This window comes from Lonchura striata, chromosome 4 (genome assembly GCF_050655825.1).
Source record: "Lonchura striata isolate lonStrDom1 chromosome 4, ASM5065582v1, whole genome shotgun sequence".
NCBI classification, from domain to species: domain Eukaryota; kingdom Metazoa; phylum Chordata; class Aves; order Passeriformes; family Estrildidae; genus Lonchura; species Lonchura striata.
Window position 1 is genome coordinate 43,455,640 of NC_140706.1, and position 509,798 is coordinate 43,965,437.

At 41.5% G+C, this 509,798-nt stretch overlaps 9 protein-coding genes, 2 long non-coding RNA genes and 1 other non-coding gene across 27 annotated transcripts; 6 read left to right on the plus strand and 6 right to left on the minus strand.

Moving 5' to 3' along the window:
- Positions 1-14,846: 14,846 nt before the first annotated feature.
- Positions 14,847-136,606, minus strand: LOC146767607 (uncharacterized). Of its 2 annotated transcripts, XR_014955147.1 has the most exons (5): positions 132,664-136,606; positions 23,687-23,785; positions 23,413-23,593; positions 22,346-22,986; positions 14,847-17,011 (listed from the first exon to the last, which is right to left on the minus strand). It is a non-coding gene; the product is annotated as an uncharacterized LOC146767607 (long non-coding RNA). The 2 variants fall into 2 exon arrangements; XR_014955146.1 differs by having other exon boundaries at positions 14,847-22,986.
- Positions 42,612-70,192, plus strand: LOC110470518 (uncharacterized). Its single transcript, XR_002465431.4, has 3 exons — positions 42,612-45,245; positions 49,171-49,398; positions 49,691-70,192. It is a non-coding gene; the product is annotated as an uncharacterized LOC110470518 (long non-coding RNA).
- A 33-nt stretch (positions 136,607-136,639) lies between the features above and the next one.
- GATB (glutamyl-tRNA amidotransferase subunit B) lies at positions 136,640-178,523 on the plus strand. 4 transcript variants are annotated; one of them, XM_085578884.1, is made up of 14 exons: positions 136,640-136,828; positions 138,635-138,785; positions 151,287-151,409; positions 152,321-152,434; positions 155,495-155,693; positions 156,650-156,772; positions 159,594-159,707; positions 160,750-160,834; positions 161,202-161,246; positions 163,164-163,353; positions 169,801-169,934; positions 170,320-170,398; positions 175,690-175,824; positions 178,075-178,523. In XM_085578884.1, exons 1-14 carry the CDS (start codon positions 136,662-136,664, stop codon positions 178,201-178,203), a joined length of 1,788 nt encoding a protein of 595 aa, XP_085435010.1. In that variant the 5' UTR covers positions 136,640-136,661; the 3' UTR covers positions 178,204-178,523. The 4 variants fall into 4 exon arrangements, with proteins under 4 accessions (XP_085435010.1, XP_021385895.3, XP_085435011.1 ...); XM_085578885.1 differs by lacking the exon at positions 136,640-136,828 and adding an exon at positions 137,086-137,400; XM_085578886.1 differs by lacking the exon at positions 136,640-136,828 and adding an exon at positions 137,434-137,645.
- A 1,238-nt stretch (positions 178,524-179,761) lies between these two features.
- Positions 179,762-268,904, minus strand: FHIP1A (FHF complex subunit HOOK interacting protein 1A). Of its 3 annotated transcripts, none has more exons than XM_021530203.4 (13): positions 268,804-268,904; positions 268,239-268,327; positions 224,371-224,603; positions 222,372-222,998; positions 217,499-217,657; positions 215,281-215,367; positions 204,740-204,907; positions 202,500-202,579; positions 200,874-201,061; positions 199,354-200,394; positions 195,578-195,756; positions 195,151-195,289; positions 179,762-191,127 (listed from the first exon to the last, which is right to left on the minus strand). In XM_021530203.4, the coding sequence occupies exons 3-13, from the start codon at positions 224,470-224,472 to the stop codon at positions 190,910-190,912; spliced, it is 2,988 nt and encodes a 995-aa protein (XP_021385878.3). In that variant the 5' UTR covers positions 224,473-224,603; positions 268,239-268,327; positions 268,804-268,904; the 3' UTR covers positions 179,762-190,909. The 3 variants fall into 3 exon arrangements, with proteins under 3 accessions (XP_021385878.3, XP_077639056.2, XP_085435004.1); XM_077782930.2 differs by having other exon boundaries at positions 268,569-268,836; XM_085578878.1 differs by lacking the exon at positions 268,804-268,904 and adding an exon at positions 254,647-254,763 and having other exon boundaries at positions 268,239-268,502.
- A 29,349-nt stretch (positions 268,905-298,253) lies between these two features.
- On the plus strand, positions 298,254-378,627 carry SH3D19 (SH3 domain containing 19). 5 transcript variants are annotated; one of them, XM_021530209.4, is made up of 21 exons: positions 298,254-298,396; positions 316,283-316,322; positions 337,648-337,688; positions 343,674-343,714; positions 344,580-344,622; positions 345,855-346,002; positions 346,235-346,436; positions 347,044-348,045; positions 357,764-357,871; positions 361,235-361,347; positions 363,535-363,593; positions 365,637-365,901; positions 367,082-367,150; positions 368,484-368,556; positions 368,869-368,999; positions 371,238-371,296; positions 372,882-373,069; positions 373,335-373,387; positions 373,862-374,048; positions 374,661-374,758; positions 375,997-378,627. In XM_021530209.4, exons 4-21 carry the CDS (start codon positions 343,699-343,701, stop codon positions 376,111-376,113), a joined length of 2,931 nt encoding a protein of 976 aa, XP_021385884.2. In that variant the 5' UTR covers positions 298,254-298,396; positions 316,283-316,322; positions 337,648-337,688; positions 343,674-343,698; the 3' UTR covers positions 376,114-378,627. The 5 variants fall into 5 exon arrangements, with proteins under 5 accessions (XP_021385884.2, XP_021385881.2, XP_021385882.2 ...); XM_021530206.4 differs by lacking the exon at positions 343,674-343,714; XM_021530207.4 differs by lacking the exon at positions 343,674-343,714 and having other exon boundaries at positions 347,047-348,045.
- Positions 378,628-380,518: 1,891 nt separating this feature from the next.
- RPS3A (ribosomal protein S3A) lies at positions 380,519-384,048 on the minus strand. Its single transcript, XM_021532593.4, has 6 exons — positions 383,962-384,048; positions 383,616-383,719; positions 382,315-382,502; positions 381,945-382,153; positions 381,248-381,357; positions 380,519-380,682 (listed from the first exon to the last, which is right to left on the minus strand). Exons 1-6 carry the CDS (start codon positions 384,021-384,023, stop codon positions 380,561-380,563), a joined length of 795 nt encoding a protein of 264 aa, XP_021388268.1. The 5' UTR covers positions 384,024-384,048; the 3' UTR covers positions 380,519-380,560.
- Positions 380,945-381,014, minus strand: LOC116183628 (small nucleolar RNA SNORD73). Its single transcript, XR_004148290.2, has one exon. It is a non-coding gene; the product is annotated as a small nucleolar RNA SNORD73 (small nucleolar RNA).
- A 2,130-nt stretch (positions 384,049-386,178) lies between the features above and the next one.
- On the plus strand, positions 386,179-387,202 carry LOC110471723 (ribonuclease CL2). Of its 2 annotated transcripts, none has more exons than XM_021532645.2 (2): positions 386,179-386,274; positions 386,665-387,202. In XM_021532645.2, exon 2 carries the CDS (start codon positions 386,671-386,673, stop codon positions 387,103-387,105), a length of 435 nt encoding a protein of 144 aa, XP_021388320.1. In that variant the 5' UTR covers positions 386,179-386,274; positions 386,665-386,670; the 3' UTR covers positions 387,106-387,202. The 2 variants fall into 2 exon arrangements, with proteins under 2 accessions (XP_021388320.1, XP_021388321.1); XM_021532646.3 differs by having other exon boundaries at positions 386,190-386,280.
- Positions 387,203-392,834: 5,632 nt separating this feature from the next.
- Positions 392,835-415,686, minus strand: PRAG1 (PEAK1 related, kinase-activating pseudokinase 1). 3 transcript variants are annotated; one of them, XM_031504716.3, is made up of 6 exons: positions 415,571-415,686; positions 412,682-413,074; positions 409,716-411,547; positions 401,515-401,672; positions 397,481-398,214; positions 392,835-394,158 (listed from the first exon to the last, which is right to left on the minus strand). In XM_031504716.3, exons 2-6 carry the CDS (start codon positions 413,036-413,038, stop codon positions 393,121-393,123), a joined length of 4,119 nt encoding a protein of 1,372 aa, XP_031360576.2. In that variant the 5' UTR covers positions 413,039-413,074; positions 415,571-415,686; the 3' UTR covers positions 392,835-393,120. The 3 variants fall into 3 exon arrangements, with proteins under 3 accessions (XP_031360576.2, XP_085434205.1, XP_085434206.1); XM_085578079.1 differs by lacking the exon at positions 415,571-415,686 and adding an exon at positions 414,894-415,425; XM_085578080.1 differs by lacking the exon at positions 415,571-415,686 and adding an exon at positions 413,891-413,992.
- A 22,776-nt stretch (positions 415,687-438,462) lies between these two features.
- On the plus strand, positions 438,463-439,496 carry CLDN23 (claudin 23). Its single transcript, XM_021532656.3, has one exon. It carries the CDS (start codon positions 438,658-438,660, stop codon positions 439,354-439,356), a length of 699 nt encoding a protein of 232 aa, XP_021388331.3. The 5' UTR covers positions 438,463-438,657; the 3' UTR covers positions 439,357-439,496.
- Positions 439,497-440,405: 909 nt separating this feature from the next.
- LOC110471724 (uncharacterized) lies at positions 440,406-453,644 on the minus strand. Its single transcript, XM_085578081.1, has 33 exons — positions 453,471-453,644; positions 452,878-452,997; positions 452,443-452,562; positions 452,133-452,360; positions 451,792-451,905; positions 451,580-451,699; positions 451,166-451,291; positions 450,860-451,066; positions 450,529-450,697; positions 450,226-450,394; positions 449,789-450,014; positions 449,317-449,442; positions 448,907-449,122; positions 448,365-448,673; positions 447,918-448,130; positions 447,197-447,751; positions 446,579-446,794; positions 446,182-446,420; positions 445,971-446,100; positions 445,451-445,629; positions 445,151-445,337; positions 444,696-444,914; positions 444,291-444,474; positions 443,798-443,999; positions 443,565-443,729; positions 443,139-443,339; positions 442,506-443,049; positions 442,250-442,378; positions 441,964-442,071; positions 441,640-441,876; positions 441,096-441,516; positions 440,739-440,874; positions 440,406-440,479 (listed from the first exon to the last, which is right to left on the minus strand). The coding sequence occupies exons 1-33, from the start codon at positions 453,580-453,582 to the stop codon at positions 440,423-440,425; spliced, it is 6,684 nt and encodes a 2,227-aa protein (XP_085434207.1). The 5' UTR covers positions 453,583-453,644; the 3' UTR covers positions 440,406-440,422.
- Positions 453,645-477,279: 23,635 nt separating this feature from the next.
- PPP1R3B (protein phosphatase 1 regulatory subunit 3B) lies at positions 477,280-483,532 on the plus strand. 3 transcript variants are annotated; one of them, XM_021532649.3, is made up of 2 exons: positions 477,280-477,908; positions 480,168-483,532. In XM_021532649.3, the coding sequence occupies exon 2, from the start codon at positions 480,199-480,201 to the stop codon at positions 481,057-481,059; it is 861 nt and encodes a 286-aa protein (XP_021388324.1). In that variant the 5' UTR covers positions 477,280-477,908; positions 480,168-480,198; the 3' UTR covers positions 481,060-483,532. The 3 variants fall into 3 exon arrangements, with proteins under 3 accessions (XP_021388324.1, XP_085434212.1, XP_021388323.1); XM_085578086.1 differs by having other exon boundaries at positions 477,280-477,897; XM_021532648.3 differs by having other exon boundaries at positions 477,280-477,318.
- Positions 483,533-509,798: the final 26,266 nt, after the last annotated feature.

Below are 509,798 nucleotides of genomic sequence, written 5' to 3' on the forward strand. Positions count from 1 at the left end.
TGAAAATCTTTGGACTAATTCACAGCCCACAATTTGCAACCCAACTCAACAACAGTCCACTGCTGAGCTCTCGTGTGCTGTCCCTTTGGTGTCTGGTTTACCTTGCTAAACAGAGAATCCCCAGAAGCAGATCTCCCTAGGAGAATAGACAAGTAGATACAGGAAGACTGCCAGCCACCTACGCTCTAGGGATACTTAATCCAGTCTCTGTAAGCATGTACGTAGACACTCTCCCCCTCCCCAGACACCACACCCTGCAACAGCTGAAGGAACAGGCCTTAACCCTGCTGTAACTTGTCCAGCATGTTCAGTTTTGTAGCCTCCATTTGCCTCAAACACGCTTTAGTTCAGATTAAACCTGCCACAGCTGGTTTGCTCCCCTAAACAAGACAAAAAATTTATTGAAGCATCTCATTGGTGTTTTCTAAAACTTCAAAGACAACCTTGAACAAGCAGGACAAGTTTACACAGCTCTAAGTATTATTACATTAATATAATCTTTCTATCTTCAGGAATAAAATACGTAAGAACTATTATTTACAGTATGTGGTGGTGCTAGATTATTTAAATCACAGAACCTTGTTCTTAATAGCATGTTTCCCCTGAAATTAGCATAAGCACTCTTTTCCTTTAAAAATCTGGGCTAAGTAAGAGCCTGCACAAATCTCCTTTTAGGTTTGGGTCTCAGCTCTTAGGAATTTTTATTTGTGACTCTTGAAATATCTTTCAGCCTGATCCTTTTTCCTAGAATCCTTTCTGGGAAATATACACATAATATACACATAGATATAGAATATACACATAGTTTTCTAAATAGACCATTTTAATTCTAATGTTATAAACTGAACAAAATACTGTCCAAAATACAGGTTTTTTGGGGAGGTGTGGACAGATGGACATTCTGGGCCATGGATTGGCCTAGCTTGCTTTGACCCACTGATGACAGACCAGGAACACCTCAGTCCCTTTCACAGACTGACAGTGCAAAGATGGCCTTTGAACAGGGGCTTCTGCAGCATCAGATGAAATAAGACTTGTGATTATTTATAAAGTAATTATTTTATATAGGACATTATAAATAGCAATAGTATATATTTAAAGAACTAAGGTTCAAAATGACAAGATATCCATCTGATCAGTATATATATACTATGTAACTCCACAGCAATACAAGGGATGTTTTCTGAGTACATGTAAACCACAATTAGAGTTTCACATTGCAATATTCACATTGAAGCCTATGACAGTTATCACACAAGACACTACCAGGACCTGACAGCTCTGACACTGGTGATATGGAGCCATCAGCATCAACAGAACAGTATCTTCTTGTTTGATACTGGTTTAAGGCAAGAGTATGACAATTATACAAGGAGAAGCACACAACAAAAAGAAGGCTCAGCGAGAGCAGCAGAGTGAGACTGTGTTTGGCCAGACCCATGAGGCTGAAGGAACTGCTGGCACTGGGAGTGACCCTGCATCTTTCTTCTCTCAGTGTGAGGCAGCACTGGACATGAATGAACGAACACAGACTCATCCAGCAGGCAAAAATAAAATAAGGAGTGAGATCAACTCAAAGAAAAAATGCAGACATTTTATTCCATTCCCCCAAGCACTTGATTGTTAAAGCTGCTGTGATTGCCTTAGGCAAAGGTTGACCCACTGACTATCCTGAAATCAAATACGGTGGTACATTTTTGAAAGGCACAAATTGCTATCCACACATCTCAGACATTTTTCAGGGACATTTAGTTCAAGTAAACTGCCATGGAATAAGCACAATTACATTTTCTTCTCCTACATTACCCAGCAACTCAGTCACATTCTGCTTTAAACTTTTGACTCACTTAATTTTTATGCTGCTTGTTCATTTTATAATCCAGTTGTTATATGTTTCATTCTCTTTACTTATTTCCTTTTGCAATCATCCCAGGATAGGGACTAATTATTTTAATAGCTCTAATTACATCATGTTGGCACATTAGCTTTTCTTTTTTAAATGGAGTTACGTTTATACAACCTCTATTTTTTTCATTCTCACTAAACCACAAGCAAAAAGGCAGACTCCTTTATGAGTTATAGAAATAAACAGTGCTTTTAACAAACTTTTTAAAAACAAAACAGGAGAATGAAAGTGAGCATGATCACAGGGTTGGAAACACTCATGCCCAACCAATTAAAAGGATAGAAAATACTGCAACATCAGTTACCCTAAGCAAGCTTTAAAATTAATAAATTCTTGAAAACAGGACGACTCTAAAATGACTTTATAAAATATACAAGCTTGAGAAGGACATGTGAATACATCTTATGATAAGAGTAAATGTTAAAAGGCAAAGTAAAATAACCCATGGGATTTCTGGGTTTCAAAAAGAACTGTCTATTGAATCCTATTTTGGCTATCATCAAGAAGCAAAAGCTAAAGGCTTGCCCATTCATCTTTACTAAAATTTCTAAAATTTCTACTGGAAGGTCCTAGAAGATTGATACACTGATAAGGCTTCCTTTGCTTCATTCTACCTGAGACCTTATCTCGGCCGTCAACAGGTTTAGAATCTTGTCCCTGACAATTATGTCACTGGCTCCTACCTTGTTATGACTGAAGAGGTTTTCTTGTGTTTATAAGAATCCACAAGATTAATGTAGATGAAACAGGAGAAAATATTGCATGGGAAGGGACCTCTAAAAGTGTCTAGTCATGGGACAGCTTTGCAAAAAATTATACTAAACACAGAAGCCTGAAAAGGGTGTGTGGAAACACCTTATGGTAACAGTAAATGTTAAAAAGCAAAATAAAATAACCCCTGTGTGTATGCATACACATCTACATGTATAATCATCTGAATTCCTCCTCTCCAAAGTGAGCAATTTTGATGATCAAACAGATTTTCTCTTACCCACATGTTTGCTGCTTGCACAGCCCTGATTATAATTAGTCCCTTATGCAAATGGCATATGGAGCCTTGGGAGGAGAAGTGTCTTGGAAACAGGAAGAAAGTTTCTTGAGAAAATACCAGGAGATGAAGAGAGGTGTCCAGACTCTTGGACATAACAGATATTTGCACTGCTGGCAGAGCTTACACACCTCCTGTGCCGTGTGGATCCATTTGTTTATGCCCGTGCCTGCATCTGTCCCAGACATGCACCTCTCATTCAGAGAAAGAAGGGTCACAGGTTCCCCTCTCAACCCCACCCTGTATTTGCCTCTTCAAGGCAAACAAACCAAGCCAATGCAGCCTCAAGGAGGAAAGCAGATTGGTAGGGACCCATGAAAGTCTCTGCTCAGCCCCCTGCTCAAAGCAGGGTGACCTCAAAATGGCACAGGACCTTTTCCCATGAAGTTTTGAGCATCTCCAGAGATGGATTTTCTGCAGCCTCCCTTGCAACAGCCTGACTCAGGGCTTATCTACTCTCTTTGGAAAACCTTTTTTCCCCAATTCCCAGACCACTCTGCCCTTGCTCCAAATTATTGCTTCCTGTTCTTTTCCTCTATGCACCTCTGAGATGAGCCTGTCTTCTCTGTGGCTCCTGGCAGGTATTTGAAGGGAAAATTTCCATCCCCCTGCCTGCTCTTTCCTATGCTGCACCACCCTTGGGCCCTGCTCTGGATTTTCTCCAAGCTGGCAGGATTGGTCTTGTTCCAGGAGGTCCCAAATCTGGACACAGGCAGTTCCAGATGAAGCCTCATGAGCTGCTGAGCTCATGGCCACCATCCTTTCCCCGTGCTGGGCAGCCACACTCGTGCTCAGGACCTGGTGGCCTAGAGCTTGGCCAGGATCCCCTCCTGACCCTGTTCTGCTTCTCCTGCTGGGTCCCAGCGCCGTCCCTGCAGGGCTGGCCCTGCCTGCAGCCCCAGCCTGTGCCCTGCACCTCCTGGGCTCCCTGGCCGGTGCCCCTGAGGGACAGGGAGGGACCAGAGCCAGCAATCCCTCTGCAGGGCTGGCACCTTCCTGCGGCCACCAGCTCCCTCCAAGGTGGTGTCACCTGAGAAGCTCCTCAGGACAGGTCCTTTTGTCCTGTTGCTCGGCTTCTTGCAGTGGATGTGAAGCAGTGGCAGCCCTAGAAGTGACTCATGCCAAGAATGCTAGGCATAGCGAGCCTGCAGTTAAAGTATGATAGTACTGCTGGAATTTTAAGCCTGATACTTGAGCCTTTTTTTTTTTTGCCCATTTCATAATTCTATAATTCATATTGCCTAAATTTGACTATAGGGATACTACAAGAGGCAGTGCTAAAAGCCTTGTTAAAATAAATCCACTGTTCTTCCCTCATTAAGAGCCATTTTTTTTTCAACACAGAAGGCATTCAAGTTGATCACCTTCAGTTTGTCCTTCAAACTCTGCATTATTGCCAACCTCCTTCTTATCCTCTACATATCTGGAAATAGTCTCTATGTCAAAATTTCCAGGGGTTAGGGGATGTATGACTGTCCAACCTGTAGTTTGCCTGATTATCTTTTCATTTGAAAAGGAGTGCACCATTTCATTCCTTCCAGTTAACAGAAACCTCCCCAGATTGCCACCTCTCAAGATAAGAACTTAGCTTTACAATGTCATGTGCTAGCTTCTTCAGCATTCTCAGATGCAATCTGTCTTATCTGATGGAGTTTATGCATCCAATGTACTTAACGTAGTCCTTAACTTGGTCTTTCCTATCATGGATAGAAAATCTCTTCCCCAAATTCTCCATTGCTAGGTACAATCTAGAGATCTGGGAGGCCTATACACACTTAGCTGCTGTAAATACACACACACACAGACTCTACATGCAGAGCACTCAATCAAATGATAGCTATGTATATGTAAACCTGCCTACCTGTCAGTGGTAGTATACTAAACAATTATATACAGCAAGAGACTTAATTAAAATTTTGCCAGTACAAGGATACTGGCCTAAAGGAGCATTGCTCACCTGAGAACAGAAAGATATGCCCACAACCCATTTGACACCAAATGATTTCATGCTTAGCTACTAATAATTTCAACATGGGTTTTCATAGGGGGCACTGCTAATAGCGAATGCTTGCAATGAATTTATTGTCCAGTCAGTGCATCTCACACTGAGGAAATTAAACCAGATTTGGGCATCTGCCAGTATAAATTTCAGTTTGGATTCTGTGCCTTTTTCTTGTTTTCCAAACTCTGTTACCCTGCATGTGTGCTGTGTTTGAAGCATGTTGACACTCTGTCTTGATACAGCTGGCACCCCAGATCAATTCCTGGATGCCCAACTTGAAAGCACTTGAAAGGAAAACCACGGGGTTGGCTCTCAAGCTTGCTGGATTTTGGCTGGCCTAGCATAGCTTCGTCCCAGCAGAGTTCCTTTATTTTCTATCACTTCTCTAAAACCCATGGACATTTGCTAATATCCTGTGTACTAATTTGATTTTCCAGTAGCTATCACAACATCAACATCATAATTAAAAACATCATTTCCTAAAAAGCACCCTGAACTTTGAAAGCAGCCCTTTTTTTTTGATTCCTGCAGTTCAGTCCAATCTACCTCCAACACTCAACTTCCTTTTGATCCTCTCCTGCAGAGATGGCCAGAGTAGAATTACTGCATGTTGGTGATTCTGACCAGCAACTGAAAACACTCTATGCACTCAGACTTTGTATGGCTTTTGTTCTAGTTCCTCACAAGCTAGTTTGGATTAAGCACAGCCCACTGCATATACAGAAAGATTAAAAGATTCCCAGTTTTTGTACAGCTTAGCCAAAAAAGCAAACAACCACCACTCCCTGCAGGAGTGACGGCTCTATTGAAGATGTGGTTTCCAGCACCAATTCTCCAAACAAATCTGGGGCAGTCAAATATCTCCTGCTAAAAACAGTTGATGAGCTTAGGCTGTTGCTCTCCCTTACATGCAGGAGCTCTGACATGAGTGTGCAAAGTAAAGCCCTGCTTTCCTCACCGAGGGGGACAGACTCCTGTACTTCTGATGTGTAAAGACAATAATATCTTGCTTTATCTGAACAATGTGTATAGCACTGGCAATGGCACTTCTGAAGCCCCCTCTCACTGTTTGTCTGCTCTCCAGAAAACCCTCTTTAGATGCCAAGGTACACTAAAGTCCTGTGCCTGAAGCTCCATGTCAGTTCACAGTATTAATGAAGCCATTAGGGATTTTCATTTTATAGAACGCTTTATGATTTTGATACCTGATCAGCTTCTAATCAGGTAAATCTAATGTGAGGAAAAATTTAAAAAGATGTTCTCTCTCACTGCTCTCACTGTTCATTTTGTCTGCATGTGGTCATGCAGGGTAGTCTTATCTTTAGTTAAATGCTAATAAAAAGAGACAGTTCCACATTATGAATATATCCTCATTCTTCACGCACAGCCAACATTTTTACATATTCATAGCCAACATGAAGGCAAACATAAGGACCTGGCTACTAACATTTTTTCATTCAGAGATGAGTGAGCATCCTTCTCTCCTTAGTATTAAGTTTTGTCACGATTTAAAGGACACTGAGTTAAGATGAACCATTTGTCACTACTGTGTCACTACAGGAGAAAAACCTGTTTGTTACACTGAAATACCTAATGGCACTTTTCATTAATACTGAGTCCTTTGTATTCATTTCTCTCTGGTTCTGGCAGCAATTCCCTATGACCACTGCATAAAGTTTCATTATGATACTTATCCTTGAGAAGCACTTTCATTTGCCATAGAAATGACTGGAAAGATAATGGCATTCAGTAGTGGGTTCTTCTCTCCCATCCTCTTCCTACTCCTTTTATTTAATTTAAGGAAAATAATAAGAGAGACTTAACTCTACTTTATTCCCTCTCCTTCAGATATGATGAAAATAAGATAAAAAACCTGTCAGGTCTGTCACTGAAATTTCAGTTTATTTATTATGGAATAACATTGTTTTTCCAAGGGAGCGTGCTATTCAGCTTTTCCTGTCATCATTATGCACTAAGAGGGAGGGAGAATTACCTGATTTTGATCAATAAATTCTTTCATGACAATAAATGTGAAAATTTCAGGACAACAATTTGTAAACAACCTGCTGTCTGGCTTATTTTTCCCCTATAAGAACCTCTGTGCACTACTGCCATTGCTGATCAGAGAATTTTGAGAAGAGATAATAAAGAATCCCGACAACCATTTGGACATCTCTTCCTTCCTTCCCCCACCCCACATCTCTTTTTGCCTTTTCCTGTCTAAAAAAAGTCCTCTTTCCTTTGGCTGTATTTTACATTCTGCTTTTTGTTTTCTTATCTGTCCCCCTCCCCCACAAGAGCTTTGGGGGCCTTCCTCCCTCCCTCACTGTGAATACCATTACCCTAGGGACATCAGGAAATTTCTCAGATGTAAACAAAAGCATAAATCCCTTTGCTTGTCTTTTCCTACTCTATTCTTTTCTCTATTTCCCTACCCCCCACTTCATAAGTACTTTTGTATGTTTAGCCACCTGCAGAGATTGAGGGTGGAAGACATGAAATCAGAAGCAAACAAAACCTCTGCTTGCTTCAGCTTAGTCATTAATAGCACCATTAACTTATTGAACTCCAGGATATATCATGTCGCAGTTCATGATTCAGGGTCTCTCAATTGCTCTTGCATTGTTTATATCCTGAGTCAGAGTCTTTCAGATAATTTAGGCTTAATCATTCTTCTGCAACAACAGTCTTACAAGGTGCCATTTAATCAAATCTAGCAGTTATGCTCTGAGACATCTTGAGGTTTCAGAGGAATCACCAGACACTGCCTTAGCATTTATTTACTCACAGGAGTAAGAATGTTCTTTGTGCTTCAGCTTAGTGAAGATACTAAATGCCAAGGAAGCTGAGTGAACAGAGGTATCCGTATCTGTTATATCAGTGTGGGAACAGGGAGCTCGACCAGAGAGCAGAAATATGGGAACAAGGAAAGAACCCTGACCTCAAACAGCAGCATGAACCAGCCACTCTGAGTTAGTGCACACATTTTGTTTGGCTTTCTTCTATGACCAAACCAATGCAGACAGAAAACCAAGTAAGTACTTATTAAAACTGTAAACAACAGAAAAAAGATCCTTATTCCAATGCGTTGCTACAGCATCTGTCATCGGAATGCTTTTGAGAAGTGTTTTACAACATGGATGTATTTATTCTTATGTTCTCTCTTGCTCTTTAATTGAAAACCTCAACAGCCTGAACTTGAGTTCATGTCTGATCTACAGATCTACCTATTGCCACTTCAGTCTTGCAAAGTAATCAAAGCTAAATACTCGGGAAATAGTCTAAAAGCCCTTGCTGCAAGGAAGAGCTGTGCCCTTAATTTTGGCTTTGTTTTCAGAGAATTAAGAATACAAGGGGAGGCTCCAATCATTCAGTACAAATAGGGGTTTGAGGGTTTTTCGTTGTTTTGTTGTTGTTTTTTTTTTTTCAAACATGCAGTCTCACTATTGTTTTGTTGTAGAAAACATTACATTTAAGCACAGGTTGGCAAGGAAACCAGTCTCTAATGTGTTGTCTGCCAATTCAGACACACAGTCAACATAGATATATACATGTGTCCTCTACAGCCCAAAAGGATAAAACAGGAGAAAATTTAATCTTCCATTGTTATTTTTTAAAAGGGTACTTAAGCATGTTTTTCTGCTTTTGATTGGATAGAGGAGTATGACATATAACCTGGCTCCTGGCAAAACTAGGAAGTTTATTTAATTTAGATGAGAATTAATAATTTCCTAAATCTCATTCATATCACTCAAACAATTTTTTAAAAATTGCTCAAATCCAATTCTTCCACAGTCTCACCCAACTGACAACTTTTAGAAGTACTATTAAGCAAACAACATACTTTTTCATACTCTTCACATATTACAGCAGGATGAGAAGCTTGCTCCCAAGAAAAAGAATTTCTCAAGCTTTGTAGAACAAAATGTTCTACTTCTAAATCACATGAAACCTACAGACAGCTAAGCAATTTAATTCACTTGTATTTGCAAATTTCTCTAAAGCATAGAGTACTATTCGTTTTTGGATTATGGATAGGGAAACCAACACAAAAATAATTGAGCTTCCCAATGTTCTCACAGCAAAACGAATAACAGAACTAATAAAAGTAACAACTACATATCTGGAGCCTACAAATACACTTTGCTAAAGGTTCTCCATGGTCCTGATTCATGGTGTTAGTAAGCACATGAAATAGTTTATGCAGTGTGTTACCCTCTGAAAGGCAACTCCCTTTTCACTTTTTAGAGAATCCTGTAGGTGACTGTTTCCTGTTCAACACTGTTGCCTGGTTTTTGGGAGGTACTCAACAGCTGTCTGCCTCGGGACCTTCCCTATCACTCATTGAATTACAACAGTCATCTGGTTTGCTTTCAAACCTTGTATGATAGGCAAATATATCTGTATCATGCACTTCCTCTTTTAATCCTGCACTAAGCCTCAGGTCTATTTATCAATCACAGCAGCATCCTGAGATACCAGACTATATTCAGTGTTCTTTTCCATGGTCCATCAAAAATATGAATTGACAACTCCTCCCAAATAAAAAGAACTAAAAGCATGCTGATGGCACAACTCTGTTCTCCAATGTTTGCTGCTTTTCACCTAGGCCATATTTGCCTGGAGTCTGTTAGGTTGCAGCTGCTGTTTAAAAGCTGCTGCTTTTTTTTTCTGTTCTCATACAGTCTCACATTGCCAATGGACTTGATAAAGACAGTTGTCCACAATAGTAGCCAGGAGAATTTAAACAGGTGAGAATGCTACCTTTAAGCAGAATTTCTTCAGGCTGAATCTCTGATCCTTTAAAAAGCAGAGGAAACTGCTAGGAAGGGTGTCTGCTTTATGTACTCTCTAGATGCTATTGCTCTGCTGCTGTGCACTAAAAGATGCTCTTGGTTTCAAGTTCTTTGTGTCCTGGAATGAATGAAAGCAAGCCAGCAGTGCTTTTTAGCACCCTAATCTAATTGGCTTTATCCTCTCTTTCACTTGCAGGTAGCTGACTATCACACACTACGTGTTCCTAAAATGCGCATCTCAACATTTTTCTGGCATATTCCACTGCTCACTTTTTAAAAAAATAGCTGTTTCTCTTTTCAGTAACAGAACTAAGAGAGAAGCACTTCCCAAACAGTAATATGAACACATAGTAGACCTCACAGATGTTTTCCAAAAGAGGGTTTGCCACATTTGCTTTGCTGTTTTAAAAGAACATGCTCACCATTATCTGAAGTGATGGAATGAAGTGGTTTTGAAGTAATTGGTCTGTGTGGGAAATAAAAAATACCATTCAGAAAACAGACAAGACACTACTTGTTTATATATCTGTTCAGAAACAAGCTTTCACTTTCTCATTCACACCACCAACCTTGACCCATTGCTTAGCAGTGCAGTTGAGCATAAGTAATTCAGCTACCTGACCAGCATGTTACTCACCATGAAAACATTCATGACAGTGCCTGCCACTTTTGTTGGCCAACAGGTAACACTAGCAAGTAATCAGCACTCTCAATTTCTACCTTAAGTAGAAGTGGTGGAAGTGGTGCCTTAAATTACTGTTAATTTTATAGGGTTTCAAGCAATGCTGAAAGTCTCATAACCATGTATGTATCTGTTTAGTGATGCTTTATGGCAAGCATATATATATATATATTAATTTAAAACAATCTTTGATTGTTTAATGCTTTAAATTAATCAAATGCATATTTTCCCCAAGATTCTAGATATTCCTGGAAACCTGTAATCTAGCTTTAGAATATGTAATAGTTTGAAATATTAGGTTCATAAGTTCATTTGTCACAATGCCAGAAAAAACTTGGCCCATTAAAATCATGTCCATACGCATCAAAGACACTGTCAAAGACTAGAATAACTAGAGCAAGATGCTGAAACATTGCAAAGTGAGAGTATGCTGTATTCTGACTACCATTACAGAAATAAACCACTTCTTTCAGAAGGCAATGGCACTAACAGTAAAGAGGCCGTGGGGAGGCATTTCTGAGAAAACTTTATGAATAATAAGGATAGTAAAGTAAGGAATAAGTTGCTTAAACTGTTCTCAAATGCCTACACTATCATGCTACTTCCATAGGCAAATGCTTTTCAAGAATACTCAGACAAAGCTGAACCTGCTATAGAGAAGAGAAAAGAAATCTGACCATCTCCAGCCTTTTCTGGGAAAAGTTCCAGTGTAACCAACATCAGTTCCTTGTCAGTTTACTCTGCCTGCTTTATCCCTCTTTATCCCCTGCTCCACCAGGCTCTCATATGTGTACCTTCTTTTGGTGTTCATGCATCCCCAGTCTCATGCCAAACCTGCAGGCCATGTCTCTCTGTGTCCTTCTGAAGCCCTGAAGGTACCTGTTCACAGCAGTGCCTTAAAACTGGGATAGGACTATGAGGAGGGGCAAAAAAAAAGAGTTGATGCTGAAGTCTCCTACCTCTGAGGTATGGAGGAGATAAGCTTCCACTTCAACTTGGTTTTCTTTCAGACTGTGTCCTTTTGTGACCTCCTGGTACCACTGCCTTCCTCTGACATCACGGACACTCAGCCCAAGTTAAAATAGGAGGAATAAACTTTTAATTTGCTCTGTTGCATATCTTGGCTTTAGTTGGTGTTCCTCAGCAGGAAAAACTGATGGGCTAGTCAATCTCTTAATATCCCATTTAGCCATATTTCCACTATTCTCTTCTCCTGTGATTTACTAACAGTAAGTTAGATTCATAAAAACTGAAAAGGAGACCAAATTGAAGGAAAAAAATCCCTAAAATAATTGTGTGGAGGAATTAAAAAGAGAAAAAGGAAGAAAATCTTTATTATAAAGAAACACAGTGGTCCAAACACTTAAACATGCCTGTTGAAAATTTTCCTAGAAATCTGAATTTTCTAAGTGCTGAGTGCTTTCATCTGCCAGTAACTATTACCTTGGTACTTGCAAGTCCTGTCATTGAATTAACTGCTCTGAAAAACAAGACCTATTTCTTTTTCCCAGTGCCTGAAGTGACTGATGCGGATGCAGGTGTTTAATTTTAGGCACACAGACTTGAAAAATACAAGTGATTAGTTCCAGGGTTAGTTCCAAGATAGATTTACTATAGCTAGACAAAAATTCACAATCCATCTGCTTTACATTTTACTAGAAAAGTAGACAGGTAAGATAAAGCTGATTTAGTGAAATACTGGTGAACTTTCACCCTGTAAAACCAGGAGTCTCTGGAACATCTCCCAGGTAACAGATATCTTGGCTTAAATAACACAGTACTACTCTGGTCTTTCATAGCAATATAGGGCAATTTTTATGATTTTAGTATCACATATCTACTCTCATGTGTGTATGAGAGCCTGGGCAGAATTAGAAAGAGCTGTGACCACTGGATTCCCATTAAACAAAACTGTGGCTCCAGCCCCCTGTCTTTGATTGCTTAACAGGAAGGGGAATGGTTGCCCCTGCTTTGAACTATACACCAGATCTGTGCTACTGGAAAACTCTCCCTTAAAAACTTTTTCAGCCTTAGATTTAAGAGGTTCTTTTATGTTCTCTAGTGTAAGTATCTGACACATGCAGACCTCCTCCCTTCTAGAAACAGGGGTCAAGTGCTTTGAGATGCAGATTAACTTGGCAAAGTTAACAAGAGTGGTGCATCTTGTATGCTGCTGTGCTATATTAATAACCAATAAAAATTTACAGCCCTTCGACAGGGGAAATGCTGACAGATCAAGCAACTCTGAAGCATTTGAGTGTGAAACCAATTGAACCTCTCCATGACAGCAAGATTATCTATCTTGCTATCAATCTAGGGACCTGTCTGATTTATGAAAAGTTACCTGTTAGAAATAGAATCCCACCTTTTAATTCAGATATAACTTTACTCTGTACTGCAGGGTATCTGGCCTGTGTGCTCAGGAAATGAAACGTGGAGCCCTGGTGCATTCTCCTGTGCTCCACAGGAGAACATTCTGACTGAAGAATCTCCTCTTGTGGAGCTTCTGTCACTGACTCACTGATTCCAAAGTGCAATGGAAAGCTCTGGATGGGGTCAAATTCCAACTAGGAAAGCTTAGTAGCCTATGTTATGGTGCAACTTTTTCAGGGAAAAAAACAAAAAACAAGGGTCATGAAGAGAAAGCAGCAATGACACAGGGAAGAAGCATGTTAGACTCTCTCAACTTTGAAGAGAACATTTTTTTAACCCTCTTAAGGGAATGCTTACTTTTTCCACCCCATTTAATAAAACTGATCACAGAGAACTAATTTCTGCTAGGTAAATAGCAACGGGTACATCAATTTCCTGCCAGCAGCCGCAGTTTCAACAGTTTCAGTCTTTCATTCAAATGTGTGAATGCTTTGCTTAAATTGCACATTTCTCATTTAGTGTACCTTGAAAATACATGCTGTCACTCATTCAATCTCTGAGAAGAGTTTGGCTGTGCTGTGGCTTGCATGAAGCAGCACTAGAGAGAATCATTCAAGCGGGTAAGAGGAGGCATTAGAACACACACAGGTAGAGTTTGGGAAAATTTTAAAAAGCTTCTGCCTATAATTCTGGATAGCAAATGGGGCAGTTCTAAATCATCTTACCAAATCCATCTGTTTTCTCTCAAGGGTTAAAGGCCAGCAACTCATGTTAAAAATAAATTATTGCATGTACTCAAGGATCTTGAAAAGATAAAAGGTGTCTCTTAAAAAAAGCCCAAGCTGAAAGTCTTAAATGTAGCAATGCATTAATACAAATCTTCAGAAAATTCTACCTTGCTGATCAGTTCCTGTAAGAAACCTTCTTTTTTGTTCCCAACTGCTCCATTACATTGACAGGAAGAAACTAGGATGCCATTTACTTAACCTAGCTAATATTTCTCATTTGTAATTCCCAGTATACCAGCTCTCCTCCTTTCCAGCCTGGGAGCCATGTGATTTTGTGTATTCATACCACTGGCTGCTCTGGGATTCCAGACCTTCTCATGTACCATGCTGACATTTTGCAGTCAGCCCTTTTTGGAGCCCAAGAACAAGTTACAAGAGGGAATATCTCTTGGATAAAACTAGGGCTTTTCAAAAATTCCCAAATGAGGATTTTTATGGGTTTGTTATTTTTTCCCCCACTAGATAGTACCTGCTCACAGATATTTCATCTTTTCACAGCAGTAGTCTAATTGGAAAAAATATGTATATTATGCTGCAAACCATTCTATTTTCAAAACAGTTGCTCAAAATAAAATTTAAAATCTAATCTACATTTAAGTTAAAATAAGCCTGGTTTCTCTAAAATAACACTTTTTTAGGAAGGCATTTCACAGCCTTTCTCCCTGAAGTCACAATTCTTATTTTTGTTTTAAGACAGGACAGACTTTAAAGACATGAAACTTTTTACAAAATGAAAAATCCAGTTTCTGCACTTTCAGAATAAATCTAGTTATTAAAAATATGTGGTGTTTGCCTGCCCTTGTTTTCCTTTGATGTGTACTCTCAACATGTGTATCCACATTATGGCTGCAACATGATGCAAATGCTGGAAGCCAGGGACTTTGTTAACCTACCCGTATTGTTAGCTAATCTGAAGTCATGGTTCATTAAGCATGGAGTTTGTGATCCTATGAAAGGCAATAACAGTTAAAAAGTGAGCATATAATTAGACACATCACCATGACAAAACCCTTCAGTACACATCCTTTTCCTTTTTTTCTTTCTAACATATTAACCAACATCTAAGTCATTTTTGAACATGTAGATTTATACTGTGTTTGATTTCAAGCAGTACCCCAGCATTTACCTACCAGATGGCAGAATTCCTGGGAAGAAAATGACTGAAGATCTGATAATCTGACCTCCCAGAAGCAGCATCACTTCATGCTTCAGCAAGAGCACTGCATGCAATAGAAGTGTGAGAAGAGCTCACGTGGCAGCTATGGGTGCCCTCTTCAAGGATGTCATCAGTGCTGTTTTGGCTCCAGCTGAGTAAGCAGGATGCTCCTTCCCAGCTACTTCACAATGTCTTTTCACACAATTGGTCATCCAGGGAGAAACCCTCCATATTGGAGCAGATGGTTCCTTAATCAGTTGGTAACAAACTCAAAAATACAAGTCTTCCTAAAGCATCTTGCACTGTTAGTATGAACCAGACAACATAAATCTCATGCTTCAAGCATGTAAAGCAATCATGGATGGAGATGTGCAGCCCAGAAAACAACTGGAAACACAGCCAAATAAGTAATTTTGCTAAGGAGAAATTGCATTTAGTAAGAAATCAGAATTATTTCTGGGTCTGATTTTGTCCTTACAAGAGATTTAAGAGAATGTACAAATAGTGCCTCAATTAAGTTCACTTTCCCTGCTAATGCCTATCCAGAAAGGTTTTCATAGGCCAACAGAAAAGGAAAATGTTTCTGCAGATACAAAGGTTATTCTCTCTAACAACATTAATACCATGTTCACTGTTAGTTCAGAAGCATATGAAATGAGGGGAAATGGAAAGATAAGCATTCAAAATTCTGCCACTAGTAGGTAGATAAAAGGTTTTTTAAATGTATTTGGGGATGCTGGACAGAAGTAGTTGCCAAGTAGTCACCTAATTTTTGCAAATTAAATTAGTAATTCAGAATTACCATGGATTAAAAGTACCATTCTGTAAAAATCAATTGCTTAACCCCATTGCTTAGTCTTTCTAGTCATTTTTAAACTGCTGCTAGCAATTCACTAAGCAATAAAAAACCCTAACATATTCTAACATGCAAGTCAACAAACATCTACACAGAGAAACTAAAAACCCATTAGCCCAAACTAAAAAGGGAAAATGCTTCTACAGATTCAAAGATTCTTTCCACTAGCAACATTAATGTCAAGTTCAATATCATTGCTAAGACACACATTCTCTCTGTCCTCTCTATGGAATTTCATTTGTGCGTATCAATAGGAAGGACCTTAGGAAAAAGTAAAATGTTTCTTTCCTTTCTTAATGAATGATGTTTGCTACTTCAGCAATGGGAGATGGGTGCTGCAGCACCCTGTTACTCCTGGACATTGGCATTAAGCTCACTAGAAAGAAATCCTGGAATGACTGCAACAATTTTTCTCATTAGAAGAGGAACAGCTTCCATCACAAGAAATACATATTGGTAGTCAACTGGAAAAGCAGAAAAAATACTAATGCTTACCAAACTCACACTGGCAGGGCTTTTTCCTGTGAGGCTATGTGTTACTAGCTGGTGTTTCAGGACACAGCAAAGCATTTATCTGCAATAAAATTTGTCTTAACAATAACAATTTGGTGTACAGGTGCCCAAGCAACCCCAAGAATCAACTGAAAAATCAGATTCATCTTTTTACTAACCAAAATTAAAAACCCCGAAAAACTTAGTTTTCTCATAATATTTTTATTTGTATGGAACAAAGAACTGCTGAATGTATGGATGTGTGAACAGGAAAAAGGGTTTTAATTTTCCAAATTTCCTAGCTGAGAAGTATTAACATGGTGTTACAAAAACATGTAAAGATGTCTAAAAGACTGGACTGAACCACTCTGAAGAAAAATAAAATGTGGGTATGAGTCTGACAACAAATTTTTGCAGCTGTCACAAGCCCTCATATTGCCTTCATAGCTGCCATCACTAAATACATCTTGCTGCATGTAACATAACCAAATCATAAAGCAAAAGGGTTTATTGTCAACAAAACATTTTTTCCTCTAAAATGACATGCCATCATTAGCATCCATGCTGCTAGCTTTGAATGATGTGTTACCTACTGTTCTAGCTACTGAGCAGAGAGAAAAATGGGAGAGAAAAGGTTCCCTGTAGTTCTGAATTGATCCTATAGTCTGCCCTGGCACACAGAAGGCAAACCTTTTCAGACATGAAAATTGATTCAGGCCTTTCAGTCTTCAGTTTCAACCACCAGATGACTTCCACTTGGGCTGGAAGGCCCTTGGGCTGATTTAGAGGTTGAGGTGCTCATGTCTGCTGGAGATGGTTCCATTAGTAAGTGTCTCTTGATTATTAAGAATTACTCCTTCCAGATCAAGCTGTGTGTCTTCTGTTGGCAGCAGCAAAGAACTGATTCAAACCCTAGGGGTCCTTAATAAAATCACAAAATAAAACTAAATATATACCAGAAATCCAAGAGGAAAAAACTCATCTGCTCTGGGGCACTTAAATAAATTATTCTTTCATGCTACAACACTAAGTTGGAGTGTCAAACTAAACTGATTGTTACAGGCCATTAATTCTCAAACACAGCACTACTTAGGATAAAAGAAATGGAAAATTCAGAGTACACAAAAAAGTAAAGCCAGCCCATTTTCTTACAGTTCTTAGAATCAGGGTGTTTTGATTTCTTTTTTCCACCTAACTCTCTACTAAATCACTTAGTGAAAAAATACAGTTTTCTATTTCTCACTTCTTAATTTGTGGCACACCCAGCCATGGTTGCTGTCATCAGTAAAAAATTCTACTGGCCACTGGTACTGAACAGCAGCTTTACTTGATAGGGGAAATAAGTACCTGTCTTCTGCAAAAGACTCTTATTCTAGCTCCAAACCATAAAATAACATGCCATTTCTGCACTCTTTCCTCCAAACATAACATTGCCTTTCATATCATCCAGTCATGTGGTTGTCAAGCACAGAAGTCCTTTTCACTCTTTTGTCTTCTCCTACTGTTCATAAAAAGCCAAATACCTTTGCAATGAAAGATCTCACATTTGGCGGTATCCTGAGAGAGCTGTGTAATCTCTCACCAGCATCCTGGATTCAGGATGTCAGCTCTCACTGAACCATGAAGGCAGCTTAACAACAAACTAGATTCTTCAAAATACTGTTTGCATATAAAAATGCCCAAAAAAAATCAATGGACTGCTTTTCCTCAACAATATATTTCTCTCTGAGGATGCAATAAGTACTGTCCTTTTCTATCTGTATAGTTTTATATATAGCTCAGGCACAATAAATAAAAAAAATATGGTAAACTAGTCTTTTTTTTTTCCAATTACCTAATCAAATTATCTTCCTTCTTTACTGGTTATGGTAGAGAAAACTATTTCTGATTCTGAAGCCAGAGAATACAACCAATTGCACAGTGCAAGGGAGACTAGGTAAGAAAGAGACTCATTTCCCAAGAGACATTTTTTAAGCCCTATTTATAAAACAATGAGGTTATAAATTAACTAGCAAGAAAAAAATGGAATTTAAATTATATTAGAATAAATATTTGGCTTATCCTTTGGCAAAAGGTCTGTCAAGAAAAAAAAAGAACATTCATAGATACAAAGCAGTAGCTTGTGCAGTGGGTTACATTACGAGTTTCTTAGTTTTCAGGCCTCTCTGAAAGATTGCTTTCTTGTTGCTAGCCAGGCCTTTGATATGTTTATCATGCATTTAAAGCTATTTATGGATGGATATATAATCCTGTCTAAACCGATTAGAAAAAATTAAATAAATCCACCAGCATCTACTATATTAAATAATGTACTCATTAGGAAACATTTCTGGAACACCAAACCCACCCATTAACAATCTTAGTTGGGGGAAAAAAGACTGGGGTAGAATCACAGACAAGTTCTCTTTCTCTCATTTCTGTGAGACACTTTAACAAGCAACTGTTTTCCAGCAGTTGACCATGAAATGGATCATGTTTTATTTATTCTGCACAAATGGCAAATCACAGCAAAGTGTAGTCTTGGGATTAATCAGTGGGCTTTTATCACTGGGGCACTGGTTGGACTTTGGTTCCTCTCAGAGTGCCTACAAATCACTCTGATTAGATGCCTGTCTGAAACATACATCATTTGACTTTGCTAGCTTCAGGCATAATAGAACTGGAAGACTGTATAAAGGGGATGAGCTTCTACAGGGTAGGTCACTAAGACTTGATATAAGGGGTGAAAATCAGTGTGGCTGAGAGAAGTCTAATGGATAACAGCCAGAAATGCTGTAAAAGTCTAATCTGGGGGTGGGGGGAAGTTCCAGAGCCTTGAAACACTTAACTATCCCATTTCCTGGAAAAAAGGCCTGGCACATTTACAGCTGAGTGCTGGTGGTAGTGCTGGGGATTTCACAAATTGCAGCTTTCCCATCTCCACCCAGCAGAAGAAAAAGAACTACTATGGAGATTAATCAAAATTCAACACAAATGTTACTGGCAAATTTATATTGGTTAAGATAATTTCTAATTGATGTAATGATATCAGCTCACTTCTGTATGGCAGGCAGGAGCACCTGGCCTAATGAATCTACCCTGGAGACGTTCAAGCTTGCAGCTTCAGTCATATGTCAGTGACTTGGTCTTTCTGGGAACATAGGCAGAAGAGGACCTTAACATTTAGCAATCCTGAAAAGAATATATGTATATTCTGGTCCCATTAAAATAACCCCAAATTTGGCCCAATTCAAACACATGATACCATCCTGTTTCAGAGATGCTGAAGCTCTATCAAGGAATTGAGATTTTTCTACATTCCATTTACATTGTAAATCTCCCTCTCCACCAATGATAACATGGGAGGTTCAAATATCAGTTGCTTGATTTTCCAGTTCCCAAATCCAGAAGCATCTCTACACTACCTGCAGAATAGATGTCCCTGCTGTGGTGCTGTGCAGCTCTCCATTATGACTCTTCACACAGAGCAGTGATTTACTGCTGCTACTGTCAGCGAAAGCAATACTAGTTGCAATCTGATAGTAACTGCATCAACACAAAATAACAAAGGCTGTAAATCTAGCCCTGAAGCTTTGGATTCAAACCCTACATAGCATGCCATGTGTCAAAATGGTTTATTGAAATAGTATGTACTTAATTATTTGAAATGTGCTTCATCTCATTGCTACACAATACACAAATTTGCAGAGCCCATTTCTGGCATTTGGGTTTCCTGACTTGACTGTATATGTTTTTCCTGCTTACACATACAGATCCTATACTGTTCATGAATTTTAAAAAAAATACCTTGGGCTCAGTCTGGATATAAGGTATATATGAATGTGAACCATTTTCATTTGGAAAAGTAAGTATTACAGCAATTTTACTTATTACCTCCTGCATGAACATGATAGATGTGCTTTTTCTTCCCTTTGAATATTACTCATTTGATTACGTTAGCTTCTTGTCAATACCCATATTCACAGCAGCTGCTTCTGTTCACTGAGCAGAAAGGAAAAGTATTTTTCTTTGAAGATGATGTGAACACTGTTTAATGAATCATTCAGCAAGTACTACTGCAGCTCAGTCATCCTACAGGCCATATTAGACTCAGGACCCTTGAATCTATAGCCAAAATAAGCCTTAGTATAGAATGTCTTCTGTAGTTGAGATAAGCAGTAGCTTGCAAAGTATTAAGGGAAAATCCTATACTCTGATCTGAGGTATATTATAATAGGATCTACTTAATATTCAATAGAACGCTTTCAACACACTTTCATTTTAAATACAATTAATGTATTGAAATCTCATATTTATCTCTCTGGAGAGCCTAAGAATATTTTCTCCATTGTACTCTAAATGGAAAAGAATCCTTCGGTGTCCTGACACATTCCTTTGGAGATTTTCAGTGCTTTAAATCAAAGCACCAAAACAAGAGTTTATTGTAGCAACCCAGAAGGAAGCATCATCTCCAATATCCTGATTCTCTGCAGCTGCTCATTCAGCATGGATGCAAACTGGCTATTAACACTAACAAATGTGGACTTCCTTTGGAACAAAGACTATCTATATGTCCACACTGCATATTCTTTGCATGTAAGTGGTATCCATAAAAATTTAGGAGAATTTACATCCAGATGCATACCTACTCATACATTCTCAAATTTTATATGTATGAAGTTTTCATTACAGGGAAAAAAAGCATGAAAGGTGACAAAAAGCCATCAAGCTGAAGAGTAAAGTGTTCAGAACAGGCAATAACAAAAGTCTTAATTCAATTCCACTGTACATAGAGGTTATGATATTGCTATAAATTATATGCATAGAATTTTTCAATTGGACTCCTGTCTCATTTCCACTTGGCATAGAGTTCAAGGAGTGAGTTGTTATAACCCCTTAGTTATTTTTACCCTAATTTTGGCCCTTGGCCTTATTACTTACACAACAGTCTTTCCTATGCTGTCTATAGAGTAGCTAATTTTCTCCTGTTTTTTTCCACAGTATTCTCCCCTAAACACCTCAGCTATCTAGTTAATTTTGTTACTGTCCTTATTTTTCAGGCAAAGCAACAAAAAGTACAGCAGCAGAAGTGAAAACCGCAAGAATTTATATCCTAAATTGATAACACTAACTTTTATTTATTTGCTTATATAGCCTTTTAAAAAACTCTGTATTTCAAAGCAAAAATCCAGTAGACATCAGCTGTGGTTGTGAGAGCTCAGCACTTTTATAACACTGAGTTAGGTTTGTAGAAAGTAAGAGCTATAATAAGTGACAACTTATAAAAATCTAAGAAACTTCCCCAAATTATTTTGTGGCAGATGAAGGAAAAGACTACAAGGGATAAGAATGGCATTTAGTTGCTTTTTCCATGACATCATTCTCCTAATAAACCCTTCATTCTTTCACCACACACCTCATTTTGTAACAGTGAATGGTACCATTTTTATTCTATGTATTTAATGAGGCTAGAGCATTTTGGAGGAAAAAAAGCATGTAATAAAATAGTGCATTATGGTGTTTATGCACACGAATAACAATTTAAGATTGCAGAGAATACCGAATGCAGTATTCTTAACTTTTGGCTTCCTAAGTTTTACAACATTACCATTGGTTTAATGTATGAAATCACAGTAAAAGTGCCTAGGCTATTTATATATGTCTTTATGCAGAACAATACTTAATAGTGAGAGCTCTAGATATAGTTTAGTACAAGCTTCTGCTGCTTGAAATAATGATGCCAAAGAGGTAGCAGGCCATTATTTCTTAGGAGACCAAATTGTGTGTTTAGAAGACCTTTAAAGTAGATTTCATAACCATTTACTAGTACTAGAGGATGCTAAAATTAAGAACTCTCCAGCATTTTTCAAATGTTTCAGGAGGACTATACTCTAATTTATTGCTTCCTTCTGTACTTTTTAATCTTTCTTTCACACTTGGCATGATGCATGATATGTGCAAGGGGAAATTGCAGAAGTTCTGATTAATCAGTGTAATCCTGGGACTACACATATTCAAGGACCTTGGGGCAGACTGAATTCATGCTAACTGCAGCTTGAGTAGTGCCTCTTTCACAAAATTAAAAATATTAGATCTTCCTACAGAAAACAGAACCACAGATTTTGCCAGCGGCACTGCAAGTAAAGAACCAAGCATTCTACTTAATCCACAAAAATTAAGAAATCCAGGGTAGAAAAACAGAGAGGTATGTTTTAGTATACCCAGACTTAGTTACTTTGGGATTTCATCAGAGATGACATGAGGTACCTTTGCTTTTCATCCAAGTGATTTAATTCCATTTCTGAAGTAGCACTACATCTTAGATCTTGGAAGAAAACCTACACAGAAATAAAAAAAACACCTTGCAGAAGAATTCCCTTGAGACAGAAAGAGAGCAGGAAAAAGAAAGCAAAAGAGAGCAAGGCTTGCCCATACTTCTGATAAAACATATCAGAATTAATTCAAAATTTCTGCAGTTTATTCTTTGCTATTCAGGATAGATTTATCAAGAGTGTGGGCATTCTTAACTCTTGCAAAAAAATGACTTTTCGGTACATATCTATGCTGAATGAAGAATATGGATGGTGCCATATTTTAACTCTGGTACTCCAAAAACATATTAGATTATCACAACTTAACTGAAATCAAAACAAACAGGATATTTGTTGGATTGTTAGAACATAATTCAAATGCTTCTGTTCAGAGAAGCGTAGACCTTCACGTAATGAGACGCATGAGTTTTCTAATAAAACCATACATCTCACACAGAAAACAATCTACCTCTACTTCCACGTACATAAAACATCCATCTTAGCAGCTGGAGAATGCTGCCAGGCAGTGATGTGGGCCATAAGGAGCTTAGCAGTTGCATTCCTTTCCTGCCTCTCCCCTGCAAATACTCTTGGACCCTGTTAAGCAAAGGAAAACAGACAGATTGTAAGACAAGCCATGGCAGTAAGTTATTTCTGATGTAGAAATATGTCTTTAACAAATGGAAACTAGTGGTATGATACTCAATACAACTTTATTTTCCTTTTTAAGTTATGGAAGCATCCTAAGTAGGATTACAAAAAAAAAAAAAAAAAAATATCACAAGAATGTGATTGATACTAGCACTCATCCCAACTAACAGCAATGGGGAAATTACCCATTCCACTCAAAGGCACTGAGATACTCTGCCATGCATTACTATGTTTCCTGAAACCTGTAGTCTGCAGATATGTGTATTATAGATGGAAACACAGTCCCAAACTCAGCAGGGGCACTGTCTCTTGCAGAGACAAAATGCAGCCCACCAGCCCCCCTACTAAGGGAAAAGCTTCCTGCTTACTTACAGTTATCTGGCTGCTCTGTGCAGGGGCTGCTTCTATTCCATACCAGTTTGCTTCCAGCACCCTCAGGACCAGGCTGAAGAAGGAAGGGCTGCCCTGCTTGGAGTGGCTGGTCAGTACAAGCTGCTCCTGCCCCAGTAGCAGCAGCTCCCACAGCTCCTGTAGGTACCTGCAGAGGCACTGCCTGCCAGGGGACCAGGGTAGAATGAAGCTTTCCAGGATAGAGGAATGGTGGCCTGGTGTAGAGCCTCCCATGCCCATTTCAAACACTACTTACAGCCAAGTTCAGCTGGCCCTGAATCTCCCTCTCCCTCCAGATGGTGATTATTGCCCACACCTTGGTCTCGAGCCATAAGGCAGCACGATCAAGGAAGGCCTGTAGCGAGATGTTCACAGTTGAAAAGAAGCAGAGCCAATCATTGCAGAAGGAGCAGACAGCTGAGAGAACAGCATGAAGCTGTGCTCCATGGTCTGAGCAGTGCTGCCTGTACAATTAAGCAGCTTCCAACAAATCTGACCTCTGTTCAGCTGACTGCAGAAAGCAGACAAAAAGTATCCTCCCCAGGAATAACTGCTCTGTTCTGCTACAACAATGCAGAAATTTGCTCTACCTTAGGGGTTGTTCCACCACTGAAACCTGCTCACCTTTATAAAGCACAGCAGAAGATTTCACAGTAGTTTTTACTCAAAATCTAACCCAACTGGAAATGTGCTTATTAATAGAATGACCCTCCATGTACAGCTATAACGTGTAAAGAGATCTGGTCATGGTCAGACACTGGACTGGTATGGATAAGGCTAAGGGGTAAGCAAAGCATTGTCACTGTTGCTTATGTCCATATCACAGGAAAAGCAGGCAGACATGCAGGTTTAAACACAAAGGTTTGCAAGTATTCTGATCACTGCCCAAAGAATTTCATCCATCTCCCACAAACACAATTTCCACTTCAACGTTTACCAGTTCCATTGTTCAGGTTGAATACCACTGACGTCATGATACTGTTCAAGACTTTTCTCATTAATCTATTTAATTTTAAATTAAGTGCAGGGCCAAAAGCTTGAATTCAACCTATAACTACATAGACAGGGCATTAAGAAAGAAACTAATCCAGATTGTTTTTTTTCTAAAGTTTGCATCGTAGAAAAAGTACACAGCATTTTGTACTTATAGTATGTCTTCAGCCAGGTATTATGGATGATTTGCAATGCCTGCTACTTGTTCTGGATGTGAAAAAAAAAGTAATATTTTGTCCATCATTGCCATTTTAGTCTACATTGCATTAAAACTGCTGCTTGTAGCATGGCAAAGAATCAGGAGAGATGAGACAGATGATGGTGACTGTGAAGGCTGACAGCAGGTGACAACTGAGAGATAAGAACAGACCCATGTTACCCTACCAAGACATTAAATGTCACAAGACATGAAAAAAAGAGAAACATAAAAAGCCCCCAAAGCATGAAAACTTAATGAGAGAAAAAACAAAAGTGTGACAAATCAAAAAGACACTAAGAATGGCCCAAAATAAATTCTAGCAAAACAAAAGTGGTTTAATTTCACATTTGAATTCTTAAATCAGAAGTAATTTTGAGTACTGATGCAGTGAGTACAATAATACTGTATGCATGTCTTTGATTATCAGGGCATTTTTAATTACATACAAAATTTTAGACTATCATTTGCCTTTGTTTAAGCAATTAGGACTGGATTCCTATCCATGTTCGAAGTTTGTTCAGATCTGACTGTTACACAAAAAAATGAAACTTCCTAATATCTATATTTCCTTTATTATACAACTTATGCCCTTTCCTCAGAAAACAAGACAGAGAGCTGCTGATAAGCCCTACCTTCCAATGTCAGGTACATCTGAAGTTGTCTGGTGTGCTATTTAAAGACTCCATCAGTTAACAGCCCCACACCACCTGCCATCAATCACCAGAAAACAGTTTACAGAGCAAGGATGGCTTAGACATTTTAAAAGTGACTAGAATATTTTCCAACCTTTAATGTATTTTATGCCACAATTTATTCTAAGATTCTTGCTGTACTTTATATCTAAAAAAAGACAAGCATCTCAAATAAAGGTCACTTACTCTAGGAAGCCCCTGGTGGGGCCATAAACTGAGTGGCGACCACTGAATATACACCTCCTTATCCAGTGCATTATGTGCAGTACGTGATGCAGTATGATTCAATAGAAGCTTTTCTCACTGCAAGACACAGTATCTGTTTCTATGGAATCAGATTCCACTTTGTGCAGACTTCATTTCAAAATACAGTTTGTGCTTTTCTGAATAAACAGGTTTGAATTAGGTCCGTAACTCAGCCTTTATAAATTTAACTATAGCACATAATAGGATTATTTACCACTTTTATAAAGTGACAAGTGTCTGCTACACAATATTTGGGGAATTATACAGTTTGAATGCCTTCGGTTAAAAGCAAGCCTCCAGTCTCCATATTTTTATAAGATCAAAGCTAATATTTCTCTGTTTATCCCCCATTCAGAAAGATGATGTCAAATCTCAGCCAGAGTTTTTTTTGCATTCAGACTTCAACAGCCATGATTATTGCCTATCACAGATAGAACTGCTGGAAGCTGTTTAGAACAATCCTCATGTAGCTTTCACTTTCATTCCCTATGCATTCTTCAAAATGCTGTGAAGGATGCCAGGGTAACTCACTTCCCATCCAGAAGGGAGCTCAGGCCGAGACTACCCCACAACCTCCAATTCTTATAGCTGTGATAGGGACGCCCTCAATAATTCATACACCATAAATCTGTATTTGTTTCTGCAAGGATTCTCTGCAAATACAAATCAAAGATATGAAGCAGGTTAAGTGTGATCCTACATTTGCCTCTAAATGACCACCCTTTGCTCCCTCATAGGTTGGAGAAACACAGTACTCCAATTGGAGGGACTTACAAAGGATGGGGAGAAGCACAGGTGATGAAATTAAATACCTTTTTATACTCCATGCAGAAGGGGCTCATCTTTTTTCCTTGTATGAGTCTAAGAAGAGGTGGCAGCATTCCATGTCAGGTAAATTTTACCTCAACAAATCTCCCAAAAGGGTGGAAATGATCCCTTCGCCCACTGAGACTAGATTCCCACAATCATGGGCAAGAGTACTATAGTTATCTTATTCACAACATCTGTTCCAGACAACACCATAAATCATGTATTTCACACACATAAAAACACCCCCACAGAAATTTAATATGCAAAAGGAACAGAGAAGAAGAAACTAAGGTCCATGAAATGGAACTGGATTATTTAGATAAAATTTTGAGCAAATCTGTGAAAGCTCATGACTTATATTACAGAGCACTGCAAAAAAACAAACCAAACAGCTAAAAAACCCAAACAAACAAAAAAAAAAGAAATCCACAAAAATCAAACAACAAACAGCTGTACCATTTTCAGAATAAATTTCCTGCCAAGCCTAAATAAGACAATGACAGTCTAAACAAAACCAGACCAATCCGGTAATAATTCGGTGTCACAGGGAGCAGCCATATACCCTGGTTTCAGCTCCTCTCTAGCTGAAACTATTCTAGTTGACTCGGTACAACAGGAACAAGCTTCAAGAGAGGCATCCACTGCAACAGCCCTATGCCTCACTGGGAAAGGGGCAGGAGAAATCCCTCCTGACCCACAGAAGAACATCAAGAACTCTATGTCCTCTGGTGCACAGGGATAATAAAACATAAATCCTCAAAATTATTCCAGTTATTCAGATTCCTTTCAAGGAAGAAAACCCTTCAATCCAGGAAGATAACCTCTCTTTTCCAAGGGAAAACAAACAAACAAAGTCAGATAAGCAGGGACTCACAACAAATTTCTTGTGTCAGAAATGTTCTCTTCTGATTATACAATTATATTTCCATAAGATGATCAAGACTCATTTAAAATATTTGCCTTCATAGTACTGGCTGGACATGTTGATTTGCTGGAGGGTAGGAAGGCTCTGGAAATGGATTTTGAAAGACTGGATCCATGCCCCAAGGCCAAATATATTGAACCTCAGTTCAAAAAAGTAAAGTGCCAGGTCCTGCCCTTGGGTCACAACAACCCCAAGAACCCTGGCTTTTATCGGGAATAGTGTGGCCAACAGGACCAGGGCAGTGATTGTCCCTCTGTACTCATCACTGGCAAGGCTGAACCTCAAATCCTGTGTTCAGTTCTGGGCCACTCACTTTGAAAAGGACATTGAGGTGCTGCATTGAGGAGTGTGTCCAGAGAAGGGCAATGGAGCTGATGAAGGGTCTGGAGCACAAGTCTTGTGAGGAGCAGCTGGGGAATCTGGGAGTGTTTAGCCTGGAGAAAAGAAGGTTCAGGTGACCTTATTGCTCTCTACAACCACCTGAAAGGAGGCTGTAGCCAGGTCAGGATCAGCCTCTTTGCTCAGGTAACCAGAGACAGGATGAGGGGAAATGGCTTCAGGCTGCACCAGGAAGAATGCTGGACATTAGGAAGAAATCCTTCACTGAAAGGATGGTCAGGCTTTGAAACAGGCTGCCCAGGGAAGTGGTGGAATTGCCACCCCTGCAAGTGGTGTAAAAGGTGTGCAGATCTAGCACCTGGGGACACAGTTTGTTGATGAATACAGTGGTGTAAGGTTAATGGTTGGACTTGATGATCTTAGAGGTCTTTTCCAAACTTAAGAATTCTGTTATTCAGAAGGCCAGGTCTCAAGTGTTTCCAAGTTTTGCTTTTTCAATAGTTTGCAGGATTTTGGCCAGAATCATTATAATAGTTTTTATCATGTACTAGCAAATATTTTATCAAATGTCTTGGAACTTGAAATATGTCTCAAATCCATTTACAAAGATACAGGGAAACAATAAAATGGACTACTGAAAGTTCAACAAAATTAATTCCTTCCTAGGGCTTTGGTGGTAAAATAACCCTGAGATTACCAAGTCTTCTGATGAAACTATCATTACGATTCCCTACACACATAAAACATTCTCTGTAAAAAACCCCCAAGTTTCTAAAAATTTGTTACGTACTTGTAGACAGAACAAAAAGTATAAATGTCACTTCATATAGTCATTTTAGCACAGAATATGGTGTACTGATTTTAATGTCTTGAAATATGCAAAGTAAATGGATTTTTTCTAACTATACATCACAGACATGCAAGATAAGTAACAGCTGTACAAATCAATGAAATGTCAGCTAAAATCTGATCTGTGTGCAGTGGAGTTTGTGACAAATATGAAAATAATGGTACTCCTGCCTTTATATGTTCCATTAGACAGATATGTAGAATATCTGTTTTGGTATAATTTAACGTACAGAATCAAAATGTGAAAAATGAACCACAGTAATGCTGCTGCTGAAAAGACGAGCCTTTACTTTCCCTTCCTGCTTGATCCCACTGCCTGCTTATCGCTGGCAACAGTTTGTTTATTTGGGCATGTCATCATCTAGATTCAAAAACTGAAATAACAAAAAAAAAAAAAAAGAGCAGTTCTGAAGGGGGAAAAATAAAATAAATCCCAGCCAAATCAATAACAAATCCATTAGGTTTTGATGAAATGAGCTCCCTGACCCTAGGTGCTATTACCAGGACACGTAGGGAGTAAAAGATCACCATCTCTCAGTACCTGTGTGAACATGGAATACCTTAAACAGATCATAGACGTCACACTCACTCTGGTGTGTGGAATGAAAATGTTCCATGGTGTAAGCTGGACAATTTATAACACTGTTACAGAACCCCACCATTTTATCCAGCCAAGAACATGTAACATGTTTGGTGAAACTTATACAAGGAAAAAGAAAAAGCTGTATTAACAGCAGGGTCTTGCATGATTTAAGTTCCTTTCTTCACTAGTATCAGGGTCATCATCTTAAGAAAAAATGATACATTCATTGCTCAGGGTAGTAGAAGTGCGCTTAGTCTTATTTTCAGGTTATTACAGAAAAGCATTTAAGAAAATAAAAAGATCCTCTATAAAATCATGCCCATTAATCCAATCTCTTGTGAAATGTTCTCTGTTTTGCACTTGCATCTCTCATGCTTGCTAAAAGCATGGTAGCTGAGAATACACACTAGTCAGCATCAAACAACTAGGTACTGTTAAATGTTAGCTGTACATGGTAGCATAACATTACAAATGGTCAAAGATCCTGTGTTTTGGCCAGAAGGAAGGAAAATTATACAAATGTTAATAAGAGATTTTTTTTAAGGTCACACTTGTAAAATTATCCCAGTGCAAAGAAAATGCAGTTAATATTCTTACTTAATGCCCCATTCCCTCATCTCCCTGCTACCTCAGTTGTGTAGATCTTGGCCATTTTTTGAACCTAACTATTTGTGAAGCTCTTAACGGGCTCATTTCTCTCCTCATATTGCTTTTTAAAGGAAGCAAAATATACTTAAATTAACCTCTGATGCAACTGCATCTGAGTCAGTGAAATTACACCCGGGATTTATTTGCCTGTGTCTAACCATGCTCTCTCTTAACAGAGATTTCCAGTCTGCTCAGATAAACTTTTGCACATTTGCTTTCTGTTTGTGTTTTTTTGGGTGAAATTTAGGTGTCAAGGTCCATAGGCAGCTGAAACCATCCAAATATAAGGTAAATCTAATTGGTTTAGGGGTAGGACACTTGTAGTTTTCAAATGCAGAACTTCCTTGGCTATGAAAATCAGAGCTCATTCACCAAGGGAAACACAAAACTTTCCCTTTGCAAAGCTCTTCTGTAATGACATTACATCATGGGTTGGCATCAACTCACCTGAGGTAAACAATGAGAAATATTTCAGAACCTCAAATAATTGTGCATACAAGAAACAAGCAATGATCCAAGTATGTCAACTGTGAAAATACAAGAGAAAGATGGAGATCAGAACTTTTCAGGTGGAAAGTCTATAGAAAAATTAGGAAGACCTGGAATTTATAAACATAGAACCATAATGGAAGGATAAAGTAATAAAAAGTGGATATAATATGCACAAGATTTGTTTGTTTGAAACACAGATTTTAACTTGTAAATTCTACTGACATGCAAGAAACAGCATTCCTGTCAAAAACCCCACCCAGGTGAATTATGTTAGTATTGCTGGCATATAGCACAGTGAAGAAATGAGCAGTGATTCCCACAAGTGCTGGCACATAGAAGAATTCCAAGCCTCAGGGCCAATGTGTTAAGTCCTTTCAATGCAATATACATTAGTTGCATTAGGATACAAATATCAGAAATTAATTAACTGATCTGAAAACATTTTTTTGGTGGTGGCAAACAAGCCCAGTTGGGTGCAGGAACCAAAGCCTGAAATTGCACAAAGAAAGCTGAAAGGTGAGGTCTAAGGAGAATGCATAATACAAGAAGGTTAAAAGTGAAAAAAAAAAAAAAAAAAAAAAAAAAAGGGAAATCCACTGCCTAGACAGTGTGGTGGTAAATTACATGTCTCACAATGCTTCCCATAGTCCCATATTCATAAAGTTTTTTTTGCATTCTCACTACAAGCTCTTTCAATATATGTCCTTTCATAATTAATTTCTTTCAAAAGACTTATGCATGAACTGTTCTTGTTGAACTGTTTAACACTCCAATTAAAACAGTATGAATAAAAGAACATTTTGTAACTCAAGGTGACTGAAATCCCAAATGACTGTGTGATCTTAACTTCTGGTTCTTGCCTTTTTTTTTCAACAGTTCTTCTTTCTTTTCTGCGATCCCTTCTTGTTCTCATCTTAATTTAAAACCTGGTCTGTCAACCTTCTGTATGATATCAATTGTCAGTAGGGTACTACGTGCTACAAATCAGTCAGATGAAACCCTTAAAGAAAAAAGTGCCTGTTTTGAAAAGAGCTCTACATGCACACAGCCAGGTAAGTAAAAAGCATACAGTACTAAAAAGAGGAATCCAGGACTATTTTTCTTTTTTGAGCTCATCTGATTATCAGCTTTAAATCAAGAAATTCTTCCTTTCTGACAGTATGTTGTAACAAATCCTATTCAGCACTCTCAATCCCTTAATCCAGTGGACTGCATCACTTGCAGAATAACTTTAATAGAAAGGACATAAAATTCAACCATGAGATAAATAATTAGAATGTTTCACAATAGTGTGTATGTGAAACAAATCCAGTGAGGATGTGTTGGGGCCAAAACTACTCTCTCATTCCTGAAGAGATAGACATAATAAGTGTTTATCTGAATTAATAGATTATCCACTCAGTCCCTCAGGTCCTTCCAGAGAGTCTCATGATAGAAGACACTGTGAAGACTAAAGGGAATTTCATACAGAAGTAGTAATCACCAGAATGACCTTCTTAGAATATTAATGCGATTAAACTGAAATCCCACCAATAAAATAAATCCAGATCCATATATACACTGCTACTATTACAAAAACACTTCCATGCTTATAGCAGGAATTAATCACAATTGCCTTTCTCTAGTAAACTAATAATTGGAAGGCAGATTTGGCATCTAACTTTCCACATTTCAGCATGACATGCTACCTATACCTGAGACTGTCACCTCTATTTTCCTCCTCCTTATTGTGCAAACTATTTCTTCTTCCCTTTTCTTATCAACACTGCCATCCTATGACCACCCTTACTCTCCAGAAATACCTTTTCACCTGACTTTAGAACCCCATGTCTCCGTAGTGCCCTCTAATCCCTGATTCCCATGCAACATCTCCACCTACAGAAAATGCAACCTCTTCTTGTTCACTGGGTTCATCTTCTCTCTTCCTCCCCTTTTCACTGCCAGACTCCCACCCCATGATCAGGCCAAAACGCCTGGTCAGCTGTCACAATTCAGAGACCAGTTAAGCAGCTTAACCCTCTAGAAAACAACCCAGAGCTGTGTCAGACAGCAGGGCTTAAAAAATACTGGCAATGTTTTTGAAGGCTTCACTTTGAATCACTAGGTTTGCCAGGCCCCGAGCTCCTCCAGGATTCCAATGATTCATCTTCAACCCTTGGAGGAGGTGCGGAGGAAGAAATCTCAGCAATTACAGTCCCAATGCTCCATTTGCAAGACTAATTTTGGAAACAAAATGAAAAGCGGAGAAATGCATGTGGTTTTACAAAAAACATATTAATTCTCAGTTTAATAGTTTGTAAAATGGCCCTCTTGGATTCCAAAGCCTGGCTGTGCACCAAACCATAGTGAAATGGTGAAATAGTGAAAGCAAAGAAAGTAACACTGCGAAAGACAAAAGGATTCAAGAGCTGTGTAAGAATATTAACTGGTTTTAAAGTTAGCATGTACATAAACGCCAGAGAAAAATCTAAGAAGAGAGTAAGCAATTACTTGCTAACCTTTGGTCTGTCTGAGTCTCACTTTTGTTCCAACTTTTCTGAAAGGTGGAGTCCATGCTATTGGTGACAGTTTTTTGTGGGAAGGAAGGGAAAGATTATTATCAACAAGAAATGCTATTGCCATGCCAGAACAGGTATAGCTGAGTATTAATCATGCTAAAAGACACAGCTGCTTGCATCTACACCGACCATTACTGAAAACAATGACTTAATCTTAAAATTACAAGAAATCATTTAGAATGCATGGGTTTGATACTGGTAAGTTGAATTGTCTTGCTACCAAAAAGTGTGAGCAATGCAAGTGAAACATGTGCTTGTGGAATTTGTCCTGTCAGTGGCTCACCTGAGCCATGGCTCTCCTACACTTCAACTATATCCCCTCCACATACAATGGAAGTAAGTCAGGTCTTGCATCAGTTGTACAATATGACTGTTAGTAGAAACTAGGAGTTCATATAAACAGTAAGTACTTTAAGGTGAACTATTTAAGATCAGAAAGTTGGACTTTTGTCAGCTCACTGTTTCTTTTACTGTTCCTCCATTAACAGAGAAGTCAGTTGTCATTTAAGGCTCCTTAAAGGAACATGAATAAATATTGAAATGTTACTGCCTTCTGCCTGTTCCTAGAATTAACAGCAGAAGGTAGCAGCCACTGACTGCTTGGTACTTCAGAAAGATTTGCTGAAGGGTCAAAAAGGTAGCAGGAATTTCAACCAAAGGCTAGACAAACTATCTCCCATCCCCAAAGTCCTTCAAAAGTAAACACACTGCTGCACTTACAATTTTCCTTCTGGGAAGAGAATCAGAAAGATAACAAACCACATATGTCAGATATTATGCACAACACTTGGCATCCTCTGGAAAGCATTCAGAGAAGCTAGGGTGATGAGTAAGGTATAAAAGCCTATATAAACCTTTTTAAAAATTGAGAAGAAAGTAGTGGCAAAACCTTGCTTGAAGGAAATTTTCTCATGGTTTATTTCCAGAAATGTTTATTCCAGAACAGAAACCAAAAATTTATAAAATCAAATCAGATTTAAATAAAAATAGCATTTTCTATGAAGGAAAGATATTTTTTTTCTGATTCTTCTGGAGCTAGCCACATCACTCTTTAATAAAGAGCAATTTCTGAGAGAATTGCCTGTATTAATCCCTAAGTTCCTGAAAGAGATACTTTACTCCTGACTCTACAGATCTGTATAAGAATAATGAGACAGTGATTGCTTACAGAAAATAAAGTGCCTTTACAGCAATAAACTGTCTGGAACCAAGAAAGCCTTCCACAACATGAATATGTCTGTGTATGACAGCCTGAGACAGCAACATCAACCTAAATTAACCTGGCATGTGAAAAAAAGCCCTAGTTTTGGTTGGGTTTCTTTAAAAGCATCTTTAGGCTTCCCTAGAGAAAGGCTCTACTTACAAGTGATGGCCATGCATGATATGCAACTACTGGTATTCGTAGAATGCAGTTAAGTAAATTCATATGCCATCTAATAAAGATGTAAATGAGGAAAAAAGAGAGAGAATACGATAATGTTAGCCAAGACACAAGAGTATGAAAGGTTCCACTCCCATTAAAACACCAAATCTAACAGAAATAAATTACTTTCTTTGGTGACTCTAAAAAGAGTGCAAGTTAAATTGTTACATTGACCACAAAAGACTAAATTATATCCTAGTGAAGGTACAGTGAGTTATTTTGCCTCTGCAGTTAACTGTGAGGGTACGTTTCACATACGTTTTGAAGCCAACTTTTCAAATCATAAGTTGATCCAGGAATAACTATCAATACATCTACCTTAACTCAAAAAAAAGCTCCAAAACACCAGGACATTCAAGAGAAGTTTGATTCCAGCTGTTTTGTAGGGATTTGAAGATAAACTGTAATTAAGAGATAGTAGGGTTTCTAGAAGATCCTAGTAGATGAAGCTTTGAAATCTTAACCAGGAGGGAATTAATAGATGAAACAAAATTAAAATATCATTAGCAAACAAATAATTAGCCATCAAACAAGAATCTCCCTGCAGATTGTCTTGTTAAAACAGGTCAAACAATCAACAACAGTAACAAAAAAAAAAAAAAAGAAAAAAGAAAAAAAAACCCAAACAAAACCCACAAATAAACAAACAGCAGCAAGAAGGAAGTCTACAACAGTTCCAGAGATTAAACAATTTTCCTAGGCTGAAATGCTTTATACAAAATTATGCATATACCCAATGGAATATACTGGGAACTGTCACTGAACAAACATATCATTGAAAGCCTCTCAAACTGGAAAACACCAACAGAACTACTGAGGCAGGGGACATCCCAGAATCTGTACAAGAAAAGTAAAGGTTCCATGAAAGATTCACAGGCACTGGCCCAGCCAGCTTCTCCCACACAGGAGACAGGAGGGTCAGAATGGAGTGAAGCATTATCCAGTGTAAAGAGTGGCAGCTGCTCCTCAGGAACAATTGGATCCTGCTCAAGCAGGTTATCAAACAAGGAATTCATCCTTAGAGACCTGCACCAATTCATAATGGGACCTGAGGTCAGGGACACAGTGCAAGGTATTATATCAGTGCAAGGTATTATACTTCATCCATTATACCTCACTCCTGCATCAGGGGTTAGCCTCAAGCTAGTATAACAGTAAACTGATCCTGTTTACTTTTAGAAAGTAATAGCAGTATCTGGCCATGCCAAAAGGACATATGGTTTTCCAAAACTAGAGAACATAACCTAGCAAAATGTTAAAAACTGCTCCTTGATTATGACTAAGAAACAGTAAGTGCAAGTGGCTCCCATAAACAGCTCTGTGCTATAAAAAGGAATCGGGGTGCTAATGTGAGTCAAATAGAGGCATAATTTTCATTTATTGTCTGTTCAGTCATCTCTCCAAGCTTTACAATTGCATTGAGTCTCCTAAACATTATTATTTTCTTTCATCTACCATCGGAACTGTAAAGTAAAGGACAACAATTGATTATAATCATCTTATTGGCAAGGTGAACCCATAATCAGGATTCTGGTCTAAGTAGAATCCAGTGTATTAGAAAGCCCTTCCCAGAAATCCCTGTGAACATTGTACTAAATTTAAACACTACAGAGAAAAAGGTGGTACCACTAAAGCACTTTGAGGAAACACTGCCAGAAATTCTGATGATGACAACCATCATCTTTGCTGATGAGAGCCAAGGAAGTGCCCAAGGTGTCTGAAAAGCTGTCTGAACCATTGGGCTCAAAGGCTATTGGCCAACAGTTCAAAGTCCTACTGACTGGTCTGGGAATTGGGGAAAAAAGGTTTTCCAAAGAGAGTAGATAAGCCCTGAGTCAGGCTGTTGCAAGGGAGGCTGCAGAAAATCCATCTCTGGAGATGCTCAAAACTTCATGGGAAAAGGTCCTGTGCCATTTTGAGGTCACCCTGCTTTGAGCAGGGGGCTGAGCAGAGACTTTCATGGGTCCCTACCAATCTGCTTTCCTCCTTGAGGCTGCATTGGCTTGGTTTGTTTGCCTTGAAGAGGGAGAGCAAATACAGGGTGGGGTTGAGAGGGGAACCTGTGACCCTTTTTTCTCTGAATGAGAGGTGCATGTCTGGGACAGATGCAGGCACGGGCATAAACAAATGGATCCACATGGCATAGGAGGTGTGTAAGCTCTGCCAGCAGTGCAAATATCTGTTATGTCCAAGAGTCTGGACACCTCTCTTCATCTCCTGGCATTTTCTCAAGAAACTTTCTTCCTGTTTCCAAGACACTTCTCCTCCCAAGGCTCCATATGCCATTTGCATAAGGGACTAATTATAATCAGGGCTGTGCAAGCAGCAAACATGTGGGTAAGAGAAAATCTGTTTGATCATCAAAATTGCTCACTTTGGAGAGGAGGAATTCAGATGATTATACATGTAGATGTGCATGCATACACACAGGGGTTATTTTATTTTGCTTTTTAACATTTACTGTTACCATAAGGTGTTTTCACACACCCTTTTCAGACTTCTGTGTTTAGTATAATTTTTTGCAAAGCTGTCCCATGACTAGACACTTTCAGAGGACCCTCCCAATGCAGTATTTTCTCCTGTTTCATCTACATTAATCTTGTGGATTCTTATAAACACAAGAAAACCTCTTCAGTCATAACAAGGTAGGAGCCAGTGACATAATTGTCAGAGACAAGATTCTAAACCTGTTGATGGCAGAGATAAGGTCTCAGGTAGAATGAAGCAAAGGAAGCCTTATCAGTGTATCAATCTTCTAGGACCTTCCAGTAGAAATTTTAGAGCAGTAAAGATGAATGGGCAAGCCTTTAGCTTTTGCTTCTTGATGATAGCCAAAATAGGATTCAATAGATAGCTCTTTTCGAAACCCAGAAATCACAGGAACACATGAAATACTAAAACATTTACACTGGAAAGGCCAGGAGATTAAACAAGTCCCAGTTACTTCAACAGTATAACATTTTACAAGAACATACAAAGTTTATCCCTATACAGCATCAAATGACAAGGACTGACTTTGGAAAATTTCCCTGAACCCTTCTAATCCCACATATAATTCTCATCCCTTTGAGAAAATGAACATGGATACAATTAGTCTGTTCAAGAGGAATTTAGCACAATATCAGGCTCGTTACAATAATAAATAGCTTCTCCCATTTCACTGAGGCTATATCCTTACATATCATAAATGCAAAGGTAATAACTGACAGAAACAATTTTTCCAGTTTGCAATATCCAAGAAGAAAGCCAGACAAATTAGGGGCAAGTTTCACAACAAAACCCAGGCCTGAACTTTATCATTTACATGGATCAAGTTGCTGAAAGCTATAGTTTACAATTTCAAACAAATTACCTGGTCCAATGATTAAGCCACACTTGATAGCAGATCCTGAAAATACCCATCAGCTATGACACAAAACCCTTGACCAGCACCTGCTGTCTGCCTTATTTAACAATGGAGATTGCTACCAAAATCCACATTCTTCTCCCTGGTCACATTTCTCTGTAACCACCAAGACATAGGCATCTTAAATCCAGTAAAGTCTAGCTATGACAAGGTGTCCTAGACATGACACCATGTCCTAGATTTAATATAAAAGACAAAAGACATGGTGAGGCTGGCCCAAGACAGCCTGCTAGGAACCAGTCTGATAGCAGAAACAATACAATACAGTGGCCTAATTGAGGCTTGAAGCACTGCTGTTATTTCATTCAGCAAAACTGTTTTCAAATGTAATAGTTGAATAACTGGGTTAAGTGCATTGCCTATGTTATGAACCTGACAAGAGGAACCAGCTGGAATCTGAGCTGGAGCTGAAGTTCTTTATCATCACAAGTGAAAAAATCTGGATACCATAGGAGACAAACTGTCACAACAACAGAGGGACTAAGAAGATCAGATAGTAAAAATGTTTGCAGGTGTCTTTTGGCTACACTCCAGAAGATTCAATCTGATTCAGCATGGAAACAAAAGTAAATCCATAAATTTACCTGCAACTCTATGCAGCGGGTGCACTAGAAACTAAGGATTATCATTGAAAAAGAGGGAAAAACAATATTAGTAAGAAATGATAATTGGAAAATGTTAAAGCTCCCTCATAGTGAACTGGAATGGGGCAACCCCGAGTGTACACACAGACTGGGACACGAGAGGCTGGGGAGCAGCGCTGCAGAAAGGGAGCTGGGGGTCCTGGGCCATGGCACTGAATGTGAGTCATTGTGCCCTGGCAGCCAGGAGAGCCAACCCTGCCCTGGGGACATCAGGCACAGCTGGGCAAGGGAGGGATTGTCCTGCTCTGCTCTGCACTGGGGCGGCCTCACCTCCAGTGCTGGGGGCAGCTCTGGGTGACACAATATAAGAAAGACACTGAGCTGTCAGAGAGTGTCCAGAGTGGGACAATAAGGATGGAGAAGAGCCTTGAGGGGAAGCTGTGTGAGGAGTGGCTGAGGTCACTTGGTGTGCTCAGCCTGGAGGAGAGGAGACTGAGACCTCACTGCAGTCACAATTCCTGGTGAGGGGAGTAACAGGGGCAGGCACCGATCTCTTCTCTGTGGGGACCAGTGACAGGACCTGAAGCTGTGCCAGGGGCAGTTTAGGTTGGATATCAGGAAAAGGTTCTTCACCCAGAGGGTGGTTGGGCACTGGAACATCTCCCCAGGGAAGTGGTCACAGCACCAAGCCTGACAGAGTTCAAGAAGCTCTTGGACAATGCTCTTGGGCCCATGGTGTGACTCCTGGGGTGTCCTGTGCAGAGCCAGGAGCTGGATTTAATGATCTTGAAGGTTCCCTTCCAACTCAGGATATTCTGTGATTTTGAGATATGCACACACCAGGTGACAGTTCAGCTCCTTTCCTATGACACGTGTTGAAAAGGGCCAAGGGAAAGTTCAATACCTAAGTAAAACAGTTTCTATCGCATATTGACAGATTGGCTGAAGTGATTCCAGGACTCCAGAAATTTTTAAGATTTTATCATTCTCAAGACCTAAGCAAGTTAAATAGGAAATCATCTGAGCTTCAACCACTTTTAAGATGATTAATACACCTTTATCCTCAGAGTCTGTATGTTGGTCTATACTTAAGATTTGTCATAATTTACAGTTAATTCGCAGTCAGTTTTGAGTTCTGCGATATGAACATAAATACCTCCAATACTAACAAACCATAATAAACATGCTTAAGTTTAGGACTTTTCTCAGGTGGAAAACAAAGTCATACTTGAGAACAACATATAGTAGAACTAATGGAGATGCACTTTTGCTATTTTGAACAAAGCTGCTCTCTTTAATAAATCTTATGGCTTTACAGAGATTTACACTGATTTTTTTTTAATAGTGCCTGGAAATAAGGACAAATATTTATTTTTCTTACAGGAAATTGTGTGTGTATTACAGTTACAATTTCAAGTCAGCATTGCAAAACAGACTACTGCATCTCCATATGAATCAGCAGTGAAGGCAATCATTGCTGCAAGAAGCTAAAATCTGAGAAACACCATCAAAACTGAAGAGAGAGACTCCAACTTTCTCAGTGCATGCTGTCAAAGTACACAATAGTTGCCCAGCTGTGTTCTGTAGAGGTTGTGTATGTAGAGATCATGCAAAAATTATATACAAAGACCTTCTACCTTCCTTAAGTTGACCAGCTCACTCCATGAGAAGAAAAATCAGTAGAAAACAGCACAAACTAAAACTTACAGGAATAAGTCCAAGTACCCAGAATTCAGACAAGGAAGATAAGTAATGTCCAGAAAAAAAGTGGTTTGTACTTTGAAACAAGCCCCTATGACACAGTGAAGTTGTTATTTTGTTTAATCCTTTGCAGAAGTCCCTGCAACTAGAATATTCTCACAGTTGTGCTGAAACATATGAAAACAAAGACTCTTAAAAAAAATCACACTGAACAAGAACATGCAATTAGACACTTAAATTTGGAGACATTTTCAGAGCACTTTACAAACCAGCACAAACTCTTCCTTCATGTTGCTAGCCTACAAGCAGTCTCTTTGCTGTGACACTCAGCAACTGAAGACTCCATAACTGTAAACCCAAGAGGCCAAGCAGGCCCAGATGAGGTGAACACCACCATGTAGCTTGGTGCAACACCCACAGTACACAAACTCTTCTCCAACTGATCTTTCACAAGTTATCTATCTGAATTTACGTTACTGAAACGTGACTGACACAGAAAGCGTGTGCTTTGGTATAATTCAATTTCAGGTTTCTCTGTTCAACAAAAACTCTGGCAGAGGGGCATTATATGGAAAGGTGAATAGAGAAGAGTCAATTTGCATCAAGTGTTTACGAAGTTTATCTCTTTAGTTCAGGTATCTCTATGAAACACCAACTCATTGAAGCATAAAATACCAAACACCTCCCCTTTAAAACTCATTTCTTGAATCAAAAAAAACCGTTCCCTGACACAAGAGTATGATCTACTACTCTTGGAGTTACCAGTCTTAGATATCTCACTGTGCCTCAGTCATTAAAGTCAGGCAGGTGAGTTTGGTTTTGTTTTTTTTCCCCAGAGTTCATGCTATCCACTTGTCCACCTCAATTTTCTGCAATAAGCAGAAGCCATAAGAATACTGAACTACTGAGAACTGTTTGTAAATGGAATATGCACCTATTTACCAACTACTTTTGTTACATTTGCCAGGCATCTTGCAATGTTATAGGAGAATAACCTGCTAATACACTGCAGACTGACTTCATGGGAAAAAAACAACAAGAAATCCACAAGTGACATCCATCATCTAGGTATGATTTCTCTCTCTGTAAAACTAACAGAATCATAAGCTACTATTGACACAGAGCCAGCTGAAAATGTGAACTGCAGCAAGAGACATAATGCAGATAAATGTTCCTTTTTGTGCTTTAAAGAGTTCCATAGGCTCTTTTGTCTAAATATTTTCATTAATTACACTGTCTAGTAGAATCCAGCACTTTTTGCAGAGGCTAAATTTTTCTTGTTGCACTCAGAGGCTGCTTCCCCCTTCCCCAGCTCTATCAGCTTAAAGAGAAAGTGGTTATTCTGTGAAAGAATATGGAATCTCCAGCCAGAAATGTGTTCTGGGCAGCAAACAAAATTACTATGGGCTACAAGTTGTACCTATACTTACACACACAATAATTAGTTCAAACTTCACAGCACTCAAATATGCAATTTTATGTAGCAGTACACCAATTACAGTTACTGTTACTGTCTCCTACTAGAGCTAGATATGCTATTTTAAGGTCTGGTTGTATGATTATATCTTCTGAGACAATAAAATCAAGATCACCAGCAAGGCATCATTTGTACAATTATTGAAGATTTTTGGCATGGAAGTTTAGATACAGTTTCTAAGAGAGCCACAATGCCATTGGGAAGAAATATTCCTCCACCATCAAATTTGTTTTTAAATGAAGACATGTGCAATACCATGGACATGTGCATGTTCGTATGCAGAGCCTTGCTCAGTTGTAGAAAAAAGTGATGACAACTTTGGCAAGTAGAGGTGGCTAATTGTCATTTGAGCTGGGGACACTACAATACTCAAATCTAAACAGACTTTGCTGAGCTGAATGCCACCATTGCTGTGGCACAGGACTGACTTTGTGCTCACTGGAGCAGCAGTTCTTCAGGAAAGGGAACAGTGAATTCTGGGGAACCAATTTGTTAAACATTGCTGAAGGAACACGGCAGAGATGTGGGTGTTCAGTGCTCTGATTTAACAGTCATTTGAAATGAGTATGAATAGACAGCATTACAAATCAGCAGGCTGCGCCTCAACTGAGGAATTAATCAGTGTGTCGTGATTTCTGGAAAGCATCACTTACTTCAGTGGACAGAGAACTGCCCCAAAACAAAAAGACATAAGAGGAAGAGGAGGGAGAACCCCTGTAGAATAGTTATGTCTGTCTTGTCGGTCACAGAGGAAAATTAATGTTATTTTTATTCTTTTAGAACTATTTTAAGCAATTATATCTCATTTACTTTGGTGCCAGACAGTGCTTGCAAGAGTAAGGTCTCCTCTACTGCAAACAGCAGTACTCTTTAGCCTGCAAGTTTCAAGGTCACACAGTATTAAACTTGCAAAGGCATTGGCACAAAGAAGGTAGTAGATGTTAACAACAATACTGACATAGCTTCCTGAAATAATCCATCTTTTCATTTTCATATTCATTAGAAAATTCAAATGATTTTTAAATGTGTAATGACACAAAACAGAGCCTATAAACCTACACATTTCTCAGTTAGGGAAAAGTTATTCTTATCTGTGAGCTACTTAGAAATCTGATAACAACTAAAATAAGTACTGTCACTTGACAGAAAAAGGAATTCAAGACATACAAATGAAAAAATCTTCTACCTTAAATAGACAGAAGATATGCTTGAACTGTACAGTGTTCTGGGATCTGCACACTACTCACACACACCTCTGTCTTAGCAGGTCCAGTGCACAGTTCAGTACTGGTGCATCAGAGCACCAGCCAGTTCAGCATAGTCTTTCTCAAGTAGCCATGGTTTAAACACAGATGTATGTAAATTTTTAATGTAAATATTTTAATATTAATTCAATACTTCCTTCTTCTGTACTTTCCATGCCCCTTGTGATGCAAATGTATCTAACTAAACCCATCATCCTTTTTGTGGCATTGTGAGGTCAGAGACTACATGAACTCAGATCAATGATTTACAATTATTCTCAAGTAAAAGAAATAAATGTCAATAATTATAGCTCACAGAATTCATTAATTTTTTTCTGACCTTTTTCAGTGCAGATGATAAAGTTTTGCTTCTGTTTTCATTTTAAAATAATTTTTTTGATTATATACATTTGGTTTTTTTCCCCTTTATTAAGTGAATTGTAGGTATCTAGAAACCATTGCATCTTGAACCTGTAAAACCACAAACCAATCGATCCCTACCTCCAATTGCTCTTCAAAACTGTTAAAAATTACTTCTGTTTTGATTTGGATGTTCAATATTTTAAATTAGCACTTTTTTTCCACAGGAATAGAGGCCACTGGACAGAGAGAAACTTTTCCTACTTTGTGGATGTGAAGTGTATGCAACAGTAAAAGCAGGAAAAAGAGTTTCCACTTTTAATCTGGACAAGACAAAATCCCACTCACTCTCAAAAAAGTTAAGTTACCCAATTTTTACTTACATTGCTATCTCAGGGACTTCTGTATCCCAGAACTCACTACTGGGTTGTAGTCTGGGGAAAGAATTCCTCCAGAAATCCCAAAGGATTTTGTGAGTAAAGAAAAAGGCAGCAAAATTGTAATGAAATAGAGAACACTGAACATTGCAAGAAGCATCACAAATACATACAGCTGGGTTTATGTTTTTAATAAATTAGGGCTGGCCACTTTGTCTGCGTAGCTCAGTTCCTTTTTTATCCTCTCTCACTGCAGCTTTGTCTCTTTTTCTATCTACTCCCCAAACTAAGGCTAAATGCCAGTGATATTTGATAGCTGAATTGCAGTTCCCAAGGGCAGTCTGGATATAAATTCATATCCAAAGTCCAACCCAAAATAATAAAAATCTTTCAGAAGTCTTACAGAAATAACTGGTCATTTCAATGTCTTTTCTTTCTAATACCACTCTTGTCTGGTTTTGTTTTGGTGGTTTTCTTTGGGGGTTTTTTTGGTGGTTTTTTTTTTTGTAGATTCATTTATGTTTACCACTACTCTATTATTAACATCATCTTCTGTTGGAGTCACACACAACTTAGGTTCCTCACAGAAAAGCATCAGTTAGTTTTTTCCATAAAACATGTGGGTAGTAAGTAAAATGAATGTCACTCTGAGGTCTTAGAGACAAAGATCTTAAAGGTAAGGATATTCATAAACATTATACACAGGAGAAAAACACGCCAATATTTCTCGCTATTAATTATAAAGTTGCAACCTGGAGTTGTATTCTAAAACCTGGAGTCTTCACATTCCTTAAGAATCTGACTATAAACACTGTTCTTTCAAATCTGATACACAAAGGATAGGACAAAGAGCTGAGAAAAGGAAACAGAATCATTCCTAAGAAAGACTCACCCTAGGCAAGAAAAAATGTAAGGAGTTTTCCTGCTGTAACTTTGGGCATTTTTGTTATGTGCAGGTTTTCTTTGATTCATCTGTTCTAGGAGGATGGTGCACCATACAAGCAATGCCAACATTTTGTTTGCCCAATATCGGGTCAAACAAATAAGACTGCATTGAAAATCTAATGTAACTAAAATGTTTGCATGGCAGCACAAAGATACAAGGCTGAATACAGAGACAGACTAAAGTTTATTCTTCCTTGCTAACCAACCACAACAAGTAGATTAAGGAAGAGCTGTCATGTAAGAATATTTTACTCTCTGTTAATAAAGTAACTGTCCAAAGCTACATTTCAAAATTACTAAACAAATAGTTTAGTAAGAATTGTGGTCTTACAAACTCAGAAAATTACCTAGTTTATCCTAATAGACCAGCTTACTTTTTAACTACAGAAAAAGAATAGAAAAAAATAGAAGACAACAATTAGATCAAATAAATTGATTACTCAGTAGTTGGTAAAGAACTGAAGAATAGTTTCTGTAATTTGCCATTTTGAGCCTGGGCTAGACAATTCAACTATTTAGGTTCAGATATTACTTGTCCCTCAAATAAATCCTTAAGGAATTTCCCTCATCTTTAAATTTTTAGCTCTGATTTCTCAACTTTTTTGTCACTCTCATTAATACTTTTTCTATATAAAAGTATTAAAGCCATACTAACAGAACAAACCTTGGGAGACTCATTTGCTATCATTACATTTTAGGCCATAATTTGATGGTTGTTTACTATAAATACCTTTAACTCATGCACACAGCATCTCCCCTGATTTCAACTCACTCAAATTACTGAACTTTACAAATCAGGACTGTGATCTGGGACAGTCTAGCTTTAAAAGAAAAACCATCACTTCTTCTTGAATAAAGACATTGCATAACGTAAAGAGTTAGCTTGCTCTTCATATCTGTTGGAAACAGAATCCAGTACAAAGTCCATGACTAAGCTCTGCACTGAACTAACTACTAGAAACAGGTAAGTTCCAGCCTAAAATTGGTATCACAGTTTTCACTAATGCTTGATCAGAAGGAGTATTATAAATAGAAGGACTATAAACACGTTTAAATCCTTGCTATATTTCTCTTAAGGAAAAATGTTGAGCTTCAGTAAGATTTATGAGTAAGCATAGACACAGAAAAACCTAAATGAAACTTCCAAATTGAACTATGCACTGATTTTCATTTTGACAAGGACTTGCCTCTCACTAAGACATCAGTCACTATTTTGTCAACAGCATAGATGCTCTGTAGAACCCAGAGTACAGTCAATGGTATTAAACCAAGCCCACAATTTTTTTCAATGTTCTCCTGGTTTAAGCAGAGAGACTGAGAACTGCAAAATGTGGCAAGAAGCAGATTCCTATTTGTGAATATTCATGTAAAACTTTTGATAGCATTCAAAAAACATGAGAAAAATTCTTGTGCTTTATGTCTGATACAAATCATGTTATTAGGTTAGCAATTCTGTATGGGAATCATGAATGGTCTCTGTGCATGTCAAGATTGCTTCTTTCATGTGGTACATACCGTGCCTTTGAGGAATGCCTCATTCACTTGAAAACATAGTCCTAGAAACAATGCTTTGTCTACTGTTCTGCCCCTTGTCATCTTGCATTAGCAGTAGAGGAGGAGAGCTGATTCAGATAGGGATAGCTTCCTAGTACATTTACTTTTGATTAAAGACAATATTATTCTGTTTTATGCAGTAGGGAAAAAAATTCTGCGCTATTAAGAGTCTATAGCACCCTAATGCAATCTGGCAGAACACAGAAGGAAAACTGGGTCCCTACTGAGTTCTCTGAAGAAGCCAGACTCAAACAGAGGAAAAACACGGGCAAGGAGAGCTCAGACACAAACCTGACCACAAAGAAAAATTAAAAGCTTATTCTAAGGGGTAAAAGTTTTCTATTATAAATAATAGAGTCAGTAGAGTCTTATTAAACATATTTTCTTCTGCACTATTTGTGAGTCAGATTCCCTTGTCTATTACTATAAACATAGTGTCACCAGTTAGTTTTGCCTAAGTAGCCCCCACTGGCTTGTTTAAACTAGAGCATTCCTTTTTAAAGACTCATTTCTTTTTTAGTTACTTTGCATGCAGTGCGAAACAGTGCATGCTCTGCTAAAACAGAGCTGCACAGGAGGAGGCCAACTGCATAATAATTCTTGAAGAGACTGACAATAGCTTGAATTAAATTATGCTTTCATTTGTCTTATGTGTTTCAATCTAATTTGTCTTAATAGCATGTTTGCAACACGTTAATTATAAGGACTTGACACTATACAGTTGGTATTTAGCAGAACAGTGATTTGACTAGGAAAGTGAAATCTAAATAACTTATATGCACACAAATTTTTGGCAAAAAAATAGATTTGCAATTAAGCAATTTTTCCTGCATTACCTATGAACTCAGCATTTCTAAAAATGATCATCATAAACCACCATGTCTCAGATATCCTTTCATTTGTCTAGTGGTCCTACTAGAAACAACCTACACTGCACAAAAAAAATCTACCCATTACATAAAAGCCAAATGAACAGTTAAACACAAAAAATCCACAGAGAAGCCTCCAAGCTGAGCTGAGACCTGTTACTGTGTTCTGTGAGAGTCCTGCCATTGGCCTGTCAATGGGAGAGAGACCCCACACCAAAAGCAGCACCAGCATTTCTCTGAAGTCAGTGAAACTGTACTTCTTACAGCAGCTCTGAATTTGGCTCACTGAGGTACAGAATGCACCAAGGAGGGGGCAGGAGCAAATCTCAAGTGCTGAACATAACTTATTCATACATTCCTCAAGTAATCAGAAGGTAGACTAAAATGTTATTTAAAAAAAGAGGTGAGAAAGAACTTGCTGACATCAATTTGTCTTTGAAATATCTTTCAGTAATATAAAAGGCTTCCCATGTTACTTCTATGAATTGTCTCCCCCACCCAGATCCCAGGTGTCAACTAGCCTCAGTTCCAAATATATTCCAAATTAAACACTTTGCACATCCTCCCTGAATGTGTTCTTTTCAGGGGTGGGTGTGCTGGACAGTTTGGCAGAAAGCATTTGCTGTAATTAGACAAACACTTCAGGAGAAACAGTTGAACAGATTTTCACTGAACTGCTGTACCTAGTTAGATTTGTGCTTCTGTTAATAACAACCTCTACCACTTTCAACCCTAAAGATCTGAGATGCAAAAGACAGCATGAATAATTCAGTGAGCAGAGGGTCCTGAACCTACCCTTCCTTTCATAAAGAGAGAAGTAATGCACCTCAGGTATAAAGTTTTACTCTAGCAGGGCTTAATCTTTCTTTCTCTTTCCGTGCTTTGTTACTAAGTGCTGTGTAGGTGTGAAAAGCTGTATTACCATGTAATTTTGTTAGGATCAGACTTCCAACTACCTGCTTTGCTTCATGTTCATTTACACAGAATAATCAAAATCTGTTTTATTTCCTAACAATAGCAAATTTTGCTATAATTATTTTAAAATGGCAAATTCAAGGAATAGCTTCCTGGTTAATTCACACATGGCACCTATCCACACATGGATAAAATACCATATTATTTATTACCTTTCTCATAATAAACTTTGTAATAAACAACTGAAAAACTAATTTGTTTTTTGACAATGGCAAACCTTTGAATAGAGAAAATCACAGAGTCGAACACAGAGTGCAGTCCTGTGTGGTAAGTGGTCTCCATAGCAACCAATAGATTTTATGCTAAGTCTGGCCTTTAAAAACATTTCACGTTTACCACCGAGAAAAAGATGGCCTTGATTTAAAAATGATACAACAAGTATCTTGAATGTGCATGCTTTCTCTTCTCTCTTGCAAATAAAATTAGCAGACGTCCCTTTAACACTAAATCCTCTGAGAGCTGCGTGTCATCATTGACGTATGTGTGGGCCTCCTTTAGGCTTGGAAATTTTTTTTCCTTGCATATCATTGCAAGACTTGAAGCCCTTTCCCCCCCATTTACCCCTCCTTGTTTTTCTCTATCCAGAACAAAAATAGAACATCAAGTTCTTATCTCAGCCAGTGATCATGGTGACAGTGAAAATATTATTGCATGCTTATCTATAGCAGTTTCAATCATACAAGCTTATAATAACTTGCAATAATGGAAGAAGTAGTAACTATAGCTGCAACGCCTGCTACAGCCTAATTTATTTTCACTCCACATTCAAGTGACTGAAGCCCCTAAAAGGAAATGTATTTTTAATAAAGAAAGATTCCAACTTAAGAACATGTGTATGTAATTATTGACAGTGATATGCAATAAAGAGTTGTATGATTATAATCATTAGCACTTAATGAGAATTTTGTTTGCAACACTGGAATTTGAGTAACAGGACATGAGAGTAGATATAGAGAATTCTAACTGAATTTATTGTTACCTTTTCAATTCTTATAACCTGGCAATATAGGGCACATGACTTTAACATTTAATCCAAAGCAGAGCTTGCATGCTCAGGTTATTCCTCTTGGCATGGGTGTGGGATGCCTGCTTTTCGTTGATTAGGAATGCAGCCTGGAGAGCTTTGGATGTGTAGGAGGGGAAGATAGAGAGATCATTTGTTGCTATTCCTGTAAAGGTAATTTCAACATGCATTCTGTCATCATGGTGACAGTAATAGCACTTCATGCATAGCCTTTCACATCATCGAATGTTTGGTCTCTGTATTCCATTCCATCACAAATACCATAAAAGCAACACTCTACCACACTGATAGCTTTCTCCACAATTTCTTTTGTGCAAAGTACACTTTCTTTTCACTCTAACTTCAGAAAGGTCCTGTGTTGAGTCTTAGTAAAGAAGGCATCAGAATCAAGTTCTGTTTGCCATGAAAGAAGACAATATAAGAAAATTTAATACCCTTTTTTTTATCTTTCTACTATGTTCTACTAGACTTGGGTTTTTCCAAAGATGATCATCAATGCACCAACAAAAATTGGAGCCTCCACGGTGAGGGAAACAGGCAGAAAAACAGACGCTAAAGAACTTCTGTGTGAAGAAGCATGATCTCCCGTACATCTCTAGAGAAGACAAAGCTTTGTCGCCTGTAGAAAATAAATATGCTACAAATCTACCTAAGATACAGTCAGTGCAGCCCCAACAAGGCCAGAAAATTCTCAGGTAATGATAGGGAAAGGCAAGGTAAACACTGCATGCCATTCCTTTTATTTCTTGCATCAGGATACACTAAGCCACTGAGGGGAATCATTAATCACAGTAACAATGTGTGACGGTGTGCCAACGAAATCTCACTGTAGCATCAGTGTATCCTCCCCACCGCCGCCACCCCCTCCTCCCATGCTCTTTTCTTCCACACAGATGGAGAAACACCATGCCAGAGTTATGATTAGCATAGGGTTGGAGTTATCAGAAACAACTGAGCAGTTCCTGACAGACCACTTTTCATATTTAGAAGAGAAATCAGAAAGACACGTACTGCAACTTCATTGCAAAAGGATGGAAGATGGAAGCAGAATGCTCCAAGGGAGGACCCCACCTGTCAAGTGCAGACAGACCTCCACAGAACTAGTAAGGACCACAGTGAGAACTTAAGATCTGCATTCCAGACCAAGCAGCACCACAATTTCCTTGGGAGTTGTGCTCTTAAAGCTTGCCTTCATGCCCTGCTTTGAAGGGAAAAGGTGAGTATTAATACTATGGGATGCAGCAGCATTTCCAATAAGCTTACAGGAATACCACTGCAAAAAGACATCTTGCACAAAACATAGGATAAAGATGATGGTACTGTATTAGCATGCCTTCTACCCAGAATCTTCTTCCTTCACATTCTCCTAGAAGCTAATTCATTTATTTTGGTTTTTTTTAAGCATTCTCTTATCATCATATGTACTTTTAGCAACTCTGTTTTGACTGTACAGACCTTTCATTTTCCCTAGTTCTCTAAGAGAAAAAAAGTATCACATGGCCAATTCTGAAATGGACAAGAATTGATGTGTTCTGAAATAAATATCTGCTCTTGTTTTGTGTTATCTGGAGAGACACACATACCTAGAGAAATGTTCCCCTAATGCAGGAGTTTCTAATATTGACTCATAGCTATTCTAGTGAATAAGCCTGAAGGTCTGTGCTTGGGGAAAATGAAGCAGGTAAAACACCCAAGGCTTTCATAAGGCAGATTCAACAGCCTTTTTCTTCTTGCTTCTAATTGGAGATGCAGCAATGAGATCTTTCCTCAAACATGGCAGAGTACTGATCATATTTGAAAGTGGCAACTTGTTATTAAATACCTGTCAAATATTCCAGCTTCTATAGTTAATTACAATATAATATTCACTGCCTTGAGACAAAAAAGTGTCAACATAAATTTGAATTAGGGTGTGAGAGGGAGCAAGACAGTAGGTCCAGGCACTAACCATCAAAGCCTACACGCTATATAGGCAGACCAAAGGTCCACCAGCTGCTGTCCAAGATAAAAATAGTCCCTCAGAAGTATTTTAATAGGTATTACAAAAACTTGTAAATGGACCCAACTTAGAAGTTCAATTCTGTCACTGCTTTCTCCACACAGAGAATATGTGGTTGTTCTAGTAAAAACATTGTTTTACATAATGAAATATCCTAGAGCCTATTAATTTCTACATATAAACTGTTTTAATGTAGATGTGTCAGGAATCTGAAAATAATGCCTAGTGACAGCTCTAGGATTAAGCTCTTCTCACTTAGGTTGAATTGCTAACTTTGATTGTAAATTGCTTTTAAAGAGCAAAGCATAGACTGTAAGTCCTCCCAATGCCTCCTACTAACTGACATCAACAAGGCAACTGGGACAAGTATATGCTACTAATTCATCTTAATAATCTGTCAGCAAATCTGTTCTAATAGGATGTGTCTTTCATTTTGATTAAAATGACCCTCTGAAATGTGGTCCTCATAGAAAGTTGACAAGCAGAGGCAAATTTTGAACAGTCTGGCACTTCTAATTTTATCTCTGGAAAATCAAAGTGCTGTTAAATACTCTTACATAACTACTCCCTCTGTTTGTCTGTCTTTTCTTAGCTTCCATATGAAGAACCTGTTAATACCCCTTTGATGATCAATAACAAATAGTCCTCTTTGGTCCATGTGACACATTATTTTATTTTTTATTTTCTGCCTCCATGGTATGTCTTCTAGTATTGCTTGGAAATGCCAGTAATTCAATGCTGTAGTCAAATGAACTATATGTTTTCTTAAACATATAGCCATGCTATGAAAACACTTCTCATGCCATCTGGAAGGTTATAATCTCAGGATTTTTTAATGTATGAGGTGATGGGGTACATCACGTTGTCCCAATACTCATACACATTAAACTCTTCAATATTAGATTTTTATTGTGTTGCTATGACATGGTATTTTCTTTAGGAATCTCATTTGTCCTCTGTCCTAGGACCAATCATCTTGAATTGGTAACAAAAACAGATCTAACATTTACTGTAAGGATGTAAGACCACAGATTTGATATTAAAGTTGTCAACACAGACTTCCTGAGTTTTCTAATTAGACCATAATACATTTCACTTTATGATTCCTGACACACATAAAATGCAATTTCAGTGTTACTATTCTAGGTCAAGTTGCATGTACATTAGAAAACACTGACAGTGCCTTTAGAAGCTAGTTTTAGGCATCAGGTAGACCAAAAGTTGCATCAAGAAAATAGCCCTGACTTGGAAAGGCAGTCGGGAGAAGAAAATATTCCCAGTAGGCTGTTGGTAGGAAGACAATAATTGAGTAAATCTGAAAAATCCACTAAAAAAGTCCACCAAGTTTTTGCTTTTCAGCTACCTGTCATAAATTGTTAGAAAACACAGGTTCTAACACTTCAGCTAGCTAAAATGGAAAAAAAAAAAAAAAGAACAAGATACATGAGTATTTTTGAGAGGTTTATGCACATTTCTTCCTCCACAATTTTGGAAGGGCTAGTTGGTAATTTCATTCATGCTCTACTTAATATAATGGGAGAGTCTGGACCTGTTCCAAGACAATGTGATATAATGAAGAACATATGTTTCATCTTGAACATACACATGCTGTATTCCCTTCTTACTTTTCTAGTCCCATACGTCTATCCTATCAGCATCAGCCTTAAAAATAAAAATTATGAGACAAAACATTATCCCACAAATTCTGATTTACTGTCTTTTCACATGAAAACTAACTATTAATAAGGTTTTAAATAATAATTCAATGCCAGGAGTATAGAAATATGGGACAGAATAAGAGAAGAAATATGAAAGTTCAGGTAGCAGTTTTAGTACAATTTACCTTCCTAGATAGATCAGTTAAAGCCAGCTTGATACATTTTTTCTCCCTCTTCCTGTACTAAAATTCGAGTTGTTCTCTCTAATGTGCAAGACAATTCCTTGATAATTTCATCTTTGCATTAACTGGAAAGAAAGGGTTCATATGTATCAAACACAAGAAGTTCCAGATTCCCCAGCTCTGTGTTGGGTAACGACATGTGACTGCCAGAATCAGGCTTTGTACACCTCAATCTCATACCACAATAGTAATATGTTACTACTCTTCCACAGTGTAGATTTCCCTGATAAAGAACTGGGATCCTGGACTATAGTATTACATAGCATAACATGGCATTTCTGTCAGAAAGCAATGGAAAAAAGTATCCACCTCCTCCGGACTCATATTCTTGTTGTAGCCTCCCCTCTGCCCCTTCCTTTTGGGCAGCCTTTCAGGATCTGAGCTGAAATATGCCACAGAGGGGTGGAGCATGTGTATGTGTCTTTGGAGGGGGGCTAGTTCTAAGGACACACATGGATGTTCAGCACCTTATAGTCAGACATGTACCAATTAAAGGAAAAAAGCTGGGAACATACAGCAAATGTGAAAGGAAAAGCAGGGACCACAACCTCTCGCAGGAACATGCACAAAACTGCACCAAAGATAGAATTAGCAAAAGAATGGAGCAGAAAAGCACATAAATTTTCCATTTCTATGTCTTTGGTTTTTAAATAAAGGCAGCAGTCTGATATGAAGCTGGATTTTCACATCTGTTTCCTGTCTTCCAATTCTGAATGAGTGCTAGATCAGATTTTGGATTAATACCTAGAGTATTCAATGGAATGTGATACCCCTCCATGGATTCCACTTTTTTTTGTCTGGCTTAGGATACCAAAACCCATCCTGAACACCATTTCTTGTCACAAGTCTCACATGGGTACTTGAAGCAGTGAACCAATACTGTTCCTACCCTGTGCAAGAGGGAGAGGAGGCTTACACAACCTGCACAGCAGAGGGAAGCTGCCAGCCTGCCCTGAACAGGACTCCCAAGCATCAGATTCACAAACCCTGCAAGTTTATTCACTTGGCAGAAACAAGAATATTTAAAAATGCTTCTTCTACTGACACTTTCCGTCTCCACAGAAATTTTGTTTGTAATATGTAACTTTCATAGACTGGCATCAACATTCCTGTTCTTCAGAGAAAAAGACAGGTCAAAGGAAGAAATAGACCACTGAAGGAGCAAGGAAGAAGCCAAGCATGTCCTGCTCCAGAAGGGAATTTTAAAAAAATTAAACATTTTTAAAAACTGACTCCACCTTCACAGATAAACTATAAGTGCTTGTCACAATCACTATATAAGAGTAAAAATTTTATGAGGGGTCAGGCAAAGCAGCAGAATTGATGTTCTCTGAAGTACCCAGTCCTCCAAGTATCGTGCCAGTAACTTAAGCAGAACCGTGTGAAACTGTACACTCCAGGTGATACTTAGCAACACTGCAGCATTTTCCAATTTAATTTCATCAAATGGTTTAAGGGGGAAAAAGCATCTTAAAAAAAAAGAATCATAAAATTCTACTGTTTAGCAACATTTTCTCAGTATATTTTTAATTATTATTCTGATTAACTTATTCTGATTTTTTTCTTCAATTTATATCAAAGACGACCTTCAAATAGTAAAAACCAATCAAATAATAAAAAATTCCAATTTACTAAAGACTCATTTATCCCCCTAAATAAGTGAGATAGATTTCAAAACTGCAAAGAGATTAAATATTTTTCATCATTCCAGCTCCAGCCCTGACAGGCTGTCACAATTTCTTTCTTTCTACCACAGAAAATCTAGGAACATTAATTCCTGGGTTGTTTTAGCAAGAAGGTGCTTGGTCCCCAACCCCAAAAGCACAGAAACAAGTTGTCCCTTACACTTGAGAGGCTGAATCCTAAAAGAAATATTGGCTCTAAGAGCATAGCATGTGAGGTGAGAGACAATTCATGTTTACTTCAGAACAAAGCATGTAAAGAGGAAAGGAAAACCTTTTCATCAAGTAGAACCAGCTACACTGGAGCTCAGAAAGCAGTTTTCTGCTTTTGGCTCTACCTTCATGCACCCTGGGAATACCAGCAATTTCTTCAAATTTCTGTCTGCTTTGATTTACCCCCATTAAAAAAAATTATAATTCATATACAAAACAATTCAAGATGTATAGATGAAAAACTCTCTAACAGATATTAGATGGTTTTCTGCATTTTGCCTAAGATCTAGAGTCTTAAAACCTTCTTTAATTCACAGTTCAGTGAATTATCCTGAAACTAAGTGTCTTTGGATAAAAACATTTGCATTTAGATACATTTAACCTTACATTAAAATCAAAAGATGAATAATCCTTTAATGCTCCTGTCATATTTATTAGCTCTGCTCAAGGTGAGCAAAAGCTCTTGGGAACAGCTGTGGCAGACATTCTTTCCCTTCACTCATTCACTATTTTTTCCCTTCTTTAACTGCAGGAGTTCAGTTCTAGCACTATTTTTTCATACTAGTTTTTCCCTCCTGGCACAAAAATCAGACTGCAGCAAAGACATAAGGGATGAAGGATAAAAGAAATAAGACATACACTAAATTAACTGTATACAGAGTGAAAGACACACTAAGCTCATTGTTCATAGATACATTCTGACCTATTCTACCATGAATCTCTACATCATATAAATCCAAAGATTCTCTCCCAAAGCTCAGCCTAATTATTTCTTCTGTTTGTGTTCCCAGAATCATTTAGGTTGGAAAGGAGCTCGAGACCATCTAGGTCAACTCACTGCTCAAGCATAGAACAGGTTGCTCAGGGATGTGCCCAGCCAAGTTTTGAGTATCAACAAGGCCAGTGGCCCCACAATCCCTCTAGACAACCTACTCCAATGTTGGACCATATGTACAATGAAAGGTGTTTTCTTATGCCCATTGTCACTTGTATCACTGAGTGCCACTGAGAAGTTTGATTCCATCTGTATCCCCTCCCATAAAGGCATTTATATAGGTTTATATATAAATGAGCCCACTCAAGCCTTCTGTTCAGGCTGAACAGTCCTGACTTTGTCAGGCTCTCCTGACAGTAGATAGGCTCCAGTCCCTTAAGCATCTTCACAGTTCTTGCTCTACTCACTCCTGGAAGTGAGCCAAGAACTGGACACAGCACTCCAGCTCTGTAGAGGGGAAGCATCACCACTCTTGGCTTGGGGGCAAGAGTCTTCCTAACACAGCCCAGGATTCTGCTGGCCTTCTTTGCCTCAAGGGTGCACTGCTGACTGTCACCCCACAATCTGTCAGGACCCAGGGTCCACTCCACTGCAGAGCTGCTTTTCAGCCAGTCAGACCCATGCATGTACTGGTGCCTAAGGCTGTTCCTTCTCAGATGTAGGACTTGGCACTTCCATTTGCTGATCACAGCCCATTTCACCAGCCCACTGAGGCTCATCTGAATGACGGGACCATCATCTGGTGTATCAACCACTCCTCCCAATTTTGTATGACCTTCTAATTTGGAAAGGGTGCAAATTTGTCCTACCACCCAGGTTCTAAAAAAAGATGCTAAATAGTGTGGACCCCCATACTAGATCATACAAGTAATTGAGAAATAATTTATAGAGAATACAGAGACACACAGGTTAATTTTATTGCCTTTCACAGGCCTCAGAATACTCTATGGAAAAGAGTCTTTTTTCCATAATATTTACCTGAATCCTTGCAAAGCTTTATGCTTGTCAGTACAACAGAAGCAAAAGAAATACAGTAAAAGAAACAATTATGAGATTATACTACACTGACTTATTGGTGGGCAACAACTCTATTTATAGAAAAGAAGTAGAAGTACTGAGGAAAAATATTATGGAAAGAATGAGAATAGGAAACAAAATGAGCAAAAACTGTGATGGAAGATGGAAGAGTGAGCATGCCACCTATAAGAAAGGAACAAGGACAACTTGGCATCAGCAAAGACTGTCTTCTGTGGCTGTGATCTGCTAAGGTCTTACAGCTCACTTACTTTCCAAAATCTGATTGTTAATCTTTCTTTTATAGCTCAATGATGACAGCTACAGAGTACTGCTAAGACAATATCTACACCAAAAAGCCCTCAAAATACTCCTCATTCTTTCTCATTTTTCCTCTTCTGTTTTGACTAATAGAGATGTGCTCAGAGGTTCACAGCATGAATGCCATTGCAAAAGCAAGGCCCCATTCCTGACTGCAGAGAACATAAAATCTTCAACTGAAAATTTTTCATCAGCTACAGCATAGTAACATCCATTATGACTAATTTGTTTCCTTGTATCAGTACTGCAATCAAGTACTAAAATAGCCCAGAGTTTAACTGCTGCTATTGACAATCGAGCCAGTAGTTTGGGGCACTAACTCCCATCACAGAAGTCCATCTGCCTCTAATCTATTAGCAGAAATGACTAATAATTGAATGTTTAACACTATCTACCAAGCGTTAACTGAACACTGTTCACCTTCAGGCTGCTCATCATTGTCCCTACCTCCTTCCCACCATCTCACTTGGTTGAAGGTACATCCTCTTAAGATCTGTTGGCACAGCTGTACCTTAAGTTGCTTCCTAACAAGGCTGTTCCAGAATTATTTGGGTTAGTTTGGATACACTCTAAATTAATTTTTCTATTTTGAATAATTTTGACTGAAAAACACAATAGAACACTTACCTGTTCCATCACGGAAGCTGATCAGACAGGACTGAATCCTATCAACCTGTCCTGAATTTCAGTAAGAGCATTATGTCTAACTGCAATCTTACTAGCAGCAGTAACCTTCTACGTTACTTCAACCTTGCCATCTGGTAGACAGAATGAAAAAAAGGTCTTTTCAGGCAGTATTTTTGTATGATGGATAATGGGCATTTAACTTCTGCATTCCCCTTAAAAGCTCATCCTCTGTATAATGAGCACTGATTTGCATATCTAGACTTAGTATGAATACCCACCATAACAGGTCTGTTTTAGCAGTAGCATGATTTCACTTTTAAACCCAAGATGGAGAGAGCAACTGGTGGCTCTCTCTATGGGGGTACTCACATAGCAAGGTACTCTGTCTTTATCTCAAAACTTGAGTGTTTTCATCCTGCTGCTGAGAATGGAGACAGAGAGCATTTGGGTGGGCAGCTGACTAAGGCCAACCTGGCACTGAGCCAGAATGGCATGGAAGAAACAATGATGATGATGAAAATGATACCAGATTTTGTAATTCATGCCAACAAAACACCGGCCATAGAGCTTAACCTTGACTATATGCATTCTAAAGTGTTATGGAATATAAACAATATTCTTCATTACAACTGCAGTGCAGACCTATTGTTTCACATAGCAAAATTCAGAGCTTGCTCTTTGGTGGACACATTTGTTTGGATAGCATCATGAACCTGATAAAATTGGGAAGCCCTTTTGAAAATTCACATCTGATAGGAATTTATTTCTATAAAAAATCTTAAGGTTCCCTTCTGTTCTGGTTAAAGAAGCCAAAAATGGAAATTGAGCAATATGACTAAAACTTACCCTGAGGCATAAACCCTGAGTTCTTTACAGCAAAGAACTGATATTAAAAAAATATATATTTAAAAAGTTTCTGCTGCAATGGCAAGCACAAAGAAAACAAAATATGTGAGGCTTGCCTGTTACATAATAAATATGTATTCTGCTCTCTGTTATGTTGCTTTAAAACCAAACTAATACAAGGGACTAAGAATGTTTCCCTGGCATGTACTGGTACAAGAGGGATGGCAGGGAAGAGCAAAAAGAAATGCAGAGAGATGGTCACACAATAGCATATGACTAAATTCCAACTCTGTCTTCCCTGCATAGAATAAGATTAAGAAATATAATTTTTACATCACCTGGCATTTATTTTTACTACACAAATTTTGTTAGCCCATTTTGCTATAGTACAGACTTTGTTATCATTTTTTGACATACAAAATGGAAGACATTGAAAGCCCTTTATTTTTTTGGAAGTAGCCCTGCCAGCTGTATTATATGAAAGAAACGCTTTGAAGAATATTCCAGAATGAGATATTCCAAGTTTGCCAGTACCAAGTTTACCCATTATGTTTTCCATTTTAATGTCAATAGGAAAATCAGACACACACAAAACACACCAATCAAAAATAACCCTGACACAAACCCACAACTCAAATCAAAATCTAAAATATCATCATAAGACCCCAGGTCCAAGGGGTTCACCCCCTCCATGTTCTTTTCAAGGGAATCTTTGATAGTTTTACTGTTGCTTCCATTAAATTTAGTGTAGCTATATGTTTTCAATTGCATCAAGCTGATCTCAAGAGGGATGATGTCAGAATTTCTTTTCTCATTTGTATACTACATGTAGCCATCTCTGTCAAGTGCTCTAACATAAAGAGACTTTCAGAGGAGAGTCCTCATTCTTATGCTTAGAAAAATCTTCAAGGTTCTCCCAGTATTCTGTGGCACAGCATTTTGTTTTACATCTGAGACCTAGAATATTGGAAGGATACAAATAAATATATTAGATCTTATAAGTGATCTCCTCTCCCGAGCAAAAAATGTGGTTTCTGTGGTATTCTCCTACCATGGAATGATTGTTTTACAGGTATTAAAATGCAGAAAAATGAAAGGTGTCTCCCTTTCTTTGTCACACATACATAAAATAATCAATTCCTTCTCTCTGTTCACTGAAGGCTGTGAATAAGAAAACAAGCATTATAATAGGGAAGAGCAGGATATATTGCAGAGACCTAATGAGAATGAAGAGTTGCAGCCAGAGGGCTGCAGTTGCTGAGCACAGACTCCACTGCACACATGTCACAGGTAGGTCTTGTGTTTCCCTACTCACAAAGCATTTGCAGCATCATACAGGAGCATTGGAGCCTGATGCCTCTGCAGTGGCAGTCCTAGCAAATGGTTCATGTCATAAAATTACCTTTGCTGGTACAGAAAATAATATCCCATTCTGAATGTATTTTCAGAGGTTTCTAGGTGCATTATATCTCAAAATATACTAAATGTCTTTGCTTGCTGACAGACCTACACACTTAGCTTAGGGTTTGAAAGTCATGCTAAAAGCAGGTTAATTGTAATAATAAGGTGCTTCAAGTAGGGGCAAGCTGTCACCTGGAAACCTGCCTGCATTCAGTAGTAACCCTGGTGAGCCACATAAATATTCAGCTGATCATCAGGATACAGGACACTGAACACACCCCATAAAAGCCCTAGTGCGCAGCCATGAAAATTCTACATTTACTTCTACACTCCCTAAATACTGCTGAGACTCAGTTACCCTATCATTTAATGAACTCTGCACCTGAAGAATTTACTGTGCTATAGGGAATAGTATCTACACAAACACATGATCATGTCAATCAGCACCCTAACATATGCCAGACCACAACATTCAAGTATTGTAATAATTATTTCATTTGACCATACCAACCAACAGTTTCTAAAGCTGTTAATAACATTAATTAGCAAAAAGTAGAGACTTCCTATTTCAGGTGACATGGTGTAAAAGGTGAAGTAGAGATTTCCTTTTCTTAATTTAAATCTAAGAGGAAAATTGTTGACCTTTTTTTTTAATAGTAACTTTTGAGATAGTAGAATTTCCTAGGGATTAGTAACATTTTTATGGTGACACATAAACACATACAAGATTAATTAACTAAGATATTTGGTAACATGGAAACTGAATTAATCTGTTACAATTGATCTTTCACCTTACCATATATTTAGCCATCCATTTGTAACCTGATTAAATATTATCCAAACATTGAATTCTGCTTTGGTGGATGTTTTGGCTAAATAGCTGAGGATAGTGTAGCACAGAATCGTATCATATATCCTGTTTACTATAGCCCAAAGACAAAATTACAGATTCTGGTATGTCAGTTATTTGGTATTCCTGTGATCAGGAATTTTCCCATGACTGTTTCTAATACAGAGAGGTTTAAAAGACAGTCTTTAGCAAGTTGGCCATACATTACTTTGGACTTAACTACACCAAGTCTACAACTTTGCCACAAAAAGTTAGAGTATCTCTGTGGCCAAATTTTGGCCAAATTCTGAGGAGTGTGATCACATTAATTTACTAGGAGCCTGATACAACAACAGAACCCTCACACTTGAGTAATTACTCAGAAAGCCTGAACAAATAATGTAGTTGAGATGGAAGATTCTTGTTCTTTTATCAATTGCCAGATACGTTATTCTTCAAGTCCTCACAAACATATACAAATACATTAAGTGCTGTGCTAAAAGTTACATATTATAGCAAGAGAAAAAAGCATGTTCTGAGACACTTCAGACAGATTAGTATCAATTCCCCTTCATAAACACAGTGAGATAAAGAATTAGCCTTAGCAGTAGAAGAAGAGAGAATTTCTGTAATAATTTTCTGCTTTGTGTACTTTTATCATGGATCAGCTGCGCTCTGTGATCTTTCAGAAGTATTTCACACATGCTGTGTGGGTATTAATATTGAGGCCAACAACAGAGAAATACATACTGGGTGCATACTTCACCCCGTGTGTCAAGCCAATCTAGCACATACCACGTTAGCAAAACAGCAGTTTCATGAGATTTAAATTGTCTACATTTTATAATTGCACACACAGTTACTTAACTCTAAAATAAAGTCTTACACAGAAGAAATCAAGCCTTAGATGTGAATATAACGTGTCGTATTTTGAATCATTGAGGCAGGGCTGAATTCATCTGTGTATGCTAGAATTCATCAATATCAGAAATTTGCAATGTTTACACATTCAAATCAGAAATGGCAAGAAAATCAGAATAATCAGATATGTAAAGACACAGCAGCCATGCAGTTGCCCACAATGTAATCATGAATGCAAAAAGTATTCAAATCAAGCCTTAATTATACCAAATGATATAATAAAATGCTTTGCTCTTGACAAAACCATCAGGCTAAAAGACCTATGATGAACCAAGCCCCTTTCTTAAATAGCAATGTGGCTTGTCACTTTGCATGGGAGGAGTTTGACATCATGATTCATTGTAGCTTCCAAAGGACTTGAGCATTTAGCATAGGAGACAAAGCAAGGAACACTGTAGAAATTTGGATTACTTTTAGACAGTTATGCTGTCATACTGCTATAAAACTCTGTTAATAAACAACGAACCAAATATGCTACAAATTGCACAAAGCTTTCATGTTTGAGAATCGCAATCTAGAAGACAAGAAGCAGATGATCAGGGAATTATAAGATCAGTAAAACCCCAGTTTAATAAACAGTGCTCTTGGTTCTGTGAAAAAATGTTACCATATTACCTCTTTTTTTAACAGGCATCCTGACAGAAAACTTAAGACAGGGTTTCAAATATGATTATAAGTTAGCTTTATGGATAATTATATGAAGTACCTTCTAATCATGAGAAACACTCAGAGAATGCAGAAAGGTGCTTGTGCAGAAATAAATGAGTGACAAAGCAGACCAGCAGCACCAGACAACAGGTGCCTCAAAAAACAAATTAAATACAGTAGATAGGGAAGTGGGAAGCCCTGAAGGCCTTGAAAGCAACAACTTTTGGGAACAATCTGGAAAATTATTCTCTAAGTTGGTTCTACCAAGACAGTAAAGTGTTATTTTTTAGAAAATTACTACCTCAGCTGTACACAGTTCCATGAGTATCACACCGCTTTTTCTTTCCACACATCTCTCTTCTTTAAGAAGCTTAGGAAAGAGAGATAGTCATGAGTCACTCACTTTCTTTATTGGACTGAAATCTTTATTATTTAAAGGAGAGATAAATGGAAGAGGGCAAAAAGTAAAGAATTCTCTCCTGCCTCTAATGACAGCAGTTAGGACTTAGGAACAGCTCAGGTTGCTGCGGCCTCCAAAGTGCACTTCCACAATCACCTGGTTTGACAAGATATGGGGTTAGCTTTTTTAGAAAAAAAAGAAGTAAAAAAGCTTAACAAGACAATTCTCTAAAGTTCTTTTGTGGCTGAAAGCACAGACAACAACAACAACCATCACTTTCACTCCTGTAGCACATCTGTTGCAACAAGAACAACATGTTATGGCAGAACTCAACTGTGTTGAGTTGTAAGGATGCAAAGATGCAGTTACAAAACATTTGCAATGCAATTTTACCTATTAATATCTTACCCATATTCCAACTAAGTTAGTCTAAGCTTACAGTGGGACAGTATCTAACACAACAAACTATTCCACTATTTCAAGTAATTGCACTTCATTAATCAACTAGCTTTGATAAGTCTTGGGGAAAGTTTCGTATTGAGCTTTTGTGGTGTTAGAGATTTTTGGGGTGTTTTGGTTGCTGCTTTTTGCTTGGGTTTTGTACATATGTTTGTTTTTTGGTTGTTGATCATTTTCCATAATTTTAAATTTATTGAAATTACTGTTTTATTCTGCCTGCTGCCATTGCTAGTTTTATATTTTGTTTTTTTCAAGGACAGTGGAACTGGTGGAAGACTCAATGTACCAACAACAGACACAATCCTTATCCAAATGAAGAGGAAGCAGGCATGAAATACATCTGCAAACACACCATGGGGGATGGCAGTGTGTGCCCACTTTCCATGAAATAATGTCTGTGGAACAACATTTGAAAGCTAAAAACCCTGTGACTAATGCTCTGCACTCTGACACCTACAAAGAGATGCATTGCCGAGATTACCTCTGAGGTTTTCTCTCAGCAATTACACCAAATATTTAAGAACTTTCAAAGGATTAGCAGAAATAATTTATTTTGTTCGGGCTTTATTTTTCTTTAGAAAATTTATTTTACTATCCTTAGAAAACAGTCTAGCAGCAATGCCTCCAGATGGGAATAACAGTAATTCACACACTTTTCTGTTTATCAGTAGAACATTCTTTATATTAATGCCAAAAGATTTCAGGACAAAATATATTTCCAAGGAATTGATTATCCCTCAAATATACAGAGTGAATTAAGAGGTACCACAAGTTTCAGTACTGCCAGCCTGGTGAAAATCAAAACCAATATTCTCCTTTGCTTATCAGCTCTCAAAGAAGTCCCCACAGCAGCACCCTTCTTATGTATTAATGGTTTCTTGTTTTCCACTGTTCCTTAATGTGACCGATGAGAAAGCACCTATGCTGGAGTCTTAATTGCTTTGCTTCAAAGCTGAGAACAGACCTGGAAGCTTACTGTTCCTAAAAATTTGCCAGAATTTCCTTGGCACAGATGGGTAGAACAAGACATGACTGATCGATCATTGTTATTGCTAAATTGGAAAGGACTAATTTAATTTTAAAATGTATTATAAACATCATTTCTCTGTACTGCAGTTCCAAACTCATGAGTCACTTAATGGCTAGATATGTGTGTATGCGTGTGTGTGTGTGTGTGTGTATTATTTGCATTTTACTCCAAACATTCCAAAAGGAGAAGAACTAAAACAACCCTCAAAAAAACCCAAAACCAACTAAACAAAATCACCCCACCAAAAGAGTTTGAAACTTAAAAAAAAATAGGTTTAAATAAATGTGTAGTTCTTAACCCACATACAAAAGTGTATTCAATTTTGCTGTCCTGATCAGTACCAATTTTCTAGGTGTAACAAGGATACTCAGAAGTGAAACTATCAAAACAGAAAAATAAGTCACATTTTAAAGACTATTAAGGGAATTATTTACCTTCCAGAGTCCATAGCTAGTTAAAATGCTCACTAAATGTTTAGAGACTAACACCCAAACACAGAAAGCATTAAGCCACTCTCTGGAACAGCCTCCTTCCCTTAACATCGATGCCTATAGAGTGGGAGAGGCGAATAACATCTATTGCACCTATTCTTACAGAGGTAATTCCTAAGCCATATGCATTTTTAGGCTGACATTCACATTTTCCTATTTTTATATTGAAGATATGCTTCTATAAAGAAAATAATTTTAATTTAATGAGAGAATCTAAATTCACCTTCTATCCTTGCTGGAACTGATTATCTTCAAACACATGTAATAAGGCAGAACTAAACACAGAGATTGACTTGTGCTTTGTTGACACCTTTTCTTCTATCACGTGAGATGAAGATAAAGGCATGACCATCTTTGGCTGTTTCTCTGCACAGTTTTTTGACACTTCTGCACTTCTCTGAATTGCACCCTGTGAAACTCAAATCTCTTCATTGTCTCCATTTTCAAGTCTCAACAGATAGGTATAAATGGATAAATGGATTGCTAAATTACTACAAAACAACCACTTTGGGTCCAGATTATTAGACACATTCCAGTTTCTTTGTATTTTTTTCTAACTTTTAACTCTTAGTATCAGGCCCCTGGAATTTCCTTTTTTTTTTTTAGTAGCAGAAGATTACTGTTGGCAAAAGGCACCTAGGATTGTGCTTGTGATGTATTTTCCTTTTCACAACCAATGTGGGAAAACACACCAAGTACCTATTTACATATTACACTCATCTTGACTCCATCTGGATCACACTGAGCACTTGTTCCTGGGAAGCAAAACAATGTGGGTGACTCCAAATACCTTACTGCATTGAGATAGTGCATTTCCCACAGCATTAAGAGATACAAACTCCCTCAAGATAGATTAAAACCCCAATCTTTTTATTTTGCTGCATGTTCTGTGTGCTGCCTTCACAAAAGGCAGTGTTACTGTTGGGCACTTTCTCCAAAGACTGGCCACTACAAGTGTTAAGGGATGCAAACAAATAGTTCACCCTGAATGTACAGCTGTACCAACAAGTTAAGAACCTGACATTGCCATAGCATCTTCACATCAAAGAGATAGTAATATGCAGGTAAAGGTAACACTGAGGATACAATAACATGACAACATCATGAGAAATAGCAGAAAAAAACGCGATGCAACAACCAAACAGGGGTACCAGCTTATGGGAATTGTTAAGCCTGGCAGAAATTACCTGGGCAATGATATCTGAAATACCAAAGATGTCAAACCCATAAAAATCAGGACCAATGGGAAAAGAGTAAATATTTACTTCAAAGGAGACAAAAGTGGTAGGGAGAGAATTGGCAAGTAGAAGAGGGGGAGGATGACTAAGAGAGAAAAATGATCCAGTAATAATTGACCACAGTACATGACAAGCAGTCATGTGCTTAATCACCACATTTTGCACAGGTCAGAAAAATCACTGCTTCCATCATGTCTGCCTCTGATTTACTTGCAGGCTCAAGAAAACACACCTATTTTCCTTGGCATCAGTGAGGTAATTCTTGGCGTACTCTACCTAACATCAGCATAGAAACGACTCACCTTTTCCTCTCTTACAGGGAATATTTGTAAACAAGTTAACATATTGTAAACAAATTGTAAACAACTTGACAAATCTAGGTTAAATTCACCATGTTACAACAATTCTAAAGCATATTTTTAGCAAATCTAGTGCTTATCAAAAATTTAAAAATTAACTACATACAGTAGTCCCCTATAATTCTCAGTGCATGAAACCTTCCACAAAAACTGTGTCAGCTTTGTTGTAAAGGAAGTTTTGGAAAGCTTTTTTTATAAAAAACTTATCCATTATAAGGATAATATTTATTATATTTCATAAAAAGAAAGCTGTTTATGATGAGGGAGGGAAAATGGGTTCCCAATTATATGCTGAGCAACAGACAACAGCACCAGTCTCAAAATGTTAACACTGAATCCATCTCAAAAGAAATTATTTTCTGTAGGATAAGAACTCATAAAAACTCAGGATCCAAAGCTAAACATGACTGTAACATTCTAAACATCTCAGGTCCACAAAAAGCAGGTTTTTAAATCTCAACTTGCTCTTCCCCATGACCTTTTCAGCTTTCTTGGCTGGAGAAAACCTTTAGACAGAATGATTTGATCTTCAGGGATTCTAGACCCTTCTGATTTTAGATAACTATAATTCTTCCCTTTTCTTCCAGGAAGGTAATTTCCAGTCCAATGCACACATTAGGCACTTTAAAGCTTACATGGGCTTGAGTCAACACTTTCAGCAGCAGGACTATGCACACCCTTTTGTGTCACCTTCCTGCACAGCTGTCTCTCTCCTGGCACACACACTCAGGGAGCAGGATATGAGAGCTGTCCTAAAGTAAGGTAAACAACTTAGGGTATTTGTCAAGTTTTTAAATCCCCTTCAACTCACAGATCTCATCTGTTCCATAGCCCCAAAAATATTTGTTTATTCATGGAGAAGGAGCTCATGTTCTTCAAGTTCAGTGCCAGTTTATGTTAAATTTTAGCATCTGAGAAGCCAAGAATCAAGAGTTGCCCTAAAAAAACCCAAATAAAAACTCCTCTCTAAAAAAACCCTACAACCTCTCCTCCCTCAAACCTCACCTCCTTCAAAAAAACAAAAAAAAAACCCACAAAAACAAAACAAAAAACCAAAAACACACACAAAAAAACATACACAAAAAATACCCAAAACACACAAAAAACCCAGACAACCAAATCCCTTAAAAACTAGTTATTCTCAAGAGAATTGAGACCTGCTTGTGCAGATTAAACAGATTTGCACTAGTTTGAACTGCTTAGTTTGCATTCTTTAAGCCTTTTTGTGCGTGAATTAGCAAGAACTCAGCAGTAGCAAGTGCGCCACTTTGTATTAAATTAGTTGAATTCACTCCACTTAAAGGATGAAATAACCATAACTAGGACAAAAAGATGATCTTGCCTATCTTAAAGGTTTGCAGCAGAATAGCTCTTACCAATGGCTTCATATCAGTACAGTACTAAATAACAAACCCAAGTAACCTCATGTTGAAGATATATACCTGAACTTCAACTGAAATCTGTTTTCTCTGTTCATCAAAGGCTTTTCAGGCATTCCTACTTATATCACATCTAAGAATCTTTAAGACCTGATTTTCAAAGGTTTGGCACTAAGAGTTTCACAGAGAAAAGGTGAAGAGACTTCAGAAGAGAAAACCCAATTCTTGGACCCCTGTTTTTTTCCCCTAGGGAATTAAGTGTCACCTCAAGCATAAAAGACGCATTTAGGAATACTTTTTTTAATACCCCTACATCTAAAAATAAAATAAAATAAAATAAAAATAAAATCCAGATTTGGTTACATAAGCAAATCAGAGGCTAGGCATCTTCTCAGCAAAGGCATGGAAATTTATATATATAAACTAGTCCTATATTTCTTATAACTTAACAACAGAGTATGTAAAACTGAATACACATGGAAAAAAATATTTGGTAGAGCAGAATAAAACCCTGAAAATTCTTAAATACTTTATATTTTCTGCCATATTGTGGAGAATATCAGATGGAAAGGCCATAAGTAGCAGATTTCAGTTTATAAATTTGTTCCAAAAGCCACAGATTATTTTTTTTTATTTTGACTTACTACAGAGGAACTGAAGGCCTTTCCATTGAGTTTGTATCAGGAAATACTGAGAGCATGTACAAGACTCTCTTGTAACACTTCTCTCTGGAAAAAGCGGTTTCTTAGTTGATCAATGTGTCATAATAGTAGGCAAAAAAAAATGAAAGTTCAATTCAGTTTGCACATCAGTTTGCACAATCACATCCAGAAATTTCTTTCCAAAAGTGTGCCTAGAAGTTCCCAGACCAATCCAGGTTTGTGCAGTTCAGCTTTTGCCATAAATCACAGCAGAACTGTGACCATCCTCACTTATGTACAGCTGCTACGTGTAGGTTGAACACGCTACATGGATCCTTGGCTTTTTTTCCCTTTTTCCATTACTAGATATCATCTATGGGAACAGTGATGGAAAAAAGAAATCCATGGTCTTCAGATCCAGTGGTCTTGTGGCTTCTTTTTCAGAGAAAAAGAGGTCTGTCTCTTCTGAACAGAAATAATGGTGACATTGCTCAGAGAAAGGAGAAGGCAACAGAGCAAAACTTGACATGAAAAGGACAATTACTCAAGCGTCAAAGGGGGAAAGTGAAGAGCCCCTATCAAATCCAGAGGGAGGAGCTGGGACAGCAAACCTTATGCATTTCCATACTCACAATCCTTGGCTGACCCCTGCACATTCAGAAGAGTACCCTTTCTCACTCACACAAACCTAGCCATTCTTATGCCCAGCCTATACCACATCATCAACAGAAGTTCACATTTTATGATTCCTTAAGGTAACATTAAAAATACACAAATCTCCAAAATACAATACGCCTTCTGTACCACTACACTACAATTGTGAAACAAAACTTATTCAACTGAATTTTTGCAATAAAACAACTTCACAGAAACAGATGCTATTTCATACACAGTGAAAAGGTTTCTTAATAGTACCCTCTAGTAAGGCATCACCTCTTCTAAATCAGCATAGCATTGTACATTGGTGCAATATCTAACTTTTGGTCAAAAATGGTTATTAGATCTCTATTTTCAAACAAATACCATTTTTAACAGGCCTTTAGAATTGATTCCTAAGCACTAACCTACAGGAATAAAACTCTCTCCCACACAAGGCAAATACTGCAGCCTCTTTACTATTGCTAATAGATGCTTTACTGAAAAATGTCAGCCATGACTCAGACTCACTTCTTCCAAATAGGAGATCATAAGTTTTGGCATTTTTGAAGCCCTGCAGTCATTAAGCTATATATATTTTTACATACACAAACACTCTCCTTTTTTGCCCCCTTTCCACTCTGAAGTGGAAAAAAAATCTCTCATCATCAGCAGCTTTCAGATGGAGCTGGGCCTTATAAATCGAGATGATCTATGGCACAATAATAAAAAACAAGAAAAAGAAGCAAAAGCTGGTAGAAGACAAAGTACAAACTAGATAGCATTGTTTTTATGACTAATATTTAAACACTGTTGGAGTATACGAAGGACAGTAACAACCTGCAAGAATCACAGTACCAGTAAACTCAGACAAGTCATTGTTCATGGTGGAAGCCTCACAGCCAGCTCCTGTCTGCTCAGCAAGAAATTGCCAGATTCCTCATGCTGAGCTGAAAGGAATTTTCATATTCTAAAAGACCTAATTATGGCAATCAAAATATAGTGATGATATGCCCTTTAAACAGCAAGCAGGCACCTGCACAAAGAAGAACGGGTTCCAGGTGCACTGAAATGAGTAAGTGTCAGGATGAGTGCCAGCTACACCTCTCTGGTCAGAACCTTAAACATGGAAAGACACTTTAAGAACCTGCCTGGAAAAGAACAAGAGCCCATCTTCGATCCCATTGCCCAAGCTAAGACAATAAGTAATTTTAACTACTTGCTTGACATAAGTTGCAGAAAAGTCAGCTAATTAGATCTATTCTAAAATCCAGACATCCTGCAGATGCAGAAATAGATAGAGAAAAGCCATTTTCCACAGGTTCAGAGTGCTGCCACTGCAGGGAGGCTGAGCTCAGCTCAGCTGACAGGGTTGCTCAGTGCTGCTGCAGAGATCTTTTTTATTGGAGAAATTTAGGACAACGCTTAGAGTCGTGTCAGCTTTCTTTATTGAGGTCTTCTCAGAGATTTGTTTGACACAATATATTTTACCAGATCAAAGTATTCTATATGTACGTTAGGCAAAGTAGAGAGCTTGCTGTACTTCCCTCTCCTCTCTCAGAGTTTGAAACAAAGCATTAAGAACCAAGGCATGAGCCATTTATCTGCCAAATAAAGATCAAGGATGATTAAGAGCCTCTGGCAAATAAAGATCAAGCACTGTTAAGAGCCTCTGACAAAGCTGATGGTGCAGTGTGTCCCCATCCAGCTTTAAAAAGCATTGATACAGAGACCCTTGCTGCTAGTACAAACTGGAATCTTTTGGGAGTTTGAAGTCATTCCCTTCAAGATCCATGAAGTTCAGCACCTGTTCTTTGTGCCCATGAACTTCTGCTTTTTCTTTTCTCTAATCTTCTGTAATATATGAATTAAAGTGTCTGTAATGGCTGATGAGTAGTAGGCTGACATTAAAAACCATATTGCTACTCTGAAATATTGTATTCTTGTTATTAAAACAAAACAAACAAGCAAAAAAAGCCATATAAAAAGCCTGAATAAAAGAATTTAGACTTCTACCTGCCTCCTTATGCTTACAACCTGATCCAAACTCAAATTCATACTTGAAGATATTTAAGAAATCATAAATCCAGCACTGTGAATAAGTAAAAGCTAATCATAAAGAGTCAGTTAAAGGGAAACAAACATAAAGCCCATCAACTTTAATTTTTACTGAACACTTGGATTACACTAGGAGATAAACACTACAGAAATGTCTCTGGAGACTGCAGTTTGGGGATCCTTCATTATAGCCTGGGATGCTTTAACAGATGACAATTAGACAGATTAGAAGTTGTTACCCAGTTGAACACTTTAGCTGTCAGAAAATGTCATCGGTGAAAAGTGATATAGGTTGTAACTGACACTTCTTTCTAAGAGAAAAATATCAAAACAAACAGGGAATAGGGTTTTGTTTCTGATGTTTTTAAAAGATAGATCTCTTAGGAGATGCCTGTGAGAATTCTAGGATTCACTGGTGCTTTAGAGCTGTAGCTGTGGTCTACTGAGGAGGGTGGAAGCACAAGAACTTGCAATCCTGACAAGACACCAAGAAGTGCACCTCAGATTTGAGATTCCAATACTTCAAGGCACATCTTTAAGTTAAAAAAAATAAAATCCATCAGTATCCAGACCTGTTCTCTGAGATATCTTACTTCACTTTATCACTTACTTCTACTGAATGATACAGAGTGTGATTTCAGCCAAATCTAATTTCTTTATAAGGAGTCAAGCACAAAACCTAGGAAATGTCCATATAACTATTTAGACAATTCTTCATGCCTATAGAAGAAGGTCTCCTTCATTTGAAGGCATTATAGTCACTGCTGCTTAAAAAAAAGATAAAGAACCACCCAGTTAACAAGTCTATATCAAAGTCACGAGCAGCAGTGCTCCTCAGCACAGCAAAATGCTGATTACTCCACGCTAGGAAAGGAGAACATAGAATTCCTTTAATTTATTCCATTAAAACTGCTTGTAGTGTTTACTGCTATTATTACCAAAACATCTGCCATTGCCTCTCACTTCAGACATTTCTTCTTGTTTAGCACCTCTCATAGGAACTGTGCTCTTGAATGCTGTAGTTTACTGAGGCTTCTTTTTTGGAGTCCTATCATAGGCATGACCATACATTGCAAGAAACTTGGGCACCTGGACAACAGTTCTCTTTGTATTTGACCCAATGAACCTTGTTGAAAGTTCTTAAAAAGCCACTAAGTGACAGGTTCAGACTGAATATAGTGAGAACTGTAGATGAGGTACTCACATCCTGCAAAATCAAAGTAGTAAAAGTACAGAAATCAAGTAGTAATGTTCTGCTTTACCCAGATGCAATCTTCACTGGTTCAGGTAGTGATAATCTAATTAGCACCATAAATATATTTATTAGGGAGAAGCTCTGTACTTGTTTGAGTTCCTTTTCCCCCTGCTTTTGATTGTTTTAGGCTTGGAGTTTTTTTAATCTGTCCTGCTTTCTTTTTACCTCCAGTCGAAAGTAGTACCCACAGGAAGAATCACTGAACACGAATGGGAACCTACCTTTAAGAACATTGCTCTGCAAAATCTGCAATGACAGTGTCTTTATGGACACAGGTGTGGAAATTAAATTTTGTCATTAATTACAGAATACCAAAGTACATTGGAGTAGACCATGTGACTCATAATTCAGATTATTCATATTGTAACATATTGTGCACTGGTATGAAAACTAAATTACAGAACAGATAAAGGTCTTGAAACTGTGGAAAGAAATAGAAGTAAATGGACATTTTATTCATTCTAAAAGGGAATAAAACTGTTTTCATGATGTGGTTTTTCAGATATTTTTAAGGTAAATACATTTGTATCAAAAAAGTAAATACAGTAAAAATAAAGAACATTAATTCTTGTCAATACTAACAAGAATTGTGTACCCTAATTTACCTTACTTAAACCAAGAGCATAATGTTCAGAAATGCCTGGGGGGATGCCAGGTTTTACCACTATTTTTATTTTGAGTTTTTGTTTGGTTTTTTTAATGTGGCCTTTTGTGCCAGAACTACAAAGCTTTTTAAGTACCTAAAATATAATCTTCCAATTGAAATGTAAAAAAAAAGAAAATAGAAAATTGAATCAGTGGAATTCCAATTCCTATCCTAAAACCCTGAAATGCTGCTTTTTCTAAACTTTTTGAAATAAAAACTAGAAGGAAACTTTTAATTTTTTTTAAAAATGTGTTTTTTGATAACAGACAGCAAGCCAGCTTTCTTGGAGCTGCTGAGGCAGCTGTATCCTAGAGGAGAGCAGAGATTAAGATAAAGTAGGAATAAAGTCAGAAGACACCGCAGTGGTTTCTATTTGCTCTAGATTGCTCCTTATACTGCAAGCAAGTTTCTTCACATTGCCTTTCAGAGATGCTCTCTTCCTCCCTGTTTTCTGCACCCTTTTTAAGTGACTTAAGCAGTTCCTTCTAAATTCTGTTTCCTGTGCCAGATGTCTAAAAATTAGGCCCCACAGAACATGATTCAGAAGCTCTTATTCAAACAATCCATATTTTGTAAAAACACCCCATTTAAGTGGCAGCAGAGGAGCTACATTTAGGAAGATGGAGAGGAAAAGAAGAAAGCTATTTAGTAATAAAGCAGACAGAGTATGTCAACATTTTGTACATTAGAAGTGACAATACATCTTTCTTTAGCTACAAAAAGAACAGTGTCAATGATTTAGTTCTTTATCCAGAAGCAAACTGATTTTAAAAAATCTGGACACTGCTTAAGTGAAGTAACATTTCACATAGAGAGCATATATATTTATAATGACTCAGTCAAGTTTTATAAAAGGCATGTATACAACTACCACTGTTAAACAATGATAAATTTCATTTGTTAATTCAATGAAATGAAACAAAAACACCTTAAGACAGCTAAAATACTCTCCCAATAAATACTGGAAGTTCACGTTACACCTCTGAGACACTATTTTATGGAATCAAATAAATTTTAAGTCTCAGAAGCAAATTGAAACTTGGGAATAAGTGCAGATGCCTGGGACATTCTTAGATTTAAAAGGTTTTAAAGTAATTTAGAAAATCACTAGTGCTTGTATGTAGTACTGTTGCAGTGGCCAAACTGACTTGAGAGGAAGTGAATCAGAGTCTTTTTGTAACATGTTCAGAAGCCTCTTGAAACACCAGCAGTATCCATAAAACTCAAAAGACATTAACTCCTCTTAGAAAATGGGGCTATACAACTGCAGCAAAATCCATCTCCTAATCAGATAATCCAGTTATTGCCACAATGACTCCATTCATCCCAAGATATGAAATTGTACCAAACAGAAAGCCTTGCTGCTTTAATTTGCTTCCTGCCTGCAGGCTGAGGTCCTGCACACACACACACAGAGTACCAGTGACCTCTCTTGAGCCAAGGCTTTTGGGCTGTTTTCTGTGACAGGCCATAAGACAGCACTTCTGTAGCTTCCAAGTTGCCCAATGTTGAACATAACGCTAAGCAAGTATGTTTCTGGTTAGTGAAAATCTAATAAACTAGTAGTATTCCACTTCTGTAAAATTTAGATACATATAAATAACAAACCATTACAGTGACAACTACCAAATTTCTCTGTCTATAGAGAACTGGCAGTTCATAAATATTAACGTATGCTGTTAGCAACAAAGTACAACATATAGTTGTTATTTTTCCTAAAGATAAGGAAACAGAAACCATTGCTGAAAAATTTATTATTTATAGACCTTTGAATTTTAAAGCCTCATGTCTGCACTATAATTTTTTCATTAAAATTCAAAAAAGTATCTGTTTGTTATCCCTTTGATGAATGTGCTGAAGGCATGGAAACAAGTAACTATTGCTGACAGATTTCCCAATGATATAATGGTATTTGCCACTTAACCATCAATACAGTGTTTTAAATGAGCCTTAATGTTGCTAAATAACTATCATGTAGATTCATTAAAGCTAAAACATAGAAAGGCTGTCACAATTGGACATTGCAATCATGCATCAATAATTTGCATCAGGGAAGTATTACAGGGGAGAAACACACTCCAAGGCAAACTTCCCTTAGGGCTTACTGCAGGGAATTTCTAAAGCCTTCAGAGTTAGGAAGGATAACAAACAAATTTTCTACCTAGACAAAACATGCCTTGGAAGTCTTATGATGGGTCCCAGAGTCCTTTAGCTAATTTGTATGACTTCTGTAGTCAGAATATTTTTCTTTTCAAATTCAGTGGGTACTACTTACCTTAATTCTCCCTCAAAATAATTTACTTCTTGTGATACTATCAGTCGGAAAGATCCTGACAAGTAAAAAATGAATGGAGTAATAAAAACTTACCCAAAGTAGTCAAACTAGCTTATAAAGAAGAACCAAACTGGAAAATTAATATATTTTTCATAGACTATTTTCCATTGCTATCATGATTTTGGCTATTATAACAGACTCTGATCATAATGGAGACTTTTCTTCTATTCAAACTGTAGGTGATTCTCACATGAGGATGTTGGGAGGAAGACTTTCTTTTAGCAGGGTTAGTTAAAACAAGGATTTTCCATCTTATCTCAAAAATTAGCTCTCCATCAAATCCCAAGTAGAGTTTTCTTGAGAGACTTAATGATGTTACAGAGATCAGGACTAAATACAATATTCTGAAAGACATTTTAGGAGATTTTTGGTAGATAACTCACACTAAGACTACTCCGTGAGACTTGAACAACCCTCCAACCTGAAGCTCTGGATCCAGCACTGTTAGCCACGGGCTAAGGTTACAGCCACAGCTGCAAACAGTCCAAGCCTGCCCAGCAAGCAGCAGATCCCACAGAAGGTTTGCTGGGTCAGGGTGTGTAACTACAACACTCCTGGAAGAGCTGGCAAGGCACCGCTTAAACGTTTTTGGAGGTTCGAGTCTCAGAACAGAAGCCGTTCACAACCTCTCCTGCATGGACAGCAGAATCTGGACACAGGGTGAACTGAAGAGGCTGCTTGGTTTTTGGTCACACGTGGCATCCAAGAATGACCCTGACTACACAGAATGTGTACATATTCCATGGCTTCCACTGTAGTAACAAAATTCTTTTTTCCCCCACAGATAACAGGAGAAGACTGCAGAGGAAGGGAGTTCTTTCAGGCCAAACAACAGGGAAAATCCCCTACTGCTCCTAACAGTCACTCTCCTGTATTTATTTTCACCTAGTGGATTTTTTCATTTGTTTTGTTTTAGTAGAAGTATCAGCAATGTTCAGCTAATAACAAAAATCAATTTGCTTCTAGCAAACAAATATGACAGCAACAAAGATGAAAATTCTCATTAATCTCTCAACACACAGTCAAAACTTGGAAAATACAGCTTATACAGTCCTTTATGTCAAATATGTGAAGGGTGTGCATCTTCAAAAGTGCTTAGAATGTTCTTTTCAAAATATCAAACCTTGTCAAAACTTGCACAATTTCAGATTTTCAAGTAACCTTGAATCCTAGTCTGGGTTGTCAAAAAATTTTTAACCCAGTTCTGAGAAGATCTCTGTTACGTTAAAAACCTAAGCTGTTCTTTTGATTTTTGGGGATAGGAATTGGCTGTTGGATTTTTTTGTGGACATTTTTTTTTTTTTGTGGGGGAAGGAGGTGGGGGAAAGGGAGGTTTGTTTGGTTTTGTTTACTTGTTTTAATAAAGCTAGAGTTCAACTCCAAATTATATGAATTATTTAAAAATTCCGGAGAATTTATAACAGGAATCTAAAAGCAAAATCAGCAACTTGTGGTATATTCAAATGCTGCATTTTGGGGAATTTCCTCTGAAATTTTTTCAAGTACTGGAATATTTGAATCTATCACAGCATATGTTGTCTGTGTCCAGATGTACTGTCTGGATAGCTAGAGAGAAGGACAGAAGGAGAACTACAGCCAACGTAACAATTCTTCCACATTGCCCTCTTTCATGTAATGTCCTCAGATTCACAGAGACCTCAGGAGATCAATTGGAGGGTGCACATTTCTTTATGTTTCTGAGGGAGGGGGTGCAAGTCCTCTGTGTGTAAGCATTTTTATGCTAAAGATAACTGCTGAAGTTCTTTTACTTCTTCATAGGAGATAATGATATTTTTCAATAGCAAGCGTGGAAAATTCTGCCAGAATATGGATTTGTGCTGAACTACAGCCAATACAAGGAAGATTTACTTGTACAAAAGGCAACTCATAGCTACTCTGAGAAAGTGTGGTGCCAGTTGTAGCATACCTCCAATACAGAACAGAGCACGTTATCATTTAAATATCTCAAAGGAATTTCCATAATCAAAAGCAAGAATAAACTGCAGAGTGCACTCAGGAGGCTGCAGTCACTTAATAAAAGCAAGAAAAGCCTCCAAATTACACTGCAAGCCAAGCTGACAACCTCAAAACCCCTGAAAAAAAAAATTAAAATGGTGCAACACAAGCACTTCTCCACTTTTCTTGGTGAGAAATATTCAAGATATTGAGTCATATCCGTAGCCTGCATTATGAGAGGTAAACATCATTTTAGCAACAGAGATTGTTACATTTGTATGGATTTATCATTTCCCACTGTTCAGACCAGCAGCTGATTAACTCATAGGTCTGTTTCCTCTAAATCAGATGCAAAGACAGAAACATGAGAACTGCAGTTAGTTTTTTTTCTCTTAGCTCTACATCACCTTCCTTTAAAATCTCACAATATATTGCAGTACACTATATACTGCACAATGTACTTGCAGCACGAAAGTGCTTAACCAGCCACAAGCTGAAATAGCACATACCATACAAGGTTTACTTCACCCCATCCTTATTTCTTGTAGAGGTATAGGTTTGAGCAAAGTTTCTAGGTCTTGTTCCTTAGTTTTATAAAGTTCAAGAAGATTCAGAACAAGAATTTTTGTCCTGAAGACATCTCTGATTTGTCTACTTTGAAATTTCTGCCAAATAATTGGCTTTTTCCTCAACCACTGTATGTCAACTAAAACCACCAGAAAACCCCTGCAATCTGAGTCTTGCAATTCCTTACTGAATCCCACAATACATTGTTGTAAGAGAAGACCTAAAAACCTCTGAAGCCACAGATCAGCTAATGCCAGCACAGAGACAAGCAGCAAGATATCCTACAATATTTAGGTTGAAGCTGAAGATGACAACTACCCCCAGCTGAAGAAGGCACACTCACAGAGAGTAAAGACCTAGACCATGTTTGCACAGGGACACAAGGAGCCTCTCTGCTTAGAGATACTCAGCACTACTGAACAAAGCCCTTGGTGATCTGATCTAGCCTTTGCACTGGCTCTGGACTCACCAGGAGGTTTGTCCATTTGACCTCCAGAGGTGCCTCCCAGTTGGAATATTTTTAAGATATATTTAATGGATGTTCATACATTGAGAAAATGTAAGTGCAAACTTGAATGGTGCTGGATGACTCGAGATGCATTCACACACTCACCAGTTCTATTCCCTGTGAAGATTTTGTGCATTAAAAGCCTTGCCAGGTACTCCATAGCTGACAGCTCGCAACAGACCAGAATATACAAAGAATATTTTTTGGTTTTAGGGAAGCTACAGGATAACCTATAGCTACATCTAGTAGTGATTATATGAATATTACTAATACCTTACCTCTGCAGAATTAGAACAACTTAGAATGCTTATTGTCAACCCTGATTTCAGAGAAGAACCTTCACTGCCTACAGGAAAATCTGCATTTATGTACCCATGCAAAATTAGCATTCAGAAAACACCTGAGGCTCTCCTAGCTATTTACTAGCTAACTACCTTTCCTTGATTCATCATGTTGTTGCAGCAGAGCTTTCCTCATTGTGGACAATATCTCATCTGGGCAAATGCAGATTATTTGCTTTTCTCAAGGCCAAGCCCAAATTCTGCACCCTAATCTCAAAACACTATATAGCTTAAAAGAAACATGTCTTGAAAATCATCCCTAAGGAGGGAAGAAATCAATAACTTTTGATTCATATTTTTACAGAAATTGTGTAAATTCATGTTGGTTAATGATGCTGAGCTGGTCTAAATCAGATAAGGAGAATCTGGTCCCAAGAGTCTCACTTTCAGAATGTAATGTACCATATATTTATCAGAGCAGGACTCCATTTTGCTAATGTTTGTTTATTCTGGTACCACAGCATTTAGCAAACTATTTTCATGTACAAGAGATTTTGTGTTATTGCTTGTAACAGTGTATGTATACAGAGCTGTAAAAGAGGTCAGAATTTGCCAAAACTAGTTAGGCATGTTCTGTAATTTTATCATGGAAGTCTCATACAGCAGCAAGGCTGCAGTCTGTAAACTTGATTCAAAAAAAGGAATAACTGTGTAACATTAAAAGATTGTAGAATTCTGGACAGGTGCTGAAAAACTGCAGCTCCACACAGTGTTATGGCCTTGGGAAAACATCCCTGATAGATTTAATGACATTGTCTCTGATTATCTCTTTTTCCTCTAAAGATCTGTCCTAATCGATTTTGCTCTAGATTTTTTAAGATTGGGTCTCTCACAAGAGGTCCTTTCAAAGGCCAGCCCTTTATGCCACAACTTTCCCAAGTCCTCTAATTGCAAAACCTGCTAGACAAAGGTCCCTCAGCATGGAGGCATTTTGATTCCACACCACCCTCAGATGTCCATTTTCCCCTGGCATACATACATGCTTCACTTACTATTCTAGTAACTTCCATAGTTTGTGACTACCTTTGGAAGCATAGTCTCTGCTTCATCTCCAGGGGAAGATGCTAAAGAATATCTTCCTTTTTTAAAGTATTTACCAGCATGTAATGAACGGTACCTGCAACCCCTACTTTTTGTCCAAACTCAGAAGACAGCTAACTACTAGGCTGTAAAGTGAGGGAAGGGGGCATGAAAAGAACTATTCCTCATTCTTCCCAAACATAAGGGAAGATCAATCACTGTCTACTGGAATTTAGAACACTTAAAAAAGGAAAACGCTGCCTATGTACCCATAGCCCATTTTGGCAGCTTCTTACATCAGCTATTTGTGCTGTCTCCCCTTGCATAATTCTTCCATCCCTATTAGTATTTTTAAGGCCTACTAAGACTATCATAATGAACAAAGAAGAATCATCTTATAATTGAAGATATATAAGTTGCTATGTTTATGGAAACCAAATAGAATTCATTAGAGACATGCATTAGCCACTAGCTTCTGATCTTCCTGCAATTACCTCTTCTTCAGAAAACCATAATGAGGGTTTTAATAAAAACTGTTCCTATATGCTAAAGCATTAATACTTGTGAAATGGAAATCACCTTATCCAAAAGAAGATTAATAGAGTGTAGGTCAACATGAATTACCATTGGTAGAAAAACCCTCTTGCAAAAACATCAGGCAGCTAAGATGCCTGATATAGCATCTGCTATAATTTTCTATGAATGGACTTAATTCTGTTGGTTTCATTTTCTTCTCCCCAGTTTTTATAGCATGGAGCCCCATCCAACATGAAAATGACATATATACTGCAGGTTTCTGACACTCCTATAGTTTTTCTTCAGCTTAAAACAAACAAGAATTAATGGTCCAGCACATCTTAGTGCTCATTTGCATTCTTCCAAGATAAATTCCATGTATATTTTCAGCATTGTGCCAATCATTGTATGGAACACCAGGAAGTTAAAAACAAGAGAGAAACCTGAATGAAAAACTAAATACCAGGTTTCTCTTAAGTCTGAATATATATTCAAAATTTTTAAATCATCATACCTTTCCAATTGATCAAAACAAATCCTTCAGTAAATTCATGGCAATTCCAAATTGTTACAGATGGTCAGTGATTCAGGGGACAACCTCATCTTCATGTAATGCACTTCATGTTTTCAGAGCACAGTCAGGGCTTTCTGACAGCAAACTTTCTGACAGCAAACATGTAAAACTCTGACAAATTCAAAAATACAGAAAATCAGTTCTGCAATTCTACAAAAGTATTAAAAACCTGTGAAGCAATCAAAACTAAAGCCATGCATGCTGCAAATTTAAAACTACATGCAACAAGTGTTTCACACAGAAAACGGCATACTCCCTTAGCTCTTGTGATTTGAAGGTAGTTTACAGTCTGCTTTGGAGCACAAATAACTAGTGAGTACATTGTCTTTTTAGGGTTCAAAGTTATGGGTGTTTAGAAACATAATTGTCAAAGTCACATTGCTTTATGACTGTTTATATGTCTAAAGACTAATTAAGTGTGACAAGCTGACCATTAGGGAAAAGCATTCATACGCAAGATGACAGATGTTTTAACACAAATATAATGTCAACTTAGTAATATATTAAAAATAAAAAAGATATGACAGGTTTAAGTTTCAATTCATTAGAGATGTTTCAGACTACAGTGATTACTTTCAAACTGATGAACCCTGTTAAACTAGGAACACAGTATTCCTTATTTAAACAGTGATTCCACTCTCAAAATCGAGTGATTTAAAAAGATTTTACTTCTCAGCACTGCGAACTATTCCCTATCTCTATTCAGCCTTGATTGAAGGAAAGTTTTACTGTTTTTACTTTCATTTAGCTAGAAAAATCAGAGACACTAGGAAAGAAAAACAAGGGATGTAATTTCAAATTTTTTTTCAAACAGACATGTACAACAATCCCCAACTTTATAATCCTTAATTTTAATGCCCCACAAAATTGACCTTATATTTCTATTTCAGAAATAAAACATGGAATATTTGAGGGGAGAAAAAGCAAGCAAACTACACCATATATTTCCCTTTAATTTTTATCCTTCATACCAAGGAAATGAAGGCTTTCCATAGTATTCACCTATCCTGTCTTACTCTTCTACACTAGGCAAGTTTTGAAAATGTGAGTTGTTCCAACTGCAGATTATTCTGGAAGCAGGAGAGCTGTTGGGACAGCCTGGTGGGTGTTTTTAAAATGCCTCTGACCTGACTGTCACAGCTTGGCATCTGAGCTACCACAAGCCCACCTCATGCAGTAAATTCCAGTAGCCTTCTAAGGAAGTATTACAGCATCCAGCATCTATTGTGAGAAAGCCGTAGTTGAATATTTTCTTTAAATGCAGCAGCTAAACTCATGTCCAGAAACTACAGACATGACTACAAAAACTACATGAGTAGCCGAGGCAGCATTACACTTTTGTAAAAATGCACAGGGAGGAGTATTTTATGGCTGGTGCTTCTTGTGTGCAGCATATTTTCTTAGGATTTCGATTTGGAGGGGGATTTTTTTGTGGATTGATATTTGTTTGTTTTGTTGGTTTTCTTTTTTAAGATTAAATGGTTTTGTGGCCAACTAAATGGCAGTTTTTCAACAGGAAAGACTGCCCTCACCTTTTGCCTGGGCAAGGAAAATAAAATATAACAATCAAGTTTCAGTTGTTGGACCTCATTAATAGACACCCAGCATTGGTCCATTACCATGCCTCAGCACATAATCTGAATCTAACAAAATTAAATTCCAGATTAGTATTTATCCATCCAGGTAGTATTCCATCATCTCGAGCCCTGGACATACAAGCATTCTATAAGATTTCTAGTCACAAGATTGTACTACAAAAATCAAATTCTGTAAAACTCCCCTTCTTGCAACTGTTCAGACTTGACAAGAGCTCATAACACCCCTAACAAGTGCAAAAAGAGCAGCATGGGTTGCCACAGCATTTCTCTCACGGCCCCTGAGCCATATCAGATATAGATTAAATGTAAATACCACCCAATGGTTTGGGTTTTTTTGTATGTTTATTTTAGCAAACACCTCTCAGATGCAATCCCAGCACCATCTCCTTTATGGGTCAATATGCAAAGCACAGAGCAGGAGAGAATACCTTGCACTCTGTGAAGACTGGCACAGTGAAATATATTCTTATAGACCACTGGTGGGAAAGAAGAGTAATTCTTCATATTGTTTTCTTGCATTGAGATTTCTCTAAGGCAAAAGGAAAGGAAATTAGTTTTCCTAATTGCTCTACACCAATTTCACATTCTGCTCAATGCAGCAGCTCCTGCTTTTTTCCCCCCATTAAGGCTAGACTCAACCCTAAAATGTTCATGTCCATGACTTTGTTAGCTCCTTATATGCTCCTTTTGGGGAATTTGGCATCCATGTAATAAGCAGAGACTATGTTAATTACTGCACAACAGAAAGAATCAATCATATTATACAGCAATGACAGTAAAAACTGCTTACAGAGGCTAAAACAATTTTTTAAACCCCGTTTACTCTATGTGGTAGCTCCAAAGAGTGGAAAGCTGAGGTAACTTGACAACTTCCATACACTGCAGCAGTGCTGAGACTCTGAACTTCTTCTGGAGGGAGAAAGACATAGAGAAGCAGAGTACAAAAAGAACAGAAGCAGGGTATAAAAACAGCTCCTCTGGAATATTTATTATAAATAGGAATTAGCTATAGGGAATTCTCTGTGTAGTTTATTTTCTCCAGATCATCATGTTTAATAGCACTCAATGGACAGTCCTTCCTAAAATACTCTCAGCCTTTTTTTTAACCATCCTATAGTTTTTCTGAATGTTAAAAAAAAAAATCATGAAATCTAAAAATTTCATCAGTCATAGTGCAAAAAACCAGTCATAGTGAAAAAAAAGCAAACAAAACCCACTTCCTTTTGTTTGTCTTAAGTGTTCAAAACAATTTTCTAATTTGTATGCTATGAAAAATGCTGAGGGAGCTTTTCTTGGCAAGTTTTTATCTTCTAATTTTACAGGTCTTTGCCATATTCTCCGAGGTTGACTCTTTTCTAGAAGGTGCAGCTTTAGTCTCTGCTCATGCAAAAACTATTCCATATGCCTCTTCATTGATTCCTGTTCTACTGCATGTTTTTCAGTTTAGCATAGTTAAGTACACTTTTACTTCATCCCATTTGCGGCTCATTTATAAATATGTTAAATGGCAAACCCTCAGACTCAAAATGCTAGAAGGAAGATTCTCAGTTACCTCTCTGCATTGTGAAAGCTGATTATTTTTACCTCAGCTTCATTTTCTGTCAAGTAACTATTCATCCACAGGAAGACATTTCCACTTACTTCATCAAGCTTAATTTCTTCAAGAGTTGCTTATGAGAGCTTTTTTCAGAAGACCTTCAAAGAATCTCAGCATACTGCACGAAGCAGAGCACACACATTCATGCTCATTGACAATTCTAAAATGCTAGGAAAAAAAATCTACTTGGTTAGTGAGGTATCATTTTTCTTCAAGGTGTACATGAGAGAAAACAAATTTTAAAATTCCTTTTATAAGCATCTCTAAGTCATATTTATAAAAAAAAAAATATTTTCTACTAATATGACCAGAGGAGAAGTCAGATCTTCTGGGGAGTTGTTTGCTAAATGTCTTTAAAGATTTGCATAAATTTTGAATTCCATATTCTGAGGCCACTTTAGGCAACAGATTTCACCTCTTTGCTCACTAATTTAATGAGTGAGAGATCTCTTAAAACTCATGATTGGATTGTGTCCACCCTTGAGATTTGTAAACATTAATTTTACCTTTTCTTAATTTCTAAAATTACATATTACTCCTACAATCTCTCTCAATGACAGTTCAATGGGAGTAGTTCCTCAACCTGCCTCATACAGGCAAAATTCTATTTCTCAATTCCATTGAGGGCCTGTACTGTCCTAACAATGGAAATGAGTTGTAAAGCTCAAATTAACTACAGGCACTGGAATGTGAATGTGATCATGCTGTGTCCTAGATTAAAAGAGACTGCATCCCTACATCCTATTACTTATTGGGTTGCAGTTTGTTCTCTTTGACCTAAATGCCAGATATTTTAGATTGTTGGTAGGATTTTTGAGTATATACAGGTTTGGATGGGTTTGGGTTCTTGATGGAAAGCTGATGTTGGAGTTTTTGGTTGGCTTTTTTGGGGAGTTTGGTTTTGGTTTGAGGAGAAGTGGTTTGTATGTTTGTTTCTTTCTTTTTTTTTTTCCTTCTTTCACTTTGAGATAGCATATTGTATATGCATAATGCAAGCAAAATGACAAGAATAATGTAACCACATCCCCTGACCTCAGTGTCAGATGTGTAGTTTTAGAGTAATATTAACTTCAGTAGTGTTTCTCTAAATTTTAACTGGTATAATTAAGGCCAAATTTTAGGATCACCAAAACAAAGTAAATTTTTAAAAAGTAAACCCAGAACAAACAACAAAACCAAACAACAGTCATACAATGAATTCCAAACTTCACATAATATAATAAATAAATCTTTGTAGTAAAATGATAGTTCTGGCCTTTTGATTTTAAAGGTATAATCTAAGCTGGCCTTGAACATTTTGAGGGATTGGACATCCACAGTTTGTCTGGGCAACTTGGGCCAATGTCCAACCATTCTCACAGTGCAGAATTTCTTCCTTATATCTTTTCTTCCTTTTATCTGACGTTTATATGTATACTCATTTTTTCAGAGCACACATCCCAAGATGATGACCATTCAGCTACAATTTATTCTTTTTTGCACAGAGCTAAGGATAAAGAGGAAAGAAGGCCTTGCATACCTAATTCTTGAATGACCAATATAAACAAAAGTTATAAACCCAATACTACTTGCAGTTGTTTTCCCTCCCGAGACCAGAACTTTGGCTGTGACAAAAACATAAGATTGATCTATGACATATATGAGGCACTTTCTTCTTCCTCTAATCTTTGTTTAGCATTTTTCCCAATGCAAGAGTACTGTGCCCTCAGAGCCTAATTATTTTAATACTCCTTTTAAATCTCTGCAGTTGTACATCTTTTACTACACTGAGCTTCACAAAAACACTCAGCTGCTACCTTTGCATAGACTGCATTAGGAGCAAATTCTTTGCTAGGAACTTTATTAAGGAACATCTGAAATTAATGTCAGCATTCAAAAGAGGCTGTTCAACAAATTTCTGAATCACTGCATTTAAAAACTCCATCCTTGTTCCTGTTTCTTACCCATTATTGTTTAATATTTTCAAATTCTACCAATTACATGTACTTAAAAATGTAGTTCAAAATACAATTGCTTAAATTCAATTGCATCAGCAGTTGAATGATCTCTCAAAATTCTTGAGTCAGAGGTAACCAAGTTTAGGTGTTTTTCAGAAAAATTGGCAAGGGATTAATTAAATTTCCAACATTTTGATTGGCTTGTTTTGAACCCAGATAAACTTTTGTTCTTGTCAGTTGACTTGCCTTCTAGCACTCACAAATGCAAAAAGAGAGATCAACATCATTAGCATTCTTTGCACCTCAACAATATATTAACACATTTTCCTTACTGTGTGTACAGAATTTTTCTGTACATCTTGAGGACTATATAGTAGTACATGATATTTCTGCAAGAGTTTTATGAAGGTAAAAGCAAATAAGGGGGAGTGAACATGACTTTTATCATTGTACAGCATCTTAGGCAATTTTTTTTGGTCTTAAATTTCATTACAAAAATTGGTAATAGGCCAGATCCACATCCCATTGTGGTAAAAGCAATTGCCACTAATATCAACAGGAATTGAAGTGATGACTATTGTTTCAGAATATTTTATGAAAGATCCTTGCTTATAAACATCCTTTTAAGTTGCTCCTTATGTATTAATGCTAAAAGTTAGATCAGATTTTATCTACTTATTTATTAGAAACTACCTAACTTATGTGGCATTTCTAGTCTGGAATATTTAGAACCTTTTGTCAAATCAGTACCCCAAGCTCATTTTGCTGCAGTAGCTCTAAATATTTTACTCTGACCACTACAACATATTGTGAGGTCACAACAATAGGACAGACAGAAGGAAAAGAGAAATTTATGGCTCCCCCCTACTACTCTTTAGTCAAGAGCTGTAGCTTATTCTGCTTTTTCCAAGTTACTTGTGTCTCTCATCCCCAGGGGATAATTTCTTGTTTTTCTCACAAACTAATACCAATCCTCAAGACTACAGAACTGTCTGAATTTCATTATGCCTGTTCCTTCTCAGGACTTTCCTCTGTATGTGCAACAGATAGAAGCTCTTCACCCCTTTCTCTGACAAGACAGGCATTAATAGACAATTCTAAACAATTCTTCATATTGTATAGCTAAGCCTTTTAGCAAAAGGAAAGGCATAAGCAGCTCACAAAATAAACCCTACAAGGCTAGTGTCTCACTGACTTGGTTTAAAACTGCAGAGTGACAAAGGCTCTCACTGCAGAATTTTTTGCAATAGTGTATATATGTACATAAATAGAGACAAGGCAGAAATGAATGCTCTAAAAACAGTGAACTGTTGGAAAAATAAACTACATGCAGGGTGTGCTCTGAGTATCCAAGCACTTCATCACAATATAAACACAAGCTTAGCTGAAATAAAGACAATGGTCCTCAGCAGTTTTCCCTACAGACCAATAATTTGTCAGCACAAATGACATTGCTGTTCAGAGGATGCTGAGGCAGATATTTGTCATTCCCCAATGGCAAAGAAGACGAGGTTAATTCTTGGGATCCGGTCCTCCACATAAGAACTCCATGCTCCCTCCACAATATATTGCCTTAACCAATGGAGATTATGACTACGTTTGTCATCTGTTTCTGAGCCTCAGCCTTTTAATCTTGAAGCTAAAAGAATCCTCTCTGCCTGCAGTATCTGAGGCACATATATTCCCATGGTATAAAAACCAAAATTCACTGCTAAACTTACTCCAGTATCTGTGAGGAAAAACTCTCCTTGGAAGTGACTGGCTCCATGCACCTGCTGGCTGTCTCCATAAATCTGTTGGAGCAAGTCCAGAGGAGCACCACAAAGATGATCAGAGGACTGGAGCACCTCGCCTATGAAGGCACACTGAAATTGTTCAGCCTGGAGAAGAGAAGGTTCCAGAGAGACCTTTACAACTGCCTGTCAGTTCCTAAAGAAGGCCTACAGGAAAGCCAGAAAGGGGTTTCTTACAAGGGCTTGTAGGACTAGAATAAAAGGACTGGATTTACACTGAGAGAGGGTAGGTTTAGCTGGGAAGAAATTCTTCATGGTGAGGATGGTGACCTGGAACATGGGGGAATTTCTCTGGTTCTCCAGAGAAATTGTAGATTCCCCATCCTTGGGAGTGCTCAAGGCCAGGCTGGATTGAGCTTTGGGCAACTCAAAGTACAGTGGAAGGCTCTGTGCCAATGATGGGGGTAATTTGAACCCAAAGGTTTTTAAGGTCCCTTCCCGCCCGAACAAATTTTAAATAATTCTATGATACTATAATGGAACCAATGGATGGAGTTAGGGAGGTAACTGAATATAATAACTGAGCATCCAGTCTGAAGCCTCTCCATCACTAGAAAGATTGCTAAGCACAAAAAATATACTAACGTGGCGGGTGTAGTCCACAATTTCTTATCCAATAGCGTTTAGTATTCACCATGTCAGTGCTGTACAACTTTTATATGTTCATTAGAGACAAAAAGTGAATGCTACATCACAAGCAAAGCAGGATGACTTTCAGGACCACAAATGGAGTCATTGTTTCAGAAGATGCATATAAGACCCCTTTTTCTGCCTCATGAGAGAATTCTTAAAAACGTTATTACTAATATTCAACATATTCCCCAAAGAGTGTCAGCAAAATGAGGTTCTCTCCCCTCTTTCACCCTTTACATCAAGAAAAGCCATGACAGACAAAACTCACACAAGAATTCTGTCAATCAGGTGCTAAAAAATCTCTCCTGAATCTCAGCATGACATGGCAAAGAAGTAACTCCAGGTCACAATCTGGAATGCTTTCTCTAACTGACCAGGAGTGAAAGGGGCTAAAAGGCAAAATAGTATCATGCAAAGTCAGAATGCTTTATACTTACCATGAGCTCTTTGAGTATACTTGTGGCTACAGACAGCTAAACTAAAGAGTATTTTTCATTGCTGACTGTGCCCTTTTCCAGTGCTGTTCAAATCCTTTAAGATTTCACAGTTTGGCTAATCCTATTTCTTTTTAAATCACATTAAGCCCTTCCATGTGTCTTACGGATAGTGAAAAGAATGAACACATACCTTGCAAAGACAGAAAAGTCTCTCACATAAGTAGAAATGAGCTGGCTAAAATTCAAAACTACATTTACCTTCAATACCCAGCAGTGAAAGATATGGTTAAAGGATTGGGCAGTCTCCAAAATACTTTCCAACTCCATTACTACAACTCTTGGTTATGCTAGGTCCCATCAACTGCCTAAGCAATAGACTTTGCACAACACCGTTTTTCCAGTGTTTTGACATCAGACATAATCATTCCTTTACCAGCCACAACACAAACCTTCCAAATGCCACTGCTGCTGAAAACTAAGAAGAAAAAAATATATAAAACACAGAACACTTGTGGGTATGCTAACAGGCTTCAACTGAAGACAGTTTTGCCCTGCCATTCTATTCCAAAGCCATACACTGCTACAACCAGACTAATTATTTTTTTCTGGCATCTAAGCAAGATTTTGTGAACAGAAAATACCTGGAGTTTAAAAGCCACTACCAAGACAGAATTTAATTGAGAAGCTGAAAGATAGTAAGTTCCTAAAATCTCAAACCTATCACTTTTTTTATTTTTGCTAGAGAAAGTATTACCTGTTGTAACTGACATGTGACTGAACCTTGTTAGACTTTTCCCACATACAGCCATAACCTCCTCAAGTCTGATGCTTTACCTGCTGAGAAATGCTGAGTTTCTGTACCTATAACTTGACTGTGCATCCCAGTATGCTATTAGCTTTTCAAATACCACAGAAAACTAAGTTTTCTAGAGATTATTTTTCCCTCCCAGACCATAAACATGGTTCTTTCTGAGCCATTTAATGGATATATTTCTCACAGCTCTATTCAAAGCAAAATAATTGTTGTACGTTTCAAGATTATAAACCTCTTCTTTTTATATCACAAATCATCTCAGGAAAGTTTAGTAAGATATGCTGGGACAGGTCTCTACTATTATCTCTTACAGCAGTAGAACTCTAGCTTTACTGTGTAGTGCTCTGTCTGTTAAATTCCAATGATAATCAAGTATGAGCTGTAGAAAATGGATGCTCTGTCATTAACACTGCACTGACCAATGCAAAACAAAGCTTTTTAATAACTGTTTGTATTAAAAAAACCCAAAACACCTACAATCTGTTATTTCTGGATTTGTGTGCTTATTTATGTTGTCTATTGCAATTATTGCATGGGAAGACATTAGTTGAACAAACAGCATTTGCAACAACATTTCAAGTTGGCCATAATTCTATTTCTTCAATTTTAGAAATTTCTATTCTCAGAATTACAGGAAAAAAACACCCCTAGGATTTATAACATGGATAGTAGCTCTCTATGGGCCAGACTCCTCTTAGACCAAAGTAAATCTATTAGTACAAAAGAAATTAAATCTGCAGAAAGCTTGAACTGAATTACCTAAGCTTATTTCTATACATTTAATCAAAGATTTAAGACATTCAGCAGCTTGCAAAAGACATTCTATCTTTATTTTGAAGGGTCAGACATTTATCTGTAAACTGAAACTGAATGTCTCCTGGTGAGGAATCCTAGTTAAGCATACGTACTACAAACAAACTGCTAAGTGAGTGACATCCAGTTATACCTGGAATAAACAATTTAGTCTAGCTAGAATGAAGGCAATCCAGAAAAGACTACCACGAATGAACATATATAGGGGTGGCTGGGATTCAGACAGCATACACCAAAGCAGGCAATTTTATAATTTATACACATGATCAATGGAACAGAGATGAAACAGAAATCGGTTTGTTGAATAATTACCTTCACCATCAGCATGTTTGAAAAACAACCATGTTTTCAGAAATGCCAAGAAGGGACTGATTATGTGGAATGTAATCTATAAACAACAGCCATAGAATGGGGTTTTTTTGCCTAGACATTATTTGTTTAGAATTTATAAGACCAGACTTTTTTTTTCCTCTAAGAAAAGGAGAAAGGAGGTGACAAAATAAATGCATAAATAAACCAATGTGTTAATTAATGATCAAATTTATTGTCCATTTATTGTCTGATACTCAGTGTTGTGCTCTCCTATAGATAACACAAAACTTGTGTCCATTCTGAGTTTAGGCTCCACAGTCACATTTTCTTCTCTTTTGCCAGATTTTACCATTTTAAAAGACTCCTGCAATGAGAGAAAGCCCTACCCACTAAAGCAAAGACAGAGGTATTATCTGTATTTTAAGTTTATACCATGCTCTGCATTTCAGTTTTGCTTCCTTATTAAATTGCTAGTCTAGGATGATGTGGGACAAATCATAATTTACAAAAATCAGAAATAAGGCATTTATTTGAAGCAGAAATCTGTGCAGGAGGAAGATGACAAGAGCTAAGCCACATGTTTTCCTCTGAGCCAGGCTGAGTTACACTACTGTCTTGAAAAAATTTAGACACTGAACATACATCCTAAGAAAAGGAAGGGTAACAGCTGCTGTCCCAAGAGTCCCTTTGGGTTCCTCGTGCCCACATATTGCTAAGGATTAAAAGAAAGATCAAGGCAAAGTCAAAATATGTTAATAAATTTCAGAATCAGGGGTTAAATAGTAACAGTCTGCATACCCTCAAGTAAAAAAAAAAAAAATACTTTCTTTTGAAAAATTTTCAATCACTCTAATCAGCTACCAGTCTCTGGCTGCCACACAAGGAAGTGGAACTGTGGACCATTTTTCTTAGTGCAAAAGGCCAAACTGGAGGGCTACTCTCTATGCCTAAATTCAGCCAGAGATTGATTGCTTTGTTTCCCTTAGAGATGAGATGTCACCATGTCACCTGATGGCTGTGCTTCAGAGAAGGTGAAACGGGAAGGGCTCTGCCACTGTGACCACAACCTGTGTCAGCCTGCTGGCTCAACCTCGAGCACAGTGGAGTCCTCTCGGGGAACTGGAGGCAGAGACTGCAGGTCAGATATGCACCGTAGTGAGGTCATGAGTATAAACCCAGCTAAAATAACCTTCCCAAATTGCCTAAACTTTGAACAAGTTCTTCATTTTAGGGCTTTCAACAAGTACACCAAGTCACGGTGACGAAAATGAGCAAAACCAATACTACTCTATGTCAACATGAAATCCAGAGGTGGGATGAAAGGGGAAAAGAAAAAAAGGAAAGAAAGAAAGAAAGAAAGAAAAAGAAGAACAATTCAGGAAGAAAGCAATTTGTTCTAGAGATTGAATGCACTGCCAATCAAATCTAAGAGCTCTTCAATCTGAAATTTACTTCATCTAATAACATTAAAAAATGCAGAATTAATTTAATTTTTACAAGTTATTTTGAACAAAGTGATATTTACTTTTCTTACTTTGAAATATATGTAGTAGCTTAAGAATGTTCCATGCACTAATCAATAATAAAGTTGAGAATTTAATTTTGAAGTGCAATAAGCTCCATTCAACTATTTGAAAAAGTTTTTCCATTAAAGCTTAATTTTTTGCAAACATTTCATGATACTGACAGTCAGGCATAGCCCCACTATGAGTATATGGTATAGACCATGTCCAGGTGTCACCTTTTTCAGCTCCATTTCAACAGTAGCAGCATTGCAAACTTTATCTCACCTATACAAACCAAGTGTGACACCCCTTCAGTTGCCTATAAAAGCACATTTATTACCACAGAGAGAGAGATTTAAACCACATCTGGCAAAAGACACTAACAATGCTTCTCCGATTTAGAGTAGCAGATGGTGATAGCATAGATGAAAACACATTTGGCAGGACAAAGAGTCATCTGTCCAGCTATTGAAGCCCCACCATTAGTGGCTAGCAAAATTCAGTTTGATTGTGTGAAATGAAATCAAAACAACTAAGGTTTAGGAATAGCTTGACTGCTGGACTTACTGATTATATGATAGCAATTCTGACTGTCCAAAATTCTCTATAGTATCCCTCTAAATCCATCGTTTCTTCAGCATAATAGCTTTACTTCTGCAGTTTATTTGCTTTATAAGTGATAGGCTTGAATGTTCATTCTTGTAATTTTATTTCCACTGCTGCAACATTTTTCTACATTGGCACCATATTTATATTGAGCTTAATTGTGCAATTATTTCTATAATGATTGAAAAAATTATAGAATAATAATTTCTATAAATTATTATTTAGATAATAAATTGTTTCTAGAACAAAAATCTGCTTCCTCTGCTGTCATGATGTCTGGGGCTACTATAATGCTCAAAATTTATTCTAAGGGATTCAAGGTAACATGAAAACAATGGAAGCGTTTTCCTATTGGACAGTATAGGAATCAAACAATGATCAAACAACTTGTAGAGGTGTGCAGTTTGTTGCATGTTGTGTTTGACTGAGCTGTACTTATTTCCATGTAAAAATCACTATTTTATCAATAGCACCTGTCATTTAAAACTAAAATTCAAACTTATCTTGTTTGCCCTCTAACCCATTTTCTCTATATTAATGAGGATGCACAATTGTCAGTGAGATTATGTGAAATTCCATCAATACAAAGTGTGCAGAAGTTGTAAGTATAGTATTTAAATCTACATAAAACCAAAATAAACCTTCAGAAATACCAGTGTTATTTACATGCAAGTTTGCCCCAAGAATATCTCTCTTCACAGCACCTCTCATTCTGAATGCCTGTTGTCTCCCTCTCTTCCTTGTCCCTGTAAATAACTTCCTCAGCTCCCCCTTAATCACTTTCTCTGCTTCAGTAGTTTACCTTCTCTCTGGATTGCTTGAAGATGAATGTTTTATAATACAGCACTTGCATGAAGTATTTTTAAGCACAGCTCTCCTCTAATAAAAAGCAACAAAGCTCTCATTAAATAAATGTAAACTCTTTTTCATTGTAACACAGGCAGGCTGAAGTACAAGCCCATTCCCAAAATACAAAGTATGACAAAGAAATAATAAATTCTCAGATATTAACACAAATCTGAACCAAAAAAAAAAAAGGGTAATATCTCCAATCTGGACGAGAATACCACTGAAGGATTTACTTTTATAGCTATTACATGACTAATATTGCACAGCCAGCTTAGACTGCTGACATTCTTTGTCAATATCTTCCTGGGCATGCTCATGAAGAAAGAATGTGAAAACATTTGGCAATGCTGCTACAATTCTAGCACGTCTCCAGTTTCCTACTTGTTTCGGAATAACTTTTAATACAAATGACTGAGTCAAAATTCCTATATTAAAATTAGGACAAACACTTGAAAATGTGCATGTCCTGTTTGATGTGATATGCAATCCATCCTTAGAACGAAACTCTCCCACTCATAAAAGCATACCTTGGTAGTGAATAAAACACTCCCCCCTTCCCACACATGGGACATCAACTTTCAAAGTCAGAAACACTCTTTGCAGCAAGGATCAAAGGAATCATGTGAACTAGAAAGCAGGAGATGGAATGAAAAAATTCTTCACGGATTTCAGTGAGAAATATGAGTGTTCCATCACTATATTTCTGAAAGCACTTTACTTGGGCACTCAGAACAAACCACTTCTATAATCCAGAACACTAATTGCTGGTTTGGTTTTCAAAAAGCACTTTGTCCAGCTTGAACTCATCACTACCTGTGTGACTTCACTTAAAAGATAGTCACCACACACCTATCATTGATCTCTACATCATGGGAAATGGAGACAAGCAAAGGTGCTTCCCTACAGACCCAGTCCCACAGCCAGGGCAGCTAGCAATAACACTGGCCCTAAGAAGCTGTGCCAACATTGCCTTTGAGACATCTTTGGAAAGTGAAAGGGCAGAAAAGCCTCAGCAGACATCTGGAACTCCTGCGTGGTTATATAGTTACAAAACCTGAATCAGAGACCAAATCAAGTGGATGTGAAGATTCTAGCCATGTATGTTTAACCTGATTTATCAGGTTTCCAAATTGTATTCTTCTGTTGTTTTATCTTACACTGCAGAATCTTCAAGTACACAGCTGGTTTAAAACACAGCAAAGAATCAAATTACTAATCCACTGTTTATTTCTGCCTTCCAAAAACTGGAAAATAACATACTTGAATGATCCAGAAACCTCCATTATTTACTTGATGAACAGTTTATTATTTCAAATAGATGTCTTTTCTGGTTTGTTCAGAGCACATAAAACATGCATAAGCCCTTAGTGTCTATATGCACTCATTAGATAACATAACACCAATCAGCCTTCTCATGAGCAACTAGAAACCCAGCTGGATTTCCAGGGTGAACACCCAATACTGCTAAATGAGAAATCAATACAGCTCAATAGCGTATTTTGCAAGACAAGTGCTGCTTTTACTCCTGACCCCACGCATGTAGCTTAACACAAAGATATCCTACCCGAGCAGAGAATGTCTCACCTACAGTCACAGCAGAGAACATGCTGTACAAGCAGGCTAAAATGTCAACTCAGTCAGATATTTGATTGCATGTACTCGATAGAAAGACAGAGTTTAATTTCTCTGTAGCAAACAAGATAGTCTTGGGAAACTTGAATATGCACTTGAGTATCAGCTAGCAAAGATACTGTAATTTATATAAAATGAATCACAGTACAAAAATTTCAAACAGCAGTGTTCATAATTTTAAAGCCAAAGTCAGTATTTACATAGTAGTTGTTGCATAAATATTCCTGGATGATAGTACAGCCAGAAATAGAAGTATATACATTAAATATAAGGCCTGCATTGATCAAAGACTATTTCTGCACAAAAGGGTCTGCCAGATAGAAGAGAATCACCATAAGTAAAGCTACTGATTTTAATCTAGCTTTAGAAAAGATACTTTCTTTAGTCTATATTATCAATGTGATGTTCTGCTCTTGAGATTCAGGGACCAGGGACCCCACGGAACACACCCACATGGCACATCCAGTCTGTGGTGCAAGGCTTTCTCACTGTTTCCACAGCCCCAGCACTGGCAGCTACCTCTTGCTATGCTGTGCTGAATAAGAGCATCTCAGGCTGCAGCAAAGAGGAAAACACTCATCTCAATGCTGACTCCACAGCATGTAGTTTAGGAGGTTTTTCTACCTTTACAGAGGACAGAGCAAAGGGGAGAGACTGGTTTTATTATATGCTATAATCTCTCAAAAATTACTTGACTCTTACAAAATAAAAGGCCTTAGAAATATCATGTATTTTTGGATTGTCTAAAGTTATTTTTAATGTCTCCTCCTCATGCACAGCATGTGTAAAAAATACAGTACTGGAACCCTCACAGTTATAGCCTGAGTAATGCAATTTTTGACCCTTGTTACAACTATCTTGACATGAATCTCAATGGGGATGACAGCACACATATTTCTATGAAATGTATCTGTTTCCTCACAGGTTTTTCCCAAAAATCTTAACTACAGCCTCTCTGGCCTAATATAACACACATTCTTGTCCCAGTTCAACACTTACATGCATATGCCAAACCCATGTAAACTTTGTACTCATCAATAAAGTTTTGTATCTGCAGCCATTATCTCCAGTCAGGCAACACCAACATTGCCACTTCCCTGCTTTTCATTGCTCATGGTGTGATCTCATGCTTGCCCCCTTGCATTCTGCCCCACATGGGCTCTTAATACAGTTTTCACACACTCATCTTACTTTTCAAGTCTGGCAAAATGCAGTTTCAAGAGGTCTTGCACTCTCAGGATTGTCCCGGGTGAAACTTCATCAAGAAATTTCCTTTTTTAGAGTTTACTGTTACATATCTAGAAGAAAAGTCTGGGGAAAAAATGAGGACTAAGGGACAGACCTGTTTTGAACCCGTTATGTATGGGGAGAGAAAAACTCAAGCTTTTGGACTTGCTTAAGTGCCCCTGTTATAGTACAATGGAAGTTCTGAAAATTTCAGAGAAGAGTCAAAGAACGATGCTGGTTTTCTGAAGTTCCTTGGGTGAAGGACTTCTCTCTCCCAGTGGGCAGACAAGTGGAGAATGGGGGTCTCCTGCAACCTCAGGTTCCTACAAATATAGTACATTGAAGGCTGTAATCACTTTAATAAACTGGGACACCTCCCCAAGCTTTCTTTGGAAGTAAGAAAATAGGTAGCCAATTCAGCAAACTGGAATCCAAAATGATAAAGACTGATCAACCCACTTGCTCAGTTAAGCTCTAATAGGTATGAGTTTAACATCTAAGATTTTTATGATATACTACAAGAGTATATCCCAAGAAGGGTCAACTTCATCACAAAACCACTATCAGATTAGCCCAAGTCAGCTTTTTCCCTGAGGATTTTTTACTCCATAGGCCACACACTTCCTCAAAGATTTAACACTGACATTTCAATCAGAAAGAGAGATGTACACAGGTATGCCAACAGGACAGGTGCTGCTCTACACCAGAGATCTGAGCTTTGCTATTCTAAATTCAGACTGCTCCTCATGCAGGGTCACAAACAAAGGCTCTGCAGTTTATCACCAGGCAATATTCAGCATTCCATGTCTAATGCCTTGAAAACGTCAAAAAATGTATAACAAGGCAGAAAAAGGAAAGAAAGGATGGAGGATCATCTTCAGTCACAAAACATTTTCATGTTATAAAAACATATCTGGAACATGTTTTTGAATAACTCAGAAAATGGTGTCCAGTCTGTAGAACTGTTCTGGCAGCAATAGATTTGAGTGACATTTTTATCTGCAAGTGATCTTGAGATGAAATTTAATTTGGAAAGTATCTAGGGACTTGAGGAGAGGTTTCTTAGAGGTGGGCTTGCTTTTGGGGTTTTTTTATCTTTTTATTCCTAATAGAAAATTTATATATTTAATATGGAATACTCAAAGCAAATAAATACATCAAATAGATATCATAAAATCCTATTCACATATGAAATAATCAGTTATCTTCAAACTTCATTGATTTATTTTCCATGTTTTTGAATGCTACTGGAATGTGACTCTAGGGCAAATAACAATGAAAAGCTGGCAGTATGGAAATGCTTTCACTGTCTTACTTAGCATCACAGTCAAGAAATAGCTACACTGGCATCCTTGCCAACTAGGTTCATATGTCAACTGCTACTCAGATTATTTAGAGGCAGCCCAAAGAAGCTGTCCTAGTGAGGACTGCAAATTAGTGGATCCTTATTCCTCACTTCAAAAATACTTAGGACTACTGTATGAAGTATCAAATGAAATAAAACTTAGGAAATACCACTGCTACATGGGCCTGGAGCAACGCAGCATCTAGATTTAACAGATTTCTTTAAAGAATTTTATCTGAAAACCATACACAAAAATCCAAATAAAAATTTACATTAAGAACATAAACTACAAGATCTGTGTCTCAGCTTCAACTCTTCTTCACAGCTCCAACATATATAGGTAGCTCTCTTCATGGCTAAAAAATAGATGTGCAGGTTCCATTTTTTGGACCTGTTTACAAAAAACAAATAGATCAATGTAAACACTTCCATAAAGACTGTTTAAGAGAGAGGACACTAATTTAAAACCAAACCAAGCTCATGTGTGGCCAGCTCTGACAACGAGCAGGGCAAACCCGAGTCTGTTTGTACCTTGCATCTGTCCCAGAGGATGACAGAAAAAGGATCAGAAGAAATGCCGTGCCAGTTCCCCCAATCTCAGTTCACTGCTTTCCTCCTGTCCTTTACAGGATCAAAAAGATGCTATTTCAGATTTGACAAAAAGATATGTATATCCTCCTTTTGATCTCTTTGGATTCTAACTTTCAGTTCCTGTCCTCCCACACACACCATTTCTGCATGGTGAAAGCATGCCAATACCACTCAGAGACTCTTGCACTCCTACAGACCAGAAGCTAGACGTGCATTTCCTAAAGGTTAAAATGCTGATGCTGAACTGATCTTAGCAGTAGCAAGACAAATACAGTATTCCATACCAGATTTACCAAAATTTTTAAGAACAAATGAAACCCAGTCCCATCCCACCAAGGAAAAATAATCTGGGACAAAACTCAGCAAGGGCACTCTTCTAAATTAATGGTGTTATGCTACAATATATTAGAAGAGTAGCAAGAAACCCAAATACTCTACAATTGAAACACATGCAAAATACTCCAACTGAATTTGTCTCAGTATTTAAAGATCAAAAATAAATTTATTTCAGACAGGATGCTTCTTTTCCAGACAACATGCTTAAGACTAAAAAAAAAGGCCCATTTTAATTAAGATTTTGGCACTGGCTTTTGAACATCACAAGTTTGTTAATTTTATGTAAAGCAAAATAAAATTATATTCTCAATGGACTTCAGTAAATTAAATGAAAATATTTCCAGCAGCTAACTCGAAAAGGGATATCATTAAAGCACTGAATTCAATCTTATCTGTAGTTACCACTTAAACTTCTAGTCACGACACATTCATTCAAAACAAAACAGCAGATTGTAATGTGGGCTGATATCTGAAGGAATTTCATAAGCATTCTCATGCTGAAGTCTAAATTTTACATGATCACTAGAGAGATTACCTTTGAACTACTTACAAAAATGTTTAAATGCCTTTGTTCTGTCTCTGAATTAGCATGTGGCATTGGAAAATTCAATATTATTTCTTACCATTTACTTCCCCTGAATAGTTAGCTGAAATAATATGCAACAAAAAACTGGAGATAATTTTCTCTTCAAACAGGAGTGGTATTAGAGGCAGAAAAAAGATCATTCAGCTATTCAATTTACATAGCTTTCAAATTTACTGTCCAAAAATCCCAGGTTAGGGACATAAAGAATAGATATAATTGCATTTGCTGCATTAGGATTATGATTTTCCTGTTTGTACTGGGTAACACTGATACTTCAATATGTTGTTAAATGAAAAAATTGCTTTGACACTTGTCACTGTATCTTAAGCTAGAAAATGAGTGTGGTTCTTAATCAGAACAGACAAAAGTACTGTACTGTTTGATGAAAATTACAATTTCTAACTGGCTCTGTGTAAACCATTCTCACCTAATGCCAAGTCCTTAATGATAAGTGCTGCTAGGAAACACTCCTGGGCAGCTCTGTGCATGCAGTCAGTTAATTATGACTTCAGTGGAGAACAGTTCATGAGATTATGTACAGTTGCAACACAATTAACTTGTTTATCATTTCTTACATACCTGCCACGTTTGTCTATGTGTGGAGCACAGATTGTTTGCATATAATTTTAACCTTTGTTCAGAGGGTTCCAAATCTATAAGGGTTTGTATGCCTTTTCTTTTTAAAAGAAAAACAGATTAAATCAGTGTTTACAACCAAGCTTTGTCTCTGTCACTTGGTTTTATGATTTCATATATAAAAATTAGCTAGATCTGTGCTTACTATAGCCACCTGCTGAAACCTCAACACCAAAACAAGATCTATAATTGGATATACAAAAACAGAAGTCCTGAAATTATAGCACAGGCCTAAAATTTGCAGCAGAGATAGTGAAATTCTGCAGCAGTGTTTATATGTGGCTGTCAGTAGTTGTACACCCACAGAATCTACCATTAGGAGTTTAAAAAAGCCAAGAAATAAAAAGATTCCTTGCACACAAGCTTCTACTTTTAGCAGCTTTGATTGTCTGCCCTTGCAGGAGCTTTTCCCTGTTCCCTCCACTGCTCTAAAAGAAGAGGATGGATCCCATGCTGTACAGGAGAAATGTATGCCATCTTCTCCATTCCATGTTTAGGAATCTAGGTAAAGAGGAGATCAGAACATTTAATTCCTCAAGGCTTCCTCAAAATACAACTGAAAAATACTCTTACAGCATGACAACATTTTTAGCTAATGTATTTTTAAATAGAACCCACTTACATTTACTATTATGTCATATACTTCTGCAGTGATTAAAATCCATATACAAGACACAGGTAGCAAAATAGTCTCTTCTCATGTATGGCCTTAGTTTTCTTAGTAGTTCTATTTACAGAATATCTCAGCAGTTCATTTTTTAATCTCCTACTGAGTACAACCCCAGAAAAACTCCTTGTAGAGAAATATTGGCAGAAGTGAAGAAAAGAGTTTCAGGACTTTAGCCATTGCATCACTTAAATTCAACTAAATTTTGACTCAACAATACTAGTGGTTAGAATAATTACAATTACTTTGATTGGCAGTCACTAGCTGCTACAGCACACAGGAGTTCTAAATCCATTGGAGAAGAATAAAATAAAATACTTCTGCTATCAAGGTATGGCATGGCACAGCTCTGGCATGTCATGGCATGCTACATTCCATACTGGAGACACATCCAAAACTCAATCATGTTCTAGATTTTATAGACCCTGCTCCAGGTGGCCCCAAAACTATGAGGGCAAACCTCAAACTTCTCCAACATATACTGGGGATCTGGTCCAAAATCTCAGAACAAATTCTGTCCTCAATGCTGATGGTAAGCAGAGAATTCAGACTAAAACATATAGAAAATATTATGCTGACTCTGCAGAGCTCTGGTATGACTCAGAAGAGAAGGACAAATCTACTGCAGGCCCTTTTGAATTTAAAGCCCAAGAGGAAAACACTGGTTTTTGTACACGTTTTGATGTTTGTACAGCCTCTCCTTCTGACAGTTCCATTTCCTCTGTAAGCACAGAAATCAGTCAGAGCTGTTAATAGGGCAAGGTAGAACTGATAAAATTATTAAGGATGTTCTCCTTTCTGCCTGTCCAGATAAGGTGGTGCTGACTGGGGAGCTGCTCACAGCATTTCCACAGGAACCGAGAATAGCTTAGTCTCACAGAAAATATGGAATGCTCTGGTGCAATGGCCCACAGCTGACTAGAAAAGTTGCAATAGTGCAACATACAAAATCAAAGAAAACCAGTTAAACTGAGGGGGGACTGGGAAAATAAAGTTAGTAAACAGAGGCCGGAAAAGAAAATTACAACCTCAGAACCAAACTGAAGCTGCAAGCTGCATATGACAAACACATGAACGTGTGTCCTATCACTTAGTTACACAGTCCAGAGGGGGCTCCTATAAGGATCAAAAGCACATCATAGCATCAATCTGACAGCCAATAGCATTATCCAACTTAGGAGAAGCCAGGAGTTCAAAACTGGAGAAAGTTTCATTTTATATTGTTAGCACATGTATCAGTTTAAGCACCAAGCTACTCAATGTTGTGCCTGTGAATGCAGGGGACTGACAATCCTATTATTGACAGGTCTTGTGAGTCTCTCCAAATGCTATGGTGCTAAATGTCACTGACCATGGGAGCTGTAACACTGCAGGAGTGCTTTAGCACAGGCAAATTCTATTTGGAGGTTCACTAGGCCTGCTTAGGGCCCAGATAAGAGACTGTTTATGTATTACATTCTGTTTCTGAACAATCTGATCTTCTACTTCATGTTTTCTGAATGCTGCAATATTTCCCTCACACCTCAAGCTGACCAGATAGAGAAAAGTCAGCTCTATCAAGCTTATTAAACTACCATTTTGGTTTTTCTTCACTTAATAGCATTTAGGCTTCTCAAAATCTTCAGTCATGGTAGCTTTTATATCATTTATATGAAAGCTTAAGCCTCTAATCTATTTCCTCACCTTTGCGTCAGTCAGATGGCACAGCAACTGTCACTTACACTTATAAAAAGTACATTTTAAGCTGTAGTAACTGACTGAATAATTTACAAGTCCTAATATCTTAGCATTAGCAATGTTACTTTAAAAATTACTTTTTTTCATTTCTAGAGAAACTAAAGTATCATCATGGCAAATTAAAACTGTATATTAGCTCAGAGATTTATTCTATTGTATCTTTATTCTTTCTCTCATTTTAGATCTTATTGGACCTCTTCTATGTGTTCAGAGGGACAATCAACACTGTTCAGTGTGCACAGCTTATTAAAGATGGTAAATTTGCTAACAGCATATTTTCCACTGCACATATTCAAGTCTTTGGCCTACCTCTTTTTTCATTGCTTGCATCCTCCAAACTCACAGAACAGTACTCTCCTTCCCTATCACTGTGCCCACCATGACATTTGTGCATCTCACCCTCCTTTTACTCATCCTTTTCATATCTCAGTGGAGCATTTTCATCTTTCAGTTGTCCATTTAACCCACAATCCTGTCCCTGAGAGTGACCGTAGGGAATTCTATTTAGAAAACACAAGAAAGAGTAACACTGTCTGCAACTCATTCCTCTAATACTCTTTCAACATCAGAAAGGGTTGCATAAGAGGGGCTAAAGGATACATCCATGCCTAACCCTTCGGTATCCATTTATAGACCTCTTGTATGTTATTTAATCTAATCTCTTGCAAATCTGCTGAAATTGTCTGCTTCTGGAACATGCTGAAAGGAGCTTGTACAAGTTCACTGCCTGCTGTGTAAAATACCAGGGCTTCATACAGTGGCAAGATCCTGCCCTCTGTCTTATTATAATGACCCAATTTTTCTGGTTCTTTTGGCTGCCACACATTCAGCCAGCAATTTCAGCAAATCTCTCCACTGACTCTTAAGATATTCCTCTTGTGTTACAATTGCTTGTTCTGAGCTGGCTTTGTGTGGGAATGGTTTGGGCGACTTTTACTTAGATCCATTAGATCGCTTTAATCTGTTCTGAAGCTTGATCAGCTGCCTTCTTCCCCCACTGCCCCTCCCTCCACCCCTGCACTTCCTGAGGTCCTGCTGGAATTCCTCACTCTTAGCATACCACATTCAACTTCTGAAACAAACTTAGTGACTACACTCTTGGAGACTTCAATGTTTATCTCCTCTGATTCACTGACTGCGATTCCTGAAGACCTTGCCTCTTTTTTAACCCATGAAGTGATGACTACTATTACACTCAGACACCATAGCAGCTTAGTTTCTTTGATTGTTGAGAAACCTTCACCTGAGTCTTTGCTGTTTTTTCAATCCTGGAAGAGCAGAGTGGGAAGACACTACAGAATTTTTCCTCCTCTTCTCAATCATGATACTCAGTTTTCCTTGAGCAAGTGCAGTACAGAGCAGCAACACAACCAATCTGCTGCTTCTGAAGTGAGATTAAAACAGGCAGATTAACAAAGACATAAAACTGACTACTCAGAATTCTGCCCCTCCCTCCACCTGGGGACACATCACTATGTTGTTAAGAGACATCTTTCTCCATGCTTCCCCAATAGTGACTTTGATCATTGGCTTTTTTTCAAGCCGTGCAAATGAAACAGGTAGGCAAACTGAAACATTAATTCCCACCATAACAGAAACCTCTTCTCCTATTACGAAACTTTTACAGAATCACACTGTTGGAAGAGACTTTCAAGATTATCGAGTCCAACCCATGCCCTAGCACCTCAACTAAACCATGGCACTGAGTGCCACATCCAATCTTTTTTTAAACATATCCAGGGATGGTGACTCCACCACCTACTTAGGCAGACAATTCCAGTACTTTATCAGCCTTTCCATAAAAACCTTTTTCCTAATATCCAACCTGTATTTCCCTTGACACAGCTTAAGACGTGCCCTCTTGTTCTGTCAGCTGGTGTCTGGAGAAAGAGACCAACCCCCACCTGACTACAAGCACCTTCCAGGAAGTTGTAGAGAGTGATAAGGTCACCTCTGAGTCTCCTTTTCTCCAGGCTAAACACCCCCAGCTCCCTCAGCCATTCTTCACAGGGTTTGTGTTCCAAGCCCCTCTCCAGCCTCGTTGCCTCCTCTGGATGCGCTCAAGCATCTCAATGTCCTTCCCAAACTGGACACAGAACTCAAGGTGCAGCCTCACCAGCGCCGAGTACAGGGGGAGAATGACCTCCCTGCTCCTGCTGGCCACACCATTCCTGACACAGGCCAGGATGCCCTTGGCCTTCTTGGCCACCAGGCCACACTGCTGGCTGATGTTCAGCTGCTGTCACCAGCACCCCCAGGTCCCTTTCTGCCTGGGCACTGTCCAGCCACACCGTCCCCAGCCCGTAACGCTGCAGGGGGTTATTGTGGCCAAAATGCAGGACTCGGCACTTGGACTTATTAAACTTCATCTTGTTAGATGAAGTTTATTCTGCCCATCCATCCAACTGTTCCAGGTCTGTCTGCAAAGTCCTCCTACCTTCCAACAGATTGACACACGCTTCCAGCTTAGCATCATCTGCAAATTTACTAATGAAAGACTCAATCCCCTCATCCATGTTGTCAATAAAAATATTGACCAGAACTGGCCCCAGCACGGATCCCTAAGGAACACCACAATGACTGACTTGCATCAGTCCTCACCAAAAATACTCCTGGATATCGACCCCTCCTTGTGTGGGCACATGTGGTAACCACACACAGTTCAAGGAGTCCTGACAAAAAATTGGGTTCCTACAGGAAGAAATTTTCTGAAAGTCATGCCATGAAGACAGAGTTCTACATTGCATGCAATGGAACTGAACACTGTAGTGCCTGTGGGAAAGGAAAAGACCCATAGAATGAGGGTGGGGAAGAAGCAATCAGGCTAGTATTTACTGCAAACTAGGAGGAAGAAATTTGTTGACTTGGAAGAGAGAGAACGATGTGGGTCTTTTTCCTCATAGTCCTACACCTATAAAGGCAAATCCTACTTGATTCCTTTTCTGAGGGGAAGGAGCATGTCATCCAGACACACATATTTCTTTATTAAACAAGTTCCTGTATAAAAGACCAAGACCTTTCCTTTAAGATCAGAGAGAATCATGCTATGTCCATGTCATTCTTTGACCTTTGCTAAAATAAAACTACAGGTACAATATCCATTGAATGTATTCAAATAATCTCAGCAGTGTTGTTAGAGAGAATGAAATTGATGAATTATTTCTAAAAGCAATGCTTGAAGAACGTAAAAAATTATGAAGAACAGTGTTTACTTTCTTAATGAAATTGTGGAAGTGCCTTCAGGAGAATGATTATTTTCTTCAGTGGTGTCCCTTATCAGCACCTTCATCTGTCTCCTGAGTTTGTTTGACTGTTAGCCTCAGTTGGGATGTGCACTTGCTGCTTGACTGGCTTGATGACCTCAGCTACAATAGCTACGGGCAGCAAAGGTCAGGAGTTTATAATGCCTTATTCACTTCCTAAAATGCTGGCTTCAACTTGCCTAGAGCCAGGGGTTCATATACATACAGCAGATAATTACATTTTAAAGGGTTATGGTTGAGAGAAGGAAATATGTGCGTTTCAAAAGGGTAAGGAATTATTCTTGTGAAACAGTCACTGCTTTCAGTTCCCACTGGGAAACAAAAATATCACCTCTGCATCATGCAGAGGCAGATGCTGAGCATCTTGCAAACTAAGTCTTACTTCTTTAGCCCACCAGATATTAAAGCATGTAGCGTCCTCAGCTCACCTCATTTTGTACAGCCACCACAGCACCTGAAACTGCCCATCACATTACTGCTACAGCACATTTCATTTCCTTTAACTCTTTTTTTTTCCTAATGACTGTAATAAGGCTCATTTGGTTGAGTAGGGGTTTGTACTCAAGCAGTTAAATTAAATTTAAGATTGCAACAAAACCTACAATACATCAGAGCTGGCATTCTTAACAAACACTGTTTAACAGGAACATTATTATTTATGGGGAAATGGTTCTGAAAATAAACTCCTACGCATGTTTAATGTCTTCTTTCCTTTATTTTTATTCTGTGCAGCAGGAAAGATTCAGAAAAAAGAACACAACCCAAAACAATGAAAAATTACTTAATGCCCAGTAATGACTAACTATATGCAAAATTGCTTTAAAAAACAAAAATCAGTTCAAGAGTTCTTCAATCTACTATATATCAATAGATAAAACGTGACAAAATTGTTCATTCAGAAGAATCTTAAATTAAATTTCAATATAATAAGGGCCATTTGTCTTCTTGATGACTTATATCCAGGAGTGAGGAAAACAATGTAAATTCTCTTCATCATGGTCCCTTTTTCATTTCTTATTTGCTGATGTATATCACATTATTGAATTTTAGAAAATGATGAGAAAAATGGGTGAGTGCTTTGCCCTGCAAACTTCCATTATTTTTTTTAAATTGGCATATTTGAATATGCTCAAGTTTCAAATAAAGTTGAAGTATTTCTTTAATTAAGCCATTTTAGCTCCTGAAGTTAACAGAAAATCACCTGTAAAGCTCAGTCTAGGCTGCATTTTCTTTCTTGGTTCCAGTAATCTGCAGTTATGTGCCCACAGGTCACCCCAGAAACTACACATTGCTCTTCTATAGAGGAAAAAAATGTGGAGGGGTATCAAATATCACATTGCTTTTAACAGGAGTTGCAATTAAGATCATGAGCCATGATCCCTAGTTCTTCCATATACAAATATTCCCTTGTATTTCCGTATGCAGTGGAACTATGGAGTGGGAGCTCCTTGAATTTGGGGCTGGAAATACCTCCTTTGGCTGTCAATCAATGCAGAAGCCAGAAGCTACTTCACATACACACGGGTAATCACGAGGAGCCGTGGCTGAGGCTGCGCTGCCGGGGATGCCCGGCACTCACTGAGCACTTCTGCTTCCTATTTATGTGAGAAAAACGGGACTTGTTTGGATACCCCATTCCCAGTCTGCAAAAGCCATCCCCTTGAAACAAACAACTGGTAAGAACAGCTACCTTTTCTGTTGTTCAGCTTGATAGTGTCCTTACAAGAAAAATTGCAATATATCCAGCATTGATCCTTGTGGGTCCCTTCCAACTAAAGATATTCTAATGACTCTATGATTCCAACTTGTGAGGCATCTTCAGTTAATTTAACTTGCAAAACTGCCAGCTGCAGTTAGGTCCATCACGAAATTAATTCTCAAATCGATAATGAGCCACAGATAAAATTACACATTCATCAATATGAAAGTTAACCTACTTGACATTTATATTCCTTAAACAGATAGTTGGCATGTGTCTTTTCTATGAATATTGACAAGTCAGAGGGAAAGCGCTGTTACAAGATTTTATGGTTTGTGCTATGACAGATGATTTTGACTGATAAATCAAGTTCCAGACATGAGATCTTTGTTTCTCTATTACTTTCTACCACATCCTGTGATATGTCACATCTCTCTGCCTCAGTGTCCCTGGAAGGGAAATATCTACTCACCTCACAAAGCACTGTGAAACTGAATCAATTTATCAGCCACATGTAATCTAGAGAGTATCAATGTAAGTGGAAGATGTTCAGCATTCTTAATAATGCTAGTGCCTTGCAGGATCACATCTGTGCAGCTCCTTGAAGATCAGATACATAGTGACAAAATGGAATCTATTTGAAGGCAAAGTTTACCTTCAAAACTTAGAAGGGAAGTGTTACATACTTCTTAATATTAATCAAATCATGATGTCACTAGTTTACATAATAGTAATCACAGTAAAATCACCAGATTTGTAACTGACAATAAAATTAGAGTTAGATTGAATAATGAAGAGTAATACAATCAGATTTCAAAGGATTTGGACCATTTTGATAATAAGGCCAGCAGATGGCAAATGCAGTTGAGTGTAGAAAAATGTAAACTAACTGGTCTGGGAATATGTGCTAAGAGGAACAATCATAAGAAAAAGCATTACTGGGGGGAGGCAGTGGGAGGGGAATAAACCAGAAAGAAGGAAAGAGGCTGTGAGAACGGTGTGGTTTAGCTGCACCCAGGAACTAAGTATCATGCAGTCACTTGCTCACTCCACACCTCACCCGCCCTGGGAAGAGGGGTAAAGGTGCTGGAGCATGTCCAAAGAAAGGCAAGGAATCTGGTCAGGAGGCTAAATCACATGAGGAGCAGATGAAGGATCTGGGGGTGTTTAGCCTGGAGAAAAGAAGGCTTAAGGAGGGACCTTAGTGCTCTTGCAACTACATGAAAGGAGGTTTTAGCAAATGGGGCTCTTCTCCCACGTGACAAGAGACAGGGCAAGAGGAGATGGCCTCAAGTTGAACCAGGGTAGATCTAGATTGGGAAAAATTTCTTCTGTGAAGGGTGGTCAGGCATTGAAATAGGATACCCAAGGAAGTCGTGGAAACACCATCCCTGGAAGTGCTCAGAAAATGCACAGATGTGGTACTGGGAACCTTGTTTAGTAGTCAAGATGCCAGTATTTGTTGGGTTAGGAACTGTACTTGGTGATCTTAGCGGTCTTTTCCAATTTTAACAACTTTATGATTCTAAAATAGGTCCCTTTAAAGCAGATGTGAGGAATTTTTTTACAATGAGGGTCGTAAAACACTGGAACAGGTTGCTGACATGGATGCCCCATCCCTCAAAACATCCAAGGTTAGGTTGGACAGAGCTCTGAGTAACCTGACATTATTGAAAATGTCCCTGGGGATTGCAGGGGCATTGGACTAGGTGATCTTTACAGGTCACTTCAAACTCAAACAATTCTATGAATAAGAATAATAGTAATTTAAAACAAACAAAAACCCCCAAACAAAAACAAAACAAAGAACCCCAAAACAAACTAAGGAAAAAAAACCAACCCGAACCAGAATAATCCATACCCCCAAAACATCTAAAAACTGAGGGGAAAAAACCCCACAAGTGATGCACAATGCAATTGCTCACCACCTGCTGACCAATGCCCACAGCTCATCCCCACCAGCAATTGAGCCCCATCATCCAACTCCTTCTGGATTATGGGCATGACATTTAACAGTATGGAATAACCCTTTGGCCAGTTTGGGTCAGATGTCCTGGTCATGCTACCCTGCCACTTCCTCATCAGCACAGCATGGGAAACTGAAAAATCCTTGTCTTAAGATAAGCACTACTCAGCAACAACCAAAACATCAGCTTGTCATGAGCATTATTCTCATACTGAACCCAAAACACAGCATTGCTTCAGCTACCAAGAAGAAATGAATTTTATCCCAGCCAAAATCAAGACATCAATATATTAGCTAATTAAAAAATGTTAAAAGGATTTGGTAAAAGGAATTTATTAGAAACTACAAGGTATAATGCATGTGAACCATTTTTTACAATCAAGGGATTCAGTCAGGAAATAATTTAATTAGGTAACAGAACCAACCAGTGTGAAAGTGCAAGTATCAGCAGAAGCATTTGACACCTAACAGGACATATTTGGCATCACATAGTATTAAATCTAAAGTCAGTAAAGTTCTTTGAAGATCAAGTGCACTAGGATATAACTACGACCTTTTGAAGTTTGAAACCACAAACAAAAACAAGCCAAGATGAAATGAAAAACACTAACATACCTGATTAATATTCAATATTCTGATGAAGAAATAACTTAGGAGTGTGTTTGTATATGACACCAAAAATGCATCTAAACTAGGCAAACCACGGACTCTAAACACAGTCCTAATGACCACATTATTAGTTGTTCCAGAGTGAGTTTCCCAATTCTGTCCTAAAGCAAAGGTCCCTTTTCTTAATACAAATTTCATTTTAAAGGTTGTACATTTATTTTTTTCATAAAACCCAGAAAATTTACACCCAGTTTCTCTAGTTATAAACACCATGGATCACAACAGCATGAAAATAATTCATGTAGGAATAAAACCTTGGGTACAAGCACTGTCTTGTCCTAAAAAGAAAGACCATGATAGCAACAGAAAGTGGTCACTGTCGCTTGCAGGAACATAGAAGTATTGCAGAGTTGCCAGTTCTGGTACAAAGTGGTCCTCTTAAAAATAGCTACAATACAAATGGGAAGACAAAAGACTAAGTTAAAAAGAAACATTTGTGGAACACTGAGAAATAGGTGCTGCTACACTTAAAGCATGCTGCTGCATGTGATCACTGACATTTCAGGTCAATGAAACTTATGCAGACAAGTACAGGCAGTCATTGCCAATTTTCACTGAGAAAGATGGCATGGCTACATATATATAAAAAAAAAATATCTAATTTTGTTACAACTATGGCCTTTTGTTTGTTATTTTTCCACACACTAAAAGGTAAGAATATCTAATTTTAAAAGAAGTCAATCTTGTATGTGCCATCAGGCATATTCACAGGTCCACAGAACTAGAGCAGGGTTGAAGTCAAAAGTTAGAATTTACAGAATAGGAAACTAAATAGAAGAACAGCAGAAAGGCTGTAAAAAGCACACAGGTGGGATTAAAATATCAATAAATATTAAACCCCACATTTCTAATCCTAAAATATAATTATTTCTTGTAATAAAACGGCAAAATTCTTCCTTTAGACCATTAATTTCCTTCTCATCTGAACCTGCTAACTTTATTTTGTGCTGGCACTATCATATGAAAGTGCTTTGAGTGCTTTTCTCTGATTGCACTGGCAGAGTTATATGAACCATTACCTATCATTACTTTTTTTTCAAACCTGTCAGTTCCTCCTCTTTGTAGCCAACAAGCTGTAAGAAGGGAAAAAAATGCAGTCTCTGTCAGGGAATAAAACCACACATACAAAAAGGAGCTGAAAGGAGCACCTGAACAAAGGAGAAGGGAGGGTGAAAAAGGAGATGAGAGATGGATAAATCTGCTCACTCTCTCTGCAAAGGACATTCTATTCTCCTGCCATTAGAAATTAATAAATAAATAAACCCATAACACTAACATACAATGCATGCTAGACATGTTTTTTGCCCATGACTCTTCTTTATTCTGCCACACCATGTACTTAAAATACTTCATGCATTCCATAAATATTATGCAAATAAAAATAATATCAATACCATGCATGGTTAAATGCACATAAATTGAGCTTGAGTACATGAGAGGTTATGTGCTCCCCTCAAAGCTGTGTGCATCATAGAAGGTGCTTTTCAGCAAATCCTTTACAAGGCACACAACAAGTGATGAACAATTAGTGCTAATTAAACTGCCCCCCTAACTACAGTGCTGAATGACCTCAAGATGCACTTGGATCTGAAGCTCCTTTCCCTCTGGGTGAATGCCAGGCTGCCTTACCTCTGGGAAGCTGTGGCATGCTCCAGCTGCTAGCACACATGTGTGGAACGTCAGTCCCATTTGCATGCACCACTCTCCAGACACTGAAGCAGCCATTAGGGAAGGGCACTGCAGACACAGCTCCAAGACTGAAACATTCCAGTAAGTTCTGATTTGTCTGCTTGAAACACCCAGGAAAGCCACAAGCAATGACAAAGTGACAGCATACTGACAGGCAGACCTCCACAAAGGCAGCCAACTTAATGCAGCAGAAACAGATTCCAGAAGCTTATTTATCACACTCAGTGCCCCAGGTTGGTACCACATCTGCCTCTTAACGTCTCAAAAATAAATCAGGAAATTTTTTTAAAAATTAAAATCTTTAATAAAAAAGAGTCAAATCTACAACCACTACCACTCTTTCCCTCAATAGTTCATGCTACTCCCCTCACGTAACACCATGGAATCAACACCAGAAACCGAGGTGTCCTACTGCCTCTCAGAAAGTAGGAGACAAAGCAATACAAAAGATCAGTTATCCCCGTGAATGTATGGTGGAAGTCACTGCAAATGACCAGAGGAAATAATGTCATGAAGTCAAAATAGACAGCTAAACTCATAGCTGTTCCTAATTTGGGCATTATTACAGACTAGACTACAAACATTCATCATAGGCATTCAATCAAACTGAATTAACTGTCAATAAAGGCTGAAGCTTAGTAGGGTGTTTGACAACTTTTATCTCCAAAGCAGTAGATGGAAGCATGTGGAGTATGTGTTAAAGAATGAGGCCGGAGCATCTGCCATGGCACGCGTGCTATTGGGCAGCTGGAGGAATCCAAAGAGCTGGCTGAAGGAATCTATCAAAGAAACGAACAGGCAGAAAACTCATGGGACTTAACAAAAAAAGGATGAGCAGTGGCAGAACAGAACACACAGGGATTGCTGAGCCCAGCTGGTACGCCAGAGGTCATATGATGGCACAGAAAAGGTTCATATTTCCCATCCTGTTCTGAAAAATACACCTATGCTCTACAGTTAATATGTTCCTCCTGGACTGTGATTTATCCCCAGAAAACAAAACCTAATCTGTATGCAGACAGTAGTAATATTTTTCATCATGGTTGATTTTTTGCTTGTAGGATCTCTTCTTTCTCTCCATCTGTCTCAAATGACATAGTTCAGTTAAAACACAAGAGTTGAATCAGTTGTGATTTTGGTGGGGTTAAGGACAGTAAGATATTTCCACCTCTTTTCCAAGAACTAGCTAATGGTAAAGTCAAGAATGTTAAGATGTTGGGAGCTTCTTGTCACTGTGATAGAGAGAAGGACAAAGAAAAGCTATTCCAGAAGCACATATGGTGCAAGAAAAAATCTGAAGAATAAAGTAGTAGCTTAAAGCAGAGAAAAGTTATGATAATAGCAGTATAAATTTCTTGCAGCTATATGCAGCTTGTCACAGCCCCTAAAAATCACAAGTTATTAAGTATGAAAACTAGAATGTAGTAATGACATTTTGCATTCCAGCCAAAACAGAATTCTGTTTTGAATTTTATTTTCATTTCAATAGCTGAATAATGTCCACTGAAGGATACAGACTGTGTACAAAAGACCCAGGTAAGTTCAGGTACTTTCATTTAAAAAGGAAGAAGGAAGGAATTTTCATGCTTGGATCCAAAAGTAATCAGTGAGAGAGAAAGAAAAAAACACACTCATTCAGAGGAACAAAGGAAAAGACCATGAAGAAAAAAATAAAGAGAATTGCAAATTGCACTGCATTGAAAACATTGTAATTTGTTCACATTAAGCTTTGATACATGTGAAATTCCAAATACAGCTAAAGCAAAATGCAGCCCACTACAGAAAAAATGAAATCTTTAATTTGCACACAGATCCAAATGTAACAAACATATCAAGCTATTGTCTGCTGCATTACATAGAGTCAGAATATATCAAGTCTTCTTATTATTTCCATTATTTCATTTGAATTACAATTGCACCCATTGTCCAGGGGATAATTTCCAGAGATTCTATCAGTGCTTCAGAGGATTCAGAATCTAAAATAGCAAGCAGCATACACAAGAGAAATGGGAAAATATTAAAGCATATCAGGTAAGTGTCGGCTTCTTCCACCAGCTATCTAGACAAAAAAGTAACACCTATCTGCTACAAAACTCACATTATCACAGGTTTGGTGAAAATCCATCATGTTTTTCATAAGAGTCCCCCCTTTAGAGAACTGCATATGGAGGAAAGAAGAACAGCCTCAAAATTTCTGTGCTTCCAATAAGGCTCTACTGAGTGGCTCTGAGTTCCCACTACGCATAGCCGTGAAATCAAGGCATCTGACATACCTAACATTCTGAGCTTTCAGAAGAGCATGAGAAGACAACTAAGGAATATGTTTTCTGGAAGTGCTCCATCTTGTAGTGCTTCACTAAGTGGCACATCTGCCACATATTTGCACTTTCTCATATGGACTGCAAAATGGGATAATGCTGACTGATACCACAACTAAAATCATTAGCTGTTTCTCCTTTGGGCACATTTACAAAAACAGAGATGTTCAAGTGCTGCCTTGCAAATAAAAGACAAAGCCCAAAATGCAATAGGTACAAGTGAATTTTCTTTCAGTGGGACTCATTGGAAAAGTAATCTCTAAGTTTTTCCAGCAATCTGACCTGCTTAAAGACAGTGCAGTAGCAAAGCTCCTAATGGGACCAGTGAGCCCAAGTTGTGCATATGATGTTTCTCTGCTACAGCCGTGAATTTACTGCTGGAATACTGCTGGAAGAGAAAGCAGTCAGGTGAACCTCTCTTCTGCAGCCTGTGTCCTCTAGAAGGTTCTCAAACACACAAAGTGGCAGCTTATGGATGGAAAAGAAAGCTGTAGTCATAAATACTGTCCCTTACAGCTACAGTTACCATGGTGCATCTGCAACCGAGGCCATTCTCTTAAACACTGTATGAACAAAGATGAAGAAGGAAACATTAGTCCAGTATCACAGCTTGAGTAAGAGACAGCAGATGGCAAAAGGGTAAACCACAAGAAAACAGTGGAATGCAGTGGTCTTGGCATTACCCAGCTGCTTATGTGGTAGTAACTTTTGTAGGCATGAGAAATACACTTTTTAGAAAGGCTTTGGGGGAGAGTTTGCAGGCAGTTCTGCACCTGCTCATGAATCATAGAATGAAGCACTAAAAAAAATGTTAAATACTTAAATGGTTTATGGAGATTAGCAACTGCAGGCAGAAATAAGTGTTTTAATAATGCAGGAGATAAGACATGTAGGAGAGAATAAAGAGCCTTGAAAACAAAATACAAACATCCTACATTTAATGTGACAGGTTAGGTGGAGCTAGCTGATGAAGTCAAGGAAAGAAGTGACAGAGGTCAAACTGAGAGCTAAGGAAATTCTCTTTAGAGCAGAAATTATCATTGACAGAAGCAGATCAAACCTGCATTGCCAAAGCTTAAAGTGTTGTTGGCACAGTCAAGGTATACAAGAGAAAGCTATGAGAATGGCCTGGAAGGCTAAGGGCTCTGTTTCAGCTACATTGAGCTTCTCGAGGTGAACATACAGGTCCAAGCAAAGATCAGACAGGACAAGACTTTAGTTTCATCATGGAAGTTGTAGAACCTGGATGATGACAAAGACACAAAACTAAAGTGTGTGCATTTCTATTCCAAAAAATTCTAGAAGACAGAGGACTAATAAGAGGGTAGGTTTCAGAGATTATGGCTATGAATTATGATGGTTTTAGAGGGTGACAAAATGAGGATTCAGGAAGTACAATACAAGAATTCAGTGCATTCTACATGACAACACACAAAGGAATTATCAGTTGTTGATCCTTATTAATTCTTGGTCTGTGTGAGCCTCACTATTATCTGCATGCTTGTGTGTGCATACATTAAAAACAGAAAGAAAGTAAAATCTCAACTAACAAACTGCTAACTCTTGACTGAAAAAAGGAACCTAGTAAACAACACAGGGAAAGCAAAAGAACTTTAACAAACCAGCCCACAGAGAATGTAACCTGCTCGTCAATTTTGAAACTGTTTTCTAAATAGATTAGTAAAAGAAAAAAAAAATAAAAGGGAAAAATCTCAAGATTCACTTGCCAGTTTCCTACATGTCTTATATGGGCTTCACAGAATCACAGTATGGCTTTGCATGAAAGGGCATGGGGAATCCATCACCTCTGGGCGATGTATTTCCACATTTTACCACCATCATTGTAAAAAACAGCTTCATTATATCTAATCTAAATTGACCATATTTTAGAATCACAGGAAGTTTTTTGGTTTTGCATCATAAATCCTTTAGAATGTAGCAATGGACATTGCAAGAGCAGCTGAAGATCTGATATCTCCATAACAGCCTATGACTACTTAGAGAGAAGCAGGATTTTTTCAAGCCCAGAGTCAGACAGAACCTGAAGCCCTGAGGCAACTGAGGCAGCCAATCTGATAACAACACTGTTATCATAATTTATGAAAATTTATTGTGATCAGGCTACTGATAAAACATCAGTTTTAAAAGTGTGCTATGACAATCCTTTAAAAAAGTAAGGAGTAGAATCCAAGGAAAAATCTCATCTGAAGTCCTGGAAGTCACAGAGCACCTCTTCTTTGAATACACTTCCAAACACACAAATCCCCAAGGAAGGTAAACAGGAAAATCAGCATTGAATTATCAAGCTTAAACCACACTTAGCCAACCTACAGACTAACTACCTGTAGAGACTGGTGAAAATAATCTCTCTAGAATTTAGTAAAGTTTTTGGAAGCTGAATGAGTATGAGCTCGAAGAACAGACTCCTAGGTAGGCTGAAAATAAGCTGGCCTGCTAGAAAGAAAGAATACTGCTGGGCATCAACTGCCCAATGGCTGGCAGTCAAAAGTGAGAAGTGTTTGCCAGTGATTGGTCCGAGATCTGTATTTTTTAATAACACCTGGGCAATAACAATGAACTTCCAGAGTAGTGCAAAGTTTTGCACCTGGGGCAGAGTAAACCCATGCTGGGAAGCAGGTGGATAAGTTTCAGCTCAGTAGAAAAGAATCTGAACAGCCCCCTGAACAGGGGCTACAAATGCTCACTCATAATGAGCAAGGCAAACTGAACACTTGACTGTATTGGAAGCATGGCCAGCAAAACAGTGGGAGTGGCTCCCCACCTCTGCATGGTGTTGGCAAAGCACCAGGGATCTGTGCCCATTTCCAGGCAGATATGGAGAATTTGAGAACAGCCAGAGAAGGATCATTAAGATGGTTGTGGCCTTAGAGAACAAGATTCCTAAGAACCAGTTGAGGGAGCTGAGCTGCTTTAGTTCAGTGAAGAGGCTAAGGATTGCTAGAAGAAATACAATTCCAATGGAGTCAAATTCTCCTTGACAGTAGCAGCTGAAGTAACAAAGTGTCTTGACCACAGTCTGCAGCTTTGGAAATTCCAAGTGGATATGAGGAAAAGAGTATTACAAATTTGTGTCCTAAAGCTGCCAAATTTATGCTAGAGGATCAACACATTTCCCAGTCAATCACCTTGTGTGCAGACACTAATGCCACCAACTTTTTGTCAACACTGAACTTCTATCTATTAGATTCAATAGGTCCAAAATCTCCAACTGAGTACCTTTCTTAAAAAGGCATTACAGCAAAAGTTCAATCACCATAAGGCCTCCAAAACCTGTACTGACTTACTCTGATTTTCATTTTTTTTTTCCAGGGGATGACAGGAAAGAGGAGTAGAGATTGAGACAGGGAGCCTGTTACCCTTCCTACATTCATAATATCCTGTGAAGCTACCACAAAAAGGGATTTGCAGGCCTGAGCTGTCATTGCATAACATTTCAAAGCCACAGTCATTTTCTGTGATTCCCTTCTAGCCCAGATCTGCAAGTTTCCCACTCAGAGAAGGAAAACCCAAGGCCCTCTATTTGTAGCTACACGCTATGCCTGCAGTCAAACTGTCAACATCTAAGCACTCATGTAAACAGGTACATATTTTAATTCTTTCTCCCACAGGCATAATAAGTATTATTAAGTCTAGGGCAGACAGCAGATTTTTAAAAGGCTTTAGTTATATCAATAGTAAGTTTGAATGGTTTTTCAGTCTGCTGTAGTAAGGCAGTAAAATATAATAGCCTCTTAACTGACACATTGTTATCAGTCTTATTATGGCTTTCTTCATGCCTGTCAGTGGATTATGGTAATTTTTTTAGTCACAGGTCTAATCAAAGTAGAAGACTCTGAGCTACTGACAGCTCAGGAGAGATATAACTGCTTACATAATACTGTCATGAAATTCTAACGCAGGCAGAAACTTCAGCATCTCTCCAGTCCGACTCTCCTCCTAGTTAAACAAAGCAACTGTTAGAACAACAGGTTCCTTTTCATGCCAAAGGAACAAAGAAAATTCAGTGGTTTCCCCCAAATTACTACAGCATGTTGTTCTTCTAGGCAGCTGGTGTGATGCAGTCTAGAGATGGCTTTGTGATCAGGACTGTAAACTCACCTTAATGTCTACCTGTCCAAAACAACTCTTCTGCTTATTTCTGAAGAGCTGATCAAGTTAAACATAGGGAAAATTCCTTCGTAAGACTGAAACACCACCTTCTCATCCAAGCAAGCAAGGTGAAAATAATTTTTTCTTCAAAGAACCAAGGAAGAGCTTGGTGCAAGCACTGGCTTAGAAGGGGAACAGCCAGGACTGTATCCCTGAGCAGGGGGTGCAGCATGCCTGAGCAGGTGCTGGATTGTATCTTGTGGGGATTTCTGTGTTCCTCAAGCTTTGTGGGTTTCTACTGAAATAGATACAAGACCAGAAGAAGATCCCAACATTAAAAACCTTACAGAGCATAAACATTTTGCTTTCTAAAAAACAGTATTTCCAGTGTAATTTGCACTGAATTTGAGGGCCACAGATTGAAAGCTGAATGGATGCAGAGTGTATACAAAACACTGCACAAAAGCAGCTCATATCTCTCCAACAGAAGTAAGAAAGTAGAGGAGCTTTCACCTTCTTCAGGTGCACCTCACATGCCAGCTTCAGCAATGGTCAGTGACCACTGTATCCACCACTGCAATCACTAACATACTTCTAATTGAAGAATGAGATTATGCTAGTGCTTGAATCACAGCTGACGGGAACTTGAAGCACCACCAATCAAAATTAAAAAAAAAAAACAACAAAAGCCCCCAACAAACAATAAAATGAAAATAAAGCAATACCTAAAAAAAAAATCAAAGGAAAAAAAAAAAAACAACCAAAAGTCCCCAAACAAACCAACCAAAAAAAAAAACTCCACAGCAAAACCCACAAAACACCAGATAGTAGACTGGCAGCACATATCTCGCCAGCATTCTTCAACGCTGATATTGCAAGAGAAAACATGAACAAACAAAACAGCAATCCAACACCTGCTTCTGCGGTGGAAACCAAGAATAACAAACTCTTGAAGTTAGTAGCAATGTTGCCACAGCCTGGTTTTCATTCATTTGTCCTTTGCATATAAAGCCAGGTTGTTAGTGTCCTGAAGCTTGATCTGACGGTGAGTGACACTCCTCCAATAAAATAATTTCTTGCTTTCATCAGGAACGTGTTGGATGTCAGAACACTCTCAGGCACGGGAACCATGCACCGTGGAGGTGTCTGTACTCACAAGATGTAGCCATTCCTTAACATGACAGAATGGGTCTGAAAAGAGGCCTCAAATACATTTGAGTATTTCCAAGTCTTCTCTTTCTCCTTCAACCACTTTTTATTTCGCTTGACTTACAGAGAGCTAAAAAAAGCCAAAATCAAAAACAAGCCTGGGCAAGTGAGCTGAGGATTTGCTCTTCACACAAAATAATACAGGCAGGTACTGAAGTGCTGCCTGATACTACATTTCTATTATCCACAATAGTAGAAATCATGCCCAAAGAACATATTTATAAAGAAATGCAAAACACTTAGAAAACAATATGGATTTTTTGATTGTGTGCAAGCTGAGAAGAGTTTTATTTTTTAAAAATCTGTTTAAATTCCTTGCTATTTCAATGGTCACAGTATTATCAGTCAAGTATAATAAGAACTCCACAGAACTTCATGAGTCACAGTACTGGATACAAAGCCAACTGATGTCAAGGTGAAATATTATCTTCTCATTCAATTTAAGGGGTTTTGACTCGAGCCTATAGCAAAAGACATGAAGTGAAGCAACGCAAAAACGCTTGAAATAAGATAAACCACATCTTAAGATTAAAGAGAAATTATTATACGACAGAATCTCCAGCACTTACTGCTTATCCTTGTAGGATTTAATGCTATTTTCTATAGTTTCTATTCTGCAATGAACTAAGGTTATCAGCAATAAAGATTTCTGTAAGACATTTCACCCTGCTATTGCAAATCCTTAACCTTTTCCACCAGATTTTGATATAGACTTCAATATCATCCATCCTTTTTAACAGCCTACTAATTTCAGAAATGCTGAAACATGCTTTAGCATAAACAAGTCAAAGTATAACTTGAGGGCAGAAAGCAGTGAGAGCCAAAATATTTCCAAAATAAGAGTGATAGAGGGTTAGCTTTTGTGACTGAAAGAAAGGTGTTGCAAGTAGTACAATGAGGTTCAAATTATACAGGTGAACAAATAACTTCTACTAAAATCCTTCCTTGTACAAGTCTCAGAGTTTACTGTCAGAATTTACTGGGGGAAGGGGAGAGAATCTAGTTATTCAGCAACCAAGTTCTAACTGACCAGCACTACCCAACATGAATTCTAACTAGTGTCAACAAAGCATCTTAAAAGTAGTTTTCAATTGGTTGGTGACACGCTCTGGGCAAATACTATATAATTTTTTTTTTAATGCATTCCTTGTGAATTAGAAAATGTATCCAAACCAGAAGACACTTTTTCAAAGCTCATATCAATATTCATCTTCTGTTAATTGCTATAAAATTCGACCTCATTAATATATGACAGAAATACTGTTGTAACTAATATTACAGATTAGTTAGTGCCCAGCAGTAGTAAGTGAGCTATCAAGAAAAGGAAGCATTGCTTTTCTAATTGAAAGCCACAGCAAATGCCAAAACTGAAAAGTACCAAGATCTGGGACTATCAGAGATAACATTGTCGTGTGCCACACTGGAACACACACTAATTACAAGTTCTGCTCTGACCACACCATGCCCCTATCTTCTAATCACACTTTACAGCCTGGCATTTCAGTGCATGTAAAATAACACATTGAAGTAGAACAGGATGCCAGCTTGACTGCCAAGTCCTGCCACTGCACAGCAATGCAGTAAAATTAACATTTTTTGTTTGCTTTCCCCATGTGGTAATCTGTCTTCCCAGCGACAGGTTTCCAGCAGGGGCACATGATAATTTAAGGTGCTAGAAGGTTTAGCTGGCAGCAAAACATATACTTCTCACTACCACAGGAAGGACAACTATTGACTGCAAAATTCACTCTAAACCATGCCCTTTAAAGATAACTGGCCAGATGCTAACAACTTGTCCGAATTCCCTGGAATAGAACTTATTTCCCCCCCTACTCTGCTACCACCCTTTAAGGTTCTGTTTGTAACAATGGCACAGAGTAGGAAGCTTAATTTATGCTGATACGGGCCCAATAACAGAGTGACAGCTAACAGAAGCAGCTGAGAGGAGAAAGGTATACAAATTAAATATGGATTGCTTGACATCATCTTTCATTAATGTATTCAGGGGACTCAAGACTTACTCCTAAGGGACTGAGAGTTTGGGGGGGTGGTTTGTTTGTTTTGGGGGGTTTAGTGGAGAGAGGTGTTATTTTTTGTCTGATTACTCTGTTGTTGGTTTTTTTGAGTTAAGATTCAGTAACACAGAGCAATCAGCTTTGAAGGTCACTAGATAAGGACATGACACTAGAGTGCTTTTCTTCCTGCTGTTTTCCCTGTACAGTGCACCTAAAATAACAACATCATCATATGCTACTTAGTGGAATTGAATCAATTATATCAGATGCTGTGTTGTGCTCAAATACATGAAGCCAAATAATGAGAATTTGGCTTATTGTTCATCCTTTTCAGGAAACTTGGTCTTGTGGGAAATTGACAACCAAAACAAAACACCATGTTATAGCCTGTGGGGAGTCCTTCTGCTCCAAAAATATGATAAATACCATTGTCTTTCATTGTGGAGGTATCCCTCATAGAATGAGCCACCTGTATGCCACACAACAGATTTCTGAACAATACCACTTTTAGAGAGCCAGAAGTATCAGGCCACAGATGGTGCTTTAAAAATCATTACTAGGGCAATTTGTTGCCTCTTACCTCAATCTTTATTTTTGCAATTATGCAATAATATATGCAAATCTATCACTGAATTTTACAACAGCTACTGTTCTTTTTCACAAAATCCACGGGATCACAATCATAATGATAAAAGAATAATAATCCACATCATTGTCTCTTGAGCCTGCAACACCTCCTCAGATCAGAGATCAGCTGGACAGTGTAAGTCAATATGTCAGACATCTTGGTCCCTATGGAGGTCTCAAAATAACATCTTTTATTGATGAAGTATGCTGATGGAAACACCCAAGTTACTGAGAGAGGAGAAAGTGCTTTAGGTTTTGAACAGTTCCTAGTCTCTTGGGACCACTTCAGGCTTTTCAGTGTTGCTGTTTGCTTGTGGTGCTGGTATGTTTTTTTGGTTTCTTTTTTTTTAATTCTGTACTTAGAGGATTTAAAAACTTGCTGCTGCTTTTTTTAAAGTCAAGCCTCTGAACAAAATCCCTGTATGCTATGATCTGAGAGGAGGTCATATTCTTTCCATTAAATCAACCAAGGTTGCACAGTAATGGTTTCCCAAGCACTTTGGGCACAGGAGGCCTGACAATCTCTTTATGCAGTACAAAAACTTGGGTTCATTACAATGCTCTTTGCTAATAATTTTCATTCCTCTCTTGTTTTCCATAAAAAAAATTTATTCTCTCTAAAACCAGCTCTTTAAATTCATACATTTTCTAACACTCAAATCTACACTTTTATTTCAATCCTATTCTGAAAATGAAATGGCAGAAAAAAAATGAGTTGAAAAGGTCATCACCCTAAAATTCTATTTGATTCTGAAATGCTAACAGACAGTTTTGGACCTAACAGGATAAACCATGTTGTAGCTGCTCCAGGAAATTTTGCAGCCACCACTGCTGCCTGTGAGCCCCTTGTAAGCTTGCACAGATTTTTAAAACAAGTTGCCTCTTTCAGCTGTTTCAGAGTATGGTGGGGGGGGAAGGGGGAAAGAAGAAACACACTATTAAAAAGAGAAATCCTAATGTGCTACTGAAAAGCCCATTCAGCTTAAATACCAGGAAAATTCCCTAGAGAAGGCTGACTCACCATATATTTTTTAATTTCTATCATTAAAATTATATCTGTATTGCAAGTATTTCTCTTACATGGAAATTAATAGAATCTGCCTTCTCTCAAACAGAGCAATTAGTCCATTCAGAAAACCTACATAAATTCTAAAAGCAATTTGAAAGTGTTTATACTGCAGGTTTATACACTTAGGTAGGAATAATTAACTGCTCAAAGCAAACAGTGGAGGACATCTTGCTAGGTATCACTTCTGTTGGAAGAATCTGGTAGTTACATTGGATCACAAACATTAATTTAGGAATTGTTTCTTTGTTTTAGTACCATAAAATAAAAAACATAGATATTTATGCCATTTATAGCCACAAATATAAGCTGAAAGATAAGTAAGGTACCTCTGTTCAGCACCAGTTAAGCTAGAATTCCCATCAAGGTATAGCATTTCAAGAAAAACCTAAGCCACATGGGGGAGTTCAGAGAAGAACAGAGGTCAGGAACCTAAAAATACCAGACATGAAGAAAAACAGACACAGGACTATTTAGTTTGAAGAGATCAATGGAAAAGTGCTAGTGAGAGTCTTACTGGATTATACAGGACTGCTGCAGAGAGGAAGGGATTCATTTGTTCTGCCTACCCACTATGGACAGGACAACAAGAAGCTGTCCTAATCATGGAGCGGAGGAAAAAGAAAAAAGAAAGTTTAAGATAAACAAAATTTTACATTAGTGAAGATAGATAAGGACTAAAAAAAGTAGGAAATACCTACTACCAGTTGCCCTTGAGAACAAGCTAGACAAGCACCTATCAGGAGCACCATCAGAATATAGGCCCAGACATGGATGACTTCACGTAATTAAAAGTCTCTTGATTTTCTGCATACTCTTTTTCCTATTTAAAGTGTTTTGCAGAATGTATCTGTTATGCATTTTCGCCCATCTCCACTTTTTGGCCTGGGTAGTACAAGTGTTCATTCACTCATTGAAAGCTGTAGCAAGGAGTACCACTAGGTTTGAGGACAAAAAAGACATGCCTAGTTTTAGCTAAAATAAAGTCTATTGGATTAAAAAAAATTATAGAAAGTACCTGATTTTGGGAGGGGAAGAAAGTAATACAAAAAAAAAAATGAAAGTAATATCTTAGGGAATACAATCCACTATGAGATTTCTTGAGGGTTAGTACATGCCTGAGAATATTCTTGCTAAACCAAACATATGCATACTGTGGCTGAGAAGCAATACATCAGACTTGTCAGGTTATGCAGTATACTGTATTTTATTTCTCTTTCAAAAAATTTGAAAAGCTATGTAAATTCTAGAAAGACATATACAGCATCTGGCACCTGACACTTACATACACTTATTAGTTGTTCTTAGGGACTGAAATAAAGGAAGTTAAAAATGAAATTTCAAAAGTGACAAAGCAAGAACACAATATTATTTGTATGCCCTGTCCTTCTCTGGGTTCATTTGTCAAATAAATCACAACATCCAGTAGATAATCTGACTCCCTTCTCAACATGTTTAAGAATTTGTTCATGCCTTGCACATTATTTAGCAGCTCTAGCATTTATTCATGGAAAGAGTAAATATCAGAGAAGCAGGAGTTAAGGAAAAGGTTTATCAATGGATAGCACAGTCACACTAATAAGTATAGGGGCAGATGGTGCAAATACTTTGGTAATAAATAATTATTTGAAGTGTTGCACACAGGCAAGAAATCTCTGGGGGTCTCGCTAAAAAAAGCTCTTGCACCACTGCACTGATTAACTTCTTACTTCAATTATGTTATCTACCTTTCAGTAAGAACTAAAATGATAGGATTTCTACAGGCTCCTGTAAGATGAACAGTACAAAGATTCAGGCAACTACACACAAATAGCAAATTTTATGCTAAATCTTGCTACATTTTAAGCATAGTTATGTTGAATGTTTAAGGTATATGTGTCCACTTGATTAAATAGTCTCTATGAGTGTCAAATCTTATGAGACTCTGTGCAAGGAATTATCCAGGGCAGAAAAGATGGAAGGTTTGCTCCAAAAATATTTTTTCCTCTATTTTTGAGATAAATTGTAGAATGAGGTAACAATTCTAGTCTAATATTATTACCAGCACATGAAACTTCATTTATTTTTGTGAAGGACAGGGTCAAATAACATATTCTTAAAGAGCAGTAATTTACACCTCAGTCTCGCCGATTTAAAGGATCAGAGTGAAGCACAGAATAATGAATAGTTTAATTCTACTGCTGGAGCAAAGGTAGAAGCAGCACAACTGGAATCCTAGAGAGGATGGCAAAACCACAACTGTATCTCAGCCAGCCCCAGCACATCAGCACAAACCTACCCCATCATGGCTTGTGCCAATTGAGCAAAGCACAGACACATGCCCTGTGCCCTGCTGCAGGGAGGTGGGGTCTACACCTGGCACACAGGTGGAGGACAGGGCTGATAAAGCAAAAGCCACCTCCCCAGGTGCTGCAGCAGAGGTGACAATGCTTCTGTTACTCATTTAGTGACTGGTTTTTTTTGGGGGTTTTTTTGGGTCAGACTGTGGGACTGACTATTTCTTTTTCTCTTGCATGAAAAGGGAAGAAGAGACAAGGCACTCACTTCCTCTCTCATAAGGAATTTCCCTAAGGCCCATAGACATATTTATATGTATGCACATTTCAATAAACCACATTTCCTCTACTGACTATATTTTCTTTTATTTCCATTGCAACCTAGTTGAATGGGTTGTCAGTCATTTCTTGGCTAACCCTGACTTGTCCCAATATGTAAATTAGACTCTCCTCCTCCCTACCTTAATCCCCTAGAGTGATATTTTTCCTGTATTTAAATAATTTTACCACTTATTACTTGGACAATGAATCCAGACCTGGCTGTTTGCCTATGCTAATAAATATATAACAGTGAACTGAAGATTTCTAGTGCTAGGACAGTGAGATGAGATAAGAAGTACAATGAGATGTCTGAGGTTTACTAACGATGTATTTATGAAACATGTGGACAAACTGTGAAACTGAAGGTTAAAGCATTTTTGAATCTTGACCAAAATAAAGATATGCAAAAAATCAAATCAAAATAAAATATGCAACATGCAATACTCAATTACTGTGCTATACAAGTAGTAATTGCTGAGGTGAGTCAGTAGCCCAAGTAGGATCAGCCAAGCCATAGGACAGCAGGCACTGCATTCACCAGATTACTTCCAGGCAGCAGAGCAGATGTAATCCATTGATAAAATCCTCTACCCAATAAACAAGCTTTCTGGACTGAATCCCAACCCTGACTACACTCACCTAACTTCAACTGCATCACAGCTCTGTTTACTGCCATTATGGGAACAAAATATTCAGCCACATCTACACTTCACTAGCACAAAGTACTGTTGAGAAGCAGCATCAGTTCCATTCCTGCAACAGGACTTAACCAGTTTCTCTGAAGTCCAGGATTATCAACACTCAAAGGGAGAACAATAACACTTTATTTCTTCAGTCAAAACCATATTGCACCTTCAGCTTTTTCACACCAACTCTGTGACAATCTACTTACAACTGCAATATCTGAACAGGCCTTCCTAACTGTAAAATCCTCATAGATTTAGTGCTTTTCCGAAGGCCCCACTTCAGGCCCCCAGTATATTTCTACTGCCTCTGAAATCAAGGCCACTGGAAACAATGTGAGCCTGAACTCAGAACTAGCGCAACTGTGCTAAAAAAAAAAAAAAAAAAAAAAAAAAAAAAAAAAAAAAAAAAAATAGTAGAAACAATTCCATGGCATCTGAGTGGAAGATTTCCATTACTACTATCCTCCCAATAATTCCATGGTGGGATATGAAAGCCAACATATAAAGAGATTTTCAAGTGTCTCTTACAGAATTAATCTCAGAGAAATAGCGCAATGGATAAATACTGAAAGTCAATTTTTTTTTTTTGTTAAATAAGCAGGTAGATTAATAGCATTAGACAAGCCTTGTTTGGGAAACCTAAGTCAACAGTAATTAAAAAGATGACTTTTTATCCAGTGTGCTGGATAGACAGACTCGGATATCTTAGAGGAGACAGCATTTCTTGGCAACCTGAATCACTTGGTAAGTTACAGTGGAGGGTCTTTTCCAGAGTGCAGAGTTTTTAAGAAAGCTACACAGAGTCTCGGAAAAAGAACTGCTGCTGTTTACAGACTTTATTGTTGGGTGACAGTAATGAAGATTGGTGACAAATCTGCTGGGCTCATCCATCCAGCCTAAAAATCCAAGTCATATTAAGAGTTTTCAATTTTTTATCCCAATAAGTACTTTTCTGGCCTAGCTTGGCCTGCCCTCAATCTCATGTTCCAGTGATTGCAGGGGAAGTCCAGTGCAATTATTCCAGGTTTTCATCATTACTTTGATGGTTCTGCTTCTCGCTATTCCCCCTCAGATGGATTTATAACAGCAACCTACAGATTTCTGTGTAGCAGCAAAAAACTATAAAGGTGCAGCTATGTTCTGACCTAGTCCCATTACTACTAGAGACACTTCTGTGCAAGTGAAAAACAGGATGGGTGGCAGAGAAGAAACACTGTCTGCCACCACTATGATACAACTTGTTCAATTTGCCTCACTAATACCAGGGCAGATTGTGTAAATCACCTGCCTAGTAAATTTGGTCCCTCGAGTTTATGGTTTGGTATAAACTCTAGCTTGATTAATCACGTAGCAGATCCCTAATCCTGCTCTGTTCACTCAGAGGATAAGCACTAGATACTAAGTGTTTATTTTTTACAAACTTCTATAGACCCATGTCCATCTTTAATGCACTTTATTAGTTCATTCCTAAAATCCAAACATCTGACTGACTGAAGCAGGTTACAGATGCCCTTGAACCCTTTGAATAATCACAGTGTGCTGACTTGGTTTATTTCCACTTCTGTCAAGAGCATTAAATCAACAGCTGCCATTAACAACTGAAAGTACCTAGTGCCATCCTGGGATCTCAAAGATTCAATTCTCTATACTCTCATCATACTTCTTTGTAACATTCATAAGAGTTAGTTCAGTATCTTGTAATTCTCAGCTACCTTTTGATATTTTGTATGTCATTTTAAAGTTCCAGCTTTGAGACTTTAGCTGGGACTTCGGTAGTTTCATGAGAAATTACACTCCTAAATTTGACTTTATATTGTGAATTAAAGTGAGCTTAAAGAAAAACTGAGACTATGAATCTTAACAGTTTTGGAAAAATTGAAACCAATTATTTAACAAACATTCACTACTACTTAAAAAAAAGAAAGCAAAAAGTACAGCCTTACATCCCTCTTGATTTAAAGTCAGTCTCATGATGTGATTTGGGGGGTTTAAACTTTCAACACTAAGAACTGCCCTTTCAATGAATTCACATCCCATGAATTTGGATCCATATTTAAGTGCACAATAGAAATTCAAGCCTGAACAGCTAAGTGAATACAGCCACACTGTGAAGAGATAAGCTGTGGATGAATAGCTTAATTGGACACTTGCAAAATTAACTTGTCAAAAGTAATTACTCTATACATGATACAACTGGAAATGTTTTATATCATCCACGAGTTGAAAGAGTATTTATACTATTCCTTGGCCTTTAAAAGATACATTTACAATATGCTGATTATTTACTAAGCTGCTATCGCGCATTTGCAAACCTTTCAAGCATTTTGGTAAAAAGAGACAAATTCATTTTTGTTCAGTTCTGAAGAGGTTAGCAGATACAATGACTAGATTTTTAATGAAAATTCTCGTACTTTCTTCTTCTTATGTTAGAGTAAAATCATCCTGGCTGGAGGTATATGTTTGTTTTCTGTGTGCAATAAAAACAGATTTAAAATTAAAAAGATGGAGACTGGGGAAGACCAAGTAAACATAATAACTAAGACACACAAACAAGTGTCCATATTTCAAAAGACTGTAAGGGGAAAAAAACCCCAAAACATAAAACCAGACATCCTTTGAGGAAGAAGAGTCCAAGAGGAAGTAAAAAATCTCTCCCTCACAGGACCTAAAAGAAACAGCAAGCTTTGTATAATCCATATAGAAGTAAATAAAATTCTTCCTGAACTAGGCAGTTCCCATATAGTACCACAAGATAGGAGATCATAATTAGAAAAATAGAATGTGCTGATACATGGATTTCTTTCTTTCAGCCATGCATAAAGCAGCTGCATATCTATTCAAAATAAGGTGTCATTGAATTTCCACCTCAGTAACACAGGAAGCCATAATACAAAGTGTGCCTTTGAGGCCATGTAACCTTCAGATATAGTTGCTACTGCAGGCATGGCCCACCAGAAAGATTCTTTTCATGTAGTAAAAACAGAAGAATTGTCCTGTGCCTTGGCAGAGTATCCCTTCTCCTACAGATACAGCCCTGATGGAAAAGGCTTCCAGTGACATCACTCATGCATTGCCTCAATCTACACAGCAGCAGGAAACAACAGAAGAGAGATCAAAAGCATTCTTAGAACAAAAGGCAGCAATGTATTCTTATGCCATTACCATTACTTTTGGCCACTACTGTGAGCATCAGCAGGAAGAAAATACTTCTAAGGAGAAAGCTATGCTACCAGACTATAAATGCTAACATGTGGGAAGGGAAGAGAAGAACATATGGCAAAGCTGGAAAGTTTGGTCTCTAAACTCCCTTCGGCAAAGTTGTTATTGCAATTATCCAACACGTGCTACCTCATTTGGTGTATGCTTCAGCAATGGTTTAGGGACTCAAGCCCAAGCTTTTACTCAAATCTGCCAGAGCTTTCTTTGAACAAGTCCTGTAGAAGCAGCCCTTTGACACAGTCCAAGTATCCTGTGCTGCTGTGAATTCCCTGCACGTGCTGCCATCCTGGACCAAGCAAAGAGGAAATACAAAATTCAAAGATTATCCAGTGCATTAAAACTTAATGAGTCCTTGCCCCAATATGTGCTAAGCACACAACATCTCTTGCATTCTGGCTTCAGACTGCAATTTACTAATCAGCTACTGAAGCTGAAGCACCTCAGTCCCAAAGCAGTTACTGACTGATTGGTTAATGGAAGTTCCTACAGAGAGAATTTCTCTTCCATAATGGAAGGATTTCATCTAATCTGAAATGATGAAATCACTCGCTGAAGCACTTCAGTCCCAAAGTACTTACTGATTGACCAGTTAATAAAAGTTTCTATAGAGAAAATTTCAGTTCCACAATGAAAGAAAGTCATCTGAGGGGATGTAAAGAAAAAAAAAAGGAAAATCACATAAAATACCCCTCAACTCCCCCAAACAAGAAGACCCAACCCTACATACAAGAAAACATTAACATAAAATCAAGAGATCTCAAGCCCCAACTTCTTCTCTCCCCAAAAATCTGCTTGAACAAAACCAAACCAAATGCCAGCACTTAATTATTTTCCTTACCTTTAAAATAATATTAAAATTCTACTATCAATGTAATGTATATACTGTCACAGGACTTTAAAATGTGTGTTGTCTACAAGACTGCACAATTATTCATACTTTTTTCAAAGAATGAGTTGGAAAACAAACTCTGTGATATAATATGTATGGAACACCAGGAGTCTTTAATGGGCCAAGTTATCCCATGAGCAAGGGATAACTCAGGTCAAGTTCAACAGAAGGGACAACTCCCAGGTGAAGTTCATAACAAAATAGAAAGGCTCTGGTTAGTTACCAGCCTGTTTCACATCAGCTGTGGTTACTGGTGGGCAGCAGTTCACACCAGTCAGCATCAACTGATGGCACCACAGAAGGCCCAAGGACAGAATCAATGGAAAGAAATCCCTGATGGAAATTTTTTGGCAGTACTTTCTATTAGGACTTTAGAAACACAAGTAATAAAACAGAAAATGTGTTTGTACTGCTTCTGTGTGTTCAGGCCTGCTTATATCCAAAGGCTTTCATTTCTCCAGGTTGTCACAACCCGTCTCCACCTGCAAGCTCTCTCATTGATGCCTGTGACTAAGACACTGTCTTTACCAGGTCCATGGAGAAATCATAATCTGGATGCAAAAGCAATGAGTCTGCAGGAAAGGGAAAAAAAAACCAAAACAAACAAAAAACCCAAAACCAACCTAAAACTGCACCAAGTTGTGAGATGGATATTTAATTTCAAGGGCATTGCTATTCTCCTTTCATTCTCAGGAAGAAGTCATGCTTACATTTTTTTATTTCACTGTAAGAAAAGTACTTAGGTATGGCATAAATACAGTACAGAGGAGAAAAAAAGCCAAAGACACATCATAAATTTATTACTAAAAACCAGAACATAAACCAGATTTTGCTTTAAATGCCACAGGCACTGGTTGAAGATGAAGACAGCAGCGCAACTATGCAATTAAAGAAAGAAAAATTTATGTTCCAGAGTGAAAACATTATATCCAGCAGGACAAAGGTTTCAACATCAGGTGTTCTTCAAGCCTGCCTGGGTTAAGCATAACACAACATTTGGTATATACATTTGAAGGCAAGGAATATACAAAAAAGTTTTGAAAATAACTAGCTAACTCCTAAATCAATCCTAAATGAGTAAAAAGAATCCTAAGTAAGCAACAAAGAAGTCTATGTTCCTGCAAAGGGAAAAGATAGGGCTGTCTCACTTCAGGATCTGCAACTTTATTCAAAGCTTTGGAACACTTATCTGCTGTATTTTCCTTCATTTACATTTCTGCTGTGCTTTTAGTGAAGCAATAAATCACAAAGTTCCATCTGGACAATAGTTTCAGTTCACATCCTTAATGCTTTAGACAATTAAAATCAATCCTTAGTGTTAAGAACAATAAAGGCAGCCCTTAGAAGCATCATGTTAAGTTGTGGAATACATTTTTTTAAAATACCATCTTTTCAGATTGGCTTCAACCTACTAATAATCTCATGTTTTAAAGAAATTGCTCTGTTATAAGCAGCATTTTGACAGGATTTAACATTTCAGACTATCTTTAGATTGGTTTTGATTAAAAAAATTAATTTTAGACTAAACTAATGATATTATTATAATCAGCATACTCCCAGCATTACATTGCTTGACAACTCCTTCAGACTATTCCTTCACTTTATTCATGACAGGGAAGTCAATAATAATTGAAGGCTTTGCTGACTCCTAATACCATCTCCTAGTCAGGGAAAGCACTTTGATGCATATTCCCAATTTGACTGTTCAGCTAAAATTTTTCTTCTTTAACAAATTTAGCATAGATCTTTGTGTCTATTTTTTCCTAGGTTGGGCTGTCAGCTGGAATGTTATAACTGAGAACATGAAAGCTCTTCTTTGAGTATCAGTTATGTGAAACTATACACTGCTGAAATGTTAGATCCATGACTTTTATATATATAAAGTCATAGACAGCCTGCAAAACAAGAGTTATGACTCTTAATTTAGGAAGAAACAGGCCTCAGACATAACATCTCTTTGAAAATTTTAGTTGAAAATTATAAGCAGAAGAACATTACACAAAAATGCAATGCAAATGAAATACAAGAACAAATTAGTCTCACTTCTACATGCTTTTCTTTCTATTCTGCCTTGTTCTAAATGGACCAAAGTTAAAAAACCAAAAGTTAGAAAGACGTTTTGAAGGCTTTCTTGCAGATACCACTACAATTAGAGAGAATATACTTGTAAAATTTAGATCAGCTGAAATATTATCAATCACTTCCTTCTGCATAATCATAATCATCACATACACTCCTCACAATAAGTTTATTTGACTTTAATACAGATGATTTGGCCTAGCCTCTGCTGTTTCCAAATGCCATTTCAATTGCTGGAAAAATATATTACAAAAACAAACCACTATAACATATTCTTTATAGACTGAGCAATATCTAAGTATAAACCTGACATAGTTCTAGAACTACAACTCAAATATTTAGAAAACATTGTCCATTATAGCAGGTCCAAATCTAATGGAGTGCTCACCCTGTAGGGAAATCATATTGATTTTCAACTAAAAGTAGCAAATCCCTAGGCAACCAGGAATCATACTAAAGGTAGCAGAGGCTCATAATGTAGATTTTCCAACAACTTAATCAAGATGCAATACCAAGACAGCAGTGATATGCCAGGAAATCCTCTTATGCCTATAATAATGGAACTTCACACTAGAAAAACAAGGATTTAATTTTTTAAACAATAAGATTAGGGTAGTACTCACCCTCAGACAAGGTTAGTGGCACTGGACTTCACCAAACACTGCCTCTGCTGAATGGGTTTACACAGACCTCAGCAGAAACAAACCCAGTAACTTCCAGCTCAGGGTTCCAAGACAAAGGGCTGTACTGTGCCCCTAAGTGAAAGCTTTTGGGATTGCCAGCACCTGATTCAAGTCACAGATGTAGCCAATGCCCAGTGCAGCACTCCCAGGCAAGGCACACCAGGGGAAACCAGTAGAGAAAAGTGGTAATACACAGGTATTACCATGGCTGAACCAAGGTTCTCTTCAGCAACACAGCCCCTGAGGAACATTGAACTCACCTTCTACATGTAACTTACAGGTTTTTGTTACTGTTTATAGAAATTGTTTGTGCATCCATATTTCCTGTCTGAGTCTGCCCTTATTTTTCAACTCATGAGTTATAACAATTTTGGTAAATAAAATAAAATGGCACTATGTCCCAATTAGGAAATTGATGGCACTTTGATACAAGAACCCTCAAGTCATGAGGCTGTTCATATTACCCAATCTACCACTGCATGCATGCTTGCACACATGGACAGCAGATCATACAAGGCAGCTCCATTAGGTCCCTAAAGACTCTTTCCTGTGGTCAATATCCTTTCTCAGTCCTCAAGATCGACAGACATTTTTGTATTTGCCATATCCCATTACTGGTAGATAGGTGAGTTGAATCCATATTCCAGACTGAAACAGATCATTGTCACTATTAGTTCAAAGTTGCAGGAAAAAAAGAAAATTTCTCTCTTTATACCCGCAGAGGAAAAAAAAAAAGGCTTTCAAGATATAGAGGTGATCTTAAGGGCCTAAAAGTTTTAAAACATCCCTTACCATAGTTCGCTTCCAGACTTAGCAATCTGCTTTGTTACTCTTCCCTGCAGGCCAATGTCTGAATTTTTGATAGACTATGGATCTACTGTTCCAAAAGTCACAACCTCTTGCTTCAAAATCTAGCAGAGATTCCTGTCTGTTCCTTATTTCACATGCTGAAATAAGACACTGCAGGCAGCCTGTGAAGTATCTAACAAACACCCCAGTCTGAATATCCCATTCCCTGCTATACCAAAAGAAGACCTCACAGTCCCCAAAAGGAGTAAGTATGTGTGACAAGTATGACTTGCACAAAAACAGATTTTAGAGTTGAGAACCCTAGAAACTAAAATTCAGAGGGATCTTCTTTCAACTAAATGGGATAGACTGCTTGTTTATGGCTTAAATTATATACTGTTGGGTTTTTGCTCTTTGTAAAATTCCAGTTTTCTCTCAGACATTGGTTAAATTCCTACAGTAACAAGAGACTCAGAGCAAACTGTCCCCTGGGTCTATCCTCTCTAAGATATGAGTCTACATAGTACTGAGCTATCCTAGCACAAATCTTTATGCACTGCTATTTTCCTATTCTAAGCCACAGCATGATCTATAAACACACTGCAGTAAGAACAAATATCTAGCCTTTCCCACCTCAAAGTAAGCTGCTGGGAAAGACAATTATTCCCTGTGACTGACTAGCTTCTGCATATGAATGTGTGGGTTTTCATTTATTACCTCCTTGGTTACTAGCAAAAGGCTGTGAAGGTTCTTCAGATGGGATTTTTTTTCTGGGAAGGGAATTAAAATAACACTGAGATAATTTAAATCACAAACAATGGAACTTCCCAGTCTTCCTCTCTCTGTAAGACAACACCTAATACAGCTAAAAGTTCCAGAGGAATTGTTTGGGATGGATTTCAACCCTTTTGTGCTGTCTACTCGCTTCTAATATGTACAAAGGGCAGAAATCCATGCAATCAAGGCAGAGTAAGGCTTTAAGTAACATGGCTTTAATATTCATTAGGTTTTAACTTCTTAGTGACTATTTATAAAATCTTCTATTACAGCAGGAGAACAGACTTAAAAGAAAGTCAAATAATCTGAAATATACAATTTTTACCCCAGTAGAAACACTTCAGAGCTATATTTAGAACCTCTCCTGACAGCTGGGTTGAAGTGACCTGCCAATCCCTACATAGTATCAGAAAATAACTACATCCAGAGTTCATGGAGGACAATTGTAAAGAGAAAAAATTTGTTGCAGAAATAAAAACCATGTATTAAAGCTGCAGTCTGAAAAGCATTTTTCATCACAAGATATTGCATAGGCCCCTGCTAAGTCCAAATGAAAATGGTCTTTACCTCTAATCAGAATTATCAAAATTTCTTAAATGTTTAATTGGCTCAAAGACTACAGCATAGGGAAATATATTCATTTACCTCATATGTGAAGAAGTTTTCTACAGGAGAGAAGATGAAAGGCCACTCCAATGTTCTTCCCATCTCCACAACATGTACAAGATGACCTGTGGTGAGTTTTTCTCTATTGGAAAGGAATTTTTTTTTGGTCACTCTTTGTTGTACAAGGGGAGGATATTTCCCAAGAAAAGGAATGTGACAAACTAATTTTAAAAAGATAATATTGTACAAATAGCCATACATCAGTGTCTGCCGAAAGGATCTCTCAATTGGCTCTTCTTACACAGCACTTCCAGATAATTTATTAAAAATATAAACATACCAGAAAATCAGTGCTACGAAACATTGTTTATAAGCCATTTTCTTTAATTATTTAATTAGGTGAATTATTTTCTGCATGATTCAGAACCATTCAGCATCTCATACTGGATCTTGGGAAGACAAGAGGTCCTAAAGGTTCCAAGATACTCTCAAGCGCCTGTGTACACCGCTGTCCTCTGCTGGAAGCCACCAGCCTCAGCGACACGAGTGTGCCTGCCCAGCCTCTGCCGGCAGCCGCTGACAGAGCACAGGTGACATAAGCAGCAAGGGCTCATCTTCATTCCCGTTTAAGCTTCACATGGCTTGGGACGGACTGTCATTAATTCTGTTATCTCTGCAATGTAGCTATGTAAACATTAAAGAGATGTCAGATGCCCTGGACAAGACTCTTGTGAAAAATGCATATTTTACGATTGGCTTTTCGCAAATATTAAAATGAATATTATATGTGTAATGTTAGAAAGTTATGCTGTATTAATTCGCTTAAGTAGTGTGTTAAATATAGTTTTAGGTCACATCATAATGTTAAAATAGAAACTCTGCAATGTAAGATTTTTTTTACTAGCTCAAGAAAAGGGATGAGATAATCAAGAAACTCTTCTCACAGAGATAACAGTGACAGGGCACATAAAGTTACAGCCTCCCTATCGGAAAAGACAAACATTCTTCCACTTTCTCTCCGTCTTTATGGAACCACCAGGATTAAGAGGAAGAAGTTAACAAAAACCAGAAAAGTTCTTAATTTGCAAGGAATTTATGCATCATGTATGAGATAGATGAATGTGCTATTGATATTGCTGTTGAGGGGTATTCCTTTGTTCACAAGGCACGTTTTTGGCAGCATAGTGTCCAAAAACATCCGGATGTCCGTAATTCTTTGCTTTTATTGTCTTGTAATTGTCCTAACTCTAAATTTTTATTACTTTATAACCATTTTATTCTTATTAAACTTTTAAACATTCTAAAAAGAAGTGACTGGCGTTTATCATACTCTTTATTACCAGAGCACATCCCAGCCGAGGCTGAACTTTGCTGCCCTACGGAGAAGCCAAGCTCCCAGACCTCGAGCACGTGGCACTGCAGCATTCGATGCCCTCGGCTTGCAAACGGCTGCCGATCAAAAAGGCGGCTGGTCTTGTAAAAGCGGGAGCCCAGAAGAAAACCACACACAGCGCACCGAGAGGGCGTGAGCCGGCCAACGCGTTCTAGGGAGCAGCCGAGCAGCGCTCCCACGGCTCGCTCCGGCATTCCCGGGATAAGCAAAGGACCACCGGACCCAGCTCGGCCGGCGGGGCGGGGCCGGCGCCACGGCCAGCGGCCTGACGGGAGTTGTAGTCCGCCGGCACGGCCGCACTCCGCGCCGCCATGCCGGACGGACTGCATTTCCCAGGGGGCGCTGCGGGCGGCCGGGAGCCGCTGGCGGAGCGATGGCCGCTGCGGTGGCCATGGCGGCGCGGGGGTGCGGCGGGGTCTGGCGCCGGGCGCGGCAGCGCGGCGCGGGGCAGCCGGGGCCCGGGCCCGGCCCTTTCCCCCGCGGGCAGAGGGCTGTCGCCTGTAACGCGAGAGGCGGGGCGGTGCCGGCGGGGAAGAGCGGGTACGGTGCCGGGACGGCGCGGGGAGAGCGGCCGGTGGAGCTGTTCCGCCCTGGCTCTGCCCGGCTGTGGGTCTCCGGGCGCGGGAGCGGCGGTGGCAGCGGCGGGGCCCGGTGTAAATTGGCCGTGTGAGCGGTGTGAGCGTCGGCAGCACGTTTACCCCAGCGCAGTGGGAACGGCCGCGGCGGCGGGGCCGTGGCCGGCCGGGCGGCGCGGGGAGCCCGCGGCTCGGAGCGGGAGCCGCGGGGCGCCCGAGGGGGACCCAGCCCTCAGGAGCGCGCCTCCGAGGCTTCTTCCAGCCCCACACACGCTTCTCTTCTAGCGCGGTGTGTGAGGTTTGGGTGCTGTGCCTGAAGCAGAGCATGCAGCTGAAAGTCACGGCCTGACCAAGTTCTCGTGTCCCACGAGTGTCTGCGCAGCTGATCACTTCAACAGCGGCAGAGTGTGCTGCTAATTCTTTAGAGACACAGATAAACATAATCCTTGAACAAACAAGGCAAGGAGCTCCAGGTGCCTCATCAGTGTTGTCAGTGGATTGAAGGACTGACTGGTGCACGTACCTTTTTCTCTGAGTGTAAGCCAACACACTGATTAAGCAAAACCTGGTGTAATTTTTAATGCCTTGATATGACAGAAGGGGATTTCCGAAGAATACAGGAAACTGGAATAAATTTGCCTCGGAAATGTAAAAGAAAGCCCACATTATTTCTCTAACCTTGAAGCATTTGTATGTTCGGTTAAAAATACTGAAGAATAATACTATTTAAATGAAAGAAAATGCGTTAGCTCCTTTAAACATCTGAACCTTAATCTTTCATGGTAATATTCTTCTTCCTAAAGCATCAACTGCATCACTAGTTTGGTGTGTTTGTAGGGATGTCCTCAGCTGTTGGAGGGCAGATGGAGAACTAAAATCTTGGCAGTGTAGAATGTTCACCTTTGGAAGGAACACTGTACTTCTTATATTTGTTTGATGTTTTTCCATGGCTTGCTTATCTCCTGCTATCTGGGTACTCATACTGCTGAAGTGTTCTGCCACAGAAATGCGATTTCATCAGTGAAATATTATTTGTGCCACTTCATTTTTACAAGGCCAGATAATTACTTACAGAAACTGTCAAGCAATTCATACTGTAAAGGTGACCTTTTTCTCTTGTCCATATAAAGGTTATGGATGTGAGAATTGCAATTACTTTTTAGATGATATGGAGAAGCTTTATTCTGCAGAATGCATTCAGAGAACAGTAACTCTCTAGTTGAAATGATGATTTCTCTATTACCAGATTACTAATGTTTATGCTAATATTCTACTAACACTGCTCTGGAGAGCCACCTTTCCCAGCATGCAAGTGTCTATCTGACAGAGAATACATAATTTATTATGCCACCTGTCTGTTGGAGATTTATCAAACTACCTGAGAAGTAATTCATATTTATGATGATTTGGGGATTTTCATGAGGCACCAAATTAGGGTTCATCCAGCATGCAAGTGTGCCTCATTAATTTCTCTGAGATTTCTCACATAAGGAAAAGTTAAAAGTTTTAAACCATTGCAATTTTTTATTACATTCTTTTTTGCATGTAATTAGCACTGCCATGTAGTCCCCATAGCCTCTGTTATCCAGTATCACAGCACAGGTTTTCCTATTACAGTGTAGATGTATTTGCAACATTGTTTACAATTTTTTTACAATTACAATTTTTTAAAATAAATTAAGCGTTCCTAATACTTCTGTTTCTAGGTTTCCATGGGTTTTAACATCATCTATATTTAAATTGTTTTCCCCTTCTCCTCTTTCCTTTTCAGTCTCGTTCCGTGGGTACCAGTTGTGGGTCTGGAAATTCATGCACAGATCAGTTCCAACTCAAAACTCTTCTCTGGTTCACAAGTCCAGTTTGCAGCACCTCCCAACTCTTTGGTATCTTTCTTTGATGCCTCTTTACCAGGAACTTTACCAGTAAGTTAAGCTGCAGTTTCAATTAATGTCAGACAACTTTGTGTATGCTTCTAATATTTTATTTTTCCCAGGATTTGACTAAAGTCATATATATGACTACTTTTCCTTACTTGTCTAAATTCTGTTTCATAACATGAGATGCCTTTATATCCCCTGCAAAGGAGAAAAATCAGGAGTGTCTCTTCAACATAGTGAATGGGTTGTGGTATTTCTTTGAGGCCAGAGTGGGTGTGTTTGCTTAGTATGCCACACAGGAAATTCCTTAAATATGAGAGATGCCTAAAGCCCAGTGAGAGAAGAACATCTTAAGATTTCTGAGTGGCCATTTGATGTTATTTTGCCATATGCTTGTTTATGTAGCTGTCATTTGCCATTTGGAATGTCTCACTGAGGAGTTACTTTGCTTCCTGAGAAGAATGTCTCCAATTTAGGAAAGTGTCAACCATTCCTATTTCCAGAGCAAACCAATTATTTAAAAAAAAAGTAATCTGTGTGACACATTGGAGATTAATAGGTCAGAATAACTAGCTAGCACTTAGCAATAAGGTTTATTAGTGAAAACTTAATAAGTGTTTGAATTCACAGCTTAATTATAACTGTGATGGCTATGACAGTACTGCTGTGGAATTCTCTGAGTATCTAACAAGTTTAATTTAAAAATAAAAGTTAAAAAATTAGAACATAAGCTCTTACAATACAGTGAAAATAAATATTTAATAGACTTAGCATTGCCACATGCAACAACTCTGCAGAGACTAAGATGGGGTCTAATTATTTAAAGCAGAAATGTTTCACTGACTGTATTCATTAAAGTGCAGATTTGAATTCCAGTTACAGAAATGTATTTTTAAATCTAGTTGTAGCTTTGCATTACCATAAAACAGCCTCAGATAATCTAAAATTGGGAACTAATTTGTGTCTGCATTTCTAGGGTGTTGATATATGTCATGATCCTTAAAAGGAGAAATTATGTTGTTATTATTGATTTATTTTTATTTCTGTATTTGCAAAGGTATTGAAAATTAAGGAAGTGCGGTTTAGATGCTGTTAATATTAGGACTTCACTCTGGTTGCAGTGGCAATTCAGAGCTGAGTTTCAGAACTATATGGAAATTCTGAAAACTTCCTAGAGTTAATGGGAATCTTATGCAATAATTTGGTTTCAGAAGAGTCAAACTAGACTTAAAGACAGAAAATTAGTTCCTTTCATTTTGGGGGCAGGGCTAGGTTAGTCAGAAAGTCCAAAAGAGTTCAAGATTCTGGTTTTGGACCTTCTATTTAACCTTCTGTTAATGCACAGAAATTCTTAGATTGTCTAGTGCTTATCTTCAGTCAAGTAGAAAAGCTGTTCTTGCGTGAACAAAAAATGAATATTTATGAGGAAGTTAATTTTTGTCTACATTACTGTTTATCAAGGGTGCAATGTATGTGTGTGTCTTTTTTTCTTTATTAATGAAGCTTTAAAATGAAGCTTGGTATAGCCTTTGTAAGAAGTCCCCAGTACATGTGGGCTTTGGTAGAGAAAATAACTGCACCTGAGAAGAAAAAATCCAGAATGGTTGGGTTAATTTTAAAGTAGTGATGCTGTGTTAGGTTCTACTAGCTGCTTTGATCTATACAAAGAGCAGAAAGATTTTTCTTACTATAGTACTGGTGAAAATAGAGTTGAAAGTGTGTGTTACAAAATACATGTTCCTGCATGTTAGATTGTGATGCAAAATCCTGTCAGTAGTCATAGCTCTATTTTCCTGTTGTACCTGCTGCTGCTGGTAGAGACCAGCATTTGTTCTGGAATCAATCAGGGCTTGTTTTCTCTGTGTAAATTTGTACATGGCAATAGTATGTGAAGCAGAATTGAATTTTGGTAAATTTTGAAAAATGGAAGGTAGTTTTTGAAAATCCAGAGTATTTATAGAATAAGACCAACAAAAGCCATTTTAATAAATGTTAAGTTATTGACTAATAAGACTACTCAGAAGATAGATATTTGACCTTTCATTTGGACTCAATTTTGTTGAAAAATGAAAAAAATAGCAGCAAAGTTTTTATGCACTAGTTGTGCTGAGTCTAGAATAGAATGACTGCTGTTTTAACCTGAGAGCTATAGGGACAGTTTTCAGTGTGACAATGAGATGGCTGTGATAGAGAGCTGTCCTAGTATTTGCTCCTTCACAGTGGGACCAGAAATGATGGTGCTGAAGGGAGCTTTTCAGGTTGCTGTGCCTTTCTGGGTCACAGTAAGTGTTGGTATGAGCTTTTGCTGTGCTCTATGCAGGAGAGGTGAAACTAGAAGAATGTGTTTAGCCCTCCTCCTGCTTTCCTTTCTATATTTTCTTCCTGTAAGGTTAATACAGCTTATTTTATCCTTCTGCTTCAAGTAGGCCCTGGGAGGGTCATCACAGTGGAAGTGGCATGGCCATTTCACTGTGTTCTTCTCATAAAGTGCCTCTGAGAGACAACTACAGGCAAGAAGAGCTATGCAGGTGCCCTCCTATTTGGCATGAGACAAAAAAAAAAAATTAAAGATTCATAGACTCATAGGATGGTTTGAGTGTCGGGGACCTTACAGCTCATCTGCTTCCAGCTCCCCTGCCATGGGCAGGGACTCCTTCCACTAGACCAGGCTACTCAGAGCTCCATCCAGCCTGGCCTTGAATACTTCCAAGGATGAGGCAGCCACAGCTTCTCTGGGCAGCCTGTGCCCATGTCTCAACACCCTCACAGTAAGGAATTTCTTTGTAATATCAAATCTAAACCTGCCCTGTGTCAATTTAAAACCATGTCCCATCATTACAAGCCCTTGTACAATGTCTGTCTGGCTCTTCTGTAGGCCCTCTTTAGGTACTTGAAAGTGCTGTAAGGTCTCTTCAGAGTTTTCTCCGGGCTGAACAACCCCAACTCTCTCAGCCTGTCTTCATAGGAGGGGTGTTCCAGCCCTCTGGTCATTTCCATGGCCCTCCTCAGACCCTCTCCAGTAGGTCCATGTCCCTCTTTTGTTTGGGGTCCCAGAAAAGGATGCAGCACTCTAGATGGGAACTCATAAGAGTGGAGTAGAGGGCAGAATTCTTTCCCTTGCCCTGCTGCCCACACTGCTTGGATATAGCCCAGAACATGGTTTGCTTTCTAGACCGCAAGTGTGCTTTGCTGCCTCATGCTGAGCATTTCCTCAACCAGCACCCCCAAGTCCTTCTCCCTGGGGCTGCTGTCAATCCATTTTCTGCCCAGCTTATATTGGTGCTTGGGATTGCCCTGATCTCGGTGCAGAACGGTGCACTTGACCTTGTTGAACTTGATGAGGTTTGCACAGGCCCACTTCTCAAGCCTGCCCAGATCTCTCTGGATGGCATCCCTGCCCTGCAGCATGTTGACCACAGCACACAGCTTGTTGTCATCAGCAAGCTTGCTGAGAATGCACCTGATCCCACTGTCCCTGTCACTGACAAAGGCATTAAACAGCTCTGGTCCCAGCTGAGACCACCTAACACCACTTGTCACTGGTCTCCACTTGGACATTGAACTGTTGACTGCAGTTCTTTTAGTTCCATCATCCAGCCAATTCCTTGTACACTTACAATTTGGGACTACATCTGACTACATACATTTAATTCTACGTAATGAAATTTGCAAAAGCCTGGGGTTTTTACCTTGTGAATGCACTTGGCAATGATCTTGGCTTGGTATCTTCAGAAGACCTATTCTATACATGGTAGCAGATAGTGCATTACACCTGCAGACTGGACTAAAATTCTTCTGAGGATCCATAAAGGTGGTTGCCTTCCCAATCTGCTTTAGCCTCTGAAAATTCTGAGAGGCTTTAGAAAGGTTTTTAAAGCTAAAACTGGGTTCACAGAAAAAGAATCCATGATTATCTATTTTTGTGATGGAGGTGGCTGGCTAAAAGTTAATTATAACTCAGCTACAGAAATAAGATAGTAAATCTAGCAGCTAAAGGCTGAAACCTTTTTGTCAGTGCTTAGTCTTTGTCGCACATTTTACATTTGTTTCCAGCATGACTGAAGTGAAACCATAATCCTATTGTAGGCAATCCTTTGTAGGTAAGTATATAAAGAAATAATCTAGGATTTTCATATCCAAAGTTCAAATTAATAAGATTTTAATGAATATTAGCCCTACAGTCTTAAGTATTTTGAAATTTTTTTATATCTTCTCATGCATTTGAATTTAATTGTCCTCTTAGTGTGAAAAGCATCTATTTTATCTCTTTTTTTTTACAACAGACTTTTCAGAAACAACTGGGGCAACCAGATCCCTCCTTTTCATGGAAGAGAGCAGTGCTAGAACAGTTCTCAGCCCTTGTCCTTTCTGGCATTGCACCTCTGGCACATTCAGCTCCACGCTCGGGCTTGTCCGAAGCTGGCAGTTGCCAGTGCAGCACTGCAGAATCGCTGGGAGCACCTGGATCAGGCTTTGCCTTGCAGTGCTGGGCTGCTGAGGGGGCTGCGCAGGCATGTGGCAGGGCTAATACCCAGTTTGGGATTATAGAGGGTGTTTCCATCTTCTTGGCAGTGGCAGGTACCCAGTGTTTTTCCAGATGTTTTGGGTGATGGATTACCAGACTTAAATAACATCTACAATTCATCAGAATGTACAAGATTTATCTGATGCATTTGCTTTCAAAGGCTCTGAGAGATTTGTGGGAAATTTTGGTGGGTCTGTCTGTCAGCTATTCTGGAACAGAAACAGCATTTGAGACCAGAATTTATACTTTACAGCTTGAAACTAGATTTTTTTTTTTATATCCTGTGCCTGTTAAATCTGATGATTGCAACAGCTGCTTTACCAACTTGTGATTTCAGTTTTGTTTTGACATTCCTGCTGGCATGCATGTGAATTTACTCCCTTCTTCTACTACTTTGTTTTGAAAAAAAGTCTGCTTCTTAGCTTGACTTTTGATAACTACAGTTTTAATTGCATGCACTTTTCATGGGGAATTGAACAATCTTCTGATCTTTATATGGATGTTTTTTTAGCTTTCATTACATACATCATCTTCTTTGAAACTATGTGGTGGCTAGGTTTTTGTATCTATGAGCTCTCCTCTAATATAAATTAGTGGCAATGCTTGATGAAAAAAGCGAGTTCATGCCTGTTTTCAGCCATTTACCTATATATAGGTTAATTTAAACCCCTCATTACTTTTTTCACTAAAACTGTAGTAATTGTACTTAGGAGAAAAAAGAGGACATTTTAAAATAGAATTTGATGGTACTTTTCTGTTGCAATCCTTTCTTTCCTGATAATATTTGGGTTTGCAACATGCATTGTATGGTCAGTGCTTGGGAGTCTTCTTGCTCACACAGTCCCAGCTTGCTGAGCTTGAAGTCTAGAAAGCTTCTATAAAGAAAATCCCAAATAATTTAGAAAAATACTAGAGGAGTGAATTAGGCTTTTACACCATTGCTCTCTGAGGATGCCTTTGTGGTTCATAGACCCTTAAATGTCCAAGTTCATGGTGAATTAAAGCCTGCCTACCAAATTTCAAACAATTCATCGGTTCAAAGCTGTTGTACTGGTCAGAAGAAACCTTTGAAAGATGATTAGATGCTAGCTTCAAGTGGCTCAGGGCTGGGTTATGGTGCAGATTGTTTCTCATTCTGTTTCTTTGTTTTCCATAGGATCACTCACAGCCCCAGGGTTACCTCTGGTATCAAACTCCTTTACTGAGGTCTGAGAAATGTTAAATTTCCTCCATTACTGCAGTTGCTTAGCTCAACTTTATATCATACTTAGGCCATTTTTTTCCGGAGACTCTCTGTTCTTGTGTATTGAAGTATTTTGTGACACTTTTTGCTCCTCTCTCAAGCTTTGAAGATGTCTCTTGTAACATTTTCTCTCAGTTTTTGCTATGTCTCATATATTTGTGAGTATTTCTGACCCTCATTCTTGGTGTTTTAATCTTTTTGTCAAGGCTAACAGTTCAGGTTGGGCTGTCTCCTTAGCACCTCAGTAAGTGTTGGACTCTGTTCTTGTTGGCTTTACTGTTCATCCTGAACAGATCCCTGTGGCTGATGCAAATTTGCCTGCTAGAATAGCACTGAGTTGATACAACATGTTGTTATTACCTATTTCAGTAGATCCTTCAATGCATCAATGATGTTGCCTATGTATTTTCTCTTACCTGCTTTTCTGTTGCTACTTTTTACTTGCTTTACCTTTTGTTTTACACAGGTATTTTTCTACTTCTTAGTGGGGGAGCAGGAGCAGGCAGTATCTTGTTTCCTTTGTTTCACACAGTCTTATTACTGTGTTTATTCTGCCATCTTGGACGCTTCTGGACAGCACAACCACTTCATGACATATCAGTGTCCCCCCTTTTTGAATTCATTTGGAAATTGCTGGTGAAATGCACATTAGCTTTTTGCAGTAGCTTTTCTCAGTGGGTGGGATTCCCTTTAGACAGGACCTGAGAGGGGATTTATTGTTGCAAAATTTCTGTTACCTCTGTTATCAGTCACTATAGGTGTTCTGGCATCCTTAAGTTTTTGATTTGATTTTGTTTTCTCACAGTAGGTAGAGTCTGCTTCCAGGTGATTCCATTTGAGGAAATCCAAGGTGGTATGTTGTATATATGTGTATGTTCGCAGTGCTCTCTTAAGCAAAAGTTTCATAGCAATTTCTTAGCATTTTAACTTTGCAAACAGACCTCTTGCTACTTCATTCTTCTTCTTAGCAATTGTTTCATTGAAGAATTTTTCATTAAAGGTGTTTAGGGAAGCATTGTCTGACAGTAATGACAGGTAATTGTAGACTGGATCTTTGTTATCTTGTGGTTAGGTGTCTGGTAAGTAATGTTGCACAACCATCAGGTTTTTGTATTTTGTTTGAAACTTATCTTGGCACAATTAGGCTGTAATCAGTTCTTGGGGTAAAATTAATTTATTTGTGTTCTCTCTGATTGTCAGTCACCTTGACACCTTAAATATGTCTGTGTTTGATTTTGAGAGGATTATGTAAACTTCTGCAGGTGATTTTTATTAGTTACATATGCAGATTTTGCCAGAAGGACATTGTTTTCTATACAAAAATGCTTGTTTTGCAGTTTTGTTGCCAAGTTCAGCCAAATTTTCCTCCAAAAAAATTTAGGCTTGTAGCAGGTTGTTATGAATATATTAGCAAGCATATGAAGAAGAAATTATCAATTTAGTCTCCCCACTGATCTCAGCTTGTTTTGGGCTGCTGCCCTTCAGATACTTGTGACACTTGATACTCATTTTGGTATATTTGATGAAACGAGGAGAAGATGGGGGAGTCATGGGAGAGTTTTGGGGTTACTGCTTAGGTAAAACAAACTAGGGATATTATTTAAAGGAAAATAGTCTCTTGGTTCTGCTATTGCAGAACAAGTTTGTTAAAAGCAAATATTTTCTATTTGCTCTCTTACAAATGCTCTCAAATAATTTCTTAATAGCTCTTCACAAGACTTGTTGCATTATGTTACTTGTTGTTTTCCTGAATTAGTATAATCTTTTACCTGTGTGTAAAAGACCACTTCTGGTTTACTCCTAATTTGTATATTGTACTCTCTTAAGAGATCTGGGTCAGCCTGCAGGGAAAGATGGCTGAGAACAAATAAGCATATTTTGGAAGATAGCTGTTGGAGAAAAAAGGAATGAGGGAGTCAGAGCAAAGGGCTGAGAGTTTAGTGTGGGCTCTCAGACACACAAAAATTGCAAGAAGAAGCAGAGGGCAGACAGTCAAGACTTTGAAATAATAGAAAATGTCAGTAAATGGGGATCAAAGGTCAGAATTTGTTACAACTCAGAAAACCACAAAGCTGCCTCTCACCAAGCCTACAAGCAAAGGACCATCTGCAAGGAGAAACAGGGTAGGAGTTGGTTTACAGACTATTTTGTCCTAAATGCTCTGAGTGGCTTCATTTAAGAAATGAAACAATCTATGTTATGTTGAACAAGGCAGATGATATTCACATTCAAAAGCCTTTTTTTTTCTGGGACTCAGTGTAGGAAGAAAGGTCTGAGATGGTTCTCCTTAAACATCTTGTTGCGTTTGGATTTGATCACAGCCTGTAACTTGAGTTTTAGCTATTGCACTGAGCAATGTCTCCTACCTCCAGCAGCAGTGAAGTGTTATCACTGGATCTTCTTGCATTAAACGTGCCCTGGATCAGATTGCATTAGCAGTGATTCAAATTCCAGCTGGCATTAAAGAGGGAGCATCCTTATGACAGGTCAAGAAACGCCATGTGGCAGATGTAGAAGACTAATGTCAACAAGAAGAGCATGGATGTTAGACAGGTCCTGGACTTCTTTATGGGAACACCACATAAGCGCAGCATTTGGTTATGAATTTCATGACCCACTGTATCACCATTGCACTGTCCTGTCTTCTCTGTGGTTCTCCTGCTTGGAACTGGTCCTGCACGGTAGAATTTTATTTGTTTTTAGATGCTGCTGATGGGATCAAAGATATGATCTGGATTGGCTGCTTCCCAAAAAACTAATTTATTCTATTGGGAACATTGAGCACTTTGCCCATACGGTGGTGTGAATGGATTTTTTCTTCTGTGTTTCTTCTAGCAAATCCTGTTGGCTGAGAAACCTTAAGTTCTGTCATTATTGAAATATCTTTGTATCTGGTCTAATGTTCCATTTTTCTTGCTCTCAGGGGTCAGCATTTTTCCCTACTGCTGCTGCATTTTTCTGGTCGTCACTGACACTTCCTCCATGCTTAGCCTTGTGATAGAAGGTTTCAGCCTAGCTCTCCTGCTTTGAGAAAGTGTGCCCTCTTATTCTCTTGAGTACACCTGAAGCAGTGTGTTTGGGAGCTGAGTACTTCCTGATGGCAGAACTGCCTAGTTTTTAGATATCACTGGAATCATTGTGTGCTGCACCACCACAAGCCAACTTTGCCACTAGACAAGGTTAGCAATGTTTTGTGTAGCAATGTATGGAATTGGTACCAGACTGTGGAAAGGTGAAGTTGCAAACTGCATTAACTATGTTTAATGTCCTTCATAGCCTTTACTGTTGCAGCTTCTGAATTGCTATTTTGGTCTCTTAAGCTGGAATCTCTTTTGATAATGCTAAGATCTCCATTTAAAATACCTGGTGGTTCTTCCCCTTCTGTTTTGCCCCTTTCCTTAGAGATAAGAACATAATGGTCATAGTGGGACAGTAAACATGCTGTGAAGTAGATGCTTGAATAAGTGCAGAGGACACCAAACTGAAGTTTTAAAAATTTTCCCTAAAATTTGAGACCTCAGGTTTTGGAATATGGGTTCTTTGAACACCTAACAAATTACAAGACTTAAGTTGTCTTGTTTTTTAAATTTTTACTGCATGCTTTGGGGGATGGAGTCTGATTGTAACCCATTGAAATAAATTTAGGAAATGGTCAGCTCTTGATTTATTGTATCTACATTCTGTACACGCATAACTCCAGTTGGTCCCTTCTCTGTGTGTGGGAGGATGCCAAGGCAGAATGCTGCAGAGCAGTAAGTACTCATCTACAGTGTCAGACTGAACAACCACAATTACACTGGGACTAAGTACATATAAGGGTATTCTATTTGGAAGTTTAACTTATGATTGCACTTCAAAGAACCATATATTGCAGCAATTTGGTACTTTTAACACAGCTAGAATAGTAAGACTGGGTATATCCATTAGTAGAAGCAAATAAAAATCAGAGTGAGATGAAATAGGAGTACTTGAAAATGTGATTAGATATATCTGTTGAGGTTTCTAAAGATTGGAGTCTGCTCTACAGAGAGCTGGATGAGTACATTGTACTACTTCCTTCTTTCAGATATTATTTTGAATGAAAAGGAGCTAAAATTAAATATTTCTTAAACAGTCCTGTGGTTAATGTGATTAATGCTGATTTTTTTCATGATTGTAAGTAGGACTGAAGGTCTTAAGATAACCAGTGAATATTAAATCTACTTTATTAAAATGTGCGACCTAGAATCAAAAACTTTACAAATTTCCAGGGAATTATTTTGATTTTACCATTTTTAGTACAAGGAATATTTTCTTCTGTAAGATAGGCTTCCTGGGTGCAAATGTTATTGCAGAGATTATTGTTTTTTTGTAAGAGGTAGCAAAAATAAACTTTTTCAATGAGAATTATTTAGATATTTCTTCTTTTTTTCCCCAGTTATCCTGTATAATACTCTTTATCGAAACAAAAAGCTGCATACCTACCCTCTTTAAAATCTAAACATGGTAATTTACTACATATAGAAACATATCTTTATTAAAAGGCTGCCAACTTTTTTTAATATATTAATATGAAGACTAAACCTGTTGTTAAAGAAAAAGCTGTTAGAAAATCTTTTTTGGTGGGAATTTGTGCCATTGAAGGTATTGTGGATAATTTTGAATAGCTGTTGAATATTGTATTTAAAACTAGGTCTTGACTAAACTGAACTTGCAAGTAATGATAAATTTTTAGAAGGAGTCTTTCCACTTATGGTCTAGATGTAAAGAATAAACAAGTAGCAGAAAAAGAGAGATCTTGGTTGGACTGTTCTTTCATTCCTTTAGCGCTCAGTTACCATGGTGCTGTAGCAGGAGACCGTAGCTACAAGGGAAATGGTGCTGGTGTTGTGATGCCATTGTTAAGGTTGTTCATGAGTTTCCAATACAAACAATTTACATTTTTTTGTAATAGCTCTGTAGGATTTTCTTCAAATACTAGGAGGGATGCTTCCCATTTAGAAGAGTATATTGAAGTCTTTATAGACTATTGTGTTTTGTCCATAGCTTCTGCAGGAACTACACAGCTTGCTTTCAAGGCCAGCAGTTTACTAACATAGCAGACAGGCAGCTTGTCAGTTCAAGCCAGTAATTTAAATCTTTGGTGCTAGTCAAAGCTGTCAACTTAATAACAGCTTACTGCATAAACAAGCTGGAGGGCTTACTCTAGGTCATTAGTATGGGAAGTTTCACATACAGAATTGATGTTTTTCACTGCAGATTATTTGAAAAGCAAGTCTTGTTTGACGGAAAGGTAGTAGTGCTTTGTGCTTACAGCATTGGTCACAGCAGTGGGTAGTAAAAGTCACTTCAGACATGAAGCAGTATTAGATAAGTTTTGATTTTTGGAGAAGAAGAGGGTCATCTGGTTGGGTTTGGGTTGTGTTTTCTTAAAGGCACACAGGGCAGAGGAAGCAGATTAGCAAGGCAGCTATCTCAGTGTGCTATAGCAGGAAAGATCTGCTTTCCAAGGCCTTCTCTCACCACTGAGATGGGTGAAGGAATAGCACGAGAAGTTGAATGAGTATTGGAGCATATACAGTGATTTGGCTACTGTGATCCAGTACACTGTGGACACATACACATCAGAGTCATCTAAATTCTTGGTAATACTACATAAAAAATAACCAGTACTTCATGTTTTTATGCCACTTTTCCTCCAGAGACACCAAAATGTTTCATCAGCAGTAAAGCAAAAGATCTCTCTGGTTTAAGTAATATATATATGGGGGTTATTTTTTTCACCTCAAAACAGCGTAATCCTTTAGGGCAATGAGTAAGATACACACTACCCTGTTTGAAGTAAAAATTGAAGAGCGATGAAGTGCTATGAAGCTTTCACTGATTGTGATTCGGGAGTTGGGTTTTGTCTTGTTAGCTGATTGCAGACAGTCACAACCCCTGCACCTCAGGAATTGTGGTACGATACTGGCTCACTGCTTGAAGCTGCGGTGGTTTGTGCCTACCAGTCCTTATGGAGGCTTGATGGGTTTCTGGTGGCCAGTTTTATTAAAGGACTACCTGGCAAGGTCTTCACTAATTTGTAAAGCTGAACAGGATTTCAAGGCTTTAGTAAGAGGAAATTTGCCTGTGTATTTAGAAATATGAAGATATTTTAAACATTGAACAGTTTGACTACCACTGTTACAGAATTCCTTGAACAGTAAAAAAACAAGTGTCTGTACTGTCTGGAGGCATTTTATTATTGAAAACAGGAACATCTACTATATAATGAATGGCAGTTATGCTACAAAGTAAATTCATATTTTGTAGTTATCAATTTTCTTTAGATTAGAGTCAGGACTAATTGCAGGCATTTTGCTGTGGATTGATATTTCAAAGGGAGATTGTTCTTACTTTTTTTCTTGTCTAGAATTTGCTTTATGTATCTCTTAAATTTTTTAATAAGTAAAATATGCCTGAACAGATGATGTGTTCTAGTTAGCCATATATAGCTGCACTAAAGATCTGAAAGTTCCCTTGTTAAATGTCTTAAATATTTCATTTCTTTTCTGTATAAGCAATTTTAAAGTTTTTGTTACATGAGGAGTTGCTTATATCCTCTCTTACTATTTTGATTTTTAAAAACTAAATGAATAAAATAAAGAGATTAATTTTCTGGCTGAAGATGTGGGATGATGGGAAATGTACAGCTGTGTAATATGTTTTTAGAAATCTGGCTGAAGAGTATAAAAAGTAAATACTGTCAGAAACATGGAAGAAAACATTATTTAAGCCTTTTATGTTCTGGTCAATGCAGATGAAGTCATGTGCATTCTTTTACATAATGTGCTCCTTTAATGGTCCTGCTGGAAATAGACTTCTTGGCAGCTGTACAGTGCAGAACAAGATGGATAAAGTTCTGTTCCTGTTTCAAAATGCTGTAAGTGTGAGCATGTCAGAATTGTACTAAGACAAATTCAGTCTCCTTTTCAGTTTCATGCATTTGATGTTAGTTAAACGAACTCTTAAATTAACGAGAGCACATCTGAAAAAAAAAAATCATTTGTCAGTAGTTTTTGGAGTGAAATTTTCTTTCTCCTCTGGATCATGACCCTGCTGAGGAGATGGAAGAGTGTAGTGCTGAGAAAGATGAGTCCATGGTGAAAAACTGTATTTAACTCCTTTATTTCTTTGTGAAGACTTTGCAGGATCTTTAGATGACATAGCATTCTGCAAATACCTTTATCACAAGGGTTTCTTAGGTGCTGGAAACATGTATACTTGTAGCCATGGGATCACTTGCTATCTTTTGGGTTCTGTTTTAGCAAAGTTAAGTAAGTGTGCATAATTTCATCCTGGTTAAGCAAAGCATTAAATCTATGGTATGTGTAGATTCTCATAAGTTCACTGTGGCTCTGTGGTTACTGGTGTCCTGAAGTGTTCTGCTGTAAGGGCACTGCAGTCCCTAATACAAATCCCCTGTGTTTCAAATTCCCAGTATGAGCTGACAGCTGGTTACAAGTCGGTTATCATGTACTGTGATTTGTCTCCAGTACCCTCAAAGATTCAAAAGCACTGAATGTTTGCAAAAGTAGCAAGTCAGAACAGTGCACATCTCCATATGTGGTATGACAAAGTGACTGAATAGCTCCTGTTTTCATCATAAAGCCTTGCAGATTTATAGCTGCCGCAACTTTAATGATGAATAAGAGCTACCCACACAAAGAAAGAGATCTAATGGTGACTGAAGGCAAGTGAAATTGAATATATGCTCCTTATACGGCAGTGTGTGGGAGACACATTTGTAACATACTGAGTATCTGAGCAAAACCATGTGTCATGTTTCCTTAGGTTCTCAACAGGAGATGTGTAGAAGCAGCAGTGATGACAGGCCTGGCTCTCAACTGCAGCATAAACAAGAAGTCCTTGTTTGACAGAAAGCACTACTTCTATGCAGATCTGCCTGTAAGTATGCAGTATGGCTGGTCCCTCCTGGGCTGTGGGAAGGACAAGCCTGCAGTATGGATGGCAGCAGGAGAGGAGTGCAGAGATGCTGCTTCTGTTTTCAGTCAGTGCTCTGCTCACCCCAGCGGGATGCTGCACTGTGCCCTGATGGAATAGGCAGCTGTACCCTTGTGCTCACTGATTGAATATGATTGCTCTGATTGCTGACTCCTTGCTTAGCTGCACAATTCCAGTAGCCTAATGTAATTGGATTGGGAGCTGGAGCTGCTTTGTCCCTTAAGTTGTCCGTTCCTGGTGTTTTGTACTAATTGTCTGTTAGGGTAAAAGCAATCTGATAAAAGTCCTTCATTTAAAGTGAATATATAACTAACAGAGGCTCCAGTGGAATAAACACAGTAGGATCTTTTTTGTGTGTGCTTAGGGACCTAAAAATATTTATTTCCCTTCAAAACTTTCCCAGTTGTGGTTCCAGTAAATGAAAAAACCAAAACAACTGAGGAATAGAGTCTTTGCAGTGTGGTTTGTTGGTAGATTTCATATGTGTAGAAGGTGCCACTGAAGTCAGATGTATTTTGCTGCATTTGATATGGATGTAGAAATACTGAAATAGTTTAAGAACCTGACTTCTATCCTTGCAACAGGATGAAGCAGTGTTTGAGCCTCTTTTTCTCTCTAATGACATTAAACCTTTCTAATTTTTAACTTGTATTTGTATGAGCTTATTTGTACTGAATGTTCAGTTTAACACTAATCTTTCAAAGGGAGGAATCTATTTTTAGTTTCTTTGGTTTTGGGACAAAGATCTGATGACGTGAAAATAAAATATGTGAGTTTATTTTATTTGGGAAAGATCAAGCATGTTAGCTTATCCTCTCTTTAGGTGAGGAGTCTCAGACATCCAGAGAAGCAGAGTGGGAGACCTCTCAGATCCCAAATGAATCAGCAGAGGTGCTGCATTATTAACCAAATTACTTTCTTTCCCACTCTTGTTCAGGTATTGAAAAATTTTGAAGTTACACAAAGCATTTTCAAATATAACTGCTTCCCGCCTTAGTAAGAGAATTATTTTATAGCTATCCAGTGGAGACCTGGATCTCAGAAAGAATTTGTGATTTATTTTTTTCTAGGTTGTGAACTTGTGGCTCTTCTGTGAAGTTGCTATAATTTTGATTCGGTTTCTGGGGATAACTTTGCAAATATTTGTAAGCCATTAAGAGGCCCTTTTATTGGGAGTTGTGCAGTGACCTGCTGGGAATGTGAAAAGCAAACTTAGCAGTTTGCATTGCCAGTACTTTTCTTAAGCATGTAGAGCGATCTTAAAGCCCACTTAAAGACCTGAAGGGGAAAAGGGTAAAATAGCAGGAAATAAATATGACTTTTGAAATTCCTTTACACATCATGAAGGAACATCAAAAACATCACAGACAAATTGTTTGCAGTTTACCTTTAGTGGTTACTCTGTTAAACTGAAATCACTCTCATATTCTTGTGATATCTGCTGCTAGCAGTCTACTGATAGCAGCTATATGGGTGAATGTTGTCCTGGGAAAGAATCCATGTCCATGTGTCCAAGAGAACAGCTGAGGTGGAAGAAAACGTGGGACTGTGCAGACATTAATTACAGGATCCTCTGTTTACATAAGCAGGGAGATTTAGTCAGGGAGATGCTGACATGTTTTATTAGTTGGAAACATGTAATTCTGGCTTTTAACTGACTGACTTCTGCAGTTTAAGCACTGACAATAAACTGCCCGACCTACATTTCATAGTCAACAGTCTAGTCGGGAACCCTGTAATAAGATGCAGAGTTTAGGCTAATGAGCTGAATAGAACAGATAAATCCAGCTCTTGGGGTCATTTGACAGTGGGATTATTGTTACTCCTGAAAACAGGGCTTTGGATAGGAAATGGGATTCATATTATTTATTGTCACTCAATATTTCAGGCTGTAAAAAAATTATTTTAATGAGAACTTGTAGGAGATGAGAAGAGCCTATGATTAGCATAGGCTGCAGAGAGTCAGTTATTTTCTTTTTCTTACAGTGATTATGTCTAGTAGGTCATGCACTTCACTGCATATATAAATTAGGGTGTTGACAGGGCCAGACCACGGTCCTCCATTCCAGTGCCCTGGAATTCATCATCTCTATGTTTTAGAGTAAGCTTGTCATCCCTGCAAAATAGGCAAATACTCTTCCCAAATAATTTGTGTCTGGCAGACTTTTTTTTCATTTTCACTACTAGTGCCGTAGGCAGGTGAGGAAGGAGGAAGCAACACGGACCCCACCTCAGCTGTCTTTAATTCACTTCTCTATTTTTACATCATTGCAGTTATTCCAATACCTTGTCACTGGCAGCCACTGTTTTGGCCAGCAGTTTCCCCTTTGAGTGGAGTCCCAGGCATGAGGTGGCATTATCAGCTGTGTGCTTTATGTGGGGTTGCAGTGTCTTATATTTTAAATTGCTGTATTAATGGAATAGAGCTTTCACATTTTCTTGATTTCCACCCCTCTACCCCTTCCCTCTCCTCCCCACCAGTGCGTACAATTTGGAACAGACAGAGGGGGATATGCAGCCTGTTGGAAGGATGAATGATCGCCCCAGCTTGGGGATGGAAGTACAGTAACTGGCTTCAAACCACATGTAACATGATTGTGGGACCACAAGCATGGAAGAACCTCCTCCAGTCCATTTCCTGCCCCAGGGCAATATCAGAGAAGTTTGTCATCCTTGGCAAGAGATTGTGCAGTTGATTATTGATTATTTCAGCATTAGTATGATGCCATATATTTATCTGTATTTAGGAGTCCTCATATTTTTCCCAGACTTCCCACTTCTTACCATCATGTTGAATTCTAGGCTCATCTTCTAGCTTGCTTCCTTTCCATTTAAACAAAGTTACTTTTGAATTTACGTGTGGATTTATTCTCTCCTCTTATATAGCTCACTCTGAAAGATGTTGCATTTTGTGGTTTTGTTCTTAGTCAATTATATTTGCACTTGGTCTGCCTTCTGAAAAGTGAATGTTTCAGTTGCATATAAAGTTAATTTTGTTGACAGGCTGGCTATCAAATCACTCAGCAAAGAGTTCCTATTGCAGTGAATGGAAGTCTGTCATACAGTCTCTGCATAGACAACAAGATGAGCCAGATGGTGACCAAAACTGTGAGGATTAAACAAATTCAGTTGGAGCAAGACAGTGGAAAAAGTCTCCATGATGATACAAGGAGCCAAACCCTTGTGGACTTGAATAGGGCTGGTAGGCTTGGATTTTTTTCCTATTTTTCTTCTCCTTTAAAGGTAAATAATGACAGGAAACAGGCAAAGAACTAAAACAGCCTTATGACTCCTTGAAAAAATAATTCATGAAAATGACTGTTACACTGGAAACAGATGAATACTTGATTTTTTTAATGGCCAGTAAACTTTTCCTATTTTCTGTTGGTTGATGGTAATTGGCAGTAGCAAGCTAGAAATCTCTTGGCTCCAGTTTGCTCAAAACTGTGTCAGTCACACAGAGCCACTCAGCTATTTAAGCTCTGCACTGTATGTGTTGTTAAAAAAAGTAAAATATTACAGATCTAGTGAATCAAGTTTGTGTATAGAAAGAGCAGCTGTTGGAATCTGTTGTTGCATGTGTCAGACATTTCTTTTAATTATTAGCTTTGAAGAAATGTAGATTTTCTCTTTTAACTTGGAAATTGTAAATGGAGTGATCCAAAGGAGTGCACAACATGGGCAGCAACCTGGCTGGCCTAGCCTAACTGGGACAAAGTACTCTGGTGTCCATTGAAGCTGACGGCTGTGGCTGCTCAGATTGCTTGAAAGCTAGGTCCTGGAGCTAAAAACTAGACTGCATCTGTTTACAGTTCTGCCTGCTCCAAAATTAGTTTAAGATGAATAAATTTGCATCTGGAACCCAATTGGCTTTAAATGAGAGTCCTTCTAGAGGAATGGGTCCCTCTGATCTGCATGTCAACAAAGGGTGGGGGGTTGTCTGCAGTTGTCAGTTACTTTAAAAAAATAGCAGGTAGAGGTTTTATAGCAATCTGCAGCTAGGCCCATTGTGACAGTTACTAAATAATACATCGGGGTTTATGTGTTTTTTATATTTCTTTTTAAAGAAGTCCAAGTTCTTTCATGTGTTAGCCAGTTGCACTCTCATATGCTAAGATCAAAAGCTATTGTTGAAAATCTCCTGTCTCTTCCTGGTAGGAGTTGGTCTCATGGAGGTTGTCATGGAGCCTGATATGTGCTGTGGGGAAGAAGCAGCTGCAGCAGTCAGAGAGCTTCAGCTCATTCTGCAAACACTTGGGAGCAGCCAGGCAGTCATGGCAGGTACTGAGAGGAGAAAGGCATGTTCCCTTGTCACCAGTAATTCTCTGCATTTACAGGAGTTTTGCAGCTTCTGGTTATTTTGCTCTGTAGTTGCTTATAATGCAACCCTTTCTAGCTGTTGTTTTACAATCCTCAGAGTCTGTCCTAATATCTGCCATGCTTATAGGCCTTCCTTTGTCTGCCTTGCTAGATGTTACGTTTCCTCACACAATAATTTTACGGTATAAAGCTAGGCAGGAGGAAATGTCCCCAGGGTTCTTGTGGTGCTTCTCCCCGTCTCTCTCTATTTTGCTTGCTACAGCACTGGAGCACAGAAGATCTGTAGCAAGGATTAATTGTAGGGTATGGAAGGGACAAAGTAGTGGGAGCATGGATCATCTTCAAAGTGTCAGGTCTCAGCTAGTCATAAAATTGATGTAGGCAGAAAACTTGTACTGGTGTCATGAATGAGATGGAGTAATGAAGAGCATGTATAGAAATGGGTGCTGGGGTTAATTTTAGCCAAGATTACCTATCTTTTTGAAACCACTTCTTCTTGCAGGAAACATCACTTCTGGCACTAGCTCTTTCTGTAATTCTAAGGCCTCAATTTTCACAATAGGTGATGTGCAGAAGCATAGCCTGCATTCAGGTTCCTAACTGATTCTGTCTCATTAATTGTAAGATTCAGATCATGCCATTTTTCCTCAGTCTTAATGTTACCAAAATTTATAACCAGCACATGGTTACAGGTAACATATAGCAGACATCTGCTTAAGAATTTAAAAGTGGTTTCAGGTGTGGTTTCATCCCCTCCACACATATCCACAATTAGGAGCTGCTTATTAGTGTTCACAGTATAAGCTGTATTTTTGCCTGTGACAGTTGGCCTCACTGTCTGGCAACAAATTCAGTCCATTATATAAGTGGATATCTCCTGGAGAACTGAGTCAGAGTGGTCTATGTATTACACAATAAATGGGATCCAATAAATGTTGGCTACTGATGGAACTTTAATTTAATGTAGCGGGAAATAATAATAGCTAGACATTATTTCTCTGAATCTTTTCTCACACAAGTGTCCCACATGTCAAATAAGACACAGTTGTCAATATTAAGCAGCCAGTTTGGATGCTTCTTCAAGGGCCTTTGTGGGCATACATATTTAAAATCATTTTTCACTACTGAATTTGGCCCTAAGATTGGCATTGGAATTGCATTGTGGTATCTTTTATTGCAGGGTGATTTCTGACTTTATATGAGAATCCCAGTATTGGAAATATTTTTATTCCAGGATAGTTAGCTATAAAAGTGTTTGGATTTTTTTTTCTTTCTTGAAGGTTTTAGGGGCTTTTGCATTTACAGTGAAGACATGTGCCCAGTTTTATCAGATGTTATTTCATTAACAACAAACAGATGAAAAGATGCTTTCATTGTAGAGTGAAAGAAAAGTAAGCTGGGCTTAAAGAAAAAAAAGCCCTTCTTTTTAATTTTTTTTTTCTTTTAGGAACTTTTGCAGCCTGGGTCTTTTGCTTATGCCTGATTAAATTCATTGTCTGGTCACACTGACACCTACTACATCCAAGTAGAAACAGGTCACGTCTCAAATGAAGCAAGGGCAAGACAAGACTATTCCTTGTTTGGAACAAGTTTAACCCCATAGAGGGAGCACATGCAAAACACTTCCCTTGAAAGAGATGTTGGGTCATTCCAGCATCTTTGTCTCATTTGCATGTCTGGCAAGGCTCTGTGAAGACAGAGGAAATTGGTGTGCTGTCATCCAGCCTGCTTTTACAAATTGTACTAAGGCCTCGTTGGTCAATTTAAATCTCTTGACCGGATGGGTTCTGAAGCCATAGTATCTTCACAGTTTTAACTCTGAGCCATTTTGTACTCTCATTTATAATTCTGTAATATTATAATGTATTCAATCAGTAGGCATTTATTTCTTTTTATCTGTATTTAATGCATAAAAGAAAAAAAACAAAACACAGAGAAAGGCTACAGATGCTCAATGTGTAATATGGGGAAAATTATGTTTCTTAACTTTCCAGGATGTAATACAGCCTCTCCTGTTTGTGTATTCCCAGCAGCTGATAGCTGTGGCAAGGCTTTTCTTCTCGGAAGAGATGTCTTTAAACGGACAATACTTAGAAAGATGCAATTATGATTTCCTTGTGGTTGAGTCACTAAAAATTTTTAAGGACACTGGTCCATTTTGGACTGAGAGTGCATGATGCTTTTATATAAAACTTTGTACAGTTTTTGGCAGCCAGGGACATTTTAGGGGATTGCAATTTCCAGAAGGATAGGAAGAAAATTACCAAAAAATCCACTGCTTCTCACATTCTGTCCTTGAGCTGTAAAATTCCAAGAACACCTTAGTAAATCTGTTCAACATAACCTTAAGTTCTTGTGTTCCATGCTAGGGTAGTATATATCCATCAAATTGTAATTCCAAAAGGTATTTTTGTGCTGCTTTGAGAGGAATGGAAGCTCACAATCCACCGCCTTGCTTGTCTAATTCTGCCCTTTTTAAGAGCTGTGAATCAGAAGCTCTTTTCACTGTGTGGCTTAGAGAATCTGCACTGCACTGCATCATGCAGTTTTCTGAGAGGAATTATGAGCAATGATTTAAAACTATTTTGAATGATTCAAGGCAGTCCCTTGAGATGGAATCACATACAGAAAGCTATGATGAAGTGGCTGTTACTCCTTTCTGAACACAGAGAAGTCTGCTATTAAGGTTTTGCATATAACATGCAGTTTATTTATATATGCCAAGGTTTTTAACTCTAGTGTGCAGGGCAGACTGTTCTGTTAATAAAATTTCCTTTTACAGAGGGTCAGCTGAGAGTGGATGCCAATGTTTCTGTGCATCACCCTGGAGAGCCTTACGGAGTGAGGACTGAAGTGAAGAATATCAATAGCATACGATTTCTGGCAAAAGCAATAGGTAAGTTGTGGTTGCTTTGTTACAAGGGCATTGTAGGTATTTTATGTGATCTGAGATAAAATATGTCAGGCTCCTGAGTGAGTAATAGGCCTTAAACGCCCTGACAAGCTTCACTTGGGTGTCTTCTCCATGTGCCTTGCCTGTGGGTACACAGGAGTCCCATTTATGCTCAGGCTGGGGCCTTCAGACCTTACCTAAATGGCTGTGAACCAGGTGTGCCAATTTTCAGTCCAGTCTCCTAAAGGACCTTGGACCTGTTCTGTAGTCTTGTTCCTAGAACTTAGCTCCTTCTGCTTCTCCCTGAGCTCCCTGAGTGGACCCTGGGCTTGGCTCATCCTCTCACCTCGACTGGCACTGTCAGAGGACTCTGGTGGCAGCACCTGCCCCTGCTCACACTGTTCAGACTGGTGGGACTGCATCAGGCCATGAGGGCGTGGCCTGGGCTCTGGTCACCCTTCACTCCTGGCTTATCCCATTTTATGGAGCAGCCCCATGCTTGCTACTCCTTGACAGAGTAAATCTTAGTATTAGGCATGCAGGTTTTTTGCAGTAAAACCTCTGCCTACAAGAATGAAGCAGGTAGTTCAGTGCCTAGCATGGACTAAAATATGGTAGCAGAGGTTTTGTCTCCTCCAGTGGAGATGATTGCTTTCCACTGAGTATGGTGTGTGATGTGTGTGAAATTCAGATGCAGCTTGGGTATGATGAAAAAAAAAAGCTGATTTTTACATCTCCAAAAGAAAACTGAACTGGGTGACTGCAAGGTCACCAGGAATACATGATTTGACTGCAGTGCCTGGGAGAAAATGGTTTCCATTTAAAGGAAATAAAGGCAGATGAGGGGAACACACCAAGAAAGAAGCAGTGCTGGAGAGAGACAGTGACAGATAATTCTGCCCATAACTACTGCTGTTGATTTCATTAAGGTTAAAACAACAAAGTCTTCCATTATGGCGTAGCAGTGAAAAATGAAATAGTGGAGTGCACTAAAGCTAATAGTGTAGTCTAACAAGCTTACTCCTTTTTCTTTTATTACTGTCAGACTATGAAATACAGAGGCAAATTGAAGAACTTGAAAATGGAGGGACAATTTTGAATGAAACAAGAGCATTTGATTCCAAGCTTGGGTGAGTTTTTATTTCGGAGGAACATAGGAATAGCTGCTTTTGAGTGCCTACACATACCTAGTGACATGATCAGGAGCCGTAATATAGTGTTGATCAGCTTGTGTCTTCTAAAGCTAATGTTCACAAGTATAGTCTCCTCTTAGGGAGTAATTTAAGACTGAGGCTTTTTCACAACAGATTGTATGCTGCATCAAGCAGTGTCTGTGAAAATGACTGCCCTCTTACATGCACTTATTCTTTGAAGTGGTTTTAAGAGGCTGTCCTGATCTTCATGAGGCAGAGGGTTTGGGTTGTGGTTTTGTGGTTTTGCCATAAAACTAACTCCATGGTGTATCTCTTACCAGATCTTGTTTTACTTTTATTTTAGGTGCACAGTACCAATGAGAGACAAAGAAGGAAAACAGGATTATCGGTATTTCTTTTTTAATAGACCTAACATTTCACCAACTGAGAATTTACTGAATTTCTGAAGTTTAGCCAGTGTAATAAGGATGTCAAGTTAGTCAGTATAGTGAGTATGTGTCGGAAGTTTACCTTCCACTGGAAGGGGCAGAGACCTATAAAAATCAGTGCTAATCTAAGCAGTTCAGATTCAGGGTTTGTGTCTCATTTCTGGTAAAACCCCTGGAGATTTCTCAAAGACTAGGCTGGGAGTACTTCAGCTCAAAGTGGGAAAGTTGAAGATTTACTGTATGGCCAGTATAAGTGTATTAAGAATACACTTATACTGCCACACATAATGCCTAACATAAAACATCAGAATTTTTGAGTTCAGCATTGCACCTGCTGTAAATACAGAGGGAAGCAGTTCTCAGCTACCAAGCCCTGCCTCTCCATGCTTAGATTCTGTGATCACAGATCACAAACAGTGTTTGAAAATCCTAGCTGCTATTGAAAGGTGTCAGCATTTCATGGGCAGGTTTCTACCTTGAAGTTCTTTGTAGACCTAATGAAGGTGTTACCTTGCTAAGTACCTAGCCTTCCACAAGTGTGAGATGACAAACACTGAACCATAAAGTCACTGAGGAAAGATTTAACTGTGAGGCTGAGGGGACAGGGCATGAGTCCTGTTGCAAAGCAATGCTGCTGGGAACAAGTTCTGAGGCAACACTGCAGGGCAGCAGCACAGCTGCTTGGGGCCGTCGCAGTGGCCATCCTCCCAATAGTTCCCTATCTTTGCACCCCTGAGTGAGCTTCCTGTTACTCCCAGAGTTCACTTTCCAGCAGGAGAACTTCCAGAGCCTCTTAGCTTTGTCAGCTCTGTGTTCCTGTTAGATCTCATATTCTAGCACTGATCTTGCTACAGCAGAGCAACAATTATGAAAACATCCCACAAACTTTGAATTTAAATCTGCTTTTTAGATTATGTTTTTGTAGAAATGCAGCAGTGATAATTCTGTGAATTCCTTGTTATGATAGGGGCAGGCATGAGGCTTATTTAAAAAGACTAATTTGAAAAAATGCAAAAGAAGATTCATTAAAACCTAGACAAAACTGATGAATCTAAGATATTTCAAAAAAAGACCATAAAGATTATTACTACTACTAAGATTATAAACAGTATTGAACTGTAAACTATGTCTTTTGGGGTTTTTTGTAACTTAGTGCTGCACATTATACATTCATCTTAAAATCTATGTTTAAGCAGATTTTAAACAGAAATCATTATAGCTCAATGCCCTTTATTCTAGTAGTTTTGAACCCCTCATTTGATCATGTAAGAGTGAAGTTTCTGCTTCAATCGCAGTTGTTTGAGTCATTTGAATTGGCCTTCTCTTTACAGGAGCCTTTTGTTCTGTGATAGCACCCTGCTGAGCACAGTAACTTTGCTTTTAGCACAGCATGAGATTTCATCAAGATTTTTGAAGTTTGGCTGGAAAAGGTTACAACCTGCCCAGATCACTCCTGGCAGTTGGCTGTCAATCCTAGTTCTTCCCTGCCAGCCCACTCCCATTTTTATCCAGGTCTGTAATTCTTGCTTGATGCCAAAAAGAGTGGGCTGTTTCCATATCTTTTATTGGTGCTATTCGGACATTTTATTATTATTTTTGGTGCAGAATGTTTGAATTACCCCTTTTGTATTATGAACTCTTTAACAATTGGTGGAAAATTCCTGAAGAAAAAAAAAACAGAGGCTTTGCAAAAGTTTGGGCCTGATCTCTTTCTACTTACCAGTGATACACCAGGTCTTTAATTTTCAATATTTTGTTTAGTTGAAAGGGTGAAACAGCTTTCATGGAAGTATAAACTTGTGATACACATTTTATTCCTTGTTGCTTGGCTTCTGAGTGAAAATAATTATAAAGGAGTTTTTCTTTATTTTTGCTAGGTTCATGCCAGAGCCAAACCTTCCCCCATTGATTCTGTATGATGCAAAATCTTTGCCAGCTAATATGAACCATCAGCAAGTGATAAATATTGATTGGATTCATGAGAGACTTCCTGACCTCCCCAGTGTGAAGAGAAAAAAGCTTGTTGAACAGTATGGGATTCTTCCTGAACACAGCTTCACCTTATTGGTAGGTCTATTGATCAAGTGCTAAAATAAGTCTAGATACTTGGTTGCATGGTTCTTGAAAAGATTTACAAATGTCATATTAAGCAGCTGTCAGTCCTTATGAACATTCTAACTTGGAAGCGTGTCCAATACTTTGTACCATGGATGGATGGATAGAATGGTGGAAAAAATTAACCAGACACAGAGTGCCAAGAAGTGTTTCTCATGCAAAGTGCAGTCAGATAACTGGTGCTTAATATTGATCTTGTCTGTCTAGATATTGCTGCACCCCTGACTGACTGCAACAAATGTACAGCTTCTGGATACTGTCCCTTGTCTGCAAGTGTTTGCTCTTCAGCTCTGGGCCTGCTGCAAGGCTGGGCACATTGACCATATTAATGAATGCAAATCAAAATCCAAAGTCTAAATCTTTCGGCTTCATGTGCTCCTTGACCTACCTTCCACATTATTGAAAACACTTCCCTTCCTTCTCCCCAGATTTATTCTTAGGGAAATATACAAAATGGTTGCACATTATCAACTTTGACCTCATAGTTCAGTTTACCAGGGACAGGTTCAGAAGAGGGGAAAAGAAGGGAAACAATGTGGCAAATACAGTTATAAATGAGGAAGTGACAGCAAAATCTCATAACTCCCAAAATTATTCTAGAGGACTGTGAGCTTCTTAAATGTAAACTGTCATCTCTTTGCCAGTGGAACTCTGGGGAGAGAGTTAGTATACTCATCCTAGAATTAGACATTTCACATACCCAGCTAAGCCAGGAGAACGTCCCGCTTTGGTTACCACTGTCATTAGTGGAGACAGAAGGAAAAGGACTTTTTCAGAGTGAGATTCAGAGCAGAACTGTAAGTACTTTAAACTGTGCTCTGGAGGAGATCCTTTCCTTTGACTATAAATGAAGGAAGAGCAGTACACATAACTACCTCATCCCTTCTTTGTATGTCTGTAATTCAATACACTTGTACAGAAGCTCATTCTACAGGAAGAAAATGATTCTCTGTTCTGGGGAAAGCTGTTAGGAAAACTGCTTTTGTTCTGCTGTACCATTTTAGTGAGTTGCAGACTGTTTGGTGGGCAGGTGAGTCATAATTCTCATCAAAGTCACAAGGCTGCATAGTGTCACAGTATTGAGAGGTGTCAGCAGTTCTTACCTTTCTATTTCATTGTATGAGATGCAAAACATGATTTTGCTGCCAGCATTCCTGTTCATGCATGCATTTTTTCACATATTTCTAACATATTAAATTAAGCATAAGAGTAGAAAGGGTAGATAGGTCCTGCATCCTTTTTTTTTTGAATTTTTCTACTTCTTCCTCTCTGTAGTGCATTGGTTCTGCCAGCTGCTAAGTACTACAGCTGCTTGCTCATTTTCCAAGGCAGTAGTACAGGGAGGAGATTAGGAAAAGCAAAAGTAAGGCTTATGGCTTGAGAGAAACACTTAAGTGAAGGAACGGAGTAGGGGAAAACCTGAAAATTATGCAAATACCAATCACTCACCACTCCACAAGTAGACTGATGTGCTGCCAGTCTGCAGCCAATGACACTGACTACCCAAAATGCCCTTCCCTCAGTTTTCCTTGTTGAGCAGGGCAGGGAATATAACCAGTTTGGATTGGCTGTTAGATTGTGTCCCACCTGGCTTTGTGCTCATCCTCAGCCTATTTGATGTGGGGGACAGAGTGGAGAAAGACAGTTGCTCAGCAGTAGCCAAAACACCTCTGTGTTGTCAGTGTTGCTGTGGTCACAAATCCAAATCTCCTAAACTCCATGGCAGCCACATCCATGGAGTTCATTGGCATCAGCCCACCTTTTGTGTGTATCAAGTTGCTGGTATAGATGGTTTCTGTCATCTCTGCCAACTAGCTGTATATATTTGCCTCATAATGCCCTTTCTTTCAGCTGTTCTCTGAAATCCTTTATTGCCTTTGTTTTTCCCCTTTTCCTTTTTGTGACGTGAAAGACAATGAGTTCCAAGCTGAAATTTGGGATTCAGCTTGTAATAAGCTAATGCATCCATTTGAATGTATGAAGTGAGCACATACTTCATTGCAGGTCTCCTTTTATTGTGCATTAGAATGTCAGCCTGCACACTCCCCACCAGAGCTGCTTGCCTGTGCACTGGGACACCCGTTAGCCTTAATTCATCGGGAAGCGCCCTGTCCGTCGCTGCCTTCAGCTTGCATCAGAGGCTGCACAGGATTGCTGATCGGGCCAGATGCACACATCTAATGAGCATTCTTTCAGGTTAGAGCGCCCAGGAGTGCTCATTAAATAAATGGCAGTTGTAGAGGAATGGCTCTAAAATGCAAAGTCTGTTCTGCACCAACTTGATAGAGGAAGCATTTTGTGCCAAAGTTACAATCAAACACACACATTCCAGCATGCAGGCTAGCTCCTGAGCTTGCTTCCAGAGCTTTGTCCTCATACACAGGAGCTGCCTGTACATACTGTGGTGTTGAGAAACAGATTCCTCCTTTGCCTAATTACTGAATGTACTGAAAGGGAAGAAGTACCCTATTAATATTTTCATATCTGAAATGCCTTATGTGTAAACAGCTTCATTTTTGGTAGTTTAATATAAATTGAAGAAATAAATGATGTTTCTGATTTTTCTTCATGCAGAACTATTCTTACTCATAATTCTTTGAGCCATGTAGACTCCATGGTATTTGGGTACTCAATTTCTTCATGCAGTTTCTACTTTGCTCTGTAAACCAGTAAGCAAGTAAATACATCAGTCAAGAAGGATCTCTGACAACTTTGCCAATTATGGTATTACAATATTTTCATCTTGCTATCTGTTGAGTTAAAAAAAAAGATATATTGGCATAGACATTAGTAGTGTATTAATGCAGACATTAATGTATTAATGTGTTAATGCAATGCTTTATTTTAAAAATGCGTGCTGAGGTCCAGTGAGGTTCAACCAGAAAATACAGTCACAGTCACAGTACAGCATGAGAAAAAACAGTCTGATCACTTCCTTTGTCATGTGAATTCCAAGTGTTCCTGTGCATCTGCTTTTCCTCTGCTTACTCAGGTAAAAGCAACTGTTTTCACCTGGGCTGATTGCCTTGGTGGAACTATCACATTGGTGACTCCTTCAGACAGTCAGAAGTGGGTTGCTGGAGAAACTGGTTTTGACCATTTGCTTTCATGCCCTGCCATTCTGAGATACCTTAGTGTGCAGGTGAACTTGCGCTTCTCTTAGAATTCAAGTCATTTTACAAGAAGCTTTAGGAAAAAGTTAGAACTTTCTTTGACTAGGCTGCTTTTCTCCTGGATGTTCTGGGGTTTCTTCCCCTGACAGTCTTGTACATTTTTGCAGCAGTTGTTACCTCATGGTTGGTTATTGTAGGAACTGTGATGGTGAAAATGGGAAAAACAAAACTGCAAATGACATTTTATTTGTGAACATTGAAGAAGTTTTCTTCTTTAGTTCTTTCAGAAACTTTACTGGTCTTTAAAATAGTAAGTTTATGTTACAGTCCCACTGTCCCTGAAGATTGTACCCATGGTATTCTGTAAAATCAAGTATTGTTTTAAATTTGTTTAAAAGGTGCCTGAAATCACTACACCTCTAGAGTTTTTTACATCTCACTGCTAAGAAATCATCATTTTAAACCATGTTTAATAAAGAAATTTGCATCTGATTGAAATATTGGTATGTCAGATTTCATGCCAGTGAGACTCGCATGAATAAATTACAGCATATTTGGTGTGTGTAATGGGAGCACTGAGTGGCCTGGATTACAAATATGACACTACTATTCTAGATGTCGATGTCTGGTTTTCTTTCAATGAAGTTTAGAGTAGAATATTCAGAATGAGGAGAGAACAGGCAGTCAGCATTCCTGTAAATCCAGCATGTTGGAGCGTGCAGTGGTTTTCAGGTCAGATTTGCTGCAAGGGACAGGTCTGTGTGAGTGTTGGTAGTTGGAGTGAATCTTGGAAGAAAATTTACCAAAATGTAAACCAAATTGAAGTAAAGTAGTGCAGTGTCTAGAAACTGAAGCTAATCAAGTTATCTCTACATTTTTTTAATATGACAAGAAAGCAAGGAAAATGTTTCATTTCTGTCAGTCATTCTGATGTTTTGACATTCTGCCGTACTCATTTCAGTCTAGCATTACTGGGTTTTCCTTCTTTTTGGGTACAGAAAATGACAGTCTCTTTAAAAAAACCAAAATGAAATGTAAGGGAATTTTGGGGAATGTTTCTGGTTTTGTGTGCACAAGTAGTGAGTATGGGGTTCAGAGACTTGGTAGCATATGTAAGTCTGTCTCCCTGAATTTTCCTGGGCTTTTCTGCACTTGGTGCCTGGAAATCATCTGATTAGAATGCGAAGGCTACATGTGTTTGTCCTTGATTTTTCAAAGGTCTGGCAGCAGGATCAGAACTGCAACTCCAGCCAGGCTGTAAATATCCAGAAATTGGGATTTGCCACTGCTAGGGATATGCTCTGTAGCCTATACATGATGGAAGTGCTGGACGTGCTGTGTCTGAGCTGTGTAGCTGCATTCAGACATGTGGCATCTGCAGACATTATTTGCCTGTGCATAATGTTGTAGCTAGACCTGCTCTGTCTGGAATGTTAGTAAAACCTTCTGCAGCATGTGTAAAGAAACCAGCATTCAGACATGCTCACTTTTTCCTATCTAGGTTGGACAATCGTTGCTGTGTAAAGGAACCCACTATTTAAATGAGTGTTTGTTTGTGCTGTTGAATCCTGAGGTGAATTAGAAAGAATACAGTACTGGCAATATATCATTCTAGGAATTCTGCTTAACACACACAGTTTTTAATCAAGTTTACTGTGCTTTGGTAATCATGTCATTCCTTTACTTTTTTTTAAAGTCAAATTTGTTCCTGTAGCCTTAGTTTTGCATAATTGGATTAGATGGTAACTGCTAGTTAAATTAGAATGCTGAAGAAGAATACAACTATGTCAATGTGTACTAGATAGATAACTAGTGGGAGTTAGAAGGTTTACCTTGGTTCACAAAAGACCTCAGTGGTTTCCCAGGCTGAGAACTTGGTTTCTTTGGTCATGGTTTCAAGGTGAATGGGATGGGTCTGATTTTTGTCACACCAGTTTTACAGCACCGATGGTAATCTAGGTACATTTGTTTTGTTTCACAGAACAGAGATCAGTAGTTTGCAGTCTTCTCAAAAGCTATATACATCATTATCAGTGAAAAATGTGGTATCCTGAGTTTTTGGAAGTTTGTGTTGTGAAAGTTTGGAGAAGGAAAGTCTAAAATTCTGTATTGCTATGGCAGTAAATGGCCTTTAAAAACAAGGACAAATGAGGCTGTTTTGATGGGATGTGAGTGAAGAACTCAGGCTTTTTGTGGTTACCCTGCTCTCTTTTTGCTCATAACTGTTCAGAGATCTGGCTGCAGTCAGTATGTGCTTGAGAAATGTTTTTGCTGTAGACTGTATACTTAGAATAGCTCCTTGGCTATCTCTAAGCTGTTACCTCCTGACTTCTGAGAGCTGGCTTGTTCCCGTGCCTGTTCATGGCACATACTGCAGAAGTCCAGTGGCGTGCTGGATTTGGATTCCTCCTTTAAAAGGTAGGAGCTGCTACTTCATACCTCTTCAGCCTTCAGTAAACCTAATGAGTTCTGTGCTGCATTTAAAGGTCCATCAATGCCTTGATGACAAATACCATAGCATTCAACAGACTGTGCAGTATTGGTTCTTCTAAAAACAATCTCAGATTTCACTTAGGCTATAAATTGAATCTCCCACTGTCATATTTTCTGAGCTGTTACTGTGCTGTGTAAAAGCTTACCATAGCATTTCAGAAAAATCTGGAAATAAAACCCTGCTTCTTACATATGACCTTTCCATATCTGTGAAGGGTAAATGCAAGCTAAATTTACTAATTTAATCCAAAATAAATAGAAGTGATTTCAAAATCAAGAGTGAAGTAGTTGCAGACAATTTCAGGAAAAAGCTCTTCTTGGTAAAAGGTAGCATGACAGCCTGTGAGAGCATTGTATTTTCTAGGATTATAGATAAAACACTTGCAAAGATGAGAAAGCTTCTGTCCAAATGCTAATTTTAGGGAGGCATTAAGAGAAAAAATATAGCTCATTTGTTGGAAGTTCCACTGAAACAGACAGGCTGACAGATAAACTGTATATTCCTGTTCTAGGCATAAGATTGTTGGCTGTTATCTTAATAAAATACTCCGAAGTCTCATAAGTTTGACATGAATTCACAGCTGAAGTTTACTTTAGGACTGAGCATTTATATGCTGAGTGTAATTGTATAATTAATTGTAACCTGTGTCACCTGCTCCAAGTGACCCTGCCTTGACAGGGCAGTTGGACTGGATGGCCTCCAGAAGTCCCTTCCAACCCTAATAATTCTGTGATGCTGTAATCATGTTTGCACTCCAGTATCCCTTTGATACATGTAATTTTTTATAAACAGAATGAAGATGGACTAGCAGAATTCTTTGAAAGTGTGGTAAAACAGACCCAAATGAAGCCAAAGAAGGTGATCGGCTGGATTCTAAATGACCTGCTCAGTTACTTGAAACAACATTCCCTTTCAGTACAGGAAAGGTCAGTCTTCTTCATTGCTGCAGTGGTGAGACAAAGTGATCCTTTTCTTGTGACTGGTACCATGTTTCTCCATTGCTCACGGCTGCTTTAGTTGCTCTCTGTGAAATTTGTTACTCCAGGCAGTCCTGCACAGGCCTTGGCTCTATCCTACTGAATGAAGTTAGACAAATACATGGCAGACAAGAGGATCATGTAGTTAAGAGTAGTAGTCAGTGTTCAGTCTTTAGAGTGTGATGATGGTAAGGCATAGTCAGGCCATTAGTACTGAACATGAGGAAAAATAGCTTGTCATACTGAACTGTGTGATCTTTAGGCAAGCAGCAGTAGCACAGATACCTCAGAGAATATGGTGCTGTAATGTAACTTCTGCCCACTTTTTCCCTAGCCCAGTCAGTTCTTTTCTCCTGGCTGACCTGTTGAACCTTCTAGAAAAAAAAGAAATTTCTTCTCCAGCAGCAAAGCAGGTAAGTACCTTTTTGATTTTGCTGTACTCTGCATCTGTGGCTGCTTACTTCAGTTACATAGCAATTTTATAATCATTGTGTATCAGTACTGTGGTTGCTTTAAAGGGAAATTATTTACAGTGTTGATAAAGGACAACTTCTGTAGCTATGCTATATACATATAATAGATGCAAATGCCTTATATTAGTATATAATCTCAGCGGTATATCTGCATATTTACTTTTAGAAGAGGCCAGAAGCTATAGTAGACTTAAACAATGTAAACTGAACTCAAATAAATCCTGCTTCTGAACAGAGCACACAGTAGATCTCAATTTCACTATTCTAGTCAGGCCTGTGTGAAAGGTCAGTGGGAGCTAATCCATGGCTTGCAGTTAAGATGAGACTATCACTTACTAGATTCCTAGGGACAGTAAAGTCTACATTCCCAAGCATTAGCACATAGGAAAGCATAGAATTCCTCCAAGTGCAGTCACAAAAAGAGTTCTGCATTGGTGTACCTGAGTCAAAAGTGGCAGTGGTCTAGCCTTTCGTTTATCCTTGCTTCTTTGAGCAAGTGCTATCATGAAGCTCTCAAGCAAGTAAAGCTGGGTTTGTTTTTTTTTTTTTCATCTTGCCTAGGACAGTCTGAAAAAGCAGCTCTTGATGATTTATATCTAAAATTGTGAACTGGTTATGATGGAATAGTACTGCCGTGTTGTAGACAAAATTTAGAGGCTTTTTTGTGATGGGCCATAATCACCTTAAATTGTTGCAAGCTCATTTATATGGAATGATTTGTCTTTTCAAATTAATTATTATACTCTAGTTAAGTGCATTAGGTGACTGTTTCAGTGTTTATCAGTGAAACTTAATGAACTGTGAATGAACTTTCTGGTTTGTTTTCTTTTTTTGGATATGCTTGTGGTTCTTAATTAAGTTGGTCTGTCTGTGGATAGCCAGCTGCATAAGACAGACATCATAAATAAGGATTTAAGTGCCTGGCTTCAGGCATGTGTGTTTGGAAATTTTGTATTGGAGAAGTAAAAGCTTCATAAAGGAGATAAAGTATTAATAGGAAAAGCACTGGAATGCAGAGCAGCTCTTTGCCTGTGGGGTTGTGACACACCCATCAGTTTGGTGTCTGTGTTTGAAAATGAAGCTTCAGAACTCCGGCCTGAAGTCTCTTCCTTATGGAGATAGGGACAAGGTACTAGTGCTCGTCTATGGGATTTTCTGCTTTGTGGTATATTTGTGTGCCGGGCACTTCTGACACGTTGTGAAGTGTCAAGAATTTCAGAAATGCATTTGTTGTTTAATTACCAGCTCCTTGTAATGTGCATGTTGTCCTCAGTGATCTGAAACTGGACCCAGAAATGGCAGTAGTTTGCCTTCACCAAGAGATGATGCTATCAAACTGCAGAAACCTTGCCACATTTAGAAAAGTATTTTGGTTGCCTGGATGTCAGAAGAGTAACAAATGTTTATAACAATTCTCAGCAGTAGGCAGAGACGGTGGATGGCCCGAGGGCAGAAAGTGCTATATATACACACCAGCAGATGAATTGCAGCTCTTGGGAAGGGGAGCATGATCTGCAGTGGCAGACACTGATCCAGTGGGAAAGGATGGAAGGGTCTGATGGGGTGAGCGCACAGACATGTGTACACATATGTGCTCGCTGTGGGAAGCTGTTAACCACTTAAATTATTTAAAAGGCTTTGTGTTTGGGCTCTGCTGTCTAAGGCAGTAAAAGAGGCAGATAAAAGCTGTGAGCACTGGCTGTACAAACTGAGCATTGTGTGGTGGGATGCAGTGCTAAGCTAAGAGCACTGTGTGCTCACATAATTACCATGTAGGTAATTAGAGAGCTCATGCCCAACTTGCCATCAAACATAGCATCCCACTCCAGAGGTCTCCAAAGCAGTTCCAGGCTGGTGTGCCTGTGCAAAGGGGGGAGCAGCTTCTAGCTCTGCTGGTGCATGGGGCTGTGGGTGAGCGTGTCCTGGATCTGATGGATGCGCATTGCCTATGGCCCAGCCCCAAAGGCATACAGTGCGAGGAGTCAGTGCTGCTCACCCAGGGCTGAAACCACTCTGATGGGGAGTGTGCCTGCGATGGGGCCTTGCTCCTCAAATTGCCAGGCTGGCAGCAGGTCCATGTCTGGTGTAACAGACCTGCCTGTGAGTTACGGTGTTATGGGAGGAAGCTGGTTCCTGAGCCAGGGAAGTGGAAACTTGTCCCTGCAGCCAACAGCCATCCTGGAGCAACTCCATGTGGACACCCTTGTCACTGGTTCATGGGGGGATCCATGCCCAGCAGGCCATGAAGCAGAGCAGACCTTGGGTTTTGCTGGCTTCTGCAGTTGCATAGGTCACCCACATAGGAATAATTTCAACAGACCTGCTTGGCACCCCTACTTTAAAGTAGATAGCAGGGAAAATAGTACAGTACCCATACCTAAACAGAACCATCTGCTTTGACAATTATGACTACACCATCTGGAGGACTGGACCCAACCTGCCCCCCACTTCTCTGAGAGGCTGAGGAACACCCACCAGACATGACAGCTTCCGCCACTGGAAAGGAGAGGTGCCCACAGGACTTGCTGGAATGGTGCTACCTGCTGCTTTCATCCTGTCCTTGGCAGCAAATCACTGCAGATAGAGTTTCCAGTTGGAGCATTCTTAGGCACAGCAGTCAGCTGGCATGGTCACCAGTTGCAAAATGTTTGATATGATGCCCATGACAGCCAGACGTGTAAGTCCTGATTAATTCATCTTGACCAATGCTGCTAAACCTGCATAGGTGGAGACCACAGAACATCATTAAAATCTAATCACACTCAGGCAAGAATCAATAGTAGAAGGTACTGAGATTTCAGTAATGGAAATGAGGCCTGAGATTCATGTTTTGGCTCTGGAGACTTCATAATTTTATCCTCCAGTACTGGTGCAGGCAGTTTGTGTAAATGAGTTGAAATAATTTTTTAAACTGCTTTCTTTAGGTTTGTACTCCTTGCCAAGTGGAGAAACACATTTTTTAAAAGTGCATCTTTGACAGGTCTTGGCCACATCTCTTTCTGCTTTCCTACATACCTGTAAATAACCAAGGGCCTTGATAACATTGTTGCTCTACTAAGTGGAGGTGCTTGTTACCAAATGGGAAGGGACACATGATGCAGCTGTCACAGAGAAAATCTGGTGCCTTCAAGGTTTCTAATGGGCAAGCTTTCCTCAGTGCCAGGAAATATTTGGCATAGGCATAACAGGGAAATCAGAGCTGGATCTCTGACTGTCAAGCTATCCTGCCCCTGATCTAAGTCAGCCTGATGTACATGTTGCTTCTGGGTAACTGCCATGGTTGGCTGCATAGATTTTGTTCATTGCAGATTTCCCCTTCCTGCAGCCCATGGCATCCTGCTTGAATACACACCAGTCCTAAAAAATCTCATCTTCCTTTTTCCAGGAGAATGAAAGGGCTTATTCATTGTCCACTCTGATTTGTGCAGTACTTTAGACTGTCTGGGGCATTTTGCTAGAGTTTGTGCTGTGCTTGGCAAGGACAGGGCTCATTCTGATGGGTGACATAAAGTATGGGTGCCTTGGGAAGCCTCCAGGACAGAAACCTTCCTGCTTCATCCCTCAGGGAAGAAGCAGAAGGGCTGCCAGGAGTAGCAATGGAGTGCAGCAACAACAAAAAAAAACCACAAAACCCAAAAAATTAAAACAAAAAACAAAACAAAACAAAAAAGCACAAAAAAAACCAACAAAAAAAGACAACTGCAGACAGTTGGATATATTTATTTCTAGGGTTATTCCAGGTAGCACTGGCATGATGGTTTTTAAATATCACACTAGAACTAGGAAGATCTTATAGAAGACATCATACACAGCACTGATTTATACAGTAAAGATCTGAAAGTTTTACTTATAGCTATTGTAACTCTGGCTGCTTATTAGTAACTCCAATATTGTGATCTGCCTTTGGCCCTCTCTCAAGGAAAAATTAAGATGTAGCTGCCACAATACAGCTGTGTGTCATTACCCTCTCACAAGGTCTCCAGAAGAGTTGATAAGATCCCATAAAAAGCTTCAGAGTGCCACTGGCAAACAAATATCCTCCTGCAGCAATTGTATGAATGTACAGTTCTTAAATACTTGCTGTGAACAGAGAACTCTTTAACCAAAGGTCTTTTGTACCTGCAAATTTGTCATGCAGAAGCAAATTGCTAGGGTAGTTAAGATCCCATCCCATGTGTATCATTCTACCTGAGTTCTCTTGCTGCCCTGCAAGTTATTTAACATGCAGTTTGAATGCCCCTCCTTGTCTTCCCATCAAAGCCTCTTCTTCATCCTACAGGGAATATTTAATGCTGAAATCTTGACATGGCATGCATTTCCATACTGGGACACAGCAATGGCCCAAACATACAATTATATCTTCAGCTCAGGATGGAGCACAACAAGCTGTTTTAATAAGGGTTTTCTTACTCTCCTCCCACGGCCCTGAAATAAAAGCAAAGGGAATACAGAGAATGACTGCCCAAGGAAATTGGTTTTTTATAAATGTTCTCTCCTCTCAAGTGTATTCCAGGGTAATAGTCCTGCTGCAGTGTAGGAAAACACTAGCATTAACAAGTGATTATTCCACAGACCTAGGTTTGCCCAGCAGTCCAGTACTTGGAGATGATGCATAGGTGGGCTGAAGCTGCTGCATTCATTCTGCTTGGCACCATTTTTCTTCTGCTTTGTCATACATATCCTCATTACAGCCTGCTGGCAAGGACTGTAATGGGATGAGTTACCTGGGATTGGACTTGGTACAATAGTCAGCTAATCGTCAGTTCTTGGGCAGAGCCATTGCTCGTGGAGATGCATTTCCTTGTTGCTCCCAGGCAGGTCTGTGAATGATGTGAGAAGAGCAGGAGTACTGGTGGAGGAGCAGCCTTGCAGCCATCCCTGCTGCGGTGCTCCTCTTCCAGCCAGGGAGCAGCAGCTCTGGGCATGAGGAGCAGGGGGTTGTGCTCAGCAATCCCCTCTGGAGAGACCCTGGCACTGGGGGAGTGCGCAGGGCTCGGGCTGCAGGAGGCTGCACAGCCCCTGCTGTGAACCATTAACCTGGACTCCTGCTGGAAGTGGCAATGAGGGAGGTACAAGGACTCTTTCAGAGAGGCACATGATTAAATCTTGTTCATGTTTAGACAATCTGCTCTTAGCAAAAATAGGGCTTCTTGGATCCATAACCGAACTACTGCATGTAAATGATGTTGGCAATTCAAGCCACTGACCTCTGCTTTTATTGTGATTTTCAGGTGTTTATGGAATTGTGGAAGGGAGAAGGGAAGACTCCCCTTGAAATTGTTAAAGAGCAGAAACTTGGACTGTTACAGGATCAAAAAGAGCTTGAACAGATCTGCCAGGCAGTGATTGATGGACAAGAAAATGAGGTGATTATGATGATACTGGGAACCTTCTGCACTGTGGCAGTCTGTGGCACTGAAAGGGGGTTAAAATAGCCTCTCTTTTTTTCCCTTTTTATGGCATTTGAGCTCTAGAGCCAGAGCAGTAAAGCTGCTGCCAAGATATTGCCAAGCTTTTCTTCTTTCTTATTTTACTAAGTGGGCTTTTTGAAACTGAAGATTACACAAAATGATCTGCAAAACAAATTACCAGTCTGGCTAATGTGCTAAGTCATTCTGAGAGCCCATAAAACTTTAATGCAGGAAAGCAAAACTGCAGGGCCCTGTCCCTCTCCAGCTGTACTGCCATTAACGTGACCCTGCCACCCAGCCATATAACTCTGATTTTTATGTCATCTGTTGTGATATTGGGGCAACGCTGTTAAACTGTTCTTAAGCTGAAGTTACCTGTTAGCAAGGCATATATTAGTTATGGAATTAGAGACTGTATCAGAGCTGGCAAGGCAGAAATTCTGCTTGCATCTGACTTTTTGCCATGTCCCTGTCTCTGTCCACTGCCAAAGAGAGGAACCTTGCTGGCTCTCCTGCCTGACAGTGGCTGTGGGGTGGGGAGGAGCCAGAGCCCTGTGACAGCAGCAGCAGCTTCAGAGCTGCTGCCCACTCTGCTGTTCTGCTGGGCTGTGGCAGCAACACAAACATTCCCCTGTGGGGGATGATTGGCTCTTCCCCATCTCCTTGAAAGACACACAGCAGCCAGTGTGGCTCAGTCTAACAAGGTCTGGGCTGGAAAAAAAGGGAAAAAACCCTTGTTGATCGTGAAGGGGAGGAGTGGGAAGGGATCTTGACAGAGTCAAGATAATCTGCTTTATAAAAAGCAAAATGAAAACAAGTACTTATATGTTCTCTGGAGCAAAAATGTAAAAGCAGAAGTGAATAGCTTACTTCTAATATAAACAATGTCTAGCTCCATTTGCCATTCGGAAAAAAACATTAACATCTTTTGAGAACAATACCGCCCACTCCAGATCTCATTGGGGGATGCTAACAGCTTTGCAAGAGCTTTTGATAAAATGAGCTTGCAGTAGGTCGGCGTGACCTCCATCTGACTTGACTCATTTGCAGAGCCTGATAAAAGTGCTGCATTTCCAGGCTGGTATGAAAGCATAGGCAGGGAGGGAGAGAACGTTAGAACTGACTGGGAAGTGCAGGAGCTGGTAGGGCCATAACCACACTCCCACTTCAATGTGTTTTGAAAGTAACTTTTTTCAGAATGAAATAGCTTCTAAACAGCTGCTCAAACCAACACTGAGCACTTCATGACAGTGCAGGACCAGGACTGTACCGCACTCTGCCCCACATAGGTAATTTCTAGCCGATCCAGAATAATGAGTCCTTTCCACTGTGCAACAAAACAGAGAAGATTTTAGACTGACAATAATTCAGATACTGTAATGAGAAGCAGTATTTGCATCTGAATTTGGTGTTGGCACAGTGCGTAGCTCCTATGTTTGCAACCCTTCCCTGAACATCTGCAAATACATCACCCTGTTCCTTTGCATCGATTGTGTTCTGCCCAGCAACTCTGACCAGGCAGAGAATGCCTTCCCTGCCACACAAACAGTAGTAAGGCCCAATGCTTGTCTTTCAGCGGGAATATCTTCTTTGGGAAGGCCCAAAGGTGAAATTTCTGATCCTTTCACTTTTAAACTTGCAATGTAGCAGGTGATTGTGCATCAAAGGCTGTGTGATAGGAGGTCATACTTGACCAGTTAATTAATCATGATGTTGCAAAGGAGTACTTGCTTGAAGGAAATAAAAAACACCTACGTCTGTGCTTGGAGGACCTCACCAATATTATGAAACAGGTTTTGATTGGATTCAAATTACCTGTTATAACAGGACATTGTATTTAGTAAAATGGTAGATCCAATTAGCAAGGTAAGTCCATCTCACTTCTCTGGCTTTTTTCCAGGAAGTTGCTGTTCAAGCTGCAGACACTGTAAAATCCAAAAATATTTTCTGACTCTTTCAATAAGAGGAGCTCTCTCTATTAGTTGTAAGGCCCTGATGCTGTAGGGACTTGCTGTTCTCTCAGGGGAGCAGAGCAGGAACTTATTGCAAGGCTGAAGGCAGATTTTATAAATAACACTTTATCCCAAAATGCAGTCTTTTATCACAATAGTGCAAAGAACAAAAATATTCATACCTTGGTTGGGAGTGAGTGAAGATGTTCAGTTTTCCTGTAACAGTAGTGTCTGTTGCATTTTTTTTTTTAAGGTCATGGCGATAAAGGCAGGAAATCAAAAAGTTCTAAATAAGTTAATTGGTCTGGTACAAAAGAAGACAAAAGGACGGTCCAATCCTGCTCTGGTGAAGCAATTATTAGAGAAGAAGCTATCAGAGTAGCCACAAGAGCACACAAGCAACTAAAGAAGCGTGTGCTTCGTTCTGTCTGCAAGTGAACTTTGGTGTCTCCTTGAGCAGCATCACGCTTGTTGGTTATACTTGAAGCAGCTTGAAGTCCCAGCCTTCCCTGGAGGCAGCAGCCAAATGCAGATGGGCCAGAGAAAAGCAGGATACAGCCATTTGCATCTCCCATGCTTTGATGGCGCTTAGAAATGTGATTTCCACACAGCCCTGGGAAACAAGCTCCCAGAGGTGTCTGTGAGTACACAGAGAGCTGAAACTGCATGGGTTAGTTTTCCAATAAAGCAGATACAAACTCAGCTTTTCTGTCTGCCTGTTTGTGAGAAGGGGGATTCGTAATCTCAAATACTCAGTCTAGGTGTGCACACCATAACTCACTGTCAGTGTGAGCACAACAGGAACAATGATTAAAGCACCCAGAAGTAACTGAGGAGCCCACGTGTGCCTCGATGCCTAACAGAAGGGAACGAAAAGTTTACTGCTATCATTCTTCCTGGTTTCTGAGGAAAGGGGAAAGGGTGAAGCCACGAGCTGCTTCACTGTGTGCCTAAGGGTAGTGCCACAGAGAGAAGTGCCTGCATCTCACCCTGTCAGATTGTTTGCTCTCCTTCTCTCAGTTCTGCACCCACATACCTGCTGTGCCTTCTCTCAGTTCTGAGGAGTGCCTGAGGGGTGTGTGCCCTGTACCATCTACAGCAGAACAAGTAGAATCATAAAATAGCTGGAGTTGAAGGGGACCCATAGTGATTGCTGGCATCCAGCTCCTGGCCCTGCACAGGATAGCCCCTCTGCTATGGTTTTTTTTCTCTGCAGGCAAGAACTTGGCCCCATGTTACAAATGCCCAATGCCCAGGGCTGCTGCTGCTTCTCTGGCACATGGTTTTATCCTATAATCTGGAACTGCACTGCTTTGAGGAAGGAATGGAACATGCAGTTGGCTTACCAAAACTGAACTGAATTCAGCTGGGGTTCAGTCCTTCTCCACTACTTAATCCTAAGGGGCGTTTTGTGCTGGTAGTTTTTATTTTGGGTTTTTTACATATTTTGTTTTTCAGTTCCTGGCTTTTAGTACTCATTGAAATAAAGTGATCTGGAATAAACTTCCCCATCTCAACCAGCTTTAGCTGATCCAGCCATTAACAGGAAATGCAACAAGAAGGAGCCTGTTAAATTTTCATGTAGTAGGGAAATAAATCCCATTTAGTACCAGATGCTTGAAGTTCTTAAACCCCTCCTGGAGACTGTTAAGCCATACTTTTTAAAGATCACACCTACCTCAGGGCCTCATAGGTACTTCTTCAGAATTGTTCTTTAGGATATGCCTGCAGGGCAGACATTGTCACAGGAGTGCAGCAGGTGTAGCCCTGGGACTTCAGTCACCTTTGGCAAATGTGGTGCTTGCAGCACTAGTTCAAAGTAGGCTGATGGCAGTTCTTCCCCTGAGTGGCAGCGCTGATGTTATGTCTTGAGGAGGACATTGCTGTACAAACTGGCTGAGGTTCAAGTGCAAACTCCTTCATTAGAAGGAAGAAACTCCTTTGGTTTTCAATACATTTAATGAATAAAATGTATACCCATTATTCACAAAAAAGTACCATTACAATTCAAACATCATCCTATCACTTACAAAAAGCAGTAACAAGACTGCAGTCAAAAACGGTGACCCTTCAAAAACCAATCCACCAAACAAAAAGCCTAAACCTCCAAAAACTCCCCAAATCACACCATGCCCAGGATTTTCATGTAATTTGACCTTTCACACTAAGATTTCTACTATCACTTTTCACATCATGAGCCAAACCTACCATTTTTACTTAGAGTGGTGTAAGTTTTCCTAAGCGTTCAGCCAATAAAGGTTTAGATTTTACAACAAACTATTGGAATTGTGTTCAACTCTTGCCACGGCAGCAAGAAACAAGAAGGCACAAGGGTTTCTCCATGAAATTTTGACTCTTGGAGATCCTCAGTTTAGAAAAACACAGTTGTTTCCCAGAGGTGGTCCTCCAAAGTTAGTGTTTGTTGTGGCACAGCTGGATGCTGCTCTGCTGAGTTCCCCACTGCTGCAGTGGGTGCTTTTTAAAAAGAGAAATCGAGCCAACAATATATTTGGAAGAGTGTGGTGGTGTGTTTTTTCTTTAATTTGGTATTTATTCAATATCTGTTCACCACGCCCCCCCCCCCCCAATCCCTAATCTCCTCCCTTCCCCAGTTGTCAATCTTCCCAAACTCTTCCTTAACCCCCTCCTCCCCAAGTTGTCAATCCTCCCTTTCCCTGCCCCTTTCCCTAGAACATTCCCTGTCATTCCTCCTAGCCTCCTCCCCTGCTTCCAGAACATTCTCTGTCTATTTGGTGAGGCTCAACACCCTATTGCTTACTTTGTGTTACTCCCCTCCCGTTTCCCCGGATAGGTTTGTGCTATGTTAGTCCTGCCCTAAACTCCTCCCCTGCTATTCCCTTACTGGTTGCTGTTCCTACACCCCTCCTCCTGAGTTCTTGTATAAAACCTTTTCCCCCCCCACAAGGGGGTCTTGGGGCTCGCTGAATAAAACCATCCAGTTCACCCCCAAGTCCCGTGTCGCCTCCGTCTGTTCCCCACCACCAACTGGGACTGCAGAGCTTCCCAGGGGGAGCAGCCGCCCGTTCTCTTCCCTCGCCGCCCAGCACGGCACCGCTCGGGGTATCGCGGTGAGAGGAGCTGACCATGAGATACAACAGAAGAGTAATAAATAAGGTGATGAAGGAATCATCTCAATTAATGTAGCAAGACTACTGCTGGTAATTTTCTCTGTGGGCTACTTCTTTTTAGCCACTCTTACTATAGAACTATACTTCACTAAGATGTGCAAAACCTGTTAAAAATCATCAGCCAGGTTCTCTCTGAGTAGAGTCTGTGTCAGTGCATCATGCACCTGGGCCTGTGGAAAGCACTGGACACTGTCCTGCATGGCATCCTTATTTCTAAACTGGAGACACATGGATTTGATGGGTGGAGACTGCTCAAGGGATAAGGAATTGGCTGGCTGGTTGCACTCAAAGAGCCGCAGTCAATATCTTGATGTCCAGGTGGAGGCCAGTGATGAGTGGGGTTGTCACTGAGCCTTGCCCTGTTTCACATCTTTGCTGGTGACATGGACAGTGGGACTGAGTTCTCCCTCATGCATCAGCAAGTTCTCTGATGACAACAAGCTGTGTGTAGTTGACATACTGCAGAACAGGGATACCATCCAGAGGGATCTGGATGAGACAGATCCCTCTGGACAGGCTTGAGAAGTGGGGCTGTGCAAAGAAGTGGGGCTTGGGACTTCAGGGTGCTGGGGCATGACAAACTTGACATGATCTGGCAATGTTGACTCACAGGCTAAATATGTCCTGGCTGCATCCAAAGCCCTGTGGGCAGCAGGCCAAGGGTGGGGGTTCTGTCCCTGTGCTCTGCCCTGGTGAGACCACACCTGCAGTGCTGCACCCAGCACAGGAAGAACAGGGATCTGTTGGAACAAGTCCAGAGGAAACCATGAAGATGATCAGAGGGCTGGAACATCTCACCTGTGAGGACAGGCTGAGACAGTTGGGGCTGTTTAGCCTCTGGAGAGACCTTTTAGCACCTTGGAGTACCTCAAGGGGGTCAACAAGAGAGCTGGAGAAGTACAAGGGCATGTAGTGGTAGGATGAGGGGGAATGGCTTTAAAATGAGAGAGGGCAGGTTTAGTTGGATATTAGGAAAAACATCTCTACTGTGAAGCACTGGAACAGGTTGCCCATAAAAGCTGTAGATGCCTCATCACTAGAAGTGTTCAGGGTCAGGTTGCATGGGGCTTTGGGCAACCTGTACTAGTGGAAGGTGTCCCTGTCCATGGTGAGGGGGTTAGAATTATATTAAGGTCACTTCCAACCATTCTGTGATTTACTGTTAAGTCTCAATCTATTTTCACCTCCACCTGCCAGACACAATGGATAACAAGAAAGATTAAAAAGGGATAATTGTAATATTCTTCCCTTCCAGGGAAGGCAAAGAGCAGCCATAGTCTATAAATTTTTCACTATATTATGAAACAGTCACTTCTGAAAATTTTAAATAATTCTTTTGCAGACACAAAATGTAAATTTCTTTTTGATAGGAAAAAAAAATAATAAAGTGGTTTGAGTCAATTGAGATCAAGATAATGAACCTTTTAACATTTGTGGAGATATTAGCTACCAACTTCAAAGCAGCAGTAACTGGCAGTGCTCAGACCTAGCAGTGGGAAGGCTCAGCTGGGCCAGCTCACATTGCTCCCACTATCCAAGCCTGCATTAAGGGGCTCATCAGTCACCTCACACCTTTTTGACTGAACCAATACAGCCAAAACATGGGATCCTTTTTGCCTGCCAAGGCCCTTATACAACAGCCTAAATACAACCACCACCTTCCTATTCCCCTAAATGGAGCTCACAGTAAATTCTAAATATTCAACAAGTAGTGTGCTGTACTGAGCAAAACAAACAGCTTTGGTTTATATCTGCTTAACAGTAGTTGATGAGCACATTAAAAAAGCAGAAGCAAGAGCCTCAAGGAATTTAGTTTCTGCTTTTTAAAGACAAAACAACCCTACAGGACAGGTGGGTCTGCAGGATAGAAGACAGAACCTGACTCTGAAAGTGTTCGATGTAGAATATCCTGCAGGCCAGAAGGCTGTCCCCAGTGTGGCTGTATCGAGGCTGGAACTCTGGAATGAAGATTGAGGCTTTGACCCCAACTTGGAAGTCTCATTTAGCTACTCCAGTGCTCTCTGATCTAATGATTGCAGATGCCATCTGTGCAACAGCATCAGGCAGGGTGAATTAAGGACAGTTTCATGCAGATTTTCAGCAGTTACTATCCACGAACAGAGGACCAAGGAAAATGCTCACAAATTAAAAGCTGACACCAGACACTGTCACAACTATCTCATCTACTCATTGCTGGAAGTCTTTTAGGAGGTCAGCCCTGAGGGTGGAGAGCTGATACTTACTATCCCATATAGCTGAAGTATCCTGTTTCTGAGGCTGCAGAAGAGGAGAAGAAAGTTGTCTAAAAAGATTCTGGCAATGCTCTAAGTAGTGAAGAAGGAATTTCTAGCACTCAGCCTTGGCTGCTGAGTTTAATTTTAACTGTGTTAAAAATAGAAGCACACGATAGGAACCTTAACTAAAAAATTATAGCAGAGCATTCAGCTGTGGTTTCAGTGTGGCCCCTTTCCACCCTGTTTTGCAGTGTGGTGTCGGGGTTCTGGGATGCTCTCGTGTCTCTTCTGAGCATCCTTTACCTACATTTACACAACCACTGACTTCAGCACCACCTTCCCAGGGATTTATTGCCTTTTGTGCATGCTCAGCCTGCAGAGTGTTTTTTTCACACATAAAGGAAAACAAATTGGGTTTTCAGTCAGCTCTCCATTCTCAAACCGTGCAAGGGAGAAGTAATAGCATGCTCCTGGTTAGTTTGTCCTCACTGCCAGCATCTTCTTAAAATGCTATTTACGCATACTCATACACACACACTGGATTCTGAATCAGGCGCGGGCCACTTAAAACCAAATTACAGCAGACAGGAGGTCTCCATTTATTAACCCAAATGCTCAGAAGCTTTCCTGCATTGTGTTGGCTTCAAGTGCAAGTTGTGCCCTCAGTAGCTGCAAACATGCAGGTAATACATAGACGGAGAGGATTCTATTGCTAAACAGTGTGAGGAATGCAGATACCAAGTTGTCATGACCTGTAATTTGCTGCGCATTTTTCTGCCCATTGTGATGGCAAATTTAGACTCCATCTTCAAGAGCCCCTGGGCCAAGCACAATCAGTAACTAGGGCTGAATGCAGAAGAAACACAAAACCACTGGGAATCACTTCTCTCCTGACTACTCCAGCCCACATCCCACATTAGGCTAGACAGCCTGAATTTTAACTGCAATAAAGCAAACTGCAGAAATGCTCAGGTGCCACCACGAGGGAACAAAGCCACAGGAAGAAGGTAATTTGAGTGAGCAACATAGCTGTGCATGCTCTCAGTGGAACTGAACCTTCCCTCTAGGACCATCCTAGTCTCAGATCTTTAAGATCTTCTGTAGGGTGTATAGGCATTTCATAACTGCCTACAGCATTTGCTGACCAGCTGCAGAAGTAAGTGATGAGAGATCCTGACCTTTGGTTTCTTCTCTTTTTTTGTGGGGGAGTCCAATTCATGACCCTGTGAATGATTCCCATCTTGCCTGCTGGCTTTGCCCAAGAAAAAAACTGGTGACAGCTGTGCCAGATCCCATATTATCCCATCTCATACACAGGCAGCAAACTAACCCATGCAACATTCCCTGCCTTGTCATTGCAGCCGCTGGAGAAAGGCCTCCAAGTCCAGTACCTGGAGCTGCAGAGCTGCACTGCCATGATCCTCACAAGAGCCAACAGCTTCATTATAGGGAATGTTCCCTCCATGCACAGCCTTTTGTGTAAGCAGAAGTTCTCCCAAATAGTTGTATTTTAGCTGCTCAAAAGGCCACACTTTCAGGCTGGTCTTAGAGGCTGCTAGATTTTTTCCACCCTGAAGCTCAGAAACGGGTGTTATGACCCCAGAGATTTACAAAAGACACTGATCAGTGTTTCTAAACTCCAAGTTGTGCTTGGACACCAAGAGACATGAGTTGTTGGCACAAGCTGCAGCAAGGGATACTGAAACCCAGAGCCACTCCCTCTCCTTTGAGTTCGAGCTGGCATTTCGTCTGAGCTCTGGCCAAACTGACACAGCAGCACTGAGCTGGACACAGTTTAGTTGTCTCGGATTTGACTCATCCATGTTATTTTTTGATCTAAATCCAAGTTGGTTATTTTTAAAGTAGACTGCAATAAAACACAGCTGCTGTGGAATTGGCTTCATTGGAGACATAGGTTTGCAGGTATTTAGTCCACAGTACGTAATTGTATGCGGGCAGTCTGCTGAAGTGCCAAAGTTGAGAAATGCAGCCTTTGCACAAAAGTTCCATCAGGGCTTTTAGCCCAGAGACTTCAGTCTCAATTTAATCCAGCTGCCACAAGAACCATTATAATCAATGAACAAAAAGAAGATTTGCACAGTCAGCAACAAAACGTCACTTTAAGCACCTACATATTTGAGAATCCAAGTAATGCTCCTTTTCATATATAAGAGGCTTCCAACTGAGCATGTAACAAATGAAGTACATTGATGCTGGGCCACAACATGTTTAGAAAAGTTGGGGGCCAATAAAAAATAAAGTGCATTTAGTCAGAGCAGGGCTTTAACCACCAACAAAGTTACAGAAATAGTGCTGCATTCTGTGGCTGTCTGCGGTCAGACAGCTGGCACCACCATCATCTTACTCAAGTACCTATTTATGCAAGTCTGACACCACCTTCACAAGGGGCAATTTTTACCCTCCTCTGCACATTTCTGTCCCAAAACATCACATAGCACTGCTGTCCACTTAGACAGGTACTGTAGGATACAGTCATATCAACTTTTCAAGTCAGAGCTTTTTCTTTCTGTTCTCTGATAAATCAGAGCAACACAAATGTAAACTGTGCATTTCACACAGAGGGAAGTGCCCTCTGCTGATCTGTGGCATTTTCCTTTGGTTTGCTCATTCATGTAAGCAGCCCAAGTGCCATGTATCCTCCATTTCTGCTGATAATGCTCAAAGAGTGCAAGGAGGAACATATTCTAATTATCTAAATCACATCTGGACAACAGTATAGTTACTGTACAATGTGCAGAGCTACCCGAGTTAAAAGAAAAGAAAGGAAAATCCCAGTATTCTACTCATAAACACAGATGCAATTTAAATGTTACAAACATAACAGGAGCTGTCATAAGAAATACAGGCATGACATAGCAATTTCAGTTAATACAGCAGAGTAAATTGCTTATGAAATCAAGCCATCCTCAAAACGGAGCTGTGGCTACAAATTCAAATGATACAATGACATAGTTTAACTGCAACAAATCACACTGCTCCCATCCTTTTCTTTCCAACCTTGAGATTTTAGAGCATCTTAGGGAAGCTAAAAAACCTTCCTGAAGCATGAAGCCTTCTGAGAGGCTTAAGCAGAGTGCACAGAAGGGTACTGAGTGTGTACATGCTGTGCTGGATGGCGAACTTCTCTTGGTAAATAGAACTTAACCTCTTGAACTTAAACCCTTGGAGTCTGCAGGATGCTGCAAATTTATTTGCAAATATTTTTCTCTGAAGGACTGAACAGACTACTTGGTGTTTGTGCCCGGGCTAAAGAACAGCATTGGTGGCAGGAATGCTGCTCAGGCTTCCTATATATCCAGTCCTGCTCCAAAGCACAGCCCCCTGCTGATGTCCAAGGTCCACCTCAATCACACTTTGTTTTCTCCTATCCTAGAAAATTTACCAGTATTACTAAAAATACCAAATCACACCTGAAAGGCAAGTGTTCTGTACCACAGCATGACACCACTGAATTCAGACTTTTTGCAAAGTGACAAATCCCAAAGAAAGAAGAAACAAATAATTTATGAACTGGATGCCTGGAAGCATGTACCTGGCCTGCTGGTGGGAGGGACAGTCCGTGCCTGTTACTGGAGTTTTCTCATCTCCACAGAATACAGCTGAAAACAGAAGTCCTTATTTCTGTTCTTCCAAACCAAAGTCAGAAGTTACCAGGAAAAAAGGTGATGCATTTTTCACTCCAAGAACTGCAACACCAACAACCTGATCCCATTCAAAATATCATAATATTCTTTAGGACACACGAAAAAGATAAAATGCCTAGAACACAATAATATTTTGTATATTTTTCAAAAAAAAAGAAAAAAGCTTAGAATACAATAATAAAGGTAGCAAGCACAGCCAGCAACATGTGAACTGCACCTGACTATACATGTCCAAAGATCAGCACAAGCATGAATGAAACTGCTAAGTGCTTTAGTCCAATTAATACAAAACATGTGTATGTTTACTGAGATTAACCCAGAAAGCATCCAAAAATGGCCAAAGGTAAAAGAAAATGACTACAAATTTTTGAAGACAAAGTGCTCATTTTACAGGTAGGTTGCAAAAACAAAATAAAACCTAAACCAAACCAAAAACACACACACACACACACAAAAACACAGGTTGAAAATGCTGGAAAGATTCCTTGCAATAGCAGAACAGCTTAAAAATACACTCTAAGGGTACATAATTGGAAATGTGGCATTCACAGTTTGAAGCATCTAGTAGGAGACTGGAAATTCACTTTGGTATCACTGAGCCACCACCTGCAGTCTTTAGAATAGATCTGCCAAGGCATTTCATTTGGAACTGATGCTGAGCCAATGTACCAAAGAAGGACTGCTCCAGTGACACACCCCCTGAATGTGGGGAAAACCAGATCATAAAGTGTTTCCTTGATCTTGGAAAGAGCAGCATAATGCTGTTGTCCTCCAGGGACCTACAGGCAGGACCACAGCCTGGACACAAGCACAGGGCTTTTTTTTTTTGGGAAAGGATGTATCATTGGTGAGAGACAGGATAACACATTATCTAACTGGAGGGAAGAACTTATTAGAGAAGCATTTGGCTGAAGAGCTTATGCACACAGATGTGATTCATCTCAAAAGATCAACATTTTCAAGCTAAATCACAGGTTCTGTATTTTGAAGGCAGGAAGAGGCAATTCCCACCAACAGTTTTTTGTGCTGGCTGCCAGACATTATACTGCTATTACATCTGAGACACAGCTGCAAGTCTGAGCCCACTCAGAAAAAAGCCATGCAAAGGTACACGTATGATCTGCATTTTTACATTCTAAGCCAGGGTCACTGCACTCATCTATCTCTTCCTTTTGGGGAGCTGACAGACATTTCCCATTTGTGAGGAGACACTGTGCACAAACACAGCTCTGACCTTTCAGCAAGAAGCCTTCCACATAACTCCAGATTTCAAAGGCTGACTTTATCCTATGGGATGTAGAACATAAGCGCTACTAAAATTTACGAGGAAAATCCTCTCCTTCTTCTAATTTACAGATGCTTTTATGCACAGTTCACATTTTAAAATCCTCATGTAGCTTAACAGACCTGCCAGGATGAAACTGCAGTGATTTTGTCCATTTGCTGAAAACACCAGTTAAAATTAGCAATCTCAAAAGAAATCCTTTCTACCCAGCAAATAAGGATTCTTAGTTTAGAATACAAACAAAGGAAGGGAGTGTTCAGGTAGTAATTTACTGCCTTGAGCTCTGGTCTGCAGAGTTCTTTATTTTTAAAAAAGTGAAATAATATTTCTAATTCCTTTTAAAAAGTCCTCAAAAAAAAAAAAATCAGATTGCTTCTGCATTTTAGCAATTGTTTCTGAACCACCAAAAGTCAGCTGATCAAACTTTCCTTTTGCTTACATGAAGTTCTTGCAGAAGAGATAAGAAGCAGAGCAAGCACTCACCCTACAACCATAATGCTAAAACACTTCCAGCACACACACTGAACCCCCTCAGGCCAGGCCTGTGAATACAGCATGGAAGGCAGCAGAAATGAGAGTGGGGAAAGAACCCACAGTGCCCTAGGACAAGTTAAAAAATTAAAAATAAATAAATCTCATTACCCATTTACAACAACGTGGGGCTGGAGTTGGGGAGGAACTGAAAAAGAGAGAGCTCCCTTCAGCCTGGGTAACTAATACTTAAGGAAAAAACCCACAGCTTTGGCTTCAGCTTCCAAGAAAGCTGGTGAGGTGAAAGAGGGCCATGTGGAGGTCAGTAGGCGATTTACAGGATGGTGATGCAGTGGCACCTGAAAAACTAAACAAGTCATAAATGAACGCAAACCAGAGAGAGTCAGCTAGGAAAGACAGGACCCCCAGCCATCATGGAAGTGAAAACTGTGCAGCAAACAAGGAAAGGTGGACCCAGAGAAGTTCTGGAGGTGATTTTGTTGGAGGTAGACTTTGGGATTTCTTTTTTTCTTAGAATAGCCTAGAGCATGCTGGCACAATGAATGCCTTTAATCTATACCTTGTAGATTAAAGGAAGAACTTTTCAAAACTATCTAAAGGATTAGGAGCTTAAACTGCACTGCACGTTCCAGAGGAATTTGACATGCAATTAATTAGACTGTTCTGGAGTGTCTTTGGTTTTTGTTTTTAAGCTGGTTTTTTTCCTTGAAACCTCTGAGAAAGTGTGTTTCAAAATCAGGACGTGATTAACTGGGATTCCATATTATGGAATTACAATGAGCAGGAGAACTAATGTATGCGTTATTTCTGATTTCTGTTTCTTCACATTTTTTGAGTCACTCTTAGTTTGTATCCTGGGCAAAAGGGTTTATGCCTTTCTTGAACTAAGCCCCTCTTTATGTAGCAAACTACAACACACTGGAAGCACAATTATGCAGCTAAGATAAGACAAAATGCAGTGGTGATGCACCAATTCATCACGTTTGGGTTCTTCTAATGAAGCCCATTACTCACAGAGAATTTTCTCAAGCAGTTAGTCACCAGCAGACAGCTTTCCCCATTACTCCTTCCTTTTCTGCAGCTGGTGAATTGCCTGGTCCTCCCCTCACCATCCCAGAAATGCAATATTAGGAAAAGTCAACACCTGATTAGAAGTAAACGAACAGTATTTAACTTTCCCTTAATTAACAATAAAACAGTACAGCTTTCATGAGCAAGCAAACCTTTTTCATTTAATAAAAAAAAAGACAAAAACAGCCTGCTGTCCATTTAACACTACAGAAAGATACTGAGTATCTTTCTTTAGCTTATTAAAACAAGCATACAAATAAACTAGACACTAATAACAGCTTGCATAGAAACATTTAGTTTTGTACTTTGTGCAAATCTTACTAAATAAGGCATGCTCGTGGGCTTAGGTAGCAATGCAAGAGTTACCAAGGAATGCCAAGGAACCCCAAGGAAAATTCCAGGCAGTCTGCAATCCACATCCACTAACACATTTCATTGGACTTCAAAGCCCAACAGCTGGTAGCTGCAGATCTGTCTGCAGACATAAGGCAATATGGTATGTGTAGGGCCCAGCACCTGCTTTCAGCTACTCATGGGCTTACTACACATAAGATCACTTGAATTCAGAAAACCTGAGCCAGTAGTTAAAATGAGGGTTTTGGATGTGGATTGAGAACCCAGCTTCAGGCTTCAGGATGAAGCAAAGGAAGGGGCAAAGAGGACAATGACATCAATAAACACAGCCCTTCACATAATCCCTTCAGGGTTTTGTGCAGATTTTGCATGTCTTTTTATACTGTGAACATTTCCCATGGGGCAACATTTTTTGAAGCAAACTTGTCTCCTAACAAGTTATCCAGAAGAGTATTTCTGGAACAGAAAAAGCTAACATGTTTGTGTCTCTTAGGCAGCCAACAAGTGTCTGTTGCAGAAATTCAACACTTAGTTGAATTAGTGACACTGAAGAAGGACGGCTGTGTAACAAGGAAGGGATGAAGAAGGAAGCTGCACTAAGAGCTATATCAGAAATCTCAAATAAATTATGTAGCACAGAGGGAAATTATAAGGCCTAACTGGAATAACATTTTGCCTCCTTCCTCCCCCTCCAAATCAAGTATTTTCAGGAAATATTGAAGTACAACCTTCTTTTGAAAGCAGCTTTGCATTAAAAATCTGTTTAAACTCCAAAAGCTTTTTCAAAACACATTTTAAAAACCCACTAATAATAATCTTCAAAATCTCCCAGTATTTTTTAACATAAAATGGAATGTTCCTGGGCTAGAGCTGCCAGCTCCTTCAGGAACTCTGGGAAAAGGGCAGCTGCAAGTACGGCGTTCCTCACGTGCGCAGGAAGGCTGGGATGAGCCAGGCCTTTTTTTCCTTTCTGTCCCAGGAAAAGCTGCAGTACAGCTGGGTAAGCTTCAGGAAGATTCCTTCCTTTCCCTGTGTTGCTGCTGTGATGGACATTACCTAAAGACAGAGGGAGAGGGAGAGGAAAGAAAAAAGACTCTGTATATTAAGCACACAGGATATTGTACAGTGTCCAAACCCAGTTTATAAGGATTGTGTTCAGAGGTGTAATTTGCAGTACTCAGATCATGCAGGGAAAGATACTCCACTAATCCAGCATTTTGAAGTTCTACGTGGCTGGTTCTGTTGCATTTTTTATTACCTATCTTTCCCTGAGACTGTATATCATTCAGTTACAGCTCTGATGAGAGAAATATGTGGGCAGAAGAGGAGTCAAGGGAAAGAGTAATATGGATTTGCCTTCTGAAACAGCAGATAATATCTACCCATCTAGAGCCAGCATGGTTGTCTCCATTTCAAGAATACTATGCTCTATACCTCCCCCAGATCAAACTGTTGCTTTGTTTTTACTTCTCTTTCTCTATCCTCTCCCTGTGAATCACCATGTCAGTGGGTTTGAGGCTGAGCTATCACATCACCACATGAGTTTGAAGCAAGTTAGAAACTAAGGGGGGAAAAAAAATTAAAAATTGGAATTTCTCCATCTATAGGCCCCACTAATTACACTTACTTCCCTGTGAAGCAACTAACCATTAAAAAGAGAGCAAGTGAAAGCCACTGTGTGTTCTGCTATATGATCTCTGCTACCAGAGTTCAGAGGATCAGAGCTCAAGTATCAGAATGCATGGAATTACAGTGACAGAAGCACTTAAATTTCAATCAATTGCTCCTTGTTTCAACCAAAAGCAGAACTGCCCTTTAATTAGATGATAATTAATTCACTGAAACTAAAAAGGTGACAAAATCTAATGCTGATGGAAATAAATACTCTACAAAGAAAAATTAACCTGTAGAACTCACTGCTACAAGACAGAACTCACTGCTACAAGGTATCATTGAGGCCAAGAGTGGAGACCGATGAAGTTCTGTCTAACTTACAAGTAGGATGGTCTCCTGAGACCTATAAGTAAATCATTAAAAAGAAATAAAAGGGCTGTTATGCTAATTCATATACTGCAGACAAGCCCAAAACTGCATTGCTGCCTTCAGAAGGGGTTTCCCTCATGTTGCACACAGTTTATGTTAAACTCAAGTGATGCCAGCCTTGCTCTGAACCTCTCCAAGCAGCAAAGACTGGGAGCTGTAGATGAAGGCCACTCAGTGCTGCACAGCAATCCCTCTGTTCAACAGCTCTGCACTTTTGTTCCTTGCCTGTACTTCACCCAAGGCACTGTGGAATTACTCTACTCTTCCAAACACTTGAAAAAAAATTTCATCTCAATCATTTAACAGACTCGTACTTTTCTTGAGTTTGAAACACCTTTCCAACTCCAGACTTATCAATCATTCATGTTGTTATTCTACAAATTTCTACCTACTAGAGACAGAGTACAGGAATTTCTATTCTGTGAGAAAATCTGGCTGTGGGAGGAAAAACAGCTTAAATTATAGATTACAATGAAAAGATAAAGTTTTAAGCTTCCCCTGAAGATTTTTTTTCTCAATGTTTTCTAATGTCAAAACATTTCATAATTAATATTTTAAGGTTTTTTTTTAATAGTTTAGACAATATAACCAGAATGCTAGCACAGTGTCAAAACTTTGCTTTTCTTTATACTTGTCCTTTTAAAAATAATCAAAACTGATACATCTCTTAAAATATTTTTTGCTTAGATTCAACTGCTTGTTTGGAAAAAAACCCAAAAATCCAGAAAAGCACAGAAAGCTGATCTAGGAACTAGAGATTAGTTTTTTTTTTTCTCTGATCAGGATTGTTCACTTCTCTCTAGGGTCAGGATGCAATCTGAGTCATACAATTGAAAACTGAGCAAATGAGTACTCTGAAGATTGTCACCAACACACTGGAAGAGGGGCAGCTTGCACATGGAACTACATCGTGACAGCTTTAGATGTGTAACCAGAGCCCAGGCTGCTGTGGAAGAAATCACACATTACTGCAAGCAAAAAGAACAAATTGTACAATTTCTGTTCAAAAACCTTCAGAGACCAGCCCTGTAAAGAGAGAGAAAATTCTCTATAATGTTTTGGTTTTACATTTGTCTTCCTCACTAACTCTGGCTTCAGTTTTTCATATGAGAATTCTGTAGGAGGCTGGCTATGCTCAGACCTGCATAGAACACTGGGGTTAATTCACCACTTCTTTTCAGGGGAAAAATCCCTCAGAGAGCAACCAGTATGTCTGACAGTCAGAGATGGCACTCAAGCTAATGCAAAGAAGTCCATGGGGAGTTCCCAGTTTGTTGTTTGGTTTTGGTTTGTTGGGGTTTTTTTTCCATTTACCATTATTGCAGCAGTTCCTATCTTGCACTTTTTAATCAATGTAATGAACTACTGGTTGATGGGCTACTAAACCAACTCTCCCCAAGGATTACAGTCTGATGACTTGCATTACTAGTCCTGTAGGAAACCAAGTCTGCAGTTATCCAGACATTTACTTACTCTCCACTTATTTGTCAAGAGAAGCCTTCTTTGCAGGAGCTGCTACTATACAGAAGAAAGCATACTAACAGGGTGACTAAGCAGCCTTGTTTCAAATTCCTAAATAATGACCAGCATGAGTCAACCTGGCAAATTCTGAAGCCCACAGAAGAAAACTGACGTAGAACAGGAAATATAAATAAATGTCTTTGGGAATGACTTTATGTGAAAGTTCTGATTGCCAGCACCTGAGAAAGAAAAGAACTCTGAATATTGCCTCCTAATCTCATCTCCCACATGCTAGCTACAATGCCATCTAATTGTTAGGCTTTCTATTCTGTGGCACCAAAATGCAGAGCCTAAAATGCTACTGACATGTGCAATACACAGCTTTTTTACAGCAGGCACCTTCCACAGACCAACTCTTTGGGAAGCAGCCTTAGCAAGATCATAATTTTACAAACTAAATGCACTGCAAACCTTAGAAACACATATTATGCTGACTACAAATTAGGTAGATTATTCTTCAGAGTCTTGAAAAATGAAAACACAATTAAAATGGCACATAAAGAGTCCTGATTTCCACACTTCTGCAAATCCAAGAGAAGCATCAACATCATCACAGAAGTGTGGGCAGAGTGGGTGATTATTGATTCCCAAAGATGAGTAAGCACACACCTGTAAATGCAGCCTCTCTTGAACCCTCTTGCAGAGCCAATTCTTCATGACTCACCAAATTTGACACATTCCCATCGTGTGGCAAGTTGGCTTTTAAGAGAAGCCTGCATCCAACATTACCCACTCAGCAGCAAGCTGAGAACAAGCATGTCCTCAGGGCAGGGCTTCAGCTCTACCCATTGCCTGCCTGTGTCTGGAAGGTTCTTATTTGGCAACTAAGACTTCATTTTGTTTATTTTTACTTGCTTGCCCCACAGTGGTAAAAATAAGTACAGATAACTGTAAAGACAAGTTATGCACTGTGCTTGAAAGGCAGCAGATGTTCTAGAGTCCCCTGCAAAGCTGGCTTGGTGGGGTGATACCTGTCTAACTCCCCACTGCTCTTAGACACACACCTTTTGTGTTTTTCTCTGTTTTGCTTTGTTTATCATACAAGAAAAATACTAGCCAGAAAACTTTCAGTGTCTTATGTCCTTCAGTGGTAGTCCAAACCATGACACCAAGCCTTATTCAACTGTTGCAGAAACCAGTTCATCCTCTCTAACATTTATCAAAAAGAACCAATGACCTAGCTGAAGGTCAGGCTAAAAATAAAATGAAATCATGCACATATGCCGCCTTACCTCATGCTTTGAAAGTGAGTTTGTTTACTGACAGTAAGCCAAGAACTGATTTTGTAACTTCTTTAAACAGACAGTTTATATACCAAATAAAAACTTGTAAACAGCAAAGAATATCCAAATAGACCCAACATTGTGTTCTGAGCATCATCACTTTGAAGTCAGAAGGACACAGCTGGCTAATGACATTCACAGCACACAACACCTTTTAATCATCTGGTGAAAAGGACAGAGGTAACGGGTAAGTCATTCCACCAGCCCTCCTCTGAGCGTGCTTATCATTTACCTTTGGTGAGCAATTCTTCTGCAGCATCAGACATGTCCACACGAAAAAGCAAGTACTGTTGGGCCTCCAGAAGAAGACCTGGGAAGTCTTTTTCAATGGAAGCAAAATGTTCAATCTTATTTTTCACAGATGCCAGCACCTGCCAAAACAACAGTATCAATTACTTCTTTCTCCTTTGCTCCCAGTGCAGCCACAGACCGAATATTCAGGCTTTCTCCACTTGCATTAAAATAGAGCTCTGACAAAAGCTATGGTCACACAGAGTTTCCAGTTCTTTGCACAAATGTAATTAAAACATGGAAATGAAATAAGAAGTTCACAGACATGTAGGAAAGCTACATGTGAAACTGAAAGGAGCTAATGTAAGGTTTAAGGAGACACTAAAGATACTGCTCCAGTAGGCATGGCTAACACCTGTGGTAAATACCTGATAGAGTGAGCGCACGCTAGGCTGAAATACCATGTTGGTGTTGAGCAGAAAGGAGCGAAGAAGCGGCTGTGGATAACTTGCCAGCTGAGTAATAATCCCAATAAGCAGCAAATTTACATGCAAAGAATTCTCCAGCATGTTCTCCAGCTTTGACAACACTACACTGATGAATGGTCCTGCAAGAAAATAAGAAGGAATCAATGCTCGTTTTCACAGAAGAAAAACCCTAAGATCTAGGAAAAAGGCATTTTAAAGGAATTATGACCATTATAACCAACCAAATTGGCCCTCCCACACACTAATTAAAGACAGCAGGGAGAAAACCCAAACTGTGGCTGAACAGGGAAAGCAGACTTAACAGAGGTGTTAAAAGCTTTTGTAGTTAGCAGCACATTTGCTACCTAGCCAATCAGTTTACATTAATGGCATATTTAACAGGCATGACTATTCCACTTGCATGTGCCAATAAGGATTTTGCTGAGGACATTACAGTCTACCACTCTATTCCGCTTTAAGAAATTGGAAGGGTACTACTAGTTTTAATACAAATAGAATCTACTCTTTTGACTCTTCCTGTGCCTTATTTCTATGTAAGGAGTGGGCAAAGTGAATTATTGCTAGCTTTATTGTTCTATAAAAAAACTGGTATTCTAAAGAAAATATGAAAATGTTATTCGAAAAACAAAAATCAAGCAGTGATAGTTCCCATCATAAGAAAGGGCATCTTCAGTATACCAAAGCATCACACAAAGCGGGGAAGACATTAAAATAGATTTGTAAGCATAATTGCTGGTAGACATAGGCATTATCATATAAATAATAATGCCACCAATAAATAATAGCTTTACTTTGTGTATTCATGCTGAAGGACAGCCATTGAAATACACAAACATTTACCATGAAGTACATAAACCCTTAGTGCTCAAGCTTAAGAAACCTCTGCAAGGCTGAGAATGACTTCACCCAAACACTACACTGTTAGACCACACAGCTGGGGAGATGCTTGAGGCAGCCACTACAAAGGACCTACTCACAAGTAAAGTCTTACAAATGTCCTTACAAATGTCCACCCACAGTTCCACCACACTATTCCAGTTGCATAAGAGCTAGGAAAACCATGCAGAAGAATCCCTGGATAATTAGCACTGTTATCTTTGAATATCCCATCCTCAAACCTGGCAAAAGATACAGGCTAAGGGCATTTCTAGGGTCAAGCAGGTGGCCATAATCCAACACCATTCCAGTTTCCCTCAGCTTGCATATGGCTGCCATTCAAGCTGGCTGGGCACAGGGCAGCCCAGTTCATTGTGCCTGCTGGAAACTGCGGCAGAGGCTAAGGATCTTCTGGCCCAGAGCAACAGGAAGGATCAATGAGGAGTGCTCCTGTTGCCATTCCACTTAAAGGCTGGAACCAGTCATGCTTTGCAGCAACTGTGAGCACAAAGCAAGCACTGCTTCCAGACTCATCTCTCAGGGCTAATGCTGGCACAGCTCTGCCCGCAAGAGGAAAGGTGGGAGGGCCAGCGTTGACAAGGCTTTATGTGGCTGCTGCCTTTCAACCACCACGGCAGCCATCAGAGCCCGGGTACCCAGTGGAGCAGCCCCAAACACATTTGCTGAGATACAGTTTCTTCTGTCCCAACATAACCTATCCTTTTCATGGTGACATTTTCACAGAGCTCTGGAGGAGAGTCTACTGTATCAAAAGGGATGGCAGAAGGAGCTGAGATGTGTCACTGTTTCTCTTCTCTAGGTAACACTTCAAAGCTGAGTAAGTAAAGCTGAAGCTGCAATGGAGGGTACCAAATACATGAAAAAATTTGTAAAAAGCGATATTTTTAAAATATCGCTTTTTACAAATATCACTTAAAATATTTTAAAATTAAAAAGCATGAATTTCAGTCCCAAGAATTTATTTAAATGAGAATCAGAGGATATAAACAAAATTTAGAAGCCTTGTAAGAAACAGAGTAACTAGATAAGAAGTCAAAAAAAATTCTTATTTCATGGCCGTGAAGTCAAGTACTGATATATGGAGAAGGAGGAAACAAAATACGAATTCCTGTTCCTGAACACCACAAGACAAAATAGAGATGAGAGTGTTTAATGCTTTTACAATGGATATAAGACATCAAGAGGACATTTTCTTCACAGATCCATAGGCCTGAGGGGAGCATCTTTGCATTGCTTACACTTACTGGCTGTGGGAAACTTCTGTCAGAGAGAGGCTTCATCCCTTAATGCCATCCCAAAACAGTAAAAGCAACCTAAAATCTTTATCAAACACATTTACAAACATAATACAGCATCCCAAATTAGATACAGAATCATAGAATGGTTTGGGTTGGATGGGACCTCAAAGACCATCTAGTTCCAAGTTCCCTGCCCTGGGCAGGAACACCTTTCATTAGACCAGGTTGCTATCTTTGAAAAGCCCTGCACTTTTTAACATTTCCAAGGTGTTGTTGCGAGTACCTCCTTACATGCAATCACTAAGATCTCCATTAAAGCCAGATCAGGAATCTAAGAGTAAAACACACTGTAGATGGGTAGCAAACATCTAGGCTTATTGTGTTTAGCTTTTTATCTAAATTTTCCTCAGTTTTGAGGTTTTCATAGGTTTGTTTGAGGGGTGGGCTTTTGAAAATGAACAAATGGAGAGAGGGACTAGATGAAGAATGAGAGACAGAGAGAACACTTCTGAGCTACATTTGACAGCAGATGATATGAAACAAAGATTTGGATACAATTAGCTTCTGGTACAAGGAAATTGCCACCACAGCAAAAATAGCAAATTAGCTAAAAAACAGACTGGATTTTTCAATTAAGAAACAGTGCCAAGCATGCTGGCCACAGCTGACCAGAAAGGGCTGCTTTTCAATGAACACACATTTTCCCCCTCCAAATGAATGAGAATCCATCTAATAGAGGTTTTTCTTGTTGGGTGAGGAAACCTAGTACATGATTATTTTTATTATTTGCATTACTCTAGGATCTAGGAGACCTAATTAAAGACCAGGAGTCTGCAGTGCAAGGAGCTGCACAAATACAGATCAAAAGCTCACTCTGACCTCCAGAGTAATGTCATTCCTGAATAGCTTGGACAGTCAGCAGAGAGCAATCTTAAATTGCTGCCTGGCACTAGATAGAAAAGCATGCCAATAGCGAGGGCAGACCTGACACTGGAGAAGAGGATGTCAGGGCAGACCAAGGAGACAGGCATGTACAGACATGGCACCAGTGCTGACACCTTCTGCTACAATGTGGAATAGCAGAAAGAGGAAAAATGGCACTGTGATGTTGCATCCATCCCATCCATCCCATCAGAGATGAAAGTTACCAGAAAAACAAATTTACTTGGGTTCTGTATATTAAAACAGCTACTCTGAACACCTTTCAACTGAACAAGCTTCCTTTGGTATGACAGAGATCTCACATACAAACAACATAATCTGTGCTTGATGTTCTAAACAATTACCAAGAAAAAAAATCCCTGAAACACTACCATTTGCTTTCACCAGACCGATGACTCTGCTGTATTTTCACGTTGGATCTCTCACTCTCCTTAGAGGAGAGTGAGAGATCCAACGTGAAAATACAGCAGAGTCATCTATTTAGGCTATTTAGTCAACTATTTAGGCTATACCCTGTTTAGTGGCAGGATTTGCCCTTGCTCTGTGGTTGTATTGTGTGCCAGTGTGACCTCATTTGGCCACCTTTAATCACCATGCCTTCTTATATTTGTTATGTATGTAATTAACAGGACATTGCACCTGTAAATGGAGCACTCTGGCTCCTTGGAGAGTGCTTGGGAGACACATCCTCCTTTGGTCCAAAGGGAGATGATATGCTCTCTGCAGAAGGGGTGTCTGCTGAGAAATTCTCAAAGTCCTCCTCTTCTTCTGCTGGAGAGACAGGATCAGGAACATCCAACTTCTGCTCCTCCAAGCTTGCACTGTTTGGAACCAGTTCCTTAATAATTCTGTCATACTGTGCAATGAAATCCTCACCATCTGTGCTCAGCAGTTTTACACTTAAGTTACAATCTGCCTCCTGAGAAGAAATCTTTAACTCTAAATCTGGCTGTGTATCAATCTCAGTCATTTTCTGGTTTAGTTGTTCTCTCATTACACCTTTAGTTGAGCTTGAATTTCTCTTACTGTGCTCATCCAAGTCCATTTCCAGCTGGGTCTTTGCAAGAGACCCATTGACTACGGTCTGGCTCTGCACCTTGTGTTCTCTGGCTATGTTTAAAGCTTTCTCCTTGGAGCTATCATCATCTTGAGTATCCTTCTGGGCACATAACCTGTAAACCATAACATCATCCTGAAAGTCTGACTCCTCTATGTAAGAGCCTTTGATGAGCATAATGGCATTTTTTTTCATTTCTTGAATGTGTTTTGGCGGCTCTGCAGGTGGCTGCATTTCTGTGCTTCCCAGATCATCATATGGTTGCAGCGAGCTCACATTAGAACCAGGAGAAATCCCTGTGTCATAGCTATCATCCCATTCTAGCTCCAGCTGCATCTTCTCACTGAATGGAGTTGGTTGTGCAGAGCTACATGTGCTAGGTGTCCTTTGCTGGAGCCGAAACATGGGGTGTTCCACATCTGTACTGTTCTCCTCTGCAAGCGTCTGGATAAAGGTGTCTGGATCAGGATTTACTCCATCATACAAGGCAGACCAAACCTTACAATCTTTCATGCACTGGATGATGGCTTCTTGAGCTTCCCCCAGGTACTGCAAGTAGCTGATGTCCACAGCCCTTCCATATTCCACAATGCATACAGATTCAGAAGAGTGTCTACCAGGATCTGGAAGTAAAGACAACTTGTATCAAGAGTATTATATCAAATTTTCTCAACAAGGCATCCACTAAGACATTGCAGGGAGAGTCTTTAACCCTAACAATCCAATAAGGCAGGAAGACCAAAGCACAACAATTGAGATTTGCTCATAAATACATGACTTTTTCCTATCACAAAGACAGAACCATAACTCAAGATTTCTATGAGAGCAGTTTGCATTCAAACCTTAATGCAGCAACCACTCCGAAGCAGACAGAATTGCTGCCATGTATCAGTGCACTATTGTCATAAATGCACACTCAAGCTGGATAGCAGTTAAAACAAGTTTTTGATAGACCTGAATATATGGAAGGAATTAAATAAACTTTCTACTCCAGATTTGCCAGTTTATTGTTGCCCACCACATTTCCTTCCCCTTCTATTCTTTCACAATTCCTCCCACAAAACTCAGTTAATGATTTCACCTTCCCCTGAGCATCAATTACCCTTAGATTGTGCTGGTTTTGTCCAGAGGATATAGTCTTTTCCTTGGCTTTCAAGTGTCAAAGTGATTCCAGTGGAACAGCAGAGAGGTGTCAGGGCCAGCAGTTTTGCTGCAGATACAGAGTAACAGTCTCTCTCTTTCACAGCCCTCCGCTGGCTCAGCATCATGTGGTTGCACGGGATCAGATACCTGAAACAGCAGTGCCCAGCATCACTTATCCTTTCACGTCAGAGAAAGCAACAACACACAGAATTCCTTTCCCACCTTCCTGCCTTCTCAAATGAAACAGCAATAATAATATTTACAGTGATCCATTTTCTAAACCGCTCAAGAGCATGAAACCATGTCTCTTTATATTGTGATGCTTGGCTTGATAAGGAGCTGTCAAGATGAGCAGAGATAGGAGACAGTTCCATCAGAACAGGAAATCCTTTGCAGGTCAGAGCAAATATGTTGTAAGAAAGTATAGAGGAAGTGTGGGACAGGAAGATTTGTGGGACAGGAAGATGCCAAAGGCCAGCAAAATGGTTTGGTCTGGCTATGAATGTATTCTGTCTCAGAATCCTCAATTTATTTGTTTTCCTGGAAAATTCAGAGAAAGGCTGTTTGCCAGATGAGCAGCCAGAAAGAAAATGAGGGAAGGGTCATCCAAGCATTTTACTGCAGTAGATCAAGAATGAGCTCTTAGGCAGAGGAGGAAAGAAGCTAGAGGAAGCTAAGGAACAGTGAAAGCACAGTCTCATGTTGAACTTCTTTAGAGCACTTTGGTTTTACTTTTTAAAAGCACTTTTATAAGAGCCTCAGTGTTAACTGCACCAATGATCTGCCATTTAAAATGCAAATAAATTCTAAAGGATTCCCTAAATAAACAAAAAGATCAACCACAGCACTCTAATGCTAGAGTGGTGATGTACTTGTGTTCACAGAGGTCCCAGCAGTATTTCCAGGCACCACTGCCAGATCTACAGGGAAGTTCACCTTAATGCCTATGTGTGGAGGTACAGACAGTATCTGGAATATTCATGTGATCTGCCATGCTAAAAGCCCAAGTCAGTTACACCAATATTTCCAAATAAATAACCACTTCTCATCTAAAAAATATACCCAAACTGTAAGTATTTTGAAGCAATGTACAGAATCACAAATTAAAACCAAAAATTACCACTGCATTTAGTGCACTTAATCTACCTACAATAGTGCAGGAACATGCAGTACTCTCATTGAGTGAGGAATCAAAGAGGTGGAAAGCAACAAGAAGGGTGGGAGTTGCAAACAGTATATAGGTCTGTACACAGTGCATAATACACTAGAGAAAACATGCAGGAGGGAAGAATTATGCATTTAGAAGCAGGGAATAAGGACTTCGGAGGTGATAAATATATTCTTAGCTTCTCTCACTTTTATAGAAATAAATCACAAGACAAATCTCTTGCTCTGGAGATCTCAGGATGTAAATCAAACTTCGTCAGGTCTGGTAGACTTTTGTCGGGACCATAAATATTCTTATCTCTGTAGTTACTTGGATTTCTGCACTCCTGGAGAACTCCCACCCAGCTCTGCATCCCCAGAGAGAGACCATACGTCCCAGAGTTAGGATGAAGAATGGGAAAAAGAGTTTGGGCTTTACCTTAAAACTAGCTGTAACATCACATCTTCACAATGCAAGCCAATGAGCGTTCTGAACAACGCCAAGGAGACCACACAGAGCTGGAAAATGATAAACATTGTCAGCTTTTGATCCGGAAATTGTATCTTTCCCATCTTCCCTGCATACTACATTACAAAATGGCTCTGCCAGAATATCATGATTTATAAGATACTCTTAGAATGATATTTCATTTAGTCAGCACCCTATGAGATTTTTCTTTCAAGTTGTCTAGGGCTATGCATGTAATATGTTACATTTTAACAAAATACAATCCTAAACAGAATTTTCCTTCAAATAAGCTATTAAAAAAGCAGTCTTAAATATTATTCAAATTTATTAATTTAAGTTGACTTAGCATGAACTAAACACTGTAACTTCCAATATACTGTTATAGTTTTTACCTCTGACACAGAATTTGAACCAACTAAAGGTCTTTTCTGAAAGAAAATTTATAAATCACTTCAGGTTTCTGTTGCTTTAGGTATAAGGAATTAATAGTGTTCTGCACATTAAGAAGCTGAATGGCTGAAGAGCTTCATAATAAGTCTTTGAAATAAGTCAGATTCTTGCATAAAAGGTGCTCTTTAACTGGGGGAAGGACATAGAGAAAAACAGATTTCCTGGTTTTCCCCATGAAATTTACAGGGAGTCAAGTATAACCTTTCTTCATGGCATAAAACTTCAAAAACCCCTGCTGCTGCCTCAAATTATCCTGTATTTAAGAAATTTAACTTTACAGGGAAATAATAATCATTAGTCTTTGCAAATCTGGAATCTTCTGAATAACTAAATCCAAGTCTATTTTTGTACTATGTAAAAAGTTAAGATTTACAATACACTCAAGAAACAAAGAGGATAGTATTTCTACAAGTCCTTTCAGGCATCTGTCTCTAAATTAGTTTAACTCTGTCAATTATTAATTAGTATTTTCATCAATAGTAATGTACACAGCTTTTGTGCTATGTTTGCACTTGTCTGAGCTATACTGCAGAAAACTCCTTTAGCATCACAGAACCACTTTGGCTGAGATCCTGAGCTGCTCAGGGCTGCAGAATTCTTTACAATTCCCATCTCGCTTGCCTATGGTATAGTAATTAATGATCAGCAGAGACAACAGCATTTGCATTTTTGTTGACAGAACTATTTCAGTTTTCAGAGTTAATCCATCTTAGAGATGCACTAACAGCAGCATATATATCGATATTTGCATGCACTTACATTTCAAAACAATTTTCAGAAGAAGCTGCTGGCTCTAATACACAAATTTAATGCACATGTTGGTGTTCTGGCTTCTCTAAAACATTACTGCACATTCTAAGCCTTCACTTGCACTAAAACAGTATTCTGAACTTCATCCATGAAGCTTTGCATCACTCAAGAGTCAGCCAAGGTTGCCAGACAAGCAAGTCTCACTGAAGTAGTCCAGTGCAACAAGTAGTCATTTTCCCATCCAGAAGATCCAACTGCTGGCAAAGGTAACTACTCCCTCTCTGGAAGGCAGCCCTCCAGCCACTGTGCTGCACTGTGCCTAGGCTGAGAAGGGGCTCAGCACAAACCTGAGATAAGCCCTACTGCACAAGGGAATGAAGGCAAAGAGAAGGTGGCAGGAGCTTCATCACTTGAACAAGAAAGCATGTGCTTTTAATCAAATAAAGCAGGCAACATCATAGTTAAGTAAACATGCTACAGAAATAGAGACTATAGATTCGTGACAAACACATCAGTGATATCACAGTTAACAACTGGGATCCATTTGGAGACTTCCTTAGAGGGCTCCCATTGTTTCCCCAGACAGACTATTTAAAAATGTTTGCTGCTTGGCAAAACTCCAAAGATCAAAAATGCTCCTCATCACAAGTATATTTATAAGACCCGGGGAGAGTTATCTCTCTAGCACTAATCCAGGTCAAAATAAAAATGCCTCCAAATGTACATTTTATCTTCCAACAGGATTCAGACTTCAGAAGCTTTCATTACATCTATCCCATTTCCTATATATGTGAAACAACCTCACAGGTTTATTAGCTTTGTATAGTGGTTGCTATATATCAAAACACACACACACACAAAATTGAGAGGGTGGAAAAATCATACCATTGGGTGGAGGGGAGAAAATTTCTAGCTAAACAAGTACCCAACTGTAATATATGAAATCTCCCACTTAAACAGTGAACCTACATCCACAATGAGTTCCTGAACGTTCTTTCTGCTTGTCTTACCTGGAATGGTGTGTTGATTCTGCTGGTAAGTGTATCCAGGATATGAACATTCTCGTGTCGGTGAAGCAAAATAAAGCGGAGGAAAATCTTGAGGAGAGCTGGCTCTGAAACACTGCGCAAGAAGAGATCCAGGTATGCAGTCGTAGTCATCACTTCCTCCACAGTTACCTATAAGCAAAAGTAATGCAAATACTGCAAACACAAACATACCGCACACACAAAATATCCACCCACCCATCCTCTGCAAAGGTACATCCCAGCAAAGCTCTCCATCCATTACACTGCCACAAAAACACTGAGACTTCCCTCTTAAACTTGCCTTGCAAGCATTTTGAACACATTTGATACCTGTCTTGCATCCCCAGGGAAAGCATCCTCTGTCATACTGACAACCCCAGACCTCACACATAGTGAAAATCAAAGGACCAAATCATGCTAGAAGATCCCCAACAATTTTCTGCCCATGTCATCTCCTTTGCATCACACTTCTGCTGTCCCTCAGAAGCATTTTCAGACGTTGTGAATGCCTGCATCTACCACTTCACTAAAAATAAAATGTCAGAGCAGAATTAAAGCACAGTACAAAGCACAAAGTCATGTCGTGTAGCTTTAAAGAGAAAATTCCCATAGATATCCTGAATTTTGTCATTATTTTCCTTCTTTTTATTTTGCCATTATTTTCCTTCTTTTTATTTTGCCACAGCACAATTTCTCATTTTACTCAATTTTTAGGAGTATATATACAAATATGTTCACACATAAAGCCCAGCCCAAAATCTTCACTACTGACTACTAGTAGATCAAAATAGAATTCATGATCCATGTGACATTTGCATACCATAACCCACGCTTCTCTGCTTATTGCAATCCCTTGGAGATTATCTATTCACAGAACACACTGGCAAAGCACAGAACATTCCAAAGCCCACCTCTGCACCATGTACTGCTCTTGCAAAGTCAGCATTTTTTAAATAGCTACCCAGGGATCTAATAAGCTTAAAAAGAAGAATCTGTCTATATGAAAGGAAGTATTAAACATCTTTTGTTTACTAAACTTAGCTGGATGGATAAATGAAAAGACTGATTTTATTAAAAAAAAAATCAAAGCTGTAATTTAAGACCTAAGAGGATTTAGAAAATACTCAGAAGGGCAACATTTACGTAACATGCTGTAAATATTAAAATCCCTGTTCCATTATGCTGCATGTTAGCCATGTACACAAGTAATGTCATGATGCAAACATTCTCTTTAAAGCATCTAAGATCACAAGCTGCTTCTGGGTGGTTACGCAGAACATAGGAATGGGGTACACAGCCTGCAGACCTTATGGAGAGAGAAGCTCTAAAGCTAATGGCATTGAATCACTCTCAGTCTGAGGCTTTATTCTAATATTCAGCTACACCATCATTAATACAGTAGGATGCTAGCTCATTTTGGTATTAGAAACAAAGCACCAGTGAAGTAGCAACAGTCAAATTTTTCATCAGGAAATAGGAGCAGCCCAGCTCTAATCAGAAACCTTTTTTTCTTGGAATAGATTTGAAGAGTTGTGTGTAAAAAGGAATAAATAGCCTTCTGGTGAAAGTGTCTGTTGTCCTAAGAACTGTCTTTTCTTGCCTTTTTTTGTTTTATTGCAGTGAGTGGTAAAAAGCAAAGCCCAAGAAATCCATCATGTGACATCATTATGACACCACAGTTCATGGACAAGCTTAAACTCTCTGCCAAGGAAAGGCCAGACAAAAGTAATGCATCGTTACATCTCCATGTCACTTCTTCATCCTTTATGGGGAAAAAGAAGCACGTTCTTGGCTGGCAGTTTCACCAATGTTTGCTGACAGAATGTATATGTATCAAATACTGCAGCTGTACATGAAAGCAAGAAAAGCCAGCAGATTCACAAGGGCAGTGACCTTTTTCTAAAACCCACACTCTTTGGACCACTCATCCTACAATTTCTACCCGTGAGAGAAACTCACAAGCTTTTCAAAGTGCATACCACGAATGAAACAAAAAGCAGCAGCAGAAGAAAGCCTTCTAAGGAGAGCTGGAGAGTGGCTTAGAAAAGAAATGTTACATTCTGAGAGCATGTTCAGTGCTCCTAACAGCTTGGGCTCTAGACAAAAAATGAAGTAATGTTTAATAGGCAACACTTCACTGATACCACTAAGCAGAGCTAGAACTCACCGATGATTAATGAAGCCTAATAGTTCATAAAGGAGTTACTTGTAATCTTGTTAAATCCTATTTTTTTTTAATGAGGGGGTTTTTGAAGGGTATCAAATTATACCAAGGTTTTTTGAAGGGTATCAAATTTTTCTTTCTTCCTGGGAAAAAAGTTGGTGAATCTGACTAACCATTTTCCAAGAAAGAGACAAGATGACTAAGTTTTGTCAATATTTAAATGGATTTGTCAGAATATCTTTCAATTTTTAGTGAAAACACACTGCCTTATCTACCACACTCCAAATTTCCTCAATAAATGAAGCTAGGGTCTATTTTTCAGGGTCACTGTGCAACACTCAAAGCAGGCATGTTAAAGTTGCACAAGCAATTTTTATGCTGTCATGTTCTAGAAGTTCTAGTGTTCCCTCAGTGTGCCTTTGTGTGCAACTTATCCCTACAAACTAGCAAGGAGACCAACCTTCTGCTTCCTTGCCAGGGCAAATCAAACAAAAATATTGCTGTTGGGCACTTAACTGCAAGCCAGGTATGCAGCTCAGGAAAAAGATCAATTAACCTGTCAAACAGATGTCTGTGCTTTTACAATTACTGTATGTTATTTTGCCATCTTGCATTCTGTGTTTGCTTCTCCCTTTTAGCATATCTGATGGTGAGTGTAACTTCTGAAGATTCAAGGCACCTAGAGAAGTATTCAAGAAAGCTAATTTTAACTCCACGCGGCTAATTTTCCTTTTACTCTATGGAATATATTAGTCTGCTCTGATTGAGCCTCTGGAGAGCTGACTCTTTTTGCAATTAACTAGAGAAAGACGCTGGAGAAATCAGTTAGATGAGGTTAAACCCAGCCCTGGCAAAAATCCTTTTAACTCTGCACACCTTCTCTACAGACTGCATCATACATAAAACATGGAGTGTTGAAAGTGAGACTGGTTCAATTTGTGCAGTTATTATTGAAGATTTCTGTTTTCTACGATACCAAAGCCATGCTATTAAGCTTCATTCAGTCTACCTGCTGGCTGTCTCTTTTTAAACAAATGTCTCGTGAGAGATTTGGGGGAAGAGGGAAATCATTTCTAATAAATTCAAATCAGTACTCAGATAAACAACAAAAGAACAAACTTTCTTAGAGAACTAAACAGGTGCTACCCATGTCAAGTATGTCCACTACAGTCAAATCCTGAGGCAGTTCTATAAAAACTGTTATTGTAAACATTGATCACAGTATCATTTCCCCAAGTAAGCTTTTAGTTACTAGCCCTCAGAAATGAACATCTTTGAAAAGATGATAAACAACAAACCAAAACGTACAAAAATCATATATTTAATTTGAAAATTCTCCACCTTTGATAATTCAAATGTCAAGAAAAATACTGTAACAAAGAGAGACTAATAGAATCAAGACAGGGGTTTCTAGAAAAACCCTTTCTTAAGTAATTAAATTTCAAGTTTGTTTTTGATAAAATTTTTTATTAATTTTTTATAAATGTCAAGCTATATTCTGATAATACCTTTCTGATAAAGGTATTTCAGCAATAATAAAATCCACCACTTCCTCAAGAGCAAAAATAGAAACCCACCAGTAGCATCCCTTGCATTAGATCCTTCCTGATAATGGGCAGAGACCAGGGATATCTCTGCTCTTAAAATAAAACTACAGGATTAAAAATAAAAAACAACAACACCAAAACTCATTTCCATTACACTAATCAGACCACTACTCTACAATTTTTATTTTGATTACCCACAAACATAACAACTAGAAGTTGCTGGATTTTTTTTTCAATATAAATATGAAGTGTCTATCTAAAAATACCATTTAAAACACTTCCTATGTTTTTCTATACAAAATCAGCTGTTACAGATCGTTTTGTGAGACATAAACTGCAACAAAAAGGACTAGCTGAGAGTCTTCATGGCCAGAGAGATACTTGACTGGAGATGACTGAAAAGACAAAACCACTTTTAGCCATGTAATACCCTTCTATAATTATGTAATAATTTTCAGCAAATCTTTCCTCGCCTCCTCTGATGACTGATTAGATGGTGAGGCAGAACACTGTAAAGGGATACAGCTTTTACAAGTTACTCTGCCAAGTAATAGCAAAGAGCTAGAAATTACTGTCATTGCAAGTTCAGTTTAATATATTACACTCACTGTGTTAGGCCAATCACATGGATTCTTTACTACTGGCCATCTTCCCTTGGGAATCACACATATATTTTCTAATTTACAGCTTCATGCCCACTTACATGAATATGCCTATGTGATGCCTCCTTTCCATCACATATCCCTTCTTACAAGGACATCATATTGCCCATGAAAAGACCACGATCATTCTTCTTTGAACTTATCCTCTATATCCATCCACAAGCAGTTTTAACCTGAATAAGTTCACCTCACTGATAAAAAAAAATCCAACCATTTCCAGTCTCTTCTATTAATTTTCAGCTTCTTGCCCCCTACTTATCCAGGCAGAAGGGTTCATGCTGCACAATGAATTGGATCAGGAAATTGATTCAGATTAAAACTATCCAGAAGTAAAAGTGAGTTTTAACCTCAATCAGTTTCAGGTATGAAACTGATTTCAGCTGTCCTGGCAAAACAGAGGGACAAGCAGGGTGAGGGACAGAGGATGTTTGCCTTCTGGGGGAACCAGAAAGCCCAAACTGTTTCAGCTTATGTTTATAAAATACTTCCGTTTATACCAGGTTAAAATTCAATTGAACTGCATAGCTGAAGCAAGTAGTGAGAGGCATCTTTACATATATCCACACCATAGCTGGTAAAATTAAGTTTTGCAGCTGTTAATGGGCTTCTGCAAAACACAAGGCTATTCAAAGTTTTCCAGTGACACTTGGTTTACACGTTTGTATAGAAGCTGTCCAAAAGCTTTTTAGTAAGGTGAAGGATGGTATTATTCCTAAATGGGAACTGACAGTCTTGTAGGATATTTATAAAGATGCTCCTTCTAATCTGTAGAGTATAATTTACAGGTCATTTCCCCCTAGCTGAGCTGTGTAATCATCAAGCAAGTATTATTGAATTATCACAGTAGCACACCATGTCAGAGGCTTTTGTTTTTGGATGGGTTAGTGTGCATAGACTTGAGGTCCATTTGACAGAGCTTATTTGACAGGACTGTGCCAGCACCTCTGTAGAGCAATTCCATTCACTTGGCCAACAGCAATGTTTTACGTCAAAAAACTGGTACAATTTTCCATTATTCAGAGTAAACCAAGCCTATTCATATGAAAACAAGCCTTCCAAATATAAAAATAATTAGATCATAGTTAGCAATTAAATGCCATGTAGTAGAAGAGTAAATGCTGACATTAAAAATTTGCTTTTATCATATAATTTGTCAGATTTTAGTGCTTTCTTCAATAAATTGAAGTACCACAAATTACGTAAACATTCACGATGGTCTGAATAGCTGCCTGTGTCAACCAAATTCTTTGAATGCCAAACTAAAATGAAATCACATGCATTTACAGTGAAAGAATGTATATAACCAATCTGAATTGTATCAAAGGAAACAAAATATTTATAAACACAAAAGTTTGGCTCCTAATTATCTAGCATGTGGTTTTGACTGCAAAATATATACATATTCAAGATCTTCTGAAAAGGATTTCACTTATATTTCTACAGAAGCACTGTAACTACCTAAAATAATAAGGTAAATAAACACAGTCTACTAACAACTATATAGAGACCAAAATAAGGCAATACAGCCTCTAACAGAACCAGTAAAAATTACTTCTGTGGAGTTATTCTGGATTCACTCTGGGATTTCAGTGAGGTTTCAACTGAGGAGAAAATTAGTCTTATTCGATTCCTTAGACCCTTGTATAATCTGGCCCCAGAAGACCTTGTATTAAATTGATAGAGCTCGATGTTAGTTTTGGAAGTGCAGCAGGAAATAGCCAGTGAAATATGTCACAGAATCCAGTGGTATGGCTCTGTACCATTCTCTGAACAGAACTATACATTCTCCTGAGTATTTTTTTCCTATTCATCAAAATATAGGGAAGAACATACATAGCTGTATAATTTCAAATTGTAACTGACTTCAGAAGTTACTAGTCTTAATTTAAGAACAGTTTCTGTAAGATAGTCTTAATTTTTTCTAAATCCCAGAAAGAATAAAAGATGGTTTGGAAAAAAAATTAAATAACGGAAAAAACCTACCAAATTAAAATTTCCTTTAGCTCTGTATCTTTACAGACAAAATATTTTATTCCTGTGTTTTCAAATTAATTTGTGACCTTGCACAAAGACATGCCTTCCCCCCTGCTCTGCAAACAGTTTAATTGAATCACCTTTTTGATGCCTCAAGCAACTCCTGTGTTAGAAGTAAGGGAGTAAAAAGTACAATAGCATCCAGATAACCAACAGACAAGGCAGGGTTCTCCAGCACAGCCAGTTAATGCACATGCCCAGCTACATAATAGAAATCTGGGCTCTGACAACCCATTCAACAATGTTCAGCTTTGGAGATAGGAACATACTTGTCAATCGCTCCTTACACATGTAGGTGGGATAACCCACACAAAGTGACAAGACTAGGACAGACAAGGTATAAATTAGGCTACAAGAACATGCTATATTTAGGATACTTATCTTTGAGAAATGAAGTTAGGGAGTCATAAGCTTGAGAATGTTTGGGTTATTTAAGCACATCACAGTTAATCTGCTACAAAAATAACCTTCACAGAGCTCACTGTGAAAAACAGGTTATTTCAAGCTAGCTTGCCCAATCAATTTGAAACTTCCTTAACTGGAAAAAAACTGAACTAGAGAACTCTTTTTTTCAACACCATACTAGCTTCCCAAGATAAAACCAGAAAAATCACACCAGGAAAAATATACTGGTCTGCCCACCCCCGGACTTTTTCATAGAAACATCTCCATCCTCAACGGTCTTGTACTGTTTCATTCACACAGTGAACTGTGTACATAGTAAGTATTTATAGGGAGACAATCTGCAAAAATTTTTAAAAGGTAGAGCTTACTACATGGTTCCATAAATCATAATCATTTCATAATCATTTCAAGATCACATATAAGCATATCTTAAAAGTTTTGAACTGCATAGTGAAATTTTAAACAATTTTTAATTAAATTCTACTTACTGAAATATTTATGCTACTTTTATAAAAAGTCTTGTTTGATAGTCAGATGTTTTAAGTTGGGAAAAGAGAAGGAAATCAAGGAAAGGAGGTAAGAGGCCTGTGTGGATGAATTAAGAGCTCCTAAAAAAGTCTGAAACTGAAGAGACAGAAGCAGGGAAAGGTGACCCAGGAGGAATATGGAAAAAGTGCCTGAGTATGCAGAGAAAGGATGAGGAAAGCCAAAGCCCAGTTGGAGCTAAAGAAGAGCTTCAACAGCAAAAGAAAGATCATGAAAATGCATGCTCACTGCGGAATGGAGATGGGGACCTGGTGACAAAATACATTAAAGATATCACAGTACTCAATCACAGAATAACTAGGGTTGGAAGGAACCTCTGGAGATACCTAGTCCAATCCCATTCTTGACAGGAACTGTCTTAGACAATTAATGCTAGTCTGTGTCTTGCTGCAGAGCAGATTTTTTCCTCAGAACATACTTCTTGTAGAAAAATTAGAATATAGTACAGAAAGATCAGGTTTGTAGTAGTCTGCCTGCCCAAGCCATTCCAAAGCAGAGCCAGAAGATCATCTCCCTTCCAATTTTTATATTAAGATTGAACCATGAGTACCAGATTAGATGTGGGATGTTAAGACCAGTATGCCACATAAGGTCTAGACAGACTGACTGACTTCCTTCCATCCTATTACCAAAAATTATCAGAAACAGCTGTTCCATACCAGTTAAATTCTAGAAATAAAATTTATAGAAACACCTTAGGAAGATAGACCAGTAATTATCATCATCTCTTCTTACCACCCTTTAACCTTGCACTGATCTGTCTTCCTAATCAGGTATTTATGCCATGCTCCATTACACACTGTATTTGAACTCAAGCCAGAATGAATCAGAACAATCCAAACTGAATGACTGAATTAAAACTAAAATCTTCAGCCACAAGTAAACTTTATTAAACCAAACCAACTTCAGTCAGTTCAAAAGAAAAAAACCAAGATACATTTAGTATTGTGCTAAATGAAAGAACTTCTGTTTTAAAAACTGTCATGAAACATCTGGCCTCTCATTTTGGCCCTTTCCAATTTTTTATTAACCTCAAGGTTAATTACAACATTAAATCCTCAAAAGGGAGATACAGTTTTCAAAATCCACTCTTCCCCTTAGCATTAATGTTTTCAATGGCAACTAGAAATAATTTTAATGAAAGAGCTGTTGCAGCATAATTATCATAGTGCATAGACATATATCCCAAAAGCAAGAAGGCAAAATATTTATTTCCTGTTATTAACATGGAACACAGGACAGAAAGACTGAAGAAGTCAAACGTGCCTCAACTTACTTAATTCCTTTTGCTATAGAGTTTTGGTCTCAGAGATGTGGGAGCCTTTTATCAGATCCACTAGATGGTGCAATCCATCTTCTCCATTAAAACAATTTGAAGTTTAACAGAAGTTAATTTTTAACAAGGAAGAAGTAAATTTTGATGCTAATCAAGGAAATGCTAATCAAGCATTAATTAGCATTAATGCTAATGCTAACTGGAAGAACAAGGCACCAACCAGAATATCAGGGTTCAAGAAAGATCTAAGAAAATCACCTATGTTAGCAGCCAACATCCCCATTTTCAAGAGAAATATGATTTCACCCACTTTCAGAGTATATAAACAAATTTTCATCAAAGGTAAAAAGGAATCAAAACAGCCATCTTTAAATTATTTAACATCAACAGGGAAGTAATCAACCCAATAGGAAGTCAGGAGACTTACTGACTGATAAGAACGGCTTTCAGAGGTATGGTAGTATTCAAAACAATCTAAAGTTAGTCTCAAACACTTCAGAATAGTACTCACTAAGACTAGAATCCATTCTGATATCTCCCTCATTATCCATAACCTTGACCTAAAACTGGTTAGGCTTTTCACTTCTAATTCCCAGTCTTGATAAGGGATTAAGTCCAGACACAGGAATAGAAAAAATTACTGTCAGGTAAGGAGGTGAACTACCTCAGGACAGACTAAAGCCTTGATATGGATCACAGCCAAATTTTACTTCAACCCTCATCCAATTCCCAAGTGTTTGAGGCCTGCCAAATCACTGGAAAAACTCTGCATGCCTATGACTTTCTTGGTGACTATTTACCATAAAGATTTGTGTGTGCTACTGAAACAAGTTGTGAACAAGAAAGCAGGGTATGGTGTTTCACTGTCCTCCAGAAAATGGAACAGCTGCAATGCTGCTGCAATGCTTTGTGCTTGGTAGGCTTTGAGAGAATTAGGAAAACATATAAAAGTGAGTTTTTAGTTTGCTTCTGAATGTTTTTTGTGGATTTTTACTCTCAGCTGTTCCTACATTTTCTCCTCAAAAGGAGTGTTCTTTTACAGGGCAATGAACACTGTTAATTCCTAAAATTACAGAACCATATAATGACCTGGGTCGGAAGGAAGCTTAAAGATCATCTAGTTCCAACTTCCCTGCCAATGGCAGGGACCCATTCCACTACACCAGGTTGCTCAACATCCCATCCAACCTGGCCTTGAACACTTTTAGGGATGGAGAACTGACATAATTGACATTGTCTGCAACAGCTGGAAATGTTGTTTATTGCAGTCTAACCAAAAAAAAAGCAAATACATAATTTACTAACATTGGTGACATACTTTTCAAAGGATAAACCCAAAAATTCAAAGAAAAAATGTATTATTTTTTTCTTCAAAGTAACATAGATTGCACTCTAATGCATTAGAAAACTGGTACAAAACTCTAGGAAAATACCTAATATGATAAGGAACTACAAAACAATAGCAACTTTGCTAAGACTAGCATATTTCTTGACTAATTATTTTCCTTTAGAAAAATATTAATTTAGAAAAAAAAATGCTCATGGAAACACATCTGCCATGATGAAATGTCTAAAATATCACTGCTTTTTTGATGATATGTGGGTCTAGAACAACGTAAACATTTAGTTCTTCATTACACTTAAGAATTTTAAACATTTTCAGAAATACCTATGTATTGCTTAAGAAAGTATATAGAATGAAAAGATGGAAAGTTAGTCTAGAAAAGTATTGAATTGCATGAAAGACACTACTGGCAATACAGCTGGTATTATTATTATTATTATTATTATTATTATTATTATTACATCAGATAGTATCTTTACACAGAGATCTTCCATAATACTTTTTCCTGTTATTCTTTCGTACCATGCTTGCAGATGTCACTGACCTTATGGAGCGCAGGAGCCATTACTGGCACCAAAAATCCATTGTAAATGTAATTTACAAGTTGGCTGCGTATCAAGGGATGTGCCACCTAAGAGGGTGGGGAGAGAAAGACACAGAACAGGTCCAGTGAGATTTAAAAGACAGGGCACAGAAAGCTATTATTCACTGCCAAAACACTTTCCTATTTAATAAGACATTCCTTTGTCCTCACCAGCATTTGATATGATTCTGGTTCTTAACAACTGTTTCTTCTACGAAGAAATACACATACCATCTTCAATTAAACTAAATCTGCCAAACTCAGAGATGTGGCTTTTCAATCTTCCTGCATGCTGACAAAGATGAATGGATGGACAGAGAAGCGCATATAGCCATGTATCAAAGCAAGATCTGAAATTCTAAATTCAGCTCCTGCAACCTTGTTGGGGTCACTTGAAGGTGGATTTGCCATTGTTAACTTGTCCTTCTACAATAAAGAAACGCAGAACAGCTGCTTTCCTATTGTTCAAGAGTAGGTAAAACAAAGCACTCTCTAGCTATGGAGTAAGAATACACTGTTCACATGCCCTTCTCCCAGTCACTGTAAAACAAACAGAAATTACAACAAAACCTGCATAACTCATTCAATGGGATGTTTAAGAGCTTTCAAACAAACAAACAAACAAACAAAAAAATCCAAGATATTATTAGAAGCCAGAAAATTATTTTTATAATTAAACATTCCTTTTGTCTTTGCAATGAAAACACACCAATTCATGTATCTAAAAGAAAAGTAAAACTCCATTCAAAAGCTTTCAAAGCCAATATATTGTGTTTGAAGCTCACAGAGACTGGAGTGTCACACAGCCTGTATGTGGCCTCCAACCTGCAACTCTTACCAGACTTCCTTTAACTTGTGACTTTTAATTTGGTAAGAGGAAGAAAAAGAGTGGCCCTTCCTATGCTGTGATCCAGGGAAAAAGTAATAAATGGCAAGAGGGCTTGGCTACCCTGTTCCTTTTTAATCCCTGGCTAAAGATTTTGGATGAGCATAGACCAGTCCATGTGCAAAGCAAAAATTCCTACAGTAACTGAGCTTTCAAGTCATCTGAAGACTATATAGACACAATCAAGCAGCAGTCAGAAACTGCTCTTTCGGCATGTCAGCTGATATCCTTAACCATTTTCCATCTACTTGAATAGTGTGTTTTTTTTAATAATTTGTTCTTTAATGTTTCTGCAGTGCCCTTTATATATTTTTTTACAATAAAGGTATCAATTATGATCTCCTGCAAACGTAGATCAGTAGAATAACTCTGGTTAGACGCCAAAATTAATATTGCCTCCTCTTCATGTTTAAACATGCATGCAAGAAATCTTGTATAGTACATTTGAACAATGACAGCTACTATTATTTTTGCTTGTTCAAGGCTTTAATAGTCAATCAGTTCCTTTACTGTATTTTGCAAGCACTGCACTGAAACATATCTTTTATTTAACAGTAAATGTGACTAAATTTTCAATCTTATCCAGCACATTTCTTCAAATAACACAAATCCAGTTTCTGTAGAATTTATATCCTGTTTTAATGAAATACTGGATTTGGGTTCTATCAAGCATTCAAGCCTTAAAAACAATATATAAAGACAAGAATTTCATTTTACATTTAAATCAGAAAAAAATAGTAAGGGAGCAAAGCACTGAAAAGAAGAACAGAATAGGTTCAAAACAGGCCAATCAAAAATGGATTTATACTTCTAGGAGGAGACCTAAACAATTCTGCTTGGAAGGCTTTCTTTATGTTGTACTCACTAACAGGCAAAACAGACTATTTTCACTATTTCCTTTTGTACACCGTTATGAGAGCTTAAACAAATAGAGATATAAACCCTACATTTTCCCACATGTAAAGGCATTCAATTTACTTCTAGGATCAACAGTGGTATTAAAATGCAATAAACATTTGTTTTTTGATTTTAACAGAAAATGCTCCCAATTACATAATGTAATATCAAACTTTCATTTGAAACATTTGGCACCTGAAAACCACAAATATATTAGTACATCCTTATAACTAGGACAGACAGCACAAGGCATTCATTTTATACACAGCTTGTTTTACTCTAACTTTGATAGTTCATGCCATTAACAAAAATAAATAAACTCTATGACTTACAAAGTTCTGCAGGAGATCTAGCTTACTACTACTTATAAAGAACAGGCTAACTCTGTTTAGTTACCTGTATCACAGCATTGCAAAATTCAAGGGAATTCATGAATTGTACAAGGGCTGGTGACAAAAGCCAGTCATCTTTCATCAGACAGTGCCATTCCTCCCCTTTTTCTTCCAGCTTTGTAGGCAAAGATGAATAGAGGGCACTTAGTCCTGTTGCTAGCACCTGTATTTCAGAAACAGAAGAGGAAATAAGTTAACTTTCCAATTGTCCATCTGCTTGAATGGTGGTACCACAAATGGTTTCTCCTATTATTTTTAGTAGCATAAGAAAGTGTTAAGATTAAATTAATTTCCTTTCAAAAAAGTCCTGTGACAGAAAGACATAAATATTTTAAAGAGCCTTCCATATAATATGCTTCTTTCAAGATCTGGTATTTAGGAAAAAGTGATGGAAAAAAATCAGGTTCTCATGTGATTTGGTTTTTTTAATCCAAAGTTACAATTTCTTTTTAAATTTTTCTAAACTTGTTTTGCGCTTTCTTCAGTCTCTATTAGAAACAGCCATCAGTGCCATTATCTACAGTTTGTCTTTTGCTGCTGATTCAAATGTCACTGCTCAAACATGGATGAAGTAATTTCACTTAGGAACATGAAACATCAGAAATGGAGGATGAAAGTGCCCCATCAACAAAAATGAAGTTCAGCCCCACTTAGACCACAGATACATATTGACTTTGATTGCCAGGCACTTAAACTCAGCTGAATCCACTTTAAAAAAAGTAAACTTAACCGTTCATCATTTCCCTTTTTCCTTACTTAATTATATGAAGGAAGCAAAAAAATAAAGAAGTCTGAAATCACTTATTATTTAAACAATGTTTCCAGTAATATTAAGCCTTACAGGTGATTTATGTAGAATGTATCACCAAAGAACAAGAGAGTATTTTTAGTTACAATTTAGAAAGTATACTTCCAAAAGGGCTATTAAATTTTGCTGAATGTATCTAGAGTATGGTATTTTCAGATGCAGTTTTTAATTATTAAGGTTATTTGAAGCCAGAAACTTTCTAAATATTACTTAGAACTCTTATCCTTCTGAGATGATTCCACAGAACTTCATGATAATTTTTAAAGATTATTTTCTTTTTTATGGGAACATTATAACTCGGCCTAATGGAAATCTTTTTCATTTTCATTCAACAGACTCTTCTAAAAATATTTCCTCTTACAAATGGCTACTTGGCATCTACTGCCAAAGCTCAGATGAAACACAGATCTTATTTACCAAAACACTGGAAAACAAACAGTTGACAATGTCCAGATCAAAGACCAAAGGTTCACAGACGGTGATCACGTTTTGCTCATACACAGGCACCAGCAATTGTAACTGTTAATCCATACAGTCAGACAAAAGCTGTCTTTATGAATGCTTTTTATTCCTAATGCACATCATTTGGAAAATTGATTTATTCTGGCATAGATAAGTAAGCCAAATATTAAAGGGGAGGAAAGAATAATGTGGAAATTGACTGCTTTAGTACAGTGACATATATGCAGTGTTATATACACAGCTACATAAAGGACAAAGCTCAACATATGTTGAAAAATTGAGAAGCTAAAGCTATTGAGCAAAGCTTTATTTGTACAATCCCATTCTTCTACAAGCAGAATCTCTTTGGGCATTTTTTCTTCACAGTAGAAGAGCTCCGAAAATGGCTCTTACAGAACTACCATACATAACCCACACACACACTCTCACAAACCTAGGCTTCCAATGATGAGAGAAATTGACATTTGTTTGTCTTGTGAACTTTTAATTAATGCACACTTGATTCTCCATTGTCTGCTTAAAGCTTAATTGCTATTCATAAACACAAAGGCACCCTCTCAGTATGCAACCTGATTCTCAGAGCTGTGTCCCATCCACGTTTCTCCTTCATAGGGGCATTAGCCCTTAAGCACAAGAAGCTGACCTTGAACAAAACATACTACTCTCCAATAAAAGGAACACTGAACTCACAATCAAAGTCTTGAATTCTTTAGTCTGTCAGACTTTTCTTTACTCTGTCAGACTTACTGAAGTAAGAAGTGACAGATGCAGCTGCTAAAGTCTGTAAAGTTTAGGAAGCTCTTATTTTGGATATGAACTACAACACAAATGGCTCTGTGGAATTATGTTTCTTAAGCACTGAGTCAGAGTAGCCACAGGAAGCAATTTCACCTCTTTAGATAAAAAATATTTTTAAATGTTCACAAAGTGTATGGTACAAATAGGGTTGCCATCTGAAATTACCAAGAGAACAGAATTTTAATCAGAAATGAAACATTAATGAAAAAAATAATCTGAAATATAAGGAAATTAATGCATTCACATCCTGGAAAGGTAAGATTGGTTTTACTTGTTGTTTTATGCAAAGCAGTGTCCTTTTAAACTTCTTCTAGCATTTGTCATGTCAGCCCTACATGCTCATCTACTTTTACAAGCAGCTCCAGCAGTTTCTTTCTCACCATTGAGTCCCGAGTCTCTCTAAAAACCAGTTTTTTTTATTTATTTACTTTCTCTTGACTTACAGAAGACACTGACTACATGATTTGTAATATCAGGCCTATTATGTGATTATAATGTGTTGTTAATGCATAAACAATTGCTATCTGGACAATTATTTTCTTTTAATAATTCTCTTTCCTCCCACATTCATGGTCTTTCTCTCTCTTTGCAGCTGCAACATGTCAAAGACACTGCAGAGCCATCCCTCCTCCTATAACAGTTGCTTTACTAAGCTGCAAGGTATTTACAAAGTTTTGTACGGGACTTTGTGATGTCACCCTGCTCAAAATTCTTTAGAATTTTTTTTTTTTATGATTATAATGCTGAACAGATAGTATCTTCAATCATTTCCAGAAAACTTTCATGTCAAAACATGATAAAAGCTATTTGGTGTAAAATCAGAAAACTTGATCAAATAGTTTGCCCACACATTCCATGTTAAAAACATTTGTTAGTGATGTAACCCGCAGCAAAATGTCTCCTTCGTTCCTCCCTTATAGTTTTTTCACCTACAGTTTTGAATACTGTGGATCTATGGACAGCCCAGTTTTTTAAAAGCTGTTTACCAAATTTATGTCAAAAAACAGGAAGGTTCACATTAGCACAGATCTAACACTGACCTGGGTACATGAGGCAGCAGAGATTTATGGCCAGACCCCACCCCAGGGGATGCCTGTATTATGCAATAAGGCATGGTAAAGAAAACCCTACATGCCAACCCATCCCCAGAAACAGAGATAACATCAACACAGAGCCACCCAAAATATCTCTGCTATCAACACAGGACTGCATTAGCTGTTTTGCAGAGTACCTGAGGCAACATTTGCACTGATTTCAGTGATATACAGCAATGTCACTGACACCTACAAAATCCTACATCAGAACAAAATCTGGTTTCCAGCTCATCACAACTCAAATTCAAAAAAAAAGATATTGTGCTGGTAAGCTAAATATATGGCATTACAATTAAGTCTTATTATAGACTGAGGCCAACCTCATTACTGTTCAGAGAAGTCTGATTTTAGCACATTTTGACAAGAAGCCTTCCTAATTGGAATGATTGTCAGTCGTGGCTCCCTGCTGTTGAAAGCTGGCTTTTATCTTCACTGTAATAAGGTTAGTTTTTTGTTTTTTTTAAAACTAATTGGAAAATGTAATTATGGAAGTTATAGCATGGATCCAATAATGGTATCTGTCCTGGGGACACTTTGAGAATCAATACTATATTCTTTGGCAGTATGTATTAAACAAGGTCAACTGGAGTCTCAAATTGATGCAATATTTACAACTGACAAAAGAAACCATTTAGAAGTTTTGTTGTGGAATTTTTAGGTTTCACCAACCCTACAAATGTGGCTCTGCCCTACTGCTCAAAGCAATCTCAGAACAAATGAAAACCTAAGGCTGGAGCAGCTGTTGATCAGTGGCAGGGATTCTAGTGCTCTCTCTTTTACAAATCTCTCTTTAGTAGCCATGTAAGACTTTCCTCCACTTTATTTTTCCAGGATTTTATATTAAAATGCAAGCCATGCAGAATATAAAATAATCCATGCAAAAACTGACCCACAAGAGCAACTTCTGTACAGAATACTTGGGTTTGAACACACCCACTGCATATGTCAGACTGTGACAAGGCATGAAGAAGCAGGTGTTGTTATTTCAGTCTGCTTTAGCTTTAAAACTGCAATGGCACAGCTTTGTTAGTTAAATCAGATTACTTACTTAACAGCAGGTAAGTAAAGGTTTTATATTAATGTAGCAAGATCAATTTGCCAGGTGTAACAATTTAACAGTGCTACCAAGTTTTGTAACAGAGAACAACATAGCAAGATGGTAGTTAGCCCGAGATAGGCATAGAAACACCCAATTTGTGACAACAAGCAAATCTCCCTTTTACCGTACAAAATTATAACATTTCTGTAACACTCTCACTATTCTCACACTTGCTTTTCGAACTGTAGAACTGATGTCAGTGTGGGAAGCACAGCCAGTTTACGCTTCTGCTGCCATCTGAAACAACCACCCTCAGGACACCTCACTCCTCTTTCTCACTCCCTTCAGCCCCAGAATCTCAAAAGTGCCTCACAGTAAGACAGAACAGATTTCCCTCCCACTATGTTCTGCTACAACTTCCATCAGTTTTCCAATTCAATTCACTGTGTGACTGCAGAAACATTTGTGCTGGCCCAAAAGCACAAAAGTATGGAAACAAGAAGCAAGACTGTGGTTGGCATTGGGGATGGTTTAAACAGCACTAGCATTTATGAAATAGGTGTTAGCAGAAACAAATGTGTTGCAACACTTCTTAACCAAAAATTACAGAAAAGGAGGAAAGAATGCAGGAAACACAGTTTAGCACTGAAGACCATGTAAAATAAGAACAACTTACTGGGCAAAAATAGGTGTTTTCTGCTATGTGGTTTGCAACAAGGTTGTTTTCTGAAGACAGAGACATAATAAAAAGCAGTGCATCCCGGGCCTGTTGGCCTACTGTTCCTTCTCGATGGATGAAGGGGATCAGCAGGGAAAAAATGAGGAAATTGGCAGCTCCCTGGTCCTCACTAGTGTGGAAAAACAGTTCTAAAATTGAGGGATCTTTGGCTATTATAGAGCAGAGCTGGTTCAAGAGAACAACCAACTCTGTTTCCACTGTTGGAGTGGTTGTTCCTGAGCAGGAGCTCAGCAACATCATCAAAGGTTTCAAGATGGGCTTGTGATGCAGCAAAGGCTGATGAGACTGCGTTACGAGCATTTCATACATTTTGAGTTGCTCGATTTTTGTCTCATCGGTGAACTCTCGCCGTAGGCTCCAAAGGAAAAGCTTTTCCATGATGTTTTCTGAGACCACAAACTCCAGAATAGGCCCCATCGAGGCATCCTTTGCTTGCTCCTCAATTAATAAGAAAAGCATGTGCTCCACATAATTCTGGACAGTGTTGGCCTCATCAGGTGAGACTGCCCCATATTTTGCTTGAGCATTTTTCAAAGGATCATGCTTCTCTAAGATTTTCAGAACCTAAAGAGAAACAAAGACAGGTCCGTTTTAATGCACTTGAATGCAACATAAAAAGCATGCACCTATCACTACAAGGAAAAAAATAAAAATTCTTTAACACAAAAAGCATTAAGTCTTTTTATGTTTCCAAATTCAGGAAGTTTGACAGACAAGACCCATTAAGTTTCACATTTGGCATGCACAAGGCAAAAATATACTGCTGCTGTTCACCTTTTTTAATAAGCACCTAAATTTGTCATTTACCCTATTCCTGAAAATCAGGGGTTATCTCAAATAGGGATAGTTCCTTAGTGTTCAAAAACTGAGTTTCCATGATGTTTGAAACAAGTTTGTCACAGAGGACTGAAATCAAAGGGCCTGTTCTCCAGCCAGAGTAATTGTGCTCGGGAATATTAATATCATAGGATGATTTGCAATAGTAAGAGCAGTATCAGCCCACAGTGCTGTTCTTAGCTTGACACCTTTTATATGATACCAAGTGGCCACTGATGCCCACATACTCTTGCAACTTTCAATATAGTAATAACAGTCATACCAGCACATCTAACCCTGAAGTACATTCTATTGTGCATACAAACAATAAAGCTCATTGTCTACAAAAGAATACATTGTCTTTAGCCTTTTTGCCACAAAATCCTAAAGGAACAGTGGCTCCCCTAATAGACACATCACTAGTTAGGTGAGAAAAGGTGATTCTTGTATGACAGCTCCTCTGACCCTGGAACACCTCAGAAACACCACCATTCGTCTGGCTGGTTTCTTGGGAGAGCCAAAGAACAAGAACAGCAGCACAGAAATCAATTTTATCTAAATTGTTAGGTTATTAATATTACTGCAGCAAACAAGACCTTATATTATGATGCTCACAGCAAAACATCTTTGCTTAAAAGCAATTACAATCCTGATGACATGCAAACAATTTTTAGAATATGCTGAAGTGTATAATTTACATCTATCCATAATAAACAAGAGTGCATACAGCCTTGCACTGTGCATCTAATTTACTTTACAAAGGATAGGTAAGACTTACCCAGCACAAGTAAAAGAATCACAGAAGTCTGCAAGAGGGTGTAAGTCACAATTAATCAATAGGAAAGCCAGTAAGAAGATCTAGGCCTTCAATAAGACATTACCATGTCCTACCACTTCCCATTTAGATGTAAATCCAGAGTTCCAAGTGTGATTAGTAAAGGCTAACTAGACCTTGAAAGGTCAATTATCTTTCCATTTTAAAAACAGTTCAGTGTCATCTACTACATTCTGCATAAAAAGACATTTGTTCCTGAGAAATTCAGGATTATCCCAGAAGAAATAATAAAGCAAATTTGTATTAATGTAGCTTACATCAATCAATAAAACTAATTAAAATTACCTGTGCCCAATGTGTTCTAAACACTATCATGCATGTTTCTGGATCAACACCGTGCAGGCTGGGAGCCTGCCTATTTCTGCTGATACTTGTTCCAGAGGACATTATAAAATTTCCACAGGTCACACCAATTAGGTCATGCTGAATTTCTTTTTGAAATTCTCCAGTGAGCTACAGATGTTCAAGCATCATGATGAGATTGATACTGTGTCCTGAGCTTTGGTACCCACAGAAATCTGTTAAAAAGAAAACAAAACCAAAAAGAAATGTACCACACATGTACCAGTGCACATCAAATTATAATGTCTAACAGAAAAGAAAATTCTTAAAGAGAACACAAACTTTTCTTCTTTTAATTCAGTTTGAGGATAGAATTTTTTAAAGTATGTTATATGGGATCATCTTAGACTTTTCCTCATGATAATAGCTTATGATGCTCAAACTTTTGAGATGAGTGCTGTAATAAGGTGCTACTGAAATAAACCAGCCCAACAGAAGTTTATGCAATAAACATTTTATGCATATCATTGCATTTTTAGTTTCTCATTATGACGCTTTTGCCATCTGACCATGTCTGTTCAGAGTTATTTAGTAACTAATGTTGCATAGATTGCACAGGTAAAAAAAAAGTAGAGGTTATTTCTCTGGGTTTTTTTTTATATCTTCCAATAATAGATATAATCACAAATTCTTAGAAGTGTTCTGCCAGAAACCATACCATAAATGGTTGAGAATATCTGGAGAGCACCATATTCACATAGAAGGGTGCATCCCTATCAATACCAAAGTAAACAAAACTAAACAACATGAACGATAAAACCTTTATGTATCCAAAGCCAAATAAATTGAGATGTCATATTTAAGGACTATAAGAATAGGATCAAACATTGAAACATTCCATTAATCCATTATTTAATATCCTAGATATATGAGTATCAAAGTAGTTGCACACCTGCAGGGGAAAGTTAAAATGAAACAAAGATTGATATCTTGCAGATATTTGAGAGGCTTAAGAGAACATAGTACTCCCTCACACACCAGTATCTAAGTCATAGAATTCCCTCCCATCCTTTTTCTTTTTATAAAGTTTACATTTTTATTCTCCTTTTTGCAAACCAACTCGGCATTTAATTTGTTTCACTTTGGGACCATAGGAAAAAAAGCCCAACCAGAAGCGCCCAACAACAAACAGAATTTTTTTGTAGCATAAGCTGCCAAATCCCACACAGCAATTCTTTGCCAGTATAGAAGGGATTTCTCTGTGCATATCTTAAAAGATGAAAAGCTCTTCTCTGTAGCGGACATCTCTGCTCCCTCTATGTGCGTTCTGTTTATATTCTTAAAACTGCTAGCACAGGAAAACACCCAGCCTGTCCCAAAAGTAGCAGTGACTTCTGCCATTTTAGAAGAGTTCAGAAATATACAGGGTACACCTGTTAAGATTTCTGAGGCAAGCAAGGTGGTTATGCACTTTCCTGTGTATCTACATACAGACATATTTTCATATGTTCAAGATTCAATCTCCATCCTAACCCTGCTTCTTGCAGCATTTACAGTATATTTCCTACATCTGCGTCTGCTAAACACTCACACAACACAAGTAACACAATCTAGCCCATCCTCTTTGCAGATAATATTTCCATGTGTGGAGATGCCAGCACAATCAGCATAAATCCTGCACACTTTATCTGTTTGGGTGACACCACTTCCAGAATGAAGCTGGCAGTCCATACAAACTACTCTCCAGATTATAAACCACCTGGAACCAGATGCAGTGGAGATGATTGTGCACAACCAGTAAGAACTAGATCATGTGCTCATTTACTTAAAGATACCTGCCAGTACACTGCTACTTGTTAAATAATCCTGTGAAATTAATTGTATGTACTATTTCTACATTACTGATATTCCTGCAAAAAAAAAAAAACCAAAAAACTACAACCCACACACAAAAATAATCAGTGATCAAAGGAGCAAGTGGATTTGAGAAGCCAACTTGAAAGACCCAGGATCTGGGTGCTTTTATCATGACCTCCTTAAGTAATGATACCACTATGCCCCAAATGCACACCTTCTGGAAATGCATTTGCAACTCTTGAGCACTCAACATTTCTACGAAGAAACACTGCAAAAACATGACACATGCTTACACACCATTTAGAAAAAGCCTGCTCTAAGTACTTTGCCTAATACCATAGCTGATAATCCAAGGAATATTTAATTGACAGATACTTCAGATCACCTGCCCACTTCCTGCTGGTTCCTCTTTGCCAGCATCTCCTACAAACAGAAATCTTCCATGTCAGTAGAAGTCCAGCAGACTCCTCCAGGCAAAAGTATCCTTCACTTTACAACCCTAATTCACCCTTTTAGCAGATCTCTACTTGCTTGCAGAAGCAAGCAGCTTTGGAAAAACTAATATGATAATGTAATGAAAGATGGTATCAGAAGCTGAAGTAAGAGAAGTTAATTAACAAAGCAGAGGCAATTTATGAGTTCCTTCATTTGACAACTTAGAGGTTGTTTCAATGTAGTCTTTGCACATTGTTTAAGAATTTAGCTGAAATAAAATAATATTACACATCTACCTATCACAAAATTCCATTAGCACCACAGAATCAGACTGACTTCACATCAGTCGCCAGTACTTGTGATAAAAAACAACAGTAAGAGAGACTATGGCTATCTTCACAAATTCTGATAAAAATCAGTGCTGTAAGACTCTCCAGATGCAGACAGTTCAAGCACACAGCAGACAAAAGCAGCATGCCAAGGGGAACACAGGACAACACGGCTCCCTCCACATCTTTCTGCTTGCCACCAGCCTCCACCCAAGCCTGGTATTACTGTTGGACCTAGGGTTGGGGTTAGGGTTAGGCCTAGGGTTAGGGTTCAGAAAACCACAAATCTAAAAGTAACAAGACAGCAGTGCAGACTGAAATGTGCAATAATATTTCTATGTTCAATTCAATTCCCATAAGGAAGAAAATATTTCCAGTTTCAAAAGCGTCTTGGGATGCTGGGATTTCCTTAGTAACACAAAACACTAATATATTGTGTAGGTTTTAAAGACTTCAAACTCTGTAATAGTGTTTCAAAAAGCTTTTGACAACTTAAGTGGTCACAGAATAGGTCCTAAAAACAGCATCCCTATTTCAATGAGGTAATTGAATTGGATGAGAGAATATCTTGTAAGATACGTTTGAATCTAACAACATACTGTAGTTATAGCAGTACCAGACAGACGACATTCATTGTGAGCAGATTTTGTTACTGGATTAGGTTTTCCTGATTATATTGCAAGATCAAATGTGCAATTCTAAATGTAACATCACATCATTCCCTGTGAATTAAATCTCATTTCAATTAAACAAGACAAATAACCTAACAAGAATGAGTCCAAAGGTAAGGAAGTAAATTAATTTATAAAACAGCAATTCATGCAGGAAAAAGTAGAAGTGAACTCAGCGGCCACTAAGAACAAAAGTAACGATTTATTTTATTCAGTTAATTGTTAAGATTTTATAATTTTATAATTTTATAATTTTGTCTGTGCTAAATCCTGACCAAGTTATTACTCCACCATTTGATAACCCTGACAAGTTATAACTCTCATGCAGTCCATTCAAAATTCTACTTCCAAAAGCCTCAGCTCAGTTTAGTACTTGGACTCTGCCATACAGTAACAGAACCTTCTTAGCAGGTAAATCTTTCATATCTTATCTAGCAGTTGTTTAACTCTAACACAAGGTCAAGCCCACTTACATATGCCTTCTAGAGCTATTTCAAAAAGCTTTAGTACAACTCAGTCTATTTCCAGTTGAAGAAAATCAGCAGTCCACAAGACTCAGTCATTGGACTCATGGGAGGATATCTACATTCAGTTTTCTTTCAGAATCCTGGAAGCTATCCGCTCTTTTCACACAGTGGATAACAGGGCTGAACACCTCAATCAAAACAAGTACTTATTTTACTGCAAAGTACACTAGGAAGAACAGCCTAGCAGAGAATCCCTTGTTAAGTCTTCTCACAGTGGAGTGTCTCTTCTCAAAAATTTCACTTTTGCATTAATTAAAAAAAAAAAAAAGAAACCAGCACAAAAGTTTGCAGGATTGGGGTTTCACAGGCAATGCAAAAGACAAAAAATGTGCTGACTAATACAGCAATACAGAAAAGAAGGCATAAAATATGCTGCAAGGCTGTGCAATTTATCAAGGTTGTCTTCTGTTGAGACATTAAGATGCCATGCTCAACAGTTCAAACACAAACAAACCCTTGTAATCAGATAATGCACTTTTGCTCTCTACAGGCCAAAGCTTTCTGCCCTGTCAGTCCAGATACAAGAGACAACAGAGAAGCCTCGATGGCAGCGAAAGAAAAAGCATGTATCAAAACTTTTTCAAGGATCAGTATAGCATAAAGGGGCTTGAAATTAGACTACTTCAAAAAAATTACACTGTCTTGCTCACAGCTATGCAATCACACCTTTGCAGTCTCTACTAAGTGGATGAGGGAAGTAGAAGAAAACAGAGTCAAATTTTAGCATGCCTCAACTTAGTTTCATCTTAAAAGGGACCTTGTTCAGGATTTTTTTACTTTTGATTGAAAAGAGTGCCTTCTGCACAAATTTGTCAGATTTTCTTTAGGGACTATGATCAGGAAGAGAGTTTAAATCATATTAACAACAGGAAGACATCAATTTTTTCACAGAAAAGGATTCATAGTGCTTGTAACAAAGTTTTGCTGCAAAAGCAAAGCCTATGAAGAGCAGTAACATCCCCACCCATCATGACCCTATATAATCATCACAAGAGTGCAGAAGGATTACAGGTTGTTCACTGGAGAGCAGTAGGTCTGTTGTAGGCAACTGCGAAACTGTCAGTGGTTAAAAGTCACTACATCAAGGAATCCTCATTTTCATTAAGTCCTACCCACCTTCAGAAGCTCTACTAGCAAGAACCTGAAGCAGATTACTAGAGGAAATTATTTCAACTATGTGAACAATTAACTGCCTTCTTCACTTCTCCTTCCATACTTCAGTGGTGCAGTCCCAATTTCTCTTGTCCTTTGTCTACCTCGAGCAAGCATTTCACATTCAGGCAGCTTTCTTCAATCCAGTTTTTCTACTCAGTATCTGCAAACATGCTAAGCCTTCTATGTGTAGGTGGGACAAGATGTTTCACACTGATAAAGCTATCTGCTTAAAAGCCTAACAGAGAAGGAGACACCACAAATTTTTAAGCAATGTAGTTAATCAAAGTATCAATCTGTTCTCATTAAGCACAATTTAATCCAACCTGCTAACATGAAAGTAAGAATGTCTTGTGCCTTGTCCCCACAGAGGCTGCCTAACGATCTCTCTCATGAGAGAAACTACACACAGTATGTTTTATAATGAGACAAAAAATCTTCCTGTCCCATCTACAGTCAGCCTGCTTCAGTTAAAAACCACAATTCAACTCTTATCAAACGTCTGGGGAGCTACACTACTCACATATTTATTGTAGATTCACATTGGCTCAACTGGACTACCACTAAGCTCTTCAGATGATCTGTATAATCCTATGGTATTATACATTAGGAGGTCCAGGTTCCAGCATTAAATAACTCCATGATTCTCCACACATATCAAGAGGCAGTTCCCCCACAACAAGCAAGCAGCCGTGACACCCCAAGGTCCAGCTGGCAGCCCCAGCCCAGCAGTGCTGCACTGGCATAAACAAGCTTGCTTCAAGGGCAAGCAACAGGATCAAGTCCTGCTGGCAGCCTATGCACTAGGACATGGGCTAAGCCACATGCCAGGCCCTCAGAGACTCCTGCTGCGTGCTGCAGCCAAAGTGAAAAGACAGAGATGCCAGTTAGGGAGCATGGTCCAAAATGCATTGATGGGTTAGGCTGAAATTACACACAGTGTACCCAGGAAGGTAAACAGCTAACCAGCAAAGATGGTTCATCAAAGGTCATATTACCAAAGTAGAGAAATGGCACTGACTGCTCAAGAAAACAGGAATTAAGTCACATAGAAGACTTGACAGAGACTTTGACCTGCTCAGGAAAGGCTTTATTTACCTGTTACACCACAGGGTATGTTCATCCACTACACTCATTGCACATAGGCAATTTCACTGGAACTTGAGAGCATATAATTACTGAAGCTATGTTTGCAAAGTCCCAGGAGGAATGAACTACATATTCATATCCCTAGGTCATAATTCTGAAGCTAGAGAAAGAAAAAAAATATGGTTGTTATTCTAATGGTATGACTCGATCCTTTTTATGAGAGATAAAGAATATAATAAACCTGTTTCTCTGTTGTATTTTATGTCCTCACATTTAGCCTACTACAGAAAGGCAACAATTCAGTAACAATTAGTGGTTCAAAACACAGATTACATTGGTTAAAATCATAATAAAATAGCAGCTAGGGTCTTAAAATCCAAGATAGATACTTCTCTATTCCCAATAGCACTGTGGCACAGTATGACTGAGGTGTCTAGTATGCTACTAGACAAAAGGATATCAAAACTGAACTTAAAAAAAGGCCTTAAAAATAGCAGTTCAGAAAAGCTCTTTTCTATCTACGCACTAAAGAATTCAGTTGCCATTGAACTGAAATCAGTTCAAAGGCTTTAGCTTCACTGGTTCATTCCCACATCACCAACAAAATTGATGACCCCAGAAAAGACTGCTTCTATAGAAAACCAAGTCGTAAAAATGTCCAAGACCCACAGACCAAAGCATTTGGTGTTGTATTCTGTGAGATAGATATTACAAGCAAAACAAACCTCAGTTTAAAACTGTACTGCAAATGTTTCTGTACCAAGTTTCAAAGGAAATAAACAAACTCCAGAGGGCACAGCACAAGTCACTGAGTGAAAGAATCTACTTTCCATTATTTCATGCATAGTGAATTACAAATATCCCATACTATGTCTAGACTAGTAATTTTTTGCCATAATTGAAATGAATTATTGCTAAAAAGTTGTTGCCAAAGTCTTCACCTTTACTGAGAATCTGTACAGGGTTTATTTCCAAATTCATCACTATCCAGGAATGGGAGGGAGCAACACATCAGAAAGCAGACATTTGACAAAACCTACTTTATGTTCTGATTATGCTAGTGGAAGCAAGAAATCAAAGTGACCCATGCCCTCTGTGCATCAATTTTGTTTTACAAGATAATTCTGACACCCATGTGACACACAAACCCAGCCCCAACATGCTTATAATTTAGAGAAACCACGTGTTTCCTGAAGTTGTGATTGCTGAAGTGATGGAACATTTTTTTGTTGTTTAGATTGTTTTTGAGAAAGGTAAAATAGTTTCTGTAGCTAAAAGTATAAAATAAATTCATAGGAAATTATTAAGTTGCCTTTCTAGAAAGCCTTCCTGACAGAAAGATGAATGAGACCAGCAAAACAGTAGAAGACTCTATACTCTGAATATTTAAAACTATTTTCAGAACACTAGCATACAGAACAGGAAATACTACCTTCCCAAGAGAAAGATGGTCTAGAAAAATGTTATCAATATACCTGTAATTATCATAAGTAGATTACAGAAAATAAGATTAAACTATATATTTTATGACTATAGCAATAATATGTAAGACAATTTTTCAGGTGATTTGTACAACATGTCAAATTACTCATTATAATAAGCATAAGAAGTCCAAGAGTAATGTTCTCCAGTGTACAAAGTGGCATTAAAGAAGACATGTGTGCTTTCAGCACTAATCACAATAAAATGCAAATACACATATATTCTAAACATTGTGTTTCATGATAGAGAAGCCACTTTTTTTTTTTAATTTCCACACTCTAGGCTGATTCTGCAGGTTCTAAATATAGTCCAAACACAAAAATCAGCAGTAAAACACCATTAAGACTACCCTGATTATTTGTCTAATAAACAAGGAAACCAAACAACAAGCTTCCAAGAGTACTGGTGCCAAGTTTGCACTGAGAAAAGAACTTCCACTCTGCAGATAAACTTGCTCTCTTGCGCACATGTACATGATGCTTCTCTTTATGATCCTCTTTCAAACTAAAAGTACCAGAAAAGGACAGAAGATGCCATAAAATCAAAACTGTTATGTATAGAATGGTTATTGCATAGTTGTCAACATAATCTGTAAGCATATTTATTTCTCCTCCCAAAACTTCATTCACAATACAAATTTCTCTTTTTCCTGGAAAAAAACAGTTTATAACTCTATCTAAATTTAAGTAAAACCCTTCTATACCTCTCAATATGTTCATTATAGTACATGGACTATAATAATTACTAGATAACTTGAATTTGTCATTTATCTTCTGCACACTGTTATTGAAACTACTCATTTTAGAGATAATTACCACCCCAAGCTACTTATCCACCAAGTCAATATTATTTCCTACACTCTGAAATGATAGCATGTTAGTGACATGATGAACTAATGAACAATGGTAATGAGCAAAAGCATCTTGTTACAGAGCTTCAGAACAACTGTTTCAGTGCACTGTAGGATGGCAGAATCACAAACTACCCCTCAAACTTAGTCAACTTAATGAACTACTAAAATCTGAAAGGTTATTTTCTTATCTTGCCCTATTTACATCTACGACCTCATATTACATAGACCTTGTGGCAAAATGTTATATTTAGTGCATTGATAGTTTTAAACATAAATGTGGTTTTGTCAGCTTTCTTTCCTTCTTTAAAAGAATTAAAAGAAAGATAGAAACTACAAACCTCTTGAACCAATATTGTTTGCATCAGACATTTCCAATTTAGCTTAGAGAAGGCTCCAGAAGCTAGTGAACTTACTTTGTCCTAAATTATGTTCAAGTTTGACAAAGAGAAAGCCCCTTGCAAAATTTTTTTTATGATTTGCAATTGTCAAACTTGGGCAAAACTACTGAATAAATATTAGTGTTTAAGATGAAACACACAAATCATTATATCTCACTGTACACTGAAGAACAAAGGGGTGGAAGAATAAAAGGGGTGGGGGGAGAAATTGCAAAATGAACACTTCCTTACAAAACCCCATCCTATGTCTCCAGCTCCCCATTCCCAATGCACAAAAACCCAGGTATTCAAGTCATAGGAAATGGCAGAGATACACTCTTCTCCCTCTCCCTTTCTATTCCAACTCAGAGCAGACAAGCAGAAGTTGAAGATTCATGTTATATTAATTCCTGTAATGAAGTCAAGAGCCTCAATAAAATTATACATCTATGAGCACGGCTCCATGTAAAAACACCCTCACCCCTGCAGTGACACTGTTATTTAAAAGTATTAGTACAGATTTGCATGGTGGGTGGACTTTTGGCAGACTATAGATTTCTATATGTAGGTTAAATTCTTTGCTTTTAATACATATGGCAGTAAACAAGAAAATCCAAAACTGAGTGTTGGCATTTTTATGATGTTTAGTGCATAAAAAGCTAGATCAAAGAAAAATCTACATGTTATTTATATTTCCATTTAGTTACATTGCATTTTATACAGGTGGTAGATGTTTTTCCCTTGAAGCTTCTCCAGCTTTCCTAGGAACAAAATTATTTGTGTCATGTAAACAGTGTTAAGTTTTTCATTACGCAAAGTGCAAATTAATTCTGCATCTCTGATCTCCTAACATAAGGCTACTCTACTATGAAAATATTTTACACTCCTACACCACCTAGTCTTCTGCAACTGAAAATCATTACAGCATGTCCCATTCCTGTGAATGCTTTTCCCTGGATAATGAAACAGTTTAATGCAATGGCCAAAAAGGAAGCATATAGTCTATACAACACCTGTCTCAGACATGTTGCCAGCATGCAAAAAAGAAACTGATAAACAATCAGAGGAACAATTAAAAAAAAAATATTGATGTAATCTGACACTTTGATAGCAATTCTGTATAATTTTTTTTTTCAGTTTTGCCTTTGGACCTTTGAGAAAACACAAACAGAAATACAGGTGTCTTTCTAGTCCAGAAAGGAATGCAGATAAACTAGCAACTGTCACACCCTGGAGAGTAAAAGGAAGCAAATAACCTAACAAATTGCAAATGAAAACTATTTATCTTATAGAAGGAGGGCTCTGAAAAACACAGAACCTCACAAATGTATGTACTAAATGTGAATCAAGTATCAGATTCAAGTAAAAATAAAATCTAATTACTATTTTAATTTTTTAACATTTGGAATGACCAATACTGAAAGCCTTCTAGTAAATAAGAGAGTTGGATGTCAGCCCTGGCAGGAATGCTTCTCAGCACAGATAACCAAAGTCAAACCACAGCCTCTCCCATCTAATTTTTTAACACCTGTGGAGGCTTCCACTGGCGTGGGAAAGCACAGGTTCCACCCATCACCATGTTGTTCATTCCTGCCTGCACAATTCTGAAAGTGGGGAGTGTCTGTGTGCGTCTTGGGGAACCCTGCAGCTTCTCACCTCCAGTTCTGTCCTCCTGTGTAAGGCTGTCAGAGCTGCAGAAGCTATAGTATCCTGTCAGATCTGACACACCAGTCCTCAGAGAGCTCCCAAGCTGAAGACAGAAGCAGTTCAAAGAGGCAGGAGAAAGTCTGTATGCACAGACCTTGAACAGCTGTCAGCTGTAACCACAGCACATTTGGAAGTGAGACCTCCAACTTTATTCCTGAGGACATGGTTCTTGACACTGAATTAAAAAAAATTATTATTATTTTTCCAACCTCTGAATGAGAGCATACGTCAAACTAATTTTTTCATAACCGTTTCATCAGTTATGAAAGTAGTCTAGAATATGCAAAACTGTTACATCATTCACCAGCTATCGCTCTGCTAAAACAAAACTCCCAGTATTTCTACTGTCACCACATACCCTGCCATCTCCATTCTGCTTCGTCTTCACCTTGCCCCACAGGTAACATTATACTTGCACAATAATTCATGCCACAGCCACTGCAGTAATAAAGCCCTTCCCTGCTGTTTCAGAACTGTCAGGCAGTTCAGACATCCCTGCTCTTCTCAAGCAGACTTTTACTCTGAAGGACATTATCCTCAGTCCTGAGCATCACAGAATGTCCCAGTAAGCCCTCTGGTGACTTTATGAAGCATTTGCATACAACCAAGTGTCTGTGCTGAAAAAACTAATAGAAAATAAATAGTGTTCCATTTAAGTAAGTCAGCACAAAACTAAATATATATGACTAATGACAAATTTATGAAGGATAGAAGAAAACCCTGCCCTTGTGAGACCACACCTGGAACACTGCACCCAGGTATGCAGACATCAGCACAAGAGAGACGTGGACCTGTTAGGGCAAGTCCAGAGGAGGGCCATAAAGATGACCTGAAGGCTGGAGCATCTCTCCTACAAAGACAGCCTGAATGAGCTGGGGTTGTTCAGCAAAGAGAAGGCTCCAGGGAGATCTCACTAAAGCTTTCCAGTACTTTAAGGGGCCTTACAAAAAGGAGGGAGAGCAATTTTTTTACATAGACAGACAGTGATAGGACAAGGGGAAATGTTGAACTACAAGAGAAGGGGTTTAGATTAGGCAATAGGAGGAAATTCTTTACTCAGAGGGTAGTGAGACAGTGGAACTAGGCTGCCCAGGGAAGTTGTCTATGCCCAATCCCTGAAGTATTCAAGGCCAAGTTAGATGGGGCCCTGAACAACTTTGCCAGGTGAAGTGTCCCTGCCCATGGTGGCAGGACTGAAACTGGATAAATTTTCATGCTCCTAAGTCATTCTATGATCCTATGAAAGCCTCTCTTCTGAAGTGCCAGTACCGAAGGCACATACAGCTGCAATTATGGATACCACAACAATCAGCCCAATTGGAAAGAATCAGTCCTCAAAGTTGCCAACAATTTAAATTGAAAACCACTGGATTCCACGTGTACAAGTGGGGTTGTGACAATGCCCCTCCATCCTCTAACTCAGTAGGACTGTGAGACAAATCCGTGGTTTTCTCTAAATAGGGGGAAAAACTGAGTTTTCTCTGTGACCATCATGAAGATCAACACAGAAAATACAAGACAGTACTGTGAAGGATGACTACTAGCCTAGTCCATCTATGCCCAAAAGCAGTCAACAGGCTCTGTGCCTCTGTGAAGGCAGCAGCTGTTGCTATTGAAATATACTGCTAGCATCCCTCAGCACACTACAAAGAGATTTAAATATCAGTTTAACACACTGAATAAAGAGATTCCCCTTGCACCCTAGCAACCATTTAAACAGATTCTGTCATGACAGACTGTATGTATCTGAAACACTGCTTTAATGCTGCCCTAGAAAGAGATGAAAACATTAAAAAATTCAGCCTGAGAATGCTAGTATAAATTTTTCAAAATAAAAGACCACATGGAAGCAAACCTGAACCAAATCAGCTTACAAGTGGAATGACTGAGTTTGTTGCCTCAGACACCAGAATCACCTCTGATCACTCCCAGCCAGTGAATCTTACTAATATTTATTGAGAAACCTTGAAAAAGCTTGAAAGTTTCTAGAAGTATTGAACAAGTTTCTTTAGGCTTAGACAATGTTATATAAGCAACTTTCTGGGGAAAAGCATCAAAACTGGACTTGCTAGAATAATTCAAATGTGTTTAGTTTTTTTTACTTGGTCTGAATAATACAGATGGCACACAATGATCATCATCACGAGCTGCAATGGTAACTGCTTGCATACAAGAGCTCAAGCCATGAGACGCTACTCCTTTACTTTTCTCCTCCAATTCTCTTCCCTTTTACATGGGCCTGAGGCAAATTACTCATCTCAGTTTTTCCCTTAATACAAAGGCCACAGACTTTCAGAGAGCTCTGATTATTATTAAAGCAGCAAGTCAACATTATTTAGTTGACTGTCTGGCCGTTTACCTGTCCCAGAAACTCTCAGAATCCCTATGCGCCACACTCTTAGATTTACAGACTACACACTTAGACTTACAGCCCATCACAAACTCCTATTTGGCAAAACACATCTAAAGCCAGGGCCTTCAAGTAATGAATTCTCATTTTACATTCATTTCTGTATTTTGGCACTGTGCAGAAGAGATAAGACACAATCAAGGCCCCCTAAATGAAAAAAATAAATACATTAAGTGTTTCAGAACACCAGTGGGAGAATTTCATGCAATGTATGGCTATTATTAGATTGGTATTTTGCTTAGCAGATCAGAGGGTATAATCGGCAGATGATGCAGCCCTGATTTGTGAAGCACAGCCTTATTAAAGGCTAATGAGATAAATGAGTTAAAATTTACATTTTGCTCCACTGATAAGGTTCATTGGCACACTTAACTCCAACACCATGGTTTGAATATTAAACCCACTTATTAATGTCTAGTAAAGCTAATTATAATGCTGAGTGGCATTAAACTATAATAACCAAGCAGGATGTTAGAATCACATCCTTTAGTATTACTGTAGCCCTGAAGTAAGTGTTCTGCACCTGGAAATAAATACCTGTTGAGGTCATGCTATGAGAAAGCACAAGCCTTCTGTGCCTGTTTCCTGATCCTTCTGAGAACTCAAAGCCCCCTTCTTCTAACAATATATGTTAGAAAAAACAATATCTACATAAACATCGCTTATTACTATGATTTCAACAGTGTCTGTCTTACTGCAGTAACAGCAAGGATGAATTGACAAATATTTTTGTATCTATAATATATTAAATTACACTTGGCATATACTCTCTAATCCTTAACAGAAAAAGAAAGCACTGAGATACTAACAACAAAACCCTGGAAACCATACCTGTTGCTTCCCACTCTTTTTCACCATCTTCTGTTAAAACTACAAATATAACTAAAAAAACACTTTAGTTTCCTGGAAAAGATACTGGAAATACACTTTAGACCCTACATTAGCTTATGTAATTCTATGCCACATCTATTTAAGCATTTAAGTGGACAACAATTATTTTTAAGGATAACGTAATAGGACAAGGACCATAATATTCCTTCCCTTTTAATCTCCACAATGTATTTGTCCTGTGACAGCAATGGAGAGAAGATGAGATGGGATAACAAAGTGCCAGCTGTCTATGGATCAACAGTACCTCAGAGTGTGAGGACTCACATGTGCCAGTCCAGAAACAATTTACAGTCAGCACAAGCTTGAGATACACAGTTCCTCTGGGATTTCCCCATCCCAACACAAGAGTGGTGCCAGCTCTCCTTCCTCTTGGAGAGTCATATGCAGGACTGCACAACAGCCATCATTACCTTTTCAAAGTAGAATATAAAGAATGACAACAAAAAGCATAAAAACTCTAGAGATAAAATCTCCACTTTTTATTTGTAAGGTAATACTCAAAAGCAGACATTCATTACACACATAAAAAAGGCAATGCAGAACAATTAGATTTTTTTCTTCTGCGGGGAAAAGTGAAAAGGCACTTGCACTGTGACAGTAAAAGAAACTAGCTGAGCAAATCATGTGTGAAACATTAAATGCAACTGCTTTTTTGAACACACTTTTGTTCCTTTCAATTTATTACCCGATTTAAACATTTAGCTTGTAACACAATCCGTTCCACTTTCTTCAGCCCAGCTTTAAAATACAGGTGTGCCATAGTAGCAGTAGAAGCAAAGAAATGCTGTGGAGGTCAGAAAGAAAAGATCTGGTATACTTCTTTCTGTGGAGCATTCCACTGCATGCTTGCCTGCAGGAAGCTGTGAGTACTGCCCAGCATCCCCAACCCTGTGCTGCAGCTGGGAAAAAAAAAAAAAAAAAAAAAAAAAAAAAAAAAAAAAAAAAAGACAGCAGTCTACTTTAATGGTAGATTTGAGCTGCCACAAGCTCACCAAGCTAGCTGAACCCTCCACCAGTATGAGTTATGCCAAGCGAATACACAACCTGTCCCCTCCCTTCCACTCTGCCATGGTGCTCTCATGGGTCCCATGGCACACACCAGGTCCTGAAGCCAAACCTAGAAAAGATTGCTTGTTGAGGGTTCAAAGTATCCCTCACAGAAATGTGTCCTGAAAATGGATACTTGTGACTTTTAAAACGCAGAACCATCAACTTTCTTTCCCTGAGGGAAAACCCTGCCAGTCTGATGCTACAGGAGCAACTCTCCTTACGCAAGTTCTTCCCACAGAGCAGAAAGTGCCTCTGCAGTCTTTCTCCTCCAATACATTGTACTGGATGTGGCTTTTCCCATGCCATTTTATGAGTAAGGTTTGTTTACTAAAAGCATAATCAGAGAAGCTCCTCCAATTACTATTTCAACTATGCTAATACTTGATAGGCATTCTGAATCTAAATGTCTCAATATTTCTCTGCATCTACAATCAACAGATACACCTAAAGCACACTATATTTTTAAAGAAGAGACAGCCAACAGCACAGTATTCCCACAGGCAGGCTGTCAGGAAAAGATATGTGGTAAATAATTAATTTTCCTAGGTTAACTTGAGTTCCAGACTAGCATTTGTGAGCATCAGTGCCACGGAAAGGCAACTAAAAACTCTAGTTTGTATTCTTGTTCAGTAAGGAGTTTTGCCTTATGTGCAAGCACTGACAGTGAAAGTTTTATCATCTCAGGGACAGAAAAACTAAAGAACACTTATACAAGCCCAGTAAAATCTCTTCTGCAAAATTCAAAGAAACCAGAAGTCTTTGCTTGGCTACTACTGTTTTTTTAATTATTTCCTTCTTTGACAGATAATGGGCCAAACATAGATAGAAGCTGAGCACTGGTGTCAAACCGCAGCACACAGAAACCTCCAGTATAATCCATGCTACAAATAATTAAAGACATCATTCACTGTGTACCATGCTTTCTTTTACTGCATTACAGATGTTTGGCAGGAAGGGTGGGGACTATTCTAAACACAGGGAAAGGGTAGCACACTCCTGACAAATCTTTTTAAAATTGATCTTAAGCTTCACAGTTTAACACACCGAGGTTTCAAAAAGTTTATAAAATGTTACAAATACTACCAGTGTATATGCAGTATTCATGCTTGAAGTGACTGAGCTTTTACATAGACTATCAACTGTGATCTAATTATTTTTCCACTTCTATTTGATTTTCAAAGGTACTAGCAGATCATAACAAAGAATAGTTCATAGAATCAGGAATAAGTTGGCAATAAAGAGAAGATCTTTCAGAAGGTAGTTCATTTTCCCTGGAAATTATTTATAAAAATGGACAAAAAACATCTAAAAAACTATTTAAGAAATAAACTTCATTAACATGTTGTTTCTGCAACAATTTTCAAACACACTATGTGTTTCTTAAGACCTGCTGGTACCCACAGAGGGAATGGAAAAGCTTCAGGATTAGCTTCCTCTTCAAGTCATGGAACTCAGTCTAATACCCCTGAAACTTTTCTTCCAAGTTTGATTTTATTTCTTGTGCTCCAAAACTGCCTTGACTGTGTGATCAGGAGCAAAGTTCATGGACCTCAAGACCTTATTTCCCGTCATTTCAGTCAGTTGAATTTTTTGAGGATCAGAATACAGTTATATATTTCTTTATAACAGAGCTGCATTACAACCATGATAAAGAAATGGGAGAAATGTTCTGCTCTGTTCATTACAATCAATAGATCATGCAGCTCAGTCACAAAGCAGAAGGAATTATGAAAGAGAAAGTAATCTTTAAACTATTAATATTGCCAGAACAACTTTTCTTTCAGATATGCACACTCCCACCTCCCAGACACAGCTAATAATGTCAGAAGCTCTGAGATTCATATGGTCAGAATGACTAATATTTACATTAAGCAAATGTATTGCCATAGTAACATAGACAGCACAGAGCTATCTACCTGCCACAGCTCCCTAAATTATTTAGCATGCCAATACTACAGTGACACTGTGTAAATGATCACATTCATTAAGAGCAGAGTATATGCTGAAAAACTGAATGTTAGACAGCCATATTTACTGCTAGGAAAAAAACAACAGCACCAGTATTCAGAAAAAGAAAGCAGAGAGGTATAGAGGAAGGCTCCATCCTGAAGCAGAATAACACACCTTTAAAATCTTCATCTAAAAACATGTTCCCATCTGCATCCCTGTGCAAAGCAGCACAAACAATAATCTCATTTACGGGACATAAGGCTGACCCACTGTGACCAGAACAAATTGAGATTTATGTTCCAAACCACATTTTTGGGATAGTCATTAAACTTATTTAATTTGCATTTTTTTGTTGACAAAACATTATTCTATGTTGTGGGGTTGCAAGAGCCAGTGCACAGAAAACAGAAATAACTATGACACACCATCAGAACATGGCTGTTCTTCAACAATTGACAGATTTATGGTGAGGAGAGATGTGCAATACTTTGGATGATGGTCTGCCACTTCCCCAAGCCTTAGATGATGGCAGGGATCTGAGTGGTTTGTGTAAGCCACTGTTCTCATCTTGAGTTAAAGCTTTTGAAAACCTCAGGCACTTCCTGCACTATGGATATTTTCCCCTCATCACATGCAATGGCAGAACCAATGTCAGGTGGAGAAAACAAAGGACAGTTCAGTTCAACTCTTGCAACCAGATGGATTTCTTCCTGATTTTTATCAGCTATAGCCCCTTCTTTTGTTGGACACAAATAATGTTTTTTCACATTTTTCTTTGAATTCAAAACAACAAAGAAACCACCCAAGAAACATAGTACAAAGATCCAGGCACAAAATTAACCCAGCCCTTCTCCAACCAATCCCTATTCTCTCTGATTTTTTTAGTTCTTCATAGGCTCAATTTACAGTATGTCAATGCAAGAGAAAGCTTTAAATAATTTCTTCAGCTACATTTTTATGAAAGTAAGTCTGTTATACACCCATCTTTTATTATTCATTTGCATTAGAATGCCACAAAGTCTTACTTAAAGACATATTCATGGCACTAGCAATAATCAAATTGAATCTCAAAACAATAGATTACTGTAACAGACTCATGTAGAATTTGATCTTCAGAGACAATTTTGAAAACAATAAAGTGTTTGGAACATGCTCTTCTCCAGAGAGAATACTGCTTCCATAACAAGAGTCTGCTTTTCTTAAGCAAGTTACTTTAATTAAGAATTGTTCAAGAACTGACTTGATCTTCCACAGAATGTCAGGAAAGTACAGAGACCAGGACCTTGCTCTAAAAGCAGTTTTAGAAAGCAGCCTCATGGAACCCAACAGCCAGACCAGTGAGGGTACTTCAAATATTGGTGCTGGAGAGCACACGTGTGATGAAGAACACCTAAATGTTTACTGCTTACAGAGGTCAGGTCATCTACCAGAAGTATTTAGGTTGTGAACCTCTGTTTGGAGTCTTCACTCAGTATCCCCTTTGAGATTGTGAATTTAAGAGAATGTCTGTTGGTTTTAGAGAAATGTCTGTATAGGATGAATACCGCTCTTAGGACTGTCAAAATATAAAGGATCATATGAGAAGCAACTGACTAGTGGACTAATTAGCAGTAAGGAATAGAATTATGCAAAGCCTCCAGATTCCAGGCAGAGCTATCAATTACATTTACATGTTACAAATCACCTTGCTGATGAAGTGCAAGCTGGAAATAGGAAGTCACCTTGAAGTATTCAGCACCTTAAAGCACATTTGTAATGGAGCCAGAGGGGATATCTGCTTAGTTGTTGGAATAATTTAAAATGAGCACTAATACTTGAAATTATTCTATGACAATTGAGCATTCAGCTAAAGTAGCTGAGATAAGCCTTGACAATTCTAGATAAGAAATGCTAAGCAATTAATAGAGGTATCCAAACACTAACCTTTAAATCCACTTAGGCTGAATTTTCTCCTACAACTTGTATCTTTCAAACATTAAACTGAGAGCACTAGGAAAGTCAGTCCTGCTACATAAACCACAACTAATTCTGAAGACAAACCCTGTGTTTTGTTTTCAAGCCAACAGTGAGTAGATGAACCCAAAAAGCAATGGAACACAGAAACAGTGGCTGAATTTCATTAGGTCTGGCTCAACATCACTACAACAGAATCCAAATTGTTTCCTACAGAACAATTCAAGTAGCAGCAACACAAAGCACTCTGCTCCACAGGAGTCCGTCACATACCAGACGTGGTACCATTCACAAACTCAGTCTATGTTTCTGCATGTTGCTAGATGTCCCTCACCAATAGGGCAGAATAAACAGCAGAAAAGGCCTCGGCTCTAAGTCCTGCTCAGCAATAACAAAAACATCTCTATTATCATCAGTGTGTCCAGCACAAATCCAAAACACAGCCTCATACCTGACATTGAGAAGAAAACTAATTCTACCTGAGCCCAAACCAGCACACTATAAAAATCCTAGATCTATAGAGCACTTTGTCAAAAAACCAAGTAACTTCATACAAATCAGTTAAGAGCTGATACTGATGTTTTGTTTGTTTTTGAGGTGTTGCAGTATCTGGGTAAATACAACTTGCAAGAATACCCCATGTGTTCAAATGATTCCTCAAAATCCACAGGAAACAGCCACAGCAAACATTCTAACTACAGCTGGGACTGAGACTTGTTTTTATTTTTACTAGAGACCCAAAAAACCTACTTCCACATTCTCCTCTCCTTCTCAGTCAGGATGGGAATGGAAACCTTTGTCAGGGTTAGCTCAGCCAGTGGCCTCTCTCACCCTGGCAACTGCTTTTATATGCAGCAGGGAGACTGAAGAGGTAGAGCAAAGCTCAGTATTACTCCCTCAAGCTCAGGACTTCACAAGGAATGGAGCCTTTTCCCACTTTGCAAGCCAAAACAACTCAAACAACTCCCTAGTGCAATGAACTATGTCCTTTTCTCCTTTCCTCCAGCCTCCACAATGAAGAAGTATCATTGCTGTGTCCTCTGACAGAAACCTCCCACCCAGACTCAGCAAACAGGATTCATGTAGAAAACAAAACCAACCTTTTTTTTTTTTTTTTCCCAGGCAAAAAGCAATGGGAAGAAGTAAAGAAAGACAAAAATGGAAAGATAGATTTATATGACTTACAGTGATTAGAACACTAATCAGCCTCTTCTGTACTGTACAGCAGGGTTAAACCCCCAGCACCACCCTGCACACACACAGCTACACACACCCAAACCAATGTGCGCTGCTGTCAGGAGTTGAGCTGTTTTCTTAATACAGAGGCATATTTACTGAACAGGTATTTCTAAATTCATGTTCAACCCCCTAAGTGCCATACCTAAAACTCATATAAATTCCTCCATATCTACAATTTGAACATATAAACTGCAGTTTGAGATGCAGATATCTTTCTATTAAAAAAAAAATGAACTATTACATGTGCATTAAATAAAGCTGATGTCATAAATGTCCTTGATTGTTTATGTGCCAAAACATTAAAGAATAAATCCAACAAATCTCCCATAGAATAAGAAGCAAATAAACAAACAAAACCCCAGACATGGGACCAGCTTACTATACATTATTAAAATGCCAAGCACAGTAGGTTGTTAATTTTTCACTTGAAGTAACTGCATAACTTGGTTGGGGAATTATTCACTTCTAAAAACTCTGTAGCCATTTCATTTCACCTTTCATTTTCTATCATCCACAAGTCAAAATCATGTATGCAATTTAATGAAAAGTGCATAAGTCCTTGAATACCAGATACAGATAGGATGAGCTGTGAGTGATTCTCACTAAACCTAATAAGCAAGAAACCAAAATAAAAATTGAAATATACAGATACTAGTATAAGCATAGTAAGTCAGTGGCATCCTTATCAAAATGAAAAAATATTTTCTTCTTTCTATAAACCCAAGATACACTTTCAATCTTTTTGTCATCTATCCATGCTATGCATCATGAAGATAAATGGTGATTATTGAATGAAAATAGAACGGTGATAGATTAATGGAAACAGAATGGTGATAGAATGAAAAACAGTGACACTTAGGAGTACAAACAGCTTAAAGAGTACTTTGACTATAAACATAAGTGTATAAGCAAGAAAATAATTACCTATATTCTACAGACAAACACAGCACAGCCCCAGGGACAGATTCCTTTTCTGTGAACACCCTCATGCTAATAACTCTGCAGGAGTCAGGGTCTGAAGGATGCAGAGTCAACTTATGGCAACTAAAATATTTAACCACAACAGACATGCTTTTACCTGACAAACTTAAGTGGGAATCCCACTTGCAGGGATCAGTTGTTCCAACCACTCCCCTACAGACAATTTAAACACAATTATTCTAAATCATCTGCATCTAAATCATGTATGCTACTACAGCAATTTTTGTTAAGAGACTCAACTAAGATGATATACCAAACAGGTTTAAAAAGTAAGATGTAAAAAAATATCACCCAACACAAATTCTATATCCTCCAGAACTATCCAGTACTAGGCTTGTCTCAATTAGATTCAAAGCCCATATTTTTTTCAGAACACTTAAGGACTTCTGTGAAAGCTAATAGTGACATGGTAAATGAAACATGCTGACAGACCACATTGTTCTATTATTAGTAACATGCCTGGCAACACAAAAAGAACAACACATACTTTAAAAACTGCACCTACACGACCTCTCCACTTTACATAAGACACAGATGTAAGATTCACTGCCCTATACCTATAGTTCAGATGGTTTTCTGGAGTACCTATTTGTAAGATAATCAATGCAAACACTGAAAAAAAATTCCATAATAACAGAAAAAAATCAAAACATTCATAAAAAAGAATAATTAATTCTGCTCTGGATTTGTTGGTTTTGGTTGTGCTTTTTGTTTGCTTCAGGTGGTTTTTTACTGTTTGGTTGAGTTTTTTTTGTTTTGTTGCCCTCTCCACACTCAAAAAGTGTTTCAGGAAAAGCCACAAGTTCTGATGAGGGTCATTAACGATACTGATTCAGCTGCTGGCTTGCCTTTCAAAAGTGCCAGACCAGTTTTACCTCATTTCTTTTAGGAAAGCAATGCAATGGGACAGTAACTTCATCTCCCAAATTAACTACTGCTGGATACCCAGCTCTAGGCAGTTGGCTTACTCTGTGCAAGCACTTTATTCCTACCCTCCTACTTGTTTGTATTTCTCAAAATGCAGCATATTACTCACTTTGACTGTAGCTGCTGCCCACATGTTCATTCATCTTAGTTTGTCTCACTGGATTTCTTCAACTGCATCTCATTAAATTGCCTGAATTTTTCCTTCCATCTGCATGCTAGGCTGACTTTCAGTGAAATGAAGGTAGATTTACACCAATGAAAGGAAAACAGAATGTAGTTGCATGGTCTTAAACCTTAATAGGCAACAAAGCTTTCTAGGCTATGAATTTTAATACTCAGGGATTAGCAATTCATCTTAGTTTCAGTTGTACCCTTCTAGGACAAAACAGTTATCTAGGGAATCCCTGATAAGTTTTTTACTAAAAGCATTGCTCCAAAAGCTGTGGTGAAGGAGCAGAAAAGGCCATGGCTCACATGAGAAAGAGGTCCTATCCCATGTCCCATGTCCCTGGCACACTCATGCTGTAGTTCCTGCTCAGTTCACAAACAAGTCAGTTCAGCAACAGCTTCAGGAAGAGTAAAACAGAAGGGAGTAAGGCCACACCACTGCAAACTGGGAACAGAGGCTGGGAGGCTGTGCAGCTGCCACCCTGGAGAGAGACTCCATCACCTCTTCTGCTTCTAGAATTATTCCATTATTTTTATTACTGTAACTGCATATTTAGAGTCAGGAAGTCAGATTCTGAAGACTTAAGAGACAGTAATTAATGCTGTGTTAGTTCTTCTGCAATAATTTTAAAATAATTCAAACTTACTAGTAGCAAACATGTTCAACATGTCACCAGAACCACCAGACTTCAGGTCTCATCTAATTCCTAACTGACTAATGCAAGAGCAATATTCTCTGCCCTAGTAGCCAGTATACTTCTGGTAAGGGGCACAAATTGATAAAGGAGATGCAAGGAAACATTATATGAAACACTTGCAGAACTGGACAAAAATTCATTAGATATACTAAATATGACCACTAAGGAAAACATGCCCAGAGATTAATCTCTTTTTGCAAATAAATAGTAAAAAATCCTGATTTTTTTTAAGAATAAACTTTTCATATCCTTTCCTCTGGAATGGAAAATGTTCTGGTTTCTCAAAGATTGCTTTCCTGGTTTATTTCTCTAAAATTAAATCTTCAATTCTGCATTGAGACAGTTCCAAGCTAAACATGACCCTTGGAGGCCAGCAGATCTTGCATCTCATCCACCCCAGCAGCTAAAAGTAGGACTGTGCCTCTTCCTACCTGGCCAGAAAGAAAAATAATAATGGAGAAAGCAACTCCTTATCTATTCTATCCCACCCTCAAAGGTCCTTGACACAGAGGGAACCAATTCCAAAATGCATCTACTACAGCACCAGTAAATACACTAGTTCCCACCTTAAAATATTCTTTGGTGTACAGCTGACACAGTTTTGAAAAGGAAAACAGACTGATAATGTTACAGCCTTAAAATAATGGGAGGAGCAGGAAAGTAAGTTGTTCCTCTAAGGCATAATACTTTTCTGACTTGCTCCTGGAATAAGCATTACTTCCTTAATCCCAGCAAAATGAAGTTTCTGTCTTGCCATTCTAAAACAGCACAAATTTATGCTGAAGTTTCTGAGGTGTTTTCAGAAGAGAAATACCTCAACTGCTTTGGCTTTTTGAAAGATTTTCCCTGTGTTGTGACTTTGCATAGGACTTGGAACTGAACTATTTCCTTGGTTTTCAAGAACTCCTCAACTGTTATCATAATTTATAATCCTTCATAAATTGATGAGGCTCCAGCTTTTTAATATTCTCTTGCATTCACTAAAGATTCTATGACATTTCCAAAGCAGGGAATTACTAGTCCACACAGTTCTTGCCCAGTATCACATTGTAGCCTACTTACACACTAGAATCACCCATAGGATGAGATTATAACCAGACTGGTTTAGGAGTGTTTTTTAAATTAGAAGTAAGTAATAAGATCTTTAATGACTATACTGCAACTTAAATGCTAAAGTTACTAAATTCACATGTAAAAACTTCACTACCAAAGCCTCCTTAAAAGATTCACCTTTTCATTTCCAACTGATTCCTCAAGGGTACCTGAACAATTATATCATGAGGCTGAAGTGAAGGTTCCTCTGTCCAGCACTTCCTACAACAGTAATACTCAGCTGCTGGTGTGTAGAAAGTATATTTTGCATAGGTCACTTGAGACTCCACAACTGGTTTTACAGATCAGCAATGTAATTTCAACACACAGAGAGAACAAACTCTCAACTCAAGCAAAGCTCATCAGGATGCAAAAACAATCAGCAAAACTGATTAAATATCAACATCCTGAGATAGGGTTGAGGGGTAGGGATTTTTAAAATTATGTTGTTACATGTCTTTTCAGTATAAGTGGATGGCCATTAAGCATGAACAACAGATACAAAGTGAACAAAATGCCATTGAACAAAATCAGTATTAAGTGGTACTTAGACAAGTTAGTTTGTAGCATCCCTTTTTATATCTGAAGGATCACAAACTTCTTCAGAAAGCACTCAGCTTTAAATTGATATAGTGATTAAACTAACACCAACAGCTCTTCAATGAAACAAAATACTGATGCTGTTAAAGTAAGTCACAGAGTAGTACCAATCAAGTCAACAGGTTACAGTAATTTTATCTAGAAGAACACCTTCGGTCAAAGTTTCAATATAATTTCAGATTAACCTCCTTCTGTGGTAGGGTACTTACCAAAGATTTCACCCTAGCAAAAGATTCAAGCAAAGACATTCACATATTGTCACACACCGACTCTGTGCCACACCTAGAACACAGGGAGAGACTTTCCCTTTCTCTTGAATATTATGTTCCTACTAGGAGAGATGCAAAAACCCCATGTGTTTCATAAAGCAGTTTCTGTGCAAGTGGAAAAAAAAACCTTCAAATAAGACTAGTAGCCAGCTACACACCTTTGCAATACATGAAACATCCTACAACAGAACAGTCTGTGTATAAAACGCACTCCAGAACTTCACTGGAAGAAAGGGGAAGCTTTCAAATTGACTGGACATAAAAAGAATACTATAATAAATCATATTGCAAACTACATGCTAGTTTCAATAAGCAATGTCCTTCAGGAATGTATTATATTTTAAAATTCACTTCCACCTTTTGTTGGTTAAGATAACCTACAGTTTATTTTAGTTAATAGAGCCACAAAGTAGGATGGAGCAAATATTTTGCTTAGCTTGCACTTTGCAAACTTCAGCATGCATATGGCAATGGAATCAATTACTTTACCCCCATCCAATTTCTTCACTTTAAATCTCAAACACTGCCAGAAAATCTCTTTAATCTAATCTGGATAGCAAAAAGGTTTATTCAAATTTCCTTGTACTTATAGTGTACAAATCCTTGTTTTAAAAGACTTACAAGAGGAATACTCAATGTGCATTTCACAACATTGAACTTAATATGAAACAAAGGCAACAAACACTGCTTTAAAAAGCCCAACAGTACACTTGAAGTATATGACAGATTAGTTTTTCATTAATCCAATTCTACTTGAAGCAAACCAGGTATTAAAAAATTCCTGTGAATCCAGAAAGTTAAATGACAGTATTCTTCCATAGCTCTGAAATATAAAATACGCAGAGCCCTTAAAAAATTAAAATTAGTATGTGATACACGATTTAGACACCCAGAACTTGGACCTTGCATTCTTCTCCCACTGGACAGCTCTTCTAGCCATCTCTGTTCCTGCACAAGTGATAATTTGTGACAAATTATGGAACTCATTGTTAAAGTCCATAAGAGTTACCAAAAGCACTGATGATTTTTAAAATAATTTTGAAAGAAAAAGACAAAACCCACTGAATTTATAGAATGGAAAGACTACTAAATAATACCATAGACTGCCCATGGCCAGGAGCACTGCCATATGCTTGGATTATGAACATGCTCCCCTACCCCCTTGTCTACCATCAATTTCTATTCTGAGGACAGCCTAATCTCAAAACCCTCAGTGATCTCCACTGCTCCATATACAACAAATATATCAAATATCTCTATTGCTTGGCTCATGAACAAGCAGCTTGTCTGAAAACAGCTACAGAGAGGTTTCTAAGATATGTTTCTGTTAACCACAACTGATTCTAACACCGCAAAACCAAATCAAAATCTAATCAACATTTAGCCTTTCAATTCAATCCATTCTTGCAGGCCTATATATTAACAGTGTATCTTACTCTTCCTCTCTTTCATTTATTCCAAGTTTATATTTTGAAATAATAATCATGCAGACTTTAAAACAATTTAACTAATCTGCACTAGCTTTATCTGAAAACCATTTTTGTCTTAAAAAATATTGGGATCTAAAGAACAATGATGCACAGGAAAACTGTCAACTGAAAATTTGATCCTTCAAGATTTTGTTCTCCAATCTTATTTTGCATTAGTCTTTTTCCTTCTAAAACAGCATTCACGACAATGGTGGGCTTTTCCCTCAAATTAAACATAAAACCACTATGTTGATAATAATCAGTTTTATTATGGAAAACATGATCAATTTTTCCTGTTTTGCTTTTTGTGGTTTCTTTATGTGTATCATAAAATCTCTGAACCTCTAACATCACATTAACCAAATATCCTTTAGATTCAGAAGGGTTACATATTCCCTTAGGTTCTGTAGGGCCACTACCAAGTACAATTTGCCCTGATTTAGTACTAAGGTGTAGCCAATTTGAAACAATATCTGCTTACCATGTTTACTTCCATGAGACCAAATTTAAGAAAAACAGGTGTCACTAAGATCAGAAAACCAGTCATACTTTTCAATTTTCTCATGCCAGTGGCCTCTATACACCATCACACACTGCTAACTTCCCTGCACTGAGCTTAATTCTTAATTAGGGCAAAATACACACCTAATTAAACTCAAGACACAATAAATGGTAAGTAAATTAAGATGCCTGGACAAAACATTCTTTATTACATACCCAGGAACTTTACTCACACTGTGTGATAGATACATACACACACAAGTTTTTTCCTTGTTTACATACACACGTTTTTTCCTTGTTTATCTTGAGCTGAGAAAGAAAAATCACCTTATTCATTATGAAAGCCATGTATACATCTTTATAGTCTGTGAATTGCCAGGCGGATGTGTCCTTTACAGACCTCTCCCACAGCATCACAGGGAAAGCAAATTTGTATGCTAGTGTATAGTGATGAAAGATTAGAAATCAGAACCATTTAAATTATTTACAGAACATCACAGATTCCTCAGAAGGCCATGTGAAGTAGCCTGCAACTGGCCCAAGGAATCCTATGAAAGAGTAAAGCCATGTGATAGCTATTTTCTATTAACATTTTGTTAAATTCAAGGCAGTTTAAAAAATACCTACATCAGTAAAACAGGTTCTTCCTCTATAATATTCGTTTCAGATAACAGTCAGTAACCAAGATCTACCAGCTTGCTCCTAAGATCAAACTCACTGCTGAATGAAAAAGATATTTTCCTCCCCACAAGTCTGAGTCTCCACAATTTTTATAATGAGTAGAAACTCAAAACTCTACAAACTGACACCAGGAGAAAAGAAAAGCAACAAAAAACTACAAACAAACAACCCCCACACCACAACTCAGGAAGAAGACAGCTGAAAGGAAGCATGATCCTAAGGTACTCCATATAAACTAATGGAAATTCTTTCACCTTGTGTCTTCTGTCATTCTGAAATTCCAACTTGAATCTATGAAAGTCTTACTTAGAAAGGTTTAATTGAAAACAAAAATATATGGAAACATATTTGTTTCAGATGCATTAATATTTTTCCAATAAAAAACACAAAGTATTTAATACCAGCTGGGCCTAGAGTTGGTAATCAGAGACACTTAACAATCTTAGACTAGATACTAAAGCTCTTGTGTTAAGGAGTTAGGGGTTTCTTTCATTACTGCTGTTAGCTAAACCAACAGGAATCCAAACATACTAGTAAGATTGAGGAGTTACACAAACACAGAATAGGAAGAAATGAGAGAAAGACTCCACATCATTGTGTTGGTTCATGTCACTTCCTGCCATCAGTGACTGTATTGCCTTTCCATGAGCATAACTAGATTTTAAGTCAGGGAAAAAAGTAACAGCTTTGCACTGCTAGAAATAAAGTTATAGTGTAAGACCAGACTCTAGTTTAAATTAACAATTGTTACTAGTTAGTTTTCTTTCTGGAGAAGGAAATAGATTTGTCTTTATTGAGCAAGATATTATATTCGAATGCTACAAACCATCTGAAGAACTCTTACCTACAGCAAATGATTAACAAACAGTCACTTTGGCAACCAAAGCTGCTTCCATACAGCCACAGAATCACGGATTAGCTGTAGGTCAGTATATATAAAAGCTTATACTCAATAAATTTTGGATAAGATACCACGAAACTTGGGAATATGTAGTTCTTCCAAACACCATGCTAGATGAGCTTTTAGACAAGGCTTGATATTCAAAAACACTCTAATGAACTGGGTTTATAAAACAGGTTTGCAACACTGTCATAGTTGCCAGTTTATTCAAAGAGTGGAAACAATAGCATACTGAATATTTGGCAAGCATCAGGCTATCTGATGCTTCCTAAAGATACTCTTATATGATACTTTGGGACCTTTTATAAGCTATTACAGAGAAACCAGATGCCTCCTTAATCCTTACAAAGCAGCACAGGTTAGGATGAGAAGAACAAGATCCTTGTTACCCACTTCACAAAACAGTTGCCCATCAGCATCAAGAATTGCAACAAACTGCGTGAAAAAAGAGGTGGAAGCACTAAAGGGGAGGATAAGAGCAGACACAAGCTACATGAAAGGCTGCTGAGAGATGGTGTTCATTTTCATTAAGCAAATGTTTGGTGGTTCAAAAATAATAAAAAAGGTATAAGAGTTTGCCAGAAAGTTAATACTGAATTATAATCTACCAGCTATTCATATTTTTTCTAACCAACTTGAAAGAAAACCTGGGTATATATAAACCAGGAACTAGTGGTTATTATAAAGCAGCATTTCATATTTCTTCTCCTTTCTAATGTTGTTTGACTGGTATAAATGCTCCTCCTGATACAACAAGCACAACTTGGGAAACCAAACATATTGTCAGGTTCCTGTGATTTCAAGCTTGTCTATACTAATCCCAGTCTCATTTCACACCCACGCATCAGGCTCCCTCCCTAGCTAGCTTGGGCTTCTCTTCTGTACACAGCTTACTTATGACAATCTTGCAATTAACACCCACATCTCCTCCCCAAATGATGCCAACTCTTCTATGAAACATTAAGTCTATGAAAACCACACCCCCCCCCTTCATGCTCTTTCATCTGGCCCTTTTGCAAACTGACAATAAGCATCTCTTGGGGAGGTGACTCATAAGTGTTCAGCCCTTTTCACATTGTAAAACAGCTTATCTAATGAAACACAGCACATGTACAATGTTGCATCAAGAACCAAACAATATTCATGCTTGTAGATCAGGTTGGGGAAAAGACTTACCTGAATTTTCATTTGTCAGCTAACTAGTTTCACTGCAGAGTAAGATAAAGTAAGATGATCCAATGACAAGCCAAAATCTAGGACCTCTGCCCCTCATTCAGCTTCTGTTGTAAAAGGTTTTCTAAAGTTTCTGCAGTCAATTTTTAAGCTCAGATAGAGAATACTAGTGTTTCCTCCTTCAACTCTTTTTGTATCCTACATTGTACCATTAGAACCAGGAGGAAAAAAGAAAACGTACATTCTTCTGATGACAAACATTTCAATTATTTCATATCCTGTAAGCCAAATAATGTGGATATATTCTGAAACAAACAAATAAAAAAAAAGAGGAGTCTTGCCAACTCAAGAATATCCTGGTGCACAGGCTGCTGGGCACTCATCAATGTGCCACAGGTAACCAACATCTGACTTACAGGGTATGTAGGTCACAATGTATTTATTGCTCTCCAGAAGTTACAGGTCACTAAAAGATAGCTAAAGCACCTTTGATAATTGGTGTATATTCATTTCACATGTAAACAATTCCTGTGATTGTCACTGGAATATTGCACAATAGTTACACTGTACAGGTGTGAACACAAACAGAAATAAAACACAAAACATTGACAGGATACTCCAGAGCCAATGGTGTCTAAATGCAGCTGAGTGCTACTGGAGACTCTATCAGGCATCTGAAATCAGACTCAAGTCTCAAGCTCACTTTCCATAGGATGGGTGTCCATACCACAAAAACTGATTGCAACACCCAGCACTCCAAACAGCAAGCTCATGGCTCAGCAAATAGCCTTCTGTTCTGAACTACCTATTACACACACACACACACACAGACACACATTTATCTTACCTGCAGTTAAAGCATGTCAACAGGTCAGCAAGGAAAAACTGGCTCTGGCAGCTCTTCCATTTGGTCAAGAATCTAGACTTAAAGTTTCTTCAGCTTTCAGCATCATTCAGCTTTCCACTACAGACAAGGAAAGGCCGAGAAAGTAGAAAAGTAAAAAATACCATTCTCTGTTAACAGAAATCTGGCACTGTAAAAACCGAGAAGGAAAAAACCTCCATCTTAAAGAGAACAAGATAATAAACTCTCAAATACACAGGAGTAGCTGTAACAGAGCATATTTCACGGCACAAGACACATCTACACAGGCAAGGTCAGAGCTTCCAGGCCTTTCACCAATACCTAGTGAAAAGCCCTTGAAAACACCAAGGGCATCATCAACTAAGAGCCCACATCACTGCAGAAGCAATCCATATTTGCCTTCCTTGCTGCCTTCTGTTCACTGCTGCAACCCAAAAACAATCATGCATAATATACTGAATAAGTCTGAAGCAATTAAGAAACTGTTCTGGCTAAGAAAGCAACCACTGGGGGGAAAAAAAAATAAAACACAGAAGCAGAAAAAAAGTGGTATAACACTGAATACTAAAGCTTGCTACACTGCCAAAAAACTGATTACAGAACTCACTTTTCAGACAAGAAATGCATCATAACAGCATCTTGTTAAACAAGCTAAACACATGCAAGGGAGAAGGAGAAACCTACACCTTTCTGTCAACACTGAAGTAATTCATATTAAATTTATATTTGACATGTAACAAGGCTGCACACATACAGAAAAATGCAAGTATGAAAAGCGTGTCTATTCATTTACACAGTGCTTAGCATTCAAAATTGATTTTACAGACATCCTGCTAACCTGCCTGACAGAAATTCTTCCAGACTACACAAATTAATTCAAAATAAGGAGACTGTCATTTTTCTGTGTCTTATAAGCAGGGAGGGAAAACTCTGAAAGTTTTCAGTACACTGAAAGGAATCCTGCAAAAATTTAGAAAGTATATACATCAAGGCAAAAATATTTTTTTATAAACATAATTTTTAACCAAGAACTCCTAGTTTAAAACAGGTTCTTAAACAGCTTTCCCATCAGGGGAGCACAAACAAAACAGCCAAAAAATAAGGTCTTATAGAAAGACACTGTTTTTTTCTGCAAAAGTAGCATGGTTTCAGTACATGCTAGACTAGATGACCCCTTGCCATTTCATGCTCCTGAATTTCAGGGATGATTATATCTGGTTCCTCCACACATGTAACCAGAAATTTCCTTAAGAGACTTTTAGTATCATTTTCCCGCTCAACTACAACAAAGAAGTAGTGCTAAAAATTAACCAGTTTCCAGGCTAACAGTAACAGGAAATGGTAACAGGGTCAAGCTCTCTATCCTCCTGATCATCTCTAAAATGTTTCCTGTAGTAAAATATAGCTCACAAAATTCTACCTCGCTAACCCTGCTATTTTTAATGTATTTTCTTATTACTCAAAATAATTGCAAGTAAGGGTCCTAAAGGAAGTAGATTTCTCCATAATTTGTAATTAATACTAACTTCTCTCCTGTCTGCTTCATACATTCATTGCATCTGGTCATAAAAATAAGGTTCTAAGTTTAATTTGTTAAATACACTCTCCCTACTTTTGTTTTGCTGTATTATTTATCTGGGTAGATTTGGAGTGGAGCCTATAATTATGTTCTTGATCAGACTGTGTTTTAGCTCAAACAATTATTTTTTCCCCTGGATAATCTTCTTTAATTTATAGTATAGCTTAAGAACTATTGTTATAATAAAATAGGTATAGTCTAAATGACATCCTCATGTTTGAAGTTTGCAAGTTGATCAGCCCGGTATTTTTATTTCCTTTTACTACACATGAAATAATCCATCAGAGGGAACAGAAAAGAGGAACAGGGGGAAGAAAATGAAAAGAGAAATTGTCCCAACCCAGAGTCCAAACTGAAGTCCTGAAGGTAACCAACAGCCTCTACAGAAATAATTCTTTCCAGCATATGTAGGAAAAGGAGCATGCAATAAGCATCTGTGGAGGGGCTTCAAGTGAACAGAATTAAGGGGGCACTGGAGGAAGGCAAAACCTGTCAGCATATTTGTTTTAAAGATTCCAGCACGCTTCCATCTAAATATTATCTTTTATCTAGAAGCACAAGCCTGAAATTGAAAATTGGTACAAGAGACTGAAACCGGAGCCAATGAAGAACAGACACAGGAGGGACAATTCCATTTCTGGCATGGCTAGTGCATACTTTCAAATATATGCTTAATAAAAAATTACACAGTGGTGCCATATTATCCAAACTTATTCAGTGCTTCAGCTTCAAAGTCCTGCAAGACGGACTCAATGAATTACTTTGTAGTTACTACTACTGAGGCAGTAAAGAAAATCACAAAGGTCTGTTCTTTTGTAGGCTACAAAAGTTGTTTTGTAGGCTACAAAAGATTTCTCTATGATATGCAGTTACTGTGCAGGTTTTAGAGAGAAGGCATTCAGAACATCAAACAATTCCCTGATCCAACATATGTAAAATATCTGAATCTGAAACCTTGGCTATGGAAGATGTCCAGAACCTAAGTGCCTTTAGCTTCCCAAATAATTTGGGAAAAAACCCCAATAAAAACCCACATAAAACCAAAACTACACAGACACCCCTTAGGTTAGAGTACAAAAGAAGATTAAATCTAGTATATGAAAGAACAAAAATCTGAATAATTTATCAAGTTCCAATTCTGAATCATCCTTTTTAATATTATTTTTTAAAGCTGTAATTAAATTAAAGAAGTATGGTGATGATAATTGAATGGAGAGCTTCCTGTAGTTGTGGCCCAGGAGAGTCATATTAATCACACAGTATCACCAGTTCAGTATTGCCAGATAGGAAATAATACATCCTTATCTCCAGGGAGCACTGACACTGGGATCTCTGCAGGCACTGACAAATCATTACTGCCAAGCACAGTCTTGCCTTATGTAACATTCTTGGAAGAGCAAATATTTGGCTTTTGCATTAAATACACAGTTTTTTAAAAGCAGGCCACCAGGTAAAAAATAATACACATCTGCATTCTGTATCCTGATTAGTAAGGAGGGGGAACAGAGGGAGAGAGATGAGATTAAAAAGGTTCTGCCTTCTCATTTCTGAAAACTGAGACAGGTGAGGAAAACAGGAAGAAGTGCTGGTAGAAGAAGTGCTCAAAAAATTTGAACCAGACACAAAAATGTTATATTTTATCAAATATTTTCTATCTCATATGCTTTATATGAATTTTATATATTTTCCGGATCACAGTATTCTTACAAATCATGATTCATAATTATGAATCAAAATATGTATCTCAGCTCACATTGCTTGGATAGCCTGAAATTCTGTCCTACAATGAGTATGGGGAGGCATGCATATTAAAAAGCTTTAGAACATAATCAACTCTTAGTAGCATCCTTCATGAATTACTATACTCTACTCTGTATACTGAGATGATCAAATCATAACAGACAACAGTTTTCAATGTTTCTTCAGACAGCAGAGCAGAGTGTCAAACTTTCTTTTAACAGGCAGGTTACCAGGACATTCTTAGAATGGCAAAACCCTTTTCAAGGATTTATACGTTCTCTCTTACACCCTCTTTTTTTTTTTTTTTTTTTTTAAACACAATTAATTTTGAGCTCAGGGTTATACTGCATTTTGTTTGAGAGGAAAGCTGTCCTTAGAGACTGTATTGGACCCCGTGCATCTTAACCTACACTACTACCCAAGCTGGATATTATGAAAGATGCATTGCTTTGTGGTTTGGGAAATTCAACTTGCTTTCCTTATCCTTCCCCTTCATGTTTCTTTCCTAAGAAAATAAATCCTAGAAAACATAGTCCACAGATATATGAATCAATACAAACACTCCCAGTACCAACAGATACCATTCAAAAGAGCAGATGGACTTTAAAATATTAAGAGGCAAGTACGTTTTGGTTTCATACATGCATGAATTAAGATAACAAACACATGATAAAGGTGATACCTCCTGGGAAATCTCCGTCTGTGAGTAACAAACCAGAAATCTTCTAAACTGCTAATTCCACATAAAAATGTGCCTATTTGCTTTTGATTTAAAGATCAGTTGACACTGCAGGACTTCCTCAAATCTTTGTTTTCCTTCTGCTATTCACAGTTTTGCCCAATAACATGCAGCTGAAATTATAACCTTTGTTTAATGTCACTGTTTTTATCCCTATAATATGGACAAGAAATATCATGCAGTGAAGATCCCCTTCTGTTTTGGATTGTTACTGGGCAAATAATTAAAGAAAAAATAATTAGTGTATTCAAATAAACACAGGCTACAAGGGCAGCACAATAGAAGGTTGTTAAGAACATACTGCAGATTATATGAAAGAGTTTTCCAAATTTTCAGTAGCACAAGCTGATTAAGTAAGTCTGTGTGGCAGCGAGCAAACTCACACAGGTCTGGAAGCAGTAAAACTCCAGTGGCTTGAATGCAACACCACACAAATATGACAAAATTGTTTTCAAAGCTAATCCAGGAATCTTCACACCACATTTCTTTGCACTCCCTGATCTAAGATTTGCTCCTGCAGAGCCAGTGTGCGTATAGCCATGCCCACAGTCATTTTTTCATGTTGTTATCTCTAACAGGGAGTCCTAGCTACTTTTCAACAGCCACTGCAAAGTTACAAGTCTCCCTCATCTACACCATGCAGGTAAAAAGGAAAAAAAAAAAAAACAACAGAGAAAGAGGCATAATGTTTTGATATCTTCTGGATCCTCCTTGTCAGTTGAAACATAAGAGTAGAGGTAACAAAGTGAATTCTCAGTACCGTGCTCTCCCTGGATTTTACACATCATGCTGCACCACAGTAACCATCTCCTTTTTGTATTCAAAGGATAAAAAAAAATCACCTCAAAGTCATCTAGTCCTTTCCACTGTGCCATAGTAACACACATCATGTTTCTGTCACAACTCACAGCTGCTTTCATTACCTGTTCTTAAAAATAATACACAACTTTTTCTGATAATATATTACAATGCAACAATGTCTTACCAAGCTAGGAAAGAAAACAGATCACTGTGAAAAACACGTTTATCTCATACACTTAGTGGAGAAATGAGAAAGTGAGGGTTTGTCTATCTTCTTCACTTCTCAGAAGCTAAAATAACAGCTCCCAGTTCATTCAGTCATTCCTCCAGACATCCAGGTATTCTTACTGCTTTCCTCCAGACTCCCTTTTAAATAATTTTTAAATTAATTCCATCTTCAAAACATGAAGATGTACATCAATATTGGCTGGAAAGATTAGTTCATTTAACTTGTAGAACATATTTCTATTTACACATATGTGGTGCAGACACAGGATCCCACCAAAAGAACTGGAAAGGTCCTTAAGGTTAACTGAAACAAGCCTCAGAGAGAAGCACTTGGTCCTTCTGGCCTTCTCCGATTGCTCCCATCAACCAGGAAACACAAATTACTTTGAAGAAGCCTTGCTGTGTTTGAAATAATGTGTTATAGGGGTTTGTAATACAAACTTCAGTCACAACCTAAGAACCAGCTTTATTTAAAAAAACCCAAAACCTTCTAAGAGCAGAATTCAATAATTTTGATTGAAGATATTCTCTAATTTTACAATTCTATAGCAATGTTGACTCCTGTTATTCTTGTTGTCTACAAAAATACATAAAATCCTTCATGTATATATCTAAAATAAACCTCTCACCCTTAAACAAGAACACTATCTCATTAGTCCATTTCTAGGGAAAACAATGTTTTTCAAGCAGTTCATCACTTGCCCACAGTCAATTCCTCCAAACATTCTTTAATAAGAATGAAATTTTGACAGTTTCTATCATAGAGTCAAGCTTCCAGAGACCTACTGCTCCTTTTGGAAAGGGAAGTTCAAGTAGTCTAATGGTTAATCTTAAAAATAAAATCATATTGGCTACTGCTTATTTCTTTGTAATCTTCTACTGCTTTGGGAGGGTTTAATTCCCAAGAAAAAATACTAGAACAAATAAACAACTGACTTTACAGTTGTTCTTTTCCACTTGCCCCTTGCCCCTGACACCTGTACAGACAGACACTACAATCCCTCTTCTCAGTGGCACAGTATTACACATACCCTCCATGAGTTAAGTAACTGCAGTAGCTCAAGGATTACATCAGCCACCCCTTGCTCTTTCAACAGTGTTTTTGTAAACACTTCAAACTTAAACTTCCCTAACTGCTCTAAAACTCACTCTTTCCTCACACCAGCTTAGTATTTTAGCACTTGCCTTGGACATCATGTTCCCCTCCAAGCCCCAGTATATTTTATTAGACCTGAGGTGAAGAAATAAACAAAAAATACCTCAGCCTGCTTGGCATTATTTGTCCATAGCTCCACTCGTCAAACAGGAGCAAACCTCCTCTTTCTAACTTTCTATTTCTATAATGATTTCTCATTATTCTTTTTGAGTTGGCCATTATGAATTTTTAATTATGTGTGTGTGTACGTTTTATTTATATGTGTGTGTGCTTTATTTTTACACTTGTCCTTGGCAATCCAGCTGGGAATACCTTCCCCTCCTTCCATTTGATGTTGAAGGGCTCACTACTACCCAAGCCAGCCTCTCACTACTCTTCATATTTTCCTCTGTGGAAAAATAGTTTAAATTTCTGCATTAGCATATCCACAGACTCCAATATTCCTGCTTCTGAATAAATAATATTTTAATCTCAGAATATTTAAATGTACTTTGAATTATAACTGATTAGACCACATTGTCTCCTGACACCAAGCTCAATGCCAAGTGCTCCTGAAATGTTGCTGTTGAGCTGATGCTTCTTTTAAATCTGAACTGTTGTTACTTTAAATTTTTGCAAAACAAATGCACACTAGTAAGAGAATATGCCTTGCTGTCAATACAACAAAATTTTATCCCCCTCACTTGCTGCTACTTTAAAATCAAACAGTCATGTTTCAGCTATTAAATGTAGGTTTCTAAAAACACTGCTAGCAAGAGATATAATTTGCAAATAAGCATGCATTATAAATGCAGTCTTTGCTAAACTGCCTTAGCTGTTCCTCTCTGAACATTTTATTTTTTTCTAACAATAAATGTTCTTGTGAGAAGAAAAAATTTCTCCAAGTTCAAGGATTCCACTGGCATCAAAGCAAAACAAACCTAGCCCTAACTAGCTGAAGGAAATTTTTCAAAATATTCTCAATACTACTGTGTGTTCTGCTTTATCAACACCAGCAAGTCAGGAACCCATAAGCACTGGGCTGTTGCTGGCAAACATCACCTCTGTAAAAATCATGCCAGCAAAATATGCTGAAAGCAGATGCAACCACTGACAGCCATAGAAATCTCTGTGTTACCTGGAAGCAAGTTCAAGGAAATATCTTTTAGTGCTGTTCACACTACTGGAACCAAATTATTAAAAACAGAATCATTGCAAAGGCAAATCGGTTTCTGTCCTCCATCCTTTTCCTCCACTCAAAATGTACTCTCACTTCACAGGCTTCTCATCTTATGAATATGTTTCAAGAAGCTGATAAAGAACTTTCTAATTGTTTACCTGAAACCACTCTAAGCAGGCAAGCATAATTAATCTTAATGCAAGTCAGCAATTCAGAAAGGAAATTATCCTGTTACACCTATTGCTGACTATGTGTTGTATGTTCTCTGCTTCCGTGTACTGAATGGCAAAATAGCCAATTAAAAGGAAAAAAAAAAAAAGAAAAAACAAATTCATAATCCATACCAAAAGCATTCCAAGAACATTGGGTGATCTGAGAACAACATCAGAGCCAAAAATAAAAAGGAGCAACACACACTTTTCTGAAGATCTTTATGGTTTGCAGCAAAATATTTGCCTGCTTAGCACCTGTTGTCACTACCTTGGTTGGGCACACAAGGCAGAGAAACCAGCACAATTCTAACTCCACTCACAGAGGAAGGAAGCCCTCACTTCCAAAACAAATCCACATCATGCTGTGGTTGGAGGCATGCACTTCTTGCAAAGTCCAGCACTGAAAATCAGTGAGTTCCTCAAAAGGGGAGATAAACTTTTGATCTCCATAGGTTCTCTTACAGGAATACAGAATTTGTAACACTGAACTAAAACACATTTATGGCATGAGTGAAGTGTAAAAATGCCATAAATGTGCAAAGAGGAAACAGCACAGCTCTGTTTACTAAGAGCCACGGGTCCAGTGCAGCAACTCACTGATGTTTCACTTCAACTTGTAATTATGAAAGGCACACCTCCCCACTCAGGCTTCCTTCTTCCCTTATATGTTCAAGGTATACATGCTTACAGAAGCACTACTCAGTGTAATGCCAGTACAGTGATGAAGCAGAAAACCAGGTTATCTCTCCCTCTCAGTTTTGCTGCATTAGGGCAGGAGCCTGCCACAGCAAAATGAGTTAACAAAATTCAGTAACAATCCATGCTACTTCCAGGACTTGGCTGCACAACAGCAACCTTTTAACCACAGCTCTCTGACTAGTGTGTAAAAAACCTAAACATCTGAAAATAATTCAGTTATTACAATTATATTAACTGTTAATTGTTAATAAAACTAACTCAAAAGTATAATATTCTCTTCTCTCCTGCTCAGGGGTATCTGAGGTTTTACAAAAGATTTTGTGAATTCAAGTGGGATTGAGGGATTGATTCTTCAGCAGTTTAACTCTTCAACTGTTAGCCAACAGCTAAATTTAAGTTACAATACAAAGGCTTACTGGAATATAAAGACTGTCAATACTTTTAAAAGTTTTAATTTGTTTCATACACTCTAGGAAATCCTTCCAATTGTGAGCTTGTTCAAGGGCATAATTTGATCAGTTCTGCAGGCAAATTCCACTTGTGTTGTTAGAATAGTACTTCTATAGAAAAACTTCCACAGAAAGAAATCCTACCCTTCACCAATGTACAATGCAGACAACTTGCAAAAATGAGCTAGAATTAGAAGGATAATGGGCACAACTGTCTTTCAGTAATAGTTACTGACACAAACAATCTAGCACGTTTTTATTACTACACAGCTTTCCTTTCTTAAAAAAAAAAAAAAAGACAAGTTCTTCTAAGGCATGCAAATGTTTAAATAAACAAAACTGTGCCTGTCACATGCTTGGACATTACAGTAGAGGTACAAGGAGAGAAAAGATCTGACTGTGCTTCTAAAGCTAAATGGCAAAAACTACATTATAAGAATTTGCCTCACTCTTTTAGCACTAATCTATGTATGTTTTCACACAAAATGTAGATAATACCATGGTCATTATGTTTAGATCAGAATTAACTGTCATGGTCTAACATTACTGCATGCATAGGAAATTCAGTATTGCATCAAAATTTGATCTTTTTTAAGGAAAGGAAAAAGATAAAGAAGTCATTGATTTCTCAGTATCTCACAACCGATGGCAAACCACCACAGTTTGAAACAGTATAAATTTCAGGGCAAATTTTCCAACTCCTAGGAAAAGGTGCTACATTTGGTTCAGAGATAATCTGAGTCAAAGTCCCAACTACATGCTGGGCCTCCTGCATGCAGATAGCTGTGCTTGTGTCATGTTTCCAAACTTTCCTCTGCTAATTAAATGTAATCTCACGTGGTATCATAGGTAACACATTCTTAGATTATGTCTTCACATGCCTTGAGCCCATATCACCACTCTCACAAGCTCTTATTTTACCTGCTCTGTTTCAATTCCACATGGAATTGCCTCAACTGGACATGCCCTTCAGGATCACCTTAGACAAGAATTTTTTGGCCACATGGTTTAACATGCAAAGCATTCTTACCATACCATCACTGAGTCCTTGACTGAGAGATACCTACCTGTAGTAATCGGAAGTCTTATGATCAATGCCTACAACAGAAAGTAAGGGAACATGGATTCCAAAAGCTCCTCAGTGTTCATAATGCTAACTTCATCTGGTGAATGCTTCCTTACCATCACAGCACTTCCACAGATAAAGCTGACTCCTTAAAATGTAGTGGTGTGTGTACACATGTATTACAATGGAGTGATATTAAGCCAGAAGCACTTATTGTACACATTCACAAGTGAATTCAAAACTGTTATTTTAATTCACTAGAATCACGGAATTATTAAGGCTGGAAAAGACCTCCAAGATCAGCAAGTCCAACCTGTGACTGAAAACCACCATACCAACTAAACCATAGCACCAAGTGCCAAATCCAGTAATTTCCTAAACACTCCCAGGGATGGTGACTCCACCCCTTTCCTGGGCAGCCCATGCCAATGCTTAATCACCTCTTCAGTAAAGAAATTATTCCTAACGCCCAGCCTGAATATCCCTTGGCACAGCTTGAGGCCATTTCCTCTGCTGTTGGTTGCCTGGAAGAAGAGACCAACACCCACCAGGTTACAAGGACCTCTCAGGCAATTGTAGAAAGTGGTAAGTTCTCCCTTGAGCCTCTTTTTCTCCAGGCTACACACCCCCAGATCCCTCAGCCACCCCTAACAGGACTCAGTCTCAAAACTCTTCACCAGCTTCACTGTCCTTCTCTGGACATGCTCCAGAACCTCAATGTCCTTCTTGTGAGGGGCTCAGAACTGGACCCAAGACTTGAGGTGCAACCTCAGCAAGGTCTATTTGACCTGCTATCAATGGCACAATGAAGTCCTAACTCTACTTTCCAAATAAATTAATAAGATCAGGAAAAGGCATTGTTTCTTGTAAGCTGTTTGCATAAGGTTTTAAAGATACAGACACTCTTACAGAGCAGCCATACCAGCATCTTACAAGTCTTTATTCGGCCACTATACTGTATTGCCAAAAGGACTGAAAAAAAATCAGAACTTCTAGTTCACTCATACCCCAACTTTTGACTAGTGCAGACCTTTGTGGTCTCTTCTGGAAGCACCCCAAGGTTGTTTGTCTTTACTCAATACTATTAGAACATTAGAAGTGCAATCATAACATACCAAAAGTATAGGCATCTGCTGTTGTGTACTGCATTACCTGAAACACACCCAAAAGCACTATGCTAAGAGCCTTCCTTGATGCCCTCTTTCCTGGTGCTTATTCTGATGCAGATACAGACCACGACCTTTTTGTTGGGGTGGCAGCTATTTAGTATAAAATTGACCTATCCCATTAGGCTGAGAAGAGACCATAAGTAACAATGCCAAGCCAAAATGTCTAAGTAGAAGAGTCTGATAGTTTGTCTGCAAACCAAAATACAGTTATAAAATTATTACCAAAAAAGTATTACTAGAACAAGAGGTCAAAAAGGCCTTGTTCTCAGCAGCACATAACAAACACCACAACATACCACCAAACATACCAACTACACTAAATATGCCATAGGAAAAAGAGAGAGAGAACACATTTCTCTCATGTCTGAGGGAAACTACTGCTCACAGTAACATCAGATCAAGATGTGCAGAATTGCATCCTTAAAAAGTCAAGTATGCTACTCAAAAATTATAGAGCTAAACAAGATTCCCATCAGACTAATTAAAATTTGGAGATCTTTTGCAATGAAACGCTCTGCAGGCATCAAAAAGCAGCATCTGTATATAATAAATAAAGATATGCAAGGGAGGAACAGCAGCACTTGTGGATAAATTCTTTGTTAAAAAGAAGTCTTAAAACGATATATATCAAAGTAATCTTAATAATCCTTCAATGTACAGTTTAACAGAGAAACTGATGCTTCAGATGGTACTGAGAGTCTGTATATCTGAAGACTTAAGCTTGGCAGGCATCAATGCATCACTATAATCTTTTTGAAGAGAAAACATAGCTATAGATTTCCAAAACTCAGTGTCATGCCAGGATGAAATAAAACCACATTAGCAGCAGTTTCTCCAATTTTGCTTCTCTTGGCTTCAGATTCTATGAAAGTTTGTATTCTATTTAGAATGAAAAACATGAAAACAACTCAAAGCCAAAACCCTTACAGAGGACAATCCGGTTTTTACCAGCACCACCATATAGTTTAGACACAGTAAAGTTTAGAGAAGAAAAAAAAGGAAACTACATACATAAAGCTAAGTTTCTTCCACGAGGTTTGTCCACACATTTTTCATCAATCTAAAAAGATTCACTTCTTTTTCAAAGCACGTATCGTCAATCACCATGGGTCAATAAACAGACAAAAACAGTTGTTAGCAGAAGTCAATTGAAAACAATTGTTTTGATTGAGACAGATAAGAGGAAAAGACATCTGGATGTTCCATGAGTTTCACCAGTGCTATCCTCACATCAATATCTCACTGGTACAACCTTGCCCTCTGCAATTATTTATACTTGCATCATATGGATTGTAAGTTTTTCTGCCTTTCCTTTCTCCCTTTGACCTTCCATGTTCATTAAAGCAGAGCCAGAGAAAAAGAAAGAGAAAGAAGCAAATTACAGCATTAGGTCCTAATTCTAAGATTAGTTTCAGATCAGGTGGACTCTTGTACACACATACCCCAGAAGAAGTAAAGCACCACAGATGATGTGAAAACCGTAATTTGACATAATTCCTTCAGGTATTACAAACCCTTCCAATCAACATTTTTTCTAAAAGGTTTACTTCTAGAAATTGTGATATAAAACCAGCACAGGGCAGAGACATGAGTCTATATTGCATGACCTAACACTACTACCTTATTGGTGTATGAGAGATCTCTTTGAAAGGATAATTTATTATCACTACCTCTTCTCTCTGAAAATGAAAACAAAACTAAGACCTCATGCTCCCCCACTAAGATGAGGCCCTAGATCCTTTTTACTGCTATACAAGAGAATAAAAACACCGTTGTACTAAAAGAAAATGCAACTATAAACTCTTGCACAGCATCAGTTCCCCATTAGTCAACACAAAATACCTAGGCAGAGAGGGCACTGGCAGATTCTGACATCACATTCAGTTCAATCACAAGTAATAGGGTGGCTTATGCATTTTTTTTCTCCTTATCATCATTGTATGAGATATGTTAATGCTAATAGCAAAACCAATCAAACAGCCCAGGGAAGAGAAAAATCAAACAAATAAAAATCTTTTAATACCATCAAGTATGCCTTAGCCTTTCTCAGGTACAAGAAACCACATGCCCCAACCTGGCAAACTCCTGTACTGGCAGCCTGGCCTTGTGCACGATGTCCAAGCAGACAGTGGGCACCTGCCAGCACCTATGTATTTGTCCACATGGAGCAATGCAACCATGCCAAGTTGCCACCAAGACCCTTGTGCAACAGAAAGATTCACATGACCTAACTAATAGTTCCTCAAAGATCAGAGAAAGCAACACAGTAATCACTTTGTCAGGGCACACTGCCTTCTCCCGTTACCCGGGGCCCGAAGCTGCCGAGACCTCTACTTTCCTTTGGCATCCAAAGCAAACGCCAAAATAGCCTTCGGAGATTCGGTGAGTGACGCGGGGAGAAAGAAATAATCAGTGTTAATTAACCTGTTAAAACAGAAATCCGAGCCCAAACTCAGCACACAGGCACAGGGTCACGCGAGTGACAGCGCCACGCAGGAATACCTGGCACTCCGTTAGGCGTCACCCTTGGGAGGAAAAGCCTTCTGGAAAACAAAAGCGCGTATCCCATGCTCTCACCTCGGCACTTGTCCGCTCACGCAGCGCTGCGCGAAGCCTGGCTCCCCTCTCTCCCCGAAGTTCGCGACCAACGCTGCCCAAGGGTCGCCCTACAAACCAACAGCGGAAAAGCCGAGCCAAAAAGATAAAGGGGATTAGGCGGGCATTACTTCCAGTGACCTATATACTGCCCTCAGCCCGCGGCGGCCCTGCGGCAGACGGCAGCTGCCGGGCCGGGGGTGCCACCGGCCGGACAGCCCGCCCCGCCGGCGGGCGGCCGAGCGCGGCGCGGCGCCCCGAGTCCCGCGCGGGCCCGTCCGCGGCCGCCGGCCCTCGCGGCTCAGCCCCTACCTGCCGCGGGTGGCAGCGCAAAGTTTCTCCGGGGAGGGGCCAGGCGGGCTCCACTCCCTCTCCGCCGAAACCACCGGCTCCGGGAAGGAAGGAAGGGAGAAAGGAAAGAGGGAGGTGGCCACCCAGGTAAATCGCCGTCCGCGACGGGACAGCGGGGCCGTCTTTAATCCCTCGGACGGGAGCGCCCTCACGCCCGCCCGCCCCGAAGGCTCCGTCCCTCAGGCGGGCATCTTACCCCGCGCCCCTCCAGCTCCCGCTCCCTCACAGCGAGCGGCCCCGCTCGGCACCGGCCGCCCAGCTCGTGTCGGCGGGGCCGGGCCGTGAGTCAGAGCGGCGGGGAGGAGCCGCGACCTGCCGGGGAGGCCGCGAGGGCTCCCGCCGGGGACGGTGCGGGGAATACAGCCCGACCTTGGAAACTACAACCCTGCAATTAGGAAAGATTCCTGCCATCGCTGCCTGCCTACATGGAAAACCCGCAAGCCAAAAGTACCATTTTAAATCTATCCCGATCTTACAAATGAAACTTAGTGGTAATTCCCTAATGATTCAAGCTGCAAGCAGATCAGTGGCCTGGAGCGCTTCTCCTGTGAAGAGAAGCTGAGAGAGCTGAGGTTGTTCAGCCTGGAGAAGAGAAGGCTCTGGGGAGACCTTGTTGTGGCCTTCCAGTACTTGGGAGCATCTCTCATGAGGAGAGAGACTGCAGGAGCTGGGCCTGTTTAGTCCAGAGAAGAAAAGACTTGGAGAAAATCTCTTTAATACATACAAATAATACATACAAATCTGTTAAAGGCAGGTGCCAAGGTGGTGCCAGCTACAGGACAAGGAGCAATGGGCATAAACTAAAAGACACCAAGTTTCGCCTCAGCATGAGGAAGAACTTTATGTTGAAGGTGGCAGAGCACTGGAACAGAGGTCATGGAGTCTCCATCTCTGGAGACCTTCATCTGGAGGAGTTCCTTTGTCATCTGCTGAAGGTGCACCTACCTTGGCAAGAGAGTTGGACTACATGATCTCCAGAAGCCCCTTCCAACCCTGACAATTCTGTGACACTTGAAGTAGGCTCATAAGGAAGAGCAAGAGGGACTTTTTGTGTGGGTGCATAGTGATAGGGCAAGTGTTATTGGTTTTAAACTAAAACAGAGCTTTAGATGAGATGTTAGGAAAAATTCCATATTCAGAGGGTGGTAAGGCACTGCAACAGGTTCCTCTCAGCTCTGGATGTTCCTTCCATGGAAGTGTTCAAGACCAAGTTGGATGTAGCTTTGATCAATCTGGTCTAGTGGATGGCATCTGTACCCATGGCAAGAGGTTGAAACTGGATAATCTTTAGATCTCTTCCAACACAAACCTTTCTGTGATTCTGTGATACCATATAGTTCTTATTTTTAAACACCTCACTGTAACTGTGACAGACTGCTGTGTTGAATATTTAAGCATGGTTCAATATGCCTCTATGTTTTTGGGGTGTTTTTAAGGCTTCAGATAAATTAATTAGACTATAAGTGTTCTTATTATGGTTTTACTAAAGACTCAAAATAGGAATAGATGTTGGCCTATTAGGGTAAGAGCTCATTTAAATAAATATATAGTATAATCTATCAAGTGTAATGGTGTTGTTTCTGAGCTCAGGAAGCATTCTTTCCAAACTTCTATGTAATTAAAGGATAATTTACTGACTCACACACTAACTCACACCTAGGTATGCCAGAGTTAAGGTTTCCCAACCCAGGATAAAACTGTCATCCAAAAATCCACTAAGAAATAAAACTGATCTAACATAACTGAGGTTCCTCCACTCCTCCACTTAGGAAGACTGGAAGAATCATTGGTTCTTGTACTGTATCTTGGCACACATGGAAACTAAATCTAAACTTTAAGGAGCAGGGAGTACTGCCATTTCAGGGACTATAATTCCTCCCTCACATGCTGTTGTTTATTGGTTTTGGAACTGCAAGATGAAATAGTAAGGCCATATAATTCTTTATTGAAAATGCTATGGCAGAGGTGGTTGGTGCTCAGCAGAGCTAGTAACATCATACCCTCACAGTCTGAATCCAGAATCTATTGCTTAGATGTCTGAGGATGCATGTCTCTCTTTGGAGAGATGTTTTCCAACATTAGATATGGTATTTCTTTACATAAATTCAGGAAGTCACTTCCAAGTGCTGCTATTGAGCCTGGGTGCGGAGATGGATGGCATTTGGCTGCTGTCTAGGACAGCAGAGCAGAAGCCAACTTAGGAATTTGGTAGAATTGTCTAGAGGACTTTAGGAGAAACTGAGAGGATACGTCTGTTTAAATTGTTTGATCTCAGAAGCACAGGAACCATCAGCCAGCACACAGAGGAAAGATGCCCTTTGTTTGAAACCTCTCCTCATAAGCAGATCATTAAGGAGTGAGCCTCTGAAGCACTATCTCTTGCAGATGCCAATAGAATCTATTTTGCTTCTTTCCATTGCTGCTCTAAACATTTTAAAAGCACTCCATAATTATTTTTGCTGTGATAATTATGTTGAATCCAAGATAGCCGTCCTTTTACATCCCTATCTCTTAATCATTTGATAAGCTGTTCTATCACACAGAGTTAGAAGAGATGTAAGTGTAAAGATGGCTTATCACAAGCTCACACTAATCCTCCTACTCACCCTCTTTGCTCTGGAGGCATTCTAAGCTACTGAGAAATACTTCACCCAAGTGTAAGAGTAAGAGGCATAACATGTGAACCAAACACAACTGACTGACGGCATCATTGCAAATAGTAAACGTAACATGAGATTTCACTGTCAGCACTTGCTGGTCTTGAATGTTGTGTCATTGATACAATTGTGCAGTACCTCTCCTGAAGTTACTAATAATTAAAACTAACATTGTATTTACAGTAGTTAGAGAACACAGCAACATTTATGCTTATACTTTTGGTCACAAGTTTTACTCCACAGAAAAACTGGGCTTTCTAATGAAATTCCAGTGTTTCTACTTTCTGTGACCCAGGGCATGCCTGCAGCATCAGAAAGATACTTTCTGCAGACAAAAAATGACCAAGTGCATCTACAAAGATAAACCAGACAGCTTTTAGAAGAACTCTCTTACAGTAGATTTCTAAGTCATTTTTTCATGTTATGTATTTTATCCATTTGTCCATAAAGGAGTGTACTTTATGCAAAGAATTGAATTACACTCTCCAATTACTAGTCACAAGTGCACTACAAAGAGAAAATCCCTAAGACAGAAATAGTTTCATTTAAAGAAACCCAAGTTACTGTCAACAAACCTGAATGCTCACTGTCAATTAAGTGACCTCTGAACTGCCCCATTTAACACAGATTTTTCTTAGACTTGATATAGATACCACCTCAGTAAAACAAACCTATACCATATTTGCTTCTTAGCAAGAGATCTGATTTCCAGGAAAGGTGTGAGAAGATAAACATTTCCCATTTAAGAACAAATAGAAATACAGATATTTTCCAAGTCATGTTATATGCTATACTACAGCCATTGTCCCTTATCTTCTCTGAGCAAGAGGAAAAAAGAAAGTTTTCTTTAAATCTTCAGAAAGGTACTTCAGAATTTTCTCTACACATACCTTAAAACCTTCAGACTAAGAAAGGAAAGCACACTAAGTGCCTATGAAAAAAACTTTGGTTACTTCTACCTAAATCATGTTTCATCTGAATGGTATAAGTCACATTCATCCCTCAATGTTAAAAGATGTCCCCAAGCTTTTTTTGAGATATAGTTTTGCAAATACTTTGCTGCAACACACGATTTTCAATCTAGTACCATCCTAAAATCATTAGTATAAGACAGATAAATGTTTCATTTACATTGATAGAATCCAGACTTGGCTGGACTGGTAACTAATGCATGTATGTAGATTGAAAATTACTACATTACCTTTCAGTGTTTGATGAACAAAAAATAATGTTGAAGATTTAATAACCTATCTTAATTGGTATGTATTGATTTTACTGTTTCAAGACAACTCTTTAAATAAAGAAAAAATTGTTTGAAAAATTATATAACAGGATTTAGTTGAAGGGATTTACCTATGACTATTACAAGTTAGTGATTTATGAGACAAACCAAAATAAGTTCACTGCCCCTTTAATAAAATTATTTTTTCCTCTTTAAAACCAAATTTGGTTATCTATGATCCATTGTAAGGGCCTGACAGTAATTTTGAAAATACGTTAATTCACTGTGCTCCAAAAGTCAGTCCACTCACAGTCTGTAATTTCTCATGCACTGTAAAATGTCACAGGTCAGCACTGCTAGCAAAAGAAGTAATCTTGCCTTCCTCCACCCATTCTGTTCCTCCCTACATTTCCATCTTCCCTGATCTATACAGCTGTTTAATAAATGACATCAGTTCCATGATCCAGATTAAAATTAACCCCCCCCTTTTTTGTGCTTAAATTTAACATGGATCAGGTTTTTGACCTGCTTCACCTGCCACCACATAAATCCTTACTCTGGCACTGGAGAGGGAGCAGTATGAGGGCAAGAATGAACTGGGGCACCATAAATTAGCACAGAGAATATATGAAGCTGAAAGTATGATATAAAAATGGCTTTTAACAGATAGGCATCTAGAAAGAATTGTATTCTATTCTATTGCTTGTGAGGATGGTTTTTGGTTTTGGGTTTTTTTGGGTTTTTTTTAAGATTATGTGCCCAAAGCACACTATACAATATTGCCACTCCATTATCTGAGAACTTGCTTATGTCCTCTTTAAGTGCTCGCCTATTCTCTTTGTGCTTTAAAGACACAGAGCTGAACCCTGGACTTGTGCTGTAAATCCTTCAAACTGTGTCTCTGAGGAGGAGGAAAGCAACTGACAACTTAGGAAGAAATCTTTCCTTCTGGCAGAAACAAGACAAGACCTTCTTCCTTCTCCACAGGCTGCTAGATTTGCAGGATAGAAATTTTTTCTGTCTCTTATAGATTTTTTTCAGATTTGCTAAACCATCTTTGCCAGAGAAGATTTATGTCTGCACCATAGCAAATCCCTTACCTTAAGAATACAGCTGGAGGATATTTAACAAAAATATATCCCTAGAGGCTGAGTAGCAGTAGACATATAAAGGCTCAGTCCTCCTTTTCCAATTACAAGTTGTACTCCAAAGTCCAGGGGGAGATTTGTCCAAGAGCTACATAGCACATATTTTAGTGAAAATTAGGTTATCACCATTACTCTGCTGTTCAGGTTAAACAACTGTGATTATAGCAAACATGGTATTTGAGCAAATAGAACCAAAGCTATTTCTCTATATCAGTGTCACATCATAATCAATAGTGAAAAATATCCATGTTTTCTAATACTACCCCCTCAAAAGTCATCTCTGAAAACCTGAATTTAATAATTTAATTGTTTCAGTTTTGTAAAAAAAAAAAATGTTGACAGTTCACCTGCAGGGAAAATTTTAGTAGGCCACAACAGCCATGCTGCACACTGGGTCAAATACAAGGTTTCTTCCTAGATAATTACGATGCAATCTGTGGAGATTCCCTAGAGAAGCACTTGCTTATTAATACCTACACAGTGTTCTCTGTTTCCATAACATCTCCCTTAGTATTCACCATTATATTGCCTTTCCAAAGTCACACCTCTCTCTGCTTTCATAAAACCTTCTACTTTGTCCTCCTGATAGACTAATCACTGAGCTACTGACAATGGGGAATAGGTTACCTGTGATATGGGAAAATCCCAAATCCCACAGTCTGAGTCTATCTACCAAATGGGAAATCAGATATATTGGAATTTTGCAATTTAAAAAAAAAATTAATTTTTTCTTGAGCTAATATAAGTTTTCATCTGCTGGAAACTGAGGGAAGGAAAAATAAATTGTCATACTGTACAAGCCCCCTGCTCTCTGAATACAATGACTGTGCAGCTGCATGCCTGGGAAGATGCAGAGACAAAACAGGCAATGGAAGTTCACATAAGCTAGCATGTCTCTTCTATTACTTGAAATACAATGAAATATTATTAAGAAGCATTCTTGTATGAGTATATGAATACTGATTTTCTCTGTGAATAGGCTAATATTAGACAGGAGATGAACCATTCAGCTGCAAGGCAAAAAATCTAAAAATCAGAGAGTAGTTGTTAGTAATGGTTTGTTTCTCTGCAAGGACTTTCTTGTTTCTTGCTTTGGTCTGGAGTAAAGTGATTTTTCACCATTTTCAGATACTTTGCATGGCCAGTAGCTGTTATTTTCTACAGAGAAAATAAGAGACAGAAGTAAGACTTGCCAAGGAATAAAGCTTTGCCTTGCATTTCTTGCATAGGAGGTACAGAAAATAAAAGTTTATTTCCAGAAAACTGAGTTGGTTTTAATGTTTTGCATTGTAGCTTAACTTCTCTTCAGAGTTTGTGGGTGACAAGAGTTAAGAATCTTAAGTATAAAGTACTTAATTGATAGAAGTTTTTACTTAATCCTTTGAAAAATTGTTTTTAACTTTTTTGCCAGTAATTTGATTTATGCCAATTAAATACTTAGTTGAAGAGAAAAGCTGAGCACCCATCCTTGTGTGCAATTAAACACTTTAAACTCTCAGAGTAGACAGCTGGAGAGAGACAAAACCTCCAGAATGACTACCAGCCAAATCACACATGTAAAACCCCGTATTTTATGGTCCCTCCTTGTTCTGCAATGTATTCAATAGGAAGTTTACTGAAATTCTCATCAATTTACTGAATTAGAGGTCAGTGGCTGTTGGAGATTTAGGAGTCAAACATCTGCATTGGTAGGTGCCTAAATTATTTGAAATAAAATCCTGTTGGGATTTTTTCAATAGCATCTAGCAGGTGAGAAGCACTCAGAACCCTTCACATTTTAAAATCATTGGATAAAATGCAAAGACTAAGTTCCAAGTCTCTTTCTCACCCTTTGAGAATTAGTTCCTAGCTGCCAGCTGATACAATCATCCTCCTCTTGCTTGCTTTTCCAGGATTGTGCTCTTTGCAGCATAGTATTCCAGCTCCAAAAGACTCCCTGATTTCCCACTTTGCATAAACTGATGGGTAAGAAATATTGGTGCAAGGAAGGAAAGGTGAGTTTTAATTTTTTTGGATGAGTTACAATTAAGTCCTGATTTTTTATACTGGAGGCAAATGATCTATTCATGTACTATATCTAGAACCAACAGCAGCTCCTCAGCAGATATGTTCTGAAGGAAGCTCCCTTCTGTTCTTTCTGAGAGCAGTTTCTAGACTCTGGGTGCTCTCTAAATAATAAAAAAAAAAATCTTCATTTGCAGTCCTAATTTGTACCCTCAATCTCCAGGGAGTGCAGAACTGCAGTTACATGCTCTGTATGACACAGCCATTTAGCTGGCCCTGCTCAGTGGCACTTGTTGGATGGCCTGTGTAGGGGCTACACTCCATGAGTGTACACATAGCTACACATAGCTCAGGGGAGAACCTCACTCCATCACCTGAAAGTTAGGCACTGCCACTTCTGGTGAAAATCTGGCCATTAACTCTCTTGCTGAAGGCAAAATAGAGAGCCAGAAATACTCAGAATTCAAGGGAATTTGTCTTTCAGCTGTCTTTTTGGGTATTTATCATGATTTTTTTCCCCTTTTGCTTATATTTCTTCCTTATATTTCTCTCCCCAAAATGAGATTCTGTAGTATTTTACTTGCATTAAGGGAAACGTGCATATTGTTGCCATTTACCAATACAAATGTGAACAATGCATAGTTACTATCAGAAATAATTTGGATGATGTATTAAGATGTTATTAATTTTTAATTTGGACTGTTACAGTTCATGAAATGTGTCCTAAATGTAGAACATGAGTTGTATACACTTGTCTCTGAGAAATCAGTTTGCATGACCAAGAACTCATATATTTAGAATGTAAGCTACCAGATACTAGTGTCTTGAGATTCTTTATCAAAATAATTATTTAAGTTCAAGTTTGACACCCTTGTTTTAAAAAACTAATAATTTTAGAGACTCTGTCCTTCAGGACTGGAAATTGCAGTCCTGATGGAATTCAATGTTTTTTATTTGTTGTCCCTGGCAGCTGTGTATTAGTAAAATAAATAAATTAAATAAACAGAAACATCTGTTCCAGTCACTAGAGGCTTATTTCTGGAGTTATCAGCATCAGATGGGAGGAAACACTCTACTAGAGGAACTTGGCTTTCCAGAGCAGAGATTAGTGAAATCAGTAGGAAAAAATATGTAGAATTTTGTGACCTGTGGGAAATATCTCACCTGCCAAATGATGATGCTGAGTAGTGTTAAAGTTTGAAGTCCTCTAGCATCTATTCTGCATTATTCACACGAGTAGAAATCCCATTATATTCCAAGTGCCAGCACAGTCTCAGTCTGTATCTTATTAAAAGGAAAATTTGTGGCTTAGTTGATAACCTAAGCCTGTAATATTTTTCTTTTAGTTAATTATTACTGGATCCGGGTTACCTTATTCCATATATGTGTAGGAAGAGTATAAATGTGTGTGTATGTATATATGTATGACTATACACATAATTTTTGTATGTGAGTGCACTGAATAATTGTCATGCACAGAAAGCAAGAAAATGCAATCTAATAATGCCTCAGAATTCCAATTCCATTAATATCTTCATAAACCTGAGAGAGCAGACAAAATAGGTATCTCTCTGAAAGTATTTATATGCTGGTATTCCTACATGATAAATTAATCAACGCTCTGGTACAAATTTCAAAAAGATGCAAAATAAATTCTTCATCAGCTGGACATGTGTAACTTGCTAATTTCATGAAAATAACATGAGAAAGTTGTATATAGCTGTAGGAAAAAAAGTGGGAGAATGAACTAGAATGGTTCACTTTTTGATTGTAGTCTTGCAAAGTCAAATGGAAGTTGCTTACTGGGTTTGCAACTGTATCCAGGAATACATGATAATAATAAATAATAAAATAGAAATGAAAACAGAATTGAAGTTTATAGATGTCTTCTGAAGATGATTAGGCTATTGAAGGGCTATAGTTGTATAGTGCATGGTTATTTCAAACGGCAAAACCAGATTTCTTTGAAACTAGTTCTGTTATTGAATCCTATGCACTTCAGAAAATAATTTCTGGTAGTTAATCTGTTCCTAGTGGGAACTCACAAGTTGTCTTCTTTTGATAGAAATTGCTCTCTTCTGGGAATCATGAAACATATAATGGTTTGTGTTGGAAATGACCTTAAAAGTCATCCAGTTTCAACCCCTCTGCCAAGGGCAGTGACACCTTCCATTAGACCAGGTTGCTCAAAGTCCAGTCCAATGGTCTTGAACACTTCCAGGGAGGGGGTAGCTGCAGCTGCTGTCGGTGACCTGTTCCAGTGCCTCACCACCCTCACAGTAAACATTTCTTCCTAATTTCTAATCTAATCTAATCTAATCTAATCTAATCTTGATCTACCTTCTCTCATTTTAAAGCCTTTCCCCCTTGTCCTATAAATGCCCATATAAAAAGATCCTCTCCAGCTTTCTTGCAGGCCTTCCTTTGGTACTGGAGGGCTGCTATAAGTCTCCATGGAGCCTTCTCTTCTCCCGGTCAAAGAACCCAAATCCTCTCTCAGCCTTTATTCCTAGTAGCACTCCAACCATTCCATGGCACTCCTCTGGACTCACTCCAGCAGGTCCACCCACATCCTTCTTGTGTTCCCCACCTTATTCCTCACCTTCTTCTGGTTCAATTTTAACAACCAGGGACTCATAGAAACAGAATCATTCGTGTTGGAAGAGATCTCTGGAAGCCACCTTGGTCAAAATCTTGCTCAGAGCAGGACCAATTAAACCTGGTTGCTCAAGGCTTTTTCCAGCCCAGATTCAAATGCTTCAAAAGTTTCTAAGAATGAAGATTCCACAACTTCTCTGGGCCATTTTCCAGGGCTGGACTGCCCTCATGGTAACAAAGTTTTTTCTGATACCTTGTGGGAATTCCTGTTTTCTAATTTACTCCCATTGCCTCTTCTCCTATTGCTCTGTACCTGCAGTAAAAGATAAGGGCATGCTGCAGGCTCACATTCAACTCAATTTCAAACAAACTCCACCAGTATCTCCAAATCCTTTTATATGGAGCTGCTCTTTACCCATCTGACTTCTAGCCTGTCCTATTGCATGAAGTTATTCCATCCCTGACACAGGACTTTGCATTTGCCCTAGTTAAACTTTATGAGGTGACCATCAGCCCATTCATCCAGGATACAGAGGTCCTCCTGAATAGCAGCCCTGCTCTCTAGCCATGTCCTCCAATTTGGTATCACTTACAATCATGCTGGACATACAATCCATCCCATCATCTGGGTCTTGTTAAAGATATTATACAGTATTGACTCTGGTATCCAACTCTACCTGAAGGCCCTGCTAGTAAGTGACAGCTAGCTGGATTTTTTACCGTTGATCCTAGATAGCTTCCTGAGGCCTTTTGATGTTTATTCCCTTAATTTCAGTCAGTAGAGTCTGTGGCACCATTATTACCATAACATAAGCGCTAGAGTGCTGCCAATGAAGAGATCTGGTTGCAGGTTTAAAGCACGTGAGTAAGCAGCAGGTAGTGATAGTGTGAGGTATAGTAACTGAAGCCTAGGAGAAGGTCTCAGGATCAAATGGGAATAAATAAAATGGAGGACAAGTCTCACTGATTATAATTTATAAGGAAAAAAATTACTTCTGGCACTTCCTTAGCTCAGAAAGTTTCTGAACACCTTGCTGCTGAAGAAAGAGGTTACTCAAGATATTTTCATACTTCTCCTGGGAGTATGGACTATTTGCTATTGCAGAAGATGGGATATCGGGCTGGACAAGTGTGAATCACTTTGTGAGTCATTATTGCTTACTTGACTTTCATCTCTTTTCACATTAAAAACATGAATGTATCAACAGGTTAAGAGGCAGTGATGTAGAAGTTGGAGAAAAGATGTTGGCTTTGTTTTGATAACCAGGAGAATATTGAGAAGGTTGGAGGTTCCCACTATCTTTTCATTCTTTAGAAACATCAATTTATTGCAAATAACTGTTACAGTTCTGGGAAGTACTGTATTTACCAGTTCTCTGAACTTTAATCATTTAATGTTCAGCCAAGTAAGTCAGATGGATATGTGTGGGTAAAAGGGATATGTGGCAATTTGAAGGAACATGAGTTTGCCAGCAAAGGTTTCCTCAACTTTGTGCAAGGGTACTATTTAGTTTCCAATTTGTATCTCAGTCTGCTAGATAATCTTCAGTCTTACTGAAGTCAAAGTTGTTAACTTTAAAGTATAATGCAGCCAATATTTGATTACTAATTGGATGGCATGTATCTCTCCACTTTTCTCAATTTGTATTACTTCTGATTTCCAGTAATAGTAAAATGTGTGAACATCACAGACACAAATATCAGGAATTGCAGCATGAAGATATTTATTGTGTAATAATTAAATTTGATAATTGTAGCTATTTGAAGTAAAATTATCAATTGTTCATATAAAATAATTTTGGTTTTAAGGATAATGAGCTGTATAATTTAGTAGCATTGGGAAAAAAGTCTTTAAAAGTTGCTGTGACTAATGCTTTTCTCGCACTAATTTCATGCTGTTGAAACTCCACCAGCATTAATGGAGTTAATCCTAATTTTCATTTACATAAATGCAAAGAAAGCTCAGCCTCAGTGATTTTTTTACATACTGTTTCAAGGGTGCTTGAAATTGCTAAATCCACTTAAGTCCACATAAAAATAAAGCTTAATGTAGAGAGATCTAATTGTTCTTATGTCACACACTAAACTCTATGGCAAAAAACAGAACAATGAAATTCTATTCTTTGACATTTTGAATTTCCAATGCTGGGTGAATATTCAGAGGCTTTTTGAGCTGTATTTTTATCAATGAAAAGTCTATGAAACTGCTTAACTAAAAATCAGCTTGCGCTAATATTAGCTTGTCCACTGGTTTTCCACAGATGATGGAAGTGCTTAACTGCCTGTATCAAAGAGAAGAAAATGTATTTGATTTTTAAGACATAAATCGAATACTTCATTTCTTAATCTTTGATCATTTTGCTTATACAGGCATGTAATCTGACCCCCTTTGCCATCTAATTTCCCCTCCCTCCCCTTAGTATTGAGCTTTTATCAGGGCAAGATTTCCCCCTCCCCTTCCTCACTACTCCCCCCTCCAGGGAGTAGTCATGCCTCCTGCATTTTTCTCTCTAGTGTTTAGAAACCTCTCTGAAATGTTAAACCCTTAGGAAACAACCACTTCTTGTAACAGCAAGTGCATTTTTTTTTTTTTTTTTTTTTTTTTTTTTTTTTTTTATTTTTTTATTACTAGGCTGCCACTCTATGGCCGTGCGCATAAACTGCAGCTTTAGATGCACTGGAGTAAGTTGTACTGCAGGAGCTTCTGGGAATGAGTGAGAGAACACCTGGGCTTCATGTCCTACGACGCAAGTATGAATACCTTAAAAGAGGACAAAGGATAAATCTACCATATCATGTGTAGGCATCTACCAGACTGATACCTTAAATACATTATAGAGAATTTTTTGATCATTTATAATGTACATCCTGTAATGCCCTAACATAGACCCTGCTTGTCCTGGCTGTCTAAAATAAGGCTAATTTGAGTTAAATTTTCAAAGGAAAGCAAAAGGATAATTCTTTCAAAATACTCTGGCCAGTAAACAAGTAAACACTTAGACTGACCCATGCCTGGTATCCTTGATAAGTATGAAGTTTTGATGATTTTGAATCTCTGCAACAAGTAAGTCATAGAAGTGAATCAAGTGTTTTAAGAGTAGACATTTATATGTAGCCATACATGGTAGTTTATAAGCAGGTTAAAGGGGTATTAAAATTTTCTTAACAATGGTTTCACTTACATAAGGTTAGAATATGCTGCCTAGTAAGTTATTATATAAGTCACAGATTTCATGGCTACATCTGAAAATTGAGAGGATTGAAATTTAGCAGATCTGGCTGTGAGCAGAGTACTGTGAGGAAGTTGTAGATTTGTCTGCCTGTAAGCACTTTTACTTGAGTCCTAACAGTGTCAAAACCTTTCATAGCCAAAAGTCATGTCCAAATTGTAGGAGTGGCACTTCATATGTGTGTACTATTATTCCTCACCCTTGGGCAATTTTGCATGCTTCCATTCAGAAAGTGAAACAAAAGCAAACTTGAGATGTGTTCCTGCCTTCATTTTTAGCACACCAAAGTTAAAAGAAAAACTCCAAGGTTGATGGAGATCTAATTTATTGGAGATGTTAACTTTTAAAGAACACAGTCCCTGGTTATGAGTTGTCAGTGACCATCAGTTACTACCTAAAATATTGTAAGGGATTAAAAATTCTACTATTTTCTATATAAATAATTCCTACTGTTTGAAAGTGATTTGAAAACCTGAGTCCAAAGCAAATTAATTCATTCAAGTGAATAAAAGAGGTCTTATTGGCCAGAGAAGCCCAGTAGATGGAAAAGAATCTCAGAAGTTTTAATAGGTGTTTTGCTTTGTATATTCTCCTGTATGCACTCCTAGATTTGCTGGAGGGCAGAGAGGATGAAGGATTATTAAAAATTAAACATCTTGCTCTTACAAAAATAAAAATTCATTGTACAGTTTTCATTGATTCCGTTTCATTAAACTGAAACAGGTGCTGACCTTTGGCCATGTTAATAGCATTGTTCCAGACACTCTCTTCAGCATTGTAATAGATTTTTTTAATGTAGGTTAATATTATAAGAAGGGACAAATCTTCTTAGAATGGTATTTTCCAGGATCTTCAGCCATAAGGCAACTTTGGTTTCTAAACAGAGCCAGCTGTTAAAAGTGCTAATTAGTTCTGCCAAGAAGGTAATAGTGCCTATGTTCTAATAATCCAAACTGTTATATATAATAAGAGGTTCTCAATGTCACAGATATATCCCCCCATTTAGGAATAATATTACAAGACAACTTTACTATGAACAGGAGGTTAAGAAAGAAGGGGAGATCATAAAAAAATATAAATTAGGTTCTCAGAAAGAAGTTGGACAAGAAAAATCTTGGGTATAGGAAATAAATGAGTATAAAAGGAGATATAAGATTACCTTATTTTCTAAAGTATTTCTACAGCAGTCACTGCAAGCAAGAGCAACATAAGTGGTGTGACTTAAAACCATACGCTGAAGTTCCAGGTGACAATATTGAAAGATAATTAAAGCATTTTCAAAGAACAGGGATGCTGACCAAATAGCCAGAGGCTGGAATGCAAAGGAGAGTGAGTTTGCCTGAAGCACGATGCAGGCAGCGCAAGATTTCTCTCTGTAGTTTATTTGTTGCAGCAGAAGCACCAAGGTCCCAAGCTACTGTTGGTGCCACATAAAAATCTACAAAGTGCTGTAGTGATGCAGTCTTTGACACCTAACACATACAGCTGAAAGGCTCAAATCTACCAGCCAGGCTAGAGTGAGAATTAGAACAGTAGACAGTGAAAAAATATCAACACACTTTCTGTTGGGTGGCAGTGTGTCAGGCAGATGCACATCAAAATATGCAGAGACACAGAGCTAGCAAAAGCCAGGTTAGAAATAATTTGCAATAATGAATTTAACTGTTGGTTCATAAAGGTGAATTGAACTGCTGTTAACACTGGTTTTGAGCTGCTGTAATAAACTGAACTATTTCCTACACATGGAGCTCCTAAAATGTCCATTTTGTACAAAGTGTTGTATTTTTTCTCCTTGAAACTTTTGGAAAACTTTGTCACCATCTACCATAATTTTTCTCCAGCATTATTCCCAAATGGTTAGAAATGCCAGTGTACCATATTCCAGATATGGCTGAAATAGGGCTGCATCAGGACTCTACAGGAGATTATTTATTCTGCTGAATTCTAAATATGAGCCATGGCTATTGTCAGAATGCCACTGTTTCTTTGGTTTTACAATGGCATTGCATAACAAACTTATATTTAATTACACACTTTTCACCTGTCTGGTTTGGTTCTGCTTCTGAGACCACAGGTGGCCCAAACTGATATATTTTTTTAAAAAAACAAAATAATATGCCCTCAATATTTTGGAAGTGTAAAAATGTCTTAGAAAGAGACCTTTTCTTCTCTGTGCATCTAAATTAATCAAAAGTAGAAAAGGCCTATAAAACCAAATTAATCTTATTGTCAATACATGAAAATATAAATAATAGCTTTTACCTTACATTTCCCTTCTCTTATTCTGTTTAATAGAAATCAGTCAATTAAACAGATTCAATGTATTTATCTTATCATAGTGTCCAGGTGATTTAGTTATATCCAGAATCCTGTTGTGGCAACACAGAAAGTGCCAAAAGTAGATTTCCCAGTCTTCCTGATCTTTGCCACTAAAGATGCTGGGTAGCATCATTGAACTAGCAAGGGGTAGAGCCTTAGAGAGGCTGAGTTAATTACCCGCTTCTCCCATTCCTAGTTCCCATATCCATTATATTTCCTTCCTCTTGTCTTTTTTGTCACTTGTTTGCTTGTTTCTTTGCTTTTTGGTACTATTGCTTAGGGTTTTTTTTGTCTTTTCTACATATTTGTTTGGATTATAAGCTATTCAGTGTAGGAACAGTGTATCTAAACTGTCCAATATGAGTTGGAAACTCTTTGTGTCAGCATAATCACACTAATAAATTCTTCAGCTCAGCTACTCTAGCTCACTTCATTTCACTACACATATCTCCTCACAGCACTTCCTCCTCACTAATACTCTGTTTTAGTGGGGATGAGCAGATTAAAATGAGGGTGTTGGACACCTGCTACCACCCTTGCAAAACAGTGGAAGTCATGGTCCAAGCCAAACAAGAACACAACCCTAAGAAATACTAAAGGTAGTATCCCCTTGAGATGCCCAGTGCTCTGCTCTCTCTCACCTCAGATCAAGTTTTGCATTGAAATAATCTTTTGTCCTGATTCTCCTGCTTTGTTTAATCATGTGTATTGTTTGTACTATTTATTTTCATGTCATGTCTATAAGGCTACCATTTCTTTTGGCTTGACTGCAAAAGTCTTATCCTGAATATGCACGGAATCTAGCACAACCTTCAGGCAGTGGTGAATCTCCAATACTGTTATTTTTAAAAGATATTTTGGGGACACTGTACACACAGTAGTAAATTTATTGAAGCGTAAAGAGAAAAATGGCTCAATACAATGCAACACTTCAGGAATAGATTTTGATATACCTCTCAATCACACAGAAGCATGAAGTTATACTGACTGTCATAAAAGAATTGGATGTGATAAATTCTGTGAGTAGTATATTAAATATAAGGCTCAAAAAGCTAGCCACTTTCTCAGTGCCAGCTTTAAGAAGCTGGCTTGATTTTTCTTCAGTCTTATATTTAACAAATTGCCACAAAATTATGTGGATGTTCTTTTTTTTCCCTTCAAAATATAGCTTTTTGAAACATCATCTTTTATGATTCTCATTTCCCATCCCAACTGATAAATATTCATATCTCAGAATTTCCCACAGATGGCAGAAATTGGCAGCCCTTTGTTTGCTAGAAGAGAGGCAAAGGACTGAAATGGAATGGCCCTATTGCCCCACAACTGAGATCCCATCAAATCAATCTGCAGGTTTGGAAAATACATCGTTTTCCATTGAATTACTCAACATTGTACATGTTTTATGAATAATGTGAGGATTTACATGCCTGACCCAAAACCAGCTGAAGTTTGTAGAAAGACTGATTGTAACTCTTTGGAGTATGTGTCATCTTCTGCTGACAGAGATTAAAACAGATGTAAAGAAATACCTGTGCCAGGCTTCTGTGCCTGTTTACAATACAGGAAAAGGATTCCTATTTGTACTGTTTTTTAAGTGAGAAAACCCAATTCTCATGTAGAGAAGAGCCTGACAAATTAAGTAAACAATTCAGCAGGGCTACAAGAGAAATTTTACACTGTATATGTAGAAGAAGAACTGAATTCACAGCCTTAGGGGAGGATAAGCAAGACTGCCTTTAAACCATCTTTGTACTCCTCAGATTCTGGGTTGCTCAGCAGTCTGAACTGACTTCCAACTGGTGCTGAGATTCTGGCTCTGACAGCTCTTGTTTGCCATGTTCTGCAAGAGGCCTTCAGATAAACAGCCTTTATATTCCTTATACCACCACCAAAAAGGACTTCTTGCAGAACACTCCAGCTATCCTAATGAGCATAAGGTGAGTAGAGCACAGTTGAAGACACTTAAAGTGCAGAAGAACTATTTCTATCCTATTGTAATGCCCTAAGGTATTTCGGCGAGGCTCACTCACCTGGAAGCACTGTGCTGATACATCTCTGAAACATCACTGTGCCTGTTCATCACTGAACTTGCTCCCAAGAGTAATACGAGAAATGGAGAAAACATGACACCAGAGGCTGTGGTGAAACCTACACAGAACTTCTTGTGATCAGAGTCTGGGTTACTGTAGACCATGTGGGTTCATCATAAATGTGCAAGAATATATATTATACAAAGAACAAATACACAAACACAACTTTTTATTGTAACCAACAAAAAAAAGTAATGTAACCAGGAGAAAAGTAAGGAATTATTCAAATATATAGTTGATGGTACAAACAGAGAATTATGATATCAAATGTAAGGACAGAATTTCTGTGAAGTAACATCTCAGTGTGTCTTTTCATTATTTTTTATTTCCAGGATTAACACGTGAATCATCAGGAGATGCTTGGGGCATTTAGAAGCCAGAAATAAACTAAAATGTATAGCAGTTTGTTCTGATCCTCCCTTTCTCACTGCCACCCCCTGCTTTCTGTCTCTCTCACTTCCAACTCATTGTTCCTTAAAACTGTTTTTCCTCATTGTGATTATGTCACAGTCCTTCACCAATTATACAAGACAGTTCCTCTAGATGGTTTCTGATTCTATCACTTTTCCTGAATACTCATTTCTTATTCTACCATTTCTCCTGATTTCTCACTAGCCTTTAATGAAAGTGATATTTCTGCTAGCCTCAGGATTTCCTGCTTGAAATAGACTCTCAAGTAGCAGGTGTGTATTAGCCAGGCTGAGTGAAGACAGAGGAACTATGACAACTGGGGGCCTTTTAATCAATATTTCCAATATAAAAGGGTTCATTTTACAGGACTCTGGAAACAAGACATTGGCAAATCAAAAATTAAATCAAATAGACATAATTTTAAAAGGTTTTTACTTAGTTCAATAGCATCTCTTTGGCTTTCTTTCTTAGGAGTGCTGTAAACTTCTGGTTTTCCAGTTTCTTCTTGGCTTACTGTTTGTACTCTGATATCACTTTGCACAGAAAAAGATTGCCTCTTGCAGAGTTCAGTTGCATGTGCTGTTCAAGTGATCTGACAAAGATGAATGGTAATAAAAATTGTTCATCCTTTGAATGTGATTTGTATTACACTGCAGAAATTGTATATCAATATTGGATAGAGCTGTAAGGGGGCTATGCACAAGAAATATAGGGTTATATCTGGACATGATTTGTCATTCCCTTCTTGACACCACTCATTCTACATGCCTGTTCTTTATTTATAGGGAAGAATCATGCTGATATTTCAACATTCCTTCAACTCAACAGTTCAGAATACAATCACAAGAAAAGCAATGTGTGTACACGTGAATGGCCAGAGATTTATTTCAGTGGATTTTCCAAGAATTGAAAGGTAAGCCACAATGCTAATTTTACAGACAGGAAAGGTCAAATTTTAGGATTAAAAAAAGAAAATACAAATAGCATAAAAAATTCCCTTTACATTTTAGTAACAACTACAGGAGAAAACAGATGCTGTCCTGTCATGCAACATAATGTTTTATTTCATTTAGTTCTGGGCTTTAATTGCATTACTAAGGACAAAAGTCAATCTTAGCTTATTTCTGTAAATTATGTCTTCATTACTGACAGAAACAGTAATGATTATGTGTACACAAACAGATGCAAAAGACACAAATAAAAGTCATGCTATTGTAATTAGAAGGATGAAAAAGTGTATTAATTGAATTAGGCTTCAGTTAATTTAATTAACATGCCAGGGTATTGTGATCATGAGCACATTAAAGACATCTTAACAGTGATGATTTTCCATCTCTCATGCCCTCTTCAAATATATTTTTTGTCAAACATTAGGGAAATGTGAAAATTCATAGTGTTCCCTGAAAGTCTTGACCAAGTAATGATGCAGAATGAACACAATACTTCTGCTGGTAGAAGACTAAGAATGTCAAAGTATTTCAGAATATCTAAGATGAAGATTACGTCTTGCAAAAGCAAGATATTTTTGTATTTTGAGCTAACAAGAATCTTTGCACTCTTGAAAAAATTCACTTCCCAGGGAGAACAGGAAGTGTAATCAGGCCAGTAAATTTTCAGAAGCCTTGAACAAATTCCAAAAAAAAGACTCGGAATAGAAACATTCAGGCATATAACTTTTCCTGTTTTTAACATACCAATTGCAATGTTGGCATATGTGAACCTGTATAACACTAAGCAGTCTTTTTTTTTTTTTCCAACAAGATATTTTTCATCAAGAAACAAAAATAAAGATCCTATTTCAGGAATCTCTGGTTCAGCCAACATTATGCCAATATTATTTGGCTTAAGTTGCTAACAACTTGCAAGCTGGAGAATTAATAACTAGACTTCAGTTGCCACCATTCACTAATGAGGCTGCAACGTGACCTGTACACCTAACCAGCTGTGAATAAAACAGAAAAAGCACAAGACTCACTTACAACTGTCAAACTAAGGCATTTTCTTTAGTACTAATCCAAAGATGGATTATCCCTACTGCTGCAGCAGTACATCAACATTCAGCCAGTGTAAGCACCAGAGTAAAACAAGACACTGTTTACTCCAGAAGTTCTCACTATATTTTTTTCTTCTTGCTTTGAACATTTCCTATGTTTTGCCTTGGGACTGGATGATAAACCCATATTAATCCCTTTGGAAGACTGTATTTACTGTAATTGTGTGAGATGGACCAAGGACTTATCTGCATATTTTATATTATCCTTTTGCAAATTTTTGCATTACTTTCTCAGTTTTAAATCATTGCTTTGCCAATAGTAATTGTGTATGCCAAAGCTATCAACAGCAGAAAATTCCATATGTTGCTGCACAGATAAAATACAGACAAGAGAGTAACTCAAGCCTACCTTCTTTATATGCACCCCTCCAACTTCAGCAAAAGAGAGGGTGGTCTATGTAGATTTCATAGTTGAATTCTAGATCAAAAACTGTGTTTTAATTATATGTTCAGTTCAATCAGGACATCTCACTTGTTTTCTCTCATCTTGTAGGAAGTCTGAAATTGTTTGTCCAGGTACAAATTTGGTGCATGACCACATCATAGACTTTCAGAACACAAAAGCTTTGTTAGAACCCTGAAGGTTTTGTGGAATAAAGTTGTGTCTGAGAAAGCTGCTTCAGGACTGATAGGTTGTTCCTAGCTCCAGCACAGTGCTGAACACATGGCTTTTGTAAAAGCATCCCAGAAACTCCTTCTGACACTCTCTTCCTTATTTTCCAGACCACTGAACTCTTACTGATTGGGAATTGAACACTGTAGAGATCCTTTAAACAACTTCTGGCGTTTAGACAGCTTTGGGAAGAGGGGAGTTCACAGTAGGCATAAAAGATTTTTTCTTTGAAGCAGTTCCTGAATTGATAAAGTTATCCTGAGATAAGCATTTAGGGAATTTTGTCAATAAAGACAATTTAGTAAGTCAATGGGAACAACCATAAAGAGTGCAGAAAGCACAAGTGAGTGTCTGAAATTCTTTTTGCCCTACTAATTCCTGGATACCACTTCCTGTCCTTAGAAACAAGGAAAACTCATGTAATCTGGAGTGAGGCTTTTTTTTGGAGAGAGGAATAGCCAATACCTCCTTCCATTATGTAAAACCCCAAGAAATTCTACCACAGCTTCTCTCTGCCTTTCATGCTTTCCACACTCCTTAAGCTTTCTGCTCAGCAGCCCCTTGAAGAATGTGGCATTTCCTTTGAGCTAATGAAATTGCAAAAAGCAGCTGTGAGATTTGGACTGTATAAGGTGGTTTTCTGTGAGGAAAGAGTGCATTTTCTTTATGGGTAAAGGAATAAAGGTTGTGAAGAATAAACAGTATGAGTAGCTGTAGCTGAGAAAGACAGAAATTTGGGATAGGCTAGGAGAGTTACGATATATGCACATTGGGGAAAAGCAGAAGAGACATAAAGTGCCACAGAAAAGATGTAAGGGAAGTCTAAAAGTTTGAAAGTCTAAAAAAGTTTGAAAATTATGCCTTAGGAAAATCCAAGTTGTTTCAGTTTTCAGTTGAGAACTGTTGTATACAGGTTTCACCCAGAAACCAACTACTGTGAAGCTTTGCTTCAAGGTATGAGTTTACTGTGAGACATTTTCCATCCTTGTCAGGGTTTTGCCAACAGCATTCTGAAAAAAATGCTGTTTCATTAATCCATACCTCACTGGGAGCTCCAGGCATTAGGCAGATATTTGGATTTCACTTCACTGAATCACAGAAGGGTTAGAAGAGAGTTCTGGACATCATCTAGTCCAACACCTCCTGCCAAGGCAGGGTCACCTAGAACAGGTGACACAGGGGCATTTCCAAGTGGCTTTGGAATGTCTCCAGAGAGGGAGACTCCATGGCCTCCCTGTTCCTGTGCTCTGCCACCCTCAGCATAAAGACGTTCTTCCTCACATCGAGGTGGAACTTCTTGTGGTTTAGTTTATGGCCATTTCTCCTTGTTCTATCACTGGGTACCACTGAATGGGGTCTGGCACCATCCACTTTTATGACTAAACCAGGAAATTGGTTACTGTTCTACTATCACATTATAAACTTTAGCTTTGTATTTTTTTAATCATATGAACCCTTTTCTTTTGAATTATGCAATCCTATGATCACACTTGGTGAACATGGAAAAAATGCTAAACCTGGTGAATGTGTATATGTATATACAAAGTAATTAGCAGATAGAAAAAACAGGATAAGGCCTTCTTTCTTGCTATAGTGCTAAAGAAAATTCAACATTGAAGACTTTAGCAAGAGTTCATTGATACCAAAAACACCAGATTGCTTTGTAGTAGCAATGTATGAATAACATGAAACTGCTTCTGAGAGTCAGAATAAGGAATAGTTTTGGAGCTCAGTTTTTCATCTGCCTAAATAGTATGGATATGCCTTTGGGAGTTGTCAGCTCAGAAACTACAGTTGTTTAAATAAGTATTTTTAACTGGAGTGAAGGACCCCTAAAAGCTACAGTTGTTTAAATAAGTATTTTTAACTGGAGTGAAGGACCCCTAAAAGCCTAGCTAAAGGAATTCTTGCAAGCATGAGTGTGAAGTACATAAACCCTTTAGCTGATGTCAAGTCTTAAGCCTCTTTAAAGCTACTATGGAGGACCTGATGATGAGGATGCTTGTCATCATCTATTCCTCTGCTGACATTTGGTGATTAGAGTAAGGTTGTGGTGTAAAATTGAAAAAGACAGGAGTGACACTATCTTGTAGGATTATTTTTCCTTTCCCTTTAATTGCTACTGAGATGTACAGGTCCTTCCTTCTTATCAAAAAAATTGAAAAATAACACTGTTACATCTTACATCATGTTTGGCTGTCTGGCTTAAAATAAGCAGGTATCATCTACAATTTGTCAGGGGTCCTCGCCAAGTACTACATCAAAACTGTCAAACTGTTTTTTTCATTCAACTTTTAATAAAACAAAATTGTTCCAAGAAGTTGTGTGTTGTTGAATGTATCATTAAAACATAATGTCTGCAACAGATCAAAGTAATTTATTTTTAAAGTTGGAAACACATAATATTCTATTTGTCATAGTGTATTTTGAATTGATTTAAAACTTCTACATTAGAAAAGTGTTTTTCCATTAGTAAACATACAGTAATGCATCTAGACTGTTAGAACTTCATTAATATTAAACTTTGCAGCACTGAATTAGTAATTATCATACAAATATTTAACTGCAAAATTATTCTGTTGCTGTATATTAATGTTGCTTTGTGAACACTTCTGTTAAGTGTGAATTCTGTCAGTGTTCAGCACAAGAAAAACATGAGAGAATGCCTAAGTGCTCACAGGTGGTACTGTGGAGGGGAAAAAAATCCCAATCCAATCAACTAAACACACACCACCAAATAAAGAATAACAACCAAAACCAGGAGACTATAAATTTTAGTATTGAACTGCAAAGGTTCTGTACCTGTATGTCATATATATTTCCAGTGAAAGGCAGTTTAGATGACAGAAGGACAGAAGAAAACAAAATCAGAGCTACTTATACCTTTAGTCCATTTAGTACTATGAAAAACTCCTGAATTGACAAATTGACAAATTACTGCAAGAAACTCCTAAATTACCTGCACAAATTTATGTGCAGTGAAAAAACCAACAAATTTATGACCCCATTTTACCTTCTGAAAAATTTTTTAGTACTTTGATTGCTCTCTTCCATAAGTTTTCCCCTTGTCAGCTCTTTGCACTGAAGTGGAAGCTGCAGCAGGAAAGCTGCTGGACTCTCTCCTGGGGCTAACATTGTATATCTTTAGGTATTAGACTCACGTGTGTTCAATGTGGTAATACTTCTTACATCATGCCACTGCCAGCTCGCTTAGCACAACATCAAATTTATCCTCTATAACTTGGAGGTTATAGAGCAAACGAGCATATTTCAGCACTCAAACTGTGAATCAATTTGGCTTTGACAGCCTTTCATTCTAAGAAGTATTGACCTCTGAACCAGCTCTTTTCCCTTCCATGTTTTCTCACTTTTTTCTATTTCTTTTTCCTAGTCTTTCTAATCATGAAAGCAGTAGAAACAAATTTATTACCCCACCCATGATAAGATTAATAAAGGAGAATTATACTTTAGAAAGATGTTTGTTAACAGGACAGGAAAGGAAATAGCCCACAAAATTTGGAAAGCAGCAAAAGTAACAAAAATTATTTGTAAAAGTAATATTTAAAACTGAAAACTTTAAGAAGCTTTCTCTGAATAGGTTTTCCCCCTTTAATGACAATTTTCGATCTTTTGAAATTATTTAATTTGCTGCTTTCATGCAGAGAAATCCTTCTCATTTTTTGAGAACAGTCTCAAAATTCCTAGTTTTGCATCAAGGTGATTTTCCAGGGTTTCAGTAAGAAAGGTCCTTATTCATGGAAACAAATACCCTTCTATTTCAATTATCTCCATTAATCACAAAACCACTTACCTTTAGGCTGCCATCATGCTGATATGCTAGGAGCCACAAGTAGTTGTAAAAATGCAAGGAGAACCTGCATGTAGCTGGAGACATTTCAGGAAGCCTGCAGGCTCCTGATATGTCATTCTCCAGCTACACTAGAACTCATTGGATCAGCTAAACACAAATGGAGATCGAATTATCAGATCTTGGCCCTCACCAATGTCAGCTTCCTACACTGGCCGTATCGCTAACGTCATTCGTCTATTGAATGAGACCCTTGCTATTTTTACTCAGAACAAAAATAATGTTGTCATGTCCAAAGGGTACATTTTCCTCTTTGAAAATACTCTTTTTCATCCTTTGCATTTTTTAAAAATCTTTTGTCTGCCTTCTTTTGTGGTCTGAGGCTCCTGTATCTCAGCCAAACACTGATACATTCATTGCAGGCTTCAGCTGCTTTGCAGAGCCTAAATAGACATTGAGGCTACATGGGTGACTTCAATTAAGTAGTTCTACAGAAGTGACATTTTTTTGTTGAAAAACAGTGTCTTTTTGCAGGGCCAAACAAAGTGGCAATTCCAAAGATGCAAATCAGAACGAAATACTTATAAAATAATAACCACCAAGGCAGCTATTTGTAAGCATTGAGCAGAAAGTACAAAGATACATTTACCCAGTTATTTTCTTCTTTTACTCTACCATTGTGAAATTACAAGTATGTACACTACAGCAAAGAGGCATATGATAAAGTAAAATTTCAGTGAGAAATTTCCAGATTTTAATAAGCAAATTGCAGACTTTTTGAGACAGTAAAGTTCTTTTTCTTGGAGAAGTGTAGCTATGAAAATATACAAAAGCCTTTTATTCCTACGCATATGTATGCAGCAGAAATTCTCACTGAAGTAGAAGAATGCAATTATTTTTCCTTCATCCTGCCTGTAAGACACAAATACATACCACTTCTTGAAATGCCTTAGAACAACATTTGCCACATGCTGATGCTTTCCTCTCAACCACCATAGACTAGAGCAAGTGCTTTCCTTCTTTTTCAGGTTTTTTTTTTTTAATTCAACTTCTGCAACTTGCATCTATATTTACTTTCTCTTCTTATTTTGTTTTTTTTTTTAATAATTTTTATCAGTTTATTTGCTGAAAAGTAAAAGAGGACCTTGGTTCCTTGACTTTCTGAAGAGAATTTCCCACATTTAATTCCTTCTACACTTCAAATCATTTGTCCAATTCATTCTCCCCTCCTCTTTGTTTCCTACTTCCTTCAGGTCCATCAAGCAAGCAGCAGAAGTCTTTGTGTGTGTGTGTCTCTGTGTGTGTGTGTGTATGTGTGTTATGATCTGAGCCAAATGATCGCAAATTACTCTGTCTGGCCTAAGCTATTATTAGACTTGCCAGCAACTGTGGCTCTTTTGATTATTTCAACAGCTGGTTTTGTTGCTTGTCTAAAGATGCAAAAGCACAGCTCTCTCCTCCCCACAGAAACTGCTTACCCAGATAAAGGGCTGTGTCAGGATCTATTCCAAGACTGCTAAGGTAGATCTGCCATTGCTGCTCAATCTACCTCCTGCAGACTTGTTAAAGCCTACCTCCCTTCCTAGGTACCTCTATTACTTACACACCTTTATCAGGTATCAAGCCAGTGATGTGTGGCATTTGACAAAAAAACCTAAAGCTGTTTATCACTTGAAAATACCAACATAAACTAGAAGTGAGTCAAAGCTCACAGACAGAGCATGGATGAATGCATCTGGCAAGCACTCACTAGGAAATAATTACTTGCAAGAAATGGGGGCATTTTAAACCTAAAAACTTCTTCCAAGCTTGAATGCATATGGCATTCCTCAGGGGTCTGTACTGGGACTCATAGTGTTTAACATCACTGATGTGCACAGTGGCACCCAGTGAGTTTAGCAATGACACCAAGCTCTGTGGTGTGGTTGACAAGCTGGAGAGCAGGGATGCCATCCAGAGGGACCTGGACAGACTTGAGAGGTGGGCCTGTGCAAACCTCCAGAAGTTCAGCAAGGCCAAGTGGGAGATCCCACACCTGGGTTGGGACAATCTCAAGTGCAAGTTCAAGTGAAGAAACAATATGAGAGAATGGGTCAAGACTTCTCCTTGGGAGCAGGACGTGGGAGTGTTAGTGGATGAGAAGCCTGACATGTCTCAGCAATGCGTGCTTGCAGCCCAGAAACCCAACCATCTCCTGGGATGCATCAAAAGACAAACAGCCAACAGGTTGAGGAAGGTGATTCTCCCCCAGTACCACGGTCTGGTGAGACCCCACCTGCAGTGCTGCATCTGGGGTCCTCAGGACAGCAAAGACGTGGACCTGTTAGAGAGCATCCAGAGGAGGGCCACAAAGATAACCTGAAAGCTGAAACACCTCTCCTATGAAGACAGCTGAAAGAGCTGAGGTTGTTCACCCTGACAAAGAGCAGACTTTGGGGAGATCTCACTGTGGCCATACAGCACTTTAGAGAAGCTTAAAGAAAGGATGGAGAAGGACTCTTTATGTGGGCAGCTAGCAACAGGACAAGGAGGGATGGTTTTAAGCTGAGTGTGGGTTTCAATACTAGAAGGAAATTCTTTAATGAGAGGGTGGTGAGGCAACCCAACAGGTTGTCCAGAGAGGCTGTGAATGCTCCATCTCTGGAAGTGTTCAAGGCCAGACTGGATGGGGCTCTGAATACCGGGTCCCGGGAAGTGAAGTTGTCCTTGCCCATGGCAGCTGTGTTGGAACTGGATGACTTTTAAGCTCCCTTCCAACCCAAACTATTCTTTTGTTCCATTACTGGTACACTGGCAGTGTGAGTATGCCTATAGATAATTACCCTGAAGAATTCTATCTACTAGTAAGCAACATCCTTTTAGGAGGATTGAGCATTATTTAATACTTTTTGCTAAAATTTCAGAAATATGATTCAAGTATTTCATTGAATGCTGCCTTGTATTTTGTTTAAATGTTGTGAAATTTTCTTGTTTCCAGGACTACTGATTGGGAATTGTTTCCAGTACTGTTAGTTATTGCCACTTGAATCTTGTATCCATGTATGAATCGTATCTTAGTTTGATCTCTTCCTTTCTGGTGAAATTCATCTTCAAAATGTTACAGACATTTTTTGAATGGCTTCTCTAGCCCTAAATACAGTCACTGTCTCATGTGCATTTCCAGCTGGCAGAGCTTGATACATGGCCAAGCGGTTGCTTCAGGGACTTTATAATAAATTTTCTGTAATTTCATTATTGCACTTCCATTTTTAAATTGAACTTCCACAGTGATCACTAAGGAACTCTTGATGATTGTCAATATTAAACACTCTATACTCTATTATGTGATATTTTTGGAAATGTTTTCTTAGTAATAGCTGGAGCTACTCTGTTCAGCATGATTTTCTTAAGCCTAAATTTTGTCCAAACGTATCTTTCTATTTTATGTGCATGGAAGCCTCTGTGTCAATTTCATCAACAGCAACAAAAAAAAGGTTTAATCTAGTTTTTGAGGGCTCTTGGAATATGTGCTATGTTCCGTGGTTTATTTCTGGTTTTTCCTTCCTTAGCAATTTTACATTATACCAAGTTTCCTTTCTGCCAAACAGCAGTGGAACACATAGTACAAAAAGATATTTGGGAAGTGAAAAGTGGATGGTCCTTGTTGTTCTTTGTGGTTAATGGAGTTTAGGAGCTGAATATAGGTAATGCATTTTGGCTTTACAGTAGAGAACCAGAATACAAACAGCACACAGTTTGTTTTACATGTGAGAGTCACTTCTGTCTCTCACACATGCACATATTGACAGCACATACCTGTGACAGCAGTGCTCCACTGAAGAGTTTTGTATCGGCTCTAGGTCATTTATAAGGCATGTTGATTTTGCACTGAAATTTTTAAGGAGATTTCCTTGGACTACCATGCAATTTATTTGTGCAGAGGTCATCCAAAGCATGAAGCTTTTGAGAACATGTACCCGTACTGGAAGGTTTCATTTCTCTGTTACACAGTCCTGCGGTACATTCAGTTTTATTCCTGGCCTTACATCTTTTTACAGTATAAAGCCTTATGTCCTTCAAAGCATAACTATTATACCAATTGAACACTAAGAGCTGCAGTGGAAAAAAGCCTATGTTAAGGAACAATGATTGTAATGTCAAGCGCTGAAACACTAAAAAATGCACAGACCATCATTTGTATTCATGCATTATATATTTTTCAGTTTTGTGATGACTTTTTTTCAACCTGTACAATATGCATTATTCACTGTGAGAATAGAAGTTGCTCAGCATGTCAGCACAGATATTGCTCAACATTAGGATTACTCACTGTTTAGTTGTACCTTCCTGCTCTAATTTGTGGTCATATACTTTATTGGTTTACTGTCCCTTATTCACTTGCTCTGAAGCTGACTTTATCTTCCTTATATCTATTTTAGTACTACATACAATGGAATAATACGTAAAAACATTTATGATTTGGTTTTACAGCTACCATATGAAGTAAAGAAGCAATATAATTTCTACTTAGATATGGGTGACTGAGGGCCCTGGGGGTGGGGAGAAATTAGAGGTAAAACCACACCGGCGTCCAACTTAAAACGTGGCCATATTTTTCATATCACTACAGCTGTGTTAAGTGTGTACCTCACTGGTTTCAAGTAGGTCCTTCTTAAGTAGTTCAAACCACGGTAATGAACTCGGGCCAAGACACACATCCTCCTAGCCGTGAACCACAACTGCTGCCGGTCAAAAACCTGCCTGCCCCCAGCCCTCAGCCAACATCGGGGCCACAGTATGCTGCACCTACAATTCCCACAGCTCCCGGGGCTCCCGACTTTCTATGCACAACTGCCCTTGCCACCTCACAGGCTCACAGAATTGTTAGGAGGTCATCTAGTTCAAGCCCCCTGCCAAGGCAGGGTCACCTGGAGCAGGTAACACAGGAACGTGTCCAGGTGAGCTTTGTGTCTCCAGAGAGGGAGGCTCCACGACCTCCCTGGGCAGTGCTCTGGCACCCTCAACGTAAAGTTCTTCCTCACGTGGAGGTGGAACTCCTTGTGGTTTAGTTTACGGCTATTGCTCCTTGTTGTGTCGCTGGGTACCACTGAAAAAGAGTCTGGCATCTCCGTGCTGTGGTCACGAGGCGAGGCAGACCTCGCACCCTGTCGGCCCTTCGGCGGAGCCCGCCCGGGCCCGCCGCTCCCCGGCCCATCCCCGCGCGGCGCCCGGCGGAGCCGCCCGGCGGAGCGCGGCTGCCCAGCGCCGGCAGCCAGGTACCTCCCCCCGCCGCCGCCTCCTCCGCCCCCTTTTGTGGCGGTGCCAGGCGGCCGCCGGGTTTCCTGCTGACGCCGGAGAGCCGCGGATGGGCAGGAAAGGCCGCTTCTGCTCCCGCCTGGCCCCGCCGGCAGCAGCGCGGAGCGGTCTCCGGGAGAAGCGCGGCGGAGAGGGCGCAGGTGCGGGGCGGGCCCGGCGGCCGCGAGGGCCGGGCGGCCGCGCCGGAGAGAGCGCGCCGGTCATGGCAGCTCCCGCTTCTTGAATGCTGCCAGCTGCCCCGCCGCCGCCGATGGCCGAAGCCTGGAGGCTGGAGGAGGACGAGGAGGAGCTGCGGGAGCTCGGCAGGAGGCACCGGAGGGTCGCGCTGAGCTCGGCAGCAGGTGAGCGGCGAGGGCGCGGCGGGCCGCGGCGTCGCGTCCTTTGGGCTGGCCCTGGCCCGCTCCCCGTGTCTGGGTTCCTGTCGGGGGCTGGGCGGCATTGGAGGTGCCGCCCCAAGGTGTGCCGCCCCGGCGGCCTCGCCCCAGGGCAGCGCGGTTCAGCTCAGGTGCGCCCGGGCCGCAGGCGTGTGCCCGCGGGCCGCCCCCAGAGCCTGCTCCCGCTCTGCGCTCACCACAGTCATACAGTGGTTTAAGTTAGATGGGACCTAAAGACCACCCGGTTCCTACTCCCCTGCCGTGGGCAAGGACTCCTTCAACTAGACCAGGTTGCTCAGAGTCCCATCCAACCTGTCCTTGAGAACGTCCAGGGATAGGGCATCACAACTTCTCTGAGCAACCTGTTCCACCGTTTCACCACCCTGAAGCTAGCATGGGCACGTGCGGACTAGCACAGACATGTCCAGGTGAATAGGTTGCTCCATCGGGAAATTAAATGTGCCAAGGTAGAGGAACATCTAGATAGCAAAGTTGTTCACTTTCAGCCATTTCTATGTAGGTATGGACAGCAGGCCCCGTCAAAGAGGTGAGAACCAGTGCATCTGAGAAAGAATGGAGCTGGGGAGTGAGCAGATTGTCATTGTAGAGAAACATGGACAACAACAAGCTTTTGTTTGAAATTATGAACTCAAGTGGATCCTGGCAGCAGCTGAAATTATATAATTTGAAGATCACTGTTAATTGAGGGTCAACATGCGTGCCACTGTCCTGTAGTCACTGAGGTGTGAATGCAACATTTCTTTTTCTGTCAGTGTAAAATCCCTTCCAGAATGAATCATTTCATAATGTCTGTTTCCAGGTAAAATCTCAGCCATGCTACATAGTTGAATTCCAAATATTCTGATTTTTAGTAATTATAGTACAACTGTAACAATATAGCACCCTTTGCAATTCATGTGAGTTTGCATCCATTTGAGCAACAAGAAATTGAGTCCCTTTTGCAGTAGATAAAAACACAGCAGCATGAGGGATGCTAGAGGAAAACTGAACAGGCAGGCCCTGTGGCCTTTAGTGAGTGGCTCAAGTTATGCCAATGCCTGTACAGGTGCAGGATTAGCAGGACCCTATTGAAACCACTGTCCTTTGGCATGTCTGCAGGGTTTCACCTTGTATGGGGTAAAGTGCAGAAAATCAGTGTTGGTTCCTGCATGGTTTCCTCCAGAGCAAAATGTTTGTGCTACTGGTTATGATACCTGTTTTCCAAAGGTGTTTCTTCTAGATGTTTTTGTTAGCAGAAAACATAGAATTGGTTCTACAGTTCATATATGTATGTAACCTTTGCCACCTTCTTGTTGGACAAAGCTTGTTCCCAGAATTTGTCTTTGGCACAGTGCTATTAACTAGTAATGAAAGGTGTTTTTTCAATTTTTACTAGTATTTTTTCCTGACAGCCACCGATTGAAATGGGGCCAGCACTGTTTGTTTACCTTACTGGTGTAAAGTATGTGTGAATGAACAGCATTCTGCTTGAGCAGTCTCGCCTTCTTTCCATCTGTTTGCACATCTCTACGCTGGAAAACACTACTAAGACTCCCAGCGGAGTATTCTTAAGGCATCAATGAAGAATATCATCCAAAGTAGATGAGTTTGCTGCTCTTCCCTTACTTGACCTTTATTTACATACTTTTGTTTACAAACCTGTTGAAAATTAGTGGGGCTTTTTTGCATGTAATGTGTGGTTGCAATGGTAATATAAATAGGTCTTAACTAAGCCTGTGAGATATTTTGTTGTAGGGTTTAAAAAAATTAGTGGCACCTTAGCAGGCTGTCAATTTAAGTATTTCAGTCTGTTAAACCAATTGTGAATGCAAGCAGTTCAAATTTTTGCTATGTTCAGCCGGTGCATGTCGGTGTAAGGGCAATTGATCACCTTTGTCCTGCCAGTGCAAGGCATGTGTGCAAAGTGGGAGCTGAAAGGTGAAAGTTCACAAGGGCTTCTGACTTACTGAATGCTCAGACTTATTTAGCAGTGGTTTATTGGGGAAGCAGAGCTCAGGAGGCTCTGCAGTGAGGAAGTAGTATTTTCCCTTGAAGCCAGTTCCAGTTGTGCTGCACCATGTACTGCATTGCTGTAGGATGAAGCTAGCTAGATTAAGCTAACAGCTAGCTGCTGCTCTAGAGGTGTGATCTCCTTTGGGGATGTGCTCTTCTGCTCTCTCTTGTGTGTCAGCTCTGCTGCTCGTCCAACCTGTTGGTGAGTGAAGTCACTAGAGTTGTGGTTAGGTGGTAGCCTGGGCTGATGTACTGGGTGGCTGCTCACTCGGAGCCCCTTTGCTTGCTAGAGCCTGCACCAGCCTGTTCTGGTGTGTTGTCCAAGCAGAGCGATATTTTTCTAGTTCTCTTCAGTGGTTGGGAGTCTTCTGATTCAGCTCACTGTAATGGTTTTGGGTGAATGTTGAAGCTGGCACAAGGGAAAGAGTAGGAACATGCAGCCAGAGGGAGGTAAGAGCCTATGCCAGTCAGAAGTTAGTTTGGCTTAGATTGCTGTGAAACTGCAGCCTGAGAACTGTTAGAGACCTACTTATGGTTTGGGGTTTTGGGTTTTTTAAATTTGATTCACTGGAGGATTGCTTTGTTTTTTACTGTGTTGGGTTGGGGGCTTTTTTGCTGGTTTAATGAGCTGAAGATGCTGACTTAAGCAGTAGACTGCCAGAGCAGTTCTTGGAGTAGGGAAACTTGGAGGAATGAGATAAGTAAAACCATTTGTGTACATGGGGTAGTTGTAGATAGCTCAGGTGATGTGTCTGACTGCCTGTGTCTACCACACTGCATGTCATGATCCCAAGTCATGGCATTATTTTCTCTGAATTAAAGAAAGATTTTATTTGGCATGTTTTGGAAAACCTGTGAGAAGATATAATAAATAGAACAATTTGAAATTCTTCTAACAAAATTATTTTCCCTTTGAGAAAATGCTGATTGAATTTTATATATATGTATGTATGTGTGTATATATATATATATATATATATATATATATATAGGCTTTTTAGGTTATAGGGAGAACTACAACATATTCTTTGAAAACTGAGAATAATGAAAGTAGCTGCATAGGTTCATTAAAATTGAATCATCTGGTCACCTGCTCTGGGAAAGAAAACCACTTTTGTTGGAAACTTTTGGGGTTTTTAACTGCAATATAAATAATGTGATCTATTTCTACCTCCCTTGTTGCTTATTTCTGTCATATGCATTATTGTTCTGGGTAGTTATAGAGACCCAGGATATTTACTAGTTTGTTTTTATTTAGAATGTTAGTATTTTTACTTAGTTTGTTTTCAATAAATAATTTTTTTGTAAAATAAATAAACTTCTTAAAAACAAAAACAAAAACTGCCAAACAAGCCGTAACAACCTCACTAAAATGCTATTTCTCCATAGACTTACAGGTTCTCTCCAGTCTAACTCTAAACCTTAATCTGGTGTGCTTTCCTATTTTCACTACCTTTTTGTTCTGTGACTACTGACTACCGTGGACTTGCAGGAAAGTTTATAGTGAATGTAGTAAATTTTAGTTATGAGCTACATTGGTTGATTATCTGTCCTTACTGTCACATTACAACTGAGTACCACAATATTCTGATATTATCTAAAGTACATGAGAAATTTTTATTATAATCCGTATCTGCATTATTTCACTTTGAATTCTGGACAGTGTTCCCTGAGAAAGAATAGCCCATTATGGATATGGCAGAAATTTCCTTACTTAAAAATAAAATGAAATTACCAAATATGGAAGCTAGTAATGAAATTTATTTGAGTTGATAATGAAGACCTATGTGATTTTTTACTTTAATGTGTGGTTAAAAGTACAGGTGGTCAAGGCTTTAGTTTAATTTACTATTACTCTCTTTTATTTTACTTATCACAAATGATAGTCTGTGGTTTGCTCTCATACAATGGCTGTAAATTTTGAAGATGAATTTAACTGTGCTGATTGAAACATCTGTGGGTTGAGTTTTGTTGTTTTTTTTTTTTTTCCCCCTTCCCCTAGTTCAGATGTTTCCTGGAACTTTTTGAACTGTAGTGAGCGCAGTTTTAGATTATGGGTGAAATCATCTCGTTTTGGTTGGTTGATTGACTGAGTGCTTTGGGATTTTTTATGCCAAAACAAGATTTAGTTCAGAGTCGGATCAATTCATTACACTCCCACAACTCCCACATCAAACTGGCACTGACTTGTTTTTGAAGCTGAGAACAATGAGCTGTATCCAGTATAAAAAATTAAGGCTGAATATTTCACTGCTCAACATACTGAAAGGTTGTAGGGTATATTTCTGTAGTGTGTCTGACAGAGTTCAGTGAACAGTAATTTGCAGGCATCGTGGACTTTTTAACAGATAAATGAAGAATTTAATACAACAATACTCAGCAGTTGTTCCCATGTAAATGCAAAACTATGTATTTGGCCTTGAGAAGTAAAGAATAAGGTGGTCTGAAATGCTTCATTAAATTCTTGGGTCAGAGATTGTTCCTGTGGTGATGTCCTTTAGGGTTCACTGGATCATAACAAGGACAACTCAAGCTCAGTCTTTCCCAAGAGGTGCCAGTGACCCTGGAGCTAGGAGAAAGCATGATAGGGAAAAGGGTGATTCGAAGACTTAGTTGCTTAACTGACTCTTATATTTAAGAAGTGGAAGGATCGGCATCTTGCAGAAGAGAAGTCAGCATTGTTCAGCTGGAAACTTCTTTCTCTGCATGCCTGTGTCCTTCAGTGCTGATCTGGAAATTGTTCTGCTTGTCCTTACCAAATGTAACCATTTACCCTCTTTTATTAAGAAAAGAGAAAAGTCTCCATCAGGCTGATAATTTGTTTTAAATAAATTAATAAATTTATCTGTGATCTGCTAGTCTGCCCATGTGTACACAGGAAGCCCTTAAAAAGAGAGCTAAGAGGAGCATTTAAGATAGGGGAGTGGGTGCCCCTCTTTTAATTATTTCTTTGTTTATCTAGTTAGCTCACAAATTCAAGAAGCGGTGGAGTTGATGGCCAGCTGAACATGACTTCCCTCTTTTCCCTGGGATTCAGTCTGTTTTGTTTTGATACTCCTGGTGCAGATTTAGGAGCTTCAGTTTTAACAACTGCTTCAGGCACCACCACAGTAAAACACTTCAGATCCAAAGAGCACAAATAATGTAATTGTCCTGTAATAATCTCTGACTGATGCTGGTATGTTGTATCTTGGAAGTATTAAGAAGATTATATGATTAGTCATTTTTCACAGTCCTTTGAAGTTACTGGGCACATTTCTATTATATTTCATAGTCTTTCTTTAACTGTAGGTTGCTTGAGGTAAGTATAAATACTAACTAAAGCTTTTTTTCTCTTTTTTATTTTTTTTTTTTTTTTTTTTTTTTTTAATATAGCCTATACATGGAAGTTCTCCAACATATCTTGAGATTCAAGTTAGTGGCAAGAAAAAAATCTGCTTGCAGTTACTTGGCCAGGAGTATAGACTGAACCCCAAAGAATGTTGTGCCCCCTGAAGAAACAATGCTTCTAAAAATGAAGACTGGTCTTACAAAAATAATCAAATAACTTCTGGTAGTCAGTGAGGTGATTTCCTAGCCAAGGAAACTGTAGAAGGACAAATAATAATAATAAGTATCATTATTAAGTGATTAAATGGACCTATTTCATTTAGGTTAGAGCCAAAGCAAGTCACAGAAGTATATAACTTTGAGTTTGTAGCTAGAGAATGACCCATAGAACTGTGATTGCACAAAGACCTTGCAGCTACCTGTGTTGTAAGCAATCATTTCCTGTCAGGACAACAAATGATAAGTCTGCGATGTTGCATAAAGAATGGATAGACAGCGAAGCATAAAATGAGTCATAACCTCATTGCAAGAAGCTTTTACCAAAGTGGTTTTGTTTACAGAGGAAAAAAAATGTAATATTTGTAAATAAATTTGTTAATATTTGCTTTTGATAGTATAGCCTTTGTTGTCCCAGAATGGGTTCCTTCACCCAGTGTGCAAGAGGCCAGTCCACACAGACTTGAGGTATTTGATTTATGTAGTTCAGCTCAGAAAGAAAGTTCAGCTCTGAAATTTGCCGGTCTAAGCTGGCAAATTTATAAAGCCAGTACATCAATTATCAAAACTTCTCATTATTTACACATTTTGACAAGCACAGACATTAATGTTTATCAGCTATAATTTATACAGTTCTCTTATTAATTAGTATTTTATTTCTGTTAGTTAAATTACTTTCTTTTTTCTTCTGCTAATCAGCCCTCATGCTCCCTCTTTTGAGTATGTGGGTTTCTTGAGTTGGCTGTGAGTCAGTGGTTGTGGTCTTCCCCTTCCAGAGTTGCCTTTTACCTAGTTAGCACAGTAGTTTGATGAGTTTGCTTTGTTTCTTCCTCCTAATCTGGTTCCTGCTGGCATTATCTTGAACATTTTACCCAGTGTCCTTGCAGTCTATCAGTTCAGCATTCTATTATGATTCTGTTTTTCAAATTTTGTACTCTCATGTTCTCTCTCTTTTTTTTTCTTTTTCTATAGCTGAAGTCACTGCAGCATGTTAAGCTGCAATTACTGAGACGTTAAATATAATTTATCTATTTGGAAGCCGTGCATGACCTTGATTTAAAATCTGGAAACAACAGGGTAGTGGTGTTTACACTCTCCATTAAAAGTTTATGTAGTTCTGTGTGTTTTGCTTCAATAAGCATCTCACACAATATGTGCCATATGAAATTTTATTTTGATAGCACTAAAGTAATTTGCAATGAGCTTCTTTTTTTTGATGCTTATTATCTATAGTGAAATACAATGCTTTCACATTCTTCCATTTCTTTGCTTTGCTGACTTTGTGGCTATGGAAGTGTTGTCTGGAAGGGAGCTCTGGGGTACCTAGTCCAGCCTCCTTCTAGAAGCAGGCCTGTTGCCAAGGCTAGATCTGTCCCACCAAGGCTTTGTCTAGCAGTGTTTTGAAAAGTCTCCTGAAAGGGAGGGATTTACAGCCTCTGCAAGGCAACCTGTTCCAGTGCTTTACTTATTCCTAATGAAGAACTTCTGCTCACCTACAGCCTGAACCTCCCAAGCTACATTTGTGACCATTGCCCCATTCCATATTGTCCACTAACACTAGGAAGAGTTTGCATTTGTGATCTTTGTTGCTACCCTACAAGTAGCTGTGTGCTGTGGCTAAGTAGCTTCTTTGCCTTTTCTTTTCTAGCATAGAGGAGTCTGGCCCCTTCAGCCTTCTTATTGCATGGTGCTGCCTTGCTTATTCAGTTCATCTATACAGAAAAAAATCTAGTGGAAGTGTTGTTTTCATTGCTGGCCAAGATTTTTTACTCTTCTCTTGAAAAACAGTATGCACAAAAGGCACTGAAGCATTCCAACAGCAGATTTGGGATCACAGTATATCATCTGTTGAACTGTGGTTTATGCTTGGCAAGCATCCTTCCCTTTAGTGAAGGACGAAAATAAGTTTTATGAGAAAACATAGATTTAGTGGTTAATGGCACATACAAAAAAAAATTCCTGGTTTTCCCCTCAACTTTGTATCAATTTTGACAGACACAGAATCTTATGTATATCAATATTTTTTAATTGACCACTTCATGTAGTGCTGTTATATTCATTTGCTTCAGGTGTTTTAAATCTGTGGAGATTTGTATGAATTTAATGTGTTATTCTAAAAACATCAATTTGACATTCTGACTTGAGAATTTAGAATCTTCTGACAAAAATTAATGGAATGCTAAATAAGATGCTTCAAAGATTCACCTGTTTGGTTTAGAAATTCTTGCATGTGTTACAAAACAAATATATTCTTGCTTTCCTGCTTTCTATGGTTGTATTTGGGTCCAGCATGAAAGGCTGGATGACAGTAAGGCTGATAAAGGTTCACTCTGGAGTAGAAGCTGAATGCAACAAATTTTACTGTTAATTTTTTTCATTTCCCTAAGCTTTTAAAGAGGTTATAGCATTTATTTTGTGTGTATGTGTTGTGACCTCAGTCATCTTGTTCATGATTTTGAAGAAAGTATGATTGGATCAGAACATGCTAAAGGTTTCAAATGATTGACATCATTACTCCTGTGGTTAATAGTGGGTGCACTGTCAGCCTTTCAGAGCTCTGCTAGTAGTTTGTGTGTCACAGCACACAAACTAAAAAAACAAATGTCTTCAGGAAAGTCTGCAAGAAACACCTCCCAGGATTCAGTTTTTACTTCCAAGAGAAATTCCTTCCCCTCTGCAGTCAATTTCTTAGCAACTTCTGGGAGGCCACATATGAAAGGCCCTACTAAATTGCTGCCAATGGATTTATCTTTCACTATTTCAATTCCTTTTTTGAATACACTTAGACTTTTATTCTTCAAATCTTGCATGGTAGTATGGAACACAGTCATTCATTATATGAAATCAGTTACTGCATATTGGTTGCTGTTTCTGCTGGATAATCACTGGTTCTTGAATTATGATGATGAATTTCTTATCTGTATTCTGCTTTTTAATGTGGTCTTGATCATGGTGATTTACTTCCTTAAAAGCTTAGGTAAGTTTTCAATTTTTAGGTAAGTTTTCAATTTTTGTTTACTACAAAAGGGTTTCTGGTCCATTCTCCTTCTAGACAGAATATTGTATATATTAAAGAAGCTGTTTGACATTTTTCTTCAATTATAGCATTTAGATTCTGTTTATAAGAGATAAGTTAAAATTAATATAATTTGTTTTCTAAAGGTGATAATTTTGTATTCATCATTAATTCATTCTTGCATTAAAAACTGAGTTCTCAATATCACAAATCTATACATGAAAATGGATTCAGGTTGTTCACATCTCTGCTAAATAATTTAAAAGAATTTTTGAGTGTACAGTGTGTTGTGATCTTATTTGTTATTAAAATACTGTTCTTTCATCCTGTTGGAGAGGTGGGACATAAATGTCTGGAAACAAGCTCAGCATTTCAATAACTTTCTCATATTAAATTACTCAATTGATGTGCTGTATCTCCACACTCCATTGTGAACACTCCATTGATGTATGTTCTATAGCTGCACTTTTAACTTTAGGGTACAAAACTAATAGAAATGTGGGACTTGGCATCAAAGTAGAAGCTTTATAAGAAGTCTCTCTCCTTCTGCCTGGTACTTGAAGAACTACATTGTCAGGTGCCACAGTTCAACTGACACCAAATGCTGTACACTTTGTCATTTGTACATCCTTTGCAACATCCAGTGAACTTCAAACTGGCATGATTAAATTCACCTGAGAATGGAGTTCCAGTTTACCATGTCTGTTGTTTAAACAGGTCAAGCATGCTTGGATAAGCATCACTGCCACCATGGGACAAATAAAACTGAATGATGAGATAGGATAATGCTGCAGACCTGATGTATTCAGAGTGTATCAGCTTAATTTTATGGAAAAAAAAAAGTTTTTTCTGTTCTAGTGTGCAAAGCTTCATGCAGGTCACCAGTATCATCTCTGGGAAATACATGGTAGCAGCTGCCATGACATTAGGCACATTTCATTTCTGTAATTGCTGTCTACTAGCTTGATGTTTGTGGATCCATTATCAAGAACTATTTGAAGTGTGCCATTATGGTATTTTGGCACTATAGCAATGCAGAGGTACTTATTAGTATATTTACAGAGGTTGAATGCCTCTGACAGGATCTGTAGCCTTTTTGTTGAGTGTATAGAACTGGGGAGAGGTCTAGTAAGACATGGGAGGGTAGTTATTTCCTCCAAGGTACCAAACAACTGGAACTCTTTCTGCCAGCATTACCAGTGTCCAGAAAAGTTGTGCTTATCTGTGGTAAGCACAGGATTCTTTGTTTTGAGGGTTTCTTAATGCTTAATAACTTTGCCATCCTTTTTCTTGGTCAAAGCAGATTTTTGAAGCCTCTCACTGACTGTAGGTGAAACTGCTTTGTGTTACCAGGAGTAGCACCTGAATAGATGAAATTTGCATTTAGAAGACTGAGAACAAGATGCAATAGCCTTATGTCCAGGGTAGAAACAAGTAAAGAATGACTTACAACAGCTGTACAAGGTAATGTCATGGTGCAGGGAATCCAGCTGTACATAGTGATTACTGTCAGGATGTTCTTCCAGGACCAAAGGGCACACATATGCAAATTTACATGCACACGTTAGGCCAGTAATGAAGGACTCTGAGGTACCTTAAAGGGGACATAGTAGATGTTTAACACCTTGGAGTAGATGTGGATAAATTCAGTGCACACCTCAGTAAAATGTCTTCAGAATGCCAGGTGATTCACATATTTAAAAACTGGATGCTGATCAATACATTATTAAATAATATGCTTTAAAACATTACATGCTTTAATAACAGCAAAGTGCTGGGCTTCCTGTTCTGTGGAATAGTGGTAGAGAGTTGCACAACTTATGTGCTAAGCATGTGCTCAAAGGTGATGGATGTGGGTTATCTCAGGGTACAACAATTTATTCATATATGCCACCATCATTAAATAAATCCATTTTTTGCACGTTCACATTAATCCCTTTTATGATGTGTCTAGGTCTTGTAGTCTTTGTTTGATGATAGAGTGCAAGAGTCCTTTTTGGGAATAATCCATTTTATGGTACTTCAGACAAATCCTGTGCACATGAGAAGCAATTGTTACATTCAGTTTCCTAGAGTATTTTTATTTCTGTGCTGGGCAGAATTACTAATGTCACTGGAGGGAAAATATTCTGTTAATAGGCTAATTTCAAATTCATTTCCCTAGAAAATTAGTACTTGTAAAAAAATCAGTGATATTTAAGACTCTTCTCATTAGGTGAACTGGGTAAAAATCTTGGGGATCCTTTAATCATAAATAGTGACAACGATTCATAAAATATTCCAAGAACAAGCTACTGAGTATTTCAGTGGCATCTTAAGAGAAATAAATACTTTCATTTGCCTGGTACATTTCTTCTGTTTTTAGAGATGCTGCTTTTTTTGTGGTCGAGTGTCCTTTCTTTTCATACATTATTTTCTTTCTCTCTGTCATTTCATCTCCCTAGTTTCCAGATTTCTCCCACAGTGCATACCTATGCACTTACTTGCACTCACTTATCATGTCTGATATCTAAATTGAAAGCAGTGTCACCTTTATTCTGTCAGTGGCTTCACAGGATGAAATAGTCAAGAAGAAATTTTCTTGTTTGTTTTAAAGCCAAATTAATTTCCTGATATACAGAAGGGGGAATATCTTCTGAATTGCTATTTAGCACTTTATTGTGAATCCATGTCTTGCCCACATTGAATATGACACAGCTTCCAAGTGCTTAATCCGTAAGATTACACTGGAGAGTTTTGTTGTTGAGGTTTTCGACCTCAGCAGTGTATTGTGACACGTGAATGAACCTACACAGAGGTGTTTAAAGCAGGAGGCGCTTTTGGTGCTGGATGTTCTGATTCTCAAGCAGGGCAAACCCCTGAGGAGGAAAATAATGGAATACATTTAGATCTTTCATATTGTGTATGAATGCTTATAAGCTGGTCTGTTAATACAGTGTCAGAATGACAAGTTTATTCACACACATTTTTTGCATGTGTATTGGCACCCTTTGACAGGCAGGCAGAGGTAGGACTGAGAGAGCTCTGTGGTCTAGCTGAGAAATATGCAGAATCTGTGCAGGCATGCTAAATCTGATTTGGGAAGAAAATGGTAGCACGGTGCTCTTGAAAGATAATTTCCTTTTAATGGCAATGCTAGCAACATCAGAGAATTATTTTTCAGAAATGTAGATGTAACATTTCGGAAATGCCTGGAGAGAAACATATTTTGTGGTTATAAGTCTTCTGTTCATCAAAATGTTGATTCAATTGATACTTTCCTTATGAAAGTATAAAAAATATTAAGTAGGAGGGCTCATCTAGAGTAGCTCCCACTGTGATTATGGTGGTGTACTGATACCTGTGTCTAGTTATACCTGGTGTTCCTAGTCTAATTACATTGCACTGATCAGCTGGAGTGTCTTTTATGAAGATGTAGGGATTTGTATTTTCAGGAGTTGCTAATTTTTTTGAAAAAAGAGCTTTAGAAGCAGCTGTGTGCTAAATTTCCTTCTTAAACAACTGCGGTAGAAGGCAAAAGTGTGGTAACATATGTATGTAGTGGGTGTATTTGATTACTTATATACTTTGTTTATCTTTTATGGCTTAAGAATAAACCCTGTTCCCAGTGCTGAGTTTAGTCTAGGTTCTTACAGCACAAATCTTTTAGAGAAATGGTGAGAGCTTACACAGTCTGTTTCATTTCTCTTTTGTTTTCTGCATCAGCCCCCTCTTTTGCTGGCTCGTATGCTCACACTGATGCGCACACTTTTGCTGTTGCAATGCAGGAGAAATGTAGGAGCAAGAATGAGGGGGTGGAACTTCAGTCACAGAAACAAATCAACAGCAAATGTAATGTTGGCAAATGTGGCCTCTGCTGTCCAGAAAAATCCTTTTCCACTTACATGTTGTACACTTAAAGTGCACTAAAGGCTTTAAAGATGATTATAGTTTATTTTTAGCCTTTTAAGCAAGGTAAAGATATTATAACTTAAAGTCTTGGGATAATTACACGCTTTATGCTGGTCAGTGGGTTAATTAAAATTAAATACTCAGCTGCAGAGGTTCTTTGTGTTCTCAGCTATGTGTTGGGGTCCATCCCCAGCCATCTATCAGTTGGGTTTAAGAGTGGGGAAAAAAAGCATTACTCCAAGTATACAAAACTGCAGGGATGCTTTGTGCTTACAAACTCAGTTACTGTTTAGCACTAAAACTGACTACTATAATTTCATTGTGGGGGATGTTATAATACTGTTTTCTTCCTGGCAGTGTACTGCTCTGGAAGTCAACAGCATACAGTAGAATTTAAAGTAAGTATAAAAACTGCCTGCCTTTACAATTAAAAACTCAGAGTATGTCCTGATTTTGTAGCCTTTTGCAGTAAAGGGAAAGCTATACATAAAGTAAATTTCAAATGTTTCTTCCAGGCCTCTGATTAATCTCTGCTTGGGCCTTCTGCCTTTTAAACAACTGATAAGGGACTCTGCTGTTAAAATATTAAAATACACAAACAAATGTTCAGTTTTGTGCATTTTGCTGTATGGTTATTCTTAATAAAATTGATCAAAATTTACAGTAGATTCTACACAGTGGAATTAATTTGCATTGTTCTGATTCCTTACCTAAGGGAAGTGCTGAAAAGAAGAGTGGCTTTGAGCCACAATATGCCTTAACAGAGCAAAGAGGTGGCAGTATCAGTATCAATTACTGCTTGTCTCAGTGCAAATAAAGCAACTAGTGTTGAAAATCATGCCAAATGCAGATCTTTTTCCCAGAAAATGTGCAATTCATTTGAGTGAGGGCTCTGTCTACACTGGCAATTAGAAATGAAAATTTGGGGTTCTTGATGCAGTTGGCTGGCAGGGGCTGGTGTACCATTTAGCTATGGTCACCTGCATCTAGATGCATATGAGTAAAATAGTGGCATCACATTTCTTCACGATGCCTTGTAAAGTTGCTGTATGGCTCGTAGTGTCAAGTTTTTTAAGACCTGACAGCCTCTGAAGCTCATTGGGGTTGATGCATTCAGATGCATCATTAGATGAAAGTTGTACAGCCTCTTCCAATAATTTGCTTATCCTGAAAACATCACTTCTCTATATTTTAGTGTTGCCAGCACTGCTTAAAAGCCTGTGGTTCACATTTCTTAGTTTATCTGGAGGTCTGCCATTGTTACAGTAGCATGTCGTGCTTGCTTTCCTTGTGAAACCATTGCTGGGCCATTGGGGGCTAAAAACTGCTGGGATGGAGACTGCTGGTCTCCAGCAGAGTGTTAGTGTCCTGCCTCTTTTGCTGACTGGTCAAATTCAACAGGCATAGTTAAACTTGAAGATACAGTATTTCCCAGAAATGGGAATGGTATGTGTCCCTCTTTCCCCCCTTCAGCTTTTAAGAGATCAAGCTGTAGAATGGGGTTAAAAGTGGGAAGTTACTAGCCTCAGGAGGTAATTGCATTGGAGATTCCCCAGTAGTTTTGGAGTTTGATACAGCAGAATGTGTGTTAACTTTCCACTCATTTTTCAACAACATTTTATGTTTATACTTGAATTTTTTTCTAGTGAGAGCAAACTTTTCAGTTGAAGTCATTCTTAGCAACAAGATGCTTTGAAGAAGCTTGCAAAATAAACAGAGGAAAATAATGGCTCTACTGAGTGTGAGTTGCCTTTTCCCTTTTCTTTGCTTGTCTTCCAGAAACAAGAGCAATTACCTTAAAAGATAGTTTTCTGCATTGGTGGTCTTTTTGGCAAAAACTTAAGTTATTTCAGGTTTGTGGAGCAACTGAATTGATGTTGACTGTTATTTTTCTCTTGATTATATTTTCCTTGAGAAGAAAAACTTTTCTGTTATATTAAAAACAAACAACAAAAGAAGCTAATTTTCCTGAACTTGGACTAAGAGAATCGCCTTTTTTTCTGAAAGCAACTGGAACATGGCATTTCTGTCTACCACTCAGCCTTTGCATGCTGATAAAAAGCATAAGGTGTCCGTGCTGCTGCTGAAATATATAGAGCATGATTTCGTAAAGAAAGGCTAGATTTGCCAAATTATTATGGTATGAAGAGCAGATTTTTGTGTCTTAATGCTTTCCTTGATTCTTCTGCTGTGCTTAGAACTGGGCAACAGTCTTCCCAACTTCAGCCAGGAGTCTCTTGACTTCTTCTACCTCGTCTGCTCCACCAGCTAGCTGCTTGGCTTCTTGCACTATATTCTGCTTCTGAACAAGGCTAATATATTTCTCTTGTATGGTTGTAATTTCACGAGGGCAACAAAGGTTTTGTAAATAGTAGGTGTGAGTATGATGTGGAGAAAATCTTGAAGTGTAGTCTTCAGGAGGTTGGAGCATTGTCAATTCTTACAGATTGAGAGTCTGCAGATCTCTGGCTATGCAAATTGTGGATTGGAGGACAGGCAGAAAGAACTTCATTAAGTAAAATAAACTTAAGATCATACATTCCTGTTCTGTAGCTTGTGGGTACTAGCAGCTTATAAATTCCTAGTGTATTTTACTACAGCTATATACACAGTAAACAATTTTATTACTTTTAGTAACAGAAGGATAGAGGCGACAGTACTGGTATCTTGTGTCTGGAAGGTAATACCTGTTACTGGAAGTGGCATTTCCTGTGCAGCCAGAGTGCAAACTGGCTTGTTTATTGTAAGTGCTAGTCCTGCAGCATTCGATGTTTGCTCTGATCTGACACAAGGTTTTTTGGCTTCTGGAGTTTAGAATTGAAGAATATACAGTTTTCTACTAGGACATAATGTCCTGTCATGTTTTATAGTAATTTATATCTTTGATATAGAGGAAAATCTGTAGTGCAGGATTTAATTTTCAGATTTTTGTAACTATACAGTCTTCTTGCTTATTTCTGTTAGAAAAGATTACGAGGACATCTCTCTGCTGTTGAGGTAACATGTATAGAGAAAAGAGAATCAGTTGTGGGCATGCATTTTTGAGACTCAGCTTTTTTCAAGTCAAGGATTTGCCTACAGAATGGAGAGATAAGATCTGTGTGTGTGTATTTAAAAAAATTGCTTTTTTCTAGGCTTTCATATTCTAGTGTTTGTAGAGGTGTGTCATTATTTGAATTGATACTTGTACCTAATCTTAATGCTAAAAAAGCATTTAGAATTGCAAAATTTACAGAGTCACAGAATCAGTTAGGTTGGAAAAGACTTCTGAGATTGAGTCTGAACTTTGACCATACTACCTTGTCAATCAGACCATGACACCAAGTGCCATGTCCACTTTTTCCTTAAACACCTCTTGGTACAGTGACTTCACCACCTAATTGACTCCGAGCCCATAAGTGAAAGATTGAGCTCTTTGAGTCTCTCGTTACACTTGAAACTAAAACACATTTAAAAGGTTAAGGTCACAGCAAACTTAATGAGGTGGAGGTTTTAGTTCTATTTTGAAATGTTGGCTCTTTGCTTATAGGATTATAATTTGTTCTTTTCAAGGAGATAAATATGCGTGTGGATGGCGTGCACTCACTAAATTTATCAGAAAGTAAAACATGCAAAACCAAATGTAACATTGAAATGCTGAAACAGGAATGAAAATAAAAGGGGAAAAGGAATTGCATTGATTTCCTGAATGAGCAGGTTGCAGGGGTGTGGGCGGGCTGTGGTGGATCTGCTGACTGGACATGGGCTGTGTGGGAGGGCTCCAGATGCTGTGCTTGCATGTGCTCCCACTCGGTTTCTTCCTTTTCACTGGTTCATTCACACGATCGTTTTGGCAGTGGGGGGGGCTTTGTCTGAACACTGTTAGACTGTGGCTGCATACAGAGCAGGAGACACTGATAACAAGCAACAAATGGCAAGCAGATTTCAGTAGGAACTCCAGTCTCATTTTGTTCAGTGCTCCCAGGTAAGGAGGTTACATGGTAAGGATGGAAGGAGTGAGTGTTTGAAGAGCTGCTGCTGTGACTCTGATTTGAGCTGTTCCAGAGCTATACCATGCTGCTTCTGCTAGCAGGGTTGCACACAGTGTGATGAAATGGAGATTGCTGAGTCAGGAAGACAATAAATTATAACTGCGTGGCTATGACAGCTCAGTAGGAGCACCTATGGATGGAAAAAGCATTACATACTTTTAAGCACTGTTGACATGAGATGATTTTTTTACCGCTTTAATGAAAGCTTAATCAAATGAACACATAAAGCTTGAAGAGAAAAGTATTTCTTTTACACAGGAAATAAAACTGCACAAACAAATGTGCACTATTAACAGAACAAATTTTATTTCAAATACAGAGCTTTAAGATCGAAAATACAATCTGTGAGTGTGAAATTCTTTTTAGGAAGACTTCTGTATAGACAAGCTTTTCGGTAAAGTGTTTATTAACACACAAAAAATAGTGTTCTGTTTAAAATACACAGAGATCAAATTAGAAGCAAAATCACCATGGTCAGTGGAGATCATGTGCAGCTGTAGGAATTACCTTCTGCATGTATAGTGGATCTTTTCTGCATTAAAAGATTAAACCCCTCTCTAATTTTAGAATATGCATTTTAGGTGGATAACAACAGTCTCAGCTTTTCAGGTAGTTCAAAAGTCATGCAGTAAAAGATATTCTGGACTTAAAATATAAATGATAATACATGAATTCTGATATCATAGCACTGTAGTTATTTTGTAATGCTTCTATGATAATCTTAACTCTTGAGAGAAATATTTTATATTTTCTGTGCATAGTGGAGCTTTATGTGTAGATTTTAGTGTCAGTCTCATTAGTCCAAATAAGCTGCTTGAAATACTTACAGTATAAACCCTTCCTAAAAACACAGAAAAATTCAGTGTTTGGAATGCCCAGATGCTGAAGAGTTAATGGTGGGGTTGCACTGGATTCAGTGTATTTGCAGATGTTGCTGCAACCAACTGCTGATTTTTCTCCCATCCTGTCAGGGAACTCTGCCAGCCATGATTCATGGAATGATTTTTTTGCGCTGAGTAATCTGTGGTTTTTCTTTTTTCCTCTTCCCTCTCCCTTATTTTTATCCTGAACTAAAGCACTATTCATTTCAGCTGAAAGGAGGAGAATCTTCCAAAGCATTAATACAAAACATTAAATACACTGTGTTTTGAGTGGAGGAATTGTAACAAATGTTAAACTTGCTGTAATTTTACTCGGTCTAAGGCAGTCTAGTCCAGTGTGGGAAAACAGTTTTAGAACAGAATCAGCTTTTGGTTTGGCTAGTCATATGGTTTTACAGTTCTCTTAAGACTTCTGTACTAGTATTGCTAAAGAACATCCAACTTCTGTGCTGATGTTATGCCTCCTTTCTCACAGATCGCTCAGAAAGAAATAAACCAGACTGCCGCTCTTCAGGGTAAGAACTGTATTTCTTTATTTATTCTTCCCTTTTCTTTCTTTTTTTTTTCTTTAGCTTTATTTTTTACTTTTATTGGGTGAACTAGGAAATTGGCCAGAAATATAAAAATGTCATTCTTCTACTTCTCTGTTTTGGTAACAGTAATGTAATACCAAAATAAGTTTGTGTTAAAAATAATTGTTTTATATTCTCTATGGGCAAAGGTTTTTTTTTCAAGAAGTTAATAGGACTTGCTACATTGTAATTGTACACACTGAATCTCCAAATGCTTATGTATCATGCACAGGGTTGTTTTGTAAAACTGTGGTTTAAAACAAGAAACCCCTCATGACTTTTACTACTTTGAACTGTTTGCTTCTATAGCAAGGAAAATAATTCTTGGTTCAGTCAAAAATAGCAACACTCTATTATTTATTCCATTAATTCTGATTCCATCATACCCAAAGTTTCAAAAGAAGCAAACAAAAGTGTTTTACACAAAGCTCATGTGCACACACACCAACATGTGTTTATTTAGAATTTCCATCAGGACTTGTCATGAACTTCTAGGCTATTGATTTGCAAGGCCATATTTTCCCTTAAGCTTCTGAATGTTTTGTATTTCTTCTTATCCTCTGACTTTTAAATAATCTCTTTCTCTATTGCCTCATTTTCAAACAGTCTTTCAGTTCTCCACTTGGGAATAGGATTTTGTCCATGCCATGTGGTGGATAGTAGAATTTTAATGAACTAAAGAGCAGACCAGTGAACACTGTCTCTCCCATTCCTTTGTGAAAAGTCTTTCCAAAAAACTCCCCTGGTGTCCAGGCTTTTGACATGACCTGACCTTTTCATTTGATTTTTACAGTCTACATTTTTTCCTTTTTGGTACATTTTTACAGTACAGTGGGCTAGGGTTTATAGCTGGAAGAACAGTGTACCATTTTCTTACAGCACACTTGATGTGTTGTATCTATTGTGTGATGTGATGGGAGAGGATGTTTTTCCCTTCCCTCCCCCCTCTGCCATAGCACTGTAACTGATTCCAGCAGCGTGTTTAAGTTGCAGGGGGGTATTGCCTTTGTCTTTGAAGACTTTTATCTGCTCAAAAGCTCAATCACTGCATGTGCTGATTTCCTTTAATACTTAAAAATATTGAACTTTTTTGTTTTCTTAAAATTATGTGATTACAGTCTAAATGTTAGAACTTTTATTAGATCATGTCATAATACAATAATGTCAAATAAATCCAAATCATTATCAAAAGGAAATCTTATTTTATCAAAATGTTTTGTTTAAGGTTGAAATACCTTCAATCTCTTCCCCTTTCTTCTCTCTATAGTCATTCTCATCAGTACCTTTTTGCTCTGGGGAGTGTTTTACATGTTTGAATCTGGACCAAAAGCAAAGTAAAGCTTCAGATTTTTTTTCTATGGAATTGGAAAGTCAAATGTGGACCAGCCTTGGAGATAAAACACTGCCCTGAGTTGCCTGGACTACAGTCTCCAAATTCTCATGTGGAAAGCACAGAGTAATTAACAGCATAATGTAGATTGTTCATAATGTTGAGAGATGCAAATATCAGTAGTCTTTAATTCCTGTCAGCAGTGCATGTACTTTCTGACCTTATCTATGTATCTTCTCCCCCCTTCTCAGTCTCACTGGCCATTGTGTCATGAGCTGTGAAGAAGAAAAGCCACCATTTAAACAGTAGTGTTGTTTTGTGCCCGTCTCACTGCTGTTTCTAGACTGGAACAGGAGCAGCCTGCCTTACTTAAATTATGTACTCTGCTAATTGATATTGTTACACTCAGTGGTTCATCTCTCATTATAATTAGAAACATTATTTTGTGGTGACAAATTTCTGGGTGAGATTCTTATCCCAAGTCTGGCCATATCATGCCCTGGAAAAGAGCTGCAGTTGCATCAAGGCCAGAGCCCCTTGATAGAAGACGTGAGGGAAAACTAAATTGTGAAGCATGCACGGCTAAAACTGAAGTGCAAAGCACACTTCTCTTGTAACATAGGCAGCATTTCTGAGCTGTTTGAATTATACTGGAGACAGTTTTATTCCATTTTATGATGAGCTACTGCACATTGGACACTATCCTCTCTGGGAGCAGTTCATGACAAGGGAAGAAGAAAATAAAATGGTTCAGAGGCATCATTTATTCCTTAAATTGCATGTTGAGGGATGCATAGCTTAAAAACACAAGATACTGTCTCAGTCATGGTCTCAAGTGGAACAAAAATGACGCTGCAGGTCTTGAACTCAAGGTCTGGAAACAAGAGCTTCTGCACTAGAATTACTATGAAATACTGGATGTAGACATGGGTAGACCAGCTGACAAGATGAAGGAATAAGCAGTGAACTTTAAGAGAGGTAGATAACCTAAGATGAAATAGCAGATGTAGATGTTTCTAAGAGAGATCCAGAGAAGTGGTTTATTGTTTCATACAAAACTATGATGAGATTTTGCCTAGAAGTCTGTCAAGTCTAAGTATAAATGTGGAACAGTGGGATAAGAAGAGACCAAAAAAAGGCCCAGATACTGATCACCACCTCTTCCACATGCATTTTAAGGTTAGGTTGTGGTCTGGAACATGATCATCGTAACAAAAAGGTCACATAACAGTGCTTCTTGTGATTTCAAAATTCTAAAGCTTGCTCTTTCCAATCTCCTATTCTTATATGTGTCTCTGCCTATGCATTTCTAGATGTATTTCAAGCTTGTGCTTGAGTCTTTGCAGTATTAGAGATGAAGAGTTTATATACAGTGAGACAGGACCAGTTATAAACATACCTTTGGACATAATTCATTTGCAGCGAAAGACGTTAAAAAACCTGTTCTAGATAGAACAGTATATAAATGGTCATTAATACTATACTTTAGGGTGATGCCATTTAGAAGAATTTTTACAGCAGTATCAGGAACTCTGACAAATATTCTGGTCTGGTTATTAGCCTGTCAAATGTTTAGCATGGGAGAAATGCTAAAGAAAGAGGAAGCATTCTGAGGGTGATACAGGGATCTAGCATGGCATGGGAAAGAAATCTGGAGAGTAGATGAACCAAAGACCACAGATAATGATTTAAAGGGAGGGAAACAGGCTACCTTTACAAAATGTGCATTATTACATTATCTTCTGCCTCTTTTGGTGATTAGTTTGACACTCAGGAGAGTTTAGATAAAGCAAGGAGTAGCAGAACAGAGCCTGTGTACCTATTTAGTGTACTTCTCTGTGCTGTTTTATTTGTTAAATATAGCACATTAGTAAGATCAAGACAAATATTCACTGAATCCAAATGATACCTATTTCTATGTTAAATTTTTATCAAGAGATATTTTGTTTCATGACCTAATAGCCACCCTTCAATTGTTATATTTCAGACAGTATGAAAATATATCTCTACTGGTAACAGTGGTCTGTAATTATAATTCTTGATTTTACTGTCAGGTCATGCTTGTACTATGTCTCTGATAGCTTCAGGTCATGCACTGCTGTAACAGGGGTCAATTAGGTCAAAAGAAGTAGGTTTTTATTCCTCTAAATGTTTTCAAACTGAAAATTATATGATAGTAATAGAATAGAAGATTTCAAGCATCTACATATTTGCAGTTAATCCCTGAACATGAGTAAAGCTTGTAGAAGGAACTGGATTTTTTTTTCTTCTTTTGGTTAAGGATTATGGATCAAAAAATCCTGAAACACAGTGCTATAATTTGGAATAATTCATTGTAGTTGCCTTGACCTTGAAGATGAGTGGATGAAGGTAGCTAAAAACTGCGGCAACGTATTGAGAGATTTAGTAGGGTATCAGTCACTTGAAGTCAAGTCAGAAATATCAGTGTCTATTGTGAAAAATGGGGAGGGGGATGAAAATAATTAGTTCATTTCTAGAAACAGATCCTAGGTTTTACTGCATATAGTCTGCCTGGTGACTGTAATGTGTTTAAGTTCTTTTACAGCTGGTTGCCTTCATTTGATTGCAGTAAATTGAGCTTTTTTATTTAAAATGCATTAAGTCAACAATACAAATAGACAAAAGTCATCTTTTGTTCCTTTATAAACATGTACTTGTAGTGGCTGATCAAAGGGGCTACTGATCCCTTTAGTGAAGCTCTGGTAAATCAAGTGATCATTTTTATGAATGGTTTTTTGTATCTGACTTTGGTTTTAGTTGTTTGTTTTGTTGTTTTTTTTTTTAATGTAGCAGAATTCCATTAGTGAAAGCTTTTCTTCTTTCTATGTCTTCTTCTATATAATGTTGATTTTGTGAAACTGTGTTTAAGAAATACTACAGTAACAGTCCGACTATATCTTAAGAATGTGTTTTCCCAGATCATCTCTGAAACCTGAAAAGACACCCTTTAATTAAGATCTTAAGCGTTTAACAGAGCATGAAGGGAATCCTAAGGCACTGGCTTGAGAAGGTGGTGGAACTGCCCCCTCTTTAAAATTAGGTGGTTTTGCAAATCAGTATGCTTTTGAGGTCTTGAGAAAACACACAGTAACAGGTTTTTCTATGTTGTAAACATTACAGTCAGTCATTTAATAGTTTCACTAGATCATAGAATATCCTGAGTTGGAAAATACCCACAAGGATCATTGAAATCCAACTCTTGGCCCTGCACAGAACCATCCCCAAGAGTCATACTATGAGCCTGAGAACATTGTCCAAATGGTTCTTGAGCTCTGTCAGGCTTGGTCCTGTGACCACTTCCCTGGGCGCTGTTCCAGTGCCCAGCCACCCTCTGGGTGAAGAACATTTTCCTGATATCCAACCTAAACCTCCCCTGACACAACTTCAGGCCATTCCCTCAGGTGCTGTCACTGGCCCCCACAGAGAAGAGATTGGTGCCTGCCCCTGTTACTCCCCTCACCAGGAATTGTGACTGCAGTGAGGTCTCAGTCTCCTCTCCTCCAGGCTGAGCACACCAAGTGACCTCAGCCACTCACACAGCTTCCCCTCAAGGTCTTTCACCATCTCTGTTGCCCTCCTTGGGTCAGTGTTCAGTAGTTTCAGTGTCTTATATTGTGTCACCCAGAGCTGCCCCCAGCACTGGAGGTGAGGCCGCCCCAGTGCAGAGCAGAGCAGGACAATCCCTCCCTTGCCCAGCTGTGCCTGATGTCCCCAGGGCAGGGTTGGCTCTCCTGGCTGCCAGGGCACAATGACTCACATTCAGTGCCATGGCCCAGGACCCCCAGCTCCCTTTCTGCAGTGCTGCTCCCCAGCCTCTTGTTCCCCAGACTGTATGTACATTCAAGGTTGCCCTATCTGAGGTATAGGATCTGGCATTTGTCTTTTTTAAACTTTATATTGTTGATGAATGCTTTGTCTTAGTCAGAGGGGCAGTGTGGAGAGACTTCTGCTGCATCTGTACTGAGAAATCACAGAATGGTGGGAAGGTCATGCAGGTCATGTAATCAAGCGTGGTGCTCATAGTGGGAAGATGCTGATGCTAGATCAGGTTTTTTATAGCCAAGATGTAAAAATCTCCCAGGAACGAGAGATTGAGCCTACTTACTTTCAGCCCACACTGAGGCTGCTTGTCTGTCATTTACTAACTTTATTTCCAAATGATAGTGCTGTGGGAAATACTACCAAAATAAGCAGTCAAAACACTGGACTACTTAATATCCAGGAGGACTGAATTCATTCACCCAAATATCCTGAAGTACAGTTTTTCATCACTGTTGTTTAAAACCCTTGTGTTGTCTACTAGCACAGTCTGGACAGCCTTGTCAGTGCTTCTGCTTTACACAAGAAAATTTCAGGCTTTTGCCCATCCAGCCAGTGTAACAGACTGTAATACACATCTGAAGTTTGAGACTTTGAACCTTGCTGACACTCCGTCTGAATGGGAAGGGTTGTGTGTAGAAGAAAGAATGAATGTTGGGGGATGTTTTACTGTGATACTCTTATTAATTACATTTAACTTGTGCAACTTTTAAGGCTAGGGAATACCAGGTTACTCTTGCTCTAAGCATGCTTTTAGGCTGTGAAAATAGAAATGTCCTGCTTTTGTACCCTCCCAGTAGGTCAGAAGTTGGGCTAGTTCTAAAAAGTATCTAATCTCCTTTCCAGATCCTTGGGTTGCAGTTTCACAATTGCCCTGAGCTGAGCTAAGCCTGTGTTGCTCCAAGAAGGAAAGGTCTCATTCTCTCCTTTGGGCTGCTGTCAGTGCTCATGTGGTTAGTTGGATCAGAAGGCTGATCTCCAGAGAAAAACAAAAAAAAAATAGCTGTGTTTCCACTTCACGGATGAAGCAGGTTCAGCACAGGGGAGCAGAGTGATTTTTTGCAAGTTCCACAATCACTCAGTGGCAGAACTGGAAGCAAGGGCTCTCAGTTGTGATTTTTCTTGTTCTCTTAAAAGTAGGATCATGTGACTCCTTTATTTTCAGTCTTAGAGATACATTTTGGACTCACTCAGTGCAATCCCACAGGTTAAATATAGATTTAAACTGACAATTTGAGATTGGAATCTACTTATGTGTCTTTTGTTTATCACATGTTTCTCATCAGCATGTGTTTTTGCATCAGAGCTGTTGTTTCTGAGAGTAGAATAAGCTGGAGCAATTTTGTGCAGCTTGTTTCTTTGGTAGCTTCTTTGCCACAATAAATTACTATGCTTAATTTTTATTTGCAATGTTAGTTTTACTCTGTTCAGTTTATACTTATCTGTAAATGAGGAAAAAAGAATCACAGGTAGAGCAGAGGAATAAATGGCAGATGGGTTCAGCATAGTTTTTGGCAGTTAGGGATCACAAGAGTATCTAGAGCCTGTTCCTGGGGGTATTTGTTTTAATGTTGGCAATTTGTCACTGTTATTTTGGGGATTTTTGGCTATTCATCTCACAGATAACAGTAAAGAGTTACTGTGAAGGGTGTATCCTAGCCAGCCTCCTAGATCCCTTATTCCTAAACATAGAAGAGGGATTTGTTTTAATAAAAAGAATGCTCTGTTCCTGGTTTCTGCAAAGGGAATTCTGAAGGACTGTTTGCTCTGGTGCCCTGAACAACTCTTTCCGTTGTCTGGGCTGCTCTCCAGTGCTTATTCTAATTCATAATGGAAAATAACACTGCAAATGAGATGGTTGTTGAAAGAATAAAGAGAAAAAGGCTCACCCTCTGTCTTCACTGAGAAAATTTCACTGCTTCTTTGGGCATCTTGTGTACATGAGCAAGTTTCACCATCCCATCATCTTTCAAAGTAGACTTCTATAGAAAGTACTGAGGACCATCCAGACATGGCAACACTCCTTGTGCATTAGGAGAATTATCTGGAGCATGACCAACCATGATAGACATTAGTTCTAAAAAGATGGTTTCAGAAAGGACACAATTGCACATTTTAAAGCCAAATTAATCAGTCATGGTTATAATTTTGTTATATTTTTTTTTCTCCCCAAGACATTTCAATGGTGAACAGCAGATGAAGCTGATGTGGTAGCTGGGAAGGAGGGCTGGGAGAGAATTCTTTCCAAAGGTATTTATAATGTTCTCAAAGAAAACAGAAAAGAAGGAGGAGCTGCTAAGAGAAGCCTATAGGACATGTGTCAGGGCTGAGGAGGCAGACTCAGCAGGTTTTAACCTTACAATGCAGAAGCAGTAGTCATGAAGTTGTCTCTGAAAGAATTTCATGTTGATATTTTAAGTGTCGGAGCTTTTATTTATTTCCCTAAGGATTTATGTAGGTTTCTGTCTAGGCTCAGTATCTACATTTTCCTTTGCCTCTGGAATTTGAGTGGGAGAGCTCAGATTGCAGTTACATTGTATTCATTTCTATGGCCTCTTACTCTGATGCACACAAAAGAGAAGAGATTGTTATTTCGTTCTTTTTTTTTTTTTCTGTTCTCTCTTAATGTACTGCTCACCTACTTTGTAATTTCATTGTAAGTTATTTCTTTGGTGTCTTTGTTCTTTATTCTAGTATAGGGAATCAGTTACCTTAAGTACCAGCATTTGATTTGGCAGGTTGAACATTGAAATGATTGATCAAGTACTCTTAAAGCATGTTACAGTTGCATTCTTACTATATCATGGGGGTAAAGTATTCCAAGGGAGGCCTGTCACATTGATAATTTCTTCCTCCTAAATGTATTTTAGTTTAATGTACAGTATAATGTGCAGTTTGCACAGCTGTACATTTGACTCTGATCCTGTCAGTCATTGCATTTCTGATTTTGCTACAAAATTTCTCTGTTCAAAAGTAGTATTTTGCTCAGTGCAGACATCACCATTTGAATTTAAGCCATGTTTCCATGCTGTGTTTGCCCTAGTTTTGGCCATCTGTGACAAATCACAGGCTGAACTGAGTTAGTATTAGCCCCTAGTATAGACAAGGATGAGCTGCTTTTTCATCTGTTCCAGCTGCTTCAGCTTCAAGAAGAGAGCCAAGATCCAGTGGTACAAAGCGTCATGTTGCCTGTTCCCTTGGAGGCTTACAACCAAGGCAGGTCGCTAGCAGGGTCGTGCCCCAGGAAGGTCCCCTGCTACAGAGGACTGAAGTTAGACCATTCAACCCTAAATATGGGAAGTATTCATAGAAGTATGGCCTTTATAAGGATGCATAGCTGCATCTTAATCTTGGCAGCATTGTTACAAGAGGCTTGTCATCTGACTGTGGTGGACATTGCCATCTCCTGAGGCTTGAGGCAAAGGTTGACTTCTAATTAAAGAGAAGGTCCAAATCTAACCAGGGTGTTTCAACCACAGGCAGTAATTACTTTGGTAAATCTCTCTTTTGATCTATTGCATAATAATTTGGTTGAAGCAAAAGAGGTACCTCAGTGATGTCACGTTTTTATTGGGCAATACTTTTGCTTGGAATAAATGTGTAGTAAAAAAAACAGCTTTGGTTTTACTATTGTAATTCTTCTATTTCATGTTATTGGACTTCTGCTTCCCCATCCCCTCACACACCAGTACCTGGTATCTAGTATTAGAACCTAAAAGGAGGTTGTAGAAGTGAGAGGACTAGAGGAAATGGCCTTAAGCTGAGACAGGGAAGATTGAGATTAGATATTACAAAAAAAATTCACTGTTACAGTAGTCAGGCATTGGAATAGGTTGCTCAGGGAGGTAGTGGAATCACCATCCCTGGAGGTGGTCAGGAGACATCTGGATCTGGTGCTGGATGATACAGTTTAATTATTTAGTGTTTCAGGGGTTATAGTGGTAGTGCTGGGTTGACAGTTGAACTTGATCTTAAAGGTCTCTTCCCACCCTAATGATTTTGTGTTAGTTCAAGCAGTCCTGATTCTGTTCTGTGATTGGACCAGGTGAGGAAGTTTCACAGTTTCTTTGGACAACTGTTTTTAAAACCATTGTGTTGTTTTATTGCCTTTTTTCCATGGCCCCTTCTAAAATAATAGGTTCATGAATAGCTAAAAGCATGTAGTGCTCCTGACAGTTTGGACAACTAGGAAGAAAGAGAACAATATGATGGGACAAATACATTAATGACAGCTGCAGGAGAGGCTTTCTCACCACACCTTACTAGTGTATAGGACAAAAGATTATTTGCTTTACTAGTCAATCTGTCTTCTTCCTTCTAAGGTTGTTGACAAGGAAATGAGTTCTGTTAAGTGAACTTTTTGCAGTGTGAACTGACTAGAAATCCTTTCTGTTAATAACAGCATTCATTTTTTTCACCAAAGACAGATCTGACTATACAGTTCTCTGGTGCAACTTGAAGCCATTTCCTCTTGTTCTTTTCCTTGTTATGTGGCAAAAGAGACAGACCCTCGCCGTGATCCAACCTATTTTCATGTGGTTGTAGAGAGTAATAAGGTCTCGCATGAGCCTCTTTTCTCCAGGATAAACACCTCCAACTCCCTCAGCTGCTTGTCACAAGATTTGTGCTCCTGACCCTTCACCAGTTTTATTGCCCTTCTATGGACACTCCCAGCACCTCAGTGTCTATCTTGTAGCAAGGGGCCCAAAACTAAATACAGAATTCATGGTACAGCCTCCCTAGTGCAGAGTACATAGTAACAGTGGCCACAGTGGCCATTGTCCTGCTGGTCCTGCTGGCCACACTGTTTCTGAGACAGGCCTGGAAGGCCACCCGGACGTATGCTGGCTCATGAACAAACACGATCAACCAGCATCTCCAGGCCCTTTTCCACCAGGCAGTTTTCCAGCCGATTTTCCCTCAGCCTGTTGAAATGCCTGGGGTTGTTGTGAGCCAGGTGAAGGATCCTGCTCAAGCAGGGTAATGCTAGAGCACACTGCAGGGATTGTGTCCAGACGGTTCTTGAGTATCTCCAGTGAGAGAGACTCCAGAACCTGTCTGGATAATTTGGCACAGTCACCTGTGCAGTAAAAAAGTTCTTTCCTATGTTCAGTGGAACTTCCTGTGCATCAGTTTCTGTCCCTTCCCTCTTGTCCTTTTCTTGGCACCACTGAGCAGAGCCTGACTTCATCCTTTCATCACCCGCTCTGCAGATACTGAGACATTGATGAAGTCCCCTCTCAGTTTTCTCAAGGCTGAACAGGCCCAGCTCTCTCAGCTTGGTATTTTAAGGGAGATGCTCTAGTCTTATCATCATCTTTGTTGCTCTCCTCTGGACCTGCTCCAGGAGTTTCATGTCTCTCCTGTGGTGAGGAGCCCAGAACTGGACATGGTGCCCCACGTGTGTCTCACCAGAGCTGAGCAGAGGGGCAGGATCACCTCCCTTGCCCTGCTGGCATTGCTCTCTAAGAGAAGTGATACTTTGTATTTATTAGTCAACAGTAGGCTTTCATTAGGATTTTCTTGAATTCATCCACACTTCTAGCACCTACAGTGTGTTGTGGGAAGCAGTGCCAAAGCTTAACCTTGCACTGCATGTTGAAAAGTCTCTTTGGCTTTTGAGCCTGATGGCTGCTAGTTTTGTATAATTCTTTCTGTGTTCTGTAGTGTAAGAGACTGAGCTATCATTTCCTATAGCTTTGCTGCTTCTTGAGACAATTAATATGGTGTTGTTCTTTTTTTAAATAGATTATGTCAATCAGTTAGGTAGACTTAAGGAAAAGGTCACTATTACTTTTGGAGGCCTAGAGGCATTTTAGCAATAGGCAAGAAGATTGACTGATACAAGAAAAAGGATGGGAATTATTTACTGCCTTTGGAATTAAAGGCATTGCTGAGAGTGGAGATTACAGAAACTACCTGCTTATGTTATCTGAATTCAGGGCCTTTAAGTTGAAATAGAGATTGAAAAAAAGTAATATTTATTTTCTACACCTGTCCCTGTAAAAATCAAGGGTTAAAGGTCAGAGATGAAGAGGTCATTATAAGAGAAGGGTAACCCCACTGGTCGTTTGTTTTTCTGGGGGTTTTTTAGTTGCTGGGATAAGCTGATACTTTGTGGCTCTTTTTCATTTCCTCTGCCTAATTTACCTGATGACATGTGGCACATTGATTGAAGTGCATAGAGGAGCATGTGATAGAGCTATGTATTTAGGGGATACTTAGAGGTGAGGGAAGGGCATTGATATCTGTGGCTGTGAAATGTTTTGAAGAGGTATTTCTTATGGCTCTTGCTCTGACAAGGTCTGGTTCAATCTGTTCTACAAGGTGTTTGTTTCTGAAGCTAAATTTAGTTGAGTGGCAAAAAATGATAGTAATTATTTCTTCCAAGTTGTAATCATCCATTAGAGACTGCAGTATTTACTGTCTTGCCATATAATTTGAGGTCCATGATGTTGTAAGACAGCCAGGATATATGATTGAGGCTGGAGGAAGTTCCTTTTGTCTTGTAGTATGTTTGCATGGTGACTTGCTCAAAGATGAGATCTTTGGAGAAATGTCCCCGGAGGTTAAAAGCCTTCTCTCGGTTGTTGAGGTAGGTATTTTGTTCTTAAAGCAAATTCAGTGCTGTTCCCACCTATCAGGATTTTGCAGTAGGCATCGGAATGATTTTAAAAATTTCTTTGACTCTGTGGGTCAATGCTTCTATTTCACTCTTGGAAAATAATTTGAGTATGTGTAAACTTGAATACTTTTCCCCAGCCTGGACTAGCAAAGGTGTTAACTTTACCTATACACTACACCTTAGCAACCTTCCTGTGGAATCAGAATTAAAAGACTTGAAAAATAATCTTTGATGCATATGTTTTTGGAGTGGTTGACCTTAATCTCAGAGTTGCTGGATCACTGTGAATGTGTAAAGAGGATTGAAGTTGAAGGTCATGTTTAAATTCAGAGGTAAACATTGAATACCTACAGATATGTGAATGTATGGTTTGTTGTTGTGTAGTGCAAATCTCTGGTGAATCATTTTCTGTATTTTGTAACCAAAAGCTTTATGAATATCTGTGGCATAGAAGAAAAGGAAACATTTCAAGAAGGGCAAGGGTTTGTTCCAGAAAACATGCCATTTCTCTGACTGAGCTGCATGCATGCAGAGTTCCTTCTGGAAAGACAGGTCCAATGAAGGGTGTGGTTATAAGACTTTATTTGACAATTTCTGTGCACTGTGCATTCTGTAAGGGCCACTGTTACAAGTTCATGGATCTCACATACTGTAGGGTGTAGCTGGGTGAGTCAGCAGTACATTGCAACAAGATGTGATCATGCGTGAAGATAGCTTTACTTTTGTGAGATTTTAATGTTAGAGGATTGAAAATTAGTGTTTCTGCTGCTTGTTAAATTATTTGTTTATAAGTACAAATGGCCTATTTGAAACCAGTATGGTTCCTTATATGGATAACCTTGTGGTATTCTTAAACACATCTTTTGGCTGTTGGTTTGCATTTTTGTTGTACAAGGGGTTTTGATTTTTTTGTTTAACATTTTTAAGCACTCAGTTAAAGCATTACTATGTTTTGGTGCATATGTATTAATATTTCTGTTATGTAGGCTGTCCCTACACAACAAACACCTTTACTCCCAACATACATCTATAATTAAAACAATGAGGAAATCCCCTTTGTTTCCTCACTCAGCTAAAGGTTAAACTCCAGCACATTTCATGCTACTTGTTTGACTCGGCTGGCCTATAAAGAAGTTGAATTAGGCTGAAGGAGCACAGAAATCCTATGGCATGGGACTTGTCAAAGAACTTGGCATTGGCAGTTGTTGTACTTTGAGATTCTCAAAGGCATGCAGCTGATTTTTTGGCACTGAGGTCACACCAGTACTGAATGCTTCTTGTAATCCCAGTTCTGTGGGTTAGGCTGAACTTTACATTTTAGATCCCAAACATCTGTCTTTTGTATTACAGTGCTGGAATTGTGCTGCTAATCTTTGACTAGGCAAGATCCAGATACTATTTCAACTGCTAAGTGTAGAACCTATTTAGTAGTATTCCTGGGAAGTGAGACTCAATGATTCACCTGTTGGAGGCCTCAATGCCTCAGGATTCCCCAGGAACTCCTTCCTTATTATTCTAGTTACCTCTCAAAGGATGTACAGTAATTGAAGCAAATGGGCGTATATTTTACGGATTTTTACGCAGGAAATAAACATACTTAGGCAGAATAAGAAACACCTGTTCCTTGTTGCCTTGGTCTGATTACTGCTGTGATGTCTTTGAAGTCTGTATACTTGCAAGCACCTGAGCTTTCTCCACTGGATTCCTCACCTCCAGCATGTGCATTATCTGGGTCTTGCTGAGTTCTTGCCCTTGCAGTCAACACACTTTTGTTCTTTCTTGTTCTTCTCTGGAGCAGTGTTCTTTTGTGTTTCTATTCTGAAGCTTCTCTGTTTTCAAAAGAGCAGCTGAAACATACCCATAATTTAATTTCTTTGGGTGATTTCCCCACTATTCCCTATTGTTTTCTCTTTGCTGACCTGCAGATAAGTGACTTCGTAGGGATTTAAGATAGCCGCTGCTATAAAAGTAAAGTTACTTATTTTGTTACAGCTATTATTAATGTTTCTAGTCAGATGAGAACATTGACATACCACTTTTTCCCTTTACAATACTTTAAAAATAATCTTACCACTATACTCATATGTTCTATGAAATATAGAAACTATTTGAAGAAAATCTAATATTCATACTTTATAACAGTTAAAGCCTGTAAAGACATCTTGAATCCTGTGGATCCAGATTTACTCGTTTTCTTTATGCCTTTGTCCTGCTCATCCTTCATGATTAAACCAGGTTTTATTCATCTGTGATGTCAATTACAAAGGTTCTGGGGCTCATTTCACCACCAGGTTATATTTGATGTGCAGAGATGTATGAAGCAAGCAGAATGTCCCGTCAGTGGCTAGAGAAGGCTTTGATTTACTGACTGAAATGCAACTGCAAATAGTTGAATCAAAAAACCATTCTTCAGAAATAGGCTTTGTTTTGTACTCTTGAACTGTAAAAGTAGGGCACTGTCATCTTTCCCCATGTGCAAATGCAGAAGCTCTGTAGACTTTAATGGTAAAGTATTTCCATTAGCAGAAGCTGCACTTTACATCTAAATTGTTCTATTTGAAAGCACTGTTCTTCCCTTCTGTTTTTTTAACTGTTACTTTCATGTCTGAATGTAATCGTGGCTGGGCCCAAATATCTTGTCCCTATCACTGTAACAATTCAGTGATACTTTAATTTACATTTACAGTGCTACATTGCTATTATGCTCTTATTAAAATTATAGGTGCTTTCTACTCCTAGAATTATTTACTACCAAGATTAAATTGCCGTTAATCATAAATACTATTTACAGATTTTAATCAAAACATACTAGCTGGCTTATCATAACAGTGAGTGTGACATATTGATAGATGGCATAGTGGGGAGCCTTTTTACCTGTTAGAGGAGGGCCAAAGTTGTCTTGTAGAATACATTTGATTGAGAGCTGAAAGCAGTCAATATGCAATGCAGACTGAGAATTACTTGAATCATGTTCTAGGCATTTGCCTTTCTGGAATGACTGTGTTTATACAATTATCTTGGGGTTAGGGGCAGTTTAGCTCGGGTTGTTGACTGAAAGAAAATGCTATAGGAAAGCCATTTAGAATGTCTGTAGCTCAGGATCAGGAAAGAGTTCAGGGTGCACACAAACCAAGTGACTCAGATTCACAAAAAATTTGAGAGGCGTTTCAGCTTCAGGGTCTAAGCTGGACATTAAATATGGAAGCCATTGTAACCTCATGACTTGTAGGCTGCTGTGAGAATTGAAGTGTGAAATGTTATCATCTGCTGCCATGATTTGCTTTGACTTCCTGCCTGTGTTCTGCCTTAAAATTGAAGGTTTGGTTGGTAAAATGGGATCCCAAAGTATGACAGTGACAAGCACATGAATATGTAATAAGTAGCTGAAGAAACAGCTAGAGAGCAATTCCTGGAAGGATTTCCCTATGCTGATCAATGTGAGCTGTTTTAATTAGCAGAGCAGCTGGATTTTAGCTGCTGCTTAACTACATCCTCACTTGTCCAGACAGTGGGAAGTCACGGTTGTAGCATTCATCAAGTGATGCAGAAGCAGACATCCTCAGCATACTGATGAGAATTGAGTTGTTGCTGGACTTAATTACTGGTTCAGGATTTCTTGCTTTTAGGGCTGAACCCAAGAGAGAAGTAAAGTTGTGTGGGGATAAGTCTTAATTTCTATATTACCTATCTGTACTATTGAGCATGTGATTTCTTAGGTGACTAGATCTTTTCTAGCCTCCTGTACCTGCAGGGCCAGAACAATACTCCATGATTTGGCAGAGAACATGCAAGTGCTCATTTACAGAAAGACTGTGGGGACAGGCTGCTGCCAACCATGTTCTTTCTGGTGCTTGTCTGATCCCCTAGTGAGCCAATATGGATGATCAGCACTAACAGGAAAAAAAATATAAAGAGTGGATCAGCTAATACTGAAGGATGAGAAGAGCGGCTGACATGAGGTATAGCCAACATTTGGTGATTTACTGTTGGATTAGTGGCAGAATCATGGACTTAAAGCTTGTTTTGTCAGTGGAGGTTGAGCTGCTTACCCCAAGGACTGCTGCTGGCCTCCCCATTTACTCCCATCGCTTCTCCAGTGCCACCCTGATGCTCATGTGGCTCTGCAGCCAGCTGGAGCAGTTGACCTGTCTGGATGAAAATAGATCAGGATATTTGGGATGGGATTCTTTGTTGTTAACAAAGCCATGTGGCTGATCCAGCAGACTTGTGACCATGCCAGCACCAACACAGAGATCTGGTGGAAGTGATGAGTGTGGGGAAGATAGGAGTGCTGGCTGTGCACTGGCTGCTTCTCTGACACTGATGGGTAAAGTGCACCTGGACTTTATGTGCCATGTCATCTAATTTACACTATCAGCTAGAGGACTGGGGCTCCTCAGCAGTGGAGGCATTGAAGCAGCTGACTACTGTGGGTGCATGTTCAATCTAAATTTACTTCCACAGAATTAATACAATTCTGTCTATTGTACCCATATCATGAATTTGGGATAGCTGTGAGTCTTCTGGTTTAGCTTTAGGAGCTTTATGGTGGAACTAGCAAGTGTGACTTTGGCCTGCAGGTGGTGGTAAAACTGATCTCTTGCACTGCCCCTAATTTAGCTATTAAGTTACTACCATCTTTTTATAATTCAGTGAAATAATTTAGGTGACATTTAAAACATTCTGTGCTTGGAGTAATGTCTTTTAATAGGTTTTTAGGATGTTGTACTCTACTACACTGGCTGTTATAAAGATGGCATGATTTCTAAAGTAACTAACTAAAGTAACTAATATGATGTTTTTTATTAAACTCGTGTTTTACTTTACAGTAATTTCAGCATGAGCTATTTTAAAATTCTTGGCTCATATTCCAAGAAGTCACAAGACATTAAAAATAGCGACATTTTAATTATTTTTACTCTATATGTGAGTGTAAAGCAGGGTCAAAAACCATCACAATTAGACAAATGTTTAACATTTACACAGGTATGTGGACCTAAGGACTGATATTTTATTAAAAGCTTCATATAAATTGACATAAAGGATAAATTTTGAGATGTTGGAATAGATGCTTGAGAATGTTAATTTTTTAGAACAAGTGGTCATTCTTTTTCATTATTTTTGTTGGCTTTTTTTCCCCTTTAGACTTTTATGTATGTCTAGAGTGATGTATGGAAAAAATGCAATCAACTTTCCTGTAGAATATTCATTGTTATGTCAGTTTAGATAAATAAACTAAAGGTCCTGGTTTTGACAAAAGGAACAGGCAATGTGAAGGGCTGCTCAATTCCTGCTGAGAATCCCATGCAAGACAATAGGAGGGAATGGAAGTAGATAACAAAGAAATGCTGAGACAAGCTAGTAGCTTGGGATGTCTTTTGTATCCCAAGCAGTATCACAACCTGTAGAGCAGAAGACTGTAGATAGCCAGGGGAAACCCTCCCTAGGTGGCTATGGGTAGGCTCAGAGGCAGGAAGGGGACAGTCACAAACCAGTCCTGCCCGTGATCTCCAGAAGCAAGCAAAATCTATCAATCCTCTGTTTGCACTCAATAGCCAAGCTGCCTCACTGTTGGCCAGCTTGTGGGTATGTGCCCATGAGGTGCCCTCCTCTGAGCTGGAGACTCTGCTGCCCCTGAACCAGCTAAAGAACTAGGTGGGAGAAAGATAGCCCAGAACCTCCAGGCCTCTTGGCTTTGGTAGCTCTCCTGCTCTGGGCAGACACAACTCCCTCCTCCCTTGGAGATGGCTGTGTGATTTGTGCTTTATTCCACTTAAACAGCACCTCCCCTTCTCTGTGCTGTGGGGACTGCTGAGGTCAGTGATGCTCACACAGTTGCTGTGTTGGGTCAGGAGTCACCCTGCAGGAGCAGCCTTCTGAGAAATCTGGTAGCTACATTGAAATTGTGTTTGAAGAGAGACAGTGCTCAGTCAAGGAAGTGTCAAAGCAGAGCCCCAGTTAAGGGAGAAACCATGGTTTATGCACAGAAAGTGCACTTACTCCACTGAACAATTTTCAGCTTTTTGCTCAATCTACCTTGCAGCAATTTTATTTTCCTAATGCACAGATCTGAAATATGTTTTTGAAGCATTTTCCTCAAGTATTTATATTTAGAAAACCTGTCCTTGAAACCCAGAGTAGAGCCTGCCAGAAAGAGTGAGTAGGTGTTCAACAACTTGAAACACACCACTCCAAGTTCTTTATCTTTCAGAAATGGTGACCCATAGGACCTTTTCATATTGCTGCCGACTGAAGTACCCAACTTCAGCATAGCAGGCACAGCAACTTACAGATCCCCTCTGAACTTACTGAGTGGGTTTTTCTGGTTGCAATATGAATTTTGAGGAGCCAGCAGGGGAAGTTAATCAAAGCTATAGCCTTAGCTGGAAATGAAACCAAGTCTGTGATGTAAATTAACAGTTAGCAAGGTCTGGGATAAATGTGCAGCTGTCAGAGAAGCTGCTCTGGTTATTCAGTCCTGCCTGCTAAAAGATTTGGGGGGGGGAGGGGGGGGTGATGGATGACTAGTTTGCATCTTTACTTATTCTGTATTAGATATGAATCTGGTGTTGTTGCTAATGTTTATAAGGGTCTTTAATACTCTGGAGCTTCCTGCTGTCTGCATGGTTTTCTCCCAGCAATATGAGTTTGAACTTTGCTTGTGCATATTGCAGGGTGGCACAGGAGCTGCTGTCTCCCATCCCCACAGTTAGTTATTGTCACACTGTCCCCTCGGGTGTTCTCATGTAGTTGTGGGGAGGGTCACATTTTGGATAGATTAATATTTCCTTGGCAGGTGCATTTGTGAGGATTTCTTTTTTCTGCCTTCTGGTTCATTGCTGTGCCTTATGAACAGGAGGAGGAGGTGGGAAAGAGGCAAGAGCCATGCAGTACAGTAATTGCCGCAGTTCCTACCTCATCAAATAGGAGAATTAAATTTGATTTGGTTATGTTAATTATTTGGATGGCTTGAGAGAAAACATGTCATTAACTGTGGAGCAGAGGAGATTATTAGTAACCTTATCACTTCTCTCTTTGCAACACAGAATAAGAGACTAGGAATTGCTTCCTATGGTGCAGGGATGGGTAGGCTCAGCATAAGGTATGGGTAAAATCACCAGCATCTTATTTAAATTACTGGGGTTTAGTATATAATGAAGTTATGAAGTTTGTAGCTCCTTTACATGGCTTCATGGGGAAAAAAAATAATGTGTCTACTGTCATTTCCATGTTTTTAAAGGGCTTAAATAATTGTAAGCTAGATGTGAATCAAACTCTCCTGGGAATAGGAAATGTAGTGTTTTGCCAAAAGGTTGTTGATGAGTGATCTGTTAATGGAAAGTGGAAAAGAAAAACTGTCTTCTAACAGCTTGTTTTGCCTGTGAGCTCATAAATTTTCTAACAGAACCATGTTGTCCTGGGTTCTAAATTACAGATAGTTGTCTATTTGGGCTGCCTTGCTGCCCTTGTTATATCCATTCTTCAGCATAACTAGGTTGGTTTCTTGAGAGATTTTTCTTCTTTGTTCTTTGCATTTTGATTATAAGAATTTTTTCTATGTATCCTTTTGGTCCTCATGTTGTATGGAAAGCTTGAACTTTCGTCTACGTGACAACTCCTATGATTTCCAGTCAAAAGTACTTGCTTTTATATGAAAGTGCTTATCAGATTCTGAGGCAAATTGTAATGGGTCAAAGGGTTTTTGCCAGTGGAAGAAAGAACGTGTTTCTTTTATTCTTACTGATACTTGAATGTGAATACTTCATAGATTTCCTAATATCTGCCTATAAAATTTAAGTAAATCCTGAATTCTCAGTATAGAAAGTTATAATCCGGGAGATTTCAGATTTATGTTACCAGACTTCAGTCTCCTTCCTGTCTGATAATAAATATGATTAAAGCCCTAAAGATTGTAGTTATTCAGAGAAATGAAAGCAGAAGAATAAAGCTTCAAAAATGAACATCCAAAAGAAAAAGACTTGAGACACAAGGAACTAAGAAAAGAGTCTGAGGTAAATCTGTGACACAACACAACTAAAAGTGTTTCTTAAAGATAAGATGTGACACTTTGAAGGAAAGTTAGAACCCTTTCCTGCTAAAAATGCACAATGAAATATGACTGATAGAAATGTTTTCTAAAGCAGCTTTGCAAGCAGTGTGGATTGGGGCCAAGCCACATTTGAACTGTTTCTGAAACCAGACAAATAGGCATTGTTTATCCTAGACTAGCCAGACTGTTTCAGAAAACAGTTCAGTCAGAGCAACATTCATTTCTAGTCTTAATTAGTTTCCAGAATGACTGTAGAGGGAGGACATTTTTCATCCACATCCTTTTTGACCGTCTCTTTCTTCTCTCCTCTGAATCCCCCCACTCTTCATCACATTGGAGTAATTGCAACCATCATGTGCATGTGGGGCTAAACTGAGCCCTGACAGGGTTGGTGTGCTGCACGGGAGCAGACTTTAAATGCTAATGCACTCCCTGTGCTAACATTCTTGCTGATGGAATCTGGTGCTGGAAGGTTTCTGGAAAAGGCTTGATTAGTATACTTTTGATTTGTTGTTAAGATACTGTATTCATTTGAACCAGATACAGTCTATTTATTTTCAGCCTTTAAAAAGTCCATTCAGCACTTCCAGAGGCTTCTCACCAATAAATATTCTTTATTTCTTGCACTTAAAAGAGAAAAAATCTTCTGAACTGGTCGGTTGGTTTGTTTGTGTTGTTTTAATTCCTCTGTAGCTTAGCACAAAGTGGAAGACTATTAATACCATGTTCTTCAAATTACAACATTTCTGAAAGTGATAATTCCAAATTAGATTTGCTTTTTACCTGCAGAAATAGTAGGGACTGCTCTATCTCTTAAATAGGACATTTCTTCAGAAGAGAGGAATCAAAAACTTTAGTCTTACTAAGAAAACAGATGAGTTGGCAAAAGGAAACATTTTTCTGTCCCTGCGTATCAACAAATATTTGGTCATGTTGTCTTCCTAACCCCACCCACCAAGTTATTACTGAAAAATGTTATCTCAACTGTAAGGGAAGACAAGTTGTTAAGTAATTGTTAAAAATATTTAGCAAAAGGGTTGTAGGTTTTTACTTTACTGTGTAAATTTTATTTATTTATGAGAATATAAGTCATTAAATACTTACAAGCTGTGAATATGTACGCCCACATGAGACAGAATGTGAACTTCAAGACAGAATCAAGAGACATAATGGATTTAATAATTTGCTTTCTATCTTTGCAGTTTTGCAGCCAAGCTGTAACCTGGTTTTCATTAAAAAGGGGTTGGGTATGGGTGTATAGTCCAGGGGTTTTGGACAAATTTCTGTAAGATAACAATGCAGGGGGAAAAAACAGCCTTGGCAAATCCTTTAAAATATATGGGGAATTTTTGCATGGTGTTACTTAATTGTTTTCTCTTTGAGACATTAACCATGTTTTAATAATCCTTTTTTCTTCAATAAGCCAAGGACCCTTGTCATCCATAAGAGCGGCAATCAAGAGATGTAAGTTTACTCTTCCTTTTTGAGAACTGTAATGTTGTAAGATTGCTACATCTTTATTTTTAGTAACTGTTTACTTTGGTATGTGAAAACAAAGTAGCTGTAATAAGTAAGCAGTAAGATGTGGGGCTGTAATTTCTTTCTCTCTTTAGACCATCTTTTTGTTCCTTCTTTCCAGTTGCTAACATTTTCTTACTTATGCACTAATGCATCTGTGCACAGATGTGATCCTTCTCTGAAGAGCTTGGGTTAGATGTTCCCAATTTTTAGTTCATTTGACAAAACAGAAGATTGTTTAATTTTAGTAGAAAGCTGCAGCAGCTGCTTATTCACTGTACTGGGGACAGAATTAGACTCCTGTACTGGGCTTGTTTTGGAAAATAAAAGATTGTTTGTAAATCTTGAATGAAGGTCCAAACTCTTCTTCCCTGATTTCAGCATTTAAGTCCTTTTCCCCTTTCCCTGATCATGATGTTTCCAGGCAGAGAGTTTCTGTAGATGCATCTTTCAAAGTATTCTATGCTGTTACTTTCTTCCCCTTTTCAGTTTTATTTCTTTTCTGTCCATGACTTTAAGTTCATATTAATGAAACAACCCTCAGGATTCTGCTATGGGAAAAATAAATTAGTGCATGTAGTACTGATTTGTTTCTCCTGGACCTATTAGTCAGGGATTCATTAGTGCGGATGAGATTGGAGGTAGTGAAAGGGCATCATGAAAGCTTTACTCAGAGCTAGTCTGCATGATACTGTCTTAAATGCAGCACTTTATTTGTGCTGTTGCTGCCACAGATGGAAACTGGAAAACAGCACCAGATCACAGAGGAGCTTTTGTGGTGGAGTCAGAAATTGATTCAGACTGCCTAAGCCCCAGTACCTTGCGAAACTGAGAAATCATCTACAAGATCATTAAGCATTTGCTATCTCTGTTTCTGAAAATGCAGTAGCAAGTGATTCTTTGTTTTGAGGCATAATCATATAAAAATCCAGTCAACAAGCTGTGGCTCATGTTATTTACTTACTAACATGTGAATAACTATGATGAAATATAAGTACCATATGAATTATTAAGATAATAAGTTAGCAAAATAACATCCATGTACATAGCAAGCCATTGTATATGAAACTATAGGTTTTTTGTACACTATTACCCAGTGCTGTTAGGATAGACCTATATTACAATGGACACTGATTAATTCCTAACTTCCCTTGCAATTAATCTGGAAAAAGTACGGTATTCTCTGGACAAGTGTATTTCCCTAACAGACTTAGAAATCTGTCTTTCCTAATCCCTGATTCTTTGGGCTCTTACTCTCAAATTTGGAAGAAACATATTAAGTATGTACAGGGTTTCAACTCACGACAATGCTGTATATCATTTCGTTTTGATAAGTCTCTTCATTTCTTGTGGCCAGAGAGAAAGAGAGTTTCTGTTCCTTTGGCACCCTGACCACAACTCCAGATAGAAACATGGTGTCATTTTCAGTTCTTGACTGCTCCATAGGATTCAGAAAAGTAACCTGAAAGAAGCAAGCATGTAAACATGAGATTTGCTCAGGAGTAATCTTTTGATCTCAACTCTTAAAAAGTTACCCCAAGATCTTTAATGATGGTCTCAGGCCTTGACACACCACTCTTATCCAACTCCCACTGAAATCAGTGGAACTGTTTACATTGATGCCAGCACAGCAACTGCTTTGCCAACAAGAATGGCAAAGAAAGTGGAAAGAGGCAAGCCAAATGCTGCAGCAGTGAGACAAAAGGGAACAGCGTTTTCACTCACTTCTCCACTCTTCCAGACCAGGCTGTTGTTAGGAAGCAGGGCTACAGAAGCAAGTCTCTTATCCTAAAATGTTGGAAGAACCTGCAGGCTTGTTCTATTTTCATTCTGTCCAAGTAAATACATGGCTGAATGAAGGATGTGTAACAACTTGTATGCACTCTGAGGCTGTGGCTTTCCATTTGGCAGTTTTGCAGCCATTTTTGGCTGTGGGTTTTGTTTGTTTTTCATTTTGTTTGTTTTGCTTGGGGGCTTCCTAGATTCTTTTGGCTTCCACTGTTTCCCAGCCAGATCAATTCTGTGACCTCATTTTCTTCCCCATCTGCACAAACATTTGGGCTGGCATAATGCAGGGAATGGTGCAGAGGCAGGAACATACAGCCCAAGGAAAGGTGTAGGAAGGAGTAAAGTGCCTTCATAAATCATGATTGTCAAATTTTAGTAAAACTACAGACAAAGAATTTATTCAGCAGCAGTGCCAGTCTCTACAATGCCTAATAGTCAGATCAGCTGTGAAAAAGGTATAGAGGACTACCCTGGGGGTGGGAAGGGGATTCCCTGTAACCTCCCCTAGGTTGTTATTTTATCAGTTCTTTCCCTGAAGTTGCACAGAGCAGCACTGGAGCCTGGAACCAGGCAGGAAAGAGACTGATGTTGGGGGTGGCATGTTCCTTGGCATGTTCCCCTGTGCTGCTGGTGGTCTGAGCCCAAGGTAAGCAGGCTCAGGGAGGTAAAGTGAGACAAAAACTGTACAGACAGTGGTTACTTTTTTATCACTGTGGAGTCACTTGAGTGGTAACGTTCACTCAAGGAGAATCAAAAATCCATGTTTGGAAGGGGAATTGGGCATCACCATCTCTTTAGCTACATTCAGGCATTCAATCAGCCCAGCTGTAATGTCAGACAATCTAATATTTCCTTGAGGTGCCTGGAAACAGAAATAGAAAAGGAGCAAGACCTCCCCCTTGTGCCAAGAAACAGTCTGGGAAAAAACTCTATTATTGCAGAGAGGCACAAAAAATTCCAATTAATTTGAACCTTCGTATCTTTTCTTCACAACCTTTCCATACAGAAATAGTCTAATCAGATGTTGGGTGAAATCAAGGCTTCTTTTTCTGGTGTTGGCTTGAGGATTATCTGATTGTTTTAATGTTCCCTGAAGAAGGATCTCTGCAGTCATGTAATACCTTTGATATTTCAAAGACTGCAAGCGTGACCTCTTCCATGTGAACATTCTGTGAGCTCTTCAAACTGCATTACTTTGTAGGTAAGGGGGGGAGTGTTTGCCCACCCTTGTGGCTTTCCTTGGGATATTATAATGAACAACCTTTATTCCTAGTCATCTATATAGTGAAAAAAATAACTTCTTCATCTAATAGTCTACATATTTCATAAGTTTGGAAGAAATGTCTAACCTGGTTTTAGAAAGCATTGAAAGAAGGCACGTTTTTAAATATTAACACATGTACTTGTTGTAGAAAGGCTTGGCCTATTTGAGGCTATCTTTCCAATCTTTAATGTAAAATTAAACTTGCTTTTAAAACACTCTACAATGACAAAACTGTTCAGTATTTCATACAGTTTTGCTAATGGAAGCACACAAATAATTGTTATGCAGTGGAAGCACTCTGTGCCAACTTTAGTTGTCTTTGTATTGCCTTAAAAGGTTGCCTCAAAGACTGTAATTTCTAGCCCAGCTGTCTTCTACAGGTTCAAATCTGCATGTCAGACTTCTGTTGCCACCAGCTTGTCTGTAGCATCAAAGTTTATGGGTTTGAGGTATAATGGTGGTTGTACTTACGCAGGCATTTTGATCCCAAAGCTCACAATACCCCCTGCACCATATGTATGTATTTCAAATACAAATGACATATTAAGTACACTTGAAAAGGAGGACCCTGAGAACAGTAGAGGAAAAAATTTGAAACATAAGTATGCAGCACAAATAGGATACCCTTTGCCTCCACACATTTAAAAATAATTGGAAAAAGCCCACTAAGTAGTTCTTGTAAGAAATATGTAGAAAAGAGGAATATATAAGTCACTGATATGCCCTATATTTACAGTATTACCATTAATCCTTTATGCTGTACAAGGTTAAACACATTTAGATGCCTCATTGACACTGGCCAATAAAGTGCCTTATTGGCACTAACAGAAATGAATACTGACAATGGTATAAATTTATTTGATTTTTTTCCCCCACAAGACCAATAAAGTTACAAGATTAAAAAGTGAGGTTTTTATGCACTAAGATTTTTCTCTCCTTCCTCTTCTGAAGTTACTTTGCTTGTTTTACTTACATACTCCTAAGCATTAGCTTCTGAAAATGTTAGTGATTCTCACCCTGAGCATTTCCTGTTGTTGAAGTTGAGAAATGAACAGTTTTCAGTTGTCAGTATATAAAGCAGTGCTGAAATACATTTCAGTTGACTCCCCTGATGGAAGAGAGGGTTTTTTGAATCTTAAAACTGTCATAATTTGAAATCTGTATTTTTCTGATGGAAGAATTAATAGTATGCTTTTTCAAGACAATCCACAAAGGGAAGGAAGAATGGACTTAAAGGAAAGACCACAAGGCCAGAAAGTTGGCTGCAGGTTGTGTTTTTTAAAGTCGTATATGTAGTATATTTTAACAATTCATGTCTTCTTTCATGTACTTTTTAATTTAAATTAATTTCTTAGAAATAGTGAAGGAATAAAAGCTGTGCAAGTCTGGGACAAGGATTATTTAGAAAGTTTGTATTTTCTTTTCCCTAGCATTTGTGAAATACCTGACAGTAGGTAAATGTAGTAGCTTTCATCTCTGTTTCTGCTGTGGATTTAAATCCTCTTAAGAGCTTCCAAAACAAAGTATGTTCTAAATGTGTGGTTGTGTGACCGCAAAAGTAGAGGAGATGTTGACAGAAGAATGGGAAGACTTTGGTCAGTGTCATTAAAAAAAGAAATGTTTATATTAAATGTTTATAAACATGGAAGTATTCCATTAATGCTTGAGAGATTTTTTTTTCCCAGAAAAATGAGTACATTCTGAAAATATACATGATGGCTTGGGTATTAGTCCTCTTAAGGAGACGTGTTTATATATTTATATATCAATTAGTAAAGTTATGTTTATATAAATAGTTTAAATGTGTTGTTTTCAGGAGAGTTTATATGTTTACTTGAATTTTGGAGCTTAATGGATTACATAGATACCTCACTAGATTTTTTTTTTTTGCCTATGTTAAGAAAGGAAAAAGGTCCTTCAGGCTTTTTTTAGTTTTTTCCTGTTCAATAAATAGCAGCACTTTGATAAATAGAAGCACATTTAGAGTCTACAGGAAGAAAGAGTTTGTAGAATTTATCCAGAAATTAAGAAATAGTGAAGTAAGGTGACAGGTTTATCAATTCAGTTTTACATTCCTCAATAATTAGCTCTAATTTCTCCTGCCTTTATCATTGGAATTGGGTTATAACCCAAGCAGTTGTATTGACTGCATTTACCAAAAGAACAGTTTCTTCCATCATCTTTGCAAAAGTAATCTTGGATTTGATTGGTTTGAGTGAGTCTGGGGTTTTTTCCTTCTAACATGTGTGTTAGATCAGTGCTATGTTGAGATCTATAAAGAGGGAAGTGAAGGCAAGATATTTATTTACCTAGTCAAACAATTTTTATAGAACTGATTTAGATGTGAGGTAATTTGAGGTATGCCTCTCTGGGGTCAACCTGCCTGCCATACCTCTGTGGTAGGGGATCCCAACTTCTTTGCACCTGTATCAAGTCCTCAGTGTAAATTATTATTTTTGGAAGGGAGAAAAGACAGACCCAAATAAACAGTTTTATACTGGAAAAATCATTCAGAGAGATTTGATTTCCCTCTCCACATTCCCACTGTGTTTACTTGTTGAGCCATACAGTGGGCATTTCCATGTTCAGTTGTATTCTTCGTGGTTAATTTAGTGCAAGGAAAACTTCTAAACAGACACTGTTAAAATTAGCATGTGACTAGAAATAAAATGTACTTTTATTTTCATTTTTTAGGAAATTAAAAAGTGAAATAAATAGTGTTGTGAATAGACATTACAGTTACCCCTTTACATCACTGGCACATGCACTATCCTTGCATGACTAACACATTTGATCATGGCTTCTGGCACTCTGAAGCCTTGGTTTGTTCTCCTTCACCTCCTCTTTGTCTTCTGTAACCCCTTCTTTTTTTCCTCTAGCACTCATGAATAGTGCACATCCAAAATGCCCTGTCGAAGAGGTATGTCTGACACAACAGTCTGCAACTCTCCAATCAAGTATGCTTTGCTGATTTTGGCTAATGATGCTGTGATGTTGCACAATAAGATGCTACCACTTCCTTAAATTGCACTTGCTGTGCAAAACTTTTTTTCCCTTTGATAATTTGGCTTTGTCTCTAAAGAAATACAAATGAAAATGCAATGAGGCCATTGGAAAAAAATATTTTAATGTAAATATGGCAAAACCAAGATTTGTTTATTTTATGCAACTTAAAACACATGGTTTGAAAAAAACTTTCTGACTCTTAATCCACAAGTGATTTAAAATTTAGCAAATATCTAGCTGGGAACATTTAATATCTTCTTTTTACATGCAGGAGAGTGAAATATCTTTCTTAGGTTCTGTGCCTTAGTACCTTTCCCTTCTATAAAACAGACGTTAAATAAGATTGAAGAGCACATCTCAGAAATTATTGATCAAAAGGAAAAGCCTCATATGTTTAAAATTTCTTTTTGTTTAATCCATGTATCATTTTAATGAAAGGAAAAGAAGTTTCAACTCTTGGGTCCCCACAATGCAGAATATAGGATGGTGTGGAAATGAAGAAGACAGGGGAAAGGACCATCTCTCTTGGTGTTAACTTGGACATAGAGAGACTTTAAATGATTATGAAACTCCACTCTGACTATTTTAAAAACTTCTCATATTTAATACAAATATTTTTTTTAACCTTGGCCAGTCTTAAAATCTGGGATTTAGGATAAGATGCTCTATGTTCTGCATTTCATTGATAGCGGATTGGTAAGGGCTCTGCTATTATCCTCATATTCCTGTGACAGTATATTTTAACCTCTTCAAAACTTCTGTTTCTTTTCTTTAAATAGCTTCTCGGACCTCTAGCCATAGTGATCAACAGAGGGATAGAAGGTATGATGTTCTTATTTATATTGCAATTAGCTGTTATTGTAAAACTTGTTATATTGTGTCACAGTATTACTTTTACAGTATTACACAGCATGGTTTTCTCATCTAGTTTATTTTTTTCCTTGTCTCTATTATTAGTATGTTTAGAGTAGACTTGGAAAAAATAGAAATACTTTTATTATTAAGCATTATAGGTTAAGAGTTTGAGGAATTCTCTCATCAACTTTTGTATGTGTCCTCAAAAGGAGAATGCAACCAACCGTCAAACCTCTGCAGAGCTGTCTTATTTTCCTGACATCTATGTACGGGATCACTTCACAATGAAAATAAGCACACTTTCAAGCCTCCTTTCAGTTTCTCAAAGGGTATTGAGAAAGGAGGTCACCAACCTGGATGGCTGGTGAACCGAGTCTGCCATTATTTTAGATGTGAAGGAACTGTACCCTTCTTTTTTTAAATTTTTTTAAAATAGTTTTAGAAGTTATGCTTCTGCAGCTTTATTTCTGTCAGCAGACAGAAGCTTCTGTAAGAAGATGCTTTATCTACTCACAAAAGTCCCTTTTCAAAGTGGAAGGTTTGTGAGATTGTGGATGATCAGTGGTGCTGCAGGGACCATGGCCTGGGAGCACAGGCCACCCCTGCAGCTGATGCTCTGAAAGAGCAGGTACAGTGATAAACCAGGGGTGCTCCCTGTGGGTCCTTCACTGTCATGGAAGTCTCTGTAGTACTGGGTGATGGAAGAAATAGACCCTGTCCCAAAGGCCTTGGGAGGCTTGCTCTGCCCCACTTCAGTGCCCTGGAAGGTTTCCCTTGGGGTCTGAGGATACACAAGTTTTTAGGTATCTAGCCAAGAATCAGTTTTAACTACCCTGCTGTTTTCAGATTGTAGCTGGCTATGGGCAAATACACAATTAGTTCTCATTACCCTGTGAAGATTGACTTCTGCCATCTAATTGAGTTTTACTTGTGTTTAAGTACTTTAAGCATTTAAATTATTTCACTGAAGCCAATAAACCTACTTTTTGGCTAAGGCATTTAATTAAGGGCTTTGAATGAAAGCCTAGGTGTTTGTTAGAAAGGTCAGGTAAGTTGCTTTGAAATAATAGAAAAACACCTTTAGGTAAATCAAAAAGACATATTTTTACTCCCATTTCAGGAAGACCTTGGACTGTTATGCTTTAAAAGAACTTTTTCTAAATGTTTTAGGTAATCATTCCTCTTTGCCTTCATTCCAGGCGTCCTGAAATTACAATAGTTGCTGCTGAACCCCTGCGGCCATCCTCCTGGTTTCCAGGTGCAAGTCCTGTCACTCCTCAAGGATTAGGATTCCCTTCTGCTTCGTCTCATGCTCAGTGGAGGAGAAATGAGCATCTTCCAGCTGAGGTGAGCCTGAATCTACATGAGGCATTGTTTGATTTACAAAGGTAAAAAAGCTTATTAGGTTAGAACAGGAACAGTTTTTGCTTGCTCGGACTTTCATCACGTTGACTAGAACACTATGACAGTGTTCTTTTCCTCTGTATATGTTAATTTAGTGTTATTTTAATTCATATGCCAATTTTTTTGTAAGTATCATATCTGAATGTACCTTAATATTTATCTCTCTATTTTGTAGCTTCCGCCATCATATGAGCAGGTGATAAAAGAAATCAATCAAGTGCAAGTAAATACAACAAATAACAATAATGCTGCTGCTCGTAGACATACCACTACTTCTGCAACACAAACTGACTTTCCAGAGGAACTAATCAGCCATTTGCCAGGAAGTAATGTAAAAACTAGTGTGCCTACACACTGGGAATCTACAGGCTGTCGAGGTGAGGCTGTTTTGGATTTTTCTGTGATGAAAACCTTATTCTGTCTTCTGAAGATGCACTTTATTGTTGGTCTGTGGAGCATTTAATATGAGTAACAGTTAAATTTCTGTGAATTATTACTACTGTAAGTTTCTGTAAAAATCCTTTCTTCTGCAAAGCTACTATTGCATTCAGGGTATCATTAAATCTTGAAAGTTTTGTTCAGTTCAGCCAAAATGACGGTCAGAACTTTGGGGACATAGGAGCTCAGATATCTTGTCAAAATAGCAGCACTTCATACATTTAGACTGAAAAGTGTGCTAACCAAGTTGGGGAAGCTACTGTACTTTTCTTTGGTCTGGATTGTGTTTGCATGCCTCTCAATACTGCAAGTTAACAGGAGCTTTTGAACTCAAATTCTAGATACCATGCATTTCAACAATCTTCAGCTTATTCTAAAGTTCGTATATTTTTCCATTTGTCTTTTTATTTTAGGGACAGAACTTTATTTTTGCAAGCACTAGTAGAGTTCTCAATGAAAACCATCATGTTTACCATACTGATAGTCAAAATTAACACAAATTAAATTTTCTAGAACAGATAAGTAAAACCTTTTATTTTCTGTTAGCAGGGCAGAGTCCTCTTAAACCTCCTAGGCCTCCTGCAACTCTCCTGATTAAATCTCCTGCAGAAAATGAGAATCCTTTAATAGTCTTTGAAAATCCTGAAGCTCAGAGGTGCCAAGAAAATCCCAATGCTGTGATATGTCCTGTGCCAAAGCCAAGATCAAGAAGCAATCTCAGACCTGTGGTCAAAACTACTGAAAGTAAGATAGACAGTGGAGAAGAAGTGAACCAGTCTAATGCAAAACAGCAGCAACCTCCAATTCAGCGGTCCCCTCTTCTAGATGAAGACAGCTTACTAGACAATCACTTGGCAATGGACAGCATGAGTACAGAAAGGAACCAAAATAGTATTGTTTCAAGGATCAAAGTTTTTGAATCCCAAGGCACTAATGATACCTCAGGATTATCAAAAAAGCCAGAAATTGCCCCTCGTTCATTTGTTCCAAGATCTGCTACTACAAAGAAGCCAGTGATTGCTCCAAAGCCAGGGGCAGGCAGAGCTTCAGAAGAGTGGGATGCATGGACTGAAAGCAAATCAACACCTTCCAAGGAATTGCAGCCTCAGTCTGAAATAGCTGGGAGCAGTGTTGTAAGCAAACCTGAACTGCCAAAGAAGCCAAAACCCAGCCTTGTTAAAAGTAGCAGTAGTGATTTTCTTGATCCAAGGGGTGGATCAGTTGCAGAAAACAGTGATGGACAAAAGAGATTTCCTGTTCCTGCTCCAAGGCCTCTTGTTCCTAAAAAGTCATGTTACTCAGAAAATCCTGCCCTTTCTTTGGCCTCACTAAAACCAGTTGCTGCTCCTCCACGGCCTTCTGTATCTGCCCAAGACAAGGTTTTAAAGTCTCTGGGGGAATTGTCCCCTGCAGCCAACTCCTCAGCACCTGCTTTGCAAAATAAACTAGATGTGGAAGGAGATCTGATCAGTTTTGATGATGATGTTTTGCCCCTAAGTCCAGCCTGTGTAGTTAAAGATAGCATCAGTTCTGAATCAGCAGCATCAGGTAAGGAGATTTTTTTTTAACTGTAACTATGGTTATTCTTTGCAGGTGTATCCTGTGTGAGTTACATCTACCTGTCTTGTTGGGGTTTATGTGTGTATAAGAAACTTTTGGTTTTCTGTTGTGCCAAGATCACTATGAAATTACATGGACTTTAAGACTTAGGAGGTTTCAAGGCTATAACTTACTTGTCTGCTGGATATAGGTGTGTAATGAACTGACCACAGCTCCTGTTTTCATCCCCCTGTGCTGCTTCAGGGAGGAGGTGAGAAAATTGCAAGTGGAGCTGAGACTGGAAAGAAGGGAGGGGTAGGAGTAGGTGTTGTTAAGATTTGGATTTATTTCTCATTACCTTTCTCTGATTTGACTGGTAATAAAGTCAAGTAATGTTTCCCCAAGTCAAATCTGACAGCAGCTGGTGAGTGATCTCTCCCTCCTCTTATCTTGACCCAAGAGCATTTTGTTACATTTTCTCTCCCTGTTTATTGGATGAGTGGGTGATAGAGTAGCTTTGGGGGGCACCTGACATCCAGCCAGGGATAACCCACTACACGTCATTTATCATCTTAACTTTTCCAAAAGAGAGGTGTAGATGCTGTTCAGTTGTCAGGGTAAATCAATATTAATGATTGTTAGCAAATGCAATTTCTTCACAGTTTGTGAATTATATTGTCAGACGAAGTTCCAATTTGTTATTGTTTCTCCTCTGTATTGTCATAAAAGCCCCAAGGCAGATGTAGAAAGTTACCTTAAAGTTTTAAATTGTTAAGATTGGTATGTACATACATACAGTTCTCAGGAGACGTTATGTAAGCACCAAAATAAGGCAACAAAAGATCCTGCAGGAGAGGTGATTATTTCAACATGGATACAAGTCCATTTTTTCTTGGGCTGACAGATTCCAGGAACATGGCAAAAATGTCACCAAAACTGAAAGGAGGTGGCTGTACAAGATGACTGGAAAGGTGTTTTTTGCTTATGTCAAGGAAATGTATGGCTGATGGTGTCTAGGTGGGAACAGAGGCATGGTCATTGTGTCTAGAGACTGGAATCATGGAATAGACACTGTACATGTGGATTATTTTAGAGGAAAAGCCATTTAGGGTAAAACTTTTGTCGTTTCAGTCACTTTATTTTGATTAATAGAAGGAAAATGTATCTGTTCTAAGTAGTAGGCAAGAAAAGAGAATATTTACATTTTGAAAATGCATAAAAAGGAAAATCATGTTTTAGCTATGTACACTAAAAGACTTGCCAACAACCTAAAAGAATATAAAACATTCATTCTTCCATTAAATCAGAGGTTGAGTGATCACAAAGGAAAATCACCTGAGAAGAACAGCTTTCATGATGAAGTGATAAGAGTGGTGTTCTTACTTTTTCTGGTTGGTGCCCTAGGTGTTAACTCTTCATTTAATTAAAAAGAAAATACTTTCCATCCTCGTGGTTAGCAGAGGAATTATTCATAGAATAGTTTCCTGACTTCTTAAGTCACCCTCCCATGATTTTATTAATTCAATAAAATGTCATCTGCGTTAAAATCCCTTCTTGCCTACTAAAGAGAAAAGGGTATGGCAGCATTACCACTTTATTACACTGCAAAATTAGGACTAATTCCAGATTTTTGCTGGCATTTTTGGGCTCAAGATCATATCCTGTACCCTGGGTAACTAATACTCTGCAGTGTCCTGACAGAGCATCCACAAGAACAACACTGACTCTCTGAAAATGAGGCAACACAGGGCACTAACACTAGCTATTTCTCACGTTCCCATAGGAACAGCTTAGGGATTTTCAAGATGAATCCATGGTAAAATGTTTTGTGAAGGCAGGAAGAGAAGCTCTAATCTTGCTCCCAGTTCCCCAGACCCCTTTGCATTTCTTAGATATTTGTCACTGTCATTACTTAGCAAAGTGACAGTGCTCTGCTTGTTGTTATGGCAACTGTAGGAAAGGAAGAAGGCTTTTATGCAGTGGCATTGGAAGCCAAGCACCAACATCTTGTTTGTCAGAGAGCAGCGTTACATTGCATATTGCAGCGTTATAGAGCTTCATTTTGTCTGGAGCAGCACAGCTGTGTTAGGCCAATGGAAACAGAACTGCAGGGATCAACCCCTGCTGCTGCTGGCTCCTGCTGTGAAAGGAGGAAAGGGAAGTGTTCAGTGGATGATGAGGAGGGCACAGAAGGCAGAAATTGAAGTGAGCATGTGAATGAAAAGGTGAAACAGGCAGAACAAAGTTCAGAGACTCCACAGCAGTTTAGTTGACTGATGTGAGACATCAGCTTCCTCTAACAGAAGGCTACCACCTGCACAGTAAGTGAAAGATATTTGAATACTGTGTATGTGCTAAGATCAACAGTATTGGCAACAAACCACTTTAGTTTCACCTGTCTGAATGTCAGTGTTTAACTGGTAGTTCAACTACCAAAACTAGCTGAATGATTCAAGTTTACCTCAAGCAATCCTGTGAGTTTTATCAGTGTTTGATAGCATCTCCAGCAGCTCAGCTGTTAGTTGTGTGAATTTACCCTTATCCAAACATCAATAATTTTATCCTTGTCCAATCTGTATGAAGAGGGGAATCATTCTGGTGAATATAGAGATTCTGGATACTGAGATTTCTTTTAAAGCTTTCAGCATCCACTCAGAGAGTTGAAGTCTATGGGAGCTTTGGAAGCTTCAAAATTCAGAAGGGAATTTTGACAGAATCTTGCAGCCAACTCGTGATGCTGGCCCAAGGGAAGTGCTAGGAGGGAGAAGTCAGGAATGACAAATCTGTACAACTGCTTTGTCATCAGCCAAAAGAGTTTCAAGTGCCATACTTCTTGACTCAAAGGCTAATGTTCAAAGCCATTTGTATCCTGATGAAATTATTTCTATTTAAGTCAGTCATTTAGAATGTGAAGGCATCTGCTTGGGACTCTACACCTTTTGATTCTAATGCTTTGATGATAGTTGTGGTATTTTGGATAATCTGGGTTACTTCTGCATTTCTTTTATGGCTGATAACAAGAACTTGTGCAGTTCCTGGTGGTTAAACATTTTGGTAATCAATCAGGTGGGGCTCAATTCTCACGTATCCATTTTTACAAAGGCTTGAAAATTAAATCCTAGTGCAAGTTTAACTGTAAATTTCACAGCTTCAGAAGACTGTGATTTTACCTGTAACTTGTATTAGTTGCTATGTCAAAGCATGTAGTGTGCCTGCTTGCTAAAAGTTATGAGAATGCATGTTTTGGACAAAGAAGGTCAGGTTATGGTGCATTTAGAGCACACATTTAAATTTAAACTTGGAGGTGATATTACTGCAATATTTTTATTCCTTTTCACATGTGGGGAGCTCTTCTCTCTTCTTCCTTCTTTCTGGAACAGCATATAATTCACTGATTGCTCTGTGTCTGACATAGCAGAACTCAATTTAAACCAGATGCTTTGAAAAGTAGTTCAGAGAGTGCCTTACCTTGCCAGCAGGAGACAGCTCTCATCTTGATATCTTCATTACGTTCAGGTCCAATGGTAGTGAGACTACTGCATTTCTTAATTGTCTTACCTGTCTGTCTGACGACTTTGTCGTAGTGTAAAGGTTTATTTCTGTCTCTGCTGAGAAAAAATATCCAACTAAAGCAACGCTGCTGTTCATTTATATGTATTGTTGCTTCTTGCGGCATGAATGGTGGCATTTGTGTGACATTATAGACAATTCAGAAAAACTGCTGCTTGAGTAACTCCAGATTTGTCTGCTGTGGGGATATTGCCCAGCTGCTTGATTTTAATTGCTTCCTCAGGATGGGAAAGAAAAAAAAGAAAAAGAAAAAAAAAAAAAAGTAAATACTTCTAACTGGTAGATTATTTCAGACATAACATCAAAATAATGCAGCTTTTCTTAAGGTTCAGCAGTGTTCCTGATGACTCTTATTGTGGTTATTTTCAAAACACCTGTCTCTTTTATTTACTGACAGATTATTACCCCAGAAAAGAATGAGCTGTCTCATCCATTTTAATCTGCTCTTTGGCATAAAACCCTGTAGAAAACAGTTTTACCTGAGGACATGCTGCTGTTGGACATTGGCGGCTGTGCTGTGTCCTGTAGGTTGTGCTGCAAGGTTGACAGCATCCAGGAAAAGTGATAACAAGCATTCATTAACTCTTCAGTCACTAGAGGTGCTTGCTTAGTGGATATAAATTGGAGCTTTCAAGGACCTTGAAAGTTGGCACAGGAGAAGGCTCAGGAAATAAATAAGGTTTTTAAATCATAGCTACGTAATAGATGAGTAGCTCTTTAGGTTGTCAAATGCAAATTAATTTGGTTTGAATTCCAGGTCTATAGATGCTGTGAACACAAGTAATAATGTTCTTAATAAGATCTGTCTTCTCTGATAATTAAATGTTTGTGTTACAATATTTAAAATGCAGATATCCTTTCTTCACAAAGTTTGTCAAAGAAAAACAATGCTTATTTAAAAGAAAATGTTTATTAAAATCTCTTTTTTTTTCTGAAAGCAGGTGAGATTCTTGCAAGAGAGTAGATTAGGTATTTTAAACAGCATTATAAATTACTTTGTCCTTCACATTTTCAATTTTAAAAAAAGATTTTGTATGTCTGACTGCTTTCCATTGCCTGCTTTGGAAATTTCTAGCTTGCCTGTTTTCGGGCACTTAAATCTCTTGGCAATAAAAAATCATTCATTCACCTGGCAAGAATGGACAAGGCTGTGTTTCTTAATCTTCAGGGCAATTTGGGGGTATATTTTCTTGGTCACCCACTGTATGTCCAAATACCCTCCGGCATCTAATTTTTGAAGTCAAACCAGGTTACACAACCAATTTCTAGCAACATGCCCTCACAGCTGACCTGTTCTGGGCAGGAAGTTTAATCAGAGACCTCCTGAAGGCTCTTGCAATTTAAACTATCCTAGTCTTACTTCAACTAACAAACCAGACCAGTGATAGAAGAGGAACCTCCAAACTCTCCTGTAATAGCTTATGCTGGTATGCCCAGTATTTTTGTGCCAAAGGCAGTGTAATTTCCATCACCTTTACTAGTACAGGTGAACAGTGTACAAATGGTTATGCTTTTAAATACACACAGGTGCAAAGGGTGGGCATTCCCCCACTTCCAGAGAGAAAAAGCTCAGAGAAGGTTCATCTACATCTCTCTATATGTACAAGTAGTATGTGTGTCATTTTCTACCCCATGAATGCTTTCATTGCCATTAAGTGTTACAAAAGTCCAAGAAGTTTTGCTATTCTAGTAGTAGATCTTATTTTATCTGCTCTCCAGCTTTCTGACTACATGGATGAGATTTCATTGCTCAGTTAAAGACAGCTTGCGTTTTCAACAAGTACATTTAAGTCAAATCTTCTGTGGCATGTCTTGGCAGATTTTGTCTATACTTTACAGAGAATACAAAACTCGAAATAGTTCTTTGTCTTTGTGCACTTTTGTCACACTGATGGCTAGGCTCTTTTTACAAAGCAGACTTGCTTGCCTCTCCTCTAGTTTTAAGTCTGAAGCAGTACTAAGTCTCCTCAAATGATACTGCATTCTTTTAATTGAGTGAGCTGGTCCGGTCTCCTAGCGTTAAGAGAATACCAAGCCTGAACTTTCAGGTTGTGCACAGCTCAAATGCTGAAAGAAAATGCATCCCATTGTCTTTTTTATCTGAAAACAGTGAACTGTTAATTTTCTTGATGAAAAATACTGTGGAAAGCAGATTGGTAAAATCACTGATACTGGAATTTAAATTCCACACCTGTCTAATACATCTCTTTATTGTTGTAAATAGGTTGAGATTTATAATGTCTGAGCGAGCATCCAGCTTTTGATTGTGACATTTCACAGTGTTTCTTGAGCATGAGCCCCATTCTTTGAGGTGTTACCTGTCAGGTTTCCATTGACTCTGGCTATATTACTAGGAGGGGCCTGTTGTTGAGAATCTTCCCCCCAAGTATGGGTTGATTGTGCTTCCAAAGTGCTTTCACGGGGCTAGGTTTTAATAAAACCATTTGTTGATGAAGTCTGTTCCTGTTCTCTGTTCCTGAAAGCCTCTGGTGACAATACTGCTCTGGGTGAAGGGTATGTGGGAGTTTTGCCTTTAACAGCTGATTTAGGTTTTAAAGTTAAACCTGGAAAGTAGACACAGTTGCATACTTCTGTAGTGACAAGTGTAATATCCACACCTTTGTACTCCATTGTTCTCATGTGTACTGAGTACTTCTCGATGGACTGAGCATCTTCACAACAGATAGTATCATGTGGGCTTTTAGCCTTCCACTTACTATTTGTTTGGAGATTCCCCTTACTGCTGTTGAGGTATCTATTACCATCTTATTACCTCTCAGAGACTACCAGTAAATATTTCAGGAGGATACCCATCTGTCATTCTTGCATGGGCAAAAGCTACTGCTTCTTATGTAACCTCATTTTTAATTTTAAACAAGGGTGGTGTATGTCAGTGGGGGGGTAAAAGATTGTTTCTCCAAAACTGTTTAAAGAAAGGAGATTATGTATGATTTATTTGAAGACACAGCTTGCATTTGTCTTTCCTGCCACCAAGCACAGTAATACATGTTATCACATAACCCTTTGAAACAGAAGCTGTAGAAAAATGAGACTAAGGAAGCCACAGATTTTAAGCATAGTTGCAAAACTTTAATAAAAAAATCAATAGAAGTCTGTTGTTATGTCTTATGAAAAACTACTTGCAGATTAATTCCCTTGAGCTGAGAAGCTTTAAATGAGTAAATTAACAATTCTGTTTTCACACCTCCATGAATTATGATCAAATGATGCCGAATTGTTGTTAAACAACATAAAAATTTGATACGTTGTCAGTCCCATTGCACAAAGCAGCACAGTCATTTTCTCAGCCAAATTCCACTGCAAGCCCAGCACTGGAGAATGGAATAATACAAACAAAGTAATGAGTTTTAAACTAATTATGAGGTGACAACAGTATAATTGAACATAAGATAATGAGTGGAAAACTAACATTCATCAATTGGTTTTCTCAGCCTTAGAAATTGCTTTTCTCAGACTTAAAAATTGTCAGATGTATTGATGTAGAGACCTCTGCCAACTGCTGAATGGCCAAGAAAACTTCCTATGCATAGCAGTGATTAACAGCTGACAAACAGCAATTTTTTACAATTTTAAATCTTCTTTAAATTTACAAGACTATAGAACTGTGATTGTTTGGGATACTTAGAGCATTTCCACTAGGTCTCTCAGTGTCTATATTTTCATAAGATGGAGGCTATGGAAAATTGTTTCCTCATTTTTCATGCAGAACTTCCTTTACCTTTTCAGAACCTTACCCTGAGAGGTGCTCTGTGTGCCAAAGTGTTCCTTATGGTCAAGCTGTGTCAAGGAGCCCATGACTTAGTCCTGCTCACCTTTCCTCTGCTCATCCTGTCTCCAGCTTCCCCATAGGCAAATGCAGCTTTGATGCCTTGCTGCCTTACCAGGGTCACTCCTCAAGTCTGATGTAGTTGCCAGATAACTAAAAGAGAGAATATAGCCCAGTTTCAGGGTTTTCTTTTTTTTTTTTTCAGCTGCACTTAAAGTCACTCTAAACACCAGCACAAAAGTTAAGGTTTGATAAATCTTCAGGGTCGTTTAATGCAGTTGAAGTGTTAGCAGTGTAGCTAGGAGATGGCGGTATAAAAGAGTAAAATAATATTACAGGCTTGCTCCAGTGATGGGATTTTGATTCCTTGTAATGACTGTACTTCCAGAATGCTTCTACCCCACTTGTGGTCTGTATTTTCAAGTCCTCTACTAAAACTCTTGCTGCGGTGCAGCTTTCACTGAAGAGACCTAAACCCTCTACCCTCATGTGCTAATCCATAACTTGAACAAAATGTTATTTCACCCTTACATTCTAAAGCATTGTGGGTTGCCTGTACTTAATTTCCAGATGCAGTGGAAATCTTCGGGCACAATGTGACAGCCATCTTTTGTCTAGATGGTAACAGGTTTTTTTTAACTGTAGCCTGTATACCTTTATCTGTAGACAAATTGCTGACCTGCCATGATCCTTTGTACCTGAAGTGTATACTCCCGGCTGTTGTACAAGCAGCCTGACAGAAGGAATTGATTTGCTTGATTCCTGATTAAAATGTGATCTGAATGTAGCCAGGTGGGCTTCTGGGGAACCTGTAGGCAGGTTGGCTTTAAGACAGGCTATGGCACAAATCCACACAGCACACCCATACGGGATGGATCTGCCTGTGAAGAAAGCCTTAAGCAAGGGGCTGGTGGGAGGTGGACATCTGAGCAGGGTGAGCAGGCATGGGCCCTGTGGCATGTTGTCCCTGCTGTTGTGACAGCTGCACGCTGGCAGCAGGAGCTGAGGGCACTGCCAGAGGGGGCTGATGGCAGATGCACTGGGAAGGGGGAGCTGTGGCCACCAAGTCTTGTGCATGTGGGAGGGCATGAGGTTGTTTATAAATAAATACTGCATTTCTGGACTTTCTTAAATCTTATGTGAATTGCCAGGCACAGATCATTAATTACTCAGGTTGGATTGTATTGTTCAGAATTGTCCATAGGAAATCATTACTTCATAGGACATAACATTTTTTACTAAGTGTTGTTTTATCAAACGCAGATTTTTCCAACTTCGTCAGGAAGTGTGGCAGTAGTTTTGGGACTCTTATTAATGAGGAATTCAAAGAGATGCCCTGCATATTTCTTCTCTTGGACTGTGACACTCCATAAATAACATCTCATTGAACTGCACATCTGAAAAGGCCAGCAGAAGAGATCAGACTCGGTTGTTGTGGCTATGAATATGTGTCAGATTTATCACCCAGAGTCCTTCTCCAGTTTCTACTGTACACTTTTATGATACTGTTAAGCACTGCCATTTTACTGCAGAATTTGATAATGTCAGACAAAGAAGTAGCAGTTGTTAAGAAGAAAGAAGTATTGCTCTTTGACGTAAAGGTGTACTTGAGAAAGAACCCATTAATTTGGTCTTTATTTATGCACTAGTATTTTTACAGCTGCCTTCTACATGCGCCTATGTTCCCATGCCTGTTCATAAGAGACCAGTGTTTAAGGTAATGAAGCATAGGAAACATTGCTCCTGTCTTACCAATGGAATGCTTGGGCAGGCTTGTAGAGGAATGAGTGATACAAGCAGGGGCAGAGCTCAGGCCCAACTCCCAGACCATGGTGTGAACCAGTTCCCTCCATGTCACCGGGTTTACAACCAAGAAAATTATGCAGAATCTTCAAAAGAATTAGTTCTTCTACAGCAAGGACGTTTTGTACTCAGTAGTATATTTTGTATGTTTTAGTAGGTATATTATCTGCTGCAGTCTGATTGTTTAGCTTTGACAAGATTTTATTGATTAAAACTTTTCAGTGAATGTGTTTACAGCTATGTCAGTACATTAGATCAAGTGCTTTGTACCTTTCCTTAAAGCTATTCTGATTTCAGGTCCTTATTACCAAGCAATGCAGTTCCTCTTGTTCAGTGGCTCATATAATCCCAGGAGGTATCTGGAGCATATTTATGTTAAGTAAACTATGAAAGCAGGTGTACAAAGAAGACCTGTTACTTATAAAGAGCTGGATATGATAGTTGCATCAGCCTGATCTATCTTTTTTTATTACTGTATTGGGTGAGAAATATAAATATCCTTAATAATGGAAGCAGTATAAGTATTAAATAAGTATTAAAGATGTTGGGTTTTCTTCCTCCTTCTAGATCCGTTTCAGTTCCTTACCAAAAATGAACCTGCCAAGGAACAGATGGCTCAGCCAGCTTTAGCTCGGAAACCCACTGTAATCCGAATCCCAGCTAAACCCGGGAAATGTAAGTTCTTCTCCCAAATGTCTGAGAAATGTGTTAGAAAACCATTTCAACTGGGGGTTAACTGATTTGCTGTTTAGTAGCTAATATCAGCTGCCACAGGAATCCCATGGTATGGTTTGACAAGTCAGAGGAGCCAGCCTAAGGGCTGTGGTGGGAGGGAGAGGTAGGTCGTCATCTTCCACTCTCCCTGCTGCCCAGCTGCCTCACTGGGCTCCCTCCCTTGAGTTCTCTCAAACCTGATGGAGTCAATGCATATCAGAGGTGAGACTGTATGTAAGGGGCAGATCTAAAGGCTGGAAAGGAAGACTTGGAGGAGACCCTTGCAGCAGAAGCAAGCCTGTTTTGTCTGCTAAACCATATGCTGGAGCTGAACCTTTGGCCATCCTGACTTTGGTGCTGACCTTAGCTGAGGTTTAGTTCTGCTCCCAAGCTTCCTTGTCTAAAGAAAAACATTGGTGCATTAAACTTTCCTTCAAATACAACTTGGCTGGGATGTTTAGCATAGTTTTCATAGTTTAAATCAAGAAGTTCCCTTGATCCCTGCTAGTTTTGAAATCTGCAGCCATTTAAGCAAGAATGTTTAGGTAGCAGTTTGAGGGAATAAAAAAAGGCATGTGGGAACTGGGATTCAAAAACCTTATGTGTTCAGTTTTATGTCAGGGTTTTGACTACAGTTTTCTGAGTTACTGTGTTCCTGAAACCTGCCACCGCTAATCCTTTACAGCTTTACAAATGACACTGACAGCGTCTCAGAGTGGAAATTTATCAACGAGCCACAAGGTCTTTGTGTTGGTCTCTGTATGCTGGAGTGCATACTTGCAGAATTCTGTTTGGCTTTATTTTTGATCCTCAGAGCTTAGGGGAAAATGTCAAAAGATAGCTCTTAAAAGTCATGTTTCAAAATCATATTTCGCCACATTTAGTAGGTGTATAGTCAACTTGTAGTAACTGTATGGCCAGGTGGTATTTCTCCTAGGAGTTTCACTCATTATTTCCCACCTCCCCCCTCACCAACCCACTGTTAAAATTCTCGGTTTTCTTTTCCCTTGCATATGTGAGAAATGCAGTGGAAATGATTAAAAATGCAGAGTAGACTGAAGATAAATCTGTGAGGAAAAGTCTTTCTGTTAATAATACCTGATTAAAATGAAAAGTTTTTTTCAATTGGAAGAATATGTTTATGAACTACCATAAAGAAACTATGACATAATTCTTCTCTATAAAGGAAATTTCAATTACAATTAAAAAATAAAATTAAACAAAAAACCAACCATCTACCTAACATTTTTTTCTTTTCCTTTTTTTTTTTTTTTTTTTTTTTCCTTTTGAATTCCCTTTTGAACTTGTAGGTAACTGGGCTCTTGCTGCTCTCTAGTGGTAATTGAAATTTCCACAAAGGACTGCCAGTTCTGTATGTGGCTACAAACAGCAGGAGGTTGTGTTGGACTGCCTGCCTTATGGAATCAGTGGCTGGAAGATTAATGGGATAGGGAGGAATAGAAGCATATTCCAAGAAAGCAGAGTAGCCTTTTGTCAAATAGGAGCTGCTGTAGAAATGTAACCTGTTAAAAGAGGAGAACAGTACAATTGGGCCAATGTATAAATGGATATAGTAGGATTTACATTGTAAAGGGGCCACATAATCTCAGAACAGGGGAGACTTTTACCCATTTATTTATTGAGGAGATAAATTCTGTCAGGAATCAGGAAAAACTGAAAAGCCCCAATAAACAAACAAAACAAAATAACACAAATTTTTAAAACCCCTCAAAAACAGCCCATCCAGCACTACCAAAAAGGCAACAAAATTGCTTAAGAATTTGAACTCCAGTGAAGTTTTCAATTAGGACTAGCATTTTTGTTGACATGTGGTTAGAGAGAAAGTATTAAAATTCCACTTCATTTATTACACTTAGAAATCACTGAAAATAACACCTGACTTTGAGTATTTGGGGATTTTTTTTGTTCCTCTAATTCCTTTAATTCTGACCTTAAAAAGAGTAAGGGGGAGGAAATTAGGCCATCTGTGTATAGCAAGATTTGAATTGGTAAATAAACATTTTATGCTTTTTTATCAGTAAGACATGATAAAAAAAAATTCTTTTGGAATTAATGCCAGGTAGTGGTTTTACATTTCATCCGTCACAGTACCTTAGAAAAATGAGGAACTTTTTTCCCCTCATGCCTGGTCACTGCCAGCACAATAACTGTGAGCTTCTCCTAAGAATTGAACTGATCCATTTTTACACATCACATCAGTGTTTTACATAATAGTAATGTCACAAAGATGTTGAAAATAAACAACACTGCTCCTTTCTATGTGTTGTTACTTTGTTGAGAGTAATTTTCATGAAATGAGCAACTGTTCTGTTTTGAATAGCATCTTTCCTTTTTTTTTGTCATCAGTCTATTAATGTCTAGGCTGTCTACACATATTTTTATATAACTCCAAGTTCAGCTGGAAGTCAGAAGAGATTGTTTGTAGTACTTTGTATGAAATTAATTTTTTTGATATGCATACAGATTTTAAAATAGATGACATGGTTCCAAAATATAAAGACAAAATGTTTGGTAAATATGCTGGTAAAACCTGTCCAAGTGCTTCCCAGGTTTCAACAACAGAGACATTGAAAGCAAATGTCATATATTTAGAAGGATTTTCTATTCTTTATTGAGCATGAGGACATCATCACTCTTCCCTAGTAAGATCTGTAATGTTTCCTCTTCCATGTCCTAAACTTGTTTTTCTCCTTAAAGACTACCTGGGAACTCCCATCTCTGTTTTCTGTCATCCTGAATTTTGTAGCAGGCAATAATTTACTTTCTTGCCTTTACCTTTCTGGATATTCTTCCATCCAAGTCTCCTGATCTTTCAGGGTTGCTTGAAATAACCCTCAGCTGTTTTCCAGCCTGAAGGATATTCCAGGAGCTGACAGCTGAAAAAAAAAGTGAGCCAGTTTAGAAATGTGGTGATGGCGTTTCAGGGTATCCAGTAATGAATCTGACATTCCAAGGGGTAGAAACTCTTCTGCTCATCTAATATTATATCACCAAATATTGCAGCTGAAACCCTGGAATTCTGAAATCACTTGCAGGTGTCCTTAGAATAAAGTGAAGATCCATTATGCAGGGTAAGAAGTACTCCCAAGTCCAGCCTCAGAGTTACAATGTTCCCCTCATGTCCCTTTTCTCTTCACTGCTCTTTAAGTTGTTCTTCCCTTTGGCTGCTCCAGCTTTAATGGAGGAAGTTGCATTCACACAAAGAATGCCCCAAACAAAAGTAGATTCCTTTACCTTTTGTTGACCTACATGAGGAGGGTATTAATTAGACTTTAATTTGGGATTTTCTTTGGTTTTTTACAGCTTTAAATGACAACCCACATAGCCCTCCGCCACTTCCTGCTGAAAAGCCTATTGGAAACACATCCAATATCACAGTGGGAAAACCCAGCAGTGGTGACCTAGTGAAAAAAGGGGTAAGGTAGAACTGTTTTCCTGTATTACAGCTTTGTCTGCTTTGGTTAAAAGATCTCTTGTGATCCTCAAGCATTTGTAAAGTAAGGTGTTTGAAGGACCAGAAGATGAAAACAACTACTCAAAAATACAAGGCTTTTCTTTTCTAATTCTGTTCTCTAATTAATTAGGTAATTTAGGCTGCTGTCAGTTTTGAAAAAGTCTGTGGTGATTTTACTAAGCTTTGATCACATCTGTCTTCAGTTTTCTCTATTCATCATCTGGAATCATGATATTCTACAACTGAGTGCAGAAGCATTGCAATGTGGCTTAAAGTCCAATGGGATTTACATGGTGAAACATTGTCAATGTTGTGCGTTAGAAATGTATTTTTTTACCTTCATGCACACAACTTCTCTTGGTGTCTGTGCTAATTTGCAGGCAAAGGAAACTTTTCTGTAGAAGAATGAAGCTTGCCTTTTTTCAGCTTTTTCCTTCTAATTGTTTCTGCTGAGTAGAACTACCTATTTTGGGAACTAAGGCTCTGCTCCTTGCTCCGGGGCATGTACATAGTAATAGAAGGCATTGTAGATAAATGACATTTGACACAGATTTTGAAAACAGAATTAAAATAAACTAGAAAATGACAGTAAAATTTACAAATACTGAGTTTTCTGATGACAAAAATGGCAGAGAATCTTGTGAAGGCCACGGGCAGTAAAAGATCAAATCAAATTAAAAGCCCTTAATTAGATGGATGCTGCCAACAAATGCCTTTGTAGCTACCTCTGCAATTAAGGTAAAGGATATTAAAATGTCATCATTGAAAAGGCTGTTCAGATAGGTTCCACCTTTTCTGGATAATGCTGAAAAAAAATAATTTACAAAACAGGACATTAAATGACATTTTATGCAGTGGAACTCCAAAACTTTTACAGTGTCATCCAGGTTATTGTGACAGGCATGTATAAGCTTCAGAGGTTGTTTTTTTTTAAAGATTGTATTGAATCCACTGGAACATTGAAATCCTATCTTTGGAAAGGCAAGAGCTGTGCTTCTAAAACTAGTATTGTTTGTCAGTGGAAGTGATTAAACAGCAACAGCAAAAATTGTTGACCATAAGCAGCAGTTGGCACAGATTTCTTCCTTTTCACACAGAAGAGGAAAAATTTTGATATGAGGATAACATCCTCATCTGAGAGTGGCAGGTTGTTTTCTTTCTAATAGAGTCATTTAATCAGAGCATTAATTTGTGGACTCAATCAAGGGTCAGATTTTGTTAAAATATATCTGGGTGTTTTACTAGATGAGAAAAATCACAGAAATTGTTTGAGTTTCAAGCACATTCAAGCACCTAATTAAGTAAACCAGACTGTTCAGAGCTGTCTGGAAGTACTGGTTCAGAAAGGGTTCTTTTGAACCCAGATTCAGCACTCTGATTTCTGATGCTGTTCCAGAAGCAGCTGTGCTTGTTCCACAGAGCTGGCAGAACTGTCTGGCACGGGGATGAAAACGAACAGCAGGAGGCAGTAAGGATGGTCACTTGGTAATCCATCACTGTGGTCCAAGCCCTTCAGACATGGCACATGTCCTCCTCTCCACCTCCTGTACGGGGGTAATCTCTGGCAGGACCAGCATGGGCAGCTGGGAGGAGTGATGCCTTCATCTGCCAGAGCAAGATTCACTGGGATTTGTCTGTTAGATCTCTAGCAAACATATTTTGATGCCTTCTTTAATGTGAGCTAATGTTGTTGGCAAGAGAAGCTGTCCTGTGTGAGTTGCTTAGTGTCATGTTTTCTCCTTTAAGTCTGTTCAAAGTGTTCCATGCATGGAATAAATTAAAATTGATAATGTAAATTCCTGTGGGCAGTGTAATTGTACATTTGTATGACTCTCCTGGAACTGGCTCTTAAGGCCTTACTGCCATGTAGTAGGAAAGAAGGGACTGGGTCATACTTAATGCACAACTGAAGCTGTGTTTCAGGTGGTAAATCAGGTTATCTGCCCTCCGTATTTTCCTCCATGTTCAACAACACTTTAAAATTGCAGAATCACACCATAATTCTTACTACTTTACTCCCAGACCTCCAGAACTCCTCTTTTTCATGTCCATAGGATATAATTTAATACAAAAATTATATCATTTAAACAAGATTTTAAATTTTTCTTAGACTTAAAGAAATGTCTTTTTTTCTTTTGAATGGTTGTAGGACTTGGATCACTCAGAACAGGCTGGAGTGCCTCAGCTAGAACCTCTACTACCCCCAAGGTGAGTGTGGTTCTCCAAAAGCCCTTACAATTGGTATTTCTGAATTAATTTGCATAGTTAGTCTCAGTGTAGACACTACTGACTCCAGCCATAGCTCAATAGTCTTGGCTGGGCACTCTACTCACTAATAGTTGGTATCAAGTTGGTAGCTGTTTAATACTTGTTTGTACAGTATGGCATGAGCAAGGAGATTATAGGAGAGCAGCTGTTTGACTTTTCAGCTAATGTACAGTGGCTGCTGACAGTCATTCCTTTCTGAATCTTTAACCTTTTCACCCACAGCACTTGCACTTGTGGTGGGATTTGGGTGGTGAAGGAATGGAGGAGGCAGATGATGCCACCCTGAAAAGGGCAAATGCTGGGCCAGCATCTTCCCAGAAGCACTGGCTAGTCTATACACTTTGGACCTAAAATGCAGGTGCAGGATCAATGATAACCTTGTAGTGTTTTTATTCTTGTGAACCAAGAAGAAAGAATGTCTGCAAGGGCAAAAGTTGCTGGACCAGCCTTTAATTCATGTCCATCAATGCCAGAGACACAGTGGATGGAGATCTGGCATTGACTAGCCAGCCCACTGTGGGTATCTTGGTGTTTGCATTCTAAATCTGTGAGTTTAAAAACAAGAGTTTGCTCTGTTGTGTTAGGACAAGAGAATCTTTCTGTTATTGATATGATTCTATCAATAACAATAATAAGTATTAATTAACAGGAAAGAACAAGGATGTGCCACAAGCCAGCACATCATTATTGCTCTTTACTGGCTTGTTCCTTCCCCACATTCAGTTTAGCATAACATTCCTGATTCTTATGAGGGTCTCTGGAACTGCAGTAAATATTTTGTCCTTTCACTTTTCTGCTCAAATGGATTTTTATTTTTTTTTAAGTAAGCAGTAATAATTCACTGAATTGCTTGTTAGGGTCTTAATATTTAGTTAAATTGCTTTAAAAATGCATGGGTTAGTCTGTTACAGGTTTAAAGTAGTTTAACTTGGAATATCCCCTTTTGTCAATATTAAAAATGCTTAGTTTAAGATGAGGCCAAGAAAAAGGAGAGATGGATGATGAAGAGAAGTGGAAATTTATTTTTACATTTAAAAGTTGTTCCATACTCAAATAGTAACAGAGAGTTCTTATTAGGAGCATTAGTAGAGCCACTAGTATCTTCTCAAGTGATGGGTGACACAAAATGTGTTAGAATGATACTTTAAAAATCCACCAGTGCACATTTGTTGGGGTTGACAATTTTTGCAGACCCATGAGGATTGCATGTGAGCAAATAATTATGCTGAATTACATAATATGAAACAAAAAAACAGTTGTAGCAGAAACTTGCAGTAACTGGTTGAAGAGATCCCAATAACAATTAAATGATACTGTAATTTTGGAATATTACCAGTAATATTTATTGCTAGTAAATATTACTGCTGTCATTTTCAAGTCTCTGATTTTGGTTTCTAAACTGCTCCTCTGCTAATAGGAGTGCAGGACCTCTAGCATTGCCAGAGAACTTGAGTGTTTTCACCAGTGTTTTCTTTCTGTGGTTAGACATCTGTTGCATAAAAAATGATAAATTCTGCTATTTGATGGCAATGTGCAAAGTGGTGTGATATGTCATGAGTTTCATCAGAGTCACTTTAGGTACGTGCCATCCCAAGGAATGAGCTAGGTTGATTCCTGAAGACCAGCTTTCACAAAAGCTCTCCATTAGCAGAACTTCATCCTGCAGCAGCTACAGTGAAAGCTCGTTCTAGAGGTGGATTGCTGAAACAAATCCTTCTTATTTAGTGGGCTCCCCAGAAAGCTGGCAGGCTGTTGGTGAGCAGACTTGGAAATATGTAGACAAAGGATCTGTCTAAGGACTTTATCATCTGGTCCCAGTCAGTGTATGAAGAGTTCATGTGTTCCTGGAAAGCTTCAGACACGACACACTGTACGGCCCAGATCATCACAAATCCTGCTTCCTTACTGCACTCTCTGTATCTAGGATGAGGTGGTGGACTTATTAATATGCATGTTTCTCTAATGTTTTGCACAATTTTTCAGGCCTGTGGATGGAAAAATTATACCTGCTCGACCTCCCCCACCTAAAAGTGTTCCTGGAAGGCCACCTCCACCAAAATTCTCTGCAGCCAAAACCTCCTCCCAGAAGGATGTTCTTTCACGATCTAGTTCTGACACCATTTCTGATAAAAAAAACAACAAGTTCAGGTTGGGACCCAAGAGAGCAAAAAGTGCAGTCTTTAAAAATCCAGATCCAGCATTACCTCCTAGACCTAAACCTGGTCATCCTCTCTACAATAAATATATGGTGAGAGTTGAGATATTCTCTCTGAATACATTGTTTTTATAAAACAGCACTGGTTAAAATAGCAGAGAAAAAGGTAGTTAAATCTTCTAAAGTTGGTTACTATTATGTGGCTTTCAAAGTGCATTTATCAGCATAATCTTCCCTAGACTATGCTAGTAGATAAATAGTAATAATTCCTGGAAGGCAATACTGGAGAAAGCAATAAATACATGTAAAGTATAGAATCTGTGTGGTACATTTTTGTGTATATATGTAATTATATTATTTTAATGCATAGCTCTTGGGCTTGGGGGTTCTTTTTTCAGTCACTGGTTCTGGATTCTCTTTCAGGAAAATTATGCTGTATAATTGCATTTGTATATTGGTTCACCAATACATATCAAAATGCTTTGGGAAATTGGGGAAGCATTGGAACTTACAAAGTAGTTGACCTTACTTAATCAAGCTTGCAAAAAGTGAGAAATGTAACACTGCAAATCTTACATTTTCATCCTATTGATGCCATCCCTTTTCATTATAAAAATGGTTTTGGTATTGTATGTGTTACTAGGGAATTTTAAATACAAATGGATCAACACTGCAAATAAAAACAAAGACGATCTTTCTTTCCCCAGAAACTTGAAACTAGCCAGTGATAGAGCTGGTGGCTGCTTGTTGAAAAAAGCAGCCACGCAGCCATAGCATGAACAGCATCAACATTCCATCAGCATGAAGTGGAAACTTTCTATTGCCACCTTTTTGATCTTTCCCTCATTTAGAGTGCTGTCTATGAGATTTTTTTTCTGTAGAAGATCAGTAGTAATTCCCTGCCCCAAAGTCTTACTGTCAATGGAAATTTCCTCCCAGGATGTTTTTCTAGTGCCCTCCATGACAAATGAATATGTTTTGGCATCAGAGTGTCTTCTGAATATCTTGTAGTGTATGGTGTGATATCAGTTAGGTGTCTAAGACTTTTTCAAAGGGGGTGACACCACCTGAGTTTCTCAGAGTGGCAGTTCATAGCAGCAGCAGTCTGTTCTGAATGCCTTCCAAAGGAACTTGTCCTCTTCCACTGGACTCCTGATTACCTGTAGTGGGTGGTTTAAATAGTTCAATCATCTGACTATTATCACTTGAAGTGAAAATTTGAGGTGCTTAGAAGTGAAAAAAAGTTTTCCATTTGCCTCTGTTTCTCTTCAAGCTGCCTGTGCCTCATGGGGTTGCCAAGGAAGATTGTCTTCTCAGGAACACTGGAGAACTCTCCTGTAAGGTAAGGTGTTTTTTTCCTGCTGGCTTAAATATTCAATGAACAAGACTCCTGTTGCAGTAAAGTATCAAATATTTAGTCCTCAGAGGTTACACAGAGACATGTAGTAGTGATTTATTAAATCCTTGTTTCTGTAATCAAAACAAAACAACTGCCAAAACAAAGCCCAATAATGATGATTTGCACAGGGACATTCAGCTTATGGAACACAGCAAGAGTAATTACTTGGAGTGCCAAAAGGGAGGGGAAACCAGTAAAGTTCCTCCATCTCATAGGAAAATAATCACTCCCTTGGCTGAGTATCTGAGAATTGAGCAAAAGATAAGCCAGTACTTTATGAAGTGCCATACATGATGCATCAGCAAATTGGCTTTGACATACAGACTTGACAGTAATTTCTTCTCTCTGCTTCTACAGATCCTGACTTGGTTTTAGGACATGACCCTATTAATATTACACAGCTAGTGGAAATGAGAGCAATGAGCAGCTTTTTTTACTATTATCAGAAGCCTACATAGCTGAAATAGATTTCTGTGCAGTATGTTGTTGTCTGTTGTAACTCAGGTCTTATCTTTGTTATACTGGGTTTTTTTTGTTGGTGTTTTTGGTTTTTTTTGTACACAGTGAATTACTTCATATGTAATTCACACATCATTGTCATCAGTACAGCCTAAAAATTCCTAGTGGGTGGGACAGAGAAGGTGGCTCAGAATTTTGAATAAAATTTCTCTTTATGAAGATGCCACAAAAAACTGTCACCTCCCCTTAGTGTTACCTTAGTGTAAACAAAGGCATAGTGGTTTCCTTGCTCCTCTTGGAATGTTTGTGGGCATATATGCTGTCCCTGCTGAGTGTGCTGGGGGAGAGTTGGGTTGGGTGTTCTTTCTAGCAAGGAAGAGTGACTGGTGGCACAAAGTACCAAGCACCAGTGCAAAATTTGTCCACAGCCCTTGCAATGAGTGTTGCTATCAGTGCTACAGATTTCTGGCCCACAGGGATAGCTGAGGCTTTTTCTATACTTCCTTTCATTGGCACTGCATGCCTTCCTTTCATTGACTTCTATACTATTTTTCTGTACTTCCTTTCACTGGCACTGCATGCCTTCCCTTCCTTTCACTGGCTCAAAAGTAGATTTTGGTGAAATGTATTCTTGTTTACACTGGCAAAAGGCATACGGAATCCAGACCCATAGTTGTGTGACCAATAACCATTTCCTTCTGCAATACCAGAACAGCTGTGTGTCAAAGTCAGAAAATTAATTCAGGAGTAGATAACAGAGAATCTGTTAGTATCTTCCATGATTTATAAACTACTTGGATTTATTTGTTGTTGTCAGGATTCAAACCACCCTCCAAAACTTCCTGACACAAGTGCACCTCATGCTGTAGTCCTGCATGATTTTCCTGCAGGTAAGTAAATGTGAATATTCTGGAAGCATGTTTTACTCCAAGACTTTCAAATGGAAATTTTCTTAGAAATTAGAGCTTAAAAATGGTGTGGAAGCTCAGTCTGCAAGGTCTGCACATAGAGTTGTTCAAATCAATGGGTTTAGCTGTAGATGGGTCAGTCTTTCAGTTAAAGCTGATTGATTTATCAGGCAAAATTAAGACTTTTAAAACTGATTCTGGTTTTGTCTGTGGTATTTGTATTAAGAAGGTTTTACTTGGAGAGAATCAGTGAGTGTGACAAGTACTGTTAACTGAAATGATGTTGTCTTACAGAGCATGCTGATGACTTGGACCTTCATTCCGGAGACATTGTTTGTCTTTTGGAGAAAATTGATACTGAGTGGTACAGAGGAAAATGTGGGAATCGCACGGGGATATTTCCTGCCAACTTTGTTAAAGTGGTTGTATGTATACATACAATTTGTATACATTGCTACATAAGATCCGGTTGCATTTGTTTTCTGGTTCTATTTTACTAAGACTCCTGTGTGCTTAACTCCATTATGTGTTTAGATAATCTCTTTTCCCACTGGCAGCACAGAAGACTCATCAACTTGTTTGTGTGGTATTAGAAAGATGCTTGATTTGGCACAACCAGCTTGCGTTATGGGGAATAATTTGCTGTCTATTTAATGCCAAGTGTGAAAATCATTGCCCTTACCAGATTCTCTTTGGAAACAGGCATAGTTTCTCAGGGTCCTCAAAGCAGGTTATTTCTGACAGCTGCATGTCAGAATCAACACTCGGTATAAGATGGCTGATTTTTGTGCCTCCCCCCAGTTCTCTATCTTCTGTCATTTTCTCATCCCTTGAACTTTACTGGAATCACCACTTTTTTAGCCATGTCATGAACTAGGTCAGAGTAGCAATTTGAAACCATGTTGGGTTTTTTTTACTTCCCAGAATACTTTTGCAACAGGATTAATTTGCCTAAGTGGTTTTCTGAATGGCTGCACAAATGGTTGTTCTGGCACAGTGCAAGGAGATTGTGTTGTTGCAAATGAGCAGCTTAAAGCAATCCTGTTCCTCATTGTGACACTTGACAGTGAGCGGAAGGCAAGAGACAGGTGCCCTTTTGGAGCCCAGTGGTGATTAATTTAAAAGGGATACAGTCTGGTTCCCTGCAGTCAGATGTTGGGTCAAACCTATTGCAAACCTGAGACTGAAGTCCATTTTGTGGAAAGGGCATTGGGCTGCCCACACCAGCCATATGGACATGGAGGAATGCCAGAGTGACACCAGGATGCTGGGAAGGTGCATGGCTTGGCACTTAGTACAGGGAGTGTCTGTGGCAGCACCTCTGGGCCAGCACAGCTGGCAGAGTGAGCCCTGCTGCTGCATGAATTTGGTAGACATCAGAGAGGATAGGGTGTCTGTTTGGTTTGTAGTGGTGGTATTGGAGAAAAATTTTAATATCTGAGAAGTGCCAAAGAATAAAAACTAAACTCATAGTTAGTAGTAATGGAATCATGCTTGATTCACTTTCACAAGAAAGATTTGTTAGCTAAATTGATTGGCTGATTTTATGTTAAAGCAGTGGAGTGAGTATTTGGGGTCAAATTCAGCATTGATACAGACAGATACAACTTCATAAAAGCTAGGGAAGCTGCATTTCTGTTTTAGTTGTAAAAGATGATTACCCTTTGAGGGCAAAAATCTTCTATTTGAGAATTTGGGGTTGTTTTAAAAAGAAAAAAAAGAGTGCAGTACAAGAGGCTAATTTACTTGAGTGCATTCTCCTGTTAATTCATGTCAGATTTCATCTTGATACAAAGTCTCCATACAATACACTACAATGTGTTTTACAATATTGAGCTGGGGAGTAGTTTGGATCTGGACACCTAATAATAATACATAGTTATGGCTTCCTATAGAACCTTCAGAGCACCACAAATATCAGCTCATTCAGCAAGAGCAGTGCAGGGTTTATTTGTCCTAAAAGGCATTGTGATTTCCTCCAGTGCTTCACACGAGCTAAGAAACATTCCTGTTGATTTTATGGGAACTGGCTGGTATAACAGCAAGCTGTACCCAAAGCTCCTCACCAGGGCCTCTCAGATCATAATCCTGTACATCTCTCATCTCTCATGTCACACCAAAAATACAGTTGAAATCCTCCTGTTACAAAGGACTTGAATGTTGGGTGTTTGATTATACTGTGTATTGTTTTTTTGAGTCGTATTTCTCCAATTCAAGTGAGATTTGTGAGATGTGTCTTTGTTTGGAGAGCAGTTGGCTACCAAAGCCCAGAAGGGATAAGTATAAACAGTAGTTTTGTCTATTGTTGTATACTGTGCTAATAAATAATTGAGAGCAATTACCAGTTGAGAATTGGGATCTAAATACAACAACATGTAGTAGCATCTAGTCACATATTCTGTCAATCAGTCATGCTACAAGTAGAAACAATAAACCAGCTTCATAAAACAAAACATTAAATATTGCTCCTTGTTTGCATAAGATTAAAAAATGAGAAAACATGCATAAATTTACATTAATGTGGTCATATATCAGAGCATGCCAGGGATTACAGTGTGTCACACATCTGAAAAACAGATTATTTTAACTAGTTTCAAGTTTGTTGTGGTTTAGTTGCCATGAGCTTGTAATGGATGATATAATTTATTTTATTGTCTTACTAGATTGATGTTCCAGAAGAAGGCAACAAGAAAAAGACACCCTCTTCATCACGATGTATCAAGTGAGTCAGATGAATCTTATTTGCTTTCTCATGTTGATTTATGAGGAATGAAAAAGAAATATTAACTTTGAAGCAGGGGCTCTCTGCACTGAGATTAATAGGGTTAACAATTTATTCACCAAAATACATTGTAAAAATTAAATTATATGTTTTAAAACCCTGACTCTTTATGATGTTTTATTAAGACTCATATTTAGGTAAAAAAATGCCTAAAACCTTACTTTCATGAAAACTGGTTCCAGATACCATGAACCAATCTAATTAGCTTCAGCAGCACTGTACACTCCTCTTTTTGCACCTCACCTTGCTGCTTTCTTCCGTTTTCCTCACAAGACTGAAATGGTAGGGCTCCTACTCATGTAAGTGGAACAGAATAGAGAGGTACTTTAAGCAGAGAAATCTCTCTGGCCTAAGGTGTGTAGATGTTCACAAAAGTTCCCCCCAAATTATCAAAAGAATTGCCAGCACTTTCATTTCTGAATTTTGAACAACTTGTACTAATATTTGTAGGCAATAAATGATTTTTTAATGTTGCTTATTTCTTAATGATGTTTATTGGATTTCATAATCTTTCATTCCAGGAATTAAAGCAAATTCATGCAGAGGCAGGAGCAACTAGTGTCAGTGGGATCATTCAGTTGTTCTTTAGATGAAGCTTGGTTTGTCAGAAACAAACCTTTATTTTAAAAAGTTGCTTCTGCAGCTAAGAAAGAAACAGAAAGATCTAGCTCTGTCCTGAAAGAAACATCTTTGCAAAGATACTGAGTGGGGGACAGGGGTGGGAATCAAGCTACTTACTTTTTTGGTGTGCTATGAATATATAGAAAGAATTAAAGCCTTTTAATTAAATTAATGCTTTTTTTCCAGCATGGCATTTCTGATAAACTAAAAATTTTCTTAGGTTAATTTCTTAAATTTAATTTACTAGGTTCTTAAATAATAAAATTGATTTAAGTCAGGGGAAAAATAATTAGGATTTTTTCAGTGCTGTACCAAAGTATATAAAACTTATCAGATGCACTGAAGTTTCTTTCTTTGATAGATAAGCTTTTTTCCCTAGTAGATTATAGGGATGGATTTTACAGAATAAAATATTTTAAAGTAGATAAAAACTAGCTTCTTCCTATGAAACCTCCATCTATTTGGGACAAATACACAGCACTCACCCCCCACCCATGTTTGAGTGCATCAAAATGCAATGCTAGCTAGAAAAATAATCAAACTCTTAAAAAAGTGTATCAGGACACTTGCTTGGATATAGGCAAAGGTATTAAACTGGATAGGTGACCAAGAAACAAGGGGGTTTCTTGTTGCTTGGAAGGGAAATAGGGTCTTTTGCAAAATACTGTAACAGCCAGCAATCGGGATGCAGAAATTGCATCTGGCTTCTCCAGACTCCAAACTCATTCTCCTCAGAAAGCAGAGAACCGGGGCTGGTCCCCAGTTGTCCACCTGTCCTATTTTCAGTGCATTTTTTATCATTTTAATTAAAATATCAACCCATATATTGCACACAATGCTGTTTTATTATTAAATAGACAGTAATAATAAAGAAGCAAAATAATTTTCTCTTTTGTTTGTGCAGAGGTCCAAGGTGTGTAGCACGATTTGAATACATTGGAGATCAGAAAGATGAGCTCAGTTTTTCAGAAGGTGAAACTATTATCCTGAAAGAATATGTAAATGAAGAGTGGGCCAAAGGAGAGCTCAGAGGCATGTCTGGAATTTTCCCCTTGAACTTTGTGGAAGTTATTGAAGACCTACCTGGAACAGGTATGAATATGTTTGCAAAAATCTTCCAGAGCATGGGCTTGTACTTAAAGCAAATAGGCAGCATATAGGAAAAAATTCCAAAAGGACAGTGATTGCAGAGAGGAGGTAAAAAGAGAGGGAAGACTGATTAAAAAACCCTCAAAATTAACAGTAGGACTACTTAAGAAGCCATTCTTAATAATGACTTCAAATATGTAAAATCTGTCATTAGTAACATTCTGAATAGACACTGCTCCTGTTCTTAAGCTGTGCTTTACTTACGTAGGTACAGAAACAGCACTGAAGAATAAGGTGGAGGTTTCATCTTCCCTTCCTCAGGTAATAAAACTTTATAGGTGAGGATTAGAATTTATGTACAGATTTACAGAGACTCTATTATAATGTGAGAGTAACTGCAGAATGTGACACCACTTCCACACCACTTCAATGCTATATTGTCACAGCCTCAATTCTGACATGTGGTCTAAGCTGACATTGGTAAATTTTTATCCTTTGTGCTGAAGGAAGTTCTTCTTAGTTCTATTTTAATTATTGCTGAAGTGATCTAATTTTGTATTTATTAATCCTTTCCCCTGCCACCAGAGATAAAAAGGAATGTGGCTGAGTCTAGATTAAATTCTGTGGTGGCAGTTGCTGAAATGCCATTCTAGTCTACATCTGCAGCAGCACTGTTGTATTGGGAGGGTGTCAGGACAGCCATGTGCTGAACAGCTGCTATCAGCAGCATCCATCAGTTTTTGGGCTCCATTCACACTTCTAAAATTAATGCATCTGTTCTGTTAACTTGAATAGAACAACAGACGCTCACTAGAGTGGTGTGAAGCACTTCATGATTTTACAGCAGAAACCAAAGAAGATCTATCCTTCAAAAAGGGAGACTACATCCAAATACTGGAACAAGTAGATTTGGAGTGGTATAGAGGAAGACTGAATGGAAAGGAAGGGATTTTCCCAGCAGTTTTTGTTCAGACCTGCTCAGGTACAGTGCTCCCATTAGATGGCAATTTATTATTCCTGGGGTTGTGCCAGTCATGACAGCTGTGGGAGAACACGACATCAACTGCATGAACAACTCACACACCACCAGAGTCTTCAGTATTCTAAAGCTAAACTTAAATTTTGAACCAACTTCTCTAATAATAGCAGTATTATGTTCTAGTCAGTAAGTAATCTGTGAGGTTACACAGACTATGGAATGTTTTTCAGTGTGGTTTGGGCACAGGCAAAACAGGGCCATTGAGCCACCTTTAAGGAATAATTCAGGAGTATTGATGCTGCTTCATCTTAGAGCAGAAAGAGGGAAAGTCAGCATTTATTATGTGTCACTGTTGGGAAGTTCAAGTTAAGTGAGTTTTTAATTTAGTCTGCTTAGAAGCAGAACTGTGAGACTGTTTAATGCTAAAAAATGAACTGGTGGCAGTAGTATTTTTATTCCAGCAGGACAGTGAATTTGGTACAGCAGTAGCAATAACATTTGGACAACCTGTAGCACAATAGCAGGGAGAAAACATGACAATGACAGAAAACTTCTCCAGAAACAGAGATTCATTTCATTCCCGTGGAACTAACTTCTCTTGTCCATGTTCTGTAGCTAGAGTAGAGCTGTCACAGCCTGGAGGAGGGAAGAAAGGAAAAGCCAAAGCTCTTTATGACTTCCATGGAGAAAATGAAGATGAGCTTTCCTTCAAAGTAAGTACCTCTCTTAGACCAACTTTCAAGAGGTCTCATGCTCCTAAGGAGTGCTAAAAAATAAGGTTCATCCCCTGCGAATGTAGGCTTTAGACAAGAAGGATGAAGCTCATAGATATTAACACGTTTGGTAAGTGGTCTCTCTTCCCTTATCAGTCCTATTACCTATCAGCAAACTTCTTCATTAAAGACATTGCAAAGAGCTCAGGAGTTGCAGACTTCGCTGATCTAATTAATGTGACAAGATAAACCTTATTTTGCAGTACATTCAGTTCCTGGTTGGTTGATATGGTCAAGGGAGCCTCTCTTTGGACTAGAAAGAAAACTCTTGAGTAGGAGGTGATGATGAGAGTGCCAATACTACAGCAGCCAGGCCTCTAAGGGAAACCTAGTACAGCAGCATCTTGAACTGGCAACACAATCCAGAGTTGCCATGGGAACAAGGGAAAAATTAAATACATGCTGGATGCCCAGATTGTATTAAGCATGAACAAGAAACAGTGTCCTTGATGTTCAAAGTCATGTAACCATGTTCTCAAAAGCAAATTTCTGAGAAACAGTAGACTTTAATAGGAGCTGAAACAAACAGTATTTTCTCTTCTAAAACTAGCAAAATAGTTTCAGCATTAGCAGCTTGCAATACTGAAAGGATAGATGATTCTTTAAAGCGAAAAAGAGAAATAGAGGTACTGAAAGAAAGGCCAGTACTTCAGATGAAGGGTGTGGCATGGGACAGTGAGAACAAGAACCAGGACCAAACACAGGACCTGCAATTTAAATGGCCATACTGAGCTTTTAGATTGCTTTTCTTCTTTTTAGGAAAGTTTCCAAGTGCTAGGAAATACTGGGACTAAATTGAAAAAAAAAAAATCTTTCCAGTGTTGTAAGAAAATAAACCCTGGAAACACACACAAATAAGCACTAAAGCAGGGGGCCCATGAGCCAGCTCTTAACATACCTGGAGAGGCAAAGGTATGTGAGAAGTTATCCAGCAGTGCTCTTCTGTCCCTCCAAAGATGATTTTTCAGCAGAGACAAGTATTTAGCCTAAGAGAAGCTTCAGCTGGTTTGGTAAACTACCTCCAAGAGATGAAATGAACAGAAGAGACTGACAACATCTTACTCCTCTTCTCTTTGATTGATATTGTTTCTAAATAGGATCAGCTCTGCATGCATTAACATTGCTCAGTAAGATTGCACAGTAAGCTGTACTGACTCACATTACTCCTTCTCTTACAGGCAGGTGATATGATAACAGAGCTGGAACCTGTAGACGAGGACTGGATGAGTGGAGAGATACTAGGAAAGTCTGGGATATTTCCCAAGAACTTTGTTCAGATTTTAAAAACACCATGAAGTGTCGCCTTTCTACTACTCCCTGCATGTGGGAGAGAATGTTTTTTTACCCTAAAGGCACAGCAAAGACATCAACGAGTGTTGATTATCAATGTTTTGCACTACTTTTTCTAGACAGTCATAGTAGTATCTTGAAGTCGGATAAGATTTGAGTCTGTTGTGACAGTGTATGTAATCATATTTCATGAATGCTCAGAGAGCAAAACAAGCAGGCTTTTTAGCCATTTCCAACTAGGGAAATACTGTGGTGCAACACCATTTTAACTTATATAGCATTCTAGTATGTTTACTCTCTGGTATTATATTTATCATGCACAAAGTCTGCATAACATAAGCTGCTTTGGCCTTCTTTGAACTTCTTAAGATCCAAACTTTAAAATTTGTTTTAATATATAATTACAGCACTCAGTATGTAGATGAAGTTTGATATTCAGGTTTCATTACTGCTTGAGTTCCACATTAGCAGTAGAATCCACTTGTTTTATGATTTAGAGGATAAGAAAAATAACTGGTATTTCATAGTAGAAAGGTATCAATCTACTACTCGTAAGAGGGGAAATGGAGAAATAAATCCTTGTGTAGTATCCTTCTATTCTTAGCCCAAGCTGATCATACAGCAAGATCACAAAAGTAAAATCTGTGAGTATTTTGCCTCTTAATGAATTCTGTTTAAATTGGTATGAATCATCTTAGGCCTTCCTCGCTTTCCCCAAAATACTTTGTAAGTACAGGTTTAGTTTCTTCCTACTGCCCATTGTTCTTTGAGCACCATCATACCCTTCTCTCCTAGCTGACGTTAGCAACAGACTGTTTATTGAGCTTTCTCAGACCCAGCCATGGAGGAGTTGCACTATTCCAACTATTTGCCCCTCCACTCCCCTCATGGGAGTGGAAAGCCAGTGTTCACCCAGTCTGCATTTTATTTGTCACTCAAGTACTGGAACATACTTCAGTAACACTATTCCTGTCCTTAACATGAAGGATATTATACAGCCTTGGGTTTAGTTTTCAGCAGACGTGGGATTAGTTTCCAGTTTGTTGCCACATACCAGATACACTGAGCATCCTTATAAATGGCCTGTTGAGGCCTTGAGGAAAACATGCCTGGCAAGAGCTTACTCCAAACAGCTCTAACCAAGGCGCGTGGTAAAAAGCAGTGTAGCTTGACTGACCAGCTAAGATGGATGTGATTGAGGTAGCTTCACATTATAGGAACTTCTGGTAGTCAATTCCTTTTTGGAACAGCAAGGAATGGGCATCTAGTCCCAGTGGCAGACTGGAGCTCACCTGCAGCAAGCCTGAGGGACCTGCAGTGCAGACGTGAGGGCCTCAGCACCATTCACCCAGCAGTCACTGCCAGGCCACGGAACCTGCACAGACACAGCCCCCACTTTGTGTTCTGCCGTGTCTGAACTACACACCAGTACCCTTCACACAGCCAGGGGATGGAGACCACACAAAGTTCTAATGAGCTGAGGAACTGGACTTTCCATTAGGGATTAACATGATAAACAAAATGCTGAAGTACGTGCTGTTCTAGAAGGTTGGAAATGCAATAGATACAGCTGTTACTCACTTTTAGCAGCCCCAGCAAGCCTGTCCAGAACTCCTGTGGAATCATGTGGAAGTCCACAACCAAGGACAATCCTTCCCGTTCCCCCAAGTTTTCCTGTTTGGAGATTCTAAGGTTCTTGTTTATTCCAAAAAAAACAGTAGTCTCCTAAAGAAATCCAAGGAATAGCCAGATCCTTCAAAGACATACCACACCAGTGTGGTGGTAGATGAGGCTGAAGTGTATGATGTTTACTTACTGTTTGTCTGGCAGTTTTCTAATGTTTTGATACAATTCTCAAAAGTAGAACCGATTTTTTAGTATTTTTTTTCAACTTCCTCTTTTCCATTTTTATAACTGTCTTGACCACTTGTTTTTGTAACTTCACTGAATGTTTAAAGTCAGTGCCTGTTCATTGACAAGACCACTCTGCTGTATGTAATCTCCTCCTCCCTGTGGGGCAGGGCAGGAGTAGCAGCAAGGCCTTTTACTCAGAGCACCGAGTGCCATCTAAGGGCTGCTCGCATGGCTGCAGGCAGCTGACACGGCGTCTGTGTCAACGCTGAAGCAAGGGAGATGCTCGGCTTTTACGGGGCAGGATTTTCCTGAAACGATGCCCAGATGCCCAACACCACCACTGTAAGAGCGTACACAGATCGCATGAAATTCCTAAGGGGTACAAAAAAGCCGAGAATGAGGTGGAGTGCAAATCTTAACTGCAATGTAGTAGCAAATTCCAGCGGTAACCTTGAAATCCAGCTAGATCTCCATGCATTAGAATAAAAGCCTCACTTACCAAAACATTTTGTTTGACCCATCCTCTAGAAATATCTTCAGGAAGATATCTTTGTTCTGTGTACAATGAACAGTATCCTAAATAAACCTTTGTTAAGTCCAGTAAGTTTGTTATGGTACCTCTGTAAATTAAGAATGTATTTAATCAATAAAATTTTTGTAATTAAGTTATGATGGCATTTTAATTGTTTTATGCTGTGAAAAGCTGAGCTTTCCACTTGACAGTGTGAGATCTCATTCTGTAAAGTAACTCCCCACCCCCAGACAAGTAATCCAAACCCCTTAGAGAATGTGGATGATTTTAACAAATTATTCAAGCCTTCACACTTGGGTGTGCCTCACGCTCACTACCTACAGAAGCTACTGCGTTTTGCTACCTGCAGCAAGCAGCTGTCACCACAGGGCATCACATGCTGTGGCTCTTGCTGTGGCTCAGTGACAACGTCGTGAGGAAGACACAGGCTGATCCTGCACATAATTTAGGTGTGCTCTGCTGAGTGCTGCTTTCATGCTCCATGATTTTTCAGCTGGTATTTGATGACAGAATAGAGAGCATGATGCACAGTATTTTCCTTCCTGCTTTTCCCCCACCTGAAATCACATTACAAAGCCTACGTTTTCCCAGAACACCTATGTGGCAACGCACTGTTCCAAACAATACATTTAAAAGCCTGAAAAAATCCCAAGTTCTTGTTCTCTCCCCCTCTCCTCTTGGACTGACTTTTTGGCAACATACAGTCCTCAGATATGCAAGTAACAAAAGCTACAGCTTCAAAAATGTGTCTGGGATTCCTGGAGGCAGGTGACACCTGCCTCAGTAGTGCAGATGGAAAGAGCAAAGCAACACGATTTCCTCCCCGTTCCGAGGCTCTGAGTGTGGAGCACTCACTACTCTTCCTTCCAGTACGCAAAGTGGAAAAACCAGAACATACTGAAACCATAACCTGGAATCGCAAGACAAAATCACATCACCTGCAGCATTCTGAAGTAAGTTCAAAAGCATTCTTCTCATTTTGCCTATTACTTGGTCCAAACCAGCATTATCAACCAGGAAAATGTGAAAATCCCTGACAGGGAACAGTACAGCTGCCATGGGTAGCAGGGCCCTTCTCCTTTTCTCCAGTAGCTTTGTTGGAACAGTAACATTTTCACTCTTTTCCTTTATTTCATGTCTGTGACAACCAACTGCCAGAGCCACCACGCTCTGAATTCTGCATTTTGCTCTCAGTTTTATATCACTAACCAGCAATTTAATAGGACTAAGTTTAGATTTGTTGGCCTTAACAAAACACATTGATAGTGCACAAAACTCATTTTAGCCAGAAAAAACACTCATTTATAAGCCAACATAAGTAGAACAAGAAGCAAAAAGCTGTTAGAGAATGAAAAACAATCTTAATATTACTCAGCAAAACATTTAAGTGCTTTGTTTTCAGAATACACACCATTGCCTCTTTACAGATTTTTTTCCCCCTGAAGTTCTACAAGTTTTCCATTAGTCATCCTTCAGTTCTGACAGGTTAAAATCCAACACCCAACTCCAGGGCTCGAGCTCATTTTGGATTTCTGCAATGCCCAAAAATTAATACTGCTTCCATCATCATAATTACAACTTTAGCACCTTCAAACACCTTCTGTTCACCAGAGACCACACCTATCCCATGAGAGGTTGCATTAAATGACCAAGAAATTTAAACATACATTATTCTGAAGCAAGTCATCTGGGTAAAACTAAGACTACCCAATAGTACCAAATTCTGACACAGTTTTCCCTGTGCAATTTCTGCCTTCCCTGTACTCTGTGAAGCATCTCTCACCAATACAATCTCTGCACACATACACGAGGTTTTTTTGGTGAGGACTAAAATTACTGGGTAAAACCAATGTAGAGAATCCACAGAAAGGACAACCCACCTTTTTGCACCCATTTCCACAACACAATTGGAGAAGTACATGTGTACTTCTTGTATTTAATTTTTCTTAAGCCAAGGCCGTAGGTTTTACCTTACTGAAAACTCATCCACATGTCCAGTAGCAATACAGGCAACCAAGGATTAGTTCTGTATATTAAAACCTTTTATTTTCCACCCATTTTTAGTTTCACACAGACTCTTGCACGGGCGGCTCATATCCATCAGCTCGCTCTACCTTGGTGCCTGCCTCATCCCCAGAGGGCTTTCCAGCACCACCACCTTCACCATGCAGCTCCATCAGCTTGCCCACTAAAAAGAAGCAGAGACAGAAAAAGTGAGAGATGGACCTATCTGAACAGTTTTAAATTATTCAATTACTCATTACACAGAAATGAAACCACCAGGTTTTCTGTAGGTAGGACTAAGTCCATTGCAGACAGCTCATGCACTGAGATGCCGCTATAGTGACACTCAAACAGAAACAAGCAGTGAAATAAGGCTACATAACACAGCTACAAATGACACTTCTAAAAGGAGCTGGACTCACGAACCTACTGCTGCTTTACACAGGAATGTCAGAAATTGGCGAAATGGAATCATTCCACATCATCTGGGACCGAAACATTTTGTCATCATTCATTCCCAAAGCAAAGCTTTTAAACATTCAGCAGCAGTTCCAGGTGAGAATTCAAGCTCCAAACTGGACACTCACTGCTTGGCTTTCAATCCTAGAAGCCACACATCAGGACAAGGAAACACTTTCCTTTCTACAAGTACTGAAGCTCATTGATGCTGCTGTAACATCCACAAGCAAACACATTTAAAGTCCCTCCTTTCCACACCCTCCTCCAAACATCTACAGGAACAGACTTACATTCAAACTTGGGCTTCTTGAGCATCTTCACCTTGCGGACATAGACATCGTGCAGAGGGTAAATGGACTGGCAGGCCTTCTCGATGTCCTTGCCAATGCTGTCTGGGATCCTGAGAAATCACAGAGCACAACTGCTAAAAACTCCACCTGCTTCTGTAGCAGCAACACAGGCTTAAAAAACATCCTTAAAGAATACAAAACATTCTACAAAAGTTTACACCATCACATTGACAATTTTCTTCAAGTACATTTAGGTTCTAAGACATCTCCCTTTCAATGTTAGAAGGGACATAATGCATGCACGTGTGCTCACTTTGAGAGCAAATCTGCAAACTTTTGGAAGCAATCAGCCCACTTTGAGAAACTCTTCTATCAGAAAAGCTCAGAGCATTCACAGCCCCCATGGATGAGAATTACAACTTTAGTCTGTAGAAATGTGAACCACAAATCTTCTGGAGAGTGATTTTACATTTATGCAAACGTGACAGTGGATTCAGGTCAGAAGGGATGCAGACACTAAGAGGAGCCAATTGCAGAGAAGGACAATTGGCTTTTCCACACCAGGGACTCCTTGCCTGGTCTCTGGCAAACAGCTTGGGATGCACCAGCGCTCCTCCCTCAGGCATTCAGCACAAATCAACCCCCAAACAAGGATTTAAACTGTAGGGGACAAAAAAAGAACACAGCCAAAGCTTACAGCTTATTGACAACTTCCTTCAGGTCATTGGTCTGCACCTCCCGGGTCATGATCTCCATCATTTTCTTGCGGATCTGCCGGACCTGCTGGTGCTGGGCATAGGAGGTCTTGCGGATTTGGTTATTGCGCTTCTTGGTGAAGCCCACGCAGAAGAGGCGCAGCAGGTACCCGTCTGTGGTTTTGACATCCACGTGGGCTTCAATCATTGTCTGCAAGAGGGAGCAGGACCATCACCACCCACGCAGCACGGGCTGCCCAGCCCCACACACCCCACGCCGTCCGATGCCGCTTCAAACACAGCTTTGCCAGGCACCAGCGCTCCCTCCCTCCCTGAGGCACCGGCAGCGACCACACCTTGTTTCTTACACACCTGCCATTTTTTGACCATGGAGCACATTTTGTCCCGTGTGAGGTCCATCCCATGGAAGTTGGTCAGACAATTTTTGCCCTGAACGTCCTCAGTGATCAGTTTAAATTTGCGGAAGGCAACCTCATCATTCTGCAGATCAGCCAGGCTCACTTCAAACACGCGGCCCTTCAGCCCGTCAGAGGCAATTTCTGGGAGATGGAACAGAATAAAACACCTTAGATTAACATTAGAAGCACATTCTTCAAATCAGATACTAAATTCCCGCTGGAATCCTGTTCTCTGATATTTTCTAATGGTGATCACAGAGCCAGCAAGGTTGGAAATTTCTCCCTTTGGGAGGAATCTTTCAAGGCAGTATTATCAGGTGTGGGATACGGACAGCAGCACACACCAGTTCCACGTGTAATAATTTGGTTTGTTTCAAGCATAAATGGGTTACAGAGTATTTGGAAATTATCAACAGTCATGAGAAAACTAAACATAAAAAGCCACAAGTGCTCAGCAGAGATGAAGTAGGAATGAACAGCCCAGTACAATCATTTCACCGCTCCTCCTCCAACGAGGAGCCATTTTAACAACACTGGCTGGTTTGGCAGCAACCCTCATTTTATTTGTTTCAGATGTTACAGTTCAAAGCAACAATCATCATCCCAACTTTGAGTGCAGCCAGCAGAGTATCATAAGGCTGTTCAGCCATTCTCCATGGCTAAACTTCCAAACACATGGTCACCTCTATCCAGACACCTCTGCATTGCTAACAGAAGTCTCTCTTCCTAAGATGTGCCACACGAATTTACCCTCCTGTGATACATCAGTGCTCCCATTAAGTCAGCAATTCCGGCTCTAATCTTTACTCAAAAGCTTTACATTTCATCTATTTCAGTGTCTTCATGTGTTGGTCGTTATGGTACTACTAGGACTAAGGTCTCCTGTGGCACCGTCCCACATCTCCCCCCATGACAATCAGTACTACTGCTTACTTCCTGAACCTTTCCCGACTTGCCAGGTTACAAGGGAAACTCATTAGAAACTTCAGGCCCTTTCTTCCATGGTTTGGCATTGCTGTACAAACAAGAGTCCAGTGTACGAACTTCCTGCAGCTAATCTCATTTATTCAAACAGCTCAGTCAACTCAAAAAAAATCCACTCAAATCACCCAACTTTTTAAGCTTCCAAGCTCGTAATAGTAGAAGCATTTTTCATTTTTCAGCAGTCTTTTATACAGAGAGTTCTTTAAGCGCTTGGAGCTAGCATGCGGAGCAATCACAATCCCCGGTACTGCCCCAAGCCCAAGCACTCACTAGTTCCTTGAGTCCTGGTGACAAGCGTCTTCCCGATGTTCCGGATATTGAACATCGCCGGTGCTTTGACATCGTACCAGTCCTTCTTGGAGAAAGGGTCGACCCTTGAATCAAACGAAGCAGGTTTTTTAACCGACCTTCTCGGGCCACACGGGGCTGCAGCATGCCCTTCCTCTCCGGCTGCCGCCGCCGCTCCCGCCCCGCCGGGCCCACGCCCGCCATGACGGCATCGGCCCTGCTCCGGCCGGGCCGCGGCCGCCATCCGCCCCGCATCCCCGGCATCCCACCTCCGCGGCGCCCCGCCCGGCGCCCCCCGCACCGCCCGCCGCGCCCCGGCGGCCCTCACACTTTCTTCTTGGCGCCCTTCTTGCCGCCCTTGGTGAGGCGCTTGTTCTTCCCGACCGCCATGTCCGGCCCGCGCCGCGGAAAGGGCGGCGCGCGCGCTCCCGCGAGATTATACGGGAGCGGCGCTCGCGCGAGACCCGCGAGAGCGGGGCCGCCTCCAGCGCCGGGAGCGGGGGCGGGACGGAACCAACGGCACGGGGGGCGGGGGGAGCCGCCCGTGCTCCTGAGCGCCCCCGCCTGGAGCCCCGCGGGGCGCCCGGCCCCGCGCTCCCGATCCCCGCGGGGCGCCCGGCCCGCGCTCCCGATCCGTGCGGGGCGCCCGGCCCCGCGCTCCCGATCCCCGCGGGGCGCCCGGCCCCGCGCTCCCGATCCCCGCGGGGCGCCCGGAAATGCGGATGCCCCGGTGGGGCAGCTGTGCGGACGGGCAGAGCCACAAGGACGGGGTTCGCTGCACCGACGGTGCTCGGGCGAAAGGCAGGTGCCACCTCCTGCCCTTTCTGATGTCTTCAAGCTGAATTATCTGTCCCCAGGCTGAATCTCATCACCTTTTGTAAACGTAACTGATGTCGTCTGATATTTTCTACAATGGAAATTGGCAATGAGGAACTTTGTATTTCAAGTATTGCATAAGAGTGCTGTCATACAAACAAATAAATATACATCAATAGATGAGAAATATGCATTAGACAAGCAGGCTCATGTGAATTTTACTGTATAAAAGATGTTACTTTTTACCCCATGGAGTGTTTGATTTGTCAAACCTCCACCTTGCATCCTGTGCAGAAAAAAAAAATATCTCCTTTCTAAATTATGTTTTGAGAGCTCCTAGAATCGGCAGCTTTCCCAGGCCTTGGGGCACCGAGGGAACAACCAGAGTGGGTGGTCTGGGCTGCTCCAAATGCCCTGGCTGATGGCTCCTCTCCCCTCTGCACAGAGCAGGAGGAGGCTTCACTCAGCCCTCCTGCATGGGCAGGGATGGCACATGGAGAAGCGGTGCCCAGGACATCACCAAGCAGTTGGAAACCCCCTGGAACAAGAGCTGACCACAGGCTGTGGCTCCCCAATGAGCCTCACAGCAGCCTCTGGCAAGAATATGCCTGGGGCTCTGCCAGGTAGGATGGGGTCCAGCACAGGTACCTGCACCATGCCCACTAAAGAGAGCCCACTGCCAAGCATCCAGGCTTGTTCCTCGTCCGGTGAGTGCCATCCCTTTTCCACCCACACCAGGACAGTGGGAAGCAGTGTGTCTGAGGGGTCATGGTGAGAGTCCCCATCCTCCTTTCATGCCCAGGAGCAGGGTATTGAGAGTCTCAATACCCTGAGTCTCAAGCAGAGTCTCCTGCTGACCTTCCACATCTGCGAGGTTTTGGCCAGGTTCCTGAACAGTTCCCACTGTAGGAACTGTGTACCTTTGAGGAGAATTTCTTCAGAGGCTGTAGAAACGCCACCAGAGCCCAGGGCAGGACCCTCTGCGCTTTCACTGTGGCCAGTTTTGAAAGTGTTAAAGCTCTTTTGGGAAAGGTGCTGCCAAGGACCTCATTCTGTCTTTTCCACTTCCCATCGGAGTCTCTCTGATGTCTTTGAAGAGGGCGATGGAGACCACTTGCACTCACTCGTGACAGCCTCTCCTGGGCACTGCATGCCTCTCCCTCTGGAGGGGACACGCTTTCTTTGAGGCTCTATTACAATGGTCAAGGGAAAGCAGTATTTGGTGAACTCAGGCTGGCTCCTGGCTCTCTGCTTGTCTCTGCATCAATGGAGCAGCTGGGAGCATGGGAGGTAGCAGTGAGGAAAAATGCATCCTGGCACTTCCAGGAGTGTGAATTTGCCTGCAAGGGGACACGGGGAAAAGGAACACATAGGCCCCTTAGCACTGCAGAAGAGCCATGGATGTGCCATATCTTTCAAGAGTTGTAGGAACATCTGCCAGCTGCCCCAGTGGTGATGGTGACATCCTGCCCCCCACCAGGGACCCACATATCTTGCCCTACCACCCAAAAGGACCCAGGTATCCTGCTTTTCATGGGACAGGTGGCCAAGGCCAGAGTGGGCAGGGGCCACGCAAGGGGATGCACGCAGACAGTCACGTGGTTCGTTAATGACTACCTAATGACCTTGGGGGCCATGAGGGTGAGCAGGGCCTCCCGGACACCTGATTCCCCCAGACATCCACTGGACCTTGCTCTTTACCCTGCCCCTCCTCCTGGATCCTTGCCCATTGGGCACAGCTGGGGCCAGTATAAAAGAGGTGCAGAGGAGTGGGAGGGATCCTGGAGACCCTGAGGCCATAAGGGAAACTGAGGCGCGCACACAGGTGCAGGTGAAGGGTGCACAGGGGACCAGAATGCCTGTGGGAGGGCTCTGTGAGGAACCCAAGCATCCAGTGGGGAAGGGAGGCTGTGTATGGCATCCGGGTGTGGGGGCATGGGGTGGATCTATAGGGGAGCCAGGGGTCTGAGGAGCGGGTAGGGGGTGTTCCATGGGGGACTGAGGCTTCCGGGGAGCGCATAACTTAGGGGACCCATGCATCCAGGCGAGATCCACAGATAGCCCATCTGTCCAGAGATGGGCCCCCTGCACTGGGAGGTGATTTGTATGGGACCCAGGGATTTGGGAGGGGAATCTCTAAAATAACCAAGCGCCCAGGGTGGGATTTCCAGTCGGGGGCCCAGAGGTCAGATGGCCCTAACCCCACCTTCCCTAGGTGGCCATGGCGGGCTGGGTGCTGTGCGTGACCCTTGCGCTGGCAGCGCTGGCAGGGGCGGCGGTCGAGACCCGCTACGAGAAGTTCCTGCGGCAGCACGTGGACAACCCCCGGACGTCCACGCTGGCGGCGCATCGCTACTGCGAGACCATGCTGGCGCGGCGGCGCGTGACGGCCCCGGGCAGGCCCTGCAAGCCCTCCAACACCTTCGTGCACGCCCCGGCCACGGACCTGGTGGCCGCCTGCTCCCAGGCGCCCGACCCCGAGACGGGGTTCCACAGCACCCCGAGCGCCCTGAGCCTGACGGCGTGCCGGCTGCGCGGCGGGGACACGCGGCCGCCCTGCGCCTACCGCGCCCGCCAGGCGCAGCAGCACGTGCGCGTGGCCTGCCGCGACGGGCTGCCCGTGCACCTGGCGGGCACCTACACGGCCCCGCAGTGACGCCTGGCACGGACCCTCGTGGGCCCTCGGCGCGGGCGCAGACCCTCCCTGCCGTCAGGGGCTCTGTTAGCGCTGGCAATAAAGGAGGTGTCAGAGGCCTGGGCTCCAGCATCAGCTTCTGGCGGGACCCTGCGATCATACCCCTCCCTGGGTGCCCCCTGCGCCTCTTGGGTCACCCCAACCCTGTCCAAGATGTATTTGGCCCCCGTGTGCCTTATGGTTCCCAGGAGGCTTGGAACACCCATAGGCCACTGAGGTGTCTCTGCCCTCTCCCCTTTCTTGGGTGTCTCACAACTCCCATGGGTTCCCCATAATCACCACCACCCTCCCAGCCCAAGGCCCACCAATCTCCTGGATGTGTACCCAGCCCTCTCCCCAGTGTCCTGACCCTTTGGGTGTCACATTGCTTTCCTGGATAGCCCATAACTCTCACAGGGTTTCCCAACCTCCCCCATGCCTTATAACCCCACTGGGTACCCCCGAATTCCCTCATGTCTGCGCCATAAACTGTCTGATGCCCCATCTCCCACATGCCTCTGAGCCCATCCGTGATCTCTCTGGGGCTGAAGCTGCTCCCCCTCGGGGCCCTCACAGGACCGAGCCCTGGCTGGGGCCACACAGAGCCCCGAGCCTCCATCCCACACACACTGAACACAACACACACACACAGTGCAGACAAAACTTGCACTGCATGCAGCCACACTCACAACACAAAGCATTCAACACTCAGAGCCCTGCTCCTAGCACAGCACACTGCATTAGCACACACAGGACACACATACCAGCACATACACATGGTATGCACACATGTACAGAAGTTGTGTTCCTGAGTCTCAATGGGATTTCACATTTTCAGCTTCATCACCTCTTGTCCTTCATTCTCCCTGTCAGTACTTACCAGTACGCTTAAAAGCTCCCCCTGCCTGAGCCTTCTCTTCTCCAGACTGAACAGTCCCTGCTCTCTAAGCTTCTGCTCTGGTCAGACATGCTCCAGACCTTCATCATCATCAATTCCTTGCTGGACTCTCTCCAGTATGTCCCTCTCTCATGTACTGGGGAGTCAACCACTGGATCCAGGACTCCAGGTGTGTCTCAGTAGTGCTGAGCAGAGGAGCAGGATCACCTCCCTGCATGTGCTGACAGCACTCTGCCTAATGCACCTCACTAGGCTGGGGGACCCCTTTGCTCTGGTCCTGTTGCTGTGGGAGCCCTGAGAAATCCTATGGGACTGCTGACATCCAAGAGCTGTGCTGCTACAAAAAGGCAGCCCAAATGCATCCAGAAAATGTAGCTGAGGAGGAAAAGGAGTGCAGAAAATGGTCTTTCCAATCCTTTTCCTCTCTCCCCAAGATACCTCTTGCTCATGGGTCTCAGGTAACTCAGGTGCTCCTTTTCTGAAATTTATGAAAGGCATTCCGAGGGCCATCCATGAGAGCTGAGAGCTCCACCTCTAAGGCCGGGCCCAGTGAGGGGAGGACTACTCTTTGTGTACTGGGAAGGAACTGGGGTATTTCAAATTTATTTGGGGCATTTCTGGACCAGCAACTCACAGCAGACTCATTTCTCCACCCTGCTCACTCCTGGCCATGGGAGGAGCTGACTGGCTCAGGAGGGAATAGCCAGGGTCACTGCAAGTACAAGGGTTTCTTGCTACCTTGGTTCTTCAGGACTTGGAGGAGGATTCCACCTCTCCACTTGTTCTCTGTTCACTAGCTGAGATCATCCTGGCAGCTTTCCAGTACAGACTCTGAAGTACATGGGAGAGGCAGCACCCATCCTGGGGAAACAACTCTGAGCTGCAGTTCCAAAACAGCAGTGCCATTTCTGGGATGCCCAACATGCTGCAGCTACCTCAGTCTGCTGGAAAGTCTGGATGATTCCTGGCATCTCCCATTCGATGGCAGGGCAGCTCCACCACTTCAGCACATCCCATCCTATTATTGCACTGTTGGTTCACTCCTCTGCTGTGTTTTCTCCTAAGATGCAGCTCTGATTCTTCAGCATGTGTTTTTGTCTGTTCTTTGTGAAGGCTAAAGGGAAAAAACCAGCCACAAAGGAATCAAGGTATCCAGAGGGTGTTGTGGCCTTTGCCACAAGCAGCAGTGGGCCATTTACAGCAAGTGGTCAGCAAATTTGTAATGGCAGCAAGCAGCAAAAAGCCAGGGAACAACTGGTGCCTGAAAATAAAGGAAGGATTTTTGCAATATTATATTTTATTAAATCAGTGCATTTATTTCCTAATTGGTTCCTCATTTAGGTACTTTCATGTCCTGTCTAACACAGTCAAACATAAAGTTGCGAGGTTTGTGGTTGATTCTGCTTTGTAACACAGAAACCGATCATCTCTGCTTTGTGGGTGGGAGTTAAGCAGCTTTCCTAAGGTCAGAGCAAAGTCTGAGAAAGGAGCTCAGTTCAGATCTCCTCAGCCCTATTTAACAGCCTCCCTTCCCACTGATGAGCCTTTTTTTTCTGAAGAAAAGAAAGATGCGACCAAAAATGTTTCAAGAACAGCGCTATATACGTAAAACTTGTCTCTGAGTCATAGCTGCTTGACTTTTATGCCCAGACTTTGCTTTGACAGTGGTCAGCCTGCTCTGCTCACTCACTCTATTATCAAACAATTCCTTCACCAGAAACTGGCTGTTGCTTGTTTAGCACAGGGAAATGAAACAAATAATGCTTACTCACATGCTTCATTATGGCTCACAAGCTTCCACCGCCCAGCCTTTGATGATATAAAATGAGAGGCATGAGCAGTGTGTCAATATTTCCAGTGCTACTGTGGAAATTTGTTCCTGCTCCTTGAAACGAAAGGGCATTTTTTTCAGAATCATAGCAGAGAATTGCTTAAGCAGGCACTGCAAAGACCTTCAGATGTATTTACTCAGCAAAGTCATGTATCAGCTCCATGGATTTGGCAGAACGAGTCCTGTGAAACCAGGTTATTGCTGCATGCCATGCATGCCAAAATTGACATGGAAAAAAGCATATCACTTGCTTGAAAATATACCCTGGCAAAATACAAGCCAGTTTCTGTGCAGCACATCCACTTTTCTTGTGTGCTTGGACCACTGGGAAAGGGGCTGCTAGGCTGCCTGGGGGCAGCACAAGACAAGAAAACACCCCTTTCCCCCTCCAGCAGTACCTCTAAGATGCTGGGGTCTGTGCTGCTCCTCAGCACTGTCCCTGTGGCACACAGACCTCAAGCTGAGTTCCCAATCAGACATATCCCGCAATCCTCCTTCCCCCTGACTGGGTGACACACTTGACTCCCAGGGTGCAGGGCTGTACTGTGTCCCCTGCCACACAGGGAATGATCCATCCCCTCCACCATTCTTGCAGAGGTTCCTGGGCATGGGGGCAAGAATGCCTGCTAGGCAAAGGGGAGCTGCTGCTCATGGCATGGTGGGGACAGCAAAGACAAGGAGGGCATAAGACAGCAAAGTCCTCAAACTCGGCCGTGGCACTCAGCTGAGGCTTAGGTGTCACATTCGCCACAACAGCTACACATCAGAAATCCTAATGCACTTCTCCAGTTCAAGCATCTACCCTAAGACCTAAAACTTAGGCTGGAGAAGAAGCATGAGCTACCATAGGAGAAGTAGGAGGAAAGCCAGGAGCTAAGAATTTCTGTTTATATGAGACCAAGAGGCCACCCACCCAATCAAAAAAAAAAAAAAAAAAAAACCAAAAAAAAAACAAATAGCTGAAAAATGTTGGCCTCTGGTCTGCTGGGAACACTGCTGCAAGGTGCCAAAACCAACACCAGTACCAGACTCAAGTGCTCAAATTCAAGGTAAAGAGTTTTGATCAAGTTAACATCTCATACAATGCAGGCCCTATGCCAATACCTGTGTTTGTCACTAAATTGAAACTCTGCATGCAAAATGGATCCTGTCTCATAGTTTTGTGGGCTAGTTGAATGTTTGGCTACCTCTTGAGTCCCACTGAGTACACAGCTAAAACTTTGCAAGCCACTTGCCTTTCAAATTATCTCTGCTTTGCCAGCACAACATGGATCTGTCATGGCCAGTCCCTGTCTCCTTCAGTGCTCTCCTGCAGAGCTGCCACCAGCCTCTTCCCTATATTTCATGCTTAGAAACCGAGTCATCGCTTCATCTTGTCTCAGAAAAACATGCTGGGCTCCTTCAGACAGGTTCTCCAGCTGTTTCATCACTCTGCTGGCTCATGTGAGACCACATGCATCAAGTCAGAGCCAGACCTTCCAGAGTGTTGTGTCCAGGATGGTCCATGGGATGGACAGGGGTTCCCAAGCCATTAAGCTCCTGCTACCTGTACCAGAGGGAAATTGACCCAAAAGTCAAATGCAAGAAAGCCAGTGTATAAAAAAATTCCCAGCGGTCGCAGTTGGAGCCATCCCACATTCTTCCAGCAGGCAGGGACGTGCACAGCCTCCTCCCTAAGGGGATCAGGGGAAATTCATTGCAAATGGGTGCCCAGCCAAGGAACCATCCCCTCCCATCAGCAGCAACCATAGCCAAACAGATTAAAAAAGAAAGATCCAGGTGAGAACCCTGGAAAGGATTCACAGAAAGTACACAAAGTGTCAAGAAAACCTGGGGAATTAAAATTGCCCCAAAGAGCAGGCTGTGTCTGGAGTGAATCAAGGCTGGAGGAAGGTGTTCATGAATGTCTCCCTGTTAGAGCTGGGAGGTGGGTAGCTCAGCTAGTGACATCCTGTCTCAGATAAGCTGATGCTGGGCTCTTGCCAACTGTCCCCATCTTACCGCTTCTCCAAGGGCTGCAGAACTGATGTCAGGAGCAGGGCATTCATCTCTGCCTCGTGTTGGGATGGAAAATTAAAAGAAGCTCACAATCTTTGAAAAATATTTTTTTTTTTTCCCTCTCTCTCAGCAGCACTGCCTCTCTCCCAATCTGAGTGGCTGCTCTATGTCTGGTTGGAGAGAAAGGGGCTGAAGGGAGCCAGGCCAGTTTGTCCACCTTTCATTGTACTGCTCCTGCATCCCATCCGCTGGAGAAACACGTTCGCAGCACACCCATCCCTATGCATTTCTAATTCAAAGACCAGCAGCAATAAGACCCTGCCAGCTTGTAGTGGCCCCAGCCTTTCACGTGCCAGCTCATCTCTCAGTAAAGGAGTTAAATAAATGTTAGGCAGAAGGGACAGGTGAATTACCAGGCAAAGGGAGGGAGCTGGAGGCATGGGGAAAGCAAAGCAACCTGGCCCTGGCTTTCCCCCCAAGGCCCTGGAGGTGAATTGGGGATTTTCCATTTCATTAGCTTTACAAGGGGTAATTCCCAGCACCATTCTCACGAACAGGCCCACCCTGATCTCTCTCTCACCCCTTCAGTCCAACAGTGGTGCTCCACTGTATCTGCACCACTCGACAGGAAAGACAGGCTGTATTAGTATCTACCGAAGGTAACAGGGAGCTGACACTGAACCGCCCACGTAGGAAAAAAAGAACTGATACACAGAAACAAGCAGTAATTTTTGCTTTGGAAGGGAGAAGCAAAATGGATGCCAATACTCACAAAAGATGTAAATTTGAAAGCCCCAGGTTCTCCCTTGCAAAGGAGTATTATGTGAACTGCCTTTGCTCCTGAAGAGAACCAGCAACCTGTTCATCCCTGCTTCCCATTCTAGAGCATGATGTTGTTCCTGGACACAAAGGCTCTGATGTTTTGGGAGAGGTGGGGATCAGAGGACAGTCCCATAGGCACAGAAATGAACTTGGTACAGTGCGTTCTTTAGAAACATGCACACACGCAGGCAGGAGTTTATTAGTCCACACTTACCATACCAAAAGACAAAAATCCCCCAAAACAGGGGTAGGTTCCCAGTTTTGCCTGCTCACAAACTAACAGTGCTGAGAATACTAAATATGCCTTGTGCACTCTGACTGGAGTGCAGGCCAGGAGCTGAACGTGCATTCACAGCTGAGGTTCAAACCTCTCACTTATCAAAGGGCTGTGTACCTTTAGCCACAAGGCAGTCAGGAGCCCTCAGCTGCCTCTGAGACACATCCAAGGTCAGAGCAGCTGCAGCAGTTTTAATGTGTGCAAGAGGGAGGTTGGCTCAGCAGATGCTAAATACTGGCAGCACAGCCAGTCCTCCAGTTCAACGCTCCGCTCCGTGTCCACGGCCCTCTCTGCAAACTTCATCATGAGCAGGGCTCGCTTCATGTCCACCCAGTTCTGCAGCACCTGGCGCAAGGTTTCCTCATGGCCCAGGGGCTGCTCCATGAGGTCTTTTCGGGGGCCCCAAAGCAGACACTGCAGCATCCGCTTGGCCTCGGTGATCCGCACACGCTTGATGGGATCTGCTTCCAGCAGTAGGTGGGCCAGCTGCTGGAGTCCCCGGGAGTAAATGGACAGGCTGGGTAGAGCAGGGAGGTCCTCAGGGCTGTACTCCTGCTCCCTGAGGTGTACCTTCTCCTCAAAGGGGTTGGGCTGGTGCAGCAGTTCATAGATGAGAATACCAGTCTGAAACTCATCAAACTTCTTGTACTGAGAAGCCGACACAATCTCCGGGGCCAGCCGGGCCTGACTCTTCTTCAGCTTGGAGTCTCCAGTTCCAGTCTTCTGTTTAGCTTTCAAAAAATTGCTGATGATGAGGCGGGGTAAGTGTTTGTCATCTTTGGCTTTCACACAGCTCATGGGGGGCTTGCAGGGCACAAGCAGGAGGTTCTCCAGGCACAGGTCACGATGGATGATGCCATGCTCTTTGAGATGCTCCAAGCCGTTGCAGAGCTGGAGGAGCAGGAAGCAAACGCGACGTTCGTACAGCTCCGGCTTGGCTTGGTGGAGCATCACCGAGTCCCTCACAAAGTCGGCGGTGGTCTGGCTCGGCACCTCGCGGGTGATGACCACCACGCAGTTGTGCTCGCTGGCAGTGCGCGAGGGATGGAAGCCATCTCCAGGCATGCTTTTCCCCACATCTGAGGCCAGCAGCATGCTGGAGGGGACGGAGGCCAAAAAATGCCCACAGTCCTGCTGGATGTTGAAGTGAACTGGCACTGCAGGGCTGCAGTATGAAGCAGCTACCTTGGACTCCTGGGTTTTACAAATCTGTGAAGAGAGACCAAAAGAAAAGTCTCATCAGCCAGTGACAAAGGGCAGAGACCAGAAGCTGAGAGGTGGGATGCTAAGCTGTGATTTGCAGATGCTCTGGAAGACAAGAGGACAGCAGAAGCCAGATGTGCATTGGTCCCTTAAGCACTTGAAATTATCTCCTGACTTGAGGATTGTTTTTGTCCTGCAACAGCCCAACCTTAGCCATCAGATGCCTGGGCTGCATTTCTGGGCATGCTTCCTTTGTAATGGAATGTACTGGCAATGCCCAGTAACTGGAGAAAAGGAGGACAGTAGTTCTACCATGAATAACTTCTGAAGATTTTGTTTCACTGCCAACAGAAGCAACATAGCTTTTACATCACATTGAGATAAACTCCTGCAACCCAAGAGACATTCCTGGAGGGAGAAAAGCAAAGCTTGTGGCAGAAGACATGCTGTGTCCATCTCTGGAGATAGTTAACAGTACTGGATGAGGCCCCATTCAATGTGAGGTGACTGTGAGCAATAGTGCTGTTTTTGAGGTGAGGGGTGGACAGAGGCCTCCAGCACTTTCTTCCCACCTGATCCTTCTCTGGTCCCAAGCCCTGGAGCCACTTTCACATCCTCCTCAACTATTCCACTTCTGTATGTCAGTAACTGCTCTCAAGCCCCTGATCAATGGCTAAGGGTAACCAGCAATAAGCTGTACTCCTCAGCACAGGAAAAAAAAAAAAAAAAAAAAAAAAAAAAAAAAAGAGAAAATGGGAGCTTACAACAGGCCTAGAAAGAAGTGAAAGTGCAGCAAACTCTAGGGAGAAAAATATATTTTATAATCTGGATTCTCTTTAACCTACATGAGTTCTATCTTCATTTTCTTCCCTATTTTAGCCTTATACTGCATTAGATGCTCAAAGCCAGATTTACTATAGGAGTATCCATCCATTAGCTTATGGGGCCTTCTGGCATTTCTATTATACTCTTTTCCCCCTTTATTTAGCCATGTGTTTATATGTCATCCACAGGAGTAAGCAACAGGCTGAAACTCAGCATAAAAGGTTTCAAAGCCTGGAGCGTGCCAGTGCCAGTCACAGCATGCGTGCAAAACCATACAAGAAATCAATTTTGCCTCCAAGTTAAAATATACACAAGAATAGAGAAGAGCTGAAGAAGAGGGCTGCTTTTGTATTCCTCCAGCAAGGGTTTGAATCTAGGCATTTACAGATAATTCACTCAGATGAGACAGAACTGTGGAGATGGGGCATTTCAAATCCCTATTGTCCTCTCTTTTCTAAACAAAAATACCTCGTCCTGGCTTATTTGTGGAAAGACAAGCTTTGGAAAGCTAGGCAGAATGCAGATGAATGCAGTGGGATCCAGGACGATGTAGGAGGTCCCCAAATGCAGAGCAGACCTTCCAGCCCTCTGGCTAAGAAACCTGCTTGCTCCTCCTCCCAAAGCAAAGTCAGGTAAGCCATAGGAAAAGGAATTCCTGGCAAGAGAGAAGTCTCTAGAAGAACAACTACAGACAAATACAGGGAAATCTTCCCCATCCATTCTTCTTGACTTTGGCTGCACCAGAGGCATCCTCCCTGCTAAAAGCTCCAAGTAGGAGCCTCGGCTGGCTTAGTCACACACCTCTAGTGGAGAAAGAAGCCAAGGCATGGAGCATATATTGGCTTGATTCCTCCTCTAAAGCCATTTCCAAACTGTTTTATTCATAGTCATGTCTGTCTGTGCACAGCTCAGACTATGGCTTCTTGGCTCAAGTCTGATCCTCTGCCCATTTTGAGCTCTCCAACTCTAATTTTAACTACAGGTCTGTGATCTCTTTCATGTCAAAAAAACTATACCAGAAGCCAGGAGGGGCAACTAGGGATCAGCCAATTGAATTGTTTCACAATTATTCATTCCCTGCTTTGGCTGCCAAAGGGATGGTGGCACACAGGAATTGTATCCATGCACATGGATAAACACATACACAGCATCACTAAGCTGGCACAGAGTATGGCCTTGTTGCAGTGGCTTTGACTTTGTTAAGACGCTCTGCAGTGTACCTAGGGCACAGAGTAAGCCCACTTCACACACAGGGACACAAGTGCAGTCCTGTCAAGAGGCTGAAATGTGCTGTTTCTGCCTTGGCAAGAATTCATGCACTACAGCCATAGAACTGAGCTACTGAACCGCACCTAGCATGGCAGGCAAAAGCAAAGGTGTAGGTGTGCCACAGGGAACTGCAGATTGAAAAGGAGCACAACAGTTCTTAGGCTTCAGGAAGAAAGTTGTGACGGATTAGGTATAACACACAAGAAAAGCTGTGGCTCTGACTGATGGACTAAGGGTATTGGTGCAAGATCTCATCTAATTTGATTCTGGTTATTTACAGCCCCCCTGTTGGGTTGACTGTATTTCCTTTAGGATATGAACTGGCTTTTAAGCTACCACTTAACTAGAAAATCCCTTAGGGATGTTTTAAAACATTCTAGAACAACCCTTAGAGTTCATAATGGTGGAAACTATTTAGCAGAGATTTTTTGTTCTTTTTTTTTTCCTTCCTTAATGCATCTCTGACAGTGCCTTTTTGAGAATTACTTTAGGCTTTGAAAACAACCTGAGGAATAAGCAGCAGTGAGATGTCACCAGTATTAAGTCAGAACGGAAATTAAAATCTCTGTATTCAAGTAGCAACATTGACCAAGAACCCAAAATCCACAGGATGTCCATGGAACTGGTTGGATAAGCTTACTTATCCAGGTTTCAAAGAGCTGAACTATTGCACCTCAAGTTTCCATTTCAAAACACGTATTCCATGGAGTTACATGAAAGTATTTCAGACCTGACCTTACACAGCATGTCTGGGTCAGCCTTGCATTGTTTAATTGGGATCTGCGATATCTTATTGTCTGTAGTTTCAAGATCATATAAGCACTCAGTATCTGGGTCAGAGCTTCTACTTAAAAGGCAGGCAGAGGCAAAAATGCTGTCTTTTGAGCAGCCTTTCATCAGCTTGTGTCATCAGGCGAATGCCTCTGAGTTTACAACAGAGTATTTGCACAAAGATGTTTTCAGAGGGAGAAAATGGCTGGGTGTCAGACCCCTTCAGCAATAAGTTAAATCTGACTGGCATTTGTTACAATGAAAACTCCTTCTCCAAATTAACCTTCACAAGCAGTAAGGGGAAAGTGGCAATTTTGGAAAGGATTTTGCTCATCTAACTTCACCCGTGAGAAATACATGCAGAAAAGAAAAGACATTGTATGAGACACCATGTGCTGCTAGCACACACATCTCCACCTGGAAGATGGAGATAAGCCTGGATACCTCCTGGCTGTGGGCTTACCTTCACAGCATAGGTAGTAGAAGGGTCCTTGGAGCAAGTGGCACAGTAATAAATCGCGTCCCCCGAGTCACAGCAGGGCTTGTTGCAGGTCAGCTTGAAGAGCGACCAGTTGTTCTCGCTGAAGTGCAGCTCGTTCTTCTGCTCCCGCATGAAGCAATCCTCGCACTTGGCGACCAGGCGCCGCAGGGACTCGGCGTACAGGGCCCCCAGCTTGCTGTACACCCCCTCCTTGCTGTCCATGTTGCTCAGGAGGTTGTGGAGGCTGGAGGCCGAGGACACCTGGCTGGACACACTGAGCTGCGAGGAGGAGAGGGACTGGAGGTTTCTGCTGGGCCCGCAAGCCCCTGTGCTCTTACCGCTGCTTGAGCCCCAGTAGCTGTTTCCTTTGGAGCTTTTCTCCAGGGACTCAGAGGAGGAGAAGGCACCAGGGCGGCCCCCCAGGCCGGCTGGGTGGATGAAGGGAGACTCCTCTCGGAGGCACATATTGCTCTCAGAGTGGCTGACATTCAGCCTGGGGCTGGCAGCACCAGCTGCTTTGCCTGAAGATGCCTGTCCCCCAAAAAAGCCATCTGGAGAAGACACAGTTCTGATCACTGTCTTCTTCTGGGGCAGAGGGGGCGGGCAGCTGGGGGCAGAGGAGGGACCATCCTCAGTGGAGACAGGAAGGAAAGGGACAGAGGGAAATACTTGGCTCTCAGCTGGAGGGGGCGAGTGGTTCAGCTCAGATGAGTGTCCTAGGAGATAGCAACACACAAGAAGATGACATGAGTGGCCCTTGCAGGCTGAGAGCACAGGTCCTTCTCCATATCCCTGCCATCCCCAGGGCCCTGGCTGGGAAGAAAAGCAGCAAGCCAAGTTACATCTGAACCCAGTTCATAGTCTTCAGCTATTCACAAGTGCAAAGTTTTACTGGAGAGGTTAGGGATTTAATCCAGTTTAATAGAGCAGGTTTGCAAAGCAGACTGCAAATCAGCCATCCAGAGAAATGCACTTCCCCACCCTTGAAACCATTCCCCTATGAACTGCACATACAGTAGTAAAAAGGTAGTAGAGGGTAAATATTTAAGCTGTGATGTCATCCACAGGGAGGTAAGAATGAAGCACTTGATACAAGGACAATCTTTTAAACACAGCCTCTCTCACCTGGGAGCTGCCACCCAGTGCTTCAGCAGCAGGACATGATAAGGAGAGAGTGACTCATGGCACACAGCTCCAGCCCTCTGGCTGTACTGGAGCACTCCAAGTATATCGAAACTTTCTCTTCGCTTCACACTGGGGAAGGGTTGCTGAGCAAACCTGGGATTTTGGCACTTTCCATCTAGCTGAAAAAAATCTGGCCTTCCCACCATGGCCTGCTTCCCACCTTGTTATTTGCTCAGAGGGCAGGCTGGCCCCACTATATAGCACTAAACCCCAAGCAGCTCCACATGTCAGCTGTACATGGATTGGGTTGGGATGGCTGGCTCATTTTGAGCAGCCATAGCAGCTGCTTTCCCACCCAAGTCACAATGGAGTTGGGTAATACACTTACATGCCATGAAATAAGTGGGACATTAAAACAAAGGACAAAAAGGTGATCTGACATTGAAATAAAGAGCAATAATTTCAGGTCATTGAGACAGAACAAGTGAGGAGTGGAGGGGAATTTAAAAGAAGAGAGACAATAATTCAAGGGAATTTATCTATGCCACTTGAATGACAAACGGGACCTTGCTAACAACTCACATGCAAGTGTAAACCTTGAAAGGTGAAAGGTGGGGTTTTGCTCCAAGCAAATAGGAAAAAGTTCAGCAGATAGCAGGATCTATTGCTTTAAATCTATTTTCCAAAGCTGCAGAGTGGTAGCAAATGATCCTTCCTCCTCACAAAGCTACTGCTGGGGGTTCAGCTGCCAGCGGGCACTTCCTCACAGCGGCTTTCTGCCTGCTCCAGAGGAATGTCCTGGGGCTCTTTCCGTGTTAGCCCGCAGGAGGCACTTGTCTCCTCACAGCCCAAGTGACTCACCAGCAGTCACGTACAACTTCCAAGTGCAGGGCCACAGGTCCCTGAGCTCCCAGCCTGTCCTGGCGTGTCACTTGCAGGTTTGCACAGCTGTGCTAGAGAAGCAATCCCTGTTAGCTGCTCCACCACCTGAGACCACATGAGGTGAGGGCAGATCCCCTGGTTCTCAGGTCCCAGAGAGGATGCTGGCACCATCTGGCCCTTTCCCTCCTCACCAGATTGTGGTAGCACTGATCAATTTTCATTTTTCTCCTTCAGTGCTAAGGCTCTCTGTATGCACCTCCTGTAATCTATCCCATCACACCAACATCACCGAGAGATACCTCAGGAATGAGCAGCACTGATTTCAGCCTCTGCAGATTTGTCTCCCATGCAAAGCTGTTTCAACAGCCCATTTGTGACCTTATGCTCAGAAATAGCTCTGTTGGAAATGTGAATCAGCACATGTCTCTCTTGCCCTAGTGCTTGGGTGCTGAGCTATCTGACTCTTGTTGGACCCTTGCCCCAGGTGTGTGCCTGCAATGTACACCCAGTTGCCTGGCAAGTGACTGCTCTCCAGTTTCAGCTAAGAAATATCTGCCTTAACAATTGAGATTCATGCTCCAAGCTTTAGTGAAAACCTACACATCTGCATCATACGCTAATGGGTCCACAGGAAAGTGGACCATCTCTCCATTAAAACACTGCCAAAAGCCACAGGCAGGGATCATTCAGCATTGCACCTCTTGCCACTTCCATCCACAGGGCTTTTACAGAGGATAGAGCCAAGAGAAATTCTTCAGTGCAGTCCACAAGTACCTCACCAGAGGCATCTCTGCCAGGACATGCAGCTGAATCCCTGTTTCAAGAGACAAGATTTACTTGAGAGAGTCTTAGGAAACAAACGTCAGCACTGGAATCTTTGGCAACCAGTCCACATGCATAGCCCACAAATGCCAAACTTCTCTTAAGTTTTTTTTTTTCTATGCTGCTGGGCTCTGCCCCAGGCAGAGGGTAATGAATTAACCTCTTTCACAACTCTCCTAACAGTGCTCTGCACCTTCAGCATGGAGTCTTTCTGCATGTCAAGGGCTCCACTCCACTTCATATTTTAACATCTGACAGCATAGCAAATTAATTTGAGCTCACCTCACTCAGTGACTGATTGCACAGCTTCTTGCTTGCATCAGCAAGACAAACCACATTCAAGTGTTCATTTAAAAACACGTATTTTCTATGATGAGTATAAACAGTTGCTTCTGTTAGTGAAGGCAGAGAAATCTTCTTGTTCCTATCATTTTTGACAGCAAAATGCTTCTGTGCCTAGCAAGTGAAGATCCAACATATGTGAGTTTTTCATACCCCTGTACAATTTCCTGGCAAGGTCTCACTCTCAGACTCCAAGTTAGTGGTGGAAAAACAGTTTTCAGAGCTCTGGCTCTTAATTTTATTGCTGCACACTGTTGCTCTTGGAAAGACAGAACTTCCACTACATGAAGGCTGCTCTTGCTAAGGAAATACTTTCTGAGCTGGTGAACACGTTAGTGCATGCCTAAGTTACGCACTGATGAAAAAAAGTGACTTCATAGTAAGTATTTTTTAATCTCAGTTAAACGAGTGCAGGCAGATTTTTTCCCCTTAAGAAATAGCTGAGAACACAATGAGAGGGAGAGATCATGTCTAGCAGAAAACTCCTTCTGGTACTCCTCAAATCTACGTAGGACTTTCTATTGCAGGGCTTCTTGTGACATCACGAAATGCATGAAGCACAAACAGAATTGTTTTTATATGGAGATTTTACCTAGACCAGAGGACATCTACAGGGTGAATAATATTGGCATGTGCCAAATGAAAGAGGGAAAAGTCTGTGATGTTGGTCTGACTCTGCTACATTTATCAGAAGTGCATCAAGAGGCAGAAGGGTAGAAGTGGAAAGACGAAGGGTCTCTGGGGGAGCTGGGGACTGGACCCTCGTGACCCCTGCTCTGAGGATGCTGTCCCAGCAGTGGGGCTCAGGTACAATGCTACCTCTCCCATAGGCAGTGGTCACTTACTGCCATCACTGCCGTTCTGTGTGTCCGAGTCGAGGCTGTCGCTGGAGCCAGCCGTGAAGCTGACGTGGGCACTCCTGAAGGGTGGGCTGAGGCTCTCTGCAGAGCTGTTGCTGACTCTCTCCAACTCAGTGTTGCTTGGGTTCATTTTCAGAGCGTGCCTAGAGAGAGTGAAAGAGAAGTCAGGAGACAGATAGCAGAAGGATACCCTGCAAGCGCTTTTGCATGGAGACTCAAAATGAGCAGCGTTAGTTTGGTCTCTGCCTATCCATACACTGCACAGTCTCTTATCACACAAAACAACCTCATTCCTGTGCACTTTTCTTCTTTCTCCAGTACCTGGGGAATTGCATCTCACAGACTCTGAGCAGGTTATAGGCTTGCAGTCCCCATGCCAAACTAGCTGTGCTTGAGCAGAGAGGGAAAGCTGGTGAGCCAAGAACATTCAGCCCCAGTCTGCACGTCCTTTGCCTAGAACATGTGAGGTCCTGGACCACATCCCATTTTGGCCACTGCCACTCAGAAGTGGGGACGCACCGGTGTTTGCCTTCAACAAAATTCTCAAGGGAAGGAAGTAGCCTCACTTCTCCCATTTTACAGAAGGCAGGTTGAGGCTGGGTGTGTGAACCCCATTCCTGCATGACAGAGGCATAGGTAGCAGAAGAGTCTGTCATCTCCAACCGCACATCACAGTTAACAACCAACACCTTACAAAAGAAGAAGCATCTCAGCAGAAAACATGCGTTTACCAAACTCAGAACCTGCCACACAGTTTTTAATGTAAGACCTGCAGTTTGCCATGTAGCTTCCACCTAAAAAAATAAATAAACCAACCATAAACTGGGCTTATAACTTGCTAGGTCATGGTTTAAGTGACCAGTTTAGGCAAGCAGGATTTTTTTGCTAAGATAAAGAATTTCCCTTGCATTTTCTTCATATTTCTGCCTCGGAAAACAACAGAAGCTGTTAAAATCAGGCAGCACAGAAGAGCATAAACACTCTTAGCATTGGTACAGTTCCCACTCTGTCAGCCAGAACACAAAGGTTATCAGTCCACATTTTTTAAGTAAAACTGCCAATCCACTGATAAAATTCAACACATTGATTAAGAATGTAAAAAGGTTAGGAGCAGACTTGTACAGAAGTAAAAGGACTTCCACCAGCTATCTTGCTGGAAGGTATCCGGTGTTTCCTAATCAGACTGCTGAATGGCTGCTGAGAAAGACAAACAAAAGACATGCATGACCATTTTCTTGTGGCACCCTGGTCACATGTGTGGGACCCCTCCTCATCCAAAACTCCCAAGCACAGCAGACACAGATTTTTATTTGAAGATTGAGAAATGTTTAATTCCCAATCCAGACAAAGCACTTACTCTTGTGTCCACACCACCACATGGAGAGCAGAGTGTATGAGAAGCCCGGAAGAAACTTCTGCCAGACTTCCTCATTTGCCTGAGCAGCCTTGGTCTAAAAATACTCAAGGGCTGATGAAAATAAGGCTCTAAAAACTAGTTCAGGTATACTTCAGCAGAGACACTGGTCCTCCACCAGTGATGAATTTATCACAGTCAGCCTCTTGGGGACAACTTACAAAACTTCACAATGCACCACACAAGTCACAGTTTAAAAAATGAGAGGGAGAAAGAGAGACAGAGAGTTTGAGGGGTTTAGGTCTGTTATGACTAATGCTGTTGAAAGCAACCAACTGCAATTAATTTTTATTTTTTTACTATAAAGATACAACTTTATCCTATAACTTTCTATTCTGTTTAACATTTAATAATTTGGGTGGAAAAAATGCAAAGGTGCACACCCATGCTGGTACACTGTCTGACCCAGCAAGAACCAAAGAAGCATTTGAATCCATCAGAAAAGAAGATATACCAAGATATCCATCTTGATTCACACAGACGAGATGTTTTCTAACACATTCCTTCCCCCAGCCCCCCGAAACCTCGGTGCATTTTTGTTTCTTTCCCATCACTAAACACAAACTCACGGAGCTGCCTTACCATTCCCGCACTCAGAGAGAGATGAGACTTTGCTCGGTGCGGTCCAAGGTCCACGGCGCACAGCCACACCTATTCCTCCTGCGAGCAACCTGGGCGCAGCGCGGCGCCGGCCAGAGCCGTGCTGGCTGCTGCCCTTGCTGCACTCAGCGATGGTGAAGTCAGATGCAGAGAGAGCCCCGTTTCCTCCCCGCACCGCCGTGACTGATGTAAAGCGCAGTTCCTGAATAGGCGCACCGAAATAGAAATTGTTTGCCGCTTAAACGACATCCTGCTCTTGTTTCAGATGTTACAGCCAGGCCAGCTAATACTCCTGGAATTACCTCTGCCTCACATCTCCCTCTTTTCCTATGAGCTGCTTGAATCCCAGGGTGCAGCCTGCACAGATCAAAATACCGCCCACTCTACTGAAGAATTACTCTACTGAAGAATTACTACTGATAATTTGCTAGGGTCAAACTCTCCCATTTCAGTAAAATTCCACCCCAGGAGCTGAACAGCTTATCGCTGCAACAGCCTGTGGGACCCTGATTTACAGCTACTCCAAACATTCCCTGCTTTGCTAGTATTCCTTCCACCTCATCTGAGTGCAATGGCACAGGTGGCTATTTTCTGTCTTGCCCTCTGCACCGAAGGATATTGGAAATCACCAAAGGGTGTTGGAAATAAAGAGCACAACCCATCTTAAACCTGAAGGAAACACTGGGTTTGTGCCCTGCACCATTGACTTGTAAACATCTGTGGGCTACACTCCTCTTCAGAAAGATGTAACAGTAGTTAATTTACATAAATTTAGAAATGCCTGCTCAGCACCTAAAACATAACCAGCAATTTCAAGAGCAGCACCAGAGCCATCATTGTGTGTCTGTGCAGGTCACCAGAGTCAGCTCTCCCAACCTAATAACCTAAACCCACAGGCTTTCACAGATTTTCAGCTCTCCAGCTATTCTGGCAGCTTTAAATACACTTCAATTACTCAACATCCTCCTTGCAACAGCCTGGCATATTCAGGCAACCCTCCCAGTTCCCTATTTCCAAGCTTTCCCATAATAAACAATTTAATCCAGCTGACTTTCCATATGATTCTCACAGTCCTGCCTAAAACAACTCAAAATTGAAAAGAGTGGTCTTGTAAAAAAGCACACCAAAACAAAACAACCCCCCGCCAAACCTACTGTTTGGAATCCTCTTAACATTGAAAAATGACCCAGCTCATTTCCCTTGTCTCACGTTGCATCTCTGGCCAGGGTCTGCTTCATCTTTCCTGTGTCTCAATTTGACCAGTAACCATGTGACTAATTTCACATTTCTCCACAGATCAGGGTCCCACCTAATGCTGCTGTGGGACTCCAGCATCACCAACAGCATGCTTTGCACTTCTCAGAGGACAGTGGAGTTGGGCCCCAAAGCTTGGCTCCCCTAACTGCAGAAGACCCACATGCCTTGGGATATTGCCCTGGGAATCCCTGGGTTTTGGACATACCTTCCTCTTGAATTTCCTGTCTGAGATTTGACACAGAGATCTGGTTACTTTCCACAAGTGCAATGGGCAGGTTTTGAGAGCAGGAGGCCCCTCAGACAGAAAAGCTGCCAGGCTCCTGCTCACTCCTTTCCTGCAGCCATCCCACGGGCAGCCTGCTGGCAGCGCTGGAGGATGTGCAAGGCACCCCTGCCCCGCACAGAGCTGGGTCACTCTGCAGAGCCATCACGGGGGTCACCCAGCCTTGCTGTGCCAGCAAGAAGAGGACACTCCTCCTCAGCACAGATGACAGGACTGAACAGATAACAAAGATGCTGAGCTTTGTAAATCATGTGACAGAGGAACGGAGAGCAGAGAACACACACAGATCACCACACAGCAAACTGCACTCCAGGAGGAGTTTGGTGATAATGTCAACAAGACACCCCCTCCCAGTACAAAATAATGGAACTAATGCACAGAAGAGAGAAAAGCCAGACTGCATTACAGCATCAAACATAACATATGGCTAGGCATAATTATTACACAAGAGGAAGCACCATTGTACCATATGCTTGTCTATCATGAAACATGAATAATTATATCTTCCTCCTCTTGCCACTTGCTGTTTCTTACAGCATCTTCCCCTGGTTGCAGAGGGAAATTAAAACCCAGCATATAGGAGCTTACAACATTTGAAGCTTAGATTTGTACTTATCCTTCTGCTATAAGCTGGCAAATGTGGAGAAACCAAAACTGAGGTAAGGAAAAGAAAGGATTTTGAAGAATCCCTAGCTTTGTTCAGAGGGATATGCCACTCCTCCCTGTACTAGAGAGGTTTTATGTAGCACAGGTTAAGTTGAAACAAGGGTTTGGAGTCTGGAGATGCACAGGAAAATTCAGATAGAGTACAGAATTAAGAAGGTAGGTGAGTCAAAAACTAAATCACTGCATACTCTAATGTGGTAAAGAAGGTAAATAATCTCATTTCAATTTCCAACTTTGTGCTTCTTTAAGAGGTAAGACAGGAAACACACAGAAGAGTGAATGACTTTAATTTTAAAAGAAACAAACTCTCCTGAAAGATAAGCTGATAGATCACAACCTTTTAAGCCAGAGTGCTCAGTCACTGAGGTACACCCTGACACTGAGCTCCAAGGAGAAATGACTGCCTGAGGAATGGTAAGAAAAAAGGAATATTCTGTCTCAGATACAGCTGCTGCTCTGTCACAGACTGATTCCTGGCACAAACACACAGCACAGCCCCACCAGCCAGCACCACCTCCCCAGTGAGGAACAAACCTGGCTCTTTTCCTGGCAATCCTGTTCCCAACACCTGGCTCTTCTCCTGTGATCCAATTCCCAGCATTGTAGCTTTTCTATGACACTCCTGTGCTCTGCTCCCTCCGGCAGCAGCACCGGAACAGGCGATCTTGGCACTCCCCAGGCTCTTTCTCCCTGGCTGTGTTCAGCAATGACAGGTGTGGGGAAGTGCTGTGCTGCACCTTTGCTACCCCGTGCCAGCACACTCAGCAAATTTCAGAAGCTTTTTTCACCACTTTTTTTTTTTTAGTGCCTTTTGAAGGTGGCACTAATTGTAATGAAAACAGCTCGAGATGTAAAACAGCATCACTGTTTTCTTTCTTTAAGAGGCACACAAAATAAATTAGCCATAAAGGTTTTGGAGGCTAGAAGAGACCACGAGGATCATTTTAGCCTGATCCTCTGCATAAGACAGACATAAATTTCAGTAAAGATTCATTCCTTGTGCCAAGAAACTGAAGGCCATACAAGAGCACTTTACACCAAAGAGCCTTTAAATTATCATTGCACGTATGTGTCCAAGGGATCCTAGTTTCCCTGGTGAGCTCCTTCCCTAGCCAACTACCTTCCCAGCTTTTGGAAGAAGACCAGCCACCATCTTCCCTTTCCAGCCTTTTCCCCTTGTAATTATACTTATTTGTTATTCTGTTTCAGACCAAGCAGATATCAAATATCTATAATTTTTTACACAAGCAGAAAAATAGGATTCTATGAAGAAACAGTTGCAAAAAATCCAGAGTAGCTTTACATAGGATCAAGAACAGGCACATATTAATTATTTTTATTTTCTTGTGACAACTTCTAAACCTTCCTGAAATAGCTCATTCTGCCATCCTAAGAGACAGCTTATTTCCAAACCAGAGCTTCCTCAGTCTCTGGAAGGAATTTACCCTGTAAAAAAAAATTTCCCTTTTAATTGTTGAAGCCAAGATGAACAAAACAAAATCTACAGACTCACTTTTTCTTTCTCTGCTTTATAACTATTCAAACACACATGCAAGTTTTCCTTAAAACAATCAATTAAATTTCATTAGGAAAGTCAAACAGGCAAATTTAATTTTCCAGCATGAAACCAAATCCTTGCTGCAGCTTGAGATCTAGAAGGAAAAAGGATGATTACATGCCTTTCCTGCAGCTGAGATTAACCCTGATCTGCTAAGCCCCCAGCCCATGCCACAGCCAGATCTACACTGGCTTCACCTCCATCCTATAAAGGAGCTTTTGCAGCTGAACCACCAGTCCTGGGATGAGGCTCTCTCTGTGTGTGGGGAGTACATAAGCCTAATGGAAGGATCAGTGGTTCTTCCATCAGGGACAAGCACACATTCACAGGCTGCCCGGCACTAGAAGAGCATGGATGTGCCTCAGAGTCATCTCTGTGATTCTGCTTCTTCAGGTATTCGGCTGCAGCCCGGGACAAACAGAGGGGATGCTCCTCCAGCACCAGGCCATGGCCCAAAGCTGCAACAACTACCCAGGGTGACACAATGCCACCATGGTGATTTTACCAGCTGTACATGCAGCTATCCCTCCCACCACTCTGGTTCCTGTTGACAGGCTCTACTCCGAGCAGCCACAGTTATGCTTGAGACAAAAACAAAGCACCCTCAAAGCAAAGAAACAAAGTAGGGCTTGCAAAACCTGAGTCTGATCAGATCACTCCTTACTGCTCCTCAGCCAGCTGGGCTCCAGTAGCTGGAGGCAGGACTAAGCTCTTTTGAGTAAGGTGCCCCAAGGCTCAGCTACAGGAATCAAGGCCTTTGGGAGACAAATACCTGTAGCACAACCTGCCTTGCAGCCACAGGAGGTAACTAACACCTACCTCAACCACCTGGCAGGGTTTGCTCTGCCAGAGATCCCAGTCATGGATGCCACGTGTTCCCTCACCTCAGTTTCCCTGCCTGATTTCACATAGGCTTTCTAGCACACAGATGCTTTCATCAGGATGACTCAAAAGCAGCTGTGTAGAACAGGCACAGCCCAATTGCACCAGGAGCATGAAATAATCCCTAAAAGGGACAGAAAATGCTCCTCTGGTGTCATAACACCACACAGAGGACAAAAGCAAACACATCTGTGTTCTCATTTGCTGTGGACCTTTCGTTTCCTCTGACTCCAGCGGGCATGTGGCATCACAGCAGGAAGCCCAGCATTAAGAAGAACTAAAGCCACTTGTTCATCTCTTCCCTTCCCTTGAGAAACCTCGTTTGTTCACCTCTTGGCCAGTTTAAAACAGTAGTTCCATGGGTTAGCCAATGGCAAAATACATGGAAAATACACAGTCTCAACCTGTAGGTCAGTGATGCCTACACATAAGCTTGACCATGGACCCCAAGGCCAAATTTACTGTAAATGTACTACCAACAAGTTCTCCTCCAAACACCCTCCCTTCTTCTCTTGACTTTTAAATCAAGGAGGCTGCAGTCAAATCTGTTCTACAATGCAGTTTCAGGCAGCAAAACTGCTACACAAAATGAATATGGGACACTGCAAAAGGTGAAAGTATCCATCCCTGGTATATTCAGGCAACATAATTAATGGAAACAAAACCAAATTTTCTTCCCTCATTTGACCTTTGTTTTATTTATTTTTCCCCCTTTTTTGTGTTTTTTTTTGTTTGTTTGTTTGGTGATGCACACAGCTGCAGACACTAAATGCACAGTAAGTATTGTAAGCCTGAGGTTTTTTTTAATTGCTTAGCAGGGCTATTTCCTTCCCAGATGGACTGCTAACCCTCCCTCACTTTTGTTTTCTGGGGCTTGCAGTTGCCCTGCCTGCAAACCTGACTTGCAGGAAAGCAGAGAGCAGAAGGTTGCCTGAAGCCAGGTGGCTCCCATAACAAGCCCACGTCTCGGGCAAGCTCCAGTTACCTGCTTGTAGTCAAGGAGCCCTCCCTGGGAAATTGCAGCTTTGAGAGCTTGCCTTGAAAGCAGAAAGTCATTAGAGCCAAACTGAAAATGTTGATTTTGGAGGCCCTTGTTATTAGAATCAAGAAAAATTGCCCAGTCCCACCTACGAGAAGACTGCAACCAGGTTTTCTATGCTATTCAACATCAAGGAACTGCCAAGACAGAATGAAGCTGACCTGTGAAGCATCAGCCATCCCAAGCATGGACCTTTTTCTCACTTGAATATTCAGATTTAAGGCCCTATCTTGCAGCCCTGAAGGGCTTTTACAAGTGCACATGACGCCCAAACCAAGACTTGCAAAGATCAGACAGCTTTTCAGAGTAAAAAGACAAATAGCTTTTCAGCTGTGCAGTCACCCCCGCATGCTCCTGGAAGCCCACCTTTAGACAGAAAAAGAGGAAAAAAAGAATGGAAACACCTTCTAGTCAATGAACTCCTGCAGCAACCATCCCAATTGCAAAGGGTTAATAGACCACCATGCACACACTCACGGAGCTGTACCTAGACTGCTTTTTCGGCGGTGGCGGTGGTGGTGCAAACTCCACACCATTGCTCTTGTCTTTAGGGAAATCAAAGGAGAAAGAGGAAGACTTGGTCATTCCAGTCTGGCTCTCCAGTATTGGACCGTCATCCACAAAGTCGGCACCAGCTCTTCCACTCTCAGCTCCTACTGTCCATGGGCAGTTTGAGACCTCCTGCTCCTCCTGCTCCTCCTCTTCCTCTATTCGGCCCTGCTTGGTCCACATTGGGTTGTAGTATTTCTGCCTCCTCTCATAGGACGAGCCTGCCAGGCCTCTGCTGGACTCCTCCACAGAGACCCCATTCACATGAGTGCAGGGAGAAGGGGTCACCCCAAAGGCACCTGGATCAATACAGCTCCTCGGCAGCAGCTGAGCGCCAGCTCCATCATGGCTGTGGTCATCACCAAACCTTCCCACCTGGGAGCTGACTGGGGGCACACGGCTCCCCTCACTGCCTGGCTGGCTGTTCTTGGACATCTTTGGGGGGATGGCTGGACTCTCAGTAAGTGAGGTCTTGACAGGAGCTGCCAGATGAAATCTTGTGCTGTTTTCACACCCAGATGGTTGAAAAATCTGTCCAGACTCAATAGCAGGTGATGAAGTCCCAAAATCAGGGTGGGAAGTGGGGCTAATACATGGCCACTGAACTCCTACCGCTGAATCAGGGCTGCTGAGGAATATTGTCTTGTGATCATCCTCAGTGTGTGCTGTCATTATAGTTATCTTTGCTGCCACCTGGCCAGTGGAGTCCTGGTGTTCCTTCTCACCTCCCAAAGCCCAGCCACCATCCCGCCACAACCCATCAGCTTTCTCCTTGGCAGTGCTGTGAGCCGGCTTCTCTGCTTTTGCCTGGCTGCTAACAGCCTTCAGCTGTGCCTTCCTCCTCTTGGTGCTCTCGGCATAGATGGGATCACCGTGGGCTGGCTCGGTGAGGCAGGGGCGCTGCGGCTCCACCAGAGCCTGCTGAGGGGTGCTTGAACCCTCAGTGCGAGGGCCTCCAGTGACAGAGGGTTCCCCAGGGAGAGGTAACTCCTCATCCTCCCGGGACAAAGCAAGGGCAGCTGCCTTGCACCTCCCCGTGGTCTCAAGGAGGGTGGCAGTCTCAGTGTGGAGAACCAGGTTTTTCCTGTCTGAACACAGGGCATAGGGAAGAGGATCACTCTGGTCTTTCGTGATGCAGAATGCCACATTCACAGCTCTGTGTTCCTCTTCGCTGAACTTGACTGCCCGGCCACTTGGCCTTGGAATCTCAGGAGCATCCCGCTGCCTCCACCTGCTGGGAGTGTGACTCTCCTCCTCACACTGTGCAGCTTTTTCCTCTGAGCAACACGGCTCCCACGGGACAGGGCGCTCTTTGTGGCAGTTTGTGATTGAACAGTACTCACCCCCTTCACTTTCCAAGATGGAGGAGATGTGACCACAGTCACGCCCTGAAGGGAGTGCTGCTCCTTCTCTGGCTTGGGAAGAAGTGTTTCTGCTGGAGTTAGTGGTGCTTCTGTCCCCCAGGGCAGATGGATTAGGGCAGGGGACCTGATGAGGCAGGGCAAACTTGTCTTTAACTCTGTCCTCCTGCTTGCCCACCTCACCCACAAGTACCAGGCTGTGGATGGAGACATTTCTCTCCACTCGACCCTCCAGGCCACGGAGACCCACCATGGAGTAGCTGGGAGGACAGCAAGACAAGCAGTCGCTGGGCTGGTTGTGAAGGAAAGGCTTTCTCACACCACCATTGCCAAAATTGTCAAGGCAGATGCGCTGTGCATCTCCCGATTTCAGGAGGAGCTGCTTGCCAGAAATCACGCCCCAACTGACCTGCAGGGGTCAAAGAGACAAATTCCCTGTCAGAACATGCATATACAAAATGAAAGACAAATAAAATTTAAGCAAACCCACAAACTGCAAAAACAAAAGCCTAGCTCTGCAGAACAGCACTCTGGAATTCACCATCTATTTTGCTCTCTCACCCCACCACTAATTTCCCCAAGTGTTTCCAGGTAAAACTACACTTGTCACATTTCCTGGACCATTTGCAATCCTTGCATTCCCAACAATGGCAATGCACTGGAATAAGACATTCTCCTTTCTCTTCCTATGGTTTTGCTGCCAGAAACATGTCCAACCTGTCATCCTGTCTGTGAATCACTGTGCAATTAAAGATTCAGAGAGTGAAGGAGTATTTGCACCTCTCTGCTTACTTTCATTTCATTTCACACTGCTCCAGAGTGTGTGACTCCAGAACACAGACACAGACTATCATGGGTTATCCCGGGACAGCAGCTTGGCCATGCTCAGAAGTAGGGACTGGGGAGCAGGCATGCCAAACCTGCACACACAGATCAAACACCACCACCAACGGCAGCTCACACTCATGTGCCCTTCACCCCTTAGAAGAAAAGAACGGGACAGCACTGGGAGGCTAAGAGAGCTGGCAAGCCCTGACTCTGCTCTGGGGCATGGGGAAATAGGAGCCACAGGCAGTGGGGCAGCAGTCTGTGCGTCACTCTGCTGAGGCACTGCTGGTATCAACTGGTCGGGTGGGGAGCTACACCCACAGGGCACTACTGCTGTGGCAAAGATTGGTAAGAAGGAGTAGGAAGGCAGGGCACTTTCTTCCTCACCCACAAAGACCACAGATCCAGTCAGAACTGACTGCAAACAGACAAGACATCTTTTCAGTAAAACTTTTCAGAAAAATAACCCGCATCCTCATTTTAAAACCAGAAGTTCCTAAACAATGTATTTTTAAGCTCCTCTACACATGGCTTGTGAGCAACAGCTCATTCAGCTTCACCCAAAGATACACTGAGAAATCAATATATGGCTTAAAATCCTGAGTCAAGACCAGAAGGAAAAATAAAGGGAAGGAAGCGTTTGTAACAGATATTCCTAGCACTCAGAGGATAGGTAAGTAACGGGAAGTCATGCTTTGACTGGATTAATCATTACCTGTGACAGATCTGCATTCATATTCACATCCGCCCACGCGTCAGAAACATCCGAGTTTATCATTGTTGGCTTCACAGCAATTGTTGGCTTTGAGAAGAGGGAAGTAGTTATACCTTCGTCTTCCAACACGAGGTTCTCGGGCTTGGTCCTAGCTCCATCCGGGAGCACGCCACAAGCTCCCACGTCTGGGGGTGTTTGCAGCCGATGGGAACTTTTCGGGTTGAAGCAGTTTTTGCAGGAGCCAGGCTTCCAAACGTGTTCCACAAAGTCACTGCACGCAGACATCTTCAAATCCTCGTGGGTCAGACTGAGAGCCCACTGCGTCCTCTGCACTGCCCTCCACTGCTCATTTTGCATTTGCTCCCGAGCCACTCAAAAGGATCACCTAGTCATCTGGAAAAGCACAACACTGTCTGATTAGCTTGATTATGCCCCCAAATGGGAAGATTTTTAATAGCACAGGTGATAATTACACTTAGTCTGCCTTCATCACAAAGGCATATTGTTTACAAGGCTTTTTTCACAGCTTAGCTAAAGCCCACACAATCACTTGAAAAGTCTCAACTTCTAAGCATAGCTCTCTAATAAAGAAGACATCAAGCAAGCAGCATTCCTATGTGATTTAATTCACTGCTTAATCAGCATGTATAACCAGCCTCATGCAAGGTTTAGATCAAGGGTAAAGAAAAGGGGTCTTGGAAATAGCTGTTCACAGTCTCACAAGCAGAGCCAGGCAGGAGAAATTTCTTCTCCAAAGTGGCATCCTCTCTCTGGAAAATAAAAAGGCCTGGAGACACAAGGACCAGAATCAGAGACTGTGTAACCAAGGGGACCAGAAGCAACCTTCCCTCACCCAGAAGCACCACTGTGATTACTGCCGTGGTACACAAAGGCTTCTCTCCCACCCAGTGAAAGGCAATCAGCAGGGCTGGGGTTGGCACTGATTTGAGCAAGTGTCTGGCAAAATGCTCTTATCTCGTTTGCCAAGAGCCACAAATAACAGTGTCAGCTCGCTGAAACGATTCATTGTCTGCAAGCGGAGAAACGTTTTGCTCTTGGATTACTCACAGACAAGGATTCCTTCCCATCTTCCTTCCCCAGGAGGGAAATGCCCCAGGAACAAGACATTCCTGCTGCATTCCTGTGTCCCTGTCCCCGCCAACCCCCTCCTGGCCAGGTCTGATTGCACTCCAGCCAGTAGCTAGATACCTGGAACTAAGAACTTTGGAGATACTTCCCAGGAGTTCTCCCGCAAAATTCAGTGGATTAGGAAAGTTCAGACAGAGAACGCAGCCGCTTGCTATGGGTGTCGGGACACACAATTTCCCCGCGTGGTTCCATAGAGTCCTTCCTCATCTAACCAAGTTTAGGTCATCATCTCCTGGCAAACTGATCCCCAGGCAAACTGAGCCTCCTTTCCTGAGGGTCTCCAAGTGAACAGGCACTTTTACACTCCAGTCCTGGAGGCACATGAGCAAAATTTACCAGGCTGATCCTTAAGCACTTCCTCCACGCAGGCATGCGGGAAGTCCACCAGAGCTATGGACAGTTTTGCAATTGCATGCACCCCTAAACCAGCTTGCACTGCAGTAAAGATTCTTGCCTCTGGGCTCAGAGATGCCCTGGCCAGCCCCTCTAACAGCCACCCACACTACATGGCATAAAGAAAGACAACTAATAAGAGCCTGGGTGGGACAAAGTGAAGGGGAAGAGAGCCACTGACCCACAAGCATCACCGAGTTCAAGTGCCACCTATGGGAAGGGCCGCTTTTATCGGCTAAACCATTAGCACCTGCAGACTCCTAATAAACTAGGATTTGCTTCTTGGAAAGAAAAAAAGAAAAAAAAAAAAAAAAAAAAGGAAATATCAGTGGGACTGCCGTGTGTCTCTTTTTAGGGAAGACACTGTTTTAGACAGGCTTTTTCATGGACTTTATAGAGTCTGAATTAACCAAAGGGCAGCGAATCACTCTCAGGCATGTTCCATCACCTTCAATGAGGTTATTGGTATTTGCAGGGAAAATAGCTTTAAAAATGTTTTATCCTTTGTTTCCTTTTAGATCTAGCACGCAGTGTCCAGCATCACCCGAAGTGGAACAAATGTACTGACGAGAGCCAGCAAATTAAAAAGAAAAATCAAAGGGAGGGAATCAGGCACGGACGCCAGAAGAAACTCTTCACTTCTGATTTAATATTTGTTTCTGCCAAATACCTGTTAAAGACCAGGGTTTCTCTGTCTCCAGGCGTCATTTCTCGCTGTCCAGATCCCGGGCGGGCCGTGTCCGCACGCCGGCTGGGCACCGGGGACCCACCCACACCAACCCACGCGGCGCCGCGCGGGGAAACAGGCCGGGATCGCCGGGGGATAAGAGACCGAAAGCCAGGACCTGGGTCTGTCCCCGGGCAAGCCGAAAGCCAGGACCTGGCTCTGAGGCATTCCCGAAGCCCTCGCGCGTCCCGGGGCACCGGCGAGGACCCGATGTAACGGCGACCTGTTCCCTAGCATAGATTCCAGGCTGCGGCGCAAGGATGCCCCGGCGCAAAGAAAAGCCCCAAACCCCCAGCCCAAGTAGCTCTGGCTGCCAGTCGGACCCTCTGGGGCGCCGGGCGCCCACCAGGACCGGGAAAAGTTAACCGGGCAGAGCCCGCCGGGGCTCCCGGGGCAGGCGGCGATGCCGGTGGGGATCGGAGCGCACCCCGAGCCGGGCACAGACCCCCCGCCCCGACCCTCCGCCCGCCTGCTCGGTGGGCAGCGGCACAGCCCCGCCGCCCCGGCCCCCGGGCAGCCCCGCCCCGGCCCCGAGTGGCGGCGCCGGGGTCCCTCCCAGCCCGGCTTTGTCCCGGGAGGCGGAGGCCCGGTACCCGCCCCGGCAGCAGCTCCCCGCTCACCAGGCTCCCGCGGCGGCGGCGAGCTCCGCTCGGCTCCGCGCCGCGCCCGCCACGGCCGCCGCCGCCACCGGCGAGTGGCGAGCGGGGCCCCGCGTGGGCCGGGGGGCAGCGGCCGCCCCGCCCCGTCCCGCCCCGGTCCCGCCCCTCGGGCACGGCGTGGGCACGGCCCGGGCGGGAGCGGCGCCCCCCGCGCGTCCCCGCTCCGCACAAAGCGCTCTGCCCGCGCCCCGCCAGGGTACGCGGCTCGCAGGCACGTCCCCGCAGCACCCCCGCCCCACAGCGCTCACGCAGACAGGCTCTGTCTCAGGGACAGCCCGGCGGGCAGCAGCCCCCGGGCATGCAGACACCCACACACCCCCCGCACAGACCCCATAGGGTCCTACGCACCCACACACCCCGCACCCCGACACCAGCCTTGAAGACGGTAGTGATCCAGCTGGAAGGCACTGGGAGCAGAGAGTTCAGAGGGGTCACTCGTCTTCACTCATCAGCTTTCCAGACGACGACATGCTGAAGTTCGTCTCGAAGGGATGCTGTGAAAGGGAGAGAAGTTTGCCACAACTGAAATCAGGATTTGACCCCACTGTGCAAAAACTGCAGACAGCATCTCAGGAGAATCTCAACCCTCTGCTGGTGGGAGGCTGGGCTTCATTAAAAGGGAACAGGATGGGATTTTGTTCACTGTAATGTCTGAGCTATGCTTTAGGGCAGGCTGGAAAAGTCTTCACTTACCCTGATACTTGTTCTGTGGTGTGTAGTTTTGAGCATCTAAATTCTTTGAAACTATGAAATTCTTTGGGGAAACCAAAACAGTTCTCCTCCTGCCCTGGTTAGGGCCTTAGTTCTGTTCCTTACTTAAGTCACCGCTCCTTTAGTGCAACAAAGCATTGCTACTCTCATACATAATAGTGGATTAAAAAGGCAAATAGGCTTGCATAATGGAGAATCCAAGCCCCAAATAACAAAACAGAAACTGGAGATATGCACAGCACTTATAAAAAAAAAATCTTTCTCAGGAACCAAACTCAAATCCCAGTAAATTCTTCCCCTTCAGGGAATTTTGGCAGTAGCACAGTTTGCAAACATCCCGGCTGGCTGGTCTTCTGCAGTTGTGGCTGTCTGCTCATGTTCTCTCTCCCTTTTTGATCAGTTATTAAAGCGGTCCAGAGACCCCAGAACTCCTCCACTTAATTTGCTGCATTGCCATGAAAACATCTGCTTAACAACCTCCCGCTTCTTCTTCCAAGCAAACCACTCACAATAAATTTGCTGCATCTTTTTGTAAGTGGGATCCCAGTGCCAGCACACCCAGTCGTACGAGTAAATTATCTCTCAGAAATGCCTTCACCATGACAGAAACCTCTCTCCTAGTGCAGATCAGCTCATCTGTGGGAGGGGAAAATGAGCTGGGAAAACAAATGGCCCAAATTTCTGACATCTTCTCTATTTTAGAAAGTTTGAAGGAAAGAACCTAGCTCTAACAAGCACAGATGAGGTTGTGACTGCATGGCTGGCTAATCCTGGATGGTGGTAAACTTCAAGTATCTGAATTTCATACCTGAAAAGGGTACCTTTAAAAAGGGCCTCAATTTTTTTCAGTAAGAGCACTATAATTTTCTCAGTAAGCCTTCTTAGTGAAGAGTCTAGGACAGCCTTGAGAAGAAAAACCAGATTTAAAATTCATGCTATGTTCACACTGGAACAGCACTGAACTGAGTAAAATCTCCTGAGATGTTTACCCCAATAGAAAAACTTTTCAGATGCCAGAAGCCTTGGGATTACAGGATAATTAAAGTTTATTTTTTCTAATGAAGTCAGCCTATAAATGCCCAGAGATTTCAGTAGAAAGTTGAACATGAACAACTTCTAGTTTTTATAAAACAATTATTCTGTAAGGTCTGAGACCAAGCGAGATGGATTTTACGTGTCTGTAAAGTCACGTGGTTTCCCCAACACAGTATTCATCATTGTCCAGTTTTGGTATTTTCTCAATGTCCAAGAAAACTGGCAGAAAAGAAGCCCTCTCAAGTGAAAAGCAGTATACAATGCCTGCTAAGACATGACTACATATCCTAGCCAGCCATATGTCTCCCAATGTATTGTTTTCCAGAACACTGTCACACAATGAGGCACATGGCTCAGAGCAACCCTGACAGCACAAAGGGAAACTTTAGGATGACTGGATGACTGGAGCTTCAAGTGCCATCCCTCACTGGCAGAAGGGAGACCATCACTGAATCTTATTTTCAAAGAGTCATCTGTAAGAGTAACTCCTTGGGAGCAGGCAGGCAAACAGGCAGAAGACGCCACAGTGAGAGTCTTTGTAGGCAGATAAAAGAAGCAAAGCTCTTTGGAGATGGGTTCAGCATCACTCATGACCAGAAAAATTGCCCAGTTACCAAGACTGCTGATGCCAAGAGTGCTTTTTACTGCAAGAGACTTAAAAGTACCCAGCAACAGGAAAATTCTGATACTTTTTATGGGCTACACTGTGTGGTTGAGCAAATCTGAGTTTCCACTTGTGAGGCCCAGATCTCCTCCTGGCCATGGTGCCTGATGTGCTGGGGTGTCTGCCTATCCCTGCCAGGACTCCGGCCTTGTCCATGGTGTCACAGCTGGTAGATCTTGTGTGTGGAAGTGAGGTGGCACTGTCTGTGCTGCCACCAATTTGCCTGTTCATATGCAGCAAGAAAAAGGCACCTGTGATGGAGCCAAGGGCAACCATGCCAGCACCTCCTGCCTGTGGGGTGAAAGGGCAAAGGGGCACCCTCCAGCAGGCTCCTGGGGATGTTAGCACCTAGTGCCAGTCAGAAGTTGCTTGAGTCAATGTACAAATCTCTGGAAGCTGCCTCTCCATGCACTTCAGAACCTTTGCCTACTCTAGAGGTTGGTGGTTGTTTCTGTGCCTTTTTTGTCCCCCAGACCAGGAAGAGCAGATTAAAAGCATCAGCCATAAAGAATGAAGGATGTGGTCTCCCTCCATAGAAGTTACCCTCACTGCTAACATCTGGAGACCAAACGTATGAACTCTGTAGGACCTGTCTACCTTGTAGGACTGGAGGAAAGGTCTAAATTGCTAACCCAACACCATGTGCAGGCAGCACCCCGGCTTCCATGACAATCTGCAGATCAGAATGCCAGCCAGCGACAGGCACTGCTATTCCTTTGCTCGGGGCACTGTGTCAAAGGGGGAGTTTGGTTCTCCATTCCCAAGAGCAACAGTGACTGTTAAGAAATCGTGGGATAATAGCCCTTTTGATGGATGCTCGGCTTGCACTGTTGGGATGCAGCGGTTGTGGTGGAGCTGGGAAGGGGGAGGGGGCAGAGAGGCATATGACAGTGATGATAACAAGTGGGCTTTGTATGCTGTGGCCTGGGACTCCCACAGCTGCTCCAGTCCCTGCTCTCTCTTGAGGTAGTTTGGGTGGGAGAAGAGCTGCAAAAGCTCAAGCCAATGAGGATGACTCAGTCCCTGCTTCTCTTTAAAAGATGAAACTGTACCAGAGCACGTTTTCCTTCCAGTCAAACAAGGTTTCTAGAGGAGACACTTCTCTGGGCTGGTGGTCTATCTGCTGTGGTTCCTCCTGGACAGGGAATGCCCTCAAGTGGGTCCATCCAGCTTGTTTCCTTTCCATGTGTAACTGGTGAATACTTGGAGCCCTTGCTGGCCAGGGGCCTCATCTGCTTCTTGCCATCACTTGAAAGGTCTTGGTGATGCTGATGTAGAGTCTGGTGGTAATCTGGAGCACACTCTTGGAAAAGGGCAGGGCAGGCCATTGCCTCCAAATTAGCCTGTCCCAGTGATCCATGCAAGAAAAAGAACAAACATGGGGGTGGACACCATGATACAGAGTGGACCATGGGAGCACACAGCATCTGACTCACATTAACTCTGTGTATCCCTGGTTCAACATCACCTGTCATCACTTGATGACAGCGTCATTTTTCTTTATAATGCATATTCTTTGTAGAATGAGAGACAGTGATTATGACAGTAGACTACAGATTTCCAAGCAAAAATTACTCCCTTCACCCCCAGCCCACCCCATCCCTCAAAAAAAAAAAAAAAAAAAGCTGAAAAACCCCACTCCAAAACTCCAAAACCACACACTTTGTTACAGTAATCCCTGTCCCAAAAGGAGACAAGCACAAACTCCCAGCCAGCATGTGTGGTTGCTCTTAGTAAGCTTTGGACAGCTGGGGATTTGGGGATGGGATTAGCTAATACAATTCAGGCTCAATTAGCAAAGGAAACATGGAGATTCCAGCTCCCATTGGGACAGATCTGGGCAAGATCCCTCCAGCGGGTTAATCACAGAGCAACTCATGCTTCATTCACAAATAACCAAGCTGCCTGCGTGTGCCATCCCACTTACAGCTGGCTGCTGTTGGAGTGGGAATGCTTGCCATTGCCAAATACTCCTTTAGCCCTTGGACCCGGCTAAAACCCGCTTTCCTGCCCATGGGCTGGGAGAGGGAAGGACTAACCGCAGCGGGGAGGGAGAGCAGGCATGCACGCAGGTGCAGAGAGCTGGCAGCCAAACAAAGGGAGATCTCAGAAGCAGATACCAGCTCTTGCAGGATACAGTCACAGCTTTCTGTGAGCAAGACCAAAGACAAGGGGAGGGGAGCAAAGGAGACGATTTCTCGTTGATGAGAAGATGCCGAGATGCACCAGCAATCGGACGCCAGTTCTGTGTTTTCAACTGCGCCTGAGCGGGCTTTTGTTGTCAGAAATGCTCTTTACTTGGCCTACTGGGAGAAGCAGTAGGCTCACCAGGTTTCTGGGGCATTTATTAGGACAGACTTCCAAGCACCCCTAATCACCTTGGGATGAAACAGGGCCCACACCTCTAAGCACCTTAGTGAACACCAGCTTCCAGACTTCTCCTAATATGAGTATCCTTGAAAAGCTGAGCCAAATCCTCATGGATCACTGCTGAGCATCCCCAGCCTCAGCTGGTTCCTCATTTCCAAAAGCTGCCCTCAAATCTCTCATCCTTGGGGTATTTTAAAGACACATGGCTCCTCAAGAGCTGAGACACAGACTCCCTCAGCAGACAGGCCTCTGCTTGCAGAGCTGGTGAACCAACCGGTTCTCAGGGTGCGAGTTGCATGGGCACGCTCTCCCATGCATGGATGGGTTTTGCATAGCCCTGCTGGAGACTGGCTGCTACACACTGGCTTTGTCTGGCAAGCACATGGACTTGGAAAGGATTGGGGGAGACCCCAAAGCACTTGGTGTTCTGAGAAAGGTTGCTCCGGAAGGCTGGGCTGATGACAGGCAAAGGGCAAGATGTTAATTGATTTTTCAGATCAGTTTTCAGTCAATTCTTGACTCTGAAGATAGGAGTCAGCAATCAGACCAAGGAAAGGTGGGAGGGACAAGGATTGAGCCAGACAAAGGAACTGACCCAGGAAATGGAGCGAACCAGGCTTGCTTTCCCAGCCTTCCTTGGATAGAGTAGCAAAAGTCTCACAGAGTAAGGTAATAGTCCTTAACCAGTGCCAGGCAAACACAAAAAAATTTCAAACAGCTCCCCAGGTGTCAACTTGGGAAACAAACCCATTGGCCTCTTCCTGGTTGTGTATCTGGGACTCTCACAGAAGAAGCAGCAGCCTCTGGCACTGTGGAGCAACTTTGTGGGAGACCTGTCCTCATGTCAGAGTACTCCAGGGTTTGACACTCCCACCACAGCCAGAAAACATAACTAGGGCTGGAAAAGCCATTGGCATGGCAGGAGCAGACACACAGGCACGAGGCACTGTGGGAGCACACACTGCTGATTTCTGCCTCTTTCCAATTAAACTGGCTTTTTTGCTTGCTCCTCAGCAGTGTTTGGTGTTTGCAGGCACTGGGAAACATTTGCTCCTGCACTCTTTCCAATGGAGCGTGGGAAAAGCTCTCACCCTAAGCAAAAAAAAACCATGGGAATTTGCTTTCAAGTCTATTCTTCTCACTCTCTTTCTCTCCAAGTGAAAAGCCCTGAGCTGGCTTTTTTTCTTTGCAAGGCAAGTTTTCTGGCCAAGGCAAACTGGTGTTTGTCTCTCATGCTGTCAGCAGAGTGACAGGCATCAGTATGATGAGGGGCAGTGGCAAATCAAGCAGGACAGAGGGAGTGGCAGCAGGCTGAACAAGGCCTGTGTGCATCTTCTTCCCCCTCTGCTTTTAGATAAGTGAGACAGCACATGTTGGCTTCAGCAGAAAGAAATAGAACTTATTTTGAGGGGCATTTTACTCTCAGGGGATATATAGAGCCCTTGTTTTGATGCTTGGCTCATTGTGGCAGGCAAAGAAGAATGGGAATATAGCATTGAAAAAAAAAAAAATAAAGCGGAGGCTTCCCCCTCTGCTTCCTAGATCTGGAGTGAATAGGTAGTGAGCAGAAATAGAAAAGCATCCTCCTCTGTCAGGAGCAGGACCAGGGTTTTGCCCGTCCTTGATGCAGGCGCCATGTGATGGATCTGCCCTGTCAAGGCACACCCCGTGCCAGTGCCTGACACACACAGGCAGCAAGTGCTGTCAGCCCTGTGTGCCAAAATCTTCCTGGGATGGAAACACACTAGTCCAGCTGCTCACTCCTTGTCAGCACCCCAGCCTCCAGAGAGCTGGAAGGAGGCACTTCCAGTGAATATCTGACTCTCCTGGCCTCTCCACCTGCCCAGGAGGCCTGGCTATGTGAGTCTGCAGAAGGGCAAGTGGCTTGCAAGAGGAAGAGGCAAAGACATGTACTTCCTTGCCTTGTGGACTGGAACACCCCTTCTCCAGAAAACAAGGCTGAAGGAGCCAGCAGGCGTCGGCAGAACTCGGGAGACATGTCAAACCTGAAGAAAACGAAGCCCTCAGGCAGTCCTGATTGCACCCCCAGGGCAGGCTGTCCCTGCAGGAAATGTGCTCCCTGTGCCCGAGGATGCTGCTGGGAGGGGAATAAAGGCACCCTGACCTCTTGCCTCCCCACACAACCCTCTCTCCACTATTACAGGGTAACCCTGGGAAACACCAAAAGGACAACTGTAAACCCTGATGCCACCCAAGAGACCCACTCTATGCCTGTGTAAAAGAGTGAGGAATACCCTTTATACCCTGAGGTTTAAGGCAGACCTCTTAGTCTTTCAAACTCCATCCTGAAAGTAACCTGATGCCCCCAGCTATTTTTCTTGTGTGAAACTCCCTCCACAAGAGGTGCCTTAGGTGAGCAGCTGCAAAGACAGCCAGATCCCAGAGGAGGTGTTTGCTTTCTCCATCTTCCACACTCACACACCCTCTTTTTAATTGTTTGCACATCAAGAAACGACTTGCCGACTTGCCGTATTGCAGCCTCCCAAAGGGAGGCAGGCATTGAACTCGTAACCTGAAACTGCCTCTCAGGGAGACAGCCAGCACCCACCTCCCTCTGTTCCCACGTCCTCTCCCCTGCTCATCCCCGCCTGAGCAGCAGCCATGTCCTCCCCTCGCTCTGTTCAGCTCTTCAGCAGCTACACCCTTCACTGATAATGAGCACAGAAAGAAAGCACAGAGCTGCCATTCAGGGCCTTTCTCAGACACCAAAACATCTCCGTGCATTAATAATCCCTTTCAAAAGCCCCTTCCTTGCACATATCCCACCCTCCCCCTCTAGCCCCCGATGCTTTTCAGGAGCGACTGTTATTCATCTGAGGTGCGAAACAGCACGGTAAAATTTTAATACAGCCTGAACGTGATGTGAGAGCGCTCAAATGACTTTTAAGCAGCATGCCTGTTTCCAGCAACTGCTTTGAAGGCAAGATCGCTTCAGCGCTGTGTGAAGAGCTTCAAAGAGAATATTTGGGACTGATTTTGACATGATTCAGAGAAGGCAGGAAGCCTTCTAACACAGTTCCCTCAAAGGATGAGCACCAGCAGAAGAACGTGCAGGCTCTCACCATCCCTCCCTGCTGGGGGCTGGCCCAGCTGGACCCTGTGGGAAGGCCTGGGAGGACTGTGTGTGTACCTATAGGACACCTACCGAGTACTGCGACCGTGTCCCCATCTCCACAGACTACTCAGGGAGACATTTCCCTGACCATTGGTTTTATTGCATGCTAATAGCCCTGGGATCAATGGTCTCCCCCAGCTGTGACTCCAAGGATTGGAAAGCAGGGGAGATTTCTCCATGCCTCTGGGTACATGTGATGATAGCAAAAGTATGAAAATAAGGCAAAACACTTAGATGAGTCCAGAGAGAGATATTGATAATACCCAATGACTTCTCTACAGCCAGTAAACAAAAGGGAAACAAAACCAGCGCATCAGAAAGTGGGAATAGGAGGTGAGTGAGCACGAAGCAATAGCAGAGGAGGGTAATTCCCAGGAGAGGCTTTGGAAACTTCCATGAGCCAGTAAACATTTCTCAGCTTTGCTGCTGTTCAGTGTTCCTTGGGTCCCTGGGCTTCTCCAGACCTGCAAACAGCAAGGTACTGCTCTCCTGTAAGGAAGTGCTCTGGCCCTGGAGACTCTCATACTCAGCCTGGGGACACCAAGGCCAAAGCAAGAGGCTGAGCTCCACATCTCCAGGTGTTCTGCCAGCTGGTGTCCAGCTGGCAGCTCCTGGTGATCTTGAATTGTCTCTGCCTCCACATCACAAGCAGAACATCAACCAAAACCACTTTGTCCCAAGCAGGGGGAAGTCTGTGTTGGTACTGAAGAACTCTCACAGATCCTTGCCAGACCATCCATTCCCATTTACAGGGCAAACAAGCCCCAGTAGCACATGTAACCCAGGGCTGCATCTGTGCTGACACATCCTGAGTGTTTGTGGTTACTGAGAGAAGAGCAGCTGAAGCACTTGGCCTGGCTGTCAGGGAGCAAGTGCAGAGAATATCCCACCCTAGGCTGTACCTAGCCTGGGAAATCCCCAAAGGGGACTTTTTTAGAGGAAAATCAGTGGATTTCAGAGCTAAACTGTATTTGCCAGAGATTTGTGAGACATGCCTCATAGGACATTTTCAGAATGGAGCTCTCCAAGTCAACTGGGAAATGACTAAGGCATGTGTATCAATTACATGAACCTTTGACCAGAACTTGCTCTGAGAGAGAACAGAGGCACCATCTCACCTGCAGCAGGTGAGATTAATGCAGTCATCAACCACTTAGCCTTCAGCAGGACTGGGCCAGCCCTAGAAACACATCAACAAAGTGCCTGGGCTGAGGATGAATCTTCTTATGCCCAGTCTGTGCTCTCACAGCTGCAGGAAGGTGCAAGACAGAGATCTATCTGCTTTCTGGAAGTCTGCTGCTCCTAAAAGGTGGCAGTCAGTAGTACCTCACAGGAGAATGGAGACAATGGAATGCAAAACTGTTTTCAGTGCAATTTAAGCAAACAGTGAAACTCAGCTCAATTAGCTAATGGACACACTGAGTGTCGGCTGACACACCCGTGAGCATGGGCACGGCTGCAAGGAAACGTCAGCGTGTCTGTGTGCTCAAAGCTGCTGTCTGCACTATGAGCAACACTGAGAGAAAGGAGTCAGCAGCCCTGGGAGGGAGTGGCACATGGGGTGGCTGGGCAAAGGGTGGTGTAACAGGAGGGGGTCTCAAAATCACCCACCAGGCTTAAGCAAGAAAGTGTGGTACCACTGTGGAGAAATCCCTCAAAGCCTCTCCAGGAACTCTCTAACACATGTGCACTCATGCATGCAGGATGGGGGAATCAGAGATCTGTGTGCAGCTGCAGGGCTGCAGTCTTGTGATAGGATAAATTTCACGACTAGAGTATGGCAGCAGAGAGATACAAGCTTTTAGGAAGGACAGAATGGGCAGATGAGGATGGGGAGCTGCTCTTCATGTGTGTGAGCAATTGGAATGCATGGAGCTCTGCCTGGGGATGGATAAGGGGCCAGCCAAGACTTTATGGACTAGGACTACAGGAAGAATAGTCAAAGGTGACGTTATCACAATGGATACCTGCTAGGAGGAACAGCTGGATGAGGCCCTCTACAAAATGCAGTAAAGGCAGTGTCATGTTCACAGGTCCTGGTGTCCTTATGGGGGACTTCAACCACCCTGATATAAGGTGGAGGGACAGCATAGCAGGACATGAGGAATCCAGTAGGTTCCCAGAGTGCACCTATCAGAAATTCCTCTTCCAAGTGACAAAGGAGGCAACAAGGAGAGTTGCTGTGCTGACCCTCATAGTCATCAACAAGGAGGGTCTCAGAAGTAAAGTTCAAAAATAGCCTTTGCTTCAGTGACCATGAGAAGTTGGAGCTGAGGATCCCAAGGAGAAGGAGTAGGGTGAGAAACAAGCTTCAGGAGAGTAGATTTTGCCCTCTTCCAAGATCTGCTTGCAAGAGTCCCAGGAAATAAGGCCCTGGACAGAAGAAGTGAGGGGAAAGGTAGGTAAAAAAATATTCTAAGTTCATTAGACCTCCATTCCAACAAATGTGTAGCCAGATAGAAGTGCCAGGAGGCCCATGTAGATGAATAACGAGCTCCTGGCCAAACCCAGATACACAAAGGGAGTCCACGGAGGGTGGAAACCTGCAGGGAATACAGGAACATTGTTTGAACATCCCTGTCCAAATTCAATTCCAGTTGAACTTTAGCCTTCCTAACTCCAGAGGGTGAGGTGGATTGAAAACAGGGTGAATGGCTGGCCTGACACAGAAGGTGTCAGTTGAGGGTAGAAAGTCTTGTTAGGTGCCATTCAGTGTCAAGACTGGGACTGATTCTGTCCAATATCTTCATTGATTATATGGATGATGGGGCAGACTGTGTCCTCTGCGAGTTTACTGGTGACAGGAAACTGGGAGGAGTGGCTGCCATTCAGAGGGACAGGCTGGGGAAATGGGTTGACGGCAAATGAACTTTAATTGAAGTTCAACAAAGAGAAGTGGAAAGTAAATGCATCTGGAAGGAAACAGTGCCAGGCATCAGAACACCCTGTGGACCACCCATTTGGAAGGTAGCTTGTTCGAAAAGGGCCTCAGGGACCTGGAGGACACCAAGTTGAATGTGAGCCAGCAGTGCACTCTCTCAGAAAAGGCTAACAGTGTCCTGGGCTGCACTGGGAGGAATGCTGCCAGCAGTTGGAGGGAGGTAATCCTTCCCTCTGCTCAGCACTGGTGAGGCCACTCTGGGTGAATTGTTTCTTCTCTGGGCTCCACAGTGCAAAAGAGACATGGCCATGAAGACAATGAAGGAACTGGAGCACCTTCCCTGTGAAAAAAGACAGTGAGAAATGGGGTTGTTCAGACTGGAAAAGGGGAGACTCAGACAGGATCTTATTAATCTATATAAATACCTGATGGGAGGGGCAAAGAAGGTGAATCCAGGTTCCTTCCAGTGGTGCCCAGTGACAGGACTGGAAACAATGGACACAAATTGAGGTGGTTCCATCTGAACACCAGGAAATACTTTTTTATTGTGAGAATAACTAATCACTAGCACTGATTGCCCAGAGAAGTTGCACAGATGCCATCTAAATTCTCACACATGATGGAGGCTGACCATCTGGAAGGCAGCTTTGTTATAAGGGTGACTGAGCACTGGCACAGTTGTCCAGAGAGAGACTGTGAAATTTCCATCCTTGAAGGTATCCCAAAGCTGACTGGACATTGCCCTGGACAGCCTATTCTAGGTGGCTGTGCTTGACAAAGGCAATTGGACTAGATGACCTCCAGAGGTCCCTTCCACCCCCAGCCATTCTATGATGGAGTAAAGCAATAACCCCTCACAGGAGGGCACACTTATGCCACGGGACTGTGCTAAGGCAGTTGATGCTGCTAGACAGCCACAGAAGGGAGGGACAGTACCCCATATGAGGTGACAGAGTGAACTGGTTGAATATTGCCCACCTACAAAAAAGCCACTTGAGACCTGAGGTCTGTAATGCCTTATAGCCTTCCTGGCACAGAGGGTGTGATGGCTAAGGATACAGTCCAAGGGAACAGAGAGGTACAAGAAGGTACAGCAATACTGAACAGATCTTCTCCCTGAAACCACACAGGATTCCTAAATGTTTATGCTACAAGCCAAGATGAAATCTTCCTATTTCTTGGAACAGAACCATTTGATAGTACTGTCGTGCCTCATCCAAGGCCCATAATAACATTCTTATCTAAGAAGACCCAAGGTGCACAAAGGCTATAGAATCATAGAATTGCTTAGGTTGGAAAAGACCTTTAAGATCATCAAGTCCTAGGGGCTGTGTTTACTGAGATAAAATCTGACTTCTTAAGAGGTCAGACAAATCCAGGCCTCCTTGGTATTTTATCACTGGACAATGATTTATGGAGCAGTCTAGAAGCCAATCCAACCAAGACAGAAAAAAAAGCAGGATCAGAACTGTATCCTGTTTGGCTTTGCAGATGTAGCTGACATCAAGTTGAACATCTCTCTGAAGGGTCAGCCCTGCTAAAACAAGCCTGCTGGCACATTACTGCACTAGAGCACCAGCCACCAAGTGAATTCTCTGTCTGGTGTTATAGCAAAAAAACTCAGAACTGAAGGGAACCTCTACCATTGAAAAAAAAATTCTAAAAACAAGAATCAGGGATGGGTACCTGTCTCTTCCTGAGTGGAAGGGAAATCCTTCCTCTGTGAGATCTGCAGCTGCTGACCTTGTCTTCCAGCTATGTGGGCCTGTGTCCCTTACTGAGATGGCAAAAATGTGCTCGGGAGTGGCTGCATATATTGTGGGTAAAAAATTTTCAGAGCAGCTGAGGGTTGGAATTCGTGCTATGAGTAAGATGAACTCCTGCAGAATGAGTTAGAAGATGTTTTAGGTGATTCATTGTCTTCTGATAACTGCCCAGCTCCGGAAGCATTGCTGGTATGTGAAAACAAGGTAGGTCTTGGTGAATCAGAGGGCTGAGGGAAGAGTTCTGGTAGTAGTTAGCAAAAACATGCTCAGGTTTATTCAGGGACCAAGCTGTAAACTGCCATATTTTTCAAGATCTGCAGTGAACTTCCTGGAAAAAAAAATGGGTCTTCTTTGTTGTCTATTTGGGGTGTGTCTTGGGAGCAAGCCCATTACTCCATCATCCAAAGGCAGACACTGGTGTGAAAGCTAGAAGAGCCAAGGTGAGCCATCTTTGCATGATAACTTCTGCCCATCCTCGAAAAACACGCCCCATGAGTTCTCTGTGCCAGGCAGCACTGGTGCTGCCTGGATAATCCTGGGTGTCCCCAAAAGATGGGAAGTACCTCTTTATCTCTTGCTGACCTCCAGGACACATCTCTAGATATTTTGGCTATTATTTCTCCACAAGCACCTAAACTACAATAATTTGTCTACATCCACAATTGCCATATTTCACATCTTGAGTACCCATAGGCTACCTTGGAGAGGACAGATGAAGGGTCTGTAGGATGAAGAAGAGAGCATGGAACTTAGTGCCCGCTCATACCTACATTGCCACTAGCTTCCCCCTTTAAACCAAAGTGTCTGTATTTGTCACAGAACTGAAAAGAGCTGAAAACATAGAGGACGTTGCAATGCAGCTCAATGGCCTTGCATATATCCCAGAGCAAACTTTGTAATTATACCTTATCCTAATTACTGCTGCAGTAGCAAAGACAGTAAAACAATGGAACAGGCACCAGCTCCCAGGGCATCCAGGCAGTTCAGGCCATGGGAAAAGATGGAAGCATTCCCAGACCTACTACTAAATCCCAAATTCTGGTGTTCAGGAAGCTTAGTAACAAGCTTGCAAGTTCAGACATTTCAGTAAAGCTATTCCAAATGCAGTGACAGGCCTGAGGGAGGAGTGCAAGGTCAGCTCTCCTGCATGTGCTGCATTGCCATCGTACCTATGAGTTAACGTGGGGCCACCTTGCAGAAAGAGAGGGCTGCTATGTCCAAGTGCAGTGCAAATGTGCTTCTGATGTGAGAGAATAACCTGACTTTAGTAGGGATGGAATATTTCCTTTTGCAGACCCATGGCAGCACTGTAGGGAAGAGCCCTCCCCAGTCTCTGGAGCAGCCTGCCTCTGGGAGCAAGACTGTTCCCAGTGCTGGGGCAAGCCAGGTGGTTTTGTCTAACCAACACAACCAACTCCCAAAGGTGGCAGCCTAACGCTGCTCTGAGGAGCTGTCCCAGGCCTGCCTCTCCTCTTAGAGGAGATTTTTGTTCCTTTAAAATCCCAGCGCTACAGTAGTAATTCCTTGCAACCAGCTTTTTATAAAAGGGAGGGAGAGGGGGAAAACAGAGCAGAGGAAAGATCTGAGAATTAGCACAGCTCAAACATTTTGCAGGTGGCCTTAGACTGAGCCAGTTAGCTCTGTGCCCAGTGTTGGCTTCCAGTGAGGAGACAGTTTATGTGACAGACATGAGAAGCAACACTGGGAGAGTGAAGAGGAAGGACCAAGAGGTGGGTAAGAACATCACTCTTATTAATTTGAGGAAAGCACATGGAAGAAACTGATGCCTTTTGTGCATTTAGCTTCCACATAAAAGTTGAATCTAGAGGTGAATATCTCACTGAAGAGATCCATTACCCTCCACAAACCACCAAGATAAAATGATGACTGCAGTCTCTCTCTTAAGCACCTACAACCAAGCTCTTGCCCCTCATTCAGCCTTAATGATGAAGAAAAAGGGGTCAGGAAATGAGCCAAGATTGTGAAATAATAGGTTCCTGATTTTTTAAGAAAATAAAATGTGTATGAGCTACAGCAACACTCATTATCAGAGGAGGAGCTATGTCCAGTTCCCAAGACATACTCTCCAAGACCTGTTGGAGTGGAAACAAGGAAATGGCACAGAATGAGCACAGCATCCTGTTTAAAAGGCTTGATGTCAAGTTATAGATCCATAATTCAGTGTCTACAAAATTGAGCTACACAAAGGATTAGTTCAGAGGCACCGAGGGGCTAGTATGGGGACTGAGAAGAGAATAACTGCAATTTCTTAAGAACTATTTTATACCAAACCATTTAAATTTTCTCTCACAAAGATCTGGCAGATAAAGGGTAAGCAGCAGATGTGAAATTTTGACCTCCATAAAGAACTTTGTGTTATCCCATTCAGACTTCTTGTCAGAAAGGGAAATACCATCTAGATGAAAGATGAATGTAAAATTAGAGCAAATAAAGCACCTTGACAAAAGCTATTCCTAGCTTGCAGTCAGACTAGAAAGAAATATACAGAAAGGAACTGCAGGAAAACGGTCCTGGCTTTCATAGTATTCACTAGTTCCATACTGTGGGTTAGAAGTCACGATACACTGTCTTAGAAATATTGTGGATAATGTTAAAGAAAACAAGGCCAGAGGAATGCCAGAAAGTAGACCCATCAGATTACCTTAAAGACCTGGCAAAAACAGGATTTGACATAATCCAGATGATAATCAATTCAAGTCAGGTATAAAACACTTTGAAATTGGATCAATCCACCCCAAGGAGAGAATGGGATGTGGGATCTGCTGGTAGGAAGGCTCTGGATGGAGGTGCCAAGGTATGACAAGGCCAAATACTGGGTCCTGCATGTTGGCCACAACAGACTTTGGCCTCTTCAGGGATCTGCTTTGTAGAGATCTGAAGGGAAGAGAGACAGAAAGATGGCTTGTACTCAAGGATAAACTCCTACAAGCTCCAGAGCAATGCATCCCAATAAGGAGGAAGACTGGAAAAAATGCCAGTAGGCCCATGTGAATGAACAAGGAGTCCCTGGACAAACTCAGATTCAAACCTTCCTGTACGGAGGCTACAGAGGGTGTCAGAAAGGCCGAGCAACCTGGGAGGAATACAGATAAATTTCAGCCAGAGATCAGGTTAGGAACTGCCCACCCTGACAGAATTAAACTTGACCAGGGTGTCAAGGGCAACAAGAAGAGATTCTATAGGTACATCAGTTATAAAAGGGAGAATGAGAGACATGATTATTGAGGACATAAAGAAGGTTGAGGTACGTAATGATTTTTTTTTGCCTCAGTCTTCACTTTCAAGTGCTCCAGCCACACCAACCAACTTGCAAAAGTCAAAGGCAGGGACTGGGAGAACGAGGAACTACTTGCTGTAGGAGAAATGGTTTGAGACCATCTCAGAAACCTGAAGTTGCACAAGTGCATGGGACCTGATGAGATAAATCTGTGGGTCTAGAGGGAATTGGCAGAAGGAGTGGCTAAGCCTGTATCCATCATATTTGAGAAGTCGTGGCAGTCTGGTGAAGCACCACTGACTGGGAATGGGAAAGCATTTTTTTAAAAAGGAAATAAGAAAAACACAGGTAGCTAGAAGACTCTCAGTGCCACCTTGGTGCCCAGCAAGTTTATGAAGCAGATCCTCCTGGAAACTATGCTAAGGCACATGAAAAATAATAGGGTGACTGGTGACAGTCAACATGGCTTCGGTAAGGGCAAATTGTGCGTGAAAATTTTGGTTGCCTTCTATGAGAGGGTTACAGTGTTGGTGGCTAAGGGAAGAGCAACTGACATTGTCTACTCAGGCTTGTGCAAAGCATTTGACACTGTCCCACAAAACATAATTGTCTCTAAACTGGAGAGATGTGGATTTGGCTGATGGACAACTCATTGGACAAGGAATTGGCTGGGTGGTGGCACTAAAACAGCTGTGGTCCTCTGTTCAATGTCCGAGTGGAGACCAGTGACAAGTGGTGTTAGATGGTCTCAGCTGGGACCAGAGCTGTTTAATGCCTTGGTCAGTGACAGGGACAGTGGGATCAGGTGCATTCTCAGCAAGCTCGCTGATGACAACAAGCTGTGTGATGTGGTCAACATGCTGCAGGGCAGGGATGCCATCCAGAGAGATCTGGGCAGACTTCAGGTGTTCAACAAGATCCTGCAGCTGGGTTGGGGCAATCCCAACCACAAATAAAGGCTGGGTAGAGAATAGATTGAGAGCAGCACAGATGAGAAAAGCTTGGGGATTTTGGTGGACAGAAAGCTGAACATGATCTTCAATGTGCCCTTGCAGGCCAGAAAGCCAACTTGTCATGGGCTGCATTTGAAGAAATGTGGGCAGCAGGGCAAGGGAGGGGATTCTGTGCCTCTACTCCACTTTGGTGAGACCCTACCTGGAGTGCTGCATCCAGCTCTGGAACCTCCAGCATGAGAGGGACATGGACCTGTTGGAGCAAGTCCAGAGGAGGTCCAGAGGAGGGTTGGAACATCTCTCTTATGAAGACAGGTTAAGAGAGCTGGGGTTGCTCAGCCTGGAGAAGAGAAAATTCTGGGGAGAGCTTACAGCAGATTCCAGTATCTAAAGGGGCCTACAAGAGAGCTGGAGAGGAATATTTTACAAGAGAAAGTAGTGGTAGAACAAGGGTTAATGATTTTACACTGAAAGAGTGTAGGTTTAGATTAGATATTAGATAAGAAATTCTTTACAGAGAAGGGGTCACAGCACCAAGCCTGCCAGAGTTCCAGAAGTGTTTGGACAATGCCCTCAGGCACATGATGTGATTCTTGGGGCTGTCTTGTGTAGGGGCAGTAGCTGAACTGGAGGCAACTGTGGTTGCCTTTCAACTCAGGATAGTCTATGATTCTACACTGTGAGGGTGGTGATTCACTGGAGCAGTTTGCCCAGAGAATTTGTGAATGCTTCATCCCTGAAAGTGTTGAAGGCTAGATTAGATGAGGTTTTGGGCAACCTGGTCTAGTGTAAAAGGTCCCTGCCTATGGTGGGGGAGGCTGAAGGTAGATGATCTTGAAGGTTTCTTCCAACCCAAAACATTCTGTAACTCAATGAAATAACATGAGAGCAAGACGCAGCTATCTCTCCCCACAACTATTAGAATGAATTCCCATATATTAGAAGTTTCACAATTTCTCAGCCTCCAGAACAGGCACAGGGCACAGCTGTCTCCCACCCAGGGCTTTCTCAAAGGGAAAGGTTTAAGCAGGTCTTTTCCACTGTGGCCTTGGCCATATGTCCACAAAGCTGACCAGACTCCCAGCAAATACAGAAAGGCACATGCATAAGCCATCTGCACTTTGGTTTCAGGTGTTCAGCCCAATGGGAGATCAAAGTCCATGCACATGAGTCACATTTACAGTGTAATGAGATGAACCTCCATCATGGAGCAGTGCTTTTGCCTTGCCAGTTGCAACATGCTGTGCACCCATGAGCATTAGCTTTGCCCTTTAGCTTGCAAGATCTGTGGCCCAGGAACTGGACAAACATGCAGTTTCCACAGCCAGACACAGCTTTAACTGCTCTCTTACTCTTGTCTGAAAAGGGCTGCACCTCCAAAACCCAGCACAAGAACTTCATGTCTAAACTACTCCCAAACATTTCAGGACTGAGTCAGACAAAAATAAATATAGCTGTAAAAATGCTTTTTGTATCATTCTCAAAACTGAAAGCAGCACTGGGCAATCTAGCAAGTCCAAGTGCAGCAGTTTAGAAAGTGAGGGAGGTTGGTTAACAGATGAGTGAATACCTGGGGGGCATCTAATAAGGCTTTCAACACTCATTCCCAGGATCCAGTCTGAATAGTGTTCAGACTCACAGCTGGGCTGCAGAAAGAGAGCAGGAATAGCCTCAGTGCTCACTGATGGATTTACTGTTCCCCGTAGGCATTACAGGATGCTGACCCCAAATTGCAGCTTCCTCATGCTGAATTTTGAGCAGGGGGAACAGCCAAAACTGCAATGGCCACAGGCCTGGGTATGTTAAGCCACTGCTGGGTCACAGCCCTGGAGTGAGCCCTGCCAGTATGGGTGCTTGCAAGCTCTTTAATGCCCAACACATCCCTGCTCTCTGATAACCCCCCTGGAGTGCATCTTCAGGGCTGCTCTTACCACTATGGTAAGGTGGGCTGGTCAGCAGGCAAGTGGAAGCTAATAAATCTGCTTGTGGAAGTGCCACCACAAAGGCTGGATAGCTGGGGCATGGAGCTGCCTGCTGGGTGTTGACCACTGCTGTCTGTGCTCTGGGGAGCACACACAGATCTCTCTTCCCATGTTCAATAAGCCAGGGGGATCACAGACCCTGTCCTGCCTGCGACTCGTCCTTGGCCTCCCAGCAGGCACAAAGACAGCAGTGTGTGTGTCCAGGGAGGAAGCTGGGAGCTGGGCTGGGAGAAGCCCATCGCAACTGCAGCTGTTTGCACAATGCAGAGCGTGTTCCAGTGGCACTCACATGCTGCAGGGTCCATGCCTAGAGAGCAAGGAGAGCCCTCAGTGTGCCCTCTTAGAAATTGCCCCATGGAAAAAACTAGAAGAAAAAGCAGCAAAATGGAATGCTCAGAACAAAATCATTCAACCTGGACACCTGACTAAGGATGGAGACTGAGGAAAGGCTTAGACAACCAGGTCTAATGCTAAAAGTTGCAGCATGTGTTGTTTGAGCCATTGTGCTTTGATCCCAGCCTGCAGGGATTTAGGGTTTCAACTGAAAGGCAAACACAGATGGATAGTGGAGTGACATAAATGTCTAGACCAGAGGAAGTTGCAGCCCCCTAAGTGCAGGTCCTGCCTGCACAGGCACTGTTCTCAACCAGTTCCCATCTCCTACATCAGGCAAGACACAGGTGACTGCCACACTCTGCAAAGTGAATTCTCCTCAAGTGAGAGAGAAGATAAATTATATAGAGCCAGGGTCAAGTATTGTGCCTGCTGGCTACCTGCCAGTCCTGGGGCAACCCAGGGTAGCACAGCACATGTCCACAGACCTGGCAGCCTTGTGGCTTGGTGTCCAGCATGGGCCAAGCCCACTTTGAACCCAAGAGGGAACCAGGGACAGTGTAACTTGCAGGACACACAGGCACTGTGGTGGTATGGGGCCATCTTGCCATATGTGACACAGGCAAAGCCCCAGGGTCAGTGGGATGTAAACAGGAATTACCAGCTGCAGGCTCCTGCTAAACAGCCATGGCCCCAGCTGTTCCTCACACAGCAAACAGGATGCTGAGAGATCCTGCTGCTGCTGAGGAAGGGAGTCAGAGTAACCTCCTTGAAAAGGACCCCCATGTCCCAAGTCTCAGTGCCTACAATGGAGGGGCAGAGCTACCTTTGTGCAGGGAAGCTCTTCTCTCCAGAGCCACATTTTGAAAGCTCAGTTGGGCCTAGAAGTCTGATCAGACTATGGATTACATAGTGATCTGTGGAGATTGTTGTGTGCATGTGTTCTTTGGCCACTGCTGGCATCAGGCAAATTCTGCTCAGCTGGTGTGACAATGGGGTAACTCAAAAGCTACTGGTCCTATCCACACTGACCTCACACTGTCATCTGAGAGACACTAGTACTTGTCCAGTCTAGGGTGCCATCACCACCAGGGCTGGAAGCAGACAGCTAGAGAGGCAGGGAACAGGCTGGACACAGGAATATTGCCCTGACTTCATTCCCAGCTTTCAGTGATGCAGGGTATCTAAGGCTGGAAGAAGCAACTCAACACTAAGTACCTCATAATGATTTTTCTTTTAAATTCTTCCTTGGAATCAGTCTCAAGTTCTGACTTTCCTGACCTGGATCTTTTCCAGGTCCAATTAGCTCAAGGCATTCTGTTGCTTCTCCAATTTACAAAGGAGTGTTAAAAAATAGCAATAAAATGCAAGCCAACTCAACCAGGCCTGGATAAAGTTTCCATCACATTCTTAAAGAGATGACTGTGACATGCCAATGTAGGAAAAACTAAGTCACAGCCTTGAAGGAAACATCAAGTAAGGTGGCTTTTCCCACTCAGTAGCTAGGGCAATGTGGGAAGGAAGGCAGTTTCAGCCAGACCATTTTATCTCTGAGGCCAGATGGCTTTAAATGCTTCCTCAGAGCTTGGAAAGGGCCAGGCACTTCTTTGAATTGCTTTTCATACTACCTCATTAGAAAGTAAAAGAGAAGAAATGAACAATCTATAACTTTGTGGCAACGGGAAACAGCTCTGTTAATCCCATTTCCTCCCCCAAGTTTACTCAGGGCAGGTCATCCAGCATCAGGGCCATATCACCTAATCTGCTTATCATTGTCCCACAGTCAGGAGCCTGGGCATCAGCCCAAAGGGCAGATGCATCCTCCTGGGCATTATTAATAAATTGGAAAGGCCAAGGTTTTTAAACATGCCCTGGTTCATAACTGTGATACTCCTGAGATCCAGCTTCTGCTACAGCTGCAGATCCAAGGAGTGGCCACCTCCCAGACTCAAGCCTGCATGAGCAAAGGCAAGAGAGGCACAGCACTGTGGGAGGAACAGATGAGAGAAAAAGGAAGGTGCTGCACAGAGCGGGATCCTAGGGCAGGCACTGCAAAGCCCAGGGTGGGCATTACCCTCTAGATTTCTTAGTCTTTCTGGGTAAAATGTGGACAAATCCAACAAAATGGAGAATTCCTCCCTTTCCATCAGGGTTGGTGCACACCCCACCCACACATCTGGGATGGAGAGAAAAGTTCTGGCTGGCCATGCAGGACTCAGGGCTTACTATCACCTGCTCACAGCTTGGCTTGGATGATTTGTGGGCAACCACTGCTATACCTGACAGCACTGCCACCAAGCTGTGATTTGTCACCTTAGTAAAAACCTCCTGAGCTGAGAGGAGGCAAAGGGCACTGATAGATGCTCATCCATGGCACTGTGCCACCCAGCTTGCTACCAGCCCTTTCCCTCTGCCCCACTCTCCTCCAGGAGCACTACATCTCACAGCCAACCTCCACTTGGTGTCCAGATGGAAAGATGTCCAGGTACAGCTCACGAGAGTCAGGACTTCCAGGTTTCAGGCTTGCAGCACCTGTTCCTATGTGGGGATCCCATGGCAGAAGGCAGACTCGGGAAACACATCAGGCCAGCAGCATTTGGTGTGTTGGTTGGACCCACAGCTGCCAGGGCAGTAGTGAGTGTCTTGGCACAGAGTTGGTGGCTGGAGTAGGGTAAAAGTTACAGAAGTCAAATGGACAGGAAAGGAATCAGCAACCCCTAGCTTAGTTTCCCAGATGAGGAGTGCCAAGTTTAAGCAAGCTACTGGCTGCGTAAAACAAAGCCAGGTGTTCCTGTTCTGGAGCTATGCTAATCTGGCTGCTCTGCAGATGTGGCTGGGGACATGAGACTTTTGCTGAGTCCAACCCACCCCTGCCTTCCAGCTAGACTAAGATCCAGTGTTCAACAACTTCAAAATCCCTCCCCAAAATGATCTCCAGAGAGCTGAAGGGCTTCAGGATTTTGGGAAATAGCCGTGGGACGGAGGAGTGGGGAAGGGAGCCGGGGGTAGTTGGTCCAGCACAGACCCGCCCAGCCCTCCAGGGGAAGGTCTTCCTTCCTCCAAGGCCAGGAACCAGCAGCGCAGAGGTGCCGTGGGGCACACACAGGCAGCCAGCCTTCCAGTTCAGCCGGCGTTGCTCATCCCAAACCGATCCACAGAGGATGCTGCCCTCTCCTGGGCTTAGTGTGACTGGCAGAAATTCAGGGAAATTTGGTAAGGTCCAAGACGAGTGCTTTTTGGGGCTCAGATTCCCCCAGTGGCGTTCTCAAGTGCGGTGATTTCCCGTACCAGTCTCAGTAGACATCCCAGGGACTCTTCCTGCCGAAAGCCAAGCTCAGGAGCTCTCTCTGAAGGAGAGGGAGATGGAGAGGTCTCTTGGGCCAGTTACCAAATGTGAGATCTGCCAGCATTTCATCTTAATTATTTTCATTAATTAGTTAATTAATTTTATAGCAAAATAAGCTGACACGCAGTTAATGGAGGGAGCTGTAACAGGGTCCTATGCCGCCCCAGCAGCCCGGGCACGGCCCCCATCCCGCCACCTGCGAGGGGCCAGCGGCAGCCGGACTCCCGCCCCTGAAAGGCGCCGTCCCCGCGGCAGGTGCCGCCAGCCCCGCCCGGCCCGGGCTCCGCCCGCCGGCACCGCCTCCTGCCGCACCGCCCCGGGCCCGGCCGGGCTGGGGCGGCTCCGGGGCTGCCCGCCTCACGGACCGCGTCTGCGGGACCGCCTCAGGGCTGCGGGGCTGCCTCAGGGCTGCGGGACCGCCTCAGGGCTCCGGGACCGCCTCAGGGCTGCGGGACCGCCTCAGGGCTCCGGGACCGCCTCAGGGCTGCGGGACCGCCTCAGGGCTGCGGGACCGCCTCAGGGCTGCGGGACCGCCACCCTGCCTGCCCCGGTGCCACAGCTCCTGTCCTGCGAGCCCCCGCGGACCTCGGGCGAGCGGGAGCCCTCTGGAGCCCGCTTCGCCACCTCCCCAGCATGCGGACGCCGACGGAGATGATCGTGGGGCTGGTGCTGTGCCCCTGCGGGCTCCTGCTGACACTCACGGGCACGCTGGCACCCAGCTGGAGGCAGGTGAGCCTCATACCTGACCAGCCCATGGACGTCGTCTGGGAGCAGGGCATCTGGGACATATGCAGGGAGCGGCAGAGCACCCATGACCGCCTGTGCGGGCAGGCTGACGAGCTGGGCTACTTTGAGCAGGTGCCCGTGCGGGTGGCCCAAGGGCTGATGCCCTCCTCGCTGGTGGTCACCCTGCTGGGCTTGGTGGTGGCTGCCCTGGGCGTTCGCTGCTGGCAGCCGGAGCCCCGGCACCCAGTGGCCGGTGTGGCAGGGCTGGTGCTGCTCCTTTCTGGGCTGATGAGCCTTGTGCCCAGCTCCTGGTACACGCAGGAGCTGTGGGCGCTGCCTGCACCGTCTGGCAGCACTCTGACCGTCGGCTACAGCTTGGTACTGAGCTATTTGGGAAGCTGTCTGGAGATCCTGGGTGGGCTGGCCCTCGCCCTCAGCTTCCATCACTGCAGCAAGGAGTGCAGGGCTCCTAAATTGCCCCCCACCCCTGTGACAGAGGCTGGGTCGGGCTCCAGTAGAGCTTACAACAATCCCTGGGATGTGCTGGAGGATGAGCAAGATGGACAGCACTGGGGAAGAAGCCCACCTTGTGACTCTGACTTGTAGCCCCAGCACTGGGATGACAGTCCCTTCCTGGCACTAAGAGCAGTGCTGGCCCCTGCCTCTACAAGCCATGCCCTTCTCCTGGGGCCCCTCTGAACAGGCTGGAAACAAGACCAAGGAACTCTTTTGAATATTTGCAACTTCCTCAAAAGCCTGCTGTACTCCAGGATCTACAACTGTGCCAAAGCCATGCTGGATTGAGGACCAGAGGTGGCTCCAGTCCCTCCGTGCTGCTTTTACCTCATCTTCCTGTACCATGCACAGCAGCTTGGGCAGAGACAGCTTTGGTGTTCCCATGTAAGCGACATACAGGTCAGAACCTTCAGAGCTGGCAGTAGGGGAGGGAAACACCTGTCTCACGTCTCTGCCCATCTCAGGACTGTGCAAACAGCAAAATAAATTCAAAGCAATGGGTTTGTGCTGTGGGATGGTTATGGGCTTTCTGCCAGGCAGGTTGGGCTGAGAGCCAGTGGGCACGGCTCACCCAACTTCCCTGTTTTGCCTGAAGCAGGGAAGAAAGGTCTGTAAAAGGACACAGCTAGCTTTTATAGCACTTTCCCAAAGGACTTTTCCCCCATGGTCAGTCCTTCCTGGAGCACAGCCCCTTCAGGGTGGAGTGGGGAGGGTGGGGGGAGGAAGATCAAGGAGAAAAAAATAGCATTTATTTCCCCTTTCAAAATTAGCTTGGTGTGAGGTGGTAAAACTGGTCTCACTGGTTTGTAAGGGACACTCAGGAGGTCAGAACTCCACTATATCTTTCTCAGCCCCCTACATAACAAGGTAAGAGCCAAGCCAGCTTCCTTGCAGAGTTATTTGGCCAGATTCTTATACAAGGTGAGCCCAAAGCACCCTGGTCAGCAAGCTAAGCCTTGCTGCAGAGGGACAGTACTCAAGGAACAGTCTCAGAGAGTGTGTTGGACTTGGAGACTTCCTGATAAACCCCCCAAACATTTTTTGTCATCACTCTTACATTCCCTAGGTCTTAGACATCTAGAAAGAGCAAGCCAATCCCCCCTCTCTGGCCCACTCACAAACCACAATGGCACAAGAGATGCTGCACAACGTTCCTTTATGAAATTACGGTGTTGATGTGAGATGGTCCTTTCCTCAGCAGGGCTGGCAGCTCCTGCAAAAATCACAGATGGGTGTATCAGGGCTGAGTCTGACCCAACCTCTCTAAGCCCACCCCACACCTTGGCACAGGGAGTGCAGCCACAGGCAGTGGGACAGTCCTGTCAGACTCTAGACACCCCTGGTCTTGCCCCTCTCCTTCAGCAGGAGGGCAGAACTTGCTTCAGGAGTGGGCACCATGCCAGCACTGGGCCCTGGGGCACTGCAGGGTGGCAGAGGGGTCCCTAGCAGGGCCTGCTCCAGATCCTACTCACCTCTTTCCCTTCGTAAGCTTCATTCACAAATGTATCACTCTTGGGGGGAAGCTCTTCCTCCTCCTCATCCTCTTCCTCTGGATCACTTTCACGGTGGTACAGGGTCAGCACCCGAGTGGAAGCGGTGCTCGAGGTCCTGGAGAGGGAAAAATGTACACTGAGAATGGCATGGCCAACTCCTAGAGATGGGGCAGATCCCAAAGTTCTGCCACAGCCCCCAATAACAGCCTGCTGGGGTGATTGGAGGTTTCCATAAAACCCAGGAGTGCATCAGGACTCCACACTGTTCCTAGGCAAGGAGACCCTGTCCCTCTCCATTCCCAGTTGTACCTGGCTCAGTCCAGCCCCAGAGCTCACCTCCTCCGCCTGTCCCGTCTCCGCATGTAGGCCAGGGCCCCCACAGCAGCAGCAGCGAGCAGCAGGAGCACGGCCACCCCCAGGACAATGGGTCCTGCCAGGGGCTGCACCTCGGCCTCCTCGCAGTAGTCACCACGATAGCCCAGGGCGCAGTGGCACGTCACTTGGCCAGCCTCGATGGCACAGTCCCCACGCAGGTTGCATGTCTCGCTGCTGCAGGGCACAGCCCCCAGCACCTCCTCTGTGCTGGGGGGTTCCACGAAGGGCTCTCCATGCTCCTGGGGACCAGGGGCTGTAGATAGGCTGGGGAGGGGCTGCCACGGCTGGGGTGCAGCTATGGATGAGACTGGTGTCTGTTCTATGTGGGACATTCCTGATGGTGCCACTGCAGGGACTTGCGTTCCCACCTTCACTGAGGTGCCTGGAGGGATGGGCATGGATCAGCAGAGACTCAGGTAAGACCCTCTTCCCAAACTGGGGGAGACTGGGCAGGCTGTCCCATGCCCAGGGCCCCAGCATGCCCCAGCTGTGGGCAGGCACTCACAGTCAGACTCATCGGAGCCGTCGGCACAGTCGGGGTGCCCATCACAGACCTGCTCTCTGGAAATGCAGCTCTGGAGGTCAGGGCAGGCCTGCAGCGGGGTGGGGCAAGGTGGTGCCAGCGCACACGCTGCCCCATGCACCAGGTGGTATCCGGGGGAGCAGCGGCACTGCCGCCCTGCAGGGTTGGGCAGGCAGAGCTGGGCACAGCCCCCATTGCTCTTCGCACAGCCATTGGTGCCTGCCAAAACAGCACTGGTTGGCATGGCCACCTCAAGGCATAGCTGAAACCCACAGATGCCCTGGGCTGGGGCAGTCCCACACCCACCTTCCTGTGAGAACTGGCTGTAAATCCTCATGGTTACCAGCTCCTGCTCCATCAGGAACCACCAGCTCTCAGCCTGCTCCAGCCGGCTGTGCCAGATCTTGCTGGAGCCTGGAGACACATGGGGTCAGCACTGCTCCACCTCCTCCCACAGGGGTGCCTCAGCTGGGAGGCACCTAGCTTGCCCTTCAACTCATAGAGGGGCAAGCCCGCACCCCAGAGGGACTGGCAGAACCCCGTGTCCTAGTGCAGTAGGAGGAGCTGGGCAAAGCACAGCAGACAGACCTACCATTGGTAGAGGTTGTGCTCCAGAGCAGAAAGCCTTCTCCTACGGCAAAGAGCGAGAGACCATGCAACCCTTCCCGCACCAGCCGGAAGCGGGATCCATCCAGCTCAACACTGCTGATGGTACCTCTTTCTGCAAGGCCCAGATGGAGAGGCTTCAGGGTGGTGACAGAGAGGGCTCCGAGCCACCCCTCAGCGCTGTTCCAGGGTGTGCTTTGCAGACTGAGCTGCTGCAGTGTCCCGGCTCAGTCCTCACTCACCATGGTCTGCCCAGTACAGCCTGGTGCCAGCACCCCCAAAGGCAAGGCCAGTGGGAGCCCGGGCTCTCTTCCAGACCGCTCTCCGGCCAGTGCCATCCATGGCCGCACACTCCACCACAGCGCCACGCCCATGGCTGCCAGCTGCTGTGACAAAGCACATGGTGGAAGCACGAGGACACAGTGCCAGCCAGGCAGCACCCTGCAGCCCCTCGCTGAGTAGTGCCAGGGCCCACCGGCCCCTAGGAGCTGCCACATGGATGATGGGTGGCTGTCCCCCAATCCAGTAAAGGTTCCCACTCAGCCAGTCCAAGGCCAGGGATGTCACCGTGCCCTCCACAGCTACTGCCTTCTTCCAGGACAGCCGTCCCCAGTCCTTCATGCGCAGCATTCCGATGGAATTGCCTCCCACTTCTGCAAAGTACAAACTCTTGTCTTTCACTGCATAGTCAACAGCTATCAGGCGGCTCACCTTGGCCAAAGGCAGGGCTCGGTGCGGGGGAAGCCCTTGGGATCCAGCTGATGCGGGCAGGTCCTTCAGGTAGACCTGAAGGAAGAGGCAGCACTAGGATGGGAACCCCTCTTCCCTGACAGCAGTGAGGACAGCAGCCTCCAAGGCTGGCTCAAGGATGGTACCTGTGCCACAGCTGCCGGTGAGACCAGGAGGGCAAAGGCTGAATCACGGATGGGCAGACAGGTAGTCTCATTGGCGGCCAGCGTCAGCCCAGCAGGGCAGCGGCACTGCCCAGTGTGCCTGGCGCTCAGCAGGCACAGGTGGGAGCAGCCGCGTGTCTCACATGGGTTGGGGGCTGCGGGCCGCAGGGCTGGGTGCATCACCTGTAGGACAGCAGGCTCAGCCTCAGCTCAGTCAGCACCTGCCGGCAGAGCTGAGCACGACTGACAGCACACCATGCTACCAACACCCACACACCGCCCAGCTTGGGGCAGATGGTGAGGCAGAGATGCTCCCAGTGCCTCCTCACTCAGAGGACAACAGCACTGTGCAGGATGGAAGATCAGCAGAGCAGGCACAGCAGGGCTTGGGGCTCCCCAAGAAGGTACCTGGAGGCCATGGGGCTGCCCGTGCCGTTTGAGCAGCACAGTCCTGTTCTTGCCGCTGGCCTTGTCCACCTGCTGCACAGACCATGTCTTCCTCTCCGACCAGTAGAGCTGCCCCTCGCACACAGCTGCTGCAAAGGGGCTCTGGACCCACTGCAGCTTCAGGACCTGTCAGAGAGGCTGTCAGTGCCCACCCTGGTCCCCATCAGAGCCCCATCATCAGTGCCCCACCGCACCTTCACACTGCTGCCATCCAGACGTGCAGAACCAACACTGCCCAGCTTTTCATCCAGCCAGAAGATTCTCTGGGTGGGGAGGTCGAGGGCCAGTGCTGTGGGCCAGCCCAGTCCCTGGGCCAGCAGCACATGCCGCCAACTCCCATCCATGCTGGCCTCCATCAGCCGTGAGTGGCTCCCCACCTCTGACCAGTACATCAGCCTAGTGGGAAGACAGGTACGAACCTATGGACCTGAGACAGCATTGACCCAGCACCAAGGCAGCCCAGAAAAGCAGCCTGGAGCTTTTCCCTTCTCATCATGGGTGTATTGAGAACTCCATGCAGGGCAGGGGCAGGTGTCTGGGCTCTTTCTTCTCTTGTCATGCAGTCCCCACAGCACCAAGATGAAGCCATCCCACCTCTTCCCCAGCCTCTCATCTGCTTCCACAGAGGAAAATGGGGCAGGGCAGGGATGGCAAGGAGGTCCCCATGTCCTCTTGTCCCAAACTTACCCTGCCAGAGGCTGGAGCACCAGAGAGTGGGGCTGGTCCAGGTCTCCATCCATCACCACGGTGTACTCTGGTATCCCTTGCCAGGCAGCCCCCAAGCGAGTGGCCAGCACCTGCCCTGCTACTCCATCTGTCCAGTACAGGTTCCTCCCAAGCCAGTCCACTGCTATACAGTCTGATCTCACACCTGAAATGCATCCAAGAGGCAGCACCTGTGTGGAGTGACAGCTGCATGGCCCTTCAGCATAATGCTCCCAGCCCAGGTGCCTCCATCCCAGGAGCTCTGGCTCTTCCCAACTTTGCTCCCACTAGTGCTTCTCCACATAAGGGATCACAGCTTGGCACCCCACTGCAACATGCACAGTGCGGGGAGGCCAGCCCTGCTAACCCCACGTTGTCACAACCCACCTTTCACCAGTGTGCCTTTCTTTCCTGAGCTGAGATCCTGCCAGCGAATGCTCTCTGTGGCCAGGTCCATCCAGAAGACTTTCCTTTCCACCAAGTCATAGTCAAGTGAGAAGACAACACGATCCTTGTCAGTGGCCAGCACCACCTCCTCATGGCCACTCCGCAGGCCATAGGACAACACCTCGGACTGCACAGCCACCAGCAACTTGGGCTCTGGTCCTGGGGGACAGAGCCACATGGACCCTGCTCAGCACTAATGGTCCCATGGTCCCAGCACATGCAGGCAAATGACACAGCACTCTCAGGCATGGGAGCTTGCTGGGACTCAGCCCATTCACAGGACTATGAGGTTTCCCATGGGCAGCAGACACAGGGGGACAAGTATCCACCAGCCCCTAGTGTATCTCAGAGGGCCAGAGCTGGCCTCAGCACTGCTTGGCCACCCCAGGACTTACCAGTGAGTTTGCAGATGTGGCCATCGGGCTCCAGCAGATAGCCAGGGAGACAGGCACAGCTGTAGGACCCTGGGACATTGAGGCATGTCTGGCTGCAGGCTCTCTTGCCCCACTCTGTGCACTCGTCTATGTCCATGCAGGACAGACCATCCATGGCAAGGTGATAGCCTGGGCCGCACCAGCACCGCTGGGGGAAAAGGCACCATCAGCTGCTACCCTGGGGACACGAGGCTCCCTTCTGCAGCTGCAGCAGGGCATCATGGCATGACAAGCCCCTGCCCCAGTGCTGCTGGCACTCACAGGGCCCTGGGGCGAGGAGTAGCAGAGATGAGTGCAGGACCGCTGGCAGGGCACAGAGCAGTTCCCCCCCTCGTCTGAGCCATCCGCACAGTCCTGCCGGCCGTTGCACACCAGGGATGCATTCAGGCAGGACCCCAGCCCACAGGGGTACTCATTACTCTGGCAAGGAGCAGGGTGGCCTGCAGGGACATGTGGGGAAGGCTGCTCTGAGCCTCATCCACCAGCTCCTTTTGCCCATTTGGGGCAGATTTAGCTGCTCCCAGGGGCTGCCCAGAGCTCATTGCAGCCACATTCAGAGCTGTGGCAGTAGCCTGGCTTTAGGCTATATTAATGCAAAGGATACTGGCCCCTGCAGGGAGAACAGCTACTCAAGACCTGGAGCCACCACAGCTGCTGGGAATAGGCAGCCAGCATATGGGGCCTTTCACCTCAGCATGGACACATACCCATCTCCCTCCGAGCTGGGCACCCACCAGGCACCCCTGGGTGAGGCAGGGAATAAAATAAGGGTGTTGCTCACAGCCAGCCTCATCACTGCCATCAGTGCAGTCAGTCTCTCCATCACAGCGCCAGACATCGGGGATGCACTCATGGCCACGGGAGCAGCCCCACTGCTGGTCCTCACACAGCTCTTCCTCCCAAGGGCAGCCCTGCAAGGCAGAGGGTGAAAAGGGCTACCCGCCCTCCTGGGCATGCATGGGGACAGGCTGTGTCCCCACTGCTCCACTCACCTGCTCGTCTGAGCCATCCCCACAGTCAGCAGCACCATCACAGCGCCAGGCCTCTGGCACACACTCCCCACTGTGGGAACACGTCACCTCACCCTCACGGCAGAGCAGCGGCCGGGGCACAGCACAGCCCTCCTCATCTGAGCCATCCTGGCAATCGTGGTCACCATCGCAGTGCAGGGCCAGGGCCACGCACTGCCCGCTCCGACAGGAAAACTCAGCCGGACCACACTCCTTCAGCACTGTGGGCAAAGGCCAGGGCTGAGCAGGGGCACTGTCCCCATCCTCTCAGCAGGTTGCCCTGGGCAGTGCCTTCTCCTGGACCCACAAGAAACCTAGTGCATCCACCTGTGGGGCAGGCAACCCCAACAGTCCATCCCGTTCAGCCCCATGGTCTTACCACAGCCCTGCTCATCCGTGTGGTCCAGGCAGTCGGCATGGCCATCACACAGCCAGCTCCTGGGGATGCAGCGGGTGGCAGCGTCGCAGCGCAGGGCACACTCCTGCGTGGGGGTCCAGCAGCCTGTCTCATCCGAGCCGTCGGGACACTGTGGCACCCCATCGCAGTGCTCTTCCGGCCTGACGCACACGGCTCCGCTCGCACAGTGGAAGGCCCCTGGGGAGACAAGGGGCTTTGCACTGCCTGCAGAAGGCAGCCAGGGTGCCCAGACCCTCTGCTACCCCTTCAGAGACTTAGAAAGGCCCCACAAGTGACAAGGCTTGGTCCCTCCTAGACAGTGCAATTCCAGAAGCCTAGGCCCTGAGCAAGGCGATTGCGACAGTCTCAACTCAGCCACATCTAGACTACTATGAGCAGTGAGATCAACTCTATCCTTTTCCAACAGCACTTCAAGCCTGGTGTGCCAAGCTCAGAAGGAACCAGTATGTCACATCATAAGCATCAGAGCCCAGGACACAGACTTTACCAGGACCCTGTCCCAAAACCCCACTAGGAAGCAGCCAGAAGCCCTGGCACAGGGTGACCCAGCTGCACAGGGGACAGAAGAATGGCTCCTACCTGGGGTGTTGCAGAGCTGGGCGCACCCATCCTCATCAGAGCCATCTGCACAGTCCTTCTCCCCATCACACAGGTACTCCTGGGCCACACACCCAGTGCCATCACGGCAGGGCACATGTGTGCGAGAACAGGACAGATGAAGAACTGGGGTCAGGGGGTGTGCAGTGCTGGACTGGAGGGGTGGGGTAGGTGTTACCACCCGTGCAGAACTGTTTGAGCTTGGGGTGGTTGTGGTTGGCTGTAGGGCAGTGATCTTAGTTGTAAAAGATCGAGTGGTGCTGGTGGCTGGCTGGACAGTGGTAGTCTTGGTCAGTGTGGTCCGGGCAGTGGTTGGTGCAGAGGTGGTCTTCTTTGATGTGGGCTGTCTGCTGGTGGTTTGTGATGTGGTAGCCTTGCTGGTTGGTGCAGGAGTAGTGCTGAGTGCAGTGGTGGTCTGGCTTGGCAGTGGTGTTGTGGTAGAGGTGGTAGGCCGAGCAGCAGTGGTGCTTGTGGTTGTCCTCATAGTGGTGGTCACAGGTGGAAGGAGTGGCACGGCAGACCCTTTGCTTGGTGACACTGGCAGAGGATTTCGAATTTGTTGGGACCATACCCTCCCCACACTCCAGGCATCTCCCACAGCACCCCACATGACCAGCAGTAGCCAGGCACCCTGTCACAGCTCAGAGTAGCATGGGCCACCCAGCTATAGCAGCACCAGGCACAAAGCCATGGCCATTCTTACCAGTCTGCACCTCTGAGCCCACGAAGGCCACCACTCCCTGCACACCCACTGCCGGCAGGGACAGAACAAGGGCCAGTGTCCTCCGGTCCCACAGCAGCAGAGCTGTCCCATTTGCTGACACCAGGTATGGCTCAAAGGCAGCCATGAGGCCATGGGACCAGCTGGGTGCCAGGGTGACTGCTTGCCGCTTGGTCAGACTCAGTGCCTGCAGGCCTGTGAGGTAGAGGCATGGTAGGACCTAGAGCCTGCCTGCACCCCTCATGGCTCACCCTGCACCCCACAACCCACAGCTATGGCAGGGACCTCGTGGCTGAGGCCAGGGTCCTGAGTCTGTCCCATGAGCACCCCACTGCCCAGGCAGGGAACTGCTGCATGTGGGACATGGCTGATCACCCCTGCCTACATCCACCACCTCCACTCCCTGCTTCAGATACCACCAGGGCTCACCCAGGGCTGAGCTCCAGAGCACACTGAAGGCTCTGCTGTCCATGGCCGCAGGCAGGTCTCCAGGCCACGTCTCATTCCAGGCATCCCATGGAGCACCCCCCGCCAGACTCAGTGCCTGCAGGGGTTGCCCACGGGCCAGCCAGTACAGAGCACCACGCTGCCAGTCCAGGAAGAGGTGCTGGATGCTGCTGCGAGCACGGTGCAGGATGCGCGGGGACTTGTCAGATGTCCGGATCACGCCGATGTCCCTCCGGTTACATGCAAGCCAGTACAGGTCCCCGGAGCGGATGTCCACACGGGCAGAGCAGACTTGGCAAGAGCAGGCAGGCAAGCAGTTATGAGGCTGTCCCATGACCCTGCATCTCTGTCTGGGTGCCCCTAGACCCTAAACCCAGGGCACAGCTGCCCACTGCCTTGACATGGCCTCACTGTGCTGGGCACAGACCACTCAGACCACTGTGCTCTGCACCCAGGAGATCCTCAGGGTTCAGGAAGTACCAGGAAAGGGAGTGTGCCCTCTATCACCCCATAGAGTCTCTCACCTGGCAGCCCAGTCACAATGGCCTCTCTCCTGCCAGGGTGGCCCACAACATGCAGCAGAGTCCCATGGTCATCTGTCCCATAGAGCACTGACCTCTGCCAGTCCACATCTTGCAGGTGGAAGGGCTCCTGCCACTCCTGCACCTGTTTGGCGTGTGTTCCAGGGCCCACATGCACCAGGGAGATGGCCTTTTCTGATGCATACACGATGGACAGCTCTGCAGAGCATAAGGGCAGTGTGTGAGCACAGCCTCAGGGACACTGGACGGAGTCACCAGAATGAGCCAAGACAGAAATGTCACAGCACTGGTGTGTGCTGGGAACCTCATCCCACCAAAGCCACAGCTCGTTACTGCCCTCCTCCAACTCCCACATGGATGTATACCACCCCAAAGAGCCAGACCCTGCTCACCTGCACACTTCCCTGAGGGCAGGAGGAAGAGGCCCTCTGGACATGCACACTTGTAGCCCCGAGGATGCACAGGGGACAGGAGGCATAGGTGACTACACAGGCCCAGAGCACATGCAGCAGTGTCCCCTGGGAGCAAGAGAATGTTAAAAGCTCAGGCAGTCATGACCCCAGTATCTCTCCAAATCCCCAAAAGCCACAGGTTGTCCTGGGACTGGATAAGGGCTGGAGGCAGGGTAGCAATGTCATGTGAGTTAAGGGGCCTCAGGTTTACCAAAAGCCATGGGCCTTTCCTTCAGTTTCATAGGTCCCCTCTGTACCAACCCCACAATCCCTCATCACAGGACCAGGCAAACCATTGGGCAGGACCTGGTGAGCTCCAGGACCCAGTGAGCCTTCCCTAGAACCCAGGGATTAGTGGGGGTTGCTGCCATGCTGCCAGCCCTGCAGCAATGCAGTGCCTGCAAGTACTCACTGGGAGGCTGCTGCAGTGCGTGCAGCACAGTGAAAGCTGAGATAGAGGCACGGAGCAGCACTGCATGGTCCTGGGGCGAGGCCCAGGTGGCTGACACCAGCTCTGTGCCATCGGTCCAGAAGAACCGGCTCTCAAACACGGCCAGGCCCAGTGGCTCCGTGTGGCTCCGCAAAACAGCGTGGAAGGAGTGACGCCCGCTGCCATCCACCCGCAGTGTCTCGATGGACTGGGGACAAGGCAAGGTATGGTGGCCATGTGGCATCCCCACACCTTGGCCCTTCTCCTCCCAGCTCAGGGACGTATGCCAGACCTAGGCACCGCTCCCTGCTCCCTCCCATGCTTTGGCCATGGACACAGTGGAAACCAAGGCCATCCTCTCAACTCCCACCTCATCATCTCCCTGGGGGGGAGAGAGCCCTGCTGCCCCTCATCCCTACCTCCTTGTACTCGCTGATCCAGTACAGCCTGCCAGCCACATGGTCCAGGCTCAGCCCCACAGGCTCCTCCATGGACACAACTGTGAGCTCCCGCCAGTTTGAGCCATCCATGCCAGCTGCAGCAATGACTGTCCGGCCCCTCTGTCCACGGTTGACCCAGTACAGGGACCTGGGGGCAGGGACTTAGCACCCACTTCACAGGATGATACCAATGCTGTCATGCCCCACAGCAGGCACTGCATGGTCAGCACCAGCACTGCAATCCCAGAAGCCTGGGCCAACCCTGGCTCATTCACTGCTCACCTTGCAGCTGGATGTACTGTCAGCTGCTCTGGTGCAATGTCCTTCCCCAGCACTGTCACGTAACCACGGCCATCACCCAGCCCTGCACAGATGGCTGGGGGATGGCTGCTGGCCCAGTACAGTTGCCCTGTGAACCAGTCCACAGAGATGCTGTTCACCTCTCCAGCATCTGTAGAGACAGAGCAGTTTTAAGGCACACCTGCTCCAGGCTGTGTGGCAAACTCAGGCTGCCCCTTCCTCTATACAGGAAAATCAGTACTGGGGCTGCAGGCCAGCTCTCAGCACCCATCTCAGCCCTGCTACAGCACACAGCACGCTTGGTCCTCCTCACCTGCATAGAGGGGCTGTGTGCCTTGCCCTGGGTGATGAACACGGAGCTCTCCATCCTCTGTCAGCCAGTAGTAGGTTTCTTGGAGCAGGTCATACACCAGGGCACGGGGCTCGGTCTCAGTGGAGAGCAGGGGCCTGTAGGCTTGGGTCCGTACATCCAGAACTGCCAGGTCCTGCCCCACGGCCACCAGGATCTGTGTTGAATTGTCTGCCAGGGTGAGAGGGAAGTCACTCATTGACCAGGGACATGGCTAGCGGGGGGCACTGCCTAGCCCTCGTCCAGCCTGGGTTCCCCTCCTCTCCCTACCTGCCACTTCACAGGCGGTGCCGTGACGCAGGGTGTAGCCCTGGAGACATGCACAGCTGAAAGTGCCTGGGGTGTTGGTGCACAACTGGCTGCAGGGGCTGTACTCCAGAGAGCACTCGTCCACATCTGCATGGATAGGTGAGGTCAGCAGCCTGCCCCAGACAGCATTGCCACTGCTCCCCTGGGACTACAGGCAAGCTGTCTAGATACCAGAACATAGGCCTCAGCCCCATAGTGCACCAGCTGTTGCTGGGACATTATCTAGACACAATCTTTATGGGCCCAGGTGTGACACACAGGCAGGAGCAGGGCAGAGGCAGGTGCTTCCCCAGAAGCATGGGCTCTGTGGAGACACTGCTGTCAGTGGCCAATGCCACACGTCACGGAAGCACATGCACCCTGACCTCCCCTTACCAGCACAACTTTGCCCATCTGCCTGCAGCACCCAGCCAGCCCCACAGGAGCACTGCACTCCCCAGTGCGTGTCAGTACATGTCTCTGCACAGCCCCCGTTGCGTACAAAGCAGCTCCGACCTGTGGGGATACAGCAAAGGGTGACATGAGGCAAGACAGCTCTGTGGCTCCCCTCCCAGCTGGGCAGCAACCAGCAGCTGCATGTGACTTACCACATGTGCTGGGTTCATCCGTGCCATCCAGGCAGTCATCCTTGTCATCACACATCAGGGACTCCAGGATACACTTGCCCTCATCACACCGCACCATGCCAGGTGTACAGGGGGCTATGGCACACATAGCTCATGTCAGCAGGGTGGACCAGCACACTGGGCACAGGGGAAACCGTGGGTCCCAGACTTATGAGAAGGCCCCTTAGAGCATCAACAGCTTCCTTGGAAGCTTGCCACCATCCCAAGGGAAGCTGGGGCCCAGGAGAACAAAGCACTCCCTAATTCACACATGGCCCAGACAGGTCTCACCCTACTGAAGAGCATCCAATATTCTTGCTTACCGCAGACATCTTCATCCGAGGAATCACCACAGTCGTCAATCCCATTGCACTTCCACTCAGCCATGATGCACACCCTGTTCCTGCACTGCCACTGCCCAGGCAGACAGGGCTGCAGGGGACACCCCTCCTCATCCCAGCCATCCTCACAGTCTTGGTGCCGATCACACAGCTCCCAGTGTGGGATGCAGTGGTGGGTGCCTGGACACTGCACCTTCTTTGTCCCGCACACTGAGGAAACAGTGCAGCACTTACCAGCCTGCCCTGCATTTCCAGCCACCCCCACTCAGGCCCCCCAGCAGAGTGTACATACCACAGTCCTGCTCATCAGAGCCATCCAGGCAGTCAGCAGCACCATCACAGCGCCAGCTGCTAGAAATACACCGGCCATCGTCACACTGCCAGACATGGGGGTCCCCGCCACAGGCAACATCTGCAGGGACAACACACAGTCACTGGGACCTACTGCTATGGCAGAACAACAAGGGTCCACTTCATGCTGGCATGGGACAGGTGCTGGCAGTGTCCAAGGAGCACAGGTTCCAGGATGTGTACTCATGCCACAGATATTCCCAAGGATCTCTGGAGCACATATTTCCTTGCAGGATGCTACACAGGCAGAATCAGCAAAGACTGAGGTGCCTCAGTCCTGTCCTGCCCCACCACTGCCCAGAGCACCAGGGCCCCTTGATTCCTGTGCAGCACAGCTCCCCAGGCCACCCCATGACACCGGATGGGTGCCACTCACCGCACTGCTCGTCCGTGCCGTCAGGACACTGCTGCTCACCATCGCAGAGCCAGGGAACGGGGATGCAGCCGGAAATGCAAGCGGCCTGGCGTGAGGCTGCACACATGGGGCTGGCAGCCGCTGCGGGCAAAAGGGAGCCGGGCCAGGGATCAGGCGGGGCGGCCGCAGCGGGCATCCACATGCACAGCCGCCCTGCAGCTCGCCGCCTGGGCGTCCCGGCGAAGCCCAGTGCGGGGAGGGACCAGTAGCATCCAGGGGCACCTCTGGATCTCCTCTGGGGCTAGAAGAACTGCACCCCTCGTCCCCGCTCAGGGAAGGCAGGGACCCCCCAGGTCTTCTAGGCAGTAGTACAGGGCCCCTGGGGACGCAGGGGTCCCCATGCTGTTAGGGTGACAAGTATGCACCGGCGCCAAGGACATGCCGGCAGGAGATGAGTAGAATGGGGACATCTTCAGTGGCAGGGGAACCCCCCGACACCGCCCATCGCGGGGGAATGAGCAAGCTTCCCTGATGCGGCAGGCGCCCACCGCAGCCCCTGGGGACGAGGCAGGGATTTCCCCCCCACCAGCCCGCCCCCCTCGCTCCTGGCTCACGGGCGCGGCGTGTCCCGGCGCCAGCGGCGCTCCTGGTCAGCGGCAGCAGCGGCGGCAGGAGGATGCTGAGGAAGACGAGGACCCGGCGGAGCGGCGGCGGGGGGCGGCCCATGGCGGCGGCGGCGGCGGGGAGGGGCGGCTCCGGGGGCCCGGCCGGCGGAGGGAGCGCGGAGCCGCGGCCGCCGCTTTTATGTCCGGGCGCGGGCGGCCATTGGGCACCGCGGGTCCCGCCCGCCGCCCGCGGAGACCCCCGCCCGCCCCGCCGCCGTGGGGGCCGCGCCGCGCTGCCCGGGGGAGCCCCCGGCCGGGACACGGGGGTCGCCGGCCTCGGGCGGGCAGCTCCGGTCCCGGGCCGGCCGCTCTTAGGACCCACCGCCCGCCAAGAGCTGAGGGGCACGGGGGACCCCTGGCCCCCGCCCCGCCTCGTCCCGCCGGGCGGGGGTTGTTGTGAGAGCCAGCCGTGAGAACCGGGCCCCGCAGCACCTGCGCCGGGCGTGGGAAGGCAGCGGCAGCCTTGAACGCGGGGGCACCCCCCGAAAACGGGGCTGCGCGCACCCCCCAGCCGGCCAGCCTCGACCTTGAGCGCTGTGAAAGAGCCGCTGGAGCACAACAAGGAGAGCGAGAGCAGCGGCCGGGGGAGGAAAACAGCCCGGCGAGAGGATAAGGCACCTGCCACTGTCTGGGAAAGGAGTCCCATCCACCAGGCAAAGCGGGGGAATCGCCCAAGCCGCGGAGATGGCCCCGGGGCACGGGAGTTTGCGGACCCCTCACTACACACCGAGGGGAAACTGCCGGTGTGCTGTTGGCTTGTCTCCCGGCCAGCTGCATGTGGTGGCATGAGAGTCTGTCCACCCCCAAGACTGATCTGTACCCCAAGCACATCCATGGCCTGTGGGTACTGTGCAGTCATCCTCCCCAGCCTCCCCATCTAACCTCCCTGCATGAGAGCTGAGTATAGAAAGCTGCTGCAGTGGGTGCACACTTATGGACACCACTGTTTTTCTGTGAGACCTTCTGGCATGTACATGTTTTCTGGTTTGCTCAAAAGGGAAAGCTCCAAGAAGATCTCCTGTGTGCTGGGGAAGAGATGGTACCTGCCACAGGGCTGGCCCAGGAAGGGCTCTGACACAGCCAAGTCAGCTGGAAGCTCAGGGCAGAAACACCCTCAGGCAGATGGAAAGATCAGGGTGTTGCACAGCTCTGGGTCAGGAGCCCCAGTGTACTGGCACAAAGGAGATACCCCAGGCCAGTGGCATGACATTTGTCCCGAGGTGTGGTGCCCACAGCCAGCTGTCTCTCTGGGCAGCATCCCAGTAGCTCTGGGCAACTGACTTTCTCAGGCATTCCCCAGGAAACACAAGTATGCAGGTCCCAGGGATGATGAGCAGGAACACCAGGCAAAGTGGTTCCTAGTGGTCAAGCAGTATCCAGGCAACCCGAAGACTATCCAGAAAGCTCCCACGCCCTCCTCACACCTGTAGGACAATGCTGAGATTTGTGTTAGAACCCTGGGGATCTGCCCTGTTACCCCAGCTCTGCCACCACACAGTGTACCCACAGCACCAAAGCAGTAACTCCTCACACTGGCTGGCTGGGAAGGGCAAGTGGCAGCAGAGGGACTGTGAAAAAGGGTCTGGAAGTTAGTGGGTACAGTAGAAATACCCAGTGCACCTGAGCATTTGCTTGGGGAGCTGGTGCAGCAGTGAGGGAAAGGACACGTGGTGTGGCCAGCCTATTGAAATGCAGGAGATTTTTTTAGAAGCATGATTTAAAGTAAAAGTATTTCAAACACATGTGTATAGACGTGTATAGACAAAAGAACATACAGATTATATGTATGTACAGATAATAGCCCACTGTACATAATTTTATTTATATGTATCTACAGTGACTTCTTCTCTATGACATACTGGTTATTTTTTTCCTGGACTTCTGGAGAATTTTTCTGCATATTTTCTGTTTTTTCTTTACAGTTGTATTAGTAGGGAAATCTCCTTTTCTCATTGACGTTTAGATTTTCCCTTCTCTGCCTCCAAAATCTAAGTGGGGATTGATGATTGGAGAAGGCTGACATCAAAATGAGAGGGAATATGAACAGTAGCATGAAAAATGCTATTAAAAAGTCCAGCATCATGTCCCAATAGCACCTTTAACTATTCCAAGTGCAGCAAAAACTTTTTTTTCAAGCATTCAAAGGCAATTTCACATTAAATAGTATGATTGATTTTATATTGTTTATCAAAAATCATCTTTTCTGCTATATGACTGATTACATTATCTTCTTGTTATTGGTATATGCCTGTTACTTTCCAGTCACTTTTAAGCACTCTTTTCCTAAAGATAAGGGACAGCATGATGTTAAAAAAATAGACAACAAAAATTCTGTGGGACACTGCCTCATATCAGTTACCAAGTTTCTGCAATCTTGTTTCCATAAAGAAAGGACAGCTCTACTTGCCTCTGTGCTGTGTGGCCTGACTCTGCTCAAAAACTAAACTGCCTGCTATGCTATATGTTGACTAAAATTCCTGCCAGTGGGAAAACTGGATTTCATGAAATACCTATTTCTTCCTAAGAAATAATTTTATTAAGTGCTTAAATTAAAAAAAAAAAAATTGGAGAGCATTACAAAGTATTTTTCAAAAACTGAAGCTATTTCCAGGTAAGAAAAAGCCTTTTTTTCAATCCTGTGCCCCCAAGAACTACAACTCCTATTTCAGGGTCTGGCTCACAGCCACACTGCTAGCAACACTTCCATGAGACTTGCAGAGTGGTCTGGTGCCTAGACTCCCTGACATATCAAGTAATCTCAGTAACTCTGTCCCAGGACAGCCTTGCAAAGTGAGTGACAGATGCTCTGCTAGAGGGATAGGACATGGCTAGAGACATTGTCTTTCATTTGCCATTTTTCTACTTTGCTCTCTTAGCAGCATTGTCTTTCTTTTGCTTAAATGTCCCTCCACCCTACACCATCACAGCCAGCTCAGTGCCCAGCAAAAGCAAACAGGGGTGGTGGCAGCACCTGCCTCAGGGGGCATTTAATGAACAACAGAGTGGTCTCATAAGTGGCACCTCCAGCCTTCAGGAGCCTCAGCACAGGCAGGAGGAGCACCAACACTGAGATCTGTGTGTGGGTAAGTCCTCCCACGTCCCAAAGGCCAAACAGCCTTGAAAAATTCAAGTTTACAAACTTAAGGCACCACTGGGGAGAACTGGGAAATATTAGCACCTGCTGTGATACAGCCTGGCAAGATGCTTAAAGAAACAGAATTGTTTACCACAGTATTATTTTCCCTTAATTACAAGGGGTTTGAAAGGAACAACATTCAGGCAATTTGGAGGACTCGTTTTATGAATACACAAAGAAAACAATTTCTTGTTTTCTGCAGTAACAAGAGCTACACTGCTTTCAACACCATAGCAGGTTGGAAATTTGATGTGTTTGTCTTCATGCTTTTTATTTCAGAACAAAACCGGGTAGGAAGATCTTTTTAAGAAGCAAATGAATTACCAGGATAAGGACATTGAGGCAGTTTTGAGCTTTCATTGATTTGGCCACAAGGTACTGTCTACTGCCCTGAAAGGTTCCAAAAGGGTTTGCTTATTTTCAAGAAAACTTTAAGCTTGTGATTGTATCTCCCCCACATCCTTGTCACCCTACTGTTCCCCAGCCCGCTGAGAATTAACTGTGAGATCTGGGGAAGATGGAGGAAGAAATGACTACCTTCACTTCGAGATGCCACAGCTCCCTCACCGTCTCCCGTCCGGGCTTCACCCTTCAGGATCCGCCTGTGGTGCACCTCCACGCCGCCACTGGAGAGCAGCAGAAGGCTGCAGGAAAATCCTGCCTGCTTCTGCTCTCCCAGGCTCTGCGAGTTAACCCTGAGTCCTGGAGGCAACGGAGGAAGAATTCAGGACCTCCCCACCTGCAGATACCATAGCCCATGCTCAGCTTAACAGCAGCTCTGTTGCACATCCCAGCTTTCATCCTCGTAGCTTGTCACCAAACCCTGCTCAAAGCTTTCCTACACCCTTGCTGGGGAGCTGGGACAAGGTTGCAAGAAGGCCAAGCCTAGGTTTAGCTGAGGACAGGATGGTGGGGAACAAGTCTCCTTGCCTGGCTCTAGGGTTCTGATCCTTCCACACTGGGAGCAGGAAGGAAAAAATCACTGCCAGCCTGCACCAACAAGGCAGAATCATCTCCTCAGGATTGCAGGCATCCAGGGCTCTGTGAGATAGCTGTGCTAAGAGTACATGAGGGCTCTGCCACTTGGTGACACACACATTCATCTCTGTGTATACACACACGCGTATTTAGACAGATGCCTATACAGATTCACACACACTTACATGGATGTTGAAGGACTGTTTCCAGTCCTTTGATAACCTGATTAACTGAGGAGTCTCCTGCCAGGCAGGTCCATGAGGTCAGTGTAGCCTGGATAGGATATTTAGAGCAGTGTGAAGTGCTGCTGTTCCCCACTGCTGCAGGGCATGGCCAAGAGCGTGGGAAGGTGAGCAGAGCAGCTGAGTCCCCTGCACAGATGGGGGAGATTGCCTGCAAAGATTGAGCCTGTGGCTGGAAAAAGGGCAGCATTCACTGCTGCTTATAATGACTAGGGTTGAATTCATCATTATGGAAGATGATGTCAGCTGTTGTGAGCACTGGCTGACCCTTCACTGTCTCCTCTGGGCTCATGTCTGTGTCCCACCTTGCTTTCCGGCAGTGCCTCCACTCTTTAAAGTGTGTGTCACACACACGTCTTGCTCACCCCTCCAGCCAGTCCTGCTTTCAGGCAAGATGCCACCTTGAACCAATATGTTCCTAACTTTTGTCACCAGGGTCTGGCAGTTTTTTCCTTTTTCCAAGGAAACAAACACCTTGCTCTATTCCAAAGAAAGTAAAACTCTTCAGAAACAAAAGGAAAAAAAAAAAAAAAAAAAAAAAGCAGCACTTTTCTTTCTTGTTCTGTTTTCCATCTTCTGTTTAGTAAGTCCAAGTTCTTCCTTGTCCATACCCTGTTTCTGGTTCTGCACATCCCTTCAACACAAGAGTGAACAGCCCAGGTAAAGATGCTTTCTCACTGTATCCCCTGGCTGATCTCATTATCTATCAGAGTAAAAACTCAAATATGAGAAAAGGCCTTCCTTTTCCAGAAGCAGCCAACCCAAAATTGCTTTGTCATCACAGATTCCCGTTAGCATCACATCACTGTTTTTAGCTGCTTAGTGAGGCATACCAAGAAAAATAATTGTCATCTCTCTCTAGATGCATATAACTTCACAGGAAAACATCTGATTCATCATTGCTTGGAAAACTAGCCTGGCATTAACACGCCCCCAGAACAGCTCGTCCCCACCCACCTTTGATCAGATATCTTCACTTTTTTTAGAAGGGAGTTTGGCTTTCTGATTTCCACCCGCCTGCAGATTTTTCTACATTCTCTGTATAAAGAAGGCTGGATCTACACTTGGCCACTAACATGAGGCTCATCTGGATCAGCTAGCAGGTACATCATGGCTTCTTCAACGCATCCATTTGTGTTCCCTCCATGAACATCATGGTGCAGGTTGGGATCTAGGTGCACTTTGTTCTCACTCCCAGGAGCACAGTTGGTGTCCTGGGCCAGGATGTCCCCCTTGTCTCACAATGTTGCCCTGGAGCCACTGATTCCTGCTCTCAGTGTTTTCATTAAAGCCTCACATACTTTGATTGCTCCAGGCCTGGGGTGACAGTGCAGCCCACTGTGATGTGAAGCACTTGCTGAAGCCACTCTTGAAGGAAGCAACACCAAACCTCATCCTCAGCCAACACTTTTCAGGATCACTTCTTTAATGACTGAGCAGTACTGAGAGCTGCAGGGAGACAAAAGAGGCTATAAAACAGGCCAATCTGCCCTCCTCTCCGGCTATCACCAGTGATCTTACCTTACTGCCAGCAAGCAGTAAAGTATTATAACCCTGGGACAGCCTGTGCTCCACATATTATCCCCTTTCTTGCTTCCCAGGAGCTTTGAACAAAATTAAGGGGGAAAAAAAAGCCACAATGAAGAAGAAATTATGCTTAAGGAAGAGAGAACTGGGAAAAGGTGCAGTTCTCTCTGAAATCTCACCCAAGTTTCAGTGATCAGCATTTCTTGAGCCAGACTTGGTGACTCCATCTAATAGCCCCTGATGGCTTTTTCTTCAAGGTATTCCTTTTTGAACCCTTGCAAACCTCAATACCCTGCAGTGGAGACTTCCTCTTTTCAGTTCTGTACTGTGGAAAGAAACCAGCTCCCCTTGCTTCCTTATAACAGGGCACCCAAGAGTTTAACTGAGTGAAAGACAGTTCCTCCCTGCCTGCTCATGTCTGCCCTCTCAAGACTGAATATACCTACTCTGTTCATGGTATAGAAACCATCCCAGACCTTGAAAAATCCTTGGTGCTCTTTGGCTCGGGGAAGGCCATTGCTGTGCAGAGCATCCGAGACATGGGCACACCCTGGCTGCAGATAAACTGCAGCATTTCCATTTTGTCCCTTTCCTCGACATTCCAAAGGCCTGTCTCAGACAGGAAAGGGGTTAATCCATGCCTTGACATCTCAAGAGCTGCGGCTAGCAGCCAGGTGCCTGTGAAACAGGGCATCCATGCTGAAGGTGGCATGTACTTGCACGTGGACATCCTGTGGATGTCCTGCTGGGACATGGTGTGGCCAACTCTCATTCTTCAGCCAGAAGCGGTGCTTCTCATCAACCTGGGTCTGAGCAAACCCCAGATGTAGGATTTTGTGTGTAGGAGTACTCCTTACATCCCTGCCTGTGTGAATCTTACTTGGCAGATGTCAGGAAGGCAGGCAGTTGGAGCAAGAAGGGCACCAGCTCAGGCAACTGCAGCTGTTTGCTACTGTAGGGTTGACATTTTGTGATAGGCTTTGGTATGTGCTGTAGTCTTTATTGTCTGTTTGCCTTGAGCCTGGAACCAGCAGAGAAATCCCTATGTTCAAGCAAAAGGGAGGAGCACTCCATGAAAATTTGATGGGAGTGAGAGACATAAATAGAAAGGATTTGTTTTCCTCCCTGGAAAAACACTGCATAAATCCTTCTAACAAGATTCCAAAAGTCTCATACAGGACAGGCATTTTGGCTTTATTTCCTGATTCACAGCAGCTTTGCTCTTTGCCAGATCAAACTGCACCACACACAGCTTCACACTGACTCGGCTTTTAGCCCCATGAAAAACCCTTCCACTGCACTACTGCCCAAAAACAGGCACCCAGGGAGCTGGGGCTGCATCCAGAGCATCTTGCTTAATCTCATGAATACCAGTCCCTACAAAAATAGAAACAATTGCCTTCTCACAGAGGAGCTTGCTGTATCAAGTTCCTAGTGCTCGCAGCAACCAAGTTAAATGAGTGTTATCTTTGTGGCTGGTAGATTAAATTGTTTCTTTCCTGTAATGTTAAATAAATAAGGGATTTCTTTTGTGTTTTGATGAGGTAGGAGGTTTGGATTATCTTCTTACCTTTATGACATACTGTGCTCACTTAATTTTTTGCATTGATTACATGGAAAGTGTGCTTGAAGCCAAAAATGGAGTGTGTTTGCCATACCTAGCAAGTGTGTTAGCAGAGAGGCTGGTTCAGCTAAGCAAGCAGCCCACATTATTTAAATCAATCTCCAGAGCTTAACATCTCAGACAACTGTGCCACTGCCATGTCAAACTCACTGGGATGAGACTGGAAAACAAGTGGAGGAGAGAGCCCTGTAGCCATGACTCTGACACTGCCTCAATTTCTCATAAGAAGTATTCAAATGGGCTTTCTGCTTAGAGGCTAATTCCCCATCCGAGGGCAGGGTTTTAATTTCCAAGACATAGTCTTTCTTTCATTTAACTGCCTGAATTTTAATGTAATCAACTTTTAATGAATAAATGCAAAATATTTTGCCTACACTACTGCTCACTGTAACTTTACCTTGTCTTGGGTGGCTGTTGGTAAGATGCCCCACCAGCTCTCCCTGGAAAACCTGAGGGAAGATTCTTAAATCTCCTGTAATCTGGCCTGTCTTTTCCAGTGGGATGCCCAGAAGCTACCAAGGTCCTGATTTTTAAAGTGTGCAAGGCTTTTCTCAGAGACTGGCAGTCTCCCAGGAGGTGCCCAAATGCATGGGGAAGTGCTGACATCCACCCTCCAGGGCACAGCCACCTTTCTGGAAGCAATCTGTCTCTGCATTTTTCCTTCAGAAAAATGTAGGAGCATCAGCGTTGAACATTTGGTTGTTCCTTGCATGGACTGTGCTGCTAAATCCTGGGACATAAAGCACTGCACTCATTTTCTCATTTCCATTCTGCCCAGCTCACTCAGGCTTAACCCCTTTTCCTACAAGCAGGGTTGTTTGATACTGGCCAGTCAGAGTCCCTTTCTCAAAACCTTTAAACCCACAGGTCAACAGCCAGCCATAAGCTAGAATTAGACCCAAGCACAGTGTCTCCAAAATATCCTGGTTCCAGAAGGATCAAGCCCAGCAGAGGCAGCAGATCTCCTGGCAGGACCTCTCCTCATCTCTGCAGTGCTGTCAAACAAAGACATGGAGCATCCAGGCAATGAGTTGCTGGCTCTTCTTTCCAAGGGACCACTTGCTTTTCTTGTTCCTTGGGATGTGCTCTTGCCATAGCAAAGGAAGAGCTTTGCAGGGAACAGTAGGCTTGAGACCTTCAGCACGCCTCTCCTGCAGTGAGTGGATGCAGCCAGTCCCTTTGGAAAGCCCTGGGGTTGGCTGTAGCAATATATCTACTGCAAACTAGAGCTCTGGGCAGCCACAGACTGCAGCACCTGGCACAAATACATGGCCCAGCTACATTCTTTTTCTGGGAAGCGAAGATGTGTGAGCCTTAGGACTATGACTATTGGGCTCTAGCTTCATAGGGGTGTAGCTGGGCTGATCCAGCTAAATATGTTCCCTGTGGCCTTGTGGCTTTTTGGGAAGTACCAAGGGGCAGATGACACCACCATGAGCAAACAGCACTGCCTGAGCTGGTTGGGAGGAAGATGGAGATGGCACATAGGATGCTGTCATACAGGAGATGCTGGGTGTGATTGTCAATGGCTGTCACCCCAGCCCTTGTGGCTGAGGTGAGAATCTGTCCTGAGCAGGCTGTGTGGTATGGATAAAGAGAGGGCAGCCCAAAATTTCAGCATGTGTGAGCTGTCCACTCATCTAATGTATACTTCACCACAGTCTGCAGCTTCCTCACATGGTGAAGAGGAGGAGCTGGCACTGATCTCTTCTCTGTGGTGACCAGTGGACAGAATCTGAGGGAACAGCATCTGAGAGGAGATTTAGGTTGATGAAAAGGTTCTTCACCCACAGGGTGGCTGGGCACTGGAACAGGCTCCCCAGGGTCATAGCACCAAGCCTGATGGAGGTCAGGAAGCATTTGAACAACCCTCTCAGGCACAGGGTGTGATTCTTGGGGCTGTCCTGTGCAGGGAAAGGAGATGAACTGGATAATCCTTTGTCATTGCCTTCCAACTCAATATATTCTATAATTCTATGATTCTATGCCAGGATATAAATTGCGCTATTCATGAAGAAAAAGCACGTATTTAACCTTGCACCCACCATCAGGGCCCCCATCTCCAATTAATGCATTCCCAGACCTTTGGGGAGATGATAAGTGCAATAAAGGAGGCAGAAAGTAATTGGGAAAAGCTCAAGGGCTGTGAAACCTTCCCCCCTGTTAGCTGCACTTGCATACAACCTGCCAGGCTCTTTGATGTTTCAGAGATAACCCTGGGGTTACACACTCAAGAGCTCAGTCTGTCTGAGCCTGCCAGCACCTCCCAGCTTCATGAGAGCCCCAAACCCAGGCAGCCTCCAGGGCAGAGCATGGCTCAGCTCAGCTCAGCAGGCATTCCAGAGGTCATGGTAAATAACTGTGGCTTATTAAAACAGTCCCAGCCTGGCAGCAAAAAGTAAAACAGCAGGAGTGAGACTTTGGTCTAGCAGGACTACCATGAAACCAGCTGCCAGAGGTTTCCTCGAATGTATCTGCCTACCTTTGGAGGAAGGGATGAAGTACAATGCTCAGTCTCAGTGCAGACACTCGGGTTTTGGAGTTATGTAGCTGCTGCTGAACCATACCAGCCCAGCAGGGTACAAACATTTCATCCTGATAGTACCTGAGAGACAATCAAGCACCTGCCAAGGCCTGGCCCCATCCCAGTAGGATGCCAGGGAAAAGCTTCTTCACAGAAAGGAGTCTGACCCCAGCCACCCAAGATGGACATCGGATCCCAGTGGCTCCTCTCTCCAGCTGAAGCTGAAGGTCTGGTAGGGCTCTGTGCTTACTTTGTCCTGGGCTGCCGAGGTACAGAACTTACCACACTCTTCAGCAGCCCTGCTCAGCATAAATCTGGTACTTGTTTCCATCTGAGGCCTAGATATAAACTTGGAAAGTGTAGAGGCTCTTCCCAATCACTCTGCCTGACTTCAAAACATTTGCAAATAACATACCTCATTAGTGCAGTAGGGACTGGATTAAAACATTGTCATATATGGTATTTCTGTGGGTGCTGGAATTAGTGGCATTTATTGAAAGTTTAATGTACTGCCTAACAATTCAATACTTTAAAATCAAGTGAAAATTATCATTGAACATTATAGAATACAAGAGAATAGTAAGTTCTGGAAAGAAATACCAGTCACATAGGGCCAGAGCTGCTAAAGAGCACAGTCATAGACTCACCATCTCTATGAGATCAGCAGCCAGCACAGACTTCCTGCTCCCCACGTGGGGATGGAAGGGGATGCTCCAAACCAGACAGGGAAAGGCCCCACAGGGTCCTGTACCACCTACCACAGGGGAGCCTCAAGAGCCTTCTGCAGATCCCCTGTTTCACCGTCTCAATCCTACCACTGGGCAAAGCAGAGGGACATCTCCCATCAGCTCAGCACTGGGCAGAGTTAAAGCAACTTAGTCTGAAATTCCTTTATGCTTCATTTCCGGCTTTTGGCCACACTCCATTTCCTGCATTTCTGTGGAAGTAGCAAAGCTTTCTACTGCTTCATTCAGCCCTTGTTTCACTTTGCTCTTGAACACCCACTACTTGGGGAAAGAGAGAATGGAAGCAAAGTAGGCCAGGAGCAGATATATCTGCTGAGATACTGTTTGCAGTTGGTTTCACAAAAATTTGAGTTTGTGGATAGGATTGATGGCAGAGATTTTTTGGCATGTTTACATTGCATCTCCACTGGATATAAAACAAGCACTTTATGAAATTGGACTCTTTGCCAGCCTTTCAGCCTATGCTGAGCTGGGGCTCCCATGTTCCTCTTGTATTTGCAAGAAGAGAAATTCAGGTTTCTGCTGCCATCCTCCAGGCTTGCCTAGAGGAAAAGTCTGGTTTAGATTAAACTCCGCGGTGACAGAGAGCCTGAGGAAAGGGCTGCACAGAGGCACTTGCTTAAGGTACAGCTACTTGTGCCTGAGGTGGATCAGCAGAGACCTCCCAGGAAGTCCAGACAGCCAAGGAAAAGGAAATCTTGCAGCCCCCAGAGGGATGACAAGGAAGCCACAGTGCTGCTTACTGGAGGCACCTTCTGGAAGGCCTTTGCTCACCATGTTTGTTTGAAGCCTGGAGCTAAGACTGAACTAATCAGACGTGAGCCCTGTGCACCTCAAAGAGCACCCACCACCAGCACAGGGGACTCGGCAACAACGCCCATGGAGCACATCTTTGTTGTTACAACTGCTCAGCGTGAGCACCCACTTGCTTTTTCCTCCAAGCTGAGTCCAGGCTGAGACTGAAAAGCATTAAACCACTAAAAACAAATTAGAGAGGGTTTGAATATCCTTTTCATAAGATGAAAGGAAGAGCAAGATAAGGACAATGTTTACTTATAGGTTAGATAATAGTTTCCAATACTCACATGGCACATAGTGGCTGGCTGTCACGTTGCTTGGTGTTGGGCTTATCTAACATGCTGCCCCCAGATGCCAGCCCATGCCTGTCTCTTGCAGTCTCTAGCTTGACTGAGAAAGGAGTTTTCCTTACCTTATGCTGGGATATCTCAGACAACCAAGTAAAAGGACTCAGGAAAGCTCAGGACCTTCTTTTGGTTGATCTTTGGTCACTGTCAGACCTGGTCACTGAAACAGAAACTGGGTCACAACCTCTGGTAAAGGCAAAACCCATCCAGCATAAGAAAGACAAACCATGAGAGAACCTCCAGACATTGCTCCATGCTTTGGAGCTAAATTCTGACTTTGATCTTCCCCTGAATTTGCAACTTGCTCTGATGGCAATGTCTGGACTGACTTTAGGTCAGACGCTTCAGCCCAAATTCCAGATTGCCTGTGGACAGGATAATTATAAACACCACCACAGAGACCTGTGAGACACGGAAATGTAGAAAAACCATCTTTTCCCTCTCCCTGTGATGCTCCCCAAACTAGGCCAACAGAATAGCAACTCATGATGAGAATGCTATGGCTGGCTCAAATGCCAAAACCTCACCCAAAGAGGCAAAGACTGAGGCTGGGGAATTTGGAAGGGCAGCAGGGTGGGCTGTGCCTCATCACAGTCCTGGGACATCCCAAAGGGAGGCCAGGGAGGGCTGTGCACCTACTGGGGCCTGACTGTGGTGGCCAGGCTTGGGGACCTTTTAGATGACAGTGACAGCAATGTTTTTGCATTTGACATGTGGGCACATGCCACACAATTCAAAGGGCTGTGTGGTGTGCATGGCTGGGCAGGCAGGGCCACTCTTCCTCACTCAAAGTTCCATGGAGGCCTGCTCAAGCTCTGGGAACTGCTGGGGAAAATGACCCCCCTGCTCCTGCAGCTCTGTGTAGGGCAGGCCAAGGGCAGTGTCCACAGTGCCTTTGAGACACAGCACATGTCACTTGCCCCATGTGAGTCTCCTTGGGAGTGAAATGTGACACTGAGCGTGTGGGGCAGGTGTCATCTCCTTGCATACCAAGCCCCACTGCCCCAGCCCATGTATCCATATGAGGCTTTCCCCAGCTGCCCTTATTCCTATTTCAGGACCACTTGCATTCCTGGCTCTTATCAGGCTTTTTCTAGACATGTGAGCCCTCAAGCTCAAATGCCACTAGCCACATCTGGGCCCTTCCCTGTCCAGGCACTGAGCCAGCTGCACAGAAGATGGGGTGCCAGTGTTGACAAAAGGGCAGCTTTTGTATGATAATTTGGTTTTTTGCTCAGAGAATCACAGAAATCACAGACTCTTAGGCTGATAATTCTCATGGTCCTGTGTATTATCAAGCAGAGACTGATTTCACCTGTAACAGGGCAGGCACCTTTGAGTTTTGTGCCAGTGCTGCTCATCAGTGCATTTGCTGTTAGTTCCAGCTCTCCCAGTACAGGATGGTTGGAGTTACCAGAGCTTCCTGGGTTCCCCAGCTGAAGCATGCAGGTGGGGAAGCATCAGGATGGCTGTCAGTATTTGTCTCCACAGGTGATTTCAAGCTATTTGGAAACCCCAAGGATTCACGGAAAAACTGCCAGTTCAGCTTATGGCCACACTTACCACAACGATGCTGTTAATTTATTAGCTCCCTAGCAGCCTTGGTACTTTTAACACCAAGTGGTCTTGTTTGTGATTGTCTGACCACCAAAATCAGAATATGGCTTTCATCTGCCTGAACATCTAGAGAATATTAAAAGACATAGATGTGGTGCTTAGGGACATGGTGTAGTGCTGGATTTGGCACTGCTGGCTTAAGGATTGGACTTGACAATCTTGAAGATCTTTTCCAACCTCAACAATTTTGTGATTCTACACAGGAGCCCTCAGGTAGGGAGGAGCTGGGATGTATTGCTCTTTGCTCTGCATCTGACCCTCTCTTTCCATAAAATTTTGCCTTTTTTGAAGATTTCTAGGGAGAAATTCCAATATACCTGTGACACTGAGTAAGCTATTTTTGTGAAACCTTAAGCTCAAGTGTTGTCTATCTCTCCCTGAGCCCTCTTTTGGAGAAAGCTATGGCAAACAAGGAAAATAAATGCTGGGCAAGCCTGTAGTGATTTCTCTTCTGATTACTTTCTCAACCAGGCTGATTTGCAGATCAAGGATTTCCTGAAAAGGTGGGAGTGTCTTTGCAGGCAACAGTGGCATTTTTGATTCTGTGAATATATCTAGTCCCTTTTGGAACTAACATCAGATTTTAGTATCCACAAGGTCCTATGACAGGGAGTGGCACATTTTACACACACCTCCTTTAGAAGTGGAAAAAGTAAGAGTGGTCTCTTGATAGCAGCTGATGGGCTGACAGGATCCCTGATATGATCTTCATTCATGTAGAATTCACTTCATTCAGAGTGAGTAGTGAAACAAACCAGCCAAACTTACTTAAGTCTGCAGTGCAGATGGCAGATGAGCATGTTGTGGGGAGCAGTGGTACCCAGCAGCAGCCTATCTGGTCTGCAGTGGGAGCTATGTCAGGCAGGAATCTCCAGAGGTGCAAGAGTCACATTGTGCACTGTGGGCAAAGGTCTGTGAGCCACTTCACTTGTGCACAGCCTGCAGGGAGGCTTAATTACTTCATGCAGAATAAGATATCTCTATATTAGTAAGGGATCCATGTGTTTACCTTGGACTATGATATCTTGCTGGATATTAAATGTGACATCTTGCTGGATATTAAATGTTACGTTAAATGCCATACTGATACATGAGTTCTCCATGTCTTATCTGCCCCTCATCATTCTGTATTTGCTCACTGTAGTACCTACTCTTAATTTTAAGCACTGTAGGGTTTTGCCTGCTCCTGTGAGAGCATTGGTCTACTGAGATGGGTCTGTGAACTACCACAGACTGCATCAGGAGCCTCAGTAAGCCAGCAATGCTTTCAGGGGCCAACAGCTACAAATGGGGAAATATAATCATACAGTCATGGATGGATATGTGCAGATTGGTGCTCTGGAGGTGTCTGTCCCATCCTCACTCCTTGTGTGAGGGACACTCACAGTCAGCTCAGGATGTTTGGGCAAGATTGGTTCCCAAGGATGGGGATGCCACCACCTCTCTGGGCCATGTACTGCCATCTGATTGTTCTGGAGCAGTGGTTTCCACTTGTCTCATCAGAGGCCCCTGTGTTGCAGAAGTGCCCATTGGCTCTTGTCCTTTCACTGGGTACCTCTGAGAAGGTTTGGCTCTGCATTCTCTGTCTGCCTCTCACACAGAGTGAGGTACTATTTGTTGTTTCTCCTCTCGGCTGAAGAAGCCCATCTCCCTTGGTGTCTCCTTGCATGCCACATGCTCCTGTCTGGTGGTAGCCACTGGGCTGAAGCCTGTCACCATTTATCTCACAGTGGGGACACAAGCTGGGCACAGTGCTCAGCATGCAGCCTTGGCAGTGCCTGGCAACAGGGAACACAACCCTGACAATGATTTAAGAGACTCACACTTTGAAATGACATGGAGAAAGCAATTAAACCACGATGTCTGATGATAAGACAATAACACACTCTTAAGGGAGAGCGAGCTGCAAAACAAAGGAAGTCCACTCAATAAATAGGATGTGTGCTCATGCAGATAAGAAATGCTGGGGGCCAGTAGCACTTGGATAGGAAGCGGTCAAACCCATGACAGACTATGCACTGCAGCATCCATACCAGATGGGGACATTGCTGCCTTTGCAATGTTGGTGTCAAATGTCCTCCCCTCCCCGAGGCAGCTGCTTCCAACCCTTTATCAAGAGATTTATTGTAATTATGTTATTCAACTTTCAATATTACAGATTGCTTTGCACTTAAGTCCTAATTTGAAATTTATGTTTTATATTTTCAATTATGAACTGTATGTTGTAATTATATATAAGCATTTTTATTGCCATATAATAGAAAAATAAGTATTTTCATATTTGGAGGTGTCAAATGGAACATATTCCCACTCCTCCATTACCCACACTACACGGCAGCAATAAACCAGGAGTAGTGATGAACCTGTCCCCCAGTCGATGTGAGAGCTGAGGTTGTGAGCAGCCAATGACTCATACACTGAGCCAGTTCCACGATCAAAGCCCTTGGGTTAACCAGGGGCCACTGGTTGCTATTTATAGCTGCTCCAGCTCACGTTTAAAGCAGAGGGTTTAAAAATCTTGGAGGCAAGTTGAGTGCCAGGGTAACTCCATCCAGCACATGGTTCCCTGGACAGGAATGGTGCAAAGCCCCAGTCGTGCAGTTGCACAGACTGGATCAGCCCTGGCTGCCAGAGAAGTCACAAGCAGCTTGGGTTAAGCTGTTAATCAAATAGTACTTGGTTATTTAATTTGATTGAGCTAACTCTGCTTACCTTTTGGAGGATCTAAGCAAACTCCTTACTTGAGCAAACCCCACCAAAGGCACAACTCTAGAAGCTGTGGGACCAAGGGCTTTAAAGGTTGTCCCAAAACTGTCAAACAGCTCAAAACCAGCTCACATCAGCCACGACCTGAGGTTCATTAGGCATTGTAAACACTCTCAAGGAGAATCCATGCAACAGAGGGAGGGGAACCAACCAGACCTTGTAGGAGGCAAAGTCAGAAGACTGGACTTGAGTAATTTCAAGACTAAGCAATCAAAAAGAGCTGAGAAAGCTGGCAGGGTTTGAGGTGAGTCATTGCTCTGTGGGTCAGCCAGCTTAGATATACAGCCCATCTCCAGAATGTGACAGCAACTTCCTGTTTCTGGGACGTGCTCTTGAGAAGATCCAAAGCGCTCTGTGAATCTCAGATTATAAGGTTACAGCAAACAGCCTCAAAATAGTGTTTGGTCTTTTCCGGGTTGTTGCCTCACTGCAAGCCTGAATATCACAGACTTTGTATTCTGAAGTAACCCTTAGATGAATGGAAATAATTAGAACAGAGTATTTGGTAGTGGTAGTGTCTGCAAATTTTCAGCACTGCACTATGAGTTTTGATGGAGTGGTACTGCACAAAATGGCCTATTGTGGCCTTTGGCTTTCCGGCAAAAACACCTAAGTTATCACCGCAGTTCTGGAGGTGAAAAAAATCAAAACCCAAGGTGTTTACCTGCTATGCACTGTTTCACCTCTTCTAAATTTCTTTCTCCTTTATTAGGAGTAGATAAGTCAGCAAATTCAATTCCCAGCCTATTCATGTTGACTTTCAGAACCATAATATTTATTTCAACTTCATGATTTTCCTGCAGCCCCAGCTACTGCTGTTTTTACAGTTTTGCTGGTGCCACTGGATTCAAATCACTATAAGCTGGTCTCGTATTTACCTTCTCTTTCACCACCTGCTGTGTCTGTACCATCTTGACTCGCTTTCCAACACCTTAACTTCTGCTCAGGAATCAGTAGCATTCAGAGAAACTTGAGAGATACCATACTGTTTCCCTTACTTTTGGGAGGAGGTTGCATTTTCTTTACTCTGGTTTTCAGCCACAGCAGGATCCCAGTAGCTGCTGATGAAGGGAATCTGGGTAGATCAGTAATAGGAGATGAGCCAAGACTAGAGGAGGAGGAGAGCTGAAAGAGACAGATAAAAATGCTTGCAGGCTCCATGGGCTTGGGACATGAGCTATTCCCAGCCATCAACACTAGAATACTGCTTACTGTACCATTCAATGGCCTGACTCCCTCCTCCCCAGCCAGAGGCAGCCTTCCTATGAATAGCTAGCCTGCTTTCCTGAGCCCGTTAGAGTTATTCCTGCCCTGGGTGTGCCTCTTGTCTGCAGGCACATTTCCTAAATTCTGCTTCATCCAATCCAAGTTTAGATGTCCTTGCTTGCTGTGGTGCAAAGTTGCTGTGCATAATCCTGTGAGGTGGAGATAAGATCAGCTAGATCTTGTAATATCAGGCAGGGAGAGAGCTATCTCTGCAGGATCCTAAGTTCTCAGGAGACAAGGCAATGCCAAGGTACCTGCAGACATTAGAGGCATTTGTATGCTCCAAAACTGAGATCTCAAGTGATCTACTTAGTAGCATTTATTGTGCAACTTCAGAAGTACATGATCCCCAGAGAGGGGTAATTTTTGCTAGCAGTTAATTTCTGCAAAAAGGAAACTTCAAGATTCTGGTTAATTGGGTAAAAATCTTTGAATAACTCCTGCCCACACAGGATTAAATTAAAACTTCCAAATAAAAACGCCAGATTAGACTTGAAAAACATTTTAAAGAAATGCAAAGGCTGATGACTGGAATAGCTTCAGCTGACCTTCCCCAGTACTCTAAGCTTTTGCCTTAATCACAGACATTGCCTTTGCCACTTGCTCAGGATGCTGCTTAAAAGTCAGACATCTTGTTCCTGCTGATTTTCAGATTCTCTCTATAGTGAATGCACAAAGATAGGCAGGTCCAGAAAGCAACAGATCCCATCTTTCATTGACACTAATCTTCAGATGAGACTAAATGCTTCATGGAGAGATGGACCAGCAGAGAGCCTTGATACTCAGAGAGACCTAGCTGAAGGGTATGAACCCCTAAAAGGAGCTTAGGGTCATATTTACCATCAAGAACTACATTCACTCATCAGTCTGGCTTTTTCTCTCCCAGTCTTCATCAGCATACAAGTGGCTTTCAGGCAAAGCTCAGCCTCTTGCACAAAGATAAGCCCTCTGAGTCCCCAAGTCTAGATACATACAAGTTCCCAAGACAATTGTTCCACCAAATAAGGTTTGCAAACTTTGTAGGGCACCAAAGTTAAAATATATATTGCTTCACCATAAGTTATGCATCTAGGTCAGGATCAAGTTCAGCCAGCTGGATACCTGTATGGTATAAAAAAGGCAAGCTGTCAATGTAGCTGGGCTGATTCAGCCTGCCTGAGAGGAGCTAAGCATTCCTCTGGAATTGCAATCACATCAGTGTATCCACTGAAACAGCCAAAATTCCTCTTCATACTCTTGCCACTCCAGCCCAGCCCTTGCTGTCTCTCTCCTGCAGGTGCACATGGGGAATTTGGAGGATTTGAGGTTCTAGTCCAAGCTGTGTTTTTTATGCTCATTTCTTCCTTCCTGTTTACAGTTTTTTGGTTTTCTTTTACACATAGTATCTGCACAACCAGGTACTCCTGGATTGAAACAAAGAGCAGAAGGGGTGGAAAACCACCATGTTTCTCTGCAACAGCTGAAGTATAACAAAGAAACTTTCTGTGAGGTCAAACCAGACATTTTCACAGTGCATGTTCACTAGAGGACGGGAGGCATTCAAGAAAAAAAAAAAGTAAGGATGTTGTGGCACCTCTTTATGCAATTATGGGACAGACAACCAACCTCTTTTCAATTGCTATGATTTTTCCAGAACCATGCTGATGAGAATGAATTCTGTAAACTGCAGGAAGGCAAGGTCCTTGAGCAGCTTTCTAAAAAGAACATTATATAAGTTGAAAAAGCAGGAGGTACCTTTCTCTTTCTGCAGGGACTCACCCCCTCTTGGGTCCCAGTCTCTGGAGAAAAGATTTTTTTTTACTTGGTACCCATCCTCACCTTAGCACTGATACAACATTTTTAACAAGAACATTGTATGTCAGGCCAAGGACTCCTCTCTTTGTTGTTCCTGTCTGCCTGTCATTTGGTTTCTGTACTGTCATCTGTCTCCTTGTGCTGCCCTTTGAGCTCTTCCTTTGCTGAAAGCCCATTCCCCTTTTTCTCTCTTAGTAGCAGCATTTTTTGTGGCTAATTTGCCTTCATTCATTCCCCCATAATTTCCCTTTCTTTGCAATGATTTTAAAGGTCTCTCTTGTTGGGCATTTTGGATATTAAGCACCACAGTTTTGTTATACCCAGTCTTTCTCTACCACATACACTGGTGTGTTTAGCCAGGCTTTGTATCTGGCCCCACACCATCTTTGCTGTGCATGTTGGCCAGGAAGGGCAGGTGCCATGGGCTTCAGTGGGCAGAGTACACATTGCTCGGAGTGTTTGACCATGGGTGCACACAAGATCCAAACGGAATCATGCCAAGATAAATACCCCACCTCAGGCCTACAGCCAGTATATTGAAGCAACTCTTCATTTCTGGACAGGAGAAGCAGTGGGGCCTCTGCCCTGCTGCACACGAGATCCAAAGGGAGCCGTGCCAAGATAAATACTCCACTTCAGGCCTGTAGCCAGTATATTGTAGCAACTCCTCATTTCTGGACAGAAGAAGCAGTGGGGCCTCTGCCCTGGAGCACAGCTCCCCAAAGCACAGTCAAGAGCCTTAGCCAAGACTGGGACTTCCTTTGATACTGGGGCACACTGAATGCTTTTTGCTTAATTGCCTGGGACAGACACAGGAGTTTGAGACCTATGGGGAAAAAAAATCCCATCCCCCAACAGGACTTCTCAAGTCTGTCCTTTGGTGAAGCTTTGTTTTCTATGAAACTAGAGAAGCTGGACTGGGGCCTGGGAGGGCAAGGAGCTCCCAAGCAACACATCAGGCTTCAGCACATACTTACAGATGATGGTGAGAGTTACCAAGCTGACTGCAGTTACCAAGTTGATGGTGAGGGAATCCATGTTTCCTACAGCTTTCTGTCACGTTAGCCATAGCTGGCCAAGGGGCTGTCAGTGCTGGCTGGCCAGCAAGCACAGATGTTGATCAGTGGCCGCTGGCCAGCTGGCCTCTGCAGCCAAGCCCTGCTTTGCTTTTGCTCAGCAAGGATGCTCACTGCATCTCTCCCCATCAGCCATTGAGTCTCATGAAACCTAAAAGGGGCAAGAAGGGAGTGCCGATCTGGGAGACGGCATGAGATATGGGATGGGGTGCCTCATGGCAGCAGCCCCTGCACAGCTCCCTATTACATCAGCCACTCCACTGGTTTACAGCCCTTGCCCTTGAGCCTTGGCCCTGCAGCCTAATGTGGTGTGGACACATTGCACAACACCCCTGGCCCCTCTCTCCTTTCCTGCTGGGGCTGCCCACTGGCTGGCTGCTGGGAAGTTGATCTGTTGCAGCAGTCTGCAGAGTCTCAACATGGAGAAGATGCTCCATCCACTCATGTCTCCAGCAGGGCACTGAGGAGGTGGCAGGATCAGGAAGGATCCCCGAGGACCTACTCAAGCCTGCTGCTAGAGTGGCTCTTAAGGGAGCATGGCAGGGGAAGGAGGGCCCCTCTGGAGGGTTGAAGAAGCTCAGCCTCCCCTCAGGCAGCAAACCAGCAGGGCTGCATCCAAGAGGTGCAGGAGCCACCATGTCCTGTACAAGGATGTGCTGGGGTAAATACCCATTGAATGAGGAAGAAAAGCCAAGTGAGACCCTCCTTTCAGAGCTGTCTGTCATGGACAGCACTAGTTCTTACAAAACTCCCCCAAAGAGAAGCAACTGTGCAGCTTCTTTCTCATGCCAGAGACAGCTCCTTTCTCATCCCTCTGCAAAGCAGGAGGGGTGTGGGGAAATCACAAAGATCACTGCCCAAGTCCCCAAGGCCTAGCACTGAGCTAAATATAGCCACTATCTTGGCTTCCCAGAGATAAGAGCATGTGTCCACAGTCTGCCACAATGCCCTGCCCAGACGTCCACCTACCTTTGCTTCAGGGGCAAACACAAGCCACAGTTGTGCAACACCCTGCCCCGCTCATGGCAAACAGGGGCAGAAATGCACCCTGAGCCACCTCATGTGCATTCCGTGCCTGGCACTGTGGGCTGGCTGGGCAAAGTCCACACAGCCCAGAGGCGATCCAGCATCTCCCTTGGCACCTCCACAGTGCTGACCTGCCAGCAGCACACAGGAGAAACTTGTGGTGGACCAGAGTGACAAGTGTGAGTCAGGTCGGGGCTTCCATCAGTTTTGGGGCTCATCCCATTAAGTTCAGCACTTCCACCCAAGCCTCTCTGCACCAGTGACACTGAGCCAGGATGTAGTGGCTCTGCCTGAAGAAGGGGCAGTAGCACTGGATGAGGTCCATGGGCCATATTCACCTTATTCCATGTCTGTCTCCCGGGGAAATCTGAACGTGGGTCCCTTCATCTCTGCTGTAAACCCTGTCATTAATTAACACATGCTAAAATCCCACCATACCCTCAGCACATGAAATATTATTGTAAATCTGCAAAACTCCTGCAATGGGTACATCTTTCAGGTCTCTCTCTCCAGCTTTAAATGCTACTATTGATTTTATCAAAAAAGAGTTTATGAAACATAAAAAGTATGGTTTTTTTCCCCTGAACAAAACCCTTTTGCCTTGCAGAGTAATAAGTTTTTTAAATGGCAGCTTACAGCAGGAAGTCTCCAGCTTTAACAATAGCTGTCTGTGTTTCCACAAGTTAATGGAAAACAAATGTTGACACTTCAGTCCTGCTTTCTGCTTTGTAAGGAAGGTGAGAGAGAGCATTACTTGCAGCTCTGTAGTTAGAGGCCAGATGTGGCACAAAAAGTATCCTCACTGGGGAGAAGGTAAATGTACCATTCCTACTTTCCAGCAGGCTTTACAGCCTCTGCTGCTTTCCCATGGGGGTGGCATTTGTCCACGGAGCCACTCCCCTGACAGGGAGGCTGGCTCCATGCACACTTTCCAAATTATTGAGGACACTGGGCTCTGTGCTGACATGGAACTGGGAGCACGCCAAAGGAGCAGAAATGGGAACTGGAGGCAGGAGGACACTTGGGAAGGTCCCTTGGCCCAGCTGGCCCTGCAAACCAGTCTATGGCAGAGCATCGACTCACCTGGCAGATGTTTTCAGGAAGTTGGAAGCACCTTTCCAGCTCTGTACATGGGCTGGACAGGGATTCCCATGGAGATGATCTCTTTGTCAGCCAGGCCTTCTTGGTGATTTTTCCTCATGGATGGAAGCCACCTCTATTAAAAAAAGGCTTTTTTTTCCCCCACTGCACATTGTAAATATTGTCTGGAAAGCAGTTTTTTGAGTATTCTCTGGAGATTTCTACCCAGGGCCAGCACAGCTCTGGCACTGTGGCCACAAGATCGGAGTGTGAGAGTTGCCCTCCTCCCCACCTGGCCCTGAGCACCCAAACACCCTGAGCCAGCTCAGACAGGAAGATTGGTGCCCCAAAAAGGCTTTCCTTTCTCAAGAGCACATTCCCATGGGTTTAACTTCTTACTTGTGGCACCTGGAAAGCCTGCTCTGCCCTTCTTAGTTTTGGCCCCTCCGTTCAGGAAGGACACTGAGGTGCTGGAGCAGATCCAGAGAGGGGCAACAAGACAAGTGATGGGTCTGGAACATAAGTTCTTTGAGGAGCAGCTGAGGGAGCAGGGCGCGTTTAGTCCGGAGAAGACAAGGCTCAGGGGAGATCTTAATCACTGTCAGCAAGTACCTGAAAGGAGCATCTTCTCCCAGGTAACCCCTGACAGGACAAGAACGCAGTCTTAAGCTGCAGCAGGAGAAGTTTAGGTTGGACATTAGAAGGAATTTCTTCACAGAAAGAGTGGTTAGACATTGGAAATGGCTAAAAGGGAGTTGGTTGCCCAGGAAGTTGGTGGAGTCACCCTCCCCAAGGTGTTTAAGGAAAGACTGGAACTAGCATTTAGTGCTGTGGTTTAGCTGATACTGTGGTGTTTGGTTGGACTCAATGATCTCAGAGGTCTTTTCCAGCCGAACTGATTCTGTGATTCTGGACACACAGGGACAGCAACCTGGCACAGGAACCGACGGACAGTGAGGGGCTGGCGGCAGCGGGAGCCAGACACAGAGCTCGTCCCTTTCCCGAAAGGAGCCGCCCGGTCCCGGGGCAGCCCCGGTGCCCCCGGGGCGCTCCCCCGCCGGCCGAGCCCCGCCCTGCGCGGCCCCTCAGGACCCGCGGGCCGGCCGCGCCCCGCGCGTGCCGGGCGCCCCGCTCGGAGCGCGCTGATTGGCTGCCGCCCGGTGGGGCGGGGCCGGGCGCCCTTAAAAGGCCGGCGCGGGGCCGCGCGGTGCGAGGCGGTGCTGCCGGACCGGCCCCATGCACTGCACCAGGTACGGGCGCGCCGCCCCGGCACTGCCGCGACCCCCGGCACTGCCGCGACCCCCGGCACTGCCGCGACCCCCGGCACTGCCGCGACCCCCGGCACTGCCGCGACCCCCGGCACTGCCGCGACCCCCGGCACTGCCGCCGCTCCTCCTCCCCTCTGCCTTCCCCGCCTGCCCGGCTTCGCAGCCTCCTCCTGTGTGCAGGAGCGCTCCTGGCGCTCCCCGCCGCGGCGGTGCTGTTCCTGGGGGAAATCGGGATCCCGCGGCTCGGCTCCTGCAGCCCCCCGGCTGCGCCGGGAACGGCAGCCCCGGGCCGGCGGCGCTGCGCTCCGCGGGGCTCTGCTGCCGCCCCTCCCGGGTCGGGACGAGGGCTTGGCTGCTGGTGCGGAGGGGGCGGGCTGTAGCGAGTGAGCCCCGCCGGCAGACGCCTGTGGGAAGCGGGCTGTGCCCGCGGGGAGGAGCAGGGGCTGCGGGCCACCGAGCGCTGCTGCGGCCCCGTCACGGCTGCGAGCTCTGCCGCTGCCAGTGCTGCACGCCCGGCCCCCGGCAGCGAGCGGAGCGGAGCGGAGGTGACCGAAGGGTTCGGTAAGGGAGGTGTAAGTAATTCCTTGGCTCTGGCTTAATTCTCCATCGTAGAATGGCAGGAGAGAGGAATGATTGGCGACAGACGTCCTCCTCTGGAGAGGGTAAAGCTACAGGAAGAAGTCCGGAGGCAGAGTCAAGTTTGCTCTCCTTTAGAGGGGTGACGGAAAGGGATTGGCCCCTGTACCTGCACATGGCTCCCTGCCTTGCACTTTTTGCTTCCTGGACCTTTATTTCCTGAATGAGCTCTCAAAACTGTATTCCTGCTCCCACCTCCAAAGCATCTGGAGTTCAAAACAATCCTCCTCAGCCCCAAAAAGAGAAACCTGTCTGTGGCAGAGAGCTAGGCATCAGCAGACTCTCCAGCACAGAAAAAGTTGTCTGGGATATCAGATGAACCAGCACTTCATAAAAGCACAGGGCTCATACTCATAGTTGGTTATGAAAAGCTCTTGTTATAGTTTTTAGCTTGGGGAAAAGCTCCAAACCAAGGCTTACTATGAAACCCGGTTTCTCATAAGTTATAGAAATTCAGCTGAATAAATTTCCCTGGGAAAAGATGCAAGGCAGATTATACTGACCCAAGTAAGAGAAGAAGCATTGGAAGCTGCATTAATTTAAAGGAGGAAATGACCTGTAGAAAGTGTGTATGAACAAACTTTGCAAAACCAGGTAGAGATGAGCAGAATAGTGTTAGCAAACAGGTGGATCTGAGGTGTCTGTTGTGCAGCTGCCCTTGAGCTGAAAGGAGGCACAGCAGAAGGAGTTGGCTGGTGGATGTGTTGGGATGTGAGCCTTGGCACATGTGCTCTGAATAAACAGATAACCTTGCTGAGTGGATGCTGTGAAAGGCTGCTCAGAGCTGCTGTGTTGGTGTTACAGGGTGGAGAGTTAAAGCAGTGAATTGGGGAGTGTGGCTCTTGCTTTTTCTTGGCACGAGAGCAACAATCAAGTACTAGAGCTGGCTGTGCATGGCTTTGGCAGCCAGAATTCTGCTGTATCACAAGGCCAGTGGTCACTGCTACTGTTGCTGCCTCATTCCTCTGGTGTGGTGGGAGCAGCTTTTGAGCCTGGCCTGCTGCCAAGCAGGATTTTTATTAAGGGAATAAGCTGTGTTTAAATTCAGCTGCAATACAGTTAACTTAAGGGGGATGTGTGTGATATATGCATCCAGCAGTTTATCCAGAGCCAGGCCAAAGAGAGTCTGCCAAAAGCATCCATTGGAGCGTCAGTGTAAGGGGGCAGGAGTGATAGGTGCAGTGTTCTGGGAGCTGCCTGGCTGCAGAGACATCTCCAGGGCTACATCTGGCAAAGTGCCCTTCAGAGAGATGGTGCTGCAGCCCTGGAGGAATGGGCTGGGTGCTGGAGGGGAGGCTGTAGTGGAGGGGCACATGGCCTGTGCCTTCTGGGAGAAGGACTTGCTTCCAAAGCCTCAGCGACCCTCGAGTAGGTGAGTTGTGTTTGGCAGAGCCCTGTGGCTGTATGGATGTTTTCCAGGGACTTAGCACAAACCCTGTGGAGGCTTGAGGCACAGACCCCGGGCTGGAGGTGAAACTGGCTGATGTGCCTCCTGAGCTGACGCTTGTTTTAAAATGGAGTAGAGGGAAGAAAGCTCCAGAGCAGTGTTGGCTAAGCCTGTGCCCTGCTGCTGTGTCAGACAGTTGCTATCTTTACAATACTGCTTGGAGGCACCTTGGATGGAGCAGTTCTGGGGGACAGTGATGAGCAAAGTGTGTAGCTCAACTGAATGAGTGCTTTTTGGCTAACATCTGGTGTTTTATGAGAGGTGAAGTCAGTTGTGTATAGCAGATTGTGACAAACTGAGTTCCTTCCTACAAAAGCCCTGGGGAGAATCTCTCCTGGAGGGAGGAGAGCACAGCAGGGATACTGCTTAACCTAGCACTGAAATTTGATAATCTGGGGATTTTGTGAGCATTGGCAGGGTTGAGCCATGGGCTTTGCTTTGGATTGCAAATGCTCTGGAGCCTGCTATTGCTAGCCTACTAGGACAGTGCCTGTGTGTGCCTTCAAAGGGTAACTCTGTCCCTGTAGCAGTTGGAAGAGCTGTTCAAGGGCACAACAGGCACTGGTCCTGCCACTTCTGTAGTGTTTTTCTCACAGTGCCTGTAAATCACACCATGCAAGTACCTGCCTTTAATTAAGAAGCAAGCTTATTTGGGATGGCTCGGGGGGAAGTGATATATCAACTGTCTGACAAAATTTGTATTAAAGTGCTTTTCTGGCATCAACTGACCCTTCTTCTTGTCTTCCAGAGTATTAGACTATTTCCCTCACAAGCAAGCAATGGCCGTGGACGTTGCAATGCAGCTGTACCTGTGCTCCCCACCCTTGCGAAGAGAGAAGTGTGCCTGCAAAATTGCTCCAAAGCCAAGCAAGCCACTGCGGCCCTGCATCCAGCTGAGCAGCAAGGCTGCGCTGAATGACCCAGAAGAGGCAGCAAACTCCTTCACACACAGCAAAGCGAAGAAGAGGGTGTCGTTTGCAGATAGCAGAGGATTCGCTCTGACAATGGTGAAGGTGTTCTCAGAGTTTGAAGATCCACTAGATATTTCTTTCAACATCACAGAGCTGATAGACAACATCGTGGGTCTGACAACAGTGGAGAAGGACAGCTTTGTCCTAGATTTTATTCAGCCCTCTGTAGACTATCTGGACTTCAGAAAGCGTCTCCAGACAGACTGTGTCTGTCTGGAAAACTGTATGCTAAAGGAGAAATCTATTGTGGGAACACTGAAGGTGAAGAACCTCGCTTTTGAAAAGATAGTGAAGATCCGGATGACGTTTGACACGTGGAAAAGCTTTGTAGATCACCCGTGCCAGTATGTCAAGGATACATACGGAGGGTCAGACCAGGACACGTTTTCCTTTGACATCAGATTGCCTGCAGGAATTCAATCACACGAAAGGGTTGAGTTTGCCATTTCCTTTGAGTGCAACGGGAAGGTGTACTGGGACAACAACAGGGGCACAAATTACAGGATCATACGTTCAGAACTGAAGTCTGCCCAGGAAGCTGTCCGGCCCCCACAGGCTCCTGACTTTGGCAGTGCATTTGACCGGTTTGGGAGCCCTCGGTGCTCCTATGGCCTCTTTCCTGAGTGGCCCAGTTACTCAGGCTATGAGAAGCTCGGGCCCTACTATTGACCCAAGGACAAAGGCCAGGCTGACTAACTGTTGCTGGTGTGTCTGCAGGCCTTGGGGCTGGTCTGACCACAGGTGTATGAATAGGTGGAAGGAGTATGGCTCTGTGTAGCTTAGCATAAGCCTCCCAGCAAAACCAGATGTGCCTTGCTGGCAGGGGGCTTATAGTCAGTCTGGCTCTCCAGATGATCAGAGGACCAAGGACTGCTCATATCTCTTCAGCACTTCTTATTCCTCTTCAGTAAAGATGCTGGTGTCCAAGGAAACACTACAGTGCTTACATTGCCTGTTCAAGCTGTGTAGTGGTGGCTGCTTTGTATTGCTTGCCTAGTATTAAAAGGCTCTTTCAAAATATTTCCTAGTATTGTATTGTTAGTGGGCTCTACTACAGCTGCAGGGTTCTCCTTGCAAAACCAGCCTGTGCCTGTCAGGAAGTAGTGTGGTTGGATTGCTGGAAATGGAGACCTCTCTTTGCACATATCCTTGTAGTGAGGCCCTTCCTACTGGAGGCAGAAAGCATGTTTGGGTAGTGAAAATGCAATGTGATGACAGGAAGTGTGGCCCTACAGCCTGCCGTATTAGGAGATGTGCCTGTGGCAGAGGATCTGATATGCTTAGTCACTGGTTGTTATATCAGATGATCTTGAAAATCTCTCATACCATTTGTGTTACCAAAAATAGCGATTAGCTGTGCGGTGCTTGTAACACAACTGTGGGTTGACATCCTTGACTGCCTTCTTTAAAACCTTCCTGTTTGCTTAATCACAAGTGATCAATGATGCTTTTTCCCCTTGATGGAAGTCTGAAGTTTGCTGTGCTGGACCCTGAAAATGTGTTTCATTCTCCTGTGGACTGTAAACCAGAGTTCTGTCCAGCTGGGATGGAACTCTGCTTGGGTGTTACAGGAGCTAAACACAAACAGACCCCATGGCTGTCTATGCTGTCTCCTGTACAGGAAGGTTGTGTAGCTACTGTGGTGGAAGTGCCTCGACTGAGAAAGGGGTGGTATGTGCAATGCCAGCAATGCTGTGGGATGAACAGGCTTTGGAACTGATGTTGCTTTTAAGATCTGGTGATGGTTTGTTATGCTGTGCCATGGGCTGCTTGGCAGATAAAGGCAGCACTGCTCGCATGTGAGAGCACTGTGGCTGTCCTGGATGAACGTGCTGGGCTTCCCTCTCTGCTGAAGCAGTATCTGCCAGTTTGACCTGCAAATGCCCAGACTTTGCATCTCTGACCATAAAATGTGGCTCACCCCACCTATGCAAAGAAGTAGCCAGGAGGCGAGTGAGATGTGGGGTTATCCTGACAGCATCCCTGCATGTGAGACAAATCACAGCTGTGAGCCATCCCTGTGATTAAAGGGGTGGCTTGTCTTCTGGATGTGTGCTGGGATAGTGAGCTTCTTGGGTGCTAGTCTAGCAGAATAACTTTATGCTTCAGCTCAAAGAGAGAGTGCTGAACAGTCTGTAGAAATAGAGGTCAGGGGATTGCTACTTTTTCTAGTGCATAAGCTTTACATAATTTTGGGTGCCTCTAGTAGCCTGTGGATGTGCTGGAGAGAAGCAACAGGCTAGACTACTTAGCTTTGTTAACATAGCTTTTAATTCTGGAGACTACTGTACAAATACTTAGAAGCTGTTTTACTCTAACCTAGAAGGGATACTGGGATCACTTGTTGGATATCAAAAGGGACAGAAGGTTGCAGGAAGAATAGCTGGCCTTCAACTGATGCTTTTTCAAAATACAGGATCAGTATGTGTCTTCAGTGTGCCTGATCACTTAATTGAGGTGATGAATCTACTTGCTAGCCCAGAACTCTGGGGTTTGGTTCCTCTGTTCAAACAGCTTCCCAAATCGGCCCTTAGAGCATGAATCTGATCTCTCTGGGAGGGACTGTTGCCTAGCTTGGCTTGGTTTTAAACTTAAGGCAAGTTTGTGTGACACTAATACTTTTTATTTATTTAGTGTATGGTGTTGATGTTGTAAGACACTGACTGTAGGAAAGTCGTGTTCTCCTGGCACCTTCTTATGCCCATGGAGAGCTATTTGTGAGCCAGAACAAGGCATGTGGGTCTGGGGTGCTGTGGATGGTGGTATCTCCTTATGGGTTTGTTTTCAGGCTGTGCCTTGGGTGTGCTTAGGGAGGAACATGGAAGATAAGCTAGAAGAGCAGTGCCATAAGTAAAAGCTAGGTTGGGAACTGACTATTTGATCAATAGCAGTTTAAAAATACTACTTGTGGCCTTTTCCCTTTTCCCTTTTTCCATTGCCAATGTGAACATAGAAGTGAGGGGGTTGCTCTCCTTGCTCTATGCCTGGGAAGTGCCTTGTAGGATGTTTTGCATGTTTGTTTTTAAAAGATATTTTTGTACACAACATTCAAGTGGAAAATGCACTTTATAATTGCTATGTAATGACTCTTTTAAAAATATGGCTGTTTTTATCTGATTGTTAAAATAAAGGTGGAACAAAATGTTGGCTGCATATCTTATTTAAGCACCCATGGGGCTGGGGAGGCGGTTTGGACACGGGTCCAGCTTCCTACAAGTGGCCATTGGGAGGGAGGAGCACACATCCACCCTGAATTCTGCTGCCCGAAACAGGAAAGAGCTGCCTATTGCTGCTGCTTTCCTGCCAACACAAATGCTTCCATTGCCTCTGCAGTCCTGGGATGGGAGGAGCCCTGATCCTTTGCTCTGCTCCTAAGTTTCCCCACTAATCACTGTGTTCCCGAAGTACTCTTCACTCTTCCCCTGCTTGCTGTGCTTGGAGCAGCCTTTTCGGGTTTCTCTGCTTTTGTTTTGAGTCAATCTCCATTCTCCCTCTTCTCCCCTTCCCCCACCTCGGCTTGATCTGGGATCAGTGCTTTACTCTGTCTGTGTACTGGCCTGTGATGGATGTTGGGAGAGGTGTTGCAGAAGAGGGGGTCAGACTCTTTTCTAATACCAGGACCAAGTGAAAGTTAGACCCTTCATAATGTCCAAGTTGTCACTACAATAAGAAGCACTAGCAGGAAACATGCCCCTTTGCAGAAAGGGCACAGCTGGTGTAAATGCCAGCCAGGACCAGTTTTGGCATTTGACCTGGCTTTCACCACAAAGATTGAGCCTTGGTGATGCTCTGGAGGTGTTGTATTTCAATCAGCTACTGAGCTGGGTGGGATTTGCTGCTTACAGATAAGGTAAAATGGAAAGGTGTGGGGGAAGGGAAGGAAGATGTGTTTGTCTTGGTGTGTGCTGGTTTGGGCAGCTCTGTGGGCAGTGCTTCCCACCTTACTGCAAAGCCTTGCAGAGGGTGAGCTTGGCCTTTGCTCTATACAGTGATAAAAACGAGCACCTTCTGACTGTGGCTCTTTCCAAGTCTCGCTGTCATAAGATTACTTTTTTAACCCCTGTGGTTCTTTTAATCAAGCACACAACACAGGGCTCTTTTAAAAGGTAATTGGATTGTTTTTCTGGCTGCATTAAAAAAAAAAATTAAAAGGTATTTGTGTCCTTGCCTCAGGTGCTTGGGGTGGTTTGGCCAGGGCTGTTTTCACATCTGAATGCTGGCCCGAGCTCATGAATGAGAAAACTGCAGCCAGACATTTCCTGTAACAGCTTTGTGGTTGAAAACCCCATGTGAGGACATTTTCAGCTTAGGATATAAGGGAAGCCCAAGCCATCTAGGGTAACTGAGGAGGTCGTGCAACATTAGAAGGGCCAAGAGAGCTCAGCTCTGGGTTTTTTCCCTAATGCCCAGGTGTTAGATGCTAGATGATACGGATATTGCAATTGCTGCATTTATAAAGCCCTTGGTGGCAGGTGTGATTGTGTACTTGCTGGTTATTATACGAAGATTTCTTAGAATGCTCATGCCATTGCACCCCCTCCCACAACCACTTTTCTCTCTGTATCCTGAAAGATTTTGATGCCATCTCTGGGTAGAGATAATTAAGCTGTGGTATCATGTTGATCTTGGATGTATTTCGAGGTTCAGGTTTCCAAAGTTTGTGTTCTGGGGACAGTTTGGTTAAGGAGAGGAGGGAAAATACTCCCCTGCTCCACGTCCACCTCCCACTGGCCTGGGGATGCTGTCCTACAGGGGGGCAGCTGTGCTGAACCACTGCTGTCACAGCAGCCTCTAGGGCATACTGGATTGCAGGTCCTGGGTTCAGTGACAAAGGCAGCATGTAGTCTCCCTGCACTTGCCTTCTGGCAGAGCAGAGTCCAAAATGTTGTATGAGCACCCCACATTCTTACTTCAGATGGTTGTCAGGTCTTATATGTAGTAGATATAATTCGCACCATTTCTAATATATGTGATATTGAATATTTGTTAGAGTATACACGTTTGTATTAGGATTCCCCCCACCCTTGCCTGAACAACCCGAGATGGATATCATGGAAATCCTTGGGCAGATACATGTGAATGCAGCGTTCCCAAATTCCTGTAAATTTCATCAAGGGATTCAACAAACTCTGGACACTGAATTGTTCTCCCTCATCACCAAAAAATAAAATCTTATTAACATATGGGCTCTGAATAGAAGAAAAGACTGATTGCTGAAATCTTGGCCTCAGGTGGAATTTTCCCTATAAAAACCACTTGTGCCAGGAGGGAGGTGTGTGGGCATAGGGGAAAACCTCTGGTGAGGCTGACTCCTTGTTGCACACTCAGGGCCAACCCCAGACTCAGCTCTGTTCTTTCCTTGTGGCTGGCTAGATATAATTTGATTGCAAAATAACTATTTTATTTTTTCATATTAATTAGGCTGGACAAATTTTCATTTATAACACCAGGGGAACCCATATGGGGATGCTCTGGGGGAAAACCGCCCAGAATGAGATAATATGCAGAGGGACATGTCTCTTCCAAATCATGGGAGTGTAAATGTGGTCAGCAAGTACTTTGCTGCTAGACCATACTTTTCCTTGGTTTTAAATGTAGCTCTTAGAGGCACTTGAAGTGGAGAGTGACCTGTGGAAATGCATCTGCCTTGGAACCAGAGGGCAGCATAAGAGGGAAGAAAACTAGAGCACGTCATTTCCCAGCAGCAGTCAGTGATTCTTCAGTTTTCTCTCCACAAAGCAGCAGCAAATTAGCCTCTCTAAGAGACTGGGTCTTTGGGAGAAAGTCTCTTGACCACAAGGCAAGGGATAAATGGGATCAGCATGTTTCAGCATGTCCCCTGGAGTTCTCTGCTGCTTTATAGTGTCTCCCTTGCTCGTGCACTGCCCTTTTCTCTCTTACAAAGCCTGATGCTGTTTCTGGTGGTACCATCACCAGACTCAAGCATCAGCTTGATTTCACAATGTATTCCACAAACTTGTGTGTGGTCACAGGGGGCAGGAAGGGCACTTGTGAGTAGTGGGAGGAGGCTGTGCTGAGGACACAGCTCTCGGCAGCACCAAGAGCACCCTGTACCCCTGGAAGCAGCACAGAGCTTTGCCAAAAAGCCAGCAGCATGGGGCTCGGTTGTGATGTTCCCAAACTCCCCTGGTGTTTCCACAGACTTGTTCCTATTGGGCAGTTCAGCTGGCTCTAAACTATTGCAATAAACCATATTTATGTCCTTGGGGTTTTTTTGATGGAACGAAGCTTCAAACCAGCTGCTCTGGCCCAGCAAGGTTCTGCTGCTCTGCAGCCAGTGAAGCTGCCTAGCATGTATTTATCCTCCCCCTTGGAGGGGTACACTGCCAAGCAGTTAGCTGTCTTTAAAGACTGGTTATTGACATTTACACAAGGCTTAAAGAAAGAAAAAGGGTGTCTTTGTGGAAATATAATTGCAGCTGGCCTGTTCCTTTGGCACAGATAAGTCAGACTAGGCACCAGTTTAAGTACTTTGGCTCCTGGAATGGGATCTGGGCAAGCCCTCCCAGCCGATGCGTTAGTCACAGATCTCTTCTCTGCTCTGACACCGCTACTCAGTCTCAGGAAGAGGGAAGGCTCAAACTCCGTAACTCAGGAGAAATATGTTTAAAGGGCATAAGAAAAGAGTGAAACATGCATAAATGCTTTTATAGCTGCCACTATTTCTGGTGTGGGAATCTTGTTGAGACCATGGTGATGTCATCTACCTAGTGAATCCTTGACAGGCTCAAGTAGGAGGAGGTCTCTGATATGTCTGCTCCAAGCAAAACCACTCTCACAGCTAACTGCAGTCACTCAAGGCCTCATCCATGTGGATGAACTCAATGCTGGAAATGCCACCACATCTCTGTGCCCTGTCCCAGGGCTGCACTGCTCTCCTAGGGGAAAAGTCATTGTCCTCAAGAATCAAAGGACTCTGCACAATGTTGTAGTCTTGACAAAACACCTGGTTTGTTCCAGCTCCTGATCAGATTAAGGCAAGTCCTAATATGTGTAGTTTGGAGCAAGGGAGCAGCTATTATATGCATACAGCAAGATACTTGCCATCCTCCAAGGCATTCTGCAGTAAAAGGTAGAGCCATATTCCCAATACAGTTTCTGGAAAACCCCACTGTCAAGAGTCAATGGCCTAAATTGACCTACATCCCACCTTCCAATCTAAGCAAAACAGTGCCCAGATTCCCTCCCAACACTTAATATTTAGCAGTTGGGAACTCATCTCCTACCCCTGCTTCCCATCATTATGGCCCCTGCCAGAACAAAACTGGAGCATTAGCAGCAGAAGTGTAACTCCTCAGTGTTTGTGTGGTGACACCCCAGTGCTATGGAGACAGCCACTTCCATAGGAAGAAATATAATAGTGCTCTCCAGTCCACTGAGGGTTTTACGACCATTCCCCTTTCACATGGTGTTCCCTTGGACATCTGGCAGGTGTTGCTTCTCCTGCATTTCCCTACTTGCTGTGAGTTATTGGCATCTGAGTGGCCATCAGAAATGCAGTGCTTCTTTATCTATGAGCTTGGCAGAACGTGTCCCTGATGGTGTTGCAGGCCAGGCTTCAGGGTAGCTATAGGTGATGTGGCACCTTCCACACCTCATGCCACAGCACACTTGGTCACTGGGCTAGGAGACATTGGAATGGGTCTCCCTCTTGGGCTGAGGAATGTCACAGTCCAGCTCCATTTTCTCCAAGAAGCTGTCTTTGAGCAGATCAAGTCACAAAAGGAGGCAAGTTAAACCAAATAAATCTACCAAACCCTCTGCTTCTCTGCAGTGGCAGAAACTCTTCGGCAGAAGAGTTTCACTTCAGAGACCAGAACAATTGTCTTTTGAATGTTTTATAGCCATGCAAGCAATCATAGCACACACACAATAACTTTTAAGTTGGTGGTCAACAAGATCTCTTAGACAACCAATGAATCTACACACAAATCTTTCAATTCTAAATGCCCTGCAATAACAGCCCAGTGCTGATAAACAGTGAGCCATAAAGCCAGCAGGGATGCACTCCTGGGTGTTAATAGCAGGATGACTGAGCATTTTAGTAATTTTTTTTTTTTTTTTTTTTTTTTTTTTACAGGACAGCAGTGCAACAGCAAGACAAGTTACAACAAACACTCAGAAATAATGCCTGGTCTAGTAGACATCCACAGGTGAATGATCCAGGCTGCAGACCTCTACTGGAGTGGACAAGGTGGTCTCAAAATGTAGGGCTGGGGACAAGCCCCTCATGCTGGGTTACACAACCTGGCATCAGAAACACTCACTGCTCTTGCTTTTTGTGTGCTGGAAGGGCTAAATCTATCATAGCTGCAGCTGGAGACAGCTTGGGAAAATCCTGCATCACATTTGAATGTCTGGGATGAAAAAGTGCCAGCATACTTGTACATCATGCCAAGCTGAGCCAGCAGAGGGTCTCAGGTTTCTTCTGTCCCTATACAGTTAAGGTCACGCTCAGCATTAAAGCACTGCTCAGATCCCCAGACTTTGCAGCTGCACGGCCACACTGAAGAAGGTGCAGCTCCTTTGAACACCTCTAAGCCACCCATCAGCTTGAGCCATGCTTTTCAAGGGGCTGGGAATTGGCTGCAGGTCATTCCTAACTGATCCCCTTGGTCTTCTGTATCCCAGCGGTCCCTTTGCTGAGTGGAATCATGCTGGCATTCTAGCACAGCACACACAGTTACTCATCTATTCTTGCCATCAGCCAGCTCCCTACAGCAAAGCCCTCCCGGTGATGACAAGCATCTTCCCCCATCCTGGGTAGAAAGATCAAGGGAGAAAGACAATTAACAAAATGAGAGCTCTGCCAGAGTCTGGAAAAAGCGCCCATCTGTCAGGATCTCGCAGCTCCACCCTCAGGGAATCTGCATTTCTGACACTCAATCTGCCTGCTTGAGGGAATACCCTCCTACAATCAGCCTCAAGCAGAGAGACTTGTGAGCCAGTTCTGTACAACTTGGTCTAAGTAAGGGTCCTCCCAGCTCTGTCTCCAGCCAAACAAAAGCAAAGGCTCTTTTTTTCTCAAATATACAGGAGGTCATGAGCACATGAGCAGCTATATTTTCAGCTCTGATGTTGCTTTTCAGCTCTGCTGCTTGTGTTTGTGCTTGGCTGCTCCCTCCTTTCCAAATTCCAGAGGTGGGTTCGTTTCCAACAAAGAAGGAAGAAATTTGTACATGGTCTGACAGGAAAAGATCAGATGCACCTTGCACCAAAGGAACACTGAGAACAGCTAGAATCATCAAACCCATCTGAGCTTGAATCAGTAGCTATATTTTTCAAAGGTGCAGGTGACCTAGTAAGAGGAATGGGTAAGCAATCACCAAGGTGGGTTCCCAGCTACAGTATAGACCCTGAGAACAGAAAATTTTGAATCCTGGAGACATCTCTGTAGCTCAAACTTTGCCACTGATTGGAGAGAATGATCTCTTCTCTGTTTGGTATGGAGCATCTCTGCAGCCCAGCAGACCAAGCTGCAAATAGAGCCCCAGGGAACCAGACCACTCCAAACTGGTGCAGTTTTTGAACTGTGGGGATGAATCATCCAAATAACTTTCTTCAGGCTATACAGGGAAGAAATGTCACTAACCATTGAGATTGAAAATTGAGACCATATGCTTCTAGGATGATTTTTGAAAGGAGTATCCTTGAGAAAGCTATTTGAGTGACTTCAAGGCTGGTTCCCAGGTCAGACCCCAGCAGAGCAGTCCCTCCTCTTCTGGTGCCAGGGACTCTCTCTTGACACTGATTATTATTTTCACTGCAGCCAGTATCTATCTTTTTCTGCACCACCTAGTGAAAGGCTGCAAGTCCTTCAAGGTCAAGACAGAGCTTGTGCTTTGTTTGTTTGGAAAAAAAATGAATGCCAGAAAAAAACAGACGCCTGAGAACTGCCTCTGGCATCTCCTATCTGTGCATGAAGGCAACTCCTCCACAGCAGCAGCAGCCTCTCCTTCCACATGGCAGGTGTTGTCTGGACCAGAGCCATAGGAACAGGATCTATTTTCTGTTGAGCATGCAAAGGAGAGATGGCTGCCTGGCACAGCCTTGTATTTCAACAGCTGATCTGATAACACAGAGGTGCTGGCCTCTGTTCTCTGTGCTTCATTCCCTGAAGAAGCAGGGTCATCATTACTTTTTCTTTCCGTGAGGAAGCTCTTGGATATAACCTGGCACCTCAAAGTGTTTTTTTCACTGTGCAATTAGAAATTTGGGGTTCTTTCACATTCTGAAAGGTGACATTTTGCCCCTCTTGGGAGGCCTGTCCCTCATCATGCAGCTCTCCATGTGCCAGTGATGCAGCCACATGTGCCTGTGCCAGAGCCTCCCCAATACTTTGACCTGGTTACCCCACCCTGAACAACCTTGGCTACAGCACCCACATTTCCAAAGGACATGCACCAATGGCTGGGAATATGGGAGAACTCAAAGTGAGCCCTAATAAGGCAAAGCAGCTAGTTATTTCTAAGCTGCTATTTCTACTGCAAGAAGCCCTGGAGCAGCAAAACTGCTCACTTCATGTATGTTCATTAGCAGCATGGATAAGAGCAGCATTGATTGCAGGCTATAATTAGATCTCTGGGACCTTTTTGGACCAGCTATCTCTGGCATTGTACTACTTTGAAAAGACTTCCAGCTTCTTTTCTGAATGGTTGGGATGGCATTTCCCTATTCAGCAGATTTGGGACCGTTTCTGTTTTCTCCATTGTGGCTCACAGAGCGCTCCCAACTTGGTGCCACAAGCCCCACGCCACAGAATTAGCAAAAGCTCCATTGTTTGACCACTCCTGGTCCCTTGAGTTGTAGAGTTGGCCAGACTGCAGCTCTCTTCTTAGAACTGCATGGCCAAGCTGCCAGGCAGCCCTCCCTGCTTCACTTAGCTTGCCCAGATGTAATTTTGTGTGTACCTTCCTCTAGCAATGACTCTGATTCTCCTGGAATCATTTTCTTAGCGTGTTCTGTGCAGCCAGCCTAGAGCATTCCCACAGGAAACGATGCGCTAAGCCAGCACTGAGCACGTACTCGGGGAATGGCGGCCTACATGGAAATTATTGCTCCTCTCTTGGAATGCTGGAAAACAGCCTCAGCATCCACTCTGAAAAACAGGGGAGGAAGAGTCAAGGGAAATATGCAGGACTGGAATTGAGATACCAGCAGTTCACGGGGCAAACGGGACCCAAGGGTGTCTGTGCTTGCAGCTTCCCCTCCCAGTGCTGGCGTGCTGGAGACAGCCATTAAGGCTGGCCCTGTGGTGGGTGAATTTCTTTGCCATGTTCACAGATCCCTCTGTGATCTTCTCGTGCGCTGCCCACTCAGCAGCTGGCAGGCAGGGGCAGAGGTGCTGGCAGCCCATCTGGGATTACAAAACCAGAGGCAAACATGCACACAGCAGATCTTGGCTGACCTGTGTGCTGGAGGAGGGTATCTGAGGAAAGAAGTTTTTACCTCTGGTTTTGAACCCAATACATCTGGTCCAGGTAGCTGCAGGACGGCAGATTGAGATGCAAATTGACGTCTGGGTGGCAGCCCAGGGAGACAAGAGGCCAAGAACTGCCAGCCTTTGGGATAACAAAAGGCACAAAGATGGGTGGTGCCAGCCAGGTGAATGGACACTCGGAGACATAGCAGGAGCCTGGAATTGCTGATCTATTTGATAATAAAGGAGACGGAGAGGGGTGATGCCAGCAGAGAGGGGGCTAGGATCAGGGACTCTGAGGAAGAGCAACACTTGCATGAGGGTAGATTTTGAGGATATAAAAGCCCAGGGATTCCATTGCTGGGGGTCCTTCTCAGAGGCACCAGCTCCAGGTGTTTCTGTGTTACTGTGCCATGAGTTATGGAATGAGACATCTGAGACTCTGCTATGGGGAACCTGGGATCGAGCCAGTAAGGAAACCTGGTCTGACTGTGTGTGAGTGGGTGTGCAGGAAGTCACAGGGGGTGCCTGTTGGGTCACTGGAGCCACCCACTGTGAAAGGGCTTCAGTCCCAGCAGTGTGGGCTTGGGAGTGTGACTCTTGAGAGTCTCCTCTGAATGGTCAAGCTGGGAACCTTCCTTAACACCCAAGGCCAAACCAGCTGAGATTAAAGCATATTTTGGAGTGGCACTCTCTTTGAGGACAGAAATTCACCCAGGACTAAAGGTTTTGGAGATGAGCTTCTTTAGTCTTCCTGCCTTGTCATTGGAGACTTGTTGACCTCATGCTGATGTGTGACCTGAACCAGAAATGAGTGCCTGCCTCTTCAGGAAGCAGTACAAACTCTGACCCACCCAATACAAGTTAACTGTGCTATTTTCTGCAATGTCAACATGAATTTTATCTATTGTTTATCCTTCAAAGCTATGTAAATCATTTGGAATAAGTTTATCTTTATGCCATAGCCTCCCCTTCCTTTCTCATTCTATTCCCTGATCTTAAACTGCTGTTCTACCAGTTTAAAGTTAAAGCAATTTAATGTTAAAGCTCTGCTCTAACAAATGACTTTGTAAAACTATTTGCTTACGTTTTAAATTTGTTCTCTGTGTGAGATCTAAGCCAGATCTGCTGAGGTTAGTGGCTCTCACAGGGGTTTATTGCCTGTTACTCCTCTGAACCCAGGAAGAACCAGTCCAGCAAAAGGAGAAGGTGTTTTATTCTGGTGTTTTTAAAATTACCTGTATCAGCTGTTCACGTGCAAACCACAGTGTCTAGTCACGAAGTCATCATTGGTAGAACAGGGCTTGACTGGACCTGAGAAACTTTATGCAAAGGGTGCAAGGGGTGAAAAAGAAATTCTAAGCCTGAGTCTCAGAGTTCAGCACAGGTTCTGACCCAGTTCATGATGATTTGCAGCCAAAAATTTAACCAGCACAGACAGGGCTTCTCTCTGCTAAGACAACCACAGGTTTTCTGCAAATTGATCTGGCAGGAGGAAGGGATGGCCACATCCATTTTGTTCCAAGGCATTTGACAAGGCAATGCTTAGTTTGCGCTGCAGCCAAAGTCCATTAGTTTAGCAACAAAAAAGCCGTCACCACCAGACTTTCTAATGCAACCTGATAGCACTGCTTAGTGTCTCCTGTGTCAATTATTAACAGAATTCCACCCAATGCCTTATCACTGGGATGCTGGAAAAATTTACTTCCAAAGGCAGGTTTGATATGCTTTGCCTAACCTAGATTTTATTATTACACCAAATACCTTAGCCTTATTTACACTTTTAAATTGTCAAGCATGATGTGGCTTACTGACCTTCCATGAAAAGTAGAATGAGGGGAAGAAGGTCACTGCTCTGTGTCTTTTGGAAGAGAGCAGGCTGAAGAGGAGGCAGAGAGGGCAGTTCTATTTTCTATTGGTGTAGTTTGCACTGAAAATGCACACACCTGAAAAGAAAATGAATGTTTAAAGGACACTTAGGCAGGGACATGTTTCCAAGGTAAAGACAAATCGTTTTCTGGCCAGACACCAGCTCGGTTTGTCTCTCTCATTCCCAGGCCACTTTCTCATACCTTAAGACTGCTCCTGCTCTCCTCTCCCTGCCTTGGTTTCTCTCTGGAAACCCACTGCTGCTAAAGATACATGTCATACCCTCCTCACTTCTACTGGGGGAAGCCATGCCCTAGGTTGCTCCTGAGACGTCCACAGCTGCTAACTGGTACCCAAACATCTGGGTGCTCCTGCTGCCATGCAGGCTGAGCAGCCAACCGTGCCCTGACGTGAGAAACGTGACAGCCATGCTGCTCAAGGGCCTGGCTTCTCACCCAATAATTGGCTTGAAGAAGAAGAAAAAATTGTTTGCAAGAGTATCATGGAGAGACATCAGCACAGGGTTATTAATAACAGGCAAGACACAACCTGCAGGCCACATGTCACAGGGCTGTGGTGGTGAGGCCATGGTGTGGGATGTGCAACTCAAAGTGCCTTCATGGAGAGGCAAACCTCGCTCCTGTGGACCTGCACCTACTCTACCTTTACACTGAATGTCCTGCTGCTTTGTGATGCTGTTGGGCTGCCTGACCCCTGTATCTGCTAACTGTTGGGGAAGTCCCTGTATCCTCAGGACTCCAGATCCAGGTGCTTTTCCCTCGGAATATACTGTATTTATTTGTGGCACCTCAAGAATTTTCCTTCCCCTGTTTTCTGGACAGCTTCCTAATTTTTCCAGGGCAACTTAGGTTATTATTTCACACCATATTCAAAGTCCTAAGAAGTTACCTGAAGTGAGTGTACTTACTTGCCATTGAGACATGCCATCTCAAACTCTCCTTTACAGAGCCCTCACCCTTGCACACAGACCACAGCTTTCATTCCGTGGGAATGAAAGCACCTCACATCTCTGGTGATATTATACCAGTCCTCATAAATCATTCCCCCAAGTGTCACCCTTTACTGCCAGCACTATGCTGGCTCCCACTTTATAGCAGTGAAAACAGATTTCTTAATTTCATTCACCTCATAAGAAGTGGAATTTTATCACAGTGTTTGCAAAGTACCCTTCTTCCCAGATTTCACAATGACCAGGAAAGGGAGGAAGATGCTACCATAATTTCATTTACTTGGAAAAGTGTTTGGCATGCAGCTAAAGAGCAGAATGTGGCACAGTTAAACAAGAACAGGGTATATCTATGGCCAGACTGCCTACAGGACCAAACAAATCTGCCTAGACAGACAGCCTCTTACTTTCCATGGGGTAGCTCCCAGGGAAGGCCCAACTGCCCATGTGGAAATCATCTTCCAGGACAGCTTCGTGTACTGGGGACAGCCTCAGGGGTGACTCCATCCACAAATCCACCCTGATGAGACAAGATGCCCAGCACAGGGGCCCAGCCCAACATCCACTCCTTTATGTAGGGGACATGGAAAGGGGCCAGTGATCTGGGAGGGACTGGCAGTCATGCTGAGGGACAGAAAAGAGAGCCTAGGAGAGGCCGGAGAACGCTGATAAGGAAAGGATTCTCCTTGGTGGCTTTGCTCTCCCCTCGTGCCACTTCCAATGTACAACCACCAGGAGAGCAGTGGTGGGCTGGTGAGGGGGTGTTCTTGTGGGCTGGTGGAGGAGGGAGGGACTTGGAGAAGGAGCGCCAAGGCCAAGAAGGTGGGTAGAGATGCCCCAGCACTACAGAATGGGAATTATGGGAGACTAAGGCTGAAGGAAATGGCAGTGAGAGGCTTTTTCTGTTTCCACTGTGTGCCTTCACAAGTCTGAGGAAGAACAGCAGAGTTCTGCAGGTTCACCAAGGCCATCCTCCTCCACCACAGTGCTTCACATTACAGGAGTGAGGAACTAGTGAGAGGTCACTCCTCTCCCCAAGACACAGCAGCAACCACAGACAAGGATGCCTCAAGGTGAGGCAAGCTGCACATTTCTCACCTAACCAGCAAGCAGCACTGTCCATCAGATTCCCCCAAGGAAAGGAGGAGAAAAATGTGTGTCACGCCCTGACCAGAAGCCAGCCAGCAACTTTCAGTCACACCAGCTGTCATGGAACTGCAAAGTAACCCTGGGGCTCAGCTGAGCCAAACCCTGTTGTGCCAAAATTATTTTAGTAAAGCATATGCAACTCTAAGTCAGAAGGTCCACAGGAAACACCCAGTGAGAGATGTAAAGTTTCCCCAAAGTTGCTTGTAGGGTGGGTTAAGCAGTCTTTCCACAGGTGGCCATGAACAGCCATCTAAACAGGATAGCAGAATCAGCTGTGGTTTTGCTGGAGCCAGCTTTTGCCTTTTTGGAGGCAAAAATTCTCCCAATGAACTAATATTAAGTCACTTAGTACCAGAGTTTTCATGAAAACAGTCTGAGCCAGGGAATGGTTTAGTTAAGAGGAAAATTAAGATGTTTAAAATGCCAAACATCAAGTGTTTGAAAACTGTGTGATGAAACATGGAAAAATACAATCCAAAGTATCCCCTGAGCCTTGATTCACATTCTCTTTGACCTTCCGTCCTGGTTTGGGTGAGGAAAGAATAGAAATATTGCCATTTTTGTGGCACAAGCAAACCACTCCCCACAAGGGTGTTTGAATTCACCTGAAAGGCCTGAAAGCTTGTAGGGAGCAGTGTCTGCCTATGGCACAGCTATGGCTTTCTTCCCACTGAACCAAACCCACGCACTGAACTTAGGCCCTTCATTCACTCTTGAGGGAATTTTTTAACCAAAAAGAAAGATTAGCATAGAAAAAAATATTTCTGTGGGTACTGCATTGGAGTCTGGGGCTTCCTTGACTCATAGTGCTGGCAGAGCAAACCCTGAACTTCAAAGTTGGACCCATGCCTTGGAGTCTTTAAAATCCCATTGGAACTCAGGCCCTGCTTTCTAGAAAGGCTCTGTGCCAGGCTCTGAGCCTGCTGCTTCTTACCCAGGGCAGGGTTATTACTGCTTGTTGGCTCCAAACCTTTTCCCTGGTGAGAACAGTCATATTTTCCCCAGCTGCTGCAAGTTTCCTTTCCTCAGTTAACCCTCACACCAGAGACAGCTGTGGACTCACAGGATACCTGTCCTCTCCCTCGGTGTGACTCTCCTGGAGGGAGATGGGGAGAAGACAGCTCTCCTTCTCACTGCTCCATGGCACAGGGTGACACAAGCATGTGCCAGTATTCCTGTCTCTGAGATAAAAGGGACAGAGCCCATTGCAGACACAGAATGCGTAGCCAGCCATCCCACCATTCTCCTGGCCCCAGCAGTGTCAGATCAGTGGTGCTGTTAAAGCACTGAAGCCACTGTCTTGCATGGCAGTAACTAACAGAGATCCACAAGCCTTCACCATGAGAACTGATCCCAAGAAATCTGGCAGCGATCAGGGCTGAGATGCAAAGATGGGAGAAGCCTGGAAAGGTAAGGGAGGTGAGGTTTCCCAAGAGGCAAGGAAGAAATGGCATCTTTCTTCAGCGAGTTGAGATGGCAGCCTGCGAAGACGGGCAAGGACACGCAGTGCTGGGCCTTGGTGTGGAGGATCTGTTCCATGACCTTGCCAGACACAGGGGTGAGGCTGACAGGTCAGTAATTCCCAGGGTGCTCCTTTCTGCCCTTTCTAAAGATGGGTGCAATGTTCCCCTTTTCCCGTCCCCTTGAGCTGCCTGCTGTGACTCGTGGCAGGCAGACTGAGGGGTCAGCGCGGCTCTCAGCAGCCTTTGCACAAATGGTTTAATGCAGACAGAACGAAGGTCAGGCAGGAGACAGACAAGAGGGAAGCCTGGACACTTCCCAAGACCACTGAGGAGCAGTGTGACTGGGACACATCAGCTCTACAAAGCTCTAAGGCCCAGCACTGCTTCTCTGGGTTTGCTCTTGCAGCAAGAGATGTGTGACAGTCTCCCAGCCCAGCCCACGCTGATGGACCTGAACGTGACCGCAGAGGAATGCTGCGAAGGAAAGGCATTCATAACACACAAAGGCTATAGCGGAGATTTTGGTGATGATCACCATGTTTTAAGCCTGTTTGTGATGTTTTCAGATTTGGCATTGTCCCCATGAAGTCATCTAATGAGCCTGTGCTGGAGTGAGAATCTCACCATCTTCCATATAGGGAATCAAACCCCATGTCACTCACTCCCTGCTTCCCTGCCCCTGTGTTTCTAAGTCCTGTTTAAAAACAAGATGTTTCTGAGTTCAGACTCCCTTAGTGAAAGCCATATGAACTGTTGCTATCCAAAACTGTTTGAACTGTGTACACTGAAAAACTAAAACTGGAATCAGAAAGCCAGTCACCTCAGGAGTGGTAAAAATGGCTGCAAAATTACTCCCTCTTCATTTATGTTGCTTTCTTAACTAGTACTTGCCAAAGGAGACAAATGCTTTTTAATTATTAATTCCTCAGAGCTGCTAAGTAGACTAATACTAAGCTAGCTGAAGTCTGACATATCTGCTTTTTAAAATATGTTTTTAAATAAGCACACTACATTTCCTTCAAAAAACATCTTTGCTGTGCAAAAGAGCAAAAGCCAGCAGTCTGTGTTTAATTGAGTCCCTCTATTTTTGGCTTGTGTGCACATTAGAAGACTGACAGAAGTATGCAAACATGGGAACAGGGCCAGCTTTTGCAAAGTTAATGAGGAAAAAAACCCACAGTCACTGCTTCCGCAGAAGCGCTGCCTCCCATGAACTGATACTTACACAACCAACAAAGAGAAGAGAGAAGCACCCAGCATGGTCACTTGTACTGAGCTCTCCCTCCCTTCTCCCTCCAGCAGCAGAAGGACATTGGCTCTGGGTAGTCTTTTAGCCCATGATGCTGTGAGATGGCTTGTTCAACTCTCCTGTAGCTATTTGTAGTCTTTCTGTCAGTCAGAAAGGGAAGGTCAGAATCCTGCAGGAAGGTGAGAACTGCTGCAGCAGGCTGTCAGTCTGCTGTAGCACAGAACAGCTATGAAACTTCTCTTCCAAGCAAATATCAAGGGTGAGCATATCAGTAGTGGGAATTCTCCTCCAGGGACATCACACTCCATGAGACATGGTGTAGGACCACTGGTAGTGAGAGATTCCCTGTTGCTCTGGCTCCTGAGAGCAGAAAAGCCAGACTGGAAGAGCAGAGATCAAGGATGTTTGTGTTGCTCCAAACACAAACACTTGACACTTGGCAAATCTGATGGCCCATTACAACAGTTTTCAGCCCTTTCCCAGGAAGAGGGCAGGAGAGGAAGTCTCAGTGCCAAATCTGAGATGACATGACCAAGTGCCAGAGCCTCACAGTGACTAGGGGTGAGAACGGGCTCACAACTCCACAGGCAGGCATAGCAGCGTGGGACACAGCTGGGCTGCTCTGGCCAGGTTCTTGTCCACCACAAGGCACCAGGGCTGCACAGGAGACCCCCAAGGAGGAGTCACTGTGCAGCTGACAGTGGGTCCAAGCTGTAAAACAAATGATTTGTCTCTGACAGAATAAATGTTCTCCACTCTCAGCTCTGAGCTCTTGAGCAAGGATACCTCGCTGTGTTTGCCTACTCAGAGACCTTTTCTATGTTGCTCTGAGGGTGAGCTAAGGACAGACCACCTTGCAGTCAAACACATGGCTATGAACATGTAAAGCAGAATTCAGTATAAGCACAGCCTACCAGCAACTGGAAGGCCTTCTCAAGCAGAAAAAGGTTCTCAAAAACATTCAAAAGCATCCAGAGCCCTACAGCCTTGTGTGGCAACACCAAGAAAAAAAATTCCAAAGAGAAGATTTACTACTGGACAAACACAGACAAGGGACTGGCCCCGAATTTCTTAACAACTCTGAAACTCAAAGCTCCTTCTCAGATGTTGTTTTCTCATGCAAAGTCTTAAACAGAGAGTTTTCAGCAGCACAAGCAGAAACTATTGCAGCTGGCTTAAGCGACTGCCAGCATGGTGAAAATGCCTACAGTGGGACAAGGATCCAGTGGGATCTATTTTCTGGAGGTTGCTGACCTCAGATATATCAGTGCTTTTCATCTCCCACTGCTAGTTGTGCTTACCTCCCCGTGAAAGATTGCCTGAACTTACTTGGCCAACATTTTGCTCCAGCTAGATCTGGAAAAAAGAGCACCTGAATAAGCAGTGACCTTTTTCAAGGTGAGACCTTCATTGCCACAGTGACATTTCCAGTTATTTGACATCTTGAGCAACACAAAATGCATTAATTTATCCTCAGCTGATTCTTCCAAAGTAAACAAACCAGAACAGAATGCTGCTACAAAATTGCTACATTACAGGGGACTGCAAATATATGAAAATTGAAATAAAGTGTAAACTAAACATGATTTCAATACTTTCTGGTATTTTCCTTGATAGAGACCAAAAGACTTTCTGTATAGCAATAAAGCAAGAATTCTGTTTCAGTAGTCCATAGACAAATCACAAACCTGTGGTATCAAACATTAGCAAGTTTAAAAAATAACCTAGGGCTGGGGGAAAAAAAGCAGTAGCAACTTGAAAAAAATGCTGGTGCTTCCTTAGGAATTTCAGGAAAGGCTAAAACTTGAAATTGGCCTGAGCATTTGAAGTCATGCTTATGTCTACACATACCTTCCTGCTCTTTCTGGAGAATTGGCTACTAGCACTTCCATGGCTTGGAAGCCATTGGTCCTGCTCACCTCCAAGTCCTTGTTGGTTGACCTTGGAAATGTACTTGGAGTCATCTTGGACACCCAAGACAGGACCAGATATAAGCAGTGAACATAATGATGAAGTTCCATGTCCTGCCTTGACTCTTTCCTCAGTCCTTCCTCTCTCTGACCACAATCAGACCCTTCCTGCCTGACAGGACACTTCTCCCAGGGTCAAGAGCTCAGAAGTAGATTGAGTAAAAGATTATTTCCCCACACCCTGCCTCTCCCTGTAGCCATGGCTCAGAAGAAAGGCATGTCTCTCCATCACACATGCACCATTTATAACAGAAACCACCCTGTCCAAGGACTGTTCCTGCCTTACCAGTAAGGACTGTGGTTTTCTGCCAACTTGTATTTTTGGAGGTTGTTTACATATAATGACTAGTCAGATCACTCCAGTTTGTTGACATCTTTTTTTCTGGAGGTCCTCAAACTGGACACCGTTCTTCTGAAACAAAGCTACAAACATCAAGCAGATGGAAACCAACCATCTCCTTTGCTCCCATCAAGTGGGTGGGAGCTCATCAGGAGAAATCACCCTTGAGGGCAAACAACATATGGCTCTAGAACATCAAGGATACTTTCTGTCCTGTCCAAAAACAAGAGTGAAGCTGGATAAGCACCACCAGAATTGTCCTTAGAGGTGTGACAAGCTCTGCAGAAAACAGGGCAACAGCTGGGAGAGAGGGTGGACTTGTGGACACCAAATCCATGGTAACATGGACTGCAGGAAAGGCTTAGTCACTGGCAAATATGTATCTGGGTTTAAGGTTTATGCTACAATTACATTTGCATAATATTTATTAACTTTGTTTTCCATCTTGTGTAATTTTGTTTTCTGAGTCCCTTAGCATTCGCTGAAGACTCCTTTTTATATTGAGCCTGCCAGTTTTGGGGTTAAGATGAACCAGAATGAACTGGAAGTGACATATACAGAGGGTGTCCTACAGTCATCAGAAAAAGGCAAAGAGAAAGGAGGTGCCACCTGGAGAAACCTTGCAAAGATTTGGAGTCCAAGAAGTAGGTGCCAGCTAAGATCTCAGGGGACCCTGAGGGAATACCACCACCAGTGGCGAGATGGCATCGGGAAGAAAAATGGCTGAACTCCAGGAAGGTGTTTCAGATGCCCAGCTGCAGCCAGCATCCACATCCCCAACTCCAGTCTCCTCTAAAACAACACTGGCTGCTTTACTACTTCAGTATTAGCACCCTGCTTAAAGAATTTGTGCCTGATTTGCCAGGTAAAAAGGGAACCAGTTTGCAGTGATGCTGTCACACAAGGTCAAAACCACCTGTGAAATAGCGCAGGCCCCAGGCCAAACATAGAGACAAATCCATAATGGCATTAGATGCCAAATTTGCAAAGCCTTTGACTGCAGCACTATTATCTAAATTTAAGAGTAGCAGGACTGGTTGAATTATTCATTGCAAACAAACTCTCTGGCAAACCTTAGCTCTGCTACCTGTTCCCAGATGTTTACAGATGTCTGTTACACAGAACAGTACAAACTGTTCATGAAGAACACATTTCAGCCTGGGAGCTGTCTGCCAGTCTTTACCTCTGTAACTCCCTGTCCCATGGGTTGTGCCAAGGGTGCTATCCCTGCTCCCTCTGGTACCTGTAAATCCTACCTATGGGTAGAAGAGAGATACAGCCTATAGGGAGGAGCAGCATTCTGCCTGTAAAGCACATAGCTAGGTTTCACCACTGTTTTCACAGATGCTTATGCATGTATTTGCTTGTATCCACGTTGCATTCTTTCTTGCTCTCCTCTGTGAGACCATCCTCTTTCTCTGGTGGGGCTTTTTAGCCTGTCTGAGGGACCAGACTGAAGACAGTGGAGAGTCCATTGTTAGATGCACTTCTCTTACTGCTATCCCTCTGTTTATAGCCAGCCCTCTGTCCCTTTCTGCCTTCAACAGTCTCACTGTCATTTCCAATTCTCCTGGTTAAATAATTAAAACAAAGCACATCCATGCTTGTGGAAGAGGCTAGTGCTGTGCTACCAGTGTTGCATGCACATCTCTTTGAGGCCTTGCACTACCTTTTCCAGAGGCAGGACTCTGTTACCAGGAACAGTCTCTGGTGCAGAAAAACTGCTTCTTGAGGAGAAGGAGGGATGCAGCTGAAGGGAGCCCAGAAAGATTGGCTGCTCCAAGATTACAAAGGGAAAAATAAATAAAATAAATAAAATAGTAAAACACTAATTTTTTTCCTTCCATTTTTTGGAGGCATTCTTTTTGCAGGGGAGGGACAGTTCCCTAGACAACCCCTTTCACCTATAATCAGTTGTGTCTCAGTGTCTTGCAAGACTGGGTTCACTGCCCAGCACTCTGGTTTGCTTCACTTGTTTTCACACAGTTGCACAGAAATTAGCTCTGTTCTGCCCATGCAGAATGTACCTTTTCATGTTCCACCAAGAGAGACAATAGTCTCAGTCTTTGTGGTTTGTGCAGACAACCACAGAGATACTTTGGCAGGCAAAAGTTGCCCTGAGAGGGAGTGACACCTAACCCCGAAAGTATGAAGACCAAGCATCCCAAATGGGATTGAAGAAGAACCTTCAATCTTCAATCTAAGAATCTGAAAAGCTGAAATCACTTCATCCTGGCTTAAACACTAACACCAAACCACTATCAAAAAATAAGCACCACACTTTCATCTCTTCACAAGTGCTTCAGACTCTCCCCAACTTTGAACCAGTTCAAGACTTTCTAAAAGCCAAAGACTAAGCACACTGACTGTAGTTGAGGACTTCGGCAAGTAATTGACTTCCAGAGCAGCTCCACTACCACCCCTGTGCAAAGTGTAGCAGAACATGATCCCAACCTTAATCAGCAGTTGAAGAGTAGTTGTCACTATTGATTTTCATTGAAGAGCAGAAACAAAACACCTAAACCTAGACCCAGCTGTCTTCCTCCCATGCTTTTTGGGAAGGCTAGTGAGTGAGCTGAAAAGAAACACATTCCAATTTCTCAAAGCCTTTGATGTCTGGGGGATCATGTCTGGGTCTCACAATTGCATTCCCTCTCCTGGCTACCTGAAATCCCCATCTCTGTAATGAAATTCTGTGGAAGCTTGGATGCTGCACAGCACCAGGAACAGTTTCCACCTCCCAGCTGCCATATAAAGAGGCAGCAAAGGCCAATGGGACAGTTCATCCTCTGACAGTACATGCTTCTTCTGTTAAGCTGACTGGGCCATGGAGTTGCTCCAGGAGCACCATTCCAGTGCCCTCACACAGGTATGAGTAGCAATGCTACTGGAAATGTCTCAGGCCTACAGGCTGGCCCCCAGCTGCTGCTTCAGATGACAGGAGGTCCTGCAAGTCCCACACGCTTTTTGCAGACAGCTCAGATACCAGAGGGCACTAGACACCTGTGTTTAGGTAGCTAAATCTTTCTCCTAGCAGGCCCTACAGGTCTAATTCTTAAAGAGCTTAAGATAGAGGGACTTATGTATTGTTTGTGCCAAGCTGTTCCGAGACAGGAAGAAATAAAGTGGAATTGGAACAGGACTAGTTTGAAAGCTATAACTCTGGCAAATCCAGCAAGTGACAACCATTTCTAATCAAAAGGCATCCTTCTGTCTTCTTGAGAGGACAACTCCCTAGCTGGTCTCCATTTACCATTAAACTCTGCTGAAAATGCATGCTCCATCATACTTCTGTACATGATATCTGGAAAGACTCAGAGATTCCTTTTCCATTTTGTCATTTTAGGTTGTACCCTTTAGAGTGGATCAACAAAATTGTTCTGTAGTAGGACACTACAGTGCCCTGCCATCTTTTGAGTTTTCTCTTGTAGATTATGGAAGGCTGGCTCCAAGCACAGTCACGTGCCCTCTGTATTGTGTGGGATCTGTACAGTCCATCAGTGCCTTTGCAGCATCTTAAATGGCCCACAGCCACCCTACAGCCTGAGGATTTGTCTGCATATATGCCCCTAAGACCAATTTTTATGCTCTCATGAAGCCAAAATAAATCAAACAATACGGATCGGTAGAGGATTCTGGCATAACTGTAATCCTAGAATTATCTTGTCCTAGCTCTGTGAATCATTAGGGTATACTCACTGTCTTTTGTCTCTTTATCTCGACAACTAAGAGCACCAATCCCATTCCTTTATTATCCAACCAGCATATTTTTATGCCTTGAGATTTCAGATTTGTCTTGTCGGGGTTTAGGCTGTCCATGGTACATTCCAGTGAGTATTCCTGGAAGTGTTAAAGGCCAGGTTGGATGGCTCTTTGAACAACCTGGTCTAGTGGAAAGTATCCCTGCACATGGCAGAGGAACTGAAACTAGATGATCTTTATGGCCCCTTCCAATCCAAACCATTCTAGGATTCTATGAACTGTAGGTTTAGACAATCTGCTAACACAAATGCCATCAGCACCCTTCATTCCCAGACATCTGTAATTATTTCTTCATGATGCTTCTAGACATTCCTTCTCCATTCATGTCAGTGTGTCTTCCACTAATCTTTACAACTCCTGGCAGCATAAGAGAGTTGAAGAGCAATTGCTGATGTTCTTTGCAGTCATCACAAACAGAGGGTTTTATGCTGTCAGCTGAAGTGTCTGTATGCACCCAGAGCTCTTGGAAGTCTCAGTGCTAGAGCCAGGGAAGACTGCAATGCCCCATGGCTCAGAAAAGTGCTTGCAAAAGACACATCCTGCCTGTCCAGAGAGGGCATGTAGAGCAGGCTGCTTTGGAGACCAGGAGCTTGTGTGGAATGCCCTTAGGCAAAGGCCTATCTTCAACAGCTCAGCCAAAATTACAACAGCAGCGGCACAGCTTCTTCCTCTGGTGGCAACCTAGACTGAAATGTTGCCTACTGAAAAGAAACAGTAGAGGGTTTATGGGAGACAGCAGCTGAGGAGACAAGGCAGCTGGTTTCCATTTCTAGCACTTTCCTTAGTCATTGCATAAACTTGAACAGCAATTTAATTCTATGCCTGGATTTCCTCTTTAGAACAGGACTAGTAACTTCCCTGTAAACCACAGTCAGTGTCAAAAAGCCACTACACTTGTCTAGTTCCTTAAAGCAACCAACCACAGGGCTCAGCACACACTTTGGGAGGTTGTATGTCTGACAGTGAGGAACTGCTTAACTATGGTAAGATGCCATGGTCAGGAACACAGGAAACAGAGGAAAAAGGAGGTAAAACAAAAGGAAAGCTGTATCCCAGACATACAGAGCACAGCTGGTGCAGGACAGAGTGGAAAGCTTGACCAGAAGAGCAAAAGTGGGACAGAAAGCAGACGTTTGTACTTCAAGGTGTGTATGTTACAGACTTTGTCCTGCCAAAAAAACCGTGAGTGAACAGAGCAGTTGTTGTCTGACAGGTTGAAAGTTAAGTCTGGATAGAGGAACAGAGGTCAGCTAGAGTGCATGAAGACAATTCAGTCCATTCTACACATGCTCCAAAACTCAAAGATTAGGGGTGGGGGAAGCACTTTAAAGATTACAATTGCTTATATGGCTCTAGAGCACAAGGAGCTGACTGAACTGCAGGATGTGCTCAAGGAGATTTTGCACAATTAAAAAAATATTCTGCAGATGACAGAAGAGGAGGAACAGATGGAAAGCTCCCCACAGCAATGGCCATGTGGCTGCAGCCACCAGCTCAGTTGTTAAGATGTGAAGACATTTCATATCCAGTATGAACACAGTGGGATAATCTTCCTTTATACCCAGCAGCACACAGCCAAGATCCATGCTCTTAATCTCTTGGACACAAAAGCTGATGTTTCCACCTGAGAGCATTTTGTTCACTACCACAGCTACCAAGAGGGTGTGTGTCCTCTCCAGTCAGAAAAGCAGCTCTTGAGCATGACTACCTTGGTTGAAGACAGAAGTCTCATCCAGTATGACACATCTGCTACAACGCCTACAGAAATCTTTCATGCCAAGCACAGAGGAGTTCGTTCACTCTCTGCCAAACCATGTCACTAAAAAACAAAAACTCCCGTGTCTATGTCAGTCAGTACCCACCAAGGTAAGGCAGGTCTCTTGGCAGGAGGACAGCATGGCAGCATTTCTTTTTTCTGCCTGAAAGGGAGGTAAATCATGGGCTTTTACAATGATTATGTTTTCATAGTGAAAGAGCACTGTCTGGAGATCATTCATTTTGGAAGCCTTGATCCAGCACTTGCAGGGATATCACCATCTCCCAGACTAGAGTGGAAGAAAAGTTCCTCCTGCTATGTTGAAATCATATGTAGACCTAGTACCCTCTTCATCTTCTCAATCCCTCAAATAGAAAATTTTAAAATTTTTTTAAGTTTTAAAATGTTATTTTCCTCTTTCAAGGCCAACACAAAGTTTTCCATGCTTGAAGACTAATGAAAAATCTATCAGAAAAAAAAGGCATTTGAACTGGTTTACTTGCAGGATCTAGTAAAATACCACACTACCTCCTCCACACGATGCTACACTTACCAGTGCAGCTCTAGTGTGGAAACACATACCAATCAGACAAATACCCATCACACATCTAATTTGTCATTTAGTTTCAAAATGACCCTGCCCATCCCATGATTTTTAATCTCTAACGGTGGCAGCACCTCCAGTGATGTGCATGTGACAGCATGCTTGAATGAAAGCACCATTAAACCATGAGAACTTGCCACAAGCTGTTTGCCATGACATGTGAAGGAAGCCAACAGAGTCTCCATTTACCTATACGGTCTTCCCTAATGTTGGTGTTTGCTGAATGGCTGTGGCAGCATTCAGGAACCCCTGCACTGCACTCCTCAAGGCAGCAGTCCCTGATCTGATAAGGTTTCTGTAAGACCTGTGCATAACAGCAGGGCCAGCAGTGCAGACAGGATTGCAGCAGAGAGTACAGCTGCTTCCAGACATGGCTTGCTAAAAAATCAGTACGGGCAGGGTCAGAGAAGGTCTATTTCATGTATGCTAAACAAGCAAGAAGAAGGAGTGAACCAGAAAATTTCAGAGAAGCCAGCCCCCAAACCCAACAAATGTGAAGTTTTTGAGAAGGGTCCAAAGAAGAAACATACCCATGTGACTCTGAAAGGCAAAAACAAAGCATCAGCATAGCTAAAGAAAATGGCTCCCAGAGATCTGCAGCACACCAACAAATATGCTTTGCGGGCACCACACAATTCCCTCTGATGCAGGAAGCCTGATTTCTGTTCCAGCTGTGCCCCTCCCAGGCTTCACAGCTCAAATAAATACTCCTTATCTTCAAGTCTGCCTGTTTACTGAAGTTTGCTGAGAGTGGTGTGACCCAGATTGTGCTTAAATACAGCCAAGCTCAGCACAGTAGCAGTCAGTCACCCTCTGCACACGGTGCTTGGCATCCCAAAGAGTTTGTTGTCAAAGTTCAGCTGTATCAAATGCTCAGACTATATGGACAGTTAATATCTGGCCTAGACTGCCTAGGTCAACTAGTAAAATGTCACTTCTCCCTTTTTAGTCCTCTGTCATCTCAGTTCCTATATGCATGAATAGAAATTAATCACAAACAGGAGTGTTTTCAAGTGAGCAAAGGAGGGCACACTGAGTCTCACAGCTGGCTGCTACACCTGCCTCTAAATTGCATATAAAATGCTTTCATCCTGCACAGAGCCTAAGTATCCAACTTGCTAATTTACCAATTCAAGCTAGGAATTAATATGAAATAAATTTTGCTCAGCATGGGACTCTCTGGGAAGGTGTGTCATGCTCTGCAGCCCAGGTGCTGCATGCCACCCCAAACCTGAACACAACCACAATGAAGCAATTCCTGCTTATTGAGACATCTCTGGCTCATAGGATCCATCTGGCTACATGTGCTCTTTAAAAATTAACATTGCTGAAACAGGGCAAATAAACAAAGGAGGTCAGAATCACCTGCAAGTACTTTACCAATGCAAGACCACTACTACCATTCACTTTAAACAGCAAAACGTCATAATTAGCACTAATTTAGCCAGGAAAGTAGGCAAAAATTCCACTATGATATATCTGCAAGCAGCACCACAAGATTTACAATTAAGATGTGCAGTCATGACCACACCAAGTTAAGATCACAAGAGCAGGAGAACATGGTGCTACCCCATGGGCACTCCTGAACTGAGTAGCCACAGAGGAGACAGATGCCTGACCCATGGAATCACATCCCTAATCAGAACACACCCAGAGACCACCTGTGCCATAAACAGGCGTTCAAGGCTCTTGCCATTCACTGGAAAAATACTTTTTTCCATATGGGTCCACTTTAGTGCAAAACAGTCACACTCCTTTAGTTTAAAGAGCACGCCTCTTAAGCTGCTTCAGGTTTTTCTCCTACACCACCAAGTCTTCCAATTTAAAAAGGGCAAAAGCCAGTCAGCATTGGAGGCTGTAAATCTGAAAGGACTGAACTATAAGGAACCCAAGAGAGAAGCAACCGCTCAACTTCCAAAGCCTTGTCAGCATCCATCCTTGCAGATCAGCACCCCGTTTTCTGCTGGAAGAAAGTGTTCTGGAATGAAGTGTTAGCCTGCTCCCAACCATGGCTCCTCAGCTAAGGCCACAGCTCGGTGCAAGGCAGAGCAGAAGCATGCACGGACCACACCCAGCTACCTCATGGATCTCCACCTGGGGAATGCTCCTGGTGAGATGTCACTGCCACCCCACGGGGCTGCCAAACATGAAGTCCTTGAGAAGAGGCCAGAATGGTCTTGGCTGCAGCAGAATGATGTTCTATACATCTAGCCCATCTCAAAAGCCTGCAGTCAGTGACTGGGTCTCCTCTACCCTCCACACATAAGACTTCCAATTTCTTTCATAGGGCCTGTCAGTTGTTATCAGAAAGAGCATACACAGATCTTACCTGGCACAAACTTCTCTCCAGAAGATAAAAACTTTCATTAGCGGAAGAAAAAGGGAAAAGAAGGAATTAAAAACAGCCATGGGAAGGGTGAGAGAAATGAGTGAAAAAACACTACTTTTTCAAAGAGCAGTCAAAGCCTGCAGTGAAATGCCAAGAGCTCTCCAAGGCCATGAGAATGTAAGGTGAACTGAGGTTTTTACTTATTTCCACAGAACAGCCCCCTCCTCACTGCAATGTTAATTTCCAACAAAATATGGAAGTAAATACTTTGTTAGACCAAACTATTAAATTATCTTGCTATCAGACAAGCTCAGGCAAAAGCAGTTTCTGTGGACAGCTGAGCTGCTGTGAGTAGCCCCTGTAGCCACACCTCCAACAAGGAGCTAATGGGAAGCTCCTAACTGTTGTAACCTCTCTTTCCCATTTGCTCAGGCATTTGCTCACTGGGACAGAGAGGTTACTGCTCTCTAACCTGAGAAACCTTTTCTCCTAACATAACCCCAAGCTTCT

Bases quoted from the DNA above. Each gene is read 5' to 3' on its own strand.
- GATB (XM_085578884.1), top strand. From the start codon at position 136,662: ATGGCCGCTGCGGTGGCCATGGCGGCGCGGGGGTGCGGCGGGGTCTGG. The intron at 138,786-151,286 runs GTAAGTTAAGCT...TGGTCAATGCAG, and splicing joins CTTTACCAGGAACTTTACCA to ATGAAGTCATGTGCATTCTT. The intron at 152,435-155,494 runs GTAAGTATGCAG...TTTTGTTGACAG, and splicing joins ACTTCTATGCAGATCTGCCT to GCTGGCTATCAAATCACTCA.
- FHIP1A (XM_021530203.4), bottom strand. From the start codon at position 224,472: ATGTCCTCTGGAACAAGTATCAGCAGAAATAGGCAGGCTCCCAGCCTG. The intron at 202,580-204,739 runs GTAAGACAAGCA...ATCATTTTCCAG, and splicing joins GAATCAACACACCATTCCAG to CTCTGTGTGGTCTCCTTGGC. The intron at 195,757-199,353 runs GTGCAATGTCCT...ATTTTCTTGCAG, and splicing joins CCAGAGTGCTCCATTTACAG to GACCATTCATCAGTGTAGTG.
- SH3D19 (XM_021530206.4), top strand. From the start codon at position 298,279: ATGCTGCCAGCTGCCCCGCCGCCGCCGATGGCCGAAGCCTGGAGGCTG. The intron at 298,397-316,282 runs GTGAGCGGCGAG...CCTTTCTCACAG, and splicing joins CGCGCTGAGCTCGGCAGCAG to ATCGCTCAGAAAGAAATAAA. The intron at 373,070-373,334 runs GTATGAATATGT...TTACTTACGTAG, and splicing joins TGAAGACCTACCTGGAACAG to GTACAGAAACAGCACTGAAG.
- RPS3A (XM_021532593.4), bottom strand. From the start codon at position 384,023: ATGGCGGTCGGGAAGAACAAGCGCCTCACCAAGGGCGGCAAGAAGGGC. The intron at 382,503-383,615 runs GTGAGTGCTTGG...TCCATCTCCCAG, and splicing joins CACCAGGACTCAAGGAACTA to AAATTGCCTCTGACGGGCTG. The intron at 382,154-382,314 runs GTGTGTAAGAAA...TCCCTCTTGCAG, and splicing joins CCATGGTCAAAAAATGGCAG to ACAATGATTGAAGCCCACGT.
- LOC110471723 (XM_021532645.2), top strand. From the start codon at position 386,671: ATGGCGGGCTGGGTGCTGTGCGTGACCCTTGCGCTGGCAGCGCTGGCA.
- PRAG1 (XM_031504716.3), bottom strand. From the start codon at position 413,038: ATGCAAAATGAGCAGTGGAGGGCAGTGCAGAGGACGCAGTGGGCTCTC. The intron at 401,673-409,715 runs GTACAGCTCCGT...CACTCTCTCTAG, and splicing joins CCGCCGAAAAAGCAGTCTAG to GCACGCTCTGAAAATGAACC. The intron at 394,159-397,480 runs GTAAGCCCACAG...CTCTCTTCACAG, and splicing joins CTACTACCTATGCTGTGAAG to ATTTGTAAAACCCAGGAGTC.
- CLDN23 (XM_021532656.3), top strand. From the start codon at position 438,658: ATGCGGACGCCGACGGAGATGATCGTGGGGCTGGTGCTGTGCCCCTGC.
- LOC110471724 (XM_085578081.1), bottom strand. From the start codon at position 453,582: ATGGGCCGCCCCCCGCCGCCGCTCCGCCGGGTCCTCGTCTTCCTCAGC. The intron at 449,443-449,788 runs GTGAGTACTTGC...TCTTGCTCCCAG, and splicing joins CGCACTGCAGCAGCCTCCCA to GGGACACTGCTGCATGTGCT. The intron at 442,072-442,249 runs GTAGGTCTGTCT...ATGTGTCTCCAG, and splicing joins GAGCACAACCTCTACCAATG to GCTCCAGCAAGATCTGGCAC.
- PPP1R3B (XM_085578086.1), top strand. From the start codon at position 477,305: ATGCACTGCACCAGGTACGGGCGCGCCGCCCCGGCACTGCCGCGACCC. The intron at 477,898-480,167 runs GTAAGGGAGGTG...CTTGTCTTCCAG, and splicing joins GGAGGTGACCGAAGGGTTCG to AGTATTAGACTATTTCCCTC.